The sequence below is a fragment of the Aethalodelphis obliquidens genome, unplaced genomic scaffold (assembly GCF_003676395.1).
Source record: "Aethalodelphis obliquidens isolate GAN/ISIS:26980383/991018 unplaced genomic scaffold, ASM367639v1 scaffold3, whole genome shotgun sequence".
Classification (NCBI taxonomy): Eukaryota; Metazoa; Chordata; class Mammalia; order Artiodactyla; family Delphinidae; genus Aethalodelphis; species Aethalodelphis obliquidens.
Genome location: NW_020837947.1, coordinates 42,423,401 through 42,911,604, shown reverse-complemented (window position 1 = coordinate 42,911,604; position 488,204 = coordinate 42,423,401). Strand labels below are relative to the sequence as shown.

Here is a 488,204-nt window from a genome sequence, read left to right as displayed (position 1 = left end):
TTTTTTTTTTTTTTTTTTTTTTTTTTTTTTGCGGTACGCGGGCCCCTCACTGCTGTGGCCTCTCCCGTTGCGGAGCACAGGCTCCGGACGCGCAGGCTCAGCGGCCATGGCTCACGGGCCCAGCCGCTCCGCGGCATGTGGGATCTTCCTGGACCGGGGCACGAACCCGCGTCCCCTGCATCGACAGACGGACACTCAACCACTGCACCACCAGGGAAGCCCCCTAGTAATAATCTTGTATGACAAAGTGAGGATTTTATGATCCCCAACACTGAATTTGCTACAGACTTTTCACACTTGAGGCACAATTATGACTTTATGTGCTTCAAATCTGCATCCTGCAATAGCCTTTTATGATGACTTGCCAGTGCTTCTCCAGCTCCGTGTCCCACGCCACCCTCCTCATACACGTATAGGGAAGTGGTCTTGCAAAATTAATCCTACCCATTATAAGTGTACAATATAATACCTTACTTATATAGTTACAATTGAAGAAGGGCTATTATTTCATAATCATGATGTGAATGATGCCACCTTATATTCCCTTAAGACAATTACCTCTTGTCCTACATGCCTTCATACAGTTCTTCAGCTTCCTTCAGCTGCTTGTCTCTCTCTTGGTTTATATGGTCATGTTTTCTTGGAGACAGAGAACTGGCCTATTTGAATGTTTTCCCTATTCAGGAATTTAAAAAATCAACTTATCAAAATAATTTTCTTTTTTCTCTTCTGAACCTTTTTACTTGGGGCTACTCATACTGATTTCTAATTTCCAATGTGAAGTCTAATAATATCTAGGCATAGCTAATTAAGATGACAGAGTCTCAGGTAGTTTTTTTTTTCATATTTCTCCTTTCACCACTATCTACAAATGGACACTTAATTATTATTTACTATTTATGATCGTGATAATGAAGATTAACAACAGAATTTGTTAAGGATAATTGGCAGGGCACTAATACCACAAATCATTTAAATTATCAGAGCTCTCCAACAAGAGGTCTGGGTTGGGTAAAAAACCCAAAATCTAGGGAAATTTTTTAAGATTAAAACTGTATAGCCTAGGAGAGAGAATGTTATAGAGGTTAAAAATCAGCTATTATTTGTTCATTATTCCTTCATTCTTTCATTCAACCAGAAAGTGTAGATTAAACACCTTTTCTCAAAAGCTTAGTACTACAAAACATCCAAGAGTTATCCCTGCTAGGCTGTCCAAAAATAAAGCATTAAAAGTATCAAAAACAGCTGTCTCCTTGAATATATACTTGTTATTGGAAGGTCCATGTGTACTTTGACTAAATGCTAACTCTAAAACAAAAGAATTTATGACACTGACAGGGTGAAACATTGATTCAATAACAAAGTTCTGTTTAGATGATGCAAAAAAGGTTAAATAGGAATGGAGGCATAGGTACCTAAATGTTAAGTAGTCTTTACTTCTGTTACAAACATCATGTTCTGAGTTTGAAGTGTTTCCTAGCTTCCTCTAGTAGTCATTTAAAATCTTGAAACCTAGTTCATAAAAATCTGGACTGCTCTAAGAGTCCATCAAAGCACTTGATAGTTGTGTAAGTGTTTTATTAAAAAATTGAGTTATAAGGCCAGAAGGGAGTGGCATGACATATTTAAAGTGCTTGAAGAAAAAAAAAAACAACTATAACCTAGGATTCTCTACCCAGCAAGGTTATCATTCATAATTGAAGGGGAGAGAACAAGCTTCTAGGGCGGGAAAAAACTGAAAGTGTTCATCTATACTTAACTGACCTTACAGAAGTGTAAAGGATCTTCCTTAAGTGAAAAGGGAAAGGCTACGACAAGAAATATTAAATGAATGAATAAATGGTGAAAAAGTTTTTAAATTTTTTGTGAAGATTTTGTTCATATGTATTTATTATAGTTTGAATATTTAGGAAGAAAGAGCAAGTTCTATAAGGGCAATTTCTATACTTTTCCCCAAGGAAAAAATGTATATAAGTTGAAAATGAGGGATTATTGCCCTGCCAAAATTAAAAGTTGTAATTTTTTTGGAGTCAATTTAAAAGTAACTTCTTCGCTCCTAAGAATATATTTTTACATTACCATTTCTTAATTACTTTATTTGGTAAACTAATAAAAATATATTTTAGTTTAATGCTTGTATTCATTAGTATTGAATTAAGCAGGAACATCTATATAAGTGTTTATCATGAAGCTGTTCTAAAAGTGTTCCATGAGGGTCCTAGTTCCTGTTATACTATTGACCATAAATAAAAAGTAAAAATATAATTGCCCACTAGGTGGCAACAGTATTCCAAATTGTTCTACTAATACACACCTACAGAGTAGGGGAGTTTTCCTAAATGCTCGTGATACATATGAAGAGGATGAGTTCTGTCCCTGCCCTCAACTAGCTCACAGTCTGTATTCTGCAGCTCAAATATACGTACTTTCTGTTTTTTTTCATTTCTTTTTGGTCGTTAAAAATTCTAAGTATAGACTATTCTCAAGTATCAGAAGAAAAAGTGAGTTTATTATAGCCATTTTGCCAGTGTGGAGTCTGAGCTACCAAGTGTTATGTGCTGTGCCTGGAAGCAAATTATGAGCTTAGTGTCACAACCCCCAGTCCCCAAAGGTAAATCTAATAGACATTCTATGATAGTTTTTCTGCTAGAAACATATGTGGTTTCAGGCATTGCTTTTTTTCATGATTTTTCTCAGCCTCCAGACAATTAAATTAATTGTCAGCCTCCAGACAATTAAAACTGGATTAGATAGCAGCTGTGCTTTAGGGCATCCAGTTCACATTTATTACATTTACTTCATAGTCTACTTTCGCCCTAACTAGTGGCAATAGAATTGCAAGTTGATGGGAACAATCTTACTCTTATCATCTGTACATTTCAGTATACTCCATTATGATATTTAAATATATAACATATTATTAAAATAACATTAAAGGGAACATAGAATTATCCCATATTCTCACATCCTGAACACAAATATTTTCTATTTCTCTATGCTTCCTTAGAATCTTTATTAAGTAAAGTACCCATAACATCTAAAATTTTTCACTTATAGATCATAAACCATTTCCATTTTGCAGCCTAATCTTTATATTTATCTTTTTATGTGGCATCTTAATATTTAGTTATAAAGAAATGTTATAATTTATTTTATTTCTATGGTGGACGTAGGTTGTTTCTAACTTTACCTGTTGTAATTAATTACAGAATATATGACGTTCTGGATGGGCTTTAGTTCAGATATTTTGTTTAATTCTATCTCTAAATATGTACTCTCATATTTTTCAAAACATGTGTTCTGAATTTGATTCCCAACTCCTGTCAAGAACCATGTAAATGTGTGTTTTGTGTGTGTGTGTGTGTGTGTGTGTATGTGTGCGTGAGCACACCAACAGTTTTATTCTGGGAAGTTGACTTAAGGAAATAGTTCAAACACACAAAAAATGTCCAAGTAATCCAATGTTATGATGTTTCTTCATATGTTAGCATAACTTTATTTTTGGTAACTAATGCTTTACTTTTTTTTTTCTTTTTGCATTTCTGTGACCAAATAACTGACATAGAGTTCATTTGGGGTATAAGTTTTCGATCTAAATCAATTTTCCCTATACAGCACTACAATTATCCCTCCCTACAATTATATATATATATAATATAAATAATATTAAATATTATTTAATAAATAAATTTATTATTTATTAAATAATATTCACTTTCCTGGAATTATGTGATTCTTATTTTACTGAATGCTTAAATATAATATATAAATGAGTTTATTTGGATTTTAAGATTCCATTTTATTTATGTTTGTTTTTGTTTCAATATTGCATCATTTAATTATTGTTACTTTATCTGGAAGAACTACTGACTCCTGGCAGTTCTCTCACCTTTATCATTATTATTCTCTTTTAGAATGTTCTTTACCACTTACTTTCTATTTTTGTTATATAAAACAGCTTTTAATGATTTTCATTGCAATAATACCAGATCAGCAAATGGGCTGGTTAAGAAATTATTTTTCTTAACATTTTTATTCTGAAGTAAAACATGCTCATTGTAATTAAAATTCAAACAGTAATAAAACATAGAACGTGAAAGTCTGCTCAATCATGTACCCTTTAGAGGAAACTAGTATTACCAGTTAGATACTTGTCTTCCCAATCTTTATATATAGTATGTATACAAAAATTATACTATTCTGCAACTGGTTTCCATCATTCACAATAGATGGCAGGGCCTTTTAGTCGCTGTTCGTATAAACTTACTTCACTTTTTCAAGTGGCTGAACAGTCTTTTATTGAACAAATGTACCATAATTTATTTAATGAATTCTTTATAGACATTTAACTTGTTTGAAGTTAAAAATTTTTTATTCTTATAAGGATTTTTACAAGGAATATCATGTATTTCTATGTAGTTGAGAATTTATTTCTGAGGTCTAAATGTTCTATCAGGAGAATTGCTAAGTCAGAGACTGTCTTCAGTTGTGATAGATACTGACAAACCAGGTGTTCTAAATTACTGTTTCATCTACAGAATATAATAATTCCTATTTCCAAACTAGTAAATTTAACAAATTTTGAAGGTCCAAGAATATCTTTTTCTACTTGGGTAAGCACTGTGTGGAACATACCCTTTCCTCTTGTTCTGTATGTATTTTGACTGACCCACTGGAGAAACAGGTTTATGATTCTAACCTGATACTTGGATGGCTGTAAGATTATTTAATGTATCTCCTTAAAAGTTTAAACATTTTAGGTCAAAGGCATGAAAATAAGTGTTGATATACAACTCTGGAAACCTTTTCTCTCCCTAATTTGCAGTGTATATGGATTTGTATGGTATAGCAGCTAGTTGGGCTGTCTGAATTCACATCAAGTTGGCCACCAAAAAGCTGTGGACTTTAGGCAAGACACTTAATCTTACTGTTCCTTAAATTCCTCCTTGGTAATAGTTACTGACCTCACAAGATTGTTGTGAAAACAAATAACAACTATGATGAGGATAGTAGTAATATTTTCGAATAGTGATGTATAGCTTTCAAAACACATTAACGTGCATTCTCTCTGTAGATCTTTATAGTAACCTTATATGGTAGACAGAACAAGCATTTTTATCATCATTTTTTCACATAAGAAAACTAAGCCACAGTTAAGATGTGGTAACAATATCAAGGAACGTTTCTTTGGCAAGTTAATGTTACTACCAAGGACAAGGAAGCACTTACATAAGAGTTCCTGGCAAATAGTTTCAGGCACTGCTGTGTACATATGGCATTTCTTCAACGTTCCTGAGGATGATTACAATGAGAAAAAGACCAGTCTGTGACCAACTGTTTTCCCTCCGCTTTTCCCACCAAAACTCTTTGTATACAGTTATAGGGAAAAGTTTAATTACTAGAAAATAGAAATATGTGTGTGATTTATAAATGTGTACATGATAAAAGTACTGTGAGTTATTAGACAGCCATTGCCTTTGTATAGCAATTCGCCTCACCCATGCCCAGTGGAAATAAAATAGGCAAGTTTCCTTTTGCCTCGTTCACCACTGGAAGCCTTGGTTATGCATCTAACTTGTACTTCTGTTTTCTCAACTTCCACTAGAGCTTCATTACAAGCACTGATTTGGGGCCTTGCACACTAGGTTATTAGGGGTAGCCCCGGAACTCAGTACACACTGGCTCTTAAAGGAGAACAGGAAAAGGACCCTCTCTCACGTGTCTTAGAAGCGTGGTTTGTCATTTTCTTGAAGTCTGACCTAACTGATCTCAGATCTTGTTGGTTTCTACTACCTCCTTGAAATATGTATGGGTGTTTCCATCAGAAAGGAAGCCTTGTCCCTCTTTTCATGGTTGTCAGTCCCTTCCGTTTAGTCCCTAAAAGCCCCACTCAGTTATCTGTCATCCTATCATCTCCCCCACATTTAGTGTCTCCCCTACAAAGTCTGGAGATGTCTTGGTAACGGTTAAAAGTAGCACTTCTTGCAGAAATTATAATAGGGAATCCTCTCTATATTCAATAATAAAATGAGTCACAGCATGGTTTAAAAAATCCAGCGTGAGTTACGGTGTTTAGCAGAGTGCTGGGTTCACAATGTAGTTGTGAGGATGATAGTGATGATAACGAAGACAATGATGAAAGTTTGAGAATGCAGAAGGATGGCTATGTTTCTGTGTTTCAAGGAAAAAGTACCTTACTTAACTGAAATTTATGACAGGGAAAATTAGAATAAGATAGTGGCTTAAAGCATTTCTATGTTCATTCTTTCGTTGAACACATACATTTTGAGGGCCTATTATATGCCAGGCACTGTTGCAATTACTGGGGCCACAGTAAGGAATGAAATACAAAATTCCATGCTCTCAGAGGCCTTCTGTTCTAGTTGACAAGATTGACAATAAACAAAATAAAAATAAGCAAAATGTCCAGAATGCTAGATAGTGATAAGTGCTAAGGAGAAAAACTAAAGACAGGAGGGTATAGAAGGAGTATTAGGTTGACAATGCAATTTTAAATAAGGTGACCAGGGAAGGCCTCCCTGAGATGGTGACATTTTAGGAAAGACAGAAAGGAAGTGAGAACGTGTACCATGTGGACATCAGAGAAGATTATTATAGGCAAAGGAAACAGCAGGTAAAAGGCCTCGAGCTAGGAGAAGGGAAGACATGTATGGAAGATTGAGAAAGCCCGTGGGGTTGTAGGAAGGTAGTGGGAGATGAGGTCAGGGAGGTGCTGGTGACAGGTAATGTGTGGTGTTTAAAGACACTGGCTTTTCCTCTGAGAGAAATAGGATGTATAGGCAGGGTTCTGAGCAGAGCATGATATTTTACAGGATTACTCAGGCTTCTGTCTTAAGAACAGACTGAAGGGGCTAAGAGTGGAAGCAAGGAGCAGTTAGAAACCTACTATCTGAATCTGGGTGAGAGGTGATCCTAGCTTGGAGTGGGGTGGTAGCAACAGAGTAGAGGACAAAAGTGTCAGATTCTGGACTCATTTTGAAAGTATAACTTAGGATGGATATGAAGTGTGACAGAAAGAGAAGTGACAAGGATCCCACCAGATTTTTCCATGAGCAGCTAGGAGAAGGGAGTTGCCATTTATTGCAATGGGGGTAGCTTTTGGAACTCAGTTTTGGAGATAATTAGTTAAGATGACTACCAGACACCCAGGTAGAGATGTCAGTCAGGCAATTGTATATTTACTTGAGTTGAAATTCAGAAGATAAAAATCTGGAAGTCATCTGCCTTCTATATAGTGACATTATTTAAATGCCTGGATGAGATCACTAAGGAAAAGTGCAGACCAGTAAGAGGAGCGGTTCTGAGCTCTGGGCCCACCAATACTTATAGGCAATAAGAATGGTAAGGAAACAGCAAAGGAGACTGAGAAGTAGTGGCCAGAAACAGAGGAAGAAAACCAAGGGAGTGTGCTGTTGTGGAAGCAAATAAAGAAGGGAGAATAATTAGCCAGTAAGTGAAGTAAGATGATGTTTGTATTTATTAACTAGAGAGAAAGAATTTTGATGGACTGAAAAGAGTTCAAAAGAATGATGGGAGGAGAGATATTGAGGCCAGTGAATATATTCAACTTTTCCAAGGAGTTTTGCAGTAAAGAGAAATAGAGGAATGGGTAGTATATGGAGGGGAAGGTGGGGGGTCAATGGAGTTCTTCGGTTTTTTTCTTAAGATGGGAGGAAAAACAGCATGTTTGTATCACTGTTTAAATAACACAGAAAATACTTGAGGGTGCAGAAGAGAGTGGAGAATTGCCAGAGCAATGTCCTTGAGTAAGTAAAAGGGGTTGGGATTCAGAGGTCAACTGGAGGAGCTGACCTTGGCTAGGGGCATAGACAATCCATCCACAGTGCCAGATGGAAAGCAGGGATACAGGCACAGATGTGGTGTCAGCAGAACACTGGAGTTCTCTTTTGATTGTCTCAGTTTTGTTAGTCAAATAGGAAGCAGGGTCCACTGAAAGTGAAGATGGGGAAGATGTGTTGGAGTCAAAGGAGAGAAAAGAAAGTATAAAAAGCCATCTAAGAAGGTGGACAGATTATGGGCTAGGGTAATAGTCTGATTGCCCAATAGCATTTAGGACCCACTGGAGGTTAGAGATCATGAATTTTAAATGAGAACAGTCAGCAAGGTAGGTGGGGTTTTTTTCTTTTTCTTTTTTGCTTGTTTGTTTTTGCCAAGTTCAGCTACATGGGGGCTATACTGATTAGTTTAATATAACCAGGATTATACTTCGGTCCAATGAATAAGATGAAGAGAGAGATGGGCAAGGAAATTGAGTGGTGTGTACAGGGAGTGATATACAAGTTGACTGGAATTTAAGGAGGGAAGTTGGGGACAGAGAACAGGCAGTAGGACCACTGGAGGTCCTGGCGGGGTCAAGGACTTTCGCAGTTGAAGTACCAATTGATTTGAATGCTACAAAGCAGCCAACAGCAAAATTACCTTAAGATTCCTGAACTCATTTTTTGTTTCTTGGTCTGTGACAATGAAGACATCATTCTTCAGGTCGTATTGTGCCATCCTGGCAATAGTCATGTGGCTGTTGATCTTCCAGAGCACAACATCATATCCAGTATTCATATCTCCATGGGCATCAAAATGAAATGAACTCCCTCCATCTGTGAACATCACATTTTTCAGTACATCAAGTAACTATGAACAATAAAAACAGAAGCAAAGACTGATATAAATATTGTAAGTGTATCCATTATCCCAACTGTAACACTGCCTTACAGGAATATCACTTAAAAATTAGAAAAAGGACATTCTGGATCAGTGAGTGTGGTAATTAGTTGAGAAGGTGCTTAACTACTAGGCCACAATTTGAGAAATGTTGAGAATTTCTGCCAAAGGCTTGCTCTGTGAATTTGAGAAAGCAAGTTAATGTTTATGGAGGTAGCTTCTCTAGCCTACAAAATTGAAATCTGACCATCTTTACTTTCTCCACATTGCAGAATTAATGGGTCCTCTGGGGCAGATGCCTGGGCTCTAATTCTGGTTCCATATTTCATTAGTGGTGTGATCTTGGCAGTTACAATTTCTTTCTAGGCCACAGTTGAGGTAAATGAAACCTACTTAATATGATTATTATAAGAATTAAATGTAATTATGGATGTAAGCACTTTAGCCCAGTATATGGCACAGATTAAGGGTTAATAGAGATTAGCTTAATACCGTTAAGTACCTGTTATTGGCTAATAGGGATGTTCTGCAAATAAATAAAAATACTTTGCATCTACCAACTAATAAAGTCACCTGACATTCATACATTACATGCTAATACTCAAATCTGTGATGCCCTTTTACTCCATAACAACTCAGCAAAGCAAGCTGAGCAGGGATCGTCTTCCTCTTTTCTCAGAGGAGGGCCCCAGCCAAGGAGTGAAGGACCTTATCTGAGGATACACATCTTGACTTTCATTATGAAGTCTTGCCATTGCACCTAACAATATATTCATTTAAATTCTCCTCATTGTTTTTTTCCTTCTGACTCAAAGAAATCACCCCTGTGCCATTTGGAGTTATGGAAAGCAGGAAATTCGTCCTTTCCTTCTAGAGTCACAATCAGCCTGGGCCTTTGGCCAAGTCTGAGTAGGTAATCCAAGCCAGTAGCTGTCATGCTCACCAGCCCCAAAATGAAGGCTGAGGGGACAGAGCTACAGACCTGGGCAACAGTCCGGTAACAACAGCACCCTGCTCTTGGGGTTTGTACTGAGGGGCGTCCCTACCTGAGAAGTTTAATTGGTGAGCCCAAGGTAACTGCTAGTGTCTGCCTTCTAAGTCCATACTCGTTTGGTGGGATGTGTAGATCTTCTCATCTCCAATGGTTTTCAAGTCTGTTTCAGTAATGGAAAGTATAGTAAAGTGATCTCTAAATTCTATTTCCAATTTAGTTCAGAAAATGATTTTTTTTAACTTGAGAAGAAATATAATGAAAAAGTACTTTTCTTGTTACCCAGTTTGTTCAGTGAGAACTTGTATGCAATATAGCTAGAACAGAAAATGTTTTACTGACAAATGAGGCAGCCGTATTGAGCTTGTGCTGCAGGAGAAGAATACTGGACTGGGAGGGAGGAAAACATTTGAGTTCTGGCTCCACGGTCCCGTGCATCTATACCTGTGATGTTTATGTGGCTTTTGTTGGGTGCAAAATCTATGGAACAAGGCTGAAATTATTCTATTTGAATAGAGTTATTCTTATTCTATTTCTTCCTAGTTAATCTTTTTTTAAAAAATATTTATTTATTTGTTTGTCTGGCTGTGCCGGGTCTTAGTTGTGGCATGTGGGATCTTTGGTGCCTCGTGCAGGATCTTCATTGCGGCATGTGGACTCTTAGTTGCGGTGTGTGGGATCTAGTTCCCTGGCCAGGTATCGAACCCGGGCCCTCTGCATTGGGAGCGTGGAGTCTTAACTACTGGACCACCAGGGAAGTCCCTTAGTTAACCTTTTATGAATGTTTCTTTCCTTCAGTTTTTTTCCCCTTTGGCAAATAGAATATAAGAAAATCAAATTGTATTTTAAGTAAATATATTAGCTACAGTAGTCATGTCAATAACCAAATATCACTTTAGCAAAATCTCTAAGCATGTATATTGATTTTATTATATGTCCTCACAGGTTTCGTAGTTCTTTTAATCAATTCAAATTAATTAGTATTGCTTTAAAGAAGCAGGATGTCAGATCTAAGGTGGTAGAATTAACTGACAAAATCTTATTCCAGCAATTGCCTGGAACAAAAAATATGGAGGGAACAAAAATAGAACAAGTAAAGCCCTACCTTCAATGTTCCCATCTCTACCTGTGTATTGATTTTTCTTCTGTTCCTTCCTTAAGCAATATACACACGTAAGCCCCAGGAACTTAGTTGTTTAGAGAGCATATCCTCTTCCATTCTTTTGTTTGAACTATAATTTCCACCAGTTTTTTCCTCCATTTAATCAGGTTTTACAGGGTAAATTTCTGACACATATACGTTCTGTAAATAATGATAACATTGTATGATGTAAATAAACTAGCACAATTCCATGTTTGTTCTTACAGGAAAGAGGGTGGAGGCAAACAAAACAGTACATTCATCACTTGTTAAATATTCTATCGAACATTTGCTCTGGATTAAGGTAATTTTGAACATTAATGCTTACAGTTATTAAGCTATTTAAGGCCTTTTCCATCCATTATTTGTTTATTTTTCATCAAGACTCTGAAACTCATGATAACTTGACTCTAAAATATTTAGAGAGTAGGATTTGCATCTCCATGATTATATATAATTCACCTCTGTATGGTAATGACCTGTTTCTGAAAACACGAGGTCAGGAGACCACTCCAATTAAGCTGCTGTGGTTGATGCTGTTTTCCATGTCCCCAGCCTCTCTGCTGTCCACTACATCTCCGTAAGTGAGCTGTGCTTGTGAAAAGAGGTATCTATGTGAGCGAATTAGAGACTAGCAAGGAAGCAGCCTTGCATCTCTGTCTGGTACCCAACCTATGTCTTTTTCTTTTGTAAACTTTTCCATGGTGTAGCAAAAACGCACATGACTAAGGCTGGGACAGTTTCACTGCTAACTCTATGAGTGCCCACGGGCCAGACCCTTATGGCTGAGGTCCCCTCCATCTCTAAACTGCTGCAATTCTCAGTCACCAGTAACACTTCTTCTTGCCAGTTCTTTAGGACGAAGTGTAATGAACAAGAATCGGTGGCTCTACCATAATATTTAAAGATTAGAGATGATGTGTGTCAATGCTTAGTATAGTAGGCCTTAAAAATTATTAGTTATTATTTTCCTCATTGCTCCACAATCGTTCCCTTTTTGTCCTCATGTCTCTTCTGACTTTTGGACCACTACACTTGAATGTCTCATAAGTTCTTCACATTCAACATGTCCAAAATGGAATGCTTAATACTTCTTCTCGCTTCCGGACCTTCACTTTTCTCTGTGTTTCCATCTCAATAAATGGCACCAGTTGCCCAAATTTAGAATCATTTGCGACATCTTTGCTTTTCTCTGTCATTCTTTACATCCAATCTATCTCCAAATACTCTTTGTCTTTCCTCTTAAGTATATGCCTCTCCATCCTCATTGTCACACCCTTAGTACCTGTAGCACTTATACCTGAAGTATAAGGCATCCTTATTGTATGCCTGGATTACCAAACTGGTCTTTCTCTGTCTAGTCTTGTGTTCCTCTAGTCAATTACATTGCAGTAGGAATACTATTTCTACAATGGAAAGCAGGTCACATCACTCTTCTGTCTAAAACTAGCTTTAATTGGCTCCCCTTTGCTCTCTCAAGTCCAAACCTTTAAACATAGCTTGCAGACTTTCTATTGAAAGGATGGTCTTTGTACCAGCAATATCAGCATCACCTGAGAGATTGTTAGAAGTGCAGACTTTCAGGTTCCCCACACTGGAACTACTGAATTAGCATCAGCATGATAATCATATTACCAGGTAATCAAGTTTGAGACGCTCTGATTGATAAGGCCCTGATGATGGATGCTTCACTAGCCCTCCACTCTCATTTGCCTGTAATTTCCACAAAAGACTCCAGTTCTATGGCACTACTTTCTGATCCCTGAAGATGCCATGCTTTCTCTCTCTGTGACTTTGCTGGGGAATTTCTGTCCTGCTTAACTCCTACCCATCTATCATATTCACCAGAGATGTCATGATCTTTGGAGAATGTTCTCTGAATTGCTAATGCTGGATTAGTTTCCTCAATTATATGCTTCTCTACCATCTTGTATTTATATGAAACATCGTAATGCATTATTCTGCACTGTGATCAGCTCCTTAATTGTTTGATTGTTTACTCCTCTAGACACATGACTCCTTTAGGGAGAGAATTGTCTTGTTCTCCATAATATTTTCAGCACTCAACACAATGGCTGGAACATTGAGACACCCAACAAATATTTGCCAAATAATTGTGTAAAGAGTAGTTTGACTATTATACATTCTCTCATCCCACATACATCACTCACTACCTTGTATATCATCCACAGTAGAGGAAAACAAAAAAGAAAACCAAAATCACTATTCGCAACAAGGAGGTGGTATTCTCATACACATCTGAGGAACATAAAAAAAATCTGTTGAGATAAAACAAGTATGACTGTGCTATCCCTGAATACTGCTCACAGACATCACCAAATGTGGAGCCAAGGTAAGGATTATCCTCAAATATTGGAAAAAACTAACTCCTTTAAAGTTATTTGAATCTAAAATCATTCAGAAAGTATTATTTAAATATTAGTGAATTTTTCCAGGGGACAAAATAATTTTTAGGAATATATCTTTGATTAGTGACCTTAAATGTTGCTGATCTTTTAAATTTAATGTCTATGGAGATTTCTTCCTAAAAAGACAATTGTTTGCATTATTTGTCCAATTAATTCTGGCATAGACATGGCTTACTTGTGATCAAAGGAGCAAGGCACTCCCCTATTCCTCCTTTCCAGTCTGTTTCTGTTTGTTCTGGATTACCATGCTCCCGGGGTGGGGGGCAATAAACAATGACCCCAGGCTCCTAGTGTTTAAATAAAACATTTTAGAAGATCTGCTTCAATTATACTTTCTCGAGATTTTTCCTCAGAATGTTTGAGACTTACTCCTGACTTAAAATACTTTCCCAGAGGATAAATAGCTATTGCTATTTGTAATTCTCTTCTCTTATGAGTCTTTTTATAGCTCCTCCCCTTTATCCCATCTGTCTCTGATTGTCTATTTTCTCTCCATTACTCTTTCTCAACCTCTCATTCTTAAAATTTCATGTAGTGGTTTCATTATGTTGGTCCACTTAACTTAGAGTTTTTTTTTAAACCAATCCCTCATTAAAGTTTTACATTACAAAGAGTATGCTTTCAAACAGTTATCTTAAAATCACTAGACAGGGCTTCCCTGGTGGTGCAGTGGTTGAGAGTCTGCCTGCCGATGTAGGGGATGCGGGTTCGTGCCCCGGTCTGGGAAGATCCCACATGGTCTGGGAAGATCCCACATGCCGCGGAGTGGCTGGGCCCGTGAGCCATAGCCGCTGAGCCTGTGCGTCCAGAGCCTGTGCTCCGCAATGGGAGAGGCCACAACAGTAAAAATCACTAGACAAATAAATTGTGTGTGTGTGTGTGTGTGTGTGTGTGTATACACACATATTTTAAAGAGAGTTTTAATTAAAAGTAAAAATTCTAATCTCTAGTCTTACCTCTTCATTAGGTTTTTCTTGCCTTGCATTTACAAGGTGAAAACTTGTTTTAAAATGAGCAACTTAAAACACCCTATGACCATCACATGATTCACCCAGATGTAAGCTGATCACTTGGAGCTTGTGTTTGTGGGTGTTTAAAGTAAGAATGAAAAAAGTAGAAACAGCTTGCCATGGACATTCACTTATGTGATCAGAAGAATTGGATCTTATTCCCTTTTACCTTTTTTCCCTAACAAATGTAAAATAAATATCTTTTTTGGAACATGATTCTGCCTTAAGACAGACAGGTTTGGCTTTGAATACACATTAAGGAGAAATTTGTTTCTAATGAGTAAAATTTATCATATAAAGCAGCAGTTTGCTTTTAAATGCCTTGTTTATGAACATTTTAAAAACACAATGGAAAATTTTCACTAAATAGGGCCATATTATGCTTTAATTAGAGTTTCTACAAACTAATCAAAGAGAAGAAAGGGAAAGACTTCTTTTACACAATTAGTGGTTCATTTAAACCTGAGATATCATAGGACTTGTTACGACTGACCTAACAACATTCATTTGAAGAAGACTGGAGTCCTAGGGAGACTGCCCTAAGTAAGAGTCATAACTGGAGGCATTAGGACTATAACCACCAGAGATACCATGAAAACCAGAGGGTATGGAGTCAGAAGACCCAGACGAGAGTCATATTTCTGGTACTTTCAGCTTTAGTTTCTTTATGCATAATATTTAGCAATAATAAAAGGGATCATTAAACATGCCTGGTCTTGTGTTTGTTAAGAGCATCAAAAGAGATAATCATTTGAAGCTTTGAAAAACTGTAAGATCAGATACAAATACATAAACCAAAGGAAAAGAGCACTATCAACAGAGTCTTCTTGGAAATTAAAAGAACACGACTTTGGTAGGTCAGAGTAGGAGGTGAAGGTAAAATAAAAACTCTATTATTCTTAAGAACAAAGAACTAGTGATAGAAATTCAGGTTATTCAAACACTGCAAGTATCTACTTATAAAAGGAATACAGTTAAGAGCAGTTTATATAAATATTGCAGATTAAAGAAAGGAGAGAAATGATGGTAGGGGAATTTTCTCAGATATGTGAGTTGGTACCTCCCATGGTTGGAAGGCATTGGGGTTCTGACTGTCTCGAGCTTGGCACAGATCCCAAATGGCATAATCAAGGGCAAACACAGCTAGCTGAATACTGTGAATAAGTCCCGGCTCAGTGTAATCTCACAGGAAGTCATTTCTCAGCGAGAAGTTCCTTTCTATATCCTCGTTAGCCTTGTAGGACAAAGTCCCCTGAGAATAGTTGGAAATGCATTGACTCAGATCACTGTCCTTAGTATATGCACAGGCAGAGCCTTGAGCGTGGCATATTCATTTAAGGGCTTGTTATTATCACTGGGAAACATATGCAGATTTTGAAGAAAGGAATGGAAAGAGGACATATTCCTTCTTCTAAAGGTAAACCCCACAACTTTGCCAATCCTTTTAACCTTAGGAATGGCGGTGATCTTGGTGGCCGTTGACCAGTTATCGCTAGCAATCCAGAACTTATTTATATTCCTTTCAATGGCTTTACTGAAGAGATTGAAAACATGGAGCTGACTCAGAAATACCACAACGACATTAACCTGGCTTCTGCTATGATTCTCTCAAGTGTCTGACTGATCCTGACTTCAATGGTATTATCTGAGAGGAAGGCTGGGAGAACTTCTCTGAAGGCTATGTACACATTATTTGTTGAGGTCTGAATTGCAAAAGTGTTGAAAGCCAGTCGTCCATAGTCATCATCTGTGGTTAGGATGCCAATCCAGTTCCATCCACATTTCTGAATCAGGTGGGCCATTGCTTTAGTCTAGTAGAAGTCACTGGGCACAGTCTGTAAAAATGAAGGAAAGTGAATTTTGTCACTTAGGGTTTCTGCAGTTGATTCATAACTCACCTGGAAATGGACAGAAACTTTTAGTTACGGTGTTGATGAGCTGCAGGTGGCTATTCATAGTAGATATTCTTCTCTTTGATTTCTGTGAGTTTCCATAACATTTTCTAAATTCTTTGATCCTTTCCATCCTTCCCCTTCAATGAACTACTTTATAAATGGCTTAAATCACGATACTTAGTACCTGGTGACTGTTGAGGGTCATTGCTTTTCAATCATTTGGTACTGTGTATAGTATAAGCCCTTCAAGGGTTTAGGCTCTATCTTAAATCTCCATCTACACTCCTATATCCATTTATATCTATCTTATATCTCAGGCCAGGGCCAATAGTGGATATTTTTTAAATACTTAGAGATAAATATGGGAAAATGCAGCCAGTCAAATAAGCAAAATGAATTTTCAGACACCTAGTTTGTTCAAAATGTGTATAAATGACAACTTTGATGATTTTTATTCTAGGTAAAATAAATCATCCAGACAAATAATCATCTGTCCAGGGGTCAGCAAACTTTCTTCTGTAAAGGACCAGATGTAAAATATTTTAAGCTTTGTTGGTCATGTGTGGTCTCTGTCATATATTATTTTTGTATTTTTTGTTACAACCTTTAAAAAATTTAAAAATCATGCTTAGCTTGACATCTCAAGAGCTTGAGAGCCACATTTGACCCACAGGCTATACATTCAATAGTTTTCGGACTCCTAATCTACTCAAAAGAGCAGCAGCATTTTAGGAGACCTCCCTAATGTGTGCAAAGTTTTGCCTAATTTACAGCTTTGGTGATTTTATTCTAGGGAGGGTTATTACCTTCCACAGCTGCAATTGCACTGTGCCACTTCTTCAGTGATTTTTTTTTTTTTACTATTTACAGCAGCTACATGGTATGGGGGAAAGACAATAGGCTTTGGAGTCAAACAAACTGTTAGAATCCTGACTCCAATAAATTTGGCAAAGTTAGTTAACACTTCTTTCTCTGTGAAACAACAGGATTCTTGTGAAGACTGAAGGAGAAGTTTTAAATGGATAGTGGCACACTGGACATTCACTAAACCTTAATTCCCTTCCCAGTACCTGACATAACTATGCTCACCTTCACTGTGCCGCCCGGGCTTCTGCAAAATCCGTGTTACCACAGAGAGTCCCCTCTCCTATTGTGTGGTCTATCATGGAAATTACATTTTCACATTAAACAACCATTGTTAAAAATAGTCTACTTTTCTTACTTGTCACTTAACTAACTTTATACGTAGTCTAGAAATTTTGAGCCAAAGCCTTATCTCTGAGATATTTGGGGGAATAGTTCTTTTTGTTTTGTTTTGTTTTGGACTTAAACTTTTCATTATCAACTTCTCTAAGCTATAATATAATGGAACTCTCAGAGTCTTATATGCGTATATGCACTTACTTAGTCTAGCTCCAGAAAGTTATATATTTTGAATTCTTATGTACTTATATTATACATGTATATATTTCTATCTGTTCACTTCTATCAGATGGTGATTTCTTGATAATCTGACTATAAGGCTTTTCTAACATTTTGCTTCTAATCTTCCTTGATCTTAGAAAGTAATGACCTAGTGAGTTACAGAGTGATGTGATATGAAGATTAATTCGTTCAAAATCAAAGCCAAGAGAGCTTGCTTGACTCTGAGTAATGTGCAAGGACTTAGTGCAGGGCTGTCTAATACACACTTTGGTCTTTCAGAGACCATTTTGCTTACTTCCTGGTTAATGGTTTGCATTATAGGAAGCTCAGTAGTTCACAGTCTCTGCTCAAAGCCTTTCCATCATACTCAGAACAAAGTGCAAACCATACCACAGCTTACAAGATGCTATATGACCCGGCCCTTACCCCTCTCTACAAATGCATCTCTTACTCTGCTCCTTTCTGCTCAAACTGACCTAACTATACTGACCTTTTGTTATTCTTTGGACATTTCAACTTTGTACTTACTGCTTTCTCAGCCTAGGTACTCTCCTCTTGACTGTCCCTTTTCATTCAAGTTTCAGGCTAAACGTCACCTCCTTGAGAGTCTTCTTTGACTTCCACACCCCTTTACCCCTCACTTCCCCTGCAGTTTTCTTCATGGTACCTGACTGATGTTATTTTAGAAACAAGGCAGTTGAGGTGATCAGAAGTTTCTGTCTTATCCAAATCACACTGAAAACTGTCAGAAACTAGACCTGACAGATTGAGGGATGACTACTCCCTTAGTGCTTTGATCACTATGCTATCCATAATAGGGCACATCCTTTTTTTTTTACTGAAGAGAAAGAAAGGTTAAAGTAAAAGCATCTCCCCCACTCGTTTCCCAGATTACCCTGATCCTTTCATGATAAAGAATATGATCAAACCCAAAGTATGGAGGTAGAACAAAACCCACCTGTGGCATGAGCTGTAAATTCAACATCTGGAAGACAGCCATGGTTATTTCTGTGTAGCCAGCACCTATGACAGCCTTAACCCTTGGCATGTATCTGGAATAGTCACACTTAAGCTCCACGATTTCTCTGGAGCAGTTGAACTTAGAAACCTCAGAGCAGCTGCCATTTCCTCTGTGACATCTATGCAAGTGTCATAGATTTCATACCCTAGTTTGACTCCAGATAATAGTGTTGAATTATTGATCATCTCAATGCTGTGTATCATGGCAAGAGTTTGAAGAAAATTTGATATTTCAAAGCTGTTGAGAAACAAGTTTTTTGAAATTAGAACATAACTCTTCTACAGACATGATGATATCCTATTTTATTCTCATTTCTGCCGTATAATAGACAATTTATGAATTGGTGACACTTATCTCTTGAAGGATCTAAACTTTATTTATTTAAAAATAGTTTTTGATGGAAACCTTTCTCAAGAGTATATAAGGGGACCTCCCTGGCAGTGCAGTGGTTAAGACTCCGTGCTTCCAATGCAGGGGGCACGGGTTCGATCCCTGTTTGGGCAACTAAGATCCCACATGCTGTGAGGCCAAAAATAAAAAATAAAAAAAAAAAAGAGTATATAGGAGCCCACAGTTTCTCAAATGGAGTCTACAGAACAGGATTTAACCTTTTCGTGGTTAATTTCAGGATCATTTTGAATATTCAGTTTAGTATTCTACAGTATGATGATGTTTTTGTAGTTAGATGTCAGCATTTTATTGCTGTCCAAGAATCTGCTTTTATAGACTCTCCCTTTTTTTTACTTTTGTGAGGCTAATCTATTGTGGTTGGAAAGCAGACAAATAAGACTCTTAAGAATGACTTATAAAACAGGCTCTGGGTAAACGCACAATAGCTTTCTCCTAGATAACATGCACTATTTCAGTTCCAAGGCATAGATATTTCCCCTTTTAGCGGGTTTTTCCAGTTGGTTTCTGGACTTGTGATTATTCCAGAGCATTGAGTTGTTTAATTACTGATTTACTGTTAAGTTTATTTCACCCACCACTCTATACAGAAGGTTACAAACAGTGCCTAATACAGAGTAAGAATTCAATAAATACTTTTTGAATGAATAAAAGGGGATATTGTTGTTCAGGGTTTTGATATTTTCAAGTTTCTTTTAATTCATTTAGTCATGATAAATTAAATAATATTTGGATAATGCTGTTTGTCATTACAGACTATCTAAATGTGAAGTTTGGCAATGAACATTAAGTGTTTAATTTAAAGAAAGAAACAAAGAAGAAAGGTTAAAGTAATGAATTGTCTGGCAAATAAAATATGTAATATTTTCAGAGTCCCCCACGTATTAGCTCCATGAGAGTCTGAACCCCTTTGGTGTTTACCTCAGGATCTCCTATGCCTAGAATGCGACCTAGGTAATGTAGGCATTTCATAAATAGTTGTTCAATGTTGAATGAATACTGTTTCTCTCAAGGAGTGACAGTAAAGCAAAATGATGTTCAGTGACTTTTTTTTTCCAGAATAAATTTGCTTATTAGACCAAATGATTTTTTTAAATCATTTTCCATCCTTATTTGTTGGCCTATGATTGTGGGCCTTAAATCTGCAGTGTCTATTTAGTGCTCTGAAAAATCCTCATTAACTATTTCAGGGTGTTCACTGGTATTCCTGATAATCAACGATTAAGATGACAGTAGCTCAAATTACCCAACTTAATGCCAGGAAGGAATCTTAGAGTGATGTGGGATCACATTTCACCTGAAAGCATTCATAGAGGGCATGCCAAACACTTTGTGATTAAAAAAAGAAAAAAAAGGAGGGGAAAAGAGGAGACTAAATTTATAAACAAAAGTATCAAGATAGAAATCAGGATTTGAGAGTTAGAAGGAAGCACTGGGATCACATTGCTATAGCAACAGAAGCTGATGCTGCCTGTCTTTAAAAGTTATCCAGGCCCTTATTTTACAGAAGAGAAAAATCAGAAGCTGAAACTCAGAGAGTTTAAATGATTTGCCTAAATCTACAAAATTACTTTGTCACCAAACTGAAATTAGAATTCAAATAGCCTGTTCTCCTTAAAGAAAACCATCTGTAGTATCCTCCATCCAGCTTTATTTTTCTATAATACACCGTGACAAATGTCTACAGTCAAGCTTTCACAATATAAAGTGTTCATCAAGGAAGAAGGAACATTCTGAGTTGAAGTAGGGTTCTTAATTCATTATGAAAGAATTAGATGATTTCAAGAATGAAATAAATACAGTGTTGACAAAAATGTTAGTATGGAGAAAAATTTTAAGTGCAGTCTATTTTAAACAAAGAATTAAATAAAGATCCATGTTTGAAACAACCCACATCTGTGGGTGATAGGAATATAATTGTGCTATTTATGCTTGTAGTGGACGGGCTACTGTGTCTTATTGGTTTTCTCCTGTGACTTCAGGGGTTATTCTTTATAGGCAAAATCCAAATAAATATATTAATGGAAGCATTCATTGCCTCTGTACTTGGAGGTTGATTATACATATAGCGCTAATATATCTTTCTTGTAAGGAAGAATAGCAAGACTTAACTTTATGCAACTTAAAAATATATGAGTTTAAATTTTGTTAAAATAATTTAGATGTTAACACAAGTAAACATTTACATGCCCTATTCTCACTGCATAATCTTGAAATCTAAATGTGTTCTCTGAAGCTTTACTCACCCAACACACTTCTGGATTTCTGGCCATCTGGGGTAGCCTTCTGAGGACAGCATTTTTTCATGAATGGCAAACAAACCTCCAATCATGATATGCCCTGGAGAAGTGGCAGCCACAAAGTCACCAGGGGTCTGGCAAGGCTGGGAAGTAGCAAAAATAATCACAAAACAGGTAATCAGTACTATCAGTAGTGCCATGTTTCTATCTCATTTGCTCACTTCTTGCGAGTTCTGAGGAATCATTGAGCTCACAGAGTGCCAGCAACATCATTCTTATTTCACCTGTAAACACCATATAACGTATTAGATAGTGTCAAGGGCCAGAAACACTCAGTGTTCACATCCTTGATGACAGTCAAAACAGTTCTTCACCAATAAGAACATAGCAGACTTTCTCACACTCCGTTGTTGATGTGTGACGGCAGTAATGCCAGGTAAAGCTGATAGAATTAGAAACACAGCTCCTCACTGTGAAAGCATCTTTTACTCAACTGACATGTCAAAGGCTTTGAGTCATGCTGGCATTTCTTTTGAAGTAAGATATAGAATCTTCAAGAGGGAGCAGTTTGGGAAAGTTTTCCCTCTTCAGAAATGGACAGTTTGGGGACTTCCCTGGTGGCACAGTGGTTAAGAACCCGCCTGCCAAGGCAGGGGACACGGGTTCGAGCTCTGGTCCGGCAAGTTCCCACATGCCGTGGAGCAACTAAGCCCGTGCACCACAACTACTGAGCCTGCGTTCTAGAGCCCGCGAGCCACAGCTACTGAGCCCACGTGCCACAGCTGCTGAAGTTTACGTGCCTAGAGCCCGTGCTCTGCAACAAAAGCCACCACAGTGAGAATCCTGCGCACCGCAATGAAGAGTAGCCCCTGCTCACTGCACCTAGAGAAAGCCCATGTGCAGCAACGAAGACCCAACGAGCCAAAAAATAAAAATAAATTTTAGAAGTAATAAATTTTAAAAAATTCTGAAAAATTAAAAAAAACAAAAAGAAATGGACAGTTTTGCATTTTCCGAGGTATCACATTCAAGGCACAAAAGCTGAAAAGTAGCTTATAAACTGTTTAGAAAAATAGCATTCCAAATTTATTTCCCCAGAAAAGCTCTATGTAAAAAATGAATTTCAGTTATATTTAGGTATTTATCACTGTGAGTTCACATGTGTTAGAAATAAGTAGTTTCTGTGGTGATGGGCAAAACTAAACATGAGATGAAACTTGTCTGATGTAGTAGTATTTTGCTTTGAACAAGAAAGTTCTGTCATAGATCATTGACGTTTCCACGCTGTTTGTGGATTCTATTTTTATACATTTGGAACTCTTCAGGCTACATGTTCTCAGTGCTTCAGAATCTGAACTAACATGACTTTGTGGATATCTTATAGAATTTAACAGAAGATAGATAAGCCTCAGTAACTGGCACTATCAAGAAGTTAAAAAATTTTAAATTTACTTTTTAAAATCAGTCTTTTTCAAACATTGGTTTAAGGAGGAATATATCATGGGCAAGCAATTCCAAATCTAATACATCCAGTTTATTTGATGGGTAGCAGATACGTTTAAAAGAATTTCAGAAAATAAAAGAGTCCAGTGGCAATTATGATATTTTTCATCATTGAAATTATCCTTAGGTTCCATTGACGTGTGGAGCTGTGCCAGCTGAAGGGTGGAGAAGTCACAGCCCTTCACATGGTGTCACATGTTTCCTTAAGTCTTACCATTTTTACTAGCGGCCGGAATTCCTCTTAGGATCCAATCCAGTGAACTTTAGTTGTCCAGAAAGTTTAATATACAGGAGTCTGAAGACTCTTCAGATGTTTAGCAATTGCATTTTACCTAATTAATCTTTATTATTCATTTGTGTATGTGTGCAATTGGCTAAATTTATGTTTTCGTGAATTTAGTTATTTTGCTCAGATATCTCCAAGATCTGCTATGATTATAAGTTCAAAGATGATTTTGGTAAAAATATACTAAAAAATAAGAAATTCAGATAATTGTCTATCAAAAGTATATAATAGGTATTAAGCAACTCAGAATGATTCGGAAGATATGACCCTCATGTGACCATATTGCTCAGACCTGATATTTATTTGAAAAATCAGTGACAAAAGTTATGCCCATGATCTCTTAGGATGTAATTTTAACAATATTTAGGGTCTTTGTTAGCTGACTTTCTTATTTTTATTTTTTTTAGAAGATGTTGGGGGTAGGAGTTTATTAATTAATTTATTTATTTTTGCTGTGTTGGATCTTCGTTTCTGTGCAAGGGCTTTCTCTAGTTGTGGCAAGCAGGGGCCACTCTTCATTGTGGTGCGCGGGCCTCTCACTAGCGCAGCCTCTTTTGTTGCGGAGCATAGGCTCCAGACGCGCAGGCTCAGTAGTTGTGGCTCACGGGCCTAGTTGCTCCACGGCATGTGGGATCCTCCCAGACCAGGGCTTGAACCCGTGTCCCCTACATTAGCAGGCAGATTCTCAACCACTGCGCCACCAGGGAAGCCCCTGACTTTCTTATTTTAATAAATATAATCTAAGTTGGAAAATCTATTTCTATAAAGGAGCCTTCTGAAAGTAGGAAAACAGAAGTTTTCAAAAGCCTTTGTCCTGTAAAATTCAGTGTCATGTGGCAGAAAGTGCTCAAGCTTCAGAAGCTGACAGACTGGGTGACCATGAATGTGACCATGAATGAGTTACAGAACTTTTCTGAGCAAGAATTTTCTCATATATAAAATAGGTAAGATACTCTATCTCATGGATATGTTTTGAAACTTGAGCTGACTTGATTTGTAAAGCTCCTATATTCTAGTTGGCACTCAATAAGTAGCTCCTGTCTTAATCCATCAGGGCTACTATCACAAAAATACCATATACTTGGTGGCCTGTAATCAACAAACATTTATTTCTCACAGTACTGGAGACTGGGAAGTCCAAGATCATGGTGCTGGCAGATTCAGTGTCTGCCGAGAGCCTGCTATAAACCTCACACGGTGGAAACGACAAGGGAGCTTTTTCAAGGTTGCTTTTATAAAGGCACAAATCCATTTGGGAGGGCTCTGCCCTCCTGACCTAATCACTTCCCAAAGGCCCCACCTCCTAATACAATCAGCTTTGGGCTTAGGTTTCAACATCTGAATTTTGGGAGGGCATAAACATTCAGAACATAGCAGTTCCCTCCTTCCCCTTCCCAAAATCAAACTGAAAGTTATTAATTCCTAAATTTGGAATGCTTTCCACAATTGGTTAAATCATTGTTCAGAGCTCTTTCTCAAACATCTTAAATGCATGCCTGGTAGAAATGATGATGTTTATAATTGAACCATTAGCTGGTTATTGTCTCCCTAAAATATAAATCCATTACTGAGTTCAGGGTGAAGGAAGATACAGAGTATACTAATTTCTTCAGAATTTCACTGGACACGTTATCCTCATTGTTGTAGTTTCTATTATTATCAAGATTTGATTTTGGACCAGGGACAAAACTTTTAGCCATCATTTTTAATCTACAGTTACTGTACATTTTCTGCAATTTACAAAGACTTAAAAATGACAACAATAAGTCTTACTATTTCAAAAGATTTTTTTTTTTAGCCTTAACTGTTTCTGAAAGACAAAAACTGGAAGAAGTTTTGAGAGATGAATTACTGATGGCAGTAGCTTACTCCTCCTTTTGATCTCAAGGTTCTATATTTTTTTGTGACTATCTTTATATGAAGAGATATCTGCCTAATATTATTTAAAGGGAATAGTACAGAAGTGATAGCACTACCCAAGTAATTCTTATAAAGACACCATTGCCCTGTTGGGACAAGTATAGTAAGGGATGTAAAATCAACGAGTAAGGGTACTTTGCTATATCATTAGTTTGTAGCACTTCGATGGGATGACTTACTACAGCCCCAGTAAGCTAATCTGAGCTACAGTAGTCACTAGATATGATCAGCATCTTAGATGGCCTATTACTATTATCATTCACTTGCAAAAATCAAATTATCAATTAATATGATGCTTAAGCAGCATTGAATGCTAGAGGGATACCATTGTTCTGTAAGTCACAAAGTTCAGCAAACTTCAGCTAGAGGTAGAATTAGATGGCAGAGGCCTAAATCCCCAGTGGACCCAGTTGGCTGCAGAGCTAAGTAATTGATTTTGTTTAGTTGGGTTTCAAATATATCAATAATTTTAGAGTTGGTTCTTAAGAATTTTATAAAACAATTGAGTCAAGTTTTGGTTGTCTTGCAATCTTTCCTCTTTTGGGTCCCCTGTTCCCCTGTACGTACTCAGCTTGTCTCAGTATTCCATCACTGTGTACTCCACATTGAATTGTCAGTTATCACTGCAACACTTCTGCTCCATCATACCCTGTCTGCTGTACTCCTGTCTGTAACTGAAATTTCTCTCCTAGCACTTTTTTATGTAATATATAGTTTTAGCATTAGGGAATTAATTTTCTTTAATGTTCAACATAGAGGATATTATCCTACTCAGGTCATCCTAGGATGTCTATGGATGGACTTCATAAAAGTCTGTGAATCCCTTAAAATTGCATAAAAAGTTTGAGTGAACATGCATATATGGGTTTTTCTGGGGAGAGCATTCAGTGCTTTTATCAGATTATCAGAGTCTGTTTCCCCCAGAGAAGTTAAGCACTACTGTCTATTATGACTAACTTGAGCCTTGCTTCCCAGGAAACACAGGAATGTTTCCTGAGATAATGATCCTGCCTTTATTGTTACCTATTTGTAATTCAAATCATCCCCACTAATCTTCCACCAACAACTTCATCATTTGTTTGATACCCATTCATCATTTAACACCACCAGTCAAAAGACCCACAAAGTACTTCTCATCCATCGCAAAGCAGAGCACAACTAGCTCACCACCCTAAGAAGACCAGGCCTCCTTACCTTACTTGCCACAAAATGAAGGGAAGGATTGTTGTTTTCCAGTGAAGTTAAGCAGCAGAAACAGTCTATACTGTTTCATTAGTTCAGAACAGAACAGGCCAAATGTTCATTTTTCAAAGCTATTTTCATTTTATTTTTTTCTACCAATCATGCAAAAAATGCTATTATTAAAATAATTATTTTGTTGTAATTTGAGGGTGTGTGTGTGTTTCCCTCTTAAGAGGAGAACTTTAATAATTTAGGTTACCATTTAGATCTACCTTTCATAATCTCACATGGAATGGTAATGTAGCATTTCATCATCTTCTCTTTTAGCTCTGATATTACTCTTCCAGTTATAAAAGTACTTCTGTCACCCAGCTCATCCCTAATTGTAAAATAGGCAAGGAGATCAAAATCCCAAAGGATTTGCCTCAGTATCCAATCATTGCCTCAACTTCTTTTTATGTATTAATTGAATCTCAAATGTCAAATTATATTTTATCTTCAGTGGAGTTATAAAAAAGTTAAAAGGCTTTCATCTTTTGTATAAGTTACACATGCTTTAAAGCCATTTTCAATATCAAGCTAAACTGTAAAAACAAATCTGCTGAATCACTACTTTCATGCTGTTGATACAATTAGTTGATTGAGTGAACATCTCACTTTTCAGTATTTTTTTTTTTTTTTTTTTTTTTGTGGTACGCGGGCCTCTCACCATTGTGGAGCACAGGCTCCGGATGCACAGGCTCAGCGGCCATGGCTCACGGGCCCAGCTGCTCCGCCGCATGTGGGATCTTCCCGGACCGGGGCACGAACCCGTGTCCCCTGCATCGGCAGGCGGAGTCTCAACCACTGCGCCACCAGGAAAGCCCTACTTTTCAGTTTTTTGATGTGTACATACATAGTCCAAGACAAGTGCTTAGCTCTCTTTTCTCTATGGTAAATAAATAATGCATAATTTATAGAATAAATTTTCTTCAGGAATTGGCAAACTGTGCTCCTGTATCCCCACATTCCTTAATAAGTATTCTGCATACAACAGATGCTTATGTTGGTGAGAAACCTACTCCTTCTTAGGTTACTGTGTTGAGCTCAAAGTTGAAAAAGTCTAAAGATAATCTTTTTTTTACCCTACAGATGTTGATACTGGAGTATTTTCAACCTGTTTGTATTTGGGTTTTGGCTTTAACTGTCACTTCCTTAGAGAACTTATTCATTTTCTTCACAGCATTTATTAATATCTCTCACAGTTAGTTATTTGTTTACTGCCCATCTGCTCCATTATATTTTAAAACTCTATAAAGATAGAGGTTATGTCCATAGGGTTACTTGGCTATATCCAGTATCTTTTGCAGGGCCTAGCACATGGTAGACACTCAATAACAAGCTTTTGGACAAATGAATGAGTACATTGGAACAGCACAAAAATGGGTGGCTACAGTTTAGACTGCGCTTCTTGGCTGGGTGCGTGTGACTTTAGGAACCTGCAGCACCCAGAGGAACTCTGAAAGCCGAATACTGGTAAATCCCACTCACAAGCTAAAAGCAGAAACTCCAAGTTCACATTGGTTTTCTCTGGTTTGTGATCTCAGAAGGAAGATTTGTTTGGGGAATCAGTGAGACCTGCTCCCCTATTTATTCATTCTCCACCCTCCACTCCTAACGAGGTGGAATAGTAAGCACCTGGCTGATTATAGCTCCAACAGACTGTTCATGACTTGTTATTTGTTTTCAACATACTCCATCCGGTTCACAGTTCACATTGTGAATGTCACATGTCTGTGTTTTAAGGATAAATAACTTTTTATATGTGCTTCACATGCAGCAGTTTGTTTCACAGGCCAAAGTAAATGATAAGTAATTAGACAACAAACTCAGAAACTCTGTCATATGAACAGGTTATTAGTGGAAAAACTGCAAGATTGCTCAGGAATGGGAGTATTTCCCTTTATAGGTTTCACATCAATATAGGCAGAAATAAAGAGGTTGGTGAGTTTGAGTGGGAAATAAGACATTATGTAAGAGACAAGCTCAGCTCTTCTCCCTTGAGAGTCCAGATAATCAACAGATTTAATCCCTCAAACAAAGGCAGACAAATTTGCTTAAACCAGGTTGGTGAATTATTGCAGATCTGGCTGCTTCAGCTGGCAAGCAATCACTGAAGGGTTTTTTCAAAGTTTACTTATAGAAAGAGATAACAGAGCTATTGAAAACAAACAGGTAAAATCTCCTCTGTTATGATTACAAAAGACAATGTAACAGGTAACTTATTTAGAAAGATAACAATATACTTATGACTGCTGTATAGAATCCTAGTTGGTTAGACTCAATTGACCAGCATCATTTAGCTCTTTGAATCCATCAATTTGTCCTCAAATACTGTAGAAATAAATGTATATAATTCTTTAAATCTGTAAAGTAGAGAATGAGAGTTAGAAACAAGAAATAAAGTTGAATCATAAACATATGTGTGCTGATATACTATTATCCATTTCCTGAGGTACTATCAAAGGTAAACTGATTATGTATCAGTTCAGTGCTTTTGAGGAAATGTAGAGAGAACTTGGATCATTTATACTTGCAATTCTGATCTAAGGCATGCTTTATCTAAATTAGTCTCAGTGCCTGGCAATTGATCAAAGTTACTTTTCATTTGTCTGTAGATTCTTTCCTTTCTTGGTAAAGAGGCGTATTAAACCGCGCCTATAGTGTATTCATATTCAGTAAATACTTACTGCTATGTCTCTGGCATAGGTGCTGGAAAAACAGAAGTGAACAAAACAGAAGAAAAACCATCCCTCATGAGGCTTACATTCTAATAAAGGAGGCAAATAATTATACAAAATGTATGTTTTATAATATATTGGAAGGTATTAAGAAGGTTATAAAGAATAATGAAGCAGTGAAGGGACATAGGAAGTTCCAGAGTCAGTCTGGAATTTTGGTCAGGCGAGTTGGTTATTCAAGGGCTTGCTGAAAAGATAACATTTGAGCGAAGATTTAAAGAAGGTGAGGGAGAGAAGCCTATGGATATGGGAGGGAAGAGTGATCCAGGTAGAGGAGTACAAAGGCCTGAAGAGGGAGCACCCAGAATAGCGAGGGGGCCAGTGCATTTGGAGTAAAGGGAGCAAAGAGGAGGGTAGTAAGAGATAAATCAGAGAAATGACAGGGACCATATATGAGGGCCTTGCAAATCATTGCAAGGACTTTGGTTTTAAATGAGAAGTTATTGGAAGGTTTTGAGTAGTAGAGTGATATATCTTGATTTACATTTTTCTTAGATCACTTCATTGCTTTTTCATTTTCTTTTTTTTTTTTTAATTTTTTTTGGAGTAGAGTTGATTGACAATGTTGTGCTACCTGGTTTACATTTTTAAAGGGTCAGTTTGTCTCTGTGTTGAGAGTAGATTGGAAGCAAGTTGGTAGCCGTTGCAATAATTTAGGCAAGATGAGGCTGGCTCTGATGAGTCTGGTAGCAGCAGAGAAAGTGAGAAGTAGTCAAATTCTGGATGTATTTAAAAAGTAGAGCCAGCAGAATTGGTTGACATCATTACTTAGAAAAATGGCCAGCTCTAAAATATTTTTTTCATTTCTCAGTTTCCATTATATAGCTACGCTAAGGACGCTGGTATAGATTCAGGAAGTCAAATTACTTGGCTATAGAGACTATATTTTGAAGTAGATAAATGTTGAAGGAAAACTACATAATATTTCTCAATATTTTGTACCATTATTATATTTATCCTAAGATAGTCAATAAAATGGTATAAAAGATAAAATGCAAACAGCTTGTCTTTTCTCTTACTAAGTATATAGTAAATATTATTTTTAATGAGGTGTGGCCGAAACATTTATTTTGAACTTCATGGTTCTGTCTTTGTGTTTACCTAACAATAACAGAATATGTCCATCTCGGAAAATGCAAAAGATCAAACATTTGGCTTCAAAGACAGTAAAGGGAAAACAGGAAAAGAATAATACTTGAATTTTTCAACTTTTGAACTCTGTCACTATCTCTTACTTAGTGTGTGTTCACACTTCGCTTTCATGCTTAGTTTAAAACCACTATAACTTGCTTTAGTAAACAAGTGATGATAAAAGCATTTTCTTATGATTATGAAGTAAACAAAAAATTTAAACTCCACTTAACAAAATACCTTCCAGGAGAGATAAGAAAAGCAAAACACTGATGAGTTACAATTTCAGTGAATGATAGAATGCTAGTAAGAGAGATGTCCTAGTTTGGGTGCTAGGAAAACCTGAGAGGATTTTATGTGAACTATGAGAGGGAAAGGAAAAATTCAATCTCTAGGTCAAGGTTTCCCAAACCTCCTTAAGATGTTAATAGTTGTCCTTTGATAAAAGGATTTTTTATTTAATAAAGTAGGAAACATTGGGTTAAACTAAGTAGTCATATCCCCCCTAGCCCACCACCGCAGCCCACGTCTCTGATTTCTCAGCCTTTATTTACCTTAGAGAGATATAGCCACATGCAGGTATCTTTTACAAAACACATGTGCTAACTGCTTTGTCCATTTGAAAATGGGATTTGTCCCTTTTTTTTTTTTTACTGATTTGAAGGGGTTCTTTATAAATTCTGCTAGACATATGAATTAAAATTATTTTCTAACACTGTATATCTTGTCTTCTCAAACCTCTCTCCATTGTTATTCTCTGAGGTATCAGAGAAAAATAATGTCCCATTTAGGTTAGAATGATAAGTCCAAGGAAAGAACTTCATGGGTAAATCAGGAAGGGATTGTTCTTTTGTTACTAAACTGGAAGTTTCCATAGATGCCAACAAAACCCCACAATGAAACTGAAGCTGCAGTTTCATTTGAATGCTGTATTTTGGGCCCTGAGGGAAATAATATTTGCTAGTTTCACTTCATCTTTAGGATATTTAGTCAGAATTGACTCCTAGGATAAAACATAGACAGGCCATCAATAAATACCTTAAGCTGAGGTACAACCAACAGTGCACATGTTTAAGTTAGTTTCTCTTTTAATATCTTATTAGGCAGAAAATAAGCAAAACATGAGTCAACTAAGGCAGAGCTGAAATTCTGTCTCCACCATCAAATACTTGAATGAACCTAACTAAGTAACTTAATTTCTCAGATCCCTTATCTGTAAACAGGGCTAATAATACCAACCTCCTAGGGTTGCTATGAGGATTAAATAATACCAAGTATGAAAAGCACCTAATTTAGCACCTGGCACCAGTAGTTGCTAAATAGGTATTATTAGTGAAAGGAGAAGGAGTCAGACTCTAGTATTTTCGGCATGTGGATTAGATGCAAGCACTAATTCTTCATTTCTATTTTGTAATCCACTCCCAAAGCACTGGGTCCAAAATTGAGGTGAGACATTGATTTAGAGTCACTAAGCAGCCTCGAGGCAAGAGACTGACCCCTGCAGTGAGAGGGCCTTTCTCCAGAAGCTCCAGAGTTCATATTCTAGGCTGAATCCAATCTTTTTTATGGTTACATTGAAAACTTTAAGAAGTTATTTGTAAATTTTGAGAAAAAATTTCCATTAAGAAGAGATTTTGTAATATAATAGGGAAGTTCTTATTCATAGGCCTATTTTTTTTTTTTTTAAGTCAGGCACAAGGCTTGTGACAACCTAGAAAAATATTGTTCAACATCCCCACCTACTGGTAACTCTAAATAATATTCAACTGGTGAAAGAACTGAAAATTCCTAGTTTTAAAGATATGAAGTCCTACTAATAATGATTAATGTGTACTGAGCACTTATAAGGTCTTGGAGACTTTCTCAAGAGTTTTATGATATGGTAAATCACAGAATAATAAACTGTTTTGGATTGAGTCAATATAACCTAATGAAGCAATAATAATTTTCAGCGTTACCACTGGGCAAGAGAACGAATCACTGACTCAATCCAAAGCAGGATCTTGGGTCCATGTCATCTTAGGTGTACAAGATTGCAACAGCCTTCTAAACGGCTCTCTGCCTCCAGTTTTTTCCCAAGCCTATCCACTTTGTGCTGTGACATTAATTTTCTCATGATGATTAAAAACAAAGAAAGGAAATAAGTTTCTGAATAGACTTTAAAAATAGATTTAAAAAATTTTATATCAGAGACAACAGTCTTAAAGCTAAGACTTTCAGTTGATAGGGTTGAACCTGTGGGAGAAGAAAAAATGTAAAGATGAAGGGCAAAAGGCAAGAGAACATGAAGCATTTGCCTTATAAAGTTGATATGAAAAAATATATGATGATATCAAAGCAGATTTCCCTGCCCTGATTAAAATAAGATCTCATAGGCCAGGGGAAATGGGAAATTGGGAAAAGACGTGATCTAGATAATGAGCCGGAGCCTGGAGCCATAAGGGAATGACACATTTAGGGATCTGGGGAGAGTGGGAGTGTATTTTAGAAGTGGAAGGAATATAAGTAATCTGTGGTCATAGAATGGACTGGAGAGCTTGCCATATATTCTTTGACACTCCTGTCACTGAGAGAGGAAAGATGAGATCTACGGCCCCTCTCCTTGAATTTTGGCTGGTTCTATAATTTCTTTGACCCACACAATATCACAGAAGTGACACTATGCCGGTTTCCAGGCCCAAGTCTTAAGAAATGGGCCGTTTCCACTTCCTGATTCTTGGAATAGTCTAGGAGCCCTGAGGCTCCATGTAAAATCCAGCTACACTGAGACCTCCATGGTAGACAGGCCACGTGTAGGTACTCCATTGACAATCTCAGCCCAAACTTCCAAAACACTAAAGATGTGAGCGAAGCCCCTTGGACTCACCAGAGCAGCCCTTCCACCAGCAAAATGCCACTAAGTGACCTTAGGTGATGCCACATAGAACAGAAGAATTGCACAGCTGAGCCTTGCCTGCATTTTTTGACTCATGAAATCAAGAGATACAATAAGATAATGGTTGTTTTACAACACTACATTCTGGGGTAAATTGGTAGCCAGCTATAATCAGAACATCCCCATGCAGCCCAGTCTCAACACAGCAGCCAGAGGGAACATTGAAATGTAAGTCAGACCATGTCCCTCCTCTGCTCAAAACTCTGCAAAGTTCTGTCAACTTTTTGTAAACTTTGTTAACACTGTAAACCCCAAAGTTCTTATAGTCACCTTCAAGGCCTTACATGATACAGTCCCTATTACTTCTCTAACTTCATTCCCTGCTACTGTCTCCCTTGCCCACTCACCACCGGCCACTCTGGCCTTCTGCTCTCCAGGAAGAAACTCAGCAGGTTCCTGCTAATGGCTCTAGCAGTTTCTCTGCCTGGAACACTCTTCTTCCAGAGCTACTTTGCTAACTCCCTCACCTGTCTTAAGTATTTTCTCAAATGTCAACTTCTCAATAGGCCTTTCAATGAGACCTATCCTGATGACTTTATTTAACACTATTAATTGTCCCCACCCCTGGCACTCCCACCCTCCCAGCACTCTTGATCCTTATCCTGTACTATTTTGACTTTTTTCCCATACTTATGCCCTTTTAACCTATGACATAATTTATTTATTCATAATTTTATTAAATTGTTTATCTGCTTGGGTAGAATATGAGCTCCCCAAGGGCAAGATCGTTTTCTGTTTTGTCCACAGATGAATCCCAAGTGCCTGGCAATTACTGAAGTACTCAGTAAGTACCGTTGAATATTTGAATGAATGAGTTTACCTCGAATTAACACTGTTACAATGTCTTCTGCTGAACATACATCGGTCTCCAAAAAGTAAGTTTAATTTAGTTTTAAAGAGAAAAATATGTTAAACTTTAGCTAACTTGAATTCTCTGAACGTGAAGCTATTTTCCCTGCTGTATGCATTTGAGCCAGAAGACCCTAGGCAAGCCTTTTCATCCTTGGAAGAAACAATTTTCCAAATAGAATATAATCATCATTACAGTCATTATCATCATCATCGTCATCATCATCATCATCATCTTTGTCACTGCTTGAAAACCCAAATTGAAAAACAATTTTACCAGTGCAATTCCTTTTGTGAGACAGGAGTAAAGCATCATCTCAACTATTTTCATTCGTTATTCTCAATAGTTTTCCTTTTTGAGCCCAAATTAAATTTTCATCTTTTCCTAGTTTGCTGAGTGCTTTGGTATGAATGGTTGCTGACTTACGTCAAATGCCTTTTCTATGACTATTGAGTTTTTTTTTTTTAAGAATTCTATTAATGTAGTGAATTATACTGATTGATTTTAGAATGTCAGAGTATTCTTGCATTCCTGGGATGAAACCCCTTTGTCATGATGTGTCATCCTTTTAATATATTGTTAGATTCCATTTTGTTAACAGTTTCTGTGTCTATGCTTATAAGGGATAGTTTGTAATTTCTTTCCTTGTAATGTCTTTGTCAGCTTTTGATAAAAGGGTTATGCTGATCTTGTGAAATGAGTTGAAAAGTATTCCCCTCTCCTCAATTTTTCTGAAAATTGATAGAAGTCACTAAAGAAACCATTCAGACCTCAAGTTGTCTTTAAGGATTCAGACCTCAAGTTGTCTTTAAGGAAAAGTTTTTGATTGTGGTTTCAATTTTTTAAAATAGAAGAGGGCTATTCTGATTTTATATTTCTTGTATTAGTGTTGATGAGTTGTTTTGTAGAAGAAATTTGTCCATTTCACCTAGATTTTTAAATTTAGTGGCCAAAGGTTGTTCCTAAATACTGCCTTATTATCCTTTTGCTATCTATATCTAAGATCTGTAGTGATATTTCCTGTTTTATTCTTGATGTTGGTCATTTGCATTTTATCTCATTCTTTTTATTATTATTCTTGCTAGGGGTTTATAACTTTTATTAATCTTTTCAGATAATCAACTTTTTGAATATTCTTTAATGTTTATCTTTTATTAAAATGATTTTTTCTCACATGTTTATTATGCTTTTCCTTCTACTTACTTGGTTTTAATTTGCTTTTCTTTTGCTAACTTCTTAAGATGGAAACTTACATCACTGATTTTAAACCTATTTTTCTTTACTAGTGTAGTAACTTAAAGCTATATGTTTTCCTTCAAATATTGCATTAGCTGAATCTCATGAATTTTGATCAAAATCAAATTTTGATAGATTATGTTTTTATTATTATTCAGTTCATTTGTTTTCTCTTATGATTTTTTCCTTTGACCCATATTTACTAAGAAGTGTGCTATTTAATTTCCAAATATATGGGGATTTTCTAGATGTCTTACTGTTGTCAATTCCTAATTTAATTCCATTCACAGAAAATACTCTGTAAGATTTCAAACTTTTGAAATATACTGAAATTTGTTTCTTAATAGCTCAGTATATTTGATAAATGTTCCACATACACTTGAAAAGAGTGTATATATAGTTGTTGGTTATAGTAATTTATAAATATCCATTATATTAAGTTGCCTGATAGTTTTGTTCAGATCTTCTAGGTACTAATTTTTATCTACTTTTTTGTCTACAATTATTAAGAGATGAATGTCAAAATCTCAACCTATGATTGTGGACTTTCTGTTACTTCTTTTAGTTCTTCCAGTTTTTGCTTTATGAATTTTGAAGCTTTGTATTTTGGGTTTTTTTGTTTGTTTGTTTTATATTAAAGTATAGTTGATCCACAACGTTGTGTTAGTTGCAGGTGTACAGCAAAGTGATTCAGTTATATATATACATATATCTATTCCTTTTCAGATTCTTTCCCCATATAGGTTATTACAGAGTATTGAGTAGAGTTCCCTGTGCTATATAGCAGCTCCTTGTTGATTATTTTATATATAGTAGTGTGTATATGTTAATCCCAACCTCTAATTTATCCCTCCTGCCCACCTTTCCCCTTTGGTAACCATAAATTTATTTTCAAAGTCTGTGAGTCTGTTTCTGTTTTGTAAATCAGTTCTTTTGTATCATTTTTTTAGATTCCATATATAAGCAGGATCATATGATATTTGTCTTTCTCTTTCTGATTTATGTCACTTAGTATGATCATCTCCAGGTCCATCCATGTTGCTGCAAATGGCATTATTTCATTCTTTTTTATGGCTGAGTAGTAATATTCCATTATATATATGTACCACATCTTACTTATCCATCCATCTCTTGATGGACACTTAGGTTGCTTCCATGTCTTGGCTGTTGCAAATAGGGCTGCAATGAACTTTGTCTTTGAAGCATACATATTAAGGTCATAAAGAATTGACTCTTTTATCCATATGAAATGCCTTTCTTTATCTCTGATAATATTCTTTCTTCTGAATTCTACTTTGTCTTATGCTAATATAACTGCAATATTTTGTATAGAACTTCAACAAGTGTTGCTTACCATTCAGAAAATCACATCACCAACAGCAATATCTCTCATGTATTTTAGTTACAAAAAAATCCCACACCAATGTTATGCTACATGTATAATTGTTCTGTTCACCGTGATTCTATGTTTAGATACAGGTGCCAGATTTCTTAATAAAGTGTTTTGGTGTATCTATTGAATATCTATTTTGATATGCATGCTCCTTATTATTTTCTTTCTTTAGTTTACTCTTTTTATTAGAGCCAGTGCATTATATTGATTAAATATATTTGTGTAGTCATCTATGAATTTCTCTGGCATAGTAAAGAAAATTTTACAGAATATTTCTTATAAAACAGGATGTGGGGATGTGAGTTCATAGGGCTGAGAACCACTGGTCCAAGTATGTATGATACAGACCCTTTGCTGGTAGGAGGTCTAACAAGCTTGGTATTATACTGGTAAGACTATGAACCTTTAAATCAATCAGGGCTGGATTCAGTCCTCGTTCCTCTGTTACTAACCATGAGACCTTGGGCAAGTAACTTAAATTTTTTGAGTCTCAGTATTATCATCTGTAAAAAAGTCATATTTTACCTATGTCATAGAATCACTGAGGATAAAATGACATATAAAGTACTTAACATGGTGCTGAGCATATTTGTGTTTGGTATACAATGTATTATTATTAAAACCCAGTAAGTATATTAATTCCTATAATGAGTATTGAGTACCAATTATAAGCAAAGTGTTATATACTGTTAATGATATAGATATTGATAAATGCTTTACATTTATTCTTTCATTCCTGAGGAACTTGTATCTCCATTTTGGCTCATAAGATTCAATGTGCTATCCTTCTACCATGTGTTTTTTCCAAGTATGCCAAATTCTACTCCTTTCAGTTTGTCTTGGTTGTTTATTCTGGGTCTTGAATTTGCATTCAAATATATCAAACACTTAGTTTGGGTTTTTTTTTTTTTAATTTCCTTTTCTCTCACTTTCCATATGCTCATTAGCATTTCTTATTTCCCTGCTGGACCTCAGGACTGCACACAGGTGAATGTGAGGTTCAGCTCTCTTTGGATGTTATCAATCTGTGTACAGAGGAGATCATTTTGTTGGGTGAGGCTAGGCAGCCTGCTTCCTCAGCAAGCCTGGGAGTGTCCCCTCAATGCAGGAATTAAAGAGCATCCCTGAGAGGCAGGGAGCCTCACTTCCTACACAAGGGTAGGGTTTTTCACAAAGCTACCCATACAGAGAGTGCATCATGCCTGCTGCTTATGGAATGAAGCAATGAAGACATCATATCCTTCCATTCTCTGGCGCAATGAATCTTAAAACATCAGAAAGTCATGAATTTGAAAAAAATCACTTTACAATCTTAACTTTTAAGTTAAACTCAGAATTTCATTATCCATGACATGTATTCATAGTCTCACAAATTTTCATGAGTACCAATTTTTCTAGTTTAAAAATTTGGATTGATTCACATCAAAGTAGATGATGAAATAATTGGAAGTCTAACATATGCCTGCTGTTGGCACCATGGAATTACTTTCTCTCTATATAGGCTTGTAATTATCAACATACCGGAACAGAGTCAAAACAGAAATCATCCTTACCGTGACCCTGACTCTACTCAAGTCCATCTTTTTACCTTAATCACTTCCTGTCTCAACTATTGCAATTTCCTTTTTTAATGGTCTTCTTTAATCCTCTTATTTCTAACTCTAAGTGAATGATGAAGGCAGCTGGCAATTAATAGATTATTTAATGGAAACTCGTTGTAAGAGAATTTTCCATTAGTTTAATTTTCCTTATGTGATCCACCACCAAATCATATAATGACCTTGACAATTTGCCTACAATCTCTGGAGGGACCAATTGACTGTTATGTCTCCTATGTCTCCCTTCAAAATTAACTCAGGGTTAGAAACAGATAATCAACCACCTTTTTGATGTGACTTAAGTTATAAATTAGTAGCTATTATAGCTATGTTGTGAGGATGAAGTGGCTATTTATTCAGTTCATAAAATTGAAGGTTACTTCACATTTACTCTAAGTTTGTGAATAGGCTTAATATACATTTTGGTTTTACATCTGATCTTATGTTGCCTTACTTGTCAATGAATCAAGTTCCTAGAGATGTGAGTAAACAGAAATTACAGATAGATCAACCTAAAACCTGTAATCATATGTAATTATTTGTTTTCTATGTTAGTGTAAAGGTTACTACAGTTTACTTTCAGTACTCTGTGCCATTTAATTTTTTAAATTGATATATTATTTTCAAAGTTATATATCTTCTATTTTGATGCATACAATTGATGTTGAAAGATATATTGCTAAAATTCAACACAGTCGACTTAATGTATATATGGAAACACATTTTTAGTACTACAGAATTTAGGAAAATGATCAATAAGGATTTGTATTTGAAATATTAATCACCTGATGGTTTTAGCTATTTTTGATTGTATAAAGTTAATATCAAAGCCAATTTTTTACTTCTCTGTCTCTTATTGACTACCCCTCCCCACCTTTGTTTTTTTTTTTAAGCTGAAATGCATGATGTTTTTTGTTTGTTTGCCAACATGATTAGCAAACAGTTTTCATCTCAGGATAAATATGGGTTCTATCACCTTTCTATATATTCTGCGTTTTTTAACTTTATATTTCCTTATTTTATGTAGAATAGTAAAAATTCTCTTGAAATTTCACTTCACATCATACACATATGGCTAATCAAAAAGATAACATATGTAACATGCTTTCTGATACAGTAATTATTAAATTATTTCATTCAAATGTAAATTATTTCTTGTAGTAATCAAGAAGAATATTCCACATGTAGTGTTCTATCCGTTTAATAGTATTCACAAGTTGACTGTGGAAATGGAGAAATTATCCCATGACTTTCTTTATAAGGAGCTGGAGAAAGACCCAGCAACTTCTTGGTATTAGTTTTCCTATTCTTCAAAGCAGAGAAGGTTCAGGCAGTGCCCAGGCATTGCTAACACCATGTAGTGATGTACATGCCCACCTAGAGAGTGATGGCTGCTCCCTGGAGGAGTTTCCCAACAGAGTGTCCCCACAGGGATAGCATTGACCCCCCTCAGTCTCTTTTGGGGCATTCAGAGTCTCTGGTCTGCTTACCCCTGTTTATCAGAAGATTCATCTGTTTACCCCAGTGTGTTGGATATAACATTATCATTTTCTACATGTGCTATGATGTGAAAAACCAGGAAAGCACAGCTGAGTCTACCGAGAGATTATGATCACCTTCTCATTCCTCAGCCTCCCCTCCATATTCATCCCCTCCTCCTTCCTCCAACTCTCTCCTCCACACTCTGTTCTCAATGAGCCAATGCTAAATCATAATCTCATTGACAGATCCTTTATTATGTCTCTAAGGTTTTAGACTGTGGCTTAGGCTGAGACATATTTTCCTCCCTCATATCTTCAAAAAGCCAATTTTTCTTATCTTGATGGGAGAAATTTATGACAGTATATTGATAAAATCCATTTCATGCAGTGATTCCCTGGTTCTGAGTTAGGTAACTGCATATTTCCTGTGTAATTCTGGTGCAAATGGTCCAACTTCAAGAAGTACCATTTTAAACCTTGCATTAGATCTGACCAACTACCTCTTCTCTTGACCTAATGTTTACTTACTTATTACGTTATTCTATCGTTCTTTATCCTTTACTGGCACCCAAAAGCAGTATGTTATGGAAAGAGTAACATTTACTCATCTCCTCCAATTGATAAATTGTTCGGTAAAGATGATATATTGGGCTCAAAAGCTTTCAAGCAGAGTGAGGGATGAGGAATAAATACATTGTACACACAGCCTTAGAACCACAACCTGCAGTTAGTAGGCATAGTATCCATTCCACTCACTGACAAGTTACAAAATTAGTGATCTAAGCAAAACTAATCTTGTTTAGCTTGAGGAAATTACATGAGTTCTTAAAAGAGTTATTGATTTCAATATTACATTTAAAAAGCAATGTATTTCATCAAAATTACTAGTGATTATTAGTCAAACTATGATATACAGTAAAGTGATTACAAACAGTATATTCACATGTCAATTTTGTAAAATACAAAAATTCAAAGGCTGAGAAAAAATAAAAGCTACAATCTTCAATATTCATGGAAGAGGGATTCTAAGTAAAGGAATCCCTTTACTTAGAGTGTATGTCACAACTGGGCAATGATGTACAGAAGTACACTTAGGAGAAAAACAGGTTTGGAGCCAGCTATTGACTTAAAAAAAGGTAAGGACAAAATTATGATAAATAATGTGTGCTGCCTTAAATTAGATCATCTAATTTCTTCTAAATTGTCCATGACAGTAGATACAACATGACTGAAAATTCATACCTACAATGCACATCTTTTAACTTTAATTGTTGGCCTTGTTATGATGGGGATATTAGGACTAAAAAGCATTTCTGGTTTTGCCCATTTCTCCCAAGTAAACACTGGTATTACATGAAGCGGTTTCCTGTCTTTATCTTTTTTGTTGTTTTTTTTTAAATTAAACTATAGTTGATTCACAATATTGTGTTAGTTTCAGGTGTACAGCAAAGTGATTCATATATATATATATATATATATATATTATTTTTCAGATTATTTTCCATATAGGTTACTACAAGATATTGAATATAGCTCCCTGTGCTATACAGTAGGTCCTTGTTTATTTATTTTATATATAGTGGTGTCTATCTGTTAACCCCAAATCCTAATTTATCTCTTCCCCCTTTTCCCCTTTGATAACCATAAGGTGGAGTCAAGATGGTGGCAAGACGTTTTGATAATGGCTATTCTAACTGGCATGAGGTGATACCTCCTTGTAGTTTTGATTTGCATTTCTCCAATAATTAGCAATGTTGAGCATCATTTCATGTGCCTGTTGGCCATCTGTGTATCTTCTTTGAAGAAATTAAATGTCTGTTTAGGTTTTCTGCCCATGTTTTTTGATTGGGTTGTTTGTATTTTGTTATTGAGATGTATGAGATGTTGGTAAATTTTGGAAATTAAGCCCTTGATGGTCACGTCATTTGTAAATATTTTCTCCCATTCTGTAGGTTGTCTTTTCATTTTGTTTATGGTTTTCTTGGCTGTGCAAAAGCTTTTAAGTTTGATTAGGTCCCATTTGTTTATTTTTGCTTTTATTTCTTTTGCCTTGGGACACTATACTGTCTTCATCTTATACACTACACATTATGTTTTGAAATTAAATGTTGATTAAATAGCATATCTTTTTACATAAATTATTTATGTGAAATAATAGTTACTTCCACACCAAGGCCACTGTGTGGTAAATATAATACTGTAACTAAAAAGTTTGAAAATGAATACAGTTTGCTTAGCCCTCAAACATGCTTAATTTATTCAGAGGGTTTAGTGTTCACACTTGGAAGATCTTGTTCTGTTTATACCCACAGAGTGTGACTCTGTGTGGACTCTTTATTTTGAAGAAGCAAGTGCATAATTTGCTGGGTTTGGGGATAGAAAAAGAGATGTGCCTACAAAAATTACATTCTACCTGTAGCCAGAAACTTTAGAGAGAGCTGTTTTAGAGTGTACTGGGCACTCCATGTTGCTTCTCCCAAAAATGGGATGCAGATGTAGATCTGTGTGTGTGTATACCCACTAGTGTGAATTTCTTAAAAAGTCAAGTAAAAAATAAACTACATATAGTCTGCATATATACAGATGTATAAGGTAACAGTTATTTTTCATTTGGTGTTTTTGTGTACATTGTTGCATTTGATCTTTATTTGAACCCTTTGAAGTAGGTTTTATTATTCAAAAATCTCCCTCACCTTTGAGTTCTATTCTTCCTCATCTAAAAAAAAAAACAAACACAAAACAAAAACCCCATGAAAAACAAAAAATAAAAAATTGCTCTACACATACTTGCCAAATTGCTTTTCCCACGAACTACTGCTACTTCAGTGTCTCAAAGTTCAACCAACTTTTTGTGATATGCAAGGCTATAACCAATCCATCACTCAATCAGTGAGTTTTTGATGTGTAACAAACCACCCCAAACTTTACTGGCTTAAAGCCACAATCATTTATTTGTGCATAATTTTATGGGTCAGCAATTTGGGTTGAGCTCAGCTGGACTGGGCTTCACTGAGACTCACTCATGAAGCTGCACTCACTGGCAAGTCAGCTGGAGGCTGGTTACTTTACAATGGCTTCATTTAAATCACTCATGTGTCTGGCAGTTGGTTCTTGCTATTAATTAATTCTGGGTGGCAGCTGGAGTGATGGGTCTGACATGTCTCCAGCAAGCTAGCCTGGCCTTGGCCACATGGTGGTATATCAGGGTTTCCAGCATCAGCAACAGAAGTGGAGCCCAGTGCATAAGTCTTTTCAAGCCTCTGCTTGCATGTTTGCTAATAGACAAGTTCAGAGTCAACATAGTAAGGAATTACCCAAAAGTATGCATGGAGAATGCATGAATCATTAGGAACCAATACTGTAAAAATCTATCACCATCACCATGTATGCGTCCTCAATATGTTCTTGAACCACTCCTTTCTTTTCCATTTTCACTGCCGTTGCTCTGGTCTAAGCCTTTGTTTTATCACTTGGTCTTCCTAACCTTCCTCATCCACAATTTACTCACGCTTTATACTTTTCTCCCTAAAATCTCTCAGCGTGACTTGTTGTTTTTAGTTATACATTTCTTAGCTTGAACAAGACCCTTCAAGATCTGACCTCAATTCATGATCCTCCGTGTCCCATGATGCTCCTTATTCTCCAGCTACACCCAACTACTGACTCCACCAACTAGCCCTTTCTTGCCTTTGTGCCTCTATACATTCTATTCTGTCTTCCACCTGTGAATGCATACCAATCCTTCAAAATTAGTTCAGATGTTCTCTTTGAAGCTTTCTGACTGTCCTCCTTGGACTGAGGCTGCCCTTGCCTGAGATGGTCACTCTTGCCTTTGTGCTCTTAGAGCACTTTGTGCATGTAACCATTATAGTATTTATCTTGTTATATTCTAATTTGTCTGCCTCCTCCAATTCACTGAGAATATTGAAAGAGAGAAATCATGTCTTATTTATTTGTGAATGAAGAGAAGTTGGAGAACTGCTACCACTTTCCATTCGTTTTTGTAATAAATATTTGTAGGTATCTACTATGTACCAGCTATGGTTTAACATATACATCTAATATTTGACTTGCATGTTATATTTTTCCTTTTTACTATATGTATTTATTACAACACTATGTAAGAAGTAATTCTCAAATACACATAAAGTAGTACATAATTTACTATTATATATGGACTCATCTAATCTATTTTCTTCACTGTTGCAAACATACAATTGGTCTTATATTAAAAAAAGACTATTAGACTATCTTGTATTTGAAATGGAGAGAGAAGTAAGTGGTTATTTACATGTGAAGGATAAAGGTTACTGGAGACACTGGATATTAAGGTTGAACAAAGTAACTTTCAATAAGAGTAGAGTGATTTTATTTTAACTAAATAAGTGAATATTCAAATATTTGAAATATACTCTCTCTCCATTTTTAACAGTAACTTTGTAATAAATATATATATATTTCTCAAGCTTTAATATATTTTACATGTATATATGCACCCCTAGAATTATATAAATATCTTTTATTTATAAACAACCAGAGGTCAAAATTTTACTAAAGATAAGATTTACCCTGCTTTTTAAATTTTGTTTTGAAGCAGTTTTGATCTAGAGAAAAATAAAGTGAGTAACATAACACGCACATGTGTACTCTCTATCCTGGCATTTTTACTTTTCTAAACAACATATCAAATAAGAAATAAACATATTAGCATCAGTCACTCAGCAGGGTCTATAGTATGGAGAGCTACAAGGCAAGAAGAGTATCTTATTACAGCCCTTAGGAAAATCTGATGAAACGTCTAGACACCTGAATGGGGTTGAGCAGCACTCTCTCAGCAGAGTCACTTCTGCTTCAGGACTGAGTTATTAGCTCTTGACTTCAGTTCAGGCTAAAGTCTCTGTCTATCTTTGGAATGATGGTGGTAAAAGAGGTAACTGTTATTCATGAAATTGCCTGTTAACTGTGTTTGGCAATGGCTACAGTGAGTTCTGGCTCAGTGTCAAGCAAGGAGCTGAGTAATTATTTTACATAGCAATTATTTTATTTTATTTTATTTCATAGTTCCTAAAAACTGCAACCCGGGAAGTATCTTTTCTTTTTCATGCAAGACTTGTCCATTTGTCACCAGGCAATGTTGATCCTCCCTTTAAATAATATTAATACCTGCCGTTTATCCCATTTCCAAGGGCACGTTCCCTTTCCTGGTCCTGATCACTGCCCGGATGGAATCCAGCTATAGCTTCCTTGAAACCTGTTTTCCTGGCTTTTCCCCAAATTAATTGACGTTTTACATTGATTTGCAGTTATGGGAAAAAAAAATGGTTCTGCCTGCATCTAAACTGGAGCCATCAACTCAATTCTAACCAACTGGACATATTTCATCTTTATTTTTATTGACTCCCTCAATCCTCTCAATCATCTTTTGATCCTTTTTCTTTCTTTATCTCCTCTTTGTTCTTTGTTTTCTAGTACTTCTTTCTCATCCTACATGCAGTAAGAACAAGGAAGAAAGGGGTGGAAGGGGGGAGGGAGAAAGGAGGGAAGGAAGGAAAAAATAACATGGCACTCAAGACTGAAGGAGGAAGAAATTAGACTTGAAGAAGGAATGTAGACATAATTAGCTGAAATTTATAGGAAAATTGCAAAACTAATAGCTCAAATTTTAAGAATAAGCCTGGGAAGTTTGTCCAAACTTTGTAAATTTTCTTCATAGCCAAGTCTGGGACTAAGTAGTCATTCTTATCTGGTAAGATATCCTTATAACCTGAATTTGCCTATTTAAATATTTTTTCTTTACTGAGATAAAATCCACCATTTTAACCATTTTGAAGTGTACGATTCAGTGGCTTTTAGCATATTCACAATGTTGTACAACCATCACCACTAATTCCAGAACGTTTTCATTACCCAAAAAAGAAACTCCATATTCATTAAGCAGTCACTTCCCGTTACTCCCACCTCCAGCCTCTCACAATCACTAATCTACTTTCTGTCTTTATGGATTTGCTTACTCTGCACATTTCATATGGATGGACTCATACAATATGTGGCCTTTATATTTGACTTCATTCACTTACCATTATATTTTCAAGTTTCACCCATATTGTAGCATATATCAGTTCTTGTTTATTTTTCATAGCTGAATAATATTCCTTTTTATGAATATACCACAGTTTATTAATCTACTCAATAGTGATGGACATTGGGTTGTATCTGCTTTGACTATTATGCATAATTATGCTATAAACAGTTGTATTCAAGTTTTGATGGGAACATATGTTTTCAATTCTCCTGGGTAAATATCTTGGAATGGAATTACTGGGTCATATAGTAGCTCCATGTTTAATTATTTGAGGAACTGCCAAACTGTTTTCCACAGTGGCTGCATTCTACATGCTCATCAGCAATGTATGAGACTTCCAATGTCTCCACATTTTATTTTCATTTTCCTTTTAAAAAATTATAACCATCCTAGTGGGAGTAAAGTGCTATTTCATTGTGGTTTTGATTTGCATTTCCCTAAGAAAAATGATATTGAGCATCTTTTCATGTGCTTATGGAACATTTGTTTATCTTCTTTGGAGAATGTCTACTCAAATCTTTGGTCCATTTATAGATTGGGCTGCTATCTTTTGATGAATTATAACAACTCTATATATTTTGGATTCTAGACCCTTATCAGGCAAATGATTTTTAAGTGTTCTGCCATTCTGGGTGTTTCCTTTTCACTTTCTTGTTAGTGTTCTTTGATGCACACATTTTAGTGGAGTTCAATTTATCTTTTTTGCTTGTTGCTGTGCTTTTGGTGTCATAGTTAAGAAATATTTGCTTAGTCTCAGGTCATGAAGGTTTCAGGTTTACACTTAGGTTTCCTTTTAAGAGTTGTACAGTTTTAGGGACTTCCCTGGTGGTCGAGTGAGTACGACTCTGCACTCCCAATGCAGGAGGCCTGGGTTCGATCCCTGGTCGGGGAAGTAGATCCCACATGCATACTGCAACTAAGAGTTGGCATACCACAACAAAAAGATCCCACAACTAAGATCCAGCATAGTCAAAATAAATAAATAAATATTTTAAAAATAAAATAAATAAAATAAAAGAATTGTACAGTTTTAGCTCTTATATTTAGGTCTCATCCATTTTGAGTTAATTTTTGTACGTAGTGTGAAGAAAAGTTTCAGATTCATGTGGAAAGGTTTTCTTTTGCATGTGGATATCCAGTTGTTTCAGCAGCATTTGTTGAAAAGGCAATTTTTTTTTCATTGAATGGTCTTAGCATCTTTGCAAAATCAGTATTTGCTTCATGTATTTGGGGGATCTGTTGTTAGGTTCACAGCTGATCTTACTTTTATTTGAATGTAGCAACAACATGATATTTTTTACCTTAAGGTAAAATAAGTAGTTTCTATATTTAAAAAGTAATCTTGGTGAACATAAAAAAAATTAGGTGAGGTATGAACTTTCACAGAAGAAAGTTTCATAATATACGGTCACTGCAGATCATACTACACTCAGAAAGAGTCTAGACAAGGAGGAAGATGTTTCTTAGAATCATTCTGCAATGAAAGAAAAATTTTCTTTTTTTTGCCTATGAGCACCGAAAGCAATCTAAAGTTTCAGAATAAAAATATTAGGTACCTTTTATTGAATGCTTACTGTTCCAGGCACTGTATTAGGGATTTTTATAATGCTTTTTTTTTTTTTTTTTTTTTTTTGCTGTACGTGGGCCTCTCACTGTTGTGGCCTCTCCCGTTGCGGAGCACAGGCTCCGGACGCACGGGCTCAGGGGCCATGGCTCACGGGCCCAGTCGCTCCGCGGCATGTGGGATCTTCCCGGACCGGGGCACGAACCCGTGTCCCCTGCATCGGCAGGCGGACTCTCAACCACTGCAGCACCAGGGAAGCCCTATAATGTTTTATTTAATTCTTACATCAGCGCTATAATGTGGTGTCTTATGTCAGCAGAACATGAGTCAAGCAGTCATCTACAAATGTGATTTTTAAGAAAGTATTTCTAGGAGAAACAGGTAAAGGAGTAGGGATAGCAGGACAGATAAGGGGAAGTAGCCAAACAAGAGTGGGATTCCAGGAATTATCCAGCAGAGAATGCTTCAGCCTGATCCTACAGAGGAGCTCTGGATTGTAAACTGCAACTCAGATTTATCTACCATGAGGTTAATGAGCTGGACTTTTATTCTCCTTAATCATCAGTCATTGGCTAAGGGCTACCCAGGGGATGTATAAACACTGAGGTGCTTGCTCGCTCTGCCTATGGGCAATGGTGGTCCAGGAGCCAAGGGCAGCTCCTCCAAAGAAGAGTCTCAGTTGCTTTCAGGTGGTGTTCGTGGTGGAGCTGGTTACTGGAAACAAAAGGAAGTTGAAGCTGGAGAAAGGGTGGTTTGAAAATGTGAGGGGGATCCAAGAGGATCTGGGCAAGCACCCATGAGTCTGCTACAGATGACGTACTATTTTTTTTCCAATTTAGAGAGAAAGAAACAGAAAGGTTAAGTGCGCAGAGTCACAAAGAGAATGAATGCTAATGTATCGGACTCCAAATTCCTTTCCCCTTTAATGTGGTGCCTCCAGTCAGGAAGGTAATGTCATCTGGGAACTTCCAAGCATCTCCTGTTTTGTATATCGTTGTGTTATTTTCTTCAAACAGAATAAACTTTTTTAGATATTCTTTTTTTGGGATCTGTCAAATTGCATGCAGAATTTTGTATGTGAGTGTATGTGTGTGCTTTTCTTCTTCTGGGGAGAGAATCTATGGCTTACACAAATTTCTTAATGGGAATATAAAAACCAAAATATTTAGAATCACTATTTTAAAAGATCATTCTCTATATTTACCTATTTTCCTGCCTAGGTTTTTATGACTTGCTTATCACTATTATGTGTCTAAAACATTGTTCTCATGAGGTCAAATTATAATTATCACAGATGGCAATTTAGGATGATAGAAGTTGTTTTTCCCCTGCTCACAACACCACTTTTACTGCATCACATAAGTTTGAGAGGGATTGGCATTAACTCTTTTTTAAACATTTGGTATAACTCAGCATTGCCGCCATCTTGTCCTAGGCTTTTATATGTTGGAAGTGTTTTTATTATAACTCAGCATTGGTATAACTCAGCATTGCCGCCATCTTGTCCTAGGCTTTTATATGTTGGAAGTGTTTTTATTACTAGTTAAATTTCTTTACTTATTGTAAGTCTTTCAGATTTCTATCTCTGACCAGTAGTACAAAGAACTTACATGTTATTTTGTTAGGCAGAGAGTTTACTTAAAATTAAGGCAAAAAGTTCATTTAGAGCCTTAAATGGTTTGTGTTTTCACTGATCAATTCTGGATAAGTGCCAGATATTCACTTAGTGTCTGTATGACTTACACACACACAATCAACCTGGATATCAAGTGCTATTAAAAAAATTTTTTTTAAATCCCAGTAATTTTCCTGAATGTTTTTCTTCTGATTATGTGATATAAGTGGGCAGAGTCTTGTGTACAGTTAACCACTACGACTTCCTTTACAAAATGAGTCTGAGGGTGTCTCTGTAAAGAAGGAAGATTCTAAAGTTTAGTATTGTAGAGCTAAGCCCCATGGACTGAGAAAACTCTGAGGCTTTGGGGGTGGGGGGGACTGGGTAGAGGAGATTGATTTGCAAGGTTGTGGGGAGAGGTGGTGGTATAGCCTCAGAACTTTGGGTGCCTGGATGGGTGGATGGCCCTAGCCTGGACCCAGCTTCTGGAGGTACAGCTAAGGAGAAAACCTTTGACAGAGAGGTGGTGCCTTTCCCATAAGTGGTGCTAAAAAAAATGGGTAAGGGTCAAATACACTCATAATCTTGGCCACCTAGGCAAGTTAATGCTCTTAGATTGTATTACTCCTCCCCAAAATCCACCCTTCAGCCATCTATCACCTTGGGTCCCATTTTGTTTTTTCTATGCTATATTTTGATGTAATATAGTTTAATATTAAATTAAACTTTAAGGGTGATTTATCTTTCTAACACTCCAAATGAGGGTGACAGGTTGCAGGTTGTGGTGAGGCGATGTGAACCAAAGCAGGATTCTTGCTCTTTCTGGAGAGCACTAAGCATATAGATAGCAAGCACAGGGCATTACCTGTCAAAAGAACAGAAGATGAAAGGAATGAAGGATTATGTGGCAGTCAGGCAACAGAGACCCCAAGTCTATTGACTTCTCCTTCTTAGAGAACAAGATATTTTCAACCACATGACTTTCTTGCCAGTTTGGATTGGAAATGAAATACGGCGATTTCTTTCATTTTTCATTTCAACAAACGTCCATTGCACTACTACTAGGTATAAGAGGTGAGGATCGTCAGGGACGCGTTTAAATTACAAAACGTGTAGGGAGTGAATGCATCGTTTCCTCCAAGCTCAGGGCCAGATCCTGGAGGGCAGAGAGGCCCGGCATTCTGCGCCCCGGGAGCAGGGCCCTCTGGACACTTGTGGGATGCGATGGCGTCTGTCCCAAGTCACTGAGAAGGGCCCTCACCACCCCCTAGGATTACTTCAGGAATAAATCAACCGAGGACATGTGCAAAGACTGAGCGGTGCTCTGGGGTCCTCCTCTCCTGGCCTGGGGCTGCAGAGTCAAGGCTGTCCGCGGAAGCAGCCTTGGTTCTTTCTGGGAGCTTTGGGTGTGGAAAGAGTGCTCGGTCCCAGGGCAAGATGAGAGAAAAGGAGGAAAGAAGGGAAAGGAGATGTGGGGAATGGGACTCCATTGCTCAGGCTCGACGAGCGCAGGTGAGGAAGTGAGTTCCAAGCTGAGCATCTGCCAGGATGGCAGACAGGTGGAGAGAGTCAGTCCCGCCTCGGCCCACCCAGTTCCCAGGGCTGTCCAAGCCGTACCTGTGCGCGGCCTTCCTTCTCCGCGACGCCCGGGGGATCCCGAGCCGCAGCCTCCGTCCCCGCCCCAGCGGCCCCGGGTCCCCAGCCCCGCCCCGCCCCGCCCCGCCCCGCCTCGGCCTCGGGGCTCCGCTGGGAGCCGGTCGAGCGGCGGGTGCCCGAGTCTCCGTGGCCAGGAGGATGGCCAAGGTCCCGGAGCTGGAAGACGCCTTCCTGCAGGTGCAGGCTTCTCCCCAGGTTTCCCCCGAAGTCCAGGAGGAGTGTTGTGTGCAGCTCCTGAGCAAGGGTTTGCTCGTTTTCCCCGAAGAAAGGGTGTACCTGGCGGCTGAAGCGCAGCCCGGGGGTGCGCTGGGCAGCGGGGAGAAAGGGGACGACCCGGAGCTGCCGGTGGGAGTTAAAGCCGGTGAGTGCTCTGCCCCCTCCCGGGACGTGATTGGGACGCGGATGTATTTTTTACAGGGCATCCGATAATAAAAAGAAACATACCGCAAACGCGCATATATTTCCCCTAGGAAAATGATTGTTAAATAGAAATTAAGTCGAAAGGATTTTGCATAGCTCTCCTCTGAACCCCATAGGCCACCCTGTTTGACGCCAAGATACATTTAGAGGCTAATTAATTGATTGTATATTCTGATTTTCTTTATCATCTTTTCAACTTGCAATCAGAAATGCATTTAAGCAATGGTAACTTTTCCTCTGAAGAAGAGGTTGCGGACAATCAAGACAGCAAAACCAAAGCAACCGATCCACACCTCTCTCAGAAGAAAACCATCACGCAGATTATGAAGGATAAAAAGAAGCAGACTCAGCTCACCCTGCAGTGGTAAGACTCGCCCAACGATACCCTTAAGCACCTGTTGAATTTTTAAAGTCAGTATATTCAGATTCTTTGCTTTTCTCAATTTGCTTCTCCCTCAGACTTTCTTGGAGAAGTTTAAAAGACCGATTAGAAATTCATCCAAAAATTGCTTTCACTGAATATTTGGTATAGAGACATACTCTGGTACTGGTGAAAAATGATCTGCAATACAAATAAAAACCATCACTCTGTTCATTATTGACTAAAACTATAATTTCTTCTAATGTAAGCAATAATGAATTTTTTATTACTTATTTGCTTAACATGCAATCAATTCAGTCCTTATATATTTGTTATTTTTATGTTTATAAAACATGATTCTTAAAAACAACTTAAAAGGAGGAAGGATCTTAACGGTGCCTTTATCCATAGAGGGCAAATTCAAAATTGTGTATTGACCATAAGATGAAATGTGTTTGAACTAGAAGACATAGAAAAATCAGTTAAGATGACGCTATTAACTTAAATAAATGTTCAACTACCTTTCACATATGATTTATTACAGTGAAATATCACTAATTGGATTTTGTGGAAAATCTTTAAAAACCAAGAGTTTATCAGTAGGCTCTCTACATATACAGTACATTTTATAATATTCTAAAAGGAAGAGAAATTTAAAGTAAAAACATAATATTATACTTCTCTATGTAGTGTGAAGAAATAGAACTATAAATTTCCTTCCAAATTCCAAATAAGACGAAAATAAGTAAAAATGTCTACTTGCTGATAAGTTACATGATCTGTTTATATGTAAAGTGTGATCTAAATCTTAGAAAAATACAATAGAAAATACAGTATCTTAAAAAAACTAGCACATCTTATTTTATTTAAACACTGAATTACAATTTGCATGTAGTAAATTTTTGTAATTATATCCTTAACTCTTTCAAATATTTGAAATATAAACTAAATATCTTTCTAAAATTATGGTTTAACTATTGAGGTTGATATCACGTTTACTGGTTAAGAATCTACTAGAGCAGTAAATAGTTGAGCTAATTATCTGAAATATTTAGGACACACTATTTTTTTTAGGATAATTGGAGCTAAAAGGTTTTGACTTCAGATATATTATGAAGGTCTTTTGAATGATCACTTGCATTATTCAGTTCAACTTGAATGAATGGAAACAAACGGGTTTTTATTTTATAAATGTAAATGCATTACAATTAAAGAAAAAAGTCATACCCAAAATTAACATTATACTTATGTATAGGATTTTTCAGTATTTTGAAGACAAAAATAATGCCTACACCATCAAAATAGCCAGGTGAAAAAGTGGGCATTATATACGTGTCATTAAAATATAGTTTTAAATAGTTGAATATTTCTCAGTAATTTTCATATTTTTTGAAACTATAAAATGTTGTCATTTTGTTTGAATTCTCCATACTCTCTCTTAAAAAAGTGTTACATAATTTTTAAAAAAATAGCCTAGGTGAGTTATTTACCTTCTGATAATTTTTTCCTTAAGGTTATAGATTATAGCGGGGATATTAAACTGTAGAATTGAAAATTAAAGTGAAAAATCTGCCTAACTTCAATTTTCACCATCAACTAGGTGTTTGGTTTTATGTATGCAAATTTTATTGGGTTTTGATTCATTTGTTTCCTTTGTCATAGAAAAATGGATGTCTGATACTTTACCTGCTTAGGAAACACGTCCTGTAGCTTTTATCTCATGCACCTTGGGAATGTGTTAAATCAGAGATCTAAAGAGTTTAGAAGAGTTTCACTCAATTTTAATCTGAATGCATATTCTATATTGCATTGCTCTTGTATAGTAGTAATTATGATTTTACTCTACATAAAAAGAGTATAAGTAAATTTTAGCCAATATCATCTACTCAAAGGTTAGAAAAATTGAGAGTAGAATCTACAAGTTCTGATGTTCTGATTGCTGTTCAGATATTTATAACACTTAAATATATTTTATTACATTTATATAAATTGTGTGTAATTGCAATTGCAGGCATCCAAATTAAATGGAATTACTTCTAAATTTTCAAAGTTTATATAATTATGCTTATAATATGGAGCTGAATTTATATGTCATGTTTGGAAGCATCTATAGAGAATAACAGTATATTTCAAGTGTACAGGATCTTTTAGATAATTGTAAGTACTGATTACAGTAAAAAGTGTAGAGATAGAAATAGATCGGTACCATTTCGAACTTAAGTGAAGTTAATTTACTCTTATGTATTTTGCAAATAAATGTATCACCATGCTTCCCTAACTATTCAGTGTTTGGAACTAGTTTGTGAAAGAAAGTAAGAAATTATAGACATTTGCCAACCTGAAGCCTGGCAGCCCTTTAGTGTTGAGAATGTTATTTTTAAAAACCATCACCTTCAATTTCACTATTCATATTTGATTAGCACAGAGCAAAGCGTGTTGAACAGGGAAGACTTACACAGAAGTGAGACCTATTCATTGGGATGTGGACCACACAGGAGTGGTTTTGTCTTAGCCATGGTATTTTAACTGCACTAGCAGGTGTTCATTGGGGTTCTTGCTCTTCTAACTTTAATCCTTGTGATCATATTTTTAATATTATCCAGAATAAAAGAAGTCTACTCATGTCTGCTCAAGAACTCATTTGTATAGAGTCTGTATTCAAAAGGAGCATTAAATCAACGTGAGAGGGGAAAGGAAAGAAGAAATAAAGAAAAGGTTTGACCTAATTCTTCGCCCTTTTTCTTAGGCTTGAAGAGAATTACATTGTATGTGAAGGAGTTTGCTTGCCACGGTGCATCCTTTATGCACACTATTTAGATTTCTGCCGGAAAGAGAAACTGGAGCCAGCCTGTGCAGCCACCTTTGGAAAGGTAAATAACACATATTGGCTATACTACCTTACAACTGAAGTCATGTCAGGCAGACAGTATGGAAACCAACTTATCTGTTCAAATTTTCTTATAGAATATTAAGAATCTGTTTTGTAAATGAAATCTCTTGGCTGTATTTGGAACTATTATATGTTTAACCTAGATGTTACCTACTATTTGTTTTACCTTGAATTACTGTATGCTTTGAATATTAGAACCCTGGCTATTAGAAGATTTAATGTGACCTTAAAGGAAGCTGTATTTGAGCAATAATATTTCCTTTCAAAGATGGATACATTAAAGAGTATGGTATGGCCTGTATTGAGAAGCAGAATTAAGTGCAGGTGACAAGTATCTTGTTAATGTAATTGGTGACTGTGTTTATTCTATTTCATAAATAGTTCTCCTAATTCTCCATTTGTTCTAAGTATAGTTACACTCCAAACTCCAAGATGTCGTGATGGGATTGGTTAAATTTCTCTCATTTAAAAACATTCCTTTTTACCCAACCTGTGTGGTTAGGATGGGAACCTATATAGCTGACATTACTCTACTTACATATGTTGATCTCATTTTAAGAATCAGGAAACAATATCAATCTCTTGGGAGAGCCTTGTTCTTTGAGATTCTTGTCTTGCTCTATTATCTAAGAACCAAGGATATCCCAGAAAAATTGTAAGAAGTTTAGATCTCAAATATTGCATCTCTTATAAACTGAAATCCAAATTCTAACCTGTAGAGGGACTCGTTGTCTAGAAAATAATGATTACTATGGTCTGGCTTCCCAGGTTTTTTTTTAAGTAAAATAATTTATTAATTTATTTTGAAAACCTATCGTTTACAGGAGACAGTGTGATAAGGGCATGGTAATCCAGTGATTTAGGTGCTAGCCTAGACTCTAATTTGTTGCAAGACCTGAAAAGCACTAAACTTCCTCAAAACTCAGTTCACTCATTCTGTAAAATGAGGAGGCTGCATTTTAGCTTTAATATTTTATTAGTGCCCCTTATGGCAGTCATTCTTAACTGTTTGGGGAGCCATAAAACACCTTGAGAATCTGATAAAAACTACAGAGCCAGTCCCCAAGAAATTAACACATATTAATACACAGAGTTTGCCATGGAGCCTTTAGAAGATCATGTATGGATCTCCTAAGATTCAGGTTAAAAGCCCTGTTTTATGTAGAAGAGATTTTTGTTCTTTAATCAAATGCTAACTTTTAGGCAATTTAGAGAAAGGAACGTAGAAAAGAAAAAGTTTCAAACACGGCTTTGAAGATCTGGCAAGGCAAAGAAAATTTCCATGTCCTTTCAGGGTTGGAGGTAGATACTTAATTGTGGGTAAATCTCTGCAAAGAATTACGATAAAGAAACCCAAATCTTCCCACAAAGCACATACATGAAGTAATAATTGCTTTGGCAGTAACATCAAGCAAGAGCAGATATTGGTATGATCTGCTTTGGACATTGAGAAAAGGGCAGTAGAACAATGTCATCAAAAAAGCACCTCCCTCCCTTTGCTGAGGTGTCATTATGTATCAATATGTGTATGATATTATTTTTTCCAGACTAAATATTTACTCAAAGTTCAACATTTGCTTTCTAGAATTAATTGAATATGAGAGGCTTGCAACAGAAACACACACTTTCTAAAAACTAAAGCAATTGACTTTCTTTTTAGACAATTCGTCAAAAATTTCCCCTCTTGACGACTCGGCGGCTTGGAACAAGAGGCCATTCAAAGTAAGGCACATGGATGAGCACATTTCAGATCTGTACATATGATGCATTGTATATGAGGACTAATGCAATGTGAAACAAGTATTGTCTTTATCAGTGAATAGAGCTAGGTATTCTCTTCTTAATAAAGCAGACTTTTACCAACTCTAAGACCTAAAAAGAAAAATAAGTGGATTTTAAAATAATGTTTGAAAAGCAAAACTTACACAGAAAAATCATAATATATTATTTTTTCTGATGAAATAATCTAAATGAATCATTTTTATAATCTTAAAGCCACGACTGAAGGTACCAGTGTCATGAAAGGGAAATACATATGGCTACATAAGTGACCAAATGGAATCCACAACACTTCCAAAGAGCAAGGCCAAAGCCAGGGGTTGAACATGGTCCAGGTTCTTCCTCTGGTTTTCTTTCCCAGAGAATAATTTCTTTATATTCCCCTCTTTTCCCTTCAAGACAAATGCCATGCCCATATGACTTAATGGAAATATAAATATAAAATAAGCAGTCATGAATTCTCTCCCTTGATAACTTTAGCTTTACTTATCTCTTGTGGCAACCCTTGTAGAACCCCCAGTTACAGGTTCATGTTCACCCATTATTTCTTCTGTCCACTGTGTTTTTAGTTGTTCCTTTCTTTCTGTCTACAAACATATCCAGATCTCTTCTGTGTTGATAAAATAAAATCGTCTCAAACCTGCTATATTCTCTGTTATTGCTCTGTTATTTTTCTTCTCTCTGCTATTTCTTGAGAGTAGCTATCTGCTCACTTGCCTTAACACTGATCACATGCCTCTGTCCTGTCCATTTCTTTACCTGGGCAAAAACTCAATGGCTTATTTTTACTGTCACTGATCTTCCTAGGCACCTGTCTAGCATTTGAACCTGTTGATAATGTCTTCTTAAAACAAATAAATGCATAAAACTTCCCCTACAGCTTCTCTGTTGCAACACTACCAAGTCCTCTTCCCTCTTCTGCCACTTATTTTCTAGTTTGTCCAGTGTCTCCTTCGGCTCTAACATCCAGTTCAGCATTGTCCAAAGAAATATAACGTGACCACATATTTAAATCAAAAATTTCTAGTAGCCATATTAAAAAAGTAAGATGGAACAGATGAAACTGATTTTACTAAGTTTTATTTAATCCAATATATCCAAAACATGATCGTTTAACCATATAATAAAAATTAAAATTATTAATGAGATATTTTACATTCTTTCTTTCCTACCAAGTGTTTGAGATCCCGTGTGTATTTTATACCTACAGCACATCACAATTCAGACTAGTCACATTTCAGATGCTTAATACCCACATGTAACTTGTGGTTATCCTATTGGCTAGCTCAGTCTTTTGGCTCAGTCACTTGCCAAAAGAATAGATCCTAATTTATTATGAATTCTCTTGAATCTCTCTCTCCATTCTCACTTTCAAAAACTGGCCTTGACTCTGTCTTTTTAGTCTGTTCAATACCATTCTTCCAAACTGACCTTCTGAAGTTCAATCATTTCTCTGTCATCCTCAGACATTTTCGCCTGCTCATGACAAACTTTTCTCACCTTGACATTCAAGGTCCATTATGATTTAGTCCCAAACCATTTTCTTACCTTATTATCTACTTCTCACTTTTCAGCATGCAGCCTATGCTGTCACCAATTTATTGCCCAGTCCCCTTTGCTTCCCTCTCAACCACCACTGTTTTGTTCATGCTGTCTTCCTCCATGAAAAATGCCCTTTCCCCTAGAGGTGTGTTGAAATCCTATCCATTTAAAAGAATGTCTCCTGAACTTCCTCTTCTTTTGAATCTTTTCTTAGCCTCTTGATGTTTTGTAGGCTTTTCTTTGCACCCTCATAGCAGTTTTTGATACCTACCCTAATGCGAAATTAACTTATCTCCTCCCCTTAAAAGGTGGTATTTTGAGGACAGAGACTTTGTCTCGCCCATTTTCATACTATTTCTGTGGTCTGCTACATAATAGATTATCAATTTATGTCATTTAATTGATTCCTATTAATGTGAATAGTATTGTGGCCTGAGAAATGAAATGCCAGATTGAAAAAGACAAAATTGGCTCATTCCTTCTAACCAAGTCAGCTTTTTTTCAAAGTCGAATCAGTTTAACTGCCTAATTTCTACTGAATTGATTCCTACTGACTTGTGTAGGTAGAGAAAAGATTAGATAGTGTTTGAGATAGTTAGATGGTGGAAAAAGAGGCAAAGCAATGCAGAGAAATCCTCTTCACAGGATCTACAAGAGGACAGGCAGGCAGGCTGCAGAGAAAGTCAATTAATCCTAGAAGGAGGCTTTAGGATTAGGGATGAATCATTAACCTTGTCCATTGTGACACAATGAGGCTCCAGTGTGTAGGTTTATGTTGTAACAATATGTAGTGACTTCAGGCAATTTGTTTGATATCTGAGAACAGATGCCCAAGAGCATAGCATTAACAATTTGCATTTTTTCCTACTTACCTGATATGCCATTTGCTTTTTATAACTTGCATATTATATTTTGGTATTTTCATATCATGGGGAAAATTTTTTTCTATATGTAAACTAAGTATTTTGAAAGATATGGCAAGATGTAGAGTTTGTGTATTTTGTCCTTGTTAATATTCTGATGTAATTATACTTAGCGAGATACTTTTCCTGACTTTATTTCCAAGAAATACCCTTAGATTTTTTTATCTTGGAAGATAATATATCAAAAGGCAGAGTTGCCTGGTGGTTAGGAGTATGAGGCTTAAAATTGGACAAATCTGAGCTTTAATCCCATATTCCCATATACAACTAGATGAGCTGTTCAGCTTTTCATCAATAAGTTGGATATGCCATTATCTACAGGTTTGGTGTGAAAATTAAATGGAAAAGTACAGGAATGAATGGAGGCATGAATATGCTTTCAACCTCACTATCCTTAATAGTAATGAAATTATTAATAATAATATAAAATTAATAATATGATATTCACAATACATCCAAAAATCAGCAATGCAATTAAAAGTTATTATTTACTGAGCAGCACACACACACACATGCACACAGACACACACACTCTCTAATCCTCACAATGACAATACAAGATTGGAATTACTGTGTTTTACAAAGGAGGAAACTGCAGTTCAAAGATCACTGACTTGCTCAAGGCCACACAGATACTATAAAATAACAATGTTGGCATTTAGATCAAGGTTTATCTGGCTCTAAAGTTTGTGCTTTGTCACCTGATAAAGCTTCTTCTTTCCCATATCAGTCATATCAACAAAATATTGTTTAATTGAACTTTTGAGTTTTTGAGGTATAAATTTTATTTATTTTTTCTTTTTTTAAACATCTTTATTAGAGTGCAATTGCTTTACAATGGCGTGTCAGTTTCTGCTTTATAACAAAGTGAATCAGTTATACATATACATATGTTCCCATATCTCTTCCCTCTTGTGTCTCCCTCCCTCCCACCCTCCCTATCCCACCCCTCTAGGTGGTCACAAAGCACGGAGCTGATCTCCCTGTGCTATGTGGCTGCTTCCCACTAGCTATCTGTTTTACGTTTGGTAGTGTATATATGTCCATGCCACTCTCTCACTTTGTCACAGCTTACGCTTCCCCCTCCCCATATCCTCAAGTCCATTCTCTAGTAGGTCTGCATCTTTATTCCCGTCTTGCCTCTAGGTTCTTCTGACCATTTTCTTTTTCTTTTCTTTTTTTTTTTTAGATTCCATATATATGTGTTAGCATACGGTATTTGTTTTTCTCTTTCTGACTTACTTCACTCTGTATGACAGACTCTAGGTCCATCCACATCACTACAAATAACTCCATTTTGTTCCATTAATCTGCAAAACATACAAGCAACTCATGCAGCTCAATATCAAAAAACAAACAACCCAATCCAAAAATGGGCAGAAGACCTAAATAGACATTTCTCCAAAGAAGATATACAGGTTGCCAGCAAACACATGAAAGAATGCTCAACATCACTAATCATTAGAGAAATGCAAATCAGAACTACAATGAGATATCATCTCACACCAGTCAGAATGGCCATCATCAAAAAATCTACAGACAGGGCTTCCCTGGTGGCGCAGTGGTTGAGAGTCCGCCTGCCGATGCAGGGGACACGGGTTCGTGCCCCGGTCCGGGAAGATCCCACATGCCGTGGAGTGGCTGGGCCCGTGAGCCATGGCCACTGGGCCTGCGCGTCCGGAGCCTGTGCTCCGCAACGGGAGAGGCCACAACAGTGAGAGGCCCGCGTACCACCAAAAAAAAAAAATCTACAAACAATAAATGCTGGAGAGAGTGTGGAGAAAAGGGAACCCTCTTGCACTGTTGGTGGGAATGTAAATTGATACAGCCACTATGGAGAACAGTATGGAGGTTCCTTATTTATTTTTTCTGATCTAACAGTTTTAAATGTTAATTAATATATTAGATTCTTCTTCAGAGAGCTAACAACATTTCTCAAGCATCAATCATAAGGCATTTTAAATTATTATATATTTGTTTAGAGATATTTATGTTTTCTATAAAAGCAAATTTGTAGCACAAACACAATTTTGCTTTCTGCTTTTAATTTTTGTCCAAAATGTTTTCTCTGTTGGTATATTATCTTCACAATCATCATTTCTATTGGATGTTTAATATTTAAAAATTTACATTTGAAAAACATTTTTTGTATATGGAAATATGAACAATTGATGATATAGAAATATAAATGAAGAAGTAAGTATATTTTGCAGAAACAGGAATTTATAATTTCTCCCAATTTTCCTAGTAATTTTGTAAAACTTTGTATTGTCGTAGTGCCAAAACATACTATCACTAAATATCTATTGAATTATTTCTAATATATGAATAAATTTGGTATTAATTAATTTATAAATAAATAATAAGCTCTGCGCTCCATCCCTTCATTTTCTCTTACCATCCCCTCCCTGCCAAGAAAACCAACAATCCCAATGGCAGATTCTGCATGTTCTGAAAACCAAGATAAAAACTGACTTTGCTTTTGTGTTTTTCTTTTCTTCTCTTTGATTTACCACCAATGCTAATAATTTTTTTCTTCCTGTGCAAAATTTTTTTTAATAAATTTATTTATTTATTTTTTAATTTTTGGCTGTGTTGGGTCTTCGTTGCTCTGCGCGGGCTTTCTCTAGTTGCATCACGGGGGCCATTGCAGTGCTTGGGCTTCTCATTGCTGTGGCTTTTCTTTGTTGCGGAGCAAGGGCTCTAGGCGCGTGGGCTTCAGTAGTCGTGGCACCCAGGCTCAGTAGTTGTGGCCCACAGGCTGTAGAGCACAGGCTCTGTAGTTGTGGCACACGGGCTTAGTTGCTCTGCAGCACATGGGATCTTTCCGGATCAGGGCTCGAACCCGTGTCCCCTGCGTTGGCAGGCAGATTCTTAACCACTGTGCCACCAGGGAAGTCCCAAAATTTTTAAATTTAGATTTTGAATAAATGAAAATGAATCAAAATTCTATAGGTACAAAGAGTATCTAATGAAAAGTAATTCTTGCCTATTTTATGTTATGAATGTATTATAGCAAGGATCATCAATCCATTCATATTTATATTGATGACAAAGCATGGTGCCAAAGAGTTTTTGAGGTGCAAACAATAGTAAGATAGGGTACATGCTGTCAAAACAATTTCATTATCAATATTCATTTATTCAGTAAACATTTTTCGTCTGTCCTGGTGCTGACTAGGTCCTAAAGATACAATGATTAGCAAAAGAGGCCACGTCCCACCCTTGCTCAAAATGGCTCAGCAGGGTAAGGGAGAACACAGTTGAGCCCACCAATTAGATTTCATGAGATTTCATGCACACAGTAAACTGTTTGATTTGAAGTTACATTTTAATTTCTTGTAGACTTTGATCAGTCAAATCTTGGTTTTCAGACATGACGGATAAAAGCTATTATCTTATTTATTAGTAGTGATTTAGTGGGTTAATAAAACTGATATGGCAGCTGCTCTTATCATAGTAAGTTATTGCAACTCCCTGAACAACTTAATCCCATCATTTCCTTATCAGTTATCATTTGTATAATGTAAACTAACATCAGGGCTACTAGCTCAGTGGGAACATATGTTTCAGGAATTCTATATAATGACAAAATGGAAAAGAAGAAATATAGGTGCAGGTATAAATTGATCAGCAAATGAAGAAAAGTATTAGACACAAGGTAAATACTTTAGTACTAAAAAGAGGAGCAATAATTTCATTTGTCCTATTAAAATATAACACTTTAAAATGTGGGCATAAAAATTAATTAATTATTCTTCTTTATTCCTAAAATGTAAATGATATCTGTCACTTGACACAAGGCTAAGGACAGTTGATGCTAATGAATGAAGACAATTTTGTTAGATAATCACAAAGACTACTTGTATTATGCAAACATTTTCTTAGAGAAATTAGCTAATCATATCTAGGATTTTTAAGCAGTTATCATATATCTTTTAAAATAAAAATCATATAGGGAGAAAGAACTGTGAAATGTTTGGGAATCTTTATTCAGAATAACCTACAGGATAGACATTAGCTATTGGTATATAAATTTTAAAAACTAGTTAGCCCACAGTGAGGCAAACCTCACTTTTTATTCAACATTTACCTGTATATATTCTTGTTATGCTAGAATATTTCTGGCAAATATTTCCTAGCAAGATTTATTTTAGGGTAATATATTAACAACAAAGTAGTGATATAATATGTTGCAAGTGAGATGAAAAATCCATGTATACTTTGTATGAAATTACTCTCCCCGGTTTTATGAGGTTTATCTTCAGCTGTTAGGAAGACAGAGAGCTGCTCATTTATTATCTCTTCTCAAAGACACTAAATCATCACTCAGACAGACGATAACATGTTCCTAGTTAGACTAGAAGGAAGATTAAAGGGGAAGATTATTTTATTGGCTCCAGAAGAAACTGGATATGAAATGTGCTAAAGCATTACAATGGTCATTGCAAAATATTGAGATTTGTATTTCCAGCAATTTCTAGTCTTTCCACCTAAATACACTGATTGCATGTCCTTTATATACATTGTTTAGGGATACAACTTTTGTTCAATGCCAATATTTTACCAGTACCTGGAAAGGCACAGTTCTAGGAAGCAGTTATTGAAAACAACTGGCTTTAAGAGAATTTGTGTTTTATCAGTTTCCAGATTTCTAGCAGAACACATTGACTGGTCCAATAAATAAGGATTTTTCTTTACAGTAATTTCTAAGGGGGAACACAATGAAGGGGAAGATGAAATTCCCTTCCTCCAAATCTTATAGGTTAGTAGGGGAGGTAAGCTGTGTATACATATACCATTGGTACGAGATGCAAAGCTCCATGGGATAACTGACCAAGAGAGGAGTTCAAAGGACAGAGAAATTAATTTTGCCTAAGAGACCAGGCAAAGCTTCATGTGTTGAAGCTGTGCCTTGAGGCACAGGTAAGAAATGGGGACGTGCAAGAAGAAGGGCATTCCCAATAGAGCTCAACAAAGTAAAGGCACACAGTGAGGAAAGCACGCGTTATTTATGGAGGGCAAGTAACTGATAGAAATAGATAAGTTTACACAGTACTAGTGGTAAAGTTAAAGGAATTAGTAGATTTCCTTACATCACATTAGACAAGTCTTTTTAATCTCTACCAGATTTTAAATTGTGCTATGTTTAAGTATATGATACTATATGCATGCCCTTTATTAAAAATTCCTGCTTATAAAATTTTCTTTATGACACATTGTTATTTTTAACTTTTTTCATATTATAAATTTATTTATTCAACAAATGTTTATTGAGCTCCTACTATAGGGAGCTTATATTCTAGAGGGAGTCTGTTTATATATGGAATTTCAAATATGAAACATTCAGATCAATGGTATAGTTCTTAATGATTCGAGTTAGTTATCAATTCTTAAAGATTCATGCTAACGTTGAAGAGAGAGTGTATATGCTGAGTGCAAGCATATTCAAACTATATTTCAGTTAAGAACTTCTAAGTATGAATAAAACTGAGATACAAAATTATATATACATATATATTTTGCATCTTGAGTATAGTCTATTGAAACAAAGAGTGCTCTGTGGAGCTTTGGGTTTGAATTTTGTCTTCAAACCCATAACTTTTCACATATTTTTTCCAAACAAATCACATAAACTTTTTTGAACTTTGCTTTGAAATGGAGATATTACTTCACTTGCAGGCTGCTGTGGAAATTTGAGATGAAGTATACGTAAAATTTTTTACATGTAATAGTTGCTCAATTAATGGTAACTATTTCTATTAGTACCTACTATCACCTGCTTCAATTTTAGCACATATTAATTTTGTATTGCAGTTCTTTCTTTGCATGCTTTTTTCCCCCACAAGACTATCAACTCCTCCAGGGCAGACACCCTCATCTGTCTCTTTCTACGTGCTCAGCACGTAGCACACAATAAGCATTAAATACATGTTTGAAGGAAAGAGTTCACTTTTTCACTCGTTCCCTGTGGGCCAGCGTAATTATAAGATTGTATTGATATAACATGCTCAGCTACATCAACACGTCTAAATTATGAGGCATTGCTAATGAGAAAAGGACATGCTGCTTCTCATTTGTACAGTGGAATGTAGCTGACCAAGTTACCTTCCTTGGGTGTCAGTGTGTATCTGGTTGATGGTGTCATTTACATTTGACCTACAAATAAAACACATTACTTAAAAGATTTTATTTTTTAGATGTAAAATCTTGACTGTAAATGTAAGTGGAGGTATTAAGTACTTCTATTTTTAAAGATATTCTGCCCTAATGATTAGAAAGGAGGAAGCAAAATAATACAGTTGTTTTATAAAAATCAGGAACAAATGAATTGTGTAATAAAAATATCCTTTCCTTAAAAATCCTAAGTAAGAAAAGAATTACAAATCCATGTTACTCAGCATTTATTGGGTCCTAAAGGATGTTGCCATTTTTACAAAAAGTGTTCATCAAGTGATTTTTTTAAAATGGAAGTAAAATTCGCCTCAGGGCTACTCAACGTGGTCACTGTTCTGTGACTCGCAGGCAGTCTGGCTCAGGAAACCATGGACTAGGGTGGAATTCAGAAGCATATATGTTCCTGGCTCGGTCATCCATGTCGGTTTTTAATCATTGTATTGACAGCTTTCACAGTGGTCAGGATTAGTGTGCCGTCTAATATTTGTTGAACTCACGGTTATCCTTTTGATTTGTCTTGTGATTTTTGTCTACCACCCGTGAAGGCAATGTAGTTTCTTCTTAATCTGCATGGCAAACCACTTTACCATGGTATAATATTATTTACATGTTGAGACAAGGATTATAGATGAGAAACAAGAAGATCAAAGTTAGAGTAAAAGAAGATTTATCAACTTTTAAAGCAATGCTTAACATGTATTGCTTTAGCAAGTGGCTAGAATGAAGTTATTTGAACTGTAGCACCCATAGAACAGACAGCAAGCTTTGCAAACGACCATGAAATTGCAATATTTTTCCATTGTAATAGATGCTCTTGTCCTCAAGCATCTCTTGCTTCATTTCTTCTAATGCAAAGACATTTTCTTTGGTATATTAGTTCTAAAATCTAATAAAGAAAAATAGTTATACTTATTTCAGACTCATGTTCACTCACTAATCCTAATAGGCTTGGCTGAATATCATCTAAATCTGTTCATTTGTTATGGTTTTAGGTATTTACCTTATCAATTTCTATATAGCTGCCTTTTGTAATGTCCTTTGCTTAAGTTTCATATTTCCTTCATTTCTCCCTTTGTTCCAATATACTGTAGAGGTTCTTTACCCTTATCTACCGGAGGAGTATTTTCTTACTGTAAAAATGGAGTTTCTTCTGTTCAGGTTAACAGACTGCTATTGTCCTTCTACCCAAACTGAGGATTTGAAAACTTGTTCCCAGTCTGCCACACTCATAAAATACCTTCACTACCGTGATCACCCTCCATTACTGTTTCTCAAACATAACAGCCCTTTCTGAAACATTTCTTATTATAATAGGTGTAATTTTTTCATATTTAAAAACTCTTTCTTCTCCATCTCAAATGGCCCAGGGTCATTAGAGGCAACTCCTCTGCCCTTAGAACCTAATGGGAGAGAAGCCATCTCTGGGACTCATACTTATAGAGGGCCCTGTTCCTCCCCTCCTCCAGCTGATCTCCTTCCCAGGAGACAAGGAGTCCATTGCCTGAGTGAATGTGTGCCCCGAGACTGCATCCCCCTTCAAGCTCACATTTCAGGTCCGTGGGGCCCAAGAGTTCCAAGCAGTCTCAGGCCTGCCTCCTGGGCCGAAGTGGGCCTCTTCCCTCATCCATCCTCAGGAGACATAGACCAGATGGGTGCCTCCCCCAGGGGGCAGCTGTCTGGGGTGCGTGTGAGAGTGGATCTTGGACATGGAGGCTGGAGTGTTCTCAAGAGGCCCCTCACAGTGCACAAAGCAGCAGAGGCTGGGGAGATAAGGGAGCTGGGGGCGGCTCTCCTCCCACCACCATGTTTCCTCATGGAACTCCAGGAGTCTAGGCATTGTAAGCTCAGAATTACCTACTAGATAATTATGGAGGTACATTGTCAAGATAGGAGGACAGAGACATTTTATTTCACAATGTGTTCGCTTGATTTATATATTTTAAGTAATTAGGCATAAGGTATGTGGGCTTCCATTTGTACTCTCGTCCTGAGCCTTGAAAACATTTAGGGGTAGAGTTGCTCTGACAAGCCCCTTCTTTATTACTGAGGTCAGCAAAGGGGCCTTGAAGCGTAGATCCTTCATTGTCCTGTCCACTTTAAACTCAGATGGTGATGCTAAGAAATGAAGTTTTAGATATGGTTACACTGAAGTCTACTGGAAACCCCCTTATTCTTTTATTTCATTCCTTCCCTGATCTTAGATGAATGCAGATTGAAATGGTAAATAACCAAATAGGTAATGGTGCTGCGTGGTGCGCAGAGAGGGGAAAGAAGCGTAAAGGCAGAAATTAGCAGGCTTTGGTCACCCTCACTAAATACCCAGTCTTTGACTAGCGGTTGTGTCACATGTGTAGCCTTTGTACTTGGGCGTGGAGTAAGTCTGGGGTCTGCAGTTTTGGAGAATGAGGTACAACTTGAGAGATGCTACATTTGCCTGTGGCTCAGGATCCATAGATACATTTATAACAAATTATTCATAACACTGTTCCAGTCCATGTTTCATATTTCCATTGATTCATCCCAGAGATGTTTTTTCCCCATTGTTGCACAAAAGTTTGAAGTGAAAATGACGGTGACTTGGGCTTCTCATACCTCATGAGGAAAATAACTTTCAAAGGGTCAGATGCTTCGTACATATTCCTATGCATGACATCAACGTCTTTCCCACACATAATGTTATATTCTTTTCTCCATTCAATAGATGTACTACAAAGAAAACCCACCATTTTCTTATTCAGTTGACCACATTCAAATTGAACCAAGCAGTCTGCAGATAGATACGCTTGATATACTTAGAGCCAATGTCTACATTTACAAATTTAAGTGCCTGCAGTTAAATGCCTGCAATTATAATATATATATATATTTTTTTTGGTTTTTGAAACCTAATGTTTTAGAGGTTTGAGGGGGGTTAGCAGTAGGCAATTCTCCGGTCTTTTTCAAGCTTAGAGCCAGAAGTATGACCATAAGTAGAATTAGTTACCATTAAAGAAGGATTAAACACATTAAGATATTACTTAATCAGGAAAAAATCAGGAAAGGAAGATGCAGACCAAGAGGTTGCAGTTCTTACTTGTGGTTTACTTCAATTCTACTTTAGTCTCTTTTTTCCCCTTCAAAAAACTACATTAACGCAGAGCTGGTTCCTGTTCTTGCTCTAGGTATCATTATTATGGGATTGGCATAAAAGAGAGCAGTGCATATTACCACTCCGTTTATTCTGGAAAAGGCCTGACAAGGTAGAGTTCGACTATCTTCAAGATAAGTTCTGTATGTCTTTAAATATGTATAATATTTATTGAATAAAATGACTTACTAATTTTGCTTATTGAGATATTTTCCTTTAAGCATCAAACCTTAATTTTAACTTTGTATGGACATTTACAATGAATGGGCAATTAATATACTTTGCAATCATTAATAAGAAATTAATGGTGAACCAGGGATCCCAGAGAGGTGTAAAAGAGAAATCAGGGAAGCAGAATTGCTTTCAAATTAGTATTTACTTATAAGGCTGAATCTGTTTTCAAGCTAGATTCAACAAAATAAAGGCAGAAAATTTAATTTTTTTTTCTAAGAGATAACCTGTTTTAAGGATCTATGTGCTTGGCCAGTATCTTACAAAGATGAAAAGTTTATTATAATCATCTCTAATCACATATATTTTGATATACCAGCTTACCTTAGTAAGATAAAGCTACTGACCTAAGCTACTGAGTCTCTGTGAAAGAAAAAACACAAATGAATATAAAGAACCTATAGCTCGGGATTCCCTGGTGGCGCAGTGGTTGAGAGTCCGCCTGCCGACGCAGGGGACACGGGTTCGTGCCCCGGTCCGGGAAGATCCTACATGCCGCGGAGCGGCTGGGCCTGTGAGCCATGGCCACTGAGCCTGCGCATCCGGAGACTGTGCTCCGCAACGGGAGAGACCACAACAGTGAGAGGCCCGCGTACCGCAAAAAAAAAAAAAAAAAAATATTGCTCTAATCTGTCATCAACTATCAGGCAGAGGTTATTAACAAGTAAGGGGACATCTAATGAAACTAGTGATAATATGCAATTATTATTTTTTAAAATACTGGAGCTCCAAATGATTAAATCTGCATCTGAGATTGCTTTATGGCACGATTCCCCAAGAACTGCTCTCAAAAGAATGAATTAGTTTTAAAAGTAAGGTATCTTGTGGGAAAAAAAATAATTTTAGTCACCCGAGTCATACAAAGATGAACTCAGATATTACAAACAATATAACGGCAGCTTACTAACCACTACTCACTGTGAAGTGAAAATACAGGCCAGAATGCACAAATATTTAATATCAAGTGTGCTTTGATTGCCTCAGATCTTACCTGACTTCCCTAAATATCCTTTATTTAACTTTCCCATAATAGACTTATTTTGTTAGTAAGTTGAGAAAGATGCTTGGGTCCCTTTGAAAATCAAACAAATTTCTCCAGATTTATTTCACTGATCGTGATATAAAGTTACTACTTTTGTAGGTCCTCTGCATTTCCTTGATAGATATAACTGTATATGTATTTTTAACTAATGAAAAATGTTCTGATTTTTAAGGTTTTCTGGAAGCAAGCTGAAGAATGAGGTAAGAACTAGTTTCATTTCTATTTTACATCTGTTATGTATTACAAATTTAACAATAGGAGTTATTCATCCTTATTGGCAAATATAGAAATAAATGTTATTTATTGAGTCCCTTGAATGGCTGAGGACTTTAGACAGAGCTAAGTTAGATTTGGGGCAACTAATGATTCTTTACATGGACCTACTGAACCACCTGCAATTACCCTAGGAGGGGTAATTTTTCAATTACCCTTACCTAATATCAGATACTGAAAAGATTATTTAAAAAAAGACCACTATTGATCCAAGAAATTGTTATTTAAATATAAACAGAAAGCCTACAGCTGAGGATATGGAAAGAATTAATATTTGGCATATACCTATCTAGACAAAACGTTTGATAGTTATCAAGAAACCCAAATGTTATGCTTGATTGTTTCACTGTGTGTGTGTGTGTGTGTGTGTGTGTGTGTGTGTGTGTGTGTGTATTAGTCAGTTTACTGATCTCTTCTGCACTGGGGGTGGAGATGGGGATGGCAGGGGTGGGAGCTAAGGAGAAAGGGTCCACCACGTGCACAGCACACACTTTCTGCCTAGACTACCCTCCTCCTTCTTACTCCCAGCCAAAGAACAGATCAGCAAACTGACTTTATCTAAATGAGTTAAACTACCATTAGGGCCTGCATGGCTAATTAGGCACATGATAAGGCCTTCATTATCCTCAAGTTCACTAATCATTAGAGGAGGTGCCACAGAACTGAGGGCACATGATAATGTGTTGTGTGGTAAATTTGGACCTGACGTAAATTGTAACTCCATTAGTTTGGTGAAATGATGCAGGCATATTAAGAAATAATATAAAGCCCCCAACCCTCTGAAATGACCAATTTCTTTCCACCAGTGCTTTTAATACAGTTAATGGCTAATTACATAATAAAATCCTCCAGATTGCTCTTTTTATCAATTAAATAATAGCTCTTTATTAGATAAACGGTTGTGAAAGTGCAAAAATATTGACTTAGAAATACACTTCAGTTGACTGAAGTTTATGTCAATAGGGAATTTAAGTCATTTTCTCTCAGGTGTTCTTTCTGCCACTTTGAAGAGACTGGTGGTACCAGCGGTCCATTAGCTGGTACAGCATGCAGATGGCAAGCCTCCCTTTATCGAATAAAAGAAAAATCTCTCTCAAGTCTACTGCTTCCTCCTTAGAAGAGCACAATCAAAACTCAGGTGCAGGTTTTGTTAATAAAGTAAAACTAAAATATTTTGGTTAGGCTATAAAACCTATTTTTCTAAAGCTACCGGAAGCAAAAATAGAGTATCATTATTGTGATGATTATATAAATGAGCACAGTTAAGGGCTTTCTAAAGGCTCAAAAATACTCTAAATACTTTTTTAAAATTTGTTTAACAAAGTTGAAATTTTAAAAAACTATTTTGTACTTAGAGTGACCAGCCATCAGTTTGCTCAGGGTGTGAGACTGTCAGTGCAAACCTTCATATCCTTCAGGTCATTTGAACATTAAGAACGGTGAGGTAGGGAAAATGGGTGATAATATCGCCAATTTACAGCTAAGGAAACTGAGGCTGAGATATTTGTTTTCTTAAAAATGCACAATAAAGTTCTATTTTTTTAACCCATGGTTGAAATGTTAATCAATAAATATGTGGTGATACAGGTATGAGGGGGCAAAATAGTGAATGGTTAGATTTGATCCTTTACAGTGTAGCAGAAACACCTATCTTGAGCACATAATCATAACTAATTATAAAGGGTGTCTTGAGAGTTAACCTGGTTTAAGTGGTTAAGGACACTTCCTGCAGGAAGTGACATTTAAAGAAAGAACTGAGAATAAGAAGGAGTTTGGAGGAGGAGTAGGGGCCAAGGGAAGAAGAGTCCAGACAGATGGAACCGCATAGATTAGGGTTTCTCAGCCTTGGTACCACTGACGTTTTAGGCCAGATAATTCTGTGTAGTGGGAGATGTACTGTGCATTGTAGGATATTTAGCAACATCACAGTGTCTCTGGTTTCCATCCACTAGAATCCAATAGCCTTCCCTCCCCCTCACTGTGAAAACCAAAAATGTCTCTGACGTTGCTAGATATCAAACACTGGCATACGGGCAGGCAAACAAGAGGAGCATCATGTTATAGATGTGTGGGTAGTCTGGATAAGAAAATACCTGAATGAGGTTATAGCCCTAGGGATGGAGAGAAGTGACTGCTTTTAGCTAGGAAACACTGGAAGAGAAGCAGGTAGAAAGAATAGAAAGATAAGGGGTTCAGTTTGGAACTTACCATATTTGATGTGCTTGTAAAACATCCAGTGTAGACTTGAGGTGAGCAGGTGGATATATGCGACTGGACAAGAGGATTTAGGGATTTGGTTTGATGGTGACTGAAGTCAGGGTAATGAATAAAAATGTCTAGGAAAAAATAAATAAATAAGAAGAGAAGACATTACGAGAAAAGTGTTGTGAAAAGTGGGAAAGAAAAATAGGGTCAGCAAGATAACTGAAGAGAATCCAGAGAGGTAAGAGGAAGGAGAATACAGTGGCACAGAAGCCAAGAGAAAAGAGTGCTTCCAACAGGAGGGAATGGTTGCTACTATCAAATGGTGCTAAAAGGTCATCAAGATAAGAACTGGAAAAGATCTATTAAATTAGTTAAGTGGAGATAATTAATGACTGCAGCAAGAACATTATCAGGGGAGAGCCGGGGTTTGGTTTGTGAAACGAATGGGCAGTGGCATTGAACATAGAAAATTTAGTCAAGTCAAGGGTGATAGTTGGAGGAGAGCTTGACATTTAGTTTTTTAGTTTTTGTTTTTATAAATTTATTTATTTTGGGCTGCTTTGGGTCTTTGTTGCTGTGTGCGGGCTTTCTCTAATTGCGGCGAGCGGGGTTTACTCTTCGTTGCGGTGCGCGGGATTCTCATTGCGGTGCTTCTCTTGTTGCGGCACGCAGGCTTCAGTAGTTGCAGCATGCAGGCTCAGTAGTTGTGGCTCGTGGGCTCTAGAGCGCAGGCTCAGTAGTTGTGGCTCACGGGCTTAGTTGCCCCGCAGCATGCGGGATCTTCCCGTACCCGGGCTCGAACCCCTGTCTCCTGCATTGGCAGGCGGATTCTTAACCACTGCGCCACCAGGGAAGCCTGACATTTAGTTTTGAAGGAAGATTAGACTATGATTCTAATGTTGGTAAAACAGATTCAGTAAAGAGTAGAGACCAAAGATATGAAAGAGAGGGGAAAGTTGAGAGTACAGGGTTACTGAAGGCGTGGGCAGGGAAGAGCTTCCGAGTGGAGAAAGTGGCCCTGAAGAGAAGGAACACTTACTCCATTAAAACTGGAAAAAGAAATGGGTTAGTTCAGATGCAAGTGGATTTGTGGCAGGAAATTGAGATAGTTTGGTGGTTTGGGATTTCTCTCTGAGGTATCAGCAGTCAGTTAGGTCATTTTCCGTGAGTGAAATCTTGGTAAGGAGTAGTAGGAGTTTGAAGAACTTAAAAAAAGTCCCAGCTCTTCTCAGTCAGGATTCCCAGAGAGAATGTAGCCCTAATGCCCCAAGGCATCCATTGTATGTAGGGAATGGGCTGTTGTATGCATCTGGAATGGTACTAGCTAAGTGCTATCCTTGGGAGAACTGAGAAAATGGTCACTCAAATCCTTTTCTAGGGCTTCCCTGGTGGCGCAGTGGTTGAGAGTCCGCCGCCAGGGCAGGGGACGCGGGTTCGTGCTCCGGTCTGGGAGGATCCCGCAGGCCGCGGAGCAGCTGGGCCTGCGCGTCCAGAGTCTGTGCTCCGCGACGGGAGGGGCCACAGCAGTGAGAGGGCCGCGTACCGCGGGGAAAAAAAAAAAATCCTTTTCTACAGAACTTACTTTTCTCACAGATTCCCTATTGAGAGAGGTGGGAACAGTCTCTGTGGAAGACAAGAAAGGTAGAACATTATAAAATGTAAATGGCAGGAACCAGCAGAAATGAAAGATATTTGGGAGTAATCAAAACAGGAGAAGCATACTACCTATCTGAAAAAAAAATACAGGCATAAAAGAAAATTTTAAATGAAAGGATGTACCACATGTCTGGATAGGAATGCTAGATACTATAAATATGTCAATTCTTCCTTAAATTGATTTAGACATTTAATACTCTATTAAAATTTTGAGTGGGCAGGTTTTTTTGGAAATTAATTTGATCTAGAAGGATATATAGGAAGTAATAGTTGAGAGAAGTATAAACAAGAAGAGTCAAAAGGGACTCGTCTGGCAGATATCAAAATATTATGACACTATGATACTGACTCAAATGTAGGTAGAACAAATCTACAGCAGAAATTAGTTACCTGAAAAAGGGCCATAGTGTGTGTAATAATTTAGTGTGTGATCAAGGAGACATTACAACCAATGAAGGAAGAAATATTTTTCAGTGAATTGTCATAAGTCCTTTATGAAGGAAGATAGAGTACCAAATAAATAAATAAAATTCTTCAGGGCATAATGTTAGAAAAATATTTTTTGGAAAAATATTTCTATACCTCATACCTTTACCAAGTTCATATAAATTATTAAATACAAAAATAATAATTAGAAGGAAACATGTATCTACCTCATTTCTGGGGGGCGGGGGCCTCAGGGAAAGACTTTCTACCATGAAAACAATTTAAGAAATTTCAAAGGAAAAAAATCAAAATGGAAATTGAAAACTCCTTTAAATCAAAGCATCATATACAAAATCTGAAGTCAGAAGAAAGACAGTAGGAAGATATTATTCCATTGTCACATGCAAATATGACAATGGGATAATATCTTTACTATATGAAGAAATCCTATCAATTTAAAAAAATATGAAGACCTCAATAAATAGTAAAAAATAAGAGATATGAATAGACAATACGCATAAGGAAGAAAAGGCCAATAAATGCATGAAAAATGAACTACCAAATAAATTAAAATTTTAAATAATAAAATTATCAAATATTAAGAAATTACTATGAAGCTGGTGAAAGTATGGTGAGATAAGTTCTTTCATACTGGTGAAGACAGAACAAACTTTCTGGAAAATAACTGCAAGATCTGTGTTCAAGTCTTTTAAAGTGTTCATCCTCTTTCTCCCACTAATTTCACTTTTGTATGGGTCACATATAAAGAAATAATAGAAAATGCAGAAAAAATATTATGGACAAAATTGTTATTGACTACAGTGAAAAACTGTGTTCAATCTAAATGACTAATAATAAAAATGATTACATAAAAACTGATAGCTAGTGGGAAGCAGCCGCATAGCACAGGGAGATCAGCTCGGTGCTTTGTGACCACCTAGTGGGGTGGGATGGGGAGGGTGGGAGGGAGGGAGATGGAAGAGGGAAGAGATATGGGAATATATGTATATGTATAACTGATTCACTTTGTTATAAAGCAGAAACTAACACACTATTGTAAAGCAATTATACTCCAATAAAGATGTTAAACAAAAAACTCCACCAAAAGCTGGTATATCCATACAAGGAAATATTATTCAGCAATAAAAAGAAATAAAATCTTTTTACAAAAAAAAGATTACATAATTTATAAGACTTTTATGGGACTGAATATTATATCATTTATTAAAGGGCTCTTTTAATGACATGGAGAAATGTTAATTAGGAAGAAAAACAGGATGCAAAAACAAATATATGTTTATATGGCTTCAAAAATATGTAAAATGTGTAAAATAAAACTGGATGATAGAGGATTAATATCTATAAATACTATGCTATGCAGTATGGTAGCCACTAGCCACACTTGGCTGTTAATTACGTAAAATAAAATATTGAGTTTCTCTGCACATTATTTACATTTCAAGTGCTGGCTAGTAAATACTGTATTTGAACAGTGCAGATAATAGAACATTTTAAAAAATAGAACATTTTCATCATTACAGAAATTTCTATCAGATGGCACCATTTTAGAATATGTGATCAACTTAGTAATAAAAAGATAACCCAATAGAAATGTAGCAAAGTATATGAATAGGCAATTCACACAAGATGGAAAAGAATGGTTGATAAATAGTGTTGGTGCTCGTGGTGCCCATTCTGACTGACCAGGTTCTATAACATATATTCAATAAATATTTTGAATACTATCCCTGCCAATAAACATATCTAATTTTTAATCAGAGAAATGCAAATTAGAACCTAGAAGTAATTATTTTACCATTACTGGAATAACAGCAATTAAAAAGTATCAAAATATGCGTTTTGAATATTGTTAAGAATGTGGAACAGAGGGACTCTCATGAATGGTAGGAGGGGCAATATCTAGAAAAGTTGAAAGTTCACGCACGTTATGACTGCATTCCTAGAGAAAACTTTACACCGTGCACAAGGAGGCATGTATGAGGATGTTCATTGCAGTACTGTTTATAATTTCAGAATACCAAAAAATGAAAGTCTATTATGATATAGTGGGAAAATAAATTTTTATATATTCAATACAGGAAAATACTGTACTGCTTTGGAAATGAGTGAATTGTAGCTATAAGAATCAAATTAGGTTCATCTCAAATACCTAAAGTTGTATGAAAAAAGCTCATTGAATGTAGAAAGATACATACTGCATGGTACCAGTTTTAAAGCAATAGTATATGTTATTTAAGAATATTTACATATGAGGTAAATTTTTAAAGGTTTGAATAATAATGATATAAACCAAATCCTGAACATTAATTATTCCTTATGGGGAGGGAAGGGAATAAGATTAGGGAGGGCTACAGAGGTTGCTTTAATATTTCAAATGTCTAATATATTGGGGCTTCCCTGGTGGCACAGTGGTTGAGAGTCTGCCTGCCGATGCAGGGGACACGGATTCGTGCCCCGGTTTGGGAAGATCTCAAGTGCCGCGGAGCGGCTGGGCCCGTGGGCCATGGCCGCTGAGCCTGCGCGTCCGGAGCCTGGCTCCGCGGCGGGAGAGGCCACAGCAGTGAGAGGCCCGCATACCGCAAAAAAAAAAAAAAAAAAAAAGTCTAATATATTAATTGGGATGGTAAGTGCATGAGTATTTACTACTTTTTACCTATACCTTTTTTAAAGTTTTAAATAGTTCATAATATAAAAGCAAACAAAATCAACAGCAACAAAAGCAAAACAAAACATGCGGAGGAAATTAAGAGTAATTATCAGTCAGTGGTATGAATTTTGATTGTTTTAAATTTTTTATTCATAAATGTAGTGGTTCAGATTTCAAAAATGTCTTAGAAAACGTCTCAGAATACTTTAATTCCCAGGAATAAAAAAAACAAATGAAACCTAGTTTTAATACTTTGTCCTGGTCAAAGGAAGCCTTTCTTTTCCTGTGAATCTTTTAAGTAGCTGTAGTAATGAAGTTGCCATTATTTCCTAGGGAATAAGTCCCTTGATTTCATACATTTCAACCAGGAAGTTTCCCTGATAGCTTGAGTTTCCTTCTCCTTAACATCAACCATTCATGGCCAGTTTAACAACTTTGTACCAAGATAAACAGCAAATCCTCCCTCCTTGGTATATGCTTTTCAAATATTTGTAGACTGTTATCATGCTCTCTTTTAGTCATCACTTAGCCAAACTGTGCAGCTTAAATCCTTTAATCTTTCCTCATAAATCAGACCCTCTTGTCTTCTAATCATATGTTTCTTTTCTGTAGGTTCCTTCTTGTTTTCTTTTGGAAATAAGATTCTTAATAGTTCAACCAAGAGTAGTGAAGTCATCAGTTGAGAGAAAAAAAAAAAACAAAACCCAGACCTCCATAGCTGGTCTAAGATCTGGCCCCTCTTTTAGTGTAATTAAAATAGAAAATCTACTAGTGGAATTAAAATGATCATATTCTAATTTTTCCCAGCTTATCAATCTCTCCTTTCTTTTTGTGTTACATGTTCTAGACAGAATATTATTATTTGATTTATACCATGTGCGCATTTGTTAACATATCCAAATTTAATTTCTGAATTTTTTCTTTAGGCACTCTTGCCCCCTGTTGATATTCCACACGTGTTGCTAGCTTCTGTTGCACAAAACTATAATTTATCAACATGAGAGTTTTAAATAAGAATTAAAGACATATACTCTGTTCCTTAAGTGTGTTTCCATAGCACTCTAACATTTTTATTGGGTAATGCATTATTTGTAACACACGCATACCCACACACACACACACAGAGTTTTTAAAATAAGCATAGGATGAAAACTCACGACCTACCTCATAGCTGAAGAGATAAGTTCTCTGTGTGCCCTCACCCCACTTCCCCCTCCCTACCAGAAATACTGCGCTCCAGAATTTGGTGTTAATTACTCCTTTGTCTTTCCTTAAAGTTGATCACTTATGAATGTATACCATGAATATTAAACACTGTCGTGATGATTACACAACAATATGAATGTACTTAGTACCACTGAACTATATATTTAAAAATGATTAAAATAGTAAATATTATGTATCATTTATTACTGCCCAGTTTGTTATCACCAATATATTATTTATTATTTAGCCTACATAAAAATGGATTCATTTTTCCCTATGACTTTCTAGTTTCGTTCAACATTAGGTTTTGTAATTCATCAATGTTAATAGGTGTAGTTCTAGTACCTTTTTTGTACTGCTAATATTCCACGGTATGAAAATATCACAGCACATTTATTCATTCCAGTTTGGGAGAATTTTTTCCTTTTTGCCTGAAAAACATTATTACTCGGAATGTTGTCCAGGTGCACATGTGCAGGAGTAGAATTTCGGGTCTTAGGATATACGTACTCATGTTTAACTTTACTAGTTAATATCAAGTTGTTTTCCAAAATGGTTGTATCAGTTTATGTCTCTCCAGCTGTGTGTGAGCATTCCTTTTGCTCCGTATTCTCAGGAACACTTGGCATTGAATGACATTTGAGTTTTTGCCAGTCCAATAGGTGTAAAATGGTATCTGTGGTTTTCACTTGAAAATTGTTTTTGATAACTACATCAAAATTATGAGCTTGAATATCCTTTGGGATTTTTATTGGTCACTTCTATTCTATGAAACGTTTGTTCAGATCACATAATTTTTCTATTTAAAACTTTGGTTCAAATACTATATATTCTGGATACTAATATCCTGTAGGTTATGTGCTGTGAATTACTTCTCTCTGTTGGTGGCATGGCTCAACATTCTATAGTATCTTTTGATGAAGATCATTTTAAACCTTATGATTAGCATTTTTGTATCTTTTAAAAAAATCCGTGTATAATCTAGATCATAAAAATATTTTTCTATTTATTCTTTGAACACAAGTCTTTATTTCAACCTGTAATTGATTTTTTGATTGTTTTTATTGTGGCAAAATATAATTAACATAAAATTTACTATCTTAATCATTTTAAGTACACATATAGTTCAGTGGTATTAAGTACATTCATATTATTGTGCAACCATCACCACCACCTATCTCCAGAACTTTTACTCTTGCAAAACTGAAAGGCTATACATATTAAAAAATAACTCCCCATCTCCCTTTCCCCCGGCCCTTGGAAACTAACATTCTATTTTTTGTCTCTATGATTATGACTACTCTAGGTACATCACATATGTGTAATCATACAGTATTTGTATTTCACTTGGCATAATGTCCTCAAGGTTCATCCATGTTGTAGCATATTTCAGAATTTCCTTCTTTTTTAAGCCTGAATGATATTCTATTGTACGTATATACAACATTTTGATTATCCATTCATCTCTCAGTGGATATTTGGATTACTTCCATGGTTTAGCTGTTGTGAATAATGCTGCTATGAACATGGGTGTACAAATATTTCTTTGAGACCCTGCTTTCAATTCTTTGGGAGATACACCCAGAAGAGGAATTACTGCATCATATAGTAATTATATTTTTTATTTTTTGAGGAACCATCATACTGTTTTACACAGCACTATACCATTTTACATTCCCACCAACAGTGTACAAGGGTTCCAGTTTCTCTACCTACTTGCTAATTTTACATTTTACATTCCCACCAACAGTGTACAAGGGTTCCAGTTTCTCTACCTACTTGCTAATACTTGTTATGTTCTGGTTTTGGTTTTTTGTTTTTTTTTTTTTTAATACTAGCCATCCTAATGGGGATGAAGTGGTATCTCATTTTGATTTTGATTTGATTTTCCCTAATGATTGGTAATGTTGAACATCTTTCATGTGCTTATTGACTACTGGGATATCTTCTTTGGACAAATGTCTATTCAAGTCCTTTGTTCATTTTTGAATCAGGTTGGTTGGTTTTTTGTTAAGTTTTACAAGTTCTCTATATATTCTGAATATTAATCCCTTTTGAGATATTCAGTTTGTGAATTTTTTTCTCATTTCATAAATTGCCTTTTTACTCTGTTGATAGTGTCCTTTGATACACAAACATTTGTAATTTTTATGAAGTCCAATTTGTCTCATTTTGTTTTTATTGCCTGTGCCTTTGGTATCATATCCAAGAAATCTTTGCCAAGTCCAATGTTGTGAAGATTTTGCCCTGTTTGTTTCTGAGTTTCACATATTAAGTCTTATATCTGGGTCGTTGATCTATTTTGAGTTAATTTTTGTGTGTGGTATTAGGTAAAGCTCTGTCTTTATTCTTTTATACATGGATGTTGAGTTTTACCAGCACCATTTGTTGAAAAGACTGTGCTTTCCCCATTGAATATTCTCGGCATCCTTGTCAAAATTTTTTGAGCATTTTTTGCAAGGGTTTATTTCTGAGCTCTCTATCCTAGTCCGTTGATCTATATGCCTGTCTTTGTGTCAACACCACAGTTTTGATTGCTGTAGCTTTGTATCAATAGTAAGTTTTGAAATCAGGAAGTGTGAATCCTCCAACTTTGTCCTTTTTCAAGATTGTTTTTACTCCTTGGTGTATCTTGAGATTCCATATTAATTTTAGGATGGATTTTTCTATTTGTGCAAAAAACATCATTGGGATTTTGCATTGAATCTATATAGATTGCTTTGGGTAGTATTGGCATCTTAACAATAAGTTTTTCCATTTGTGAACACAGGATGTCTTTTCATTTATGTTTTCTTTAATTTCTTTGAGCAATGTTTTGTAGTTTTCATTGTACAAGTCTTTCATCTCCTTGGTTAAGTTAATTTTTATCTATTTTTGATGCTATTGTAAATGGAATTGTTTTCTTACTTTCTTTTTAAGATTGTTCATTGTTATATTATAGAAATGCAACTGATTTTTGTGTGTTGACTTTGTATCCTGCTACTTTGCTGAATTCATTTATCAGTTCTCACAGTTTGTGTGTGTGTGTGTGTGTGTGTGTGTGTGTAATCTTTAAAGTTTCCTACATACAAGATCATATCATCTACAAACAGAGATCATTTTACTTCTTCCTTTCCAATTTGGATGTTTGTTTTTTCTTACCTAATTTTTCTGGCTAGAACTTCTAGTTGAATAGAATTGGTGAAAATGAGCAGCTGTGCCTTATCCTTGTCTTAAAGGAAATGCTTTCAATCTTCCACCATTGAGTAGGATGTTTGCTGTGGGTTTTTAATATGACTTTTTAATATGTTGAGGTAGTTTCCTTCTATTCTTAGTTTGTTGAGTGTTTTTATTATGAAAGGGTGTCAAACTCTTTTTTTTAAGGGTGTCAAACTTTGTCAAATGCATCAATTGAGATAATCATGTGTTTAATTTTTCTTCATTCTGTTGATGTGGTGTATTACATTGATTGATTTTTGTGTTCTGAACCATCTCTACATTACAGGAGTAAATCTCACTTGGTCATGTTGTATAATCCTTTTAATATCCTGCTGAATTCGGTTTGCTAGTATTTTGCTGAGGATTTTTGTGTCAATGTTCATAAGATATTTTGGTCTGTAGTTTCCTTTTCTTGAAGTGTCTTTGTCTGACTTTGGTATCATGGTAATGCTGCCCTCATAGAATGAATTAAGAAGTGTTCCTTCCTCTTCAATTTTTTGGAAAACTAAGAAATATTGGTGTTATTTCTTCTTTATATGTTCGGTACAATTCACCAGTGAGGCCATCAGGTCCAGATCCATTCTTTTTTCAGGAGATTTTTGATTACTGATTCAATTTCCTTACTAGCTGTAGACTGATTCAGATATTCTGTTTCTTTGTGATTCAGTCTTGGTAGGATTTGTGTATCTATGAATTTATCGACTTCATCTAAGTTATCCAATTTGTTGATGTACAATTCTTCATAGTACTCTTTTAAAATCCTTTTATTTCAGTAGACACGGTTATCTTTTATTTTTTGTCTTAGTCATTTGAGTCTTCTCTCTTCTTTTTTAAAGTCAGTCTGCCTATGGGTTTGTCAATTTCAATCTCTTTGAAGAACAAACTTTTGGTTTCATTGATGTTCTTTATTGTTTTTCTACTATTTCATCTATCTCTGCTCAAATTTTATTATTTCCTTCTCTCTACCCATTTGGGTTTAGTGTGTTCTTTTTCAAATTACTTAAGTTGTAAATGTAAGTTGTTGATTTGACATCTTTCTTATTTTTTCCCTTAGTACTACTTTTGCTGCATCCTGTAAGTTTTCTTGTGTCATGTTTCCATTTTCATTCATCTCTAAATATTTTTTAATTGCCTTTATGATTTTTCCTTTGATCTATTGGTTGTTTAAGAGTATGTTTAATTTTGTCAAATTTGTTAATTTTTCCAGTTTTCCTTCTGTCATCCCACTGTAATCAGAGAAGATACTTTGTATGATCTCTATCTTTTAAAATTTATTGAAATTTAATTTATGGCCAATATACATGGTGTCTCCTGGAAGATGTTATATGTTCACTTGTGAAAAATGTGTATTCTGTTGTTCAATAGAGTGTTCTGCTTATGTCTATAGATCTAGTTGGTTTATTGTGCTGCTCAAGTCCTCTATTTCCTTACTTATCTTCAGTCTTGTTGTTCTGTGCATAACTGAGGGTGGGGTATCAACATCTCCAACTGTTATTGTAGAACTATCTCTCCCTTTAATACTGTCATTTTTTTCCTTCATATATTTTGATGGTCTGTAATAGGTGTGTAAATATTTATAATTATTATATCTTCTTGATTTATTGAAACTTTTGTTAGTATATAATGTCCTTCTTTATCTTTTATAATATTTTGGGACTTAAAGTCTATTTTATATGATATTAGAGTAGCCCCTCACCACCCCGTTTTCTTTTGGTTTCATTTGCATGGAATAGCTTTTGCCAATGTTTCACTTTCAACCTATTTGTGTCTTTGGATCTAAAGTGAGTCTCTTGTAAACAGCACAAAACTGGATAATTTTTTTTTAAATCTATCTGCCAATGACTTTTTTTTTGATTGATTGGAGAATTTAATCCATTTACATTTAAAGTAGTTACTGATAGGGAGTGACTTCCTTCTGTCATTTTGCTATTTGTTTTCTATATGCCTTAGAGCAGTTTTACTCCTCATTTCCTGCATTACTGTTCTTTTTTGTTTAGTTGATTTTTTGTAGTAAGCCATTTTAATTCCCTTCTCATTTGCTTTGCTGTACCTTATATAACTATTTTCTTATTGGTTACCATGGGGATTACATTTAACATCCTAAATTATAACACTGTAATTTGAATTTATACCAGCTTAACTTCAATAATATACAAGACTCTGCTCCTTTACAGCTCTGTCTCTCTTTCAGTTACTGATGTCACAAAATTAGATCTTTACAAATTGTGTGTCCAAAAATATACAATAATAGTTTTTTAAAATAATGCATTAGTCTTTAAATTTTGTAGAAAACAAAATGTGGAGTTACAAACCAAAGTTACAATAATATTAGCTTTTATACTAATAATTGTTTTTAAAAAATGTTTCTTAAATAATGTAGAAAACAGAAAGTAGACTTATAACTGTTGTTACAATAATACTAGTTTTATAATTGCCCATGTATTTTCCTTTACTGAGATCTTTATTTTTTTGTACGACTTCAAGCTACTGTCTAGTGTCCTTTTATTTTAACCCATAGGACTCCCTTCAACATTTCCTGTAGAACAAGTCTAGTAGTAACAAACTCACTCAGCTTTTATTTATCTGCAAATGTCTTGATTCCTCCTTCACTTCTGAAAAACAGTTTTGTCAAGTATAGGATTTTTGGTTGACAATTTATTTCTCGTAGCAGTTGGAATATGTCATTCTGGAATTCAAAGTTTCTGCTGAGAAATCCACTGATAATCTTATTGAGTATCCCTTGTAGGTGATGAGTTACTTCTTTTGCTTCTTTCAAGATTCTCTCTTTGTCTTTGTCTTTTGAAAATTTGATTATAATGTGTCTTGCTGTACATCTTTTTGAGTTCATCCTAACTGGACCTTATTAAGCTTCTTGGATGTTTATATTCATGTTTTTCATCAAACTTGGGATGTTTTGAGCCATTATTTTTTCAAATAATCTCTCTGCTCCCCCTCCTTTTCCTCTGGGATTCCCACAATGTGTATGTTGGTCTGCTTGTTAATCTCCCATGGGTCCCTTAGATTCGGTTTACTTTTCTTACATTTTTTTCTTTCTGTTTCTCAGATTCAATAATTTCCATTATCCTTTTTTTTAAAATTCTCTGATTCTTTCTTCTGCCTACTCAAATATACCTTTGAATCCCTCTGATAAATTTTTAATTTAAGTTATTGTACTTTTCAGCTCTAGAATTTCTTTTTAGATTTTCTATCCCTTTACTGATATTTCAACTTTAATATTTGTTATTATTTTATACAGTATCTTTTCATTGTATGTTCTTAATATTTGTTTCTTGATTTTAGAAATTCAGTTGACTTTTTCATTGATTTTGTATTCAGCAACGTTGCTGAAAATCTCTCTTGTTAACTGTAACAATTTTTGTGCAGTTTGCTTTAGTTTTCAATGTAATTAACCAAGTCAGTTGCAAATAATGCTAGTTTTGTTTCTTTCTTTTCAATATTTAATCTTTCATCACTTTCTCTGGTCTTACTGCTCAGGCTATAACTCATACAATGTTGAATAAAAGATAGGACAGTAGGGAACTTTATCTTATTCGTGTTTTTTAAGAGAATGCTTATAGTATTTTACCATTGAGGATGATATTTGCTGTGGGTTTTTAATAAATATTTATTGAATGATTAAAGAGTTTTCCTCTGTTTCTAGCATGGAGGAGGGGAGAGAGAAAGAGAGAGGGGGGAGAGGGAGAAAAAGTAGTGAATGGTAGATGGATTTTAAACAAATGCTTTTTCTGCATCCATTGAGATGGTTATGTAATATATATAATTCTCATTTTTTTTCTGTTAATGTGATCAATTTAAACCTAAGGTGGCTATGATCACTCTTATAGATTGCTGGATTTGGTTTGCTAATATTTTGTCTGGTACTGTTTCAAGTATGGTATTAAGCAAGATTGGCCTATAATTTTTCTTTCCTTTTCTGTCCTTGTCCAATTCTGGCATAAAAGTTTTTAAATGAATTGGGAAGTGATTCTTCTTTTTCACTGTATGGAAAAAATCTTTTCTGTTTGAAATGATTTGTTTCCTGAATGTTTGAGAAAATTCATCTGTTAAATCTCCTGGGCCAGTTTTTTCCTTTGTAGAAAGATTTTTGATTACTAATTATATTTGTTTCATGGAAATGAGACTATTCTCATATTCCTAACTTTAATACACCATGTACATTATGTATTGTCATTTTTGGTTTCTATTTCTTTGTCTCTCTTTTCCAATCTCACCAAATTATGCTAAATTAAACATGATATTCCACCCAAGAGAAAAGGTATAAGAAAAAGGTGTAAACTTTCCTAAAGTTAGAATTTAGGTGCATTTTTTTAATGTTTATCAAATGTTATTTTCATATTTTGCCATATCACTTCCTTCCAGATTAAATTCTTTATTTTCTTGCATTTTATTATTTTTCCCTATTCATTGACAGTACCATTCTTTGTCAGTACAATGATAATTGATGCTCATAAATGACAACCCAAAGCAATTAAAAATCTTTGAAGCATATCTTGAATTAAGACTGATTTAATTTGTATCAACCATGCTATTATCTCAGTTTATGATATTTATGTAGTAGTTCTTTATTAATTTCTTTAAAATTATTTAATCAGAATAATCCTTTTCTATCCATACTTGAAAATAAAGATTAACAAGGCAAAAACTAAAACCTAACCTGAAAGTAATGAAATTCTACTGCACTTTTAGTATAAAATTTGTGTGAAAGTATATATCAAATCAGTCAATAAGAAATTGGTGTTTAAGGACCCAAAAGTCCCCCCAACTTCTTTCTGATTTATCATGATAATTCCGTAAAAGTCTACAAATGTTGGGAATGATAAGACAGGGTAGGGACCCAATCTACCTATGTAAGTAATAAAGCTTTTGTCTAGTAAACATCTTCAGTATGACAAAGACACACAAAGAAACACAAAAACTCGAGAAGCAAATGTAGGAAAACTATGAGAAAGAATGAAATTTGGTCCTTGCCAGGAACACTTTACTTCCTTTACCATAGTCACAATTTTATTCTTTGCCAAACTTTTTACTAGAATCCAATTTGTTAAAGTTTTGTTTGTGGAGAAGGAACAATCAGTTGTGACCTGGGAGACTGATTCGCTAAGGCTCTGGTTCCGTCATGAATATGCGTTCTCTCTTTCTGTGTGTGTTTCTTGTATGTACATTAGCACTGCAGTATTATATGTTACTTATTTGTCATTTTTTCTAATTTTCTGAAAACTACCAGAGGTATGCTTTCCCCAGAGGATTCAAAAGAAGAACAAATATCTGAATTTGGCAGGGGGAAGAAGATTGAGATGGGAAAATCCAGAGTACTAGTTTGGGACTCCAATTACAATTTTACCATTAACTATCTCTGAGGTTGGATAAATTAATTAACTTATTATCATCTTATTTATTTAATCCATAAATGATTTGGTAATTCATAAGTAAATTTGGCAATTTCTGATCCTTTCATATTAAAATAATTTCAGTAGTCTAAAAATAGATCTTTCAAAACTTATGTCACTAACAAATGTAAACTTGTGAACTAAAATTAAATTTCTAAAAGTTGTGAAAAATGGCAAGTGTCTAAAACTAAAATCCAAAGTATAAGAAAAATATCCAGACTGTGAAACTATTTACGATTTGGCAACAGTAATTCTGCTGAAATGTCTAGTTTATTCAGTTATTTGATCTAATAAACAGTTACCCAAATCTCCTAACTTGTCATGGTTTGCAGGATGAAAAAGAATGAAATTTTGTAAGGTTCTATTTTGTTAGAATTGTATTTTGGAGTCAAACAATTGATAATGATTTATTTCTTTTCATTTTTCTAAATTATAGGGTGGCTTCACTCGTAAATATTCGCTTAGCTCAAAAACTGGAACACTTCTTCCAGAATTCCCCAGTGCTCAACACCTTGTGTACCAAGGATGCATTTCTAAGGACAAGGTATCAATTAAAGATACTTCTCTATTGATTTTCTGATATGTTGGTTCCATATCTCAATTTACTGGGAATCTCATGGCACTCGCAGGAAATAGAAATCTACATAATCAAACATAATTGACTGATTTATAGGAGGGACAAACATTTACTAACATCGATTAAAGACTTTCCAATTAATTATTTACCATCCCCATGATAGTACATAATCAGAAGGTGGTAAAATAAACCTGTAAAGACTAAAGATTATTTTTATTTAAAACTCAGTATCAAGGAAGAAAATACTAGAATGTGTCTATCACATGCAATTTCTTTAATTATAAGCATTATCTTTTCTATATTTTCTAGTTCTATTTAATTTCAGTAACTGGTCATCAAGCACTTCTTAGGACAGAATTTGTCCCTAGCACTGAGGGGGAAATGCCTAGATGAATGCAAGGACCCCACTCGAAGATTCCAAAGATTCCTCTCCATTGTAAAACTGTGCTCTGTTGCAAAATTTGTTGAAAATTAAGGTAGAAACAGTTTCATAAAATTCAGTTTATAAATAAACTTTCAGTGCTTACGTAGTAAAGTCTAAAGCTAAATCCTCCTCTATTTCTGAACTTCTAGAGTCATTTGCTGGCTATCTGCTGACTAATAGTAGGATCCATTATTAAATCAGGGCATAAAATTTCTACATTCTTCTTTCCATTAACGTTCATTTTTTATTAGCATTTGAGGAAAACATCTTTCATAGTAAGTTTAAGTCGGTTCATATTTTGAGGTGCAAAGATAGAGGAATATGATTAACAATGTCCACCTGTATTACTTTAGTAATGGGCTTTTGTAGAAACTAGAAATAAAAATGACACATTGATAAAAAGGTCTATTGATAGATAAGTAGAGATGCACAGCAACTTCCAGTGTTCATTCTAATGACAGACTTACTCTCCCAGTTAAGAACAGGCAAAATATAGAAGATAATTCTCAGATGCTGATTCAAGTCTCCTGGAGTATGTCCACTTCCTACTATTCTCCTCTCCCATCACATTCCTCAAGGTTATCACATCGTTTTTTTAACCATATAGAAATAATGTGTGATATTATGACTTCAGATTTGAGACACCTCCAGTAGGTGTTAACATGTGGCAATTTGTGGGGGAACTTGTGGAAGTCTGTGGGACCTCGGGGAACACAGTTCTTTGGGGAAGGGTATTGTTGGCTCACCTTTGTGGAGAGGATAGCTTACGTACAAACATATCAAGAAGATGTTTACTGTGTAAATATACCAGGTGAGGAGGGTAGATGGAGACAGTAACAAAGAAAAAAAAGAGAAGTGAAGAATACGTTCCAATAGTTTATTTCAGCTTCTCTGCTAGCTTCCAAGGACTTCCTTACCTGCCAACTTGAAAACTGGTCTGTAGGTCATTTCTCATTCAGTATTCAAGACACTTAAATAACCCCTGGTTTCTAAATTCATTCCCAGTCGTCCCCATCATGAGCTCCAGGGACTAATACTCTTTGTCCCTTGAGGACATCTGGGCCCTGCCTTTTACCTTCTTAGCCAGTAGCCAGGTTCCCCAGGTAAGTTGTCAGTTTAGAAGGATGGGTGGGGCTGAAGCTAAGCACTTTAAGCACCTACTTTCTTGAGGCAGGAAGGATGGAGACTTCCTAGGGATAAGCTGACCCCAGTGCGGGGTGCTGGCTGAAGGTGAGAGGCCTGCTTTCTGCCCCCATCACAGTGTCACTGAGGGCAGTTGCCACCCTTCCCCCACTTGCTCACTGACCTTACTAGAGCTAAACCTTGCCTCTGCTCCTACTCTCTGTAATGTGGTGTCTATTCTCAGAAAATTGAGCAAAAGTATGTTTATAAAGACTGCAAAGTATGCTACAGTGAAAATTTATTGTCCTAAGACTATGTAAATATTAAATAAAATATCAGTTATAAGATTTAAATTTTTTGATGATTTGTGTATAGGAGAAAAAATTTTGACACAAATAAATGGAAATACTTGTGAAGATAAAAGTTTACTTGTACTTTAGTAGGTTTCAGGGATCAAAGGGTTAATTTTGGACAAGAATTATGAATTCCTTTCTATCTTTCATGCTGTCCTTATCCTCATTTTAGAAATATGTCTTGGCAACCTATCTAAAAATATAAAATCGTTGCTTAAAGTAAAGAGCATGTCTCATTTGCATCAGTGGTGACATGTCCTGCCAGAGGTGTGTAGTCGGCATACCTCCTTGGAAGTAGATTGGTAATCTGCATGTCATCGTTATACAGCTTTGCGCTAAACCACAAAGATATGTGCTGTCGCTGGGCTGCAGGGACAAAGGTTGGAGAGCAAAGAGTAGGGCAGGACACCCCCATCATCATGACCACCCTAGATACTATGAAGGTAAAAATAGCTAACAACTGTAAGTTTCTTAACATGAATTATGGATTACTCCAACCACTTTCATGTGTTAATTTATTTAGTCCTCATAACAACCTGACTAGATATTTACTGTTATTATGATCTCCATTTTATAGATGAAGAAATTAAAACACATAAATGTCAAGTAGTTTGCCCAGTATCACGTAGCAGATTAGAGCTAGCATTCAAATCCAGGTATCCTGCAGGAAAAGCTCACACCTCTAACCTCTAAGCCTGTTCCTGTTCACATAGAACACACAACCTGTAACAGGTAGGAATATTTCTAGCTTATGAAATAAAGATGTTTTGAATATGAATATTATTAGTTTGCCAGAATATTATCAAGTTCGAATCCATCGCATATTTTAAAATATGTTTAAAACTTCCTATCTCTGCAATACAAACATCAGTATAACATGGAAATAAAGAATTTTCATAACAGACATTTAATGTTCAAATCTTTTTTTGGTCAGCAAGTCATTTGATATTATTACTAATTTTAGGTAAAGTGGTAAAGTCTTATACTTCATACCAGGAAAATTGTTCCATGTGCGTCATATCTCATTTAATCTTCTTTAACACCTTATGAGTGATATGTTATTACTACCTTACTTGAAGATATAAAGCTTGGGGTCAGAGACAAAGCAACCCGTGCAAAACAGTGCAGTGGAGCTGACGCTCAGTGTTAGCTGACTCCACAGGAAACAACTGCACCACACTACCCAAGCACCTACTTAATAAAACTGTGTGAAGATTTGATGTATTTTACCATTTTACATTTATTTCTCCAATCAAAGGTAATTTTTTTATTAAGCAGAAAACTACAATGTTGCTTTGGCCCATAGTTTCCTGAACATCAGCTTTTTCATCATTCTTATCACACTGTCCTGCAGTTGTCCATTTGCTTGCCTTTCTCCCTTCACAAGGCAGTAGGCTCCTTAAAATAAGAATTGTGCCTTTATTTTTGGTTCCTCGGATTGCGCACATGCTTGGTACATAGCATGAACTTTAAAAATGTGTTTGAATATATGAACAAATGAATGCATGAACAAAATGAAGGCAGCACTGAAAGGGTGCTTTTGTTAAGATTTTTCTTCCTTGAAATAGGTTGATACCCTAATAATGATGTACAAAACTCACTGCCAGTGCATCCTGGACAATGCAATAAATGGAAACTTTGAGGAGGTAAGAGTGACCGAGAATGCTTTGCTGACTATATTATGTAAACGTTCTTGTCCTGTTTTCATATGAGTTCATGTTAAGGAAAATGTTAATATTAATGTACATACGCTTTGCTCTCAACTAGATCCAGCATTTCTTATTACACTTTTGGCAAGGAATGCCTGATCATCTTCTTCCCCTGCTTGAAAACCCTGTTATCATTGACATTTTCTGTGTTTGTGACTCAATTCTTTATAAGGTAAGCTCCTTAGGATGTCAAACATGAACCATATATTTCTTTAAAAAACATTCCATCTAAATTTTTGCCATATATTTTCAATAAATTTGTTATTTCTGGCTGGAGATACACTACTAATTATTTTTCTGATGAGAAAGCAAGCAGTTTAATAGTATATGTTTAATAGTGAATGTATTTTAATATAAATTTTCATTAAGTAAAACAAAATCAGTTTCTGTTTACAGCTAAGAATGATTCTAAATGTGACATACTTCCATAAAAACTTAGTTAATTTTTATTAACTGTTTAAGGTGTTTTCAGAGTAAATAACTTAATGGCTTTTTCACAGTATCAGTGTTTTGGGGAAAGCAGAATTAAGCACTCTTATGGGACTAATAACTTGAAAAATTTGGAAATCTCTAGCGTTAAGGCATTAATGACCAATTCTGTTCTTAAGCCAAATAAGAGTCCCCAAGTGTCTACAGAAGGATCATGAGGATATCGTAAACAGATAGGAGCTGGTTGGCCATCTAGCCCGCCATTCAGCGGGGAAGAGGGTGAAGCTAATTCCCCCAACAGTCTGTTCCCTAGTTAGAGCAGACACAGGTCCAAGCTGAGGAAGCAAACTGTACTGCATTCTGGGTATTTTAAAGTGAGTTTGTCTACATTAACCTCCTAAATTGTCAGAAGGAAAAACAAAAGCTTTCCTTTAAGAACATAATTTGAGTAAGCAAGAAAACCCAAGCTGGAATCCTGTTAAGTATTTAGGAAGTAAAATCCTTCTAAGTTAGTTGCTGCTGTTTCGTTCTCAACTTGGCAGAGAAGTGAAGCAGAAGCTAGATAAACTCAGTCCAGAAGCAACTTTGCACATCAAGAACTGTAGGTGGGCTTGAACCAGGATGAGGGAGCCCATATTTTCATCCTCTGTTCTGTTCTTCCTCATCGCAGTATAAGAAAATAGAGTCTCTACCTTTAGTTCAAGCTAAAGCTGAAGAAGGACAAAGGAGAGCAAGGATCGTCTCATTTTTCTGGGTCAAATAAGAATATCATCATTTAGAGAGAAAGGGTTTAGTTTGCACTAACAGATTGTCTGAAGTGTTTAAGACATGAGGAAGTAACCAGAAAGGGGAAAGAAGGTGGTTCTAAGAGTAGGTATAAGAAAAGACCTGGACTCGTGCACACACATTTACCAGCATCAAGGTAAAGCTGTTTTGGACTGTCATTCAACACCTCCAAGAAATATTCTTAAAGCATAACTTCCCCCCCACCACAAATGGTCTATTTCTTTGAGTCCAACACAAAAGTCCAGAGTTTAAGTACCGTTACGTGCACAAAGTTTTTCCTCCTCCTGGTGGACCCAGGGAGGCACAGTGAGCACTGTAAATAGAGCAGTGTAATATGAACTTCTGTAAGATCTTCATCCCATCCCTAGAAAGTGGTCAGCTTTTAGTCCATAGACCTGTACATGATTGCCAAGGCCAGTTCATTGGTAACTAGCATACTGGGCATATACAATACTGTCTCTTGTTTTAGTGTTTCATATACACGGACTACATGTGCATTTTGCTGGTAAGCTGCACAAGCCTTTGTAGATGAGTATCTACTCACGTTTTGAAATATCTTTGAAATATCCAAGGGGACCTCTTGGTCCTCTTCTCCAGGCTGGTGCACTCAGTTTATGAGCCAGCCTAGGGGATCTGTACTGTTCATATCCTATCTTGTTCCCCATCTCCTTTATTTATCATAGTTTTTCCTGAGCTGGGATCAGTCAGCACTAATTTTTTCTTATTTTCTTTTTACTAGTTCTCATCAAGGTCCTACTCAACATATCACCCACATTTAAGGTTCAGTCTAGTAGCCCTTTATTTTCAGTGTTCTTTATGTTCCAATAATTAGCTCTCTGTACCCGGTACATTCGTGTCACCTGCTTAACTAGCACTGCAGTGCTTCTATATACCCCCACTCCCCTTGCCTTTTACACACACACACACACACACACACACACACACACACAAACGCACATACACAGCTTACATATATACATGCATTTTAGAGATAAAAGTATAACTTTCAGAAATGAGTTAACATATTATTCTCTAGAAAGCTAGGAATAAAAAGTAATTGACAAAGAGTAAATGTGTTTCTATAGAAATACTAAGGATTTATGTTAACTCTCTTTTGCTGTGATTAAGGTTCTAACAGATGTACTCATTCCTGCAACAATGCAAGAAATGCCTGAAAGGTAGGTTCAGTCAATAAAATATGATAGTTGCTTGTATAGGGTTTAACCTTATACATTATAGTAAAGCAAAACATTAAGTAGAAATTCATTCATTTACCAATATTATTTTCCTATTCCTGCCCCTTTGTATGAGCTATAAGAGATGTGCCTCAATTTTTATATTCAAACCTCAATGAACAAAATTGATGGAACAATCCTGAAATCCCTTTAATTTGAGAGCTGCTCACGTGAGAAATAAATATTTAAGTGTAGTTGACCTTTAGGTTACTGAGGAAGCTCTTCAATGGAAACTGGCTAGAGGGAGATGAATGGGGATAATTGATGGAAAATAATCACAATAATAAAACTATAAGGAAAATTATTTTATATTTATTATAACTTTGATCTTAATTGCCAAAATTAGAAAGTAGCATAATGGAATTACCACCTTCTTTTAACAAAGGAATAAGATCTCAAATTGAAATGATGCCTGAAGATTTTTCACAGTCTTTTCCTATTGTTCTGATGTGAGAACAATAGGAACTTGAAAAAAAAGCCAATTTTTAAAAAACGAATTCTAGTAAAGTAATGAAATTTATTTTAGTATTTTGGGGCACAAATACATATAGGGTGAGCATAGTTGGTTCTCAATAAATACATGATGATTGATAAAACAATCTCTATTTTTGATTTACCTTTTCCTCTAGACTGGTTTATTTATTTAAATAATAATTGATATTGGCCTGGTCAATAGTTTCTTTTAATTATTAATACGTTGTCTTTAAACATCTATCCTGAGCTCTGAATTAGGTACACTTAACACTTCTGTGTCACAGCAAAATGGCTATGCTTACATAGTGACAGGCATTCAGCCGTGTAACTAATAGTAATAATAGCTGACTTTTATTAAACACAGTGTGGGATTTGAGACTTACATAAATTATTTCACTTAGCCTGAGAAGTACTATTTACGTATTTATCTCTTAGGTATGCAGGTAGTTCATATTCATTTAGAAAATGAAAAACACGCATAAATGCATTTAAAAAATCACTCATATAAAATAAAACTAAAAAAAATCACTCATTGTCTTACCACATTTTTAATGTCTTAGGTTATTATTGTATCTCACAGACTTTTTTCTAGGCATATTAAAAATGGAATTATAGTACACATACTATTGCAGTATACTATGGAAATCTTTCCATATCAACAAATATAGATTAGCATTTTTTAAATGATTGATTGCATAGAAATCCAGCATCTGAAAAATACTATACTTTATTTAACCAATTCCTTATCATTGAACAATTAGATTATTTTAAAACAACTTGTCAGACTATTCTAAAGTAACTGTTATGATCCAAATTCACAAAGAGGAACCTGGGAGTACAAAGAAATTAATTTGCCCAGAGTCAGCTGATTTTTAAGGAGCAGAACCTAGATTTTAATTGAGGTCTGTTTAACTCCAAACTCTGCCTATTTTTTTCCTGTACTATGTCACTGTGCCCCAACATATGCCCCATCCTAAATATATTTAGATCTGTTTTGTTGAGCTATAATATGTAGATTGTTGATGGATTTATAAATTTTTGTATGTTTTCATAAGATATACACAACCAACCTTTGCAATTTTCTAAATGGGGTCCTCTAATTAGTATGTTTGTGGTAATTTGTTCTACAGTTATATTTGGATTATAAGAATATGTTACTAGAAACAAATATGAAATACCTGAAATGGCATTATGATCCCTATGCGTGTCTCTCAGTAGCCAAAATATGCAAAATCAAGTGCACACTTACCTTTTCCCAGAAATATTTTATAGAAAATGATTGAATTATGAATTAATATTAATAATAAAGTATGTCTTATTGATCACTTTCTGCCTGCCAAGTTTTAACCTGAACACTTTCCATGAATTATTTCATGTAATCCTCATAATTATCCTGTGACATGGATACTATTCTTTCTTTTTTTTTTATTTTTTTGATGTGGACCATTTTTAAAGTCTTTATTGAACTTGTTACAATATTGCTTCTGTTTTATGTTTTGGTTTTTTGGCCGCGAGGCATGTGGGATCTTAGCTCCCCGACCAGGGAATGAACCCGCAGCCCCTGCACTGGAAGGTGAAGTCTTAACCACTGGACTGCCAGGGAATTCCCTGGATACCATTCTTATTCCTATTAACAGATGAGGAAATTGGACCTTCAGGAGACTGAGTATTTTGACCGAGATGATAAATGGCAGACCTAGGCTGACTTCAGTCATGTTCTTGGAATCAAAACATAATAATATACCTCCATTAAACTGCATTTACTTAATGCATTTTGAACTACTTAGCATTTAATAGAGTGTTTTGTTCTTTGGGGGTTTTTGTAGCTTATTAGCAGACATAAGAAATTTTGCTAAAAATTGGGAACAATGGGTTGTTTCATCCTTGGAAAATTTGCCAGAAGCTCTAACTGACAAGAAAATACCTATTGTGCGAAGATTTGTATCATCTCTGAAACGACAAACATCTTTCTTGCATCTTGCACAGGTACGTTGGTAAGCTGAGGGTATTTGAGTCACCAAATAAAACATGAATCATCTGATAGCAAAGATTGGGGAACTTTCAGAGATTGGAGACTAAGTAGACAGCAATTAAATGCAACATGAGATCCTAGAGTGAATGCTAGAGCAGAAAAAGGACATTAGTGGGAAAACTGATGAAATTCGGTAGTTTAGTTTAGTTAGTTTAGTTACTAATATTGTACCAGCGTTACTAGTATTGTACCTGATTTTGATAATATACAATGGTTATGTAAGATGATGACATTAGGAGAAGCTGGATACAGTATGTGAAAATACTCCGCACTACTTTTGCAACTTTTTTGTAAATTTTAAATTATTTCAAAATAGAAAGTAAAAAAAGAAAAAAAAACTTTTGAATGAAACGTAAAATGTAAAACTCTTATTTGCCAGATGAATTCAATTAATAAATGAATCCAATTAATAAAATTAATAGGTTATGGGGAATGAGCCCGTGTGATGTTGTGAAACCCACAACACATTTTAAACTACCTCTAATTTAGTTCTCTTAAATAGGGAGAAAAAAGTAGTTCTTAAATTAGAGTTACATGTTTGTATATTGTTAAAATATACTTGCCCTCTCCTCAAATGATCCTTTGCTTTATGAAGGTTTCTAGCTCCCTGAATTTTGAAAGACTAGCTTGGGATAGTTCCAGATAAGAAATTTAACGTTGTGAAATTCTTATTTTATGACCATGGGTGAAAAGAATTATTTTCTTATTCCGAAAATAGTTTTCAAACCTTTAACAGAGATGATCATGAATCTCAGCTACTGCTTTTAGTTTTAAAATAAAAAAAGAGTTATTTATGATACTTTTCTCTCAAGGAACTATTTCTCTAGAAGCTAAAATTTTCTTTTGATGGAGGATCAGTGATATAATTTACTGTCTTTTTTACTTTCTTTATGGAGATTGCCAGACCAGCTCTCTTTGACCAGCATGTCGTGAATTCTATGGTATCTGACATTGAAAAGGTTGACTTGAATAGTATTGGATCTCAGGCCCTTCTCACCATTTCGGGCAGCACAGACACTGAATCTGATATCTACACTGAATGTAAGTTTTCTCTTTTTGTTTAGGGCAGGTCATCTATAATTTCATTGCCTAGAAATAATCCATATAGAAAAAACCTGGGAATAATCAAAACAGTTTTGAGTTTTGTGAGTTTTCTTCCATTTTTATATTACATGCATACGCATTTCCATGCGTTTTGTACTCTTGGCATCATATGGTGTGTAATGCATACCAAAATGATATCTCAGTGCAATACTGTTTTTCAAAGCTGAAATGCCCTGCTTAGGTTTGGACAATCTGACAGAATTTACCAAGCCAGTACGTGTGACCGGTTCCATTTCCCAGGGATAACGACCCACTGTTTCTCCCATCATTTCTCTCTGAAAACACCAAAAAATGCAGCCTCCTATAGGCTACAGCACACTGCTCTCTGGGGACAGTCTAACCTCAGTCCTGCTTTCTGTTTCTTAACATAAAATTATATCACCCTTTGGGATTCAGTAAACCTCAAACCCTTTAATAAAATGATAGTCCTTAACTGCCCCTTTAACTTTTACCTGATAAAAGATTATTTATTTAAGTGGCTCAATTCTGCAGGGCAGAATTTAATTTTTGCTAAAGATAAAGGATATTTCAGAAAGCAGGAAATCAACAAGTCTAGCTTAGTTCAGTCATTAGGTTTCAACTAACCTGTTGCATTTAATGAAAACATTGCATTCAAAATGAATAATCATCTCTACTGACAACAATTCTTCCCTAGTATATAGTATATAAACCTGCATTTCAATATATACCAAAACATAGACACTTATGATTAAAATTTTGAAGAGTAAAGAACTAAGGAATTTTTGTTAGTTTCCAGGATATGAAAATAACTTCTTTAACACATTTAATTTAATCTACCTGTCTTGCCCTTTTATTCTATAAAATTATTAATGATTTCTACTTTTAGGTTTCCTCTTGGGTTCAAAGTAGTGTGCAATATTCTTCTTCTTTTTTTTTTTTTCCTTTTTACATGGTAGATGACTCTATCACGGTGTTCCAAGAACTGAAAGATCTCCTTAAGAAGAATGCCACTGTGGAGGCTTTTATTGAATGGTTGGATACTGTGGTAGAGCAGAGAGTTATTAAGGTATTTTTCAATGACATATTCAGAAAATAAAATTTTGTTAATAGTAAATGCTAAACTGGCTGTAATTTCTTGAATGGTGGGGGATGGTGATAGGCTGTGTGTAATAATACTTTGAAAAGCTTTTGAAACCCTAGGAATAAGGGAAGTCAAATATCAGGATTAGAAATATGGCAGATTTGAGAGCACTGGGCACAGTTGCAATTCTATTTGTCGTTTTTTGACAGACTACAAGACACTATTCCTTCCCTATCAGTCAATAAGGTTACAGCTGTGTAACATCAGTAGTGAAAGATAAACTTAGAAACTGGAAAGAGCTGGCCCTTTTCTTAAAAAGCACGTTTTCACAAAAGCTGACAGAAGATATGGTTTTAAGTATTTACATTTTTTAATTCCAGGAGCTCAGTATTTTGTGTTTTCATGTGGTTTCTTCAACTCTTTCAGTTAACCTTCAAGTCATCCATCATGAAACAAGGCCATAAGAACAAATATATCCATCACCAGTTGGTGTTAGCCATTCCATATCAAGGAAACTAGTTATAGTGTAGGGACTTTTTTTCTCCTGGAAGGAAAACAGATGATCATTCAGGACCAGAGAAGTCAGAGTTAATCATTCACAGAAATATATAACCCTTCCTTCATACTTCGCCTTCTGCTTTTTTTAAAGCTCTGTCAAAGGAAAATTAAGAGAGAAAATATTTTGTAAATTATTTCATTTCGTTGTCCAATTTATTAGGTAACAAAACCATATAGAATAAAGACCTATTAACCTGAAAAATGATGACAAAGCCATATGAAAATTCAAATCCCTAGACACATCATTTTATTTGATAAAATAAATGGCATGCCCTGTCAATCTGTCCGTTTGTCAGTTTTTCTACCTCTTGATCTTACATAAGAAGCATGTAATAATGAAATGACAGATTCTATAGCTTCATTTTGTTCCTTTACTTTTAGACCAGCAAACAAAATGGAAGATCATTAAAGAAGAGGGCTCAAGACTTTCTGCTAAAGTGGAGCTTTTTTGGTGCTCGAGTAATGCATAATCTCACCTTGAACAATGCATCTAGCTTTGGTATCTTATGTGCTTTATAAAACTCTTCTTAGATGAATTATATCTTTCATGCCTCAGTCACATTTCCTATCAGTTTTTAAGCATGTGGCACTGTCATTTCTCAAATTGGACTCTTGAGCCCGTGGAGAATGGTCGGTTTTAGCCTGGGTTTTGTAGTCAGACCACTTGCAGAGTTAAATCCTAACACTGCTTCTCTTCGGCTTGGCTTAACCCGAGTTAGGCTGCTCATTGTAGAAATGGGAGACTATTTCTTTCATTGGGTTATAGAGGCACTTGAGTGACGTGATATATATAAAAATACATTGCCAGGACCTGGAAAACACAATAAATAGCAGCTATGACCATGACACTCCATCAGTGCTTCGATAAATTTTCTCTGTTAAACAAGCAAATAAACAATAATTAATACGTTATTTTCCAAAACTGCTATTCATTGAAATATGGCAAATGTTTGCATCTTTTCCAGGAACCTACCCTCATAGTTGTATTCCAAGAATCCAAGACCAGCTTAGAAGACATGCTGTCATATGTTTTTGAACCATCTATCCTGATCTATACAACTTATGAAACAATTGAGTCGTTAGCTTTTTCAAAAATCGAATACCTTCTTTTTCCTAAAATTTCTGAGATTCTTAGTTTGTAGTTATAACGCTATCTCCTGGACAGTACCTCCACATTTAGTAGTTGCATTTTGAGAAATCCTCGCATTATAAAATAGGTTACAGTTAACTAAATTGGTTTATTTAATTTTTAACAGAATTAGATAAAATCAGTGAACTTGTATTGAGGGATGAACAAAATATATTGTCTATGATTTGAAATATGTTGCTTATATTTAAGGTTTCTTGAATTATACAATATTTAAACCTGACCTTATTATGAAAAAAGACTTTTGTTGGAAAATCTGTTGAACAGTTAAAAGCAGTTTGAGGTTTTCCAGGACATCTTCCACATGAAAATTACTTTTCTCCTTTTTTTTCAAATGAAAGAGCATTTTGTTTCAGGCTAGAAAGACATCTTCTTACTTGATACTTTTTTCAGACCATGTTGGCTATTGTCTAATTATTTAGTACAAAGTAAACAGAAATAGAGCAGAGTAGAGCTCATTCTCCCCAGGTTAAAGCTTATCACACTCCAATGTGTGCCCTCTTAAAGCATAAAGCATGTCTCACTTTCATCCGAATTTTCCTTTGATGTAATTAGTGGTCAAAGAGCTGGCAGGACAGTACACACAGTGAGCTGGGCAGGCGGTACACAAAAAGATTAGAGACCCAAGTTAAGCATGTTGGTCTTAGCAGGTCATTTAAAGTCCAACAAGTATTTGTTTATTTCAGTTGCTCCTTGTAAAGTGTTTCGAGATGGTCACAAAGATAACTTGACTTCTCTCTTTCTCTTTCCTTCTCTTTCTCTCCCTCATTTCATCTCACAATGCCCTCTCCCCATTCCCTATCCGTAAACAAGGTTCTTTCCATTTGATCCGAATGCTTCTTGATGAATACATTCTGCTGGCCATGGAGACCCAGTTTAATAATGACAAAGAGCAGGAGTTACAGAATTTACTGGACAAGTATATGAAGAATTCAGGTGATTTAAAATGTATATCTTGTTTTGCATATGTCTTTGTTGAAACCTAAGTTCAAGAATTTGTAAGCACACTTGTTAAATGGATTTATAACAGTCTCAGATTTTACCCCCAAAATGTCACTACTAACACAGGTTACTAACACTAAGAGAGCCCTATTTTTTCTTTCCTCCATTGGTATATAGAGTAGTCAAGGTACTTTACTGGAAACCCTGAAGAATACAAATCAATATTCTTAACTTCTGAGAACTCAGATAATATTGGACAAGTGACAATAATACAAAAATAACTAGAATTTAAGACAGCACATGTGGTATACCACCTTATAAATGGCGTAGAGATGAGTTCTATAGGAATTTAAAGAAGGAGGGACACAATATATTTGGGATGTGATGACTTGCATTTTGAAGGCTGTTCACTACAGAGTGGATTATTTAGTGCCCTGAAGAACACACCTACATCCACAAATATACAATTAACAAAAACCAGCACCACTGCCAACACCAAAGATCTGCCAGTCTTATTTCCCATGGAAAACACTTCTCAGGAATTTCCAGATTTATGACACAACCCTAGAACATTTTCAGTTTTTTTTTTTTTTTTAACTTGGGCTTATCCACTAAGAACATGGCAATGATATTAGCTTTCCTATTTAAAAAAATCTTTCCAGATGCAAGTAAAGCTGCCTTCACTGCTTCTCCGAGTTCATGCTTTCTGGCCAACCGTAATAAAGGCAGCACTGTTCCCAGCGATACCGTGAAGAATGAAAGCCATGTGGAAACAACCTATCTTCCTCTATCATCCAGTCAACCTGGAGGCTTAACCTCTGCTCTGCACCCATTCCCTGCTGGGAACACAGACAACATGCCGCTCACTGGTAGGCTATGAAACAACCAAGAAAACCTCATAGGCTTCAATATGTCTCACAGGAAACTATTCCTTTGTTTTCTTAAAGCTGGTAAACTCCAGGCATTTCAAGAATAAAAAGGCTTCTCTTCACTGACTTATAACAAAGCTTTATAATATTTTTGTGATTTTCAACATTTGTCATTCACATTTATATCAATACCATTTTTAAGATAGGTATCACATTTTAACATACTCTCTTAGTTATCTCAGAGGTCCCAATAATTGGTTATTTTCATTTAGTGGAAGAAAAAAATAGATTAGGTGTTCACAAAATCATTAAAATGCTTTGGAAGTCAAAAAATATGAGCTTCTTGTTTATTTTTGGATTTCGAGGAGACTTTATTTCTCCTCCATTAAAAAGTAGATTCAGCTATTTTAGGATAACCATTACAATAATTTTCCTCTTTAGTGTAGGGTCCCATTTCTGTCAATCTGAATGTTTATGGCTTAAACCAGCTACTAGATAATACTTTAAGTCTGCTTATTGCCTTATGTCTTCTTTGAAATCCTTCTATATACCTTACTTCATTGGACACACAGAATTTTAAACCTGGAATGGGTAGTTTAGGGGCGTAATTCCACTAATGGAAAATTGGAGACCCAGGGATTTGGCGGCTTTCATAACTCATTGCTCATCAGTGGGGTTTGTATGAAGTTTTGAATTGACCGCTTTGAAGCCACGGTCATTTTGACATTATTGCCCTTTTCTTTTACCCTAAACTTGAAACCATTTAGCCTTCAGCTTGTTTTTTAATTACAGAGAAATGTGAACAGCAGACCCCTTGCCCTTCCCAAGCTTGATCTCTAATCATCTTTATACCCACGGAAGGATGAAGCCATCCCAAGCTTTCCTCCATAGTCACTAACTCCGAAAGTTGCCACTGTTGTGAAATACACTGTTGTGATGCTGTTTTTTAAACCTAGAGTTTTATAGGTCCCTAGTCCCATTATTTTTGGAGGTTAGAAATGAACTAAGTTGGAAAAAAGGTATAGTAATAAATCATGCGTAATTTTGAAAGCTGTGAAGCCATCTATTTTTAATTTGCCGCTAGTGAATGCTCTGGTAACTTTTTTCCAGGTCCAATGGAGCTTTCCCAGAGCTCTGGTCATCTGATGACACCACCCATTTCTCCAGCCATGGCGAGCCGAGGAAGCGTCATTAATCAGGGGCCAATGGCAGGGAGACCCCCGAGTGTGGGCCCAGTGCTGTCAGCCCCAGCACACTGCTCAGCATACTCAGAGCCTGTTTATCCTACTCTCCCTCAAGCCAACCATGACTTTTATGGGACCAACTCTAACTATCAGACTGTGTTTAGGGCACAGCCTCACACCCCATCGGGACTCTATCCTCACCGCCCCGAGCACAGTCGATGCATGGTCTGGAGTGAACAGCAGCTTTCTAGAGACTTCTTCAGTGGCAGCTGTGCTGGGTCCCCATATAATTCTCGGCCATCTTCCAGCTATGGACCATCCCCACATGGCCAAGATTCACACAGTATGCAGTTTTTAAATACAGGAAGCTTCAATTTCCTGAGCAACACAGGAGCTGCCAGCTGCCAAGGAGCAACATTGCCTCCTAATTCACCTAATGGTATTGAAATTGTTTAAGAATTTTTCCTGGCTTTTGAGTTGGCAGTAAGGCAAAATCAGACATGGAGTTCTACCTCCGGTGAACAGCATGTCATCCCATGTAGAGCTTTCTCAAAATCATGGAATCTTAGATATTTGGAGCCAATTTCTGCCACATACAAACATATCCCTAATTCTTGTGACTTTATTAAAGTTGCCCTTCTAAATGTCCTGCATGATGCAAAAATATTATGTCGAACCATATGTTTGAGACCAACCTTAATAGCCCAAAAGAAGAATGTTCTGTCCTTTGAAAATTTAGTGAATAATGTTTCTTCTGGAGAGCTAGCAGCAGATCTTAAAGATTAGGACCCAAACAGTGCCTCCCGTTGAAGTACCTTGAGGTTACTGAGTTGCAAAAATCTGTGGACTCAGTCAGCCACCAAAGTAAGCTCTGTGTAGAGGCTGCTCTGATGCGCCTCTCCTCAGTGTAGGCCAGTCCTTCTCCCAGAAACATGAATCTGTAAATAAAATCAGTATTTGACAAGTAATCTTTGTGAGAGGCTGACAGTGCCTTTTTTTTTCCTTCATAAGCATTGTAAGATCTTGTTAATTTAAATAAGGGAAATATGAGAGAGGTGTTGTCTTCCATCTCAGACTTGATAATATGATAATGCCTATGTATTTTTTAAAACAAAAAACAACATAATGAACCATATCTATCTATAAACACAAATCCAACCATATTGTAAATGTAGATGTAAATGTAATATTTACAGTATGCTATCTCTAGGGCTCTATCCTATTACCTTGTCCTTTTGTTTGTCTTCCCGGAACATTACTTGTAATAAGTTAACGCTACAGTCTCACCGTTTTCTGTTGTAGGGTACTACGGAAGCAATGTGAACTACCCAGAGTCTCACAGACTTGGATCGATGGTGAATCAACATGTTTCTGTCATCAGCAGTGTTCGCTCCCTGCCTCCCTATGGTGACATCCATGATCCACTCAACATCTTAGACGATGGTAGTAGAAAGCAGACCAGCTCGTTTTATGCAGACACACCAACTGCAGTTGCATGTCGAACTCCTGTAGTAGGTAAATTATATTAACGTTTCTTGAAAACGTTCTTTAAAAGTTGTTAACCTCAGCTATGCAGTGTTAACTGGGCACTCACGTTCCCACAGTTGGTTTATCACTTCGGATCTGAAGTTATGTTTCTGAATCTGTTAGTAAAAGCCTTGCCATTTCTCTATATACATGTCACCATGCAACCTACTGCTAGATCTGGTATTCTTTCCAAAACAAATCTCTGGAATCTATTATGTATGCAAAAAATTGAGGTAACCTGTCAAACGCAGTCCAAAAATCTGTTAAGTTTTACAAGGGCAATAATGATATCTTTTTCTCACTTTCTCTTGTTCACTGTTGGAAGCAGGGCCAGTGCCAAGAGCTGTCTTTGGACCCCATAATCTCCATCAGTATCCTAAAACCACTCCAAGTTTTAGAAAATGGTGACTTGTAATGAAGGTTACTATAATTTTCTCAGTTGTATGTAAAATGTGATTAGATACCTCTGTAGAAAATGTTGCTTTCTTATTCTAGAACATACATTTTAAGTAAAAATGAGCAAAACTGTATGTTTGCCATGAAGTCCCCTGGCTTCTTATTCCAGCCGGGTTGCTGTCCCTGAGAAAATACGGCAACTTGTACTAGATGCATCACCGACACCCAGCAAAGAGTCTGCCACATATACGAACTCATTACATCACTGAGCTGAAAAAAGGGGCAGAAACAAATGCATAGATTTAGTTTCTAAACCTGCTAATAAGGTATCACAGGGCGAGTATTATATCCACGTAAGTATCAAGGCGGAGTGTTAATGTTTAAATGAGATGATTGAAATCTTCCAATGGAACTGATTTCAGATTAGCATAAGTAGAGGGCATTGACACCCAAACAGAGCATAAGGGAAAATGAAATACATTGCATCTCTCCTCACTCAGTGTGTTTTTCCAATAATTCAATAGGAAGCACTACTTCCCTTCCTATGACCATCACAGACGCTCCCTGAGCAGAGTCTGCTATCATCTTATGCTATCTGCAGATGGTCATTGCTTCTGGGTTACTCTAATGAAGCAGAAAATTCCACTTCAGGAAGTTTCCTCACTGTGAGACTGAAATGTACGGAGTTGCTATTGTTACTATTAGTTCTGTTTACTTGTAGTGATAGTGGATGCTTTGATGAAACATAGTTTGGGTGTAGGACAGATTCTAAGCTTTAGTTGTCAGAGCTGGCTTACAAGTAAATTGCAAAGAGGGCTTCAGCGTGAAAAGAGGGAATAGAGTAAGTGAATGAGTGGCACAAGGGGAGTTAGGACCTATAATTATATTTCCTTAATTATAAAGCCTGGTTTTTAGTGACAGAGATGATGGTACTTAGAAAAAGAAGAAAAACAGCACTGAGAAGGCAGGAACCAAAAATGCAGGAAAGGTAGTGCTAGCGAGCCAGTTAGTAAAAAGTTTTGAGAACCTACTATTATGTGCCGAACCTCATTTTAGGTGTGAGGTTATGGTGGTAATCAGGTCAGAGTTCCTGCTTGTAAGAAGTTTACATTCCAGTAGGAAGAGATAAGGCAATGAAAATATAAACAAATGCATTAAAAAGATAATTTCAGTTACTCTCAGGTCAATTAAATAGGGTAAAATGACAAATAGTAACGGAGGAGCTGCTTTAGGTAAGGCAGCTCGGAAAGGATTCCTGAGGCAGAAATATTTGAGTTGCAAGTTGAGTGATAAGGAGGCAATGATGTGAAGATTTGATGATGGAGTTCCAGGCAGAAGAAATGGCAAGTTGCATAGTTTCTGAAATGGGACCATTTTGGGAAAATTCAATGGGCGGAAAGAAGGCTCATGTGTTTTGAGTACAGTGTATGAAGAGAGGGGAGTAAAATAAATCAGAAGGCAGAGACCAATTCATCTAGGATGTTATGAACCACGGCAAGGAGCTTGGATTTTGTTCTAAGAGTAATGGGAAGTCATTGTAGCATTTGAGAAGAGGGACAATTTAATACACACATCAGCAAGATTATCCTGGCTGTTCTCTGCAGGGTGAGGGTCATGAGACTAGTTAGGAAGCTGCTGTGTTGGTCCAGGTAAGAGAAGATGGTGGTTTGAACTACAGTGGTGGAGGTGCAGCTGGAAAAAGAACGTAGACTGGGGATATATTTTGGTGATACAGTTGTCTGAATTTATGTTTGAAATTGAATTTTCTTTGTGAAATGTGCTGAAGGAAAATTTGTGGGAGAATAGCAGGGGGGGAAATGGAAGAAAAGATGAGCATTGCTCTGAGAAACCATACACACTCAAATTTAGTACAGATATATGTGCTCAATGCACCAGTCGTAAAGTGAGTGGCACAGAAAAAAGAAAATGTCAGTCAATTTCCAATTGATGATTATATTTTCCCTTACAGCATCCAGCTTGCAAACCCCGATTCCTTCCTCCTCATCCCAGTGTATGTATGGAACTTCCAATCAATATGCAGTTCAAGAAACCTTGGACTCCCATGGAGCAAATGGTAGAGAAATGGCATCCTCTCTACCACCAATCAACACTGTGTTCATGGGAACAGCAGCTGGAGGCACTTAAGCCAGCACTGTTGGGTAGGGGTTGAAACTTGAAAAGTCTGTAGTGCTCACATGCTATCTACTCAGACCGCTGTCAGAGAAAGAAAATGGAATATCCAGTGGCACGGTATTGTTTTTCAGGTCACCGGTGTAAAACTATGGACAACACCATAGTGAATGGTAATATTCACAGAGTTTGCCTTGCACACAAGTTGTTTAGAATGTGGTCCCGTTATTAATCATAGTTTCAAACATTATCAAATGGAACCAGTGGAGCTTTGAAGATGCAGACATTTCAACTCTGAAGATTTAATATTTCACTTCTTAATTTATTGAAAATCTGTGTGCTGTTTCACTTTTGGTTTTTAAAAAAGAGAAACATTTATTTAATGCTTTTAAAATACTTTTAATTTATTAGGATCTCAGAATCATTGTTTACTATCCCTTATTTGACAAAAAGTCAAATGTGTATGGCTACCTCCTATGGAAATGTTTACAAGATCAACACTTAATTCAATTCAGCCTCGACCAAAGTTGCTTGACTTTCAGTTTCTGTGCATTAGTATGATGATTTCTGTTACATAGCAGTGTTCCAATTCTATGTAACTGAATGGAGATTAAAAATGCTTTCCTTCTTTATTTAAAAAAGATAGGAAGAAATAAAGTATGGAAATATTTTTAAAGGCTTGGTTGTTCTCAGGGCTGGTTCTGTTTCTAAAGAATCCTGGGGGGGCTTCCCTGGTGGCACAGTGAGTGGTTGAGAGTCCGCCTGCCGATGCAGGGGACACGGGTTCGTGCTCCAGTCCGGGAAGATCCCACATGCCGCGGAGCGGCTGGGTCCGTGAGCCATGGCCGCTGAGCCTGCGCGTCCGGAGCCCGTGCTCCGCAACGGGAGAGGCTACAACAGTGAGAGGCCCGCGTACCGCAAAAAAAAAAAAAAAAAAAAAGAATCCTGGGGATTTGCAGGCAAAGCACCTTTGTATATCAAATTAAAGAGTAAAGTTGGTTGGTCAAAACAATAATTCTAGAACATTTGCATAACAGATCCATGCATATAAAGAACTTGTGACTTGTAGACTGTTTGAACTTCTGCAGATGTGGAAGCAGTCTTTAATTGAGAACTTTGCTTAGAAACTGAGAGTGAATGAGTGTTCAAGGGTCATCTGGATGCAAAAACAAACTCAGAAGTGAAAGATTCATTACATATAAACTAATACAATTTGATACACCATTTATCTAGCTCTGTTTCTGTTTCTTTTTCATATGTCTTAACTGAAAGGTCTGTTGTTAAGACTCATGGCCTATAATGGGAAACTTCCATTAACTTTACAGGCTTCTCCTTTAGTCTTATGACAGGTCTTCTATTACTTGTATTAAGGATTGGGTTATACTGTAAGCCCCGGGTACATTATAAAAGGATCTGTAAGCCCCAAACACCCATTTTACATCATGATGTAATTTGGTAGAGACAAACTGTGGAATTGTTATTCAGCAAAGCAATAAACAATTATCTGTGGACTTGTTGGAGTGTTGCTGCCATTTGCTCAGTAGTATGTAGTTTATGAGCTAATGAATTAGCAGAAATATTTTGCAACAATAACAAATCACGAGTAATAGAAAACTAAGTGTTCTATTCTTTGCTATGGTAATATCATAAGAGTACAAAGGAAATGAAATTAATAAGGGCTTGGACTGAAGAAGAAAACAAAACAGCTTTAAGAAGTGATTGGAAAAAAAAAAAAAAAGAAGAAGTGATTGGGGGGCTTCCCTGGTGGCGCAGTGGTTGAGAGTCCGCCTGCCGATGCAGGGGACGCAGGTTCGTGCCCTGGTCCGGGAAGATCCCACATGCTGCGGAGCGGCTGGGCCCGTGAGCCATGGCCGCTGAGCCTGCGAGTCCGGAGCCTGTGCTCTGCAACGGGAGAGGCCACAACAGTGAGAGGCCTGCGTACCGCAAAAAAAAAAAAAAAGTGATTGGACATAAATCTTAAAAATTGAGAAACAAATCTCCATTTTTATGGTAATTAAGTATATATTCAGCATCTGTTTCATGTCTGACACAGTGGAAAATACAAAGATGAAAAAGATGAAAGAAACACAAAGATGAAAAAGTGCCAATACCTTTAATAAGTTTTGATGTAATGATGAAGGGGTGATAGGATATAGAACCTCAACTGAAGATTTTTGAGTAAAAAACAAGGTGAGGAAAAGATGTTTAGGGAACATCTAGCAGCAGCTGGAGGGAGGAGGTGGACTTGTTAGGAAAGGAATTAGCCTAAGAATGGGCCACTCTGAAGGCTGTTTCTTTCATCCAGATGCTCAGCGGATAAGTGCAGAGACTTATGGGGAAGAAGAGTGAATGAGGAGGGGAGAGAGAAAGAAGCACAAGCATCATTTTAAAGAAACATGAGGATCATTTCAAAGACTACATTGAAGGATTGGCGACTGACTAGATAGAAGGGGAAAAAAAAAGGAATATGTCACTAGCGGCTCTAAAGTTTTCCTTAACACTATTTGCAAAGTATTTCAGTGGAAATAGTTGACCCTATATTGGTACTCCCTCCTGCCCTTTTAAGGTGAGGGAAAATGATTGGAGCAGGGAGAAGCTCAGAAGACAAGTGAGCAGTGTCTGGGTTTCATGTGCATTGTAACAAGGTGCTAAATTTTGACGACAAAAAGACTAACTTGCTCTTTTCCCCAGGTAGTGAACTTGAGTTTATTGCTATTAGAGGTAGCACGGTATTTCTCAGTGCAGGCACCATTGGCTTTCAGGCAGGACAGTTCTTTGCTTTGCAGGACTATTCTGCATATTGAACAAGATTTAGTATTCCTGGCCTCAACACTAGATACCAATGTACTCCCGACACAGCATCCAAATGCCCCTGGAGAGGCAGTGCTATTCCAGCACGAATTGACGGTGACAGCATCTTTAATTTTACCAAAAGGAGCTTGAGACATTTAATACCTTTCTGCCCATCAGCTACACTCATTGTTTAAGAATTGTTTCCTTCATGGATCTAAAACTTGGCTGCTTAAGGCATTTTCTGTTATTCTTTAGGCTAACTTTGATATAGTTAAGAGGATCTTGCCTAGGTTTTTATGTTTTTAAAAGTAAATAAATCATTCTTCAAGTAACTGTTAGAAGTTGTGGAGTATCAATCATAAAGAAGTGACCTGTTCAAGCTAATGCTTATGTGAATTGCAAAATTAAGGTTAAAATTTTTTAAATGCTAGGTTTATTATGACTCAATTCTTGGGGTACTATCTTTCAAATCTTATGGTATGGTGGTTACTAAATATAAAAGACATGAAAAATGAATGTTTTAATTAATTTGGTGGATTCTTAATACAATTCAGAGACCAAGAGCCTATTTTGTAACAACTTGAAGAAAAACTAAAACCCAGCTACGTCATTAACCTAGAATCACAGATCAGAATGGATCTAGTTTATTTTCTTCTCTCCAGGTAGAATTGCACTAAGAAAAATTAGAGCTATCCTCAGTTATATGTTCCCAAGTACACTTTCAGGTCAGAAAGGGTTTTTTGTTTGTTTGTTTTTTAATAAATATCCAATTTTATTTACAAAGCATTAAAGCTTGAGCAAGAAGTACCCAAGTCTCATCTCATACAAAACTACAGAACATTAAAAAGCAAAACACTGGAGAGTGGGGAGATGACAAAAGGGAAAAAGAGGATATGCATATATTGTACAAACTGAGAAAATCAAACTGAAATAGACAGGTTTTAGGAGCTGAAAAGCATTCCCAAAGCATAAATAATTATCAGGAACTGCTGCCAGAGACTCTCTGACGTGGTTGAAGTTGATTTTCTCAGTAGCCAGTTTAGGAGGTGGACAGAGCTTGAACAACCAAATGCTCAGGCAGAGGACACCCAGCTACTCTGCATGTGGAAATAGGCAGAAACCTCTTGTATCACACAGTTTGCATACTACTGCAAGTGTACAGTACAGAGAGAAACGAAATGGAAATAATGTCTGCAAAACAAAAACATGTCTAGTGACCCACCTACCAATCTCAACCACTGGTTTGATATGAAATAGGAAATGAAATTCACAAAACGAGCATCTGAGGAAAAAGCAGTGGCATCTAAAAATATAGACATTTTGCCACTGAGTCAGGGAGAGCTCTTGCTTCAACTACTGAATGTTTTGGTTCTAAAGATGGAATGGAAGAGGCTCTTGCTGATGTGTTCTACTTTGATTTCTATGCTAAAATCCCAAAGGTAATCACCTCATTTGGCTGCCTATCAGAACAACCACCAACTGACAGAGATTTCCCAATAAGCACAGCGTTTAACTCTCCTTTGAAAATACTGTGAAAATGATGATCCAGATTAAGCACTTCCAGTCAGCTCAAAGCTCTGCTCAAGAGAGGCTGGAGAGCCTCCTCCACACCTGGTTTCTTCACTCTGGATTTTCAGAGAATTTCAAACACCTAGTGTACACATCCATCCAATCTGCTACTTTTACACAAAGAACAGCAAAAGCAAAAATTAGAACTTTTTTAAAAAAGCTAAGCAACTTTTCACAGAAAGGAAGTGACTGGAAACATGTATGAAGGAAAAGGGGTGTGGATACAAGGAGGGGAAACGCGATGACCGACGGGAAGGACAGGTGTGACCGACGGGAAGGACAGGTGTCCATGAGCAATGATAAAAAAAAAAGTTCCTTGATTTTTTAATTTGAACTGTGTTGTTGCTGCTTTGATTTTGGATGGTTTTATTTTAGTCCTTGCATAGATTCCCCCACCCCCAGTAAAAAAGAAGCCTGCCGAGAGACACTTCAGTTTGTTTCCGTCTCTAGAAGCCAGTACAGGTAAAGCAATACAAACTACTGATGATTATTTGCTGGAGAGAAATGAACTAGCTATCTTCAGAAACCATGATTAATGAGAATGAACCAATACTGGAGGGAAACATGAAATGCAAAGAATACAAAGAAAAACCCTGACCCTCTTATAGCTCAGCTTCTTGAGAAAAATGTTATAGTATGTTTAAAAAGAGGGGGCTTTTCTTATCTTTCTTCCAAGAAAGGGTTTTTTAAAAAAATAATAATTTAAGCTAAATTTCAATTACAGTTGTGAGGTAAAATCTTTCCCTTTGTTTCTGCTTTGAGAGAGAAGAGCCCATGGGACTCTCAAGGTTGCCCAGGTCAAAAGCTTACTTTGGAAATGGGGAGGGGGCTATTTTTCATTGGCATGGTGCCTAAAGAGGGCAGGTGCACTGGCATTCAGTGGCAGGACCAGGGATGTGAATATCCTGCAGTGTGTGGGAGAGATCTGAAGAACTGTCCCACTTCAAAAGCCAGTAACACTCTATGGAGAAATAGAGGTAGACCACTAGGCTGTGAGGGGATTGCCTCAAAACTTTGCCCAATAATGGCAATCTGTATTAAATGTTAGTTAACGAATCAGATCATCTCTTCAGGAACTGTGCCTGAGAAACTCACACACACAACCTAGAGAAACAAACAGGCAGAGGAGTAGGGCCAGAAGCAGAGAGAAAGAAAAGAAGGAGAGCTAGAAAGAAGCTAGCCTGCTTCAGCAGGCAGCAATGGGTGGGCCCCTCTAACGGGGTGCTGAGACAGCCCCAGAGCTGTGCCTGCGCCATCCTGACCAGTGAGGAACAATGCCAAATGCTCCTCTTTCCATTCAGATTTGCCCTGGGAGCCCTTAAAGGACATGGGCTCCATTTAGCCATCCAGAGTATAGCTGCTCTGACTACACCCCCAAGTCCACAACAGTATGTGTTTCCTCTTCTTCAGAAAAACATGATAAGCAATAAATTAGAGGCTCACTGATTATGTTTTTGGATCACTGATTCATGCTTATACAAATGCAGTCCACAAAAATAGGACAAAGAATACTGCCAATCCTTGAAACTCAGCTCAGATGGTGCATTCTCTCTCCTCTCACCTCTCACCCCCAAGGAAAAAGAGAAGGAAGGAAGGAAGGAGGGAAGGTGAAAAGAAAAGAAGGAAGGAGGGAGGGAGGGAGGAAAGGAAGGAAGGAAAGATGGAAGGAAGGGAGGGAGGGAGGGAAGGAAGAATTCTTTGGCCGTGCAGTGGTTAAGACTTCACCTTCCAATGGGGTGTGGGTTCAGTCCCTGGTGGGGGAGTTAAGATCCCACATGCCTCCCAGCCAAAAAAACAAAACAGAAAACAGAAGGAATATTGTAACAAATTCAATAAAGACTTTAAAAATGGTTCACATCAAAAAATCTTAAAAAAAGAGAGAAAGAAGAAAGAAAAAGAAAGAAAGAAAGAGACTTTGAGATAAATGAATTCTGAAACCCAAATCCAAAGTTTCATCTTTTCAAAAAAGCAGGAGGCAAATGAGAGTATGTTCAGACTTCCTGGAAAGGGATATTACAGGTACTCAGATTTCTTTATAAACCTGAGTAAAAGGGAGTGAAATTAATTGTCATACAAGTCTCACAATAACAGCTATGAGCTCTTATAAGGCCTGGAGTAATAAACTGTTCATACGGTATTTTGAAGGCAGATTTACAATCCTAGGTGAGTTATAGAAATTTAAACAAAAACCTTCCAGAAAAGTAAACAATAATGATTACGGCATATGGGACATTTTGTGCTTTGGGAATGATAAGAAATGATGAATTTATATAAAAGGTCATTATACTATCTCACTCAATTATTGAATTCTAAATTAAATCCTTGAGTTTGTAAATGGCAGAGAACACAACCTGTCTGTTCCAAAAGCACACTGATTAAATGAAAAGAAAATAAATTTCAGTTACTCCTTGATTATAGGCATTAGCAATGGCTGGGAAAGATTGATAGTTTTAAGTAGACGCCAGTGAACAATCTATTCGCTAATTTTGAGATATCTGATTACAAAATAAGGTCTTATCTCTGTTCTGATTGGTAAAAAGGTCTTTGATTAGTTTTCTAATATCAAAATCTTATAAATAGTATTTAATTTTTGTTGATATTGGCTACATAATACTATGGTAGAAATGTTTCCCATTTTAAAAATAGTCTATTTCCAGAATGAGCAAAGTAATTTAGTTTTTTTGTAGAATCTAATCCAGTTGGAGAGATCTCTGATTTTTCCGCAAATTTCTCTTCTAATGTCTATAATTTCAATCATATTCATGCAGATGTTTAGGAAGATAAAATTCACCACTCATTAACAGTAGTTTGACCTTTTTACTTATCAACATCAGGGGTTCTAGTAAAAGCCTCTCTGCCCATTCAGTAGCATGGGAAGCTTTTTGTGTGTGTGTGTATGGATACTGTCTTATTTATTACTCTGTAAAATAATAACAAAGCAACTCAATAATCAAAGAAAATTGAAGCATGAAAAGCATAATACTGTTGTATTTCTAAATAGCACAACTAAAAGCAGATTCCTGTTCCTATTAAAAACTTTATCTCATTATTTACAAATATTTCATTTACTCTCAAGACTTAAAATTTACTTATTGCTTGAGTATTCTTAATGAAATGCCTTGGTAGTATTCTCAGGCTTGGTTAGGTTTTGTTAATGGGTTAATGATTTGAAAATGCCAAGAGATACTCCATTTTATCCCACATTTCAACAAATGTGTTGCTCACACTGGTGATAACAAGAACAGACAAGGTCCCTCCCTCACGGACTTCACACAACTGGTTACTGTTAAGAAGTAATTAGTTGAGGTTGCTTCATGACTATTTTCTATGTGGTTAAAGGTTTTTTCTTGTTTGATCTAAACCCACTCCTCCCAGAAATTGCACTGAATTAATTAAATATGGGATATGAAACCAAAAAAAAAAATATTAAGGATAACGTTGCAAGATCTCAGTAATCAAAAAGAGTAAGCTCTATATTCTATTTTGTTCAGGTAGAAAATGGACAAACACAAATAAATATCATATTCTAAGATTTTAAAAATAAGATGTAAAAGTATCTCTACTTAATAAAAAGTTTTGATTCCACAAATTCCATTTCTTATGGATTTTGCAAACAACAATTTATATATCCTATTGTAATTACAGCAAAGAAAAATAGACTGTATCTCTGGCCTACCTTCTTACTTTATCACACTTTCCACATGGGAAAATAGTTTTATGAGGTATTCATTTCAGTAAGAATTGACTTTTAATATCTAATATGTGAATGAAAAACCTATTAGCAGAAAGGGAATAGTGGTGGGAGGTTAATTTGTAATCTGTGCCTATCCCCAGATAATTCAGGAAGGTATGAATAAAGATTATACAGGGTACATGCAATATTAATACATTTTAAGGAGAAATGTAGACTGGATTGAATTAAAAAGGGTTCAGGTATGCCTGTCTTCAGTCGAGATTGAGTACAAACTCTCTCGTTAGATTCCTGTTAGATTAGCTGAAGCAGCAATGTCTTTGATTCCAAAATATGAGTGGTAGTTATCTCATACCTATTTATTTGAAAGCCTGCAGCAAAAACAGAGGTTAATGCCTTTTGCAGTTCACAAAAGACTAGGATTGAATTGGAATTACACTGTTTACTACAGCGCTTTCTTATGAACACAGGATTTCCACATGGGATGACAATTTTTTCAGCATTCTCAAATTCACATTACATGAACTTTTTAATATCAGTATCTCGCACCATTTCTTCTTCCACTGAGAGGACTCCTGTGAAATCAGCTCCTCATCTAAGCAAGGGAAAGATTCAAGGACCGAACACCTTGAGTGGGAGGAAATGACAATTGAACCAACTAGCCATTTCACAACCTCCCTCTAGTTTGAAGAGTGTTTTGTTCTAGTTGCTTTATGCTTGGAATTTTTTTTACAAATGGTAATAATTATTCTATAATTACATTAAATGCCAGCTTCCGTGATCTTTCTTGAACTCCGTAAAACTGCAAAGCAATTCACCTAGGTGATGATGAACTTTCTAAATTAGACTCAATATACTGATTTAATGTGGATACAGCTAAAGCCCAGTGGGGGCAGCTGATTACTTATGGTTATAAATGTTAACAAAATGAGCAAGGAGGGTTTTAGTAATTCTCTCTCTCTCTTTCACACACACACACACACACACACACATTTCATTAGCTAAATTGCTGCTCAAGTATAATCTTCAAAATGATAAAATCATAACTTACATAAATTGAACAGAAATCAAATATTTTCTTTGTCTCTATACTTAAAGGGGGAATCAATAAGATGTTACTGGAGAATTCGAAGATCAGGCAATCAGGAATGTGGAAATGAATTTGCTAATAGATGCAAAGAGGGTTGAGGCAATAAAATGTAATCTTTGGGGTAACCTTTTCTATAAGTCCAAAATCATTTGTATACCTAGCAAATAAAATTTACTTACATTGCTTAAAAAAAAAAAAGAAGTAATTAGTTGAAATTGTGAAAAGAAGTGAAGGATCTCAGAGAAATTAAAACAAGAACCAAGCTCCTGGAGATGCATACTGGGCAGGGATAAGGTGGGAGACCTGGTCAGGGAAACTTCTTGAAAGAAGGATATACTGAGACTGTGGAAAAAGCAGGAAGTAGAGGATGTTGAGGAAGGAAGTTGTGGTGAGGGAGGGATGAGCAGGCAGGACAAGTTCAGTACAGGAATCCAGCACGAACGGAACCTATGACTGGAAGCAAAAGATGAAAAGAGGTGACAGAGCATGGAGAGCTTGGAAAAGTGGCCAGAATGAGTCTAGAAAGACCCTCCTGAGGCTTTCATGATTGTGGTAATTTACTGATAAAACATGAGAAACTTATATAATTGTAAAGATCTATAAAGTATGAGAAGAGGCTGATAAGAATGTCAAGCTGAGGTCAGACTTCCGGGAAGATGGCAGAAGAGTAAGACGCGGAGATCACCTTCCTCTCCACAGATACACCAGAAATACATCTACGCGTGGAACAACTCCTACAGAACACCTACTGAACGCTGGCAGAAGACCTCAGACCTCCCAAAAGGCAAGGAACCCCCCACGTACCTGGTTAGGGCAAAAGAAAAAACTAAACAGAGACAAAAGGATAGGGACGGGTCCTGCACCAGCGGGAGAGAGCTGTGAAGGAGGAAAAGTGTCCACACACTAGGAAGCCCCTTCGCGGGTGGAGACTTCGGGAGGCGGAGTGGGGGAGCTTGGGAGCCGCGGAGGAGAGCACAGCAACAGGGGTGCGGAGGGCAAAGCGGACAGATTCCAGCGCAGAGGATCGGGCCGACCGGCACTCACCAGCCGAGAGGCTTGTCTGCTCGCCCGCCGGGGCGGGCGGGACTGGGAGCTGAGGCTCCGGCTTTTGTCGGAGCGCTGGGAGAGGACTGAGGTTGGCGGTGTGAACACAGCCTGCAGGGCGTTGGTGCGCCGCGGCTGGCCGGGAGAGAGTCCGGGGAGGGTCTGGACCTGCCGAAGAGGCAAGAGACGTTTACGTCCCTCTTTGTTTCCTGGTGCACGAGGAGAGGGGATTAAGAACGCTGCTTGAGAGAGCTCCAGGGACGGGCGCGAGCCGCGGCTAAGAGTGCGGAGCCCAGAGACGGACGTGGGACGCTAGGGCCGCTGCTGCCGCCGCCAGGAGGCCTGTGTGCGAACACAGGTCACTAGCCACACGCCCTTCTGGGGAGCCTGTGCAGCCCGCCACTGCCAGGGTCCTGGGATCCAGGGACGGCTCCCCGGGAGAGCGCACGGCGCGCCTCAGGCTGCAGCGTCACGCCGGCCTCTGCCGCTGCAGGCCCGCCCCGCACTCCGTGACCCTCCCTACCCCCCGGCCTAAGTGAGCCAGAGCCTCCGAATCAGCGGCTCCTTTAACCCCGTCCTGTCTGAGCAAAGAACAGACGCCCTCCGGCGACCTACACGCACAGGCGGGGCCAAATCCAAAGCTGAGCCCCTGGGAACTGTGAGAACAAAGAAGAGAAAGGGAAATCTCTCCCAGCAGCCTCAGGAGCAGCGGATTAAAGCTCCACAATCAACCTGATATACCCTGCATCTGTGGAGTACCTGAATAGACAACGAATCATCCCAAATTAAGGAGCCCTGTGGATGAGAGGCTCTTGGTGCTGCAGCCAGGACTCAGTGCTGTGCCTCTGAGGTGGGAGAGCCAACTTCAGGACACTGGTCCACAAGAGGCCTCCCAGCTGCACATAATATCAAACAGCAAAAATCTCTGAGAGATCTCCATCTCAACGCCAGCACCCAGATTCACTCAACGACCAGCAAGCTACAGTGCTGGACATCCTATGCCAAACAACTAGCAAGACAGGAACACAACCCCACCCATTAGCAGAGAGGCTGCCCAAAATCATAGTAAGTCTACAGACACCCCAAAACACACCACCAGACGTGGACCTGCCCACCAGAAAGACAAGATCCAGCCTCATACACCAGAACACAGGCACTAGTACCCTCCACCAGGAAGCCTACACAACCCACTGAACCAACCTTAGCCACTGGGGACAGACACAAAAAACAACAGGAACTACGAACCTTCAGCCTGCAAAAAAGGAGACCCCAAACACAGTAAGATAAGCAAAATGAAAAGACAGAAAAACACACAGCAGATGAAGGAGCAAGATAAAAACCCACCAGACCTAACAAATGAAGAGGAAATAGGCAGTCTACCTGAAAAAGAATTCAGAATAATGATAGTAAGGTTGATCCGAAATCTTGGAGATAGAATGGACAATAGAATGGACAAATTGCAAGAATCAGTTAACAAGGACCTAGAAGAACTAAAGATGAAGCAAGCAACGATGAACAACACAATAAATGAAATTAAAAGTACTCTAGATGGGATCAATAGCAGAATAACTGAGGCAGAAGGACGGATAAGTGTCCTGGAAGATAAAATAGTGGAAATAACTACTGCAGAATAGAATAAAGAAAAAAGAATGAAAAGAACTGAGGACAGTCTCAGAGACCTCTGGGACAACAGTAAACGCACCAACATTCGAATTATAGGGGTTCCAGAAGAAGAAGAGAAAAAGAAAGGGACTGAGAAAATATTTGAAGAGATTATAGTTGAAAACTTCCCTAATATGGGAAAAGAAATCATTAATCAAGTCCAGGAAGCACAGAGAGTCCCATACAGGATAAATCCAAGGAGAAATATGCCAAGACACATATTAATCAAATTGTCAAAACTTAAATACAAAGAAAACATATTAAAAGCAGCAAGGGAAAAACAACAAATAACACACAAGGGAATCCCCATAAGGTTAACAGCTGATCTTTCAGCAGAAACTCTGCAAGCCAGAAGGGAGTGGCAGGACATATTGAAAGTGTTGAAGGAGAAAAACCTGCAACCAAGATTACTCTACCCAGCAAGGATCTCATTCAGATTTGATGGAGAAATTAAAACCTTTACAGACAAGCAAAAGCTGAGAGAGTTCAGCACCACCAAACCAGCTCTACAACAACTGCTAAAGGAACTTCTCTAGGCAAGAAACACAAAAGAAGGAAAGGACCTACAATAACGAACCCAAAACAATTAAGAAAATGGGAATAGGAACACACATATCGATAATTACCTTAAATGTAAATGGACTAAATGCTCCCACCAAAAGACACAGATTGGCTGAATGGATACAAAAACAAGACCCATATATTTGTTGTCTACAAGAGACCCACTTCAGACCTAGAGACACATACAGACTGAAAGTAAGGGGATGGAAAAAGGTATTTCATGCAAATGGAAACCAAAAGAAAGCTGGAGTAGCAATTCTCATATCAGACAAAATAGACTTTAAAACAAAGACTATTAGAAGAGACAAAGAAGGACACTACATAATGATCAAGGGATCGATCCAAGAGGAAGATATAACAATTGTAAATATTTATGCACCCAACATAGGTGCACCTCAATACATAAGGCAAATACTGACAACCGTAAAAGGGGAAATTGACAGTAACACATTCATAGTAGGGGACTTTAACACCCCACTTTCACCAATGGACAGATCATCCAAAATGAAAATAAATAAGGAAACACAAGCTTTAAATGATACATTAAACGAGATGGAGTTAATTGATATTTATAGGACATTCCATCCAAAAACAACAGAATACACATTTTTCTCAAGTGCTCATGGAACATTCTCCAGGATAGATCATATCTTGGGTCACAGATCAAGCCTTGGTAAATTTAAGAAAATTGAAATTGTATCAAGTATCTTTTCTGACCACAACGCCATGAGACTAGATATCAATTACAGGAAAAGATCTGTAAAAAATACAAACACATGGAGGCTAAACAATACACTACTTAATAATGAAGTGATCACTGAAGAAATCAAAGAGGAAATCAAAAAATACCTAGAAACAAATGACAATGGAGACACAACGACCCAAAACCTGTGGGATGCAGCAAAAGCAGTTCTAAGGGGGAAGTTTATAGCAATACAAGCCCACCTTAAGAAGCAGGAAACATCTCGAATAAACAACCTAACCTTGCACCTCAAGCAATTAGAGAAAGAAGAACAAAAAAACCCGAAAGCTAGCAGAAGGAAAGAAATCATAAAAATCAGATCAGAAATAAATGAAAAAGAAATGAAGGAAACAATAGCAAAGATCAATAAAACTAAAAGCTGGTTCTTTGAGAAGATAAACAAAATAGATAAACCACTAGCCAGACTCATCAAGAAAAAAAGGGAGAAGACTCAAATCAATAGAATTAGAAATGAAAAAGGAGAGGTAACAACTGACACTGCAGAAATAAAAGAGATCATGAGAGATTACTACAAGCAACTCTATGCCAATAAAATGGACAATCTGGAAGAAATGGACAAATTCTTAGAAATGCACAACCTGCCAAGACTGAATCAGGAAGAAATAGAAAATATGAACAGACCAATCACAAGCACTGAAATTGAAACTGTGATTAAAAATCTTCCAACAAACAAAAGCCCAGGACCAGATGGCTTCACAGGCGAATTCTATCAAACATTTAGAGAAGAGCTATCACCTATCCTTCTCAAACTCTTCCAAAATATAGCAGAGGGAGGAACACTCCCAAACTCCTTCTACGAGGCTACCATCACCTTGATACCAAAACCAGACAAGGATGTCACAAAGAAAGAAAACTACAGGCCAATATCACTGATGAACATAGATGCAAAAATCCTCACCAAAATACTAGCAAATAGAATCCAACAGCACATTAAAAGGATCATACACCATGATCAAGTGGGGTTTATTCCAGGAATGCAAGGATTCTTCAATATACGCAAATCTATCAATGTGATAAACCATATTAACAAACTGAAGGAGAAAAACCATATGATCATCTCAATAGATGCAGAGAAAGCTTTTGACAAAATTCAACACCCATTTATGATAAAAACCCTGCAGAAAGTAGGCATAGAGGGAACTTTCCTCAACATAATAAAGGCCATATATGACAAGCCCACAGCAAACATCATCCTCAATGGCGAAAAACTGAAAGCATTTCCACTAAGATCAGGAAGAAGACAAGGTTGCCCACTCTCACCACTCTTATTCAACATAGTTTTGGAAGTTTTAGCCACAGCAATCAGAGAAGAAAAGGAAATAAAAGGAATCCAAATCGGAAAGAAGAAGTAAAGCTGTCACTGTTTGCAGATGACATGATCCTATACATAGAGAACCCTAAAGATGCTACCAGAAAACTACTAGAGCTAATCAATGAATTTGGTAAAGTGGCAGGATACAAAATTAATGCACAGAAATCTCTGGCATTCCTATATACTAATGATGAAAAATCTGAAAGTGAAATCAAGAAAACACTCCCATTTACCATTGCAACAAAAAGAATAAAATATCTAGGAATAAACCTACCTAAGGAGACAAAAGATCTGTATGCAGAAAATTATAAGACACTGATGAAAGAAATTAAAGATGATACAAATAGATGGAGAGATATACCATGTTCTTGGATTGGAAGAATCAACATTGTGAAAATGACTCTACTACCGAAAGCAATCTATAGATTCAATGCAATCCCTATCAAACTACCACTGGCATTTTTCACAGAACTAGAACAAAAAATTTTGCAATTTGTATGGAAACACAAAAGACCCCGAATAGCCAAAGCAATCTTGAGAACGAAAGAAGGAACTGGAGGAATCAAGCTCCCAGACTTCAGACTATACTACAAAGCTACAGTTATCAAAACGGTATGGTACTGGCACAAAAACAGAAAGATAGATCAATGGAACAGGATAGAAAGCCCAGAGATAAACCCACGCACATATGGTCACCTTATCTTTGACAAAGGAGGCAGAAATGTACCGTGGAGAAAGGACAGCCTATTCAATAAGTGGTGCTGGGAAAACTGGACAGCTACATGTAAAAGTATGAAGTTAGATCACTCCCTAACACCATACACAAAAATAAGCTCAAAATGGATTAAAGACCTAAATGTAAGGCCAGAAACTATCAAACTCTTAGAGGAAAACATAGGCAGAACACTCTATGACATAAATCACAGCAAGATTCTTTCTGACCCACCTCCTAGAGAAATGGAAATAAAATCAAAAATAAACAAATGGGACCTAATGAAACTTAAAAGCTTTTGCGCAGCAAAGGAAACCATAAAGAAGACCAAAAGACAACCCTCAGAATGGGAGAAAATATTTGCAAATGAAGCAACTGACAAAGGATTGATCTCCAAAATTTATAAGCAGCTCATGCAGCTTAATAACAAAAAAACAAACAACCCAATCCAAAAATGGGCAGAAGACCTAAATAGACATTTCTCCAAAGAAGATATACAGAGTGCCAACAAACACATGAGAGAATGCTCAACATCACTAATCATGAGAGAAATGCAAATCAAAACTACAATGAGATATCATCTCACACCAGTCAGAATGGCCATCATCAAAAAATCTAGAAACAATAAATGCTGGAGAGGGTGTGGAGAAAAGGGAACCCTCTTACACTGTTGGTGGGAATGTAAATTGATACAGCCACTGTGGAGAACAGTATGGAGGTTCCTTAAAAAGCTACAAATAGAACTACCATATGACCCAGCAATCCCACTACTGGGCATATACCCTGAGAAAACCATAATTCAAAAAGAGTCATGTACCAAAATGTTCATTGCAGCTCTATTTACAATAGCCCAGAGATGGAAACAACCTAAGTGTCCATCATCGGATGAATGGATAAAGAAGATGTGGCACATATATACAATGGAATATTACTCAGCCATAAAAAGAGACGAAATTGAGCTATTTGTAATGAGGTGGATAGACCTAGAGTCTGTCATACAGAGTGAAGTAAGTCAGAAAGAGAGAGACAAATACCGTATGCTAACACATATATATGGAATTTAAAAAAAAATGTCATGAAAAACCTAGGGGTGAAACAGGAATAAAGACACAGACTTACTAGAGAATGGACTTGAGGCTATGGGGAGGGGGAAGTGTAAACGGTGACAAAGCGATAAAGAGGCATGGACATATATACACTACCAAACGTAAGGTAGATAGCTAGTGGGAAGCAGCCGCATAGCATAGGGAGATCAGCTCGGTGCTTTGTGACCGCCTGGAGAGGTGGGATAGGGAGGGTGGGAGGGAGGGAGACGCAAGCGGGAAGAGATATGGGAATATATGTATATATATAACTGATTCATTTTGTTGTGAAGCTGAAACTAACATACCATTGTAAAGCAATTATACTCCAATAAAGATGTTAAAAAAAAAAAAAAAAAAAAGAATGTCAAGCTGAGATGTTTATAAACTCTGAAATGCTAAAATATTTTTATCATGAGAACAGCATTGCTTTCTTAGATTAGTTTTAGGTTTTGGTTTTCTTCATGAGGGTCTTAATTAAGGTCTCTTTTCAAAAATGATGATTTCAGCCAATAAAATAAGTTTTAATAGAACTCACTATTCTTTTTCCACAAATTCAGTCCCAGACTTCCTCCCTTGAACTATCAGGGAAATAGTTAAATATCATGGAAGGGAAAACTATGTTAATGCTTTTAAGTAGCATTTTTCTATGTTGCTGACGTGATTAATTTTAACCCTAAAGTTGAATGGAACTAAAGGTGAAAAGAAGGTGAAAACCAAGATTTCTTAGTGTGGTGTGGTGACTTTACCTCTTTTCTTAAAATAGATGTTGTAGGGTCTTCAGGTAAAATTGGGTGAGGAACACATTTACAAAAGTGAAAAATTAACTGCTCAATATGACACCTGCTCTAAAGTAAAGAGAAACCGTTGTTTTTATTAGTTAAAAACACGGGTGGTGTTCTTGCCAATCAATAGAATGACGGTCAGAGATTTACAGCCCTCAAGCATCTTTAAACACACCGAGGCAAATATGAGCTTCATGGGCAGTTTGTTAATCCAGATTTGTCATTTAGCTTTGAGTACTTTAGCTTATTAATGCTTTATACATGACCTCTATGGAAAACAGAACTGTTTCCATATTTTTTAAATAAATTTATTTATTTCATTTATTTTATTTTTTGGCTGTGTTGGGTCTTCGTTGCTCTGCGCGGGCTTTCTCTAGTTGCGGCGAGCGGGGGCTACTCTTCGTTGCAGTGCGCGGGCTTCTCATTGCAGTGGCTTCTCTTGTTGTGGAGCACGGGCTCTAGGCACGTGGGCCTCAGTAGTTGTGGCACAGGGGCTCAGTAGTTGTGGCTTGCGGGCTCTAGAAGTGCAGGCTCAGTAGTTGTGGCGCAAGGGCTTAGTTGCTCCGCGGCATGTGGGATCTTCCCGGACCAGGGCTCGAACCTGTGTCCCCTGCATTGCAGGCAGATTCTTTTTTTTTTTTTTTTTTTTTGCGGTATGCGGGCCTCTCACTGTTGTGGCCTCTCCCATTGCGGAGCACAGGCTCCGGACGCGCAGGCTCAGCGGCCATGGCTCACAGGCCCAGCCACTCCGCGGCATGTGGGATCTTCCCGGACCGGGGCACAAACCTGTGTCCCCTGCATCGGCAGGCGGACTCTCAACCACTGCGCCACCAGGGAAGCCCTGCAGGCAGATTCTTAACTGCACCACCAGGGAAGCCCTGTTTCCATATTTTATATTATAAAGTGGCAAGATTTCTTGCCTTTGAATTTTTGAGGTAATATTTTATATTATTTGTCATCCCCTCTCCCAACACATGTACTGTTTTTCACTCATTACACCTCGTTTGGATAGTTCTACAATTTATAATATTCATTTCAACTCCCCACTACCGAAAGAAACTTCACCTAGAATATGTACCTAAAGATGGTCCCTGATGTATTTTCACAGGAAGCTGAGTATTCAGTTGACCGAGGGGTAAGAGGCACTGGGACATCAAACTAGCAGAGAGAGCCCTCTGAAGGAACACTGGTCCTTTGGTGAAAGAGAACCTCCTGGCATATCGGGGGTTCTCTCACATCCTGATGCTCCCCAGCGAGTATAAGGGAAAAGTGGCCAAGAACTGACTACTGAATTCTGGAAACCAAAAAGAATAGCTTGTCTTTGACACATGCTTCAGTGCTAAGTGACTTGCCCTAGTGAAACTCCTGAATAGCTTTTTGTGGGCTCCTTGCATTTGAGAACATGTGACCATCGAAAGTTCAGAGAATGCAGCAGGGACTAAGAAGATCAGGATGATGTGGAATAAACTTGAGTTATCCCAAGAAAGGCACCACCCCAAGAACCACAGACTTATCTCTATACTGAAGTGAGCATTGATGTGGTTGTTCAAGTTTCTGTTATATTATGAAAACAGGAGTAACATAAAATAGGATTTCAAAGTAGAGGCAAAATATGTAGCAATTTAAAACATTTACGACAGAGTCAGACAAATCTATGTTTGAAACCACATTAGCTGTATGACAAGTTAAATAACTTCTCCAAGACTCAGTTTTCTCATCTGTAAAATGGGCTTAATAATTTTATCTACCACAAAAGGTTTTTGTGAGGACTAATTGAGCTAATTAATGCTTATGAAATATTTAGCATGGTGGTTTCTGACACTGCACAGACTCAATAAATGGTGACTCTTGTTAATTATTATTCAAATCCCATGAAATCAGTTTGTGTTGCTTTCATGCAATGCAAACTCTTCTTGTGTGTCTTTATGTGTAATATAGACTGCTCTATTGCTAGAGTTATCTAGCAAGATAACTTAGGCTGGTGTAGTTAAATAAGAATTTACTATGTAAAAGTAAAGGAAAAAAACAAAACGTGGTAAATCATTAACTACTCCAATATGGTTTTATAGAAATGACATCCACAGAATACAGTATGATCTGATTGTTAGATATAAAAACATGATTATAAGAAATATTTTAAAATAACTGTGCTTCCCTGGTGGCGCAGTGGTTAAGAATCCGCCTGCCAATGCAGGGGACACGGGTTTGATCCCTGGTCCGGGAAGATCCCACATGCCGCGGAGCAACTAAGCCCGTGCGCCACAACTACTGAGCCTGCGCTCTAGAGCCTGCAAGCCACAACTACTGAGCCCGCGTGCCTGGAGCCTGTGCTCTGCAACAAGAGAAGCCACCGCAATGAGAAGCCCGCACACTGCAATGAAGAGTTAGCCCCCGCTCGCCGCAGCTAGAGAAAGCCTGCATGCAGCAACGAATACCCAACACAGCCCAAAATAAATAAATTAAATTAATTTTTTAAAATATATATTACAATTAAAAAAAATTTGTGTTTATACATATTTTGCTGGTTTCATACAATGACGCAGATTCTTCCTCTATGAATCAATAATTCTGGGAGGAAATTGTCAATGTTTATTTCAGTCTGATTGCCTTTGTTTTCAGACCTATAATACCCAGCCATAAAAATATGAGATTTTTCTATGAAAATTTCTATCAGGGAGAAAATATTTTTCATTGATTAATTTTATTCCCCATTAAAAGTCAATTAAATTAGCATTTTTAAAATGTAAATAGTTAAATTTATAATCAGAAATTATCAATGTGTTGGATATTTCTAATACCTTCATAAATGCAAAGTTAGGGACAAGCTTTCTCTTCTCTGTTTTATTATTATTTTTTAATAGATCTTTATTGGAGTATAATTGCTTCACAATACTGTGTTAGTTTCTGTTGTAAACCAGAGTGAATCAGCCATATGCATACATATGTCCCCATATCCCCTCCCTCTTGAGCCTCCCTCCCACCCTCCCTATCCCAGCCCTCTAGGTCATCGCAAAGCACGGAGCTGATCTCCCTGTGCTATGCTGCTGCTTCCCAGTAAGGAGAACAACCCCAGCCAAAAGCACTCTCCCAAGCTACTGAGCTGAACATCCAGTTGTTAATTATTGAACATCTCCTCCAAGATGTTCTGTAGGCACCCAAAGCTCAGCATGTATGGGGCAGGAGCCATTGGCTTCATTCTCAGATTGTGTTCTCACCATGTTTTCCCTCTCATCATTATAGAGCTACGGAAGCCAGAAACCTGGAAGACATCCTAAATTCCCCCTCACTGCCCCCTCTTCCAGTCGCTCTATTCCTTCTGGTTATCTTTCTGAGCTCTCATCTCCTCATCCTCATAGACAACATCCCAGTGCAGACTCTCATCTCTTATCAGGATTATGGTATTGGCCCCAACTCGATCAGTTTCTCCATCACTTCCAGAGGGAGCTGCCTTCAACACTAACTGCACTGCTGCTCAAGATTGTCCTCTGGCTCCTCTGACCTCGGAACAGGGCCCAAACTCGTCAGCATGGGTCTAAGGCTTTTTCTCTTTTCCTGCTTGGACCTAATATTAATCAATATAATGTATATGCTCTTTGGAAATTTGTCCATAACTGGAAGCTTCAGAGGATATTTAGATGTCGAAAGTAATCACTGTGTAGGTCCTTTATGTTTTGTGGTCAGAGTAGAAAGTGTAGAAATATGAATAATAAATGATCAAAAGAGATGGAATGCTTATAAAAATCAATAGATTTAATGGCTCTAAAATATTTCAGGATGTTAGCATTTGACACAAACAACATTGAAGGAAGCCTTATTTAATGGAAATTTTTGGCTCATTTATCAGTCTTCCTAATGTGTGACAAAGTGATATTGAAAGACTGAGGAAATAGACCTTGATAGACCTCAATGACGTACAGGCAGATAGAGGCTTAACGGAGTCTAAGCTTGAGATTTTTAAAAAGTTAATATATAGGAATTTAATAAATGCAATAAACTCTCTTCCTCTTCCTTCTGCCTCGTCCGTGTTTGACTGATTCTTACTCAACCTTCCTGTATAGATTTACATTCTCTAAGAAATCACTCCTGAAACCCCAAAGTCCAGGTTGAGGTCCCTCCTATACACTCCCTTTAAGTCCTATATTTCTCCAACATGATACTTATCATGTTAGTTGCTGTCTCCTGAACTAGGCTATAAACTCTGGGTTGGCTGAGGTGATCGTTAGGCTTTTTGATGTATTTCCACAGAAAATGCATGTTTAATTAAAATTGCATGTAATAAACACCTTTAAATTCAGAATGAATAATCACTTTTCGGTTCAAGATGTTGTGTATCAAATAACATAATGAGGTCAGAGCCAGGCTGGTCATCTAACAGGGGCCCGAACTGCACAAAGTATGAAAATTTACTGAGGGTGGGCTTGTCCTGGCATAGTCACCAATCAGAAGCATTCCTTGGAGAAGAAAGTTGTGCTATTTTTTTTGTCTTTAGATTTTATTTCATTTTCAATCATAGAGTTGAAACACAAGTGGATTCTAAGAACTAAGATCTAGTTATCTATTTTAATAGCCTAAGCCTTCAGTAAATATTGATTAATTCATTGATTGCTTGACTGGGGAGGCTTGGAAGATGCCTTTGTAAGTCATGCAATCCAGATATACATCCTAAATAAACTCTTGCAGTTTTGCTCGAGTAGAAAGATGGTAAGATGTTCTTAATAGCATTATTTGTAAAAGGAAAAAAATTAGAATCAACTTAAATGACCATCAATAGATGGATGGATAAGAAAAAAAAGAATTCATGCAATGGAATACTATATTCAGGCGAAATTAGTGTATTAAATCTACATGTATTAGGAATAAGTCATGAAAAGATCATGTTAAGTGAAAAAAGCAAGTTCAAAAGAATAAAGTTTAATATTTATGTAAATTTAAAACCCTAAAACAACACTATTTGTTTTTTCTGTATACATATGTGGTAAAAGTAAAAATATGTGGTTGGGAGGTACATGTATTATTTTCAGTGTAATGATTACCTTTGGTGAGGGAAGCAGAGGAATAAGACTGGACGAAGGTTTAATGATACCTTAAAATACTTTGCTTCTTTAAAAAAGGTGTGAAACAAATATGGCAAAATGTTATATATTGGTTAAAGTTTGGTGATAGATACACTGATGTGTATTATGTTGTTCTGTGTACTTTTTAGTAAATTTAAATATTTCATAATTATTTCTTGAGTTACAGCAGAGAAAAATAAACCATAAGAGGGGAGCGCCTATTCAGTTTTAAAAATTAAAACTTTACCCATAGATGTTAGTTCAGCAGTGAGTTGAATAAAACATATGCTTTTGAGAGTCAAAGGGTTATTTAAGTCTCATTAGCAAATATTTATATCTCTAGGGAGGTCAGTTAGGCAGTAATAAATGATTTTGTTAGATAGAATGGAAAAGAATGTCTTTCTTCTTTGCAGAAATTTAAATATTTTTCCTAATTACCAAAGCAAAAGATGCTCAGAAATATAAGATAAGGGCGGGGGATCAACACATAATCCTGCCTCTTATAAATAAAATCTATAAACACAGATTTTCACTCATGCACATGCCTATATGCATACATGATTTAAAGGCATCTCTCTGTGCATACTGGTTTGCACTTACTATTATACGATGAACATTTTTTCTATGTTATTTAATTTTCTTTGACAGAAGATTTTTGGTAGCTGTGTAGAATTTCTTCATATGGACATGCTATAACTTATTTAACCAATTCCCTAGTACTGAATGTTTAAGAGGCTGCTAAGCTTAAAAAAAAGAAAAAGGTAATGATTTCCTGGTTCACTGGAAATAGTATGGTCTAGAATGTTTTCTAATTCAGCATTGTTTTCAGCGAACCCCAACACGTAAACATATACATTTGATTTTTCTTCTAGCATAAGGAATCATCCAGTTGACAGACTAAATTTCCCAGCTACTTTCAGCATGTCTGATATCCAGGAGACAAAACCACTGTAGCATCCTGGCCAGCTCTTAGCATGTCTGGGACTTGGCATGCCTAGACTATGACTATATCCCCACAACGATTTTTACCTGCCTATTTTGGAGGTGAGGAAAATGAATGTCACACTAAAAGTGCTCAAAATCAGACTCCTAGGAAATGACTAAACTGTTTAAATATTCTTAAATGAAATTATTTCCAAAACATTAATAATACAGACACTGGATGAGTTCTTTTAACCCTCACGACAACCCTATGTAATATATTTATTGAAATAAATTTCTAGGCCCAAGACGGAGCCACTTCTGCCCAGGGTGCCATGTCAGCAAACTGAAATTTAGATAAATTTAGTGTCCCTGTAAATACTCTGCTTGACCAGAAATGCAGTATAACCAGTCAGCCAATCCTAAAACACCAAGTCAGCTCTTAGCTCTAGACATACTTCTTTGTTCTTTATCCTGTAAAAGCTTCCTGCCTTCTCATCTTGCAGTTCTTAGAATGGAGACTGTCAATTTCATGAGGTGTTAAATAAAATTTGTTTGTATCACCTAAATTGTCTTTAACTATTTTTTAACATATTAACATTAACATTCATGCTGAATGTTAGAAGAAACTGCTTTATGATTCCTTTAAGATAGACAATCACAAAATAGTCTTGTTTTCCTAATTGCCAAAAAAGACCTCTGAAACACAAACCTCTATGTTCATATATCCATGAAGATATGACAATAGTCTAGGCAAGAGACATGAACACAATGCACCATGCGGAACACAAGCAAGTAGAACTGAAGTGAGGCTAAATGCCATTAAGCAGCCGCGCTTAGTGAAATGCAGGCACTGTGGGGTCATGATTTGATTCCCTGTCAATGTCAGCATCACAATTCACTCTTTCAAGTTCAGTTAATATTGATGAGGTTATAAACACATGGCTTCCTCCCTTGAAATTATTTATCCACGCAAACACACCTCTCAATAGCCTAGCAACTCATCTGCCTTCTGCTTTCAAGGATAGATGTATCGCACATTCCGTTATATAAAAGGAATGATTCCGACACATCTTCTGCACATCGCTGTGAAGAAATAAATCCAGTTTTCCACCCAAGGTCAGTGCAAAAAACAATGTCCAACAATCAAGGACTTTTCTAAGTTATATTATTGTACTTTTATTATATATATATATATATATATATATATATATAAAAATAATACTTTTGCTTGGACTGGGTCTTTTGAGGCAGGTCTATGTGTTCATGGGTCTGCTAGAGTACAGGTAACTCATGGGAGGAAGCCCCGTGTGTCACATAAAAGCTGGGCATGGCATTCCTTTGGTTACTACAATCTGTATAATCAGTGAGGGAGATACTACAATATTCTAGGTTAAAAAAAATAGCTAAGGCTTGAACTCTTGTCATGAATTCAATAGGTTAAAAACAAGAAAAGACAAGGCTTGATTAATTGGATGTGGAAGATGGTGGTGTTGGTAAGAGTGACGGGAGAGAAAAGGGCTGATCTGGGAGACTTGGTATGTGGTGATACCATTAACCAATTAAGAAATATAGGAGGGATTGTAGTGTTTCTGTGAGGGATATAAAGTTGAAGGCTGACAAGAAACATAATCATTATATGCACATTAATTTTGAGGTGCTTTTGGAGTATGCCTAGATTGGCCTCTTTCTGGTCTAAAATTCAGGGGGACTATAAAGGCTGGAAATATGTCCTTGATGGTCTTAAGACAAGGTGTTAGTTAAAACTTTAAGTGTCAAAATTATTGCTCAGGGAGAATTTATAGACTAAACAGAGCAGAGGACCAAAAGAAGATCCCAGAGAAAATCCTGTATTTAAAGAGAAGACACAGAGAAGGAATCCATGAAGGAGACTGATGGTCAAAGCTGAGAGCAGAGAAAGGGGAAAGTCAAAGAAGTGGAGAGTTTCAAGACTATATAATGATCAATAGCGGCAAACACAGCATAAACACTCCATTAAGAAAAGGTTTGGAAAATATCTATTGAGTTTGGCAATATGGAAATTGGTGGGCTTTGCAAGGGCTGTTTGAGTGGAGGGTTCTGAGCGAAAGCCAGCTTGTATGGGTTTGGATTGAGTTATAAATAGGAAGTGAGAAAAGGAAGACAATGAGTGTGGAACATCCTTAAAAACGTTTCCTACAGGATTGAAAGAGGGCTATTTGTTTTTCTTCTTCTTGACTTGGAAACATTTAAGCATACGTACAGACTACAGAGAAACAACAGAGAGGAAGACATTGAAGGTATAGAAGCGATGGAGACAGCAGATGCAGTGACATACTGGATGGGGTGTCCTGATCCAGGCTTGGGTGCATTAGTGGGATGCACTGATTATTACTGTTTTTATTTTCTCACTAACCTACCATGACACCCTCTATTTACATGCCATTATCTATTCACATACTTTGGCAGGATTTGCAACCGACCCATCCATTTGTGAGCCTTGATCTTCCAAGTTCTCAGGCAAAATCCCAGCAGAAGAAAAATGAAATGAACCTGGTGATTGGTGGCTGAAAGCAGAATCCAAACAGAAAGAATTCTCTATTTGGTTGTGTACTTCTTTCTTTATTGCTACACCAGCAATAAAGTGTCCTCATGATTGGGTTTTCCTCATCCAAAAGACAAGCTCAGTTATTGAAGCAACACAGCCACAAAATCTTCATGATAAGGTAGAGATTTCTGCAAAATCTAAGTGAATGAGCACATCTCCTGGACTTCCTGACTGGCTGAATTGAACTAGAGTACTTTTTAAGCCACTGCATTACACACACATATAAAGAGAACACACAAAGATATATTGTTCTCCTGGCCCTTAGGTGAAGTTCTGATATAGCAATAACAAGCCATAGACACGTTCAAGCTAGCCTAAAGGCAGATATTAAACTTTTGCCTTGGGTTTCCCTGGTGGCGCAGTGGTTGAGAGTCCGCCTGCCTATGTAGGGGACACGGGTTCGTGACCCGGTCTGGGAAAATCGCACATGCCACGGAGCAGCTGGGCCCGTGAACCACGGCCGCTGAGCCTGCGCGTCCGGAGCCTGTGCTCCGCAACGGGAGAGGCCACAACAGTGAGAGGCCCGTGTACCGCAAAGAAACAAAAAACTTTTGCCTTTTTAATTTCCTAGTAAAATGCACAGTAGGCATTCTTACTCCATTCCTGACCCCCGGCCCATCTCTCAGACTCACTCCTCCACCTCCACGTGTGACCTGGAGGACAGAGGGTTAGACATGTGGTGAAGATGTCCTGCTATGCTTATTATGTGGTAGTTCTTACAAGCTGAAATTTTAACTCTTTGTCTTTTTACTGTATATAAAATTTAAAATGGTCATAATGTGAAAATAGCAACATCAAAACAGCCTGTGAGAATGTCATGTGACTTCCTTAGTTTCCTTTATCTTCTCCTCATTCCTAATAATCTCACCTTTTATCAATGTCCATCTCCTATTTCTCTTTTCCCATCTTTCTCTTCTGAAGTTCATAGCTGATATGACAATTTTTTTTTATCCACTCCCTTTATCCCATAGCCAACTATCACTACTTTCCAACAGCAGTTCTAGAAGCCTCTATTGAAGTAATCAGTCAATGTGTCAACCAACATTTATTGTTAAGCTCCAGGCATTATTATCCTGAAGTGTGGTAACACAAGGCTTCCAGGGCCAGCAACCATTGGCAGGTGTACCTGATCTCATTTCATTTTCTTGTGCTTGTCTTTACAGAGAACGCTACCAATAATTAACATCTCAGTCCTAAGCCCCAGAAACAGCATAAGGAATCAGATATGGGCAAGAAAGGTGCTCGTAGCATCAGAATGGCCTGGAATCCCATAGTGTTTAATAAGCAGAAACTTGGGAAATCTGATGTATCAACATCTTTGAATAACTTGTATCTGAAAAACAGTCAGAATTCATAGAAATTACAAGATACTGTATAAATTTTCCTCAAGTGCTGGAAGAAGTGTACTAGAATAGCAACTACCTAAGGAGCCCTGGAATGAATTCCTCCCCTTTAACATTCTTCACAAATGAACATCATTTGTTCTGGAAGCTATGATTAGCAAACATATATTGCAGAGAACATATATTTTGTTGTTTCTTGATGTAGTCCTGAGACTTTGTCCTCCGCTTAAAATCCAAAAAAGAAAAAAGATATATGCAAAGACAAAAATGATGATGTAAGAGAAGAAAATTATAAGTAAAATAAGCAAGCCAACAGCAAAAGCAACCAATCTATGGCTCTTTTGCTTCACAGAAATGAGTAAAGGACACACTTCGATTCATAGAGTGTCAGTCCCTGCAGATGCATATTCAAATCAACTTTAAATATCCAGTTCCTGTTACATTCAGCCCCTTTATTTCTGTAGGTTTTTCCTTCTTAATGATGGCACAGATGGACTCACAATTGGAGAGCACGTAAAAAGATTCTATGTCGCAGGTGAACTAGGAAAGCTGACCTGCCTTCCTCTGGGCTTGGTTGATCATTACCCTTGATCAAATAGAAAGCCACATGTTCCAGCTGCCCTTATGCCCTGGTTACCACAGTGAGAAAAAGAAAGAAGAGAAAGAGAGAGAAACAGAAAGAAGACTTGAGACAAGATAGATATCCTTATACAAATTTTCATATCATCTGAATACAAGCATGTTTTGTGCATCCAAATTCTTCATTTTTTCAAAGGAACATTTAAATGGAACGAAAGTGGCTCACAGTAAATCATTTACTCTTGCCGTGATGGAAATGATAATCTCCTGCAACAAATCAGACTTTGAAAATAAGGAATGTCATGTAACATGTACTTAGAAAAAAAGTCGAGATGCTGGGTTAGAAGTGAAGAAAAAAAGAGTGAGGGCTGAAAAGAAGGGATATGGAAAGAGAGGCAGAGAGCCATTATTCCTGCTGACTTCATATTGAATCCTTGTAGGGTGTAGACATTTGGTAGATATTTGGAGTTACATTAGATATTTCTGAAGGCAAACACTCTACAAAATGAGGTTTTCTTTCTTCCTCCAAAATGAGTTTTAAAACCTAGCACTCTGCTGAAACACATGGAAACATCTCGGTGTGGTAGAGGTTGGTGAAGCAGATTATAAATTAGTTTACATGATACCACATTCCTCTTGAAAACACACATTTTGAGGGGGGGGTATAAAAATAAATAAGAACATGTTAGGGAGGGGATTAGACCTCAAATTGTTGAGAGGAATTTTCCAGGAAATCGACAGGGTGGGGAAATTACTGGGGACTTTCTGTTTAACGATTTCCTCTAACAATTAAATTTTGTTGAGTACTATTACAATTAGAAGAAAATATAAAACATTTTGTACTATAATGTAGACACTATCAAGATTTAGATGTTGGTGATTATAGTTACAGTGGATATCCCAAAAAGTGTTGAATAGTTTGCTAGTGACCAGGGACTAATGTGTGTTTTCTGGAGAATTCTGCTACAGAGCAGGCCCTGCTTGAACTTGATGAACCAGATCTGTGGACAGAAAAACCCGGAATGCTTGCCTTGTTTTTAATGAATCTCTTTGCATTATCCCGTTTTGCGGGTTTCAAATCAAGGAGAAATGATAGGCGTTCTATTGGCTGAGAACAGATACGCACACAGGAAAATTTAGAGATATTGCTGCAGTTGCCCACGACAAGATGAAAACCAAAATATAGCAGATGATTTGTACCTTTCCAACTAAAACCAGAATTAAAACGATAGCTATTTAATTTGGACACGGAAAAGTTTTTAGAGAATGTGTTTCACAGAGGTAAATAAATAATCTTAGAATGTGAAAAGCTTTCAAATTTGAGTGACAAGAAGAGTGGGAATGAAGAGAGGGAGTGAGAAGCAACAAACCAGCCCTAGTGTGACATCACTCTGAGCATGAGATTGCCTGTCTTAAAGATAAGTCCACCTGAGACTAACACAATATTGTAAATCAACTATCCTTCAAAAAAAAAAAAAAGTGTAACTTCTTTCAATTTTTAAAGGGAAGTGAAGCTGACAAAAGGCTTCAGTTTTATTCATTAACTTTACAAGATTAAAGACTAAGGTTTTTAAGTCTAGCAGGGAAGAAATATGGCTGGAACACAATGCCATTTTATCTGATACTCTGGGGCTGCTCAGCCAGGGAGGGACTTGACCACCGTGTAATGCACTGACCTAAACATGAGGATAAAACTCAAAGTCCATTCTTCTGACATCAACAAAGGCATTTACTCGATTCTAATAGTTAATTTCAAATTACAAAGAAAAAGGTTTTGCACTTTACGGCAACTTGAAGCCACATACGTCTTAGTAAAGATTACTAAGTTGTTAAAATGGCATCCTTCCTTGCATAGCTATTGGCCCAAGTGAAATCAGAATCTCTTCCCTAAGTCATGAAGATAGCAAAGTTCAACATGGGTTTTTACGATTTGTGTCACATGCCAGCAAGTTAACTCTCAGTCATCCGATTTCTATTATTTTGCTCAGTTTCAACAACTCAGGAAGGACGTGTTCCAGGAAGCATTGGAGCATATTTAGCTGCCTGCGTGTTATCAAGTCTTTCTCGCTGCTTCTTCAGATGAATCTATACTATTTTATGACGTATGCAATTGTTACTTAGTTGTTGCTGCTAAATTTGGTCTTTTTCAGGGAGATTTTGTAACTAGGATAAATAGATGCCTTTCATGCCATAGCTCATTTCTGGGACTCCTTGAAATAAGCATATCCCAGACTAAAGAGATGGCTTTCACTGTATCCATGGCTAGAAGGTAGCATTTCTTTAGCGTGGTATTGTCTGTGATCTGCCGTCTCTATGAAGAGCATGTGCAACTGGCTTTGTCAAATAGAGTCAGATAGGCTGACATCAAAGCTGAGGCCCCCGTAACTGGCTGACTGGCAAGATGAGCACCGCCAGAGAACAATTGGGTGGCTGACGCACAGCTGATGGGTTCCCGTGCTTTCTCTCACATCTGGTTTACCTCATTTTATCTACACTGATAAGAACAAGAAAAGTATCTGAACTGGACGAAGGCTAATGACAGCATATTATTAATACATTCACATAAAAATCTAAAGGATTACTTATAACTCCCCAAAGAGTATCAGATTGATCTTTAGGTTGTGATTTTTGTTGGCCACACACTTTTCCTTTCAGGAGTATTTTGAGGCTTTCCATCTCACCTCTTCCTACGTCCCATGCTCCAAGAGAAGGATTTTGCCCATAGCTAAAGGGGGCACCATTGATCTGTGGCTAAGGTATGGTGGGAGGTTAGATGCTGGTTCATAAAAGCACCTGTTTCTCAGCCTAGAGGATTGCCTACCCCACAGGGATTGTAAACCAGAGCAAGTTTTAAGAAAAATAGAAATTTCCCTATGATATTCAGGGTTCTAGAAAGTATTACTTTCTGAACTGATTATGGAATGTGAAATAGGATGGTTTTTATTCTGCAGAATGTTCAAGCAGTTAGAAATCCCCGTAGTTGCCACAATAATTTCCATTGCTCTGAAATTATTTTCCTCGTGTTAGCTTTAGTTCCTTTTTCAAGCCTACATCTTTTTACATTTTTTCATAGATTTTCCATGAACTTTCTACCAATTAGAACAGTTACATATCCTAATGTGCTCCTGAATTATGAGTTTATGCAATACTTTTTTTTTGAAAATATAATCTTGTTTGTTTGTTTGTTTTAGCTGCACTGCTCAACTTGTGGGATCTTAGTTCCTCCACCAGAGATCGAACCTGGGCTCTTGGCAGTGAAAGCGCAGAGTCCTAACCACTGGACTTCCAGGGAATTCTGCAATACTTTTTATAGGTACCTGAATTTGGGGTGATTATTATAAATATACTTATATATACTTATATTATAAATACTTATTTTAAGCTCATCATAACAAATGAAATATAAAATTATACATATGCATATATATATCTTCTTTTCCTAAAGATAAATAGGACAAATTTTATGAAGTTTTTGCTGGTCTTTTTATATCATTTTTAATCAGAACCACTGTATAAACATTCTCTCACATCCATGGTTTCAAGGATAAATGTCATCAGTGATACAACTCAACTGAATGCACACTCCTTAAGTCACTTTTATGTGCCTAGCACAGTGTGCTGCTATAGGTGAATTACTCTTCGTCTTCCTTTTCATGGTAAAAAGGATCATTTACCTATGGACTGTCTGGCATAAGCATGGTTTTAATAACAGCTCCTATTAATATGGTCACAACAACTCCATAAAATTAAAAAACAGTCCTCAAGTTTGGCAGAGGATGAGTAAACTTGTAAAAGAAACTGGATGCTCTCAACTATACCTGAAGCTTCATGACCTCCGTGGCAACTCTCTTATGTTGGATTCCAATGTTCAACACGTAATCATCACATAATTACGGGGCTTTTGCCATAAAAATAAATCTACTGAGTGTCTGCTATGTGCCAGGCACTGTGCTAAGAAGGTTATGTGAGCTCCCTTTGGAAATCTTCACCTCAGCTGTATGAGGCAGGTACTCTTGTTAGATGAGAAAACTGTGTACTGGAGACATGAAGTGGGTTCTCCCAAAGTGACACATGAGTAAGCAGCAGAGCTAAGAGTTAAAGCTAGGCGCCCTGAGGTTACAGCTTGCATCCTGAGATCATAGGGCTCTGCTAAGGACTGACCATGTGCCCTGATCCCACCCACTCTCCCTTCTCCTCACCCCCTATTACATCCCTGTCCCAGGTCATAGTCAGCTATTGTTGGCTGGCCATGAGCTGCTTAGGAGGAATCTCTGAATTGGGCCTTTTGCTCAAAGTCCTCAAATTACTTGAAAAAAAAAAAAAGAAGAAGAAGAAGAAGAAAAGAAAAGCTTTAGGTTAATACTGAATTTTGTGATAGTTGGAAATTATTTCCCTGTTTTGTTTCTCTCCCTAAATGGACATATATAATAGGTGTCAGCCAAAGAGAATTACAAAATTGCTCTAAAAGTCCACTATTAAACCACATATCTTGTTATTTTTATTGACAAACTACACTGAAACTTAAAGCTGAGATGCCTCAAGAATCTGTTTTCAGGTAGATCAATTAATTGAGATAGAGACATTATTTTATTTATGCTTCCCACATGCCAGGCACCATACCAGGTACTTTACCGCAGTATTTAACCACAACAACACTGTGACAGAGTACTTTTCTGTTCACTACTTTGTAGATGAAGCGACCTCAGGTTAGGGAGGTTAAGTAACTTCCCTAAGCCATGAACTAAAAAGTGACAAGGCCATGACGTGGCCCCTGGTCTGACTCCAGCATTCATATTTTCAAATTCTTTTTGCTACATTTCCTAAATGCAGAGGGGCAGTCTATGGTCATTCAGACATCACTCATGTCCCCTGTGTGTGGAGGGGGTAGTGAGACTGATCCCATGCCCCTCAAAAAGGTTTATCAGAGTGCAAATCAGCCCACTCTTCTGCCTCTTTTTCTTGGGAACAGAAACACAGGGCCTTCTACAGATTCTACATCACTACAAAGCCAATGTATTTCATAAGCCCCTTATTTTAAAACTGTTTTCCCTTCCCTGAACATTCTGCTTGTGTTGCCTTACTTGCTGCAGTAAGCACCACGCTACCCATGGCAGACGCACACTCTTACAGTCCTGACAATACCGTGGCAAGTTAGCAAGAAGAGTTTCCAGCACTATGAAACACAGACAAACCTGTCTTTAATATCACCCCACTCAGCCTCGAGTAAATTAATAATATCTCCACATGTAAAGAGGAAACGATATACCTTTGAAAAAGAACAGCAGGCAAGAAGGTACTTTCATCTGCATTTATTTTGAATTCTAAGACAAGCTTCCTTTTCCATCACTCACAGATAATTTCCTCCTTTTTTTCTATTGATATGCTGGTAAATCAAGGACCTAAAATCAGAACTCTGAAAGTAAAAAAAAAAAAAAAGGCCACTGTAGATTTTTTTCCTTACCTTTAAAAAAAAAAGAGTTTACCCTCTCACCACAACAGATGGTTTTAAATGCAGTGATTACAAAATTCTGAAGGTAAAATGGTTTAATTACAAAGTCAATACTACCTCCAACCTGGGCTGAGTCTTTAGCGTAAAAACAACAGACGGAGCAGTGCAAACGCTAGGGCAATGTTTAACCAGAACTTTGCAGAGCTACTGCAGTAGGGTTTTCCATGGGGCTTTAGTAAACTACGGAACACATGATTCTGGGTTCCTATTCATTGAATGTCCTCAGAGGACGAAGAGTTATAGACATGAGTATCTATTTCACCGTGTAATATATGTAAACACACAAACAAGTCTGATGAGGCCTACTGGAACCCAGTATTATGAGATGGGGCTCAATTTCACCAAAAATGAGCAATTAGGAAAAGTTAAGAATACGCAAAAAAGGAGTTTGTCATAGGCATGAGTTTGCAATTCATTTTAAAAAGGACATCATTCTGAAATTACATGTTAGTAAGTCATTTTCCAAACATTAAATGGTCGGTTCGGGCTTACAACTCAAAGGAAAAGCAATGACACAGTAAGAAATGATTCAACTGCTAGATGTTTGTAGAGTTGTTGTTAGTTTTTATTTTTTTAATCTCACAAAAGGGCAAAATTTAAGGAGGCTTTCTTTATAAAATTATCATCTTTTTTCCAAAACAGAAACGATTGGAGGACACAAAATATTATTTCTGGGTTAAATCTTGATTCTAATTAAATTTATAATATTGAAAAATAAAATCAGAGTGACTGGGGAAAGCTTTTCTATATGCTAGCAATACATTCAGACATAACAAATGACTCAATTAGTGAAATTATTTTCATTTTATCCATTAAATGGAATTTAGAACCATCCATGAAAACTTATGTAAAAGAAAATCACATGCATTTTCCTTAAACTGGTGTATTCTTGCTTCATATTCACTAAACATTTAATATAGGCAATTACAGGATAGTTGGGGTCACTGAGCTGAGCAGGTGTGGGAGGATCTAAACAGTTAAGTAAAATAAACATTTCTGATGGTCTTATCTCCGTACCTTCTGATCTTAATAAATGTCACCAGGATAACCTAAAATAACTCTTCCAGCAACTCTCTGCAGGGAATTAAAATCAGAAGCATTTGGTGATTTCTAATCTGTTCAGGTTGCTCTGGGAGGGAAAATGCCTCATTCCAGCAGAAAGTACCTGGGATTACATTCAACAACATTTGGAAATGTTGGTGTTGAGGTTAAAATGTGAAGAAAAGAGAAAGTAAAGGTAAATAAACACCCTGTTCTAAAAATAAAAATGGCTTAAAAGGTGTGATTTTTAAAATATGACATTAAGGCAAAGTAAGTACATTCTCAATCATAATTACCACAGATTAATTTCACTTTGGGAGAAGTATTAAAATTTAATTACCTGAATTTCAGTAATAAGACATATCTAGTTGGTTACTGAATTTCACTCTCTGCCACAAGTTTTCTAAAAAGCCCTAAATAAGCAAAAGCTCTCAACTTCTAAGAGTCATTAATAAAATTAAGAAATTTTTTGGTAATGCTCAGTAATAAGTTCTTGAAAATCACACATTTGAAATTCATTCATTCACTCTCATTTCCTTCTTGATAGGCAACCATTCTAATACACTTAATGTGTAACTTAAAAAAAACCACTTTGTACTGTAATATCATAGAGAAATAGACCATTCCACTTATCCTAAGTGTACAGCTTGGGGAATTCTCACAAATTGAACACAACTGTGCAGTCAGTCCCAAGATCAGGAAGCAGACGTTGCTAGCACCCCACAAGCCTTTCTTGTGCCTGCTTCTAGTCACTATCAGCTCAGCGGGACCATTTTCCTGACTTCTGGCAAAAGAGGTTAACTTTGTTGGTTTTGTACATTACATAAACAGAACCATACTATTCGCACTTGTAGGTGTCTGGCTTCTTTAGTTCAACATTGTGTTTTTAAGATTCATTCATGTTTTTGTGTAAACTGAAGATTGTTCATTCTTACTACTGTATGATATCACATTTTGTGACTCAACCACTGTTCATTTCCATTCTATTATTGATGGGCATTTGGGTAGGTTCTGGTTTTGCCCTTGCTAATAGGGTTGCTAAGAACCTTCTGTTTCATCTTTTGGTGAACACATGTCCATATTTCTGTCAGGCTTATGCCTAGGATTGGAACTGTAATTCACAGCATATATAATATATTCACCTTTAGTCAATATGGCCAAAGCTGTACCACAATGAGCTTTTGTGCTGAGCCCTTTGCTTCTATGTCCTTGTACAGTATGAATTATTATTTTGCATGCAAATGTTTTTATTCATATAAATGGCTTTCTGTTACACATCTCGTTCTGTTTCCTACTTTCTTCCCCACTCAGGATTATGGATTTGGATTATGGATCGAGTCTGTTACTTCTAACTAGACACTACGCACAGGATGGATAGTGACATTTTTATTAACAACGGGAAAAGTTTCATCCAAAAAACACAATTCTATAGGCCCACTGAAAACCAAGTTTTTAAAGACTATTTGATTCTGCGGGAAAAGAAGGACATAAAACTATAAAGTATGGCCCAAATTTTATTTTTAAATATATATATCTGAAAGGAAATATACCTGATATAAATAGTGTTTACTATGATATAGGACTTAGGGTGCTTTTAAAATTTTTTTCCTATATTATCCAAGGATATTATAGCCAAGAAAAGGTAAGTAAAAAAGAAAATATAAAACCTATGAGTACTGTCTTTACATGAGTTAAGTGTTAGAAAACATTCTTACTTTTTATATCCTGATCATTTGTTTTTACATTATTGTTTCCATAATCATTATCTGTAGTTTGTGCAAAGTCTACTATTGTTGTCTCTTCAAATACTACCTTGTTTTAAATCTTTGTCTTTCCTCTCTATTTAGTTACTTTTATACTGCAACTTTCTTCATTAGAAAGGCCAACTGAAGTCAGCACATCCCTCTCTTCTCTAGGGAGCAGCCCTCTTCCTCCCAAAGCTAACAGTTGAGATTTTGCATAGAGTGTTATTATGAAAACTCTATATCCTGTAGTTTTCTTTTAAGACGTCTTTTCTCTTTTCAAACTTGTTTCTTAATTAACTCAATCATTATATCTAACCCACACTGAGAATATTTTAAATTATAATTGTTAGGGTTACTAAATAGAAACAGGGTCTCATACAAGACAGAGCTCTTCTACAATTTTAACCCACATTAGCACCAAGGATTCATGTTACTCAATTTTGCTTCTACTTCAAACTGTCCTTTATTCTCGGCTACAAACAAAAATGTCAGTGGTCATTCTCTCAAGCAGCAACAAAACCCAATATTTAGTGTCAGAGAACTTCTTACAGTTTAGAAAGGACAGTAGCGATGATTTAATTCCAGTGATAACCTTTTCTTATGTTCACTTATTAACTAAATGATTATACCTAACCCACATAGGGAATACTTTAAATTTGGCTTCATCATGACTGTCATGAGCCTGAGGCACTTTTCTCTTTGTGGGCCCCTTTTTCCATACAAAAATATTAAAAATTGAAAAGCTTGAAAATCCAATAAGATGGGGAAAGAGACAACAGAGATGAACTGGGGAAACCAGGACAAGGGATAGGACCAGAATGCTCCATCCACATGGCTGGCGAGGAAGAAGGCTCTCTCAGGAACTGTACCACATTTTTTCACCCCCTTCCTTGCCACATCCATATGGAAGTGCTCTGGGGAGCACTTCAAAGGCCACAAGCACCGTGCTCCCCAACTACCCTGCCTGCTTCCTTTCTCTCTCACAGCACCTTTTCTGTCATGCCAGCTTATCCCCTCAGGCCCCAGTTCTCTGTATCTAGCAATCTGGAGGCTGGACAGTCATATAAATAAATAAATTTTCATTGAAGAAAGTGCTGTACAGGATGGGAGTCACCTCTTCATTCTTTATTCCTACTATGGTTAAACAAACAAACAAAACATGCCCTCGTGTTGACTTTGACTCTCTAGAACTGCCTGATCCGCCTTGGTTGTCTGACTTACTGGACCGACTAGAAATGAAAACTCTGGACAGAAAGGAGGGCCTCTTCCTTCTCACACACACTAAGGCGGCTGCCAGCCTCACCTGCACCCCAGGCTGAAACAGCACTGTATAGCACCTCTATATTTTTGATCCCCTGAAAAATATCTTCAAAAGAGAATGCAATCCAAGGGTAAAGAAAGGAGACAACTTGTGCATTTTTAAGCCTTCTCTTGGTTAACAACTTTTGCTAATGATGGTGACAAAATTATTGGAGCCTGCAATAAGCCATCCAGTAGTCAAACAGGTCACCTTATGACCAGTATTAAGATTTAAATATCCTTTAAAATTAAACACTTTGGGGTTATTAATGTTTCCTTTCCTCTCAAAATTTTTGTGTTGAGAGGAGGTATGGGAGGAAATGTATTAGCAACAGTAGGATGTGAAGAATAACTCTAAGTACATTAAACATCTGTTGATGGAGCTATTAACACAGTTTGTAGATACCGCCACCTGGCCCTTATTCCATTTTGGTCAAACTTTAGTGCCTGAAAATATACTGTAGCAATCACGTTCCACTTCTATTAAATCTTTTACTACTGCATTAGGTGGAACGTAAGCCTCAATCAGTTCTCATGGACAGAAAAAACACCTACTTATGGTAAATGCCAATAAGAAAATGCCAAGGGTTAACCTTCACTTAGCATTCAAGCTGGCCGTGTAAGAGGAAGCCCTTAAAACAGCAAATGGAGAGAAAGGCAGCTAGAGTTTGTATAATCACGTTATTCAGGTGAGAGAATTTCAGCTCCTTCCTCTTTCACTTCCATAGGTTATTTCCAAATGCAGCATCAGATTTCTCATGGATAGGGAGCTAAACAAAAAAGGACCTCAAAAAAAGTCTCCATCTTCCTTGAATGTTAAGCCTGTACTGATTGTTCTTTTTCGGAAAAAGCACGTGAACAAGTGCTTGTCCTGAAGTCTCATGAGATTTAAAGAGTCCAAATAAAGGCATAAAAAATTTTCTGCTGAAAGGACAATTGACTTTCCTGATGTAAGACCACTCATCCCTGGTGTTCTATAAAACATGGTCTATAAGCTACAAAAGCATTCTTCCTCACTCTGCAACTGAACCTGGCTTCCTTGTCTGCTGGCTTCTCAGCTCCTCCTATATTACCATTTTCTTCATATACAAAGATACTCTACTTAAGAGATTCACCATGTTTGCAGAGGTGCTTCAAGGGATCTAAGGGACTGAAATTTCATTTTTAAGTTCCTCTATGATGTGTGTCTGCTTCCAGCTTGGCCATTGGAGATTTAAGGCCTCAGTCTATGAATGTTTATGGAATGATGGACCCAGTGATGATCCTGAGCTTTAAGAGAGACCACCGTGGGTCACCCTCACCCATGCTAACTGTTCTGTGCAACTGCCTCTGTAATTCCACATACCACAGATACGTAACATTCCTTGAAATTGTTCATCTCAGCTCCCCAAAAAAATGTCCTCTTTCTGCTTCTTACGTGTCAACATGTCCTCTGTATTATCCATTAGATACTGTAGAACCCCATGGTCAAACATCTGCCCCAATATTATGACTTAAGGATGTGTCTTGGCCCTAGTTCGATGCAGTTGGACTGGTTTATCAGTCATAGTCATATCAAAAGCACCTACTTTCCATTCTGTGAATGGATGGCATGTGTTGTGGTGACATTTAAGTCTTTGGAATTCTTGGACAATTCAATCTAGTTATTGCATTCGATTTCATTCTGTCTTCATTATGTAATTGGTGCTTTGATTTCTTTCTCTGTAAAATGAGGAAAATGATGCCTGGGTTACATATTTCATGGACGGTAGATACAAATGGAAAAAGATATATATCTTGAAGCACAATATGATACGGCTATTGACAGTGTTATCTCTCACCTTTCCTCACCTTTCCCGTTCCCAAAGCCGTTACCCTAGTTTAGAAACCTTTTATGCCTTACCTACATTATCTCTATTCTGTCAATTTGAAAAAAAAGTTAAAAACAAAAAAATCCCTTTCTTTCCTCCTGCTGGCTGAAATACTACCGATTCTTGAAGAGTCAACTGACATACTTTTTCCGCCCTAGAGACTTCCCAGTTCTCCCAGAACTGCTTACTTGGATATTTTATATTAAACTGTTAGCTTCTGATAAGTCTGTCTCTTCACCTAAATTGTAAATTATTTGAGGGAAGAAGTCCTGTTTTTGGTTACCTTTTCTTCCTCCATCCACAGTACTTAGCATAATGCTTGAAAAACTAAAGTTTCGTGAAGAATCGAATCAATTGAATGAGGCTAGTGAAGAGACCTGGCTAGGAATACTATCATATTAAGACCAAAATACATGTCTTGCCAAATTCTGTGGCCAATTCTTTTTATCTTCACATTCAGGGCCTCTTGGCAGTATTTGAAATGGCTGAGCACTTTCTTTTGTGAAGCACATTTTCCTGCCGGTTTTTAGGACACCACACTCTCCTTTTCCTTCCACTTTACTATTTCTCCAATTTATTTTCTGACTCCCCTTCCTCTGTTCACATCTAAACACTAGAACATCCCAGAATTCTGTCCTTAATCCTTCACCCTTTCTACTAACTCTCCCCAGATGATATCATCTTGTCTGATGCCAATAGACATCATTGATATGCCATCAATCCCAGGTTTATATCTCCAGCTCAGAGGGCTCCCCTGAATTCTGGACTTATATATCCGTTGTCTTTGAGATTCCACTAGGATGACCGATTTTCATCTTAAATTTAACGTGCACAGTACAAAATTCTCGATTCTCTTTCACTCCTTCCCAAGTCTGGTTAGTCCCGCAGTCCCCACACCTCCTTCAATTTGATTAGGCCAAAAATCTAGGAGCCGTCTTTCACTCCTCTCAATCCTTCAAAACTTACATCAAATCCATCAGCAAGGCCGGTGACCTCTACCTGCGAAACATATCTCCCCTCTGACCCCTTCTCTGCATCCCCACTGCTACAGTGCTAGTCCAAGCCTCCATCACCTCTTGCTTGGATGAAGTGGTCTTCTAGCTTCCAACCTTTCCCCACAGTCTTTTCTTCACACTGGTGTCAAAGGAAACTGTTGAAAAGTGTAAGTCCCATCATGTAAATTAAACTCCTTCAAAGGTTTCCTATTGGATCAGAATATAATCTAAACTTTTCCCTCATCGTCTGCAAGGCTCTGAACTCCACCTAAGTCTGCCGGCTCATCTCTTGCACTTTCTCTCTGGAACGCTCTGCTCCTGCAAGGCGCTCTCATCATCAGCTGCTGGGGACACTCTTCGCTCAGATCATTGCATGGTGCCTCCTCATCATTCAGGTCTGGGCTCAACATCACCCTTGGAGCAACCTTCCCTGACCACTCTAACTATGGTAGCCTTGTCCCCCACACCCTATAGCCCTCTATCCCATTATTTTATTTTATAGTCTTACTAGAAATTATCAGGAATGTCAGGAATTATTCATTTACTCATTTTCACATTTAGTGTTTGCCTCCACCAACCCCTCTTTGTATCAGGAATTTATCCATGTTCACTGTTGTAACCATAGTTTAGGATAATGCCTGGCCCATAGTGGATACACAACAAATATCTGTTGAATGACTGGAACATCTACATCATGTATTCATTAACCAAACAATCATTTAGCACCATCTGTGTACAGGCCCTGAATATGTGCTACTGATATAAGTGTGATAAAATAGGGCTCCTGGGACCTCCCTGGTGGCACAGTGGTTAAGACTCCGCGCTCCCAATGCTGCGGGCCTGGGTTCAATCCCTGGTCAGGGAACTAGATCCCGCATGCATGCCGCAACTAAGTGTTCGCATGCCACAACTAAGGAGCCTGCCTGCCGCAGCTAAGACCTGGTGCAACCAAATAAAAAATATATATATATTAAAAAAAAAATTAAGGTTCCTGTCTTCAAGAGGAGTAGAGGAGACAATGAGGGACAGGCCTGTCCCTGAGGGACAGGCGGGAGCCACAGGAGCATCTAGGTGAGGTGTGCAACAAAGACCCGGGGTGTCTGTAGGAGGTTCAGGAAAAGACTTTGTGAAAGAGAGTGTATTAGGTTTCTACTGCTGTCATAGAAAATTACCACAAATTTAGCATCTTAAAACAGCATCTATTTATTATCTTATAGTTCTAGAGATCAAAAGTCCCACTGGGCTCAGCTGGGTCTCAGCTTACAGTCTCACAGGTCAGCAGGGCAGTGTTCATTTCTGGAGGCTCTGGGGGTAACGTGGTTTTTCAGTTCATTCAAATTGGCCAAATTCAGTTTCTTGCGGTTGTAGGACTGAGGTTAGTATTTCCTCGCTGGCTGTCATTTAGGGGCTGGTCTTTGTTCCTAGGAACTACTCACAGTTCTTCTCAAGCTTTCCCTGTAACCTGCCTTCAGTCATGGGGCATCAGATGTCTCTCACACTTCGAGTCTCTGCAACTTCCTCTTCTGTTGCATCCCTCTTATGCCTCCAGTCAGGGAAAGTTCTCCGCTTTTAAGTTCTGGTGATTACAGGGGGCCCATCTGCATAATCCAGGGTAACCTCCCTATTGTACAGCGTGTAATGTAAATTGTCTCTGTAAAATCACGTTTGGCAACTATAACAGCATAATTACAGTTTCTGGGGATTAGGATATAGACATCTTTGCGGAGGCATTATTCTGCCTACCGTAGAGTAGATGACTAATCTAAATCTTTCAGATTAATTAGGAGTTTTCTAGGCAAGAAAAGTGAGAACATTCCAAACAATGGGAAAAGAACAGAGAATCACAAAATCCTTGCCAGTCATCCCATCGCTAGAACACTGGGATGTCAGTATGCATGGGAAAGGTGTAGGACAAAACATAAGGCTAGAGAGGTGGGAAGAACATAGATATCGAAGGCGTTGTGTACAACATGGAGGAGTTTGGACTGTATCACAAGGTCAACCAGGAGCCATCAAGGGCTTCTGAGGTTGGGAGCTTATGATGGGATTTAGGGAGAATAGCCATTCCAGACAAGACTGGGTTTGCTGTAAGAGCAGAGGAACTTGCATGTAAAACCAAGTGAACACGTCTGTGACCCAACAAGTGAGGAAGAGGAAGTGGCTGATTGTGCAAAAAACTGTGTGAAATGCTCCAGGTTGCCTGGGAAGACTCAAGTGCTCTGACTTCCTACTTCTTGGTAAGCATCATGAAAGGATCCTCAATCCCAAATTATCTCACTCACATATGTCACATATTATACCATAGTTATATGTATATAGTACAAAAATAATGCATCTGTATAATTATATGCTTAAAATTTTACACATATGTATTATATATTATATATAATTTAAAATTGTATAATTTTATAAATACCTTTATAATATAGTAAAAATTTACTCTGAGTCATCTGGATGTTCACTCTCTAAACAAGATTGTCTAATCCAATTGGATTTTGGTGCCTACAGCTGAGTGTATGTATATGATTCCATGGTCTAAGTCTTAAGGAGAAAAGAGCAAAAGCAGACCCTATGTTTTATTCATGCTACGTGAAGGCCAAATGATCCGTGCTTGCTGTCTGAATAACAGTATCACAGTAGAACAAAGAACAGAAGTGATGGGAGATTGAGTCTCAACAGTGAGGGAATGCCCAGCACAAAACCCACACCCAGCAGTCAGCATCATTTTGTGTTTCAAATAGACAGTTTCAGCAAAACAAAACCATCTGCTATATTAAATTGAATACTAATATGAATAGTGTTGGTTTTGTAGTTTTGTTTACATATAATTTGAAATTTCATTTTGTTTAATAAGGTTTATATCTAGTTTTGTAGGTCTATATATATGTGAGATTATTATATATAAAATTGACTTAACACTGGGGATGGAATCCATAAGAATAATTTTTATTTGTAATTCAAATTTCAGAAATGCAACTCTATTGTTTTAGTTATTTGACTGCTACCCTCCACAGGACAGGTGATTATATTCCAGTCATGAAATTGAGGAGAAGGTGGGGGAGAAGCAGGATTACTTAGAGAACTGTAGTATTAAAACATTTCTGATTTTGAAAGAAATTATCCAGCTTCACAGGGGTTTTCATCTATTCTGAAGAGTTCTATACTACAAGCATGCATATTTCTCTTTGTTTTGCTATATGTTAATTGCATTTTTATATAGGAATGAAAACCTATAATTTTTTATAATGAAAAATCTATATCTATTTTTGTGCTAACGCTCCTGTTTAGAATATTAAAACTTTAAGAATTAAAAGGACTGTTAAATTCAACTCCATCACAAAAACACAAACACACACACACACATACCTGTCATAAGAAAACAACAGCAACAAGGACTAGAGGAACTGAATGGCTTGTAACACAACTTTCAGCACTTTATGTTTTCTGTGTCTTAGACCCAGATTACAAGTCAGGCCTGCTTATGACCTGTGCCTACAGTGCCTTATACTTCTTCATCCAGCTCAGAGCAACTGAAATGTCCAAGGTCTGTCTCCCCCACTGGACTCAGCTCTGCAAAGATAGGGATCTCTTATGCCTGATTCCTGCTGTATCCACATTGTTGAGCACATTTTTATTGAGAAGGAGAGGAGGAGAAAAGGAAGGGCAGAGGAATGAGATGAATGGATGAATGGATGGATGGATTGTTTGAAGGAAGGAAGGAAGGGAAGAAGGAAGGAAGGAAGGGAGGGAGGAAAGAAGAAAAGAAGGGATGGAGGGAGGGAGGAAGCAGGAGAGAAGGAGGAAAAGAAGGGAAGGAGAAAGAGGTCTAGTTCAGGTCTCTAAACTCCCAGTCTACTCATTTTTCTATACCATACTCATGCAAAACCATAAATCTACATTTTTTTTCAGGATTTACACTTGAGATTACAATCCTGCTGTCATACCAAAAGGCCCACAAGAATAGAAGCCAGCTTACCATGATCCCATAATTGAAGAAAGCCCCTTGGAAGCAAAGGACCAAGTATATTTTACTAAAACTATATTCTCAAGCCTAGCGCAATGTTTGGCATATAGTATCGTCTCAAAAAATGTTTACTGGATAAATGTGTGTAGGCATCAGGGGAAGGACTAAGGAAAAATGTTGCAGCTCATCCAAAAACACTTGTCTCAGTAAAGCAATACGTCTGTCTATTTTTACAAGAAAATCAAAACACCTCCTCAGCAAATGGATTACAGGAAAACTGTCTTGAATCTGATGTTGCAAGATGAGAATTTCCATTTATAAGGAGGATACAAATAGAGGGAATTAATCAGAGTGGGAAGAAAATCAAGTTAAATGTTTTAGTAAAACATTAGAGAAAGAAACTTGTTTCCTCTATAATAAAGATTAGACAGTTGATAAGCTCCTCAAGAGGACATAATGATCTCTCCCAGCGGAATCAAGTATATAGAAACTGCCCCAAGAATGAATGACTGTTCTTAACCAGTTGTGTTGCCCAAGGTCACGTGCAGATGCTGCAGACCCAGCAAGTGTAATAAAAAAAAAAAAAATCAGTGGAAAAAGCAAGCAATAGGTAAGGCTGGAGAAACAGTCAGGGAATCTTGTAGGGGGTCGGTAGTGGGATGAGGGATCTCAATTATTGCAGCGTGGAGTGGCAAACAGGGCCCAGGCTTTGGAACTGGTAGACTTGGATGGGGACACTCACCGGCTACTTGACTTTGGACGGGTTACTTATCCTCTTCAAGCTTCACCTTTTGGATGTAAAATAAAGGCAATGCTATTTGCATTAGAGTTAATGTGTATATAGTTGCTGGCATGCGATAGGTACTCAATGAGTGGTATTTAAAATTATCATCATCATCATCATCATCATTCTAGTATCACGGACCTCTGAACATACAGAGTAAAAAAACGGTTGCACGACTTCACTTTTGCATTTCTAACAAACTCCTAGGTGAAACCAATGGGGCTGCTCCATGGACCACACTTTGAGAAACCAGGTTGGACCCTTTCAGAACCTCTGGCTCTCCTCTAGAACTGCAGCTCCACAAGTTCTCCAAGTGATTCCTGTGTACACTGAAGTCTGAGATGCGCTAATCTAGAGTATAGAGTTTCTGATGCAAGGCGGTGGGCGGGGTGGGGGGAGTCTTTCTACAAAAGAAACTGTGAGGACTAATTTACATTGCTCTAAATAATAACAACAATATGCTTTTAATGGGACACATCGTCCAGAATTTTCTTCCCGAGTTCTATGGGAAGAATGGCCAACTGAGGATGTAGCTGATGCCCAAGAGGGGTTAATCCACCTTCACGCTCACCGGGGAAGCTGAGCTGGTGCCCATCTCCCTTGCTTTTTATAGAATGAAGATTTGGTAGAGCTGGGCTGGTGTGTTCTTAGAATGTCATCAGCAAGGCCAAAGCAGATCAGCTGTTATCACGGTCCCTTAAGCCTTTCTTTCTGTGGTTTGGTTCATCTTCAGAGGCAGCAAGTGGAAAAGGCACTAATACCTCATCCTGTCCACCAGAGCTAACTGCCCCGCAGCTTTGAGCAAAAGGCACCCACTGTAGCTTTGCCTTTGCTCTATCCTCAAGCTTTGTCATGGGGGCGTGTAAAGGGGTTAGCTGGTTGGAAACAGCAGAGTCCGTTTTCCTGTCTGAGGCTCTGTCCTTAACCTAAAGTGGGCAGCACAGAAATGTATAATGGCTCCTACCTCACCACTGACCAGGCTTTGAGAAAATGGAAATAGAGAAGGAAAAATAGTATGGGAAAACTAAATAAAGGGAGAGAATTTAAAGGAAATTTCTAGCTCTGAAGAGGTGGATGGACCTAGAGTCTGTCATACAGAGTGAAGTAAGTCAGAAAGAGAAAAACAAATACCGTATGCTAACACATATATATGGAATCTAAAAATATGGTACTGATGGACCTAGTGGCAGGGCAGGAATGCAGACATAGAGGATGGACTTGAGGACACAGTGGGGGAAGGGTAAGCTGGAAAGAAGTGAGAGAGTGGCATGGACATATATCCACTACCAAATGTAAAATAGATAGCTAGTGGGAAGCAGCCGCTTAGCACAGGGATATCAGCTCTGTGCTTTGTGTCCACCTAGAGGGGTGGGATAGGGAGGGTGGGAGGGAGACGCAAGAGGGAGAGGATATGGACATATATGTATACGTATAGTTGATTCACTTTGTTGTACAGCAGAAACTAATGCAACATTGTAAAGCAATTATACCCCAATAAAGATGTAAATAATAATAATAACTTAAAAATCATATAAAAGGAGACTCTTGGCTTCATGTCCCCTGGTTCCAAATTACAAGAACCTTTCTATGACGGTGGGGTTAGGACTAAATAGGATCTGCTATGTGTACTCACTTATCAACCTGGAGCTCCAGGGTCCGTAAAATAAAGGTGGAGGAGGAAACAGTCAGGCTCTTAAAGGAACAGTGTGTCTAAATACAATCTATCTGATTGAAGCAGCTTCGTCCTCTTTTGGGTCTGCAAATCCATGGTCACTGCTCCCTCTGCTGGATCTACCAGAGTATATTGCCTGATTTATAAATTCCAAATCCGTCATTCATTCAGTCGGCCCTCTGTGAACCTAGCAACTGCTCTGAAGTGCAAAACGACATTTTGATGGGATGGGGGAGAACAAAGCCAGTTTACAATTTCCTGACAGTTTGTTACTGGATGAAGGAAAAAAAAGCAGCATAATTTATTTTCCACAAGAAAGAAAAATATAAGCAAAAGGCCCTAGGTGGAGACATCTTCTAAATATTTAGTATTGCTATAAAAATAGTCCTAGAAAGGATGAATAAATATTCTCCATTTGCTAGAGAAGCAACATGAATGCAACTTCCTCTCCTCTTTTTCTTTCCCACCAATCCCGCAGCAAGGATAGTAAGTGGGCCCTTCCTCCTCATGGCAAATGGAAATACTATTGGCATACTGGCTTCAACGGCATGTACTGCATTATTTAAAAGGACTTGCAGAGAAAAACAGTAAGAACGAACAGCTTACCACGGACACAACATAATCTACTAAAAACATTTCCCTCTTTCTACCTTCTTTCTTGTTCTCCATTTCTAAGTAGTTTGTGAAGAACACCCCTCCCCAATCTACCTCACCTTAGTAAGGAAGCTTTTTTTTTATTGGATACTTTTAAAAACTTTAACTTCAAACCTATACAAAAGTGAAAAAAAAATAGTACTCGCCTTCATGTACTTACCACACAGCTTCCACAATTATCAACACACAGCCAGTCCTAAGTGTCTGCACCCCCATCAGCATCCCCTTGTCCTATTATTGTCAAGTAAATTTCACACATTTTAATTCATTCACAAATGCTTCAGTATTTGTTCTAAAAGATAAGGACCATTTATGACCATATAATATCATCATTACACCTAAAAATTAATAAATTCTTAATACTGAATATCCAGTAAATGTTAAACTCCAATTGCCCATAAATGTCATTAATTTTTTAATAATTTGCTTGTTTCAATTAAGTTCCAAATAAGGTCCCTGCATTGTGTTTGGTTGATAATGTCTTTTAAGGTATTTTAATCAATAGATTCCTCTTCCGACTCTTCCTTTTCCTGCAGCTTATTTTTAATGAAACCAGGTTGTTTGTCCTATAGAATTTCCTCCATTCTGAATTTTGCTGATTGCATCTCTGTGATATAGCTTCATAAGTTTGGGCTTCATTATATTGGTAATTGGACCTAGAGCTTTGCCAGATTTAGGTTCTTTTTTTTTTTTTTTTTTGAGCGATACTGCTTCATAGGCAGTGTGTTCTTCCATCCAGAGGCATCTAATGTCTGGTTGTCACTCCTTTTGTCCTGTTAGCAGCTACTGATGCTCAATGCCTAAAACATTAATTCACTATGATATTCTAATTATATACTTTCTTCATTTAACTGGAATACTTCTAGAGAAGTATACTTGTATTTGGTTATCCGGTGATATAGTTTGCATAGGAAAGGCAAAATAAACGACTGATTCTCTTTATTTGCAAGTTATCAAAATAATGATTTGGGTTCCCTAAAATGCTCCAAAGGTGACAGATTAGTTTTGTTTCTAGCCATGTGTTCTTAAATAACCTCTAAGGCCGGTCTTGGAATGGTTGGGTTTTGACACAATTCATAGGTTACCAGAAATTAATTATAAATTTGCTTTTTTAATTATTCTCATTCTACCATTTTTTACAGTGATATAAGTTTTCAATCTTTTAGTTGGCTAGGTCTCCTCTTTCATCTAGCTTGGGTTTACCTGTTCTTTTTTGAGTATCCTTGAACACTTATTCATAATCAAACTCTCGGTCTCACACATAAGCCTACTCACTCATTTATTTATTTGTCATCCATTAAACAATGTCCATTGAGGGCCCACTATGTGCCAGGCATTGCCCTAAAACATACAAAAATTGCTTTCTTCTTGGAATTACGTTCCAAAGGGGAAGACAGGAATCACAGACACAAACAGAGAGACACAGACACACACACACACACACAGACACACACACACACACACACACACACCCCTACCTCGTGATAAAAAAGCTCCCATTCCTGTTTTCAGTTTCAACGCCATCCTTCCAGTTTTTTTGTTTTGTTTTGTTTTGTTTTTTTGCGGTATGTGGGCCTCTCACTGTTGTGGCCTCTCCCGTTGCAGAGCACAGGCTCCGGACGCGCAGGCTTAGCGGCCATGGCTCACGGGCCCAGCCGCTCCGCGGCACGTGGGATTCTCCCAGACCAGGGCACGAACCTGTGTCCCCTGCATCGGCAGGTGGACTCTCAACCACTGCGCCACCAGGGAAGCCCCATCCTTCCAGTTTTGTTTGCCTTTCTTCCCATGAAGGTTGGCATCAGTTTTAAAGCCTTCTTAGTTATAGGAATGAAGATGTGTTTTGGTTGGAAGTTCTCAGGAAGAGCGGCTCCTGCAACTGTGAATGTATGTGTGTTTCTGCATGCATATTTCACATGCTGCTGTGCCCATGTGGTGACCTAGCCCATGATTAATCAGGGAAAATTTTGGACTAGAAACCGTGTCTCTGACAATGGCACTGCAGAACAGATGACAGAGACTAGTGATCACTGGTATGCTAAATGCTCTGGGGCAGGGGTACAACTTTTTTTTATTGGAAATACTTTATTTCTGTGCCTCAACTACCATTTCTTAACGTGATGCATATTTGAATCTCCTGGGGAGCTTATATAAACGACTCATGCCAGGCCATAGGTGAATAAATCAGAATCTTCATCAGGTGGTGGGAATGGGGATTGTTTTACAAGCTTCTCAGATGATTCCAATATGCAACCAGGATTGAAAACAGAAGCCTAAATTAACAGGTTTTGTGCTAGGTAATGAGAGTAAAGAGTAAATAAGGCAAGTTCTCCAATACTGTCAGTAGAGGGCAACATGGCCCCAATTATTAAATAATCCAAACTCATTGATGTCTCATTGGGCTAGCTCGATAGATTTTTTCAGCATTTTAAATTAAATATGCTGCTTTCATAAAACTGTGATTTTGGTTCCAGAGCTATATAAGCTTTAACTATATTTTATAACTGAATAAAATTTCAATTAATTTAGAAATTAAACAACGAATTCAGCTATTTCAACAATACTGAGAGGTCATTTTTTAAACTACAGATGAAAACAATTTGAAATGCAGCCAGAATAAATAACATTTAGGTTTTGATAAAAGTTAGGGAATATATTTCTGGATTTGGTAAATTATTTATTTTTAATTTAAATAACATGGGTTGTCAGCATGACTGATTTTCAGCCTAAAGGCTCAAACTAAAAATTCGACAAGAAGATCTGGAAAGAATTCCTAGGAATGTATTTCACAAAGCTGCATTAGTGTCAGAATAACCAACAAATGTTTGCTGTACTAATTAGATTCAGCAGATGGGAGAATTCTTGAGTCAATAACCCAGCCCTATTTTATATAAAGATTCTGATTTATCTGAAACATAACAATACATGCTATTTTTAAACGGCCTTTACATCCACCTTGTATTTAGTGCGAGTGGGGCCCAGTTATAATGCGGTAGAGAGTGTAGCCCATCTGATAAAGATTAGGTTGAAAGTGATTATTCCCTAAATCTTCTTCGGGAGGAGGGGTGTTGGGCATCTACTGCTTGAGAAGTAGTATTAGGCTTACTTACACACAGATTTTATGACACCAAATGGGTCTTCCTTCCCTCTTACCTTCACTCATTGTCAATATATAATAATTTTAAAAAGTAGAGTCGCTTCCAAGAACTAAAGAGTCCCACAATAAAAGTCTAAAGATCAAAGGCCTCATTTTGTGATGGAACCTGTTATCCGCCTTATTGCTCTGTACTTTATCACATTTTGGTACCATTTCAGGTGAATACTGACTAAATCTAGTTGTGTGAAGAATTAATATAGCCAAGTCCAGTAACATGAACACTTTCTCATATTCATATTTGTACATATGTAGTTATTTGCATATAGAAAACATCCTCATCTATAAACATACGTATGTAAACACCCCCATACCCTCTTTACCCATTGACATTGGATTTCAATAAAATCATGTTTCTATTAAAATTTCAGTTCCATCCATAGACTATACCGAAAAACTCTCATTAATGTAAAAATGATCACTCAACAATATAGCCTCAAAATTCCCATACACTGCAGTTCGTTTACTTCAGAAGTCTTGACGTATGCAAGCAAGGCTTGAGATGTCTTACTACATCCCTACAGCACTTGAACTACAGATAGATCATCAACTAGTCATATCCACATTTATTTGGTGGAAAGTTGTTTAAAGCACAATAAGAAATGTAGCAACCATCAAAGGCAGCTTCCTTCTTATAAATAATATCTTGTCTTCTTAAGCAATATAACTTTGTACTTGATGCCTCTAGTGGAAATACTTTTTATCTCGAGAGATGCCAAATTTACTGTCTCTGTACATGTGACACTCACGTTTTAGCTTGTGTAAATGAACACAAGATAAAGTCCGGTACTAACAGACAGAAGAGACTTCCACAGAAGGGTACAAGGAGGGTGAGCACTTGCCACTCCCAAGTCTGCTGGTCTCTTTTCCTATAGTCATGGAAGCTGTTGGTCATTTTGCTTTAGTGGGCAAGAGTCAACTGACTCCCCACTCCCTGTGCCACAGGCCTGCAAGCTTAGGATGGAAAACAATTTCGACATTCACCACTTGGACTCCCGCCCCTAGCAAGCACATTTGTTGTTCATACATGGTCTTTTGGCTGCCTTCTCTCCCAGCCATCTGTTAAGAGAGGCATTGTGCCTGCTCAGATGGGATGGTGCCACTATTTCCAAGAGACTCTCACAAAATACATGTGTCTTAACTACCTTGACTTCACAAAGTTCAAAATACATTTACTGACTGGAATTGCATTTTAAAACCCCACAGAGCTGAGTGGTGAAGGACTGAATTCTGTGTCCAGATGGATTGTGAGATTCCCAAAAGAATTATTCAAGACTTACTTTCAACGGTGGACAATGAAATCGAATGCTGCATTTTCCATGATTGAACACGGGATATAAATACAGCTGCACACATCACTGCTTTCTCCTTCATGTGACCAGTTCTGAGCAAACAGCGACTATACACCTGTTATCCCCTCATCCTCAGGGCTACACATTTCATCAATTCACAGAGATTGTTTATACACTTGGAATATTTGATTTGCATGTGATTGATTATGGCCCAGTCCATGTGAGCCCCAACTGTCATTAGCAAGGCTGTAGTAGTGATACTAGATTTACTCTATGAAACCCACCAGGACAGAGATTGCCTTTCCAAAGAGGGTTGGGTTGAGCTTTTTGCACCTTTCAGCTAGTACATTTTCAAGTTCATCATTTCCCCTCAAGGTTTAAATGTGCCTCTTACCAGATTTTTATGCATCTCAGAGTTGGAGTTTGAGCCCACCTCCAGGTCTCTGTCAAGTTTCATCTTTCCACTAGATAGGTCACCATGTATTGCAGCCAACTTGTGTATCCTTCTGCATTTGTCTGATGGTCATTTCACGTATCCACACCTGGATCGGAAAGCAAAGCTAATTTGGGAATGCAAGCCTAACAAAGCCAGCCAAACACCACCTGAATGAGCTCTAACTCTGAATCAGACAATAAATATTGTTGTGCATATGAATACCACCAAATTTCACCACTTATAAGTCTTTTTCCTCTAAAATTCTACTTAGAAAAGTAATAATTTCTTAACTGAAAGCTAACATTAAAAGAATTACCTAGGGCTTCCCTGGTGGCGCAGTGGTTGAGAGTCTGCCTGCCGATGCAGGGGACACGGGTTTGTGCCCCGGTCCGGGAAGATCCCACATGCCGCGGAGCGGCTGGGCCCGTGAGCCATGGCCGCCGAGCCTGTGCGTCCGGAGCCAGTGCTCCGCAATGGGAGAGGCCACAACAGTGAGAGGCCCGCGTACCGCAAAAAAAAAAAAAAAAAAAAAAGAATTACCTAAAACTACACATTTTTTAAAAAAAAAAAGATTACCAAATTTATAGTATCATGCTCCTGCTCGACTAAATAAATATTAGAAATTTGATTTTATGTAGAAAATGGAATTTATAGAATGTTCCCCCCCCCCCAAAGGATGTAAGTGATGAAAATAAACTATCTCACTTGATTCAGAGAGGATTTTGTCCAGATGATGGGCATCTTTGAGTGAAGTGGTTATATTGTGTGTGAGGAACATTCTGCACAGGGTGGCAGGTGAGGTAATAAAAACCCAGAAGAGGGATAATTTGGATGCAAAGGGCAAACAGCAGAAGGAAGCTCTCATGAGCTGAACAGTGGTAATGGGATGGGGAACACAATGATACGAGCCCACTGAATCAGTCAGGGGTGTGTAATAGGGGCCTTGTAACTGAGGATAAGGAATCTGACCTTAAAGCCCAGTGTGATGGGAAAGTCACAATGGTCCCACGAACTGGGTTGTGGTGTGGTAATCTGGCCCAAGGCTTAGGTGGAATGTAGCCTAAAGAATCAGTCACAGCGGGACAGGACCTAGGAAGACTGACAGCTGACTGCAAACCTGAGGTGTTCTAGCTAGAGATAGGTGAGTAACTGCCACTGAGTCCAGCTCTGTGAGAAGCAACATGCATACCTTATCCATCATTGTATTTCCAGAATCGAACACAAAGCCTAGTGTATAGTAAGTGCTCAATAAATATGGTGGATCACGTGAGGGAGAAGATAAAGTTTTGTGTGATGGTTTGAAGAAAAGAGCACCAACACTTGGCAATGGAATGGCAGTCATGTATGAATGACAATTATTATTCCAAAGCTTCTTGACTGAGGACTAGAGCTGGATTTACAAAAAGCCACATAAGCTTAAACTTCAGGGCCCCTCTCTGGTACAGGCCCCTTCCCAGATTCTGGGAGTGACTCTAGCAATGTGTATATGTCATCAGTTTTTGTAAAATTATCGAAAGGAGGACATTTGAACAACAATAGATAAGACTGCTATCCTTTTCCTCATTGACTTTCCCTCAGTCACTCCTACTTTCATGCTGGGGATGGTATTGTAGAGTAGCTGTGAGCCTTTTGGGAATCTGGCTAACAGGAAGCTGAATTGAAGAAATAATTTCAGTTTAATGAGATCCAGTTATATGGTTTTCAGCCCTTTTTGAGTGTAGCTAAGCCCTAGATACTCCTTTTGCTACTATGACAACTCACCTGGTGCTGTGACACAGAGGGACAGGAATAGAGAAAATATCAAAATCGTTTACTGTCAGAGACAATTCTCTGACTGTGTCCTACAAGGCCAGTCCCCAGTCTTGGGTGGAGGAGTAGCAAGGTTTGAATTGTTTGGAGGTAGAATCTAGTTATGGAAAGCTTTTCCTCTTATCCAATTTTCATTAACACCTCATCAGAAAACAATGTTATTACTGCCCAGTAATGCAGCGCAGAGTATTACAGATTCACCACATATTGTTTTCCTTTTAGATGGGAATCTCATGAAATAGAATTTATCAGAATTATTATAGAGGTAGGGTATAAACTTTTGTCAAAACTGCAAATAGTACATGTGTGAATTCACATATTTTATATGTCCCAACAATTCATAATAAAAAACAAATTTCTATCATCCATGTTAGAAGAAAGACTGAATTACCTTTCTACTCTGTCTATAGGATATATTTTTAAATTGCTTGGCATATAATTAGGTGATCCAAAAGTAGACAGACAAAAAAAGTAGAAAATGTATAAAAGTACACTGGGCAAAGTAATAGAAAATAATATGTTGTTTTTCTTTTGTAGTGTTTGTGATATTTGTCAGCTTTTCAACATTGGTAACGTCTTGTCATTGCTTTTCTCATTCTGAATATTTGCCTAATTTATAATCAGAAGTTTGCATTCTCTCTCTTAAAGAGCCCCTCCCCCAAAATTGTATAAACCTCAAGACCCACAAAAGCTGATTAAAACAGAGGTGGTGAATCTGATAAGAAGAGTTTAGAAGAAAGACAAAGAGAAATGTTTCTGTATATAAGAATAGAAAAAGTTCAAGATACTGATGGCATATTTGGGTGTAGACTGTAGCAGAGAAATTGAGGATCAGACCATGTAAAATTGTCTCTCATTTTTATACATGGGATCCAAGACATTGAGGAGATTCTAAAAAACTGAATGATGGAGTATAGAGACACCAGTAGAAATGAACACTAACAGAAATAGGTACAGGTCAGAACCTGAAAGACTTCTATTTTCAGTGGAAAGTAGGAGGATATAATCCTAAAGTTGAGATTATCAAGATAGAAGATAAAAGTAAATTCCTGGAAACTAAGATAAGAAAAAGACAATATAGAAAAGCACTATAGAATTTAAGAACGAGTTACACATACACAGTTGGTCCTGCGTATCCACGAGTTCCGCACCCAAACTTTCAATCAACCGCGGATCGATTGGTGAAAACGGGGGCCTGACTGTGCCGTGTCCCTTTATCGGAAGGGACTTGAACATCAGCGGATTTTGGTATCCACCGGCTCAAGGGGCCTGGAGACCAATCTCCCACGGATACTGAGGGGTGATGTATTATCTACCAATAAAGACGATTGAAGGTGAAAGCAATTTTTTCTTCAACATTTTCTTAATGTTAGTACTGATAAACTCTGTAACAATATTAATAATAATGCAAATAATAAAAATTTTAAAATTAATATCTATTCAGAGGATTTTTGTGAAGATTTTAAAATGCGTTTAAAGTGCTCAGCAGCATAGTGCCCGGCATAGAACAAGAACAAAAATTACATATTTGAAGTATATGTTATTAGAGTAAGTAAAAATGAAATCAGATGAAATCTGCAAGAAACAAAGGGGAAAAAAGAAAAAAATCACTCCTGATAGAGCAGGCTTAATGGAGATTTACAACTTCGTTGGTAATGATCATCATGAAAAATAAATATACAAGCATACATTTAACATTAATTGTTCTTTGAAAATGTTTATCCTTGAGAGAAGTTTGAAGAGACTGAAAGGAATGAAAGGTTAATAAAAGAGTTGAATTAACAGTGTTAGCTGTTTGAAATTGCAAGGCTTTAGTTCCACTAATAAGCTGTCAATGCTATATGATAAAGCTCAAGGAAGTTTCACAAAGCCTAGATTCATCTTACTGTTTTTCTAACTCCTAGAGAATATCTTAATTATAGCAAGGATAAATCTTAAGAAACAAACTGTAGGAAAGTCAGAAAGACCTCCCACACATAGACAACTTTCAAAAGCTTCCCACCATGCGTCTTTTCAATATGTTAATGCTGCAGTTAACCAAGTCGGGAGAGAGTTTCCAGTTTTTCTTCATCCTGATTTTTCACATCAGAATATCTGAGAAACAGGGACTTCCCTGGTGGTCCAGTTGTTAAGACTTCATGCTTCCAGCGCAAGGGCGCATGTTTGATCTCTGGTCGGGGAACGAAGATCCCACATGCCGCACAGCCCCCAAAAAATAAAAATAAAAATAAAATAATCTGAGAAACAAGAGCGTTCCAATGCAATCCCTAATATATCAAGAATTAGATAACTGGGCAGGGTGATCGATTTTTTATGACTTCATTATAACCATTCTCATAGACTTTGTTTCCAGCCCTTAGTTCCATTTGTATCCTTTAGCATGTAGCTTTAAATTGTCCACTGAAATATTTTATTTAGAGCTGCAATGTATGAAGAGAGACCTACAGATTCAAAGAAAATGCCAATTGAAATGACATGCCCCTGCAGCATATTAAAATATCTAATACTGAAAGAGGGAACATAGAAACTGTTGATGGATGTGGAAGAAATAGAAACCTCATGCACTGCTGGCAGGAATGGAAAACAATACAGTCAGTTTGGGAAAGTTTGTCAGTTTCTTTAAAAGTTCAACAATCATCTAATATACAACCCAATCATTCCACTCCTAGGTGTTTATCGAAGAGAAGCAAAAACGTTATGACTATATAAAGATTTGTATGACACAAGTATCCATAGCAGCTTTATCTGTCAAATGTTGCAAATGTATTTGCCAAAATTTGGAAACTACCCAAACATCCATCAACGGGTGAATGGATAATCAAATTATGGCATATCCATGCAGTGGCATACTTCTCTGCAATTAAAAGAATGAACTTTCATATGTACAACAACATGGATAAATCTCAAAATAATTATACTGAGTGAAAGAAGCCAGACAATGAAGAGCAAGTATTGTATTATTTTGTTTATATAAAGTTCTACAAAATGCAGATAAATCTATTGTAATAGAAAGCAGATCAGTTGTTGTATAGGGATGAGAAGACAGGGAGGACCAGAAAGAAGGAACGACAAAGGTCATGAAGAATTTGGGGGGATGATGGATATGTTCATTACCTTGGTTTTTAAATACATTTTATATGTTTATTATCTTGATTTTTGTGATGTTTTTATGGGTGTATATAGTCATGTTTCATTCTTCTCAGGGGATTGGCTCTAGAACCCCTCCTTGGATACCAAAATCCATGGATGCTCAAGTCCCTCATATAAAATGGCATCATATTTGCATATAACCTATGTACGTCCTCTCTCATACTTTAAATCATCTCAAATTACTTACAATCGAGTAATGTAAATGCTATGTATATAGTTGTGAATAAATGTAAATGATATGTAAATAGCTGCCAGTGTGTGGCAAATTTAAGTTTGGCTTTTGGAAACTTTTTGGAGTTTTCTTTCCAAATATTTTTGATCCATGGTTGGTAGAATCCACTGATGCAGAACCCATGGATACAGAGGGCCAACTGTACATATAAAAACTATCAAATTGTGCACTTTAAATATGTATGACTTAACTAAATGTCTATTATAACTCAACAAAGCTGTTTAAAAATAATTAAATTAAATTAAATACATACCATTAAGAATCAACCAGAAATGAATGAGACTATCTTTCTATTAAAATCACCCCCAGAAAATAACCTGCTAAAAGAGACATTTCTAAATTTCAAAATGGAACCTAAAAGCTTTATTAAAACTGTTTTGAAAAAACAGTAATCTAAAATCACAAGAGACCGAAGTGATATTGTTATAAAATGGAATGGTCATTGCAAGGACTGGGAGAGGGGAGGATGGGGAATTAATTGCTTAATGGGTATTGAGTTTCAATTTTGCAAGATGAAAAGAATTCTCGAGATGGATGGCTACACAACAATATTAATGTATCAATAACGCTACTGAACTGTAGACTTTAAAATGGTTAAGATGGTAAATGTTACGTTATGTGTATTTTACAATTTAAAAATGGATCAGGTTTAAATATAATAGCTAAAACTATATTTTAAAAAACTCTTAGAAGAAAACATAGGTGTAAAAGATCTTGGATTTATCTTGGATTAGCAACGGTTTCTTAGATATGACCAAAAGCATAAGTGACAAAAGAGAAAAACATAAGTAAGTTGAACTTAAATTAAGAACTTATGTGCTTCAAAGGACAACATCGAGAAAGTTTTTATACAAACCACAGAAAGGGAGAAAACATTTGCAAATCATATGTTTGATAAGGGACTGTATCCAGAATATATAAAGAACTCTTACAACATAAAAATATGCAAAGAGTTTGCATAGACAATTCTGCAAATAAGATCTATAAATGGCAAATATGCACATGAAAAGATCATCAGCATCATTAGTCATTAGGGAAGTGTAATTTGAAACCAAAAGCACCATTTCACGCACATTAGGATGGTTATAATCAGTGAGATGAACAATAACAAATATTGGTGAGGATGTGGAGAAATCAGAACCCTCATACATTCCTGGTGAGAGAGTAAAAGGATGCAGCCTTTAAGCTTTGTTATGCACATTTAGAGCAGCCTTTAGACTCAAGCAAGTTTTTCTGCATTACTGAGGCAATACCCTTCAGAGTAGTCTACCCTGTGTCGCCTATATTACAAGGTTTTACATTTTGGTTGTTAGAACATAATACTATTCCCAGGGAGAGCTCCTAGGATTGCTCTACCTGCTCCTTTTAGGTTGTTTCTCCCACAAGTTTCAGATAGTTTCCTTACATGCATGTGATCACTATTCGGGTATAGATGGGGGCGGGGCAGGGAGCTTTCTGCAGATCTCCCAAATTCTCTGTTATCTCCAAACTCCCAACCCATCACCTCTTCAAATATGGGAAACTACCAGCATCTGCCTGGACTCCCGTTCCCTACAAAGTGGCCTGGAGACTCTCCAGGTGGGCATGGAGGGCTCCTCTAATTGGTTTGTCTTCTATCAAGAATTGTTGCCCTGTGCTGTCTGGTGTCCAATTATTTCATATATTTTGCCTGGTTTCTAGCTGTTTAAGGTGGGAGAGTAAATCCTGTCCCTGTTACTTCATCTTGGCCCAAAGTGGAAGTCAGGTTATGCATCTTTTCTATTCCCAAATCTATGAAATGAGCCCTTTCCAGACTGAGTATAGAAAATTATCACACTAAGTTGTCCCCCAACTAGTCTCAGTTTCTGAGAGTTTTTCAAGTGCTTCCTCCCATATGCTCAGGAACACATTTCTAGGGTATTCATTCACTAATTCACTTATTCATACAAGAGATATTTATTGAGAGCTTCTAATATTCCAGGTCCTGTTAGAGGTGCTGAGGATACAATGAAAAACAAGAAAGAACACATTTCCTGCTTTTAGAAGTTTACATTTTGTTGGAGGGCAGCCACCATCGAACAGGTACATTTCAGAAAGTAACAGGTACATTTCAGTAAGTACCATGTAGAAAATAAATTAGATGCTTTAATAGAAAGTGACTGGGCGGAAGGATGCTAATTTAGGTTAGGAATCACTGAGGAGGTGATAACTTGATCTGAGACCTAATTGACAAGAAAGTATCACTAATAAAAAGCTCTAGGGAAAGAGAATTCCAACTAGCAAATACAAAGGGCTTAAAATAGGGATGAGAAATGTGTACCTGAGGCATAGAAAGAAGACCAGTGTGGCTGGAATATACAGAGTGATGAAGAAAGTGGTGAGAGCTGAGATAAGAAAGGCATGGATTAACTTTTAGTCTCAGTGCAAAGATGAAGTGGGTGGGACCCAGCCACTGCTTATTCCTACCAACACCCCACTCTCCCTTGAAGACCTAGCCAGTTCTATTCAAATGTCTATTTCTATTCCCAGAAAATGCTGGTTACTATCAACGAATCGTAGTAATCCTACTTACCCTGCTAGTGACTGGTTTAGGATAAGTGACATAGACAATGAGACCTGAGAGGCAGTTTTCTTGGAGAGGTTCCCTTGTTCATAAAAGACTCACAGAAGGAGTTAGCTCCTCTGATGACTTTAGACTAGTGATTCGCATCTGGGAGCAATTTTGTATCCCAGGGGACATTTGGCAATATCTGAATGCTACTGGTATCCAGTGAGTATAGGCCAGGGGTATTACTAAACATCCTGCAATGCATAGGACAGTCCCCACAGCAAAGTATTATCCAGCCCCAAATATCAATATTACCAAGGTTGAGAAACCCTGCATTAGACATTGTTAGGTCTAAATGTGATGGCCACGACTGCTGTGGCCATCTTGTACCCAGGAGAGCTAGCTGATGAAAAAGTGAAAAACTGGAAAGGCCCTAGGTATATAATGATATCTTTGAGCTGCTCAGTCAATTGAGTGGTTTATAACCACTTTACCTTAGAACTTGTTATATGAACTACTATATTTGTCTACGGTTTAGGCTATTTTGAGCTAAGCAGTTGCATCTGAGAGTCTAGAGTCCACAGGAGAGATGACACATATTTGAGAGTCATCAACGAATAAGTGAAATTTGAAGCTATGGGACTGGAAGAGGGCACGGGTGGAGAGCCAACACCGGGGAATGCCAATGCTTATAGGCTGGGTTGAGTCAGCAAAGATGACTAAGAAGGAGCAGTCAGGAACAGCTAATACTAAAAATATTTAACATTTTTATAGTGCTCATTATATGCCAGGCACTTTTCTAAATGCTTTATAAATACTACTTTATTTAGCCTTAATAACCAAATCAGACGGATACTATTATCATCCCATTTTGCACATATAAGGAATGTGAGTTATAGCTAAAGTAAAACAAATTTGTTCAGGTTATGGAGTCTGTAAGTGCATGAGCTGAGATTCAAACCCAGGCAATCTGGCATCAAAGTCTAAATTGCCTCTCATACAATATCTCTAGAACCAGAAACATATGGCTTCATACAGGTTAAGAGAAGAGAGTGTTTGAGACAAGAGGGAGTAGTCAGTTGTATTGAATGCTCTTAATAAACCAAGTAAGATGAGGACAGAGAGGTGTCAATTGGATCTGACAACATGGACAACATCAGTGATTTTGACATGAGCAGTTTCTGTTCCTCAGATGAGAAAATAAGCTTGTTTGTAAGGACTGAGGAGTGAACAGGAGGTGAAAATTCAAGACTCAAAGTCTAGAAGTTTATTTAATTGTTATATGTATATGTGTGTGTGTAGGAATTAAAATTCTAGACTTTAAGTAATTAAGGTCCCAAATGGGTATATAGACAACTATAGTCAAATCAGTCAAATACCCACTGAGATATTTAAATTGTAACTTGAAATAATTACAGAACTGGTATGTGATTGGTTTTGCAACCGACCAACCATTATCAATCAGTTATTCACTTGACTTCTTTCCTACATCTTTTTTTTCTCTTCTTTTACCTTATCATTTTTGCATGCTTCGAAATAAAGAACCGTGCCTCTGGAAGGAATGCAGTCATGTCTGTCAAATTATGACCATAACTATCACTGAGGCATTGGATTCCACAAGTACGTGCGTCTTAACCTGTAATAAGCAGCAGGTTACTGTAATTCTGTGTGTGAATTTCTGGGATAGACATTACAGGCATTTCTCTCATTGGTGATAAACATCTAGGAAATCTCACTGCAATGTTGGCATGGTAAATCTTAAATCTGAGTATATCCTAGAGTCAAATTATGATGTATTACAGAGGTGCTATAAGCAAATTATATAAAGAGTTTGGTTTGCATCTATTGCTTTTAAGGAGGTATTTTACGGTGTCAACATATTCTTTAGACAATTAGCTGGTCCTATAACATTCTGCGATATCTCTATTATTAAAGTGGCTTGTGGCTCAAGCCCTTAAGCTGGACTTTAAATGTGATGGATGTGTAATTCCACTTTCAGTAATAATAAAGTTAGTTTTAGGGATTAAAAAGAATGTTCTGAATGGGGATACACAGAAGATAAAGTAAGCATATTATCTTTGATTATTACTTCATCTGAATAATATTTTATCTGTGGACAAAGTCACAGGCGTGATTCCACAGAAGCGACATTGTGATATGATGGCAACTGCGTATTAAATCCTGTGTTCACCAAAGTAGAATAATTACGTTTCTACATTAATAAAATGCCATTAAAATGCAAGGTGTTCACTTTTTGTTGTTGTTGTGCTAGGTTTTTATGTTAATAATCTCAGAGGAAAAGAACACTAGGCTGCAGACGTAGATCCCAAAGAGAATGTTTGCCACTAACCAGTGGCATTGACGTTAGCTAGTTTTTTAACCCTTTCGGAGTCTCAGTTTTCTTATCTGCAAAGTGGGAATAATAATACCTACTTTGCATGCAGTAAGTGCTCAGTAAATGTTTTTTAATCCTGACTTGAGTGGGCTGGTAGCATCATTTTATGCACAAAAATCAACACATGATCAGTGTAATGCTCCCCCCCATTCTGGTGGAATATGAAAATAATTCTGGCCCAGAAATCTTTAAGCCCCAATAAGATACTCATTGATTTAGACATATCAATCCAGGCCTAAATTAAAGAGGACAAATTAGATGACTTATGAGACATTCCTTTTCCCAAAGGAAATAAAAAGATAAATATCAACATCTTGCCTAAACAACTATTAATCCAAGTATGACGCACGTTGGGATAAAACTGGAGGACTTGCCTGACGGTTGAGTTCTGTATTGTCACTCATATCAGTCATCACGGCATGAGTCTTTGGCTCTGATTTTTGGCACTAATGGTGATCTTTTTTAAAAAACCATAAATTCATGTGAATTAGCGTCTGTGGCACAGATCAAGTTTTGCCTGGTAGAGCCAAGTCATGCTCTTTCCCCTGCTTTTCCTTGGCTGCCTCTCCGATGTTCCTGCTGCTCTCCCCACAAAGGACAGTGACTTGCTTGGCTTCCAGCCCACACAGAGCAACAGGCTTATTTAAGTCTAGATGAGGTTTGTTTCTAACAAAACCAGTACTCGAAAATGAAGCCTTCCGTCCATCAGTCTCACTGGTGACAGCAAATGACTGTCCTAATGTTTTCATTAAATTAACAGGTGTTTAAAGTCCTGAATATAATACATGATGTGGTTTAATAGAAAAAAAATATAAGCTTAAGAATCAGAAAGGCTGGTTGTGCTCCTTATAAATGCCTTCACCTCTCCGATCCTCAGGTTCTGTATGTATAAAATGGGCGTAATCGTGCCCCTGCCAGAATGTTTTTATGAGGATTAAAATGATGTAGCATCTGTAAAGTGTTTAGGTTTTTAAAAAAGGAAACTAAAATAGTATTAAAGAGAAGAGAATGGGAATGAGGTCCCAGTTAGGGGCTGGAGTAACATACAGGTAAGAAAGGATAAATGTGTAATAGTAGCAGTGGTGAGAGATTTTTTTTTTAAGCCCACAATGTTTCTGGGCTCTTCTTCAGTTGAAGGAGAGATAGGATGGTCGGGGAAAAATGGAGTAGTAAACAGGAGGACTGTGGGAAGAGCAGAATGGAAGAAGACCAAGATGGTTTTAGTTTTGAAATTGTTAAGTTTAAGATGCCCAATAGACATCCAAGTGGAGTTCAGGGAGGAGGTACAGGCTGGAAATACAATCATGGCAGTCAACAGTGTATAGATGATGTTTAAAGCCATGAGACTGAAGTCAGCAAGGAAGTATGTGCAGAAGGAAAAGATCAGAGGACCAAGAACTAAGCATTAGACTCAGCCTTGGGAGCAACAACATTCAGAGGTCAGACTGATGAGGAGGTACCAGAAAAGAAGACGAACTAGGAGTAACATCTTCTCTGAACTCATTTATGTTTTCAATGCCTTTGAATGTCATCACGTTATTTCAGAGTAAATATGGATTGCCATAACATTCTTCCATTCTAGAAAAGAAAAAGCTGTTATATATTATAGCATTATAAATTAAAGGTCTCAAGAATAAATGTGTGCATGTGTTTCCATAGTATCCCAATTTCTGCTTCCTTTTGTGTAAAAGGTTTAGTTTATACTGAAGTTCAAAGGTACAAAGAATAAATCCGCAATTTTTTTAAAATATAAATTTATTTATTTTTTGGCCACATCGGGTCTTCATTGCTGTGCATGGGCTTTCTCTAGTTGCGACGAGCGAGGGTTACTCTTCATTGCGGTGCGAGGGCTTCTCATTGCGGTGGCTTCTCTTGTTGCAGAGCACGGGCTCTAGGCGCGCGGGCTTCAGTAGTTGTGGCACACTGGCTCAGTAGTTGTGGTGCACACGCCTAGTTGCTCCACAGCATGTGGGATCTGCCCGGACCAGGGCTTGAACCCGTGTCCCCTGCATTGGCAGGTGGATTCTTAACCACCGAGCCACCAGGGAAGTCCCTCAATGTGTTTTCATATCTCAGTGTCTTATGTTCTTTTATTTACAGCAAAAGGTACATGAAGGCAAAAAAAAAAAACTGTTCACCTCAGAGTTTGCCCTCCACAGTCGCTTAAAAACACAAAGGTTCTAACTTTTGTTTTAAAAGACAGGCTCTATTTCAACAATTTCCATTTTTGTAAAGACAGTCATTCAATAAAATCATGTCCTATACAAGGAAGACTTTCTGGAAGATAGTATTCTGCAGCAGGGTGTTCAGCTCTCTCTCATTTGATTCCCTTATTGGTAACTATTCATAACACAAATGCTTTTGTCATTTCCTCCCTCTCCCTGCCACAATAGACTGAGTAATTAACCAAGTGAAGAGTCCGTCAATTAAACACTGATACTAATCTAGGCATAAAAGCTTTCTTAGGGAGCGCTGGTTTTGAACATATTTTCAGCATTATCAGCGTTGATTTTATTCAATCCAATCCTCATACAATCGAGTGCTCCAGATGTTTACATGCCATCCAGGCAACGCTTGCAACATGGATGACCCACACTGCAGAAGCAGCGTTCACAAAGGGTGTATGGAAAAGAAGCACTCTATTGTGCCTCCAAAGGCCTATTTTTCCAGGAATAGATGTTCCATCATTAATTAATGCCCCACATCTTTAATGATAAGATTGTCAAGGACAATTAAGGAAATGATTACAAGTGTCCTTGGCAACTGGAACGCCCCACTGATTTTAGCTTACTTTCCCTAAGTGTGACTTTAAAGGTCATTTCTTTGAAGTGTGGAGACTTAAGCATGGCTTGCATGGGTGTCATTATGTACAAATGCTATACAAAAAGAAGACATATTTCTAGCTTGATATCGTCAACATGAATAAGAAGATATTTTAAAACAGTTAAATTTTTGAGCCGTTGCTTCAGCAACTAATATCTAATAGTAAATGATCTTCAGGAATTGCTAGGGTTTGTTATTACCTGTCTCGTTAACTTGTTTGACTAATTCATATACTATACACTTTAATTAGTTTGCTTTAAACAAATCCATTTTGACTATCACTAGCTATCGATGATTTCCTCTTTCCTCTTACTTTCACATCAGTCTGTTGATGCATCCATTCAAAGACAAAGTCTCATCCCCTGTAAGTCCTGGGTCTTCAAGAAAAGACCCCTCTTCCAAATCGTTGTCAAAAACTGAAAAGTATGCACTTTTACTCTATTTGCAAGCTAGTGAGTTAGCCTGCCACAGCTTCATGGGTGCTAACAGAAGACGTGTGTCCTAGATCAGCCCTCGAAGATTGTGTTACTCATGGCACAGCAGAAGCATCTTGTTTGCCGGTTCTCCTTGCCTCCCAAGTCCCATGGAAGTGTCATAGGGGGTCATGTGGATGTTGCACATACAGTGAATTTGAATCACAGCTGAATAACCCCAAGTTTAGAGAACCCTAAGTTTTTGTAGTGGACAGTAAGCAAACCCATGTGACTTTTGCTCCAGAGGGAGCAATTATTTGTAATATCCTGGACAAGAAGCGAACCTGTCCTCTGCTCTGGAGGGAGATGCTATCTACCTCTATCTGCCACACAAGCATCCATGTAAGGATAAAGGTAATAAGCACCTCTAGTTGGAGGACATGCAGGAACATAAGCACCCATGGAGAGTTTCCTTCCAACACCCATCTGTTGGTCACACATTAATTGTGCGAGAACATCTGGCAAAGAAGTATTAACCATAATCACCCTTGAAAGGATGATTTCAAACTATAAATGTTCCATTCCCCACCCACTCCTAGGCCCTTCTCCAAGCATGCCATTTCCTTCCTGATAATAAGACACTCTCAATGGTTTGCCTTTTCTGTTTGGGTTTTTTGTTGTCGTTTTGTTTTTTGTGTGTTTTTTGTTTTGTTTTGTTTTTTGGTGCCTAGCCACAGACAAGTCTAATGCTCAATCACACAAGTTATGGCAATGCCTATTAAGCACTTACTTGCAGCTTCTTTTTTTTCCCCAGCCCTCCTGATTTTCCATTTACTTTTTACAACATTGCACATCTTCTGTATTGTAAACTACCTTAAATTATTTTAGGAAAGAAGCTGCTATATACTTTTTAAATAAATACCAAATAATAGAAAGATTGCATAAGCCAAAATAGTATGACTACTGAAAAAGTTTCAAAAACAGATAAATCGCCAATGATCTCTCCAAAGACACTTGAAAGCACTTTTTTGTATTCATTCATCCCATAGTTATTACCCAAAGTACTCTAAAATATTGGAAAAATTAAGGATAAAGAACATTGTGACAGTGAATAAAATAGTCCGTGTAATTTAAAAATGTATATTGTTTATGGGGAATAATAGCAGCTGTATTAAAAATATGACAAACATAAAGAAGAAAAATTAAATTATCCAGAGCATACCACCATCTGATATAAACAATGATAACTTTTAAATGTTATTCCATGTCAACCTTTATATATATCTACTGTATCTATATTGTATAATTAAAATTGTCTATGTACAGATTACTTACTGACTTTTTATTTAACATATTCTCATGAGCATATCAAAACTATGTCATTGATATTATGCCACTGATATTATTTTAAAATTTAAGTTTTTAATGGCCTTATATATTTTTGTATCACATGACCAGGATATAATTTATGAAACAATTTTCCTATGGCTTGCTATTTGAGTTGTTCACAACCTCCCTAGTAAAAATTCTGCAGCATGTAACCTTGTACACAAATATCTGTCCATGTTTATACGTGGCAACATCAACTGTGTGGCTACTAAAAGGAAGGGTCTCATTGAGGACCAATGTAGAAACTTCCCAATTTTTTTACCTTGTCTTCAGGTCAAAATTTAAAGTCCTCGCATAGTCTTTTTTTTCTTTTCTTTTCTTTTTTTTTTTGCGGTACGCGGGCCTCTCACTGTTGCGGCCTCTCCCGTTGCAGAGCACAGGCTCCAGACGCGCAGGCTCAGCGGCCATGGCTCACGGGCCCAGCCGCTCCGCGGCATGTGGGATCTTCCCGGACCAGGGCATGAACCCGTGTTCCCTGCATCAGCAGGCGGACTCTCAACCACTGCGCGACCAGGGAAGCCCCCCTCACATAGTCTTTTTTACTGAAGCTCTCTAGTGCAATTTAAAGTGTTTTAGGAGAATTTGAAACCTTGTTGAATTTTTTTCTTAATTACGATCCTCCACCAAACCTTCAGTATGATGTTTTGATTCCTTTGTTCTACAGCATGTTTTTATTCCTATTGGTCCAAGTAGTTTCTTTCTTTTCTTTTCTTTTTTTCTCCACTCTTTAATTATATTTGATTGAAGAGAAATTTATCTAGACTTAGAATTTGTCAGCAGAGGACATGGTCTGTCTTTAGTTCTTACTCTCTACGTGGGAGCTGATAAACCCACTTCTCAGATCTGTAGTTAAAAGGCAGGTTGAAAGGCATAGTTTCTACTTCACTTTCCACTGAATAGCAGTGTTTTATGCAGTATGGCTCTTATCACCCTACTTTGTTCTTTAACAGGCTGCAATGATGCTATAAATGAATAACTGCCATTTTCAACATCTTCGCTATCAGGACTCTTTCCTTGTTATCCCTTCCCACAAACTTCCTGACGTAATGAGCCATCGATAGTTAATCATCACCCCAACTCCACCTTCAATTTCTGCCTTGTTTTCTGAGACCAAGTCACTCCGTGGATATATGAAGATAGGGAGTAGGGAAGAAAAGTACTCTAGCCACTTCAAACAGAAACTCTACCAGGTGAGAAAATATGACTGCCCAGTTTTACAGTTAGTATGGACCATGGCTTTTTGAGCCATGATATAGACCAACACTGTCTATATATAATGAAAGCCACGAATGCAAGCCACATATGTAATTTTAAATTTTCTAGTAGCCATATTAACTAATTATTCAGTAGTCACATGTGGCTGGTGGCTACAGTACTGGATAGAGCAGGTCCCAATAATCAGGGAGTGTTATGAAAGTTTCAAAGCCTATGTTTATCTGCAGGTGAGTCTTTTTAATGGGTGAAGACTGGTTGAGTTGCCAACTTTTTCCTAATCCTATGTCTTCACCCTTATGGAAGGAAGTAAAATTTCTGACCATATTCTGGAAATGGGTTGATTATGCTATTTTTATCTTTCTCTGTATATTCATAAGTGTTTTGTTGAAAAATTGGGAGATTGTTACCTAGACATCATCTTAAACTCTAAATCAGAAAAATTAATTTTAAACTTTATTTTTTCCATTAGTACATCAAAAAGCTTTAAAGTAACCGAGAAAAATCTACCCTTTAAAGTAAATTCAGTGTCTAATGAATGATAATAATTCATAGTAGCAAGAGATCATTTCCATAATTTTCGTGTTTATAACAAAAGTGTATGTTTGGACAGATTTTAAGTTGTTGCTCTCATTTGTATTTTCTCTTTGGAGAGATGATGTGCAGTCATGCATCTAAAGGTTTTGCAGGAAGCCGAAAAATGTTCCCATTCTCTCCATTTGTTTACCAAACATGCTGCTTCACAGAAAACTAAACAATCCTGATGTTTCTGTTTCCAAAAGTGGCTATTTTACAAGAATGTGATTAGCTTAGAAATGCAATCCTGTTCTTTTCAATGGTCAAGACTAACTACCCCTTCTCTGCATTAAGTGAACAAAATTCATGCTCAAAATTTCCATTTTACTTGCAGTTGATATCTTCCTTTTTAATGGACAAGCTCAATAATTTTTCTTCTGTTATAAGAGTTTCTATTAAAATGACCAAAACTCAAAATGCAGAGAACTCAGGAATAAAATTAGAAAAGAAACATCAAAACTTGAGATGCTTGCAATGTAAAACTCTACTATTGATTCCTAATAGTAAGACCATTATTTCAACTATTGTATTCTGTAATTTGGAGTTTTTACAATAATTATAATATTAGTATTTTTCAAGAGAACACCAAACTTCATTATCAAAAATGTTAATAATGAATATTTAACATTTTTGATAACGAAGTTTGGTGTTTTGAAAAATAAATTTAATTGATTAAACAAAACCAAATTTGTCTACATTTTTGGTACGTTGACGTAAGATCTTATACGTATAAAATACTAACAGCTTTCAAAAGAAAAATACAATTAGTGCTTTAAAAATACAGCAATAATGTACACTTGCTTCATCCATGATGAAGGGCCAAAAGAATCTTCAAAATTTTGGAGAGGAGAAAGGTTTGGAAAAGCCTATTTATTTCCTAGGTTTTTAATGATATATCACTCTATGCCTTCAAATGGGACAGAAATACAGAATCCAATCAGTAGCTTCTATGGATTTAGTGCAGCTTTACTTCAATTTTGTAGGCAACACTTGTCTGCATGTCACTGTACTAAAAATTACAAATTGTTTTTAGTTAGTATATGCTTAATGCCCTTTTAATGAATGAGTAAATTAATTGAATGACAATAAAAGTAAAGTAGCATGAGAGAACAAATCCTTATTTTCAGCTGTTAAAGTTATCTAAGGATGAAAAGAATGGGAAGAAATCAACACCTTCTGTAAGTGTTCCTTCAGCACTTGACTTTGTTCAGAATGTGAGCATGTCTCTAATATTGTTTGTTTTAAATTGCTTCAATTGGTGTATTTTGTTTACTTTGAACGTCTTGGAATTCCAAATCTGTAAATTGCATTCCAACCAAACAGCAATATACCCTTCACAGAGTAAAATCCCTCCAAGAAGAATGAGATTAGCTCATTTTAGTGAGAGATAAGTTCATTAGGACACTTTGAAGGTTGACGGAATGTCTGGAGTTAGAGTTCTTTTCAAGTACCTTGAGCGCAACAATTTAATTTAAATTAATTTAACTCGAAGCAAATTTACTGAACACCTCCTGTGACCAAGACACTGTGGGGATACCTACAGGGATAAGTTGCTGCCGCTAAGAAACGCATGATCCTAAATAGTAAATGTATCCATTATTAAGTATAACAGAAGGAAGAATATGGTTAGTTCTCTGAACACAGAGGAGAGATAAGTCAAATGGGGACCAGGAGACTAGGAAGGATTCATGTTTAGTACTGCAGCAGCCATTATGTGACTACTAGGGAGAATGGCAAAGCAGAAAGACAGCAAGAGTCTGTGGGTCCTTGATGACATTGTTGAGCTACTAGCCACCCCAGCAACTGCCTACCTCTGGACTTCCTTCTTGATTAGGAAGATAAAAATTTAATTAAGATAACACCACTTTCAGGCCATCATTCATGCCAAAATCACCTTACCTTTTACATAAGGGCCCAGAAATCTGGCTGAGCTGCAAGAAGACGTTGAGTAAAGCTTAGGGGTGGCAATGAGAATAGAAAGGTGGGACCGAATGCAAAAAGGTAGGATGGAGAGGAATCTGCATTTCTGAACATGGAAGCCTGGAGAGAAGGAGCCAGAGATGTCTGGTTGATCGTATGCATGACTGCTATCTGCCTCAGTTGGAATAAGAGAGCAGGAATAGGTTTGAGGGCAGAGAACGCTGAGTATAATTTTGGTGTTGAGTTAGAAAATGAAGAAAAACATTAATTTTGCTAAATACTTTTGAACTAAATTGAACCTTAGTTTATGAGGAAGTCAGCATGGCCATATCCCCAAAGGGTTAAGTATGCCTTGTTCACTCCACACTGAAGTGACATTTATCCAAAGTTGAATTTAATATTGCAAAGAAATCACTGGTCTTCTTCTTACTGTTTGAGCAAAACAGTTCAAATAAACATATTGTCTATTTCCTTCTGAAACCTGCCTAAGCTGAGAACAAAAGAATAAAATGTATTTAAATCTACAAGGGCCAAGACAATGGGTCCCCTTTCTCAGGAGGCTACTGGAGCATGTTCACTAGTAAAATGAGAGAATCATTCAAGAGGACAATATTGGGTTCTTAAATCAGGGCATCCAGCACAGGAAAGAGGTGAAGGAAATTCCTAGGATGATGATGCAGGAAGCCCTAGGATGAAGGCAACAAGCCTAAAGAACAGCGCCCAGTACTGCCTGGAGCTAGAGGTTGGTAAGCAGGAGGAACCTGCCTGAACGGGGGCAGAAAAGATTTTTTTAAAAGAGTAGTTTTAGGGCTTCCCTGGTGGTGCAGTGATTGAGAGTCTGCCTGCCGATGCAGGGGACACGGGTTTGTGCCCCGGTCTGGGAAGATCCCACATGCCGCAGTGCGGCTGGGCGCGTGAGCCATGGCCGCTGAGCCTGCGCGTCCGGAGCCTGTGCTCCGCAACGGGAGAGGCCACAACAGTGAGAGGCCCGCGTACCGCAAAAAAAAAAAAAAAAAGTAGATTTATTTGCTCTGTCATTTCTTGCTCATATGAATAGATCTTTCTTGGTCCTAATGTAACCTCAAGGGACCTGGGAGTCTTCTCATGTACTCAGGAAGGAGAGAAGAACTAGTATGATTTGAGCACCAGCTAATCTTTACCAGTGTCTAAAGGTGAATAATCAAGTTATAGCCATAAAAGCTTACATGACAGGAGAATAAATGAAAAGTAGAAGGCAATTGGCCTGGGACCTGGAATCAAAGGTAGGGAAAGGGGGCACCAGGAACTGCTGTACAATGTATTGTAATGAGCCTTCTAGAGCAATTTGCTCTTTTAAACTAGTCATATAAATAACTTTCATAAAAATAAAATTTTAAAGAAAATGAAAATGTAAATAATCCATCCAGAGAACCGGCTCAGATAAAAAGATTATGGTCACCCCCACTGAATCCCTTATTCAACAAACTCTATCCCTCCACGATTTAGCCTAAATTCTGCTCTCCCCTCCCTGGTAAATCTTACTAGAGCAGACTAAACAGTGGAGAACACCTTGCAAGGATACAAGAAGCATTTATTTTCCCCAAATAGCTGAGCCACAGTCTCTCATGGTGTGGGTGACACAAACACACTTTAAATCTCTATTCAAGACCATCATTTACTTTTTTTTTTTTTTTTTTTTTTGCGGTACACGGGCCTCTCACTGTTGTGGCCTGTCCCGTTGCGGAGCACAGGCTCCGGATGCGCAGGCTCAGCAGCCATGGCTCACGGGTCCAGCTGCTCCGCGGCATGTGGGATCTTCCCGGACCGGGACACGAACCTGTGTCCCCTGCATCGGCAGGCAGACTCTCAACCACTGTGCCACCAGGGAAGCCCATCATCATTTACATTTTTGATCCAAGTATTCTGGGCAGTGTAAATAATTCTGGAAATCAAATCAAAGCTAGTTTGAGCTGGATGAGGCTCTGCTAAGTCACTTAAGTTCTTGAGAATACATGAAGGCCAAGTTGTACACAATTAAAATGTTAAATTACACATGAACAGGATCTGTTGACTCTTTAAAAAAAAATAACACATGGAAATTTATCTTCTTCCATGAAGGGATGTAAAAAGGCTGCCAAAAGGAGAAAGGGAAGATTTCAAATATAATTATTGCCTACTGATACTGAAATAGAATTATTGCCTACTGATATTAGATTTAGATTTCTATGTAGAAATCTAAAATTATAGAGAAGAAATGTACCTTAAAGTCAACCAGTCCAACACCCTTGATTTACAGATATAGGAGCAGAGGTCCAGGAAGGCAAAGTGGCTTGCTTGGGACAAAAAAACTATTTATGGAAAGGCCGGAAAGAAAACCAAAACCCCTGACTACCAGTCTATTGTCAATGCACCCTAAGTGCGGCTTCAATTGCCCCTGCCCACAGGACATGCTGTTGCCAGGCTGGAGGATGGGGCTCCTAGGACAAAGGGCTCACGAAGGAAGGTGGACATTTCAACCAGGCGGCAGGGAAAGTGCAGAACAAGCGCTGAGTTAATGCACTGCACACAATGCGACCCAGAACTGTGTGTCAGGAAGAAAATTCACGGAGTTTTCAAAAGAGAGTAAAGTGCTTGGAAGCTTGTTTTAAAGGATCAGAATGCTCCTACCTCTTTTCTGTTCCTTTCATGTGCACAGTAAAAGAGCAGAGGTATTCTATTTCCACTGTAGGTTTTTGAGTGTGAGACCAAGAAAGCTATTCATGTGAAACTACTCTTTAGCGACATAGCATTTCAACAAGGCATCACTAGTACAAGCCGGGATGATGGCCACTTGAGCCTCTTTTTTAGGTGTCTGACATCAGCTTCAAGACAGCCTCTCCCCAAATGTGAGTTTCAAATGTTGCCTGTAGACACGCTCCAATGAAGGAAGTCAGCAGTTGCAATTTGTGTATATCCTTCGCACTCCTTTTCCAAAGTACCCTCTTAAACCGTAACTCCAGACCCTGGCTTTCCCCTCCCTCCGTGCCCCAGAGCAGAGAAAAAAAAGCATTCCTTTTAGTTATGTATCAGTGCTGGCTCATTGCCCCTATCTACCAATTTTCCTGTCATTCAGTAACGGCAATAACCATGTGTTTGATACTTGCTTTAAATTTCCTGGTTCTTGGGAATGTCTAATTGTTAAGGGCTTTCCTTCACTTCTAAGGTAAATGAGCTCACCGTAGTCCATTAAAATTGTCATTTTATCTGAGGACCATGGACAAACTTTGTTAGGTAGTGTTTCACTCTTATCTCTCTGTCTGATCAGAGAGGAAGTCTTGCTAGTCCCTCTTTAGCTTGAAGCTGATTATTGGCCTCATGATTACACAAAAGAAGATGCGGTTCTTTCCACACCTGAAGGCATTTGAGGTGCAATTTGTGTGGTACTTCCAAGCCCTGCTAAAAGGAATGGCTGCCTATTTTCCTAATCTGTCTGTTTGCATTTGTAGGCATTGAGAATTCACAGTAAACAAGGTAAAGGGCAAATGCTTTCACAGGTTTGCATTGGACAATAAAAACTATTGGTAACAAAGAGAAGAAGCTCTTTGCAAATCTGTACTTTATCAGCTGATACAGATGTGAGGATATTCTTGTATAGACCTTCTAAAATGATCAGAACTTACCATTTCCACAGACATGGACTAAACTGAACGTATCTGGAAAAAAGATTTTTGATCTTCTAATTTCAAATACTCTGTCCTCCTTTGAAAACATGTAATGTATAGAATACAAATATAAGGTGCTAGTCTTGAAAGTGAGCAAAGATATACTGTAAAGAGAAATTGATTAATGGGTTTCTATAAGGATTTATATAAAGGAAAGAGCGTCACCTCTCTGTAAGTGCTTAATTTTTATTCTACTTGAAATCTGAGATGAGTGAGAGCTCAGTGAAGTCCTCTTCAGCAGTATGATTTTATTATTTTTCAAATTTCTGATTTAGATGAGTGTTTTAAATACATAAAAATTGGTGGAATCCTTATCAGAATCTCAACAGATAAGGCCTGAGAATCTGTTCATATCATGCTGAACAGCTGACTATGATGCCCAGCTTCTGAACCCCCCTAACATTCATCAATAGTGTCTACCATGCCCTCGACAGTGAGATGGTTAAGTGCTTACAAGAAAGGTGTTCTGCTATTCATTGAACAGATATCTATAGCTGTTATATTCCTGATGAATAAGAGGAAAAGTTGAAATTTTGTATGAAGATAAAGTAGTTTGATTTATATCTTTGTTACAGGAGCAGTTACAGAATAGATAAAATAATTCTAAGGAATATTTCTTTAGGGAGCTCTTCAAATGTTTTAGTAAATATTCTATTGAAATTCCAAGGTTATGTACCAGAAAGCAGAGAACACTTGACCTTGGCCTGGAAAACTTTGATGGCTAGAGTAACTAATCAGCTAACACCACTATAAAAATTTTGGTAAGGTATCTGCAAAGAGCTTAATTTTTGAACAGGAATATGATTAAAACGTGAAATAGCATGTTAAATAAAGTTGTTTGGAATTGCCCCAAATCCTAAATGTTATATGCTTAAAACAATGATTCGATATTCTTTTATACTATAATCTTATTTCTGAAAGTAATTATCCCTCATGTTCAGTTGCCTCTTCAGGGCTCTCGATAATCTTTTAATGTTGACGGCTTAGAGGAAGACTCTGTGTTAATGACTAGAGGACTTGTACACAATACTTTATCCTTGATTTATTCATTAATTTAACAACAGTATATGTGAATTTATTATGTGCTAAACTCTGTGAACAGTTCTGGGAATTTGGTAGTTAATACAACAGATCTAAGGGCACTGGAGGAATTGAATATATCTGGCTTGGATTTTCAGATTCTAGGATCAGAAGTTGTTCCTCAAAAGTATATTTGTACTGATTTCTCACAAAGATATTAGAAAAAAAGAACTTGAAGGATCACTAACATAATAGGATCCATTCAACTCAACTTATATATGGTTCCTCTCTAAGGAAGTAGTGTTTCACAACAAATGAACAAATTCTGCAAAAATTTAAATTGCTTAAATAACCTTACTAATTAGGTGAAATAGACCATAACAGTTATCAAGAGCAAAAGCGTTGTGTATAGAGTCAACCTGCTTCTCATATAGGATGCTAGATTTAAAGATCCAGACTTGCAGTTTTTTCAGAAGCAAGATATGTTTGAATTTTGATGGATTATTTAAATTAACTATACCGAATAGAATTAGCAAATCTAGTTAGGAGCAATCTGAATCTACAAATCATCAGATGACTATCATAGAGCTATAAAAAGCAGTAGAAAATACTTAGTAAGTTGGAATAGAAACATCAGTGCAAATTTGGTCATTTATTCAATGAATATTTATTGCCTTTCCACTATAAACCATGCAATATACTAAGGTACTGGGGATATAAAGATGAAGACAGTCCTTCCCTCAAGGACTTTGCAGATTAGTAAAGTCCCTGATAGAGGAAGAATAGGCCAAATTTGATGTTCTGTAGGCAAACAAACTCTGAGAGAAAATCCAGTTTTTCTAGTCCAAAGAACCAAAGGACAATCTTTGTTCAGGACAACAATAGCTCACTGAAAAATGAGAGAAAAATCTCATAAAGGAGTGATTTAGAGAGGAGGAGCCCCAAATTCCATCTGTAAACTCTGCCCAAGTCTCTATCTGACCCCTGACCACACATGCACGGGACAGATTGCAGATAAAAATAAAGGAACTGATATGAGATTTGAGCTATCATTCAAAATACAGAATATGATGTTTAAGTCCAATCAAGTTAATTTTTGAGGAAACACCTATGAAGATTAAATAAAAACATAATCCAGGGTCTCCATAAGATAATATTCACACTGACCTAGATACAATAAAGTATATCTCAAAATATAAAGAACCAGGAAAATATGACCTGGTCTTATTTAATCAATGGAGACAATCAATGGAGATTAACGCTTAGATGATTCGAAATGTTAGAATTAGAAGGCAAGTATTTTAAAGCAACAGTTGAAACTGTGCTCAAGGACATAAAGGAAAATATGCTCATAATCAATAAAAACATAGGAAATATCTATAGAGAAATAAAAATTATTAACCAAAAAGGAACCAAGTGAAAATTATAAAACTCAAAAGTACAATAGCCAAACATTAAAAAAAAAAAAAAGAAGTACTGGATGTGCTTATCAGAAGAGTGAAGATAACAGAGGAAACAAAGAAGGAATCTGAAGCTAGATCAATGGAAAATTGTCCAACCTGAAGATCAGAGAAAAAAAAGATGAACAGTATTTCAAGGAAGTGATGGGACAATTTCAAAAAATCTAACCTATGAATAATTGGAATCTCAAAAGACTAGGAGATACTGTGTAGACTAAAAAAAAAATTGTGTGCTGTCTACATGAGACATATTTTAAGCATACTGACACAGATAGGTTGAAAGTTAATAGATAGAAAAAGATACACCTTGCAAACAGAAGACATCAGACACCTGGAGTGACTATATTAAATTCAGATAAAATAGACTGTAAGACAGAGTACTACCCACAATAAAAAGGAACATTTCATGATGATTGAAAGTTCAGCTCATCTAGGAGACATAATAATAATAACAACAATAACAACAATAATAATAAATATATGTGCTCGATAACATTTAAAATTCAAAGATATGGAGCAAAAATGACAGAATTAAAGGGAGAAATAAATAATTCCACAATCACAGTTGGAGATTTTAATATTTTTATTGTCAATTGATGAGTAACTAGACAAAATTTAGTAGGGTCATAGATGATCTGAACAACAGCATTTTTTTTTTTTTTTTTTGCGGTTCGCGGGCCTCTCACTGCTGTGGTCTCTCCCGCTGCGGAGCACAGGCTCCAGATGCACAGGCTCAGCGGCCGTGGCTCACGGGCCCAGCCACTCTGCAGCATGTGGGATCTTCCCAGACTGGGGCACGAACCCGTGTCCCCTGCAACGGCAGGCGGACTCTCAACCACTGCGCCACCAGGGAAGCCCTGAACAACAGTATTAACCGACATGACATGACCTGAGTAATATTTATAGATTACTATACACAGTGACCTTCTAAAATGCTGGTAATCACTTATTTCCTAATCTAGATAGTGTTTATGTGAATGTATTTACTTTATTAAAATTCACTGAGTTGTACAGTTATCATTTGTGCACTTGTATATATGTTATAATTTGATTTTTTTAAAGTTTACTTTAAAACTGTACACTGGCAGCAGCATACAGAATGAATTGGTAGAAAATAACACTGGAGGCAGGTAGGCCAGTAGGAATGTCATTCCAGAAGATTACGTGAGAGACAAAAGAATCAGATTTGTGCAAAAACTGAAGGAGGTAGAACGGAGACCATGTTTCAATCCATTACACATGGGAGGTGCCAGCGAGTGGGGAGCCAAAGATGACCTCAGAGTTTCAGACTTGGTAGCTGTGTGAGATTTGCACTGTCTCCTGATTCAGAGGACACAGGAGGAAGAGGCTTTTCATGACCTGGTCAAACTGGAGCCTCATCACGCCCAACCCCTCTGAAATACCTGCATTTCCTGGACCTGACAGTTGACAAGCTCTCTCCCACATCTGACTATTGTTACTGCTATTCACTCTGCCTTTTCTTTAACTCCTCATAACCTTTGTGAGTCACTCAGGAGTTTCTTCCGTGGAAGACTTCATTGTCTCTCAAAGACAGTTAGGCTGCTACCGTAATACATCATTCTGTTTTATTCTCTGGCTTGCTTTGTCCCACATCCCGAATCACCTTGAGGGTGGTATTTTGTCTTATCTTGTATCCTAATATAGAGCACGTGGCTGTATACATAGGAAGTGCTCAGTTTTAATGGTACTGAATTGAGTTACGATTTGTATCTGGAAGGATGAATTGGGCTTTTGTTAAATTAGATTTAACGAAGTTCCCAAGGCTATGCCATATATAGAATACAGATAGTTGTTGGGGGGAAAAGGAACATAGGTCACTACCTCTGATCTAGCACAGTTTGTAATTTAGTTAACAATTTAGGATTTTCTGAATAATGTGAAGTGGATTGTTAATTTGTTTAATTTTATCAACAACTGTACAGTTACTTTTTAGGACATCCAGATAAATTCAATATAGCACATTATTATAGAATGTAGCATGTGAAATTATACATATTTCCTTCAGTTCACTTAGCATTGTTTCATACAAGGTTATTTTCATCTTATGCTACACTGAACTATACTTACCGGATATGAATCACTTTACAAAAGTCACTCAATAACTCGATTCACTTCTTAGTTTGGTTCTTGCCAGCCCCTTTCTGCTATTTATAACACTTTCCAGTTTTCAGACACTGAACACAGAATGTAAAATTTAAAAATATTTCATGGTTGAATGATTGTTCATATGTGCCAAAAATCTTTATTATTTTTTTACTATCATTTATTAATAATTTCCCATATCTTTATTAAGGCAATACTTCATACAGATTATCTCTACCTCATGCAACAATTAAAGATTTACTTAAGAGCAATATTGGATCTAAAGAAAATGAGAAGAGATAATAAATGCAAAGAAAGAATACTTTATATCCTAATGCCTTCCTAAATTATGGAACCAAAAATACATCCAAAAAGCTATTTCATGGAAATGAAACTAGTGAATAATTTACTTTTAAAAAATAAGTGAAAAAAAAAGACCTTAAAATAAATTTATAATTTTTAAATCATTTTCTTGGTCTTAAGTATCCATCTTTTAAAAGAAAGATTTATAGGAAAATCACCATCTAAAGTATGAATCATATAAAATATTTAAAGTAATAAGTAAGTAGAAAGTATAAAATAACAAAACCTTGGATTTGGACTTATTCTACTTTCTATAAAATAACAGTTTATTTTAAGAATATTTTTTCTGGTAATGAGTGTCACTTGGGTTTGAATGAAATGATTTTAATAAATTATTAGCAATCAGTTTTTCAGAACACTTCCCATACTATTCCTTGGATATGATTTCTTAAATTATGAAAACTGCAGTTAACAATTCACCCAAACATAGACTCCCAGGGACAAAGTGTGAAAATATATTAGGAAAGAATTACAAGGACATACCCAGTAGATAGTGCTTTTGAATAGAGAAATAGGAGCTCTTTTCACAAAGAACTGAAGGGATCTATTTGTAGTTTCACATACACATTTTGAAAGCCCCCCGGTTGTAGTTTCACTATCAAAATAATGAAGTGTCAATGGCATTTCTCCTCACAGTAAAGAATTAATTAAACAACCTCTATAATGATCTGGCTGCTAATAGTACTATTTCTGACATGAGACCCTTTTACCTTGGTTCTGAATTACATGAATCCCTGTGAATGCTTTTATTATAAATACTCATCCTGCTTCCTTATGTGTGATATGAATTTCTATGATCATAGGATCACAATTATCTCCTTGCTCCTTTCAAAGAATTTGTATAGTCCCTTTGATAAGAGAAACTCTGAAGTGTTTTGCAAACACACCATTTACCCCAGCCAATATGAATCACTGCCCTCGTTCTATAAGAATAACAATACCACCTTTCAGATAAATTGTCCGGCAAAGGAAAGTCTTAAATCACACCTAGGTACAAGCCACAAACACAGCAAGAAGGCTAAGTTCTGCAAATCACATCATTTTTCTACTATCAAATATACTTTGCTTTATGCAATAGATGAGTTTCCTTAAGGATTCTCACAAATGAAGAGAAACGAAGAGATTCTAAGAAACGAAGATTTGTTTCCAAATCAAATCAAACTTTAATGCATCCTGAAGACTTATTCCATAGCAGTGAAGTTTGATTATGGCCATTGGATTTTCAAAAGAGAGGATATAATATGTCCTACATATTTAAGAGGAAAAATTTTCACTTTGACTATGCTAGGAAAACCTAAATTTGCAATTTGTCTGAAATGTTGTACAAGAATCATAAATTCTAATGGTTATAGGGCCAGGCAGAAAACATAACCAAAGAGAATGAGGCTAAGTACCGGGCAATAAGGTGGGGTCAAGGGGTGGAAGCGGGACAAGAAGGCGCACGTGACCGGGCACCACGCCCCATCCAAGCGGCAACAGCTGCTCGTATCTCAAACAGCCTGTGTGTAATTTTGGGGAATTCAAGCCTATTTCACCATATCTTCAGACTTTTCAAGAGTCACAAAGAGAAAAATAAATACTGTATGCTAACACACATATATGAAATCTAAAAAAAAAAAAAAAAAGTGGTCTTGAAGGACCTAGGGGCAGGATGGGAATAAAGACACAGACCTATTAGACAATGGACTTGAGGACACAGGGTGGGGGAAGGGTAAGCTGGGACAAAGTGAGAAAGTGGCATGGACATATATATGCTACCAAATGTAAAATCGATAGCTAGTGGGAAGCATAGCACAGGGGGATCAGCTCGGTGCTTTCTGACCACCTAGAGGGGTGGGATAGGGAGGGTGGGAGGGAGACGCAAGAGGGAGGGGATATGGGGATATATGTATATATATGTATAGCTGATTCACTTTGTTATACAGCAGAAACTAACACACCATTGTATAGCAATTATACTTCAATAAAGATGTTAAAAAAAAATCAAAAATCAAATCAAATCACTGGATAGGACAAATAGACAATGCACGCTGACTAGATTAGAACTACAGGAGACTACATTGTGATTCTTATACAGTAACACATTCTGAAAAAAGGCATCCACTCAGAAGTTAACCCTTGACAATGAAAGGAAATCTCAAGCAGACATTTGGCCCAGATCTTCTATGAAAGTTGATCTAAATCAAAACTATTGAAGATGTTCTTTCTATGAGCATTTACTGTGTTAACTCATGCTAGTCATTATGCTAGGTGATAGAGATGAGACATTGAACGGGATGCAATCCTCCCTCTTTTGAGGAGGTTGGGGGCTAAGGCTGTCCTCTCCCACAGCTCTGTGGTTCCCAGTGGAAAGGTTGGATCTTCACTTGCATAACTCTCCCAGTCTGTGGTCCCATTCTCTCACTGTCTTTTCCCAGGGGAGTAGGAGTGACTTCCCTGATTGGTGAGTTGCTGAGAAGGACCTGAGAAAGTACAGGTTGACTCCTCCTTCTCTGTCCTTGGGGAGTCAACTGATGACTGTCACCATCTGCTCTTGTCCTCATGGGGGAGAACAAACGACATTTTGAAGGATGTGTTCAGTTCAAGGGAGATTTAGAAAGCCATTCGACCTCACGTAAGCCATGCACTCCAATATAGTTTTAAAGGTTAAAAAGTTGAGGACAGAGAAATTTGTCTCCTCTGTGTTCTGTTCTCTGTGGCTCCAAGCCAAGAAAGGATAGAGAGGTGTTAATTACTGGTTCTGATAAAAACTTCAACAATTTCCCCAGAGAGTAAGCCCAAGTGGAAAGTGTTGATCATTGCGAAGTATATTGTGCTGTGAGAACACACAGGAGGGTGATCTTAACCAAGAATCCAAGAGTCAGAAAGGCGTGTAGCAAAAATTATGAACTATAATATATTTATCCAGGTAAAGGCACAAGCAAGCATGGAAACACAGTTTTCCTGGAATAGGAAACCGCATGCACAGAGGCACTGGGGGCAGCATGGTCATGTGGTGGAGTCAACAGTAGTTTAGGAGGGAGTTCAGGAGGGTGGGAGTGGAGAGAGGAGTGGAGAAAGGCAAGGTGGTGAGGCTAGAGGAGCTGCAAGTTCTGAAGGGTCCTCTAAACGGTATCAAGGAATCTGGCTTTCTGAGGATGCCGCTGAAGTGCTTTCAGTGGGAAAGGCCCACAATCAGATTTGTGGTTTTAAAAGATCAGTCTGAGAGAAAAGAAAGCTCAGTCTGGCTACAGTGTTACAAACGGGTTGACAGCAGCAAGGCTGGAGAGAGATGAACTAATTACTATTACAGGAACCCAGGCAAGAAGAGAAGTTTCCTATTCCAGGCATAAAGAAGAGAGATTCAAGAAGTATGTAGGAGAGAAAATCATCAGGTCTCAAGGGACCTTTTGACCTCAGAAGGGAAAGGTCCTCGGATCCAAGCAATGTCCCCACTCCGCCCTTTGGCCTCCCATTGCTGGCATTCCACTGGCTCCAATGCTGAATTCAGCAGCTAGTGTAAACCAGGATCTGATCACTCTCAGTTTGGTCAGAGCTGGTAATACACCTGGACTGACAGCCCTCCCCAGGGCTCTTGGTGGCATTACAAATCCCTGAGTCTCTTCCAGGTCCTCTTCAGGCATCCCAGGTTTAGTGGTCCACCCCAGCCTCTGTGCAGGGCTCATTAGACCTCACCATGACCAGCCCAATGTTTCCCAACTTAACTCCTTTTTAGTTGTCCTGGAGCAGTGGGTGGGCTGTAGCTGCAGGGAGTTTTAGAACCCATCCCACCACCCAAGAACCCAGAGTGGCCAGAAAGTGGGGTTCATGCCTTATCAAAATAACTCTCCATTTAAATTACTTAACACTCCTTCAATTCTGAAATCTGAACACATCTCTAATTAGTTTGTTCTCCTACTTCTGACTCTGTGTCAATCTTCTTTTTTGACAGAATTGGGATTCCTTCACTTCCTCTTCCTGCCAGGGCCTCCTCTATGTAAACTCAGCGGTCTTTGAAAGACCAAATCTGTCTTTCAAAGTAAAAGTGTCAAGTACCCAATCTCATTGGCTGGAGAGGGAACACGTTTTAAAGGAAGAAATCAAACAATTAAACATAATAATAGCTAACATTTATTGCATACTTTATAACAAGTGTGGTGAGCACTGTTCTAAGTGCTTTTAGATTTAATTTCTTTCTATTCCCCACTGAGATGAAATGGGCGGGGGGGGGGGGGTGGGGAGCTAAAGAATTACATAACATGCCTAGGATACATAGCTACTCAGTGGAGGAGAGTTTAACACCAGGCATTCTGGATCTTTGCAAAAAAAATATTTTTATGTGATATAGTTCAAGCTAAGAGAAAACGTATTTCGATAACGTTAGAAAGATGCAACTGTAAACGGTTCATTTGACTTGGCAGTAAGAACGTCATCATTGACCTTGGTGTTTTTAAGTATAGGGGAGAAGAAGGGCAGTTATCAGGGGTGGAATAGTAAGGGAGAGTTAAGAAATTGAGGAAGAGACAGGATACCATTCTTCACAGGGAGTAACCATGTATATAGTTGAGGGGGAGTTTTTGTTTTCTTTTGTTTTTTAACTTGGGGGTAATGGAACATCCTTAAATACCGACAGGGGAAGAACCCGTAGAGAGGTGACCCAAGGTTAGAGGGAGTGATGAGAAACCTCTCCATACCTCATCAGAAGCAGCCCAGTGACCTCAGAAGAGGCTCTCTTGGTTAGTTTAGGAGCTGAGATAAGCAAAGAGTAGATCATAAATGTGAGGGAATGAAAGCAAATCCAAAATTCAGTGATGGCCCCTTTGAGAACTGCTTAGCTAAGACCCAGAAGCTTATCATGAGAACTATATAACTTAGGGGTTAAAACAAACAAACAAAAAATAAAAACACGTAGTTAGCAGACCAGCGTCTTCATCCTCTTTTTCCTTCAAGAAGTAGAAGCCAAGGGGGTTCAGAAATACACATAAGAGTTTCCATTTGATGAAATTCAAAGTTCAAGGCAGGCTTTGCTTTTGAAAGTTGTTTTCATGTTCTGGAAGACCTAAGGCTATTAAACGTAGTGGCAATACGCAAGGGGAAGGAAACCACTTAAATACGGTTATAGTTCTTCTAATGGAAGCACTGTTCAAAGCAAGCGCAGTGGGTAGTGCTCCTGGATTCTCCTCCCGAAGCAGCGTTTACCAGAGAGAGAAAAACACTGACCTGAAGCTCATATTGGGCAAACATTACATTTCATTGTAGCAAGACCTTACTGAAAATTTGTCTAGTTTTCTTTTCTTATTGTTTAAGGCATGTTGTTTAACAGTATCATCTCCCTTTTTAGCTGGATGGGGATTTAAAAACATAGTTGATGCATTACAGTGATGCACTATAGGTATAATATGTAAAGCTAGTCGAGGAAGTGTAATGTAATTTATAAAAACTTCTCCATTAGAAACTTACTGTCTGAGTTACTCATGTTATTCTTAGCATCGACTGCTTTATATTCGACATTTGCATATTTTTCTGAAAAATATATGTCTCTTTATGTCCCACCTCATATGTATTTTATATAAAGTAAGAATATCATGAGTTTAATGAATTAATTACCTTTTTTTAAAAAAAATTCCTGCTCTTTTGCTTTGTGTTGTGGTTTATTTATAACTTGAAGAAAGAAATCTTAGCCAGAAAGAAAAAGAATTTCCTAGTAGATTTCACAGAAGTTGCACAATTTTCCCTGTCATATAAATAATGCTCGTATTCTAAGATTGTTTCCACATCTGTTTGTCTATTTATATGATTATAATTTTGCCATGTCTTTTTCAAGTTACAGTCTTAGAAAGAGTGTAACCTCTAGCATAAATTTTAGATCAAGGGTAATTTTCTACCACATTTGCCAGGTACTGAGGCCCAGAATATCTCGGGAAAAGCCTGCCCACTAAGGGTGATGGTCTGGGGCTTGCCTTGAAGCTGCCACATGTCAGTATAAAGGGCACAAGGAATTAAAGGTCTGCAGGTAGGCAGACCTGCTTCTAAACTAGTCTGGACAGCTTAAAGAGAGAGAATAACAAATGTAGTCTCATTTCAAGGCACAGAATGAGACCCAACAACTTTGCATGTCCCCGATGGAAAAAAAAAAAGTCTGTCTTTTCCAGCTGTATGGCTAAAGGAGCAAAAACAAAACTTCCAGTTTGACCTTGTGGTGTCATCAAATGTGAAGAATACTTACATTGGTTCTCTCACATGTTGTTTTACTGTACTTGAATTTAGCGAATAAACCAATCAAGGGCCAGGCAGGAAATGCACGGCACGTTCAAACTGAGTAATATGAGAGTTTAATAAAGGGATTATTGACAAAGGCGTGCTCAGGGTGAAGGAAAACGACAGTACCATGGAATTAGTAAGAACTGGGTACTAGTACCATTCATAAGCTTGAAAGTGTGAGGAGATGGAGAAGTTACCAGAACACAGTGACAGAGCTATTTGGAGAGAGCCACTGGATAGGAGCTTCAGCCTTTTGTAAAAATGATGCTGCCAACTCATGACAGCCTCAAAGGAGGGAATCAGGGGAATAAACACCCCAACCTCACTATCCTCTCCCTGTCACTCCTCTTTGTTCAAACCTATTTGTAAGTCACTGGACAAGGGAGCTTATTAATGCAGGTCAGAGTCCCAGGACAGACGACAGTGTGAAGAAGGTATTTAACCCAGAGAGTTTGGAAAGCTAAGAACTGCGTTTTGCGAAATCCGTGATTCTACTAATTAGTTGTACATAATTTAAGAAGGTGTACATAATCTAAGTAAGTATATGACTTTGCTCCAACAGATGTGACTCTTAGCAGCAGATGAACTTTAGATTCCATTATCTGTCACCAGTTTTGTGGGTGGAGGGCACCTAAGGCAGCAGCAACAGTGTAGTGGCATCTATAGCCATTTCCTGATGTCTGGATCCCAGCTATGGTGCTTCTATTATTTACCTGAAGCCAAAACCTGTAATTCCCACTGCTCTAATGGTTTTGTTTTTGTTTAAAACATCCAGAGTAGTTTCTGTTTACTGAATTGAACTTTGACATCAAATTATGACACCAGGTGAAAACATTGTGATCTCCTCGTCTTAAGGAGTTTTCATGTATGTTTCACGTTCCCACTTATTTTCAGTCTTTTCAGTCGAGTTAGACCCATGAATACCCTAGAGGGCCTGTTATTAAAACAAGGACTTGAGGAGAAGGACCATACACCAAATTAGCATCCGGATGTAATTCTAACAGTTTACTTGAGCAGTTTATGATAACCTAGTCTTAATTGTGGCTTATTCCCTCATTTGTCATTAGGGAATTAAAATTTAAAACAAGAATAAAACACCAACACACAGCTTTTAGAATGGTTCTAATCCAAGAAATTAGCAATACCAAATGCTAATGAGGATGTGAAGCAACATAACTCTAATTCATTGCTGGTGGAAATGCAAAATGATAAAGTCACTTCAGAAAAGTCTGGTGGTTCCTTACAAAGCTAAACGTAGTTTTACCATGTGATTCAACAATCATACTCTTAGGCATTTACCCAATCGATTTAAAAAGTTATATCCACACAAATGCCTGCATATGAATGTTTACAGCGGCCTTATTCATAATCTCCAAACACTGGAAGCCGTCGAGGTGTCCTTCAATGATGAATGGATAAACAAACGGTGGTGCAGCTATTATTCAGTGATAAAAAGAAATGAGCTATCAAGTCACAAAAAGACATAGAGGAAACTTAAATGCATATTGCTAAGTGAAAGAAGCTGATCTGAAAGGGCTGTATAACTCCAATTATATGACATTCTGGAAAAGGCGGAATTATAGAGTCAGTAAAAAGATCAGTAGTTGCTGGGTTTGGGGGAATAGGAGAAGTGTTGAATAAGCGAAGGAGCAGGATCTTTAGGGAAGTGAAACTGTTCTGTATGATACTGTAATTACGGAGACATGACATTATGTATTTGTCAAAACCCATAGAATTTTACAGCACAAAGAGTGAACCTTAATGTGTGCATATTTTGAAAAACCATTTAGTAGGTCAGGGGACCCCAGGAAGGAATGCAGACTATGACAAGAGAATCTACCTGTATTATAAATGTGTGAGACCACCTTGCCAAAGGGGGTGGATGGAAAAGGTGCTGATCTACCTATGATGTACATAAATATATATATACTGATATACATATGATATAAAGAAGTGATTGAATAAATAATAATTGAGAAAAAAGAGACAAATCTGCTATGGAAAAGAATTCCAAATAATTAAAGTAGATATTCTACCCTTAGTAAGGGGGTGCCTAACTCTCTACTCCTTAAATATGAGTTTCACCTAGTGACTTCCTTCCAAAGAGCACTGTATAGAAAGGGGGAAAAAAGAATAACTTTACAGTGGAGAAATGTGACAAACACTATATCTTAGCCAGGTCATCAAGACCAACATCATGAGGGATTATTCATGATGATAGTATGTACCCTTGACCTGACCTGATGATAATCGCATTTTAACCTATGTGATCTTCCTCCCATAAACCTATGGCCCCAGTGTAATCTAGAGAGAGATCATAAAAATTCCAATAGAAGGGTTTCCTACACAGTACCTGGCCGGTGCTCCTCAAAACTGTCAAGATCATCAAAAAGAAGAAAAGTTTGAGAAACTGTCACAGCCAGGAAGAGCCTAAGGAGACATGGTTACTAAATAGGATAGGATTCTGGAACAGAAAAAAGACATTAGGTAAAAACTAAGGCAATCTAAATAAAGTATGGACTTTGGTTAATAATAATGTGTCATTATTGGTTCATTAATTGTAACAAATGTACCATACTAGCGTAAGATGTTAATAATAGGGAAAACTGGGTGTGAGTAGATGGGAACTCTGAATTATTTTCTCAATTTTTCTGTAAATCTAAAAATTTCTTAAAAATAAACTTTATTAAAAATAAATAATAAAACCTAGACCAAAAAAAAAGGTAAAAACATATAACCTGAAACGTATGCCATCAGACTTTGATGTAGACTACCCTGGGTTGTTGTCACACTCACTCTCCCTTATTCAATTTGACTGTAATATCTGACTCGGTGACTTCCATTGTCAGTGACTTCTACCTCCATGTGGATAATCCCTGCAAAGTACTGATTTCCCTCAGCCTTCTGACCTGCAAAGACATTTATTCCCTCACTCCACCTCAGCCGTCCATTCTAGACTTGCCATCACCAACAGCACAATCTCCAAAAGGGTTGTTTCGATATCCAACTCTAGCTACCCTCCAGCCTGTCCTTCTAGCCACCTTTCGGATTCCTACTCCAGCGAGTGTTTGCTCTCATCTGGATCCTCAGTTCATTAAATCTGCCCTTCTTTCAATAGGCGTTAGCACTCTGTTCCTAGTTCCCTCTTACCCAGCTTACATTTTCTCTCCCAGGACAACAATCTTAATTCCCTCCCATGCTCTCTTTCCATCAATCTAACTTGCCAAAGGGCTAAACACATGTAATCCTATCTGCCCATTTCTTGCCTGCAACAGTGGCTGAACACTGCCGGAAAAAATACACAACTTTTCTCATTTGTTTTAAGTCCAGGACCCCTATCTCAAATGAGCCCTCAACACTCCCTATCAAGTTTACCACATTTGACTAGAATCTTTAAATTTTGCACACTCCAAAAAATTATTTCCTATTATAACCTACCTTTTCAAATCTCCTACATTCCCTCCCCTATGCCCTGTTTACCTCTAAGAATCTTATGCTTCACACTTTACGGTTACCAATAAGACCTAGCCACACTGGCCTTCTTTCTGTTTTTTAAACACCAACCGCATTTCAACCTCAAGGCTTTCCACGAGCCATTCTCTCTACTTGGAAGGCTCTTGCCCGTGATGTCTAGATGGCTGGTTCCTAGACATTCAGGTCTCAGCTTTGGAGGCACCTTCCTAGTGAGCTTTAAAAGTAGCCATTCAATCACTTTCTATCAGAACACACCATTTAAATTCTCTGCATAGCATTAACCACTATCTGATAGACCTTTTGTTCATTGTTAGTTTAGTTGCTTGGTACTTATCTCCTGCCTCTGAATGTAAACTTCACGAGAGCAGAAATGTTACCTGATTCATTCACCAGCATGGCGCTAGAACAGAACGGGCATATATTAGGCACTCAATAAATATTTTTGAATGAATGAATGAAGCCATCGTGTATATTTAAGCATAATATGAAAAACTAACATTGTTATAGGTCAGATTCCTTGAGAAGCAGACTATGGCATGGAGATTAGCATGCAGGAAGTTTATTAGAGGGTGCTCTTAGGATCAATGCCTGTGAGAGGAGAGAAAGAGGCAGGACTGGGCAGAGGGAAGAGTTGGGACAAAGGTCCCAGTCAGCTGTGCAGAAAGGGGCTGAAGGTCATCAGTTGGCAGTACTTCTAAGTGGGAACCTGTAACACATAGACCCATTTCTTCCCATAAGTTCTGAGAGGTGTTCCTCCAGAATTCTGGAGGCCTTCAACTTGCAAGGGGCAGGCTAGTGGGCCAACTGTATAGCCCTTTCGACTGCAGTTGTTCTCAGGGCCACAAATGATGCTCCTCATTTCCTTCCTCTAATATCCGTTCTAGATTCTCCCCCTCATCAGTAGTACCTCTGGGTCTTGAAGGCTTACCTGGAGGGATGAACCAGAATTTCAGATTTCAGGTGTCTGAATACATGGCCCCCATGTTGTACTTAGGCTGAGGTAGCTGCATTTGTCCATTTATTATCAAAATTAGGTAAGAGAGCACTCAAAGACATGCAAGTGGATCACTAGGTTGCCAAACACATTCCTGCTGCCACCACTGTGCCTCCTCCTGATATCAGGGTAAAGGATGCCTGCCAGGACGGTGACTCCTCTTCTGGTCTGCAAATCCCTGGCATGAGGGACCTGAAATGCCTGGGCATCGGCCACAGCTTAAAGTTCAGTGGGATTTTTGCTGAGTCCTCTGTTGGAAGCATTCCCTCTTTGTGAACCAGGATCTTAAACCCACAGAGCCCAGAGTTGTACAGACAGGAAACACCAATTCCCAAAGGTAATCACTGGGAAATGGTAATCACTGGGCCATTCCTACTTCCATCTCTTGCTTTCCAGACCCATATACTTACTGACGTCCCAGCACCACACGATGGCTGTTGATTGTGTTTCTGCCCAGGTCATAGCAGAATGAACCTTCTTCTAAATTCGGTCACATTCTGAGGGACTAGGGGTTAGGACTTTAAGATATCTTTTCCAGTGGATGGGGAAGGGGAAGGAGAGAAGGACACAATTCAACTCATAACTGGGGGGGAATTGGTGAAGAAGAGCATTTAATTAGATCTGACTCTAAACTGTACCTCCTCTCTGCCCCCAGCCCCACGCATTTCAAAATAAAGCACCTCTAAGTTTATTTGGTTTACATATTGGGGTTTTGCCCAAGCTTTCATTTGAGGGGGAAAAGAATCCCTAAAAAAATGAAAATTCCTGAACTAGATAAACTTCTACGTTCACCAGTAAAACTCTTGTTTACTAACTCAGGAACTTGGGTCTATGACCTAGGTTTGAATCCCAAAATAACCAATTATTTCTTTGTGATCCTGGGAAAGTTAACTAATTTCTCTAAAATTTACTCTTTTATTTGTAAAGTGGGATAACTAGTTACTTACATCAGAGCATTGCTGCAAATATTAAATAAAACAATCCAAGAAAAGTGCTTAGTACTTTTTCCAGCACACAAAAAGTGCTCGGTTACTGTTAGCTCTTATTAATATTTTCTCTCCAAATATTGAACGGACTATTCTGGTCAATGGAATAAACCACAAGGACTCTAACATGGATGTGTTAGGTGGCAGTAAAGAGTCAAGTAAATTCCTAAGTAGCTAACTTAAAAAATGAATCATACTAACAAAATAAGAGTCCCTGACTCAGGAAAGAAATCCAGAGCTTTGTAACACAGTCTAGAGACATTGTCTCATTCTACTCCTACAGCCAAAGATGCCCACCAAATGTTGAAATATGCTGGAGAGGTATTGGAACAAAGGGGAAATCACTCTTGCTCCCATGTAAGGAAAGTCCCTTGCCTCTAAGGGAGGAGATGGTAGACAGGTGAGGAGGCGGTCAAAGTGGAACTAGACTGAAGCAAGTGAGAGGGGTGCAGAGTGCAGAGCTTAAGGTGACGCTCTCCCTCAGGTCCTCAAGCACCAACCCTGCAATTGCAGGAACAATGTTAGAGGGAGCAGCTCTTAAGGGCAGGGCGGGGGGACCATGAGGTTTTCTGCAGGTCAATATTAAAGTGCGGTCTTAGTATTAACAGAGATAAAGAAATGGTTTTAAAAAGAGAAAGTAAAGCTGAAGAGAAGACTTTTGTTTCAATAATGAGGAAAATGAGCCCAGGAGAGGTAAGTGATGACTTCCTGCTCACACAGCTGGCGGTGGTCAGAACTAGGATGGGAACTCACTCTCCTCACTGGCCAAGTTCCTTTCACTGTAACATGATGACACCGTGAACCGTCAAGAGAATGTGCCAGGAATCCCAAATATTGTAGCCATGGAAATGAAGTGTATTTGTAAAAAGAGTTTAAAATTATTAATGTTAATAATAGGTAAATAGTAGTAGAAAAAAATGTTCGAAAAGCATAAGGTTCCAGACACACTAATGACCCATTGATGGAATAAATTCTTCTTTTTCTTTTCCTTAATCACTTTTGTCTGTGTCAGGGACAACAGCCTGGACATGGCTTTGGCATTATAATGGTCATTACTAGTAGGTAGTGACCTACTAGTTACTGTGTGTCAGGAGCTGCTCGTGGGTTATCTCTTTGATTTCTCAGTACAGATCTATGAGGTAGGTATTATTATTCCCATTTTTACTAATAAGGAGATAGCAAGAAAGAAACAGTAAATAAATAAATAAATAAATAAATAAGAGTGCTAGGATGTGAATTCAGATCTCTCTGACTCCAAAACCTGTGCTCTTACCAAGCATGCCCTGGTGTCTTTCTCTCTTCCTTCTCCTCCTCTTCTCCACATACATCTGTGTAAAGTTCTTTTAAAATATGCTCAGTCTCAGCCTCTTGCCCTACCATTTTATACTGATGCCCATGCTAGTGTTTTTCCCACTCCTTGCCTTGTGCCCTGAGGTCTTTCCAGCAGGCAGTCCCATCCTTGTTTCCATTCTTCACTCTTCTTTCCATCTCTCCTGGTTATTGTCTTAGTGTCCCCCTGAAATCCTCTGTGGGTTTCTCCTGGTTTTGTTTTTGTTTGTGTTCGGGAATTCTTAAGACCACACATTAGTATTTGTACCTGGATACCTTCACTTTGCCTGGCTGTAGCACCTCCCCCTCGCTTGTCTGTCTTCTCCTCCTTCAGGAGTAAGAGACTTTCCACACTTGGAAGTAAATCACTTTGTTTCCAATACTTTTCCAGCTTTCTAATGCAGAATTTTGTAGGCATGTTTAGCTACAGGGGCAGAAATTGAGCCAATATCTGAAGACCACAATAAACTTATGACAGCCTCCAAAAGAGAATTGATGTTTGGATGACAAATGAGAGACACATGGAATTAGTATTATGGGTTCCTCATAGGAGGGGTGGTCAGGGAAGGCTTCATGGAGGATGGCGAATTTACACAGGCATAGAGGAAACAAATGACCTTCTAGGAGGGACAGTGACACAGAAGTTGAATACGTGGTTCAGGGGACTACAAGCAGGTTACTATTTCTAAAGCAAAAGATTCACACAGGAGAACTGTAAAAGGTGAATCTGAAAGAGCAGGCTGGACATGGGGTAGAGTGCCCTTGAATGCCAGACTTTTATTATTCTAAGTAAGAAAATCTGGCTTGACACCTACTTTTTGTAAATAAAGTTTTATTGGAACACATCTGTGCCCATTCATCTAGGCTCTTTTCTCATTACAGGAGCAGAATCAAGTAGTCTCCACAGTGATGGATATCGCCCACAAAGCCTAAAATATTTCCCATCTGGCCTTTTACAAAAAGAGTTTACTGACCCCCTACTCTAAGTAACTAAAAGACACTAGCATATTTCTTATCTACAGAATAATATATAAAGAAGACAGAAGATTGTGCTTAATTAAAATTTTTTTGAATTACAAATTTTATTAATAAAATTAGATCAAGGAGAAAGAAAATACATGTTAAGACTTATTTAGGAGTAACAGCAGAATTTTCTTTATATGTTTTAACCATTTCTAAACAATTATTGATAACAGACATTTGTTTTGCAGAGATCTGCTTTGTGTGCATGACCTAGAGTATTTGTCACGGAAGGGGGAGGAATACATTTTAATTAAAAAATAAATGCTGTGCATAGAACACGAGTCACTGAGGAATGGAATGATTCTAAGATATGGTGCAGTTCCTTTCTTTTGTACTGAATGCCCAAGAATCTTAGGAATACGTTACCTAACCTGGCAACTTAATCCTTTCTCTGCTGCTTCTCAAAGTCTTTCTTCTTGTTGGCTTGAATTAGGCCACAGTAACAGAAACAAAGTCTTTTCCTTGAGGATCTTTAGGTAAAGCAGGGCTGAGTTATGAGACAAAGCTAACCAGGTAATTCTGTGTTTTGTCTGCCAAGGTTTTCTCCTGGCACCAATATTTGGGTGCAATTGACTCAAAGGAGAAACTCGGTTGAAAGGGATTGCATTCTTTTCTAAACACAGAATTCATTTATTAAAAAATGAATAAAACTATCAAAATTAGTTTGAATTTTCTTTAAATCCTCAACCCAGAATTGGAAACAAACAAACAAAAAACAAGAGAATAGCATCAAAAGAAAAAAATGCTAAAGGTGATCAGCATGGTGTGATATATATTACATAATTATAACAACTTAACGTTAATATGCTCTACAGTCAGATTATAAAAAAGGATAAAACATGGGAAATCTGCTTTTCATAAGAAATTAAATGTAAATGAGTACTAAAGGAAATAGAGATAACAATGAAAGTTGTTTTAAAAAATAAATTTGGTGGATTTTTTTACTTATTACAAAATGTTGTGTGTTCATTGTAAAAACTTAAAGTATGAACAAATAAAAAGAAAAAAATAAAATTTCACCCTTCAAGTCCACAATTCATGGATAACCACTCTTGACATTGTGCAGTTCTCTGAGAAAAATGTGGGATAAAGAATTAAGAGAAATTCTGAGAGAAAAATCGGAATCAACCTCATGTCAAATGATAGGGAATGAATGATTCAGGCATTATCACATTTTTGTAGTATGAAAAGTTATGCCAACATTAAAGTCATTTTTTCAAGAAATATTTAATGATATTGGCAAACTTTCATGATATAAAAACATCAGAAGCCTAAAAATTGCATCTATAGTGTTAGGAGTTGAATTGTGTCCCCCTCAAATGTATAACCCCCAGTCCTAAACCCCAATACCTCCAAATGTGACCTTATCTGACAATAGTGTTATTGTAGATGTAAACAAGATGAGGTCCTACTGGGGAAGGATGGGTCCCTAATCCAATTTGACCGATGTCCTTATAAAAAAGAGAAAATGTGGGGACAGACATGCACACAGGGAGAATGCCATGTGAGGATAAAGGCAGATATGGGGATGATGTTTCTACAAGCCAAGGAATGCCAAAAATTGCCAGCAAAACTCTAGAAATTACGGGTGACACAAGGAACAGATACTCCCTCACAGCCCTCAGAAGGAACCAAGCCTGCTGACACCTTGATTTTAAACTTCTACCCTCCAGAACTGCGAGACATTAAATTTCTTTTGTTCAAGCCACTCACTTTGTGGTAGTTTCTTTAGGAGACTAATATATATAGTATCAAATGAAGTTTGCTAATTAGTCAGCAGAGAGAGAGAGAGAGAAACTGTGCGTGTGTGTGTGTGTGTGTGTGTGTGTGTGTCTGTGTGTGTGTGTGACTTTCTCAGTGACCCTTTCCTGGTGAAGAGTCACTTCTTCCCTAGTGACCCTGTCTAAAACTGCAACTCTCACCACATATATTTTCTTGCATCTACTCGCAATAATCAGTATCTACCATATTACATATTTTATTAATTTATCTTTTCCATTGTCTGTTTTCCTCATCAGGCTCTAATCTGCATGAAAGCAGGGATTTTTGTCTTTTTATTTTCTGCCGTCTCTCCAGTACTCAGAACAGTGCCTAGCCCCAGGTAGACAGTCAATAAATATTCAACAAACAAGTAAATGAATGGGAAATATTTTAAATCGGAAGGAAAGAAATATACCGTAGTGTAAATGATAGATTTCTCTGGGGAGTAGGAATGAGAATTATCGGTTTGTGTGTTTTCCGAATGATGTGGTTTGACGTGTGTCCACAGTATTCCATCCTGCTTATGATCTTCACCTCCTGTCTGCTGTCAGTCCCATGGATTTCAGACTTGCTTAGCCAGCAGCCACAGTTACATAAGCCAATTCCTTACAAGAAGTAAATAAATAAATATAGATATACATGGAATATATATATCTTTTAAATATATGCCTAGAGGTCACAGAAAATAAAGTCGGAGATCTGAAGCATAAGAAGGTTTCTGTCGCTAGAGGGAGCCCCCTGGTGTGTCAAGAAACAAGGATTGGAGACTGAACCAGGAAGAAATAGAAAATGTAAACAGACCAATCACAAGAACTGAAATTGAGACTGTGATTAAAAATATTCCAACAAACAAAAGTCCAGGACCAGATGGCTTCACAGTTGAATTCTATCAAACATTTAGAGAAGAGCTAACACCTATCCTTCTCAAATTCTTCCAAAATATAGCAGAGGAACACTCCCAAACTCGTTCTAGAAGGCCACCATCACCCTGATACCAAAACCAAACAAAGATGTCATAAAGAAAGAAAACTACAGGCCAATATCACTGATGAACATAGATGCAAAAATCCTCAACAAAATACTAGCAAACAGAATCCAACAGCACATTAAAAGGATCATACACCCTGATCAAGTGGGATTTATCCCAGGAATGCAAGGATTCTTCAATGTACACAAATCAATCAATGTGATAAATCATATTGACAAATTGAAGGAGAAAAACCATATGATCATCTCAATAGATGCAAAAAAGCTTTCAACAAAATTCAACACCCATTTATGATAGAACCCCCCCAGAAAGTAGGCATAGAGGGAACTTACCTCAGCATAATAAAGGCCATATATGACAAACCCACAGCCAATATCGTACTCAATGGTGAAAAACTGAAACCATTTCCACTAAGATCAGGAACAAGACAAGGTTGCCAACTCTCACCACTGTTATTCAACATAGTTTTGGAAGTTTTAGCCACAGCAATCAGAGAAGAAAAAGAAATAAAAGGAATCCAAATCGGAAAGAAGAAGTAAAGCTGTCACTGTTTGCAGATGACATGATACTATCTAGAGAGAATCCTAAAGATGCTACCAGAAAACTTCTAGAGCTAATCAATGAATTTGGTAAAGTGGCAGGATACAAAATTAATGCACAGAAATCTCTTGCATTCCTATACACTAATGATGAAAATTATGAAAGAGAAATTAAGGAAACACTCCCATTTACCACTGCAACAAAAAAGAGTAAAATACCTAGGAATAAACCTACTTAAGGAGACAAAAGACCTGTATGCAGAAAATTATAAGACACTGATGAAAGAAATTAAAGATGATACAAACAGATGGAGAGATATACCATGTTCTTGGGTTGGAAGGATCCACATTGTGAAAATGACTATACTACCCAAAGCAATCTACAGGTTCAATGCAATCCCTATCAAACTACCACTGGCATTTTTCACAGAACTAGAAGAAAAAAATTTCACAATTTGTATGGAAACACAAAAGACACCAAATAGCCAAAGCAATCTTGAGAAAGAAAAACGGAGCTGGAGGAATCAGGCTCCCTGAATTCAGACTATACTACAAAGCTACAGTAATCAAGACAGTATGGTACTGGCAGAAAAACAGAAATATAGATCAACGGAACAGGATAGAAAGCCCAGAGATAAACCCATGCACATATGGTCACCTTATTCTTGATAAAGGAGGCAAGAATATACAATGGAGGAAAGACAGCCTCTTCAATAAGTGGTGCTGGGAAAATTGGACAGCTACATATAAAAGAATGAAATTAGAACACTCCCTAACACCATACACAAAAATAAACTCCAAATAGATTAAAGACCTAAATGTAAGGCCAGACACTATCAAACCCTTAGAGGAAAACATAGGCAGAACACTCTATGACATAAATCACAGTGAGACCCTTTTTGACCCACCCCCTAGAGAAATTGAAATAAAAACAAAAATAAACAAATGTGACCTAATGAAACTTAAAAGCTTTTGCACAGCAAAATGAACCACAAACAAGATGAAAAGACAACCCTCAGAATGGGAGAAAATATTTGCAAATGAAGCAACTGACAAAGGATTAACATCCAAAATTTATAAGCAGCTTCTGCAGCTCAATATCGAAAAAACAAACAACCCAATCCAAAAATGGGCAGAAGACCTAAATAGACATTTCTCCAAAAAAGATATACAGATTGTCAACAAACACATGAAAGGATGCTCAACATCACTAATCATTAGAGAAATGCGAATCAAAACTACAATGAGGTATCACCTCACACTGGTCAGAATCGCCATCATCAAAAAATCTACAAACAAAAAGGGAACCCTCTTGCACCGTTGGTGGGAATGCAAATTGATACAGCCACTATGGAGAACAGTATGCAGGTTCCTTAAAAAACTAAAAGTAGAACTACCACATGACCCAGCAATCCCATTACTGGGCATATACCCTGAGAAAACCAGAATTCAAAAAGAGTCATGTACCACAATGTTCATTGCAGCTCTATTTACAATAGCCAGGACATGGAAGCAATCTAAGAGTCTATCGACAGATGAATTGGTAAAGAAGAGGTGGCACATATATACAATGGAATATTACTCAGCCATAAAAGGAAACAAAATTGAGTTATTTGTAGTGAGGTGGATGGACCTAGAGTCTGTCATACAGAGTGAAGTCAGTCAGAAAGAGAAAAACAAACACCGTATGCTAACACATATATGGAATCTAAAAACAAAAAGGTTCTGAAGAACCTAGGGGCAGGACAGGAATAAAGACGCAGACGTAGAGAATGGACTTGAGGATATGGGGAGGGGGAAGGGTAAGCTGGGATAAAGTGAGAGAGTGGCATGGACATATATACACTACCAAATGTAAAATAGATAGCTAATGGAAAGCAGCCGCATAGCACAGGGAGATCAGCTCAGTGCTTTGTGACCACCTAGAGGGGTGGGATAGGGAGGGTAGGAGGGAGACGCAAGAGGAAGGAGATATGGGGATACATGTATATGTATAGCTGATTCACTTTGTTATACAGCAGAAACTAACACACCATTGTAAAGCAATTATACTCCAATAACGATATTAAAAAAAAGAAACAAGGGCTGATTCTGGGGGCTGAGAGCAGTGAGCAAAGGATAGCCTCAGTCTTCCATCCACCAAGATCTGCTCCTCCCCTTCTCTCATCATGACTAGTTTGGGATTGATTCCACACTTCACCTCCAGAAATAGGCACATGACCCAAGTCTGGCCAGAAGGATTCTGTTCTGGAGTTTCCTTTGTAATTATTGGGAAAGAGAAGATCATTCAAGGAGAAAGCCCATCATAGAATAAAGTTATCACAGGAAAGAAGAGAATAAGAGATGGAGAGGGTCCTAATCCTGATTATATCATTTGCCCCAATATCCAACCACACCTGAAAGTAGAGTCCTAGTACTGTTCAGTTATGTAAGGCAATACATTTTCCTTTTTTGCTTAATTCGACTTCCAGCCCCAAAGGGACCAACCAAGAGAAGTCTGCAACCGAAAGAAGCCTGGGAAAAGTACAGCCTACAAACTTATTGTAACTTAAAAAATACAAACTCTGCATTTTCTCACAATCACGTACCTGAAAAAACAATATAAACAACAGATCAAAAATACAAACCACGTCCGAAACCAAAGATAAGCATGAGTGACTTCTATTACACAAAAGACTATAATATTTTAAACATCACTTCTTCAGGGAAGCCTTGGTGGCAACTCCACTGGGTCAGGTGTGCCTGTTATACCCTCTCATGGCACTGACACATTCCCTTCCATAGCACATCTCGATGACAGTTCATCAAATATTTGCTTCCATAATTACCTGCTTGCCATCTCCTTCCTCATGATGCCTGAAGTTCCATGAGGGAAAGAACTGTGTCTTGCTCTTCACTGTGTCCCTAGGGTTGCCACATGGCAGGTGCCCCATTGTATTACTGGTTGAATGAATGAGAGGACACTAATGTGACTAAAGTTCTTGAAAGAAAACTCTCTTTTTTAACCTATTTGAGAGAAATGGTGTACATTGGATGGTTTGAAGTATAAATTGTTTTTACCATACATGAATTTTGTTTCATCACCAATTTTTAAAAATTTTATTGAAGTATAGTTGATTTACAATGTTGTATTAATTTCTGCTGTACAGCAAAGTGATTCAGTTATATAAACATATACATTCTTTTTCATATTCTTTTCCATTGTGGCTTATCACAGGATATCGATTACAGTTCCCTGTGCTATTCAGTAGGACCTTGTTGTTTATCCTTATCACCATTCTTGAGTTAATTTTACACAGATTCATTTCAGATTTTCTTCCATAAATTTAATTGAAAGTAAGAACTAACATGTGTAAGCCACTTTACGAATTACAAAGTGCTTTTCATGTACACTAGCTTCCTTAATCCTTATAAAAATCCTGGAGCTGAGGACGCAGGGCTCAAGGAGCTAAGTGTCTTGCCCAGGGTCACACGCACATGGTGAGGTGAAGTCAAGCACAAATTCCAGTCCCTGTCTCCAAATTTAGTGCAATTCTTCTGACGATAAAAAGCACGTGAGTCCATATTAATTCTTATTTAGCATTAGTCAATATTATTGAAATCTGTATATGTGTGTGTGTATGTGTGTGTGTGTGTTAAATCAGATATGACAGCTGAAAAACAGGGAACACACTGAAATTCATTTACTCTAAAGGACAGTATTATATTTTATATTTTAGCCAGGCGGGTAAAGCAAATATGCACTCGTGTGTGTGTGTGTGTGTGCATGTGCGTGTGTGTGTGTTGCCTTAAAATGAGAGAAAAAGACCACTTAGTTGTTAAGATCAGTCAGAATTTCCCAGTCACATCTAGTATTACCCCCATGAAAATGATGTTTATTTTTATTTTGCTTTTGTAAAACCTAGTATATTTACTTTCTATATTATGTAGAATGCAAATTATTCTTTAGGAAGGAATTACTTTTGGGTAACAAGCCATTGCTTCCTCGCGGTTGCATGGTTAAAAAACATCTTTATGGGGGTGGGGGCTGTTTTCTTCTTTTTTATAATTGTCATAATCCACCAGAAATAATATATAATTCCATGTAGCTCTACGGCTGTCTCACAGATGGATGGTATAGTATGTCTCTGTTTCTTCCAACTCTACCCCCAGGCCCTTACTTCTGTTTTCTGCCTTTCCTCACAGTCCCCGTAATCGTCAATTGGTAATGTATCCGGGTGATCGCGGACAGAGAGGTAACAGGGCTTGCTCACGTCCCCCGGCCTTATGTCATAAACAGTAAATCCTTTATGCTGAAAGCCTGTTGGTTTTCACACCATTCGCTTGCTCACTAACAGTTGTCCAGATTTTAAAATTCAGCCTCTTACACTAATCCTGCAACTGCTGGTCCCAGACAGGTGCAGGGATCAGACTGGCTCAGTTAAGTAAAACATCTGGCCTGAAAATGATAATAGGCTCTTTTTACTCCCTCAAGCCAGAAGAGGAATGTGAAGTTTTCAGATGTTAAATCACACAATCAGGTTTTAATATTCACATAAACATACACATCCCCTTCCCCTCTGTCTCTTTCTGTATCTCTGTCTCTCTCTTTCTCTGTCTCACTCTCTCTCTCACACAGACACACACACATTCCACACACAATGAGCAGTAATATTTCACTATTTCTTTTATAAAAACAAGACTTCTAAAGGGCAAAAGGCAAGGAAACATGAAGATCTAACCCTGTGGACAGCCTTATATCAGCTTTGTCTCTGGGTTTTGACAGGTATTGTGGGGCTGTTCTCATAAAGGCCTAAAGATAATTTTTGCAGGAAGCATATCATGTGTTTCAGTGACATTCTCATGTTTTGTGACTTTATGAGTTCAAAGCAAATTATAGATGCCTCAAGGTTAGAAAGATGATACCTGAGGATGAGCTTATTTGATAGCAGGTCTTTTACCTCACCAGTCCCATTTAGAATCCGGTCATGAACAGTGACTGGGAATGATAAATTACTGACATTTACAATTCCTCCCAGCTTAATGTGTGGTGATTTTATGATTCCACTGCTAGGTGGTGGCAGACATCCTGTCCAGTTCTCAACAGAAAAATTTAAGTATCACAAGGATCCCTGGTTTTCAACAAAGTTAAGAATTTCTCCAGAAAACCCACTATCAGGTGGCATCCCCAAATATTCTTTCAGGGGCTGAAGACAATTTCTGCATTCATGGCCAGAGCCACCCACTAGACTTTTTACCACCATCATTGTTTCGTGAAGAGCAGTGGTTTTTTTGAACCCAGGTCAGTGAAGTTTGATGAGGCTCAGCCATCTGGGAAAGTTTGAATGAGGCATTAGAATAAAAGCCGAGAATTGGATAGAAATGTAAATTCGCTGGCCCTACTCCAGGCCTACAGAAACAGGAACTCTGAGGGTGGGACCCAAGAATTTGTGTTCTAACAAACCTTTGAGGTGATTCTGATCACACCAAAATTTGAGAACCACTGGATCAGGCAATCAAGGTTACCCTTAAGAGGACACTGGGAGAAGGGCTAGAGGAGAGAGAAAAGATCCAGAAACATTTAGGAAGGCAGATGTAATGACTAATTGTGTGCAAGAAAAGGCCACCCTAGACTAACTCCCAGGTTTTTGGCTGCAGTGACCACTTTGCTCTGGTACTACTTACTGAGATGAGACGAGAAGGATCAGGTCTCAGGAAATAGGAGGAATTTAGTCTGAGAATAAATGAAGAAGGAGAGAAAGATCCTTATTCTCCATTCAGAGCACTTGCTTGCCTTTAGCTGTCTAGAATCATTTAATGATCAACGATTTAAATGTATTAAAAGTGTTTGTACTAAAAATAGAACTACCATATGACCAAGCAGTTCTACTCCTGAGTAAACATCCAAAAAAAAAGAAAACACTAATCCAAAAAGATACATGCACCCCAAGGTTCATAGCAGCATTATTTAAAATTGCCAAGATATGGAAGCAACTTAAGTGTCCATTAACAGATAAATGGATTTAAAAAAAAGATGGAATGGAATACTACTCAGCCGTAAAAAAAAAAGAATGAAATTTTGCCATTTGCAGCAACATGGATGGATTTGGAGAGTATTATGCTAAGTGAAATAAGTCAGACAGAGAAAGACAAATACTGTATGCTATCACTTATATTTGGAATCTAAAAAATAAAACAAACTAGTGAATATACTAAACAAACAAACAAACAAAAACCCAGACTCACAAATTGATGGTTATTAGTGGGGAGAGGGAAGGGGCGAGAGGCAAGATCAAGATAGGGGTAGGGGATTAAGAGACACAAACTACTGTATATAAAATAAATAAGCTCAAGGATATATGGTACAGCACAGCAAATATAGCCAATGTTTTATAATAACTATAAATGAAATATAGTTATTCAAAAATTATGAATCACTGTTATATACCTGAAACTTATATAATATTGTACATCAATATTATATACCTTAATTTAAAAAATAAATAAGTAATAAAGGGTTTGTATTTTCTCTGAAATAATCAATATAACTTACATATGTTACATATATGGTATAATAAGGCTAATTCTACCCCAACCTTCATATACACCCTCATTCCTTTTGGGGTACCTAATCCACCTACCACAAAGGGAAATAAGATGCCTAGAGTGGGAAGTGGTGATAAAGGCTGGCGGGAACCAACTGCAACTACTAGAGGAAAAAAAAGGGAGAATGGGCTGGGGTATGAGTGGAGAGGAGACAGGGTGAACATAGTGTATCATCTCATGTATCATTTCAAATAACATTATTAAAATATATTATGTATTTATATAACATGAATAAAATAAAAAATGAAATAATAGACAAGAAAAATTATTTGCAATATGTGTATCAGATAGAGAATTTGAATCCAAAACATATAAAGAACTTTCAAAACAAAATAATAATATAAACAATCCAGTTCAAAAAGTGAATAAAAAATACTTCATTAAAGAAGAGATATAGATGACAAATAAGCCCATGAAAAGATGTTTAGCTGCATTAATTCTTAGTAAAATGCAATTAAAAATACAATTAGATACTACTATAGACCTAACAAAATGGCTAAAAATAGAAAGACTGATAATACCAAATGATGAGGAGATAATACCAAATGTTGATGCAGAATAAGTGGAACTTTTGTAAATTGTTAAAGGGAATGCAAAATGGTACACCTAGTTTGGAAAATAGCTTGATATGGTCTTTAAAAACTAAACATACAACCCAGAAATGTCACTCCTAGGTATTGCCCAAGAGACATGAAAACATAATATCCACACAAAGACCTGTATGTGACTGTAGCAGCTTTATTTATAGTTATTCCAAACTACAAACAACCCAGTTGTCCCTCAATCAGTGAGCAGATAAACAAATTGTAGTACATTCCCACAATGGAATACTACTCAGCAAATCTATCGATGCATACGACAAAGATGACTCTCAAAAGCATTCCCACTAACAAAAGCCCGTTTTCTTTAGCCAAACAACTAGGATAGGGGCAGCCTAGCAAGACAGAAAGATTTTAGACAACAAACGGTCTATTCCAGCCAAACACCCAGAAAAAAACCTTGCTCTCATCTCTCCCCATGCTACCAAAGGCCAAGAGCCCAGACGTTCATCCCCACCAGGTTGCAGTAAGTTGTCAGAGAAGGGTTGGTGGAGAGTCAGGGCTTCACCATCATCCAGTGATGAGGCTACCCCCAACGTGAGCTCAGTCAAGACCACATGAAGAGGCAGAACTCCCATCCCCACAAAACAGGAGTGAGAAGACTTACCCTTGGAGGCCAACTGGGAAACCTGGAATTCTACCTCCAATGGCAGTAACCAGGCAGTTACAAAACAGTGTCACAGAAAGCCAGCTAAAACAGAAGATCTGGAGTCTCATAACATAATACAAAAATGTCCAGGTTTTAACTTAAAAAATCATGTTACCAAGAATCAGAAACATATCAAACAGAATGAAAAAACAAGATCAGCAGATGGCAACACCAAGATGACACAGATGTTAGAGTTATGAATGACTATATACACATGTTTAAATTCATCAAGTTACATTGAAATGGAGTAAATTTACTTTATATGTTACACCTTACAAAACTGACATCGAAAGGTGAACTCAAAATGAAATTCACAATATTTAAAATAATTTTATTTAACGGTTCGAAAAAAAAGCTTTGTTTTCCTAATAAGAACAAGCTGATTGAAAATATTTCATTACTTTTGAAAAATTTTGGTTTAACACTTTGTGATTCAACAATTCAAAGGTCTCTTCTATATTCAATACATTTCATTTGATACTCTGGTTTTCATGATTGTCAGAATTTCTCAGAACTGAATTTAATTGTCACATCAGTTCTGCCACTTTTCACTTGTACTTGCATCATCAGTATTATCTTCACTCCATATTTTAGGTTTTGTTCTGTGGGGAGAGATCTTTTAAAATCCTTGTGTACCTTATTTAGTGATGATCAATAATACAGTCCCTACATCCACTTAACTGAACTATAGAAAAATGACCTATAAGTGAATAATTTAATGAGGGAAGTTCTACTGTCAGCCTCTCTATTGGTGGAACTTTCACCTTTCCCTTGGGATACCTTGCATACCTAATGTAACATATGGACCGAGTGAAGGTACACGTGCCATTTTGTATGTTAAATGCTAGTAAAGCATATTTCTTTCTTATTTCTAGGTAAAATTTTAACATAAATATAATATATTCTCTCCACACCTCAATGGATTGTCTTAAACACACCCGGACACTGGATACCATTAGATTAAACCATAAAAGAAAACAGATATGCTCCAAACACTCTATGACTTACTAGAACATTGATCAGTTTGAATCTGATGAGATCACATTTTGAAGGCGAGGGCCTTCTGTCCATCTATTTTTGCTTATGAAAATTTATTTCTCTGAACATTCTTCCATGGGAATCTAAGGTGTCTATGTGGACAGATTATGAGATGAATCTTTACAGCATCTCTTTCAATACTTAGTTGTACCTGTTCAGACTTGTCACTTCTCCAGTCAGAAGAATATGGCCTCACTCTTAGACTATTGTAATATCTTCCTAAATGACATAATGCGTATTCTGTTCTGCAAAATACATTGAAGCTGCACAATATTCATAGCCATGAAACAGGAGTTGAATCATAGAATCAACAAGCACTTAGAACTGGAACAAATCTTAGGGGTCAGGAGTTTATAGCACTTTGTCATTGTCCATGTCTAGATTCTAAATGATGATTTTGAGGTGAAAGGCCCTTGTTTAAGTGAAAGCTCTCAAATAACCCAATCCTCAGACATCATGAACTTTTAAAGATTGAATCATCCATAATCTACAGATACTAATGAATCAAATGGTATACATTCACTTCTTTTCCTGCATTTATGTCCATGAAATCAGAATATATGGATTTTTCCCCTTTGGCAAGTCAGAGGTTGAGAAAAAGAAAAAAGAGGGTGGGGGGATTCCAACCTCTGAGTGTTATGAAGTATTTTAACTGGAATGTTTCAGTTGTGGCACCCTGGGGAAAGCTGTTCTCCAACTGGAGAGTGTGAAGTATTTTATGAACAGTGTAAAGAAAGCAGATGTATTGGCAAGAAAGCCACTGCTTCTCCCAGCTGTGTGTTTTTCACTTAAAAACAAGAGAGATACCCTAAAGCAACTGGTCTTTCAATTTGAGAAGTTTTAATATTGTTTACTTATTAATTAATATGTATTTTACATGTATTCAACAAATAATTATATTTTTTATTACACATTTTAAGCAAATAAGTTATTTCTAGTGGTAGGCATTTTTAAAAATTTTCAATGTATATTTACCTTAACAATAAAAGATAAACTCCTACTAAACAATAGGAACAGAAAATGATCACATGTATATAGCCAAGGCAATCCTCTAAATCTACAATTTTACAAATTTGGTATTCCAATATCCTGTTATATACACTTTAATTACCTCAGTATTATAGTTTGCATGTAATTCTGAGTTCTATGTTTTAAATTTATTATTTTATTTATCTACAGATTGCTATTTTTAATGAAAACATGGTAGTCCATTACACTGACACCAACAATTTACCTAATAAACTCTTTACCTTTGGGTATTTAGATTGTATGTAGAGTTCTCAAACCTTATTGGGCATCAGAATCACCTGCAGTGCTAACACAAACAAAGATCGCTCTGACCTGAATGTGCACACGCACTCACACACACACACATACACACATACATTTCTGATTCAGTAAATCTGAGGTGGGACCAGAGAATTTCCATGTCTAACAAGTTCCCAAAGGATGCAGATTCTGCTTTTCTAGGGACCACACTTTGAGAACAACTGATCTAAGTTCTCTGTCAGGAGTTCACCCGCTTATCATGGACTTTATTGCTATTCCCCACCTGGAAATTATTCTCCCAAATCCAAAAATCCCTATTTCATTTCTCAAATTAAGTATTTTGAAATGAATATCAAGAAGCTGGGTCATACTTCCTTAAATATAGATTATATATTATTCTTTGAAGACTATCTTAAACCTTAGAATTAGGCTAGGCATTAATTTGGTTCTGTTCATTGCAATGAAATGGAAATTTCAGATCATCAAGAGGCAGAAGCCAGTAAAAGGATTTCATAATCCCTTTATTTCCTATAAAATGTAATCATAAGCAACATTCAAATATTCCCTTACTGCTTCCAGTCCCCTTCTAAGGTGAAATTCTTCAATTTTTGATCACCTCCAGGCCTCCCACAAACATGGCTGTGCTGATGATGGGAAAACCCAAAGGAAATCAATGCAACCCACAGCCAAGCTCTGTAAGGGAAACCTGACAATTACCCCAAAGAGGGGAGGTAGTCTAATTCCTTTTATTTTTGCCCTCTCAAGGCAAACATTATGTGCCCTGGTATTAGTCTAATTCAGCATTCAAGACATAGAAAAAAATTTTATTCTATTATAATGCATGGAAAGTAAGCCAGCATAATTTCTAAACAAAGAGCTGTTTTTATCATGAAAATTGCAAACACAACATTTTCCTCCTTTGTTGTAATATAGAACCTATTCTTTAAGAAAGGAGTTTCTTGCATGGAGTTTGCTTCCCATGAAAAGGACAAATTATTGCTTGATGATGTCAGAGGGTCTCATGTCCATTGGGATTTTTCTAGGGATTTTCATTTAAAAAGGTTGTGAAAATGTTACCATAATATTAATCTTTCATTCACGAATCATCTTGGGAAACCCTGGTCAAAAGAACTTTTTGAGTTTACTTCACATTTGTACTCCAGTTAGGGACATAATTATGATAGCTGCCCTTCTTCTTTTTATTTTCTCTGGCAAAATACTATGCATTGTTATTTATCTCTCTTTGTCATATATTTTATCCTTCATAGTATCTGACTGTACCTGGATATTCTCCTAAAACCTCAAATTTTGGTTTTCATACTCTGGATTAGACTGATAAATTTGTCAGGATCTTCATGAAATGCATTTCATCCTTCTGTAGGAGATCATCCCCTAGAATAAACAAGGAACAAATTCGTATTTTTTTGACTCAAATCTTTTCTGGAATAAATCTAAGAATTCACTGAGGTCATGCATGGAAGAAGAAATGAAAGTATTATCTGTGTCTACATATCCTTCAGTTTCCTACACAGGAGCCCAAAGTCACCAGAGTCACATTCCTTTGTTCTCTCCATTGCCATTCCATGTAGCAAAAGTGAGTAATGATTAGATTAAACTTCTCCTCACTACTCCTCAGAGCATAGTTTAGGAAAACAACAGGATTCACACACACACCTTGTGATCCATCTGCACTACCTGCCCTTCAACTGGATCAGTGCCCACTACCACTCATCCCTTTTTCCTGGATGGACAATAGGATTCCTCAAACCAGCTGGGGATTATTCATGTTTTATGGATCTTGGACTGCTGCTGCCACTTTGGAAAGGCTATTACAAGTGATGATGAAATATCAAAGTGGAAATACCCTGGACATCTATAAATATGGGACTGGAGCCTATGTGAGAAGACAGCTAAAGTTCTGAGAAGTGTAAGCATAAAAGCATGAGTTCAAGGCATGAGGAACTATTAAATTGCTGAGGGAAAGAGCATAGTCTGGGAAGAGGAGGAGAGAAGAGGACTTGGAAGGGAAACAGAAACAGATCAACTGGAGAGGTAGGAGCATAACTAGGAAAATCCGGGGCCATTGCAGCCTAGAGAAGAGGGCACCTGTCAAAGAATTCAGACAGTCCATGTCAAATAAGATGACTTCCAAAAGGCCATTAAATGTAGTAGTTAGGACATCATTAATGACTTTATATAAAGTTCAGTGATGATATTCATGAGTACTCACTTAATATTCTCTTCTGCACAGACACACTGAAGAAAAAAGAAAGGTCATTTTCTATTCTTCCCATGAAAGAAGAAAATAACATTCCAAAGTTACCTGAGTGAAGGAAACTAAGCCAGAGCTGAGAAAACTGATTGAAAATTGGCTTTGATCTACCTTCTCTAGGAAGTCCTTCCTGATAGCCCCAGGGACACGAAGGTGCCTGTTCTCCAGGTACCTTGCGCCATTTCACACGCTTGCCCTATACTCATTGACTGACCAGACTGGGCTGGACTCTGAGTACCCCGGAGCCAAAGCCTGGGGCTTATTTCTCTCTTTTGATCTAACACAGTGTCCAATCCAAAGAAGGAGCACATTAAATATTTATGTAATAAGTGAGTGAATGAAATGCCTGTGGACTGGCATGAGGGGAAATGAGGGTGTCAACGCTTGTCGGCAAATCCCAGTGTGTTTTACAGAAAACCTTTCTTAATCATAATATATACATGTTGCCAGGATTACTACAGTTGTTCAAATTGGATAGGCTTTTATGAAAGATTTTCATTTGTATTCACAGAAAACCCACACACATGAGTAAGTGCCGAGACTGATCAGTCTATTTTCCCCTCTAACTGGCAGCATTCACAGTCACTTTATTGTGTCAAATAATGCTTTTTCCTCCTCCCTTTATCTTGCTTATGTCTGACCTTCCATTAAAAGTTGCTTAGAAACTGCTTAGCAAATAGGGGTGCCGCTCGCTGACATCTTCCCTTTGTGACTTCTCAGCTTTTCTCTGGGTCCATTCCCTTTCCATAAGCATTTTTAGGCTTCTTTTCATCTTTCAACAGACAAGACTAAAGCCCAACATTCTCCACCCATTGGAAGGAAACACTGCAGCTTCTGAAGCTTTACCACATACAAGCAGCTTCCATACACCTGCCGGTTAAGAGAGGAGTAGATTAGCAAAGCTTCCATGGGTTTTTAATTTTTATTAACAGCTTTGCATAGCGTGCTAAGCAAGTCATAGAGTTAAAAAGAATAACAACAATGTAAAGTCCATGATGCTCACTGAAATCAACCAGACTTGGCGGACATGGAACGACAGTCATGGGGCTTCCTTGCACAAAGAGCAGGGATTGATCCACACTCTCCTGTGAGCATGAGCTAAGCTAGAATCTTAAAACAGAATTCTACAATAAATATCCAAGGAATGGGGCTCTCCCTAAGACCACAGCAGCCAGAACACATCACTCCCCTCTGCTTTCCTCATCTCAACACTTCTATTGGTGTAACTGATCAAGTTGAACAGTATACCAAGGACAACTCTGAAAAGGAAAATGATTCGATGCAACCTTTATTATATGCCAGCTATGGTTAAGTAATATTCTAGAGTCTAGACAATGGGTTGCGGTGGGAAAGGGGAAATAGAATAAGAAATAAGAAAGGCACAGTCCTTGCCTGCAAAGAGCTCACAGTCGTGGGTGGGGAGAAGACTAGAGATACATTGTACAGCTCTAAAATACTATTGGGCTGTGCTGGCTCTATAAACAAAATATTGCAGGACCAATGGGAACAGCAGGTTAAATTCTACCTGCAAAGGGGAGAGAAAGCAGAGGGGATTAGAGAAAACTTCTGGAGATGAGGAATTCAAACTAAGCTTGTGTAAATGGGGTTCTAGTAGATGAAAGACATCATGGAGCCCTGAGAGGTGTGTGTGGAAGAACAGAGGGGCAAGCCCACCAATTTCCCCTGTGACTGGAGCATGACAGTGGTAATGCATTCATTGTTGGCCTTTAACCCAGCCAGCTGAGCTAACTTTTCCCTCACCTGCTGCCTTCCTCCATGGTATTGTGGAGTCTGGGAAAATCACTCAGTTTATGTATATGTTGCTGATATTTTCTGACCCCCAAATCAGGACAGATAATGTGACTGTGATATTTTTTCAGATTTGTGAGATTCTTTTTATGAAAATCTATAAGGATATAATTAAACAAGAACATGCTACACACTATCCGCATTATGAGGACCCTTGGAAGAAGTTTCTTCCTGATCTTAGTATTAGGAATGGTTGCGTTTCCCCTGAGCAACTGGGCACTGACTTAAATTTCTCACTGGCTGCTAATGAGTTTAGCATCAACACTGGGTCAAATAGTAGCAGGTATATAAAATCTACTGTATACATTGTGTGCTAGTCACAATCCTAGCTGCATTTTACATCCTTATACTTGTTTGTCCTTTTCTTTCTCATTGATCTTAATTTTACAGAATCTTCAATTTCATGTAACCTTTAAATCCTTTTTGTAACAAGGTGGAATAGAAATGAATAAAAAATAAAATATATATATTTAAAAGCATATACAAGTAATGAATCATGTTAACTGAAGATAACTACATTCAATTAAATCATACTTGTCTGGGAAAACTGAAGAGATATAATTCCTGGTTTAAGTCCAGCTGCTGAGAAACTGTTAAACACGAGCACCTCACATTCTTGATACCATTTTATTATTATTCTAATATAAGCAAAACTGAAAATTTAAGGTTAAAAGTTAACTTTATGGTTAAAAGTTAACCTCTCATGGCTATAATTCCAAGTTTCTACCATATATAATAGAACTTTAAATAAGGAGGTAATCATGAGAACAATGATCTGAAGAGAGTAATTTTCAACAACCTGTCTGAAACGACGAGTGAGCTTTGAAAAACCGTGTTATTTTTGTTCTGGACACTTTACTTCATAGAAACTAATGCTGGGGAGCCAGTATTCCAATATTTTCACCACATATTAATGCTCTGCCATTTTGTCAAATCCAAGCTAATACTTGACATTAATCTTTCTAAAATCGAAAACAAAAGTTACATAAGTTTGGATGAACATAGCATTTCAAAAGCGTAGATTTTTCAAAATCTATGGTTTCCAAAACTTTTTGTTTAAAGTCCTGCTTTTTCTACATTAAAAACAATGCCTTTGCTTCTCAAATCCTTCTCTCCTTTTTTATTTGCCTATATCCAGGATAGTCACATATTAGGAAATCGGATCTCACCATAATTTCCAGAATCAGAAGTGGAAGAGATTTTCCATGCAGAACTACCCTATGCATTACCAGTGTATTCAGTTTTTTCACTTTCTTGCTGAAAAAGAGAAGGGCATGGCCATTCGTTAAGCACCTACCACACGGCAGGTGTTTTGCTGAGTGCTTTGTATACATTATCTCTCTTAATCCTCACAGTAACCCTATGAGGAAGGCAGTTTTATCCCCATTTTATAGCTCAGGAAACTCAAGCTCAGGGGGGATCAGTAACTTGCCCTGGGTCACCCAACCACTGGATGGATTATGACCTTGGGTCTAACTGCAAAGCACCGGGCCCTTCCACAAAACATGCCACCTCCCACCTTGAAAATGTTTTGCAAGACATTTTCTATTTTTACTCTGCTATTTCAGCCTTGTTCATATATTTTCATTTTGAATTATATAAATCTTCAGTCAGGGTCCTTTTTGGTGAGTCTCACATTTTAAAAATTTATTCTAAGGCACTTTTATCTCTGGGGAGACAATTTTCTTTCCTTATGGAAAATTTTAGATCATATTGTCACTACGAAAATACCTTGTGATCTAATTTTAAATTGCTATTAATTACAACTAGCATTACCGAAAAATTTAACAAAAAAATTATACAGCAACAAATGAACAAATGGTGAGATCTTCCCCTTTATTCTCCTTTTCTGGGTATCTATTCCTGCAGAACAAATTACTCTAAAACTTAGCAGTATAAAACAACATCAGTTTTATTATATCTCATTATTTTTGTGTGTTGGGAATTTGAGTAGGGCTTGTTTAGTCAGCCCATTTTTCTGCTCCACGTGGCTTTGACTGAAGTTACTGGGCGGGATTCAGTGGGCTGATTGGCTGAGCTGGAGGCTCCAGGGCAGCTTCCCTCTGGACTGGGTCCAGGTGGGTTAGCTGGAGGGCAGGGCTCAGCCAGGACTGTCAACGGATGCATCTTACACTAGCCTCTCAAAGATGGTGGTCTCAGTGTCATCAGACTTTTTAGAAGGTGACTCAGGGCTTCCAGATTGTGTTGTAGGAGATGGGAGATGGAAGCCACCGATCTTTTAAGGCCCAGGCCTGGAAACTGGCACAGTATTTCTTCCACCATATTCTATTGTTCAGCAGTCACACACCCACCCCAGATTCGATGGGGAGAGAACGTTTACCTCACTTTTTGACTGGAGGACCATCAAACATTTTGTGGCCAACCTAATCACAACCTCTTTTGATGTATAAAGCATCTACTCCAAGAGTCTGCTAATACCATACAGACTTTAAAACCATCCATTGATGGGTAGATTTGCAAGAGCTTTATTGAAGAGAAGCCCTTTTTAGGTGTCTTTATGAAAGATACTCAAATCATCAAACAAGACAAAATTTTAAATTCTTTTTAAAAATCAGTCAGTTCTTATTCATCATAAAGACATCTGGAAAAACTCATGAGAATAAAAATACTCTCCAACTTCCAAACTCAGTGCAGTTTGAGAAAACAGTAAATGAAGATTTTGAATCTCATTAAATACCATAACTCTGGTCTAGTTGCTTGTTTCCATTTTCTTTATCTAATCTACAAGGTGATTTACAAACAAATATAAGCCTGGTATGGTTCTATATGTAGAAATGGCAAAAATTCTATTTACATGAGAAACATAAAGCTGATTTTTAGAATTGATTGCTGCTGGCTTTGCACAAAGGTCTCTGCCACTTCCTCCACTGTAACAGGCTTGGTGGGCATGTAAGGGATTGGAGGCTGATGTCCTGCTTTGTAAATAAAGTTTTATTAAAACACAACGTCCATTTTTTGTATTATTGCCTATGACTGCTTTTGAGCTACAACAGCAGAACTAGCCTTGCCTATAAAGTCTAAAATAGTTACTATCTGACCCTTAGAAAAAGTTTGACTACTGTTCTAGGTCATGGTTTCCCAACCTCCTTTGTAGTTAAGCCTGGCCATGGGACTAAAGCCTTGCCAGTGAATGGAAGTAATGTGCCACTTAGGGCTGGCTTCTTGGGACAACGAGAAGCTCTCCTTTTGCCAGCTTCACCCTAATATGACAATAACTTAGTTTTGACCCATGCAAACAATGTCCTAAGGGATGGCAGAAAAATAACAGGAAAAGGACCTTGGTCGCTGAATGACCATGGAGCAGAAAGATTCACCAACTTGGGTCACCTTCCCTGAATCGTCACATGAAAGGTAAATAAACTACCAACTTTACATCACTAGAATAGGGTCAGCTGCTTTATTAAAGCAATCAAGTTTTATTCTAGGATAGCTTCACAATTTGAACTACCAATAAAATATATAAACTAACACTTAAAAATTGATCAAAATAGGGCTTCCCTGGTGGCGCAGTGGTTGGGAGTCTGCCTGCCGATGCAGGGGACACGGGTTTGTGCCCCGGTCCGGGAAGATCCCACATGCCACAGAGCGGCTGGGCCCGTGAGCCCTGGCCACTGGGCCTGCACGTCCAGAGCCTGTGCTCCGCAGTGGGAGAGGCCACAGCAGTGAGAGGCCCGCGTGCCGCAAAAAAAAAAAAAAAAGAAACTGATCAAAATAGTACTCATTAATCACAGAAAAACTTTTCCATCCAATTCATTATTTTTCTATGTCAAGTAGGTAAAGTGGGGGGGTTTTGTCTTCAGGAAATAGTTGATGGAATGAAAAAATGCACAAAAACCAAAACTGTAATTAAATGTTACCCTGAACCCCACCACTTCAAAATGCAAAAGAGGATTTTTCACTTAGTTGCATTTTGTAAAAAGGCTTTTACAGATCAGATTCACACCTTGTTTTAAACAGAGGCCCTTCCAGGTACTTTGTGAATATAGGCAGAACAGAAATCCAAGGGGAATCTGCTTAAAACTACGTGACCCCATCAGCCTCAATGTCTTCACATTCAACTTCTGCATTCTTTCCATCTTTGCACATAAGATTAAGGAATCTGTCTCATCTATAGATAATCAGAATCATTTTGATACAGGAAATAAGTAATATTTTGATCATTTGCAGAAATAACATCGATGATCATCTACTATAGCCCAGGGGCTAAAGTCAAAAGGTAATCTCCAAATGGTTGTTAAGACAGCAAAACATCCCATGTTTCTCTAAATTTTTTACAAATAACAATTTAATACATAAATTGCCCCCCTATTTCCCATTTTTGGTTTGCTGCACTGTTCTTTGGAGGAATTAAAAAACTATCAGAGAGCTAAATATAAAAAATAACCTAAGAACCCCACCATCAAATCCAAATGGTTAGCCAGTAATTAGAGATACAAATGGAGCTCAGAAGCCTTAGTGGGTAAGTCAGGAAGAACCCAGACATCCTTATGGTCTATAGAATTTATTCTTTATGCCTTTATTGTTAGACTTGTACACTATTTCCTTGAATGCCAAATTTAGGCATCCTTCCTAATTAATGATCTTTTCAAGCCCTTTTCAGAAGCCATTGGATTTTGATTAGCCCACAAAGGAAGGTTTTCTCTCCTGGGCACATAGTTCTTGGTCTCCATAGCAGTTAATTGAGTAGCAGAATAATGGTTTCCTTACAGGGAGGCTTACAGGCTGCACAGAGAGGTTGATGCCTCTTTAGTCTCTGGGAACTGCAGTGACATTTACTAATGCTTGGTAAATTTAAGCCCAGAATTAGAGACCAAACTGATGTATCTGGACATATCTCAGTCTGATGTTTCCTGAGCAGCTGGGTCAGTGAAAAGATACGTACACTGGCTCAAGGCCTCTGCTTTTCTTCTAAGTGAACTTTTCATTACGCCCCTATTCCTTTACTTCACTAATACAGCCAGAAATAGCTACTTTTTGAAAAATTCAATAATTTCTATTTTTACAGACCAAACTTTCCTGTGCAAAGCAGAGCCTACAAAGATTCCTAAGTTCTCAGAAAAAATTAGTGTATATGTGTGAATGTGTGTGTATGTATGTGTACATCCCTCTCCTTTCCCAAATATTGCTAAAACTATGGTTTGCTATTTGCCTATCTTTCAAGCAGAGGGAATGCAGAATCAATAGTCCCCTCTTACAATCGCCATACAGAGTGGAGTGGGTCAGAAAGAGAAAAACAAATATCGTATATTAACGTATATATGTAGAATCTGAAAAAATTGGTATAGACGATCTTATTTACAGGGCAGAGATAGAGACACGGACGTAGAGAATGGACGTGTGGATGCCAAGGGAGAAAGAGGGAGAGTGGGATGAATTGGGAGATTGGGACTGACATTATACACCATGGATACTATGTATAAAATAGATAACTAATGAGAACCTACTGTATAGCACAGGGAACTGTACTCAATACTCTGTGGTGACCTAAAAGGGAAGAAAATCCAAAAAAGAGGGGATATATGTATACGTATAGCTGATTCACTTTGCTGTGCCACAGAAACTGGCACAGCATTATGGAGCAACTATACTCCAAGAAAAATTTTTTAAAAATAGTCCCCTCTTTCACTTTTAATAAAATTGTTGACTATTCTACCTAGTAAGAAAGTAGGAGACTACTTAACCCATGATCTAGTGGACACAAATATTTGGATGACTATATGATATTAAGAGAGCATAGAGTCATCCAAATATTTGTGTCCACTAGATCATAGCAATTAAAGAGGTCCAGTATCTCTTAGAGGTATATGTTAGACAATATGAGAAGTCCCTGGCTTGGCACCACAGCAAAGCTGTTCTCTGCCTCTTTATATATCTATATTTGTATCCATGTCTATAGCTAGCTATATATATTCTATCTCTGTGCTCTCCTTAAACCCCACTATAGAACAATAAAAAGGATTTATAGATTAGTTTGCAAATGGGAACAGAGACAATGTTTAAGAGATGCCAACAACATTTGAAAGACAGAAAATGAGTGGACAAGTGGGCATTGTCTTAGCACAGCTGAGGAAGCCTAACTGAAGTGCTAAGGGTGAAATGCAGATGGAATGCAAGCCCAAGAAAGGTTCAGGGCTTGGAGCACTAAGGACTGGGGAAGGCACTACACGTGAAGGTGGGGCTGAAAACTGGAGAATTCGGTTGAATGTTTGTATCGGTAGCATTTTGACTCAGTCCCTTTGTCTGCCAATCAAACATCCAAGTATCTCTCCTTCACTTCGGCAGGAGAAGGGATTTTATTTTATAGAGACTTCAAACAAGAAGTATCTACCTTACTGAAAAAGAAAAGCATTAGGGAGAGCTTCAAGAATACTAATTAATATCCCAAGGGAAATAAAAAAAAGCTATTAAAAATATGAAGTTATAACAAAATACCATAAAAAGCATAAAGAGGAATATTACTATTTTTATCTTTAAGGAATAATTTTTCAAATATTTTTCAATTTATATACTTTTCTCCAAAAAGGGGGGGATGAAAGTGTTGTCAATAAAAAACTTTCAATTATGACTGTAACAGTTTTGTGGATAAAGGTTGATATGTTCAATACACAAGATTTTAAATTCATTGCAAATATTTAAACTTATAATTAATGTCATAAATATCTTGGGGCTCATATTTTTTCAAAAGCTTTTAAGGGATACCTAAGCGAAAACATTTGAAGATTAGCCTTTGAGTACTAATTCCTGTAGGTGCTGGAATTGCTGACGGAAGAGAAAGCTGTCTAAATTTTGTTTAGTTACATTAGTGTGGAGAAGACTGGATGTTAGTGATGCAGGGGCTTTTTTAACTTAGTAACTTCATTCAGTTTTCAAGGAATCAACAAAATCCCTTAAAACCACATAGCCTTAACTCTTTCTAAAATTTCTTCTGATGCACTAAAAATCCACCTTTAATCTTTAGGACACACAGAAACACACATGTGTACACACATTGTAGACATGTGCACAAACACAAACTTCATCTAACAGGAAAACTTTTGTTTAATCTGTAATCCTTGAAGAAAAGAATGTGTTTATTCTCTACAAATAAAAGCACTCAACAGATCAAACCATCTCATTGAACTTAAATGCACCAATGGCTTCTGCATTTGTAGGAGATCTTATGGGTGCCCAGTCCATCTCCCACCAGCTCTCATGGTCCCAGTTCATGCTCACGGTATCCTACTGAAACTGGCTATGCGTGGGCTTGCTCTCAGCCAGTGCACATGGCAGCCGGAAGTGCCAGAAGCGATACTCCTGGTAGCAGCCCTCAGCCAATGAAAAGAATTGGAAAATAAACTCTCCAACTTCCTTGCTCTTCAGGAGGAATAACAGAAAGAAGTTCAGTCCAGTCTCCCAAAGTGCCCCAGGAGTATTGAGCCCCAGTGGCCCAGTTACTGCTCAGTAATGTACCCTTATTGTCTTCTTTCCCTTCCCTGTCTCTCTTCCCCACCCCCCAACTGGCGTTCCTGAGGTCAACTCCCAGATAAGCTACTTGCACTCACATCTTTGTCTCAGGGTCTGTTTTTATGAGAATCCACCTAAGATACCGTACTCCGCCTTCCGAAGGAAAATATCTTTTGTTGATTTCTAATTTGCAACTTATAGTGACTCTTGTACATTTAAAGTTTGTCTGAATTCATGAAGTTAACAAGCTAGTGAGAAGAGATGAACAAGTCTACATCCTGCAAATCCATTAGGAAATGTAAAGGAGCATGAAAATAGGAAGGAAAAATCCTTTTAAAGGGGAGGTAGGAAATATATGCCCCTGTACTGGGAAGATTTTCTGGGACCCCTTCATCAGGGTAGGCTGAGTCCCTTCTGATTGACAGGAGCAAAGAAAATAGCAAATTGCCTAAAAGCCAAGGCCAGAGGCCTTGGAGATGACTAGAGTATGGGAAAGGTGTCTTCCTGCTGTTGGAACTTTGAAGATGTGTGAGATACAGTCTCTATGAGCTAAGCATCTGTCAGAGAGTGTCCAAAGGTAGTGTATGACTGATTCCTTATTTTGTTTCATAAAAGCTGTAGGGTCATCAAGGAAATAAGTGAAATTTGAGAAGGTCTAAAAGGGGGAGTAGATTTTTGTATCTCTAATGTTGGAAGAGAGAACGATATTCTGAGAGTTACAGATATGACAAATCCATTGAGGTTGCTAGTTGCCCTATGGTTGGAAACTAAACATGTCCTATTTTATCCAGCCAGCATCCATTTCCACATCTCCCACTCCTGTTTTTTAATTTGAGAAATTACCCGCCCCCCTTTTGTGTCATCATGGTGGAATAGTGAATCCAGGTATTTGCCGTTCCAAACAAAAGAGGGTCCTGTGTTCTATCTCAACCAGATCCTACCAACATAAAACAGCAAAAGAATAGAAATGAAACCTGATCTTGGCCAGTCAACAGATAATCACAGTCATTCAGGAGTATTTGAAATAAAGTCACGTATATTTTTTATCAACCAACCATTCTCCTATTGAGAAATAATTCCTAGCTGACTCCAGGCCTGTGGTGGAGACTGAATACCTGAACAGAGAATGCAAAGCAATCATGACACCCAACACAGTAATTGTGAACTAGGGGTTTTCCAATTCGCCATCGCAGCACTGCTTTGTCATCAATGCTTTTAAGTGACCTGTACAATGAGGGCCTTTCTGTGAGTTTCAGCATACCTAGTGCCGGCACAATGACTAACACCCAAAAGGCACTCAGTAAATATTAATTGAATTGAATGTATGAAACTTTTATTAATAGTATCATTTATTAATAAACTTGAATAAATGCAGAATGGATTACTAATATCTTTTATAAACAAATATAGAGGCAATGTCATCCCCTTTGACTTTTACATTAAATCTTTTTTTAAACTGGACTTTTTATAATATTAATAGTTGCTAAACTTTGAACACTCTACATTCTTTGAGCATTTATTATGTCTCAAGGAAAGTGTAAGATCCCAAAGAACAGTAAGATACTCAACCTGAATTTAATGATGATTTAGACTTGCTTAGTAGTTAATATTTCAAGTTTAAATCATGTGTCACAGAGAAAAAGGCTGGAACCAAGGAAGAATGTGATTGAGTCCATTGACCTTGAGTAGAATTTCCCAATTTCATACCAAGGATATAATGGTGTTGATCTGAGTTAGAAATGCCTGAGATAGTTTTCTTGCCCATTCTCCCTTAATACAAGGTTACTAAGCAACATCTTCACATAAAACAAAGTATGTGAGATCAAAATGGGCCCAAAACTCCTGGTAAAGACTGTGATATGTAATAATGGTGAATTGTGCTTTTCACTGATATTATACAATATGAGAATTTTCTTTTTAAGGCATTTCAAGGTGATACTGCCTCTGTATGTCTAAGTCAGTTGATTCATCTCTGAAATACATCTATTCTACCCCTGAAATATCTCTCAGTAGCTTCATATAACATAGCTAAATAGTGAAAAATTAAAGGTGCTTACATAGGAGTCTAGAGACAGTAGGAAGGTAGAAAAAAGAAATAAATGAATGCTGAAGATGACTTCATGCCAAGTATGGTGAAAAGACGGCATATTAATTATTTCACATAGTTCTCACAGAAATCCTATGCAGTAGGTAATTTTATCCCATTTTTACAGCTGAGGGAAAATAGTGATCAAATAGGATTCACTAAACTGGATTGAGTTTATAATATAATATGCCTTTGGAGAAAAGCACCATCTCCTCTTTACTATATTTCAATGTATAAAATATAATTATTTTTATTTATTTCTTAAGCACTATAATGGATTGATTGCCTTAATTTTTACACCTGTGTATCCATAACCTTTGGTAGTGCCTTCCCACACTGACTCTGACCTTGGCCAGAGAAATCTACTGATTCAATGCAAACCCTATCAAAATACCAATGGTATTTTATTTCACAGAAGTAAAACAAATAATTCTTAAATTTGTATGGAGCCACAAAATATCCTGGATACCCAAAGCAATCTTGAGAAAGAAGAACAAAGCTGGAGACATCACACTCCCTGGTTTCAAACTATACTACAAAAATATAGTAATCAAAACAGTATGGTACTCACTCAAAGACATACACATAGATCAATGGTAGAGAATAGAAAACCCAGAAATAAACCATGCTTTTCTGGTCAATCTCCACAGAGGAGGCAAGAATATACAAGGGGGGAAAGACAGCCTTTTTAATAAATGATGTTGGGAAAACTGGACAGCTATATGCAAAAAAAAAGAAACTGGACCATTTTCTCACACCATGTAAAAAACTAAATGGATTAAGGACTTAAATAGAAGACCTGAAACCATAAAACTCCTAGAAGAAAACATAGGCTGTACAGTTTGACATTAGTCTTAGCAGTATTTTTTTGGATCTGTTTCCTCAGGCAAGGGCAACAAAAGCAAAAATAAACAACTGGACTACGTCAAACTAAAATGCATTTGCACTACGAAGGAAATCAACAAAATGAAAGGGCAATCTATCGAATGGGAGAAAGTATTTGCAATGATATATCTGATAAGGGGTTTATATCCAAATTATATAAAGAATGTACACAATTCAGTATCAAAAAACCCCACAAATATTCCAATTTAAAAATGGGCAAAGGCCTAAATAGACATTTTTTCCAAAGAAGATATTTAAATGGCCAACAGGCATGTGAAAAGGTGCCCAGCATCACTAATCATAAGGGAAATGGAAATCAAAACCACAATGAGATATCACCTCACACCTGTCAGAATGACTACCATCAAAAAGACAACAAATAACAAGTGTTGGTGAGAATGTGGAGAAAAGAAAACCCTCACACACTGTTAGTGGGAATGTAAATTGGTGCAGCCACTAAGGAAAACAATATGGAGCTTCATCAAAAAATTAAAAATAGAACTACCATATGATCCAGCAATTCCACTTCTGGGTACTACCCAAAAGAAAACAGAAATACTAATTTGAAAAGGTATATGGACCCCTACGTTTATTGCAATATTATTTACGGTAGCCAGTTATGGAAGCAACCTAAATGTTCATTGACAGACAAAAAGATAAAAAAGATGCGGTATATTGGAATATTGGCCATAAAAAAGAATAAAATCTTGTTTTTTGTGACAACATGGATGGATCTAGAGGGTTTTATGCTAAGTCAATAAGTCAGACAGACAAAGATAAATAGTGGGTGATCTCACTTATAGGTAGAATCTAAAAAACAAAACAAATAAACAAATAAAACAGAATCAAACAGACTTACAGATACAGAGAGCAAATTGGTAATTGTCATAGGGGAGAGGGGTGGGAGGGGATGAACAAAATAGGAGAAGGCAATTAAGAAGTACAAACTTCCAGTTATAAAAATAAACAAGTCACAGGAATGTAATATACAGCATAAGAAATATAGTCAAGAATATTGTACTAATTTAGTTTGGTGACAGATGGTTATTGGACTTGGCATTTCCTAATGTATTTGATTGCCAGATCACTATGCTATACACTTGGAACTAACATAATATTGTATATCAACTATACTTTAATTTTTAAAACTATAACCCCAGCTTCTGTCTCGTAATTCAAGACGTCCATTTGCATTATACACATTTCTGTCAGATTTCTCTGCTCTCTACAGGGACCTAAGAAGATTTCTCTGGTGTTTTTGAAAAGTGCTCTTCCTTCCTGAGGAGGCCCTGCTGGAAAAGTCTTACCGGCTCCACACTGCAACCTGGGGAGCCTTGCTTTGAGTTAAGTGGAAGTTAGGGGTCTTGGATCCTGCCTCAGAAGTGAGATGGCATCTGTGAATGTATCGCTCTTGGTTTACTGATCTGCTTCTTTCAGTTATTTTAGGTGGCCTGTTAAAAGTTCTCTTAAAAAATCGATTGCACTGGGCTTTCCTGGTGGCGCAGTGGTTGAGAGTCTGCCTGCCGATGCAGGGGACACGGGTTCGTGCCCTGGTCCAGGAAGATCCTACATGCCGCGGAGCGGCTGGGCCCATGAGCCATGGCCGCTGAGCCTGCGCGTCCGGAGCCTGTGCTCCCGCAGCGGGAGAGGCCACAACAGTGAGAGGCCTGTGTACCGCAAAAAAAAAAAATCAATTGCACTGAGGAATGACAAGCCATCCAGTCATCAGAGAACTTGTCAGAGACTGTTTTATAGATATTGTGAGAATCCCGATGGCCCCTGGAATGAGGAGCTAGGGAAGAGAAGACGGGAAGTGTGTAGCGTGGGGAGCAATCCAACTTCAAGTCAGGTGTGAGGTAGGGAATGTAAATGAGGGAAACTGGCTGGAGGAGGCCTGTGGCAAACTGGAATGTGCAAACCCAAGTAAAGGGGAGCCTGTTTCCCAGCCCAGCAGATTACAGGCAGCTAGGAGTCCTGGTGGCCAGATATACCAATTTTTTGGAGAGAAATGAAAAATTTTACATTTTTATGTAAAATAATCCCAATTTTTAATGATGGGGATTCATTCCATTGTTAAACAATGTGTGCCAATTAAAACATCTGTGAGTGGGATGTGCCCACTGGGCTGCATGATTTCCACCTCTCACCTCAAGGGACAGATGACAAATAAGAGATACACAAGGATGAAAGGAAGTCCTCGTTATGTCCAAGATATCCCAGATAATAAAAGATCCCTGAGTTTACAAAAGTCAAGACCCTGCCCATTGTATAGGGAAGCACTCTGGGGAGCAGAGCTTGAATGACCTAGAGTCCCAGAAAGTTAGCTGGAGAGTTGAAAAGCTACAGAACAGAGCTATGCAATAGAACCACATGATGGATGAAATTCTCCGTATTTGTACCATCTTATATAGTCGCCCCTAGCTGTATGTGGTTATTGAGCACTTGAAACATAGTGTGCCTGAGAAACTGAATTTTATTTTATTTTTTCAAGATACTCATGAGTTATTTTATTAACATTCTCTTAATATTTATATTAATTTTTATTAGCTTGGCCAACACTTAATTTTTTAGTAGATATTAAGCATATAAAACTATCTTCAGACATTTAAAAAAGAGCTGTTGGGGCTTCCCTGGTGGCGCAGGGGCTGGGAATCCGCCTGCCAATGCAGGGGACATGGATTCAAGCCCTGGTCCAGGAAGATCCCACATGCCGCGGAGCAACTAAGCCTGTGCGCCACAACTCCTGAGCCTGCGCTCTAGAGCCCACAAACCACAACTGCTGAGCCGGTGAGCCACAACTACTGAAGCCCATGTGCCTAGAGCCCATGCTCCACAACAAGAGAAGCCACTGCAATGAGAAGCCTGTGCACTGCAACGAAGAGCGGCCCCTGCTCTCCGCAACTAGAGAAAAGCCCACGTGCAGCAATGAAGACTCAACACAGCCAAAAATAAATACATAAAATAAATAAATTTATTTTTTAAAAAAAGGAGCTGTTTTAGTTCTGGAGAAGGTTGTACTGGTAGCACAACAATGTGAATGTACACTTGAAAATGATTGAAGTGGCAAATAGTGTTGTGTATATTTTACCACAATAAAAAGGAGCTGTTTTTAAATAGTTTTAAGTAATGTCAATATAAATAGCCACAGGTGGGTAGTGGCTACCATACTGGACATAACAGCTACTGAAGCTCCAAATGAGTGATGTCCAACTTTAGCATGCATCAGAATCCCCTGGAAGGCTTGTTAAAACACAGATTGGTGGACCCCTTCCCTGACCCAGAGTTTCAGATTCAATGGGTGAGGGTTCCAGAATTTGCACTTATAACAAGTTTCCCAGATGATTCTGATGCTGCTGGCCCCCATATTGAGAGCACTAAACTGGCACCCAACTTTCAGATTCCCAGGACAGAGTGTGGTACCAGAAAGAGAAGCACTGACCGCTATATAATTACTAGTTCAAACACACACACACACACACACACACACACACACACACACACACACACACACACACACTGGGTAGACAGTAGATTTCCTAGAATTGCCTCTACCACACTAGAAGAACAGGGCAGGTGGAGCTCATCAAGTCCATGAACAATTTTGCTCTGTCTTGGAAAAGATGAGGTTTGCTTCTAAATCAGAACATACTGCATGCCTGCCTGTGTGGCCCTGAGCCTTAGTTCCACTCTAGCAGGGGGCAAAAGAGAAAATCCTATATCATCAAGACCAAACTAGACACCTGGTAAAACCCATATGTCAGGAAACTTGATTAATTTTTTCCTTGCTAGGCATAGCATCAGCAAATCGCCTGATTTATCCTAGGAATGCACTATTAAATATCAGTGCAGGGCTTCCCTGGTGGTGCAGTCGTTAAGAATCCACCTGCCAATGCAGGGGACATGGGTTTGCACCCTGGTCCGGGAAGATCCCACATGCCGCGGAGCCACTAAGCCTGTGTGCCACAACTACTGAGCCTGCGCTCTAGAGCCCGCAAGCCACAACTACTGAAGCCCGTGAGTCACAACTACTGAAGCCCACGCCTAGAGCCCATGCTCCACAACAAGAGAAACCACCAAAATGAGAAGCCCGCACACCGCAACGAAGAGTAGCCCGCACACAGCAACGAAGACCCAATGCAGCCAAAAATAAAATAAATAATAAAAATAAATAAATTAAGGGCTTCCCTGGTGGCGCAGTGGTTGAGAGTCCGCCTGCCGATGCAGCGGACACGGGTTCGTGCTCTGGTCCGGGAGGATCCCACGTGCCGCGGAGCGGCTGGGCCCGTGAGCCATGGCCGCTGAGCCTGCGCGTCCGGAGCCTGTGCTCCGCAACAGGAGAGGCCACAACAGTAAGAGGCCCGCGTACCACAAAAAAATTAATTAATTAAAAAAATATATATCAGTGCAGGTCAACTGCAGCTTCCATCCCTGGAAAACACATATTTCAGGTGCTGGGGGGAAAAAGAGAGTCCCCTAACCCTCCTTCTAACCTTTTCCCTCATTTAAAAAGGCAGAAATAGCGAGATCTGCTATTGTAATACAACCAAGGAATTTCAAAGACATGACCTTTGTGTCTTATTCCTAATATTATAAATAAACTTATTCTAGGTGGAGGAATAGCACCTGACAGGATGGCAGAGGTGGGGGGGGGGCGCAGGTGGTGGCAGAGGGGTCTTTCAGACTGCCTCCATAGTTCTTGGTCAGTATAACCCTAATCATAACATTCTATTACACCAATAATTCAGATGGAAAATTTATGCTGCTTGCCACATGTGGAAGACCAATTGCATGTATAGCTCCGATTTTTTATGTATTCATGTATCAACACTGTACTCTCCTCCCACACTGACTCTGGGATTTACTGTGTGATTTGCTTCAGCCAGTCGAACAGTAGCAAACTTGACATAAGCAGAGGCTTTATAAAGTTTTGCACATTTTCTATTGTCTTTCTGTTCCTAAGCATTCACAATGATTATATGCTCAGGGCAGTTTGCAATATATGGAATACAGTCAGATCTGCCCAATTGTTCTAACGGAAGCCCTAGATACATGAGAGAATTTGGCCAAGATTAACAATGCTGCCTAGTGGACCTGCTGCTGATCATAGATTCTTGAGTGAGTTTAGCTGATTGCAGCTCAGACTAGGAAAACTGACCAGCAGAACTGTGGACCCATGAGAAATAATAAATGGCTCTGTTAAGTCACTAAGCTTTGGGGGTGATGTGTTACACAGCTAGAGCTAACTGATATTTCGTGTTTCCTCATAAGCATACCAGTTATGTGATATACCTAGGATAGATTATGTGGAAAGAAAGCTACTCATTATATATATTTACATTTTGGGCTATTTTTATGTTTACTTCAAGCATTTATTACAGAATCTATGGGAGGAGAAAGTTTAAAGGAGGAAATTAAAACCCTTATTCCATTCAGATATCAGAAAGTCATCATCAGTCTTAGCAAATCCAATAAGTATTTCAACAAAGTGAGGATGCTCAATGGGAATATATTTTTACCACATGATCATAGTCCTGATTATTACCCAAAAAAGGGAAAAAAAAACCCTCCATTTCAGATGCATCCTCCCATTCCCTCTGCCTGCTGACCGTTGCTTTCCATTTTACAACTTCTACTCAGTTTTCAGTACAAAATGGACAAACTGTCCACCAGCATCAGGCAGGGGGCCTGATAGTGTCTTAACAGAACCCCTGCTGATGTGCATCTCTGTTCTCTACTCAGCTGTCCCATCCTGCAGCTACAGTTCTAAAGTTACAGGACAGTTTCTAACTTTGTGCCTGTCCCAAGGCATCAGGACCAAGGCACATGATTTGTAATTTATGAGGACACCCACAGAGCTGTCACTTGCAAGGCAGGTGTTGAGAAAATGGCAAGCAGCAATAGGAAAGAAAAGGACTCTGATCTCACCCCTGAATAATGGTGGCTAACCTAGCCATGGATAGAAAGCGTTGACATAAGCGAGCTTTAAAAATAAAGCAATGGCTCATCTTGCTAAAGGCACTCTGTCTCTACGCAGTTGAATATAAGAGGATATAAGCAATCTATGAAAAAGTTAGGTGTAGTGTTTATTCTGAGGCTGCTTGTATGTTTTTGAACTGTGCTTTGCAACCTAAACTACCAATTTCAGGTATCCAATAGAAAAACAGGCAGTTCAAAATTCAAACTAAATAATCCCAGGATTCAGTGGATGATGATTTTCTAATCTCCCTAAAAGAAATGATACAAAGTGGAAACCTAAACAAATTAACTCGAGTTAAATGAAAAGTAATTTCAAAATAAATATATTTACCCAGCCAACTAATATTTTTTAATTGAATAAAATGTGAACTGGTATGTTAGCTGCTCAATATTTTTGTGTCATCTAACTGAGTTTGGTCTTATCACAGCTATTTCACATTCCAATTTATGGTAATATTTTGGATACTAATACAAGGTGATTTAATCTTAAATTGATTTATATGGTAGTGGAAATCTATTTATAAGTAAAAATAGAGTGAAAGTCTCGAGGCATTTCCAAAGCGCCACAAGGTGCACGTTGTAACCCTGGATGGAAAGAATATCAGCTAGGAAGCAATCTGAGCTGTGAAACCAAATGATGTCATGATGAAAAGGCTCCAAGATTTTAAAAATATTGCTTACTGATAGGCAGCTCAACTTTCCATCTTGTGTCTGAGAGCCCCAGTGTGATGTCTGTGTTACAGTGCAAGTCCAGCCGACTTCACACCATGCAAAAACCACAATGAACATAGAGACTCAAATATCAGGCTGATTACTGGTTGCAGACGGAGCTTTCACACTGGCAAAACTAGAAGATTTTCCTTCCTTTGGTGAAGACAGATCAAGTTGGAAGATATTTCCCACTTCCAACCCATAATGTCTCCCTTCCAGATATAAACTGCATGCTGGTAATGACAACTCACATGTTTATTATAGATTTCTATATGTTTATTAATAAAGAGTCAGCAAACCACTAGATAACATAAGCCATTGTGTCCTGCACCCTCCCACCTCTTTTATAACCGATGAGGCTGAAAAGAACAGTTAAGGAGGTTCTGGACAAGCCCAAGCCACTTTTTTGGCTCCTAGCCTGGAAAAACTCCTGACAGAAAGCTTGTCTGGTGCCCTTGACAGAGACCCACAAGATCTAGTAAAATGCCAAAGAGGAGACAGCATGACATCAAGAGGGAAACATGCTTAGGGCAAAAGGGCTAGACCCGGCCAAAGGCAAATTTGGGAAATTATTATTATTGGCTTGTTGGGTGTTTGCAATGCCAGTATGAAAACATGGACACTGCATTTTTTTGTTGATTTTTATTTGGTGGTTTCATACCAATTTAGGTCCTATTTCTAACAAGTGGGAAACAGAGTCTTGGTGGAAGGCTAGGGTTATCTGTAGGCTGGCCTCTTTCTTCTTTCAAGAATACAAGCAATCATCAATCTATATATTAGTTTGGGTTTCACATCACCAAGGTCCCAGTCACTTCCAGCTTGCCCCTTCAGCTACATCACAGGAGATATTCTCAGGGCAAGACAAAGGGTTCACAAGCTCAAGGAAGAGGTCACTAAAATAGCTGGAGATCATCAAATATTTTATGTCCAACCTCAGCTCAGCAACCGTGCCCATCATCTCTATCTTTGTTGGAAGGTCCTCAGAAATTAGATTCCTCCGTTGTTGCTCTCCTTTCCCACCCAGCTACAACATCCCACAGACTGGGCGGAGTCTGGAAGCGTGACGTGCTAAGGGGGAAGTGAGGGAGGGAGGTTTGTCCAGAGCACTCAGCTGTTGGAAAACCTCTAAAGAGCCACTGGCAAGCAAGCATTTTAGAAAGCTCTGAGTTTCAGCAGAATGCAAGTTTGTGAGCAATCATCAAGAAATGTCAGCTCGTAGGCATGAAGAAAGAGTAGCAGATGGGTGGGGAAAGCCCTGAGCTTGGACTGAGACCTAAGATCTCTGGGGCCCACCTGCAAGATCTGCTTCAGGTTAAGCCTAAGGGAACACATTAAAAACTGCATTGTACAGCTCGTTATTTTCTTCACTTTTACAGGGATGATAAGGAAACTGCTCAGATTTCTTGATTTGTTGAGGAAAGGAGCTAGAAATGAACAACTTTAGGTTTCTGGTCTTACAAACCTGGGTGTGAATCTAGCCTTGGCCACTTACCAGCTGTGTGAATTTGGGAAAATTACTTAATCTCTCTGAGCCTCGTTTTCTCATCTGCAAATAGGGAAAAGAATGCGTACTGGGTAGTATTGTTATAAGGATGAATGGAAATAACATGTGTGAGGCACCTAGCACAGGGCAGTCTATTTTTATCACATGGATTCACAATTATTGCTGGCAGCAAGTGGCCCATAGCATGGGGCCTATTGATTGAACAAATATTTATTTCCTAACTGCTATGGGCCAGGCATCCTTGAAAATAAGTTCTGGGGGAAAAAAAGAAAAAGAAAAGAAAACTAACATTAGTGAAAGCCCCCAAGAGAATTTCTGGCTCCATCTAAGAAATTTGGGAAATATATGAGTGGAATAATTACATGGGTAGATAAGACACATCCATAAAATACACTGAAAAAGGCAAGTACCAAAACCAAACAATTGTGACCAAGTACCAAAACCAAACAAGTTAAATGCTGAGTATTTATTCACTCTAGCACTCTAAATATATGACAAACTTTTAGCTCTCTTAGAACAGTATATATTAAATATTTTCCCAGGAGTCCTAACAATTTCTAATGTATCTTATTTCAGGGATTAAAGAATATTCTCACATTATGTCAGAATGGTGATACTTCCATCTGAACTCCTATAATTCAGACTGAAGAACTGTCTCAAGCTTTGTTGCCAACATTTATGTTTATGTTTAAAAAGAGCAATGCTGATGGGCACATCAGTACCTGAAATCAGAGCCAGAAGTAACTGTACCCCAAAACACTTAAGTTCTCTGAGCCTCAGTTACTTTAGTTGTAAAATAAGGATAATAATGACCTCAACAACTTTGCTGTAAATAGTATACATTGAAGTACACTGCAAATTAAGAACTGACTATAAAAATATAAGCTATTTTTTATACTGATTTAACTAGCTCATGTTTTCCTTCATGTTATCCATATTGAGCAGAAACAAACAAAACTCACACATTTCCAAGTATTTATGTTGTCTAAAAAGATTTTACCAGAATCTCATACAAATCAGTTTAAATGCCATAGATTTAAGTTTCATTTTATCTGAATAAAATCATAACCATTTTATGAACACTTCATGCCTAGAAATTAGCAGTCATTTGATTGAATAAATGAGTTACTATTTAGGTAAATTTTTCAACATTTTTGCCTTCTGGCTCCTCAGTTAGATCTTTTTTTCCCCCAGAAATTAGCTTTGTCATTTAAATGGGCAGCCTAAGGATTTTCCAGAGTCCTCAGACAGCATTTTTCTTTTTTTTTTAACCATCCACTGTGCATTTATTTTATAAGTATTCTTTCAATGATATGTCTAATCTTATCTTACCTTTGGCTCATCCTTGTGTATTTGAAAATGCCTCTCTAAATATTTTGTTCATTATTCTTTTCTTCCTTTTTTGAAATCCCACTCCTTTTACTACTGAAGTGTCTTTTACACAGAAATGTATGACTTGTTGCTTTCAGTTCTCCACACATCAATTTTCATTTCCTTTTTTGTCACATTTTGGTGATCTCTTTGGCATCAGAAAATATATCAGTCAGCTATAGCTGTATAACAAAGCACCTCAAGACTCAATGGCTTAGAACAACAATCATCTATTATAGCTTATGCAATCTGTGGGTTGGCTAGAGATTGGCTGATCTAGGTGTGGCTTAGCTGGATGACTGCTGATTGCTGTGAGGCTTGCTCATACATCTACAGTCAGAGAGGGATCAGCTGATCTAGGCTTAGCTTGCTCACCTATCTGAGTATTGAATGGTGGCTCTGCTTTAAGCTGGGTTTGGCTGGTACATCTTGGCAAGGGCAATTCTTGTCCATGTGTCTCTTATTCTAATGCTAGGATCCACGGCCTAACCCAGATATGTTCTCGTGGTGATGGGAGGTGAAAGAGGACAGACAGAAACACATAAGACTTCTTGAGGCCTAGGTTCAGAACTGGCACACCACCTCTTCTGTCCATTCTATTAGCCTCAACAGGCACATGTTAAACCCAAAGCCAAGGTGCAGAGAGAGACTCTCCTCCATAGTTAGAGGCCACTGAAAGTTACATGGCAAAGGGTGTAAGTACCAGGAGGAGTAAGGAATTGGGGCCAGTAGTACAATATAGCATGATTAGATCACAACAGATGTCAAGACAGCAGCATTTAACCTTCCTAGGACATCAAAATAGTAAGCCTTTTGTTCCCAGTAGCCATTTTGTAACACCAGGTAAGAACAGGAGGAATGGCTGTAGACAATGTGTAGGATTTCATGGCCAGAGTAACACCTCTCGTCGTGACCGACAGAACATTTACAGTAGAGATTATGGTGTTCTACACACTTTTTTTTTCCCCCATATAATCCTATCATTTAGAAAAAAAATTTGTTTTCAAGATTGAGTTCTAATTGCTTGTAGCTCATTTGCAATGAATCAGCTTTGGGTGACATTTGAGAGATAGCATCTTCTAAATGGCAAGTCACTGAGCTGACAAAGTTAGGATAAATGAGGCTGACCCTAGTTCCGAGTGAGCCCAAACATTAAATGTGGTGTGTATAGACAATCTTAACAGCATCACATAACGCTCTTTTATCAATACTGATGTTTCACTTCAGATGTCTGCTCCCTCTAATTACAGATCTACAACTTGTATCCTCAGTGTGGATGTACCCTAAGCAAATGAGACCCTGCAGTATTCAAACAATCAAAACCCTGATGAAAGTGAGTGCTTAGAAAAATTAAACAGTAAGAGCTCTAGAATACTGCGGGTAGTTATGGCAGTATTGTTTTTTAAATTCAAGCATAATGGGCATGTCTCCTAATGAGATTTACAACATAAATAGGAAGCAACTTTAGGAATAAGAATAAATAGGAAAAAATAGGACATTTAAAATATATTAAAAATCACATTGATTTTTTTATATAAATCATATATATTTCAGATATAAAGTAAGAACAATATAACAATTCAGTATAAAATATTATCATCTGCACCTAGGAGATGGTGAATAAAAGAGACCCTCTAGAAAATTTCCCAAGATGTGCAGATGTGACATATCTGTCAGTCTCAAAGGGAAGTGTGATGGTGGCGCTGCTCACAGACACTTAAAGCATCTGAAAGAGTCTGCCAAATGTGGCACTCTTTGGCAAAGGCAGACCTCCATATTCCTTACCCAGAAAGGGCGAAGTGACTCCGTACCCATCAGCTAAAATAAATTCTGGCTTCCAGCCTGGAGTCCTACAAACCTATTCATCTTTTCCCTATTAGCTCTTAGCTTCAAGCAGTAGTGCTCAAGGCTCTCAAGGCAGACCAGCAGCATCAATTCACCTGGGACTTTGTTAGAAATACCAATTCTAGGGCCCCACCCCAGATCTCCTTAGTCAGAAACTCAGAAATGAGTTTCTTATGAGGGAGATGAGGGAGAAAGTTGTTGCTTTTTGAAAGAAATTCATGCTTCTAAAAGAACATTTTGGAAATGAGTGTTTGGAAATGTTTCCATACTGAGTAATTTGGTTGCTGAAAATTTTTTCATCAACTATAAAAAACAGATGAAAAGTCTTGCAACTGGAGACTTTCATTGGTCTTTGAACCAATTTTTAAAAAAATAATAAAAATACAGTATCTTCCACTAACATATGCTGTTAGAAGTCACGATAGTGAGGTGGAGAGTAAGGGAGCTTCTGGGATGCATTTAAGTTTTTCCTCTTGGTCTCCACATGGTGTCCACTTTGTGAAAACTGAGTACACTGTCCATTCATAATTAGTGCACTCTTCTGTACACATATAACAAACACATCCTTAAAAGTTTATGATACAAAAGAAAGAGAGCTTCTTATCCTATCTCTGAGCCTCCTTGGGTGGGATTGGAGATGAGCCGAGGATCGGGGTTGGGTAAGTGTAGAAAAGTCTCTTCAATACATTACCATGATCAGTGTTTGAATGTTTTTCCTGGCACCAAAATGTCATTCTCCATCCCTAATACCACGGATGCTGACACTCTTGCTTCAACCTATGCTACCTACAAAGATTCTAGAGTTCTTACACTCTTACTCTGTGTCCCACCTTCCTGACCCTTCCCCCTCCCCCAGAATTCATGCATGAAGGCACAGGGGCAGACCAGAGGGTCAGAGAACACTCAGACGACAGCCGTGGGGCTGGCTGGGGTTACGTCTCCCTTCCAGGGCTGACCGCTGTCCCTGAACCAAACTGCTGTTCCCTGAAGTTTGCTTCCCTTTGGGTGACTTCTTCCTCCATTGCCAGCTCGATCTCTCAGTGGATGTCCTCCAGATATGCCCACACAAGCTCAGTATATGTTTCAGTCCCACAGTGAGCACAGATTAGTTGGGACCTGCTTCTACGTAAGCAGTTGTGGCTACTGTCAAACTTCACTTACACGTACAGCTTTGCTCTTACTCATTCATAACAGCGTAAGAGTTAAACGTGCAAATTTTGGCTCCTCCACTTACCAGGTGTGTGACCTTGAGGACCTTTACTAACTCCTCAGTGCCTCCATTTAACCATAAGTAAATCAAGGCTAATAATAGAAACTACCTCACAGATACTGCATGAATACTGCCTAATTCAGCAACTAGGACATGGTAAAGGGCTCCATAGAAGCTAATCATTATTTCTTTGAAAAGAAAGAGGAAAGTGGGTTAGTAAAAACGTTTCTCTTCTCCTTTTAATACTAATTCTCAAGCAAACAACAACAAAAGTCAAAAAAGTCACACAAATTTATCTTCATGAAACTTTACCTTCATTTAACCTTAAAGAACAAAATAGGGAAGTAAAAAGAGGAGAATCTCAAATGACTCATCAGAGAGAAGGAAGGGTAAATCTATTTCAGTATGCCTGTGGAAAAGGGGTAATGGGGTGGGTCACTGAGGAGGAGCAAGCTGATTTGCACGTGGTCCAGATCCTGCCATGGCTAATACCTTCCAATCATGTGTCCATCCATTTATCATCCCTGGCAGAACTTCCTGACATCCCATCCCCTAGGCAACGTTGTCCTGCTCCCATCACATTGCCCCATTTTGTTTCCTTTAAAATACTGGCTACTGTCAGAATTGCATGGGAATTATTGGTTTATTTATTTCTTGTCCAGCCACTCTTTATTTTTTTCATTATGGTTTATTACAGGATATTGAATATAGTTCCCTGTGCTATACAGTAGGACCTTGTTGTTTATCCATCCTACATATACTAGTTTGCATCTGCTAATCCCAAACTCCCAATCCATCAGTCCCTTGCTCCCTGTCCCTGACCCTCTTTTAAATCCCTTAAACAAGGAGGCCATCAGACTAAGGTGGCTCTAATGCTATGGCAGCCTAGGTAAGCAAACCAAACTCTAAGCCTGTAAATGCCTCAAGATTACAAATGGAAACCTAAGGACAACAAATCACAAACAGCCAACTAGGATTTAAGCTGTAGCCAATCAATCATTCCCTTGCTTTGCTTCTGCCTTTTCTCTATAAAAGTCTGTCCTGGAACTCCTGTTGGTGGAGTTTCCTAACCACTTTCAGTTTGGCACTGCCTAATTCAAATAGATTTTTGCTAAAAACAAAACAAACAAAGAAAAAAACAACTTAAAATTTTTAGTATGTCATAGTTTATCTTTTAAGACTCTGCTATGATGTCATCTCAGTGAGAACAAGAAATATGGCAATTGTGTTCATTCTTCTATCTCCAGCACCTACAACAGGACCTAGCACATAATAAGTGCTCAATAAATATTTGTTTATATTTAGATGTTTAAAGGCCCACACACGGCCTTCTATTACTTTTGAGTAATCTTTCAATGCAGAAAGATTTTTTTGTGTGACTGTAAGCTCGGTTTGAAAGATGGGCTTCATCCTCCATCAGACCACAGGCACTTGTGAGCATGTATTAAGAGGCACTGAAGAAACTAGATAGTGTCTAGAAAAAGACAACAGGGAAAATAAGACTTGAGAACTAGGTCATCTGAGAAATGATTGAAGGAGCAAAACTTCTCTTGATGTTGAAGAAAGGATTACTTTGGAAAGAACCATTTTCCAAAATTTAAAGATCCATAATTTAAAGGAGAAGTAGACTTATTACATGTACTTTCTGAGGGCAATACTGAGAAGTGGGGAAGCAAAATTCTACTCGACTGAAGAAACTGAAGAAAGTTAGAGTGGCTTATAAATTAGAGCTGTTTCCAAAAGTAGTTCCATAATTCAGATCCATCAACATTTATGAGCATCAAAACTGCCCAGAGTAACTGCTAATGGGCCCACTTGGCATATGGAACAAAATCATCAAATTGTCTACATTTTTAACTGTTTTATCTTAAAAGAGTGACTGTTGTAAGCTACCATAATTTGCCATGCTTGGCAATATAGAAACATGTTTGTTCGCTGTTGGTGAATTCTCTCATGGGTTGCTTATTTGATCTCCTCTTGGAACTCCTGGTTCCAGCTTCACTACTTGTTTTCCATTTTTATCACCATCACCTCCTTTCACATTCTACCACAATGTTGTCTTCCCAGTTAGAACCCTTTGTTTCTCCCTTGGGCCACACTAGGAAGGCACCTCTCAGGTTGTATAAGATTCACAATCCTCTTTCTGTACCACTCCGTGGGCAACTGTCCTGTCTAGCTTGTTCTTGCTCTTAAATAGATAAATTTCAAGTCTTAAAAATTTTGCATAAATCGGAATAATGACAAAATATTATGAGTAGATCTTTACCATTTAGAAACATATACAAAGGGTAATTATCATGCCTAAAAAGTTGATAAATAAGCAGTGGTCCTTTCTTCGTGATACACCAAGAAAAGACCTAGATGTTATCTCCAAGGTGCTGTGAACCTAGAACTATTCAGTCATGGCTAAGGGAGAACTGCATACATACACAAATATATGAGGACGGAAGTTCAATGTTTTAAATGGTGCACACATAAATTACAAATTTGATCAACCAGTTAACTTTAATTAGCTACATTTAGGAATTTTTAATGCAATAACATTTCATTACATTTGCCCAACTATATCTAGATTGTTCAAATGACTCATTCTTTCGTATTTCTTAGGCCAGACAAGGTCAGGTCCCCTCGTCTAAATTCCCCAGTTTGAAACACGTCTTCCTAACATTTATGTCACACCTAGACATTTGCTTAATATCTGTCTCCTCCACAACACTCTGAACTCCCTGAGTCCGGGTCAGTGTCTGTTTATTTGCCATTGACACCAAAGTCATATCCAGACCCAACACATTCCAGGCACTAAATATTTGCTGAGTGAATGAAAAATTAAGTGTGATATAAGCATGGTATACGACATTACTTAAATCTAAAGTCTGCTTCTAACCAGTTGCCTATCAATGAGCAGATCATTAACCTCTCCAAGTCTCAGTGTCCCAGCAGGAGCACACCTGTCCTGCTTCCCACATCGGGTGGTCGTGACAGCCATAAAGGAAATATATGTGAAAACATAATAATCATAGATATTGTTATATAAACATGGTGTCCAAGGAGTGTGTCTGTCTTAGGCATCTTGCTTTGCCTTCACAAATTGTGAGCAGCATAAATTTAATGAAGAGGAAAACTTGTTTACCTTCCGAAATGTACGACCCTAAAACTGCTTCTGTATTTAACCTGGTATTTTTTCCCCATAGTATTTCTAACTATTTGGCATAGAATATTTATTTGTTTATGGTCCGTCTCCCCCACCTAGAATGTTAGCTCCTGGAGGGGAGGTTTTGTTTGGTTCCCAGCTGTACCCTTGGTGCCTGCAACAGCGCCTGGCTGCATAGTGTGTTCTCAGTGAATACTGGTTGAATGAATGGGTAGAAATTTGAGAGAAGCATGGGTACCATGAAAGATGAGCAATCAAGTATACATAAGCTTTTCCTTGGTGGCCGCTGCTGCATTTGTAGACTGTGAGTTATGGTGTCGCTGAAGCCCAAGTTGATTCCTTGTTCCCAATGTGATTCCCATTTCAGTTGCTTTAGAACATTTTAAATCCTCAGTCACATAAGGCATCATCTCACTCGGAGCATGACACTCCTGCAGAGAACGCAGAGCAGGTGTCTCTGCTCTCCTCTAACGTTTCTCTGCAAGGCCTTTATAGCTCAGATACCAGTGGGAGCACTCAACCCTCCTCCAGGCGCTCACAACTCTGCAGGAGATGGTTTCTTACTCTCGCTAAGTCCCATCACCCAGCTGGGTGGCCAAAAAACAACACATTTGATCCACAAAAAGCAGTGGGTTTGGAATGTCTCCCATTACTGGGAGTCAAACACAAAATCAAATCAACTAAATCCTTCTGGAATTCCACAAGGCAGCAATTTCCCTAACTCCCAGCTCTATCACATTTGCTGTCTTTTATGGCTGCAGAATGTAAACTCTTTAACACCTCCTCCCATTCTGTCACTCAGCCCTTCAGTCCAACTCAAGAGGTGCCAAGGAATGTGAAAAAGGAAAGAGAAATGAGCTGCATCATATTGAAATGAAACTGTAAAACAATTAATGAAAATGTTATGTTTATGATATCAACTTAAATAACCTATTATGGATGGTTATATCATATGTCCTTAATTTAGTTTTATGCTCACTTTAGATTCTGATCATTCCTATAGGCTTGCCACATTACAGAATTAAGGTGTTTTAATTAGAGTCTAACTGCACATCAGCATAAGTCAGATGGAAACTCCTTTTAGGAAACATCTTTAGCTTTTTAACGTTATATTTTTTCCTCTCTCATAGTCTGAAATTAAACCCTCCCTTCATCCTCACACCACCACACAACTCAGTTTTCTTAAATGTTTTCCTTATCCCGAGTTAGCAACTGTTGCAGTCAAAAGAAGTTTCTTTAAAGGGAAAGTGCTTTGCCCTGACCACAGCAGACAAAGTTATATTAAACTTGCAGCTGGCTTTCACCATGGCTGTGGTTTGGGCAAAAAGTCCTACACTACTCTCTGCGGCTACTCACCCACCTTCCTTGCCTCTGCCTTCCTCTCTTCTTCCAGAGGCAGAGGCTAGGGCTGCAATGTCAATGTCCATACACATCAGCAGTGAAGGGATGTGGATGAGTGGATGAATGGCAGCACCTCCAGGGTACCACCCACCAGTAGGAGGATGCAAGGCACATGTGAACACAGTGATGGATTTGCCAAATGAGTCAGTTCATTCAATTGCCACTTTGGTTATTTGAATTTAACTCAAATCTGGGTCTTTAACCGTGCTTAAACTATCTTAATATTATGATGTGATATAACACTGAAACAAAAGCAATGTGCATGCCAAACCACAGGAGTAGGGTTATGGAACATAAATCTATGGAAATCACAGCAAATATTTGTCACTGGGGATGCAAGTGAACTTCATGTTTTCTTAGAAAGGCCCAAAAGACAGAAAACACAAACGAAACATTGATGTTGGACTTCACCAAAATTTAGAACTTTTTTTTTTCAAAAGGCACCATTAAAAAATAAAAAGGCAGGGCTTCCCTGGTGGCACAGGGGTTAAGAATCCGCCTGCCAATGCAGGGGACACGGGATCGAGCCCTGGTCTGGGAAGATCCTACATGCTGCAGAGCAGCTAAGCCCGTGTGCCTCACAACTAAGCCTCACAACTACTGAGCCTGCGCTCTAGAGCCCGAGAGCCATGGCTACTGAGCCCGTGTGCCTAAAGCCCGTGCTCCACAACCACAAAAAGAGAAGCCACCGCGATAAGAAGCCGGGGCAACGCAAAGAAGAGCAGCCCCCGCTCGCCGCAACTAGAGAAAGCCCACGCACAGCAGTGAAGATACAATGCAGTCAAAAATAAATAAATAAATTTATTTAAAAATAAATAAATAAAAAGGCAAACCATAGGATAGTAGGATGAGGAGATATATATATATTTAGGGAACGCAATTTAACCCACTATGCTGGGTGGGGAGGATGTCCAACAACAGGTGAATGAATAACAAGTGCTATATCCATATGATGAAATTCCTACCTAGCAAACAACATGGAGGAATCTCAAAGTTATGATGCCAAGCGAAAAAGGCTGGACCCAACAAAGTCTATACTATATGATTCTATTTATGTAAAATTCTGGAAAATGCAAATATATATAGTGACGGAAATCAGATCAATGCTTGCCTGGGTCTAGTGGCTGAGGGAGAGATAGCAAAGAATCATGAGGAATGTTTTGGATGTGCTGGAAATGCTCACCATCTAGACTGTGGTGATGGTTTCACGGGTGTACATGCTGTCAAAACACTTTAAACGTTCACTTTAATGTGTATACTTCATTAGTTGTAAATTATACCCCAATTTTTAAAAAAATAATTTGGGCTGCTTTTTAAATGAATGAGTTTAATTTTATCTGTAGGTAATTTAATTAAATGCAGGGTCATAACTATAGATTTAACTAATCAAGAAATGGAGACAAAGACACCAGCATTCTTCGATATACTTCTAATTTATAGTGTCAAGCCAAAAGATGCTAAATAGATCAGGATAACCAGTGTAGGTTATGAGAAACAGCATGTCTTCAGGATGCTATACATGTATGACTGCCAGCACCAGAATTAATTCAGAAATATCTTTAGACACTTAAAATGCCAAAGATCTAGGTTCAAACTGAAATTCTGGATAATGAATAAATATCTACTAGGTATGAATTTTCAAGTTACAAAAGTTCAGTGTATCAAAATTCAATTTTCCTTCTTTTTTATTAACTGGAATCAATTTAGCTCTTGAGCTCTCATGTCCACTGAAGGTAGAAGACTCAAAGTGGACAATGCAAGGTAAGCCATTCTCTTCCAGTATAAAACTCTGCCTCTTGTGTATTATCTGGGCACCCAGGTAGGGTCTACGACTCCACTGCTCTCCTCCATCTATACTAACCTCTACAGGACAGCTTACCTCAGCTTATCTGGTCCCTCTTGTCACATACTGGTGTCCATCACTGATGTTCCTCGTCTCACCAACTTCTACTCACAGGGGTCCCAGGCACTGGGTCTCCTTCATTCATACACATCTCTACTATAGCAACCCTGTCCATGGCCCTCTCTATTTAGAAGCTCCACCGCACCACTCTGATGTAGAGGACACTAGGGATCCTCTCAGGCCCATCTACCTCACTCACTGCTAATCCACTGCTCAAATGCTCTGTTGGATGAGGATCAGCTCCCTTAGTCTTTCCATCTTCCAGGCCATACCTTGGAAGCTTTGCAATGATCCTGTGTAAGGATTCCCCTCAACCTATTCAGGGTGTTCATTGCCCAGTCAACCCCCAGGGTTTCAGAGCTGGAAGGGTGAGGATGCTGGGCATTTCTCAAAGACAGACTGCAAATTGGTTACATCCTCTCCAAATCTCCTTGCCATGAGTTGGTTTTCATTTCTTTTGGGGTTCATGGTATATTCTTCTCACAGTGTATTATTTAGAGATAAACTCCATGGCTTCTTCATTCAGTTTTTGGCATTGATCTTTCAAGCCAAATTACTTAAAATTCTAATCCAGCCCTTATATCCAAGTCATCAGGAAATCCTATTGGCTCTGAGGCCTTTCACAATGTATTCAGAATCCAACAACTTCATATTGTCTCTTCTACTGCCACTCTACTCCAAGCCATTATCACCTCTCACCAGCACTACTGCAATAGTCTCTGTCATAGACTGAATATTTTTGTCCCCCCAGGATTCATGTGTTGAAACCTCATCTCCAACGTGATGGTATTAGGATGTGGGACCTTTGGGGTGATTAAATCGTGAAGGTGGAGCCCTCATCCATGGGATTAGTTGCCTTTATAAAACAGACCCAAAGAGCTCCCTCCTCTCTCCCACCTTCCATCACGTGAGAACACAGCACAAAGATGTTGTCTATGAACCAGTAAGCAGGTCCTCAGCAGGCACTGAATCCTCTGGTGCCTTCATCTTGGACTTCCAGCCTCCAGAACTGTGAGAAATAAATTTCTGCTGTTTTTAAGCTACCCAATTGACAGTATTCTGTTACGGCAGCTCAAATGGACTAAGTTTCCTATCTGAACCCCTTGCTTCTACTCTTATTTTCTCATAGTCTGTTCTACACAAAGAAGCTGGAGTAATCTGCCTAAAACGTGTCAGGTTCTGACACACTGTTCTAACCTGGCAATTGCTCTTTATTTCACTCAGTAAAAGCTGAAGGCCTTACCAAGGCCTCCAAGGCCTCACATGACCTTAACCCCATTAACCCTGCCCTTCCTAACTCCAGCCCCACTGGCCTTCCTGATGCTCCCTGAACACGCCAGACATGCACATTATGCCTTATGGCCTTTGCTTTAACTGTTCTCTCTTCCTGGAATGTTCTGCTCCCAAAAATCTCCTCAATAACTCCCTCAACACCTTCCCATCTCTGCTCAAGTCCCACTTTCTCCATGCTGCCTACTCTGAATACTTCAATTAACGCTACAACCTTGCCCCCGCCACTGCCCCACCAAATGAATTGCCCATCCTCTTTTTTTTTTGTCTTAACATCATGTTTATCACCTGTGGTCTCAGGTAGTTTCCTTGGACTGCAGATTCCCAGATGTTGATAAGAGGGCAGGATGTTCATTAGGGAGTAGCTGGGACCAGGCATCCGTGAAAGTGAGGCCAGGGAAGCAGGGCTGGGCAGAGAGGGCAAAGGTTGAACTGTAATGCTGTCCCAATGAAGGCCTCAGCTGACCTTCTGGGGTTTCTGGCGCTGGGAAGGTCTGAGTTGGGATGAAAGGGTTGGGCCTTTGTACCTGGACGTGGGCTGCCCCTGGAAAGAGACCTAACCTTGGGTGAGTTTTCTTTAAAGGCACTCCCAAGAGAGGACTGACAGCTGAAGGTCAACTTCTATCAGCAGACAAGAGAAGTAAATGCTTCATTCCAGAAGAAGTTTTCCAGTGGAACATTACAGTATCCACAATGTCTCCTAATAGTTTGCTTATATACTATTGTATTTCTTGTCTTCTACTTTGGGCTAGAATACAAGTGCTGTGAGAGTAGGGTATTTTGTTTATTAATATTTATAGCACCCAGCACATAGTAAGTACTCAAGGAATATTTTTAAATGAATTCCAAAATAAGCTTATCTAGGGGCCAACTGACTCCTCCACTTGAAAGCTGTATCTTTCAAGCATATTGGCTCTGGTATAAATTTAGAAAAGTTTACTTAATCGCTCAAAAGCCAAAAATTTGGCTTTTTGTTGCCTTTAGGGATTCCCTCTCTGGAACCAATGATGCTTAATATTTGTCTATTTTTAGTGGTGGAAGGGCTACGAGGTTTTTTGTTTTTTTTTTTAAAGAAAAAGGCATTTCTAAAAAGGAAAAGTAAACATCAAGCAACATTTCAAACTAATATGCTAGCATAAAGGAGAAGAAAATAATAAGAATGTAATTGTGTGGATAAACATATGCTATTATGAAGTCAATATTTAAGGTATGGTTTTCCCCCCTCCCCCAAAGCTGTTATTAAATAAATGGTGTAATGAATGGTTATACAAGTAGGAGAACTATGGAATAATGGTATGGAATTTCCTGCCGATGTTCTCAATTCATATTATATTTCAAAGGTTCTGAAAGGTCTTGCAGTAAAGGAACCTGATTAACCATATTTGATCCGTTTAACTTAGTTTGCCAACTTTCCTGTCCACAGAATCTCTTAGAATTTATTGTTCTAAGGAACACACTTTGAAAAGTGATGTCTTGGACTATTAACCCTAAAGCCACACAGTTGAAAAGCTAACATAAATAAAATCCGGTACATAAAAAACCCCACTTACATTATCTTGCCAATGATATTATCCCTCCTTTTCTCCTTTTCTCTTACCATCACATAGGATATCTTCTTTATAACATTATTTCTCCCAAGATCATATTAGATATTCCTAAATAAATGGAAAAATATTAGAAGCTCTAGAGTCTAATTACATGCTATTGGTTGTTGTATAACCCTCGGAAAACCAGTGATCATTACAAAGATGAGTTGGAATCTATCAATGAAGGTTATTAAGATCGGCCAAGTAATGACATTTTATTATGATTAGCGTGGCAGACGTTGTTGCCTACCCCATGTGTTTTTCTGCTTTCTTCTTTGCTAACACAGCTCCAACTCTGCTACTGAGGCAATTTTCTCAGTTTAATATTCACTTGCTTCATATTCCATAAAGTCAGGAGTAGTCTCACATGACACAGACTTTAAGTCTACAAGGGATTTCAGGGAAATCTTTTGCTTTTCTAATATCTGGGGGCAGACTCTCTTAAAGTTGATATCCTCCCTCCCTTCTTCCTGACTTTAATGTGACAGGATGTCTGGTGCTGCAGCAGCCATTTTCATTCCATGAGGAATCAAGTAGGAAGACAAAGGGCAATGTGCTGAGGATAGCAGAATGGAAAGAGAGGAAAAAGTCTGGCTCTTTAATAACATCACTGAGAAGCTGATTGTATACCTGCACCATTAACTTCAAGAATCCTTCATACCACAGCAAAAAAAATCTCTATTAAGTGTTACGTTACTAGTATCCAAACATGGTCCAAACTGACGTAACATGAAGCTTCTACTACCTAGAAAGAAAATACCAGAAAAAAATGTATGCAAGACAATAGAATAAAGGAAAATCTATCCTAAGTTCCTTTCATTTATGCCTATGTTTGTAGTAGCCCAACAGATGTGACATGAGAAAATCTATGTACCTGGACCTAGATTCCAGTATAGCTACTTCACAGAATATAAACAGGTACTCAGTGATATACACACATATGCATAGTGCTCTTGTATAATGCATGGCCTCACCATCTGTAGTTTTGCAGACACATGTATGCTATATTCTCCTTATTTTGTAAAATGCTAAGCTTCTAGGTAAAAAAGATTTTTAACCTCTTTATTGGAATATAATTGATTTACAATGGTGTGTTAGTTTCTGCTATATAAGAAAGTGAATCAGCTATACATATACAAATATCCCCACATCTCCTCCCTCTTGCATCTCCCTCTCACCCTCCCTATCCAACCCCTCTAGGTGGTCACAAAGCACACAGCTGGTCTCCCTGTACTATGTGACTGCTTCCAACTAGCTATCTATTTTACATTTGGTAGTGTATATATGTCCATGCCACTCTCTCACTTTGTCCCAGCTTACCCATCCCCCTCCCTGTGTCCTCAAGTCCATTCTCTACATCTCCATCTTTATTCCTGACCTGCTGCTAGGTTCCTCAGAAACATTATTTTTTGATTCCATATATATATGTTAGTGTACAGTATTTGGTTTTCTCTTTCTGACTTACTTCACTCTGTTTGACAGACTCTAGGTCCATCCACCTCACTACAAATAACTCAAGTTCTTTTTATGGCTGAGTAATATTCCATTGTATATATGTGCCACCTCTTCTTTATCCATTCATCTGTCAATGGACACTTATGTTGCTTCCATGTCCTGGCTATTGGAAATAGAGCTGCAAAGAATATTGTAGTACATGACTCTTTTTGAATTATGGTTTTCTCAGGGTATATGCCCAGTAGTGGGATTGCTGGTCGTATGGTAGTTCTATTTGTAGTTTTTTAAGGAACCTCCATACTGTTCTCCATAGTGGCTGTATCAATCTACATTCCCACCAACAGTACAAGAGGGTTCCCTTTTCTCCACACCCTCTCCAGCATTTATTTTATTTATTTATTTATTTTGCGGTACGCAGGCCTCTCAATGTTGTGGCCTCTCCCGTTGCAGAGCACAGGCTCCGGACGGGAAGGCTCAGCGGCCATGGCTCACAGGCCCAGCCACTCCACGGCATGTGGGATCCTCCCGGACCGGGGCACGAACCTGCGTCCCCTGCATCGGCAGGCAGACTCTCAACCGCTGCGCCACCAGGGAAGCCTCCAGCATTTATTGTTTGTAGATTTTTTGATGATGGCTATTCTGACCAGTGTGAGGTGATACCTCATTGTAGTTTTGATTTGCATTTCTCTGATTAGTGATGTTGAGTATCCATTCATGTGTTTGTTGGCAATCTGTATATCTTCTTTGGAGAAATGTCTATTTAGGTCTTCTGCCCATTTTTGGATTGGGTTGTTTGTTTTTTTGATATTGAGCTGCAGGAGCTGCTGGTAAGTTTTGGAAATTAATTCTTTGTCAGTTGCTTCATTTGCAAATATTTTCTCCCATTCTGAGGGTTGTCTTTTTGTCTTGTTTATGGTTTCCTTTGCTGTGCAAAAGCTTTTAAGTTTCATTAGGTCCCATTTGTTTATTTTTGTTGTTATTTCCGTTTCTCTAGGAGGTGGGTCAAAAAGGATCTCGCTGTGATTTATGTCATGAGTGTTCTGCCTATGTTTTCCTCTAAGAGTTTTAAAGGGTCTGGCCTTACATTTAGGTCTTTAATCCATTTTAGTTTATTTTTGTGTATGGTGTTAGGGAGTGTTCTAATTTCATTCTTTGACATGTAGCTGTCCAGTTTTCCCAGCACCACTGATTGAAGAGGCTGTCTTTTCTCCATTGTACATTCTTGCCTCCTTTATCAAAGATAAGGTGACCATATGTGCGTGGGTTTATCTCTGGGCTTTCTCTCCTTTTCCTTTGATCTATATTTCTGTTTTTGTGCCAGTACCATACAACTTAATTACTGTAGCTTTGTAGTATAGTCTGAATTCAGGGAGCCTGATTCCTCCAGCTCCGTTTTTCTTTCTCAAGATTGCTTTGGCTATTCTGGGTCTTCTGTATTTCCATATGAATTGTGAAATTTTTTGTTCTAGTTCTGTGAAAAATGCTATTGGTAGTTTGATAGGGATTGCATTGAATCTGTAGATTGCTTTGGGTAGTATAGACATTTTCACAATGTGGATTCTTCCAATCCAAGAACATGGTATATCTCGCCATCTGTTTGTATCATCTTTAATTTCTTTCATCAATGTCTTACAGTTTTCTGCATACAGGTCTTTTGTCTCCTTAGGTAGGTTTATTCCTAGGTATTTTACTCTTTTTGTTGCAATGGTAAATGGGAGTGTTTCCTTAATTTCTCTTTCATATTTTTCATCATTAGTGTATAGGAATGCAAGAGATTTCTGTGCATTAACTTTGTATCCTGCTACTTTACCAAATTTGTTGATTAGCTGTAGTAGTTTTCTGGTAGCATTTTTAGGATTCTCTATGTATAGTATTATGTCATCTGAAAACAGTGACAGCTTTACTTCTTTTTTTCCGATTTGGATTCCTTTTATTTCTTCTTCTTCTCTGATTGCTGTGGCTAAAACTTCCAAAACTATGTTGAATAATAGTGGTGAGAGTGGACAACCTTCTCTTGTTCCTGATCTTAGAGGAAATGGTTTCAGTTTTTCACCATTGAGACTGATGTTGTCTGTGGGTTTGTCATATATGGCCTTTATTACGTTAAGGTAAGTTCCCTCTATGCCTACTTTCTGGGGGGTTTTATCATAAATGGGTGTTGAATTTTGTCAAAAGCTTTTTTGCAGCTATTGAGATGATCATATGGTTTTTCTCCTTCAATTTGTTAAAATGGGGTATCACATTGATTGATTTGCGTATATTGAAGAATCCTTGCATTGCTGGGATAAACCCCACTTGATCATGGTGTATGATCCTTTTAATGTGCTGTTGGATTCTGTTTGCTAGTATTTTGTTGAGGACTTTTGCATCTACATTCATCAGTGATACTGGCCTGTAGGTTTCTTTCTTTGTGACATCTCTGTCTGGTTTTGGTATCAGGGTGATGGTGGCCTCATAGAATTAGTTTGGGAGTGTTCCTCCCTCTGCTATATTTTGGAAGAGTTTGAGAAGGATAGGTGTTAGCTCTTCTCTAAATGTTTGATAGAATTTGTCTGTGAAGCCATCTGGTCCTGGGCTTTTGTTGTTGGAAGATTTTTAATCACAGTTTCAATTTCAGTGCTTCGGATTGGTCCGTTCATATTTTCTATTTCTTCCTGGTTCAGTCTCAGAAGGTTGTGCTTATTTTAAGAATTTGTCCATTTCTTCGCAACTGTCCATTTTACTGGCATATAGTTGCTTGCAATAATCTCTCATGATCCTTTGTATTTCTGCAGTGTTAGTTGTTAGTTCTCCTTTTTCATTTCTAATTCTATTGATTTGAATCTTCCCCCTTTTTTTCTTGATGAGTCTGGTTAATGGTTTATCAATTTTGTTTATCTTCTCAAAGAACCAGCTTTTAGTTTTATTGATCTTTGCTATTGTTTCTTTCATTTCTTTTTCATTTATTTCTGATCTGTTCTTTATGATTTCTTTCCTTCTGCTAACTTTGGGGGTTTTTTTGTTCTTCTTTCTGTAATTGCTTTAGGTGTAAGCTTAGGTTGTTTATTTGAGATGTTTCTTGTTTCTTGAGGTAGGATTGGATTGCTATAAAGTTCCCTCTTAGAACTGCTTTTGCTGCTTCCCATAGGTTTAGTGTGGTCGTGTTTTCATTGTCACTTGTTTCCAGGTATTTTCTGATTTCCTCTTTTATTTCTTCAGTAATCTCTTGGTTATCTAGTAGCGTATTGTTTAGCCTCCATGTGTTTGTATTTTTACAGATATTTTCCTGTAATTGATATCTGGTCTCAGAGTGTTGTGGTTGGAAAAGATACTTGATATGATTTCAATTTTCTTAAATTTACCAAGGCTTGAGTTTTGACTCAAGATATGATCTATCCTGGAAAATGTTCCATGAGCACTTGAGAAGAAAGTGTATTCTGTTGTTTTTGGATGGAATGTCCTATAAATATCAATTAAGTCCATCTTGCTTAATGTATCATTTAAAGCTTGTGTTTCCTTATTTATTTTCAGTTTGGATGATCTGTCCATTGGTGAAAGTGGGTACCCTACTATGATTGTATTACTGTCAATTTCCCCTTTTATGGTTGTTAGTAATTGCCTTATGTATTGAGGTGCTCCTATGTTGGGTGCATAAATATTTACAATTGTTATATCTTCTTCTTGGATTGATCCCTTGAGCATTATGTAGTGTCCTTCTTTGTCTCTTGTAATAGTCTTTATTTCAAAGTCTACATTATCTGTTATGAGAATTGCTACTCCAGCTTTCTTTTGATTTCCATTTGCATGGAATATCTTTTTCCATGCCCTCACTTTCAGTCTGTATATATCCCTAGGTCTGAAGTGGGTCTCTTGTAGATAGCATATATACGGGTCTTGTTTTGTATCCATTCAGCCAGTCTATGTCTTTTGGTTGGAGCATTTAATCCATTTACATTTAAGGTAGTTATCAATATGTATGTTCTTATTACAATTTTCTTAACTGTTTTGGGTTTGTTATTATAGGTCTTTTCCTTCTCTTGTGTTTCCTGCCTAGAGAAGTTCCTTTATCATTTGTTGTAAAGTTGGTTTGGTGGTGCTGAATTCTCTTAGCTTTTGCTTGTCTGTAAAGGTTTTAATTCAACAGAGAACTGTTGAATCTGAATGAGATCCTTGATGGGTAATCTTGGTTGTAGGTTTTTCCCGTTCATCACTTTAAATATGTTATGTCACTCCCTTCTGGCTTGCAGAATTTCTGCTGAAAGATCAGCTGTTAACCTTATGGGGATTCCCTTTTATATTATTTGTTGTTTTTCCCTTGCTGCTTCTAACATTTTTTCTTTGTATTTAATTTTTGATAGTCTGATTAATATGTGTCTTGGTGTGTTTCTCCTTGGATTTATCCTGTATGGGACTCTCTGCACTTCCTGGACTTGACTATTTCCTTTTCCATATTAGGGAAGTAGCATAACAACCATGGAAATAGTTTTCTTTCAAGGTATGTACAATCATGTATACATGATGAAAGCAAAATAAAAAACTGGCCTAAAAAAATGATTGTTCTACAATAGCAAAGGCTAAGAGAAAGACAAAAGGCCCAGACCACCCAGACAGGACAGATTTCCTCAAACAAATGCACATCTGAATACAATCCAACATTTTTATCCCATTTGTTATGGCTTCAACTTCTGCCTCACTATCTGCACTTTCACATTTACACCATTCCCATCAGATTTCTTAAGAATGGATTTCCTTTGTATTGTAGAGCACTGGTGATTTAAATCACTTGGTCATAGTTATAGTTTCCTGGGATTAAAGAACATGCTTGACATGGAGGCCTGACGGCATCTCAGGTCAACCACCAATGGACTGAAATGTCTTCCTGTGTCTCAGATGCCTCTCTCTAGAGATCTGGGTAACTGGCAGACAAGGAGCCCTGGGTGATATTCAGCTCCTTACTCAGAAGCAAAGTCATGTATATATCAATACAATGCTAATTGGATTTGTTCATCCTTATTGTGTGCTCGTGTTCCACGAAGTCTTTTCCAAATTGCAACTAGACACTTTACACAAAGTCATTTTGTAATATTGAGGTTACATCTTTTTAACAGTGGTGCCTATACTAGGTTGAAGTCAATTTACCCCACTATTCCAGGACCCCCAAAAGCCCCTTGATCCAAACAGGCTGCTCAATTTCAATCTAAACAAACAGGAGGATGACTAATAGAGTTACACTCTACATGTCCACAAAGAAATAATAGATTTACATGAAGGTTTACTTTTTATAAGTCCCATTTTACTTTCATGAGTAAAAACTTGTTTTCTGGAGACGCTGGAGGCTCAGATTTCACCACCCTGTCTTTCTCCATTAGTTACACTTACCAGGCAGGTGGGCTGTGTCACCTATTAAAATGGACTATCCAAATTCTTCCCCCAATGTCAGCATTTTTTAGATGAATGTTGCAATTGTATCAACTGTGTTTTATTTAACTGCATAATGGTTTTTTCTGCAGCTGGGTTTTCCTAATTCAGAGTGTGAGAATGACAGAAATGATTTTACAGAGTATAGAAATGTTCCCGTAAATTTACTGATCTCCATAGTTATAACATATTGTCATCTTCATATTGTCAAGCAGACCAAATTTGCCAGCTTAATACCAATAATAATACTAAATTGCGCTTCACATATTTATCTCCTTCTTTAAAAATCTTGTTACATTCTGTGAAGAAGAAAACCTGCTTTCATCATACTCTTGTCGTTAAAAGACTCTCAGAAATGCAAATCACAATCTTTCCCCAAAATATTTTGAGAGAGTGTTTAATGTTTTATTTTAATGGCTTGACTACACTGGAAATTTTAAGGAGTGGTTTCTTTTTGTGTTCACCAGAGCAGAATGGGAAGTGTACTGCTCTCCTGACATCTAGAGAGCAACTGGCCTGGACAACTTATGGATTAACCAGTTAAGCTTGCAGTTGCTGCTCTGCCTTGGTTTTTTCTTTTTTTTTTTTTTAAAGACCCAGGAAGTACTGACATCATTGTAGAAGTATAGAATTTAATTTCACCAATAAATCAAATTGGGCTCAAGCTGTTAGTAACACTGTCACATTTACAGAGTCAGGCAGAGGCTAAATGACTCAATGAACTGATAACAAGATATAAAGCTTTTCCCCTCCAAGTCCCTGTTTTGGGGGGGGGGTTTTAATAAATTTTATTTTATTTATTTATTTTCATTTTTTGGCTGCATTGGGTCTTTGTTGCGGTGAACGGGCTTTCTCTAGTTGCAGTGAGTGGGGGCTACACTTTGTCACTGTGCACGGGCTTCTCATTACGGTGGCTTCTCTTTGTTGCGGAGCACAGGCTCTAGGCGCGCAGGCTTCAGTAGTTGTGGCACGGGGGCTCAGTAGTTGTGGCTCACGGGCTATAGAGCACAGGCTCAGTAGTTGTGGCACACAGGCTTAGTTGCTCCACAGCATGTGGGATCTTCACGGACTGGGGCTCAAACCCGTGTCCCCTGCACTGGCAGGTGGATTCTTAACGACTGTACCACCAGGGAAGTCCCCAAGTCCCTGGTTTTAATCAGGCCAAGCCCAGCACAGAAGTGACCAAAGCTGCACATGCTGCTGACCAAGACCCTGCATACCCAGTGCCAGGGTCATTTTCAGAATCAGCCTGATTAGAATCCACATGGAGACAGCATAGACAAGCGTTGGGTTTTCACAAACAAGAAAAGGGCCAAAGAACTGGTGTGGTCAATAGAGATAGTCAAAGGGCCAGGGGATAGAGGTTTTGAAGGAAAAAGAAAGTTTTTATATGCCTACCATATGGCATGGCAGAAAGAATGGCTATCCCCACACAGAAAGCCTGACTTTGTTTCTTCTTTGATACTAAGAATTGGTGATGAATGTCTAGACAGAGGTATTATCAGGTGTGATGGTTAATTTTATGTGTCAACTTGGGTAGGCCATGGTACTCAGACATTTGGTCAAACATTATTTTAGATGTTACTTTGAAGGTTTGTTTTTTCAATGACGTTGACATTTAAATCGGTAGATGTTGAGTAAAACAGTTTACTCTTTGTAATGTGGGTGAGCCTTATCCAATCAGTTAAAGGCCTTCTAGAAAAAGACTGATCTTTCCCAGAAGAAGAGGGAATTCTGCCAGGAGGCAGCCTTTGCACCACAAAATCTACTCTCCCCTAGGTCTCCAACCTGCTGGTCTACCCAGCAGATTTTATACTTGCCGGCCTCCACAATCACATGAGCCAATTCCCTAAAATAAATCCCTATCTATCTATCTATCTATCTATCTTCTGTTGGTTCTGTTTCTCTGGAGAAGCCTGACTAACACTTTTCCTCTCTTGGCCTCTTCTTTACTTGCTCAGACCCCACCTCATTTTGTTTGACAGAAAACACAGAACTATTAAAGATGTTTGAGATGAAAGAATCATATGACAAGAGTGGTACTTCAGTAAGCTAACTCAGACAGCAATACAGAAGATGGACTAGAAAAAGACAGATTGAAACAGTTAGAACAATAATGCCTGTGGGCCATTCCATCCAATATGATAACCACTAGCCATATGTAGCTATTTAAATTAAATTTTGAATTAATTAAAATGACATAAAATTAAACTATCAGTCCTTAGTTGCACTGGTCAACATTTCAAGTATTCGGCCACACAGAGGAAGTAGCTACCACATTGGAAGGTGTAGATTATAGAACATTCCTATAACTGCAACAAGTTGTATTGGAGGGTTGTCATAGAGCAAACTCAGGTGGGCCTCCACTCTGCCTATAACAGAAACAAGAGAAAGCAATTTGCATTGGGTGGGCAATAAGTGCTCAGTCATGTCCTGCTTGCTTTACATGTCTTATCCTGGGTTATCATGAACTGTACTCAGTACTGTAGAGTAAACAGTGTTGTCCACATGTCTACAGATGAGGAAACTGAAGTTCAGCAAAGTGTCTTGCTCAAGGACAACAACCAGACAGTGACGGTGCTGAGATAAAAGTCATGGCAATTTTAACTCCCAAACCTCCCATAGACATAGACAACTATCCTCACCACACCTGGAAAGAGAATGTTTTTAAATGATGACAGAATGTTACACCAAATTTCCAGCTGGAATTCCAAAGCCGTTACTCACCACTTCTGGGCTTTCTCTCTAGCACCTATCTTTCTGCCTCCCAAACCTACAGCACAAAGAGCATTCCACAGTCCCCTGACATTTGGAACCCTGAATGTTCCTTCTCTGACTACAATTTGCTACCCTGCGTTTTTTTCTGTTTCCCCAAACCTACTGTATTGTCGTCTTAGTCTGTTAGGACTGTTATAACAAAATACCACAGACTGGGTGGCTTTTGCTCACAGTTCTGGAGGCTGGAAAGTCCATGATCAAGACACCAGCATGGTGGTGTTCTGGTTCATACAGGTGCCTTCTCACTGTGTTCTCACATGGTTGAAGCGGCTAGCGATCTCTCTCTGGACCCTCTTTTATAAGGCACTAATTACATTCATTGAGGGCTCCAGTCTCATGACTTAAGCACCTCCCAAAGACCTTGCCTCCTAATACCATCATCTTTGGGGGTTGAGATTTCAAAGTATGAATTTTGGGACGATGCAAACATCCAGAACATAGCAGTTGGCTGGGTCAGCTCAACTGCCACAACCAACAACCCCCCAAAATTCAGTGGTTTAGAGCAATGTAACTCTAAGTAGCCAGTCTACATGGCTATGTCGTAACTATATGTTGCCATTCTGTGACAAGACGAGCTTGCACCAGAATGTAAAAGAACACACTCTTTCCATCATTGAGAAAGTCTTGCTAAGGAAAAAAAAGAAAAAAAAAAAGGCTGAATTCACTAGTGCCCTTAGTGGAACAACTGACTTACATTCTGGTATAATCTCCTTATGATGTCTCAGACTGAAGACCAATACTGGTCCCTGGATCGTGAAGAGCATTGGCTTGTAGATTTGTGGCTTTTCCACCCTTTATTATTCTTCCAAAGGCCATGATCCTGTGGTCACTACTAATGCTTTCCATAGATCAGAATCCACTAGGCATGAATCTCTCAAATTCCCTCTGTTTCTACCACTCCCAAGCTCATGAAATATTTATCCATCCTTACAAAGTTTCCCTTTCTTTCAAAGTAAAATGTGTCCCTGCTCTTTTCGGATGATAATCATTGCTCTTGAGATCATGTCTACTTCCTATTAAGTTATTCAGCAACTTGATTTATAAATTATCCCTCTTTTCTTGAATATCATGTCTCTAACTTCTCTTTGAATCTACACCCATGCTCAAGTTTCCTTCATCTTAAAAAAAATCGTTACTTCAACCCCACCTGAGCCAAAAGTTAAAACTGTGTAACTCTATCTCCCTTCCTAACTGGACTTCACTTCCTAACTGCCTGTTCAAACTCAGTCCACCACTCTACTGAAAATGCTCTTAATAATAATCATGATAATGAATATTTTAAATGCCTCTTATGAGCCAGAATCATAGTGCTGATCAACCATGTGCTTTGCATTACACCTCATGAAGCAGATATTACTATTAATCTATCACTTGTAAAAGAAAATTATGGCTCAAAGACATTAAGTAACTTCCAGGTGGCACAGCTACTGAGTTTTAAACCCGAGTTCATCTGACTTTTTTCACATCCAATTCTACTCGCTCTCTCTTTGGCACTTCCTAATACTCCCCGAGTTCAAAGCCCCTATTCTGTTTCTTTGCTGTTTTGCAGGCTCCTGTTTGTCCTCTGGGGGAGCGTGCTCTCTACTCTTTCTCTGTTGGTGACCCATAGCTGTTGCTTTTAGGGCAGATTCACCAGCAGAACAGTTTCAGGGAGTCTGCTCTTAAATTGCCACACTGTCAGTAGGCTGCCTGGGAAGCACAGGTATATGACCAGCTCCCAGAAGCAGGTTCAAAGGAAGGTAGGGCTGCCTGTACCTGCGGTGGCGTCCATCTGTCTAGCCAGGTTCTGAGTCATGCAATGTGTGCCCAGAAGAAGTGAGGAAAATAGAGGGGGATAGGGATGCAGCTTTCCACACCCTGCAGGGAATTCAGAGAGAGAAACCAAGGCAAAGAAAGAAGAGAAGCAAAGCCAGAAGAGAAAAGCAGCCCTAAATACCATCCTAAGAATTTAGTTTTATGAAAAGAACATGTGACCCTCTAACCACACTTACTAGGAAGTGGGCTAACTCCCCAGAGCAGGCTGCCGGGTTCCAACACTGTGAAGAATGTTTTTCTCACACACAGCTGCAGCATACCAAGCTTCCAAGCTTTCTTTCAGTCTATACTATGAGATGATTTAATTCTCATGAATGCTCTCAATTCTGAAAAATGCCTGGTTATCCCTCTCTGAGAACATGTTTACCTTGTAACAGGTGCCTCTTATGCCCAAAGGAATAATTATGGTGAAACCATCAGACACCTTTACTGACCAGAAGCAGGATATTGGGGGAGGGGGGGAGCATCAAATAAAGTTGTCTTCTTCCCTTAGTTAAGGGTGTGACCCAAGCACTCCCTGATTCCACGTTGGATCCATCATCCATGAACTTATCTGCACTGCCTTGATGGTATTTGCCTTTCCACATTCCTCTCAGTATCCAAAGTCTAGCCTTCCCATACCCTGGGAGGATGGAATGGAGACACCATCACTGCAGCAATTTGGCTGCTCCCATAGAAGCTATTACACTCCTGATCCAGAGCTTTGCAGCACCCATTTCCCCCACTTATGTGAAGAGGCTGTCGAAAAGCTTCTCTTAGCAAGACAGTGTTGGGTTACCAACAGCTGCTAGCTGTTCTGTGCAGCCAGGTTCCAGGCTTATGGGCGATTACGGGTTAAATATGTGCTCTTGCCTATGGGTGGCTGTGCTCGAACCACGCCTTCCGTAGGCACAATGCCTTTAAGTGGAGGATGGCTCTTGTGGGAATTTCAGAACCTGGCAAGATGGCACGGAGAGATATTTCAGGGCCGGCAGGCTTTCCAGCACCCAAAATAACCACCAGTAGGAGGCTGCATACATGGCCCCCACAGAAGGTCAAGCCAACCCTGCTCTGTCAGCATGAGCCCTTTGAATCATCTCAACACTTTCCATTTAGCCAAGCTCTTCCCCTTCCCCACCCCCCACTGGCCTTCCCAGCCGTTAGAGTCATCTTCGAAATGGAGCGGCAAGCAGGGATCATTTCTTTTTATTTGGATTTGATAGAGAATTTTAAATGAGCAAGGCACAAGCAACAGGGGATCAGCATCCTCCCCTGATCCACAAAACCACAGAAGCTCAGCACTGGGGGCGGCCTCAGAGATCTGGCTGGAACTCACATTGTCAACTGGGATTGCCACAAACCCCAGTTATCCCAGGGATACCTAATCTGTTCCTTGACACTGCTCCTTTGCCCTCAAAAGGAGAGACGTATGTATGCCAGTCATCCGCACACATGAAGCCTCCCTCACCACTCACTTTCCAGCCCTCCTAGCACAGTGAGCTAAGCTAAAGATTCCCGGGATTCCCCACAACATAGCAGCCGTGCTTCAGAGAGGTGCTGCAGCTTTTTATGAGAGATGCCACGCGTGGTTCCTGGAGGGTATATTTTCATTTAGTCTGGATGTTTGGCACACTCCAACCATAAACAGAAGCCCAAGGTAGAAATAGATTGCGTGACTGGTTTACTCAGAGAGTGTTGAAAATGTTTAATCAATTAATGGTGATAATAAAGCATCTCATTGGAAGATAAAATGACAACTCCTCAAGCTACAGCATATGTGTGTCCAGCCTAACAGCTTACAAGCATTTACGCTGACTGATGGACAAACACGAGAGCTATGCAAATTATGAGCGTCTCCTTTTATGTTTACATTTGTGCATATTCCTGGCTATTTTTGCAGATAGGCAGATTAGCAGCCCTACTGATAATTTGATCTCTCTGACAGAATGAAAAACCATTCACCCATCCCTGAAACATGTTCCCCATTCCCCCAGCGTATGGATGTAATAAGCTCTCCGGGTGTTACCTTGCAGACAGCAGTCATGTACATGACCAAGCATGGGGATTTCTAGGGCAAAATCAACCTAAAAATGGACAAAAAATAAGGAGTCATAGCACAAGTAGCATCTGGTGAGATGAAATTTCAAATATTTCATTCAAATAATTTAAGACCGCAAGAGTTTATGACATGACCATAAAAGAATGTTGTAGTATTTACTCATTCACTCATCATCCAAATTCATTTACTAGCATAGAAGTTGCATAAGAGTGGGGATCTTGTCTGTTTTTATTCACTGCTGTGCCTTCAGCTGTTTGCTACATAGGAACAACTGAAAAAAATTTTGTTGAACTGAATGAATGAATTCATTCATAATTCAGCAAACGTCGAATAAATAATGTGGTCACAGGCTCTTCCATTCTTCTGCTTTCTTCTGTTCCCTTGTTATTGTGCAATTTCACTTCTATAAGATTTTCCTTTTGGGGGACATGTAAATACCTTGGCCTCTTCCCCCATAAGTTTGGTCTTTTTAAAACATTAAACTTGTTAATATAAAAATGAAAAAATAATAATAATTCAAATCGTCCTTAAATAAACTGAACTTTTAACATACCATATAAGAAAATTAAAGATCAATCTTTGCATTAATCTTGCATTTTACAGGAGACAAATGATCTAAATACATTTATATAGAAGAATCATGTTCTTTTCTCTACTATAGTTATCATGAGTGTTTACATTTCATTAAATATATGAGGTATATGTGCAGATCTTCAAAATGAAATAAGTAGGATTTTTTAAAAAATTCAGTCAAGTTATTTCAAAAACAATCAAAATAATCAGATATATTAGCTAATCCAAATCGCTAATTAACTAATATAAATGGCTGTTTGATTTAGTTCTTCATTTAAAAACTATCTTAGGACAATAATGAGATACCACCACACACCTATTAGAATGACTAACATACAAAAAACTGACAACGCCAAATGACGGCAAGGGTGTAGAGCAACAGGAATTTTCATTCAGTGCTGTTGGGAATGCAAAATGATATAGCCATTTTGTAAGACAGTTTGGTAGTTTCTTATAAAACTAAACATAGGGCTTCCCTGGTGACGCAGTGGTTGAGAATCTCCCTGCTAATGCAGGGGACACGGGTTCGAGCCCTGGTCTGGGAAGATCCCACATGCCGCGGAGCAACTAGGCCTGTGAGCCACAGCTACTGAGCCTGCGCGTCTGGAGCCTGTGCTCCGCAACAAGAGAGGCCGCGATAGTGAGAGGCCCGCGCATCGCGATGAAGAGTGGCCCTCGCTTGCCACAACTAGAGAAAGCCCTCGCACAGAAACGAAGACCCAACACAGCCAAAAACAAATAAATTAATTAATTTAAAAAAAACCAAAAAACAAAACTAAACATAGCCTTACCACACGATCCAGCAATTGCACTTCTGGATATTTCCCCAGTTAATCTGAAAACTTATGTTTTCACAAAATCCTGCACACAAACATTTGTAATAGCTTTATTCATTATCTCCAAAAACTGGAGGCAACCAAGAAGCCCTTCAATGGGCAAAAGGATTAAAAAAAACTATGTCACATTCACACAATGGAACATCATGTGGTATTAAAAAGAAGTTAGCTATCAACCCACAAAAAGCATACATGAACCTTAAATGTACGGTGCTAAGTTAAAAGAAGCATCTGAAAGACTACGTACTGTATGATTCCAACTCTATGACATTCTGAAAAAGGCAAAAGTAAAAACATTAGTGGTTGCCAGAGGATTCAGGGTAGGGAGGAGTTGACTATGAGAAGCACAGGTGACTTTTAGAGCACTGAAACTATTCTATATGATACTGTATTTATAGATACATAACCGTATGCATTTGTCAAACCCATAGAACTTTACGGTACAAAGAGTGAATCTTAATGGACACAAATTTTTAGAAATTATTTAGAAAGTTGAGGGGAATCACAGAATGGAATGCAGAATGTGACAAAACAATCTGTTACAAATGTATGAAACAACTCTCTGAAGAGAGTTGGGGGATGGGGGTGTGCTGCCCTTAGTAGCTTTAGAAATGAGTGGAGTCTGTGAAACTAAAGGCAAAAGAAACAGAACATAGCAGTATACTCTAGTTAATAAAGTGATTTCCCAAGAACGTACAAATTAACAATTCTGATCCTATATATATATAGTTATCAGTATCATATATATATTAGAATTAAACAATTAAATAAATAAACAGTGAAAGGTGAGAGCCAGATTTCTTACTCTTGGACTGGTAATTTACAAATAAGCAAGGGTGTGAGGCTAGAATGATCCATTTTGTAGTGGATTAGAATTGGAGACATCCATCTGAACTCATTTTTAATTTAATATATATACAGATGATTACATATAGAAATACTTGTAGATCTGTATATATACGTAAGTTTGCACACACATATATTCCCTTGCTCTGTCAGCTGAAAATGCCTAGAAGTAATGACAACTAGGTAGTAATGAGCACACCTAGTGTCCAGATCTTGGTGTCTAACACCATTTTCCAATGAAAGGAAACAGATCTCTTTAAGAAAAGGCTGATCCTAAGACTGGGGCATAAAATATACAAGATAAGCATGGAGCATCCTATGATGCCAGGAGGAAAGTGCTCAAAAATTTTTAAACTTAATTAGAAAATTGTAAACCTATATAGATGGGAGTATGTTAAAGGGAGGGACACAAAAGACAACTAAAAGAACTCCAAGTAGTCAAGCTCCAAATGATCAAAGATGAAAAAATTTGAACAAGAAAATAAAGCAGTATTGGATTATAACCCAAACCATAAAATAAATATCCATGAGTAAATAAATAAATAAAATTTTTTTAATGAGGAAAGATAAATCCCCCATGAAGAAGAATTCCAAATAATATATGTAGACACTTTGCACTCAAGGAAGAGAGCATAACTCCCTAGCCCTTAAGTGTGAGTTCCTCATAGTGTGTTTCTTCCCAAAAGTACAGTATGGAAAGGAGGGAAAAAGAGTAACTTTACAGTGGAGAAACCTGACAAACTATCTCAGCCAGGTGATCAAGGTCAACACCAACAGTGATAAGTCCTTTTGGTAGTGTGTGTACTTGTTATGATGTGATGAGAATGATACTTTACCTCTGTAGTCTTCAACCCCAAAACCTATCACGTCAGTGTAATCATGAGAAAAACGTCAAACAAATTTCAATATTAGGAGCATTCTGACATCACCTGACCAGTAGTCCTCAAAATTGTCAAGATCATCAATAACAAGGGAAGTCTGAGAAACTAACACAGCCAAGAGAAGCTGTAGGAGCATAACTACTAATGTAATATAATATCCTGGATGGGATTCTGCAATAGAAAAAGGACATTAGGTAAAAACTAAGAGAAGGTAAATAATGATGGACCTTGGTTAACAATAATGTATCAATACTGGTTCATTAATTATAACAAATGTATACCATACTAGTGTAAGATGTTAATAATAAGAGATACTGGGTATGAGGTATATAGGAACTCTATGTACTACTTTGCAATTTTGCTGTGAATCTAAAACTGATTTAAAAAATAAAGTTTACTTTTTAGAAAATTCTTATGATGTAGCAGGAAATACTGAAGCATGTTCATTTAAAATATGATACTTTGAATTTGCTTAAAACATAATATGGGTGAATGTGATGGTTAAATTTTGTCAACTTGACTGGGCCACAGGGTACCCATACATTTGGTCAAACATTATTCTGGGTGTGTCTCTGAGGGTGTTTCTGGATGAGATTAACATCTGAATCAGCAGCTCTATCTGAGTAAAGCAATTTGCCCTCCCTAATGCATGGTTGGGCCTCCAATCAATTGAAGAGCTGCACAGAACAAAAAGGCTGAGTCAGAGGGAACTCCTCCTGCCTGACTACTTGAGCTGTAACATCAGTTTTTCCTTGCCTTCAGACTCCAACTGAAACATCAGCCCTTCTTGGGTCTTGGACCTGCCAAGACACCATTGGCTCTCCTGGTTCTTAGGCCTTCGGACTCTGATTGGAACTGAACCAACTTTTCTGGGTCTCCAACTTGCAGAATGCAGATCTTGGGACTTCTCAGCCTCCATAATCGTGTAAGCCAGTTCTTTACAATAAATTATATGTATATATGATTTATTATATATGTGTGTGTATATATATATACTGTTTGTTCTGCTTCTCTGGAAAACCCTAATACAGTGGGGATAAATAAAATAAGATTGGAAAAATAAAAATGTTGATACAGAGAAAGAATTCACTTTCTGTTTACTATTTTGTGCCTGTTGGAAAATTTATGTAGTTTTAAAAATTTAAATGAGTACATTAAAAAAAAAAACGGAAATCAGAAAGGACCATTACCCATGCACTATGCCTCTCTATTTACTTGCTCCCCTGGCACTTAAACAGTAACCCAGCCTTCCAGGACAAATCCACTCCCACCCTCACCATCTAAGCCTATGGAATGAAACTCATCTCCGTATTTCTTTACCTTTAGCTCTGTAGAAACAGAACATTTTTTAATGCTCTTTATTATGAACCTAAGGGAAACAAAAGAAAATAAAAGAAACACCGAAAAAGGCGCCAATACTGCCTTGTGCAAAACAGGAATTCACATTCTTAGGTACTGCAATCTAGCTACAGATGACCTGGTATAACTGACAATGCCTTGCCTCACTCATCCTGTTCAAGTTGTCCCTCAAAGAAGCCCCATCTCTTTCAATTCCTGACAGTTCTCCTTTTCACATTTATGCAATTCATTCATTCATTCACTCACTCAATGAATAGTTGAATGTCCACCCTGTTCTAGACGTTAGAGAACCAATGGAAACCAAAAGCATGTAAGGCCCGTGACCATACAAACCTTCTAAAAGGGAAAACAAATATTAATAAAATAATTATGCAAAGAAATGTAAAACTGTGATTGTGATTTGTGCTATGAAATAAAATATATTGTGGTAGGAAAGAAGAGTTTTAACCTAATATGGAGTTCATTGGAAGATGCCTAAAATGGAAAAATTAGGAAGTAGCAGTAAAAACCTGTCATTTAGAGTCTTAATAAATATCAAAATAATCAACTAAAAGAAAAGCTGATACACTTTGTTATAAAGGAGAAACTAACACACCATTGTAAAGCAGTTATACTCCAATAAAGATGTTAAAAAATAATAAAAGAAAAGAAAAGAAAGTGATGTGTCCAAGAAGGAAGAAATGGGAGAGAGTAGGCAGGAGCCTACTATTTTTTGAACATCTTTATGTTCAGATGTTTCTGTGTGCTCAGAGAATTTTGATAAAGCAAAATTTTATTTTTAAAGGAAGGAAACAAAAATATGAGAGGACAAATAAAGCCAAATTTGGGGTGTTTAAAAAGACTAATAAAATTGACAAATCTCTGGCAAGTTTGAGCAAGAGGGGAAAAAAATCAAAATTACTAGTAGCTAAAATACCAGGTAAAAAAAGAAAAAGATATAGCCACAGATACAGTAGTGATTAAAAAGATAAGAAACTACTACAACCAAATTATTTCTTATAAATTGGAAAACTAAGATAAAATTGTTAAACTCTTATTTTAAAAACTTACCAAAATCAACGCCAAAAGAAATAGAAAACCTGTATAGTCTTTAAAAGAAAGCCCTACTAAAGCAATTGTATCACACTTGAAGGTTATTCTACAAAGGAAACAATCAGATTCTATTAAACTTTTAGGCAATTTACAGACAAGTTTTGCCAAACTTTCAAGGAATAGACCACTCCAACCTTATGCAACCTCTACCAGAAATAGCAAAAGAGGAAATACATCCCAACTAATTCTAAGTTGCTAGTATAGCTTGATACCAAAAAAACAAAAACAAACACAAACAAACAAAAAAAGGCCAGACAAGGAAAGCACAAGAAAAGAAAATTACTTTCCTAGGTCATTCATAAACATGAATGCAAAATCCTGAATAAAATATTTAGAATATTAGTAAATCAAATCTACAAATCCACTGATGTCATTTATCATGTTAACTGTTTAGGGAGAAAACCTATGATGATCCCAATAGATGCAGAGACTAGATTTCATAAAATTCAGCACCCATTTTTGATACTCTAACCAAACTGGGGATAGAAATACTCTAACCAAACTGGGGATAGAAAGGAAATACTTTAACCTGGCAAAGGGTTAACCTCCAAAACTCAAATTATTTTAATGGTGAAATACTGGAAATATTCTTTTCAAAATAAGGAATGAGACAAGATATCCAAAATGATTGCTTTTATTCACTATGGTACCAGAGATTCTGTGTGAAATATGCAAAGATAAGAAGAACCAAAAGGTACTATTATTGGAATAAAAAGAAACAGAAATATCACAATATTCAGATTAACAACACAGAAAACTCCAAAATAACCTACAAATTATTAGAATTAATGAGAATTTAACATAGGAAGCTGGTTATAAGAAAGGATGGGCTATGCAACAAGTGAGACTGTTACAATTGATTAACAAATAAAAAGAATCAAACTGGATCCCTTCCTCATCTTCTACACAAAAATCAATTCCAGATTTTTTAAAAAGTGAAAATGTGAAAATCAAAATATGTAAATATTTTGATGTAAGTATAGGCGAATATCTTATCTTAATGACCAACAAACAGAGAATGATTTTTAAACAGGGCACAAAAAGCAGAAACCATCCAGAAAAACTGATAAATTCAAAAATTAAAATCCTTTAATCAAAACATACCATAAAGAGAATGAGAAGGCAGGATGTACATATAACCAATAAAAGATTCATATCTAGAATGTAAAAACTGCATTTAAAATTCAACGAGAACACAAACACTCCAAAAGGAAAATGGACAAAAGTCATAAATCAGCATTTCACAAAAGAGGAAACACAGGGAACTCCCTGGCGGTCCAGTGGTTAGGACTCGGCACTTTCACTGCTGTGGCCCATTTAGTCCCTGGTCAGGGAACTAAGATCCAGCAAGCCACGCAGCACGGCCAAAGAAAAAAGAGGAAACATAAATGCCCAATGAGCCTGTCAAAAAAACCTCAATAAAAATTAAACAAATGTTCATAAGACCTCAGTAATAATATAACATTTTAAACATAATCAATTGGTAATATTTCTTAATTATGAAAAAAACAAGTGTTGGCAAAGTTATAGAGCAATAGGAATTCTTATTCATTTCTGGTACAAACTTTGAAATAAAACTGGGATTACCTTTTTAATACAAACATGTGCATAACTCTAGTCCAAGGGGTTCGGACTATACTAGAAAAACTCCTTTAAATTTGCACCATGAGACATACTATGAAAATGTATACAGTCTCCATAAGGACAAAAATAAAAATAAAATCCGAGTACACATAAATAGAACTGGTGAATAATTTGTGGCAGGGACAAAAAAATGGAAGGTTATATAGCAGTGAAAATAAGTGAAATACACCCCCATGCACAACTTGAATGAATTTTATATATGATATTGTATGGTGGAAAAAAGGCTCAGAAGACTAACTGTAAGCAATTTAAAGCTCAAGAAAAAGATTTTAAAAATGTATTTTTAGGAAGGTATACATATGTGCTAAATATCATGCAAAGCATGATAAATACACGATCCATGATGGTGTTTACCTCTGGTTTAAGGAGAGGAGGCAGGGAGAAGGCATTTGGAAAAGGCACACTTGTACTTTCAAGGGTCCTGGAAATGTTTTCCATACATTAGGAATTTGAATCAAAAAAGCTAATTTTATTACCAACCTGGCTAATAATATATGTTACATTCATATATATATATATATATATATATATATATATATATATATATATATAAAACCTCTGTTTCTCCTATCATATTAAAATACAATCTTAACAATTCTCAGATAAATAAATGTACAGTCTTCTTTCTGAAAGTTTATACCCCCTTAGCCTCTGGTGCACTGAGAGAGAATCACACATACATACACATACACATACACACTCCCCTGAATTTTTATGGCAATATAGAGTTCATCCTCTGTTGATGCTTTTCTTTTCCCTGAGATAATATTGTTAACAGACTTTCAAAAAATGAACTTGAAAAAAGTAAAATCTGACATTTAGTCACTCACATTGATAGGTATTTTAAAGTGGATAAAATTCCCTATTAAAGAAAAAAAGAAGGAAATCTTTGACTCTTTTTAGCTCCCTCATGTGGCCACCAAAGAAAAAGGCAAGTATTGTTTCTGATTAGAGATAAATAACCTTCACAACATGTCTACACTGGGATTCCCATATATCAGTATCTTTCTACATTTATCTGCTAGGTCATAGAATGGCATATTTACAGAAAAAAACTAAAGGGAAAGTTCTTGATTCTCCTCACAATTTATTATTGGAGTAACCAAGAAGAAAAAACAAAGTGTGTTACACAAGACAGAAAACAAGAAAGTAACTCTCAAACGAGCAATGCCAACTGTGTCCCACAGAACATCAATGCACAAGATGTTTTGTGGGAGAGAAAAAAAGTACTTCTTGGTGAAATAAGTTTGAGAAATTTGGCATACTATCCCCAGAGGATATTAACAGTGACCATTAGCTTAGTAAAGGCTCTGAAAAGTCCTTTATTAAAAAATCTGTTTAACCCTTTTTCACTTAACATTACTCTGTAAAAGGAAACTTCTGTGAAAGTACTGTTTGACATAACTCATTTTAGGACGGTGAATCAAAGCTTTCAATTCTAGTAGAAAACTCATTTTAGGACATGGTGAATCAAAGCTTTCAATTCTAGTAGATTTTTAAAATTTATTCAAAACATTATAAATGACTTGCATTGTGACAGCCATCACACAAATGTAGAACTACATTGCTTAGTGAGTATTTACTGTTAAATATCAGGTAGTCAGTTGAGTGGAGTTTGGTTAAATGAATAAAAGAATCAATCAATCAATCAATCTAGTGCAGAGAATAACAAAAACTACTTATCTAGAATCCAAGTTACTTTTCAGACATTTCTAATTGATTGCATGTGTTTTTAATAAGAAGGCTATTTCAGTCTGAGCCTCAAGTCCTCTAGCTATAAAATGAATTTGATCATCTCTGCTGTAGTAATCGGTTAAGCATATCAATAGTGACATATTTCAGATAATCTTCAAATTAACTGTAAGAAATGGTATTAAGGACAACCTATTTTGCAACAGTTTATATTTTTTCCTGTCATCATTTAAAACTGCCATTACAGAAATGATATAGAAATGATTATATATCTATTACTGATTTTTGGTAAGGAAAATAATTACAGTGCCTATCTTAGTCTCTTCACCTTCCTCCCAAAATCATGCTTACAAAATATTCTGAGTGGCTTACTTTTAATAACCCTTGCGTGGTTAACCTTTCAGAGTGGTGCCTGTTTAAACAGTATAGTAGATTTAGTTCCTGCCATGATGAATAAAACTTGAGTTAGTAAGAATTTTCCCTAGGGCAACATCGAAGAATAGTAACAATACTAACACATACTTACAAATCTACCTTCTTTTTTCTGGCATATGCAAATGTTCACTTATATATATATATATAATATATTATATATTATATAAATAAATAAATGTATAGCTATATAAATACATATCTAACATAATATAATAAACATAAATATATATTTAATATTATATATAATATATTTCTCACTAAAAGATTTTATCAGAAGATGAACATTCTCAATTGCCACACTGTTTCTTGAGAGGTAATCACACCCTAACCATTTTTTTGAAATACAAACTTAAAGGTGCATTTGGCCAGATTCAGGCAGTGAGAAATCATTTATTCCAATAAAACACTGATATTATATTTTTTTAATATTTTAATGCTTAAAAATTTTTTTTTTCAAGTCACAAAGTAATATAGATCCATTGTCAAATAAAAGTAGTATGAGAACTTAGTCCAAAGAGGTGAAGCTCCAACTAGCAGTGACATCCAGAAGAACAGGGAGCCCTCACTCAAGGAAGATATGAACATCTGATACCACATCTAGCCAAATCCACAAATTGTTTTTTTACACAGAACTAGGCTCTATGAACACATGAATGAGAATTATCAAATACAAACTTGAGTATACAACCAGGAAGTACCAAGTGTCTGAAGAAAACAGAAATGACTAATAATCTAGGGAAAAGATATTATAATAAACATACTTTTTTAAAAAAACAGGACAAACAACAATAATTTAAAATAAGTATTATGGACATCCTCAGAGAGATTTGAAATGGTAGAGCCTCCCTGAAAAAGAAACTACTAAAGAGTTTGGAAATTTCAAATATGTTGCCTTTTAAAACACTCAGTACATGAATTAACTAGCAAAGCAACCAAAAAGTAAAGCAAATCAGTAAGCTGGCCCATCAAGTCAGGTAATTATTCCAGAATACTATGCAAAAAAAAACCCCACAAAGATGTTTTGGAATAAAATTAAGAGATAAAAGGATAGATCCAGAAGTTCCATTCTCTGCATACATTTTTATAGAAGTTTTATAAAGAAAAGAAGAAAAATACAGAGTTAATCAAAGAAAATCTCCTAGAAATGTAGAAAAGTATTAGCCTTCAGTTTGAAAGTTTCCATCAATTCCGATCATAATAAATTTAAAAATTTATAGATGAACATATCATTGTGAAATTTCAAAATACCAAAGATAAATAGAAAATTCTAAAAGTTTCCAGAAAGACGGGGAGAGTTATTTAAAAAGGAAAAAGATTCCAACTGGTGTGAGACTTCTAAACAAGTAAAAATGGAATCTAGAAGACAATACAGCAATATTTTGAAGCCCTAAGCGAAAATATCTTTAACCTACAATTCTATACCCAGCAAAACTAGCATTAAGTTCAAGGGCAAAAATCATTTTAGATATGCAAGAATTGAGAATATTTATTCATCACAAACCTTTTCCTGAAGAAAAAAATCCAAAGAAAGGAATGATATGGGATTAAAAAACCATAGTGAACAAAGACATAAATCAATCATATAATCAAGGTTGATTAACAATGTTTAAAAAAATCATTAACAAGCTGAATCTAAAATCCTAATGGCTGCAAAATGTGAGACAAAAATGGTGATGCATATAGACAAGTAAAACTATGCTAAAATATTTTGTTTGTTCATTGAGAAAATGTAGATACATATTATTAGACAACAATTTTTAAAATACATATTAACATTTTAAAGGTAATCATCAGAAGAACAAAAATAAATATCTAAAATCAGGGATAATAAGATCCAAAGCACTAGAGAAAAAAAGAAGCAAAGATAAAACTCAACAATATGAAAATGAACAACCTGAGCAACAAATAAAATATGAACTAAAGACCTGAACAGACAGCACACTAAAGAAGCTATACGGATGGCAAATAAGCATATGGAAAGATGCACCATGTCATATGTTGTCAGGGAAATACAAAACAAAACAACAGTTAGATACCACTACATACTTAATAGAATGGCCAAAATCCAGAACACTGCAACACCAAATGCTGACAAGAATGTGGAGGAATTCTCAGTCACGATGGGAATGCAAAATGGTACAGACAGTTTGGAAGACAGTGGGCAGTTTCTTACAAAACTAAACATACTCTTACCACATGATCCAGCAATTGCACTCCTTGGTATTTATGCAAAGGAGATAAAAACCTATGTCTACACAAAAACCTGCACGTGAATGTTTATAGCAGCATTATTTATAATTAACAAAACTTAGAAGCAGCCAAAGTGTCTTTCAGTAGGTGAATAGATAAATAAACTGTGGTACTTTGAGACAATGGAATATTAGCACTAAAAAGAAATGAGCTATCAAGCTAAGGAAAGGCAGAGAGGGACTTTAAATGCATATTACAAAATGAGGAGACTATATACTGTATGATTCCAACTATAAGACATTCTGGAAAAGACAATATAATGCAGACAGTAAAAGGATCAGTAGTTGTCAGAGGTTGGTGGGGAAGAAGGGATAAATAGGCGGAACACAGAGGATTTTTAGGACAGTGAAACTACTCTGTGTGCTACCCTAGTGTTGGATACATGTCATTATACATTTGTCAAAGTCCACAGTATGGAAACTCTAATGTAAACTAAGGACCTTGAGTGATAATGATGAGTCAACGTAAGTTTGTCAATTGTAACAAATGTACCACTTTGGTGCAGGATTTTGATATTGGGGTAGGCTGTGTCCATGTAGGGGCTGGTAGTATATGAGAAATCTCTCTGCCTTCTGCTCAATTTTGCTATGGACCTAAAACTACACTAAAAAGTAAAGTATATTTTAAAAAATTATATAGTAGTAAATGAAATAATAAAAATAATATCTGTTATTGTTTGGAAGACTTCAATATATTTAGCTAAAATAGGTATGTATTATTAAAAAATCACCTTCAAACCACTAAATTCTAATAAAAGATTAAATTTTTCTTTTTGTGTTTAAAAAAGAAACAAAGGAAACCATCAATCCAACAGAGAGGGAGAGAGGGAGAGAGAGCAAAGAACAAAAAACATATGGTAAACATACAGATGAATATAAAGTAAGCCTAAAAAGATCCCTTTACCTCTCCTTATTCCACTACCCTCTGCAAAAGTAACAGCTGTTAACAGTTTGGTCTGAATACTTCCATTCATTTTTTTAAACAGAGTAGAAGATAGATAGATAGATAGATAAAGATAGATAGATAGGTAGATAAATATGTTTTTCTCCATCTTTCTCTTTTTTTCTAAATAGCACCATCAAATGTGCTTTTTAAATACATGTGTTATGGAAATGTTCACCCATTATCTACCAGAAGTAGAGAGAATAGCATAATAAACCCATATATACCCATTTTCTATTGTTGTTATGGGCTGAATTGTGCCCCCCCAAATTCATATGTTGAAGCCCTAACCCCCAATACATCACAATATGGTTGTATTTAGAGATAGTGCTTTTAAAGAGGTGATTATGTTAAAATGAGGTCATTAGGGTAAACCTTAATGCAATCTGACTAGTGTCCTTATAAGAAGAGGAAATTTAGACACACAGAAGAGACATCAGGGATGTGTACATTAGAGGAAAGACCACATGAGGTCACAGCAGCACGGTGGCCATCTACAAGCTAAGGAGAGAGGCTTCAGAAGAAACCATACCTGTTGACACCTTACTCTTGCACTTGTAGGCTCCAGAACTGTGAGAAAATAGATTTCTGTTATTTAAACCACTCTGTCTGTGGTATTTGTTATGGCAGCCCTAGTAAACTAATACACCCACCTCTAACAATTAGCAACATTTTGTCAGTCTGGTTTCATCTATCCCACACCCACATATTTTTTATTCTAGAGTGTTTCTAAAGTAAATCTTAGGCCATCATGCAATTTTATCTATAGGTATTTTACTTTGTATCTCTAACTAATAAGAACTTCTTTTTACATATTTATAAGCTATATCACACCTAACTAATAAGAACTTCTTTTTACGTATTTATAAGCTATATCACACCTAACAAAATTAACCGCGATCCCCTCTTGCCTTCTAATGCCCAACCCTTTTTTTTTTTTTTTTGCGGTACGCGGGCCTCTCACTGTTGTGGCCTCTCCCGTTGTGGCACACAGGCTCCAGACTCACAGGTTCAGTGGCCATGGCTCACGGGCCCAGCCGCTCCGCGGCATGTGGGATCTTCCCGGACTGGGGCATGAACCCGTGTTCCCTGCATCGGCAGGCAGACTCTCAACCACTGCGCCACCAGGGAAGCCCCCAACCCATATTTTAAATTTCCTAAATTGTTTCAAAGATTTTTTTTTACAGTTGGTGTGTCTTTGTAAAGTTAGATCAAAGGTCCTCATAATACATTTTGTAATTTTTCTACATCCTCTCCAACACTGGATATATGTTTAATACTTTCTGAGCAATGGGCAAAATTACCTTTTCGTTTTCTATTAGAATTCCCCCAATTACTAATCAGATCAAACATATTTTCATCTACTTATTTGCCCTTTACTATTCTTTTGGGAATTGCCTGACCATATTCTTTGCTCATTTTTGTGTTTACATCATCTTACGTTTTTGTAGGAGCTCCTTATATTCAGAGAATTTTTCTTAATTTTGTTTCACTGTATTTTCTCCTAATATGCTTTTTGTTTTTATAACTTCTTAATTTCCATGTGTCTTTCAATCTTCTCAATGACCTCTGAAGTTTGCTGATATTATATTAACCAGTCATCTGAAACTCTTCACTCTGAAAATTGTTTTCTCACCAGCTAGAATCAAGCATATTGATTAGTAAACTTCTTCTCTAGATTGGAGTTTAGCCTAATATTTAGCCTGAGTCTTAAGAAGACATTCTGCAAATGATCTTAGGCATACAAAGTTTTACCTTCTATAGGAGACACACAGAGAAAAACAATTAAAATTCCTAGCCCAAATTTCTACATTTTGCATCCCCCCCCAAAATCACAAAAAGGCTTCTTTGCCCAGAAAAATAGCTCACTTATTATGAGCAGTGTTGGAGATGATAAAATTTCAGAACAACCAAAAGCAATTCCAAGCAAGTTACTGAATTCTCCCTGAAATGGAATATTGGTTTTCTAGGAATGTTCACAATGACCTCATGCTCTTTTATCAAAATAACATTTTAAGGAGATTATTTTAAATGTATCCTTGAAATCTTTCTTCATGAAACTTAGATCTCTAAAAACCAAGCTTGAATACTCTCTAGCATCAGTGCAAGCAGGGGGAAAGCAGCATGGCAATTTCGATGCATATTTGTAGAATACTCTTTTTATGCATATTATTTCTAGTGAGGGTAGAACAGCTGCAAGAGAGGGAGAGGGAACTGGGAAGCAGACAGAAGAGAATTTTGTGGACCTCGTTATAAAAAAGGAAAATCATCGCAAAATGAGACGCAGGGAAGTTTGTGTTTCGTCTTTTCTCTGACTTGCAGGAACAGCCTATTGGCTTCTTTCTATTTACTCAGACAACAGCATTGTTTACAAGCCCCACTACGTGTGAATTAGGAGTCAAACCCATATGGCGTGGGATTTCAAGATCAAACATAACAAAAATAAGTATAGCCGTTTCCTCAGATAAGTAAATGTCTCTAACTTTTCATCTACCTTTGGCCTGTCTATAAGTTTTTCTGTTTCTCTTATTCCACAGACTCAGCATCTTAAGTCCTAAATCCTTGAAGCTACTCTCGTAAAGCGTGTCACACACGCCGTGTCCAAGTATGGTCACTATGAGGGAGCTGTCACTGAGAGCCCTTGTGGAAAATTGATGGCTGACTACACAGGGCAAGACGATAGGACAGATGGCTCTGTCACCACTGCCAGCCCGAGAGGCTGAAAGAAACTCAGTGTCTGGGCAAATACTGCTGCATTTCATACACTTGCTCCTTTGTTAATCCAATCTCCCTGTCAGCAGCTGTCCTTCATTGGTTTGGGGGAGGGGGGGAAATGTTGCTTCATTTTCTACAGACATTTTCTATATTTTCAATTTTTTAATGACTGAAGGAACACATTGCAGAAATTCCTTGAGACCCCAAACCAGAAAAGGGTCTTGTCTGTTATCTCTTTAAAGAACAACAGTGAAATTTCTATTCTGTACAATGCCAATAAAATATTGGTCTTCATCCTGCTGTGGAGTACCAAATTTAAATTCTTTTAAGAAATTCTGTAAAAAATGATCTGGGATACTTAATATCCTAAGGTTACCTCCAGCTAACACACATAATTAGGTTAATGCAATGAAATGGGGGAAAAGGTCAATATGAAAACGTCAGTCACATTAGAATGATTGTATGATCCATAAATTTTGTACTTTCCAACAGTGTCTTGGAGTCCATTAAACATCCTTTATTTTCCAATTGAACTTCCAGTCCAGGGAAAGCAATGTAAAATTAAGTCATAAGATGTTCATCAAACCTTTTCCCTCTTCCTCCATCTTCTTGGCCCACCGTAAATCTCATTTCCCCTTAGTCAGGACACTTCTGGTGTTAACAGATGGCTTCAGAAAAGAAGCAGAATGGTTTGGCTTCTCAAGTGTCAAGGTCATGCCTGAATTGAGCAACACAAGAGTGTGCCTCAGGGGGGAAGCTCACCTGCATTCTATAATAGTTCCCTTATAAAAGGCCAAACATGCATCCTTACTAGAAAAATCCTTGATACATAAATCCTTAAGATTCCTTCAGTGTCTAACACTCCTCTCCTTCCCACTACTGATGTCTGAATTTTAACCAAAGAAGTATCGTCACTCCTGTGACCCTGTACAAGGGCTGGCCACCAATTTCACTAGAAATATTGTTGCTGCCCTAGTTTTCCCTCTATTCTTCTCTGATGGTTTTCTAAGGTAACAGTCCTGGGGTTCTGGGGAGTAAATTGGTAATTTCATACATTTTTTTGAAAGCTTAAGAAGGGTGTTTACGTTCACGTGTCTTCAGTACAAACAGTGTAACTGAAACCCTCCATGACTTAGAGCTATCACATACTCCATAAAATATTATGGAGTTTTTCATTCCTATTTATAGGAATTTAGAGAAAGAGCCCTCAAAGCAACCTATCCAGTTAGCAATCTCTCATCTGGCTTGTTAAATGTCCATGCTGAGAGGCCTCCTCCAGGACACAGCTCACACCACCAAAACTGTCATTACCCTCTGGTTATGTGATGCCGTCTCATGGAGGTTGAGGGGTGCCCATTTCCTGGTATCCTTGTATGTCTTTTACTAAACCTTATTAGATACTACAGTTGGTGCCCTATAGAGTCTGAAAGTACTTTAATAACAAGTCCAGTCATTTGAGACTTATGAATGGTTAGAGAGAATTACTATCTACAAGGTTTCATCCTAGCCCGGCAAGTAGATCCCTCATGATCCATGAGGTCTCACCAACCCTCACTCCGTGCTCTTGAGCACTAAAATCATGCTGACTAAGTACCTCTTGCATTACAGCACCAAGTGCTGCCTCCATACCCATCCCTCCCTGCTCTTTCTCCTGAAACTCCTGCAATCCCAGCTTTCTCCTGCCCACGTGTGCACTGCCATTCTCAGGTGACACAGGGCAGTGTGTGTGTTCCGTATTCTCCCCACTCCTCCATATGCATCCATTGCAGCACTTCATCAAATAAACCATTATAATCCTGCATTGGCTGAAAACTGGTGGATTGCTGTATCTTTTCACGTGCAAGAATAATTAAACAAAATTGCAAGCAGAAAAAAGTGAAACTACATTTCAATTTTTATTCGTAAATAAATATATATTGAACAGCTACTTTGAGGCCAGCACTCTGAGAAAAATAAGAGAAGTATAAGGAAATGGTTTTCAAGATGTGCTTCTGGGAACCCTAGGGCTCTCAAACCATTTCAGGGAGAGTCTATGAAATTAAAACTATTTTCATCATATTACTAAGATATTATTTGTCTTTTTCCCTCTTGCTCTTGTATGAATAAACAGTGGAGTTTTCCAGAGGGTATAGGACACGTGATATTGCAACAGATTAAATACAGATGCAGATATGAGAATCCAACTGTCTTTTGTTAAGCCACACATTAAAGAGACTTGAAAAAATATAGAACAATGCCACTCTTCTCATTAAAATTATTTTGTTTTGGAAAGTATGGCTATATTTTATAAAAATATGTTATGTTAACATGTAATGGATTTTTTAGTAAATTAAGAAGTGAATATTACTTAATTTCTCAGTTTTACTTTCTAATATAATAAATGTCAATAGATATGACTATATAAACAAAAGTTCTTTGGGGTTCTGTGATATTGTGATTTATAATAAGAAATACATACATTTGGTATTCATCCAGGTCTCAACTCCAATACCATCTCCTTGGGTAACAGCCTTCCATTCCCTGCTCTATTTTAGCACTTATTTAATAAAATGATCTCATTGATATTATTTTGTTCTCTGTCTACCTCCACTAGAATGGAAGGCCCACAAAAGCACAGATAATAGCCATCTGAAAAATCTTGCTGAGTTCACTTCTGTTCCCCAATACCTAGAACAAAACCTGGCATACATAGGTGCTCATTAGAGAATCTGAATTAAATGAACACAGTTGTTCAGCATGACATGAAATAGGCAGATCAGCAGAAGTTTATACCTTCCTTAGGTGCTTTGAGTTGATTATTTTAATTATTGTGCAGTTGCTTAAAATACTGTATAGAAGTCATGATAAGGTTATCTCAAACTCATCCACAATGCTTGTGTTTTGTTGACAGTGTAACTAGAGGGGTCTCCCTTGGATTTAATAGAGCAAGTTTCCATTGATTAACTATGAGTCAGGTCCTACTGCAGTGAACAAGATATCATAGTCCCTGACTTCACAAAGCTTTTAGGCTAGTGGGGAAGACTACTTAAAAAATTAACTTTAGGGGCTTCCCTGGTGGCACAGTGGTTGAGAGTCCGCCTGCCGATGCAGGCGACACGGGTTCGTGCCCCGGTCCGGGAAGATCCCACCTGCCGCGGAGTGGCTAGGCCCGTAAGCCATGGCCGCTGAGCCTGCGCGTCCGGAGCCTGTGCTCCGCAACGAGAGAGGCCACAACGCTGAGATGCCTGCGTACCAAAAAACAAAAAAAATTAACTTTAAAACTAAGTATAAAAAAAATCATGGGCACTGTGTTGTGGAGGAGGGGCAAGTATAAGTTGCTATAGAAACAAGAACATAGAACCTAACATGGGGCAGAAGTGGGAGGCATTAGGAAAGACTCTCAGAGGTAGTTACAGGAATATACCTGGCAGTGGAGTTAGTGTTAGTGACGTAAAAATAAAGAGAACTGTCTTCTAGGCTAAAAGGAGGAAATGTTGAAAGTGTCTGAGAAGAGGCAGAGCACTTTCAACAACCTAAAAGGAGTTCAAAATGTACTTGATCAAGAGAGCAGAGGGAAGCCACAGAAGAATTTTAAGCAGGGGAATGGCCTGACCCGAAGTGGTGGCTGCTATATGGAGGATGGGTTTGAGAAGGTCAAAGCTAAAGGTAGTGAAGCTGCTTAAGATGCTGTGATGGGAATCCACGTGGGAGTCGAGGTTTCCCTAGATTACGAGATTGTTAATAGTACTGCAAAGAGTTGGACTAATCCAAAAATCTTCTTCGAGAAAGAATTTATAGATTTTTAGAAGTCATTGGATGCCTGAAATGAGGAAGAAGTAAAAAGTAAACTTCTTTGAGGCAGCGCAATGGATCATTGGTGACCCAGAGATTTCCGGTATAACCTTGCTCTTACAGGCTCCATGGTGCTTGGGAAGGTAAGCTGGCTTCATCCGTTACCAAAAAGAAACTAGCTCTACTGAGTTAGTTATCTGATTAGAGTTCTAGGCAGGGTGCAAAACACTGCTTTGCTATTTCAATTCAAACAAAGTTGGCCTCAGAAGGATGCCCAGAACCTCCTTCCTTTATCTTACTACCCTGACAGTCCAGGCTCCACCCTGCAACTGCATGCTCCTTGTGAGGCCAGAAGGATTCCTACCCTTTTTGTCTGAGTCAAAACCCAGTTCTGCCTCCATCCTGGGAGAGCAGTATGGGATTCTGGTATTTCTCAGAGTACAGCACCCACTATACAAGCACACCTCTCCCTTCCTAATTTGATCCCCCTAGAGTAGAACTTTGGTGTTATTCTGCTAAATCCCTCTTCCCCAGTAGATATAAGGACTAGAAGTGACAAGGAGACAACAAGACAAAAGCTCCATCCTGATACAAGGGCTTAGGTGACTGGATGGATGTTAATACAATTCACAGAGCTAAGATACTCTGCAAGAAAAACAGAGATGGGAGCATGGTCATAATGAGGTACACAACAGGTGTCTCAAGAGAAATGGGATGGGACTTCCCTGGTGGCACAGTGGTTAAGAATCCGCCTGCCAACGCAGGGGACACGGATTCAATCCCTTGTCCAGGAGGATCCCACATGCTGCGGAGCAACTAAGCCCGTGCGCCAAACTACTGAGCCTGCGCTCCAGGGCCGGGGAGCCACAACTACTGAAGCCCGCGCGCCTAGAGCCCGTGCTCCGCAACAAGAGAAGCCACCGCAATGAGAAGCATGTGCACCGCAAGGAAGAGTAGCCCCCGCTCGCTGCAACTAGAGAAAGCCCGCACACAGCAATGAAGACCCAACGCAGCCAAAAATAAATAAATAAATATATATATATATATTTTTTTTAAGAAAAAGAGAGAAGTGGGATGGATCACAGGAATGACTGAGACGAAAGAACAACCTAGCATTACCAGGGAGAATGGGTTCCTTAACCCTGAAGTGGTTATAGTTGGAGGGGAGGACATATGTTATTTAGTTGATTTGGTTTGTTCATTTTTTTGTTTGTTTGTGTTTTGGCCCTGGTATTAAGTATTGTGTAATGTAAAGAGTAGCAACCTAATTGCCTAACTGTCTGGTTCCCTGAGCTTGTGTCCCTGCACAGGTGCTAAAGAGCTCTGTGTCTTCAGACTTCCTCTGGACTTACGATGGCTTGCTTCATCTCTCAAATAAGTGTGCAGCTATGTACCTCCTATGTAAAAACAACTATCTCTTTTATATTACCTCAAACTGCTATTGAATTCTTTCTTGTTGTTTCGTTTTCCCTGAATTTTTTTCTTGTCTCTAAATAGATCCTACACTCCTTGAAAGAAGAGTAAAATCTCTGATTCATCTCTGAATCCCCTTTAACACTACAGCCATAAGGTGGATGGTCAAAAGATATTGACAGAGGGGGCTTCCCTGGTGGTGCAGTGGTTGAGAGTCCCCCTGCTGATGCAGGGGACACGGGTTCGTGCCCCGGTCTGGGAGGATTCCACATGCCGCGGAGCAGCTGGGCCTGTGAGCCATGGCTGCTGAGCCTGCGCATCCGGAGCCTGTGCTCCGCGGCGGGAGAGGCCACAACAGTGAGAGACCCGCGTACCGCAAAAAAGGAAAAAAAAAAAAAGATTTTGACAGAGATGTTTGGAAAAGTATGTGTAAAAACATTTTTAAATAAGCCGTTATTGTTACTACACTTTGCTTTAGTTTTGATGACAATCCCTCTTCTATCAGATACTTGTCAAGTTAAAGAGAATGCTGTAACTCTCAGACTTTAAATACATTCCTCCCATGATGCAAACGACTTCCAAATTTTGACATCTTTGAAATCATAAAATTACGTTAATCCAAAGGATATGGTTATATTTATTCCTGCTGCTTTACCCCATCTGTGTCAATGGTTTGTTACATTGCTGAACTCCTTAAACTCTCCTCCAGCTAGACCAGTCCGTTTACAACAGAACTGGGCTGCTGTGGCAGTACTAGAGGGTTGGAAGCCAGAATGCAGTTTAGTTAGTTGGTCTATTTTAGTTCAGATTTTGCCTAATAGAAACAGACTGCTAAGATGCATGCAACTGGTATTAACCCATGGATAGATCCAATTTTCCTTAAACACATCTCTCCTTTGTTGAAGACAAGTATGTTTTTTCACAATTTGGCTGCCTAATTTTAGCTCTAACTAGGGTTTGCTTAGCCACCAAGCTCCAAATCCAGGCCAGAAATAGGGAGAAGAGTGATGGTCATGTGTTTAAGGAGATCCCAGGCAATGGGTCAACATTGGAGATGGGGTGGAATTTCTTGTCCTGTGAAAATGTAGTGCTAAATTTTCCTCTCCCTCTTCTCTCTTTCTCTACAAGTAGATCTCTCCTGTACAGTGAGCTGAGCTATCACCTGAAACTAATGAGGGAGATGTGTCTCCCAGCAATCTAAGCTATAGTCAGAAGTGGGTGACCTACCAGGCTTGACATGCCAACTTGGACCACGACATCTGGAATGGTTGGAAAAGTATTTTAATATAGTTCACCTTCGTATACTATTTCATCAATAACTTCTTAAATTTCACAGGGTACATCTTTAAAGTCCTAAGACATCCTCAGCTTATAACACATAGTAGTACATTTTTTACTATAGGAAATAAACTCCTTATTCTTCCTCTTTCACTCACTCCCTTTCATCTGGACTTTCTTTTTTTTTTTTTTTTTTTTTGGTTGGTGAAATATGAAATTCCATTCTCACTCTTCTCTTTCCTTCTCCTGATTATTATTAGTAGTTGAAGTATATTTACCAAAAAAATTATTTATAAGCATATAAACATAACTTGTACTTTATAAATATCTAAATTTAGTTGTATACTCATGTCTCCTTTACTTTCTGGGGCTTTCATACCCCTTTCACAGAAACTTTGCCACATGTTAAGACACTATAGAGCAAAGATAAAAATAGCATGTTTGTAAATTCTTTTTCTAGGACTGATTCCCTAGACAACTTAAGAAATAACACATAAAAACAAAAGAGTCTCAAGGATCATAAAAGACAGAGAAGGCCTGTGACCTCATTCAGCGTAAAATCCTTAGGCCTTTTTCAGAAGATTTTTTTTGTAGTTGTTAGCTACCTATAGTTGCTAAAATCAAGTTGCTACAGCCAACTATAATATTTTAAGATATAATTAAAGTCCTGAACAAAAAAAAAGAAAGAAAAACATTTTACCATAGAGAAACTCTTAAGGCATGTTAACTGTGTCCCACTCAGGGAGATAGATGACATTCACATTGGATTAGAAAACCAGATTTGGGTTCCCCTTTGTATGCAAAGGTCACAGGCTTTAAGAAGTTTTTTACTTGTGCCGATAGAAATGGGTTTGCCATGATCCTTCCTTCTTACCTGTTTCCCATTGTGACCTAGACACCGAAGGTAGGGACACCATATCTAACTACAGACCTAAGTCATCCCCATCTAACCCATACCCAGAAGTGAACCTCCATAACACCGGTTAATTAATTCAGGAAGCCATCCAATTGAACCAATAACATCACTGATTAGCTAATGAGCTGGTAGGTGGAAAGGATCCAGGGACATATCTAATGATTTAAGCTTTAGTGATAAGGAAAGTTCTACCCATTAAATATTTTCTTAAATATTTTGACTGTCATTATTATTGACCTAGAGATGAATCCTGAAAGTTTACTTGGGGGTCCTGGGGATGGAGAATGATACGATATTTCTATAATTTTTGGTCAAAAAACATTCCTTCATTTTTCATGAAAGCTATCCCTCTCAGAACAAGGATGCTTCTTGAGGAGGAAGACATCTTCAGTTCCTGGGACTCACCATGTCCTCTGGGCCTTTGCACCTGGCAACCCTTCTGCTTTGATGCTGCCCTCTTCTGCTCTGTTCCCTTTTGTCTGCCTAACATCTACTGATCCCTCAGATCTTAGGTTTTATGTGACTTCTCCAGGAATATAGCACTGATCGGGCAAGGATGCTTGCTGATCCGCTGGACAAACCCTCATCAATGCTTCAGCCAAATGATCAGCATCTCCTTATTATTAATTTTTTGACTGCTGTTCTGCTCAATACTCTGTTTAATCCTATTCATTAAACTCCTAAAACATGAAAAGCACAGTTATTAGGTACTGAGAAATGGTATCCATTAAAGAAATAGAGTCTTTGCTCTCAAGGAGATCAGAATCTAGCAAAAGCAAGAAACATACAAACAGCTAATGTTAGCACAAAATAGTAAGGCTATAACCAATGTATGTGCAAAGTGCTACAAGAATATGTCTATGCAAGGATGAGTAGGATTTATATAGGTAAGAGGGCAGGAAGGTCATTCTAAGCAGAAGAAACAACATAACCAAAGGAATGCCAAAATGGAAGGACATTGTGGGTTCAACTATTAGACAGAAGTGTGTTCGGTGCCTAATAGGAGGTGAGCAATGGTAGGGGGGATGGGCAGGGTCAGCTATATATTGTGTGGAGCCCTACACAATGAAAATGTGAGGCTTTTAGTTCAAAAAGCAGGGGGAAAAGTGCAGTGTAAGGTACTAAAATAAAAAGCTTTTACCTTTAAAAAAGAAAGTAATAGAATCATAATAGTGATATATGACTAATGCATACTTGAAAATTGCAAAGAAGATTAAATATTTTTGGTGTCATAATTTTATGTACTATAATGAATAACAGTATTTACTAATGTGATATCTTAGTTTCTGGCTCATTTTTCTACAAATTCACTTAAAACGAAAAAAGAATTTGTACTCTTAGGAAATAAATTTCCAAACAATATAATTAAAAGCAATGACAGTTGCTAACACAAGATCACAAATACTTTTTGATAATTTCTAGTGGTCTTTCTGCTGATGCAAATTTACTGGAATTGTTCTCTAGGCAGTGACAACACCGAGAAACATTTCTGATAAATTATTTTACAATATAAACTTTAGTACATCTAGAGCTGATAACTCTTTCAGAACATTTTTTTAAAAGGTTTGACTTTTTCTACAAATCAATTTCATGTAGATCTGAATTTAATTTTAAATGTAAATTTATACAACGACATTTTAACGTTTCCTATGACATTTCCTAAAACTTGTGGAGGTTATATAAGAAGCTAAAAGTAGCTTCGTGATTTGCATATAATTCAAAATACCTGTTTATGCATTCCATCTCTGTGCCTTCAATTACAAGGAAAACTTAATTTTGTAATTGTCTCCTTTTAATGGTTCATGTGAAGTGTCATATGAAAATAGCATTCTTTTCTGTCAAATGTGATCATCCTTAAATTTAATTTCCGTTTCTAAGCCTATGGATATTTGCTTTGTAATGTTGCAGCAGTTTTCAAAACCAGAAATTCAAAACTCCTTGAAAAATTCTAATAACTCCCTGATAATTTTTATTGCAATATCTGTGTTGTACGTTTTGACTTTGTAATAATTTACTGACAAAGTTTACTGTCCCATCGCCAGAGTTCCTGACCCTGCCCTCAGTCTGGAGAGTTCATACCTGTGCAAATGCACAGGGATGGGCTCCAGGGATGGACAAGAAGCCCATCTCCCACCACCGTGCAGGTATTGACCCCATACAACACCTCTCTCCCAGGGCCATCATTGCCGCCACTGCTGCAGCTTTGGCTTCTACTGCTGCCATGACCACTGCCAATTTGGGTCCAGGTTCTAACCCTGGATGCCCCCTTGGGGACCCATGGCACCCCAGACTGTCCCAGGTACATGCCAGGGGGCCAGGCCAGTGGCTCAGACATTAGCTGCAGCAGAGCTGAGCTCATGCTCGTGTAAGCTACAGTCTAATATGTCAGTGCTGCTTATGCCCATGTTCTATTGTTGCTTGTGTGGTAGCTCACAAAACACAAGTTCAAAGATAAAATCATCAAGAATTTCAAGAAATCCATACCAGAGCCTTAGGATGGAGCCTTAGGATGGAGTCCCTTTTGAAAGCAAGGCCCTGTGTGACTGCATAAACCACTTGCCTGAGAAGCATGCCTTGGGGATGGAGAATGCGAAGAAGGATAGAGAAACTTCCCAAATAGTATGGGGACGGGCTTCCCTGGTGGCACAGTGGTTGAGGGTCCGCCTGCTGATGCAGGGGACATGGGTTCGTGCCCTGGTCCGGGAAGATCCCACATGCCGCGGAGCGGCTGGGCCCCTGAACCATGGCCGCTGAGCCTACGCGTCCAGAGCCTGTACTCCGCGGCGGGAGAGGCCATGACAGTGAGAGGCCCACAACAAAAAAAAAAAAAAAAAAAAAAAAAAGATTTAGGCATTCAAGATTTTGAAGTATGAAAGGGATATTAAATTTGTACTTTAAAAAGATCACTCTGATGTCGAATCAGGTAACAATACTAGTAGGTCAACTAAAAAATTTATATAACCTAAGCAAGTGATTTTGGGGCACTGGATTTAGGGACAATAACAGATGCAAGTCATAGCCATAGTATCTTGAGTACTAAATATGTGCTAGGCAGTTTACAAACATTATTTCTAATACTCAAATAACCCTCTGAGGTACATATTATCCCCATTTTGTACCTGAGGCTGCTGAAACCCTCAGAGTCTAGTTTCCCAAAGTCATACAGTAAGTGGAGCAGAGCCACCATTAAGCCCTGAGCTCATGCTCTCCCCATCAGGCATCACTTCTTCTAAGCTCAAGGAGGACACCCCAGAATATGGTGACAGATCTACACAAAACTTCAGGGAGAGGAAACAGTCAAAGATTCCCTTAACATTTTCCCTTCCCTATCCTACACCCTCCAAAGTTCTCCAGCTTGTCCATGTTTATTTCAGGTGTATTTCGAAAGCTCCTATGCCATAAAGAGGACTGAGGTCTGTAAGGGAAAACACTGCAGTAGATTCTTTGAAGGCCATGTGTGCATAGTGCCAAACACATAGTTGGTATTCTGTAAGTACTCCTTTCCTTTCCTTTTTCCTAATTCTCTAGTCATGGTCTCACTGTGTTCAAGTTTGATTTAGTTTGGTTTAGATTTTCCTGTTTTATCTCCTAAGCTGGTACCCCACCTAACTTTCCCCCTTGTGTCACTGATTGTAAACTTGCCCAAAGGGCCATGGGAAATGTGTGAATTTTCCATGCTGTGGAGACACTGCCCTCATTTGGTTCAGAAATAGTCCATGGGAAGGCATGGTTGGGAGAAATGAAAGTGATAAGCATGTAAATGAGTGAGGTGATTAGCACCCAGGCAGCATACAATAAATGTCAACAGCCTGTCAGCCACAAGAGAAGGATGTTTAAAGCGCTCTTCTATTACCTACCACAGAGCAGGTGAGAACCTTCCCACAGTGAACATCCCTGGGCTGCACACATGGAATCAGTCACAGCCTCCAGTCTGAAAATCACTATGCCTTTGTTGTTCAACAAAAATGTTCGTCGACTATGACAAAGACACCAGGCTTGATAGTTCCCATCCATTTAGCTAATAAGATCTCAGAATCTGATAATGTTGGGCTATATTATATTTCATCATATATGTAAAAACCAGGAGAATGAGGCCCATTGAGTTATTTCATCAGGTCTTGGGCCAGCTCTTCACAACCAATGACATTCAGTTTAAGTCAGAAATTATTTTAGAACAGAAAGTTCCAAATGATCATTCCATTTCCCATTGTACCAATCCTTGTAGTATTCATTATTCCTTAAGAAATGAATATCGACTATCTTAGCCATTTTTCAGGATTAAAACATAGTTCGACTTTACACTCAAGTCCATAGAACAGCCATTTATCGGTGGGGGGGGAGGGGCACCCATATTTGCTGAGCGATGACCTCATAGGCACATGCCTAGAAGCCCTTTTACATACATGTCCTCATTTACTTTCACAGTGACTGCTATCACCTCCATTTTACAGATGAGGAAATTGAGACTCAGAAAAGTGAAGCAATTGGCCACGTATCACGGCACTAGCACAAGGTGGAGCCAGAATCTGATGTTAGTTCTCTTTAATTTCAAGTGACCTCCATGGGTTAGAGTTCAGACCTTGTGCAGGCATATACAATTTACTCCAAGTCACTTGATTAAGTGGAATAAAAAGCAAGCACATAAGTGCCAGTCTGTCCCGATCCAAAAATGTGATCTTGCTATCCAACCCAGGTTCAATGTCATCTATTTTCTTTTGTGACTTCTTATTTTCCTGCAGAACTCATCACTATGCTGCAAGTAATATAAACGTAATAAATGTTCGCTTCCTGGGGTTTGAGTAAAGTTCAAGTCATAGAACATAAATATCATTTGCATAACAGGTCATCAAGGTACAGCAGCTTTTGTAGTAAACTGGGAAGTCATTGCTTCCCCAGTGATAATCCAGGCAAACTGAGAAATACCGTGAATTAGCTTGAGTTAAACAGTTGCTACAGTTGTGCCCTGTATACTCTGCTTAGCAACAACCGTCAGGTCTTCCAATGATGAAAGAGCCCTGGGAGCTGAGTCCTGACACGATGGAATGTGTGGGACACTGGGTGTGCAGGGTGCTGGAAGGGGGGAGATTAAAGGAGGACTGGCAAGCGTGGGCTGGAAGGAGAGGGCAGCACTGAAAGACGTGTGTGTGTGTCCTGTGCAGGGAGGAGGGCTGGCCCGCACAAGGATCTGAAGGACGAGCCAAAGGACACCTGGTTGACCTTTTGAAAGGAGGACGGGAGGTTGTGGGAAATAATCAGATCCTTAAGCCACTCATCTAGGTGCATACCCTCTACTCCCTTCTCCTAACTCATTGTTCACCAAACCTGTGGAATCTCTCTCGAGATCATTTCCTTACATACTGGATCCCAAAGCTCAGGGGATCATAATTATGCCTGCTGATCTGTCAGGGCCCTGAAGGGAGTCAGTCGCCATCCTTCCCACTCTGCCCATCCTCCTCCTGCCTCTCAGCTCTCAGGTGCTTCTCTGAGACACAGACACGGTTGACAGCAGCAGGGCTCTGGCAGCGTTCGAGAGGTGACCACAGGCTGCGTGGGTGAGCCTCCACCTTAGGGAGGTACTCTCCTCAAACGAGACAAATGACCTCCCCTCCCACCATGGTGGGAGCTCCATGAAGAAGACAGTAAACATTACCTGTAATCCCATCACCTAAAGAGACAACCACCATTAGCATTTTAGTTATTTTCTTCCAGGCTTTTACTATACACCTAGAATTTTTCTTTTACAAAATTGGAATATCTGTATATGTGTGTGTGTGTGTGTGTGTGTGTGTGTGTGTGTGTTTGTGTGTGTGTGTGTGTATTGTATGCAGATATAGGTAGTTTCATGCCTGTCTTTCACTTAAGTTATATAATCAGTGTTTTTCATGTCAATAAATATTCTTAGGGGCTTCCCTGGTGGTGCAGTGGCTGAGGGTCCGCCTGCCGATGCAGGGGACACGGGTTCGTGCCCCAGTCCGGGAAGATCCCACATGCCGCGGAGCAGCTGAGCCCCTGAGCCATGGCCGCTGAGCCTGCGCGTCCGGAGCCTGTGCTCCGCGGCGGGAGAGGCCAAAACAGTGAGAGGCCCGCGTACCGCAAAAAATATATATATAAAAATAAATATTCTTAGGAAACAAGACTTTTCTTAACAACTGGCTGTCATGTTATAAATACAACATAACAGTTAAACATTTGCCTATTGTTAGACATTTGAGTTGTTTCAGGTTTTTATTATCAAAATATACTGTAATAAACATCTTGTATATAAATTTATCTGTATATTTGTTTATCTTCGTAAAATAATAACAGCTAATGTTCACTGATTTCTTACTATGTGCCTGACCCTGAGCTAAATGCTTTATGCATATAGCTTTATGCATATTCATTTAATTTTCACAAAAGTCTATAAGGTAGGTTCTACTGTTATCCCCATTTTACAGGGGATGGGTGACGTAGAGAGGTTAAGGAAACTGTCCAAGCTCACACTAGAAGAAAACAGGGGAGTCAGGGTTCAAATGCAGAGTTTTACCTGGAGCCTGAACTCAAAGTCAGCTGTAACTTCTTAGAAAATTAAATTACACAGAATCAAAGACTAAGAAGATTTTATTTACTAGTTTGTATGTTTGTCATAAAGTAATTCCTGCAAGTAGTATATGAGTGATATTAAATGAAAAATAGAAGACTTCTATACCCTCCTCCCCTACTCCCCAGACTTACTCCCTATAAGTGGTAGTTAAACCTTCCTTGTTTTTATTTCTCTTTATTTTCAATGTTTTAAAACTGAATGATGATATGTCTAAAGGTGAATCTTTATTCCATCCATCTAGCTGAATACTCAGTGGAATGCTTTCAATCTGAAGACTTGTGCCCTTTAAGTCTGGGAATTTTTTTCTAGTTTTTTTTTTATTACTTTTTTTTTCTCTGTTCCCTTTTTCAAAACTCCTTCTGGAGGAACATCAGATTTTTTTTCTCACATCTCATCTAGCTGTTCTAAGTTCTGGGAAATTTTCTGGACATTATCTATCAGCCTTTCTATTTCATTCTTTCCACTTCAGGAATTTCATATTTTAACTTCTAAAAACTCTTTCCTTGTCATTTATTGGGTTCCTCAAGAAGAAGAAGCAGATTCTGATATGGAGATCAATACCTGTTGATGGAAAGAGAAGGGAAGGGAAAGGAAGGAGGCAGGATAGGGCAGAGAGAGAAGTTAAACTGTGATGGCTTCACAACAAGACCTTACTCAGCAAAGGCATGAGGCACTATACATCCCACCGACAAGTCACTGACTTTGCGCTATCCCAGGGAGAGGGTGCTGTCGTTACGGATAGTGGGGCTAGCTGAGGTCCCATGAGCAGGAAAGGCAAACTCATACCCAGAATATGAGTTTATTCCAGGAAAGATGAATACCAGAGAGGTCACTGCTAGAAAGAAAAAATTAAATGTTTTATTTCTGTGCCGTTTTAAAAAATATTTGCTTTAACCTATTTGTAATCCATTGAAGTGTCAGTTAATTCTGTACTACTTTGCCAGTCAGGCTTACTTTGTAATAACTTATGTTTCCTATCTCAAGTCTTCAACATTAAGGATATATTTAGGTAGCCCTAGGAGCTATGTCATTTTTCCCAAAATAACATCCTGACCCTAAACCATACAATCTGATAATAAGGAATTACTATCAATGAGACATTGTAAACAGACATAATATTTCTGAATCTGAAAAGTATTTGACCTATCAAAGGAGCACTGGAGCAAAGGTCCACTGTCAGAGTCATACTTCCCATCATGACATTGCCGGGTTTCTCTTACAAGCCTGAGTAATGATCCTTCATTTGTCAGTCAGCAGTCAGCCTATCCTGCCTACGGGTAGGTCCTTCACTCTTTCTATTGGCCAGAGAGAGTGATGGAAGGCAGCAGCTGCTGCCTTGCTCAGTGCTAGGCTCCACCTCTACCCTACAGAGATCACTGACTGAAATGCATCAGAGACCACTCAGCTGTTCATTAAGGAGCCCACAAAGAGGGCCGGCATGCTGAGCGCTTACATGTGAACTGAATCTAGGAGGTCTAGTTCATAGAAAAAATGTGTCCAGCACCATCACCTTTTCCCTTTACAAACACAGGGCACGAACTAGGGACTAGTGCTGCAGGCATATCAGGGATTTGTGTGCAAACTGCCAATTAACAGGCCAACCTTAGTTCCTGAGAGAACACTAGGCAAAAGGAAAAGGGTTTGAACAGGCATTCTGGAGCCTAATGCTGGGTCAGCACTAATCGGTGGAGAGTGTTTCACAGAGTGGGGCTTGCAGCACTGTCAGGTGTGTCTCCGGAACGCCACTGTCACTAAATCTGGAAATAAAGTAAGGTGATAAGGAGGGACAAGAAAGAGGCAACATCCAATGGGTGCTAGGACCTCTCAGGGACCCTGGATGAATTTTATTTGGCTGTTTTTCTGAGAGTGCACATTTGGGGGGTATACTTAGTCTCAGGTTCTGAGGTGGTGCTCTCTGGATACTAGCATTCTATGTAAGAACTCCGATATTCCTGGATTTGGGACCCATATTGACCCTGCGACTCTTCCATTGAACAGCTGATCGGCCTCTACTGTGTATCAATAATCTCCAGAGGCTAAGCGATTGGGCTGGGCTGACAGCAGCATCTGCTGCTCGTCCATCATCTCTTCCGGCCAATAGAAGCAGGGCATGGTCCCCATGGCCTGGGAAGGCCTTCACTCTCCCTCTCCAGTGGCTGTGCCAGATGAAGAAGTCATTACTACTCAGGGCTGGAAAAGAAACCAAGCATGTCTGGAGGGAATAAAAGAATGAGAGAACAGGATACAGGCAGCCAGTTGGTCACCAGGGCACATTACAGCCTCTGGGTACTCTTTCCAGATGCCTTGCATTTTTCAGTGTGCAGCCTCTTTCCCCATCCCTTCACTGGGGGGAGTTCAAGGTTTCAACATCCCTGCATAATTCAGTCTTTAAGAGAGGGATAGGAATGTCTTGAGAAAGAGAAAGTAATGTGGCAACCCAAAAAGAGATTCAAAGTTTTCTCATTGTTTTGTGATTAACTCAGGAAGCTCCACAAGGAGCTGTGGGTTCCCAGGAGCCATGAATGTCACTTAGGGAAAGTGAGAAATAAATGATGAGACAAGCAATCTTTCAGTGCTCCTTCAAATGCTCTCAGTTTGGCCCAATTCTCTCTGTACTCAGGATGTGTATGTCTTTCATGGTTGTCCTTCATCACTATTTTCATGTTCTATTTCTCAAAAGCCTTATAGTTGTTAATAGTGATACTAACACTAATAATATCTTCCTCTTGAACCATGCACAACATTTACAAAGATTGTTCACATTCATGACTTCATCTGAAGCCCTAGGAAAGAAAGACATGTGGTATCGTGCCCGTTTTAGAGACAAAAGCCAGAAAGGTCAAAAAAGGTGTGAGCAGCCCCAGGTAGAAGACCTGATAAGAGTCAAGGTGGAACTTGACCTCAGATGTTACGTTTATAAGTCCAGGTTTCTTTCCACACTCATGGCTCACATGACATCAGCACTGTCCACAACTCAAGTAACACCAGTCAGCTATGATCCAGAAGTAGGGGGCAATGGAGTACGTTTCTGCCATGATGTCATTGCCCTGAAGGAAGTTACATCCACGCCACCAGTGTATATGCGTGTGTATGTGTAATAAAATTGTAATCTTTCCACTCACCAGATCAGTGACTGCTGAAATGGAGTCGTTGAAGGAATCTCAGTTTTTTTATGAACTCCTTTATTCCCTCTCATTTGGGGTTTAGTGTCGTTTTCTCAAATCCTTGGGAACTGAAAAAGGGACAAAGTAATTGACAAAGTCAGTCAGTTGATTTATGCTGAGATCTGAAAGGTAGAGTTCTGTTCGTGTGTGCATATGTGTGTGGGTGTTTTAAAAAGCAGTGTGATTCACTTTTTTAGCCTATAGAAAACAATTCTTAACATTTAAGAGGAGGATTCATGCAGGAAAACATTTAGATATGGAAGTGCAGACACTGTGCAGAAAGTTAGCTGTCCTTAAACTATCGTCAACTTCCAATAAATGACATGTTTCATTTTTCCCTTCCTCGGGATCAATGTTTTTAAATGTCCGTTTCCTCTTTTCATAAAAATGAGCATATGACAATAAAATATTTTTCCTTATCCTCTCAAAAAAATACATATGAAAGGATTCTACCACTAGCTTAAACCAAATAAAATAAAACAGCATGACCAACAAGTATCTCATGATGTTGAGGACAATCATTCTGCTGATTTGACTTTCCACGCCAATTAAGAGATTTGGATTAGGCAATGAAGCTTGGAGAGTCTTTCACAGTAACACTTAGGAAACTTTAATTCATAAACCCTAGAGTGCATGACACCCAACAAAAAACATCTACAAAGCACATCAGTTAAGAAAGAAGAATAACAATCCTTGATCTTTTTTAGATAACTGTCTGAAAGATTAGGGATATGGGATAAGACCATTATGAATATATAAAAATGGAAATACCACTAAGATCCTAATTATTCTCTCTACTAAAAGAACAATGAAAGCTTCAATTTTTCCCAAACTTGATCCCAAGACAGACTTGTCTTCTACCCTCAAATCCATTTTCCTCTCAAGTTTTAGGAACTGAAACAAAAAAAGAGCAAAGAGTAGGAAAAAAAGTAGGAAAAAGTTAAAACCCATAGCCCTCAAGCAGTAGTCACCTCCTGCCAGCACAAATAAACTATAAAGGGTATTGAATCAATTACATCATTTACTCTCTTATTAACGTATTTCTTAAAGTATAATGAAAGGTTGTCTTCATAATCGGTTCTTGAATAAGCTTAAGTGGGAGTTCTAGAAAAATGTATGATCAATATCGTCCAGATTGTCCACACTAAAAAAAGAAAAAGAATTCTAGCATTCAATGTGCCTTTAATACAAATCACAGTGGGACTGTAATATTTAAAAAGTAATTCACAATGCCAACTCCTATAATATATAGAGCAGTGATTCTCAAACTTTATCATGCATCAAAATCACCTAGAGAATTTATGAAAACAGATTGCTGGTCTTGCCCCCAAGAGCGTCTGATTCTGTAGGTCTGGGGTGGGGTCTGAGAATCTGCATTTGCAATATATTTCCAGGTGATGCTGATGCTGCTTGTCTGGGAACCACTCTTTGAGAATCACTGCTATAGAGCAATTAATTTAATAGGAAATAACAAAGGGCCTTTGGCTTTGGGCTGAGTAAATTCATTGATGAAATAAAGAAAGAAATTTCAGAATGGAAACTACATTCATTCAACAACTATATAAGTGCTCACTATAGGTCAGTAACTGTTCTAGATACTGGAGATACAGTGGATTAAAATGGATTAAAGACCTAAATGTAAGGCCAGAAACTATTAAACTCTTAGAGGAAAACATAGGCAGAACACTCCATGACATAAATCACAGCAAGATCCTTTTCGATCCACGTCCTAGAGGAATGGAAATAAAAACAAAACGAAACAAATGGAACCTAATGAAACTTAAAAACTTTTGCACAGCAAAGGAAACCATAAACAAGACGAAAAGACAACCCTCAGAATGGGAGAAAATATTTGCAAATGAAGCAACTGACAAAGGATTAATCTCCAAAATTTACAAGCAGCTCCTGCAGCTCAATATCAGAAAAACAAACAACCCAGTCCAAAAATGGGCAGAAGACCTAAATAGACATTTCTCCAAAGAAGATATACAGGTTGCCAACAAACACATGAAAATTCTTTATGTGATGTTGAAATTCTTCTCAACATCATTAATCATTAGAGAAATGCAAATCAAAACTACAAAGAGATATCCTCTCACACCAGTCAGAATGGCCATCATCAAAAAATCTACAAACAAGAAATGCTGGAGTGGGTGTGGAGAAAAGGGAACCCTCTTGCACTGTTGGTGGGAATGTAAATTGATACAGCCACTACGGAGAACAGTATGGAGGTTCCTTAAAAAACCTAAAATAGAACTACCATAGGACCCAGCAATCCCACTACTGGGCATATACCCTGAGAAAACTATAATTCAAAAAGATAGATGTACCACAATGTTCATTGCAGCTCTATTTACAATAGCCAGGACATGGAAGCAACCTAAGTGTCCATCGACAGATGAATGGATAAAGAAGATGTGGCACATGTATACAATGGAATATTACTCAGCCATAAAAAGAAATGAAATTGAGTTACTTGTAGTGAGGTGGATGGACCTAGAGTCTTTCATAACTGAGTGAAGTCAGAAAGAGAAAAACAAATACCATATGCTAACACATATATATGGAACCTAAAAAAAAAAAAAGGTCATGAAGAACCTAGGGGCAAGATGGGAATAAAGACGCAGAGCTACTAGAGAATGGACTTGAGGATATGGGGAGGGGGAAGCGTAAGCTGGGACAAAGTGAGAGAGTGGCATGGACACATATACACTACCAAATGTAAAATAGATAGCTAGTGGGAAGCAGCCGCATAGCACAGAGAGATCGGCTCGGTGCTTTGTGACCACTGAACGGGGTGGGATAAGGAGGGTGGGAGGGAGGGAGATGCAAGTGGGAAGAGATATGGGGTTATATGTATATGTATAACTGATTCACTTTGTTATAAGGCAGAAACTAACACACCATTGTAAAGCAATTATACTCTAATAAAGATGTTAAAAAAAAGAAATTAATTCACACTTATACGGTCAATTAATCTCCAACAAGGGAAGCAAGAATATACAATGGAGAAAAGACAGTCTCTTCAATAAATGGTGCAGGGGAAACTGGATGGCTGCATGCAAACGAATCAAGCAGAGCTAATTTCTCATCCATACACAACTCAAAATGGACTAAAGACTTAATGTGAGACCTGAAACCATAAAAGTCCTAGAAGAAAACATAGGCAGTATGCACTTTGACATCAGTCTTAACAATATTTTTTTGGATATGTCACCTCAGGCAAGGGAAACAAAAGCACAGATAAACAAATGGGACTACATCAAACTAAGATGCCTTTGCACAGCAAAGGAAACTTCCAACAAAATGAAACGGCAGCCTATCAAATGGGAGGAGATATTTGCAAACTATATACCTGATACCTGATAAGGAGTTAATATACAAAATATGCAAAGAACTCATACGACTTAACATCAAAAAAACAAACAACCTGATTAAAAAATAGCCAGATGACCTGAACATTTTTCTTAACAAGACATACAAATGGCCAAAAGACACATGAAAAGATGCTCAGTATCACTAATTATTAGTGATCGCACATCTGTTAGAATGGCTATTATCAAAAAACAACAAACACCAAGTTTTGGAAAGGATGTGGAGAAAAGGGAACCCTCATACACTGTTGGTGGGATTGAGAATTGGTGTGCCACTATGATAAATGGTACAAAGTTTCCTCAAAAAATTAAAAATAGGACTGACATATGATCGAGCAATTCCACTTCTGGGTATTTACCCGAAGAAAACAAAAACACTAATTCATTCATATATATATGTAAACACACACAATGGAACATCACTCAGCCACAAACAAAATAAATCTTGCATTTTGTGACAACATGGATGGAATCAAAAAGTATTATTCTAGGGTCTTCCCTGGTGGCGCAGTGGTTGAGAGTCCACCTGCCGATGCGGGGGACACGGGTTCGTGCCCCGGTCTGGGAAGATCCCACATGCCGCGGAGCAGCTGGGCCCGTGAGCCATGGCCGCTGAGCCTGCGCGTCCGGAGCCTGTGCTCCGCAACGGGAGAGGCCACAGCAGTGAGAGGCCCGCGTACCAAAAAAAAAAAAAAAAAAGTATTATTCTAAACGAAATAAGTGAAACAAACAGAGAAAGACAAATACTACATGATCTCATTTACATGTGGAATCTGAAAACCAAACCAAACATACAAAACATCCTGGCTAGGCAGAGAGGGAAAAACAGCCTCATGACCAAGAACTGGGCTAGATGGCTTTTGACTCAGTGCTTAGATGTACATTGTCTTTGTTATCACAAAGGAGCAGAAGCTCTGAAAAATACACTTAAGACAGGTTGAGAACCAGGATGCGCCCAGGGCATTAGCCCTGCTCATAGCTTTGAGTTTCTTTTTTATTTTTGCCTTAGAATGTTTGTTTTGGGTTCCAGTTGTGTTTTCTGGTTACCTCTTTTTACATTTTCTTTATTATTTATATGTGTTTGAGCAAAAGGAGTGAATCTAATGGTTAATTCACTCTCATCTCTACAGAAAGCAGTTTTCACATATTCTTTAGGAAAAAATAAATAACAAAATTTCTATCTAAAGTAAGACTCCTAACATAGTGTGTGTTGTTGCCTGTCTTCTTCCAGAAATCTACTTAATCATTCACCTCTCCTGGGCAGGGGGATTTGTAGGTACTAATCACTAAGCAGGATATTATGGCTAATAATTCTAGTAATTTATTTCCTCCATTAAATATGCTATATATTACTGTACATTGAAATATACAGTAATTACATATTGTGATAAAAATGAAAAAGTTCTCGTTTCAAAGCCCCAACTTTACCAGATAAAAGAATGGTTATCTTCTGTTCCTAGTCTCATGAAAGTTCAGAAAGGCTGTACTTTTATTTCCCAAGGAGCAGACACTGTATGTACATACATGTACTCAGGCCCACAGAAAGCAAACATAATGGGCAGCTTTGCTTCTGATACTGCATACCAGAGATCTCAGCCTCACTCACCGATGCTTGGAAGACAGAGCTCCCTTTTGTATTACATCTCCCTGGAATTCTAAAGGATCTCTGGCTAACTAATTCTGTCCAACATTTAAGAGTAGGCCCCTGCTTGATGAGATCTGGGGAACACAGGACATTTTCAAGTAAAGGTGATCATGTACAATTCTTCAAGAAGGATCTTTCGTTGGAAATAACACGCATAGCGGAAATCTTTAGAAACATTACGCTCTTTTCAAATCAAATGTGAGTTTATTCCAATTTCAGAGTTTGGAATCATAAACACCCTGAGACAGAGATAACCTAATCCAGTTTCTTCTTTGTATACATGAGCAAACTGAGGGCTTAAGGAGTGACAACATTCCACACCACAGGTCAGTATACAGTGTCTTGATATCCAGTCCATCACTCCTTCCATGCTACTCATCAGCCCCTTCCATTCTTAAGAAAGTAACTAAGATAATGTCATCAGGTTGAGGGTGTATTACTTTTAGAGAAGAGACAGGGCAATGTCCCATGAAATGCAGCCACTGGGCTGAGATCCCAAAGTATGTGATCTCTACAGTCACAGGCAGCCAGGGCTTAAGTCGGCCACCTCCAGTGCTTCAAAGGTGGCAATCAGCAACACACCCTTCCACCTTTCCCCGCCCCTTTTAAGAGCTAGGGGTGCTCTCTGGTTCTTTAACTACTTGCTCACCTAACTATTTGACGAGTGCTCTGAAATGTCTTCCTTTTGACATCTACTATTGGAATTTTCTTTCTACTGAAATAATTCTCTGTAGTTTTCAGGTCTACTACCCAAGGTAAAAGAAAAAAAAAGGACCTTTGTTTCTGTTTAACTTGTTGGGAGGGTTGCTTTAATTTAGCACTTTATTTGAAATGCACAGACACGGCCTATTTTTCTAACAGCAATAGTTGTTTACTAATAGAGTTATCCTACTGCATCACTGAAAGGCTGTTTTAACACATCCATTACCAAAAATAATAAAGGGTAGTGCCCTGGAATTAGCTACTTCCTCATATACCCAGGAACAAAGCCATATACATTGATGCAGATTAGGGTTTCAAATTTATTTTTCCACTGAATTCCCACAGAGAAAAAGAACGCTAAGGGGTAAAAACACGTGTTCATTTTGAACCATTTCAGAATCACTGGCTTCTTAAACTATTTACAAACACCAACAGACACTACTAAGGTCATGGCCACATTCTGAGTACATGATTTGTTTGGAGAAAGAATTAGCTATGCTCAGGAGTATAAGCATTAATCTACTAATATGTAAAGAAGCTTCCTTGGTGAAAGCCCACTTTGAGACCTGAATTTTTCAGTTTGATTTCTTACATGGTCATATTCAGCTGGTTTTCATTCCAAATTAGCTGGACAACTGACAAATTTCCACTTTGATTCACTGTGCAGCAATATCTTGCATGAGGCATATAAAATGATATACTGTTCTTAAATTTTACATTTCAAATTTTTAAAACTTTTATTTTTTAATTACCCCTGTAATGTCACGGGTTGGATTACTTTACAAATTGATTGATTCATTCCTCTCTTAAAGAAAGATGAAAAACAATAGCAGCTGGTGAAGTTTAAATTTCATAGTCAACAACTGGACTTCTACCTTAAAATATGATGCACAGTATTTATAGCATAAAGTTAAGATCAAAAATAAAAGGTGTAGTCTGCTTTGGGGTCTGCTAAGCTAAGTGTCTTGATGCACCATCAAACTTCTTTCTACATGTTATACTTAAGGCATAGTTAAACCTAATTTACTTATGTCACCATGAAATAGACTTCAAAATCAGTCATTATAACCGAATACATTAAAGACAAACAATGCCAGTCTAGGAGTCAGTGCTAAAAATTCTTCCACACGTGCCAAAAGAAACTTCCTACGAGTGAGTTTCTAAGAAGCTGTTTCTTGAAGCATGTGACAGGACATCACACCCACATGGATATCTTCACCTTCTGTCTGTTATTACTGTGGTCTCCTTTTAATCCCCTTAGCATCCTGCTGAAATGAAGTTTATAAACAGAAGTTTGGGAATGGATCAACACCAATACTGTCAAATATCTAAGTCAACAGTTTAAATCCTTCAGTCTACTACTACCTTCTGAATCTGCAAAATCCTCTATGACCCTGCATCTTACAAAAGGAGTTTCACACATATGTTAGTTTCTAGCATATGTTTGTTTCTAGGCTGTCATCTCCAGACTGTATGTCTTTAAAGAAAAAAAATCCACTATGGTCAGAAATCTAAGGCAAGTAGAGTGACTTTTCCAGCCAAGTAAAGATGAAAAACAACTTCTTCCCATTAAGAAATAATTTATACATGTTCTCTGAATTAATTCTTTGTGTCCAAGTAAATAATCAGAGGATGTAAATTTTCTTCTAACATTTCCACTCTTGTAAAAATCTAACAAGCCAAAATATTTTGCACACATCTATTCCAAATCTCCCTTTTTGTCATTTGTTATCGTTTTTAAAGTTTGGCTTTTGTGAATTGTATTTGTATAATAATATTTTTATACTAAGTATCTCATAGAGACTCATTAAAAAGAACTCATTTCTGAAAGATGAATCTGGTATTAAATATATTTCTCAATCCTAGAACTGGACATTACTGTCAACATGAATTCAAGAGAAAACTAAATTCAGGAAGTTGTCTTATACCTAACATGAAAATAGTCATTAAAATATAAAGGAAAAAAAGTTTAACATTCTTATAGTAACTAAATATATGTTAATAATTACAAAGTAGTCTCATCTATTCATCAGGATAAACCATGGACGATTTTTACTTGAAAACACTGTTAAAAACTACTCTAATTTGCATGAAAATAATTGAACCCTCTTTCTCTTGGTTTTTCACGAAGTAAACTGGAATTCCTCCACTTAGCATTTCAGTGAGATTTCGGAGAACAGGAATTTCTCCTTTTTTCTTTATTTCTTTAAAATAAAATCACCATTCAGACCCTCCATTAATCACTAGAGTATCATTACTAACACTGAAAAAGCTGGCTTCTGCAGACATGTTTTCAACTAATACTATTAATAGGCTGAATCCACAAAATCTTGTCAGCTACTCTCCAAATTCCAAACACATCTCTGCTCTGTAAAACAGGCAATGATGGGTTTAGGGGTTTAAAAAAAAAAAGTCTGCGAGATTACCATCATGTTCATCCTCTGGCTGGCAAAACAAGGCAGCATAAAATGCCAAGACTCAATGATTCAAATAAACCATGGCTGAGGGAGGGGCTGGACTGGCTCAGGTCAGCAATCCAAATTAGTTCCACTCCTTACATCCTTCCTATAAAGCAGCTTCTTTGCAGTTTTCAGAATAAGATGACACAGGTGGACAGAAAAAATTCAGAAGGTAATGAAGTCAGCTTATTAAAAAACGAGATGCAGTTCTTCTGAAAAGAAAATAATTTCATTGTGAAGCTACCTTGAAACATGTATCATTCAAACGTAATTTGGCTTCATTCATGAACTTTGAGAGTAAAGGCACTTTTTATTTTCACAGTTATAGATACTGTTAGAACTGGACACTAGAACTAGGGTACTGAAAGGGAATTTTGGTGTAATTGATTTTATTTTCATATGGCACCCCCTCCCCCACCTTGGCAGCTCGGTAAATTGCCATGAAGCTATCATAAAGTGGAATTCCTTTCTAAAAGAAGTTTTATATTCGCTCGGCCCAATTAGGAAGTTAAAAGGCAATTAGATTAGATGCAATTCACAATAGCTGATTTTTCTGGGGATGTTAGTACATTTTTCTTCGGGACCCAAGTTCTGGGACATTTAACTGTTTGCTTTGCAATCTCTTCTCCTAAAATAACTGTGAAAGAGGAAGAGAGAAAGAGGGAAGAGGAGAGAGACTTTCCTCACAGTTTTCTCCTTCAACCTGTACCCCATCCCAAGGTTCTAAATCAAAACTTGACTCCTTTGACTCTACTAATGTCCTGGCAGTTTGAATGGCTGGGAGAGTAGAGGGGTTAAATTTAGTTGTTTTTACTTTCTGCCCCAACTTAGAAACAAGAGGCAACCTCATCAGATTGATAAATACCACCCACGTGTAAATGACAGCTTTTCAGATATACAGAAAAGACGGAACATGCTTCAATCTTTGGATGTATTTTAAAACTGCGGACTGTTTGTTTTCCTCTCTGTACTTTGGATTTGGGGGGAGGAGACTGCTTTCCTGCCTAAATTCAGGATTGATGCTCACTGGCCCAATTGCCTGTGTTCCTTTAAGCTCCTGTGCAGTCAGTACCCTTAGTTAGGTTCAATGATGTTTTTAAAAACTGTTTCAAATAAGAGAGGATTGAGAAATGCGAACAGAAAGAAGCCTTAGGCAACTGGCATCGTACTCTCTTCATTTTCTTCGTTCAAAATGTGGGAAATCGCTGCTCCTGTAATCCTTTTCAAAAATAACAATTTGTTGGACCTTGTTGGTTCAGAAAGGTTGTCGTTATTTTCTCCTGCATTTGTAGGAAAAGTAAAGTTCAGGGCCAAAGTAAAATTAAAATGTCAGCGTGACTGGTTACAAAGGATAGGCGATGTCTACTGGGAGGTGAGCGAGGACAGGTTTCGAGCTGCCGAGCGCATTGGCTAGACATGCGATTCGGCGCTTGCCTCCCACCGCTTTTCCTGCGCAGTACTGCCAGCCTCTGGCCACGCTGCAGAGCCTGGGCTGCTCGGGAGGAAGCGCGCTCAGGCGACGGATGCTCAGGCCTGGAGATGCCCTACCCCAAGGAAGCCAGCGTAGAAACTCTATGTCCAAGGATGGACAGAGGGACCTGCGCGAAAAGCGGGAGTGTGACCGACCCACGGAGGCCGCGCCTATTGGCGGCGATCTGTCCCGGGCGCTGCGGTGTCCTTACACTTGACCCGGGGCTTGCGGGCCGGGCCCACCCAGGACCTGGCTTGGTGCGAGACGAAGTGGTCCCCAGCAGCAAGGGTGGCTCTTCCCATGACCGTTCGCTTCTTTGTCCCCTGAGGAGATACGGGTAAAGCGATTGTTGCCCTCCTCCAAAACTCCTGGGGAGGGAGGGTTGGAGTAGTGGTGGGAGGGATGTTCTGCTTCACCTGTGCGCCTGGATCATGGTAGGCTCCAGAAGCCACCCAGCTCAGCCACAAGGCAGCCTGGCCCCTAAAAAGAGACTTGCGTAAAACTGTACCACAGGGGTGTCTTTTTTTTTTTTAATTTGCTTTAAAATAGATTGCACTGTAGTTAATTTAAAAAACACTTCAGCCACTCACTTCTCACCATTTATAAACCGGACTGGAGACATGGAGCCACTACCCACTTATAAATTGAACAAAACCAAAATTCAACCCTGAAACCATTTGGCTTAAAATATTCACGTTTTAAAGACAAATATATCTTTTTTAAAAATTTAATTTAATTCATTCATTTTTGGCTGCGTTGGGTCTTCGTTGCTGCACGTGGGCTTTTCTCTAGTTGTGGTAAGCGGGGCTATTCTTCGTTGCAGTGCGCTGGCTCCGAGCGTGGGCTCTAGACGCGTGGGCTCTAGAGCGCAGGCTCAGTAGTTGTGGTGCACCGGCTTAGCTGCCCTGCTGCTGTGGGATCTTCCTCGACCAGGGCTTGAACCCCTGTCCCCTGCATTGGCAGGCAGATTCTTAACCACTGTGTCACCAGGGAAGTCCCTAAGACAAATATATCTTTTAAGGGTGCATCTGTTCGCAGTTTTATAGCCTGTGAATCGATGTCGGACTTTTTGTTGTATTTATACTCTATTTATAAACTCTAGTTATTCACTAGAGTTCATTTCTATCAGTGATCCACGCTGCTTCTTTCTTGGGTCTGGGCTCTCAATGCTCCCAACTCTACCCTCCCTACCCCCAAGTATGCCCCACAGGTATTCTTGTAACGTTCTTTCCCCCACCTGTCCCGACGTACAGAAAGCCTTGTCTCAATTCGTTCCTAAACTTTAAGGACAGAGAACTACAGGGCTGGGGGAGGGGTGCCTGGGAAGGCGGAAAGCGTTGCAGGAAGCAGGTCCGAACCAGGAGAGGTCTCAGGGAAGGAAACAGAACGGCGATGCGAAATGCGTGTTTCACAACTGGAGTGTATTCTCTTTCACCTCTGAAATGAAACAAGCAAACAAAATCGCAGCTGCTGTATTACTGACTGAAGAGTCAGCAAAAGTCCTCTCTGACCTCCCTGCAGTGCTTAGGATAATTCCTCTTGCAGCCAATGAGTCCTCGTTCCAAAAAGTTACTGAAACTTTAAAGGATGACGGCCGAGGAGACTCGGGGCGGCCGGGGTCTGGGTAAAGCCGCCTGGACTCCTCGAAAGCAGCTGGTACCCGGACGAGCTGGAGGCGGGGAGCGAATAACGCGGACCTAGAGGGCTCGGATGGAGGGCGTCAAAGAGAAAGGGCGGGATCATAATCTAGAGGGGCAATAGGGATCCGCCCCAGTGAGCAGAATTAAAAGGTGTGGTAGCTGACGGCGTACGGATTGGCTCAGAGGGGGCGCAAAGGGGGTGCCGCAGGGCAGCGGTTACAGGCTTCAGCCGCTGCCGTTTCCCCGCAGAGGGAGCTCCTCCGCGCAGAGAGGAGTTCCCGGACTCTTACATCCTGTCTGCGAAGATCCGGATTTCCTGGGGTATTCCTAGGGATAGCGCCGTTCCTCCCGCCGAGGAGCCGAGAGCAAAGAATCTTCCCCACCTCGCCACCCCGGACGCACACACTCAACTCTCCAGTGTGAGGTCGGGACTTCCCACAAGACCGTTCCCCACTACTCAACAACTTTCTTTCTCTCTCCAAATGTAAAAGCCCCCATTTCTTCCCTCTCCTCTCCGTCCTCCCGCCCCCTTCTGCTTTAGCCTGGAAAACCCTTGCTCCTCACAGTGCGAAGTCTCAGGGCTCAAGTTCCGGGCTGCGCAGTTCACCACACCCTTCGGCCACAGGTTCGCCGCCGGGTAGCCCAGGGAAACGCACCGGCAAGCCCCTCGGTCCCTCGTGCCACGCACCCCATTGGCCTCCCGGCCCCGCCCCCAACCCCTCCTCCTCCGCGGCCCGGGAATGGCGTCAGCACGCCGGCCCCGCGTGGGGTTTAAATGCCCACTAGCTGGAGGCCGGGCGCTTCCATCTCGGAGCGCGGTGGCGACTGGAACTGCAGGGGTGGGAAGGGAGCGTGCGAGCGGGATCCCGAGCCGCGGAGCACGCTGCCCCTCGCTCCGCCGCGGATGACTTGGGAGCTCGGGTCCAAGTGCCGCCCATGCAGCATCCCTGCCCTCCGCCGCCCGAGAGTTGATGATAAAACACTTAACCGTCTCCGCTGCGGGAAGCCATGAGCTGTCTGGATGTTATGTACCAAGTCTATGGTCCTCCCCAGCCTTACTTCGCAGCCGCCTACACCCCTTACCACCAGGTACGTGTCTCTTCTCGGCCGGGCCTCGTAGACAGGTGGCGCGCCCTGGCTTCTCCGAGCACTGCCAGTACTCCGAGGTTCCCGGTGCCTCCGCGCGGGTACTGGGCATCCGAACAGCGGCGGGCGCCTCCCGGATGCGGGGATTGCCCGCGCTGCCACCCAGTAGGTTGAGCTAACCCCTTTAGCTTGCCCGTTTGCTCTCTCGGGAAGGCAGCTAAGTCCTGCTAGTGCGTGCCCTGGCTTCCTGGGAATAATTAGACGAGGATCGCGCGAGCTGCATCGATTTCTTAGGGTATGTCGGACTCCAGATTTCTTCCAAGCCCGGTGCTGGCGCGGGGAGATGCAAGCAAAGCTCACGCAGGGAAAACCAAACTTTGGTCCCAAAGGTGAGAGTGACAACAAAACAAAAGCAAAGGCCTGTCTCTGTCTTTATGTCTGAGAATCAAAGACTCGCGTTCTCATCTCTGCAAGCTTATTTTATCAAAGGCTTTTTTTTTTTTTCAGTTTCAATTCTCAAGCGATCAGGCCAATTAATTCCAGAACCAGCGAATTCGTTACAAAGAGAACTGCACGAAACTCACTGGCTTTATAATCTCTGCTTTGCAAAGTTCTGGGAAATATTATTGACCTGGCAGAGGCAAGCTTCATAGATAATACTTCGCCTTTCGCTAGCTGAGTCCGGCTGCCCTGCCATCAACAAACCCACTTTTGAGAAGAGCACTAGCCCCGGTTCTGCAAACTCTTCAAGTTTCGTTTAATTTTTACAGTATTTCTATTCTCCGGGCTATATCTGGTCGAAGTTTTTCTTTTCATTCCTCAGCTGCTGTAGTCGAAACTGAGGACAGTAGTCCAGGAAATGAATAAGATCGCACTCCAGTGGGCAGAGGGGGGGATCCCCTAGGAGTCCGGACGAGGTTGGAAAGTGAGGGCCTGGACCTCCTGCTTCGGGAAAATTGAAATACACCCCAGTGTCCGAGTCCATGCTTTTGCCAATTTTGCTTGCAGAATATCTATTTGAAATTTTCCGGATGAATTAATGATGGAATGGGTAGACTTTGCCTTTTGTTTTTGTTTTTCTCCCTCCTCCTCTCCTTTTTAAAACTTTCCAACCAGAAGTTTGTTTAGTCTCAATGTTAATTTTAGTTATCACCAGAGTCTCTCACTGTAAGCCAAGTGGGAATGTGGTAGAAATGGTGATGTTGCTAAATAACTCCAGTCTTTTGGCTTTGGTGTCCAAGATGAGCTCCTTCCCAGGCTGGGAGTATTACAAAGAGGAAAGGAGGGTTGGTTTTCTGTCCGTTTGGTCCTTTCTCCTCCCTGACCCTGGACCAATCTATTGCCCCAAGATCTCTGTTCATTTTTGTATGATCAGGGTCTCCCTTGAAGGGCATCCCTGCCTGCATACTGCTTTAACACTGCATTCAGTCCATTGCTCGTTTCTAAGAAAATGTTTTCAGCGGCCACACTTCGTTTTGTAAATCACTATCAGACAGTCATGATTTACCCAACCTTACAGACAAGATCATCCTCTGCTCCTTTTTATTACTTTTTCCCTCAATATACACAGATGGTGAGGTAGAAATTGTCATAGCCCACTGGTTTTTCCTTACTCAAAAGAAGATCTCTTTAAAAGCTGAGACTTTCTAATGGCCAGTTTATGAATGACCAAATATCAACTTGCATTTATTAAAATGATCCATGTCACGATGTTATTCCATGTTTTTATCCTACAGCAGTTCTTCCTTTACATCCTTGTTGTGTAGAGTGGATTTTGTTATTTTCATGTTCTATTATGAGGATGCTTTAATCCTGCATCTTGCACGTCTGCCCTGAGTTCTCAGGCAGGGAAGAGTCAGGCCCTAACTGGACTTGGGTGCCTTTTACCCTAGGAGCCTGATTTTAAAACTATATCTGCCTTGAGCCTGGCTCTGTGGTCAAACTGCTTAGGCGTCTTCCTGGACCTTCACCCTGACACCTTCAGAGAGTTCTCCTTGTGGCCTGGCAGCAATTCCAGGGAGACAGAGGCTCCAAGAAGGGCAGTCGGCCTCTCAGGAGCCCCACCTTTGTTGAGCTGCAGGTTGGGAGGCCTGTTGACTGCAGCCTACGTTACTGAGCACCGGGCATGGACACCCATGTCAGTTGCTCCTGGATACCTTTGGGATCCGGATGAGGGAGTGCAGTCTGAACACAATTTGCTCGCTCTTTTGAAATTGACTTCTCTATTCTTTCTCCTTTGAGCAGAAACTAGCCTGTTACTCCAAAATGCAGGAAGCACAGGAGTGCAACGCCAGCCCCAGCAACAGCAGTGGCAGTGGCAGCTCCTCCTTCTCCAGCCAAACTCCGGCTAGTATAAAAGAAGAAGAAGGCAGCCCGGAGAAAGAGCGCCCACCAGAGGCGGAGTACATCAACTCCCGCTGCGTCCTTTTCACCTATTTCCAGGGAGACATCAGCTCTGTGGTGGACGAACACTTCAGCCGGGCCCTGAGCCAGCCTAGCAGCTATTCCCCAAGCTGTACAAGCAGCAAAGCCCCACGGAGCTCCGGGCCCTGGCGGGGTAAGTATGGGGCCCCAACTGGCAAGGGAGGATAGAGAGCCCTCATAGCCTGGGGGCCACCTACAGGGGTTCAAAGAGATGCAGCTGAAAGAATGCTAGGTGTTAGAGAAGAGGTGAGGAGGGCCATTGGGAGAGGATAAGGAAATCGAAGGAGGAGTAGGCACAGGCCTAAGATCTCTCCTTGAAGAGGCAGAGCAGAGCAGTGACCTAGAAAAAAACCAAAGGCCTTGGAATTGGGAGGCCTACGTTTGTGTGTTGGCTCCACCACTTCCTAGCAATATGACCTTGGGCAAGTCTCTTAACCTCTTGGAGGTCACTCTATTTACTGGTCTCTAAAATTAGAATAATATTTGCCCACTTAACTATCCCTGGAGGTGGCTGTAAGGGTAACAGAAAATGTATGTAAATGTGCTGTGGAAATGTGAGGTTTCCAGCAGCCTCCCAAGGCAGGTGGGGGGGGAGGGGGGAGGGGGATCTTCACAAACAACAGCTTACAGGGCCCTTACCCCATTTCTGAAAATCTTTCCAGAGAAAAAAGTCCTAGAATGCAGTGCAAGCAAAACCTGCTGAAGAATGTCTCCTAAAACCTACTTATGCCTTTTGCCAGATTTTGATTACTTGGGAAATCTTGAAGCAGAGAATGTCTTTCAATAAGCAAGTAAAATAATAAAGAAATAAGAATTTAAGGGTAGCCAAAACATCTCTAAGGGATTTCCCCAAACACATCCCTTCTTTATTGGTTTACCCTCCTCACCAAGCACTGCTTTACCTCGCCTGGGACAATGATTTCTTGGATGAGTTAACGAACTCTCCCTTCTATTCTGAAATCTTGACCTCCCTTTATTACCAAAACAAGGGTGGACGTAAGTATTTGGTAACTTTGGTAACTTTCTCACTAATCTTTGCTTTTGATGTGTACCAAGCTGAGAAATGAGGACTTTGTTGTAACCAAGGAAAACAAATATTTCATTTTGGGGGAAATGACAACTGTCGCCCTTCCTTTTTTTTCTTAAGAGTGTGACAGTTTGTACAAACCTTGCCTAGACAAGATCCAAAAACATTAGTTTTAAATACAAAACATTCTTTTTATTCTCCAGTTGCCTAAATACTTTTAACAGGAAGACTGTTCACTACTTAGAATGCATTTTCAAAGCATTTTAAATTATCTACTATGAAATGCAGATGCCTTCTCCAGGGTTCTTTTAATTAAATGTCTTTCTTTCCTTTCCTCCCAACTAAAGGCAACAAATTTGAGCTAAATGCTGTTCTCTTAAAATGCTTCCAGACACTAGGGGTCAACAATGATACAAACAATAATAATAATTATTGTTGTTATTATTATTATTCCTGGCGTCCACATTTTGATGCAGAAAATTTTTTAATTAAAACTGAAAAGACCTGTCCCTTCGTGTCCCCCTCTGCAAATAATACAGCTGCCCTTTTAATAGGTAAAGTTTACTCTTTGCAAAAAAATTTTCTTGAAATAAAGTTTCTAGAAAGGAGGCTAATAATAGCAAGACTCCGAAATATGTCGATGGATTTCCAGTCCATCCGAGGCCTTGGAGGGGCACATTTTCTGGAGCAAGAGAGGCTGAAACGCGAGAGCGGGTAGTGAGATCGCTAGGCGGCCGACCAAGAGCGGGAAGAGGTACCTTTAGCTTCAGGAGAGGCTGCGGGCCGGGAAGGCGAGGCCGCTTCTGGTCCGAGGCCGTCCAGCCCGGAGTCCGAAAGAAGCTCCCTGCGCCCTGAAACTGGGGCTGGGGAAGGAAGTCTCTCCGCTCTTCCTCTCCCCGCCAGTCTCCAGGTTCCCGCAGCCTGGGACGCGCCTGCAACATCCGAGGAAGCGGCGCTCCTCCCCAAAGAGTTCCCCAGTGCGGCGCCCGGACCTCGCGTTCACGGGCCGCAGCCCCGCGAGAGAGGCGCCGCGCGTGCGCCCAGCACGGCGCCTTTCCCGCCCTTTGCCCGCCCCGGCCGTTCAGTTCTGCGGCGGCCGAGCGGCGTCGGCAGCCGTGCTTCCGGCGGTGATGCGTTCCTCTCTCCCTCTCCTCCCCTCCGCCTCGCCGACCCAAAGACGGCTCCTTCCCGATGAGCCAGCGCAGCTTCCCCGCCTCCTTCTGGAACAGCGCTTACCAGACGCCGGTGCCCGCGCCGCTGGGCAGCCCGCTGGCCGCCGCTCACTCGGAGCTGCCCTTCGCCGCAGCCGACCCCTACTCGCCGGCCGCGCTGCACGGCCACCTGCACCAGGGCGCGGCAGAGCCCTGGCATCACGCGCATCCCCACCACGCGCATCCGCACCACCCTTACGCGCTGGGCGGCGCCCTCGGCGCCCAGGCCGCCGCCTACCCGCGGCCCGCAGCCGTGCACGAGGTCTACGCGCCGCACTTCGACCCGCGCTACGGGCCGCTGCTGATGCCGGCCGCCTCGGGGCGCCCGGCCCGCCTCGCTCCCGCGCCGGCCCCCGCGCCCGGCAGCCCGTCCTGCGAGCTCTCGGCCAAGGGCGAGCCGGCCGGCGCCACGTGGGCCGCGCCCGGGGGACCCTTCGCGAGCCCCACGGGGGACGTGGCCGGGGGTCTGGGCCTCAGCGTGGACTCAGGTAAGCGGGAGAGGGAACGTGGCATCCCCGGGCCCCTCCTGCCCTGTGCCCAAGCCTGGGCTGAGGCCGGGACCCTACTTAGTTCTCCTTGGAGACCCCAGTGACCCTGAGGCCCGAAGGTCTGCCTGGCGGGGTTGTGTTTCATCAGACAGATGACCCTGTCTGTTATCGGTGTGGGCAGAATGAGAAAGTAGCTCGTTAATATTACAGAGGATTTTTAAAAAATAAAATTTGTTGGAAAGGTTCTAGCTCTGTGCTGTTCAGCACTGTAGCCACCGGCCACATGTGTCGGTTGAGCACGTGAAACGTGGCCAGGCCGAATTGGGATGTGCTGTAAGTGTATAATATACACTGGATTTCAGGACTTTGTCCCAAAAAGAATATAAAATTCATCTCACTGATGTTTTACATTGATTGCATGTTGAAATATTTTCAACACATTGCATACTGAATATATTGGGTTAAATAAAATATATTACTAAGTCTCACCTGTTTGTTTTTTACTTTTTTTCAATGTGGCTGCCGGAAAATTTAGAATTATGCCCATGGCTCCCATTGTGTTTCTGTTGGACAGCGCTGATCTAGAGTGCCTGCTAAGAGGGTAGTTTAAATGGTGGCCCGGGGCGGGGCGGGGGGGGGGGGGGGGGGGGGTCTTGTCACCTCTTGTGGTAGTTACAAGTCATACAAATATGACTCATGACTCTGATATCAACTTAATTGTCAAATTAAATAGGTCTCTGGAAAACATAAAACTTAACAAGAATACGATTTTAGTGATAATATTAAGTCCCTGGCTTGAAGAGTTGAATTTGAAAGGTACAGGCAAATAAGGGTTTACTTTTTTGTTTGCTTTATTTTTAGGGCAAATGAAAAAAATAGTTATATAATAAATGCAATCGTTGGCTCGTACGTAGTCTTGCCGGCTCTCCCTTCCCTCAGGTGCAAATTTGACACTTATTTGCTTTGCTTTTACTTTCATTCATGCCCTTTAGATGAATTCTGTGACTTTCACAATGAAACAGTGCTGTTTGTCTTTCTCTTTCTTTAAATATCTTGTGCCTTCCCTCCCCCACCCCCTTCTCTCTCCCTCTCTCTTTCTCTTCTCCCTCTCTCTCTCCCTTTTATTTTCTCTCTGTTTTCAGATTTGCAGCCTCAGGACAAAAGCAAGGATCTGTACTGGTTTTAGACAACCCACCTTCTTCCCTGTAGGTCTCTGCATAGCGCAATTGGTGACACTCAGAGCTGAAATCAAGTGGGTTTGTAACAGCTTCTGATCTTGGTTTGCAGCTCGTCGTTATTCCCTCTGTGGTGCATCCCTTCTGAGCTGATCTGCTGACCCAGGGTTTCCCCTTCCCTTTCCCTTCTGACCAGCCATGGAGGCTGGCATCTGTGCCTCTCACTTCATGGATGAGGACATGGGGGAATGCAGAGACTTCAAACTTCTCCGTGTATTGGGAAAACCAGAACACACATCGACAGAATGTTCATCTAAAAATAATTCCTTCTGCCAAAGAGGAAATCCAAAGACTCTGAATGATGCTTAATGACTTTTGGGCAAATCACTGGAAATATCCATGGTGATCACTTAGGTGACATGATATCATAGTTTTCTTGGAAAGAGGGAAAGAAAAAGAGATGTTTTGGTGTGAATATTTTTTATGCTGATGTGAATTATTTCATTAAGTAGTGTGATCATAGCACTGCCGACGTCAATATCCTCAGACTGAAATGTATTTGTATTTGCATCAAAGACTGTGGTAGAGAAGTCAAAAGAAGCCAATTCCTTCTTCCTCACCTGTAGCCTCCAGCTCCTTTCCTGCCCGCTCCCTCCCTACAACACCCACTCCAGACACAAAGACACACTTTTTCCTTCGGACTGTGAACGTGGAAGCCTCAGCCTGAATGTGAGCGGCAAGTGGCTTATCTGGAGCCACCTGCCTGAGTCTTACTGAAATGCAGCTGTTGTAGGACAACTGTTTAAAACTCCAGAAATACATCGACCAAAGGGGGCACTTCCCAGTGTTTGGCACAGCAATTGCAGTTGCACTGGATATGTTTTATACGTGTGTGTGTGTGTGTGTATATATCATATTTTTTACAAAGAACATTTTATGATGAAAGAAGAAACTCTCTCTGCCTTCTCTCCCACAAATTCTGTCCCTCCCTCTATCCTCCTTTGGATGAAAACAAGTAAGCATCAAGAGGCCCCAGTTGTCTCCAAGAAGAAGAACTAGGAGTCACCAGAAGGGGAAGAGATGCCCATGGAGTCTCTGGTACCTCGAATATTCTTCTCAGTCTCTGTGGTCATGGTTTGGTCACTTTAGTATTGGGACAGGGGAAGGGGTACACATGTGGGCAAAACTGAAGGGGATGAGGAAGAAAAAACGAACATTAAAGATGTTTGTTTACCACTAGGTCGCTGTGTTATTTCTTAAAAGGAAAACAAATACCTTATTTTCTCTCTAATAGCATAAAATAATTTATAGTAGTATGATCTGATGTCAGGAAGTAAAATTACTTCGTATATATATTTTTGGTTTTCCAAAGTGATTGTCATGCTGTGAAACCTGTGAACCCCTTTCCACCTCATGTCAACCCTGGAGATGAGAAGTTGGGTATCCCCCCTCCTTTTTACAGATAAGAAAATGGTAGCCCACGGAAGGCCAGGTTATCTGATGGCCTTCATTAAGTAAAAGCAGAGATGTATAGAAAACACTACTTGTATACCATTGAGTCAGATACACACATTTTTCTCCGAAAGAGAATTATTGTTACTTCTTAAATTCTAGACTCTTCAGATAGTAGAGTCCTCAATTTAAAAATGTTTTGGAAATACTGGTTATTTTATATTTTAATCAGCTAGGCTAGGAAACCAAACCTACAGCTAGGCCAAAATAAAGAAATTATTAAATTAATGGTTTTATTTTCCCTTGATGCCAAAGTTATTCGTGTTCTTTCTCTGAAGAGAGAGATTTAGTGTTATGCCCAAACTGCCCTTGAAAGTTGTTAAAGCATAAAATATTAATTCAAATCTTGATCTTCATTATAACACAAGAGGCAAATACAGTGTATCTTGGGTAATTGTCTCAAGAGTTGGGTGCAGTTAAGGGACCTTACTCAGAACATGGCTTAGCAGAGTTACCCATCCCCTCTTTCTATCATTTTGGTACATGTTAAGTAGACTATGATCATTACAAGAACCTATTACTGTTTTTGCTCAGATGGAAGATACTATATGATTATATTGTCCCAGATGTGATAGTAATTAGTAATAACTAATTGCATTGCATATAGCAATAACTAATGTTAATTATCAGGCACTGGTCTGAGGGCTTTATATATAGGTTAACTCATTTAAACCTCACAACAATTCTGTGTGGTGCTTATTACCACAGAGGCTCACAGAGAAGTAATCTGCCCAGTCACATAACTGGGCAGAGCCAGGATGCCAACCCAGGCAGCCCGGGGCAGAGACTGCACTATTATCCACTGCAGTAACTACTGGCCCACTTCTGATCTGTCTTGAAATGCTCACCTTTGGGCTTACTTTCTCCTCCACAATAGATGAATAAAGAAGGGAAAAGAGACAGGCCAGCAAAGACTGACATGCTGTAGAACTTATAGAATCCCAGGTCTCAAAGGAAGTATCAGGACGTTGTCCAGACTCCTTCGTCAAATGGCACTACCTGTAGACCATTCAGCCAGATGCATTTTTCAATTCATCTCTAGGAAGGAATTATTATCGCTTCTCTTATTAATTCATTTCAGTATTTATAGCCTTCTCTGCTCTGAAGCTCTTCACACCCAACCTAACCAAGTCGTGTTAAGCGTGTTAGTCTGAGGTTTGGACATTGAAGCAATAACTAAAATTAAATTTGGATTCTCTGTGATTTTTTTAAATCCATGTTCCATTGGCATGGATCGCTGGCGTATACAAGCGTAAATAAAACGCATTTGGTTCCAGTGCCCTTTTAAAACTTTGCCACTGAGTGTACAGATGAAGAAGAAAGCACAGCAAGTGCATTCTCTGCTGGACATCTTTTCCAAGTAGTCCTCCTCCCCAAGAAGCTTTCCCTGTGCTCAACCTACGTTAGCACTCACAAGATCTCTGATCAGAACCCACAGGGGGCCTTTTCCCTGCCACGAGGTTCTGATTACTGAAGCCTCTCTCCTGAGCTGCATCCAAACTGAATATCAGGTTGCTGGTGAGGAGACTCATTCACTGGAACTGGCCTTTGGGGCAGTCCTGAACAGACCGTCCAGACTGCTGAACAGGGCTCCAGTGACCTACAACATAGGACACACGGAGCAGAGGAGCAGAGCATTTCCCTCCATGTTACACATTCCCAAAGTAGAAATGCGAGGGGCCCTGGAACTATCATCATTCGGTTCTGTGTAATAAGACTTTCGAAGGGAACTTTGGTGAACTCATAGCTCTAACTGACATTTTTTTGACATTCTTTTAGGCCCACCAAGTCATGTAAAGGATGAATTCTCATGCTTGTCTTGCTAATATTCGTGAAACCATGCAGAGTAGAGAAGGCCCTAGTAGTTGAAAAAAGAACATTCAAAGAAAGGAGGGATGACATGAGAAAAGGTAAACATGATGTTTTTGCATATATTATACCTGGTTGGGGGTCTGAGAGAAAGATTAGATTCTCCTCTAATCATCCCGGTTGGCACTGGTGTCCTCCTCATCCACGGTTTTCCCTTTGCACTTGGCCTCTACTGAGGGAGAGGTGAGGAAAAGGGGAGAGACAGCTCCCCGCCACCAAATAATCCTGTTGCCGATTGCCCTCTGGCTGAGAACTCAGTCACCCAACTGCAGGGAACTCTATCTATTCTACTCCCTTAGTTTAATAAGAGTTGCCATCCTGTCTCATTTACCCTTTGAAGTTCTATTTCCATGCGTGGCAAATTCTAGCAATGACTTAAGATTGATTCAGGCCTGGACGGGAGGGAGGGCAGAGGTGGTGAGTGTTGGGATGTAGACTCCCTGACTGGAAGCTTCTCTTGCCACTCTTTCTGGGTAAATACTGCATTTTCTGTGCCCTTTCGAATAGGGGGAAACAACTTGTAATTTTAACCTCCCATTTGCTTAGAATCGTAAATCCTGTGCTTATGTGCAGGCACCTATACACCTTCTATCAAAATAAACAAGAAACCTTTTCTTAAACACTTAGTGATTGGTTACTTCAGAGTTGGGGATTTTTTAAAATAAAACTTAAACTGCTTTCCATATAAATGCCGTTTCCATAAATTGCATTTTTGAACATAATTCACTAGGAGTCAAAGCATGGAAGAAAAGTTGAAAGATATTTGAAAAGACTTTAAAAATAAATGAAACCAAAAAACATAAGATTCCTTTATAAAATTGCTTTAACAGTCTATGGATAATTTGCATGCAAATAATTCACATTTTGATTGTACTTGTGAAGGTCTTTGCTCTCTATGGTCCCTTCTTCCTTGCAAGATTTTTAAGATTTGTTGTTCTTCATTATTTGTTGCATATTTCTAAATTCTGAAGTAAAGGAAAAAAATGTCCTAAAGGCAATATCATTGTTATAGTTGCTGTTTGCACATAACTGAAGTTTTGACATTTACACAAACAACAGGATTAAGCAAATGTAAATTTCATATTTCCTCAATATCAGCTCTCCCTCATCTCCCATGAATAAATGAAACTCACAATACAAATACAGGATCCATACAATAGAATCTATTTATCTACAGATACCACACACACATAGACACACACACACATCACTAATGCATGCCTAAAGAGAAATCAGAGACCCCATGCCCTCAGACAGGCACAGACACAAATGATTATTCTCACTTGACAGACCAAGTGTACCGCTCTTTCCTTGTATTTCATTCCAGCCACAGAGGGCTGGATCAGGAACGAGACACTTGATAGCTGCTGTTTCCGTGGTTGAAATATTTGTGAAGTTAACGCACAATCTGAAAGCAGAAGCTAATAAATTATAGGGTGCTAATTGGAGCTGGAGCAGAGCTGTCAATCATGTTATCCTAAACACAGAGAGACCCTCATAACCTAAAAAGGCAAGGCAGCCTTCAGGAGGAGCGCCCAGTTGTCTCCAGCCTTGACCTCCACCCCAGTGGAAACACTGTCCAGGCAGAGTGGCCACTGGCAGAGTCGGCAGAGATGATTCTGCTAATCCAAGCTCACTTTAAGAAAATAGACAAATTGTCTTTGGGGGAAAAGAGTAAAATATTTGACTGAAAAATTAATGTTTAGAGAAACATATTGTTTAGAGAAATATATAGTGAATTTACTGGAATAATTAATACTTTGATAAAATGTTACTCTTTACTTGGAATTTTTCCACTTTAAAACACAAGTTTAACTCAATAAGAGAAAAATCTAAAGTTCTCCACAACACAGGGTCATGTCTACCTCAACTTACAGTGTTTCCATTGGTTTACCAGTGTACTCATGAAACGAAGCACCTCTAAAACAGAAATAAGGAGTCCAAATTTCCTTTGTCTTACGGAATTCATTTCTTTCATCTAGAAAAGCAACAGCAGCATATTTTCTGTTTGTTTTGTTCTTCAGATCTCCTAGTAAGCTCTAGTTCTACTTATCTCCCAGAATTTCAAAGTCACTAAAGTGATTTTGCTCAAACCATCCTCCTCTGTCATTATTATTTCCATTTCCTATCAAAACTGCGTAAATTAATAAATATACAATTTTCATTACATATAAGAAATTTAGTTTAAAGGTAGACTAAAATTTGGAAAACAAAACTAAAGAATTAAAATATTTTGATTCCTAATCAATATTTGCATGACTCTAACGATCTAGTTACCACTAGATTTTTACCAACATTTATTTAAGGAGTATATACTTTAGTCTATATATGTATTTCCAAGTGGTAAAATACTCTGTTTACCTCATAATTTGGAAGCTTCTTTAGAATACTTCAGGTAAAAATAGTTTTCGCTCAGGAAGAGCAAATCAAGTATCTTAAAATTCTAAACACATAATTGCTTAAAACATGGATTATAATTGATGGGAATGTCAGAGCTTATTTTTTTTCCTGCTAATTCTCATTACTACAGCTTTGCCCTTATTTTTGGCAACTACATTATCAGCCCTGTGCCAGTAATGGTATTATCAAGAACTGGGATGGAAAACAAACAAAAATTAACAAAACTTTTTGTTATTGCTGTTTATTTTTACTAGGTACAATCCTTTTTCTTTTTCTTCTTCTAGTGCATTTTACCCAATGTGTAATCCATCTCAGAAAACAATAGGATGCTTTTTCCTCTAGTATCATATTACTTTTTTTCATTGTACCTGCTTTTTTATGGAATTTCTTGACATATCTGGGAGGTTATCTCAATATATCTAAAGGTTCTGTATTATTAGTATTCTTCCATCTTGCTTTGTGGAGTGTGAAATCCTGTTTTTACCTCGGGCAGTTTCTCCTCCACACTCAGAAACTGACAGAGGGCATTGACAGACAGATTTGGTAAGAAACACAAAGAACAGAGCTTATGATATTTGTTCTTCCTTGTTCAAAGGCTTCTTCTAAAAACACATTCTTCGCTTGTACTTTTTGAAAGGAGTAAGATAAGAGCCTAGGGACGTGTCAGACTTGTATCCCAAGGGAAAACCATGATGAAGTTATATTCAGTTGGGATTGGTGAGAAGGGAAATTTTATTCACAATTTTATCCTTAACTGTTTCAAACTAGCTAGTAAATTTTAAAAATGATAATACAGGCACCACCATCTTGCATTGAAGTTTGGGACACCTGGTTATTCGATGTTTAAGGACTGAAAAATTTTTAAACCTGCCAGTGAGGTACTGCCATCTCCCTTTTTTGTTTGCGATATAAAATATATTGAAACTATTTTAAATCAACTATACCCCAATAAAAATTAAAAAGGTTTTTAAAAATTTTAAATAAAATGTATTGAAACTAAAAAAGAAAAACAATGCTTCACTGCCATAAAATGTACCAGGCTGCAGGTTAATATAGGCTTTGGGTCTTAGGAGACTGAGGTAGAAAGAATAGGTACCACTGAATCTCCCTGTGTCACAGAACAAGGGCAAGGCATTAAGTTAAAACAAGACAAAATTATACCACTTAATAATGTATATTCTTTCAGATCATAAAAGCTTCTGACTACATTTTTACTGCTATTTTAGAGAGCAAATTTAATTCTTGTCACTTCCTTTATTAGAGGAACTTCTAATTTGAACTCAAATTACCCATGCTTTATTCTCCTTCTCCTTAGTTATTATAAACAGAAAAGTTCTAAAAGTGGTATTATAGAAAATGCTTTGCGTGTTATCTGCTCGTTTCCTGATCTAGTTCTTATGCTTGTCCTATATGTCCATATGGTTGCTCAGAATGAAGTTAGAGCTATCTTGTCACAGTTCTCAGGAGGACATCAAGCTCACTACGAGACTATTTCAGCTCAAGAGTACATCATCTAGAAGTGACCAGAGTACTTATCACAATTCTAGTTGACTGCTCCTCTGGGTTGGTGCACTCGGCAGTGTTTTTCTCATATTCCACAGAAGGTTCCTGGTAAATTCCTTCCTCCCATTCTGTTAGAAAACCTTCACCCTAACTACCTTCTCATCCAAATGCTATCTGTTCTTCAACGTCTCACGTAAGTTTCTGCCTCTTCCTGGAAGCCTTATCTCCACACCAGACACAGTACGTGGTCTCACCCATATCAGAACTCCTACTAACTAATGTCTCTGCCATTTTTTTGCCATTTATTATTTAGCATCTTGGGACACAAGTTCAGAATTTAAAAGGTTGCAGTAACCCTAAAGATTATCTCATTCTCCCTTGACTTATTCTTTACCCCCTCAGCTGGATATTTAAGTACATTGAGCAGGTACTACCAACTATTGTGAAAAAAATACACAAATTATTGCATTAAACTTTTTATTTTACATGCAAACCAATTTTAAAATACAGGTTCATCTGAGGTTTAATGTCCAAGTTAAAAAAAAGAAAATAAAAATAGTCTGGAAGCTGCTTCAGTAAAGAAAATCCTCTTATTAAAAGGAGTGGGGAGAGGTTCTTCACTTTTAGGAGGCAGTGTCAAATATCCTTTTTCTGCACTTGTATACTGATCCTCAATCTCTGTCTTCTGCTCAAGGACATCCCTTCAACTATTGTCCTCTCTTTTCCTGCATCATCATTTCTCCCTCTCTACTGGATCATTCCCATTAATATAAAACAGGCTGCAATATTTCCTGCCTTAAAAAAAAAAAAAAAGCAACCTTCTTTGACCCTGTCTCCTTTTAGTTACTAACTCATTTCTCTGCTCCCTTTAAATGGCAGCGAGCCTTAAATGAGTCATCCTCTTGCTCTCTCCACTTACTTTTCCATTTTCTCTTGTACCCACTCTAGCTTGGCTTCCACTACACACACACCTGTCAAGGTTATCAGCTAGCTTTGTGTAAACCTGAAGATCAGCTCTCTGTAACCTTTTACTTGTCTCATCAATAGGGTGATACATCAGTGAAGATCCTGCCATAAGCAGAGGTCAAGCCATATACCATGCACTTGAGGCCTTATTAATATGTTCTAGCAAAGATACTACACCTGGCATAGCAGTTGCAATTGGGCTACTATTTGATTTAACTCATGCTACACTACAGCCATGCTCCAGGATCCATGTGGTTTCTGCAGAAGCTCTGGTGAATTAAAAGGAGGTGTGACAGAAACCATGAACCCTGTGACCTTTTGAACATAAATGCTGGCACTAATCATTGTAATTCCCCAGGATCCTATTTTATTTTTGACTTACTATCTTGGCTAGGGGAGGGAAGAGAGGAGGGCAGCAGTTCCAGAGGTTTCCGCTTGGCCTTCCACACCATGATATATTTTACCCCACAGGCCAAGGATCCAGTGATTCAACCACCAAGTATGTCAACCCCTATTACACATTTATAGAGTGTATAAATGTGTGACCCCCCCCCCACCACCAGTGGGGTCACGGACCCGGTGGACACACTGTAGGTTGGCCTTTAGCCAGGACTCAGTTTAATACCTGGCTCCATAAACCCCACCCTAACAAAGGGGCTATGATGATGCTTCAGGTCTCTAGATACCAATGTCAACTCAGATCCTGTGTCTAATAGTCTGAAATGTCTGGGGATTCCCAGTGCACAGTACTGGAATAAATGGCCACAGTGCCCTGTGGTGGAATCATCATAGTGTATACCATGATGGTGTTACAGGTTCTGTCCTAGGACCTGTCCACTTCTTCAGTCAATGGGTTACAGATCTGTACAATGGTGATTTTTATTCAAGTGACCACATTGGCCTCCTAACTCCTCCATTTTTGCCTTTCTCTGATTATAAATGGTAAGCACTGCTGCCCTTCTGTTTTGTCCTGGGGACAACATGCTTTATTAACCATCTCCACAACTCCCTATGCTCAAGCTTCTTTGGGTGCCTCTCCATCATCATGGTGATGGGGGTCCCCTGGCTTCTAGTAGTCCAGTGCAGCCATCTGGTATCTATTATTTCAGGGCTGTGTCATGTCCATAGATTTTAACGAGCCCATATGTGGATGGCCTGCAGAGGAGGCCATTACTGAGCTGCTTAGTGATGCTCAGCGAGGCACCCCTCTCATCATCCTGTTCCTAATGACCTTAGTGTGTCCTTTGGTGGGTCTTCTGGCCTCACATAATATGTCCGTGCCAGCATTCCCACTTCCCTCAGTCTTTTTATTCCTTCTTCTCCCATCTGACAGGGCATCTCAGCATGGGCCTTTGTTTTCTCCAGGCTTCCGAGTCTACCCTAGCTGAAAGTTTGCCTTGGGTCTTTTCCAAGATGTTAAAATTTCATGTTCCAGGAAGTCCCACTGAGTGAATGAATTCCTGCTTATCCAGTCTTACCTTCCCACCCCCTTACTCACGTACCCTCCGAATGTAATCCCAGCATTACTCCCCTGGCTCCCACCATTAGATGCTAGCTAATTCTTAGAGCTCCTTTGAGATGTAATCTATTTCCTTCTTTATCAGACCCAGCATATCCCAAGTCAGGTTAGGCTGGGATTTAACCCTGGTTATCAACCTGGCAGTCTCCATCAGAGGTAGGTGCAGCTCCCAAGGGGGCACCTGTTGCCTTGCTGGGGACAGGCCACAGGAGTATCTCCCTGCACAGAGAAATTGCTAGCTCTTACGTTAGAGGTATGAGCCATCTCGACAAGCAGTGAGGTATGAGAGGGGTCAGCTGAGCCAAATTCCTTGGGGGCATCCATCCAGTTGCCCCCATCCAGGGTTTCAGGGTCACAGGTTTTCTCAACAGACCTACCTTGACTATCACATGTGGGGCTTGCCCCTCAGTTGTGTCTACTCTTACTCTACAGTTTATAAGTGCCTCTTTTTAACCTATCAGAGACACCTTCTAGCTCTCACAATTAGCCTTTATTTGCTACATACCCTTAATTTCTCATGATCCTTCTGCAGGGAATCAGTACAACTGTTCTGCAGGGAAACAGCCAGTGAGTTCCACTGTTCTCATCGGCATCATCGCCTCTATATCTTTCAAAGGCCTGAATCATCACGTTGGCAAAGGTGTTCCCCTCCATGGGATATTTTTCTCGTTCACCACTGGTGAAATTCGTAGCATTTGGGCTGCCATGTTGTGCCCAGGACTGTCTGTGCCCCACATATCTATCACTCATGATGAGGTCGTCTTAACCACTTGGGTGATGAGTGAGCCAGACCCCATATCCCATCTCGCTACCTGTTTTCTTGGGCCATTCCTGGTACTATTTGTATTAGTTAAGGGCCTCAAAGAAACAGATGCCAAGAGGAATAGATGTGCAAATGATTTGTTGGGAGAAAGGCCTTGGAAGGATAAAGGGGGAGAGACAAAGGTAGGTGAAAAAAGCCTTCAGGTTGCAATGCAGGCCTGACACCTGTTAAGAAGAGAGAAAAGGGAGGATTGGATAGGGAAAACCTGAGATTACAGTGCAATTCTGGGAAAGTCTCAGCCAGACTGATAGAGAGTCAGTCCCCAAGTCAAAATGGCCTGTTGGTGGCCAAATAATGTCCAGATCAGGCAGGAATGGCCCATTCCTGGTACTCCCCTGTGTTTAGTCAGTGGCTGGAAATGGCCCAAGGGAAGCATGACCTGGCATGAATGTCACAATAGATCTGAAGGTACAGCAGCTGGAGGTGTCAATTAGACGTGCTCCCCAAAGCAGGTTCCCTTGAAAGATGATCTAAATAGCACACCTCTGTGTCCACCGCAGGGGACCATATAATTTATGGTCTGAACAAGATCACTTATAAGTGTGAAAGGGACACTGGTAATAATCCAGGACAAAGGCATAAACTGGGACTATCCCAGGCAAATTAAGACATATGGTTACCTTACCTGTCAATAATATTTGACACAGTTCATAATTCCATCCTTCTTCAAACACTTTGTTCATTTGGCTTCCAGGATTCCATGCACTCTTGATTTTCATGCTACTTTTCTGACCCCTCCTTCTCAGTCTTCTTTGGTAGTCTCTCCTCAGCTCCCTAATGTCTAAACATGGAATGATTTTGGCCTCAGTCCTTGGACCTTCTTTTTTATACACACCCCTGGTTGAGCTGGACCAGTCTCATGGCTACTCTCAGCCTTATCTATATACTGACAACTCTCCAGCCTGAACCCTCTCCTTAATCCCCTGTCCCACTGCATAGTCAGCCTCTCACTTAGATCTCTAAAAATCATCTCAAAACAAACATATCCTAAACCGAACCTCTAATTGCCATCCTGCCTCTCAAAATGAATCATCTCTCCTTCAGTCTTTCCCACCTGATAAGTGGTAACTTCCATTCTTCCCACTGCTCAGATTAAAAATCTTAATCTTTTTTTCCCTTGTACTCCATATCTAATCCATCAGCAAAACCTTCAAAAGAAACACAGAATCAACCACTTTCACTGCTGTTTCATCACCTTCCCTGCCAAGCCGTCATCACCTCGTGGTTAATTATCATAACTTTCTAATTGATTTTCCTGTTTCTACCTTTCTGCCCCACCCTACTCTCGGTCCCTTCTTCACATGGTCTCTGGAATGATCCTTTAAAACCAAAGTCAAATCATGTCTCTCATATGTTCAAAATTCCCTAGTGTCTTCCTATCAGGTAAAAAGTCCCTACCATGGCCTGTATGATCTAACCACCACTACCACTCTCCCCTCCTTCCCTCCCTTTTTTTTATTGCTATTGAGTTATATGAGTTCTTTGTATATTTAGGCTACTAGCCCCTTATCAGATTTATGATTTGCAATTATTTTCTCACATCCAGTAGATTGCCTTTTAATTTTGTCGATTTTGTTTTGTTTTTGCTATGCAAAAGCTTTTTAGTTTCATGCAGTTCCACTTGTTTATTTTTGCTTTTGTTGCTTTTGTTTTTGGTGTCAGATTCAAAACATCATTGCCAAGACATATGTCAGGGAGCTTACCACCTGTGTTTTCTTCTAGAAGTTTTAAGGTTTCAGGTCTTATATTCAAGCCTTTAATCCATTTTAAGTTAACTTTTGTTAACTAAAGGGAGTTATGTATAAGATAGCAATCCAGTTTCATTCTTTTGTGTGTGGCTGTCCAATTTTCCCAATGCCATTTATTGAAGGGACTATCCTTTCCCCATTGTACATTATTGCCTCCATATTCTGTCATGAGTTAATTGATGATACATGCATGGGTTTATTTCTGGGTTCTCTATTCTCTTCCATTTATCTATGTGTCTGTTTTATATCAATACTACTACTGTTTTAATTCTATAGTTTTGTAATATAGTTTGAAATCAGGAAGCATGATGTCTCCAGCTTCATTCTCCTTTCTCAAGATTGCTTTGGCTATTCAGGGTCTTTGTGTCTTCTTCAGTTTTTTTTCATTACTGTCTTATCATTTTCAAAATATCGTTCTTTCACCTCCTCGGTTAGATTTATTCCGAGGTATTTTATTCTTTTTGTTGCAATTGTAAATGGGGTTGTTTTTTTAATTTCTCTCTCTGATAGCTCATTATTAATGTAAAGTAAGGCAACAGACTTTTGTGTATTGATTTTGTATCCTGCAACTTTACTGAATTTGTTTATTAGTTCTAATAGTTTTTTGATGGAGTCTTTAGAGTTTTCTGTATATAATGTCATATTATTCGCAAATAGTGACAGTTTTACTTCTTCTTTCTCAATTTTTTTTTTTTTTTTTTTTTTTTTGCGGTACGTGGGCGTCTCACTGCTGTGGCCTCTCGCACTGCGGAGCACAGGCTCTGGATGCGCAGGCTCAGCAGCCATGGCTCACGGGCCCAGCCGCTCCGCGGCATGTGGGATCTTCCCGGACTGGGGCACAAACCCATGTCGCCTAAATCGGCAGGCGGACTCTCAACCACTGCGCCACCAGGGAAGCCCCCTTCTTTCTCAATTTGGATGCTTTTTATTTCTTTTTCTTGCCTAATTACTCTTGCTAGGACTTCAAATAGTATATTGAATAAAAGTTGTGAGAGTGGACATCTTTGTCTTGTTCCTGGTCTTAGAGGAAAAGCTTTTAGCTTTTCACTGTTGAGTATGATGTTAGCTGTGAGCTTCTCATGTACAGTCTATTATATTGAGATACCTTCCCTCTATACCCACTTTGTTGAGAGTTATTATCATAAATGGATGCTGAATTTTGTCAAATGCTTTTTCTGCATCTCTACTGAGATGATCTACTGAGATCACATGATGTTTATCCTTCATTTTGTTAATGCAGTGTATCACACTGACTCATTTGTGGATGTTTGAACCATCTTTGCAACCTGGAATAAATCCCCCTTGATCATGGTGTATGAATCTTTTAATGTATTGTCATATATATTTTTGTTTTTTATTTACCATGTCTTCTCCCCCATCTATTGATAGAATGTTAGAATGTGGCCTCCATCAAGGCAAAGACTTAGCTTTGTTTATTGCTCTATTCCTAGCACCTATAACAATGCTTCCTGTGTAGTAAGCATTCAATAAATATTTATGAATGAGTGAATGAATCTACATGGGAACACTAAACAGCAGTATATCCATCGTAAGGGATGTATGCAGTCATTAGAAACATTCACAAAGAATTTTTAATGATAAGGGGGAAGGAAAGCTTATGCAATAAAGTAAGTGGGGAAAAAAAAAAAAAAAAAAAACAAGAGAAATACAACTACTCCAGCCATGAAAATAAGCTCACATGGGGAAGAAAAAAAAAAACCTGGAAGGAAATATTCTAAAATATATACAATGGAGTTTGGGTTGTATATTTTGTCCCCTTGATTCTTCTAGTTGTGAAAAGCCTAGAAGGATTGGGATGGGCCTTCTGGTTTGGGCACCCCATAGCCTTGACCAATGCAAAAAGCAAAATTGGATGGGCTCCTCTTTACCAAAGAGAGAAGGTCAAAGAGAAGTCAAGGACAACTTAAAATTTATGACATTTATTCTACATCCATAAGGCTATTCTGAAGATAAAAGTTGGGTTTAAGATGGGAGGAATGCTAATGATAAAATAATTTTTTGCCTCCTTTAACATCCTTTACCATCATTTCAAGGGCTTTCAGAATTTCAGGCCTCACCTAAGTTTGATCTGAACCTCAAAGCAGTCCACCAACTTCTATAATATGTCTAGGTCTCAAGAGATAACTCAGAATCTAAAGAATCCTCTTGAGCCCCTCTTGACAGTAGACCAATCTTCTGGCATCCCTTCCATGAGCTAAAAGTGAAGACTTGTGAAGTGTGTTGGAAAAGGATGATGAGAAAGCCAATTCATCCATTAAGTATGAATACTTACTTTAGATTAAAGGTATAAAATGTTAAAAGACATCACCCTGTCTTCGGAAAGCTTGCAATTTATTCGAGTAGATAAAATACATAGAAATAGAACAGGAATACATATAGTTGCCAGCAAATGAGATATAAAGACAAGGGCAACAGTAATTCTGAGAAGTGAGAGGGGAGGGAGTTAGGGACAAGCCTTTCCAAAAAGTTGGAATATGAGCTGATCCTAAAGGAAGACTGGAATTTAGATAAGCAGAGAAGAATAGGTGAGAACATTCCAATAGGCCAGGGAAAACCAGGATGGGTAAGCAACACAGAGGGTATCTGAGACCAGGGACAGGCTCTTTTCTCCAGGACATTTTGAATAAAGCATTTTCAACAGAATTATAGCAACACATTAATTTTATCCAGGTAAATTTTGTTCAACTGGCAATGTTAAACCATAATAATCTTATGGATTATTTCTTTTCCTTGAACAATTTAAAATGAAGGTTAGATTTATTGATTGGCTTTTATATTGTTTTGTTTCGTTCATACCAATTATAACTTCTGCCTTTGGGAGCCATTATTTCTCTCAAGTCTAACATTCCCAGGTCGTATTTTGCAGATAAAAAATTTATCAATAAGGTTTTATTCTTCTGTTAATTTTTAGTGAAGAACATATTTTAACAAGTGCCAATTTTAGCCATTGCCAATTTTTTCCCTCTTGATTACAAAATCTAATTTTTCCAGAATTAACTTACATGGTTTTCAGTATTACCAGCCATTTGTATTTTTATCAATTACTTTCATCTATAATAAATTTCCCTATGAGATTTCAGCCACTATTTTATGTTGCATTAAGTATTTCTACCAATATTATTCATTATGAATTATAAAAAAAGACTACTAATTTGCACTTATCCTAGCTGAAACATGATATTTAACGGGCCGTTCCCCTCAGCTATTCTATAAATTTCTCTATTGTAATGCAAATGATTGTAATGTAATCATTTGCATTACAATTACCAGATTGCATTACCAGATTGTAATGCAAATGTATTGTACTGAAAATTGAATTCTTCTATATGCTTCTAATCCCTTTGTGTATTCCAAAATAAAGGTCTGTGGCACTGGCAGAGCAAAAGTCACGGTTGCAAGAAACAGAAACTGACTGGGTGATTTAAAAGAAAAACATTTATTAACAGGCTGTGGAGATAATTTAAAAAAAAGCTTTTGATGACTCATCTACTACAGAATGAAATTCAAACTCTGTGGTTTAGCACTAAGACCCTCTACTGTCTGCTCTTCCCTATCTCTCATTTCTTTTGCTTCTCCCAGGACAGGATGAACTGTTAATGCCAGTGTTTGTAGATGACCACACTCCATGTTACCCATTTTCTTTATTTTTGAAACTGCTACCTGGCCAAATGCTCAGTACTGTGAACTACACTAGTAGTTATAGTAGGTGAACTACACTCCATATAGGCAGGGATTTTGTTTTGTTCATTGCTGTATTTCTAGTGCTTGGAACAGAACGTGCCATGTAGTAACTATGTGTTGAATAAATGATTAAAGGATTGAATCAATAAATGTAAATACAGGGCGGGGGAAAGGCTATGGAGATAAGTCACAGAATCCCTGGGAGGGCTTGAGAACCCAACTCAGAGGCTATGGAACAGGGAGCCCGGCCAGAAGCAGACAGCAGAACCAGGCCAGTCTGGCCTCCCCAGCTGCCAGAGGCACCAGGCTCCAGACTTGCTCTGCAGACTCTCCTGGCCCTGGACACTGCATGCTGGGAGCTAGACCAACTGCAATTGCCACCGTCACCAGGGACGACTCACTGTGGTTCCTATTTCTTTGCTTCCTTCGCTCTCAATTAGAAGCCTGTGGTGGCTGTGTCTGAGTGGTAGGGGCTAGGGTCACTTGCCTGCCTTCTTACTGTGAGAAATCTCAGGGAAGCAAATGGAGCATAGCTTCCACTCGGAATATAATGGTAGAGGAATTCCCCAACACAGGAAGGGGCATCATATGCTGGGCTAACAAAAAGAATGATCAGTGTCCATTAGAAAGTCAAAAGATCAGAAGGAAAATATTCTGCCTTGTTCAGTGAGATGACAGATGTGGCAGAGTGGCCATAAATCCTGGACCTTTACTTGGGGGCTGTTCACCACAGAATTGACACATTGACCTTCCTGTGTTCCTCATCATACAGCCTATCATCTGTGCAGGTTCTCAGGCAGTAGGCAGATTTTAAAATGAACTAAATGATCCAAGGTGAAAACATACGTGTTCCTCTTCCACAGTAGTTTTTAGCAAATGTTATGATCTAAGTGTTCTTTATAGCTCGTGAACATCCTGTATACTGCAACTAAGTAACACACAATACTTTCATTGGTGTTGCTATTAGAGCATGTGAGGCTTTCAGATTTAAATGGGTAACTGCAAAAATATGACTGGCTTTAAATCAGAGTGTTTCTCTGCAGCAATTTTTTAATTGCTCTCATTTAGGTGCTCTCATTTAATTTTTAATAGTTCTCATTTAGGTGTTTATTATTTTGTGTGGTTGCTAAAAATCACACAGCTTGAATTAACGTTATATAATCATTTATGTTTAATTTTAAGGATACTTGGATAGTAAATGTAATCCTAAGTATGTTATGTATAAAAGATATGGCAAACAAAAACCATCTTTATATTAGCTAATTTCTGGAACAGCACACAAGTCACAGAGTGATTTTTATATGACCCAAAGATTGTGGAATGCTAAAGTTTAGAACGTAGAGACCTTCATAGTCCTGTTGTCATTATGACTGAAGCTACTGTTCCAAGTCTCCAAAATACAAAGTATTTTAGAGTCGTCATTAAGGACAATACTTTATTGTAGTAATAGCTTTCCAGATGACTTCTCATGTCATCGGTGCTAGTTCCTTCTGTATGTGTAGAGTTATTTAGTCACTTCCTTTGTCCCTTTTGGGATAATCTGTAGTTCATTTGGCCCCTTGAGCACACTTCTCATCCTCCTCCTTCAGGTCCCTAAACATAAGTGTTGAGTCTTTAACCATCTAACTAAGATGTTTCTCTTACAGCCCAGACTGAAGGGTGGGCAGTGGCCTAAGGGACCTCGGGGTGAGGAATCACAGTTTCATTTCCAGACTCATAAGTCTTTCTAAGCTTTCCCAAATGCTCAAAGGTTCACCTCAGAATTCTGCTGAAGGTTAGACAGTTGGTATGGGATTGTCACAACTAAAACCAAATGGCTCTTGGGGCCAAGATGAGAACTCAGGAACTTCCCTGTGTTCATTCAGAGTCATAGACCACCACCCACAACATGTATCATTCTACTAGGCTTTCTTTCAGCGACTACTTAATGGGAGGAGTGTTCCTCTCAACTCTGCATTTCCCAAACAGAGCTATTAATCAGACCCATCTCTACATCCACTGTGAGTGAGACAGGCATAGTTCAGGCCCTCAGGCTTGCCAGGAGGGCAGTAAGCCACTTGTTTTTCTTGGCAGATGTCTTTGTCTGCATGTGATTCCTTCTCTTCTTTCCTCAGACCACAAGATTCAGATGCCTTGGAGCTTAGAGGACCCTCAGAATTTGCTTCACCTTGTCTGCATTCCGTAGCCAGTACCACATAGTTTAACCCTTCTTGGTTCTTGGTTTCCAGTAAAGCAGTTGACATAACGTCATCTGAATTCAAACAAATCCTATGACCATGTTCATCTGTGAAAAAAAATACAAAAGTTATTCTAGCATCTGTTTGGTTTCCTTTATCTGTACTCTCCAGGCTGTATGAGAATTAGAACAACACCAGCCTTACCCATTGGTTCAGCAAATATTTATGATGACCACTAAGGGAACACAAAAGTCCAAGACATGTTCCCTGTCCTTGACGCTACTGCAGTGTAGTAGGAAAGCAGAAATAGTACCAGGGAAGGTCATGTGTGCGTATATAAGAAAGGAATACATAAAGTGATGAGAGCACAGAGGTGATTAACTCTGCCATAACAGGTGAAACAGGTCATGGTCTTTGTGACAGGAATTAAGTGGCCCTAGGGCAGCCCTTTTTGTGTGAAGTGCTTACCCTTTCATCTTGCCACATCAGCTAAAACACCTACCTTTAAAGATGTATTTCTTTAGATAAAGTAATTTAATCATTTATTAAGCTAATATCTATTGCATGCCTACTGCACACCAGGCTGTGTCCTAGGTATTGATGATACAGCAGTGAACAAAACACATTTGTTGCTATTTGGGGTTTACATTCTAATGGGGAGAGACAGACAATAAACTAGTGCAAAACTAAATTTATGTCGGGTGGTGATAAGCACTGATATGAAATATAATAATAATAATTGTTATTAATACTTACAGAGTACTTACTACGTACCAGGCACTGTTCTAAGCGAAATGCATATATTAACTCATTCTCCTGTTAAGTCAGTACTGGCACTATCTCCATTTAACAGATGAGGAAATTGAGGACAGAGGAGTTTAACAATTTTCCCAAGGTCACACAACTAGAATTTGAACCTAAACTGTCTGGCTCTAGTCTGTGTCCTCATGTTCACCTCCCTGAGGGGAGAGTGGAGCTGCCGTGCTGTGTGACAGGAAGGTGGTGGGCAGTGTGCCCTGCAGGAGTCCTTGAGAGGCACTGACTCCAGACACACATGTTTGTGAGGTGGGCCTGGCAATAGAAAGATGGGCAGCCAGAGGGTAGTTTGACCTTCTTCACAATTGTGCTCATATTATTTTGTCTTTCTCTACTTAGAAGCTGACCTTCTTACTTAGAAAAGTATAAGAATTCTTGTTGAAACCTAATTGCAGGGTTTCTGAAACATTCCGCAAAATTCTAAGGAGTCAACAAGATAAATATGCAAATGTATATTGTGGGAATTATTTGCTTTTTAACAATGCTTTCCAATCTCTGGGTGTTACTACATGGATGAAAAATTTACAGTCGGAAATATTACTGTCCTTTCATACAGCATCACGTTTTACTAATCAGAAACATTCCAGTCAGTAGATGCAGGTCCTTCCCTTTCTCCTCCTCCTACTTCCAGCACAAGAGCATCCAAATGTGCGGGTGAGGCCTGCCGGGCTGCCAAGCTTCTGTGCTTGGCCCTGACCTACACCCAGGCTGGATTTATTTAATATGGGGAAATTTTAAATAATTTCAAAGGTCTAAGGGAAGCACCATTGCATCTATTCCTCCCTGATGGAATTTAACGGATCTACCTATGACCAAGTTCCAAGCCTGAACTACAAAGCCTATTTTATTAAAGAAGCATGTGAATCACTGTCCTTGCTCTGTCTTCTTAGGTGTTTATTTCATTTTCAGACACTCCCCCACTGCTGAAGAACAAGAAGCCCGAGCTACAGGCTCACAGGTTCTTGGGCATCACCCCATGTTCCTCTTCATTGTTCAAACATCATTCTAGTATATTTCAAACCACACAAATAGTCAGATAGTGTTGTAAAATATCTCCCCCACAGAAATAAGTTTATCAGATGTCAGGTTTGGTTAGTGCCTAAGTGCTGAATATCTATGGAAGGATCCAACTGTTATGATTATTGTCAATATGTACTTACAGCCATTGAGAAACTCATAAGAATAACTTGCTATGCATGATAATAGCAATAGAAAATATCAAAAAATGATAGCAAGAAATAGGATATTTAACTTTAAATTGCCCGGCAGCCCAGATTACTGAGGAAACTAGGATGATATTCCTGAAGGGCTTAAAGAAATCAGGCTAAAGGAGTTTAGAATTTCAACAAAAATGTACACCTACAATATAGGTCTAGCTACTCATGTTATCAGCTGCTTCACTGCCGTACATTTAGTCCATTAAATAGCATATTGGGAAACTTTCTACTGAACCATGATTTAATTTTTTGCCTATATTGAGTTATTTGGAAAAAAACCTTTTACATAAGGCAAATAAATTCTTTTTACAAATTCTAGTGCAACATGTCAAAGAAAAATCATTAGCTAACTATTCCATTTGTTCATAGTACTTAGGGCAATATTTAGTAACTTGACCCTGGCAAGCTTTCAGCAATTAGTACATTTTCTTATTGCATAATTATGAGAGATGGGGCGGGTTGTTTATTTTGGTTTAAAAACTACTGTATAGAAAACCTGCAGGTCCTTAAAGCAGAGAGAGATCCTGAGCAAAGATGGCATGCACTTGGCAACCCTTGGTTTAAGAGGGAAATATTAAAATAAAGACTTCCAAGTAAGACAGGATATTTACAGACAAGACATATGCTGGCTGACTGGCTATGTTTAGAACAGCAGAAGAGCATTTAGATTTGTTTCCTGTGGAACTCTCTGGGACTGATGAGGTGATGTTTACACAAATGTTTGGATGAAGTCACTGGGATATTTTTACTAGATCCCCAGATATGTTACTAATCTTCTCTCTCTATCCCCTCTCCACCCCATTAGGTCAGTAGGACCATAGCATAGGCATGGTATTATTGCTCCCTGAAATCCTAATGCCTTTTTTTTTTTTTTTTCAAAAAAGTCCTCCCAGTGGCTTTCCTCTCTTCTTACACACCTCTGACAATAACAAAGAAGACTTCTTACAGTTTTGTTAAATATGCCCACCAGTCTGCAAAGCAGCACACTATAATTAAATGCATTCTGTTTTACTTAAAAGGTAATTAAGTTTAGGCTTGCCTTGAAGAGACTGTTCCATGATTTCTATCCTTTGCAAATATGCAAACTCTGCTTTTCATTCTATTTCTTCTCTCTTCTCTGCCACTTTTTTTTTTTTTTATGTGGTACGCGGGCCTATCACTGTTGTGGCCTCTCCCGTTGCGGAGCACAGGCTCCGGCCGCGCAGGCTCAGCGGCCATGGCTCACGGGCCCAGCCGCTCCGCGGCATGTGGGATCTTCCCGGACCGGGGAACGAACCCGTGTCCCCCACATCGGCAGGCGGACTCTCAACCACTGCGCCACCAGGGAAGCCCTTCTCTGCCACTTTTGTTCAGTCACATCGAATTATCAAAATTTTTGGTGATCCCCGTATCTCTTTCTATTCCTTATCATCAGGATTTACATTCATTGTAAATCTCAGAATGTGAATTTCTCTTGTACCAAAATTCTATATCTGTCACGGCACAGAACTACTTGTTTCTATCTAAATTATCAGAGTTTGATTATATTCCCTGTTAACCTCTTCCTGCATCCTTATTCTGCCTCATTATGTCTGCTTCTCTATTTTTTTTAATATTATTTAGAATTTTAATTCAGTCTTTCAACAACTTAGCACCTAAATAAATCAGCATACCAAAGAAAACAAAGTGGGGAGAGTGTGGGAGCAGTTTTCTAACCATAGCCACGTCTCTGTGAAGGATGAGAGCAAAGGCTCTAGAATAGAGTCCTACTCCAGCCCCATTCAGCAGGATGACCATGGGCAAGTTACTAACCTCAATCTTTTCAGCTGTAAAATGGTAATATTATAATGCCCACTTCATAGGGCTATTGTGAGGATTTAATGAGTTAAATTTATATAGCACAAGTGATATATAAAAAAGTGCTAAAATAAAGTTAACTAATACTGCAATTAAAAGCCATTCACAAAAAGAGTTTTGTTCTCTATATGTACTGTTACCTCGGTCTCATAGATGAACTAGGTAATGCTACATGGTGAAAGGATTTTCTTAAGGGTTCATGGAGACTTCTGGTAGACCCTAAGGTAAAACTAAGCTCTCAGGCCCTCTAACACCCATTATGACAGCCTCCGTAATTTTTATATAAAATGTCTGTACTCATTAGAAGGAAAGGCTTCCGTGAGTGAGGAGTTGAATTTTAAAATATAACATAAGTCAACTGTAAATTCCTCGCAACCCTATGGAACTCTTTATCTCTGCAGCATTTGACCACTCTCAAGTCTGTGAGCCTCTCTCCTTTGGATTTCCATGACAGCCTTCCTCTTCCCTTTCTGACTTCTCCTCTCAGTGCCCATCATCTTTCTTTGTCAGTCCCTCATATATTGGCCATTTTCTGGGTGCCATCCACTGTTTACTTCTCTTCTAATTCTATACACTTTAATTGAATAACCTCAATTACACCCTTGACTTCAACTACCTGTATTTCCAACTGAATACTGGGCTTCTTCATTTCTCCCACATTCAGCTCAAACCAAACATGCGTAAAGCTGTTCCTCCTCCTGTGCCCCCGCCTTTGGGAAGAGCATGGCTTTGCACCTAGTTTCTCAAATCACTGGGATTCACCATCGTCTCCTCTCTCTTCTTCACCCAATTAGATGCCAAATCCTCTAGCATCTACCCCTGTGGTAAGTCTGGTTTCCATATCCTTCTTTCTATACCTGTCATCATTCATTATTTCAGCTTTCATTAATTTTCATTTCTTATGTGATTAGTGTGACCACCATTCCTCCAGTTTCATCACTTGCCATTTCCCACCGTCAAGTGTGATAAACTACCTGCAGTTCTGTGAACCCCCATTCTCTATTATTCCCTGACTTTCTACATACTGCTCCTTCTATCCTGAGATACCTTCTTCTCACCCCTCTGTAGGACTCAGTTTAGGATTAACCTCTCAGTGGCTTTTATTGACTCTCCCTCTGCCATACAGTGTAGGTTTGGCATGCTGCCGCAGGACTCCCACAGAACATGAATTCCCTCTCAATGGCAACAGAATGCCTCCTGGCTTCTGGCAGAAGATGTAGTTTAAAATCATCTGCTCACCAAATCTTCGAAAATAAGCTCATTTGTTAAAAAAAAGAAAAATGGTGGAGAACTGACCAGAGAATCTACATCTCACTCATTCCTCTAGACTACCAGCCAGTGTGTATGTACACAAACATACACAAATGAACATATCTGTAAATAGTTGTATATGCATATAAAATATCTGGAAGTATATAATCAAATCACAAACAATGGCTAGCACGGGGAGTAAGGACAGGGAAGAAGTAAGAGACTAACTTTTTACGCTGCTTAGATACTTTTATATGTTTTTTAAACAATAAACATAAATTACTTTTCTAATAAAGATCTTTAAATACAGTTATAAAAATAATATAGCAAGAACTATTACAGAGATTAATTACTAGGAAAGTTAGAAGAAAAATTGGAAAGGATCAGGAGTCACTTTTTTGATTGATTGTAAAATAACATAAAAATTCTTTTTTAAACCTTTAAGAAGATGACGATTGTGTTTCATTTTATAAAGGCCACAAAAATGATATTCACAAGAAAATCTGAATCAGAGGCTTAGTAGTTAAGCTTTGCCTTCTAGAGATCAGAGCAGTGATTTAGTAAGGAAATCATGCTTTCAGTGCCCAGTAAGCAAAACCATGTTCTGCTTGCCTTTCAAACATCTCTGCAATCAACTCAACCCACTTACTGCCATTCATCTACCTCAGGAACAAAAGATTTCATTTTACATATTGGCAAACCACCCCAGATTGTTGTTCCTCTAAAGTTTCCGTATGTGAAGTTACAACCAATAAGAACCAGGCCAAGCAGGGGCAGATTCAAATGGCTTGAGCAAAACAGTATTATTCAGTAGTAGACTGGTGACACTCACCTTTCCTGTGGATAGAGACACAGTCCTATGACAAGGACAACTTTTAAAATCACCAGTAGAAGAACAGCTCACTACTAAACATTACATACAAGATTAAAGAAACTGACTCTATAGTTTCTCAAGGGAAAGAAATATTCTTGCCTCTTCTTTTTCTTTAAAGCCTCCCAATGGTACACATTAAATTCAGGTGCTTACCACTATACTAGGCCTTGCACAAAAGTCAACAGGTATCTGTTGAAATAATTTTTTAAATTTTCTCAAATATTCATTCAAAGGAATACATTAAGCAAACGTTTAGAAAATGAGAAGGATTTTATTGTATGCAGAATGGCTTATAGATATGTTTTTTCTTAACCTGGGTGATCTTCACACAGTCAGGTATATGTATAGAACCCTCCAGAAAAGTGGGGTTGCCTTGCAGTTATAACTCGTAAGGGCTCAACCATTGGCACTCCTAGAATCAGCTCGGTTCCATGATGAGAAGGCAGGTAGAGCCAATGTGAGATTATTAACAAGGCTTATTCTGTTAAGGATCAGGACGCATGCTCAAAGCAAGCACAGCCCTTTCCAATCTGTCACTTAGCTGTTTGTGTTAAAGAAGTCTCATGATCAGAGTCTTATCTCCATTCATGTCATGGATCCAAAGTTACTCAAAATGTATAGTCAGAAACACAGCAAACAAGACAAGCAGATATTCGTCCTTGGGCTTCGTATTTTTCCCTGCCATTATTAGTCAAGTGTATCACTCACGGTGAAGGTCTCACTGTAGAGAGATGACTCCAGGGCAACCATCAGCATTGTGTAATCAATCAGTGCAGAGACGGAGAGTCTTAATTTCTGAGGGATTCTGAGTCATGGTCAATCTTGCCAGGTTTATTTCTAAGCAAGAATGTTTGCATTTGAAAAAAAACAAAGGGTCCTATGAACTTTTAATAATGGGATGAAGTTTAAGAGCAGCTGGAAAGGATCGTTTTAAAATTTATTTTTCTGCAGCCAATTAGGCAAATGTGTTGTAAATCTGATTTTGGAAATGAATTAAGTGACTACTGTGTTTTAATACCAAAATACTGTAGTGGAATCACAGTAGACCTTAGCAAGGTGTGACCCACTACAATAATCATAGCAAACTAAGTAGCAGTTAAAAGCACCAGATTAGACATATACATAGCAACATGGATGACTCTTAAAAACACAGTACTTAATGAAAAAGAAAGAAAAGAAGCATTACATAACACGATAGTATCCATGCATACAATATACAACAAATTAAAAGATACACATTAAAGACATTAGTATGGCTGCCTGGCAGGTGGAGGGAGGAAATAGAACAGGAGAGGAATATGGAGATAAAGGGACTAAACAAACAAATGAAAGAGAAGTCTTGCATAGACCAGTGACGATAATGTACCATCAACTATAATTAACTCAACTCTGCCACTGAGGTGCAAACTGGCATGAGGGGTGGAGGGCGGAGAGAACAGGCCTCATGAAAATATAGTCTAACATGTTAATTCTCATCCTTACTATCTGAAATTATAAATCCAGGGGCCATACCATTCTTTTTTTTTAATTTAATGAACAAATCAAAATTATTTTCAAAGAGGAGTACAATAAATACTTGATTATGAGGATGGTGCCAGTATATTATTCTTCTTACGCACTGTAAGATGTCTTCCACGTACATCCCATTTTAACCTTATTCAGTTCACACTGTAGAGAAAACCCAAAAATTCTGAAGAAGAATCAAACTTACCTTCAAAGGCTTCATTTATGACTCCGCTGGGGTTTGTTTCTCCTCTGCATTGAGAAATACTATTTAAGGAAAAATTTCTGAATAACTGAAGCTGTTCTTGAATTTTATGGAAAGTAGGTCTTTGGTCAGGTTCTTGAGCCCAGCACTGGGCCATTAAATTCCACCTGGATATGTGGGTAAGGACACAAAGTAAATAGTGATTGGATATGACTAGGTACCCATTACTGATAACCCAGGTAAGTTCATTTCAGAAGGAAAAGAATTTGAGGTATTGCCAGTTTTCCATAATTAATATAACTGAACCAGAACAAAAGCTTTTGTTTCTTATATAATAGTGGCTGGCAGTATAACTACGTTTATTAGAAAACATCTTCCTTCTGAAAAGCTGACATTCAACAGTTATTAATCTAAATAAATAGATAGTAAATAGATGGTTGGAAAATGTTTACTGAACCCATTAGGAAACTAACAGCTATAAAAATTACTGAAGAAGCTGAGATTAAATTTTACATTCATACACTGATATCTGAAACAAAATCTAAGATTTACTCCAAGCCACACAGATATTTAGTGGCAGAACCAGAGGTAGAAATCAGATCCAATTCTAATGTTTTTACTCTTCCTTACACTGCCAGGTTCATTAAGAGACTCAGTTCTCCTAGACATAGATAGCTGGTTGAACATTCTCTTTTCCTTAATGGTTGTCTAAGAAATGTCTGTGCAGAACTCTTGACTAATGTTCATTCATTCATTCAGCAGATCTGTTGGACACTTACTATATATGAGCAGTATATCAAGAGCAAGAGATGTGGCAGTGTGACTCCTGTCCTCATACGATATATATAGCAAACGTAAGAGGGAGACAAAATTTATCCACTACAACTCATAGGAGCAGGGGAAAATGTAGCTCTTTGTTCTGTAACTAATTCTCAAAGCCCCACCTAGTAGAAGAAAATTAGTACAATGCCATTTATAACCTAGCCCATTCCAATATTTTAAACCACCCTTTTTAGGTAATCCTCAGTCTTTTATGGATAATAACTCAGTCTCTCTTATCTTTAGGCTCTTCCTACTCCCTCTGTCTTCCTCTCCAAGGTGGTATCAGGATTTACGTTGGGTGAAAGTCTTTTGTGAGTTGTACTGGCACAGTGAAGGATCCTTTGGACCCCACTGTGCCCTCCTTCTCTAGTCTGAGAATGAAATGATGAGGAATTCCATAAGGAGTGACTGGTCTGGTCCATCCTGCAGGCATCGGCTGCTCTCTGCAGTCTATGATCCCTTTAACCTGTTCTTTTGGCCCTTCTCCCTGAACTGGTCCCCCCTTTTCTCTCTCTAGCTGCAGGCCTCTGAGACGGCATCATGTCCCATATCTGCTGACAAGGCCCAGGAAATCCCTTCCTGTTTCTGTTGCATGCCTGAAGATGCTCCTCGGCTGAATCTCCAGCCTTCAACAAAATGTTCACTCTACACAGGAAACAAAGGAGGCTTAGAAGGGCAAGCTACATGTTCCCTGTCTGGACATGCCATCCTACCCTGTTCATGATGCTGGGTGTCCATGTCAATGTGGGGGATCCCCTGCTCAGTGATCTCCTTGCCATCCTGCCAAATTGGGAGGAGTGGGCAGTTGCTCCCTGTGCTTAGTGTCACCCGCACCTAATCTAACTGAGGCCTACAGAGGTTTCGAGACCTAAATATCCAACATCTTCATCCTCCTACCTCTGTCTGTTAAGGTCTCTTCTTCCTACACTTGCCCGGGGCTTAGAAGGAGTTGAGTTTCTCTTCAATTCCTCTTTTTTTATTAGACTATCCTTATATAGAATTATAGGTTTAGTTGCTCACACCTGGCATTTAGCAAGCTAACAAGGAGCTAAAGGAGTCTGTTGGGTGGGCTAAAAGGTTCGTTTGTTTTTCTCCGTAAGGTGGCTCTAGTAGCACTTAGTTGTCTTTAACTTCATTCAAAACAATTTTGTTAGATTGTATGTGACAGCTGTCACGTCAGCGTGCATTATAAAAAAACTTATCAAAATTGGTGTAGCTATTTCAATATTGAAGGTGGAAGGAAAAAAAGCAACATTTTCAGCATATTATGCGTTATTATTTCAAGAAAGGTAAAAATGCAACCGAAACGCAAAAAAAGACTTGTGCAATGTATGAAGAAGGTGCTGTGACTGATCGAATGTGTCCAAAGTGCTTTGTGAAGTTTCGTGCTGGAGATTTCTCGCTGGAGGATGCTTCCGGGGTCGGGTAGACCAGTTGAAGTTGATAGTTATCGAATCGAGACATTAATTGAGAATAGTCGACGTTATACCACACGGGAGATAGCTGACATACTCAAAATGTCCAAATCAAGTGCTGAAAATCATTTGCCACAGCTTGGTTATGTTAATCGCTTTTATGTTTGGGTTCCACGTAAGTTAAGCAAGAAAAACCTTCTTGAGGGTGTTTCCTCATGCGATTCTCTCCTTAAACGTAACAAAAACATTCCGGTTTTAAAACAAATTGTGATGGGTGATGAAAAGTGGATACTGTACAATAACGTGGAATGGAAGAGATCGTGGGGCAAGCGAAATAAACCACCACCAACCACACCAAAGGCCGGTCTTCAAAGAAGGTTATGTATATATGGTGGGATTGGAAGGGAATCCTGTATTAAGAACTCCTTCCGGAAAACCAAACGATTAATTCCAACAAGTACTGCTACCAGTTAGACCAGCTTGAAAGCAGCACTCGACGAAAAGCGTCCAGAATTAGTCAACAGAAAATGCATAATCTTCCATCAGGTTAACGAAAGAGCGCATGTTTCTTTGATGACCAGGCAAAAACTGTTACAGCTTGGCTGGGAAGTTCTGATTCATCTGCTGTATTCACCAGACATTGTGCCTTCAGATTTCCATTTATTTTGGTCTTTACAAAATTCTCTTAATGGAAAATATTTCAATTCCCTGGAAGACTGTAAAAGACACCTGGAACAGTTCTTTGCTCAAAAAGATAAGTTTTGGGAAGATGGAATTATTAAGTTGCCTGAAAAATGGCAGAAGGTAGTGGAATAAGAGGGTGAATACAGTGTTCAATAAAGTTCTTGGTAAAAATGAAAAATATGTCTGTTATTTTTACTTAAAAATCAAAGACACTTTTTAGCCAGCCCAACAGATAACCCTCTCTCTCCTCCAAGCTTCATTTCCAAGTCTACTGACTCACTAAAAAGGTCAAGTACCTGTTCTCTTTTTTACTTTCTGGATCTAGAAGGCCGATTGGGGGCAGAGAGAGAAAGACTGCTAAAGAAACATAAACTGGGAAGTATTTAAAAATATTAGTACTACCATATCAACAGATAAATATACAATTACAAATTATAAGTTCTAAAAAAAAGTACTAAAGAAAACAGATGTGAGCTCTAATAAGAGATGGAACATTTTTGGCAAATTGCTTATAGAAGGACCCTCTGCAGAGGCGATGTTTAAGCCAATGAACTCTGTAGGAAAATAAGATGCTAGTCATGGGGACTGGGTGGGGATGGAAGTCAGGGAACACACTAGAAGAGGCAAAAGCATGTGTAAATTCCTAAATTGGGAAAGAGCTTGGCACATTTTGGAATGTGAAGGAAAGCCAGTGTGGCTGTAGAGCAGTCATTGAGGGGGAGAGTATAAAAGATGAGGTCAGAGAGGTGAGGATCAACCAGATCAAGGGCCAGGCTAGGTGCTGGGTTTTATGGCACTGCAATGGAAGCTGTCCAAGGTTTTTAAGTGGGCATGACCTTTACATCTTTAAAGGATGACTCTAGTTGATATATGTGGAGAATTGATGGTAGACGGGCAAGTTGGAAGCAAGGAAGTTCTGTTTTTTTTAACATCTTTATTGGGGTATAATTGCTTTACAATGGTGTGTTAGTTGCTACTGTATAACAAAGTGAATCAGCTATACAGATACACATATCCCCACATCTCCTCCCTCTTGCGTCTCCCTTCCACCCTCCCTATCCCACCCCTCTAGGTGGTCACAAAGCACTGAGCTGATCTCCGTGTGCTATATGGCTGCTTCCCACTAGCTATCTATTTCACATTTGGTAGTGAATATATGTCCAGTAAGCTGGGACGAAGCGAAGGAAGTTATTGAAGACTAGGTGAGAGATAATGGTGTTAGACTCAGACAATGACAGTGGAGCGGGAGTAAGAAAATATTCAATTGCTAGGTGACAATGATGCAGAAATCATCATAGGCATTGTATTTAAAATAGCTGTATCTGTATATGGCATGCAGACTCCACTTCCATCTCTTTCATTCTTGCAAGCACCTCAGGTCAGAGTTAATACTCAATATCAGAGTATCATGGAGAAACCTAATATTGGTCTGTTTTTCAGTATTGATCTGATGACTTTTCATATATATTACAAGGAATTTACATTCTGGATATGGAGTGCCAAACTTGGCTTTATTTTTTAAAGATTAGAATCATCGCTAAGAACCTAATCTTTTACATATTTCTTTATAATCTGTGACATTTAGAAACAGGGATGACAGAGAACTCAGTAAAAGACAATTCGATTCTGAAATAACATCGTGTAACTGATATTCGATCATGGAGTTTAAACCAGTAGTTAAAGTAGAATCTTGATGGGAATCTTAGGGTTGTCCTAAGAGGTGAGAGGAGAAAGTGAAGTGTAACTTGCCACAGGGAGCCTATCCCTTCTAAAAAGAAAGTTGTGATTCTGAGATACTGCCAGAGGATACATTGAATCTCTCAAGACTTGTCATATTTCAATTATGAAGTTTCTAGTTTATTTATTTATATCCCACCTCATTCTACAAAGTATTCAAGACACTTAATGGAGATGATTTAGTGAGAAGGAAGGAGCGAGAGGAGGACGGAGGGAGAGGGGAGAGAAGCCATCCATACAGTCGCCCCTTTGCCACTCTGTACTTCACCCACTCACACTCCCCTCCAAAAGTTTAATCTGTGCAAGTTATTTAATCAGATATTCCTAATTTTCATCTATGGAGGCTTTAATTTACATTGAGTCCATCATTACTCTTAACTCTCTGATGGCAAAAACAATTGACCTGATGGTATTTAAAACCTTTCTCTCCCACTATCCAGGGCCAAATGAGCACTGGATTGCCCTAGATTAAGAAAAGAGGAGCTCTATAAAGCAGTAGTCATTTAAAAGTAAAGAGTAAAACTTGTGCTCTTAAACAGCATTAAGGTGACAATGGAATAAATGACTAGGCTTTTAAAATTTTATCAATCCTAAAAAATGCATATCTTTCAGGTAAATTAACAACTGTATCTTTGGCATAGGGGTCTTTCCATACAAATACATACTTGTCACAATTCAGTATCATGCATTAAATACTTGTACCAAGTTATAGTTACAAATATTCAAGCATATTAGTCTAAATAAACTGACAGCTCCTTCACTTTTATTAAAATTTACCTGGGCTGGTTGTTCTACCTCTAAACAGATACTCACACACTATACTTGAAATGTCTCATTTAGCTAAGTGTTCCAGTTCAAATTCTTCCACTCACTATGCCAACCCCTTTACTCCTCTTTGCTTCAGTTTTTTCCACAATAGCACAACCTCATTAACCATGTTCATTAATAGTCTCTATGAGTAAAATCCTTGGATTTGTAAGGCAATTGAAATTCAACAGTTGAAAACTCCATGGCATCTTTCAGTATTAAGGGGATAAGTTTTTATAAGTGTTTAAGCACAGCACATAAAATACAGATTTTAAAATACCCAATCCCAGAAAGACCCAGTTAGCATCAATTAGCGTCTAGGTATACATATTCTTAAGGGGTAAAAATAAGATGGTGAGCCTCCATGTTCTCCCATTGTCGCCTCCGTCATTTGAGAGACTCTCCAGTAATTTCAGTTGCCCCTGTGATACCTGTGAAAGAGCTCTCTCACTTGATGTAGATTGCCCTTTGATCCCGTTTATTCTTGAGAGTGCTATGGTTGTTGTGCAAACTAAAAGCTGAAGAGAATGCTGAGGGCTGGGCTTTGCACCGTACATCCCAGGCTATGGGAAGAAGGGCAGGAATGCTCTGAACTCTCACATTCCATTAATAGCTAGCCATCTATGGACTCACCTGACCCAGAGTGCATCCAGGTGCTGAGTATTTAAGCAGTGAATAGAAGGTGCAGCCTGGCTCAGCACAGACTTTCAACCCTCTAAGCTGGGCCTATGATCTCCGAGAACTGCTTCAAATAAAAATCAGTTCCCTCTGTACTCTAAGGAGAGTAGTTAATCTTTATCGTGACAACTTAAGGCCGTGGACAGATTGAATGGCATCGCTGAGAGCTCCGTTTCCTTAGCACAGCTTGTCTTCCTGGTTGGCCGTGGGTCGTTAACCCTTCCTAGGGATCTGGAGCATGCAGCCCTTAGAGGGCTTGGAGCATTGTTCACTTTTTAATTACTGATGTTCAAATGAACTTCAAAATCAGCAACGGAAATTTTAGCTTCAAGGAAACTATATTTTTATAAAATTAGAGCAATAATGTATCCAACTGAGTAATTATTCAAAATAAAATTATATAGAATATTATCTTTTTCCACTTATAATCAGGAATATTTGTCTAGAACTTTTCTAGCACTCCTTCTTTCTCCTCCTTCTAATTGAATTTTTGGATACCTTTGGATAGAGCAAAGTTCAACGTACCCGCATTTTTCTTCTCCACAATAGGGCAGTTAATTATCCACCTCCCTCTTCCCCAAACAAAATAAATGAACACATAAGTCAAAACGTATAATTCAGTGACTGATTCCTAGAGTGCCTATCCAAAAAAAGAGCCTAATTATGATGAGGTACATTACCCTCTAGAGGGGAACATATGCCAAATAGAATTCTAACAGCACAAGGAAAATTTCGTGCAACTGAAATTTGGGAGAAATTTTCTGAGTGGTCAATAGATGTGTAAGAGATGCAAAACAGTGATTAGTTTGCTAACTATTTAATTAAAATGTATTTTATACCTAGGTATGCTGGGTTTTTTTCCTCAAGCCCTAGACTAAAGTTTTTCAAATTTTGTATAACTTTCTTAGTCCTAACTTCTAGAAGTTTTCCCATCTGCCCCAAAAGGATCATGAGTCATACTTTTAGACACTGCCACCAAACTTGTTCAGGTATGTGTATAACTGATCCTTCTGTAAATATCCCAGAGGCTATAAGAGCTAAACAGAAACAGACAGTGATTCCAATCTTCTTCTAGCTGGAAGATTTAAATAATACAAAAACATTCACGCATAGAACATCCAGCCAAGGTGCCCCGATCTTAATCATCTTTGGCTCTAATCTGAATAATCCTCTAAATAACACAGCATAGGCAAGGCAGTGCAATCATGGTGTGTATCCGCATACTGCTAATTCCTTTTGCACTTGTCTGTACCACGCAGTTTAGCACTTTATTACATGTTGGTTTGTTATCCAGCTGCTCCATGTGTGTGTCTTTTCTTTCAAAATACATTCAGAGATGCTGAAGAAGCGTGGCTCCGGTTTAAACACCTCTGTATTCCATACAGTCCTTAGCATGGTGTAGTGCACACAACAGAGGAGTTTATACTTGTTGATTATATGTTCTTTTAGAAATTTCTTGGGTAAAACACCTCTTAGAAAAAGTGTCAAGACTTGATATTTCTGCCAAGGTTGTTCACAAGAAGGTAGATTAGTACTCAGCAAAATTACTTGGCTTGCTTTTCCTTTATAATTAGATCAAAATCACCTACTGTTCCAAGGATCACAAATCTATTAGAATTCAATAGTTGCCAGGATCAATTTGATAAAGTCACTAATCCTTATGTAGCCACTTCGTGTGAAGTTCATAAATAGATAACAACCTATATAATTTTTAGCAGTACTATATCCCAATATCAGCTTTATCAACAAAAGCAATCCAACTTTTAAACAATATATTCCTAGTTAATAGAACCTTTTAATATGCAGGTTAAGATGTTAGTCAAATTAGATCTTCCAAAATGAAATGAGTATATATGTGAATACACACACACACACACACACACACACACGCACGCACACACGCACACATATACACAAAGAGCTTTTATTTATTTATTAGAATTCTCTTAACCTAGAGTATAAACATATTCTGCTGTTCTAGATTTTGCTTCTGAAATGAAATATCATGTATATATATAAATAAAAAGAAACCATCATGTATTTAGTAAATTAAGTGCCACAATAATTTACATTTTACATAAGATATACAAATATATAGATTCAGTTTTTATTTAAAAATACCATACCAATGAGGCACGTGATTGCCTGTGCACATGTTTTTGTTCTTGGGTACTTATGGAACATGATTAACTTACAGATCATCGGGACAATTTCTCGGTGGCTCCAGTCTCCCTCCTGTTTGCACATAGCTTAAAACATCAAGGTTAGAATGAGCTGGATAAGGCTGATGACCAAGAGTTAAAATTTCCCAAATCAAAATTCCAAAAGACCTAAAGATATTAAAGAGTTTGCTTTAATTATACATATTAGAAACATCATGTTTACAGTAGTTTTTCCAACATAATTATTCCTGGGGCTATCAGAGTCTACTTTGTGATTGGCATTTTTGGCCCCATAAAAGGCAAATGGGAGACTTAAAAGCAAGTTGACCTCAAGAAAAAGAGAACAAGCAACTGCATACTAACAACACTTCAAAGGTGATAGGAAGGCTTAGTGGGGGCACAAACACACACACACACACACACACACATGCACACTGTGCTCCTCTTCCCTGGCTGAATCTGCACTGCGGACCTCCATTACCTATGGCTTCCATAGCTTCATTATGCAAACACACTAGGGGTGAGCAAGAAAGCATTTCACCTTTCTTCCTGAGTTTGAGTGCTAGTAAATGTGGAGAGGGAAGGCATGAATATAAACTGACAACACTGAAGACCGACTTTATTTCATCCCCAGTTTTGCAGAGGTCCAGTCCAGCTTAAAAGTTATTGGATGAATCTTTGCATTTTGAGCAGCTCTAATCAAAAGTTTGGGGTCAACAAGCAGAAATGAGGGGTTCTATTCAAATAATAAAGAGCTCTCCAAACCTCCCTCATGTCCTAATCGTTTTGAGATCCATGATTTAAATTTTGTGTATAAATTAATGACCAAACATCCCAAAATAGTAGGCATTTGGACATATACTTGGACATTAATCATAGGCACCAATTCCTATTAGTCATGGCCTCTGCACTTGTGGAGAGTAGTGAGCTATCTGAAATAAATGGATCTATTCCACACACACCAGTAAGGTAACGGATCAAAACTAATTGGAGGGAGAGGTATAAACTGTTGAGACCCAAGAATAGCCCTTCCTTGCCCACCAGCTTTCACTTTAGCTTGAGGCAAATCACTTAACCTCTCTGGTCTTATGTTTTCTCATGTAAAAAACAAGACTAGATGACCTTTTAAGATCCCTTCTGGCTCGGGCATTGGATGGTTCTGCCCACGTTTCTCTGTGTCCTGTTAAGCTCACCATACATCAGACTGAGTAGTGAAGATTCCATCCATCAAACTTTCTGGAGCCATCCACCGAACAGGGAGCAGGCCTTCTCCTCTCTTTCTATAGTAATCATTTTTATAGATGTCCCTCGCGAGTCCAAAGTCCCCAATCTTCACTATCCGTGATGGACTAGTATAGTCTTTTACAGAGACAAGGCAATTCCGAGCTGCTAGATCCCTATGGCAGAAGCTATACTTTAATAATAATAATAATAAAATTCCAGAGATCAGACAAGTAACACTAGGAGGTCTGTAGAGAAGAGAGATTTTAACAGAAACTATTGCTATTTTGAAGGAATGAAAATGTTAATTATCTTGTATATTCTACCCAAACTGCAGGTGATTATTGTGCCAATCTTCATAAGAACTCTTTATCCAGAATGTCACTGTACCTGTGAATGAAGTGCATCTGCTCCAAGTAGACACAGCCTTTTGAAATATCTACACAAAGGTCTACAAGGTCAACCAAGGTGAGTAAAGGACCGTGAAACTGTAAGAAATAAAAGAAAAATTACAGGCACTTTTCCAGTTTGCACAAAATATATATGTATATTTTTGGCCACATATATATGCATGCACACACACATATATATGATGTTTTAAAGGAATTTTTAGTTATGGTAAAAGAATTCCAACAAAGAGGAAAAGAACTACATTTATATGCTTTCTACCAAAATATACATAAATAAGACTCTCTTTAGTAAGCAGAAGCAATATAGAATCTTTATTGGAAAGATCTCAGGGTGTTAGATCAAACAGACTAGTTTAAAACCTAGTTCTGCTACTTACAAGCTGTGTGAACTTGCTCACATTGCTTAATTCACTAAGCAATTTTCTCATATGTAAAATGGGAACAATAATACTAACTGTGTCAGATCTGAGATAAGCTATGTAATCTAGCTGGGACATAACAGGCACTTAATAAATAGTAGCTGTTCTCATTAGCAGTAATGATGATAGTTTAATCAGTTTAATTATTGGCCCAATGTCACGCTATAATGTCAGTCATGACAATGGGCTTGTTCTCCATATGGGTCCCATAGAAATTGTTAGCAATACTCTATTTCAAGGTCACAGATTACTCCTCTCATCTAAGAGAGCCAGCACAAATATACAGTTGAGCCTGTACTGGCTGCGATGATTTCTACATGAACAAAGCCAGTTGACGTTTTTATTAGTACCATATGGAAAAAATTCAAAGTTCCTTCCTGGAGGCTCTATTCATATACTGTCTGTCCCTTACCATTTCCCTGCAATTACCCTGTTTCAAGCCTTTATCATCCCTATCTGATGCTTCCCAAACTTCCCATGTCTCCAGCCTCCTGTGTTTTAATTAGCTCACTTTGTTGTGACCCACTGCCTGTAGAGTCTATTACAGATTCCTGAGCACAGCCTCCATGGCAGCCCCAGGCTGCACCAGCCTCTCTTTACATCCATTTATTTTCCATAGATTCTTCTCTCACAATCTGTGCTTTGGTCACACTGGGCCATTTGCAGTTCCTTATACCTGCTCTGCATTTCTCAGCCTCTCTTCATTATTCCTTCTATCATTCCTGGAATGCCCTCCGTATTCTTGATTTCCATCCACATCCTTCAATGAGCATCTCAAAGGATTCACAACCTTGAAATCCCTTGATTCCTCATAGACGGGTGCTCTTAAATGCTGTTCCCTCTGACTCCCCTGACAAGCTCATGTCTTGTCCCAAAAAGTAGGAAGAATCCTGAATTCTGGGACTCAACATTGCCATGGTCCCACTCAACTACACCTATGTCTTAAAACTAAACTCAGTCTTACTCCCAAGAATCAATCCCTTGCAGCCCTGTTCAGGTCCACTAGATGCGCCTCTCACAGCCTTGTGTCTGAGTCCCTGCCTTGTGTCTCAGCTGGTTCATTGGTTCCTCTGTGAATGGAATCCTTCTTTGCCCTTGGCAAAACCTACTCTACTCTTGAAGACATTCTTCGCAGAGAATCCTACTCCTGCACTTCAGTCTGGTGGCTAGTGCCCTGTTCCTTGCTGACAGATTTTCAAATGCTGCCTGCCTGTTTGAATCTCTAATTGTAACTTGCTCCTAATAGCCCCTGTGACAACCTATTGGAACATTTCATTACCCCATGTCGGGCCTCCTTAACCCCAGATGCTGTCCTCGGCTACCACCTGTCTTCTCTTGCCAAACCCTCCAGACATATTGAACCTCCATCTCTGTCCATCCCTAGTCAAAGCCTTTTATATAACTCATATCAGTGTAGTTTCAGAAACTGTTCTATCTCGCACCTTGGTTGTGTCCCAAACAGAAGACCTCCTCCGTGAAGCCTTCTCTCATCTCCCCAGTTGGAAATCATCTCTCTCTCCTCTGTGCTTCAGCAGTGTATTCTCTACTCCATTCTAATGGGCTTTCCCTCTTTCTACCTTAAATGATTCATTCATATGTGACTTACCCACCCTACCATGTGGCAGGGCCCTTGAAAGCAAGAGCCACATCCTCCACTGTCGTAAAATAAATACCCGGCAAAAATTTCATGAAGTGAATTGTGTCTGGCTATGTAGTTGTATTATTCTGATAGATAGGTTTTTTTGTTCACTTTTTCTATCTTACTACAATCTTAGAATATCAAAGCTAAAAGAAGCCGAAAAAGTTTTGGATTCAGGGTTCCATTTTACGATGCAGAAACTGAGTCCTAAAAATGAAGGACCAGACTAAGGTTTATAAACCCAGTTGCAGTCAATCCTTATGCATTCAACCCAACAAAACAGTCTCAGAGTGGGGATGGGGAGAAGGGTGCTTGTAGCACTCTCTGTGGAGAGGCGGCTGGCCCTGTGTGAACTTAGACTGATGGGGGCGTAGAGCCCATGGCCCTCCGCTGTGGACCCCGCACCTTGATTCTGGCACTCAGCACCTAAGGGCACCCTGTCTGATAAGGTCAGGGCAAGAGAGACAATCATGAACGCTGCCTTGGTAGCCAGCAGGAAAGGCAGTGGAAGAACTGAAGTGCACTTGAGAACCAGTCGTCAGAACCACTAGGACACTGGCTGAATAAGAGTAGTTTGGGAAAAGCAGCTCTGTGAGTTCTTTTAGTCCACCTTCATTGTCTCTTCTCTCGCCCACAAAAAACTAAAAAAAAAAAAATCTACAGAGGCACTTTCTTGTTAAAGATGAGGAATTGAATTTATGCATTTTAGTTTTATTCTCTCCCCAAACCTTACTAAAATGACATTATAGAGGAAATGTTGTGATCTCAAGAGGATAAACAGATCAGGAGAATAGATAGAGCGCAAGGAAACATTTTTGGAGGAAGGAAAGCAGGTGGAGGTGTGGTCATTTAGCAGAGCCAAGAGAGATGAAAGCTGGCTGCCTGCAGAGGTAGAAGACAAGAATTAAGTGACGTTTTTCACTATAGAACCCCATAAACACTCTGGAATTCGAGGTAGCAAGTATCTCTGAATGCAGGGTTGAGGGGCAGGACTGAAAGCAAAGTGAATATTTAAAAGTTTGTTTTAAGAGCTAAGTAGACCCTAGATCCCCGCCCCACAGCAGCAGCAGGCTTTCCGCTGCTAAACCCACACACACACATACACACACACACACACACACACACACACACACACACACATACACACACACACACACACACACAGAACCAGAGCAACTCCAAGTTCAAAGATACCAGTCATACTAAGGCGCTGTGCTAAAAATGGAGAAGGGAATTAAATAAGAATCCTCATCCTGAGAGACCTCCAGCCCTCCTCCCCGACTCGACTCCCTGACTGAGGCTCAGGCGTTTATTGCCCAGGCAGGAGACCAGCAGATTCCTCTCTGGGGAAACTGGCGTATGCCAGGAAAGACATCCAGGTGCTGTCATCAGGCGACCCCAGCGGAACATCAGGGTCCCCCCTGACAACCCAAAGGAAGCTGCCACAGACGTAGGCTCCAATTCTTAGGTCTCCCTATTAAATATGAAGACCAGCCACAAATTACAAAACATTTGAGAAAAGCTTCTCATATTACAAACAGATCCCAGAACAATGAGGCAAAAAGGAAGTCAAGACAATGCAGGAAGCAAATTAACACTTAATAAAAACTATGATTAGTATCCTAGGAAAGATAAAAGAAGACTTTGCATGTATGGAAAAATCAGAATACTATTTTAAGAGGCAGTCAAAATATAAGAATGAGTCTATGGAAAATTAAACTTTTTAATTCTATTAAAAAATTAAGGAAATATACCAGAATTGAGAGCAAAAATACAAAGAGTAGAAAATAAGAGAAAGCAGCTAATAAAAGAAAAGGATACAACAAAGGTGACCATTATCCAACTACTAGGATTTCTAGAACAAGGAAATAAAGGGAACAAAGAGTTTTCTTTATTACCAAAGAAATAATATTAAAAAATCCCAGAACTAAAAGGGATGATTTTCCAAGCTGAGTGTCCAGATGAGTAAAATGTATCACAGATAAGAAGCAGTTCCTGGGACTTCCCTGGTGGTGCAGTGGTTAAGAATCTGCCTGCCAATGCAGAGGACACGGGTTTGAGCCCTGGTCCAGGAAGATTCCACATGCACAGAGCAACTAAGCCCGTGTGCCACAACTACTGAGCCTGCACTCTAGAGCCTGCAAGCCACAATTACTGAGCCCACACGCCACAACTACTGAAGCCCGCGTGCCTAGCACCTGTGCTCCGCAGCAAAGAGAAGCCACTGCAATGAGAAGCTGCACACTGCAATGAAGAGTAGCCCCAGCTTGCAGCAACTAGAGAAAGCCTGCGCACAGCAACAAAGACCCAACGCAGCTAAAATTAAATAAATAAATTTATAAGGAAAAGAAAAAAAAAAGAAGTTCCTAAAATTTTCCAAAGAGAGGACAAAAAGCAAGTCCCTGATCATATGTCCAGGAATCAGAATGGCATAAAACATTTTAAAGGCAATTGTAGAAGCTAGAAAACAAAGAGGCAGGAATTTTATTTTTGAGGACAAGGGATTTTCAACCTAGAATCCAGCCAAATTATTAATCAAGTGTGGGGCGGGAGGGAAGAACAGTTCCTCAAAATGAAAAAAAAAAAGATTTTTGCCTTGCATGCTTTCTCTTTTCTAAAACAGAACAAAGAAGCCATGGAATTGAGGAAATAAAAGTCCAACATGGAAATTACCAGGGTACATGTGAAGGAAACCCCTAGGGTAACAGCTCTGTAGAGACCAGAGGACAAGCGCCTGTATCAACTCTAGGAGAGAAGTGTCCAGGAAAAATATAGTGAGGAGCTGGATTATCTCATATATATACCCATATTGTGAGAAGGGTTACAATTCTGTCAGAGAGTTTAGGAATATAGAAACCTAAACGAGTGGGGGGGGGCATTTATTAAACTACTCAAGAGAAGAACCACAATCATAGTATTTGAGTAACTTAGCAAATAATAATTAAATAGACATAGTAACATAAACTTGCAATATTGATTCATCTGCAAATTGGGGTAACTGTCAGAGGATGGGGAAAGCAGAGTTTTTCTGCGTGTAGAGCTGGTGGGGTCAGGCTGGTACGTGACTAAGAGCTTAAATCCTTGCCTCTTGCAGTAGGCAGTCAATAGATCTCCCCCAAGGTTGAAAACTCACTTATACTGCAGCACTATAAGCAGAGCGTTTAGGAAAGTGGAGGTAAACACCAGAAGGAATGAGCAGAGGCCTGGGATGTGGGGATGAGATAGAGCACAGGACTTCTGTTTTTCACCATAAACCTTGTCATATGTTTCAGTTTTTTAGCTATATAATGTATACTTCAATAGAAATAATAGAAATAGAAATAAATAGAAATAGAAATTTATTTCAATAGAAATAAAACCCGTAATTTTTAAAACTACACATTTAAATTTTAGTTACTTGTTTTGTCTCAGGTGTTTCTCACCTGAGACCTAAAAGCAGGTTCCCACAGGTGCTGAGACCCCCGGCCCTCATTCCCCACACGTGCCACAGTATTTACACCGTCCACTGTGCTGGATGCTGCTCTAGGCACTGCGGACATGGAGAGGATGGATCGGGGCTGCATTTTGTTAGCAGGACCCTAGAGTGGACGGGACCTATTAGCATGGTTGTAGGAAAAGAAAAGTAAGGAACCAGATGGATGGCATGAAGGAGGATGCATGAAATCAAGAGCTCTGTTTTGGCCAAAGTTTGAGACGCCTGTGCAAATCCACACAGAAAAGTCAGCTGGGAGAGATGTAAGACTAAGGGCTGGAAATTTCAATTTGGGACAGAAAGGCAGATAGATTAAGTACAGAGAAACTCCACACATTCTCTGTTCTTCAGAAACCATGATTCTGGCAGGGAGGGACCTATTTTTCCATTAGATACTAAGAGCAGGCTCAGATAGCCAGAAAGTGCGAGACATTAGCCCAGGGTTCTAGTTTGACTAATCCAACATGAAGGAAATATAAGAATTTTTTTGACAGAAGTCTTCTAAGTTTCTACCATCAGCCCAAACTGTAGCCTATTGAATTTAAAGGAAAGTAAGACGAACTTATAGGTCATCTGCATTACATAACCAATACTGTGGACCCCATTTCCTACCGATGTCATCCGGGCTTTACGCAAATAGGTAAGAAGGTCTCCTCCTTCCATGAGTTCCAGGATGATGTACTGGGGCTCATTCAGCAGACAAACTCCAAGCTGCTTCAGAATGTTGGGATGATTAAACTTACTAAAAGGCGAAAAGAGACAGGCAGGATAACATGACAACGACAAAAATCTAGTGAGGATCTTTATGGAATAGAACAATTCTTTATTTCTGGTTTCCTTCAAAACCCTGATTTTTTTTTTTTCCTCTTAATAAATGAAAGCCTCCTTTTCCAAGAACCCGGCTGCATGCCTGCCTTACAGAGGTAATATTGCAACCCCTAGTGGCCAAGGCATGTGGATAGAACAGACTGAGTTTTAGAAGAAGTTATATTTATATTAAGCATTTTATGTTCTGGAAAAGAAAGTAATTTTAACTAATGTCCTTCTTTGAAAAATATTTTAGAACATCATGTTTTTGGTCATGACAAATATGAAATACTCTCTCCCTTTCAGAGAAACAATTCAGACATTCAGGTTTGGCTACAAACGTTTGCTCAAGAGGTCAAAGCAAATAAGCCCCAATCTAACAATCAGAACCCACAACTTGGGACCCAATCAACCACTGCCTCAGGGTGTATTAAGATGTATTTGAGTAGTTTTCATGACCATCAACTAATTCTAACCTTGAAGACAAGTTTACCAAGACCAGGGATATTCTCATTGACATCACTGTACTTAAGAGAACTCTCCCTTACTTGGTCTACTTGACCCATTATCACACATTTAGAAGAACATAAGCATATTTAAAGCTGAACAGCTTCAGAAATCCCTTGCAAGACATGCTTCTTATTGAAGGTAAAAGAAAGGACTGCCTGAGGACTGCTTGTGACCAGGCTCAGAAGGCTGGGTTCTATAGAATACTTGTCACTCCAGACATATTTCCTTTTAAACTTCAGCCATGTTTATTTTGGGCATAATCTGTTATGTCAGGTCATTTTGAATGTTAAAAATCCACCAATCAGATGTAAGAGCTTCCTACCCATACCAAGGGAAAATTATTATAGAGCTGCCCTGATACCTCATCAGGTGTGCCTCCTTCAGGAATTCAATCTTCTCCTGGTCTGTGGAGCCCTTCTTCAAAGTCTGTGCAATGTAAAAACAAGCCAGGAATCAGTATAGCAGACATTTCCGTGAGCTCAGTGGGTTAATGGAGACAGTCTTTGTTTTGTTTTGTAATATGCACCCTTATCATAAAAAACTGTGTTCTCCAATTCTCCAGCCTCCCTTGCAAACAGGGCTGGTCATATGACTCAGTACTCATCAAAAAGATGTAAGGGGGAAACTGCTGAGGGGGAGAGAGGCTTGTGCAGAACTTTTACTTTCCTGAACATATACATCTAACGCTATCCTTCCCCCTCTCCATGTCCTGAATGAAGATGTGATGCTTGATTCTTTGGCAACCATCTTGGGACCATAAGGCACCATACATGTACAAAGTTGAGAGAATTTCAGATATACTGGCTCTGGCCTGACACAGTACTACACCAAAGCCAGAAGTCAACTTGTTATCTAAGAAAAAGAAACACTTGTTTAAACCAGTTGAGGTTAGAGTATGTGAAAGACTGTTAAATGCTATCAATTGGAAGTGGAGAAAATTCTGCCAACTTCTCTGGCTGTATAGCCCACTCTCAAAGCAATAAATTCCTAACAAGCAGTGATCAGGATATTATTCAATTACATAAAAGATTCATCATCCTTTGATCAAAAGAAAGTTTTATAAAAATATGAGAGTGTATCCAGGGCTTCCTTAAAACGACATCATCAAATACACCATGATGAATAATTGTGTAGTCCAGGGGTCAGCAAACTACAGCCTGTGGACCAACTCCAGCCTGTTAACTATTTTTGTACAGCTTATGATCTGAAAATAGTTGTTACATTTTTATTAGTTGTTATTTTATTTTTTCCAGGTTTATTTTTTTTAACATCTTTATTGGAGTATAATTGCTTTACAATGGTGTTAGTTTCTGCTTTATAACAAAGTGAATCAGTTATACATATACATATGTTCCCATATCTCTTCCCTCTTGCATCTCCCTCCCTCCCACCCCTCCAGGCGGTCACAAACCACCTAGCTGATCTCCCTGTGCTATGCAGCTGCTTCCCACTAGCTATCTATTTTACGTTTGGTAGTATGTATATGTCCTTGCCACTCTCTTGCTTTGTCACAGCTTACCCTTCCCCCTCCCCATATCCTCAAGTCCATTCTCTAGTAGGTCTGTGTCTTTATTCCTGTCTTACCCCTAGGTTCTTCATGACATTTTTTTTCTTAGATTCCATATATATGTATTAGCATATGGTATTTGTTTTTCTCCTTCTGACTTACTTCACTCTGTATGACAGACTCTAGGTCCATCCACCTCACTACAAATAACTCAATTTCATTTCTTTTTATGGCGGAGTAATATTACATTGTATATGTGTGCCACATCTTCTTTATCCATTCATCTGTTGACAGACACTTAGGTTGCTTCCATGTCCTGGCTATTGTAAACAGAGCTGCAGTGAACATTGTGGTACATGACTCTTTTTGAATTATGGTTTTCTCAGGGTATATGCCCAGTAGTGGGATTGCTTTTTCCAGCTTTATTGAGGTATAATTAACTTGTTACATTTTTAAATGGTTGAAAAAAGTTATAAAAAAGTAGAGTATTTCATAACACATGAAAATTATATAAAATTTAAGTTTCCGTTTTCATAGATAAAGTTTTACTGGAACACAACCACACCCATTCATTCACATAGTGACTATGGCTGATTTCACACTGCAATGGCAGAGTTGCGTAGTTGCAACTGACACCATCTAGCCAGCAAGCCTAAAATATTTACTATCTGCCCTAGCACCTAGCACCCCAGTTCTCTTATGGTATATTTGAAGGGAAAGACTGTCTGCCAGGTCTTAGCTAATTAGTAACCTCAGAGGTAACTGTTAATAACAGAATTTATGTATGAAATGGGGGGAAAATGTGATTTCTGTAGCCATGGACAGGTTTCTACCTTCTCCCAGTTATCTTTCCCATCAAGAACACTCCTCTTTTATCATAGTTGTATCCATGTAAGTCCCTGTAAATATGTTGACATAACAAGTCAAGGAGTTAAAAGATCAGCATTACCTTCACTGCTACTTTGGTTTCTGCACTTCCAACTCCTAAGATGTCTACCGCTGTCCCTTCATACACTTCTCCAAAGGCCCCACTTCCCAACAAGAGATGCAGAGTCAGTTTTTCCCGAGGGAAGGCAGGAAGACTGTCAATCTCCTCTTGGGTTGGAAGCGTACTGGAAAATAACAATATTTTTGGTCTCCCAAAATGCATATGGTTTACGAGTGGGTGTTGGTGTTAGTGTTTGAGAGAGAAAAAGTATGAGAAAGAGGAAGAGAAATCTTATGGTTTTGCAACACTGCAGTGCATTCAACGTGACATAGTGATGTGTCTGTTCCTATTCCTTTCCTATTCCACCATCCAGAATATTCCTTCTCTCTTCCAAAACCCAGACAGAACATGTTACTTCACTTCTAGGCACCTTCATTTTGATGGCATGCCTGTGTGTGCACTGCCTCAAGGCTTTTTACTGTAGTTTGTTTCGTTAAAGTTATCAGTTATTAATTTCTTCAGGTCACCAATTTGTGTAAAAAGCTATTGCAAATTAGTAATAAATACAGCTGGGCTTATGATCTCAAAAGCTTTTGCTTTACTTCATACACCTGATCTCTCATGTAAAACAAAATTTACTATGACCACAAAATTACTCCATGTCCATCAGGTTAACTTTTAGAAAGTCAAGTTTCTCACTTGGAATATCATGAGGGGAAGGAAATCCATCCGCATTAAAAATGCTTTGAGATTTTAAAAGAGAATCTTGAATATCAGATATGCTGTGTATTTTCTCCAGGAAAAGTCACCTCTGAAAAGCTGATTTAGGTCACCTCTGTGTCTACTTCACATCCTGTGTTCTTATGTCTTTAAATAAATTTCTAGAAGCAAGGCCAATGGCTATATAATCCTTTTTGCATGGAACATAACATAGTGTCTTGTACAAGGAGACATTTAAATATTTTCTTTAATTATGATGACAATGGAAGTTCAAACCTCATCTATTTTAGAGAAGTTTTGTAGGCAATCACCATAGAATTTCGGAAAACAGAATAAAATTGACTTAATAGCACACACAAGAGACCTTGGAATTCTTCTCTTCCAGTTGAATCAATCATGTTACCATCTACTCCCTTCCACGTAGTAGTTATCTCCTTGTTTTACTGACTTTCAAACTATGTGATAAGACACTAGAAAACAACTAATTTCTGTTTATTTTTCTTAGGATAGGATAACAACATAATTTGCCATCCATCCCAGGTCACATTTGAGAGTGAAAGGGGATGTTACTTTTGAATATGCCAGAATAATATGGGCATAAAGCAGGACAGTCCTGCGTAACGTGGCATGCATGGGCACTCTCTTTAGAGCTGCCCTCTCTCCATCTAGGTGCCCCATAATGCCGGCCCAGGTTACATACTGTATCGCATAGCAGGCATTCGCCAGTCCTACTCCAGCGGCCAGACCTCGAAGGTCAGCCAACTCTTTGTCTTCATTTATGAGACCCGTCAGCCCTTCCTTGGGAGTTTTTTGATTCTTTAATCTTCTGTGCCAGACTATAAAGACAAAAGATCATAATTCACAAAATGAAACATTGCTTTCTTTTTCTTTAGGAAATGCTAACAATACAATTTTAAAGTTTATACTGAAGAACACTATTGATAGAATAACAGAATTTGATTGAAAAAATATGCCCATAATAGAATAACTAAATCCAGGTACAAAGCCATATGAAAACACATAACTTATACCACATCACATTATATCTCACTTCTCAGAGTAAATTTTAATATATTTCTTATTGCTGTTATAAACAAGTTGAAGCAACTTAATATCAGAACTTATTTCTCAAAATCACCCATAAACTAGAATCAAAATAAACCAAAACAAACTTGCATAATAATTATTAGTGAACAAATTCATTTCTGAATCCAGATATGTCCAGGTTATACTCCTCAGCAGACCTGAGGAATGCTTTCAATATAATGGCATGCTTTATTTTAAAATGCAGAGTACAAGAGTGTATATTCATTGTTTTTCATAATACACATACTCAAATACATAGAAAAATTATTAGAATGAAATCTACCAAGTGTTAGCAGTGATCCTCCCTAGCTGTGGGATCATGGGCGATTTGTATTGTCTTCTTCATACAATGGGCAAATATTATTTTTATAATCATGAAACATAAGTAATATCTTTTGAAGATTAAAATACAATTATATCATTAAGATCGCCCATCAATACTAGAATATTGGCTCAGAAGTTGAAAACAGCAAGGATGCTTTGTGAGATGATGATTAAAATTTGAACTTTATTCCATAGTAGCTTCAGTACCCAACAGGTGAGAGTTTTATGCAAGTGAAATTCTGTCTGAGGGACCACACAACAGGGAGAGATCTTAAGTACCTTTACTAATGCAATTCTTCAAACCTGAAATGCTCTTACCATCCCTCTTCATTTTTAAAGGCCCAGAATGAGGCCCCACATCCTCAGGGATGCCTTCCGAGACCTCTGCAACCTCTGTTGATCTCTCATCTCTGAACTTCTAAGACCAACTGTGGCTCTCAGTCAGCATGGCTATGTCACTGTCTTCTACATTTCCTATTTCCTTTTATTGCTGTTTAACACATATCCTGCTATTTATCTTTTCGTACAGGTATGTCTTACCTCCCCCATTAAATGGCAAGCTCCTGAGATCAGCAATTGTATTTTACAGTTTATTTTCCTTTGCTCCCAGCGTCAGGCTCATGTTGCACAGTAGATATAACCACTCACCAAAGTGAAAGCTGTCGATGCTTATTTTAAAACCCTTGCTTCAATTTTGTATTTATAAGTATGACTGATGAGAGCCCTCTGCACAATACAAATTTTTAAACAATTGCTGTTTTCATTATTTGAATAATTCAATCTTTTCTCATGTGCTCGCATAATCCTACCGGTAAAACCGCATACACTGCTACTAAAAGCAAAAGAACCAAATTAGCTTACCTATACTCAAAAATCTGTGAGTTCCAAGTACAATAAAGACCTTTAAGTCCTGCGAAAGTCAGATATCCATAGGATGTCTTGAAAGCACAATAGCTTGTCTGAAATTATCTCATGTTCATCCACTAGAGTTATGGGTTTAAACAATGGTGATGTACAAGTAGGCAGGCAAAGGTCAGATGAAGGACTCTTCATGTAATGCTCCTTCCCAGTAGGAAAGCAGACAGTCAAGCCTATATGCCAACTGCCAAATATACTGCAGTCATATGCATAATTCTGGAGGGGGCTGGCTTAGTGGCACAAACATCAGCTGTGCAATACTTAGACTCCCTGGAACCACAGTTTAAAATCCTGGCAGGGTCAGCTGAAATATTTAGCTTTCCAAGTGAGCTGAAGAAATAACATATTCCATATATTGTCTGGTGTGGAATCTTTGAAGAGCAATCTCAATTCAAGTTTCAATGTGCTCTCTAATAGCTTATGACTCCAATCAGTTTTGGGAAGAATATAGATTTAGAACACTTAGTAAAATATTGGCTTTCTTTATCCTGAGAGTTCAACTTTATGTTTGTAACTTTTCCTTAAACTTTCCCCTATTTTTGAAAAAAAAAAAAAGAAACTACTGTTTCCTGAATATGCGCTTGAGTGTTCTCTTCCGGTAAATATCATGTCTTTTTTTGTAATGTTTCAGCATGTCAGGGACTCATACGTTAATAATGACAGGGTGACCATATATCTTATAATCCAAACCAGAACATTTTGGGGATAATGATTATGCTGAAACAATAAGAATGAAGCAGGATGTATGATCCACTATGGTAACCCCATAGGTCCAATATTTAATCATCCTTTTGGGAGCTGTCACTGTATTTTCTCATCATTAAATCTTGAGAAAAAAAAAAAAAAGACTTTTAAGACCAATACATTAGTATAAAATGAGTGGTGGGAAATAGCTAGCTTCCTATCTATCTAACCTAATTCTTCTGCTTTCCTGGTCATTTACAAATGAGCAGGGATTGGAAACAAGCAGGCCAGACATCTGCAAGAGAGAGTATTGAATGCTATAAGGCAGAAATGGATCTTTTGCAAGAGGCCCTGCTCATTCTAGACCAGGCTGTCTGCCTGGAGACCTAAACTATCCTGACCAAGGATTGTCACTGGTTTCCCTATAAAAAAAACAATTTTTTTATACCCAGAGTCATTTTTCTTTTATTTATTTCAAACTATAAGTCACAAAACACTTGTTAGATAGCCAATCTGTAATACTGTTTTAAAGAAGGCTAAAGTTGGTGCCTTTGCAAGTAGTTTTATCTAAAGTATACTGTGAAGTGTAAATACAGATTTATTTTTCATAAAAGTTACCCCAGATTAGAAAAAAAAATTCACAGGAGTTAGTGGTAATATTGTGAACTTTATAAATTTATTTCCTGTGAAAAATTAAATCAACTCAGAGATTAAATCAAGTAATATGATCAAATAAATAGTTTATTACCTATATTTCTAAATCTACTATACTTACCAAAGGTCAATAGGATTGTAACAACCAGAAATATTCCAATTATAGTAGTAAGTATAAAGCTTGTTTCTGATATCCAAAAACCATCTAATAAAATAAATGAGAAAGAGAAATTAATTCAAAGAGTAAAACTAGATTGTCTCAGTGATATGCCAGATGTGCCAGAGTTAGCTCCTATTGGACTTTTTGCAAGCCACTTGTTAAACCATCGGTAGCTTGAAATCAATCATGGTGAGAGTATTTACACCATGAGAAATCAAAATCAAGGTTTTCTTCTTATTTTTTTTCTTTTCCAATGATCTGGTTTACCAGTACATCGTTGGGATATACCCACCCCGTCTCCTACTTTAAAATGGCTGAGGAAACATGTATAATCTTTTTAGCGAATTTGGGACAAAGAAGTCTCAGTCTTCACGCACTATATGGTTGGGAGTATTATTTCTTCTATAACATGTTCATGTACATTTAATTCCATGAGTACTGAACTGAGGAATATAAACATGATAACATGGTACCTGCTCTTAGATAGTTTCATTGAGCAGAGGAGACAAACATGTGGACCAGAGCTGGCAAACTGTGGCATGCAGGCCACATCTGGCCACAGCAGCCTGATTTTGTACTATTCATGAACTAAGAATAATTTTTACATTTTAAAAATATTATTTGAAGGAGTTCCCTGGCGGCACAGTGGTTAAGAATCCGCCTGCCGATGCAGGGGACACGGGTTCAAGCCCTATTTCAGGAAGATCCCACATGCCGCGGAGCCAGTAAGCCCGTGAGCCACAACTACTGAAGCCCGTGCACCTAGATCCCATGCTCCACAACAAGAGAAGCCACCACAACGCGAAGCCCGAGCACCGCAACAAAGAGTAGCCCCCCACTCACCACAACTAGAGAAAGCCTGCACGCAGCAATGAAGACCCAACACAGCCAAAAATAAATTAATTAATTAAAAAATATATATATATATATTATTCGGAAAAAAAAAGAGGATGCTACAGAGATCATTGAATATAGGCCAGAAAGCCTAAAATATTTACTATTTGGTTCTTTGCAGACAAGGTTTACTGAGCTCTTCTCCAGATAACTAACTATAATGCAAATAAGAATGATGTCAGTTTTGTATAGAATAATGGGCTGTGTGTGTATAAAATGCAATAGCTCATTTTGCCTAAGGAGCAGCAGTTAAGCATCACAATGGGTTCATTTAAAGTTAGGCCTTCAGGCTCCCTGACTTCAGACTATACTACAAAGCTACAGTAATCAAGACAGTATGGTACTGGAACAAAAACAGAAATATAGATCAATGGAACAGGATAGAAAGCCCAGAGATAAACCCATGCACATATGGTCACCTTATCTTTGATAAAGGAGGCAAGAATATACAGTGGAGAAAAGACAGCCTCTTCAATAAGTGGTGCTGGGAAAACTGGGCAGCTACATGTCAAAGAATGAAATTAGAACACTCCCTAACACCATACACAAAAATAAACTCAAAATGGATTAAAGACCTAAATGTAAGGCCAGACACCATCAAATCTTAGAGGAAAACATAGGCAGAACACTCTATGACATAAATCACAGCAAGATCCTTTTTGACCCATGTCCTAGAGGAATGGAAATAAAAACAAAACTAAACAAATGGGACCTAATGAAACTTAAAAGCTTTTGCACAGCAAAGGAAACCATAAACAAGACGAAAAGACAACCCTCAGAATGGGAGAAAATATTTGCAAATGAAGCAACTGACAAAGGATTAATCTCCAAAACATACCAGCAACTCATACAGCTCAATATCAAAAAAAACAAACAACCCAGTCCAAAAATGGGCAGAAGACCTAAATAGACATTTCTCCAAAGAAGATATACAGATTGCCAACAAACACATGAAAGAATGCTCAACATCATTAATCATTAGAGAAATGCAAATCAAAACTACAATGAGATATCATCTCCCACCGGACAGAATGGCTATCATCAAAAAATCTAGAAACAACAAATGCTGGAGAGGGTGTGGAGAAAAGGGAACCCTCTTGCACTGTTGGTGGGAATGTAAATTGATACAGCCACTATGGAGAACAGTGTGGAGGTTCCTTAAAAAACTACAAATAGAACTACCATAGGACCCAGCAATCCCACTACTGGGCATATACCCTGAGAAAACCAGAATTCAAAAAGAGTCATGTACCAGAATGTTCATTGCAGCTCTATTTACAATAGCCAGAACATGGAAGCAACCTAAGTGTCCATCAACAGATGAATGGATAAAGAAGAGGTGGCACATATATACAATGGAATATTACTCAGCCATAAAAAGGAATGAAACTGAGTTATTTGTAGTGAGGTGGATGGATCTAGAGACTGTCATACAGAGTGAAGTAAGTCAGAAAGAGAAAAACAAATACTGTATGCTAACACATATATATGGAACCTAAAAAAGAAAAAACAATGTCATGAAGAACCTAGGGGCAAGACGGGAATAAAGATGCAGACCTACTAGAGAATGGACTTGAGGATACGGGGAGGGGGAAGGGTAAGCTGTGACAAAGTGAGACAGTGGCATGGACATATATATACTACCAAACGTAAAATAGATAGCTAATGGGAAGCAGCCGCATAGCACAGGGAGATCAGTTCGGTGCTTTGTGACCACCTAGAGGGGTGGGATAGGAAGGGTGGGAGGGAGTGAGATGCAAGAGGGAAGAGATTTGGGGACATATGTATATGTATAACTGATTCACTTTGTTATAAAGCAGAAAGTAACACACCATTGTAAAGCAATTATACTCCAATAAAGATGTTAATAAAAAAATATTTTTAAATAATAAAGTTAGGCCTTGAAGGATGAGAAGAATTTCAGTTGACAGAAAGTGAGAGAAAGGAAATCCCAGCTAAGGACAAGTGGTAGGTGGTACAAGCCTGCATTCTAGGCTGAGGGAAACAAAGGCTGAGGACCCAGTGTCATGAAAGTTTTTTACCAGTCTGACATGGCTACAGCATAAGGATAAATATCAGGAAAGATGAACCACAATCAGAGGGCAAGTCACGAAAGGCCTTAAATGCCACAGAAAGGTTTGTACTTGATTCTGAAGGCAGTGAATGGAGAGCCATTTCAAGCATTTCAGAGAGCAGTGAAGTGATCCAGATTGTGCTTCAGCTGGATTAACTGTCAGCAGTAGGATTAAGCCAAGAGCACAGGCTAGACATGGTAGCTTAAATTAGGAAAGTCAAAGTAGGAATAGGAAGAAGCAAACTCATTAGACAGAAATCAAGATAATAAAATCAACAGAACTTGGTGGCCGAATAGAGGGGAAGATCCTACATGGTACTGAGATTTCTAGCCTATGTGATTAGAAAGGTAATGTGTTATGAACAAAAATAGGCTACCCAGTGGAAGATATAGATATCGGGAAGTAGAGTTTCAGGCCTGTTGTGTAGCAGATGAGAGTACCAGGAACAGAATAATAAAGCTGGATAAAAACCAGACTGTGGACAACCTTGGAAATCCATCTAGGAACATGGACTTGATGTGGTGGGCGCTAACGATTAGCTGATTGTTACTGAGGAGAAAAAGGACATGCCGATCTTGATGTTTCAGGAAGATCACATCAGATGAAATGAATAGTTCAATAGTTTCAATGATAGATTTGTGAAGTTATACATTCACCCAATTTAATGCTAAGAATTCACCTATCTTTACCTCTGAACCTTTGTGTAATAAGTTAGTATATAGACAGACATGATAACATACCTCCAACGAATATAATATCCTCACTGATTCCACTATATTCACCAAAACCCAGATTATTTACAGCTACTGCTCTGAACTGAAATGTTCCTTTCAGGTTTTGGGGCTTCCATGTGCAAATGCTACTGCATGAGCCATTAAATGCCATCTTCCACATTAAATTCTGGTTCTGTGAATTCTTTGAAGTGCCCTTACTGCAAAAGAAAGAGCAAAGTTATAAATATAGGAAATATACAAGAGAATATATGTGTTATTTCTAGGTGCTCATATATCATTTAATGACAGAACTCCAAAGCGGCTCCTGTTGCACACTTTGCCCTTGATTTCATTCCTCTCACATGGTTTGGCTACAGCACATAGCAGAGTCTTATAAAGTCATCCCAGCAGTGCCTGGAGCCAACCAACTCAGCCCATCTGGAAAATTACGAATAATCAATGGCCAAGAGAAAGCTGAAGATCCTCTTCTTACTACTAGGGTGTGCAAACCTTCCTCAGAATTCCAAACACATAAGACAATTATTTCATACTTTTTAACTGGGAATTTTTTATTTTTCTTAATTTTTGGTGTCTTATGCTATCTGTCATTTACTGATACCATATCTGGATAAAATACAGAACATAAAATTGAAAAGGAAAATAAAATAGTTCAGCTACCAAAGTTATCATTGTATCTGAGATTCCAAGTTTCATTGCTTCCATTTATATTGGCCTACACTACCTCAATGTCAATCCTCATTATTCTTCATAACGAAACATGGGAAGAGAACAAGAGCTGGGTTCGAAAGACATAACTGAAATTACTTTTAACAGAACCACAGACTGAAGGCAAGTTCAAGGCCTTCCGATTATGTCTTTTCTGACAACGAACTTTTCAAATCTGAAACTTCTCAGACCACAGCCGTTTTAGGACTTAGTACCAACCCACAGTAACCTTGAGGATAAGTAATGGAAGCCAGTTCTGCTCCCACTAACTGAGTGGTTGTCCTGAAAGAGCACCAAGGACAGCAAGGGCTGAGCCTCTGAGGGACAGGGAATGAGCAAGGGCAGCAAGGATGGTCACAACTGTGACCAGGAGCTAAGTGACCTCAGGACCATCCTAAGTAAAGCTGCAGGACACAGTGATTTTGTACATTGTGTGAAGTCTCACATTGGGCATTGGCAATTTCATTGTTCAACCCAAACAACGCTGATCCAAGAGAAAGAGACCCTTAAAAATGTATAAAGGGTCTCTTCACGGATATTGGCCACTGAGGAAGAGAAGGAAGAATGCTTCCTTTGTTGAGCACCTTCTATTTACAACACACCGTACTGGGGCTTTTCACATGTTGTTTCATTTCATTGAATCTTCTCAACAACCTAAAGAGGTAGATATCATCATCCCATTTTACAGATGAGAAAACTTAAGTTTAAGAAAGCAATAAAGCAAGGATTTAAACATGGTCTGTGTACTGGGTTGAATAATTCCCCCCAAAATTCATGCCGCCCAGACCTTGTGAATGTGAACTTGTTTGGAAATAGGGTCTTTTCAGATGTAATTAAGTCAAGATGAGATCATACTGGATGAGGGCGGGCCCTAAATCCAATGACCAGTGCCCTCTTAGGAAAGAGAAATTTGGACACAGACACATACAAGGAGAACATCATGTGATGACAGAGCCAGAGACTGTTGTGATCCATCTACAGACCAAGGAATGCCAAGGATTGCCAGGCATCACCAGAAGCTAAGAAGAGGCAAGGAAGGATGCTTCCCTAGAACGCAGTCCTGCCAGCACCTTGATTTCAGACTTCTAGTCTCCAGAACTGCTAGAGAATAAATATCTGTTGTTTTAAGCCACCCAGTTGGTCGTACTTTGTTCCAGCTTCCCTGGAAAACTCATACAGTCAGCTCAGCTCCCAAGTGCATGCACCTTGCGCTACGACCACCACTGCACCATCAGCAAGTACACACGAGTATCCTGACTGAAGAAGATATTCTGAGATACTGTCAGGTACTCTGAGACAGATAATGCATTCTATTATACCATAGTCCCTCTCCTGAGAGCAGAGACTTGGGGGCAAGGAAATGCAGAGTATTTATGGAGCCATACACTTAAGGTGTTACTGAGGGGAATACACTACAGGGGTCCTAGTGGTGTGGCCTGGTTGGTGAACATAAATGCAGTCACAGACCACCAGGATGGTTCTGCAGGTCAGAATGTATTTCACTCTGCATGAAAAAAAAAAAAAGTGACAGAAATTTCAAGAAAGTTTCAGTTAGAAATATGGCCAACATAATTCTCTAGCATGAGCAGGAAATTTTTTTAAGGCTATGGGAATGCCAGAGCAAGATGAAGCAAAAATAGATCTGAAGCTCAAGTTGCCAGGACTATAATTATGGAAGTGACTTTTGTCCTTGGAGCATCTTAAAAGATGGCTTCAGAGTCCCGTGAGGGGAGTGTCTGTGGAATTTGGAATTCGCCCCTCAAGCTGGCACAACATCAGCCCATCTGAGCCAGTTATGATTCACAGAGCTCCCCATACTGGCCAGATCTGAGGTTGCATATGTTCATCAGGTTTTCATCAAAGGCACATTTTCAGTCCCTGGGAACACACTACAAACTGTAATCTTGACAATAGAGAGGGAATCCTGGGCTGCCTACACACTGCAGGCCATTTCGGATGTTGACCTGATTTTACATTCTGAAAAATACCTAACTCATTGTCAATTCTCACTAGACCTTATTCATCTTCCTAAAACAAATTAACCTCAGAAATTTACATGCATACCGTCATCTAACATCAAACGTCAGCTCAGAATAGGTACTAAGTAAATATTAGTTACATGCTCAAAAGATTGAATTGTTTCCATCCACAGGCAGTTGCAGATTTCTGAGAAGAATGACTACCTGCCTTGTAATTGAGTGCCAAGGCTGACCACTAGGAATTGTGCAAAGAACCTAATGATGCATGCAAGGCCCTTAAACTAAAGATCCTTTGTGTTTATTTATGAATACACGTTCATAAATAGTGTTACTTTTGATCTAATAATACCTTACAATTAACTGCTTAGGTCTTTGTAGTTTACAAAGCACTTTTGCAAACGGACATACCTGATCTCAAGGATATAGTACATAAGTCTGCCTCCATTATCATCAGCTTTTTCCCACTGTATTGAATTTTTACTCCCTTCTGATAGTTTTGGAATGCCTGGTTTACTTGGGACTCCAGCTTTGGAAACAAAAGAAAATCTGATTTGTATGTTAGAAGTATAAAATATTCTGCAAAACATCTTTCTATAGACTGTATTTACTCAGAGGAAAGCCAGATATATTAAAGGAATATTCAGAAAATTATTCAAAAATTTTATTCAAGAAATATTCAAAAATTCTCATATGATTGCATATTTTTAAATGTGTAACTGAGGTTTTTATTAGTGACAGATTAGATGGATTAGTGACAGGAGTAACAATAGATCTTAGCCTGACACGAAATAAGTGATGCAAATAAAAAGAATTATTGTAAGTTTGGGAGCACTTTCCCTTGATTCCTATAGGGATCAACTTGGAGTTATAGTATACCTTTTAGAACACTAGTTAATTTAATATACTTGTTAAATATTTTTTATTTTGGGCATCTGGTTATAGTAGTCAGTAGTAAATATTTGAACACTCAGTGACACTGTTTTCATTTAGTTCTTACTGCAAAATATCATAGCTAGACAGGAAATCAGAATACTGAAATAATTTTGCCCAGTTCAGGATCCTGCAAGACCAGATGAGTATTATCTCATTACTGCCAGTAAGGACTCCTACCTCTTTTCAGTTTCTTCAGTCAGGCTCTAGAGATAGTAATTTACTCTTTTAAGAAAAATCTCAACCTCTAGGATTAGTGAAGTAAGCGATGAGAAAGGAATTGAGAAACGTCTAAAGTTTTCTAAGTGCGGAATATGTTAGTACTCACCTTTAGTCTTAAAGCTTTCTGGAAGTGAGGTGCTATTTTCTCCTGTCCTGTACACCACCACTACTCGGACATTATAGAAAGTATAAGGCTGTAGACCTGTGATGTTACAAACATAAGCAGGACCTTGGCTGCACGAAGCTTTAACATGGTAAAACTCATTGTGCTTCCACTAGAAAAAGAAGTCTCAATTAACATTTTGTTTCTTTAAGAAAAACATTTTAAACATAGAAATTCAAAATCTTGTGGCAATTAAAATTTAAAGTTTACTTTCTATTAAAAAATAAGAGCTCCTTTATGAGTGGTTGATCCCAAATATTATCCTTACCACCAACAGCAATTTTATTTTTTATGACAAGCTATAAGTGACTTGAATGATGGTCCTTAAGATAAGTCCAAGGTGGGAAGTGCACCCCTGAGTATATATCATCAGGGAAGATTCAGAGCTTGACTTCTTGTTATCCCTAATCAAAGGCATTTTTATTAAATCAGGATGACTGAGAACACAAATTTACACCTGAGGGGAAATGATGGATCAAAACAGTGATACTTTCAATTCCACGGATTTGCTAACTTCAAAGTAATAATATTTTTACATATTTTGATTCTTTGAAGAAGTCCACAGTGACTTATAAATTAAAACATTTAGTTTTTCCTCCCCAAACCCTCTTCAGACATCTAACCAACATTCCTTATATTTATACATAGGAAGCCTAGTTCCCTAAAAGAAGGACATTTTTGCCCACCATCACTCAGTCACTAAATAGCAAGGTTACAAGTTAACTATAGGAAATGTTACTTTCATTTCACTGGGTCTCTAATTATAGCTATCTTAAACTTCTTTCTTTGAAACACTGCTTTAAAAAAATTTGTATGTTTGGACTCTTAATATCTTGTTTGAAAATGATGATTTTTTTCGATGTACAAATAGGAAAAGACAGCGGCATTCTGTCAAGGGTTCTTCTTGTCTTTTCCTCAGTAGAGTTTCCTAAGAAGGTCAGTTTCCATAAATAAACCTGACTTTACATCTCCTTTTTCACTTAGCACTCACAAGGTCATGCCATTTCATTGGATGGGCACTTTATATTAGTTTTCTGTTCAGTTAGAAATGATTCTCTGTAGCACCTTCAGGAAGTAGACCACCTGGTTCCAGAAAGAAAGAGGAACAGAAGGAATGAAAAAAAAACAAAAACCAGAAATGCTGATGTCAGAGACATTGCCTGTTAAACTCATGAATGTCTCAATCCCACTGAGACATATAGCCTAATGAAACAGATGCACTGGGTCCTTAATATTTATGCTGAACTTTCTGAGAGAGACAAAGCGAGAGAAATGCTGAGCCCTGGCTCAAAAATTTTAGCCCTTTTTGGTCCTGCCTCCTTAATGCTCTGTCATAGAAGCCTTCAGTGAATAGTCTAGATGGCCCAACATTCCACACCAACCAGAAATTATCAGAGCTCCTTGGAATGTCAGGGAGATGTTTGACCAGGGGCTTTGCTGGAAAACTGTGGAGTATTGACCTCACCACAGCAATGAATGTTCTGGGCAGACCATCAGCTTGGAGAGGTACCACAGGCTACCCCAGTAAATCACAAGGGAGTTGGGATTTTCCATTCATCAGAGGCCAACAGGTGCAGGGGGGGAAGGCTACCACAGAGGATTTCCAAATTCTTGGGCAAGGGTGTGAGGGAAATGGTGCAGACTATGGTGCAAACACCGTGTCTCAGTTTCAGAGACTGAAATTTCAGAAATGTTTGGTTCTGGTAGGGATTCCCCTGGACAGCTGAGAAAAAGACAATTGTAATGAATTTCCATGAAAAAAATTTACCAAAGCAAAATTATTTGTTTCTCCTCAATCTTAAATTGAATATGTTCTTCTGCTATACATTGTTGTGAGAAAGAATCTATGAAATTTAAGACCAAGATAAAAATTTAGCCTTGTGCTCTAATTCCCTCATTTTTCCATGTAAGGAAAAGATGAAGACTGGAAGTTTATCCTTTTCTCCTTTCCTTTCTGAAAAAAAAAAAATTCATTAAAATATTTACTCACCCTCATCACTCACCCCTCAGTTTCAGTGTGGAGTTACAGGACCATTGCTAGCTGTCCTATCATTATGAGTTAGATTCAACTTGCTCAAAAGAAATAGAACTTTCTAACTAGATGTAACATAGCCTTCTACTGTGCTCATCAGTTAGTACTTGTAGGTGGTCACGCATGTAGAAATTACTATCTTACATGTTCAGCTTCATGATTTCTTAAGTGGTCTATCTGGAACCTGTGCTGAGCAAGTGTAGTGGAAGTTTTGAAAGAAAAAGCATCACATGAAAGTCATGAGGACTGAGCCAGGTGGCCCCTGTCTGCTGCCCCTCTCCCAAACTTTGCGAAGCTGGGTGGGTGACGATGACTCATGTTCCTTCTGTGTATGAACCAAGGAGAACCTCTGTAAGGATGAGTCAGCCCTGAGGGTCCTCCCCTGCACGGTTGTGATATCTGACTCATCAGGGTGCCTTACTGGGTCCTGGCTTCTCATCAGTAAAACGAGAGGCTGGAGTCATCACCTCTAAGGTCCTTCCTCAGTTCACGTCTTTGATGTGGGAAATGAGCTTTACATCCCTCCCCTTGACCTCAGACTGAACCACATTAAGCTCACCTAAATAGATGTCCCCAAAGAGATGATCCTTCAATTTCTCCAATTTAAAACTGAAGTTTTATGAAATGACCAATTTTTAAATAGGCAACAAATCATCATAAACATGCTTAATGGAAAAGATCTGATTGAACTATGGTCTTTGGTCTTACCAACTTAATATTCACTGCTGTTTTATATTTTTCATAGTTTTTATCTAAAAGTACAAGATTATAAAAAATATTTTACATAGAAAAATTTTAAGCCTCTGGGGAGCAACTCCATTTTTTTTTGTTTGTTTGTTTTTGTTTTGTTTTGTTTTGTTGCGGTACGCGGGCCTCTCACTGTTGTGGCCCCTCCCGTTGTGGAACACAGGCTCCGGACGCGCAGGCTCAGCGGCCATGGCTCACGGGCCCAGCCGCTCCGCAGCATGTGGGATCTTCCCAGACGGGGACACGAACCCGTGTCCCCTGCATCGGCAGGCGGACTCTCAACCACTGCGCCACCAGGGAAGCCCGCAACTCCATTTTTAAAGAAAAGTGAGGTCATGACTATACTGATTTGTTTTTAAGTTCCCACTAAACAAAACACTCCTAACCAATCTTTACAAATGCGGACACACAAATATATAATAATGAAAAATGAAACATTACAGTTATAAAAACTTAATCATCTATTAAGTACATCAGTATAAAAATTAATGTAGACTTTCCCTAGCAGTGAATTAATTAGATTAACTGATGCTTAAATTCAGTGGGCATTTTTACATTGGTTAAAGCGTGAAGATTTTTGAATGAGGAGCCATTTAAACTAGTTTACATGCCAAGATCCAACTAGTTTAGAATAAACTAGTTTTATATTTTACTTCTCTCCTGTTGCTATTCAGCCCTGAAATGGCTGAAAGAACATTTCTAAACAAGGTTTTAGATTTATGTTTGTTCATTTCTTTCCATTTTTTTTCATAGAAAACAGCAAATTGCTATGGACTTTAAACTGAAGAGCCATGATGGTAACATCTAAAGTAAGTAAAACATTATGAAACCAGTAAACCATAATTTATACCCTTTTATGTGAAGCCTTTTAGGAGCAAATGAATCTCACTGGGAATTTTTTCCGTCAGAAATTATACCACTTCTATCTGGCAAACCTGAATCAATGAATCTTGTCAAATATATTGCTCATTTATACAACTGGATGCCCTAGAGATATCTTTTAAAAGGCCTTTTGATTTATTCTATAGCATAAAACAAAGATTTGCATTAAAAGTGTACAGCGAGGGCTTCCCTGGTGGCACAGTGGTTAGGAATCTGCCTGCCAGTGCAGGGGACACGGGTTCGAGCCCTGGTCTGCGAAGATCCCACATGCCGTGGAGCAACTAAGCCTGTGTGCCACAGCTACTGAGCCTGCACTCTAGAGCCTGTGAGCCACAACTATTGAGCCCTCGCACCACAACTGCAGAAGCCCACGTGCCCTAGAGCCCGTGCTCCGCAACTAGAGAAGCCACCGCAATGAGAAACCTGCACACCGCAACGAAGAGTAGCCCCCGCTCGCCGCAACTAGAGAGAGCCCACGTGCAGCAATGAAGACCGAAAGCAGCCAAAAAAATAAATAAATAAAACTAAAAAAAAAAAAGTGTGCAGTGAGATGTACCTTTTGGAGTTCAAACCAAAATCTGATAAGGTGAACATTAGATGGAGCCTTCCAATCTAATTGCAAACTAGTGTTCCCTGGAACCAAGGCATGAGGTTTCTCTGGCGTGTCAAACGTTTCCACAGTGACAGGATGACTCTCCGTGCACCACATTTCCTCGGCGTGGCAGGCCAGAACCTTTTTGTAGAAAAGAACAATTGCTTAACTTTTCTAGAACCTTGCACTTGAGAATGGCAATAAAAGTACCCAATATACTCGCCGTACTTTTAACACATAGAGTTTTCCACCAGACAGTCTAGTAACAAGGAGAGAGAGCCTCCCATTTGGATAGTCACTTTGCCTTAGTGGAGTCTCAGGAATGGGAGCCAGTTGAGAGATTGCCACCTGATAGCGGACTGCCTCTTGCGGTCCATTTGGCTTGTGAGATTCTCTCCAGGATATAACGAGGCTGGTGTCTGACTGCACGGTTGTGTTAATGAGCCAAACCGCCTCTGGGACTGAAATAAATAGCAGTGCACAATAAGGCATGTTGCAACAGCACTGAAAGATGGAAAGAAGTAATAGGGTCTTGATTGAGGAATAGGCATATCATGTGAGCAGAATGAATGACAGATGTTCCAAAGGAAAGCCAGCCTCCTACATAATGGAAGTTAACAGGCTGCCTGAAAGGCTCTCGCTTATTTTTGCCTAATGACTAAATCATTCTCTGGCTGCCGCTCAAGGATATGGCCAATGATGAATAATCCAATTCGGGTGAGTTTTGTGAATGGCATCAGAGATGTGTGAAAGAAATGGCCTCCCCTCGTAATAATCGCCACCTCTTACAACACCTTTTCAGATTCTAAATCCACTTTCTTTAAGGCAATGATGTTATATTACTTTACAACTCAGTAGCCTTGGTAAAATTCGCATAGAGAAAAGGCTTGGCTTTCCTAGGTTTCACCACGTGTACAGAGACCTGTAAATACATGGGAAGAGAGTGACACTGTGAGGTGAGACCAAAGAATGTGTTTCCAGACACATAGAATTGATGATGATGTTTTGCCATGTAGTTGCTTTTCATTTTGATGGGATATTTTCCATCATCTTCTGGTGTTCGAGTAAGGATCATGTCAACAGAATATTCTCCTAGAAATACATTTTTCTTATTAAGCTTAAAAAAACTCACATAATAAAGATAACTTAGCATCCAGATAAAAACCAAGTATAGGGCTTCCCTGGTGGCTCACTGGTTAAGAATCTGCCTGCCAATGCAGGGGACACAGGTTCAAGCCCTGGCCCGGGAAGATCCCACATGGTGCAGAGCAACTAAGCCCATGCACCACAACTACTGAGCCTGTGCTCTAAAGCCTGTGGGCCACAACTACTGAGACTGCATGCTACAACTAATGAAGCCCACGCACCCTGAGCTCATGCTCTGCAACAAGAGAAGCCACTGCAATGAGAAACCTGTGCACCACAACGAAGAGTAGCCCCCACTCGCCGCAACTAGAGAAAGCCCACACGCAGCAACGAAGACCGAATGCAGCCAAAAATAAATAAATAAATTTATTTTTAAAAAAACCCCAAAAAGCAAATATAGGCACACACAAGCACATATATCATAAAATTCCACTCTAGAAAATCCCACACTGCACCCGTAACTCACCTCCACTTTTAGTTTTTCCCCAAATCTCTTTTCCCAGAGGTAATTGTTCCAAAGGATCTGAATAATAATTCCTTACAGCTGTCCGTATCATATATGTTGAAAATGGTTGTAAACCTTCAATAAGGGCTATACTCTGCTGAAATTCCTGTAATTAATTTTAAAAAATCAGTGTCTTATTTTTTGTACAAACAGGGAGAAATTATTTAATCAAAGAGAAAAAAACTAAAAGACTCAAATATTTTTAATTCATCTTTAAATCTTGGATCATGAGTGACAATCTTCACTGTCCTAGTCTGCCCAGAATGTCTCCAAGAATAAATGCCAAATGATTGGCAGCCTCAGTCAGTTGTGACATAATCATTTCACTTAGGAAGCTGAATTCCCAGAGCACACTATCTCATTAGCGTTGCATTAGAAATTCAGCAGGAAGGTATTGTAAGGATGTGACACATCCGTGAATACAATAAAAGAATAAGCTACATTATCTAATCATTCTCAGAAATAAACTTTAAGAAACTAAAAAGGCTTTCCTTACACTAATGGTTCTCAATTTTGGTTACACTTTGGAAACATCTGGGAAGTTTTAAGAAAATACTGATACCTGGGTCCCACCCCTAAAGATTCTGATTGCATTGGTCTGAGGTGAAGCATGGGCTCAGAAATTTTAAAAGCTTCAATGTGCTGTCAAGTTTGAGAACCACTCACTGCCTTTGGCCCATATTAATCATTATGAAGACAATAAGAGATAAGCTCTAATAAGAGAAATGACAGAAACCCAATCTTGGTCAGCCAAATGATCCAATCTGTCTCTGAAACGACTCCTGTTAGAAATGTGTAAAGAAAGGTTAAAATAGACAAAATTTTAAAATAAATAAATAAATATATATATTTATATATATATATATTTTTTGTGGTACGCGGACCTCTCACTGCCGTGGCCTATCCTGTTGCGGAGCACAGGCTCCGGACGCGCAGGCTCAGCGGCCATGGCTCACGGGCCCAGCCGCTCCGCGGCATGTGGGATCTTCCTGGACGGAGGCACAAACCCGCGTCCCCTGCATCGCAGGTAGACTCTCAACCCCTGTGCCACCAGGGAAGCCCAAAAATAAATATATTTTTTAAAAATAGACAAAATAAAGGAAGTTACAAGAATCAGAAAGAAAGTATATAGTGCTTAACCTCCAATAGATGATGGTCAATTTCACCTTTTGACTTGATTATAAAATAAGCACAAAGAAAAATACTGGATACATACAATTCCATCTCAAAGACAACTGGAACACCCAGGCCAATGATGGAATGAATTGTCTCCATTCATTCATTCAAGAAATATCTAGTAATGCCTATACAATGCCAAGTAGTATCTAGGTGCTAGGAATACAATGATGAATAAAAACGTAGTCTCTGTATAACAACACATTTCACAACATATAGAAAATAAACAAAAATATAATGTACAATTTTTATATTAGCTACATGCTATGGAGGAAAGGTATACAGAAATGTTCTTTCTGTCCAGTTCATTTCTTACCCCTCAATCTGCTGGAATGGCCACAAAAACAAGTCTCTATCACTTTCTGGGGATAATTAGATAATTAGGGAGGGAAACAAACCCAGCTCTTTTAGGACACTCAGGAAACAGTCACTATAAGGCAATCTACCGACTGATTAGGGTTAATATATTTCCTTGAAGCTTAACTTACTCGTAGACAAGAGACTAGATAGAACACAGTATGTTTTTGGTTTTTTTACATCTTTATTGGAGTATAATTGCTTTACAATGGTGTGTTAGTTTCTGCTTTATAACAAAGTGTATCAGTTATACGTATACATATGTTCCCATAACTCTTCCCTCTTGCGTCTCCCTCCCTCCCACCCTCCCTATCCCACCCCTCCAGGCGGTCACAAAGCACAGAGCTGATATCCCTGTGCTATGCGGCTGCTTCCCACTAGCTATCTACCTTACGTTTGGTAGTGTATATATGTCCATGCCTCTCTCTCGCCTCGTCACAGCTTACCCTTCCCCCTCCCCATATCCTCAAGTCCATTCTCTAGCAGGTCTGTGTCTTTATTCCTGTCTTACCCCTAGGTTCTTCATGACATTTTTCTTCTTAAATTCCATATATATGTGTTAGCATACGGTATTTGTCTTTCTCTTCCTGACTTACTTCACTCTGTATGACAGACTCTAGGTCTATCCACCTCATTACAAGTAGCTCAGTCATCTGTAAAAGTTAGCATCACAGTGTGTTTCAGAACATAATATAGAAAATACTATGGCTGAGGATTTATATCAAAAAAAGGCATCTTGTGAAAAGACAAAGACAACGGGCTCCAACCTTACCAGCATTCTATCTTTCAGTTCAGAGCTGTTCTTCCTGTCATTTACTTCTTTGTAATAAAGCAGGTATGTGGGAGTGGGACTGGTGATGCCATCCCACATGTGGTTTGTCTGGACAGGTGGTAATCTGATTGTGAGGCTGGTATTAGTGGTGTTAAGTATAGTTGGCTCTGCAATATCTGAAGCTAGAGACAGAAATGCTCTATCTAAAATAATAATAAAAAGATTAAATATATACACATGTACGTACAAGAGAAACAGCAGATTTATCTAACATCAAGGATAATATCATATTTTCTTTTTATTTAACTGACAAGGTATGGTACATTGGAGTGTTGGAAATGTTATTCAGGACAGGAAGACACGTTTTTTTTCATACGTTTTGAACATGTTAAACGCCTGGGGAAGAGTGCAAAATAACTGGTAATTGCTTACAATTTCCAGCAGATGGAGCTAAACTACCCTTAATTACGTACCTAGACAGTGAATAGCAAATTAAGTTGACCCTTTTTTATTTTGAAGAAAGTAATGAGAGCATTATATCAATCATATTTTTCAATGAATTCCGATTATGAAAACTGATGTTATCTTTAGGACTTTTATTTCTAGGGATATGCGTGTGTGTTCAAACTCAAACAGATATTGCATGGATTTTTTAAATCTCTTAAATGAATTATTTCACCAAAATATGCACTCAGTTTATTTATAAGTTCTCCCATGTTTTCATATTGTATAACTTACGTATTTTATAACTGAATACATTTAAGCAAAGAGGGTTTATTTTACTCATTTCTCTCCCTCTCTAAGAGGAAATTATACTGAATTTAGAATGACATTGTGACTTTAATGGCAGAGAGAGCTTGTGAAAAAACTCAGAGACCACTTTAGGTTTGAATGTCACCCATGAGGCTATGTAGTGCTGTTTTTGTTTTTGGTTGGTTGGTTTTTATATTTCAAACATTTATTTTATTATGACTCTCAGCAAAAAATATATAGTCAGTTCTGCCATAATGTGATACATGCATTCCTAAAAGTCATTGCATTATACAAAACCCAGAGGATGTGTGGGGAAAATAGAGTGAAGAGCACAACACTAAAAAACTTCATGAGTGACACATTAAACAAACGAGAGAAACTTAATAAAAATGGTAGCACAAATGTACACGCTAAGTGGTTGACATATCTAATCCTATAATACATAGGCATTTTACCTTGAAAAAGACCTGAAATGTTATGCAAAGCTTTTTGACACCACTGGGAGGTCTAAAATATCATCAGGGGAGAAAAAAGACAAAAAGAAGGGAAATTATAGGACTGAGAAGACAAAGAGGATAGACAGAGAGAATGACAGGACAAGGGTTTCCCGTGTCTAAAGTAGCCTGCCACAGCCCAAGCCATGTATACAGATAGAGATAAATTGTGACCCAGGGCAAACAGCAATCACAACGTGCACCAAACCCTGACCGTTTGGAGCAATGCTGAGAGCACAACGAAGAGTTGGAGGGACAGCCCTGGAGGAGGAAACATTATGAAATTTTCCTGACCCTAAACTGGGAGAACAAGCTGATTAAGTATGTGACTCTCTTACCTGGAAAAGGCTGCAGAACTGAACTGTAAACCAAGATATGCTTACTACTTAGGGCCTCCACCTGGGACAGGATGGTCCCATTGCTTTTCTTTGCCTGATAAATTTGTGTGCTGTCCTTTGCTGTGGAGATCCAATAGAGAAATTGTCCATCCACAGTCAAGCTAACAAGCATTTTTCCTGTTGATGAAAAACAGAAAAGAACATAAAGAACAAAATACATATCTGACATTTTCTACTCTAAGCAATATGTGAAATCCTTTTTCTATAGCATAACTGAGAAATTTTGAATCTTTCTATTATTTCAATATGAAAAAATAATACCTTTATGTCATTAGCCTAAGGATTTTACAGATATTTTCTCATTTTAGCTCCATATCAAGCCAACAAAGCAAATACTATGATTATATAACCCCTTGAGGGGTTAAATAATTCCCCTCAAGGCCACAAATTTCGTCAAGGGCAGAGCCAGGATTTAAAGCTTACCTGTGTGATCCCACCCCAAACAACACCAACTGAAGGGAGGTATTAGCTGAGGCACAGGGCTCAGCGCCTTGCTCAGTATATTTATCAGTGATTTAGAATGAATGCATAATAAACATATTTATCAAATTTGCAGATAATACATGATTCTTACTGTCCCTAGTACATTCAGTCTTTGACTTATTCAAAAATACCACAACAGAATCGTGAAATGGATTGAAATTTAATAGCAACAAATATAACATCCTAAATCCAAGGTTAAAATTAAAACTGTAAATAAGGAATGAAAGAAATTCTGGCTTAATAATAGTTAACATGAAAAAGACTATGGGTTCTTCAAATGGCAGGCAGCCCAAAGGCCTGATGTCACTTTTAGCTGCAGTAAAAGAAGACCTAGGAAGGCACAGGCCCTCTGTGCTGACCAGAACATACTGAAAGTACAGTGAGTCCTTATGGGACAACATTTAAGAGAACTAAGCAGCTAGAGCGAAACCTCAGGAGGGTGAATAGGGCAAAGAAAGATCTAGAAGTCACACCACCTAAGGGGTACTTAGAGATACTTGAATTTTTTCCTCTAAAGGAAGCGCTTAGCATGGGCTATGGCAGCTGTTTCCACATAGTTGAGTCGCTATCATGTGGAAAGTGATTGATTTATTCTTTGTAAATTTAGAAGTCAGAACTCAGGCCAATGAATGAGAGGAATGGGGAGAAAACTTCGGCTAAACATAAGAAAAATATCTAGCGTTTAGAATTGTGCAAAAATTAAACAGACTTCCTTATAAGGCAGTAAATTGTTTTATAAACAGGTGCTCAAAGAAGGCTGTTTTGGTAGAGGGGATTTCTTCCAATATTATGTCAGCTAAATGATCTCTAAAGTCATTTTAATTTTCTAATTTTTGGATTATGGATTTCAATTTTGGCTTCATGAAAGACTGACTAGTTCTATAGCTATAAAACAATGGCCCAATAGATAACTCTTGTGTATCAGATGTTAAAGAAAAATTATTCTGACACTTGTTTAAATGGTAAGGAAGACTTTAATCAAGGCTGCTGCAATATTGCAGTAGGGGAGGGAGATGTGCACAACTCCAAAGACAACTGGGGGTTATATCCAACAAGCAGAGGGAGAGAGCAGTCAAGAAAATTACTAAGAGGAGACATCAGTGGGAGGGGGATTCTTGCTAAACTGGCCTCATAGGATTTTTGGCCAAGAACATCAAGGGTGGGGGTGAAGAACTTTATCAGATACCAAGATGAGGGATTCTCTCTAAACTGATTTGGCAAGATTCTTGCTAAAACTGGACTCAGCAAGGATGGACAGGGAAGACCAAGTTTGAGGTCTAGTTGAGAAAAGGGCTCACAGGAGCGTAACTAAAGTTTGATCCGGGAATTCCCTGGTGGTCCAATAGTTAGGACTCTGGACTCGGTGCTTCCACTGCAGGAGGCACGGATTTAATCCCTGGTTGGGGAACTAGGATCCAGCAAGCTACTCGGCGTGGCCCAAAATAAAAAAAAAAAAAAGCAATTAAAGTTTGATCAAGGAAAGGGTCTTTGTCACACATTCAACAGAATCAAGTTATTCTCCTAATAAGAGAAGTTCAGAACATTATCTCCACTCTTAAGCCCATTGAAAGTATATTGGAATTGCTTCTAAAAGGCTCTGGGGGCTTCCCCGTTGGCTCAGCAGTTAAGAATCCACCTGCCAATGCAGGGGACATGGGTTCGAGCCCTGGTCCAGGAAGATCCCACATGCCACAGAGCAACTAAGCCCATGCATCACAACTACTGAACCCACGTGCCACAACTACTGAAGCCCGCGTGCCTAGAGCCTGTGCTCCACAATGAGAGAACAGCAATGAGAAGCCTGCGCACCACAAGGAAGAGAGACCCCCCACACACTCGCCGCAACTAGAGGAAGCCCACACGCAGCAAGGAAGACCCAACGCAACCAAAAATAAATTAATTAATTAATTTTAAAAAAAAAACTCTGGCTGGTATGTCAACAAAACCATACATAAAGTTACAACACACAGACACACACACATTTGCAATTTCAAAACTTTACTATATAAACCAGCAATACCCAATATCACTTTTTTAAAAATAAATTTATTTATTTGTTTGTTTTTGGCTGCATTGGGTCTTCATTGCTGCACATGGGCTTTCTCTAGCTGCAGTGAGCGTGCGGGGCCACTCCTTGCTGCGGTGCTCAGACTTCTCACTGTGGTGACTTCTCTTGTTGCGGAGCACGGGCTCTAGGCACGTGGGCTTCAGTAGTTGTGGCACGTGGGCTCAGTAGTTGTGGCACACAAGCTTTATTGCTCCATGGCATGTGAGATCTTCCCAGACCAGGGATCGAACCCGTGTCCCCTCCACTGGCAGGTGGATTCTTAACCACTGCGCCACCAGGGAAGGCTCCCCAGTAGCACTTTTGATGATGGAAATATTTGACATCTGTGCCGCCCAATACAGTGACCATTAGCCGCTGTGGGTTTTGATCATTTAAAATGTGACTAGTGTGGCTGAGGAATTAAATTTTGAATTTTATTTAATTTTAATTAATTTAAACTTAAATCACCACACGTGATTAGTGATTGGATAGTGAGGACTAGACCCTTAAGAATATATGGGGGTATTTAGAGTGTTTTTTTTCTTTTGCAATTACTCCTAATTAGAAGACTTCCAAGTGACTTTAGACTTTCAAATATTTCCTCCACAAGATTGTGAATTTCAACAGATAGACCTGTCAAGTATTGACCAAGTCATGCTGAACGTGGAGGCAATGAAATCATCAGCATGGGGGTGGAGTACTGGTGGGAAGATCAGGGATGCCATAGTTAGGCTCAGTTTCAGATACCAGCTCCTCTATTAACTATGGCCCTTTGGACAAATTACCTTTCTCAGCCTCAATTTCCTCATCTGTAAAATGTGGATACTAGTATCTACTTCACTGAGGTGTTTTGAAGATCAAATGAGATAATACATTTAGTAGCCTGCTTAGAACACATAGTTGAGCTCAATAAGTTGTAGTTCTACTGTTAATTATAAAATAACAACAAAAAAAGCCCCCCACAGATCCAGAAAATTATGTGAATGCCTATGTACAATTTACCTGAAAACAATTTGAATTCTACAAAAACATTTGGCACGGTCTGGAGCAAATACTATATATATATACACACACACACACATATTCCTTTGAGTATAGGTTGAATGTAACTCCTTTTTAATGGGACAGGAGGGGCTGCCATTATTAGTGAAGATCTACTACACACACGAGTGTCTTACCAAGCAGAGCAGGCATGATGATAACTTGCCAACACTGACATCCTTCCAGATCCATTGCCCAGATCTCTTGCCCCTTGACAAAGTATATCCGTGGTTTCTTTAGGTCAGAGGTATCAATAGTCATTGCTCCACTTAACTCGAATTCAGTCACATTGCAAGAACATTGGCTTCTTCCATTTGGATGGTTTCTGGCTGGGGGTTGCAAAATTCGGTGCAAGGTCTGGTTGATAATACTGTAGTAGAACATCTGAGATCCAAAATCAGAAACTTCTGTCCAATACAGGCGACTATAGGAACAAAAGGACACTCCAACTTAATGAGTAAAACATATCATTGCAAATATCAGTTTCTAATGAAGATCAATCATTTCTAATGATTGTGGGGACAGATGCCACCTTTAAAAAGAACATGTCCCAGTGTTCAATAACCTTCTGATGGAAGAGATCACAAGAAGTCTAGTTTGTAGCATTTTCCAATGATTTCTCAATAAATGTGTTTGCAACGAAAGCCTTGGACTATAATGACCTTAGGCATTGTATTAAATGGCTCATTACTGGCTCTAAATATGAAACATATTTGCATACTTTTCATCAACACCATCTCCATTCCCTTCCTCTCAAGTTTGTTTCTGTTTCTTAATACTAGTTACCAATCTAGTTTCAAGATAGACTATAACCATGCTTATGGCACAAACAAAATATAACTCTTCAGCTGGAGAAACTGCTATTCAGTTGCTGAATGGAAGCCTTAAAATTAATCTCATAAGGACATTAATTAAAGATGGATGAGCCCAGAATAGCATTTACTATGGAAAACATGCTTCCTTTCTATCTCCTGCTCATTTCCTGCTGCTGTCTCAGTCCCCTTCTTGTCCTTACCAACTGGGGATATTATTAAATTCACTGGTATAAAAATATCCTTTGGTTTCCCTCTGGTAATTAACCTAACTTTAGGTTAGTGGAATTGTCAGTATGGATTAATTTTATATATTGGTGGTTGTAGGCTCATCATTTATATGTAGAATTACTATAAGTTAACATCAAGAACATTAAGTATCTTACTGTCCCAACATTGACTCTAATATTAAACCAAAGATACTACATTAAATATGTCTATGTCTGTTTCATCACAATAGAAACAGACACTCACGCTTCACATACCTTAAGAAAGGATATACAGAAAAAGAGATTATTGTTGAATTTCTGTTGCAAATTTTCAGCTTCCTGGGATACTTCACCTTGTTTTCAAGATCTACATCAAATATTTGCATTCCATTTTGTGATTCTTTCAGCACAAAGTAGAGGTGCCTTGAAATCCAGTCAATTGTAATAATTGTGATATCAAAAACCAGTGCATCTCGGAAAATCTTAACAACAGGTAGAAAACACAGCCAAGAAGATAATGCTCATTTTCTTCAACTCTGAGGACTTTTTTTGTAGTCACTCGATTTCTTATTTACTGCACTTCTCTTCTGTAATCCAAAATCTCGGTAACTCTGGACTGTGTGCCACTGTAACACTGGTCCTCTTCTCACATTGTATATTTTCCCTGGTTAATTTCAACTACCATGGCTTCAACTGTAATCCATAGACCGGAGCTACAAATTCACATCTTCAGGCAAGATCTCTCATTGAGTTACTGCTTCAAATATCAAACTGCCTACCGAACATCTCCAAATGAACGATCTCAGAAAACAAAATTCATCACCCCACCCCCCAAACCTCCTTTTCTCCTGCATTTTATATTTTTATGGATTTCCAACACTCACCTGAAGAGCAGTCTCGACAACTGTGGTTGCCCCTTGACTTCTTCCTCCCATTACTACCCATAGCCAATTAGTCCCATTTTAAATATCTCCTGAGTTTGTCCTCTCCTCTCTTACCTCAGTGTCTCTCACTTCCTGCCTAACATTTCCTGTCTGGATTCCTGTGATAGTTCCCGACTGCCTCAGACTTAACCTTCTCTTCTTTGCTAACAGAGAGGTCTTCCTAAAACAAACCTTCTCTTCTTTGCTAACAGAGGGGTCTTCCTAAAACACTACTTGATCATGTTAATGACCCACTAAATTTCCTGAATGGCTTGATGTTGGCTTCAAAATTGACACTCATCTCCTTGGCACCGTAAAGAAGGTCCCTTATATTTAGGCTCTTGCCCACCTCTTCAGCTTTACCACCTGCCTCTTACTCTGCCCTGACCCCCACCTCCATTCCAAGCTCCTAGTTACAGCTCCCCGAACAGGCTATGGCTCTCTGGTTTCCCGGACTTTGCTGCTCCCTCAGCTTTTCCCCACATTCACCTGGTTCATCTTATTTGTACCCAAGATGTCTTTCCACTCTACCACCACCACCACCCCTCCATCCTGGATGAAGCATCCTTTCTCTGTGATTCCACTGCATCCTGCCCTCAGCATAGCACTTACAGTCTTCCGCCTGTCTTCTCCACTAGCTAACAGTCAGTGAATACCTACCACATTCCAGGCGTTGTGCTAAATGCCTTACATGGATTAGCTCATTAATCTTCACTCTAAGATGAGGGACTATGCAACCATAGTGGTTAAATAAGTTGCTGATGGTCACAGTTCTAGCATGTAGTAAAGTCAGAATTAAATTCTAGGTTGTCAGGTTTCAAGGCTCACCCTCTTAATCACCATGCCATACTGTCTTACCCTTGTTAGACTAATACTAAACTGGATTTGTTCAAGGACTGTGACGTTCTGTTTTCCCTCTATCTCAGGTAACACAGTGCCTTAAGCCCAAGAACTGTTTGCTAAATTAAGCCTGAATCACATCTGCACAAAACATAACCTGAATTCATTTGTGACTAAATACACAACATCTGTCCTTTTCAACCACTCTAATCTTAATGGCTCAACCACTGGCTCGTCATTTTCATCACAGCATTGTGTGATATGCAAATACTCCACTTCCTTTCAGAAGAATTACATAGCGAAATACCTCAGAGCTGGACTGATTGTGCATGTTGAGGAGGAGGAGTGAGTCTCCCTGAGCATAGTACGCCACTGCGTCATCAGCTGTGTAGCCCATGGCACCAACGTCGCCTTCTGCCAAAAGTGTCCATACAACTTGATTTCGATCCATATCTAACAAAGCTATCTTGTTGTCAAAAAAAGTTATGAGGTATGGAAATGCACTGATCTCTAAAAACAAAAAACAAGTAGATAATATGTATGAGAAAAAGAACTTCAGCAAAATCCCTTGATTCAACATCAGGCCATTATGAAATCCGTGAGTCTCCTTTGGACTCATTTACTACACCCGTCTCGATGGCTTCTGCCTGGGTGCTCTAAGCCTAGGTTTATTTAAGCGTGTTTGGTGATGATGAAAATTGATTATTTTATTTGACTTTAATTTCAGCTCAGAGATAGCACTTGGGTATCCCTGAGAATACAAAGGGTCAAAAATGTTTTTAAATCACTAGTTGTTATTTGCACAGGTTTTAGATAATAAATACCTGATGTTTTGGACTTTACTATGTCAGAAAATGGTCCAGGTCCTTTGGATGTGAAGACTCGAACCTAAAGAAAGAAAAGCATACAAAAATGTGCGTTCAAAAGTGTCCTCAGTGACAACAGTTAAGTTCTGAGACTGATAAATTATTGAATGTTTCATTTCACAATTATGAGATATATCATGAATAGGTTCAGTTATTCACATCTAAGTATATAGCAAAAAATTACTAAGAGGAAAAATATTGTCCCAAACAATTTTTGGTAGGATTGTTTTGTCCAAAAAAGTACAAAGTAATGGCACAAACCTCTATTGCAAAAGATCTGAATTTCTATAAAACGTCTTTAGCTATTTCCAAAATTAAATTACATGGAACATTTAACAGAAACAAAACCATACAGATTATGGTAAACTTCCACTTTATCATGAAATCAACAAGAAGCTTCAAATAACTAAATTTACTGTACTTCTTTAAAAGAAGATTTATAAAAAGAAAATAGTAATTAACCCTTATATTTGAAAATGAGTTGTGCATTTCAAACCACTTTTACGTATATTATCTCTTTTGATCCTCACAACTACTAAGAGTAGAAACTGGACAGGGATCATAATTAGGGGAGGCAACCTATCCGCAATGACACATGTAGAAACTGGCATAAAACTAAGTCTTCTGAGGTCTGTATGCTTTCCTTCCCACTGTGCCAAGCTGCGTTCTAACAGCAAAGTTTTTTTAAACAATTTTTATTACATGTCTCTTATTATATAATAATTATTTCCACTTCCAAAACTTGCCTGCGTGCTATAGCCTAAAAGAAAATTGCCATCCATAATGGTGGCCTTGAAAGATAGAAGCTCAAGTGCCCTCTCAATCAATGAAACATTGGATTATTTTTATTATACTTCTAGAATTAAATCTCTTTTACTATATTCTGTTTATTGCTATCTGTGTATGGTGTGCGTGCATGTGTGTGTGTTTATCATGGTGCATATATATATCAATCAGTCTTCACTTTTGCACTGGACCGTGTTAAGTAAAACTCAACGCCTATACATGCAGATCACTTTGCAAAGCTCTGTGGTGACTGAGATTTGAACCAATATAAACATATAGGCAAATACACTTAACCAGACTATTTATTTAACTGGAACACACGTAATTCTTAACAAATAGGAAGTGTGTGTTATCTTTAACTTTTATGTACAACTGTTTTGATTAGTATATGTAGACCTAATATATTATCAAAATAATTACAGAATTAGAATTTTACAAAAAGAAAATAGATCCTCTGGAAACCACAAATCTCTAAAACACTCCCCAAAACATTCTGTTCCCCAAAATGAAATGGAAAATAACTCTAAATATGTACAACCTTGTCACCAACCTGGTATATAATGATGATGTGAAAATCATCAGGCTATCTACCATAAGGGGAAAGCTATGTCATATTATATTTAAAATGCCAAAATAGGTGGCAGTCGTTTTTCGTTTTGACTCCTACTCTCTCCGACTTTCTCCTCTCTCTGCAGCCAGGTGATAAATGTGAGATGTCAACTACCCAGACCCTCAGCTTTTATTTCCTTTAGTAGCTGCAATTGGGGGCGTCCAGATGACTTCCAGCAGTTGATGTAATATAGTGGAAAAGACTCTAGAAGCTAGACTGTAGCACACCACTTCCCAACCACGCAGCTTTGGTACCTCACTGATACACCCAGGGACATGGCTTTTTCTTCACAATGTGAGGATCAAATGAGATAATGAATATAAAAGCACCTAGTGTGGTACACGGCCTATAGTGGTGGAGCCAAAAAATAATGTTTGTTCTGAATCTGGAAGCAAGAAAATTGTCAAGATGTCCTTTACCCTAGCTGTCCCCTCTCCCTTCTGTACCTTTGCTGTCCACTTGACCTCTGTGATCACAGCGTACATGAAATTATTGACAGAGCGGCAGAATTCTTAACCTGGTCCTTTAATCCACCTTTTGTCTACACTATTCAGACCCCTGTATCCCTGTTTTCACTCTCATACCTGGAAGGCAACACTGTACCCAAGACTCATACCCTCAAGTTGAAAAGACATCACTGAGGAAGTGACATTGACAGCAATCCAGTCTTTGAATGTTTTGTTTGTGTCGCTTTGGTTGGATATTTGATAGAAAATTTCGAATCTTGTTAACACACCATTTTCGTGCTTAGGCTTATTCCACCTAAACTCCACCACAACTTCATTCTTATTGTGGTATTTTTCACTTGGTAATATAAATATTCTGGGATTCTCTGGTGCTGATGGAACTGAAAAGCAGAGACACAGGGCAGAAAACAATACGAGGTCAACTTCTACCACTCATGATGAGGGTGCAGAGCAACTGAGTAATAGATATTTCTCATTCCTGACAGTTAAGGTATATCTGTCTTCTTCTTAAAGATCTTCAGGAGAGAATATTCCATAGATTTCTTCAGGAACCTATCCTGATATTTCTGCAAATCTTCCTTTTCTCCAACCCAAATCCTACTTACTACCACTGAGGCACACCTTTCTCATCTGTGGTCTGTGTACATGGAAGCTGGCTAGTTCACCTTATAAAATACAGTATTTACTCTCACTCTGGAGGTGGAAATGGCAGTCACCAGGAAGGAAGACACTATATCCAGCCTTCAGCCAGTTCCGGGTGTAAAATACAGCATATCCAGGATCTAGGCCCTCTCACCGTGAAGCCTCTCTGAGAGTATGGCTTAGTTGTTGCCATCTATTCTGGAGCCACATCAAGAAATTTAGCCTCTCCCAATCCTTTAATTAATTTCTCTCTCTCTCTCTCTCTCTGTCAATCAAGAGAAATTCCTCTGCCTGATTTCCAAGTCATTCCATCCAAGACATCCCTCTTCTTTCTTAGGATCCCTCCATAGGTCCCCTCCCACTCTGCCGGTCCAATCACATTGCTCCGTAATGTTCAACACTCACATCGTTATCCAATCCCCAGACCTTCTTGCATTGTATTTACACGGGATAAACCTCTTCTTGCTTCATGCCTTAGAGCCCAGCTAAAGTTTCCTCTCCCCAAAGGCCTTCCCCAGCCATCCAAGCCTGCATGTATGGCCCTCTCATAAGAATGCTGAGAGGCAGCCTGATAGAGGTGAAGGTTTCATAGCCTGCTTATTCACTCTATGCCACTGCTACTCAGTTGTCACTGTCTTATTTCTTTTATCATTAGCAGCGTCTGCGTTTATCTCTCTACTGTCTTATGAGCTCCGTCAGAGAGAAAGCACCTTTTCTTATTCCTTATTAAATCCCCCCAAATCTAGTAAAGGACTGGCACACAGTAAGTGCTTAATAAATAGTTGTCAATTTGAATAATTTCCAACTATATTGTAAACTCCCCGAAGGCAAGGGCCAAATCTTATCCTTTTTCCTTATTTCAGAGTGTTGATGGCCCCTAGCCCCCAGTGCATCCCCTGATAGTCAAGTCCATTTCCACAGAAGAAGCCAACCAGAGCTGCCATCCCAAGACAATCTCAAAGAGAGCATACCTGGATCCAAATGCTAACTGCTCCACAACCTGCCCAGGCTCCACTATGTTCCTGTTATGAGACTCATGGATAAATATTGTTGATAAAATCTTAACAGTTTAAAAAAAAATTGCAACAGTGAACGTATGTCTGTTTATTGAGCTCTTACTGCCTGTCAGGTCCCGTGCTAGGAAGTTTATATAAATTAAATCAACATGATAAGATCACTCGCCAGTGTCTGCAAAAATGACTGAATGGAGATTTGAAGAAACCAGAGTGAAAAGTCCAGATTAAGCCCCAGCCCTGCCACTCACTAGCTAATTTACATTGGGCAACTCCTAGGCTTCCATTTTCTCTTAGCATAACCAAGATAATAACATCTGTCCTACCTACCACAGAGATGATACAATGATGTTGAGGGTCACTGAAATGATACAGTGATGTTTCTGACACATGATAGGGCTGTAATAAATGTTTAATAAAGGAGTGATATATATAAATGTGCTTTGTACACTTTAAAGTGATATACACACGTAAAGGTGTGGGTAATTTCCTTTTTAAAAATATATTCCAAAGAAAAACATTTTTTAAAAATTTAGAGGGACTTCCCTGGTGGCGCAGTGGTTAAGAATCCGCCTGCCAATGCAGGGGACGTGGGTTCGAGCCCTGGTCCGGGAAGATCCCACATGCTGCGGAGCAACTAAGCCCGTGCGACACAACTACTGAAGCCCACGTGCCTAGAGCCCGTGCTCTGCAACAAGAGAAGCCTCCGCAGTGAGAAGCCCCCTCACCCCAACGAAGAGTAGCCCCCACTCGCAGCAGCTAGAGAAAGCCTGCGCGCAGCAACGAAGACCTAACGCAGCCAAAAATAAATAAATTAAATACATTTAAAAAAAAATTTAGACATCGATATTCACCTACAGAAGATTCTGAGTTACCATCTGTGAGAACACCTCCTGGTAAACCTGCCTTCCAGGAAATTTTTACTGTTCTTAAATCCCCTTTGTCTTTATGAAGCATCTCACAAATTACCTGAACCATGTTTCTGCATTATATACATACTGTATATCATTACAGTCAAGTGAAACAGTCTTTAGGAAATCTTTGAGATATTCGTTAGGAATAAATTATGCAGATTTATTTTAATGGTGCTATTCTAATCTCCAAAGTCATTAAAGAGTATTGAATCTAAACACATCTGCAAAACTGAAAGTTACTTTTAAAAATTATTAACTATCCATTCTAGATCATGAAGGTGAGATTCTGTCTTTTTTTTAAAGAGATTTTAACCCCTGTACCTGTTTCAGGTGCTCGGAGTGATAGAGATGTTTTGGGGCCCTTTCCCCAGTAGGTATAAGGAGTGACAGAAAGATTAAATAAGGCATAGGGCACCAGCCCTTCCACAGTAAATACAGGTAAAGAATGTTGTTCACTAGCCAGGAACTAAAATATAAGCACAAAACATTATTTTCTTAGGTAGAGAATCATAACATCTTTTATTCTTAATTAACTAAAATCTTCAAACTTTGGTTCACATGTAAAGTTAAACCTTGCAATTTTGGAAACACTAATGTTGGTAAATTCCATGTTGTTCCACGAGGACCAGTGTATCTAACACACCAGTGGTTAACACTAACCACAAAGCAGTCAGAGACTGGCTATAAAAAGGAGTTCTCAGGAATAATCTTAATAATCAAATGCTACAGGAACAGTGAGGGAGATGAGCTTGGCTAAGTAAAGAAAGTGGCAAATCAGTGTGGGCAGGGCTGACACACATGGTACACTCTGTTTGAAAAATGGAAGTTACTAGAACCAATGCCATACCTTAGAATGAGCACTAAATTCCACACTGTAGAAAATTACACCCCAATCCACTGCTAGGGAAGCATTCCAGAGGATTTGAAAACTCGAAGCATTTCCTTCAATCATAAATGAAGACTCTGGAATGGCATCTGGGATAACCTTAGGGGTAAAGGAAAAGTTCCCTATGGGATGAAAGAAACAATAGAGAAAGAAAGAATTTAGGATTATCAATTATCACAGATACATGGAAGATTAATAGAAATTACTAACAATTAGAACCAAAACAAAATTTTTCTTTCCTTTAACGTATCCTGAAAATCATCTTTTTCTGACTGTTTCAGGCTATAAATTTGGGTTAAGAGTCAAATGACTGCAAGCAAATTAACAGAAACTACTAAAGCCTTTTTTACTCTTAAAACATAATTCTAAAGAAAAAAAAAACCCCAACCTTAACATTTATGTAACAGAAAGTATGGAGAAGAGAGGTTATGAAGGAATAAAATATCGTACCTGGCAGAGGCTTGAGGGATGTCTGAATAATTGTGAACTGATTAAATTTGGCTGGTTCCAAAACAGAGACACTAGTTCTCTGATCTATTTCCTGAGCTGTAATAATCCTAAAGCCATTGATCCAGAAGAGCCGACCACTGTAGTACATCAGTGTGTTCTGGGAAATGTCAGAAGTACTCCAGGCTGCGAACTCTGTGATGGTGGTGTCCCCAGCAGTGCTGAAACAGGACGTCAATTAGTATTTCTGTCTGGAGTGGGGTAAGGGCTGATGCATTCAAGTACTGGAGAGAATGTGTGTTTGTGAGTGTGTGTGTTTGAAAACAAAGAGAAAATACTTTGCAACAATAATTGTCATTCTTCTTAATTCCATATTAAGTTGATTTTTACATTTTATATGAAGTATACCGAAAGCAAATTTCCTAGGGTTTTTCTTATGAATGTGATATTGCAATAGCAAGAGTGTTACACAGATTTTAATAAATCCTTGTGATTTTTATCAAAAAAATTTTTTTACCCTACATCAAAGGCACAACCCATTGATTTGTTTCTCCTCATTGCATCATGCCTTCCTCCTATTCTTGGTTAGTCATCTTATTTACTCACCATTCTTTATTCTAGGTTGTTTAGTCCTTCACTTTATACTATTCACAACTGTCTGTTGCTTCAACGATACTTATCAACTTCCACAGCTTAGTCCAAATGCTCCGTTTCAGACCAGGGAATTCAAGGAAACAGACTATTGTTTTAAACTGCTTTTAAAGTCTTTTTCTCAATGACAAGGAATTTTATTTTAAAAATCTGCTTGGTTGTTTCTAAAATTACACCAGTTGTCTGGTTCTCACAATAACTATCTCAATGTTCTCAGCCTTTTGGAGCAGTTATTTCACTTTTTTAAAATGATTTCTCTAAAGTTTTTTAAAGTGTTGACATTCCCTTCTTTAGAAAAGTATGGCACTTAAAATCAAAATAAATAAAAGTTTTGTTTTGAGAGTTTCATAATACTTCCTTGAGAAAACTGAAACTACCTCCAAGGACCTGAGAGGTGTCAGACGTATAAAGAAAAAGTATATTCACTAGTACTATTCCCATAGTCCTTTTTCTCATAAAATAGTCTTTATTCATACCTACTCAGATGTGAAGCTAGCACCTGGTTTGCCTTTTGGCCTTTCACCCACTTGTCTAATTTTACACTTTGTCGTTTCCACTTCTCATTAGAACTTTCCAGTAACCTTGGTGAGGTATATAAAACCTAATTCCATATGGAAAGAAGCTCACCAAGCAGGATGCACTTGGCCTGAGAAGGCTGGCCCTTCTGGACCACACACAGAGCTGCTGCAGCCTAGATGCTGTGAATGTGTTCATGTTAGCCTTGCTCACAGGTCGTTTGTTCAGCATTCCCAAAACAATCCCCAGGGCAGAGATTTCCCTGCAGGGTGAGACTGGAGATCCTTAGTTGTCACTGGCTTGGATTGCCCCTCATTTCCAGCTGAAGACTCCTCTCCTGTAAATATCTCCTGGGCTGGTCAGAAAACTCTTGCCATCTGGTGTTCATCGCAATTTCAGCACAACTTCCTCACTTACAGGAGATGAGTACCTCAAACCCTTCAGTCCTCAGACAGGTAGAGCTGGATTTAAATCAAAGCTCAACAACAAAAAAATCATTAAAAGGTAAACCCTTCCATGAAGCATGAGCTGTGTATAGAGGTCAGCTGAGGTTACTCTACTGAGGGCTTACTCATTTATTCGTTCGTTCAGCAAATGTTGGGTGCCTAGTTCTGTGTTGGCCACTAGGAATACAGTGGTAAATAAGACAAATACAATCCCTGCCCTCATAAACTATGCAGCCTAGCAGAATAGGCAGGTAATGAGCAAATAACCACACCATTGAATGGCACTGTAAAAGGAAAGGTAGAGTGGGCTCCTAAACAAGGAGACCTAATGGGGTCTGGTCAGAGAAAGCCACTCTTAGAGAACAATGTTTAAGCTGAGCCATGCAATCTGAACACAAAGTAACCAAGAGAACTGGGTTTGGGGACCATTTTAGGCAGAGGGAACAGCAGGGTGTAGGCTCCTTTGGAGCAATATACTCAGTCCTGACATGACTAAATATGCGTGAACTTTTATGACAGATGCGCCTTTTTCAACCTCCAAGACAGATATGTTGTTATAGATTATATATATATGTCGGTAATAGATTCATTCTTTAATAAACCAAAGGGAATGGCTGTACATAGGAAAGGGAAGAGCAGTTTGAAAGGCAGCTTACAGTTGTCAAGTTCTGAATATGCTGAACGACAGCAGACAGCTAATCTCATCTCTACTCTATGCTAGAACTACACTGTCCAGTAATGTAACCACTAGGCCACAGGTGACTACTGAGCCCTTGACATGTGGCTACTACAATTGAGGAGCTGAGTTTTTATGTTATTTAATCTTAATTAATTTAGGTTAAAATTTTAAGCTAATATTTGATTTATATATTATGAATCATATGTATGATTTACTGGAAAACTTTAAATATTTTGGAAAAACTTGGGTACATAAATCAACTTTTTCAATTGTAAATTTTATAAAATCTAACTGCAGATCAAGTATTTCCTATGAAAACTTAGTGTGCAAAATGAGATGTGCAGTACATGTAAAATACACCCAAGCTATCCAAGAATTAATATGAAAAAGGAATACAAATAACTCATTAATAATTTACCTATATGCTTTTACTTTTTAAAATGAGGCAACAGGAAATTTACAATTATATATGTGGCTCACATTAGTTGTATTGGGCAGTGCTGATCTAGACTAGAGGTGAGGAACTTAAAATGCAGACGAAGGAAGCTTGATTATATATTAGGAAAAAATTTCTGCTTGTAAGATGGCTTTGGAATCCCTGTCTCTATGTACAGCTTTTTTTCCCCCAGTGTGATAAAAAGGCAAGTCTTACGTGGAGGGCAAAATTGCCTGTCCTTTGTGTAACCTTGTCAAGATCTGCTGCACTCCACTGGGCATGCAGACAAGGAAAATTATTAACCTTGAGATAAGGAAATGCATTTTTAAAGGAGAAACTTCCTTCCTCTATCTGGTAAATCCAGTAGTACTGATTTTTCTGGACACTTGAGGAGCTGGGCTCTCAACGCCAGCTAGCCTGTCCTCTGGAATGTACAGACAGAGAGAGTGAGCCGTAATCCTTCAGGACGCTGTCACTTTGAACACCGTCTATATCTCACAGACAGATTCTTTTGACAATCACATTGCCAGTATCTTACATTTCTAGGGAAGGGAACAACCAGTTTTCTATGGTTCACAGTTGGGAAACGAACGAGAGCTGTATGTTATAGCTGATATGAAATAAATGATTAATCAGATTTGCTGTGTTTATGCTCGTATGCATTATAGGTTTATAAACATATACTCCTTTTTTATAGTCTCTATGATTAAGAGTTTTTCCATAAACCAAAAAATATATATTTTTTAATCTAAAAGTAATTTTGACATTGTCTTCATAGAGCACAAATTCTTGGTCTTTGTAAGATTAGACTCTTTTGAAAATTTGATGAAATGAATGGAGGCTCAATTTCCAAGCACTCACACACCACCTGAAGCCCTCCATGAACTCCCTAGGGGGTCCAAGAACCCAATATTAGAAATCTCTGCCCTAGAGCAGGACCTTTTGTTTTACTTTAACCTTTTCCTATCTCTCTAATTTACCATGTGACAATCGGCAAATTTATACACATCTGTGGTTTCAGTTTCCTCATCTATGTAATAATATGACCTCTAAATTCTCCCTTTAACTGCTGTTCTTTAATGATTTTATGTCCTGTATTTTAATTTGAGATAGGTAACTGTTTCCTTGAAGTTAAAAACTATTGGCTGTTTAAACTAAAAATAGTAGTGAACATGGATTTTAGAGTGTAGATGAAAGTAAAATATATGACAACAAGAACCCAAAGAGTGAAGGGTAATAATTGGAAACATATCACCATAAAGTTTTAAAATCATTTATGAAGTAAGAATATTTTGAATATGACTGTGGTAAGTTGAAGATATTTAATGTTAAAAATGCATATTTTACTCTCTAAAGCAACCTAAAGAAAATTATAAATACACATAATTAAAATGTTATGAGAGGAGATAAAATGGAATACTAAAAAAGTATTTTATTTACCCTCAAAAATGCAGAGAAGTAGAACAGAGGAATGAACAGCTGATGAGACAAATGGAAGTCAAACACCAAGATGGTAGACTTAAATCCCAACATATCAATAATTATATTAAATGTAAATGAATCAAACACCCCACTTAAAAGGCAGAAATTGTCAGACTGCATAAAAAAGCAAAACTATATGCTGTTTACAAGAGACACCTTTTAAATGTAAAGACGAAAATTGAAAGTAAAGAGATATAAAGAGCTGTACCATGCAAACACTAAGCATAAGAAAGCTGCTATGACTTTCCTAATACTATCAGACAAAATGGTCTTTAAGATGAAGAATATTACCATAGATGGATGAGGATATTTTATAGTAATAAAAGGAAATACAATGTAATCAAGTATATAGATAACAATACTAAATACAAAGCATGCAGATACGTCAACTAAAGAGTTATAGGCAAATCTATAATCATAGTTGGAGACTATATTAAGAAGCAGAAAAACCCATCCACCCATTTCCTGGGCTCTTGAGGGGCATTCTCCTCAGTGCCTCTACTGGACTCTCTTTACGTCCTATCACAGTATTCACCATATCCTACGGTAATTAGTTATTTAAAAACTTACCTTTCCTTACAAGCACAATGCCTGCAACACAGTGGAAAATTAGTAAATGTTTATTGGAAGAATAAATGAATTCTCATGCACTATCATTTATAACTGAGGAGCAAGTTGTTCTCTTATTCTCAACCAATTGCCTTCAATCTTACTTACCTCTGACCCCGAAGAACAGCTGTGTACAGGTGAATACACTGACTGTCTTGAACCAACCAATACAGGAGCCCATCACTAAGGTCTAAAGTTAGAGCAATTACCTAAATAGAAAATATGGAAAGAAAACAGATCAAATACATGTTTAAGGATACCTTTGTGATTATGTCACACTTAAGCTACAGATTTCTCTTTAACATCCTCTTTGGAATAATAAACTCAGTGATTTTTGCCTTTCACTGAATATAAATATTATATGAGTATGTCTATTACTACATAATTTTGATATAAGCACTGGTTTCCTAAAAATCCCCAAATGGCAAGTATTCACTTCTATATACTTATCTCTAGTGCTTCTCAAAGTTTGATTCTTGGACCAGCAACATCAGCATCATCTGGGAATTTGTTACAAATACAAATTTTCAACCACACTCCAGGTCCTACTGAATGAGGGACTTTGAGCCACTGTGTAAAGCCTTGTCTAAAGCTAGCCATAACTTTGGACTCTTCAGCCACATAAGCCAGTGAATTTGATCGTTGTTTAAATCAGTTGTTCTCAATTGCTACACATTAGAATTACCTGTGGAATTCTTTAAACATCTCAATTCCCAGTCTGCATCCTGTTAAATTTTGATCTCTGGAGATGGTATCCAGTCTCCAGTATGTCTTCATATTCCCCAGGTAATTCCAATGTGTCCCCAAGTTTGAGAACCAGTGGTTCAAACCATTTAAAATTATATCTCCTGTTAATTACAACCAAAAAATCCTGATATTTTTCTAAAATATAACACAAACAGGGTTTTTATGTGATATAATTGGATAGAGTCATGTATATATAAAGTCCTATTTCCAGCTGACATCTTACAACTACTTCTTATTACTCTTTCTTTGTCTTCTTTTTACAATCTATGTCTTAATTTTACATCCAGTTGACTACGTGAGGCTTGAGGGAAGACTGTTTCTCCTATGAAATAAGGTGCATGAGATAGAAGTTACAATCCAAAGGATCTTTTTTGCTTTCTTTGGCTTTATAGGTATTTTTCAGATGAGTTGAGATTGCTAGGAGTCTGACCTCAGAATAGCAGAGTCTTTCTATAGCAGACCTAGAGGCTGAGAGGTATCAGATAGGATTAAAGTTGATGACTGTATCTTTAGCAAGATACAACAGCATATAAACAAAAAGAAGAGCCAGTGGAAAATGTAAAAAGAATACAATAAGGTATCCAACAACTAAAAATACTTGCTGGCAAGTTACCCAAGGCTTGCTACAAAGAAATAATCTCAAGACCCATGGCTACAAGAACCTTCAGTAGTCATGTAAATCACAGCCTTCAATCTTCAAGAAAACTCAACCTACTCCTTTCCCAAAAGGTAGAAAACTATTCTAGCAATTCCTAGCCTTTCAGGAGTTGAATTATGTCCTTTCTTCAGGCTAAAAGAGATTTATTGATAATTTTTCCAGTTAAAGTGAAACCAAGTTAATATTGTTCGGTTATCTATGATGAGATGCACTAGAGTTTTCCAAATTACAGATTAACTCTACTTTATCTCTTAAAAAAGAGTTTCTACAACTCCCTTTGCTGGAATACAACACACTGTTCAAGCTATAAGTGAAATTCAGGTATTGGATCATTACCCCATTCCTTTACACCAGCCATTTGGGCCCATATTTAAGCAGTGTCAGAGGCTGTTCCATAAATCTTTGGTAACCATTGTTATGTCTAGTAACTCCCATACGTAGGAAATAATCCCTTTGATCTAAACAAAAACCTTAAAGTTTAATCCTCTGGTAAAATGTACTATATACTATGAGCCTGACACATCAGATGTGGCAAAAAGTATCTTTTCACTTTAAAAGAATTTCTCATTTCATTCTCCCTTTTCATCGCACAAATGAGTCTTTCTATAAATGATTGGCTAACTATTTTATTACACCGTTGATTGCAAAGTATCTTATACTCCGTGATAAATCTGTGAGTAACACAGAAAGGAATGACAGTGAGATGGAGTGCTTTGCTCAGTGCAAAACATATTACCTTCAAAACACCTACTAGCATTAATGGAGGCAGATGAATAAAACAAGCCACGGAACCAGAACACAGATTTGCACAAGTAGGCACAACATTAGCCAGCCTGTGAGAGTATCTGGAGTGGATTTTAAAGAAAAGTGTATTTCCCCAAACATGCTGAGAAATCTAATGATTCACTCATTTACAGAAAAGTCCCCAGGGCCACTCCCGAGCTATCCTGAGTAGAAAAAGCTCAAACGACAAGATCAGGACAGCAGGAGATTACTGACAAAGTCTCGGGGATGAATAGGAAGTTACTCCTGATATACTGTTACCTTTAATATGCTTTTACACAGAAAAAGGTTTTCCCCTAACATTTTTTATGGAGACATAAAACATGTACTCAAGTGCCTCTAAAATAGAATTAAGGGATTATTTCATTATTTGACAGGAATAATTAATCTCTGGATATGGTGTGTAAATTTCTATTTCTTTTAAATATCTGTGTTATAATCTGTAGATGCCAATCTTAGGAATTATAACTGATACATCCTATGGAATTGAGGATCAGTGACTCAACAATTTGTTTGTTTGTTTATAAATGATCTGATACATCTGTATTATCTCTACTGACAACAAAAAAGGCTTTAAAAAAAATAAGAAAATTTTAAGAAATATCCTAGATAGAAATAGTATAAATGATATATTTCTTCTTCATGCTTTTCTGTAATTCCTAAATTTTCTACAGTAGACATATATTATTATGATGATCAGAGAAAACAAAATTCAGAAATTTAGATGGGTTGCTAGAGGGTAGCTAAACAGGATCAAGAAAAATAGGTATTGCTTCTAGAAGTTGAGGAAGTAAAAATATCATTTGTTTTAGAACCATTTCTATATCAGGGTATTTTTTCGATTGAGTTACAGAATACAAGCTTAACCTCTGTTGAGTGGTTACCATGTGCCTGGAACTATTCTCACTACTTCCCATGAATTATCTCGTTTAACCCTAAGAGGTAGGACAATTGTTAATATTCCCATTTTTCAGATAATGAAACAGACACAGAGAAGTCAACTGTCCTAGGATTTACACAGTTTTTAGAGCAGTCAGTACCAGAAATTGATTGAAAATAATAAAACACCTAATCATCGCCCAAGAAGAAGCTCTAAAATATCCAAAGAATTCCTAAAGACTATGAAAACAGACGGAAATTAAAATGCTCTTAAAGTGTGAGTCCATTCAAGATAAAGCAAACTATAAAAATCTCCACATTATATTCTAATTTATTTAATCACTTATGACAATCAATAAGACTTAGAGAAAGTTTGGTTATACCAAGATCTTACCATAACAGTATTTCTTTTCAGATTCTACCTGAACAACTCACAATAAGCAGAAACAGTATTATCATAACTATAAAACAGCATTATTTAATACTATTAAATGATCAGATCTTATTTTTCATTTTCACCTTTTTCCCAGAAAACCAAGGCTGTGCCTGCAGTATAAGGGAACTTTCCCCATTTAGCCTGGTACTTTCAACTGAATACAGTGTGGTCCAATAGAGATATCCGGCAACTGAGTCCACCACCATGTCATTCACCAACAACTTCACGTGAGTCACAATGTCTGTGTGTCCTGTCGACAGAGACTGCCTTTGTATCTACAAAACATAATCATGTCAGTTAGTGATTTTCAAATGGCATCATGATTTCTGAATAGTTTATTGCAATTGTTAGTAAATTACTGCATTCATACGTTCATTTGTTCAACCACAAGTAGTTATTGGCACTCTGTGCTGGGTAGTGTGCCTAGCCTTGGAAACATAACAGTTAGAAGTTATAAGAAAGTTAGAGGTTATAAGGAAGCTTACTCCTTTTCATACCTCTAAAGAGAAAGGAGATACATTTATTTTGAGTTAAAATACTTGCCCTTCCTAATCATACATGCAATCAACACATAAAAATGTATTTGATTAGGCTCCCAAAGAAGGTGTATACTCCTGATAAATGGTGATGTTTCTCTCCTTGCTCCTGTCAGTATATCTCCATAATATTAATTACTATCATTATTGAGTACCTATTGTGTGCCAGGCACTGTACTTCTTTATTTCAATCTTTAAAATATTAGCTCTTTTAGCCCTCACATTAAGCCTGTAAATGATTTCTATTTCCTACTTTTTCACAAGTAAACTGGGTTCAAAGAAGTTAAGTAATTTTTCAAGGAGTGGAACTGTTTTATAAGAGACAGAGCAAATACTTGAAACCAATTTTTATCCCACTCTTCCACTTCCTCCTTCAAAACTATTTTCAAACTAACCCATTTTGGGGAGCATTCTCTGATTAACCCCAGTCAGCTCCATTCTGCCTACAGGTCATTGGCACTTATGAATTCAGACTATACCATATTGCTTTGCTTCTAAATACATTGTTTTGTATGCTTCTTCTATTAATTCATGAATGTTTTTTTTTTGTTTGCTTGTTTGTTTGGCTGCGTTGGGTCTTCATTGCTGCCCGTGGGCTTTCTCTAGCTGCGGCTAGTGGGGGCCCCTCTTCGTTGCAGTGCGCGGGCCTCTCATCAAGGTGGCTTCTTTTGTTGCGGAGCACGGGATCTAGGGTGCACGGGCTTCAGTAGTTGTGGCACACGGGCTCAGTTGCTCCGCGGCATGTGGGATCCTCCCAGACCAGGTCTTGAACCCGTGTCCCCTGCATTGGCAGGGGGATTCTTAACCACTGCGCCACCAGGGAAGCCCCATGAATGTATTTTTATGTCATGAAAAGAGCAGGGGCAAGTAGTGATGGTTGCACAACACTGAACATACTAAAAACCACTGCATTTTATACAATCAAAGGGTGAATTTTATGGTACATGAATTATATCTCAACAAAGCTGATATATTTTTTCAACAGAGCAGAGGCATGTCGTCTATTTTCTTCATATTCTCTACTATGCCTATTCTCAAGACTCTAAACATATTAGTAACAGATAATGAGTAAATAAATGAATGGACACGTGCCTTCCTGATTAGAAAACGATTTCCGTACCATATTTCTTGATCTGTTAGACCAGTGTTCTCATCAGCAACCATCTTATATTTCAGTGTGCACAAGGCACGGGATGTCTTCATCTTGCCCCCAAATCCACTCTCCACCCTCTCCACCCTCCTCTGTGCCCCCTGAGCCTGCTATCAATGGACTACATCAACCTAGCTCTGTTGTTCTCTGGCTTCCAGAGAGTTTCAGCCAATGGAAGCACTGGCAGAAGATCAGATGCCAGAAGAAAAGAGGGATAGGGGTACATAGGTACCCCCGTATCACTCCTTGCTAGACCATACATTTTGACAGTGGCTGGCTTTCATGTCAGCAACTCTCCTAAAGCTACCGCCCTCACCATTCTTTACCTTCTTTCACTTGCCCTTTATGCCTGGTGGCAGTAATATCCTCCCACACTTGCTTGCCCAGGGCATGCTTCACCATCCTTTGTTCATTTTCCTTAGCCCTGTAGATACCTTTGAAAATAGTCTCCTCACTTAGTTTCTTTTAATCATGCCTTTGGAGTGTGCCATCTTCCCTAGGACACTGACCCACTGGTGAACATTTTAATATATTTATTTTAAGATATCATTGAAAATATGTGACTAATATACCACATAGTGATATAAAATTTCCTTTATACCTAAATACGTTTTAATTAAAAAGTGAGTAGGCTTAGAGACAAATACTAAGTAAATAGTAGCAGAGGTGGTACACAAGTATGAAAAAAATTGTGAAAATTACATTCCAGTCACTGAAATGGGTGGGCATTGTTCGAGAGCATCCAGAATGCCAGGCTTCTACTTACCATGTACGTCTTTCCAGCCCAGTAGAGAAAGTGACCCAGCCACTCAAAAGCTAACGCCCCTGCTCCTGCAATGTTGGGTATGTGATAATTCTCTGAGATGTCCGTCCCACTCAGCAGCCACACATAGACATCACCTTTCATGTCGCTGTAGTAGAGGCTGTTGTTATACCAATCCATATCTCAAAACAAAGTGAATTGGTAGCAGTTATTTTTTCATACATGCTAGCGTAAACATGGCGAGTCAACAAATCATACATGCACCTCAACATAACATTAAAGCATATACTAACATAGATACTCACTAGAACTTCAAGGATCTGTCAAGAATTTTATCCCAAAATCTTAACCCCTGGAACTAGAGAGAGGAACTAATAGTCATTGAGTGTCTCCTCTTTGCCAAACATTGTCTTGGGCAATGTTAACCTATTTCACTCAACTCTTAAAACAAAACAAAGTAGAAATCATCCCCATTTTTTTTTTCTTTTTTTTTTTTTTGGCTGTGCTGTGAGGCTTGCGAGATCTCAGTTCCTCAACCAGGGATTAAAGCCGGGCCATGGCATTGAAAACCCAGACCCCTAACTGTTAGGCCACCAGGGAACTCCCCATCCGCATTTTTGACATGGAGAACGGAAGACTCCGTGAAATTATCTATTCTGCCCGAGATCTCACAGGTGAAAAGAGGAGGAGACCAGATTCAAGACAACTTCAAAGCATCGTTCTTTCTATTAGTACCACACCGCCTCCTAAGTCCAACTCATTTTGGTCAGAAATGCTGTGGTACTTTTAATAGCCAAACAAAGAGATCTAATAATTAGATAATTATAGAAGATGCCATTAAATAATAAATAAATAATAATAAATTATAGAAGATGCCATTGAAGTAAGATACCATTACTTAATCTTCTTTGTCATGAAATTCTTTCTTATACTTGATTTAGAACTTCACATAGCTGTTCTGTGTTCCAGTCTTACAGCAAACTCATAATAAATTACTTAACTATAGCTGTCTTCATGGAACAAGTTAGGCTGTTACTGTGAGACAACATTGAGAAATTAAAATACATGAGAAGTATATCAAAGCCTTCCTGAAATGGACATAAATCATTAAATAACTACATTTTATGGAGTAATAAATGGCCCTCCTCCTTGAGAACAGACATTTTCTTAATAGTGTCACTGGCAGTATAGTTCAGTCAATATTTTTTCCTTTCATTATTGACCTAATACTAAAATACGCAATCCTTTTGATTGGTTGAATATCTCAAGAAGTCTTACAAGTAGAAACCTGCCATCCAAGTGTACAGGGGACTCGGTGTTTACCTGATACATTTCCCATATCAGAGGATAGGAATTCTCCCGGGCCAAAGCTATTTAATGGTTTACTCCAAAGCCCATCTTCTTTCACAGCCATGATAAATGGTGGCTCTGCAGCTGTTTGGTTTAAAAAAAAAAAAAAATTGAAAGAAATATCACAGAAAACACACTTTTTTTAGATACACATTTATACGTTAGATTTCCTTCATAAAGTCAATGAGCATTTTGAAAAATACTCTGGAATAATATGAGTAATTGTATCTGCTTAAAAGAATTATCTATCATATTAAACATACTTTCTGATTTTTGTGTAAATAGTTGTAATTGAATGTGAAGAGAAATGTGTAGTGATGTTTTCTCTATAGCAATGTCATGGTCATGGCAGAATTTTTTTTTTTTTTTTTTTTTTGCTTTAGCTATTGGTGGCCATGGTCCTATTCAGAGCACCCAGAATCGATTGCGATAACAACAGTAGTATAAATGGGTCAGTTATCTTTCCATTTTTTTTCAACCAAGAGGATAGAATTCAACATAATTCACAGCCCCTCAGCTTCTCTCGCCAAGACCTTCAGAGTTCAAGGAGTGCTACTGCTTAATAAACCATGAGAAAGGAGAAAACCATGAAGAAGAAGAGAATTATATTGTTTGTTAAAAAATATCTTGGACAGTTTAAAATAGCAGGTTAGAAACATAAATGTCACACAATGCTTTATTTGCTTTCCTAATCTCAGATAATAAACACATCCTCAAGGGGTCAACGCACTCTCATTCTAATTTTTTTTACCACATTGAAGGTGAGAAATTTTAAAGGACATAGGGAGAAAGGCTTTTTGTCAGAATCACTCCCTAAATCAAGACTATTTTCTCACCTGGTACCAGGGTAGTTCCCACTGAGGGCTCTGACCAAGGGCCTGGCCCCTTGGGAGAACTTGCTCTCACAAAAACCTTGTATTTCGTAGCACTCTGAAGGTCGTGTACATTAAGGATGGTCCCACTTATATTAGAGAACACGTGAGTGGTTTCAGGAAAGTCTTGGGTTGATACTTTCACCTCGTAAGTCCAGTTCTGCCAGGCGGAAGGGCCTAATTGGAAGAGTTAAACAATGTTACTGATGAGGATGACATCAGCAAGGGCAAACAAAGGACTGTCAGTAAATTTATCTACAGCTTCACCTTGAGTGAAAGGATAATTGGGCCTGTTACCCCGTAATCACCAGGGTTAACTTGGTGACGTGACTAGGACAGTGGTCATCCCACCCACTCATTTTGTTCCATCAAAGGAGACATCATGCCCAGCAAATCAGAGGCCACTGTTCCCCCGTCAGTGCTGTATGCTTGGCTGCATAGAACTGTCGGAGGGCTTTTCTATACAAGCTCCTAATAAACAAATGCTTAATGATGAATCTCTAATATAATTTCCAGGGTTGGTAGAGCATCTCCCTTCTAGAAGCCCAAACAATACAAAAGAATTTTTTTTTGCTAATTCATTTTCAGCCATCTTTGACCTATACAGCAAACAGGCATAATTAACTTAGTCTTAAAGTAAAAAAATAGCCAATGTTTGCTAGATACTCTAGGGGACCAGGGGTTGACAAACGGCAGCCCACAGGCCAAATCTGGCCCACTGCCTGTTTTTGTAAATAAAAGTGTACTGGAACACAGCCACAGCTACATGTTTACATTTTATCTATGGCTGTTTACATACCACAAGGACAGAGTTGAGTAGCTATGCCAGAAGCCATATGACCCACAAAGCTGAAAATATTTACTTATCTAGTCCTTCCTTTATAGAAAAAAGTTGCCAGCAGCTGTGCTAGACACTGTTCTAAGTGTTCTACCTGTGCATCTTAATTTGGTCTGTATGACAATCCCATAGAAGTATATAATTAATGTTTTTATTCCAGTAGCGAAAACATGCATGAAGTGGTTAAGTAACTTGCCCGGGTCATTCTGCTAAAAAAGGGCAAGACCAGCCTTTGAATCCATGCAGGCTGGCTCCAGAGCCCACCTGCATACCCACCACACATGCTGCCTCTCCAGAGATGAAAATTCAAGTCCAGAGATTTTTAGGCTCAAATTCATGCAAGATCTCCCTGGATACATAATCTCAACCCAAATCTCCGTCCCCCTGGCTAATGCATTCCCTCAGACTGGAATGTTAGTGCCTGACTCCAAGGAGACACTCAATAAATGCTCCACCCATTCTGTTGGGACATATATGATGAAATATAGAGATTCTCTTAATGCAAAACTGATAAATGTAGAACAAACGTATAAACACGTGTGTGTGTGTGTGTGTGTGTGTGTGTGTGTGAAAGAGAGAGAGAGAGCACTAAGTAGTGCTTTGAGTTGATGACTAAATAATCACATATGGGCTCTCAAAGTTGAGTCGCCAGGTCAAGCCATTCAAGCTTTCCTCTCCTTGCAGCAAGGCCAGTCTCCAGGCTGGGGACAGGGCACTCACTGGCTCCAATGGCGAGCACAGGGGGCTTCCACTGAACCAGGGCCTGGTGTGAGCCGAACAGCACTGAGAGCTGCTGTGGGCAGCCCGGCAGCGGGTGTGGCTGGGTGTACAAGCCAAAGATGACCAAGTTGCCAAACCCAAATTCTTCTATGTGACTCAGGTCACATCCCACGATGAACTCATTAAAAGACAGAGAATCCTGTTGGAAAACAGCCTTGCCATCTGTGACCAGGAAGTCGTTGTTTTCACAAGCAAAGCTCTTCACATCAGTAAAGGGGACATGAGGTAGGACAAGGTGGGACGTGGAGCCATCCAGAAAGGTTGACATGAAGACTTGGGCGGTGTCATTGAAGTAAATGATTCGCTTGGACTGTGGCTTGATTGCAAAGTCCTTTAATGTGCCACTCTGCACAATACGCACAACTTCCGAGCCCCGACCAGAAGCCACAGGGAGATCGACTCTATAAATGCCGTCTCTCAGAAGATAAAAGAGATACCTGACACAGGAGCAAAAGAAGCCTGGTGTGATTCAGTGCAAGGGTGAAGGAGCAACAATGCCTCAGCACATTGTTTTATCCTGTTGGGCAATTAGAACCAGGTATCTCCAGAGTGGATAAGTACAGGGTTTCCCAAGGTGCAAAGTAGTAAAGGTATTTATTAAAGATATGCTCTAGTCATTTAAGAAAAAGAGAAGAAAGGTGAGGAGAGCTGGGTGTGGGGGGAGGAGGACGGAGGTGAGAGAGAGAAGCAGCAGGGATGGGGGAGAGGGAAGGGTTTTATAATAAGTACAAACTCAGTGAGTGAATAATTCAGTGGTGCAAGATAACAGCATAATGGTAACCGTTTTTAATCAGAAGAATAAACTATTTCATCTGCCTGAAATTCTTCAGGAATACTACATAAAAAGGGTTGCTAAAAGTTTTGATTTTTACAGAAACTCTATCATTGTATAGGGAGATGATTAGAAGACGGGCCCTGGAGCAAGAAGTCAAATACTGATTCCAGCGCAAAACAGCTGATGGTCGTGGGCGGTCGATAAATCAACTTGTGCTTTGCTTTCCTATCTATAAAATTGGGATAATAAAAGTACTATCCCATACGGCTGAACAAGAATTAAATGAATTATTGGAAGTAATGCACTTAGAAGCACATATTAAGTGCCTGGTAACTATTATTGAATAATTATTATTATAATTTCTAGTCATATTTCAAAATCTAAGCACAAATCAGTTTTATCCTAATGGAAGAAAGAGCCACCAAAGACCTCTTTGAGATGTATTTTGAGCGACTGATTTAGTGAGTGAAGTTCATTATCCTCAGAATGAGTCATTTCGTGTAACTGCCAGCAACAAAGTTCATTTCATAGGATCTTAGACTTTTACAAATGAGGAAAATAAGATCCAAAGAGTCCAAAGGACTTGTCCTACATCACAGGGTTTTAAAAGAAAAAAAGAAAAAAATCCTGTAATTCAGTAATTCACTCAAGCTTAAAACATTAAAATAAATATCTGGTAAATTATGAAAGAATATGAATAGAAAATCTTGATTTTAAATCAATAATGAGTAAGAAAGTCAATTCGTGAAAGATAAAAAGTGCTATGGGCTATATTTTTTTTTCATTCAAAATGAAAACAACTTTATCCCTACAAGAAAGAAAAATGTTTAGTCTTACAAATGTTGGCCTTGCTTATTGGTTACTAACCTGTAATTATCTGATTATATTTAAGAAATAATAACCCCAAAATAACTTCCTATGTTTTCATCCTTCACATGTGAGCATGTGGAGATCATGTAATACATTCACAGTGAATAACTCATTTCATCCTCAAAATACCCCAACTGAGTATTATTGTCTTCCCCGAATGGGAGGATAAAGCAAAGGTCATAGACCCGAAGTTACTTTCTTGAAGTCCTACTACAATTTAGCATCACAACTGAGCTAAAATGTGTCCATTTCATTTGTGGCAGGGGGAAGCATAGTGATTTGTAATGGCAAATTTTAACTTGTTATTAGCTATCAATTTCAGTTTCCTAAAGTGGATGGTAGCAGTGTTCTTTCTAAACCAGCCTCCTGATAGATGTGAGAACCAGACCAGAAAAATGAACAGGTGCTGAATTGCTCAGCAAGAGAAAATGGTGCAGTGAAAAGACGAAAGAGAGGCAGGAAGGGCTTCTCATGGGGAGCATCGAGGGGGAATAAGACCCTGAGTCATGCATAAAATAGTGATATACCCAAGACGAGAAACCAGGCCCCGGAGTCCCAGACAAGAAGTCTTTCCCATAAGCCCATATTTTACTGTGAAGGAGAAAGGAAAAACTACTTACCTAGAGAAGTAGTGGATCAAGTTTGAATGAAATTTCCTCTTGGCTCTATAAGAATGAAAAAAACTTTGCCTGGATTTAATTAAATGTGAAATCAGATACATAGATGGGCTCATCTGGTACTAGGATGTTATTAGCAAGCAAGTTTCCCCAAGTTTCTTGCCAAAGGAAGAGAATTCACATTTACAAGACTAACACTCACCCATTGTATGAATCAGCCACGATTTTTTGAGGTGCAATAATTGAGGGAGGAGTAACTTCCTCAATGTTTGAGCAGTTTTCTAAATCACAGACACATACCTAGAGAAGAGTACATCAGTAGCATTAGTGTCTATTCAATTTGACCAACACGTATTGCTTGAGCAACTGTTCTGTATTTAGAATTTCACTAGTCACATAGCACTTTTAGAAAACATAAAAAAGTTCTTAAAAGACAGTGTCATATCCTATATCCTAATGAGTTTATATCCTCTTGGTATCCGTGAAATACGAGTACATATTTTCCTGGCTTACAGAGGCACTCAACTATTTTTATTAATATTTAAGCTGTTTCCAAGCTTAGGGGCTTCCAGCCGTAGTGATTGTGACCAGCCTGTCCCTTTAAAAGAAGGAAACTTGAAACACAGCAAACTGTGTCTTCTCAAAGGTTTGGTAATACAATATTTTCAGAGACCTACTAAAGTTATCCATGGTTATTATACAATTTACAATGCTCGCAGCTGATTTTGATTATGATTGGCCGTTTTATCTAGTGATAATTCAGGTACCACCACTGTCTTATGGAAGATGAATTATCATTAGTATAAACTCATAGCTCTGAAAAATCACAATAAAGATGATTTAATGGTAGGTCAGGACTAGTACTAGGTAAAGTCTAGACCCTGCTATAGGCTAGATCTATGGTTCGTTGCTAACCCAGTGTCTAAAACATAGTAAACACTCAGTGACTAATTATTGAATGAAAGAATTATGTTTATTTGTAAATATACCAAGATATGCATTAGAGTATCAATATCAAGTTGTTTACTTTAAATTCTCAGACTAACCAGTTGAGCCATGATGAAGTACATTCTCTGATAAAGCCAGTCTATGGAGATGGAAGAAATTAATCCCGAACCACTGTAAAAAATTCTCAGGTCAGACACATCAGACATGTTGGCAGCTCCCTTCACCCATATGAGAGTTCCTTCAGAGAAATAAACAACTTGCTGGTGGACATTAACTGATATTCCTGGAAGAGCCATGCAAATACATGTGTGTTATTAGGTAACAACCAGACAAAACACTTCCTTGAAAGAGAATTTATTTCTTTAATCCTTAATAAAGGGATTCAAACTGAAGTCAACCTGGATCTTTCTTTTCACACTAAGGAAACATTTTTCTCTATTACACTGACCTGTAATGTTACGGTGTGTAGCACCCGGCTGAAGGCAATGTGCTTCATCTACTAAATGTTTTAAAGATCTCTTTCGTAGAGAAGTTTTCCTGGATAAAAAGAGCCACCGTTCCTCTTCTTGAACTAAAACAACAACACACTTTCTAGACAGACAGACCAATCATATGCACGTTGACACAAAAAAGATCAATACCACCCTTCAAAACAAGGGGACTAGCACGTGAAAGAGGCTGGTCAGATTTTCTCTGAAGGCACTGGGGTATTTCAACTGTAGTACAAATCACATTCTGTGATGGGGATGAGAAGTACAGTGTCAGTCAAGTAGGATTTCTGGGTATGTGCCCCTAAATGCCCTCAAAATAACATCCCATGCGGGATCACTGTTCTCAACAGCCTTGCCCAAATAGGAGCTCGGCTTATTTTCCTCCACCATAGGAATCTGACTGCTTGGTGGAGGTGGTCCAGCCCAGGCTGGAGCGGGTTGTTGCATAACACACACATATGGACAAACTTCGGTTGTCTCTGTTTTGTCTTTAATTATCTCCCTTTGAGGCAGGAGAAAGGTCTGTAGTAATGAAATGTGAGGACTACAGAACCCTGACATCCTGTTCAACTGGAGACTGATGGAGTGTGTGTTGATGAACACTTTTAGTGTAATTAATAAATGTTATGCAATAATCACGGTAACAACAACCTTAAGCCTGCTCTATATTTAACTCGCCCTTTGGATGCTTCTTGCATAACAAAAATACCTCTCCTTTCCTAGAGTGTAGTAACAGCCCCAAAAAATAAACTAAAGGCTGGTGATAGATGACATTCACTCCCCACTGGCATAGGCGTGTGCAGCTTAGAGGACGGGGCAGTCAAGTCAGCAAATGGGGCTCCCATGAAAACGGAGAGCAGACTCCTAGAATTCTGAATCTTTGGGTGTTATTCCAGTTTTTTAACTCACTTCCCCAAAATATTTCCAGTGCTTCTTAGAGAGCATTTTCTTTTATCATTTTGCTCACGTGGGCATCATGCAGAAAGTATTCAATCTCTCAAGGCAATTGTTAAAATGCCGAAGTAAAAAAAAAAAAAATGGTACTTGCAAAATAATAACAGAAGCCAATTTGGTAGACTGAATATTCAGAATGGTAAAATGTAACTTATTAAGTTTAGATATATTTAAAAACCTTAAGGAAACTGGAAGAAAAAGATATCTGGTCTGTGTTAAATGATAATACATGATATAAGGTGGAGGTTAGGGCAGAAACAATATATGTATCCCCTAAGTGTGTAAATGAGAGTCATAATCACTAGTGACTTTAACTGAAACCAGGGGTTTGCTTGAAGCCATTTTTTTAATCCCTAATTTTTTTTTAATTTTTAAATTCCGACGTGGAAACTTTAGATCAAACAACTTACTCCTATTTGTCAAATACTGGGACTCATTTAAAATTGAAAACTTATCAAGTATTCAGAAGACAGTGTCCATTTGGGCAGAACAGTAGGGTCTTGGGGAGCACCAGAGGACCCAGGACCTCCAAGATCTGAACCCACCCTTGCCACCCCCTCAGTTCCGTGTAACATGAGGCGCATCCCCAGTCTCTACCTGCTGGGGATGAAGTGGTAATACTAGATTCTGCTTCCGGCCCCTCACCAACTTCATTTACTGCTGCAACAGAAAACCTATTCCAAAAACGATTTGGAGAGATGTATTTTACATGGCATGGTGTGAACATGAGATAAAAATAGAAGGAGCAATAACATTTCTATTTAAAGGACGATGTGGCAATGCATGTATCTAGTTACTTGGTGCCACTGCTTAGCACTAAAATGACCATCAATCACATCCTTGTTTGCATTCCCCATAGAATAGTTCAGGGTCACAGAGGTCAAAAACTGAACTCTGCTATCTGCATGACCCCCATTCATGCCCTAATTTAAAGAGGTCTTAGTAAATGCTGGAAAAGCTAACAATAATAAAATAATCCCCTTAACAGTTAATACAAAAATATCATTAACAGAATTTTACCTCCTTACTTTTTTCATGTTGGATTAAATGAAGCAATGATATTTATGATGCTTATAATGTCTTTTTTAGCCAATATTTATAAGCCCATATTTATTAGCCCACATTTATCTCTGAATATAATAGAAATACTTACAAATGTTTTTGCTCAGGATGGTGTAATCTAATAAGCATAAAAACTTGAGGAAAACCACAGTAACTTAAACCAACAGCACAAAGCCAATGTGACTTCTCAAAATACATTTAAACTATTTTTTAGCCCTATTTCTTAAATAATATCATGCCTGTACCCATGCTGGTTACTATTTTTAAATTTTATATTGGAGTATAGTTGATTTATAATATTGTGTTAGATTCAGGTCTACAGCAAAGCAACTTAGTTATACATATACATATATCTATTCTTTTTCAGATTCTTTTCCCATATAGGTTAGTACATAGTATAGAGTTCCCTGTGCTGTACAGTAGGTCCTTGTTGGTTATCTATTTTATATATAGTAGTGTGTATATGTTAATCCCAAACTCCTAATTTATCCCTCCCCCACCACCCCCCACCTTTCCCCTTTGCATGCTAGTTACATTTTTCCTGCACCACTTAATTCTTACCTGTAGGTGGTATTTGGTAGAGTGGAGTAAAACTGGAAACTGGTTCTCTGTGTCCCTGAATCTAACTTTTGATTTTTATTAATCAGCCTTAAGTTATAACCCAAAATAGGTCCACCTGGGAATTGAGGTGGAGCCCAACTGATTTCCACCGTGTCCGGACTGGAGCTTTCAATATTTTTAATGAGAGGAGCAGTTTCAGGAACTGGAAGAGATAATGGTGACATCGTGAGCAGAAAATATACAGTGAAAAATGTAAAAATGTAAATAGGATAGGAAAAAAATGTTGTTTTTTTGAAAATAGCATAAATGAAGTACTTTTGTTAATATTCACAGAAGTGATAGAAAGAAGATAGTAATATATCTATGAGCTGCAATTCTTGATCCCTAAATGATACCAGTTAACTACTTTCCTAAGGGACTCTTTCAAATGTTATTTTCCTCAGTTCTAATTTATGCAATAAAATTAAATGTGGAAGTATGCAAATTGGATAAATGTTCTAGAAAAAAAGTGGTCAAAAATCTCCAGAGACCTAAACACGTTGAAACGTGGGATGGAACCAGGTTAGGAAGGAGAAGAGAATCTGTAATAAACTGGAGTCAATGATTAACACAAGTTAAAAGAAGTAAGTCCTGGGGCCTATTCCCTCACTAGAGTGCTGTGGCCGGACTAGTTCCAGCTAAAGATATGGATTTAGATAAGCCTGAATTAGAACAGTCTGCTTCACTTTTGCTGGCATCAGCTCTGCTGACCTAGACTGTACTTTCCTCCCCCAGCTCCCAAGGTCCCCTGGAACCCAGGCTTTCTGTGCCTTAGCAACATCCCTTCCCTTGTGAAGGATGAAAGGAGCATGCATTCTCTAATTAAGCGCTCACCCACAGACTTTAGGAGCTACCCAAGTGACAAAGAACAGAAAGGAAAACAAATGATCTAACAGCCTATCTTCCACCCATGTCTCCACCTGCTTTCCATACCCCCCACGCCCTGAAACCACACCCTTTTATTTCGTCTTTCCATAGAAAGACAGACTGATGTCACTTTGCTCTTCAGTAGTCTCTCTGCCTCGGAACAATTTTGGCAGGTGCTCTGCGTCACCCCTGACCCTTTAGAGTGGGGAGAGAAGAGACAGTTCAGCCCTCGCATTGGCTGCATTTTAAAAAGGCTTTTTAATTGATCTCTCAGCCTTTCTCTGATACAGTTCCTCCCCAACTCTCAGACTGAGCTTTAGCAAACACAAATACCATCACATCACTCCTCTGCTCCATGCACTCAGTCACCCTGGTGAACAGGAAAGTAGGAATCATCTCCCAGTGAATCAGAATCAGGATGTCAGAAAAACTAACTCTTCAGGGTCAGTGCCCAGACAGACATGATCTGCTCCACTTCAAGCATGTAGATGTCCCATGGTGAACTGTGATTATTGTCCAAATCGCCCCCACAAAAATCGTCCCTGAAAAGGCTGGTCAGGTTAGGCAAGGTAACCATTCCACCTGATTAAGAAATTATCTTCATAAAGGCCCCAATTAAAAGGCAGTAATACCATCTAAAAATCATATATTTCCCATAGCTAAAAAAGAAAAGAATCATGAAGTGATGGAACATGAAACAGATAACTTTATAAGTTTTGATGTGGCTAAAAAAAGTGAGATAGAATTGAGGCATGCGATGCTATCCATGGAAAAGACCCTCAGTACGAGGACTGGAACACCTGGAGGGTATGTGGGCTTGCATATCCAGAGAAACGCCCGGAAATGGAAAGCAAAATTTGCCTTCTTCATTATTTTGATTTGACTAGCCTTGGGCCCTGGACCACGGTATGTCTCCAGCACTGGAAAATGTTCCAACACTATTGGAGTACACGAGGCATTGCTTTGAATGAAGAAGGATCCACGTATTCTGCTCGGATCTGGAACCTTTCGAATATGACCCTAGGCCAGTGTCTGACCTGAGGTCCCAAGGATAGTCAGAGAACAGTCAGCAGAGGTGCCACACATACCCTAAAATCTGATAAGCAAGAAGAGAGCACTAATCAGAGAAGAGGGAAAATGCCCCAACCGGCTTCATCCGCTATCTAGCTATGCTTCTGGCCAAGGCCTAGTTCACAGTGAGGGTCTCTGCACACAGCTGAATCTCCAGAACGAGGGGTAGGGACATATAATGTCTGGCTTGGAATAAGTCCTCCCACGTCCCCTCAGCTAACTCTAAGGGTGAGAGCACCAGGCAACTCTCCCTGAGTGTCTGCCCCAGGCATTCACCTCCCTAACAGGCTCTAGGCTTGAATCCTTTTCCTGGTATGGAAGTCACAACTTTGAAAGAAGAAATCAGAAAATGCCCCAATATATGTACTATTTTTAAAAATCATCTCTAATCAAATGTTAAAGTATTATAATAACCTCCCAGCTGATCTCACTACCTCTGTACACTCCAGTCTCTCTCATTCCTTCAATCCATTCCATGTGTAGTGGCCAAAATTATCTTTTTAAGGAGTACTCAAATCAACTACTCCTCTTCTTCAAAACCTTCCATAATTTCTGACTGCTAAGTGAGGCTTATTCTGACCACCTTCTTTAATACACTCCCCATTTCTAAAGAACAGACCCTGCTCAAAACGTTCCTCTTACCGTAGCACCCCGTATCTTCCTACTTAAAATATACTTTCCTTATTTATTAGGTTTACTGCTTAGAGTATTCTTTTCCACCAGAATGGGTATTTTTGTTTTGATCGCAGAAGTACGGTGAGCACCTAGAACACTATTTGGCACCTAGCTAGGTACTCCATTGTTGGATGGGTCTATTAATGAAGGAATACATTTATTTCATTGTTTAAAATAAAATGAACTAACCAAAGCTTTGGAATAATCCCTGATTTCTTAAGCAACGTGTGCATGCCATACCTCCATAAGGATGAGTCCTATAACTGGGACTTGGAGGGGAATACAGCTGCAGCTGGGCTGTGAAGATCCAAACCACTCGAAAAATATATTCAGTGAAGGGATGCAAGGGCTCTACCACATAGGAGAGCTTGGAAACAGCCTAAATCAACAAGAGATCAAAATCAGCATTTATGGAATAGCCACCGTATATTGTAACTCAAGAGCACAGATTCGTCTGTAGATGATGGATGGCCTTCTGGATATGGAGTGACCCAAGGTCTGCCAGACCAGTTGAAATGGAGGCCTGGAGCTCAGAGCTGAGCCATCCCGACATCAGTCTGCATAATTCACACCAAAATTCTTTCCTTCTTCAAAACTGCAAAATTATGGATTCAATTATATGGCATTTACCTCAAGGCTTTACTTTACTTTTCCATGTTAATATACTTGGTGTCTTTGGACTATTTTTCTCTGAACATGATTTCCTAAAAGGGAGCATCCTGGATGACCTCCCTGCCCTCCACCCTAGTTGGAATCATTTTCAATGGGGTGGGCAGATAAAGACCAATGATATAAGTAGTTGGTTATGTGATGCTGTGCTGAAGGAATAATATATATGTCCAATAATAAATTTTCCTTAAAAATAAAAGGTGTAGCATAAAAAGTAGCAGAGATTAAAGTTCATCTAATCCAACCACTCATTTTACGTTTGAATCTTGTCTAGAATGTCTTTTCACCTATAATTATATGTAGTAATTTGGCACTTTTAATAATTTGAAGAAAAAGTCTCCGTTTAGGCACATGGGCAGCAGTTCATACCTCAGTGTAAGCCCAGCTTCCAGGCAGTTGTGCATATTTCCACTGAATGATGTATTTTACTCCAGAGATGTTGGCCGATTTCCATCGTAATGTCACACTGTGGCTTCCAATGGAAGAAGCAAATGGTGCAGTGGGGAGGTCTGTATTTTCTGGGGAGAAAACAAGATTTCATTCACCATGTCCCCTGTCTGTCAAAGCAGGAGAGAGTGTCCCTGCTTCATCTAGTGCCCTTAGCACCCTCTTGCCACAATTATTCACCTGAACAATAACTGATGCACATATTCAAGTGATTTATTTTTTTAAATCAGCCAGTCTGTCTGGCAGCTTTTTTCTCCCATAGAATGCACTTATCTTTTTTTTTTTTTTTTTTTTGGCAGTACGCAGGCCTCTCACTGTTGTGGCCTCTCCCGTTGCGGAGCACAGGCTCCGGACGTGCAGGCTCAGCGGCCATGGCTCACAGGCCCAGCCACTCCGTGGCATGTGGGATCTTCCCAGACCGGGGCACGAACCTGTGTCCCCTGCATCAGCAGGTGGACTCTCAACCACTGCGCCACCAGGGAAGCCCCGAACGCACTTATCTTTGACGATAGATTTTTTACAAGCAAGCAACATGGAGTGTTCTGAGACTGTCCAGTTTTCTCTTGTGATACCACTTCTATATAGGCTAGAAGGGTGGGTACCAAGGGTGTGTCTGGGGCAACAGAACCATCCACTACCCCAGGACATGTATCTCAAGATATGTTTTAATTTTACACTATATGTCTACAGTTGTTGCCCATTTTGTCAACACATTATTTTTATACGTGCAAGTAGTTGTCTGTACTCCAAAGGATTCTATATTCTGCTGTTTTTTATTGTGAAATATTTCATGACTTTTAAACAGTAGCAACATTACAATTGGTACACACAGTTATTGGTGCTACTTCCCAGGCCCTGTGTGAGGGGTTAGAATTCTGAATGGTATGTACCCCTGGGATGAAATTATTTTACTTTACTTTTTCTATTTTCCAAAATCGTGACTAATTTAATGCATTAGCTTGCTTTTTCCCCAGAATTTTTTATTGTGGTAAAATACACATGGCATAAAATTTACTATCTTAACCATTTTTAAGTGTACAGTTCCGTGGTATTAAGTACATTTGTATTCTCGTACAACCATCACGACCGTCCATCTCCAGAACTCTTTTCATCTTGCAAAACTGAAACTAACCATTAAATAATAACTCCCCATTCCCCCTCTCCCTCCCCCTTCCCTAGGCAACCACCATTCTACTTTCTGTCTCTATAATTTTAAGTACTCTAAATACCTCATGTAAGTGGAATCAAACAGTATTTGTCTTATTGTGACTGGCTTGTTTCACTTAGCATAATGTCCTCAAAATTTATTCCTGCTGTGGCATATGTCAGAATTTCCTTCCTTTTTAAGTCTGAATAATATCCCATTGTATGTGTATATTGCATTTTGCTAATCCATTCATCTGTCAGTGGACATTTGGGCTGCTTCCATGTTTTAGCTATTGTGAATTCAATATTTGAGTATAATAGGGGTGTATAAATATCTTTTTGAGACCCTGCTTTCAATTCTTTTGAGTATATACCCCCAAAGTGGAATTGCCAGATCATGCAGTAATTCTGTCTTTAATTTTTTGGTTTTTTCCACAGGAGTTACACCATTTTACATCCCCATCAACAGTGCACAGCATTCCAATTTCTCCACATCCTCGTCAACACTTATACTTTTCTGGGATTTTTTGCTTTTTTTTTTTCCTTAAAGTGGTATTTCATTGTAGGTTTGACTTGCATTTCTCTAATGATTAGTAATGTTGAGCATCTTTTCATGTGCTTTTTGGCCATTTGTATATCTTCTTTGTAGAAATGTCTAAGCCTTTGCCCATTTTTTAATTGGATTGTTTGGGGGTTTTGTTGGTGAGTTTTAGGAGTTTTCTATATATTCTTGATATTAATCCCTTATCAGATATGTGATTTGCAAATACTTTCTCCTATTCTATTGGTTGCTTTTTTTACTCTGTTGATAGTGCGCTTAAATTTTTTTAATTTTCATGAAGTTCAATTTGTCAATTTTTTCTTTTGTTACCTGTGCCTTTCGTGTCATATCCAAATAATCATTGCCAAATCCAATGTTGTGAAGCTTTTGCCCTATGTTTTCTTCTAAGATTTTTATAGTGTCAGGTCTTACATTTAAATCATGGCTCCATTTTGAGTTATTTATTTATTTTGGGGGGCTGCATTGGGTCTTTGTTGATGCACATGGGCTTTGTTTAGTTGTGGCGAGCAGGGGCTACTCTTCGTTGTGGTGTGTGGGCTTCTCATTGCGGTGGCTTCTCTTGTTGTGGAGCACAGGCTCTAGGCGCACGGGTTTCAGTAGTTGTGGCACACGGGCTCAGTAGTTGTGGCTCGGGGGCTCTAGAGCACAGGCTCAGTAGTTGTGGCGCATGGGCTTGGTTGCTCTGCAGCATGTGGGATCTTCCTGGACCAGAGCTTGAACCCGTGTCCCCTGCATCGGCAGGTGGATTCTTAACCACAGCACCACCAGGGAAGTCCCCATTTTGAGTTAATTTTTGTATATGATGTTTTATAAGGATCCAACTTAATTCTTTTGTATGTTGATATTCAGTTTTCTCAGGACTATTTGCTGAAAAGACTGCCTTCTCCCCCATTGAATGGTCTTGGCACCCTTGTCAAAAATCATTTAACCATATATGTAAGGATTTATTTCTGAACTCTCTATTCTAGTCCACTGATCTATATGTCTGTCTTTATGCCAGTACCACAGTATTTTGATTACTGTAGGTTTGTAGTAAGTTTGAAATCAGGAAGTATGAATCCTCCAGCTTTGTTCTTCTTTTCAGCATTTGGGGTGCTTTGAGATTCCATATAAATTGTAGGATGGGTCTTTCCATCTCATGCAAAAGATCTGCAAAAACATCTTTGGAATTCTGATACAGATTGCATTAAATCTGTAGATTGTTTTGGTAATATTGACATCTTGACAATATACCAGGTCTTTCAACCAATGAATAAGGATGTCTTTCCATTTATTTGTCTTCTTTAATTTGTTTCAGAAATGTTTTGTAGTTTTCACTTTACAAGTCATTCACCTCCTTGGTTAAGTTAATTTCTAAGTGTTTTTATTCTTTTTGATGCTATTGTAAATGAAATTGTTTTCTTAATTTCCTTTTCAGATGGTTCATTATTAGTGTATAGAAATGCAATTGATTTTCAAGTGTTAATTTTGTATCCTGCTATTTTGCCAAATTTGTTTATTAGTTCTAACATGGTATTTTGTGGTATCTTTAGGGTTTTCTGCATATAAGATCATAATATCTGCAAACAAAGAGAAGTTTTACTTCCTCCTTTCAAATTTGGATGGCTTTTATTGGATCCATCAAATTTGGATGCCTTTTTCTTGCCTGATTGCTCTGGCTAGGATATCCAGTACTACATAGAAGTGGCCAAAGCAGGCATCTTTGCCTGAACTTAGAGGATAAGTTTTCTTTTATAGAAAAAGAATCACTACTCTGGTTCAGAAAAGATGGTAAATTTTTTTAAGGAGCTTAAAATGATTAAATACAAACTCCCATGACCTCTTTCCAGTTAAAGGAAATGTTGACACAATTCTAATCACTATAGATACTGAATCTGAACTAATTAAAGTCCATACTACAAAAATACTCTGTGACCCAGAAAAAATAAAGCCACTGTCATCTGAGAGTTTAGCCCACAGAGTGGCTTCACACAACCCTTCTCTGCTTATTCTTCCATTTAGGGTTCATTTTTGGATACTATAACTATACAGGCAAAGCACAGTTCCATTTTTCCCTTTTTATAGTGTGAGATGCTTAACAGCAGGGATTGGAATAGCTGTGGGATACTTGAAGAGGAGTCCAGTGATGGAGTGGTCAGCAGAGCAAGGAAGAAGAACCAGGAGACATCAGAAAAGATGTAAGTTAAGAACTGGGCAGAAGGGGCCAGAGTTATATAAGTACAAGTAAATGGAAATTTCATAGCTAAATACAGACATATGTTTCAAAGCCATGGTGATGCATATGGAAAAATAGAGATAAGGTAGGTTTATTCTAAAATATCAAGACAAGAGTGAACCAAATGAGAAAGAGGAAGCTAGGGACTTCCCTGGTGGCACGGCGGTTAAGAATCCACCTGCCAATACAGGGGACATGGGTTTCAGCCCTGGTCCAGGAAGATCCCACATGCTGCGGAGCAACTAAGCCCTTGCACCACAACTACTGAGCCTGTGCTCTAGAGCCCGTGAGCCACAATTACTGAGCCCGCGTGCCACAGCTACTGAAGCCTGTGCACCTGGAGTCCGTACTCTGCAACAAGAGAAGCCACCACAATGAGAAACCTGTGCACCGCAACGAAGAGTAGCCCCCGCAACTAAAGAAAGCCCACACGCAGCAACACCCAATGCAGCCAAAAATAGATAAATAAATGAATAAATTTATAAAAATAAAATTTAAAAAAAAGGAAGAGAAGCTAAACTGAGCTATATACTACTTTCAATATATAGCAGAGTGGCTAAGAATAGGCTCTGGAATGAGATAACTGGGTTAAAATTCAAGTTACATCCTTCTCTGGCTATGCAGCGCCAAGTACGTATTTACATTCGTGCCTTATTTTTCTCATCTGTAAAATGAGGAGGATAATAGTGTTTATACCTCTGAGGACAAAAAGAGCTAAAACCTATAAATTACTTAGAACTGTGCCTGACTCATAAATGCCTAATAACTAATAGCTATTTTTATTTCAATATATTATTAGCTGTTATCATCCCCACCATGAGGAAAAGGGGAGGATGGAGGGTATCTAAAATAAAATAATGTAGCAGATCCGCAGATAAATGGACCAGTACCAGATGTGTTAAAGACAAACAGGGTCTTAAGTACATGGGTGAAAAGACTCATCAGAACAAACTAAACATAAGGTCTGTAAGCACAAATGCCATATATGTAAACTTGGTACATCTCAGTTAGTGGTACATAGACATTGATAGCCAAATGAAAAATATAAAATAAAGCACTGATTACATTTGTACTCTAACAGAATTGTATAATTAAGTTGGTAGTATAATTTTAGAATATGAGAAAAGGATATAAATCAAAGTTTCCCAAACTCTCTCAGTTCTGGCATCTTTAATATATTAGTAATTTTGGGGCCTCCCTGGTGGCGCAGTGGTTGAGAGTCCTCCTGCCGATGCTGGGGACACGGGTTCATGCCCCGGTCCAGGAAGATCCCACATGCCGCGGAGCGGCTGGGCCCGTGAGCCATGGCCGGTGAGCCTGCGCGTCTGGAGCCTGTGCTCCGCAACGGGAGAGGCCACAGCAGTGAGAGGCCCGCGTACCACAAATATATATATATTAGTAATTTTTTCATGACCCACTAGAACAAAAGAATCACCTAAACAGTTCCATTTATTAAGTATTATAACTTGAGTATGCGTGTCCTATCAACTTAGTAGATGATTGGGGAAAAAACACATAAATTGAAAGACAAAATAATATGTTTATTTCATTCCTAAATAAAAATAATTGCATACTACTTGGATCTGTGTGCCTACTGGGCACTGCACAACTTCTCAAATATTCTAATCAGACTGGACACCTCCATCCTTATTTCCTGTTCCTCGTTGTATTCCTCATGGTATTTGCTTTTTAACACAGCAACACCAAAAACGCAGGATTGTAAAGATATGATAGCATAGAAAAGAATGTAGTGCAATCCATTGTTTATACCATCACTTACCTCTGGCTAGTAGTTCCTGTGATGTCCAACAGACATCGACTACCCTTGTGTTTCCCTCAATGTTTAAAATGCCCCCACACCTCCCTGTGAGGTAGATGTGATGCCCTGGGGAACCTCAGTGCACAGTTTGGAAACCACAGAATATAAATTTTATCCACAACTAACTCCCACTACACAGAAGGTAAAAAATGTAATACCACTACCCCTCCACAGAAATGTCAAGGAGGGTCTTTTGTGGGACATTAAAGGGCAGAAGCAAATCAGGATAGGAAGGCAAGATCCACCTTCCAATTTCCATCAGCCACTGAGAGCAAGGAGCAAGCCACTGAAACAAGGACTACAACTTATGGAAGAACCAATCATCTCTTGTTCTGGAAGGAGCTGTCTATCTCCCAGTGGGAGGAAACACTGGGGAATTCTGGAAAAGTTAACTGCTAACATATAGGCTATAATTTATCAAAGCGTTGGTCCTTCAGAAACCACTAGAGAATTAACACACTTGGGCAAAGTCACTTAGAGACACCCAACCTGCTCTGAAATAAGTCAGAGGGAGCTGGAAACCCAAGTTCCCTACTTACTCAAAATTTAACACTGAGAAGGATAACTTCTATACATTGTGCAAATTTCCCAATGTCTTGTAGGGAGCCATAACTATAGTAGGTACTTGATTGAATAACTGTTAGCTGAGTAATGAAATGTGCATTAAATAAAATACTTTGACACTTTCAGTTCATTAAAACAGTGGCATTTCCTGACATCAAGTTGCTCAGGATTCACATTGGTCTTTCTCGTTAAGACAGAAGTAATTGCATCCACTGAACTGCGGGCAAAATCTCAAGTTCTAAACATGTCATGTGCTGTTTCCTCTATTTTGCTCTGAAAGAAGAGTTTTGCTGAGTCTCTGTCAAAATGGCTTCCACATTTGAAGTTATCAAAAAATATATATATTCAATAATACATATATTCAATAATATATATATATAGAGATCATACTGAGATGTAGAAGTCTAGATATTTTAAGAGGTGGCTCATTACCCCTACATTAGCACAGGTCCCTGGAGTAGTGTAAATTATTTTCAATAACAGTTGGTTGCGTCTGCTTACCTAGCACTTCCTCTTCATATGCACCTTCCCCGCTGCTGCAGCCGACCTCACAGGATTCTCGCTATGGAAGACAGGTAGCATGCCAGTCAGCACAGCCTTTGTACTGCTTTTCTGATAAGCTTCAAGTAAATTTTGAAATATGAATGCCTGATATATAAGCATACATGTATATCAAGAATTTCAGCTGTAATAAGTATTAAGTTCCCATTTGCTAGTGGGATTAGAACAACACTTCTCAATCTTTTCTGACCGTGTCCCAAATTCCAAAATACATTTAACAAAACAACTTAGTACACACATACATGTTGGGAAAAAAAGATTCTTGAAATAGTATATTTTCCCCTGTTTTAACAGTTTTATTGAAACATATTTTACATAACCATAAAATTCGCCCATTTAAAGCACATAGTTCAGTGGTTTTTAGTATATTCAAAGATTTGTACAATCATCACTACAATCTAATTTTAGAATATTTTCATCCCAAAAAGGAATCCTGACCTGTGATGCAATCATATATGTTCTATTCTATGTCATTTTATTGTGATTGTTTATTCAGTAAATTGATTTCATGACCCTCTAATGGGTGACACCCCACAATGTGACAAAATACTGAGCTCAACAATGCAATTATATGTTTGCCATCTTAGTCAAAGGTTTAGTGAGTTAATAACCTAAAGCTCTAGCCTAAAGTTATGCCTATTTATTTTATATATCCATGTCTTCCTTGAAAGATTAAAAATGGACTATAAACTTTATAGTAACTAAACGTTTCAATGGTTGTCTTAATGCCAACGTTAAATTTTAAGGTCTACAAAAACCTAATGATGATTAACATGTTTATCTCATTAACAGAAAACATAGAAAACATTTTGGTGACTGAGAGATAAATTTCCTGCAACTTTTAGCAGGTGCATTAACAATAGTTAATGGGTGGGGGGAACTTGGAGAAAAGGCACACATCGTAAAACTACAACACAATCATGATCAATCTTCCTGCTCTCACTCAGTTTACAATACCTAGGACAACATGCTGTTGTTTCTCATGATAATAGTGGAAACCATGACACAATGCATTTACTCTGAACATCCAGGTAGAGAAGGGCTGTAATTTGCAAATACTTAGCTGTCCCACGTTTGATCTGTGCACTCAGAGGAAGTGGAGCCTGATAAGCCTAGTTTTGCTTAGTTAAGGATTAATTTAAATACTTCAGTTTGGGCTCAGGGTTATTTAACTTAAGGGTTTAGTATACTTTTCACATCTTCTTTGCAGGTTTCAGTAAAATACATTCAACACATTCATTAACTGCAGAGAATAAATATACCAATTGGGAGCAAAATTATCATTAACATAGGATTTTCTTTTCAAGAAAGAAAACTGAGGAAGAAGAAAGGAGATGGAATAATGTTTATTTGGAAATGTAGCTAGTCCTGACCTAAGAGTTTAAATGTTTCATTTTGTTTACTTTGGTGAAGCTTGTATTTTTTTCCAGATTTTTTGAGATAAATGATTACCACCAAAGCATTAGCTAACACCTTCATCCCATCATATAATTACCATTTCTTTTTTGTGATAAGATCAGCTCTTTAGCAGCATTCAAGTACATAACACAGTGTTATTAGCTGTAATCACTGTGCTGTACATTAGATCCCCAGAACCTGTTAATCTTATAACTAGAAGTTTGTACTCCAAGGAGTTTAAATGTTTTCTCAAGTGGAGGCAAAAGCTGTTGATTAGGATTTCCTTCTCTCTCTCTCTCTCTCTCTCTCTGTGCCTTCCTCCCTCTCTCTCTCTCTAATCTAACATTAGACTTCAAATGAAATTATCCACTGTTTCTCAAGCTCAAGTTGCCTGGAGAGAAGCTAAAGGAATTCGGATTTAAGAAATTCACAGAATCTGAGCTCACAGCCCCTGGATGGGGCGTTTATACAGCATATTCCAGGCTACTGAGCTGCCATTCCCACTGCAGAAGCCAAGTTCATACTTCCCAGGGGCTGCATCAGTTTGCTGTCTCTGTTCTCACAGCAGTAAGACCATTTTTATCATCATCCCTCTGGCTCCATGCTTGTGTTTCCCAGACTGGCACACCTGCTGTCGGTGCCTTTTCTTATTCCTGTAGCACAAGGAGGACATGCCCCACCATCCTCCTGGGATGCCTCTACTGCAGAGTCTCTACACCAATTGTGGCTTCATCTCCTAAAAAATCATTCATTCACTCATCAAAAAATATTTATTGATACCTTTTATATGCCAAGCACTGTTTTAGGTTTTAAGGGTATGGCAATGAATAAGACAGGCAAGCTCCCTGACTTCATGGAATTTACATTCTCTTAGAAGGGAAGAGACAATAATGGAGTAACAAACTTAAAAGATAAAATATGCTCAGATATGAAAAGTGCTATGAGGAAAATAAAACAAGTCAAAGGCAGACGGCATGACCAGACAGGAAGGGGACTAACTTTAGTGAGGGGACTCAGGAAGAACCATGCAGAGGTGACCCCCAAGGCAAGACCTGAGTGATTAGAAGGAGCTGGCCTTGCAAAAGTCTCGGCAAGGGCAAACACCCTGAGGCAGGCATGTGCCACATATACTCAGAGAAGAGGGGAAGGCCAGTGTGGCCAGTACAGAGCACAAGGAAGAGGGGGCAAGATGAGGCAGGGGCGTCAGCAAACACTGGCAGTCTGTATTTTTTCTCAGATGGCAATGAGAAGCCACAAAAAGGTTTTTAGAACCTTTTAGATTAGGATAATCTAATTTGTGTTCTTCAGGGATAAGCCACCTTACTTGCTAACATCATTTTCCAAGTTATATTTTGCTAAGCTACCAGTTGTAAAACTATTCCCTCCAAGGAACATGTGGGCAGATTCCAAGCTTCCTGGGTTGAAGCTTTGATGGTTGAGGAGTTTGATTTCCTAAAGGTGTGAGCAGCTGAGTTTAAAATAGCTCTCTCGGGACTTCCCTAGTGGTCCAGTGGCTAAGACTATGTGCTCCCAATGCAGGAGGACCGCGTTCGATCCCTGGTCAGAGAACTAGATCCCACATGTTGCAACTAAGACCCGGTGCAACCCAATTAATTAATTAATTAGTTAAATATCTCTATGTTTATCTCTACCTCCACCTCTATTGAGCATGTATTACTGTTCAGTTCTACATTATTTAACATATAAAATAGCAAAATATAATAGAAAAGAATAGAATAATTATATATTACAATAGAGAGAAAAGGTGTACATTACATAAGCACAGACAACTGGGCAGCATACTGATGAACAGGGAACTACCACACTGGAAACCCAGTCCTGGGCTGCTTCAACGCTTGAGACACTTTAACTCTCTCTGGCTTCTAAACACAATCCTCCAGGGACTGTTTTTTTGGCTGCTTTTATTGTGGTCACATAAGAGAGTTCTCAGGCAGTCTTTTTTTTTTTTTAATCTCAATCAGGAAAGAACGTTCATTATCTATTTACATACGGGGCAAATTTTCTTCTCTGTTTTATCTCTTCTTACCCAACTCGATCACCATCCACTCCCAAGGAAAAATCACTCAGGTACAGGGTTGCCACAGACTATTGAGAAAATATTCCAATTTACTTTTTTGTTTTTACTTTATTTTCCACTCAAAGGAAATTTTTCTATTTTACTAATGAATGACAATCTCTGTTTCTTCCTCAGGCAAGATAGGATAGTTCTGTTCTCTGGTTTCAAGGACATTTTAAATAGAATACAGCATAGACGTTAAAGTGAGAAATAATGCCGTTTCATCATAAATACTTATTGTCAAATAAACTAAAATGAATTCTGAAGGGTATGGAATCCAGGACAGGGAAGTTTAGTTGAAGGAGATTGAGTAGGAAAAGATCAAAATCCCAAGGTCTTTCTGAAGGAAGAAGAAAGTCAAGAGCAGGAGAGGGAGCTCCTAGGGTGAGGGAGACTGGGGGCAGGGATGGCAGGGAGGCGTTGATAAGAAGAGACCTGGGCACCAGAGTCTGCACAAGGTCCCTTATTGTCATAGCAAGAAGTAAATTAATTAGTTAAAATTAAAAATTTAAAAAGCTGTGTTTCAAATTGTTGTTGAAAGAGTTCACTGAATAAGGAAGAAAATTGTAACTAAAGGGATCTCTCCTTTTTTTTTTTAACATCTTTATTGGAGTGTAATTGCTTTACAATGGTGTGTTAGTTTCTGCTTTATAACAAAGTGAATCAGCTATACATATACCTATGTTCCCATATCTCTTCCCTCTTGCATCTCCCTCCCACCCTCCCTATCCCTTTGTCACAAAGCACTGAGCTGATCTCCCTGTGTAAAGGGATCTCTTCTAATGCACTGTATTAATGATAGCGCATAGGCTTTATGGGGAAGAAATGAAATCAACAGAGATGAGGGTAGTCCTCCAAGTGCCTTTTCCTCTCTTCCTGCCACCCTCTCTCACCCAGGCTTCAGGAATCAGAACCTTTCAAACCAGATTAGAGTAATATACATGTATATATGTGAATGTGTGTGTGTGCATACACACATCTATGTACATTCATATATGCATTTTATGTATGCACATAGATATATAAAGCACAGCAAATACTTATGTCAAAATGGAATTATACAGTCATTTTTATAGCCAGAGTAGAGCACTCCCAGGAAGAACATTTGTGTGCATTAAGAATGACTCACTTTTCTTCATTCTTATTTTAACAGCTTTTTAAGGACAAGAGAGAAAGACATGGGGTTTAATGACATGTTTTCTGTAAGCGACTGACACTCACCTCACAAACAGCAGCATAGGTATCATTCTGCATAGAAAGAAAAGGAAAGTAAAATTATTGAAAAGCTCTAAAGTTTTAATTTTAATGACACTTAGCTAGGCATTTCTTCCAAATTAATTTCTTGCTCCACCACTGACAAAATAATCAATAAAAATATATCAGAAGCAAGGGAGCCCACAGATGGGCCTTCCTTCCAGGAAGGCTGCTGTACAAACAGCTATAAAAATTATGCTGTTTGCATCATTGGAGAAACAGGGTTGCATGATGTCTACTAAAAAATCCCAGTCAGTTAAGAGGTAATCTGTCATGGACCAGGTTAGAGAATGAAGGGGTGTTGGCCGGTGCCCAGGGAGACAGAACCTGAAATGAAAACCACCAACAGCTCTGGCTAGGAAAGGCCGGCGGGTTCCTCTGCCCAGACAGGCTGCTTCAGCGTCCACTCTGCTTCCTGGACTGTTACTGGCAACAAATGGTACTTCCCATTCACTCACTCAGCAAGTGCGATCTGAGCACCTGCTACGAGCCCCTCACTGTGTTCAGTGCAAGGGACACAGTGTGAACAAGACAGAGAGGATCCTGCCTTGATGGGCTTACATGTCGGCAAAAGATACTAAACACATAACTAGACAAATAATGATTTAAATTGACATTTGGACAAAGTGCTACCAAGGAGAAGGAAAAGTGTTTTTAGAGTGTGTAATAATTCCTAAGCGCAGACAGCATCTGCTCCATCTTTTGGTAAATTCCATTCTATGAAGCACACAGTCACAAGCATGAGAGTAGGCATTAAGTGACTCCCATAGCGGAGATCTGTGAAGACACACTATATAAGAAAAGCTATAAGGACTGTACATAAGGAGATTTTAATGACGGATTTAAATCTCAATGCTATAATTTGAGTCATTAATAGAAAATGATATTACCTAAAGTTATCATGATCCTAACTGATTTAATCTCTGACTTGAACAACCTGAACAAAGCGACCCATTTTTTCTTTTTTTTAATATATTTATTTATTTATTTATTTATTTTTGGCTGCATTGGGTCTTCATTGCTGTGTGTGGGCTTTTCTCTAGTTGCGGCGAGCGAGGGCTGCTCTTTGTTGTGGTGTGCGGGCTTCTCATTGCAGTGGCTTCTCTTATTGCGCAGCACAGGTTCTAGGCACACAGGCTTCAGTAGTTGTGGTATGTGGGCTCAGTAGTTGTGGCTTGCGGGCTCTAGAGCGCAGGCTCAGTAGTTTCGGCGCACGGGCTTAGTAGCTTCACGGTATGTGGTATCTTCCTGGACCAGGGCTCGAACCCATGTCCCCTGCATTGGCAGGCAGATGCTTAACCACTGCACCACCAGGCAAGTCCGCGACCCATTTTTAAATTACAGAATTCTTAGCCATGAGATTGGAGTAATTATAGTGTAACAGGCACTATCCCTAGCAGGGAGATTCAATTATTATCCTCATTTATCCATAAGGAAAGCAAAGTACCAAGGGTGAAGTACCTTAACAAAGTCACACACTAATTGGCAAAGCCAGGATAAATGAAAAATAAAGTACTGGGGATGTATTTCCTATACAAAGTGGAGTAAACCCAGGTGTTTGTGCCCTCTGGATGAGATTGCTACCATGTTCCCTGAAGAGAAACTGAACATGACCTAGGACCCTGTTATCCAAAGTGTGGTCTGGAAACAACAAGCATTGCATCCCCTGGGAGCTTGTTACAAGTGCAAAATTTCAGGTCCTGCCCAAAACCTACTGAATCAGAGTCTGCATTTTAGCAAGATCCCTGATATTTGCATATTAAAATTTGAGAAGTGCAGGACTAGGAAATTGAACAAATACCTAACATTCTACTGAAAGGCCTTTATAATTTGGAGCAACTGGTCATCTCCGGGTTCCATGGTTTGCATTAACTTCCCTCCATCTCCAGTTGCATTAATAATGTTGATCTCATTTTTTCTATTACTATGTATTACTCATACTTTTGCTTTAGAGTCAAGCAAACTAATCGAAAGCCAATGGAAGCTGAAATGGGAATCCTCTTGGAAAACGTTTCTCTTAAGGGAAACGGTAGTATCAAAACAGAAACATAATTAATACTTACACACTTTAAAGTACAGTTTTCCTGATCTGCAGAGGTCCAAAAATGACATCCTTGGATGCACTACAAGAGACAATACGAGACAATGATGACTGAAGAAGGATGATTTTTTCTTGTCGCCTGAAAGTGCAAATAGTGACATGAAGTTTTTCTGAAATAGAAATCTACCAAGGAATCTGTGGCCTCACAAGGATCAGGACCTTTGGAATTCTAAGCAGAGCTGTCATATTTACAGGCAGACAGGGCTTGGTGTGGCTCAGGGCTGCTGAGTGGAGTCCAGCCTGAGGCGGGCAGGCCTGGATCCCAGAGAGCACCAGACCTTCAGTGAACGCACTGTCCATTGGGTGCTTGGCAGCAGGGTAAGTCCAGGACAGCATGGCATCAAGCATATTATAGAGGTCAATGGGGTGTCCTCACACAACAAGCAAAAAGCAAAGCTGGGGACTCAAACAGAGGGCAGCCCATCACAACCTAAGTAGGTGGACAGTTTGGGAAGTCAGCTGCCCACTAGCTGGCTTGCACCCCTTAGCTGCTCGAAAACCTGCTTGCAGAGCTGCCCTGGCCTCCTACTGAACAGATTCAGCCAGTTCCTCCTTCCCTTACCTGGTTTGTCTGTGCCTGTGACTGTGTTGACCTTTCCGTCCACAGGCCAAGATGACACCTAGATCCCACCTTTTTCTCAGTTCCTTCTACTTTGCCATCTCTTTTTTCCTCTCCTTACTCCTTCTGTGTTTGTGTCCTATGCTCAACTTTTTCTCTTCTCACTCTTCAAGTTCTCCAAGTGAACTCATCCCCCACCTCAGCTTCAACCTTCCAAGGTGTCAATAACCCCCACATGTGAACCTCAGCTGAGACTCCTTCCGGAGCTCCAGACACAGATTTCCAATTGCTCATTAGATATCTCTATTTAAGTCCCTACAATACCTCAAATTCAGCAAATGAAACATCAGATTCCTCACTTTCTACCCTCTAATTTTCTCTCTCTCCCGTGTTTCCCATTAATATGCTTCAATCTTCTGAGCTGCCCGAGCCAGGAACCAGGGTGGCTTCTCTTTCTGCCATCCCCTTGCCCCATGGACTATCCATCATCAAGTCCTATTGACTCACTCCTTCGTTACCTGGACTCTATCTGGGTTCACCACTCACTCACTGCCCTTGCTTTTCTGTGCCTGCCACCGCTTGCCAACAGCCTCATGAGGGACCTCTCTTGTTTCCACACTTGGAGTGATCTTTTTAAAACAAAACCTAATCATATCCTTCTCTTACCTAAAACCTTGTGTGTCACTGAAACCAAATTATCAACATGGTACTCACAGCTCTCCACCACGTGGGCCTGCCTAGCTTGCCAACCTCTCCTACCTGCCATCTCTGCACACACGCCCTGCCCTCCGAGCAAGCTGAAATCCTCCTCTTCTCCTGCACCAGTCAAGCTCTCTGAAACGGTTGTGTCTTGGCACAAAGGGCTCCCTCTGACCGGTGTACCTCTCCCCTCTAGTCCATCTTTCTAGTTTTAGCCATGCAGGCAAGCAAGTGCTTTTCCTCTTGTGTATTCTCTTTGCTCCTCCCACACACTGCTGATCTAACTCTCGCATGGCTGTCTGGCCGTGGTTTTATCCATGTCTGTCTCTCCTACAAGGTTGAGAGTCCTTTAAAACAGAGACCCTATTTTACTCATTCTTAAGTCTCTACTACCCAGCACAGTGTCTGGATTAGTCTTACACTTGGAGTCCCTAAACGCTTGTTGAGTAAATGGATACAGGTGCAGAATAGTGATAAAACCGTAAATGTAATTATTAGAAGAATCAGTGGAGACTATCTAATCCAACCCTCTCAGAATACACATACTTTAGTATTAACTACATCTCAGAAATTTTAAGGAATTTGCCCAAAGCCACATAGCAATGTAGAATCAAAATCATGGTCATGGCTTAGTCCTGTGCTCTTTCCACGTCAACACACTGTTCCTGAACTCATGTTTGACTTCTCTGTGATTCAGACTTCTCGCTGTTTTCCATCCAGCTTCCTTCATCAGGCACAAATAAACGAGCTTTTACTTAGGAATTATTCTATGGTAATCAAACCTGACCATTGTCCCTTTTTTATCAATGCAAACAGTATAAAGTCCCAGGAGGTGGGAGCGATTACTCACCGGTGCACTCAGATTGTATGGTGTGCTGACATCAAGCTGTCTGCCCTGAAATGAAGAAGGAAGGAGTGAACACCCCTATCAATCTTGTGTTCAGTATAACTACGACACCTTTTTTTTAAAGCTTCCTGGAGTAGTGTTGCCTCCTCAGTGTTTTCTAACTGTAAAGTAAGGAGCCAACTGTTTTAAAGTTGTTAAATCAGTCATGAAACCAGACAAATGCCAGTGCAAATTAACAGGCATACCTTGGAGATACCGCAAGTTCAGTTCCAGACCACCGAAGCAAATGGAATCACACAAGTTTTTTGGTTTCCCAGTGCATATAAAAGTTATGTTTGCACTACAGTAGTCTATTAAGTGTACAATGGCGCTGTGTTTAAAAAAAATAATGTGCATACCTTAATTTAAAATACTTTATTCCTAAAAAATGCTAACCATCATCAGACAACACAGGGTTGCCACAAATATTCAATTTGCAAAAAACTGCAATATATGCAGAGTACAGTAAAACGAAGTATGCCTGTCTAAGATGTAATGCTTAAGGACTCTGCAAAAATGATAAAGGTGGGAGTGGGGGTGTAGCCAAAAGGAGTAGTTAAGAACACTGGAGAGGTTCTACATAGTATTAAATAAGCCTGTGAATTAGTCAATTTATCAAGGACTGCTGGATTAGAGATGAATTATGTTTGCATTTTTCTTTCTTATTTTAAGAGACTGAAACAAGCATTGACTGCATTTAATTAACATTATATAACAGACTATACAAAAAATATTCATATTCCAACCTAACTCTGTATACATTTGCATTCATTACACACAAGGTAAAAATGTGGGTATTTCCCTAGGCAAGATTTTTCAAGGTGTATCTCTTTCTTGTGTTTCCGTATTTATTATTTTGGATTTTTTTGGATAATGGGAAAAACTGTTTTCCTCCATCCAAGAAATTGCTTCCAATATAGAAATCATTAGTGAGCTTGGATATGAAATTCACAAATGGGAAAATGAAGTCATTAGCTAAACAGACTATTTGATCATGAGATTAATAACCTGAAGCCCAGAAACAACTTGATTTTGTTCCTTATAACGTCTCATGTACTAATATGAACAGTATGTCTTAATCTCATGGCTATGCAGTATTTGGGGTTTATATAGCCAGGCACTCTCCAACTCTTTAGCAAAGAGATTTTCAGAAGTTCTGGTAACAAAGGAGTTAATGGAATGGCATTACTATTAAAAGATTTATGCTAACCAGGTGTTTGAGTTGGTTGAAAAGTCAACCATTTAACATATAACCATTCTGTTGTAAATACTGTACCACCAGAAGACAGATGAAATCGTTTTGTATAAAACTACGGTTTAAAAAAAAATAAGGGTAATGAGAAAAACATTGTGTTCAAATTTTCTTAAGTTGCCAACCATGTGACCCGGAGAATGCCACAATGTCCTGATACCAGCAATTCACTTAAATTGTCTCATGCAGAGACGAAGGTGGTACTGGGGGCTTTAAAACATAAATATAGGATATGCTTACCCGAAACAGATTGATGACTATGCTAATCACGTATACAATTATATGTGTCATGTGCAAAAACTCATTCAAAGGACTCCAAGGTTATGGTGGCCTATACCATCATACTTAGAGACTTTCAGTTTGTCTGAATAATGGCTTTAAGACTGTTAACCCTGTCGCCTTCACACTGTTTCGCTGGAAATCCTTCCTGTTTGGGAAAACTGTGGTTTTTCAGGCTTACAGTCTGGAGCTTGCTTTATACAAACTAACCACTAAAATGGGGGTGGGGGGCTTTTCGTGATATAAGCGTTATAGGAACTAACCTCTGGGTTAAATACTACAATCATTCACAGGTGGGATTAACGCGGGTTTCGTAACTTTCCATGAAGGGATTTACATATGCCTAAAAGAAGCCACTGCTGAAACAGGTTGTTTTTTCCTTTGGGGCGGGGGCGGGGTGTTAGGGGGTTGGGTGTGCAATTTTCATTAAGCAGGGAAGTAACCGTATCTGTTCATGGTTACAGAGCTGTTGTGCTTTTTGTTTAGTAGGTCAACATACTGTTGTCACCTTAATTTGCATCTGGGCCTATCACGCAAGGGCCATTGCCTCACAGAAGGTTTTAATCAAAGCAGCCACACCAACAAAAGACATCCTGGTCGGAATTATTCTCGAAACCTCATTCTGAACTGTTGCTTTTTCAGAGATGCGGCAAATTTCACGATAATCCACTTAGCAAAGTGTTCACATATAATGTGGCAATTTTTACAAAAAAAATAATCTTCTGTCACCAGGTCCTTTAAAATGTCAAATATCCATAGTTAAATAAAGAGCAGTGCTACCTTTTCAATCAGTCTGCCATGAAAACTTAAAGCATAGAGTCTAAAACAGTGCTGCTCTTTAAGACTTCTCTACTCATACCCCTATAACCTGGATGCTAATCGTCCCAAAAAATTTTAAAGATTTTCTTTCCATCCTTTTGAGCTTCCCATAAACATAAGGACCATAAGTATTGTTTAGTATTAAGCTTTTGAGTATCCGTATCCATCTTCCTGCTCTACTCTTGGATCTCACAAATGAAACGACTTGTAGGTGACTACTAGAGCCTGCTACTGTAAAATGAAACAGAAAACCACCCATTGTCATCAAGAGTTACTAGATTCCCCTCTGGCTTTCTCATGAATCACCAAGTTAAATGTACAGTCACAACCCATAAGTTTCTAGATTGTTCACAAATGCCCAAAAGGTCAAGCGTGGTGCATGTTTAACAGCATTTCAGTTGAAGACCATCCTCTTCATTCACACAGTCATGGCATCATCTTTTTTTGCCAATAGTTCATTGAAGTCAGGGTGTTTTTTTTTTTTCTTAAAACAAACCAAAACTAAAGTCTCATTTCTCTCATAGATAGATATGAGATTGATGTTAATTTTTAAAATCTCAATTTGAAGACATATTCTAGGCTTTACACAGAGGCAGTGTGTATGTACACATGTGTGCAAGCAGCTGCCATGTGTCAAAATGGGGATCAGGCCTTCTAGCCCTGCCTCATGGCACATGGCATCTTCCTTTTTTAAAAGCAGCCTTATTAAGAACAGAGGAAAAATACAAATTCAGAACTTTGCATAGAGTAAAACAACAGATTACTCTGTTTATTTCTCAATTTATTTTCAGAAATTTTAAGAACTTTTTTGTGCTGGAGGAAAATACATGGAAACTAAGGTGGGAAAAGTCTATAAATTGTCCATCCTCTCCCTGGTCATTTTTGAGTGGAGACCTTCATGAGCGGAAGGACTTAGAAAGGATGACAAAGCTGAGTCTATGATAGTCAGATATGCACCCGAATAGCCTTACATGGATATGATCTAATTGTCAACCTGCCTCACTCATTGACTTAGAATTATAGGCAGAGGAAAAGTAAGTGAATATTTTTAGTAACTCTAGTTGGTACTGACCAGAACCTCCCCTTAAAAGTTGCTGAATTCAAACCATTGAATTGGAGAGGTGATTAATTCAGCAAGAAGCACGCCATCTGTCCTGGGCTGACCCAGCACTACAAGCAAGATACGTTCCAAGAGACAATCAAAAATCTATGGGGGCTTGGGAGGTGGCTTAAGCATCTGTTGTGGCCTTCCAAACAGTCTGTGCTTATCAGAGGGAAGAGAAAAGGCGGCCACTACTGAGTTCGTGGAGCCCTGTCTCCCCCTTCCACGTAAGCACCATCCATTTTGCTCTCCACTCTCTCCAGCATCTAGAACGGTGCCAGAGGGATAATGAGTGTTCAATAACTATAAGCTGAAGGAATAAATCCATGAATTCAACATGGCCTACTACTCAGGAATGATCCAGAAGTCGTGTCTCTTGGAAACATCATCAGGTGACCTAGCGTCATGGGGGTTTACTTGAGAAGTAATCAGACACAGGAACCAAAGGACAAATGTTGACGTTTTTCCTCTCATTTGATGTGTAAATAAAGATTCCTCCAATCTCCATTCCCTACCACTTGTATTTGTAGGGAAAGGAGAAGAAGGCTTAATATTTTTTTTTTGTTTTTAGATAATAAATACATAGAGAGTAAGAACTGTATCTTTTAGATTAATTGTGCAACCACATACTTCACAGTTCTTTGTTTTCATAATTTTATTCAAAATGAAGCCTTTGATTCCCCTTTGTGTGACTGAAACACAACCATACACAACCAAGTGTAAGATGGTGAATTTGCAATTGAATTTTTTCTACCCCTTCAAAAAAATCAGGGTTAGCTCATAAAAGCAAAAGGGTGGATGCTGGGTAGTTTTTAAACAATAAAGCAACAGATGTTTCTTGATGACCATAAAGTCACACTGTAACAGTATTAAGTCCTTCTGTTGGCAGCTCTCAAAATTAAATTTAACAGGCTGAATGGCGTGCCCATAAATGGGCTTGGGCAAGGTAGCTTCCTGAGTTGGGTCTAGGGGGTTCTGATGAAGCAGACTTGTCAACCCTCTTTCCTGATCTCCACTCCCTTTCCATCCCCTTCCTCCTTATTATCACAGCTAACATTAGTGAGTGATTCCCACGTCCCAGCCACTCTTCTTGGTGTTTTACACTGTCTTATTTAACGTCCCAACAACCCTATTCAACAGGTACTATTGCTAATTCCATTGTGCAGCTGATACCCAGGGAAGTTTTGTAAATTGTCCAAGAGTTAGGATTTGAATACGGCACGGAGCCTCCAGAGCCTGTGCTCTCAACCAAAGCATGGATGCTGCCTGTAGTCTGCACCAAATTCCTCACGTTGGACTTAGGATCCTCGTCGTTTAACTGAGTTCCACCTGCTCCAATTACCTGCTTGAAAGACACAATCCCAGTCCCGGATCTTAAAAACTCAACCCAACACCTACTTCTTGGCACAAGCTTTTCTATCTTGCCCGCCTCAGCCGGAACTAATTTCATTCTTTACTTCCTACCCTAATAATAAAACAGAGCAGAATGATCTGTATTTTAATCCCACATATGATATTTGCTCCTGATGTGATATTTTGAAAGTTACCTATGCTGTTTAAACTTAGTATTCTCATCTGAAACATAAGTAGGATAATATTAATAAAGTTCTGTGAGGATTCAATTAAATCATATATTCATTATTATAGTACAGTGCCAGGTGCTTAGAAATCTAATATTAATATGTGCAAATTTGCTATAAACAGCCTTTTGCAGACATATCGTTAGTTATGCAATAATCTCTTCAGATAAATTTCTTGATGTTCAGTGTTAAAAGTATATTTTCTCTTTTAATTTTGACATTTATTAACCCACTGTTTTCTAGAAATCTGTCAACTTACATCGTAACCAATAGCCCGTGAAAGTCCCGTCTTATACAAACTTGGCCAACTGTAAAATGTTTTATCTCTGCCAATCTGATAGAAGAAAGTTGATAATTCATTTTTTCTGTGCAACTCTATGGTTGCTGTGAGGTTGAACATTTTTCACATGTTTTTTCACCATTCATAGTTCTTCTTTTCTAAAGTAAGTCTTCATGTTCTAAACTTAATTTAAATACTCCTATATATATATATGAGTTGGTAAAATTGTGTTTATCATACGTAAAGCTTTTTTCCATTCTTTGGCTTTATTTTTATTGTCTTCCGTTTATTGTCATATAGTTAGTTTCTAAGCAGTTGAATTTATTAATTATTTCTTTTAGTGATCCTGGATTTTTGAAGCTGGCTTCTTAAGGCATTCCCACTCCAAGATTGTAGAAATATTCATCCCTAATTTATTCTAATATTTTTGTAGGATGAGGTCTTGTTTTGTTTTGGTTTTGCTGTTTGTCTGTTTGTATTTAAATCATATCTTTTTTAAAATGCCTCCTGGAATTTATTTGAATCTGGTAGTGATGTAGGAGTTGGATTTTTTTTTAATCCTTCTTTTAAACTTTTTTTTTTAAAGAAAGAAGTACTGAACTTTTTACTTTTTTTTTAAAGCAGCTTTAGGTGTACAGCAGAATTGAGATTATTCAGGTACAGAGATTTCCCATAAACTCCCTTTCCCCACACATGCATAGCTTCCCCCATTATCAACACCACTCACCAGAATAGTACATTTTTTAGTAAGGGCGAACCTACATTTGCATAACCATAATCACCCGAAGTCCACATTTTACCTTACCTTCACTCTTGGTGTTTGGACAAAAGTATAATGAGATATATCCCTCATTATGATATCAATACCATACAGAGTATTTTCACTGCTCTAACAGTCCTCTGTGTTCTACCTGTTCATCTCCCCCTAGCCCAACGCCATCCCTCTCAACCCCTGATCTTTCCAGTATCTCCATAGTTTTGCCTTTTCCGGAATGTCATACAGTTGGAATCATACAGTATGCAGCCTTTTCAGATTGGCTTCTTTCACTTAGTAATGTGCATTTAAGTTTCCCCCATGTCTTTCATGGCTTGATAGCTCGTTTCTTTTTAGCTTAGAATAATATTCCATTTCCTGGATTGCCGCAGTTTACTTATTCTTTCGCCTGCTGAAGGAAGGAGTTATTTTTCATTCTAAATGGCTGGCCCCACTTTGGTTTGAAGGATCATCTTTATCATATTCCACACTCCCTTATGTACATGGTATTGTTTCTGGAGTGTATTCTCTTTTACTGGCTTGTCTATTCCTATACCAGTACAAATTGTGCTAATTTCTGGATATCTTATGGAATTTTGGGGTTATGGTTTTGTTCCATTATCTTGTTATACAGTTACATATTGATATACAAGAAAGGTATTGATGTTAGTACATTTTTTAAAACAGGACAACCTTCTGAATCCTATAGTTTCTAATAGTCTGTTTTTGAATTGAGTTGATACTTGTAAAAGAGCACTTCTGAACACTAGTCCCTCAGCTGTTCGGATTTGTTACTCAAAAAAAGAGTTTCGTTGCCAAAGAAGATCAGAAAATTCTGATTAAACAAAGCCATTAATATGCGGTTGTGTCCTGTGGATCTACAAAAAGAGAGTATGGCAAAAAGCATTTCCATACATTATTTGACCATGAATCTCTTTTCTTTTTTATGAAGGATCTCACAATACTAGTGTTCTGAAGAACATTATTTTTTGTTCTCTGCAGCACATGGCATATGTGATTTTAAAATATCAGGTCAGTTAATACACTCAACTAATACATACAGATTCCTCCATTAATGTAAAACCCATGCTCAAGCATAGAACACTGATTTGTGCATTTTGGGACAGCAATCCTAACATTCCTTTGTACAAGACTCTTTTGTTTCTTTTTAAAAGACAAAGATGCCTCAATATCAAGAACCACCCAGTGAGAATAATATAATATACATCCAATTAGAGTCTCAGAAGGCAAGAAAAGGACATAGTAAAGACAACCTGTTGAGAAATGATGACTAATAATTTTCCAGAAATGTTGAAATACATGAATTAGCAGTTATAGGAAGTATGTTGTATACTCAGCATGATAAAGCAAAAAAAATTTAATTTTTTTAAAAAAAAAAGGACCACCCAGTGAAATCGAAGATGACCTTCATAGCAAAAATCCAGGCTAAAAAGGATAGCACAGAAAAAAAAGTCAAACAGTGAAATAAACTCAAGCACTTTTCCATATCTTTCCTCTGACCCATGGCTCCGTTCACTGTTCTTGCACTGAGCTTTTGTCCCCCCAGCCCCATGTGGGAGGCCCAGATGGAGGACATGATTACTGTCAGATTGGCAGACTGGGTCTTCTGCCACCGCCACATCAGCTGTGCCTTTCTCTGTAGGTGGTGAGCGGAAGGCAACTCGGCAAAGGACAGACTGTCTACTCCTCCTGCCAAGCCCTGAAATCAAGGAGCCCACACACAAAATAAGACAGAACTAAGCTTAGCTAAAAAATAAAACAAATAGAATAATAGAAACAACCAACATCAGTTTTGATAGTAGGGAAATTAATAAACAAATTACATTCATACGATGGAGTATTCTAAATATATTAAGAATCCTGTTTCCATCAAAACTTCAGGGTATAGGGGAAAACCCACCATGTAATGCTCAGTGAAAAAGCTGGGTACACAACTGTGTGAAAAATTATATACATATTTGAGGGAAAACACTGAAAGAAAATACAATCATAGGTTAATAGCGGTGGAATTATAGGATTTTTTCTTTTATTCTTCTCTAGCTCTTCTCTATCTTATAAATATTTTACAATGAATATGTACTGTTATAATCAGAGAAAATTTTTTAATAAAGAAAACATTTAATAGTCCCATTTTTCCATGTTTAAATTTAGATTACAACTGTAAAAACCTAAAGCACACAATTGTACATTCGTAGCAGTGAAGCCTTCAGCAAAGATTTATATGAAATACCAAACTTTTAAAAAAAAGTGCTACTAACCATAGTAAGCCTAAGTAGTGTTTTAAGCTATAGTTTAAATTAAACCAAGAGTGTAACACAAATATGTTTCTTTTTTATTCTACCATAGACTTCTATCTCCAATACCTTAGGATAATAGTGAATATTGTATTTAGTACTTTTACTATTTTTAAAAGTATGACTATAAGTATTGTCACATGTAAGCTATCATGCTATTTCCTTTGTCTTTAGATAAGAAGAGTGCATCTTTCCCTGGCTAGAATGTATTTGGTTTTTAAAGTTGATTCAGTGAATGTTTTAAGCACAACTAAGTCAAAATAACTGAAAAGACATGAAACACTATATATAGGAGGAATGACACCCAGAAATGAGAAGAAAATCATAAATGTCCAGCAAAACTCACCAAAAGAATTACAAATGCACAGATAGAAAGGAATTTACCAACAATTCTGTCTTTTAATAATTATTATTATATATAAATATATAATACATAAAATAATATATAAATATATAATAACTAATAGTAAGATTAAATGTTCACCTACATCTGCTTCCCTTATCATCCACTTCCCGATACAGTCATCCATCCACAATATAAATAGTACTGCTGCCTGCAATTAGAAGGCATTGCCCTGTGGCCGAACCTATTGCATGCTTCAAGACAAATATAAATGATTTTGTAATAAATGAGTGTAACTGATATTTTTTAAGGTGTGCAAAATTGATTTTATTTAAGCCTCCTTTACCCGAAACCCATACACCCCCGGCAAAAAAAAAAAAGATCTATGAACAGATAACTTAAAGAAATAAAGTAGCTCTGCCCTACCTTCTGTAATGACTAATGTTCCTAACTTACTTTGGAAAAAGAATCTTTCTTGCCTTGCTACCAACTTCTCATGAGAAAACTTCTCATAAAGATAAAATAATTCAAGCATTTGTAACAAGCTGAATTCTACATGTTCTAATTTCTACAAAGACAAATATTAGACCAGGAAAACTTACCAGGTTAGTTACACATGACTTTAGGCAGCTGTTTAAAATTGTACACTGTAACACAGGAGTCCATATGCAGCCAAGAGTCACAAAGTTGACAAGTTTCAGAGCAAGCCAGTAAATGTTCTTCATCACTTCACCAATGGCGGATTCTTAGATGAACTTTCTTCTCATTTTCTCCATTTAGCTATCTGAATTCTTTGGGTTTCATCACTTCAGTTGAAAGAGTGGCCAGTGGATTCTTTGGGTTTGTTTTGATGTGTTGGAATATCTTTGCCTTTTAAAATAGTGTTTAGACCTTTGAATCCTAGATAGCTTGTATCATTCCCATAACAGCTATTTCATAACATAGCTTCCTTTTACTCCCATAAAGAAAGTCACCCACTGCGTAAAGGTTAGGTCTTAGGAGAGCACTTCACATGGAAAGTCAACAAAGTAGAGAACGCAAATTGCATTTCAGCAAAAGCATGTGACAACGTGCAGTCTGAGACGGGATCAGACTCGGTGGATCCTCCACCACTTCACTTCTTTGAGGTTTGTTCAGCTACGCAGGAAATTGGGTTTTGACCGTCTATGCTTTAGCAAACAGTAATACTATTCTAATAATGAATTCTCAAAAAATCAAAGCGCCCAAATCAAATGATGCAGCAGAGAGAGAAAACAGAACGCTTCAAAACCAAATACACATTTCAAAATGAAAAAGCAAACAAAGCTGCAATTAATAGACAAATACTCTGAGGGTTAGCTAAAGACAAGGAAGTTTGTTAGAGCGCTCTCAGAACTTCACTACATATTAACTAAAACACAGCCTTATCAGGTCTATTGAGACAGAACTGAAACCAGCCACCACAGAAACCTAAGATATGTCCCGGTGTAGCTGCCTGAAAAGGAAATATTGTACAAATTTCAATCAACCCAGCATCAAGATAAAGTTTACGCCTGAAACAAAGAATTTGAAATTTGCAATGTACAGAAGTGAGTCATTCTGGGTAGGTACTTTTTAGATTGCTGAGGGTTAACTCTTTAAGGCTAGATATTTTCGTGTTGGTGTTCTTTCTTATGACAACCTGAAGTACCAAATCAACTTCCTTGTCTTCTTAAATAAATTATATTAATGTAACTTAAGCTTTTCTTAATGGCATGAAGTTATTGTGAGCAACATCCGCATGAGGGTTTGCTTTGAGCTGAACATCTTTTAGTAAATGCTAACCAAATCGGTGAACAACATAAACAAGAACGGTACTGACTCCAGAACTGGCCCCTAAAACCTGTTCTCTTGAAAAAATTCCCCACTGTCTGCCTGCTCTTTGTTCATTTTCTGCATTTTAAAGAACGTAGATTAAAGAATATGCAACTATCCAACTTCTTGGTCAAAGGATATGGCCATCTTTCTACAAAAGCATTTTTAAATCACAGAATAAACTATCTTGCCTAAGGGATTTTCTCATCCCAACAAAATGTATCTTCTTCACTGTGCCACAAGTGCCTTTGTCTTATTAGCACAAATAATATTTGTAACTTTTACTTCAGTAACAAAGTGGACCACTAAGTACTTCCTTGAAAACCTAAATACATTCTTTACTCTCACTTGATCTAACTCTTTGGTGGGATGTGAAAAAGAAGTATCCTTACCATATCAAGACTTGTGCTTATTCTGGTTTGGGGAATCTAACCGGTACATAGATTTGCACTTGTGAAAAATGGAGTATGTTCAAAGATATTTGTTGTAGAATTAATTATATTAGCAGAAGACTTGAAACAACCTAAAAGTTCAATAGTATAATACTGGATCAACCAATTCACACATCTTCTCCAGGTGATTTCTCCAAATAGACTTATTTGGACTCCTTCACAACATAATAGTCTCCAGGCAATTGGATGGCTTACATGGTGGCTTAGAGCTTTGGTAAAAGTGTGCCAGTGTTAAGCTGTATTGACTTCCATGATTCAGCTTTAGAAATCATGCAGCTACTTTTGCTCCATTTTACTAATTACCAGAGAGGCACAAAACTGCCTAGATTCAAGAAGAGGGGAATTAGACCCTACCTTTTGACATGGGAATAGCAAAGTCCTAGAAGAACATATAAGAGGAAGAGATCATTGCACCACCTTTGGAAAATAAAATCTGCCACCGTATAGGGAATCATTGTTGGGATGGTTCTGAAATGCAGAAATTTAAGTTACCACAGTTTAGTTAAATAATAATACAGTTCAAACTTCAGTGAGCCCAATATGTTAACTGTAACTATTGTGCATTAAATACAAACTTCTCTGCTATCTCTGCAGTCCACAAATCAGGTGTATATAACAGATGCACATTAAGATCAGATACCAATTATGTCACTTCTTTCAAAGTCTGTCAGTGATTGGCCACTCACTGCACGTCTGCTATTCAGTTCTTACACAGACAGCAAAGCATGTTGTTGTGTTGCCTCCTTGTCTTCCAGTGGTAAATCCACATGACATTTTACAAAATGACGTTCAGAAAAATGGATAATTGAAAAAAGGGAATTGGCCAACAAAGATAAAAATGCAGCAAAGAAACAAAAGTGATAAAACTGGAAGTGATATTTGAATCAAATGTAAATGGAGGATTTGACACCAAAAACAAGGCAACAAAAGCAAAAACAAACAAGGCGAACTACATCAAACTAAGAAGTTTCTGCATAGCTAAGGAACCCATCAACAAAATGAAAAAGCAACCTACAGAATGAGAAAATATTTGCAAATCATGTATCTGACAAGGGGTTAATATTTATTTGTAATGTCTGAGTTTTGTACCATGTGTACATATTACAGTTTCAAAAAATAAATTTTTAAATAATAACTTTTTAAATATTCTGCATGAAACTTTAAAAGTATAAGACTTAACAACCTCCAAATTCATCTCAAGTTAAAATAGGATACTCTAAATACATGGCAAGAGTTCACATCAAACAAGTTCCTCCAAAATGTCTTTGAACAAAATTTTAGTGCATGCATTAAAAATTTTATACTAACAAATAAGACTTAAACTCCTAAAAAATCCCTTAGAATAAATCAACTTTCCCATGGGATCAATTTGCAATTAAGAGATCACATTCTGAAACAATTGCCTTGTTCATAGATTGAATCAGTGAGGTGGCACTGTGAAAGAAGAAATTGTTAAAACATTCCTTTATTCTAATCCTGCTTCATTAGAATAAGCTATACAGATGGTTAGCAACAGAATAGATTTGATGTGATCAAATACATCGGAGTTTTGAAATTATATTTATTGAAAATATACAATGTATGTCCTCAAACTCAGTTGTACTCTATCAGCACCACATAACTCCAGGGAAATAAAATTTTACAGTCATCAAAAGGAGCCCCAAAGAAGGACCTTTTACACTATTAGGCTTGAGAAGGGCCATGTTGTCAGGGGAACCACTGACTAAAACCACCGGTCCCACCGGTCTGGCCAGGCCCTATAGTAACCATTTGCATGAATTATCTTACAATAGGAAGTCCTGGTAAGGAATGTGGAACTAACAAGCCACCACCAACCGGAAGAATTCGGGAAAGGTCAAAAGGAGAGAGGAGATACCAGTCCATATGTCCTACCAACCTCCCAGAATCCTCCTCGCTGGATTCCATCTTGGCTGAGCGATGTGCACGCCACCATGAGGGACCCTGAGTCAGACTGACTGGCCAGAGAAAACCCAGAAACTAACCCAATTACCATAAAAGCCGAGACTGCGAGCCACGTGGCAGAGCAGTTCTCCTGGGTTCCCTTACCCTGCTGATCCCCACCTGGGCTCCCCTTCCCAATGAAGCCTCTTGCTTTGTCAACATGTGTGTCTCCTCAGACAATTCATTTCCGAGTGTTAGACAAGAGCCCACTCTCGGGCCCTGGAAGGGGTCCGCCTTCCTGCAACAAGACTGGTCTCACTTTGTAGAATAAAACGAGAAAAAGAAAATGGATGCAAAGGAAGAAAACTTTCTGTTTCTTGTCTGCAAGACATTCATTACAATAAGAGTGCGTTACTTTCATCACAGTCTTTAGAGGTTTCTTCATGTGCATTTCACAGCATCTTCCCTGTCTGCTCCCCTGACCCCCTGCACCCATGACCCCCAGCTTCTCACAGGTGAACTGACTCACCAGTACCCCCAGGTTGGGCTCTCAATCCTACCATTGGCCAGAATTTAAGACACACTCATTCATAGATGAAGTAGGCACCAAGTCAGTTTTGCTGGATTTCTCACTTTAACTTTGTGATTCACTTCCATTTATTGAGTTTCTGCCAGCGTCTGGGGTTCCATAAACTTCTGGTAGCAACTCCGAATTTGTATCTTCACAAATAATCTGTTTCTTGATACCTGGTTCCCATGAATGGGCTGCTGGCTGAAATTTCTCCAGTTAGAGCCAGTGGCCTCCAAGGCAAATACCTGTGTTCCACTGAGCACTCCTTCCAGCCACCCAGGGCCTTCTTATCTCCTGACAAAAGCATTGATTTTTATTTGTCAGCTCTCCCAAGTATTTGCACTTTTTGAGCCTTTTCAATCTAATTGAGACTAAAAGGCATTGTGTTTTCATGGAAGATACTTCCAGAGATTGCAACTAGATACTGGATGACCACTTCACCATTTTACCTAAAGCTAGCCCTCAAGTGAAAACTGCTTTTGTAATAAAGTTGAGAGGTTTTCAAATACAAAATCAGGCCCTCTTCTCCCAGCCTCCAAATCAGAGGACCCAGAATCTATAACAGGGTTTTCACATTCCTCTCCCTCAAGAGTGGCCCCAACCTTTGTTCTTAATGAAGCTTCTCCAACCCCTGAGGAGCTGGGGCCCAGAAACCCCACCGTACCACGTGGCACCACCAGTGACCTCGCAGACTGCCATACACACCACCAGCACCCCATCTTGGGCCAGAACTGCTGCTGTTTCAAACCCTACTCCAGGCTTGAAATATATGCACAGAGCCAAGAAAGCAACTGCCGAAGGACAGACGGTGGGCAGAGGACAGGAAAGCACAGATGCATCTCGTTGAGGCAGAAAACCTCAATGGGCAATGGGAGCAGGTGAGGGAGGCAGTGACTCTGACCCATGAGAACCAAGCCGGGGACTTTTATCTTGTAATAAAGGACTTTAAGAAATGTGTGATTATAATTGTAATTATTAAGCCGTGAGTGACGTGGGAAAAACTTCAACATTGGCATTTTTACAGATATTGAGAAACCAATTTATAAAAGGGGGGGCAGAATAGGAAGCCTTACTAATAACTAATTATGTTGCAGGAGAATGGGGCATGGAGGATGGTCATGTCCCAGGTCTCTGGCAAGTTGCTGGAATGGGCCACCAAGTGAGGGTCCCTGGCTCTGCGCAGGAAAGAAGTCAAGAGTGAGCCATAGTAAAGTGAAAGCAAAGTTTATTTAGAGAGATACACATTCCGTAGACAGGATGCAGTCTGTCTCAGAGGTGAGAGCGGCCCCAGGGTGCAGGGGTGGTTAGTTTTTATGGGCTGGGTAACTTCATAGGCTGTCAAGTGGAAGAAATACTCTAACTAAATATCTTGGAGAAGGGGCAGGGATTTCCAGGAATTGGAGCACCACCCACTTTTTTTTTTAAACATCTTTATTGGACCACCCAATTTTTGGCCTTTTATGGTCAGCCTCGGAACTGTCATGTTGCCTGTGGGTGTGTCATTTAGCGTGCTAATGCATTACAGTGAGCATATAATGAAGCTCAAGGTCTACTGGAAGTTGAATCTTCTGCCATCTTAGGCCTAGAAGATTCTAACCCGTTTTTGTTGTGTCCTCAATGGCTGTGTCATTCTTTTAATGGGTGTGCCCAGCCCCCTTACCTCTTCTTTCAATTACATCATTTATTATTGTTTACCGTTTATGACTTAGTCTGAGCACAAAACCAATTAGCTTTGAATACGGACTTCAGACTTAAAAATGTCTTGACAAGAATACACCAAAGTTCACCTAGGAAAGAGAAAACAGGGAATCTTCTAGACTTTTCTTTGCTTCAAAGATTATTGCAGTGGTGGACTTCCCTGGTGGCACAGTGGTCGAGAATCCGCCTGCCAATGCAGGGGACATAGGTTCAAGCCCTGGTCCGGGAAGATCCCACATGCTGCGGAGCAACTAAGCCCGTGCATCACAACTATTGAGCCTGAGCTCTAGAGCCCCTGAGCCACAACTACTGAGCTCACGTGCCACGCGTGCCACAACTACTGAAGCCCGCACACCTAGACCCTGTGCTCTGCAACAAGAGAAGCCACCGCAATGAGAAGCCCGCGCACCACGACGAAGAGTAACCCCTGCTCGCCACAACTAGAGAGAGCCCGCATGCAACAATGAAGACCCAACACAGCCAAAAGTAAATTTAAAAAAAAATTGTTGCAGTGGTAAAGAGAGGCTTTGGTACATCAGAAAACAGTTCTTCACCCTTAACGTGTATGGAGAGATCGTTTATTAGGTGGTAGACGTGGTATTAGATTTCAAAGCACTTTATTTCTCTTATCCACCCCCTCCTGCAACATGTCTCTGACATCAGAGCCCTCACCTTTTCTGTCTCCTGGAAATAGTACAGTAGTTAGAACACGGACTCCCATATCAGCCTGTGTCTAATCCTGTCTCCACTTATGAGCTTGGGAGTTACTTCAGTTCTTCTGCCTCAATTTTCTCATCTGTAAACGGAAATAATAATAGATTCAATCACAAAGTTTTAGTACCTGCCGCCTGGTACATTCTTGGTCAATTTTTTCACGTTTAAGAATTTTGTCACTTAGGTATCCACGTTGTTCCAGTTGAGGTTAAATTAGTCCTAATGATTTGCTGAATTAATCTTCAACAGTTATTTACTGCCAACTATGTGCCAAAGACCATGCGAAGAACTATGAAGACCACACTGAAGCAAACAGATAAAAATCCCAGTCGTCATTTGGGTAGGGACCAGAGGAAGACACACCAGCCATAAACAAGTAAAACGCCTGCTAATAGATAAAGAAGATGTGGTACATACATACAATGGAATATTACTCAGCCATAAAAAGGAATGAAATTGGGTCATTTGCAGAGACGTGGATGGACCTAGAGATTGTCATACAGAGTGAAGTAAGTCGGAAAGAGAAAAACAAATATCGTATATTAACATATATATGTGGAATCTAGAAAAATGGTACAGATGAACCGGTTTGCAAGGCAGAAATAGAGACACAGATGTAGAGAGCAAATGTATGGACACCAAGGGGGGAAAGAGGGGGCGGGGTGGTGGTGGTGGGATGAATTGGGAGATTGGGATTGGCATAGATACACTAATATGTAAAAAATAGATAACTAATAAGAACCTGCTGAATAAAAAAATAAAATAAAATTCAAAAAAAATAAACGCGTGCTAAGTTATTATACACTAATAAATTCTAAAGAGGAAGAAGGACAGATTTGCGGGGATAGAGGGCTAAGTTTGCAGGTTGCTATATTAGATATTATAGCATTGAGTAAACTCTGTATAATTTTGTTTATTATTTAAAGATATATAAAATTGTGATTTTAATTGGAACAGTGAACTAGTCTTTGCTAATATAACAAGGTTACCTGCTCACAAATTAAAAACATTTGCACAAACATTGTTTTCTTTAGCTATTTGTATTTAGTAAAAAGATTTCTCAATTTCTTTCACATACTTTCAACAAGAGCACTTGGGCCACCTACAAGTAAAGATCACGGCTGAGAGCAAAGTGCTTTCTTTCAATAGCTCTTATTGCTATTGTGATGATAGACACACTGTTTAAACTCAGAGGATGAAGAACCAGGAAACCATGACTTCAGCCTTAGCAAGTTTCTCTATTTCTTTATCAGATCACCCGATCTGCATTTGCAAATATTGCAACATATACATCAGACAAAGGTTCCAATTGAATCCTTCGCTAGAAAGAAATTTTATGACACAAAATTGTTACAAAGCCCCTCTAAGATGGGGGTTTATAATAATATAATTTTGTATTTAAAATAATTGACATTTATTTAAATATTATTAATATATTTATACCTTTAAATATTTTAAGGAAATTTTAATTAAATATTTTAAATATAAGTAATAATATAATGTATTATTGATTATAATATAGTTAAATAATTAACTATATTAAATAATGTAATTTAGTATCACTAAAAATATATTTAACAATGTAATTTAAAATAATATATTCTCTTTTTTATTTCAAAGACTGGGCTTGGAGAAGGAGGTTGGTTCAAACCACAGGCATCCAGACATTAATAGCCAACACCCTGGAGAGTGGAGATCAGTGTCAAGCTGCCATATCATCAGGAAAGTGTGAGTGCCCATTATCTGTCTGGCAAGAGTGAGGTAAATTGCTTTGGGGGTAAAAAAAAAAAAAAAAAAAAAAATTGCTTTGGGGGTCTCAATCAGGGTTCCCATTTAAAAGGTAATCATTAAGAAAAAAGGATTGGAGTTTTGAAGGTATGTTATTTGAATGTTTATATTTATGTGTCCAAGTTTAATTTCCCTGTTTTGAAATACACACATGATTCAGAATGGTTCCGGTGGTTTTCTTCTACCATGGGTTTTGTATCAACATACAAATACAGCTGTTGTGATTAACTCACACTGAATGAGCAATGTCTGTGTACTGCACACTGAGAAATGATTTATGTGTATTAGCTCCTTCCAGTCTAAGACTCAATAAAATAATTATTAGCATATCCACTTTACAGTTGAGAAAACTGAGGCCTGAGAAGGTCAACAAAGTTTCTTAGGTTCACACAGATAGGAAGTAGCAGAATTGGGACTGAAATCCGTATTTATCTGACCTTAAACTCCATAACCTTAATTTTAATCTTAAAATCAACCTTGACATTAAACTGCCTTTAGCCAGGTAATGTTTTCAGTGGGTCATCAGCATTCTTTTCATCTCTCTGAACTGGAATATCTAATTAGAATGGTCCTGCTCCTTTTAAAGAGGCAATGTATTTTATTTAGCACTATCAATTTAAAGTTTCGAGTAGTTCCCACTCCCCACTCCTGCTCCAAAATTTAAAATAATAATAATAATAACAACAGGAGAGAACTATAAGATATTACATTCCGACTGTTGCAATAACTAATCATTTCTCAGTTTTTAGATTTGAATAAAGTTCTTGGTGGGAATGGCAACAGTTTAAGTGTATTATTATCTTTTGTAATAGTAACATTCCTTATATAATACTTACATTATACTAGATATCTCTCAGAATATATGAAATATACTACCTAATTTTCAAAGGAGTTACCAAGGCAAAGAACTAAGACTGAATAGGGTTTGGACAGTAGACGAAGCTTTGGTTTATTGGGAACTAAAAATGTCCTCATGAACTTAACATGTCATTAGGTCAATCAGTTTGACTAATCAGACTGTTCCCTGGTCTCTAGAATTGTGAAAAGTTAATCCAGCTAAATCCCTTTGACATGTGTGAAATAGCTAGACTTCACTGGTCTGTTCTAATCATGAACACCACTATGTTCACAAGATCACAGTGCCCTGTGCTTTTGAATCTTCTCCGTGGGGGAACCCTGACAGCAAAGGAGAATTAATGAGTTAAGTGGGGATGATGTCCATCTCTGGAATTGGGTTTGAGTTTTGAGCTTTGAGCTGCTCATGAGCTCAAATTTTCTTTGTATCTCTAGTTTCGGTTTTAAAATTCATACAAATTTAGCATTTTACTCCATAACATGTTTTAATATAAAAATCAATGAAAAACTGAATTAACACTGGGCCCACCTACTTCCAGACTTCTTTAAATGAGATCATGTTTGTGTTGTTTAAGACATTTTCAACTTGATACTCTGATTCTTACTCAAGAGCTTCTAAAGTGATACATAACAATAAAAACAAAAGAATATAAAATGATAACAGATAACGATGAAGCCCAGCACCTTGCAGGTGGTACAAAAATGTTTATGGGTGATGAATATCGGTATCAAATAAGAAAAGATTTAACATCACAAATTCAAAATAAGAACTTCAGTTTTTTTTTCCGGTAGCTTATCCCAATCACGTGGGAAGGATGGGTCCTAATTAAGCTTCAGGAGCACAGGGCTGTTATGTACTCGTAAGGTTTGTTCCAGATATTAAACAGTCTTACCGAACATTGTGCACTATCTACAGCCAACATGGCTGTGTGTTCCAATATTGTAAGCAGATCAGCTACTGTAGTCATTATTGTACTTTTTCAGTTGCTTTTTTACCTACCTTGAATTTTCACTGAAATAGTCACTTCAAAACCCTGGCTGCGTTATTTTGAAGGGACTCCCCAGCAGCTGATCCACCCCAAGCCATTTATTTCAAGTGTAAAAGAGAACTATGATGTCCTCCTATGTCACCTCCTTTCTGAATCTTTACTTCCATCTGTTCCTCTGGAAACTGAATAGTCACAGTTTCCCAGAGGAACAAGAAAGCCTGTAAATGAATCTCAAGCGACCCAGCTGTGAGAGCTGTGGTGAGATAGCTGCCTCGCTGCTCCCCCGGACAAGCACTGCCCTCATCACAAGTGGACACTGTCTAGAGGGACAGGTGCACAGATTTGGCACTCCTAAGACTTGGGTTGCTGGACACCAATTCAGACTTTGGATGCTTCATTCTTTTCAGACTTGGAAATGTCAACTAGACAGTCTCTGAGACTAATTCTATACCAACACAAGGTGTAAAAATCAGCTGCTCCCCTGCCTGAAACACTTTGTCGCCTTCCCATTTCCCTTTGGATTGTTAAACTAATTAAACAAGGAACGCATTAGACTGAGTTGGCTCTAATGCTGTGGGGGTCTAGGTAAGCAAACCACAACTTAAGCCTGTAAATGCCTCGAGGTTGAGAAATCGAAACCTGAGGACAGTCCATCACGAACAGCCAGCCAGGCTTTTCCCAAATGAGGCAGCTGCTTAATCAAATAATTGCCTTACTTTGCTCCTCTCTCGCCTTCTCTGTGTAAGTCTTTCTCCTAGCTGCTGTCGACAGAGCACTCCTAAACACTTCGCTCCAAATGGATTCTGATTTGGCACTGCCCAATTAGAACCTACATTTGCTCAAATAAACTTAAAATTGTTAATGTGCCTCGGTTTACCCTTTAACAGTTCGACATCTAAAATCCCTAAAACAGACGTGGTTTACAAGGCGCTCCTCAGCCCACCTGCTCAGCTTCTCTCCCTCTGATCTCCTCCTACATCACCTCCAACTGGCCAGAACTCCTTCTGGTTCTTTCCTTCACCAATGGGCCTTCCCTCATCAGTCTCCACTGCCTGGAAGGCCCACCCCTTTCTCCATCTGACTCATCCTACCCATCCCTCATACCACTTTCCCAGTGGCCCACCCCCTCCAAGACTAGCTTTGGTTCCCTCATTCCAGCATCCCCTGGGTCCCTCTTTCTGCTCACAGTTGGCACACTTGTAATTATTTGCTGATTAATTACTCTTTAGTTATTTGTATAAAGGCTGTATTTCACACTAGATTATCAATCCCTTGCGAGTAGGAGAGCTTTCACTGCTGATTCCTTGAACAACTACTTTAGCCAATAGGTTCAAGCATGTGAAATGGCTGATATCTGAACAACAATTTCACATGCTTCAACCTAATACCTGTTCAACAAATACTTATTAAGCAAATACATTAAAAAGCCTTTCACTGTGGTTTTAGGATCCCTCCCTCTGTGTGTGTGTGTGTGTGTGTGTGTGTGTGTGTGTGTGAGGGATCATCTATTAGTGTTAACTGTTATTAAAAGAATCTCTTAAGTTATGCTAATTTTGAAAAATTTAATTGGGTTTCATGGAAATTTTTTTCAAAATTAAATACAATAATAAATTCTAAAAAATGATTCCTGTTTGAAATACAACATTAGTAGTTTCCCTCTGCTGCTTTAATCTTAGGTCAGTTCTCTATTCACCCGAGTTTTCTTCATTCTTCTCTGAGATTTAGCTCAAAAGGTCACCCCTTGAGGCCTTGCAGGTGAGTTCTGCATGATTTCTTGCCGACCGCCAGAAGGAGGAACCAGGACGGGATCTAGATTTGGCACTGTCACCCTCCCACCCCACCCGAAGCATCAGACACCTTTCTTCACTTTCCTTCCCTGAGTTGGATTTAACTGTTTATAACCAAGACCAGTTCTCTCAGCCAGGAGCTGCTCTCCAGGAATGCCTCACCCAAACTCCCCTAATGTTTATAACTCCATAGAACTCCTCTGATTCAAGCACAACCAAAACTTATAAGGATGCCAAGTCTATGGCACCTGAGTTAAGGCCATTCAATTTTATTCCTCTCATAGATTCTCCACCTAAGAGACTTTGGATGAGGGGAATATTGAGGGAAGAAACCATTCGGGAGAGTGGGGAAAGGGAGTATACAGGGATATGACAAATACTGCATAGAATTCTCTCCCTCAGCCCCACTCATTGTTATAAATTAACTGGTTTGCTCACCTCACATAAGCATTCAGCAGGCACGTCCTGTGTACCAGCCCCCTGAGCTCCGGTGCCTGACAGGCACTGGCCCCCTACCTTGTGAAGCCCAAGTCTAGCAAAGCCAGGAAAAGAAGAGGTGATTTAATCACACTGAGAAAAATAGTCAACTGAAACACCTTGTTAGTAAAACTTAAAATCTTTTATAATTGCCCAAGCTTTGGAGCACTAGAGAAACTATTGCATTTTATATATAAGGCAAAAGATAGTAGTATGAATCATAAAATAAAATAATGCCTAGTGACTGGCCAGGAGGAAAGCAAGATGAAGGAAAAACAAATGGTCTAAGAAGATAGGAACAGGTCCTTCGGGAAGCAGATTCTTGAGACTATCACACCCTGTCCATCATCCAGCCTCCAGAGCTGCTTGAGGTTCAACGCACCCTGGAGCCCTGACTCTCCCATAGAGCTTGGAATGAAAAGCTCTCCCTGTCATGATCTGCTGACTTGACTTTCTGATGAATGGCAGCTCTGAGGAGCTCATCAACATACTCAGACCACAGCCACCTCCCAAAGGACAAAAGCCCTATATGGCCTAAGAGGGGAGGCTTTCCCTCCTTCACCCAGAATGGCAATTCACCCAACCCAGCACTTAGTCAGTACCTGGGGTGACAACAACAGGAAAAGTAGGATGTGCGTGAACAGCCACGACAATCCTGCCTCAGAAGGCCAACCAGATCACTCAAGACCTGCACACCTTCAGTCCTTACAGCAACTCAACTCAGTGAACATGGTATCAAACCCATTTTACAGGTGGGGAAACTGAGGCTTGAGCAGTTAGGTGCTTGAGCCAGGAGTCAAACCCAGATAGACGTATTTCACACTAAATCTCCAAATCTCTATATAGGCAAAGTTGCATCTGAAATTGATGGCTTCCTTACTCTCTCAAGTCATTTAGAAGTTAATTGATTCCATAGCTTATAGACCTGAAAGGGGTTAATCATGGAAACTTTTACACATACATTAATTTTTCATATATTTCTATATGATTCATCATCCTGTTTGCTGACAGTCTGCTATAGTGGAAGCATGATGCCAAGGAGCTATTTTCTTTTGTAAAAAGCTTTATTGAACTATGATTCACATGCCACACAATTCACCCATTTAAAGTGTGCTATTCAATGGCTTTTAGTATATTTACAGAGTTGTGCAATCATTACCACTATCTAATCTAAGAACATTTCATCATCCAAAAAAGAAACCCCTTGCCCACTAACAATCTTCATTCCACCTCCCCCCAGCCCCTGGCAACCACTAATCTACTTTCTGTCTCTATGGATTTGCCTATTCTGGACATTTTATGTAAAAGGAATCATACATGTGGCCTTTTGTGCCTGGCTTCTTTTACTTAGCATAGTGTCTTCAAGGGCTATCCATGTTGCACCCTGTATCAATACTTCATTCCTTTTTATTGCTGAATAATATCCATTGTATGAATACACCACATTTCATTTATCTGCTCAACAGATGACAAACTGGGATTGCTTCCACTTCTGGGCTATTATGAATTATGCTACTCATGACATTGGCTCTGTTTACTTTTAGTTCATCATACTCTCCTTTTACTCTATAGAGATTACAGTGAGCTCCCCTAGGTCTGTGACAAATTACTAGAAACAAGGCTAAAATCCCTGGGCAAGACAGCAATATGTGAGTCATACTTAGGGGGAATCAATTCTTCCTGGTTTGCCTAGAACTTCCCCAGTTTTAGCATGGAAATTCCTGTATCCTAGGAAAATTTTAGTTCCAGGCAAACCAGGACAGTTGGCCAGCCTCGACTGGAACTTGGCTCAGAAGAGAAGCCCACTTTCCTGGGATGAGTTTTGTGGTTTCTGGTGATGGTATAGTTATATTTTTAAAAACTGGCTTATGTAGTAACTATCCTTTCACATAGTTTCATTTGAGCAGAAAACAATTATTCTTTTAATTCCTGCGTGGTGAACAATGCCCCCAAATTTCACAGCTTCACATATACTAATTTTAAAGTTATTACATATCTATCTATTAGGTAGACAGATTGATAAATAGATGCTATTTGCCCTGCATTTTTTTTTAAGATTTTTTTGATGTGGACCACTTTTAAAGTCTTTATTGAATTTGTTAACAACATTGCATCTGTTTCATGTTTTGGTTTTTTGGCCACGAGGCATGTGGGATCTTAGCTCCCTGACATGGGATCAAACCCGCGCCGCCTGCATTGGAAAGCGACGTCTTAACCACTGGACCGCCAGGGAAGTCCCTGCCCTGCGTTTTTTTTTTTTTTTCTCATGTGATTTTTTTTTTTTTTTTTAAGACTGTATTTTTTGGAGCAGTTTTAGGTTCATAGTAAAATTAAGAGGAAGGTACAGAGATTTCCCATATATCCCCGGTCCTCACACACGCATAGCCTCCTCCATAATCAAAATCTCCCGCCAGAGTGGTATGTTTATTACAGTTGATAGCCCTGCATATTTTTAGGCAGAGTACAGGTTAGTAATTAAAAGACCTCCCTAAAAGCTGAAAAGCCTCATATCCACAGGGTGGCAGTGTGTCACCCCATAAACCCAAATAGAATTTAAGTAAAAGCTATGTTAATAAAACCTAATCTCTATCTTTATGGGGAAATGCTAATGCCCATCAACTCCTTGTGAGATCAATGGCTTTGTTTTACACTGGTAAACAGACACGGATGGTTAACGATTGATGTTTCCAAACCTCCCTGGAGCCCTGACAAGAAATACAAATTTTTTTTTTTACATCTTTATTGGAGTATAATTGCTTTACAATGGTGTGTTAGTTTCTGCTTTATAACAAAGTGAATCAGTTATACATATACATATGTTCCCATATCTCTTCCCTCTTGCGTCTCCCACCCTCCCACCCTCCCTATCCCACCCCTCTAGGTGGTCACAAACCACCTAGCTGATCTCCCTGTGCTATGCGGCTGCTTCCCACTAGCTATCTATTTTACGTTTGGTAGTATATATATGTCCATGCCACTCTCTCACTTTGTCACAGCTTACCCATCCCCCTCCCCATATCCTCAAGTCCCTTCTCTAGTAGGTCTGTGTCTTTATTCCTGTCTTACCCCTAGGTTCTTCATGACATTTTTTTCCCCTTAAATTCCATATATATGTGTTAGCATACGGTATTTGTCTTTCTCTTTCTGACTTACTTCACTCTGTATGACAGACTCTAGGTCCATCCACCTCACTACAAGTAGCTCAATTTCGTTTCTTTTTATGGCTGAGTAATATTCCATTGTATATATGTGCCACATCTTCTTTATCCATTCATCTGATGATGGGCACTTAGGCTGTTTCCATCTCCTGGCTATTGTAAATAGAGCTGCAATGAACATTTTGGTACATGACTCTTTTTGAATTATGGTTTTCTCAAGGTATATGCCCAGTAGTGGGATTTCTGGGTCATATGGTAGTTCTATTTGTAGTTTTTTAAGGAACCTCCATACTGTTCTCCATAGTGGCTGTACCAATTCACATTCCCATCAGCAGTGCAAGAGTGTTCCCTTTTCTCCACACCCTCTCCAGCATTTATTGTTTCTAGATTTTTTTGATGATAGCCATTCTGACCGGTGGGAGATGATATCTCATTGTAGTTTTGATTTGCATTTCTCTAATGATTAATGATGTTGAGCATTCTTTCATGTGTTTGTTGGCAGTCTGTATATCTTCTTTGGAGAAATGTCTATTTAGGTCTTCTGCCCATTTTTGGATTGGGTTGTTTGTTTTCTTGTTATTGAGCTGCATGAGCTGCTTGTAAATTTTGGAGATTAATCCTTTGTCAGTTGCTTCACTTGCAAATATTTTCTTCCATTCTGAGGGTTGTCTTTTGGTCTTGTTTATGGTTTCCTTTGCTGTGCAAAAGCTTTGAAGTTTCATTAGGTCCCATTTGTTTATTTTTGTTTTTATTTCCATTTCTCCAGGAGGTGGGTCAAAAAGAATCTTGCTGTGATTTATGTCATAGAGTGTTCTGCCTATGTTTTCCTCTAAGAGTTTGATAGTTTCTGGCCTTACATTTAGGTCTTTAATGCATTTTGAGCTTATTTTTGTGTATGCTGTTAGGGAGTGTTCTAATTTCATTCTTTTACATGTCGCTGTCCAGTTTTCCCAGCACCACTTATTGAAGGGGCTGTCTTTTCTCCATTGTATATTCTTGCCTCCTTTATCAAGAATAAGGTGATCATATGTGCATGGGTTTATCTCCGGGCTTTCTCTCCTGTGCCATTGATCTATATTTCTGTTTTTGTGCCAGTACCATACTGTCTTGATTACTGTAGCTTTGTAGTATTTATTTATCATGGCATTGCTGAAATTTGAATAGGTAAACAGTGACTATCTAATTCTCTCTAATTCTATCTAATTCCCTAAGAGAGAAGGTATCATATGTTTCAATTCTTATCCTGCTCTGTTTGTGTACTTCTGTTTTGAGATTCTAAATGCCCACTTCTACAACTCTTGTAAAAAACGACCACTGAATAACTATAATTAGATTGATTAAACAGAGTCATTTTTGTTTTTAATGTTGTTTTTAATATTAACAACAGACATAGAGAGTTAATATTAACGTAGACATAGGGAACGGACATGTGGACACAGCGGGGGCAAGGAAGGGTGGGACGAATTGGGAGATTAGGTTTGACATAAATACACTACCATGTGAAAAACAGATAGCTAGTGGGAACCTGCTGTATAGCACAGGGAGCTCAGCTCAGTGCTCTGTGATGACCTACATTGGGGATGGGGGGTGGGGTAGGAGGGAGGTCCAAGAGGGAGGGGATATATGTATACATATAGCTGATTCACTTCACTGTACAGCAGAAACTAACATAACATTGTAAAGCAATTTTACTCCAATAAAAAAAGGAAGAAAAAATAGTAATATTAATGAGAGCCCTCCAGGACTGCAATCCACTTGTGGCAGAGGATCCTTGAGGCGTAAAATATATATCTAGGGCTATGAAAGCTACTTTCTTTAAAAACTGGACATATTGTCTGGGTTAAATAATACATTCTCTAAATCATATTGCCTAATATGTGGGGGGGATCGGTCACTAATTAGTTAATGCCATTTACTGTCTTCCACAGAAGGCCAGGCACGTCCCACTTACAATTTCTCAATGGATCCTGAAGTTTACATAATAACTTCCTGTTTGATAGACTAGGCAGTACAAGCACTCTTCTGATATGAATGATGATTTTGAAAGCTGTGTCTCTGACATTTCTTTTAGGGATGGTTGCTTACCTTTATTATAACAGATTTCAAAGGTCCATTCAGATAACTTTCCTGTTGTTGGTTGCTGTGGCATTGCATTCCAGAATTACATTGCTCTGGAACACAATGCAACCCTTCTGAGCTCATTAAGGTTTGTACCCAGGAGCTTGCCCCGGCATTGCCCGTTCGGAGTACTGAGAATCTGGGTTGCTGACACAGAGGCCCTGAAAATCAAACTAGAAAGGCCTGAAGGTGGCAGTCAAAAAGAAACGAAATTGAGCTATTTGTAATGAGGTGGATAGACCTAGAGTCTGTCATACAGAGTGAAGTAAGTCAGAAAGAGAAAGACAAATACCGTATGCTAACACATATATATGGAATTTAAGAAAAAAAAAATGTCATGAAGAACCTAGGGGTAAGACAGGAATAAAGACACAGACCTACTGGAGAACGGACTTGAGGATATGGGGAGGGGGAAGGGTAAGCTGTGACAGGGCGCGAGAGAGGCATGGACATATATACACTACCAAACGTAAGGTAGATAGCTAGTGGGAAGCAGCTGCATGGCACAGGGATATCGCCTCAGTGCTTTGTGACCGCCTGGAGGGGTGGATTAGGGAGGGTGGGAGGGAGGGAGATGCAAGAGGGAAGAGATATGGGAACATATGTATATAACTGATTCACTTTGTTATAAAGCAGAAACTAACACACCATTGTAAAGCAATTATACCCCAATAAAGATGTTAAAAAAAAAATAGCTACAATGCTTTGCTAACAAGGCTCAACGGTTAATCCTCACTACAGAGTAAAATAGATATTTATGCACAGGTGTAGACAAGGAAATCGAGGCTGGGAGATTCAGTGACCTACCCAGTGCAGAGAGTAGTCTGAACCCGGGGCTGATTCCCCTGCAGCACTCTGCTGTCCTGGGGCTCCTCACAGGGATGACGGGGCTTCTCTGGGAAACATCTGTATCCCTAGCCCAAGAGAAAACGTGGCAGAGTGACACAGATCTGATCTCACATGTTAGAAAGCTGGAGAACGCTAGTCCCAGCCCCAGAGCTACTAAGACAGAACACTTGCCCTCGATCAAAATATAATCACTGGGGTTTGTTTGTTTTAAGACATCTGGGTTCTATTTTTTTATTGTGGTAAAAAAAAAAAAAAAAAAGCACGTAACATAAAATTTACCATCTTAACCATTTTGCATTCTTAATAACAGTGCAAAAGAGTTCCAATTTCTCCACATCCTCACCAAAACTTATTTTCTGTTGTTTTTTTTTTTATAGTGGCCACATTATTTTTTATTACAGATATCCCTGACTCTTAACCTTCCCTAACCATGCCCCATTTCAAGGCTCTTTCTGCTTTATTTCTATTTGTCTGGATTTTTTTATACATCTATTATTTTTATAATCATTAAGGCAGTGAAGATACATTTTTTAAAAATCTGTTCTCTGCAAAAAGTTTGGCCAAAACCAACATTATAGAGGCATTTGATAGCTTTGAGTATAACATATGTGTTACTGAGTACTGAAAGAAATGATAAAAATTGAATTGTGGATTTTTCTGGACAGTGTGGAATGGAGACTAGGGTATCACACTATGGTCCAAATATCCCTCCCATCATCACCTGTCTTCTCTATACCCACTCAAGTAAGGTTAGCATTGTTAGAAAACCTATAGTCAACTAAGCCATGCACTAGAATGTCAAGTGAAAATTAGTTTCCTTTGTTAAGCTGATAAATATATTCATTAATTTAAAGTAAATAAAAATAAATCAAATAAGAACAAATAGAAGTTCAATAATTTATGTTTTAGAATTCTAAAATGACCCCATATCAAATCAGCTCATGTCAAATTATCACGTGTCCCTGCCACTAACTAGCTGTGTGACTTTGACCGAGTCACTTAACCTCTCTAGATGGATAGATAGATGCATAGATGGCTGGATATACTAACCAAACAACAAATGAGTGAATAAATTAATGAATGGACTTAGAACCATTTGGCTATACAATTCTGAGAAAATATTACCACATCTTTGTTAAAGCCAAGTATTTATCCATTAATTTAAAAGCAATTTATCCATTTATTTAATAAGTATTTTGTCTCTTTCATTAAGCATTAATAATTGGAAACATAAAATTGAGAATTACTCTCCTACTTATATTCACACATTTGATATGCCAAGAATTTTGGTTGCAAATCAACAGAGATCAATTATCTACCTCTTTAATGTACTGTACAGTGTAACATTACAGACTGTTAAGCTTTTGTATCTATCCAGGATGCAAAGAACTTGGTATTAACTGTCCCAAAAGCTTTTCTTGCTTTGACAGAGGCAGCTATTGCTTTCGGCAGAGTTTAAGCTACTAGTGCCTATACCAGCTGACTTTTATCCTACAAAGAAAATAAGCAAAAAAGTAATTTATCCAAGAACTTTTAAAAGTAAAATACACTAATAGTGTGAAAGCAAGTTTTTACTGGGTATATAACAATTTGAGATAAAGTTGGATTGGGCCAGGAAAAGATTGTGGGAGCCAAGAGGAACAGGCCTAACCAGCTCTTCCTGTTCTAAAGAATGGAATCTAAAATGAATCACACCTAACACTGTGAAGTGATTCCTCAAAGTTCCTATCATAAGTTTACATATAGTAAACCAAATTTTATCTGCATTAAAAAATTTTATTCATGTGATGTCAATATAGTCACAAAATAATAATTGTCCTTAAACAGTGATGTTCTTGTGGCAAAATCAAAGCTCAATTTTGGAAATTCTTGAGGAACTCACACAAAAACATAACAGTAGTTTTCTGGTGTAGGTGAGGAAAAGGAATTAGGAAGACAAAAAACCTTAATTCTGTCCTTTACTTCTGGAATGTTTTACATTTTTACAATAATCACATACTGTATTTTAAGCAGAAAAAATAATTTAAAATTTTATGTTTAGCTTCTGGAGTTTATGTGATAGATAAATAATTCCCAGCAAATTTCTACTCTGCATTATAAAGATGTCTTCTCATATTCATATTGATTCCTTCTAATTCAGTGCACATGAAGATTTAAGCATCTGAGTGAATATGAGGACAGACATCAGAGATCAGAGTACAGACACTGGAAAATGTGTGTTTCTATCCTTGTTGGAAACGTTATTGCCAGCCCAAGTTGTCAAACATAGTCACAGTTTCCTCAAAACGGAACTGAAGAAATTAAGAGTCATTATTAGCATTCTAAGTTGGACAGAGAATCTGCAAACCCAGCTACATATGTAATATAAATTTATTACAGGTTACTATTTAACTGTGCGGGTTTGTTTTTTTGTGTGTGTGTATGGACGATTTTTAAAGTCTTTATTGAATTTGTTACAATATTGCTTCTGTTTTATGTTTTGGTTTTTTGGCCATGAGGCATGTGGGATCTTAGCTCCCCGACCAGGGATCGAACCTGCACACCCTGCACTAGAAGGCGAAGTCTTAACCACTGGACTGCCAGGGAAGTCTCTAACTGTGTGTTTCTGATCAAAGTCTACTATTACATAACACAAAATATACACTTGCAAATTCACAACATTCTGTAAAGCAATAGAGCACTCAAAATAATGGTTTAAATTACAGATAATTCTTTTGTTTAAAATTCTTACATGTTTCATTGGCTTTAGAAAAGGACTTGAGGGGGAGACCTTCAAGATGGCGGAAGAGTAAGGCATGGAGATCACCTCCCTCCCCACAAATACATCAGAAATACATCTACATCTGGAACAACTCCTACAGAACACCTACTGAACGCTGGCAGAAGACCTCAGACCTCCCAAAGGGCAAGAAACTCCCCATGTACCTGGGTAGGGCAAAAGAAAAAGGAAACAACAGAGACAAAAGAATAGGGACCGGGCCTGCACCTCTGGGAGGGAGCTGTGAAGGAGGAAAGGTTTCCACACACTAGGAAGCCCCTTCGCGGGCGGAGACTGTGGGTGGCGGAGGGGGGAGCTTCGGTGCCACAAAGGAGAGCGCAGCCACAGGGGTGCGGAGGGAAAAGCGGAGAGATTCCCGCACAGAGGATCGGTGCCGACCAGCACTCACCAGCCCGAGAGGCTTGTCTGCTCACCCGCCAGGGCGGGCGGGGCTGGGAGCTGAGGCTCGGGCTTTGGTCGGATCGCAGGGAGAGGACTGTGGTTGGCTGCGTGAACACAGCCTGAAGGGGGCTAGTGCGCCACTGCTAGCTGGGAGCAAGTGCAGGAAAAAGTCTGGAGCTGCCGAAGAGTCAAGAGACCATTGTTTCGGGGTGCGTGAGGAGAGGGGATTCAGAGCACCACCTAAACGAGCTCCAGAGACGGGCGCGAGCCGCGACTATCAGCGTGGACCCCAGAGACGGGCATGAGACGCTAATGCTGCTGCTGCAGCCACCAAGAAGCCTGTGTGCAAGCACAGGTCACTATCCACACCCCCCTCCTGGGAGCCTGTGCAGCCCGCCACTGCCAGGGTCCCAGGATCCAGGGACAGCTCCCCCGGGAGAACGCACGGCGTGCAGGCTGGTGCAATGTCATGCCGCCCTCTGCCGCCGCAGGCTCACCCTGCTTCCGTACCCCTCCCTCCCCCCAGCCTGAGTGAGCCAGAGCCCCCGCATCAGCGGCTCCTTTAACCCCGTCCTGTCTAAGCGAAGAACAGACGCCCTCAGGCGACCTACACGCAGAGGCGGGGCCAAATCCAAAGCTGAACCCCAGGAGCTGTGCGAACAAAGAAGAGAAAGGGAAATCTCTCCCAGCAGCCTCAGGAGCAGCAGATTAAATCTCCACAATCAACTTGATGTACCCTGCATCTGTGGAATACCTGAATAGACAACGAATCATCCCAAATTGAGGAGGTGGACTTTGGGAGCAGCAATATATATGTATTTTTCCTTTTTCTCTTTTTGTGAGTATGTATGTGTATGCTTCTGTGTGTGATTTTCTCTGTATAGCTTTGTTTCACCATTTGTCCTAGAGTTCTGTCTGTCCTAGAGTTCTGTCTGTCCGTTTTTGTTGTTGTTGTTTGTTTCTTTTTTTGTATAGTTTTTAGCGCTTATTATCATTGGTCAATTTGTATTTTGGTTTGGTTGCTCTCTTCTTTTTTTTTTTTTCCTTTTTTATTACCTTTTAATTTTTTATTTTTAATAATTCTTTTTTATTTTAATAACTTTTTTATTTTATTTCTTTTCTTTTCTTTCTTTCTTTCTTTTTTTCTCCCTTTTCCTCTGAGCTGTGTGGCTGACAGGGTCTTGGTGCTCTGGCCAGGTGTCAGGCCTGTGCCGCTGAGATGGGAGAACCGAGTTCAGGACATTGGTCCACAAGAGACCTCCCAGCTCCACATAATATCAAATGGCAAAAGCTCTCCCAGAGATCTCCGTCTCAATGCCAAGATGCAGCTCCACGCAACAACCAGCAAGCTACAGTGCTGGACACCCTATGCCCAACAACTAGCAAGACAGGAACACAACACCACCCATTAGCAGAGAGACTGCCTAAAATCATAATAAGGTCACAGACACCCCAAAACACACCACCGGACACGGTCCTGCCCACCAGAAAGACGAAATACAGCCTCATCCACCAGAACACAGGCACCAGTCCCCTTCATCAGGAGGCCTACACAACCCACTGAACCAACCTTAGCCACTGGGGGCAGACACCAAAAATAACGGGAACTGCGAACCTGCAGCCTATGAAAAGGAGACTCCAAACACAGTAAGATAAGCAAAATGAGAAGACAAAGAAATACACAGCAGATGAAAGAGCAAGGTAAAGACCCACTAGACCTAACAACTGAAGAGGAAATAGGCAGTCTACCTGAAAAAGAATTCAGAGTAATGATAGTAAAGATGATCCAAAATCTTGGAAATAGAATGGAGAAAATACAAGAACCATATAACAAGGACCTAGAAGAACTAAAAAGCAAACAATCAATGATGAACAACACAATAAATTAAATTAAAAATTCTCTAGAAGGAATCAATAGCAGAATAACTGAGGCAGAAGAACGGATAAGTGACCTGGAAGATAAAATAATGGAAATAACTACTGCAGAGCAGAATAAAGAAAAAAGAATGAAAGGAATTGAGGACAGTCTCAGAGACCTCTGGGACAACATTAAACGAACCAATATTCGAAATACAGGGGTTCCATAAGAAGAAAAGAAAAAAAAGGGACTGAGAAAATATTTGAAGAGCTTATAGTTGAAACTTCCCTAATATGGGAAAGGAAATAATCAAGTCCAGGAAGCACAGAGTCCCATACAGGAAAAATCCAAAGAGAAACACGCCAAGACATATATTAACCAAACTAGCAAAAATTAAATACAAAGAAAAAATATCAAAAGCAGCAAGGGAAAAACAACAAATAACGTACAAGGGAATCCCCATAAGGTTAACAGCTGATCTTTCAGCAGAAATTCTGCAAGCCAGAAGGGAGTGGCAGGACATAATTAAAGTGATGAAAGGGAAAAACCTACAACCAAGATTACTCTACCAGCAAGGATCTCATTCAGATTCAACAGGGAAATTAAAACCTTTACAGACAAGCAAAAGCTAAGATAATTCAGCACCACCAAACCAGCTCACAACAAATGCTAAAGGAACTTCTCTAGACAGGAAACACAAGAGAAGGAAAAGACCTACAATAAAAAACCCAAAACAATTAAAATCATAATAGGAACATAAATATCGATGACTACCTTAAATGGAAATGGATTAAATGCTCCAACCAAAAGAAATAGACTGGCTGAATGGATACAAAAACAAGACCCATATATATGCTGTCTACAAGAGACCCACTTCAGACCTAGGGACACATACAGACTGAAAGTGATGGGATGGAAAAAGATATTCCATGCAAATGGAAATCAAAAGAACGCTGGAGTAACAATTCTCATATCAGACAAAATAGACTTTAAAATTAAGATTATTACAAGAGACAAAAAAGGACACTACATAATGATCAAGGGATCAATCCAAGAAGAAGATATAACAATTGTAAAAATTTATGCACCCAACATAGGAGCACCTCAATACATAAGGCAAATGCTAACAGCCATAAAAGGGGAAACTGACAGGAGCACAATCATAGTAGGGGACTTTAAAACCCCACTTTCACCAATGGACAGATAATCCAAAATGAAAATTAATAAGGAAAGACAAGCTTTAAATGATACATTAAATAAGATGGACTTAATTGATATTTATAGGACATTCCATCCAAAAACAATAGAATACAGTTTCTTCTCAGGTGTTCATGGAATATTCTCCAGGATAGATCATATCTTGGGTCACAAATCAAGCCTTGGTAAATTTAAGAAAATTGAAATCATATCAAGTACCTTTTCCAACAACAATGCTATGAGACTAGATATCAATTACAGGAAAAAAACTGTAAAAAATACAAATACATGGAGGTTAAAGAGTACACTACTAAATAACCAAGAGATCACTGAAGAAATCAGAGAGGAAATCAAAAAATACCTAGAAACAAATAACAATGAAAACATGACGGCCCAAACCTATGGGATGCAGCAAAAGCAGTTCTAAGAGGGAAGTTTATAGCAATACAATCCTACCTCAAGAAACAAGGAACATCTCAAATAAACAACCTAACCTTACACCTAAAGCAATTAGAGAAAGAACAAAAAAAACCCCAACGTTAGCAGAACGAAAGATATCATAAAGAACAGATCAGAAATAAGTGAAAAAGAAATGAAGGAAACAATAGCAAAGATCAATAAAACTAAAAGCTGGTTCTTTGAAAAGATAAACAAAATTGATCAACCATTAGCCAGACTCATCAAGAAAAAAAGGGAGAAGACTCAAATCAATAGAATTATAAATGTAAAAGGAGTAGTAATAACTGACACTGTAGAAATACAAAGGATCATGAGAGATTACTACAAGAAACTATATGCCAATAAAATGGACAACCTGGAAGAAACAGACAAATTCTTAGAAAAGCACAACCTTCTGAGACTGATCCAGGAAGAAACAGAAAATATAAACAGACCAATCACAAGCACTGAAATTGAGACTGTGATTAAAAATCTTCCAACAAACAAAAGCCCAGGACCAGATGGCTTCACAGGCGAATTCTATGAAACATTTAGAGAACAGCTAACACCTATCCTTCTCAAACTCTTCCAAAATGTAGCAGAGGGAGGAACACTCCCATACCCATTCTATGAGGCCACCATCACCCTGATACAAAAACTAGACAAACTTGTCACAAAGAAAGAAAACTATAGGCCAATATCACTGATGAACATAGATGCAAAAATCCTCAACAAAATACTAGGAAACAGAATCCAGCAGCACATTAAAAGGATCATACACCATGATCAAGTGGGGTTTATCCCAGGAATGCAAGGATTCTTCACTATATGCAAATCAATCAATGTGATACACCATATTAACAAATTGAAGGAGAAAAACCATATATTTATCTCAATAGATGCAGAAAAAGCTTTTGACAAAATTCAACACCCATTTATGATAAAAACCATGCAGAAAGTAGGCATAGAGGGAACTTACCTCAACATAATAAAGGCCATATATGACAAACCAACAGCCAGCATCATTCTCAATGGTGAAAAACTGAAAGCATTTCCACTAAGATCAGGAACAATACAAGGTTGCCCACTCTCACCACTATTATTCAACATAATTTTGGAAGGTTTAGCCATAGCAATCAGAGAAGAAAAATAAATAAACGGAATTCAAATCAGAAAAGAAGAAGTAAATCTGTCACTGTTTGCAGATGACATGATACTAAACATAGAGTATCCTAAAGACTCTACCAGAAAAATACTAGAGCTAATCAATGAATTTGATAAAGTAGCAGGATGCAAAATTAATGCACAGAAATCTCTTGCATTCCTATACACTAATGATGAAAAATCTGAAAGAGAAATTAAGGAAACACTCCCATTTATCATTGCAACAAGAAGAATAAAATACCTAGGTATAAACCGACCTAAAACCTGTATGCAGAAAACTATAAGACACTGATGAAAGAAATGAAAGATGATACAAACATATGGAGAGATATACCATGTTCTTGGATTGGAAGAACTAACATTGTGAAAATGACTATACTACCCAAAGCAATCTACACATTCAACGCAATCCCTATCAAACTACCACTTGCATTTTTCACAGAACTAGAACAAAATATTTCACAATTTGTATGGAAACATAAAAGACCCCGAATAGCCAAAGCAATCTTGAGAATGAAAAACGGAGCTGGAGGAATCAGGCTCCCAGACTTCAAACTATACTACAAAGCTACAGTAATCAAGACAGTATGGTACTGGCACAAAAACAGAAATATAGATCAATGGCACAGGAGAGAAAGCCCAGAGATAAACCCATGCACATATGATCACCTTATTCTTGATAAAGGAGACAAGAATATACAGTGGAGAAAAGACAGCCCCTTCAATAAGTGGTGCTGGGAAAACTGGACAGCGACATGTAAAAGAATGAAATTAGAACACTCCCTAACAGCATACACAAAAATAAACTCAAAATGGATTAAAGACCTAAATGTAGGACCAGACACTATAAAACTCTTAGAGGAAAACACAGGCAGAACACTCTATGACGTAAATCACAGCAAGATCCTTTTTGACCTCTTAGAGGAAAACACAGGCAGAACACTCTATGACATAAATCACAGCAAGATCCTTTTTGACCCTCTTCCTAGAGAAATGGAAATAAAAACAAAATTAAACACATGAGACCTAATGAAACTTAAAAGCTTTTGCACAGCAAAGGAAACCATGAAGAAGACGAAAAGACAACCTTCAGAATGGGAGAAAATATTTGCAAATGAAGCAACTGACAGAGGATTAACCTCCAAAATTTACCAGCAGCTCATGAAGCTCAATATCAGAAAAACAAACAACCCAATCCAAAAATGAGCAGAATGACTAAATAGACATTTCTCCAGAGAAGATACAGATTGCCAACAAACACAGGAAAGAATGCTCAACATCACTAATCATTAGAGAAATGCAAATCAAAACTACAATGAAGTATCACCTTACACCAGTCAGAATGGCCATCATCAAAAAATCTACAAACAATAAATGCTGAAGAGAGTGTGGAGAAAAGGGAACCCTCTTGCACTATTGGTGGGAATGTAAATTAATACAACCACTATAGAGAACAGTATGGAGGTTCCTTAAAAAACTAAAAATAGAACCACCATACGACCCAGCAATCCCAGTACCAGTCATATACCCTGAGAAAACCGTAATTCAAAAAGAGTCATGTACCAGAATGTTCATTGCAGCTCTATTTACAATAGCCAGGACATGGAAGCAACCTAAGTGTCCATTGACAGATGAATGGATAAAGATGTGACACATATATACAATGGAATATTACTCAGCCATAAAAAGAAATGAAATTGAGTTATTTGTAGTGAGGTGGTTGGACCTAGAGTCTGTCATACAGAGTGAAGTAAGTCAGAAAGAGAAAAACAAATACCATATGCTAACACATATATATGGAATCTTAAAAAAAAAAGTGGTTATGAAGAACCTAGGCGCAGGCCAGGAATAAAGGTGCAGATGTAGAGAATGGACTTGAGGACTCTGGGAGGTGGAAAGGTAAGCTGGGATGAAGTGAGAGAGTGGCACTGACATATATATATATATATACTACCAAATGTAAAATAGACAGCTAGTGGGAAGCGGCCACATAGCACAGGGAGATCAGCTCAGTGCTTTGTGACCACCAGAGGGGTGGGATAGGGAGGGTGGGAGGGAGATGCAAGAGGGAGGAGATATGGGGGTATATGTATATGTATAGCTGATTCACTTTGTTAAAAAGCAGAAACTAACACACCATTGTAAAGCAATTATACTCCAATAAAGATGTTTAAAAAAAAAGTAAATAAACATCACAAAAATAAAAGGAAAGGACTTGGAACTCATAATAGTGAACTTGGGTTTATTACTTAGATAAGTGCAGAGAGGATAAGATACACCTTTTTAGAAAAGTACCAAAAGTAGACTCAGTACATATAACAATTATTTTAAAATAGTAATATCAAGTCATAATTCATTTATCAAACAAGATTGGAGAATTAGGTGTGGTACATGAGCAATTTTTAAGAAAGCTGAAGTTAACCATTTTAAATGTCTTTTTATTTTTAACAGCAATCTATTAAAGTTGTAGCAGATATTTTCTTGTGTAATTGAACACAATATATTGAGGAAAACATCACCTTTGTCCTAAGGTTCAGGGACATCAGGGATTGTGCTGCAAAAGGCACTCCATGATGACTAAGGTTTTTATATGCTGCTTGGCTCCCTTGCTACCTCCTTTGCTGCCTGTTGTTCCCAGCATGCCACAGCCCCCTTTTCATTTTTCCTTCTAGTACACCACACCCTAGGGGCACAGTTATAATTGAAAGTAGCCAGCAAAAGCCTGATAAGCAAGCTTGGTTAAATTTACAGGCATACGTGAGTCAACAAGCTCTGATCTTGAGGTAGGAGATATATAGGCCCTAGTCTGATCAGCTGCAGCTGGTCTCCTGCTGATGCTTCCAGATGGGATACCAGCCTTGGCCCCTGATTGGGTGCATTCTTGTGGATTTCCTGACCCAACACATGCACAGAAAAGACCCTCAGTCTAGGGGAAGGACAAAAGGAGGAAGAAGATACCAGCTGGAATCAATCTTGGCTGAGAAATGTGTGCCCACACCAGGGCCAAATATGGAGATGATTGGCCAGAGACAACCCAAAAAACTGCCCCTATTGCAGGCAATTCACTCTGAGCTCACCTGTGTGCCCTTCCACGCGGTACTTTGCTTCTAGTAAATGATTTTATCTTTTTCACCATCTTGGTCTCTCTGCTGAATTCTTTCTTCAAAGAAGACAAGAACTAAGGTCCTTCTTCCAGCTTTTCACTGCCGGAATCAATGTCAAGCTCTGTTAATGACTTCACTCTTCTCCAGTGAGTGGTGAGACCATGACCTTTACTACTTAACTCAGTAAGATGCTTTTTGCCAAGTCCATGCTGTATGTTGATATGGGTGGGTAAGATGGTAGAAAAATGAGTTGCCAAATAATAAAAGCAACACAACCCACGTTATTCAAGTGCCTGTGACAGCTGCAGTCTCTGGTGAGCTCCCAATAATTAGTACCCCTCTCCCCCATCCCAGTATAAACAATTTAAGTAATAAAGTAAAAATGGAAGCCATTACCAATGGTCCTTGGTTGAAAGTGTGAGACCCAACTAGGCCTACTGACTAAACTACAAAATTAGGAAAACTTGCCCACCCAGTCCTAGATAGCCGTGGACCTAAGCAGGCCTATGCAATGGAGGCCACCTCCCAAGAAAAAAGGAAAGAACTGAGCTGTGCATGCCTAATGTGTCTTTCCCAATTGATCAACTCCACTTAGCTGATGTGACGTGAAATCATCTCAGCTTTCAGTTTCCTATACAACCAGTCTTCCACTACTCCTTCATCTTTTCTTCCTTAATTACCTCAGATTCAGAGAATTTAGCTAATGATACTCATTCCAAGTCACAGCATCATCAATGTCACGAGTCCATACAAAGCCCCTTTTGCTTAGTTATATATACACTACACTTGTTTTCTTCCCCACTACAGGCAACAAAAGTAATGTAGTTTATGTGTTGTCTTGAGTTAAGATGAAACTTTGTAAAAAACATTGTTGCTTGTGTGTTTTAAACCTTTATATAAATTTGCACACACAAGGTCCCATCTGAGTCTTTCTGACTCCATACCATGTTTTTAACATCTATCTATACTGTTATATGCACATCAAGTTCATTTCTTCTAAATGTTGCATGGTGCTCCAAGGTGTGCAAACACCACATTTCACTTGCTTATTCCCCCAAGTGATGGACATCCTGACTCCTCTACATCCTCATACATGTCCCATTATGGTCCTGGCTGGATCATAGAGCTGTGGGTACCTAATTTGATTGAGCACTGCCAAATCACTGTCCAGAATGGTGCCACCTGTCTACATTCCCTCCAGCAGTGCAGGAGGGTCCCTATTATCCAACATCCCCACCAAATTTTATATTATCTAACTTTCTATTTTTGCCATTCTCACAGAGTGTAAACTGACATTTCATTGCATTTAAAATTCACTAGTAAGTTATGGCCATCATCAAAAAATCTACAAACAATAAATGCTGGAGAGGGTGTGGAGAAAAGGGAACCCTCTTGCACTGTTGGTGGGAATATAAATTGATACAGCCACTATGGAGGACAGTGTGGATTTTCCTTAAAAAACTAAAAATAGAACTACCATAGGACCCAGCAATCCCACTACTGGGCATATACCCTGAGACAACCATAATTCAAAAAGAGTCATGTGCCACAATGTTCACTGCAGCTCTATTTACAATAGCCCAGATATGGAAGCAACCTAAGGGTCCATTGACAGATGAATGGATAAAGAAGACGTGGCACATACATACAGTGGAGTATTAGCCATGAAAAGAAATGAAATTGAGTTATTTGTAGTGAGGTGGATGGACCTAGAGTCTGTCGTACAGAGTGAAGTAAGTCAGAAAGAGAAAAACAAATACCGTATGCTAACACATATATATGGAATCCAAAAAAAAAGAAAAACACAGTCGTTCTGAAGAACCTAGGGGCAGGACAGGAATAAAGACGCAGATGTAGAGAATGGACTTGAGGACACAGGGAGGGGGAAGGGTAAGCTGTGTCAAAGTGAGAGAGCGGCATGGACTTATATATACACTACCAAATGTAAAATAGCTACTGGGAAGCAGCCGCATAGCACAGGGAGATCAGCTCAGTGCGTTGTGACCACCTAGAGGGGTGGGATAGGGAGGGTGGGAGGGAGATGCAAGAGGGAGGAAATATGGGGAAATATGTATATGTATAGCAGATTCACTTTATTATACAGCAGCAACTAACACAACATTGTGAAGCAATTATACTCCAATAAAGATGTTTAAAAACTAATAATAAAATAATGAAATTCACTAGTGAGTTTGGACAGCTGTCTATACATGTGTTAGGCATTTAGGTTTCTGTAAATGGTATGTCATATACTTTGCCTATTTTCTGAAACATGGCCTGGATTTTTCTGGATGATTTAAACATATGAATGTATTCCAAATGTTGGCTCCATGTCTGTTTAGGAGTCGCAAATATCTTTCCCCAGTCTTTCATCTACCTATAAATTTTGTTCAGTATGTCCTTTGTGAAATAGAAATCCTTATTTTTTTTCAAACTCCTAAATTATTTTTGCTTTATGGTTGTACTTTTGTTCTTTCTGAAACCTAAATAAGCCCATATTTCTTCTTATGACAGTTTAGGCTAGGCTACTCACATGTGTTGTTCCCCACACGTGAAAAGATTCATACAACTTATTTTAGCTACATAAAAATAGTAGCTTTTTGCTTTCAATAGAAAAGTTGTTTTGTTTTAGTCTGGGCAGACAGACTTGTTAACTACAGAATATGAGTTGAATGAAAATAACTCCCAAATCCTACAGTGAATACAAACCAAATTACTCTGGGCAGTAGATTAATAAATGGGAAGAGAGAAAGCAGGCTGTCTGGACCTGCCCAGAAACTCACAAATCAAGCCACTCCTTGCTAAACTCACCTATGTGTTCTAGGAAAGTCTTGGTAGATTCCTTGGGGTTTTCTACATGGACAATCATGTCTTCAGCAAACAAAGGTAGTTGTTTTGGTTTTTTTTTAACAATTTTTTTTTATAAGCAGATATTTATTTTTATTTATTTATTTATTTATTTTTGGCTGTGTTGGGTCTTCGTTTCTGTGCAAGGGCTTTCTCCAGTTGCGGCAAGCGGGGGCCACTCTTCATCGCGGTGCGTGGGCCTCTCACTATCATGGCCTCTGTTGTTGCGAAGCACAGGCTCCAGACGCGCAGGCTCAGTAGTTGTGGCTCACAGGCCTAGTTGCTCTGCAACATGTGGGATCTTTCCAGACCAGGGCTCGAACCCGTGTCCCCTGCATCGGCAGGCAGACTCTCAACCACTGCGCCACCAGGGAAGCCCCTAAAGGTAGTTTTATTTCTTTTTTTCTTTTGTTCTGGTCTGTATGTCCTTTATTTCCTTTTCTCTTTCTTTTTTTTTTTTTTTGGTCTTATTGAACTGACTAGAGTTTCTAGCTCTACGCTGAATAAGAGTGGTGAGGACAGACATTCTTACCTGTTCCCAATCTTAGTGGGAAAGCATCAGGCTTTCACATTAAATATGATGTTAGCTGGAGGGTTTTTGGTAGATGTTCTTTATGAAGTTAAGGGATTTTTTTTTCTATATATTTTTTTGTGTGTGTGAGTAAATGCTGAATTTTATCAAATATTTTCCCTGCATCAATTGATATAAGCATGTAAATTTTCTTGTTTAGCCTCCTAACATGTTGGATTACAGTTATTTTCAAATATTGAACCAGCCTTGCAAATCTGGCATAAGCCCCACTTGGTTATGGAATATAGTTCTTTTTATATATTGCTAATTTTATATTGTTAGGGATTTTAGAATATGTAGTGTTGAGGAATATTGGTCTGTATGTTTCTGAGGTGTTTTTTATTTGTTTGCTGTCTGTTTTGGTGTCAGGGTAAAATTAGCTTTGTAAAATGAATTAGAAAGTGTTCCCTCCTTTTCTATTTTCTGGAAAGTTTGTATATAATTGATATTAATTTTTCAAATGTTTGGTAGATTTCTCCAGTGAAAGCATCTGGGCCTACAGATTTCTTTTTGGAGGATTTTTACTTATGAAATCAATTTCCTTAATAGTTACAGGGCTCTTCAAATTACTTATTTCATATTGGGTAAATTGTGGTATTTCATGTCTTTCAAAAAAAGTGGTCTATTTCATCTAAGTTGTCAAATGTATGTGTGTAGAGTTGTTTGTAGTATAAATGTTCCCTTGTGATCCTTTTCATGTCTGCAGAGCCTGTGGTGTTATCTCTATTTTCATTCCTAATATTGGTAGTTTGTATCTTCTCTCTCTTATCAGTTTTGCTAGAGATATGTCAAATTTTGTTAGTTTTTTTCAAAAATCCGACTCTCTATTTTATTGATTTTCTCTATTGTTTTTTGATTTTTAATTTCATTGATTTCTGTTCTCATCTTTATTCTTTCTTTCTTTCTTCTTGCTGTGGGTTTAGTTTGTATTTATTTTTCTAAGTCCTTGAGGTATTTCCATTATTTATTTCTAGTTTGATTCAACTGTGGTCAAAGAACACATTGTGTATTATTTCAATTATTTTAAATTTGTATGATTAGTTTTATAGCCAAGGATATGGTCTAACTTAGCATAGTTCTGTGGGCACTTGAAAAGAATGTGTGTTCTGCTGTTGTTGGGTGGAGTATTATTTAAATGTCACATAGATCCTGTTGAGTGATGGTGGGGTTGACTTCTATGTAATTGCTGATTTTCTGTATAGTTGTTCTATCAACTGTTGAAAAAGGGGTGTTGAAGTCTCTAATTATAGTTATGAATTTGTCTATTTCTTCTTTCACTTCTATTAGTTTTTGCTTAAAACATTTTACATATGTGGTTGGTTTTTGCACAATTAGAATTGTGTGTCATCTTGATGGATTGACCTTTTTATCATTATAGAATGCTCCTCTCTGTCTCTGTCTCTGTCTCTGTCTCTGTCTACTTAGCTCTCAAGTCACTTTTTTAACCACATCAGACCATGTTAAAAATTTTGCCTCAGCCAACAAACATAATTTAGAACACTCAAGATGAAAAGGAAAGTCTGTTGTATTTACCCATATTTTTGGTTACTGTTTTCTTTCTTCCCTCCTGATGTTCCAAGATTTCTTCCTTTAATGTTTCCTTTTTGTTTAAAGAACTTCTTTAGCCATCCTTCAGGTGCATCTGCTGGTGATAAGCTCTCATTTTTCCTTCTTCTGAGAACGGGTTGACTTCCTTTTCATCCTTAAAAGACATTTTCTCTGAGTGTAGGATTCTGGTTGACTTCTTTCAGTACTTGAAAATATTGTGCAACTTCCTTCTGGTCTCCACGATTTCTTATGAGAAATCTCCCATCATTCTGTTTCTTCCCCCCACCGTAGTAAGTTGTTATTTTCTCTGGCTATTTTCTCAAGATTTTTTTCTTTGTATTTAGTTTTTAGAAGTTTAATTATGATGTGCCTTTCCGTGGATTTCTTTGGGTTTATACTCTTCGAGATTCATTCACCTTCTTGAATCTTACGGCTTATGTCTCTTGCCAAATTTGGAAGTTTTTAGTTATTATTTCTTCAGGTACTTTTTCAGTGCTGGCCTCTCTCTCTTCTCCTCCTGGGATTCCAATGACAATATTATTCGATCTTTTGCTATTTCCTCAAAGGTCCCTGAGGCTCTATTCCTGGTTTTCTGTCTATTTTCTCTCTATTGTTCAGATAAGGTAGTTTCTATTGTTCTGTCTTCCAGTTCCTGATTCTTTCCTCTTTTCCCTCCTCTATTCTGTTCAGCCCATCCTGAGTTTTTAATTTCTGTTATTGTATTTTCAGTTCCAAAATTTCTATTTGATTCTGCCTTATGTCTTTTATTGCTGAGGCTTTCTATTTTGTGGTGGTTGTTTGAAGCATATTCACAATTGCTCCTTGAAGCAACTTTATTATGACTGCATTAAAATATTTGTCTGGTAATTCTAAAAAACCCCTGTCACCTCGGCATTGGCATTTACTTTGTTTTTTCAGTTTGAGATCCTCTTGGTTCTTGATATGGTGAGTGAGTTTTGATTGAAAGTTGAATGTTTTCACATTATGAGACTCTGGATCTCCTTTAAACCTGTTTTAGCTGGGTTTCTTTGACACACCTCCAGCAGGGGAAGAGTGGTGTGCTGCCTGATCACTTCCCAATGGAGGGAGAAATCCAGGTTCCCCACTTGGCCTCCAGTGACACCCAAGGTGTGTGTGTGTGCGGCGGGGTGGGGGGGAGTTCTCGTTACTCCTGGGTGGGGGGAATGGGAATTTTGATTCGCCATGTGGTCTCCACTGACATTATAGGTGCAGCAGGTGGACCTCCTTAGTGACCAATGGGGAGGAAAGTCCCAGATCCCTACTTGGTCTTCTAACACCACCCCAGAGTGGGTGTTGGCAGCCATCATTACAGTTTCATGAGGACAGAAGTCTAGGCTCCCCCCTCCACCTTTGCTGGTGTGGGTGTGGATGAGGCTATAGTTTTATCTGTGTTGTTTGGCTAGAGTAGAGAAGTGATTGTCTAAAAGTTTTCTGTCTTCCTATGCTGCCCCTTCTCAGGTCCTCTGGCTAGAGAGAACAGGCTTTGGTTGTTTTGTGTGTGTGTGTGTGTGTGTTCTTTGGTCTGTACCCATTGGTGTTTCCTGGTTGCAGCCTTCTGAAGTTCCAAGTCTGTGATGGGTAACACAAAAAGAAACTCACCACCATGTTGTTCCTTGGGTCCCAATGTTTCTAGGCATCTCCTTACTCCATAGTCTTCTTATATTTGTATTATATGCAATTTCCAGGTTTTTAGCTGTACTTAGCAAGAAGAATAAGAAAAAGTATGTCCAATCCTTCTTCCCAGAAGCAGAGTCCAATTGCTTCTTTTTATTTTTTTAAAGTATTTATTTATTTATTTAGCTATGCTGCGTCTTAGATGCAGCATGCAGGATCTTTCTTTTCTTTTTTTTTTTTTTTTTTTAGTTGCGGCATGTGGGATCTCTAGTTGCAGCATGCATATGGGATTTAGTTCACTGACCAGGGATCGAACTGGGCCCCCTGCATTTGGAACATGGAGTCTTAGCCACTGGACCACCAGGGAAGTATCCAATTGCTTCTTTTTAAATAACACTTTTTGATAACACAGCACATAGTACATTCTAGAGCAGATTTTCTGCAGAGTGAATTAAGAGGCTTATGGAATTTCCGTGATATTTGAACATGCAGAAGAACAAGGGATAAATAAACCTTACTGTCATAAAAGCCAAACAGATGGAAAGGAGACAGTTTTCTTCAGGGTAATAATCCGGTCAATGGTGTACACTAACTGAAGTGAGCCACTGACCTAAAATACTGTGCAGAGTACACGGCTGAGACCCCAACAAAACCTTCAGTTCCTCAGCCTGTCATATCCACTTTGTACTTTTATTCTTTGGGCATTGAAGCTGTTTTTCACGCCTCAGTCAGACAGGCATGAGGAGCATGATGGGAACCTTGCCATGCCTCATAAGTAGACCTTGTCCTCAAACCAGGCTGTTTTGTTGGCTTGGCTCTGAGACCCTCATCCTGACAGTACTTCTGACTTGTAGTCTTGACCTTTTGTTTTGCTTGGTCTCAGTGATCCCAACATTGTTCTCTTTCTGTCTTTGATAGTACCTTGTCATGTCTCTAGCAGGAAATCAGGTATATTTGCCTCCTTCCAATGAAAAGTAGGACCAACTTGGCTTCCCAGGGAAAGTTTGATGACTCCAGGCTGGTGCTTTGAATCCCAGTTACATTCAACAGAAGAGAAAACTTAAGAATGTGGGTGTAAAGATGTGATTAGTCACCAGCCCCCAAATTTGATAAATGGTACATAATGTCAAGCTCCATTTTTGAGTGTGTTTCAGTCCTCAAGAGATGCCTTAGGGATAAAGCCAACTGGGTTCACCTTCAAGTAGGGACAGAAAACATTGGCCCAGGAAGCTGAATTTGATATTGTTGTTTTTCAGTAGCTCCTCTGCTACGGACTGAATGTTTGTGTCCCGCCCCCCCCCCCCACCAAATTCATTTGTTGAAACCCCAATCACCAATGTGATGGTATTAGGAGGTGGGACCTTTAGGAGGTAATTAGGTCATGAGGGTGGAGGCTTAATGAATGAGATTAGTATCTTTATAAGAAGAGACATGAGAGAGATAATCTCTTTCTCTCTCTCTCCACCATGTGAGGATATAGCAAGAAGCCATCCATCTACAAACCAGGAATAGGGTTCTCACCAGGAACCGAATCTGTCAGCACCTTGATCTTGAAGTTCATAGCCTGTAGAACTAAGAGAAATAAATTTCTATTGTTTAAACCACCCAGTCTAGGGTACCTGCTACAGCAGCCCGAGCTGTTTAAGCTATCCTCTTAAAAAATACAGATCTTCCTTAACTTATGATGGGGTTATGTCCTGATAAACCCATCATAAGTTGAAAATATCATACCTTGAAATGTATTTACTACATCTAACTGAACATCATAGCTCAGCCTAGCCTACCTTAAACGTGCTCAGGACACTTACATTAGCCTACAGTTGGGCAAAATCATCTAACACAAAGCCTATATTATAATAAAGTGTTGAATATCTCATGTTATTTATTGAATACTGTACTGAAAGTGAAAAAGAGAATGGTCCTATGGGTACAGAATGGTTCTAAGTATATCAGTTGTTTACCCTCCTGATCGTGTGGTTGACGGAGAGCTCTGACTAGCTGCCACTTCCCAGCAACACAAGAGAGCATGGTACTGCATATAGCTAGCCCGGGAAAAGAACAAAATTCAAAATTTGAAGTACGGTTCCTACAGAATGTGTATCGCTTTCTGATCATAAAGTCAAAAGATCATAAGTAGAACCATCATAAGTTGGGGACCATCTGTAACTCTGTTAAAACGTGATCAGTTAACATCCCCAAAGACACCTCTGGGCTACAGGAAGAGAGTAAAGTTTTGTAAAAATGATTCATAGAAATATGGAAGACCCTTGAAAGCTGCAAAGAGGGAAAGGATAGAAGGAGTGAAAGAGAAACTGTTTAGCTCATTTTTTTTTCTTTTTTAAACAGCTTTATTGAGATACAATTAACATACTATACAATTCACTAATTTAAAGTGTACAATTCAATGGTTCTTTAGTATAGTCACAACCAGATAGGTCCAACCATCACCAGTCAATTTTTTAGAACATTTTCTTTTTTTTTTTTCTGATTTGAATTTTATTTTACTTATTTATTTTTTATACAGCAGGTTCTTATCTATTTTATACATATCAGTGTATATATGTCAATCCCAATCTTAGCTCATATGTTAACCATGGACTGCCAAACCTGTATCCTTAAAGACCTCATTTGGTGAGTTTAAGAAGCTGGCACAGAGTAGCCAAGTGCTGGGAGGGGGCGAGGAGAGACTGGTGTCAGACTGCCTGGCTTCCCATAGTGGCTCTGTTCACAGACTATCAAGCCTTCTGAAGTCCTTATAACCTGCCTCTCAATCTCCTAATTCTGTGTTTCTATTCAAACAAAAATTCCATTAACCAAGAGAATTGTTGTCTAAATGAAGATTTCAGAATCAAACCCATAAAGTGCTCTCTGTTTATTTAGGAACCTCTACGCTAATTACTCAAACTTCTTGATTTTAAGATTTTTATCTCTCTGTTTTCTGACCTATGATCATCTCCATGTGGTATGGAGACACGACTTTTTTAAATTCATATAGCACAAACATTAAGATTTTTAGAGAAAATGGAAAACATCCTCTTTGAAAAGGCAAAGCTGTTTGACAAACAAGCTGAAATTCAATCCTTCACATATTTACTAAATGAGGATCTTTCTTGAGATAAAGCATGTGAAGGTAGGAGATATAGGCTTTAGAAAAAAAAGGTGGACAATAGTTTTTAATAGGAATAGTCCAATTTCTTACTCATCACTAGGACATTTTATTTTAAACCTCATTGAGTTTCTGCATTCAAGACGTTTATCAGGATAAGAATTGGTAATTTGCATGGAAATTACAAACTGCTGTGTGGGGACAGGGCAGAAGGGATCTTCAGAAAGACCAGACACCGCTGCTGAGGTCTTCTTGCTGGAACGTTCATCCTTGTGCTTAAAAGAAATGCATCTCCGGGCTTCCCTGGTGACGCAGTGGTTGAGAGTCCGCCTGCCGATGCAGGGGACACGGGTTCGTGCCCCGGTCCGGGAAGATCCCACATGCCGCAGAGCGGCTGGGCCCGTGAGCCATGACCGCTGAGCCTGCGCGTCCGGAGCCTGTGCTCCGCAACGGGAGAGGCCACAACAGTGAGAGGCCCGCGTACCGCAAAAAAAAAAAAAGAGAGAGAGAGAAATGCATCTCCTGTTTAAATGGACTGGTGGCTACTAATGGTCTTTGTTTCTTCAAACTATAAAGTCAAATCACGTGTTGGAATGTAGGGAGAAGGAAAAAAAGAAATCAGAACCCAATCTCTTAGCAGAAGTTGACAGAAATGGCCCAGGCTTTTGAACGGAGAGCCCTCATTTGTCCCCAGCTTCATGATTTCTCTCGCTGTAGGCACTGCGAGGTGGTCAGGCATGTTTTCATAGATGTTCTGCTCTCACCCCCTCCACAGCAGATACCTGTTCTTTGAAACCCTCAGTCCTCAGGTCTGAATATCTGAGAGTCACAGGGGGGAGGCCAGAGGATGGGAACCACCTCTCCTTGAAAGTTTTCATTTGCTTGTTCAATGTTTTAAGCTTCCAACTATGCCTTCCAGAGATCACAAAGGATCACCTTCACTTCCCCAGTGGCTCACATTAGCGTCAGGACAGCATCCCGGATGTCCAAGCAGGAAGTATCACAGATTCTCCAGTCAGTCCAGCCTTCTCCCTGTAGACATGAGGCCCCAAGAGGGGGAGAGACCTTGCACCGGTCACAGAGTTAGTGGAGCCAGGACTAGACCCAGTTCTCCCTGACTCCTTGTCTAGAGCCTTTCCCCTGCCCCCTGTATCACAAGAGCATAAGAGCAGCGGGCAGGGGTGGGGCTGTGCTAGGGGTTGCTCAGTCTCCCTAGCCCTTCCTCTTACTCCCCCAGCTTTGAGCACGTTGGATTTAATCTCAGAGGTCACAGTCTAAAGGTCTAAAAGTCAGTTTCAGCTTCAGAATTCGGGTACCCTAGAGTCCCACACCCAGGGCTCCCCAATTTGGTACCCTCTGCTTCCTGCTGTCGTCTCCCTGTTAAGCCCTTGCTCCCCAAGCTTCCTCTCCAGTTATTCCTCCCTTGGTTCTAGGCTCAGATGGAGGGGCCAGAGGAGAAAGGGGAAGCACTGGCGCCTGTTAGCTGAGCCGGACACTCAGCTCCCAGGCCCAATCCCAACACTCGTATCAACAGTTTGTGGCTGTTATGAGTGAAGTGGAGGGCTCTCCTTTACCTTGGGGGTCCTGAATGACAGCTGTTAAAGACATGTGTAATTCCAGGAGGAGTACGAGGACCCTGGCTCAGCCTGCTTGCAGAGCCTCAAAGTTCCTCCTCCCTCCTCTCATCACCCAGGCAAACGGCCCAGGTCTCTGGACTGAAGGTGGCACCTGTGAAGACAGCAGAGCCTAGAACTCTCCTCCAGCAATCCACACTGGTCTGTCCCCTCCATATCAATCTCCCATGAGAGAGTGGGAATGAGCCACTGGTTAGTGATGGGCTCTTTTAAGCCTGGGGGATGAAGCTGCCCCACTGTGCCTCTTGTGAATGTGTTTGGAAAAAGACAAAGCAAAATAGAAACTGTGCAGTTACCCTAAATCCCACCCAACACACTACAGAAAACAAAAACGCAATTTCAGATCCATTTGGGAAACAATAGTTTCAATAAATAAGTTTCTTGGCTTCACAGCTTTTCCAGCCTCAGTGGGCTCTGGGAGCATCCTGCAATTAGATAACAGCCGCCCCAGAGCTAAGAACCCGTTCAGAGCAAGTATGTGAATGTTCTTCAAAAACTATATTTTAAAATCACACAAATGTAAATAAATACTAGGGATGTAATGTACAACATGATGACTGTAGTTAACACTGCTGTGTAATATATAGAAAAGTTGTTAAGAGGGTAAATCTTAAGGGTTCTCATCACAAGGAGAAAAATTCTTTAGTTTTTTTTTCCTTTCTTTTCTTTATATTGTATCTGTATGAAATGATGGTTGTTAGCTGGACCTATTGTGATAATCATTCTACATTAGTATATGTAAGTCAAATCATCATGCTGTATGCCTCAAACTTATACAATGATGTAGACAATTATTTCTCAATAAAACTGGAAAACCAAATTAAAAATAAATAATAAATAAATAAAATTACACAAATGTATTGCAGGCAACTAGAACTTGAAAACAGGGTTATTCCTTGAAAGTGAACACCATAAATCAATAGATAGTGCACTGGAAACGGAATGAGGGAACATGGGAGAAAGTCTAGGCAGGAGAAAGCCTGACTCACATTAATATCTAAAGAAGAAATGGAAATTAGAGAAAGGTCAGTTCTCTGTTAAGCTCTGCAGTGGGAGAGGGTTTGACCTGCTTATTCTAGCTGTTTAGTGCCGGTGGCAGAAATCCACACACATGTGTAACGAAGACTCTGCTTGACCAAAATAAAGTCAAGCTCCTCCGAGCCCCCTTTGTGATTAGGCCTCATCTCTGGGCCCTCTCTGGCCTGCATAGTTAGGTTTTAGTAAGATTCCTATTAAGTCAGTTTAGAGAGACTCTCCCACCCTTGATATCTGATTACCATTGATAGCTGATCGAGTTCCTCATTCCCCACTGTTGATATATAAATCCTTGACCTGCCTTCAGCAGGGATCCTGCTGAAGTGGGTTAAGTGGGTTTAACAAGAATCCTCCTACCCTTCATGTCTCCTCTTACTCGTGTCCCATCCACTCCCCTGTCACTCTGCTCCCTGGCTGGAAATCCCCAGCTGTCTTTGCCATATTCAGAGGTAAACCTGATCTCTCCCTTTATTGGCATAGTCTTAACCCCTACTGGGGTAGCCCTGAACAAAGTATTCCTTACAGTTTTAATAAGTGTCAGAATAAGTTTTTACTTTAATAGAGGTGAGAGGTGCGAAGGATAAGTATTCTTGTGGTGTTGCCTTCAAACCTTAGAACAACCATCAAATAATCAGCCTTGCTTTTCTTTTATGTTCACCTAACAACCTCTGATGGAGTCTAGCTTCCAAAGTTGTTTTCAGGCTGAAGAGAATGTCCCTCACCATTTTATAGTTCTCACTGTTAATTAATAAATTGGCACTGATGCTGGTTTGTATACTTCAGTGACTAAGTTAATCATGGAGCAGTATCCCCAAGGTCAAGCACACTGACAGAAATCAAGTTTCTGGGCCCACAAAAGAGAGGACCAGAAGGTGAGACTTGGCCACCATGAGCTACAGCATTTAAGAATTCTTGCTGGATCTTAGATGACACAGCTACCTAGTGAACGTCGGCAACAAAAGTTTTTGAAAATCAATAGGGAGGGACTTCCCTCGTGGCACAGTGGTTAAGAATCCGCCTGCTAATGCAGGGAACACGGGTTCGAGCCCTGGTCTGGGAAGATCCCACATGCTGCGGAGCAACTAAGCCCGTGAGTCACAACTACTGAGCCTGTGCTCTAGAGCCCACGAGCCACAAATACCAAGCCCGCGTGCCACAGCTACTGAAGTCCACGCACCTAGAGCCCGTGCTCTGCAACAAGAGAAGCCACTGCAATGAGAAGCCTGCGCACCGCAACGAAGAGTAGCCTCCGCTCGCCACAACTAGAGAAAGCCTGTGCACAGCAACGAAGACCTCATGCAGCCAAAATAAATAAATAAAGTAAATAAATTAAACAATAAAAAATCAATAGGGAGTTACAGATGAGGAAAAAATGTGGGTGATACAAATTATTTTGGCCACTGCATTCAAAATTTAATCTTTCTTCTTTCTCACTGTTTACATTCTAAGACTCAATATGTGTCTTGTGTTTTCATCCTTTATTGCTCAGATTTGCCCATGGCTTTGTCCTGACCTGGGGATATTATTAAAATGCAGATTCTGGTTCAGAGTTCCTGGTGGGAGTGGGGACAGGAGTCTGCCTTTCTAGAAAGCTCCCAAGTGTTGCAGGTGCTGGTGGTCTGGGGGACACCCCCTTTGAGCACAGGAGGTGAGGTGTCGTCATCTCTAGTCTGGAGTATTGTCACAAACTCCTAATTGGTCTCCCTGCCTCCCTTTCCAATCCATTCCCCACCCTGCAGCTAGTATGGTCTTTCAAAAATGCAAATCTGAACAAGTTCTGCCAGTTGCCCTGCTTCCCGTTGCCCTTAGAGCCCTCAGATACTGCCTCCTACCCCACCTTCAGGCTCTCCCTCCTGTCTCAAGCCCACTGTTCCAGCCCCGATGAATTAGGCTCGATTCCTATAAGCAACTGTCATCTCTACTCTGCTTTCTCACAAGTTCTTCTCATCTGACAAACATTTTTCTTCTATTTCCCATCCTCACCCCTCCCACGCCCTCCCAGGCTTTTGAAATCCATTTATGTCCCTCTCCTCTGTGATTCTATCACACCCTGAGCCTCTTGCATTTATTGTACTTGTCAACCTATATCATTACTTTTCTTAAATTCCTATCATTAGATCATGAATGAGGGAGAGAGGTACCTGTATTTGTTTTCATTGTATCTCCATCACATTGTCTCACATATAGAAAATGTTTAAAATATGTTTATTGAGTTGAACCAGAAAAGGGAGAGTGTTGAGGAAGCAGAAGCCTGTAAGGGTTTCTCATTGGGTCTACTTCATAGAGTCACTATCGGGGTAACTAAATGTTAAGGACAAAATTGATTAGGTTGTCAAATTGAACTACAATCTGAAGCTTTGTAACTACTTTAGCATAATACTAGGCTTGCAGTTCTGTTTAAATTCTGTCTTGCCTAAGCAATACAGAATACATATTTTATATATAAAACAAGGCAGCCCTGACCAGCTGTTCTCTATTTTTACAGAACGGCTACAGATGTAAGCATAAATTGTAGTTAGATATGCAAAATACAGAAAGACTAAATGGTAAGTAGGGGTTGGGGTTAGATAGCCTTGTGAGAGCCCCTTCCGAGAGATGTTTCATATGATAAGCAGTTTTTAAATCTTACTTTGTGAGATGTTGCAGATGGATTCTAACAATTATAATTTTTAATGGAATCTTGGAACTTTACATTAAC

The 488,204-nt window shown here is 38.5% G+C and overlaps 4 protein-coding genes and 1 long non-coding RNA gene across 6 annotated transcripts; 2 read left to right on the top strand and 3 right to left on the bottom strand.

Moving 5' to 3' along the window:
• Positions 1-8,433: 8,433 nt before the first annotated feature.
• Positions 8,434-21,460, bottom strand: GPRC6A (G protein-coupled receptor class C group 6 member A). Its single transcript, XM_027093459.1, is given in 7 exon segments — positions 8,434-8,670; positions 15,332-15,592; positions 15,595-15,863; positions 15,866-16,169; positions 18,550-18,695; positions 18,698-18,849; positions 21,267-21,460. Coding segments are annotated over 7 exon segments (1,563 nt in total).
• A 29,150-nt stretch (positions 21,461-50,610) lies between these two features.
• RFX6 (regulatory factor X6) lies at positions 50,611-106,586 on the top strand. The gene is made up of 19 exons (XM_027087869.1): positions 50,611-50,833; positions 51,100-51,256; positions 54,000-54,123; positions 55,804-55,865; positions 67,726-67,803; positions 69,137-69,164; positions 86,441-86,548; positions 90,049-90,126; positions 90,248-90,361; positions 92,533-92,582; positions 94,940-95,099; positions 96,042-96,186; positions 97,167-97,276; positions 98,231-98,348; positions 99,810-99,932; positions 100,601-100,807; positions 101,918-102,430; positions 103,294-103,506; positions 105,884-106,586. Exons 1-19 carry the CDS (start codon positions 50,611-50,613, stop codon positions 106,057-106,059), a joined length of 2,787 nt encoding a protein of 928 aa, XP_026943670.1. The 3' UTR covers positions 106,060-106,586.
• Positions 102,806-311,824, bottom strand: LOC113610096 (uncharacterized). The gene is made up of 5 exons (XR_003428944.1): positions 311,454-311,824; positions 294,826-294,935; positions 157,943-158,090; positions 103,279-103,497; positions 102,806-102,929 (listed from the first exon to the last, which is right to left on the bottom strand). It is a non-coding gene; the product is annotated as an uncharacterized LOC113610096 (long non-coding RNA).
• VGLL2 (vestigial like family member 2) lies at positions 306,893-314,827 on the top strand. 2 transcript variants are annotated; one of them, XM_027087888.1, is made up of 4 exons: positions 306,893-307,247; positions 309,489-309,801; positions 311,873-312,394; positions 313,682-314,827. In XM_027087888.1, exons 1-4 carry the CDS (start codon positions 307,167-307,169, stop codon positions 313,720-313,722), a joined length of 957 nt encoding a protein of 318 aa, XP_026943689.1. In that variant the 5' UTR covers positions 306,893-307,166; the 3' UTR covers positions 313,723-314,827. The 2 variants fall into 2 exon arrangements, with proteins under 2 accessions (XP_026943689.1, XP_026943682.1); XM_027087881.1 differs by lacking the exon at positions 313,682-314,827 and having other exon boundaries at positions 311,873-312,877.
• Positions 314,828-331,555: 16,728 nt separating this feature from the next.
• ROS1 (ROS proto-oncogene 1, receptor tyrosine kinase) lies at positions 331,556-443,743 on the bottom strand. The gene is given in 44 exon segments (XM_027079691.1): positions 331,556-331,895; positions 339,494-339,657; positions 347,829-347,963; positions 348,989-349,192; positions 349,407-349,504; positions 355,569-355,698; positions 356,635-356,699; positions 358,730-358,892; positions 360,129-360,264; positions 363,216-363,299; positions 366,964-367,154; positions 370,050-370,167; positions 370,900-371,068; positions 375,174-375,350; positions 375,438-375,670; positions 376,822-376,966; positions 379,166-379,368; positions 380,751-380,927; positions 384,088-384,090; positions 384,519-384,805; positions 385,679-385,884; positions 387,473-387,675; positions 387,990-388,053; positions 390,012-390,274; positions 392,785-392,929; positions 393,311-393,471; positions 393,800-394,017; positions 398,724-398,824; positions 402,202-402,393; positions 404,571-404,749; positions 405,891-406,001; positions 406,754-407,008; positions 408,348-408,844; positions 410,872-410,969; positions 411,716-411,900; positions 412,066-412,188; positions 413,660-413,736; positions 414,686-414,887; positions 417,578-417,716; positions 418,376-418,524; positions 425,261-425,321; positions 432,113-432,172; positions 434,259-434,303; positions 443,621-443,743. Coding segments are annotated over 44 exon segments (7,050 nt in total). The 3' UTR covers positions 331,556-331,584.
• Positions 443,744-488,204: the final 44,461 nt, after the last annotated feature.

Excerpts from the sequence above, each read along its gene's own strand:
- RFX6 (XM_027087869.1), top strand. The coding sequence starts at position 50,611 with ATGGCCAAGGTCCCGGAGCTGGAAGACGCCTTCCTGCAGGTGCAGGCT. Across the intron at positions 90,362-92,532 it reads GTGACTCAATTCTTTATAAG|GTTCTAACAGATGTACTCAT; the intron begins GTAAGCTCCTTA and ends GCTGTGATTAAG. Across the intron at positions 100,808-101,917 it reads AGACAACATGCCGCTCACTG|GTCCAATGGAGCTTTCCCAG; the intron begins GTAGGCTATGAA and ends ACTTTTTTCCAG.
- VGLL2 (XM_027087881.1), top strand. The coding sequence starts at position 307,167 with ATGAGCTGTCTGGATGTTATGTACCAAGTCTATGGTCCTCCCCAGCCT. Across the intron at positions 307,248-309,488 it reads CCTACACCCCTTACCACCAG|AAACTAGCCTGTTACTCCAA; the intron begins GTACGTGTCTCT and ends TCCTTTGAGCAG. Across the intron at positions 309,802-311,872 it reads GAGCTCCGGGCCCTGGCGGG|ACGGCTCCTTCCCGATGAGC; the intron begins GTAAGTATGGGG and ends GCCGACCCAAAG.